Here is a 487,587-nt window from a genome sequence, read left to right on the forward strand (position 1 = left end):
TCTTAATGTAGAAAATTTAGACAATAAAGACAAGGAAAGAGAAACAGAGAAAATAAAAAATTTTAAAAATGTATTCAAAAAGGTACTATTCAAAATATCACCCTGAAAAGGAAACCACTGTTTACATTTTGGGATGGGAGGGTGTGTTACATACATATGTGTTTTTCTTTTAAGAAAATGAAATGATACTATACATACTAAAAGGTAATATGCTTGTCTCATTAACTTAATTACAAATACATTTACATGTCAATAAAAATCATCCAACATAATTTATTTTTAAATGGTTTTCTTCAATGTTTGTTACTGTTTATCTCGTTTTATGGGTAAATTGCAATGTGTTTAATCCCCTATTTTGTCATTTTTAGATATTACCGTGTTTCCTCGAAAATAAGACCGGGTCTTATCTTAATTTTTGCTCCATTAGGGCTTATTTTCAGGGGAAGTCTTTCTTTTTCATGTACAACAATCTACATTTATTCAAATACAGTCATGTCATCTTCTTCTGGAACATCGTTATAACGTACTAAATGCGTCTGTATGGCTGAGATCTTAACTGGGACTTATTTTGGGGGTAGATCTTATTTTCAAGGAAACAGGGTAGAAACAACACAGCTGTGAGCATCTGTGTAGCTACACCTGTGGGCACACCCAGGATTAGCTCCTTCAATGAATTTCCTAGAAAGAGTCTTCCTCCAGGCTATCCAGGTCCTGATGTGTTTTTATATTGCCTAACTGCCATATAAGAAGACTGCATCAATTTAGTAACGCGAAAAGTGCCGGTTTCTACTCACCCGTACAAGGCCTTATTATTCTTTTAAACTATTCTGGGTAACCTCTGCCGACGTGAGAGCTGGAAAGTGGCACTGCATTTTCATTTGCATTTTGTGGATTCCCAGGGATGTTAAACATTCTCCTCCTACAGATGCATTCCTGGCTCCACCATCATCCCTTCCCAGATGGTTTTCCCAGCCTGAACTTCGGAATATTGTCCTGAATGGCCATTTAAGGATACTCTGAAGAAAAGTCCCACAATGCATGTGTTTGTATGGACTGTTAGAACGTTGTGAACGGTTTGGGTCGTTATGAAAAATAATGTCCTCTTTTAGGACCCATTTTAGTAATAGCTGTTGCTTCTACTGAATATCCTATTTATTTTTATCTTATTGATTCTGTGGACTGTGCAATGGATAGTGTTGCCTTCCCCTCCCCCCACCCCATTGGCAGCTACAAAGCCCAGAGCCAGCTCCTTCCAACCTCCAGCAAGTTTGTTCCACATGCCTATTTGTGTACTGACCTCATTCTTGGCTCCTTTTTATCTTTCCAATCCTTATTTTTCCCTTTGTCATATTTTCTTCAACTATTTCAAATTGGATTGCCTCTTGTTTGGCAGGCATTTATGCAACGCCGGGTATAAATAAATAAAATATGGTCATCTGTGGGTTGTAGGGTTGGTGCCATCCAGGGCCTTTGCACTGATACGGAGCTAGTGGAGTACTTCCCAGAATTTTTCACGTCATGCCAAACGCTGAAAATGATGGTGTTGGTATGATTCGCTCAGGTAAAGGGATGGTCAGAGGCAGAGGAGATTGCCCACCCTGTCCCATTCCGTGAGGCCTGAGAAGACCATTATCTATGACCCATGGGTGGCATACAGGTGGAGAGGCACTGGGCTAACGGGGGGAAAAAAAAAACCTTACAAAAGTAAGGCTAATAAAAACAAAATAAAACTCTTCCTAGGCTTGGGCCTACTTCAAAATAAATGTTTTTGCTTTCCATTAAAGAAATGTGTGTTTTTTAGATAAACTGTAAATAAATGAGAACCATCCCTAGTATGGGAATAACATATGGATAGCTACTACGCTTACATCCTTCCTGGAATCTGTGCTTGCCTATGCCCTTCTTTTTTCCCCTTGCTTCTTGAACAGTACAATCCCATCTCAGAGCCTAAGGGTGGCGTCTTCCAGTCAAGGAGATCCTGGATTCTTTGGCTCTTCGTCTCCTAGGCTAGCTTGTGGGTATCCCTTTCTCTTTGCTCCACAAACTCTGCCTGCCTCTCTTGATTTCTTTTCAGTAGTACCTACCACCTTCCCCATCTCTTTAGTCTCTTCCCTCTGCTATCCCACAAACACTAGCATCAGAATGGGATTCAGATCCTTAAACTCAATATTTTTTCTCTCTCACAGGGGCAGGGGTAACTGAGATGTTCACCATGCATGTTTCATTTTTCTAGGCACACAGCTAAGCCACCTTTCCTAGCACACATGCATAGAGGAGGGACACAGGACTGCATCGCACCCATAGAATATCAGCAGAATTGGCTATGACACTTCTAGGCTCAGGGAGTTAAGAGCATGTGTCTTCTCCTCTCTTTCTCTCTTCCCACATTTGCAGCTGGATCACACCAGGGGACCTCAAAGTCCCATTCTGAAGATGACAAAGCCATAGAATGGGAGGAGTATGGACCCCTGAATGACTGCATGGAGCAGAGCCCCCTACTAACTGAATTAGACTGTTGCACAGTGGAGAAATCAATATTTGTAGTTTAAGATCACTGAGATTTAGGGAGCTATTTGTTACAGCAGTTAGTGTATACTAACTAATACATCCTCTTTTTTTTTTTTTTTTTTTTTTTTTTTTTTTTTTTTTTTTTTTTTTTTCCTGTTTCTAAAGAAAGAAAAAACAGGCCTTTCTAACTTTTTCAAACCATATTATTACTGATCACCAGGGAAACACAGAATTTTTTTTCTTTTTTAAAGCTCAGAGTTTTTCGAATTATCAAATTCTTGGAACAGTGTTTCCCAAAGAGTAGTTTGAAGAACACTAGTTTTCCATGAAGTACATAATAAAATATGGAAAAAGAGGTTCTATGGCTTAATAATATTAGGGAGTGCAGAATGAACAGAAAAAGGTTTGCTCAGTGCAGGACTTCTCAGAGCCTTTAATATGAAGCCATGAATTGTGACTCTCCATAAGGGGGCTCTGTTGAACAGATCTGTCTCAGCCTGAAAGACTAAAGATCTAATCAGAACAGAACAAGAACTGGCTCCTTTCAGCCGTGAGATTTGTACCTCTTAGTACTTTCAGATGAAGAAATTCTATTCCACTGGAACTCTGCTATGGTCCAGAGTTCTCACAAAACTGACCTGAGTCTTTACCCCTCAGAAGAGGAGCCAATCCAGACTTGATGTGCCATCATCTGCCTCATCATGATGCATCAAACCCACCAGAGTTTTGGCAGTGCCACCTTCCCCAGCAAAAGCCCCTCTCATTTCTGACTTCCTACTACTTGGAAAAATGATGGCCTCTTTCTGGGAAAGCAATAGAAAAAACAGTCTGCTTAACAGCTTCGGTAGTTGAATATTTGATCTGGGACAACTAAAGAGAAGGATGGTGAGGGACATACCATGTGTGACAGGAAGGGGAAGAGTGAGGAAGGACAATGAACCAGCAAGGCAAACATTTGCAGTGTGTGCTTAATGATAGTCAGAGGGGGTAAGACGCATTGTTGTCCAAATTCCACGTAAGCATATCAGCAGCCAGCTGCCTACAAGCCTCCTGGCAAATAAAATTTTGATTTGCATAGATTTCTGAAGGGGAGACTGTCTGAACTTGCCCTGAATCACAGCCAACTGAAGGCTGTAATGCTACCGTCTTCAAGCCTCAGCACCAACTCAAAGCTCTTTCACCTGCCTCTGCCTAAAACCCCTAGATTCCAATCCCAACTAGAAGTGCAGCGCACAGATCTCAGCACACGAGATGGCCAGTGAGCTCATGTTAAGGCACGCTACATGTGCATTTTCAGTTTCAGTCTCATTTGGAAGATAGCCAGCAACAACACCAGGAGAGGTCTCTGTCAGCTCCAGACCAGAAGGAAGCAATGTCACCCCCAGAAAAGAAACAGAATAAGGCCTGGCCACGGGCCTGCAAGCCAGGGGTGCTCACTCATAACCCTACATCTGTAGCACATTAATGGGGTGACAGACACCAGCTGATACTGTAAAGTCATCCAGCACTCAGGATCCTGGCCCACTTCTTCCCAAGGACTTGAGTCCTTGCCTGTCTCGTCCTAGCTCTGATCTCTTGGCTCTGTCATCCAGATATCATCATCTATGTCATGGTGGTGACATAGAAGGACACTGAACTCACCCCACCCCATGAGCAGACTTTAAACCTACCCTGAGCCCAGACACAGCAGGGAAAATACACGTCCCGGCTGGAGCTGCCCCTCATCTCTGCTGGCACCAGCACCCAGGCATCCACCCTTCTCACAGTCAAACCGCCTGTCGGACATAAGCCCAGACCTCTGCTGAGGACAAACTGAGCCAGGAGCTGCTGCCCAGCTCCCCAGACAGACGCAGAAGCTATGCTTTCTTTTTTTGTGTTTCCTGGAGGACCAGACCTACTGGAGCTCAGTAGATACCTGTCATAGAGGAAATGGGATGAAATACACACAATAATGCATTTAAGATCTCTAACTGTAACCAAGTTGCCAACAGCCTTTTGTTCACTTTTTGTTTCCTCAGAGTATCTCCTAAGTGAGTTGAATGATTTGCCAGCATCACGATCTCCTTGGCATTTTACAAAATGCCATTCCAAGACCCCTCATTAGACATTTTGATGTAGAGTCAAAGGGAAGAGCCCAGGAGTCTGCATTCAGAAAACTCTGCCCACGAGATGCTCTTGCACTTAGAGTCTGAAGGACGCTGCTCTGGGCTTTCCATTGCCAGCAGTCGCCCCTCCTTCCAGAGTGACTCGCAGGCCTGCCCCCCCATCTTACCTCCTGCTTCCCCAAGAACACCAAGGCCACCCCTGGCATTCGACTCCACACCTCCACCAAACCAGCAATCCCTGCCTCTGTGGCGAGTTATATCCTCTCCACTCGTGCCCCAAATCCCATGGCTCCTGCCTTATCCAGGACAATGCTCCATCACACGTTCTCCAAGCCGCATGTACCGCCCAGTGACATTCCAGTCCCACTCCTCCGCGTAGGGGAACCTTCAGAGCCTCCCCACTCCTGAAAACCAAGAGAAAGAGTCCAGACTTTCTTCACTTCATCACCAAAGCTGGTCAGCCTCCTGCCGGCCCCGGTTCCCCTCCTTCTCTCACCTCCCACCTTTCCTTAATACTCCCAATCAGACTCCTGCCCACACCACTCTGCGCAATCAACTGTGCAGCATTTGTCGTGAAAATCACAATATATTACACCCAAAGGGTACTTTACAGCTCATAAAATACTTTCACACATATTTGGTCATTTGAACTTCATGGACCTGTAAAAAAAAGATGTAATAGACCAGACATCCCCAAACTTCAGTCTAGATGATTGGGCCACCTTCCCAATTTTTGTCATATCTATTTGTCCCTGCATTATTTACTCAGTGTTTTTCTTAACATGGCTCATATTTTAACCTAAACTTATTTTGAAAGAAAAATGTACATAATTCTCATAGTAGAGAAGCCATATCATTTGTCATAAATAAGAGGAACCAGTATAAAGAAATTCCATGAAAATAAAATGATGCTGTTAAATTTTAAAGTCAAAGTGACTCTGGCCTATGGGTCTACAGTCAAAGGTAGACGCCTGGGCCCCTGGAGAAAGTTAGCTTTCTGGTTACCTCACTGCTTCCAGCAGCAAGTAGGAAAGCTTAGCCCCACTGCGCTTCCCCCTGGCCTTTCTGGCTTCACAGAGCCTGGCTCACTCGTAAGGGGTCAATATCAACCCTTTCCCCTCCCCCATTGCCAGGCCTTTCCCAGGACCTGGGGCAAGACACTGCTGCCCAACCACTGTCCAACCCGCGGGTTGTGCGACACCAGCTCTCCCATAAGGATTTCAGCAGAGCCTGAGGCCTTACTCACATCCAGTTGCCCACAGGTTTCTGCCACAGTCCATAGAAGGGGAAAAGAGCTTGGGTGGGAGCCTCTTCAGGTGCCCATGTTTCCAGCATTCCCTTGATAATTCTATTAGGTTGGTGCAAAAGTACCGCAATTACTTTTGCACCAACCTAATAGCAAGATACTATTGCTTGCCAAGGCTTAGTGACAAAAGTCCATTCACATTTTGTTTAAAAATGAGATCACATCCATTCAAATGGCTATTATCAAAAACAAAACAACCACAACAAACCAGAAAACAACATGTTGTCGTAGATGTGGAGAAATTGAAACACTTGTGCATTACTGTTGGGAATATAAAATGGGGTAGCCACTGTGGGAAACAGTGTGGTGATTCCTCAAAAAAATGAAGTATAGAATTACCACTTGATCCATCAGTTCCACTACTGGATATTTCAAAACAAAACAAACAAATGAAAAGTAAGGTCTTGAAGAGCTCTTTGTAAGTCCATGTTCATAGCAACGTTATTCACAACAGCCAAAAGGTGGTAACAACCCAAACGTCCATTGACAGATGAATGGGCTTATTATTCAGGCTTAATAAGGAATGAAATCCTGTCATGTGCTACAATATGGATGAACTTTAAAGACATGATGCTAAGTGAAATAAGCCAGTCACAAAAGGACAAATACTGTAGGATTCCACTTACATGAGATACTTAGTCAGCTTCATAGACAGAAAGTCGAAGGGGGCACTTAGTGTTTAGTGAGGACAGAGTTCCAGTATGGAATGATGAAAAAGTTCTGGAGATGGACAGTGAGAATGGTGGTTAAACAATGTGAATGTGCTCAACGCTTCTGAATCTTACACTGAAAAATGGTTAAAATGGTGGATTTTATGTTATATATTTTTTACCACAATTTTTAAAAATAAGATCAGCAATTACTTGTTGGAAAGGTGTTAAAGTCTTACTAGTACCAAACTGAGACTTTTGACTTGACCAAATTAGGACTGAAATTGAACTGGGAAGCAGATCACTTTCTCACTATGTGATTCAATGTCATCAAGGGTCACATTCCAGCATCTCCAACACCACCAGTAATGTGTTTACCAAGGTCTGAGAAAACACTTCACTATTTTGTATACTCATCACAGAGATGAAGACACTGAATCCTGGACACAACAGATAGAATAAGTGAATGTCCCAAGGTCACACACAGTAATGGCTTGATATCGGTTATTCTGATTCCCGATTTAGTGTCAGTCCCATCAACCCTGAGGGTTCCTTCCCACCCCTCTCCCCTTTCTTCTCCTTTGGTGTGTCCAAGACACCGGACTCTTTTTGTTCTCCGCCTACCTACTTTTCTCTCTGTGTTTTTTGTGATTAAAAAAATAAGATTAATTTTTTAGAGAAGTTTTAGGTTTACAGAAAAATTGAGCAGAAAGAACCGAGAATTCCCATATAACCCCTGTCTGCCAGCTTCCTGTTACTAACATTTGCATGAGTTGGTGCATTTGTTATCATTGATGAGCTAATATTGATACAATACTAACTAAAGCCCATAGTTTCCATTAGAGTTCACTCTTTGTCTCATGCATTCTGTTGGTTTTGAGAAATGGATAATGACTTGCATCCATCAGTACAGAATCCTGCACAACAGTCTCACTGCCCTAAAAACATCCTATTTCTTTCTCTTTTTTCACCCAGGTTGAGAGATTCCCCAAAGTTCTGATCCTGACTTTTTTTCTTGCTCTATTCTCCCCGTTAGGGGATCATTTCCATCCTCACGTTTTCAGGGGCCACTTCCATCCTGACAACACTCCAAGTTTAATCCCTGTACATATCCACTTGGATGTCAGAAGCAAGCCCACTGTGTACTCCATCCCCCAGCCTCTGACCACCTATTTCTCTTAATGACAAGCCATCCTCCTAGTCACCTCGTCACCCTGGAATCAACTTTGACTCTTTCCTCCTTATCCTTTGAGGAAGAGGCCTTAAAAGGAGGGGGGAGGGCACCCAGTGACAGGTTGGAGTCATGTTCGTGATGAGCTTAGACTCTCTGGCTGCAGGAATCTGTCTTCAAGTCCTCTGACCCATGCAAGGTGAATGGCAAAAACAATGACCTGGTGAGCCAGCAGCCATTTTCACAGAAGTGCTTCTTTGTAGTCAACCCAGCAAAGACCTCTCCCTCTTTTTTCACATCAAACAGGCCTTCCCCCTCCCCCACCTTTGCCTTTGATGTCTCTCTTCTCTGACCCAGGTCTTGGCACTGGTGGGAAAGAAAGTCAGGATGAGACCAAATTTGTTGATCACCAATGGAATGATTGAGCTTATTCTCTGAGGTCAAGCTCAAAGAATTCATTAAAGGTTTCTTTTAAATATAAACTCATCAGTTGAATAAAAATGTGCTGCATACAGCTAAGCATGACCCAATGACTGCCCTCAAGTAGTTCACTGAAGAGTTGAGGAGAAGCCGATGTAAATAAGTAATGAAAATTCAGTGTGATGTGTGTAGTAATAGACATTTAACGAGTTCAGAAGAAGACACAGGCGTGTATTGGTTAGGGTTGTGTCCAGGTGCATGTAACACGAAACTGACAAGAGCCATGTAACCAAATAGGGGTCATTTCTCTCAAGTAACAAGAAGAGCAGAGTTAGGGCAGGTATGGAGCTCCAAGAAGCTGTCAAGAACCAAACTCCTTTTGTCATTTCCCTCTGCCGTTTCTTATTTGGGACTTTCATCTCCATGCTTGCAAGATGACCTCTTATACACCTAGACATCAAATATGACTTTAGGGCAGAAAAAAACAGGTAAGGGTAAAGGTTAAAAGGCATGTGCCAAGTGAGACTGTCCCTTTTCACCAGGAAAATAAGAGCTTTCCTGGAAGCTCCACCCAGTAACTTCCACTTACATCTCCTTAGCTAGAATGGTGTCGTAGGGCCTCCTTGGGTGCAAGTGAACCGGGGAATTTAAGTTTGTAAAGTGGGCTCATTGCTGCACTGAACAAAATTTGAGATCAGTAAGAAAGGAAGGTTTGGGACAAGCCAGCTACCATGTCGTGGGGACACTTCCTCAGCTCTATCTATCCTCAGGTCCATGCAGTGAGGAAATAAGGCATCCTGCCAACAACCAGCACTGATAGGCCAGCCATGCGAGTGAACTATTTTAGAAGCAGGTCTTCTAGCCCCAGTCACACCTTCAAGGAATTGCAGCACAGCTGTCACCTGACGGAAGCCTCATGAGAGACCCTCAGCCAGAACCTCTCAGCTCAGCCCCTCCTGAATCCCTAACCCTCAGCAACGGTGTGAGATCATAAGCAATTGCTGTTGTTTTAAATGAATGTGGGGACAATTTGTTATGCAGCAATGGAAAACTGATGTAAAAAAATAAGAAAGAAGAGATGCCTCCACATGAACTGGGCAGCTACCACAAAGAGGGAATCACAGGCTTTCTTTCAGATTTGGAGTGCCGATAAATCTTCGCACAGGAGGTAATATCTCAGTAAGGTGTATAGGAATAAATAGTGTACTGGGCTGAGAATAAGGTGGGGGACCTCCTTCAGATAAAGACAATATATGCACGGCTCACTGAGCCCACACAGTGTGGGTATAGGAGTTGTGGGAAGTACTATTATTTCCATTTTACTTCTATTGGTGGCATGGAGGAGGGGTGGGAGAGGGGCTTGGGGGGAGAGGTGTCTGAAAGAAGCAAGGGATATATGCAAGAGCTGGATCATAACAGGTCTTGAAATTCTTCTTAGGAATCTTGGTTTTCTCTTATAGGCTTTAGAAAGCTATTGAGGAAGGGATAGTCGTGATCAGATTAGATCTGGAAAAGATCACGCTAGCAGGACTGAGTACGCGCTAGTCACAAGTTTCCTAGAACATTTAAAAGAAGATTCTGTGTGTACAATCAGATGCATGATACTTGGCAACCATGTGGCTTTTAGGTAGTTCAAGTTTTGCAGAGGTTGTGGACTCTTTCTGTGAGACCTGAAAACAGCAGGCTATTTAGCATCCTTCTATCCAAACACAAGTACGTAGCAGACAACGGGCAGAGTACGCCTGCCTGGGCACTGGATGTAGACCTGGGCCTGACTCGTACTCTGCTACTTAGGCGGCACCTCACTGAGCCTCGGAACCAATGCCTGCAAAACGAGGATAAGAATGAGGTCTGCTGCATGGCAGTGGCTTAGCCTCAGAAATAACTACAGGAGCATCCCTGCACCTGGGACGTGGCGGTGTGCCTAATACTCTTCTGTCGATGACCTCATTTTACCTGCACGACTGTTTGCTGGGTGACAGGGACTGGGCTGAGTGACCCACTTCACAGGTGGGGAAACTGAAACAAAGATGATTTACGATTTACAGCAGAGTAAGGATTTGAATCTGGGGGTCTTGACTGCCAACCCAATGCTGCTCTACTCCCCCACAGCACACAGCCAAGCAATTATGCTGTCACTTCTTTTTGGTGATGACAAATGGGTTGAAAAACATCAATAAAAGATAAAATGAATAATCAAAATAAGAGCAAAACGTTATTCCCACAAAATGATCTCATGAGGTAGCTAATTAGACGATCACACTTTTCTATGAGTGATCTCATGTTACCGTCGTAACGGTTTTGTAAGTAAGAAGAAATCAGCACTTGATTTTGTCACATATGTCACAGGTACATTGTTTCAATTCAGAAGAAACTGAGGCTCTAGAATGTGTTGGTTATTGGGTATATAGACATAAATAAGTCAGCTCTTAGCCTTGCGGAGTCTAGCATTTCATGGGAAAGTCAGACCTTGAACAAATACCTACCACGCCAGATGATAAGCCCTACCCTTGAGAGATAAACAACCTGCCCCGAGGAGCACAGAGAAGGAAACATTTCAGTCTATTTCAGAGTGGCAGCGAGGAGGATGCTTGGCCCCCGAATTATAATAGGGGCACCCTTAAGGTAGGTTTTGAAGGCTGAGTAGAAGCTCACCAGAAAGATACGTATTTGAGCCACAGGAGGTTAGCACCAGCACTATCCAGGGGCCTAGATATATAAACTGATTGGGAAATTTAAAGTATTTTGGCACCGCCAAAGGGAAGGGTACACGGGCAGAGAGTGGCAAGAGTTGAGTCTGGAAAGAAAGGCTGAGACCTTGGTACCTCACTAGAGAGCAGGGAGTACCTAATTTTAGAAGCAGCAGGGAGTACCTGGGATGTCTGTAAACATTATGTTCCGCTGTCTGACTGTTGGAAGGGGCGCCTACCATGGGCCCCTCTTTCTGAGCACTCGTCTTATCTAATAGCTCTGAGGTTATTCACACAGCAGGCTCCGTGGGGAATGTGGAGTATCCCTTTTATTGGGGACTGAGTCTGTCCTTCTGTGAGCCTACTGGAGTCACAAATGAGAAACAACGCAAGTAAATTACATGATCAAGAGACATTTAAGCTGGGCCAAATCCATTTGGTCATGAGGGGGGTTTATCAAGATAAGGGAGTAGAGGGCGCCCGGAGTTGATTTACGCTGGCCAGCCGCTCGGCCCCATCATCGCATTACACATCCGCGCCAGTCTCTGCCCCGCGACCACTTTATTGCCTCTCCACCACCGCGCAGGACTATTTGAAAGCGGAACCTCACCTTTCAGGCCACGGCACCACAAAAACAGCACCAACCAGGCAGAAAGGCTTTCGGGTGGGGTCCACGGAAGTTGTCACTAGTCCCCACAGGCTCCGATGATGTGATTCGCAACCCTCCCGGTGGCCTCCACTAGGTGCCAATCTGGGTGCTCTGTAGAGACCCTGGGCGCCACCAGGACTGAAGAAATGATTTATCACCTGCGCCTTACAGAGTTGCAGGAGGAGGGAGACCTCGAAAACGCCAAGTCTCCCATGGTTCAAGGAACACCCTGCCCAAATATTATTCTGCTCAGGCATTTACTGCCCTTCTCAGCAGCCGTCTGGATTCCGGCATGGGGGCATCGTCATGCCCTGTGGGAGTGAAGCCCCTGCCATCCCCACCATCCCATCCAGCGCTCTCAAGTGACATGGGACCCAGCCAAGGAGCATACCAATCTAACTGGCAACGGCCCCCTCACTACCCGTGAGACACGTAAGTATCTCGGGGCCAGGACCTCACGCTGTTTTGTAACATAAGCACTTTCCACCCAGGGTGCAGAAGTCAAGGAGGGTCTGATTGTGGACTCAAATAGTCCCTATCGCAGTGTTATTGTAGCCTCCCGTTCTTCCTCTTGATTACTGCGCTCAACATAATCTACAGCGTTCAGCGATAAACCTGCTGGCACTCAATTTATAGGCAAACAATTCCCGTCTCTTTTCAGCCACTTATCTTTCCAGCAGTCAAAGAAAAACCATATATAGTGTCTCCCTGGCGTCTAATCACTTTTTTTTTTTTTTTTTTTTTTTGACACAAGGGAGACGTCAAGGTTTTATGTTGGGTAAAGCAGAGACTAGCTTCTCCCTGAAACATAACAAATGGCTGTGTACCAGGGTGGGGCAGGCTGGGGAGGCATGGCTGGCTGGAGAAAGAAACGGCAGACGAGAGGATGATGGACGCTGGAGACATGGCCCTGATATGGCCTGTCTGTGATGAGCCCCAACGCACAAACTCAGATGGGATGAAAGCGGAATCAGTGTCACTAAATAAAATAGCGATTATACCGATTAATAATAGTGGTTACAGAAACACCCAGTGTTTCTTCACAGGGTTTGGTGTCATGGAAATACCCCTGGCGGTCTGTGCTCTATTTGTCAAGCATTTTCAAAACAGCTGATTACATTCACAGCACTATCCTACAAGACAGGTTAGAGGTGAGAATCTCTCTCATTTTTAGATGAGAACACAGATACAGTAAATTTCTTGCTGAAGGTCATCACACTGGTAAGTAGTGAAGAGAGAGAGAACATGCACAGGTGTATGATGTTTAATCCATGGCTTTTCTCATTCATGCTATTGTAGCTTTATCCATCTTAGGCTAACCCAGTTGTACCCCCACTCAGTTACACACACATGCACACACACCCCTAACTACAAGTGCTCAAGCAAGAGGAAACCTGCAAAGGTTGCCAGAATTGCTCCCTGTGGCAACATTTATAATATTCTGTATCCTCTACAAAGATGCAGTTGACTACTGCAAAGAAACATCTTTGGCACTTCAGAAGGGAAGCTAAAATCAGTCAGAAGTTAGCAAAAGAAATCGTCACTTAAGTGACTATTGTCTGCCCTCTCCTTTTAGAAAAACAAACAAACATGAAATCCCCAGAAAACAAGTAGATAAAGAGGGATTTATTTACATTATGCCTGAGCTTACTCAGCTCAATTCCCAAACCTACGTTGCTAGTCATTCATAGATACATAGAGTCTAAGACGGATAAAGCTCCAATAGAGTGAATGAGAAAAGCCATGGATTAAACATCATAAACCTGTTCATTTTATCTCTCTCTTCACTACTTACCAGTGCGATGACCTTCAGCAATTAAATTTACTGTATCTGTTTTCTCATCTAAAAATGAGAGAAATGCTCACCTCTAACCTGTCTTGTAGGATAGTTCTGTGAAGTAATCAGCTGTTTTGAAAATGCTTGAGATATATATATATATGGTGCAGGCAAAATAGCAACAAGAATTAAAAACTAAAAGGAATTTTGGTTATGACAAATTAAAAGAACAAAGCTCCCCATTTCCCAAGTATTCCAGGTAATCAAAATGTTTCTCTACAGGATTTTAAAAGACTTTTAAAATACTTCTCAGAACAAAATGCAAACATTGCTCAGTACACAAAGAGCACCTGCCTATTAGTTTCGGATAAGTTTTTAAGGATGGGACCCACTCTTTATCCCAAATTCCAAATCCAAGTCTTTTATCAGAAGTGCTCTGATGACAAAATGTTTTTGTTTTCCCCACCTCCAGTCCTGCCCCTTTTTGGTTGTAACAAGACACACCTTTAATGGCACCACTTCTTAAGCAAGAGTTGTGCTGGGAAGCCTATGTGCTTTAGGTCCAGGAAAGAGGGGGTTCAGGGTAACTGTGGGGGCAAATTCCAGACATATGGGATGCTCCAAAGCATGTGCCATATAGAGGGCAGAGTCATACGCGGTTCAGGAGGAAGGAAAGCTATTTTGACCCAAAACAGGAAGAGAGAACTGGGGCCCACACAGAAAGACCTTGGGCCTCGTGAAACAGAGAAGCTGAGAAGTGAGGTTGGCCCTCGGAACAGAGGACATGGGCCTTGCTCTGTCCTTGAGGAACTCCCCGTCTAAGGGAACAGACTGTGGAGGCGATAAGCACTTGAGCCTGAACAAACAACTACGAGGCCCAGGAGGCTTTGTGACCGAGTCTGTCTGATAGTGCAGTTCAGGCAGGTTTCATACTGAAGGTGACACTGGAGTGGAGACTAGGAGTATTTTTCTAGATGGAGAAGGATTAGGGAATAGCTTGAGCAAAATTCAAGAGATTGTAGTGAGTTGAACGGTGACCCCCTACCCCCAACCTAACACCCAGAACCCATGAATGTGGCCTTATTTGGAAAAGATATAATTGAGTTAAGATCTCTAGATGAGATCATTCTGGATAATCTGGGTGGATCCTAAATGCAATGACAAGCCAGTGACAAGATTCGCGACCGACCGAACAAAGAGAAGGTCATGTGCCGACGGAGGCAGAGATTGAAGTTATGTAGCCACAACCAAGGAACACTGGAAACCACCAGAAGCTGGAAGAGGCAAGGAAGGATTCTCTCCTACAGCCTCTAAAGGGAGTGTAGCCTTGCTGGAACTTTGATTTTGAACTTCTGGTATCCACAAGTGTAAGAGAATAAACTTCTGCTGTTTTAGGCCACTGAGTTTGTGGTAATTTGTCTCAGCAGCCACTGAAAACTAATACAGAGGTATGAAAGCAACGCCAGTCCTGGAGCTGTTCGCCCCAAGGCCCACTCCTCACATTTTTCCTGCTCTGCTTTCTATGGCTGGGGGTTGAGCCCTGCAGACTGTGTTTCTCAGACTCCGGTGGTTTCCAGCTAGGGTTGGTACATGGGAGGCACTCGGTGAGAAACTGAGGGTGAGAGAAAGGGGGCAGCAGGGGATTTCTTCCCTCCTCCCTTAGCCTCCAGGGGCATTCCCAGCAGCAGCTGGGTCTCCTCCATGGCTCCCACTCCCACCAAATAGGATCACTGTGATTCCAGGTTCCCCTGGGTGCTCCCAGCCCACTGTTCTAACTAAAAGTCACAAGAGTTTCTAGAAATAATGAGTCCAGTATGGTCAGAGCACAAGGCTTATGCGGGATGGTGACAGAGAAAAGCCTGGAGCTATAGGCTGATGCCAGGTTGGGATGGGCTATTCCACATACACCAAAAGCCATCAGGGCACCAGCAGCAGGGCTTTGGGCTCCTCTAACAAAGCAAAACCTCAACAAAAGCCATCAGCTCTCATCCCTGACTTGACCTCCACTGGTACCCAGCTTTGTCACCACACCAGCTCCAGACATTTCCTGGCAGGGGACTGTATTAGTTGTCTGCTAAGGTTGCCAACACAGGCTGGCTGGCTTCCACACAATTCTGGAGGCTGGAAGCCCAAGATCAAGGTCAGCAGGGCTGGTTTCTTCTATCTCCTTGGCGTGTAGGGGGCGGTCATCTCCACATAGTCCCTCTGTACCTTTGTGTGTCCAAATGATCCTCTTTATGAGGACACCGGTCAGATTGGATTAGGACCCACCCTATTGACCTCATTTTACCTAATTACCTCTTTAAAGGCCCTGTCTCTAAATACTGTCACATTCTGAGGTGCTGGGGGTTAGGGCTTCAACACATGAATTTGGAGGGAACACAAGTCCATCCATAACAGAGATTTAACATTCCACGGCAGACTAAGAGAGTGTGGATCATGGCATACCTCACGGGCATCTGATGTCACCAGCAGGTGCTCAGGAAGAAACAAAGGTGCCAGGTGGACTCGGGGGTACCTGGTAGAAGTTGTAAGGTGCTGGACAGGAGCCAGCAGCCCTGCCCAGCCGAAGAGGCCAAAGCAGGGGAAAAGGAAGGGAATGGAAGAAGCCTTGTGGGACCTGAGCAGATGGATAACTGGACAAGCTTCTGAGAGCATGTGAGAAACCAAACAAGGACTTCCAGTAAGCTTGAGTTGAGGTTCTCATAGCTGGTAAGAATAGAGTAGGCAAAAGAAAGTTTTGCAATTCCATTTGAACCCATGGGTTGTGAAATCTATAAGGAAAAATCTGTACATTTGGGAAGGAATTAAGTTCTTGCTATGGCCCCACCCTCTCCTACTACAACACAAACATACACAGATGGTGTCTGGTCTTTACATAGCATCCCCGTAGATACAAAAACAAGAAATCAGTGCCTGCAAACAGTCCTTGCAAGGAAAGGGAAAATCAGACGGAGGCAGAGGGAACTTGACTGGGGGCTCAGTTCAACGGGAACAGCTACATTTGTGTGCTGGCCACATACAGACGGACCGCAGCGCTAGGACCGTAAGCCTATGTCCAAGGGAGCCATATACACGCACTTTTGCAGATGAGATGCAATTTATTAATATGAGACTCTGCGGGGTGCATAGCAATAAATTGTAATTCGTGAAATTTATAAACTGAGATACCACTAGTGAAGGTCCTGTGAATTGTAATTCTCTCGACCTGACAAATGAACCGCTCTGAGCAGTGACAGCTTCAGCGGGGTGAGAGAAATAAATCAGCTGGCTGAATTGTGGCAAGAAAGCAGTTTTATTGGTCTGCGGATCTTGAGAAATGTTGATTAAGTCAGATCTGGAATCCCCCACAGTTGTTTTACAAGCTGCTTTATCCCGGAGACCCCCCAGTTCTCCCTATATGACCACAATCTCCCAGGAAAAACGGGAAGTGAGTTATGCTGTGTTTGGGGTAGGAAACAAAAATATATTTTTTTATGGTCCTGGGAAAAGGTAAGTCTGATCATTCAAGGAGCCTTCTGTGTTCCCAAGGTCTATAGTAAAGGAAAACTTCATGGGAGGTTTTCCACAACATCGATAACCTCTCGAGTCTCCCGAGAGCAAAGAACAGAAAATACCTTCAGTATGGACGCCACTTTTTCTTTTTTTTTGAGAATATATTTAGAAAACGTAGGACTCATCAGAGGTGAGCTTTTGAACTCACAAAGTGTGGATTTACTCGGCAGGAGTAGAAAAAAGAACACGGTGGGCAATATTTAAACCCTACACACTAGAACAAACTGCTTTTCATTATATTTGTGTCCTAAGAGAACCCACTTGCTATCAAATAACCAACCTGTTAACAACACGCTGGTCTGTTCATGAAGCAGGCCCCCTAAAGACTACATTCTAGGAAACGGTTTTGGTTTCGGCAAATAGTCACATTTATTCTAAACTGCAGCCTTCAAATACAAAATGTCATGTATTTAAGACTTGTCTTCTCTCTAGTTGATCCCAATTACCAGATAGGAACTATTTAATTCAGAAGTTTATTTGCAAGAAACAGCAGGAGAGAAGTAGCAACTCCAGAGAAGGGAAGGGTAGAAAAACTAACATTGGTAAGCCATCCATGTCCCAGATAGAATGCTTGGGGTCTCACAAGTTTTGAGAAGAACTATTGGCTCCTTTTATTTTTTTTTATTTTATTTTTTTTTTTTATCAGCTCCTTTTAGAGAGAAGACTGAGATTCAGAGAGGTTCATTGACTGGCCAAAGTCACACAGCAGCAACTAAAAAATTGAAAGGCATTAACTGACAACTAAGTCCATGCCCTTACCTTTCAGAACTGAGTGCCCTGGAATTTCCAATGGAAAGAGTTCTGTCTTTCTGTCTACAGGTGCAGACCTAAAAGGTCCCAGACCTGGATCACTGCCTCCCTTGTTCTTAACCACCACTCCCTTGGGGCAAGAGGCACAGGAACCTGTCTGCCCCTCCTACACAAGGGCTGCCATGCTTGAACAGCCGGGAGGCGTACAGACAGTCCCCCTCCTACTCCACATGAAGCACAGCCCTGGGAGTCTCCGCTTTCGGGAGCTGGCTGCCCTGAGACTCAGAAAAGCAGGTCACAGTGGTGCCTCAGGGCAGACCCCCAACAATTTGTTGCAGCCGCAGGAAACTTCCAAAATGTCTTTCCCAGAAGCTCTGGCTCTACGAGGAACAGCGGCCGCCCTCTGTGCTGTACTATCCTGCCTCTGAGGGGGCGGGTGTAGAATCAGCCACTGCAATGAAACCTGACTTCAAAGCCACAGATCCCAGGGGTGTCCACTTCCTGAACACACACTTCCTAATGTTGGGCTCATTGCTACCAACATCCCTCCTACCTGAGGGGAGGCCAGCAGGTGGAGGTCTGCCTCAGGCATTTTTGCTCTGGTGGAAAGGCCTGTCTCGTCCGGCTCTCCTGCTCACACCTGGACTCACCATGGACCCCTAAGTGAGTGTTCCCTCATCATTCCTCTGGGCTCCTTCCCTAATACTGCTGCCATCACATTACCCCCAGCTCCAAAATCTCTCTTGCTTGCTGTTCGCCTAGAGCAGCACTTGAAAGAAAATACAAATTTCCCGGGGTTCCTGTGAAAAACACAGATTGTGATTCAGCAGGTCTCAGTGGGCCCTGGGATCCTGGGTTTCTAGCAAGTTCTCGGGTGGCTGCTAGAACTTGGACCACACTTGGAGTGGCAAAGACCAGTAGGATATGTACTAGATTCCTAAGCCAGCTGGGCCCACGACTTTTCTAACGTCCTCAATCTCATCCCCACTTCCTCCTCCTTCCCACCTCTGCTGTGTTCCAGGCAGACGATCTAGCCCTCAGAGACACCTGGCTCACCCACTTCACCCACCGAGGGGTGATGTGCCTGCCGTTCCCTGTGCTCCCCTCTCTTTGCTGCTGTCCTCGCCTTCCCGTAAAGACCATTGTTTTCCTAACAGGAAGAGCTGGATTTCAGACTTGTGGCACACAGGGAACAAGCCCAGCTTTCCCAGGAAGTGTCAAACCCAGGGATTGTGTGGGAGAGAAAGGTCTGGACCACCTCATTCCGAATGCAGCAAGCTCAGTGAGCCGCCTGGGCGGGCCCATGACGCTCCAGCTGGAAGCCCTGCTCCGTGAGGCTCATTTTGGAGGCAGCAAAGCTTAGCGGTGCTAGACTGTGTAGGGGGGCAGAGTGCTTCTTCTGCAGCGAATCCGTGTCAGAGAATCTGGCTGACAAGTAGAGCTGAATATTTCTGCTTCACGTTGGTGAGACCAAATACCCGCTAATGAAAAGTGGATTGGGTATTTCCTATAAAAATACTTTATACCGTCTGAAATTCAACTGGGAAATGACTGAAGAGCAGGAACTCTTAGCCATCCTTTGTTTCCAAGTTAAATATGCAAAAGCCTGACAAAGCCCCCAAAGAAAGGCTATCTGAAGCCTCCTTAATTTTCCTTTTTTACTTCCAAAGGGTGAAACTCCAGCCAAAGTTTTCTGATCCTGATATCTCGCTGTGGAAATTATTGAGAACTAGAACGAAATTTTTCATCTTATCTGCCCCCTGCTATTTTGCAGGGGAGGGTGTGGCCTTATCAGTGCACAGTGGGGTAGAGGGACGTTTAGCCTCGCAGAGACTGTGGCGAGTTCTTTCTCCCCCAGCTTTGCTGTCAGTTGTTTTGAGGGAAATAGGTAACCGGATCTTAGAATCCCTGGATGTGATGAGATAACATTGACTACAGGCAATTCTACTTACTGATAAAAATAATATAGTTTTCAGATAGTCCCAGAATGAGTCACTTCTCAATAGTCAGAAATACGTTTCCTGTAATTCTTCTTTGAGACTTGAATTAATAGTTTTATAAAATTACTCCCCCTGCCAAGTGAATGCACATGGAGTTAACTACCTGGTCATACACTTGCCATATCAGGGTTTGGGGACCCACCAGACATAAATCAAAGTCTACAGCATATACTCTCAAAAGAAATGTGTTCTACTTCTAGCTTCTTTTCCTGAAAGTAGCAAAGAATAGCACAAGAGCTAGAGTTGAACGAAATCTGTCGGCAAGTTTCCAGAATGCCAGACCACTGGCAAACGGCAAGCATCCCATCACTGATGGACGTAGCCGAAGCCTAATCTAAACACTGAGAGCAAAATGTGGAGTCTTGAAGAAACAGTCAGGAGACTTGGATGCCTCGTCCTGCCCTGCCACTCAAGCTCTGTAACTTTGGGAGCATCTTACAAACCTTCTGAATCTGTTTCCTTACCTGGAAAATGGGATTACCTTGCAAGCTGCTGTGACAGTCAAATTGGATTCTTCCAGCAAGTACTTTGTAAATTTACAAAGAGATTAATGCTGTGTAGGTGGCAATATTTTCTGCTGTTCTGGGGCTCCACAAAGCAGTCTTTTCCTCTGCTGCCCCCCTCCCGTCCTTGCCCCAACCCTGGTTACTTTGTAAAAGGTAGAAATGAGAGGAAGGAAAGAAATAGGTATTTTGGAGGGACCAGAATTGTATCCAGTTTTCCACGTGATTCTTTAAATGCCTCTCCTACATTTCTGTCAGGAAGTCCCTAAACAAATTCTCCAATCCTGTCTCATTCATCTCAGTCACAGAGATAATTGGTTAATTCTAGTTACCCTAGATAACCTATCTTTCCCTCACGCCAGGTAGCAGAGGCCATTATTGTGTTTCTAAAGGCTCTCTGAAAGGAGATTACTGGTTATCTTCAAAAGACGGGGGAGACAGTCTGAAAAGAATTCTAGGGTCCCCTCCAGGACTGGTCATGCCAAGCGTGCAGCTTCTACCTTCCTCAAGGCCCTCAAGGGAGGTGGCAGGGCTTCAGGGAGAAATAAAAGTGATGGCAAAGCTTTGCCAAGAGATGGCAGAGCCACCAGCCTCCAAGGATGAGGACCTGGGACATGAACACATCACAGACCACAGGGCACTGCCTGAGTGTCTGGGTGGACGTCCACAGGAATTGGGAGGCAGGGGACCTTCCAGGGAGGCGTGAGACTGAATTTCCCACCGCCCTGGCATGAAGACTACAATAGCATATAAAACTGAATTTAAAGTAATAAAAGAAATGTGACATTTCTTATGCCTGCTCATGTGGCACCGAACTCACATGCCTGCTGTTCTTTCTGGGACATTCTGGCAGATAGCTCTGCTTTCTTTGGATGCTCCAGAGTTTGGGGAAAACAGTTCTAAAGATCAGCATAAGCTCTTTGTAAAGTTACCTTCCGCTCCCATCCCCAGCGAGAATTTACCCAGGGAAATACCAACCCAGCAAGTATTTCCTTCATAACCTGAAACTCAAACCACGAGCAGCCTACCTCCCCTTCACTCACAAGAACTTCTCAGCCAAGAGTTAGTGGAAAAGAATGTTTTCTCTTTATCACGTCCCAAACATTACACACGATAAACACATCAAGAAACAAATACAAACCATTACAGACTAGCAAACACTACCCGTGGTTCCCAGGCGAGAACGAATGCTGCATTGCTCTACTAACTAAACTCACAAATTTGGAAATAGAGGTGTTATTGTCCTTATTTTACCCTGAGGAAATTGAAGCCCAGGGGCGTTAACTAATCGCTCAACATCTGAAGCTATTATGTGGCAGAGCTAGGATTAGAATTCAAGTCTGCTTTCTATTCTTCTGGGTTACCTAATCCCTGGGATCTGGTGTTCTGTAGTGATAGGCTTCCCTTCTCCACACTCTAGGAGAAGTGTGTGCGTGTGTGTGTGTGTGCGTATGTGTGTGTGTGTGTGTGTGTGCGTGTGTGTGTGTGTGTGTGTGTGAAATGAAGAGCTCGGCTGCTGAATGGAGAATGGAGAGCACAGATTTTTAACTGTAACCATTGCCATATTTGTTTAACTCTGGAATGAGAAACTGTGAGTTCCAGTAGGCGTCTGCTGAGCTTCAGCTGAAATGTGCCCATTGCTGATTTAATGTGATAATCAGGGGTGGGGGGCCCTGGTGACAGCCTATGATGTATTGGCTGTTGTTCTGCACTTTGATGTCCCTTGGAATTTGTCAAAACTTCAGCACTCCAAAAGTGCCATGGCGTCATCTGCCCCACTCTCTGACTGCAGGAGCAAATGGCAGGGGAGTGGCTGCCACTCGAGTTAAGGTCAGCACCAGGTCAGAAAGTGGCAGACCTTTTCTGAGGACAGCAGCAGTCACTCCCCAGGGTCACCACCTCACACCCAGGCGACGCCTGTCTCTGGGGGATAAACATCTTTTGCTCTCTCTCTTTGAAGGGGGACGGCACTCACGGGGGCTTCTGGAGAAAGAAATCTTTTTCCACGCCCTAAGTCATGGTGGATCGAGCTGCAGGCAAAGAAGGCAGGTGTGGAATGCAGGGGAAATATGTTGCGCTCGCTGCCTCCACAACGCTCCCTCTCAGGACTGGGAGGCCCACCGCATGCCAGGCCAGGCACCAGCCTCTGCCGTGCCTTCTGGCCGCTGTGGTCACAGCACAGGCAGCGGCAGGCAGGAGGGTGTGCTGAGGCACAGGCTCCCGTGGCCAGATGAGTCACCCCAGGGTCTCGCCAGCTGGAGAGCGATGCCTGTTTCCCAAGGCTGGTCTGGGCAGCGTAAAGATTTGGGAACACTGCTGGCACCTGGCACAGGAGATCTGCAGGGCCTCCTTTAGATCAGCTGATCTCGGAAGGATCATCCTGTTCCAGACGTGAGGAGTGACAAGGTTTGGTTGTCCCCAACTCTCCTGCTGGAGAAGGAGAGTGCAGTTTGCCCAGAAAATTCCCATCGTGCTATTGGGTCCCTTCATGGTGGCCTCTTGAAGAGACTGGGTCCGTCAAACTGGGTCTCAGCAGGTCCCTGTTCCTGTGACATTGGGACCATTGTGTAAATCCTGTGGGGCACAAGACGACACCACCTCTGTGGAGAAGCCAACCCCCGTGAGAACCAAGAAAAGGACACAGAACCCTTCATTTTATTTTTAGCTCTCCAAACTTAGTTTCCAGATCTGTAATATGAGAATTGTAATGTCCCAGCCTAGAGAGCTGTTTAGAGAGTTAAATGTGATTATGTACATTAAACTATTTAAGCACAGTGCCTGGCTCATAGTAGGTGCTCAATAATGTTCATTTGTTCCTGTCTCCCTCGCCCCCGCCCTTCCCTAGATTCCCTGCCACATCCTCCAAATGTCCAAATTAAAATGAATATAATTTTGTGATCACTAAAGCTGAGGAAAGAAGATGTGACATTGTGAACCGTGACAAACCTCCGGACCCAGTATGGTAGCAGCACGCTGCCCAGTCTAGTTGGAGGCTACATTCAAGTCACACAAGCTGGGGCAGAAAACTGTCCAGAGCCCGTATGCATGGTGTCTTGCTGATGAGCGTGTCGCCAGTCGTTACATCTTCTAGAGGCAAAGATCTACAGTCTGAGGCTTGGACAGCCCAGACATGTGTCTGCAGGGGACAGGACCTCTGCCCAGAGAAGCCATCAATGTCTTTTCTGTTTTAGATTGAAGAAACAGCTTCCTCGCCAACTGTAGGGACCCAGAAAGGGCCACTTCTCACTGCAAACGAGTAATTTCTGACAGCAAAGCGGCCTGAAGGGTCGCTTGGGATTAACTACTGGGAAACAATTCCAGAAAGGGGCCACAGACATCGAGACAGTTTGGCTCCCTGTGCTGAGAAAGTGACATCAGCCACGCAGATAAATTCCAAAGAATCTATCACCCCTCTAACAATGTTTTACTAGCTTGTAAAATGTTCCTGAGCTCTTTCCATACTGACAACTTCTGGGGGCTGCCCAGGGCATCCTGGAAAATTACAGCAAGAGGGTATCTTTCCAATTCTCCCTCACTCAGAGCCTAATTTCTTTTACAATTAATCTAATCTCTTTCTACTCTATCAAGTGTTGTTAAATGGGAAAGTTTATTCTAGTACTAATGTTAAATGCACTTCAAAGTGCAAAGTTCAGAATAGCCTGGAAAAATGACCAAACCCTAGGTACTAATCAGAAAATAGGCCAGATTTAGAGGACGACCACAGCATAGAAATCATTCCATTCCCCCCACTCCCAGCAGTTCCCTTGCACTGCTAAGGCCCCCAGTGTCCTTTAGGGGGCTGTTTGAGAGTAAAGCGATTTCCACGGGGTGGAGGGAGGGGGGTGTACAGAAACCAATCAAATCCCAGCAAACATGTGCTACTAGCTCACATCACTTCATGGAGAAGCAATCTACTTTTACAAAGACCTTTTGAAAATATATAACATCATGCTTGTTGCTGACAACAGAGCTATGAATACAGTCGTACTATTGCTGTTTTCCAGACAAGGAAACAGAAGTTTGGAGAAGGTACCTTGCCCAATGTCATACAGCTAATAAGCAGTAAAAACCAGACCACCCAGCAACCCAGCTTTTCTGAATCCAAGTCCACTGCTCTCTGCCCCATATTTCAGATTTCTTACATAGATGAGTTAGCCAGAGCTTGTGTCATTGGACACCAAGGGAAATATTTATCAAAAGGGACATGACCATGAACTAGGGGAATTGACTTTTTAAAGGAATGTTCACTTGTCAGCCCCCAAAACTATTCTCATAAGACTCAACTGGCAGAAGCATTCTAGGGTGAGATCTCCTAAGGAGCCCACTCTGGGTCAGGAGAAGTCCTAAAAGCCTTTCTTTGCCCAGAGAACTCCTTAGGGATGGTGTCTTTCTAATATGGAAGGCTTATGTTCACTCTAGTGTGTGCCCAGGGTGGGCCCTGAGACCTTAGACCCTGGAGCCTTACAAGGAAGCCCTGGGATATTTCAGGCTTCCTGTCATCCTGGGATCTGGTCCAAGAGGGTACAAACCTGAGCTTCACAATCTCCCAGGATCATGCAAGAGACCCAGCTTCCCACTCCCTGTTGTGTCTGCATGTATAGAGCTCAGTCCCAGGAGGTGAAGTGGGGACAAGACAAAGCCCCAGGTGTCAACTCCAGCTGAGGCACAGACCTGGGGAGCCCAGTGCACAATTAAATGGTTTGCCCTGGCCAACACAGTCATAAGCAGAGACGCTCACACTCCAGGCTAAAAAGGCGGAAAACCAGTAGGCAAGGAAACCATTTTGTCATCCAAGGACAATAAAGTTTATATATTCCCAGATGTGGGTCCTCCCACTTAATCAAAGCAGAGGCCCATTCCAGTGAAAAGAGCTTTTCTCTAGCAAAATGGGAAGGCAGCTTCTTTGGGGCTAAATTTAGACTTCACCCACAGGGGAAGGGCTCCAGTTCTTCGGGGCTGCCGACAGAACAAGCAAATGGTTCATTGTCCCAGCTGGCCACAGCCAGCTCCACAGCCGAGCCAGTATAAGCCTGAAATGTTCCTAGCCTAGGAGTGGGGGCTGTGCTGTCCCTGGGGGTTGAGCTCTGCCCTTGGCTTGATCATAGCTTAGAGGGTGTGAGGCTTTGAGCACGCTGCGGGTATGTCAGGTCTATTTGCTTACTCTGCTAAGGGGCAGCTGCTCAATGCCCACGACTCCAAAGACTGGATTCAGAGCTCCTAAGGATCCACGGTGCTGGAAAGCCAAACTTCTGCCCTCGGCAAATCTTAAAGGTATCTTGGAAATCTAACATTAAGAGGACAACGCTTGGTAAAATGACCAAATTCATGTGTAGGGTGATATGGTTCCAAAGAAGGGAGAAGAAATTACCCGCAGTCACGTAAGGCTTCCTGAAAGAGTTGGAGACCTTCCCCTAGATCAGGGCCTCTTCCCCCATCTAAACCTTTCACTGTCCTCTCCCTAAGTCACCCCTTTTTCTCAGTGTCCCACAAGCAATCATGGCAGAATATTGACCGGCATGCCCTATCCCCACCAAAGAATGTCAAACAAGTTCTACTCATTTCTCCCCTTGGCCAAGTAACAGGGAAGATGGAAGAAGGTGACATCAAAATCTGGGTTCCCATGCTTAATTCTCAAGAAGTGTGTGCCAGCACACTCCACAGTTGTCATCAATTCACTACTTTCAGTTCTAATCACAACTTAAACCAGGCAGGGCTGGGTTCCTGGGGCAAGATGGTGGAATAGGTAAATGCTGTGATTGCCTCCTTCCATGACCACATTAAAATTACCACATCTAAATTTCAAAACAACCAGCCTGGAGAACCATCTGAAGACAAACTGCACAGAAGTCTTATAACTAAGGAGAATAAGCCACGTCAAGACTATTAGGAAGCGTGGAGACGTGGAACCTGCTGGTCCCACACCTATGTGTGGCAGATGAGAACCAGGAGGGATGTCTCGGCCATGGAAGACCACCAGCCCCAGAGGAGCGAGAAACCCGAGCCCTACACTGGGATCCCCAGCCCGCAGTACCAATGCCGGGAAGAATATCCACAGCAATTGGCTGTGAAAAACAATAGGGATTTCATCCCTCTGGGTGAGACTGCAAGAAGGCTGCAAGAAACCCCGGCACCTTCTTAAAGAGCCCCCACACAGACTCATTCGCTCACAGGCACTCACCTTGGGCTCCAGCAGAGGGACAGCTACTCAGGAGGCACCAAGGACATCCAGGAGAGACTGACTTATGTGGCTTCAAGGCAAGGACTGGAAGGACAGCTGCCATTGTTCCTGTGTTGAGTCTTCTTCCCATGCAGCCTACAGGTGGAAGCCATCTTTCCTGTGTTGAGCCCTCCCCCCATGCAGCCAAATCTGAATCTGATTGGCCTAAAGAAAATTGCTCACTCAACCCCTATGACTCCCGGGGATCCTGCCCCACCCAACTCACACACTGCTGAAGGCACTTTTGGGGATGGGCAGCCAGCCCTGGCACACCCTCCTTCACTCTTTCTTGGGCAACTCTCAGGAATCTGCAGGCCCCAAGCAGGCAGTGGCTGGCCTCAGTGTGCTCTGAGCCTTTTGCAGAGTGGCCCAAGGCTCAGCACTGGCACCAAACCTGAATCTGCATTGACCTGGGGAACACCACTCTCCCCACCCTGGTGACTTCCTGGGACCCTAACTCACCCAATCTACCAGCATACCAATGAGGCTCTTTCAGCAGCTGAGACTTATGAGCAGCCAGCACACAGAAGCTGGCCTACAGGTGCTCTGGGTCTTTTGCTGACCTGCCTCAGACCCAGTATTAGTGATAGCCAGTCTCGATTCACAACGTGGCCTCGCTCATGCAGCTCCAGCAGAGAGTGACCACCCACAGATTGCTTTGTAGCTCCTACCAGGTAGCCCCCATCCAGTCACAGGCAGCCGCTGACCTTGGCCTGCACCAGAGCCCTTCCCAAGAGGCCCCAGAACCGACACACCCTAAGTCTGCTTCAGATGACAACAGACACAACCCAATTAGCCCCACAAGTGACACATACAAAGGTTGGTTGGTCTCAGCAGGCACCTGGGCCCGCTGGGGCAAATCCCACTGGGTGGGGTCAGCCCCTGCACAATAGTTCTTATGCTGTAGGCATGGCCAATCCTCACAGCCACTCAGCTGAAGGGTCAATCCCATCCACTGACATGCCAACAGCAATTAAGACTCAACTACAGCAAGAGGGCACACACAACCCATAAATTTGACACTCCTGGAGTGCCCAGCACAGGTGAACAGGGAGACTGCCCACAGGGCATCTACTACATAAGGTCACCCAGGCAAGGCTGGGAGACATAGCAGTTCTACCTAATACATAGAAACAAACACTGAGAGGCAGCCAAAAGAGGAAATAAAGCAATGTGTCCCAAATGAAAGAAAAGGAGAAAACTCCAGAAAAATAACTAAATGAAATGGAGGCAAACAATCTACCAGATACAGAGTTCAAACCACTAGTTATAAAGATTCTCAAGGAATTTAGTGAGAACTTAACAAAGAGACAGTAAGCATAAAAAAGAACACAGAAACCAGTTTTAAAAAGTCAGAAATAAAGACTATAATAACTGAAATGAAGGAGGTACTAGAAGGAATCAACAGCAGATTAGATGAAGCAGAGGACTGAGTCAGTGATTTGGAAGACAAGGTAACAGAAAACACCCAACCAGAATAGAAAAGAAAAAAAAAGAAAAAAAAATTTTTTAAAATGAGGATAGTTTAACAGACCTCTGAGATAACATCAACATCAAGCATAACATTTGCATCACAGGGGTACCAGAAGGAAAAGAGAGAAATCAAAGGACTGAGAACCTGTTTGAAGAAATAATGACTGAAAACCTTCCTAACCAGGCAAAGGAAAAAGACATACAAGTCCATGAAGTGCAGAGAGTCCCAAACAGGATGAACCCAAACAGGCCCACACCTAGACACATTATAATTAAAATGGCAAAGGTTAAAAACAAAAAGAGAATCTTAAAAGCAGCAAGAGAAAGGCAACTAGTAACTTATAAGGGAGCTCCCATGAGCTGTAATTTTCAATTATAGTTGACATTCAATATTATTTTATATTAATTTCAGGTGTACAGCATAGTGGTTAGACATTTATATAATTTAAGAAGTGATCCCCCGAGTAGTCTATTATCCACCTGGCACTATGCATAGTTATTATCATATTATTGACTATATTCTCTATGCTTTACTTTGCATCACCATGACTACTGTGTAACAACAAATTTGTAATTTTTAATCCCTACCTCTTTCTCACTCACCCTAAACCCCTCCCATCTGGCAACCAACAAAATGTTCTCTGTATCTAAGTTTGTTTCTGTTTTATTTGATTGTTTATTTTGTTCTTTAAATTCCACATATAAGCAAAATCACATTGCATCTGTCTTTCTCTGTCTGACATAATCCACTCAGCATAATACCCTCCAGGTCCATCCATGCTGTCACAGATGGCAAGAACCCATTCCCATCCATGATCAAGCAATATTCCATTGTATGTATGTATCACCTACTCTTTATCCATTCATCCATTAATGGACACCTAGGCTGCCTCCACATCTTGGCTATTGAGAACAATGTAGTAATGAACATATGGATGCACACATCCCCTCAAAGTAGTGTTTTGGATTTCTTTGGATAAATACCCAGAAGTGGGATTACTGGGTCCTTCTTTGTCTCTTTCTATAGCCGTTGTTTTAAAGTCCATATGTCTGATATAACTATTGCTACCTCAGCTTTTCTTTGTTTTGTTTGTTTTCCAAGAGCTGGTTCTTGAAAAGATAAACAAAATTGATAATTTTTTAAACCAGACTTATTAAGAAAAAAAGATAAATAAATAAAATCAGAAATGAGAGAGAAGTGACAACTGACACCACAGAAATACAAAAATTATAAGAAAATTGTATGAAAAATTATATGACAACAAATTAGATAATCTGGAAGAAAGAATAAATTTTTAGACACATACAATATTCCAAGATTAAATCAAGAAACAGAAACTCAACAGACTGATTACACAAAGTTGAATTGGTAATCAACAAGATCCCAACAAATGAAAGTCCTGGACCAGATGGCTTCATGGGTGAATTTTACCAAACATTCAATTAAGAATTAATACCTATCTTTCTCAAACTATTCCAAAAATATTCAAGAGTAGGGAAAGTTGCCAAGCTCATTTTATAAGGCCATCATTACCCTGATTCCAAAACCAGAAAAGACATTACAAAAAAAGAAAATTATAGACCAATATCCCTAATGAACATAAATGCAAAAATCAGCAACAATGATTAGCAAACTGAATTCAGCAATGCATTAAAAAAAAATCATGCACCATGATCAAGTGGGCTTTATTACTGGGATGCAAGGTTGGTTCAATATCCACAAATAATGTGACATACCACATAAACAAAATGAAAGATAAAAATCATATGATTATATCAATAGATGCAGAAAAAGTATTTAACAAAATCCAGCAACCATTTATAATAAAAATTCTTTGCAAAGTGAGAATAGAGGGAGCATACTTCAACGTAATAAAGAATATCTATGACAAACACACAGCTAACATCACACTCAATGGGGTAAAGCTAAAGCATTTTCCTTAAGATCAGGAAAAAGACAAGGATGTCCACTTTCACCACTTTTATTCAACATAGTACTGGAAGTCCTAGCCGCAGCAATTAGACAAGAAAAAGAAACAAAAGGCATCCCAATTGGAAAGGAAGAAGTAAAACTGTCATTATTTGCAGATGACATCATATTATATATAAAGAACCCTGAAGATTCCACCAAAAAACTATTCAAACTGATAAATGAATTTAGTAAATTAGCAGGATACAAAATTAATATTCAGAAATCAGTTGCATTTTTATAATGAACTATCAGAAAAAGAAATTAAGAAAACAATCCCACTTAAAATTGCACCAATAAAATAAAATATCTAGGAGCAAATTTAACCAAGGAGGTAAAAAACTTGTACTTGGAAAATTATAAGACATTGAACAAGATACAAATAAATGAAAGATACAAATATACTGTGTTCATGGATAGGAAGAATTAACATTGTTAAAATGTCCATACTACCCAAAGCAATCTACAGATTCAATGCAACCCCTATCAAAATACCAATGGCATTTTTCACAGAACTAGAACAAATACTCCTAAACTTTGTACGGAACCATAAAAGGTCCCAAATTGCCACAGCAATGTGAAAAAGAACAAAATTGGAGGTATCACTCTACATGATATCAAACTATACTACAAGGCCTAGAAATCAAAACAGCATGGTACTGGCATAGAAACAGACATATAAATCAATGGAACAGAATAGAGAGCCCAGAAATAAATCCACATCTATATGGTCATTTAATCTATGACAAAGGAGGCAAATATATTCAATGGGGTAGAGATAGTCTATTCAATAAATGGTGTTGGGGAAACAGAACAGATACATGCAAAAAAATGAAACTGGGCCACCTTCTTACACCATATACAAGAATAAACTCAAAATGGACTTAAATGTAAGACCCGAAATCATAAAACTTTTAGAAGAGAATATAGGCAGTAAACTCTGTGACATTGCTCTTAGTAATATTTTTTTCGATATATGTCCTCAGGCAAGGGAAAGAAAAGAAAAAGAAACAAATAGGACTACATCAAACTAAAAAGGTTTTGCACAGTAAAGGTAACCATCAACAAACAAAAAGACAACCTACTGAATAGGAGAAGATATTCACCAACAGTACAACCAATAAGGGGTTAATATCCAAAATTTATAATGAACTCATACAACTCAATACCAAGAAAACAAATAATCCAATGAAAACATAGGCAGAGGACCTGAATAGATATTTCTCCAAAGAGAACATACTGATGGCCAATAGACATAAGAAAAGATGCTCAATGTTACTAATCATCAGAGAAATGCAAATTAAAACCACAATGAGATATCACCTCATACCTGTCACAATGGCTATCATCAGTAAATCAACAAACAAGTGTTGGTGAGGATGTGGAGAAAAGGAAACCCTCGTGCACTGTTGGTGGGAATGCAAATTGGTGCAGCCACTATAGAAAATAGTTTGGAGGTTCCTTAAAAAATTAAAAATAGAACTACCTTATAACCCAGCAATTCCACTTCTGGGTATTTATCCTAAGAAATCCATAATACTAATTTGAAAATATATATGCACCCCTATGTTCATTACAGCATTATTTACAATAGCCAAGATACGGAAGCAAACTAAATGCCAACCAATAGACGATTGGATAAAGAAGAGGTTACATATATACAACGGAATATTACTCGGCCGTAAAGAAATTGAAATCTTACCATTTACGACAACATGGATGGACCTAGAGGGCATTATGCTCAGTGAAATAAGTCAGACAGAGAAAGACAAATACCATGTGATCTCACTTATATGTGGAATCTAAAGAACAAAATAAGTGAACAAACAAAAGAGAAACAGACTCCCAGGTACAGAGCACAAACTGATGGTTGCCAAATTGGGGGTGGAGAGGTGCTGGATGAAAAAGGTGAAGGGGTTAAGAAGTATAAATTGACAGTTACAAAATAGTCACAGCATAGAGAATATAGTCAATAATGTTACAACGACTATATATAGTGCCTGGTGGGTACTAGACTAACTGGGGGGTCATTTTGTAAATTATGTAAATGTCTAACCACTATGTTGTACTGATATAAAATAATATTGAATGTCAACTGTAACTGACAAAAAAAAAAAAAAAAGAAAGAAAGAAAAAGAAAAACCAGGCAGGGCTCGGGAGACTTTGATGGGGTGTGACAACCATACAACTTGACTACATCTTTCTCCTCCAGCATTCCTATAGATATGGACCAACGTTTGCGTAGGTGGTGTAACAGATGAGAAACTCACCTCCTGAAATGTGTCCCATGTTCATAGACATAGCTCAGTACCACCTACTTAGGAGCCTCCCACAGAAAAAGCTAATCACCATCTCCATTGTGCTCTCATGGCCCTGCTCCCCAAGTTCAATTACAGCACTTACCCTTCTGCGGGTCAGGCATTAATGATTTACAGTGGTCTGCCCCAGACACAGGGAACTACTCAAAAGAAGGATCCAGATCTTATTTCATTTTGACTCTCCAAATCCTAGCATATAGTAGGCCTTCCATTGACATCAGGTGGATGAATGAATGAATGCTCGAGTGAATGATACTCAGATGTATAAACCATCTTACTTAAATATCTTGGTGCCTTCCTTAATAAAGGGGGCTGGTATGATGCAAAGGCTAACAGAGTTCCATAAAAAAGAAGAGGCATCCCTGCCACGTCTCTCCACCTGGTGATGGGACAAAAACAGTCCTCTCCGGAGTGAGTAAACATTGTTAATGTTTGATTATCCTCAACCCGTTCTTGTTAACTGGAAAGAACTGGGCTTCTCTCTCTCTCTCTCTCTCTCTCTCTCTCTCTCTCTCTCTCTCTCTCTCTCCCCCCCCCCTTATCGGGAGGTGCAGGCACTGGCTTACTGTAGGTGGTTCCTCTGGCAGCAAGTTAAAGCAGGATACCAAAAACCCAGCTGTACTCGCTGTCTGCAGTGAAGCTACTCAGGCAGTCTGTCCCTGCACCAACTGGCACCATATGAGGGAGTTCTGAGACCCTGCAAGATAGACCCAGGAGATCAGTTTCTTGGTGAAGAACCCTCTCCACCAACCCTAGTATGGAATCCATATAGAGATAGTTCAGCAAACAGAGAATATATTTTCTCTGTGGGAGAATTCCCATTTACGGAATGGGAGAATTCTCAGATAACCTAATCAAGCAAAGCAATTACCCTATCTCATAAGACCAATGCCAAGGATATAAATATTCAAAAGAGAAGCATGTCTCTGTCGTCATTCCTGAGCCACAGTTTGCTCTGCCAACCAGGAAGGAAGGAAGACAACGCAAATCTCATTTTTGTTTTGTTTTTTTTGGTTTTTTTTAAAGATAACTTTCTTGGCAGCCAGGCGTTTCCAAAAGAAGCCTGGGCTATAAGGCAATGCACCCAACAAGAATATCTGGAGATTGCTGAAGGAAAGAATTACTAGGAGGGACGTGTGTTTCCTTTAACAATAAAATATGAGGGATTGTAAATTGCCTTGATTGTACTTCAACTTGATGTTTAGAGACATTGGGTTTAGCTGGGAGAAACTGTTGCCCTCTGCTGGATGGAATGTCACAAGAATGACGTGACTTCACATCTGCAGTTGCCCGAATGCTTTCATCCTTCCCAGGGTGCAGCTGTTCAGGATGGTGGTGTTGATGAGAACAGTGATGGAGGAGGGGGAGGGAAAGGAGAAAATGAGAGGGAAGGAGGGGACAATAACTGACAACAGGGAGAATCTCCTAGATTTATACAGCACTTTAGTGTCGTATGAGGTGCATTCGTGCAGATTATTTTACTTGAGCTTCCCAATCATCCTGTGAAGATGATGTATAGTGTTACAAGTGAGGAGACTTTGGCAAAGAAGTTAAATCATTTGCCTACAGATTCAGAGCCAGGAAGGGGCAGAACTCAGATTCTGACTCAGGCTTTCTAAATCCAAGCCCTAGAATGGGTTTCCTTCTCTCTACTTATTTGGTGGGCTTCATTTATATTTACTTAAATCCAGTCTTGGATTTTTTTTAAAAGTCTCTTTTATGTTGAAGACATAATTTATTCAAAAACATTTATTACATGCCTGCTCTATGCATGGCACCCAAGCTAGAAACAGGAGGATAGCAGAGAACAAAGCAAACTCCAGCTCTCATGGAAGGGGCAGTCAACAAACAAATCAGTAAGGGTCATGATGTCAAGTGATAAAGGGGTTGGGAGGCAATGAAACCAGGTGAAACTGTTTAATGGCCCTGGAGTGAGAACGTGCATAGCAGATAACAAGTTTTGCCAGCTAGAATTTACAGAAAGGTGACGTTTAACGGCAGAGTTCACGGCCATGGTCTTCCCAAATGTAAGTCTGACAATCATTGATAGATATCAGAAGGGTGGCCTGAGAATGGCCATTTACCCAAACACCTCTTTAAGAAACCCCTGGAAGATGCAAGTAGGAAAGAACTCTACTAGAAATGTGTATATTTTTCTATTAACAAAGGTTAAGAGAGCTCATTGCTGAAATAGCTGTATGGCTGTTATGCATTCAACTTATTCAACCAGTTACACGACTTGAGCAGCTTTATTTATAATATCCCAAACCTGGGAACAAGTGTCCTTCAACAGGTGAACGGTAATACAAACCATGGTGAATCCACGCCGTGGAATAGTACTCAGCAACGAAGAGGAACACATTATTACCACATGCCACAGCGTGCAATGCATAGACCTCCAGGGCCTTGTGCTGAGTGAAAAAAAACAATCTCAAAAGGGCATACACAGTGTGAGTCCATGGACACAACATTTTGAGTTTACAGAGCTGTAGCTATGGAGCACAGGGAAGCAGTTGCCTGTGGATAGAAAAGAGAAGGGAGGGGCGGCTGCCAAAGGGAATCCAAGGGGCTCCTTTGTGGTGACGGAAGAGTTCGGGAACGTGATGTGGGTGTGGCCATACGAATCCACACATGTGATAAAGTATAGAATTATCACAAAGACATAGACAATAAGTGCATGCACAAGCTGGTGATACATAAGCTCTGTCGTCTAGTTGACGGTTTTGAGTCAATCAATTTCCTTGCTTCATTATGTCCAGGTATGTACGAGGACGTCATTGGGGACAGCTGGGTGACCGGTACACAGGACCTCTCTGTACTATTGTTACCATACATTGTGAGTCTATAATTATTTCAAAATAAAAAGAATGAAAAAGAAGAAAGAGAAAGAGAAGGAGAAGGAAAAGAAAAAGGAGGAGGAGGAGGAGGAGGACGACGACGAGGACGAGGACGAGGACGAGGACGAGGACGAGGACGGGAACGGGAACGGGAACAAGGTGTCTTCGGAACTGCCAAGCCGTCCCACCACTGGATCAGGCTCTTACCCTGAGAGAGAGGTGTCCTGGGGTCCTAGACTTTGAGAGATGGCTAAATAATTATACGGTGGGCAGGTAATCTGACAACAGCAAGGATGCCTTATGAGTTGTAAGAACTCAAGAAGGAAGAAACGCGGCTCCACAACGAGCACACACAGGAAGTTGTGCATGCAGAGCCCTCCATGCACCCTCCGTGCACACAGCAGCCCTGCAGGAGAGGAGAGTGGGGGCAGGGCAAGCACCCATCTGGGGCAGGCCCTGTGCCCTTTGATGACTCAGGACTACTCCAGGCGTAATATTCTGCATGTCCCTGAGTCACCTAGGCTAATCTGGTCACTCTGATTCAGATTCACTAGTGCTCTTTGCCGTCAGCTTCCTGGCAGCCAAAGTGAAATCACCTCATTTTTGTGCCAAATACTTGACACTCATCAGAGACAGCTTGTATTATTGACTATAATTTTATGTGGCTATCTTGTCGCACAAATAAATTATAAGCTCCCCCTGAAACCATAACTGACTATTATCTGTAACCTTTGGTGTCTTTCACACAGCAGGTATAATTATAGAATTTAATTAAACATAACTCAATAACAATAAAAAAATGTTTTAAACCCTGTTGAAAATATTCACAGATGTGACCACTTGGCTATATAAAAAGGGAAAGTATTATGGAGTAAAAAATCACCACAAAGTCAAAAGATTAATGGCAAACTGGGCAACATACGTATTTGAAAAACATATGGAAGATAAAGAGAATAGACCAGACAAGAATAAGCAATTCGCAAAACAAAAACAACAAATGGCCAATAAGTACACGGAAAGATATTCAGTCTCACTACTCAACAAAGACATGAAAATTAAAACTATGAGATGATGACTTTGTTTTTGTTTTTCTCAGGTCAGCAAAAATTTAAATGAATCAGAATATGTAATGTTAGTGAAGATCTGTGTGAAAGACAGCAAGGGTTACAATTAATAATCAGTTATGATTTCAGGAGGGAGCTTATAATTTAATTGTGGGACAAGATATTCAAATAAAACTATAGTCAATAATACAAGCTGTCTATGTAAGTGTCAAATAGACATTCTCATACCCTGCTAGTGAAACCATAAATGATGGTGGTAGAGATGGAGTAAAATTTGACAGCAGGTAATCAAAGTCTTTAAAATGTGCCAAATAGTTCATCTGTTAGAGATCTGTCTTAAAACACAATAATTTGGTAATAAAGAGACATAACAAAAAGAGTCATTGCGGAATTACTTGTAAATTTGAAACCAAGCTAATTGTCCATTAATAGAGGAATGTATGGATAAACAGTGTTTTTATTCAGTAAGATATCCTACTAATTAACATTAATGGACGACAGCTTACCTGGATAAATCTCTAAAATACAGTATTGATTGCAAAGACCAGGTGAGAAAAGAAAATGGACGTATAATACCATTTCTGTAAATTTTAAAACCAGAAAACAACACTATTTTGTTCACTACATATTGTTCATAGAAATGTAACAAAGATATAAAAAAAGGACCACAGAAGATCCTCGTCAACTTCAAGCTTGTGTTTGAGGGAGGGGGGTGAGATTGCAAAGGAATACCAATGAGGCTTCAACTATTTTTATGGTAGTTTTCTTAAGGTTGGATTAAACGAGAAAATGCATGCAAGGTTCTTAGTACAGTATCTGGCTTAACAAATAGAAATATCAAGTTATTATTAATGCACACTGTAATCTAAGTATAGGTATAGTCTAAAAGGGGAGCTTGAACTTCATGAAGGAAAATATGGAGTGAAAACCAGGGCTCAAGCTTGAACGTGACAAAAAAAGGAGTGTATATTGAGAAATAGCTCCTGTGTGCCTGAAATTGTGCTAGGGGTATGACACCCATTGTCTCATTGAATCCTCACAGCAACTTTGATATGATTTCACTGGGCCCATTTCACTGACTGAGAAACTGAGGCTGAACCAGAGGATATAATTTGGACAAAATCTTCCTCTGCCAATGGAAGACCCAAGATATGAATCCCTGCTGGTTTGGCACAAGTCCCATCTTCTTTACATTGGAGACAGTGAATCCAGAAGGAAAGAAATGAATGAAGTTTTTATACAGATGGCTAGAGGAGTTTGCAAAGAAAGGCAGGGAGACATGGGCTTGCGCTGTTCTCTACCCATGTCTGGGAAGGGTTTGCCCTTGCATTTCCTGCTTGCTTATTCTCAGAAGCTGTCTGGGGCTGGGGACTGGGTCACTGACCTCTTAAGCAAGCTTCTCTGCTGACAAACCTAAAGGCTGCCAAGATGGGACATGCAATGAGAAGGACAAAGACCCTCAATCCCAGCCTCCACAGCATAATCAGCAGGATTTCCAGCACAGCGCTCAGTCCTAGAGAATCAGGTTGCTCTGGGTTTCTCCCTTTGCTGAGACTGAAAAAGAGCACAAATGCTGAGCATATGAGGGCTGCCTGGCATGAAAAACAAATCCAAGAACTTGGGACTTTTGGTGGTGGGGGGCACGTGATTTGCAATAAGTTTTTGTATTTCCTTTCTGTGAAAATTGCCAATACCTGAAATGTAAGTACTGGGAAACGGGAGACAGTGCTTTCACTCCAGCAGGTAATACACTTGCTCAGCTAGAAACTGCTAGAGAAACAAGTGAGGAATCATGAGAATGGAGAATTTAGTAAGGTGGTGATTATAAAATGAATAGCTACATGCCAACGGAAGCTGGGAGGAAAAGTCATCTAACACCAAGAAAAAACCCTCTTAGGGATGAGATAAACATGACATTATGAGGAGCCTTTGGAAAAATCACCCTCGGGCATGAGCAGGTGGCCTACGAGCGAGACCAAGGCAGATTTCAGCAGGCTTGCATCTTAGATGAGCAGGAACTGAGGTGGGGGCAGCTTAGGGTAACAATGCCAGGAGGAGGAAGAAGAAGGATGAAGGGGTAAGAAAGAGCCTGGTCATTTGGCAAGAGCTTAGAATCTGCAGAGAAATAAACCCTGCTAAAAATGTCTCCAGGGTTAAAACAATCTACAAATTTCTAAGAACATGGATAGCTGAATAATGCTCCCTCCCCCAAAATTTATTTACAAGTTCGAATTCTAATTCCTGGAATCTGTGTATGTTACCTTATATGGCAAAAACAAACAAACAAACAACAACAACAACTAAAAACTACAGATGCAGATGGGGGAAATTATCCGGGATAATCAAAATGGTCCCCAAATATAACTGCATTCTCCCTACATAAGAGGGAGCAGAGGGAGACTTAACGACAGAAGAGAAGACGATGTGGCTGCAGAGGTAGGGGCTAGAACGATGCAGCCACAAGCCAAGGAAAGCCGGAAATCAATAGAAGCAGAAGAGAAAAGGAAACATCTAGAGTGTCCAGAGGGAGTGCAGCCCTGCTGACACCTTGATTTCAGTCCAGTGGTACTGGTTTTGGATCTCTGACCTCCAGAGCTGTCAAAGAATAAATTCCCATTGTTGTAAGCCACTTGATTTGTGATCATTTGTTACAGCAGCTGTAGGAAGCTAACACAATGACTGACCTTCAATTTTGAGAACGTGGCTTTGCTGTTCTGGTAAATAATCCCCCACCACTCTGTTAAGTGGTCATTTCAGCTTTTCTTATAAATAAAACATTGGAAAGAGCCTAGAATGTCTATAAACAGCAGTTGAGTTAAACAAATTATGATGTTTTATTAAGTGGAGTACTGTGCAACTATTAAAAATAAAATGACAGAAGTATATTTACTGACATGGCACTATGTTCATAACACGCTGACCATTATGCAAAACAAAGACAACACCAGTTAGATGCTAATTAGTTAGATTTACATTTTGATCCATTTGGAATGTATCCTAGTACATGGCATGAGGTATAGCGATAAATTTATCTCCTTCTACTTGGCTATGCTTTTATGATCTTTCCAATATCACTTATTGAGTAGTACAGACTTCCTCCATTGATTTCCCATATATTAAATCCCAAGTATTGAGGCTTCCTTTTGGACTTTTCAGTCTGTTTCGTTGATCTGTCTGCTTATTCACGCATCAGTATCACACTGTTGCTAGTACCAAGTAATCATAATTTAATATCTAATAGGACAATCTCTCCTATTGTTTTCTTCTTTCCAAAATTTTCCTGTCCTTTTTGATTTAGAAATAGCTCCACTATTTTTTAAAGCCCCATGTGTTATTTCTTCTTGTAATCATATTAAATTTATAATTAGTGAAATTTGACATCTTTATGGTATTGTCTTCCTATCCAAGAATCAGTATATCTCCCACTTGTTCAAGTGTGGGGTGTGTGTGTACACATGCATGCATGCTCTTCAGAAGTGATTTTAAAGTTTTCTTCACCTACTTTTTGTTATCCTTATGAAGTGTATTCCTAAATACTTTTCCTCCTTTGTTAGTTTTAGACATGGGATATTTTCCCACTATACTTTGTAACTGATTATTGTTTTATATGAAAGCTATTTATTTCTCTGTATAAACTTCATACCCTGATATATTACTGAATTTTCTCATTTGCAACTGTTTTTCAGGTCATGCTCCTGGATTTTACAGATTTAAAATAATATCTTCTGCAAATAATGATAGTTATATTTCTTCCTTTCTAATTTTTGCCCCTATAATTTCTTTTTTTTTTTTTTCGTCTGAGCCTATCAGTGTGTACTCCACTATAATGTTAAATAATAGTGGTTTCTATACAATGTTCCTGATTTTGGTGGAAATGCTCTTAGCATTAAGAAGGGTACTGGCTTTTGGGCTTGAGATACATGTCAATGAAATATCAGATTGTTATTAATTTACTGAGTGTCTTATCAAGAATGGACAAGAATTTTACATGGATTATGCCAAATGATTTTTTCAGCATCTATAACAATCATTTTTATAAATAAACAATTTTCTTAGATTAATATGATGAATGGATTTGTAGATTTCTTAATATTGAACCAACCGTACATTCCTAGAATACCTACTTAGATATGATACATTATTGTTTTAATATGCTATTGACTCATGTTTCCTATTAGTTAAGATTTTAGAATAAATATTTATAAGAAAGATTACTCTATTCTGCAATCCATTTAGGATTTTGATATTGACATAATGCATTTTGTTAAACAAAACTGAAAGTTTTCCTTCTTTTTCTATGTTCTATGATTTTTCTCTGCTATGCAATTTTTTATTTTTTAAGATGTGGTAGAATTGCCCTGTGAAACCCTCTGGACCTGGTGCTTTTGTAGGGGATTACTCTTTGACAACTTTCCCTATGTTTTTGGTTTGCATTTTCTTTCCCTTCTGGGGTCAGTTTTAGAAATTATATTTTCCTAGAAAATTGTTCATTTCATCCAAGTGTCAAAATTATTTGCATACAGTTGAACAAAACCATCTTCTATTATTCTACTTATTTCCTCTATTTCTCTTATCTTCCATTATCATTTCACATTTTTTTTGTAGAAAAATTCTTTTACTGAACTTCAGAGTAGAAAACAAAAGCTTTTCTAACTATGACTCAATGTCCATAAGCCATAAAAAGTTGATCAATTCTGCCACATAAAATAAAAAGAAAACCTTGCATAGCAAAAATCACTACAAGCAAAATCAAAAGTTTGACAACAAATTGGGAAAATATTTGCAATTTACGTAATAAATCCAGGATTAATATCCTTATATATGTATGAGATATTTTTAAAAGCTTTTATAAATACATAGGAAAAAGACCAACAAGTCAGTGGAAAAGTTACCAAAGGATATGATCGTGTAGTTCGGGAAAAACATCACATATAGCTCTTGAACATATGAACAGATGCTCCCTCTCTCATTAAGAGAAATGCACATTACAACACAACTGAAACACCATTGTTTAAACATGTATTGGTGAAATGTAAAAGTTGGATTACGTGCTCTTTGTGGGGTGGGCTTAGGGGAACAGATAGTCTCACATATTCCAGGTGGAAGTCAAGTTTCATACAGTATCTGAGGAGGGAAATTTGAGACTCTCCATCAAACAGGAAATTCTTTGACCCAGACATTCCACCTGCAGAAACATAAGCTCCATTTCCGGACGGACAGCCAAACGCAGCTTCTGACACCATCTCTGCTTCCAGCAAGTTCCACAAACTCTCACCAGTTGGGGACAGTTTTCACACAATGGAGGACAGGAGCCACAGTGTGCTGACAAAATCACACGTATGATATTGGCCAGAATATTTCTCACAGCTGGTTCTCTTTCCTTAGGATCTCACACCTCTCAACAGATCCAGCTATGTGATCTCACAGCCGAGCACCTCTAATTTTACAAATGGTGAAAAATCATCAGTGAGACGGGTACTCCCACCAGATTGCTCTAAGATGTGACATGAATTAAAGGCACGCTTCCCCCTTTTTAATTCAGACTGCTCTATTAATCTCATTACCCAGGCGTGATTATCTCCATTTTTCTACATTTTGTTTGACCTTCACTTCACATGTATGCCTTGTTTCCACAAAAGGCCTTTAGTCAAAAATGCCCTCCTTCCTTCGACTTACTAAGCTGTGCACAGTGTATTTTCTGCCTTTTCATAATTCTGTATTCTGAGTGGCAATATGAAAAGTGACACAACTTTCTTTACCAAAATGCTCACGATCCTAATATAACACAATCTTTTTCTCGCTCATTCCTCATTTCCCCCCAAATCAATGCAGCCCTTCCTCTCTTCTTGCTCTGCTAAAGGAGTAAGAGATAACCAGATGTTGGGTCCTGGGCCAACGGGAAAGGCAGCTCTCAAAGGGTTAAGTCCTCCCCCCTCCCCCACAGAGTGAAGGGGGTGGGGGGATTTGCTGACCTAGTGTGAGATGAGTTGCACCAAATTCAATTTAGCTGCAGTCAACAGGAAAGTAGGAAGGAAAGTAGGATTTAACAAACAAAGCATTTCAGAAAAGGGAGTCCACAGCAGGAAATAATTATTTGGGCAATTGTTCACTTTGTGAAGGGCCTGGCCTGTATGAGTATCTATCAGGAGCAATGCTGTGTCCGGGGATTTCTCCCAGCACCCTGTCGGGTCTAATCAGTTACAAAAGTGGCTCTATAGGCTGAAGAAATTTGCAATTGTGTTGTATTTCAGGGGAGTGAGCACAGACTTCGGTCGGTCGCTGGAAGTGGAGTCTGGCACCAGCTTACTCTGGTGAAGAAACTTCGAGTGGTCAGCCAGAATGGAATCAGCATGAAAGGGAGCTTCCAATGCCAGCAGAAGTGGTTTGCAAAAATAGTTCACTGACCACTCCATCAGCCTCGGATTAAGCACGTTAAATGGTTCAATGCAACTTAACATTTCTAATATAGAGATATACATAAGTAAACAAAACCACGTATTCTGATCAAATACCTGCATTTGAAAACCTCCGCGAACACACACAGAACTCGCACTGAGCTCTTTCACCTAACCATATACTTTTCCCCTTAGAACCTTTACTCTGAAAACTTGCAATCTGAAAGAGAATTCAGATTGACCCATTAGAGAAAAGTAAACCCTCTCCCCACCCCACCCCACCCCCGTGGAAAGGCAAGGGAAAATAATATTTTCAGAAAAAAAGCCTTTAACCTGTACAAGGTACTTTATAGCTTAGCCTCAGGAAAGTTGGCCAGAGGTCCAGCTGACGGAAACAGAATGGTCTCGAGGAGCCCGGCCTTGCAGATTGGTTTATCCATTGTCCCTACAATGGGTTCCTGAACCAAATCAATAATCTGTTGATATCATAAAAATATCAATTTGCACATAAAATCCATCGAATGCATGTTAAAATCACATAAATAAAAATATAAGGTGACATAATGTCATAGATAAGTAGCAAACAAAAGATGTTGTCATTTATTGAATACTGACTAAGCTAAGTCTTTCTCATGTAATCATTACAACTACTCTGTGAGGTGGGTATTTTATTACTTAACAGACATGGAAACTGAAGCACAGAGTGGTTAAGTAAGCTGCTGATGGTCACACAGCCAGTAAGTACCCGAAGCCTGGATCAGGATCCATGCAGTCTGACTCCAGGTCAGCTCTACCTTGGCTCCCCATGTGTATAAAAAGGCTAGAGGGGGCCAAGCAGAAACTCAGAGCAATTCCCAGGCACAGACAGAGCAAGATTCACCTCCTCATTTGCAGGCTTTTGCCTCCCCTTCACACCCACATCCCCCACCCACCATGGGGCTGTCACCCTTGTTCTCAAATAAAGGATCCTCCATTCCACTTGCTTTTGCTGCCACTCTCAGCTCCTGGCCTGCTGAGACTGGGCCCCCGCTGCCCCTCACCTGTGGTGAGGAGGGTGCCATGGGATAGCCGCAAACATTCCATCAGGGGAAGGAAGCTGGCTGCTTCCCTGGGAACAAATTCCTGGGCCCAGCTAAAGGACGGTGTTGCAGGCCGTCAGACTCAAGCCCTGCCAGGTCAAGCTTAGGCTTTTAGTGCTTTGTCGGCCCTGGTGATCACGTGACCTGTGGTTCCAGGTTCCCGGTAAGGAAGTAGAGAGTGAAATATGAGGGCAAGCCCCAATGGCTGTGAGCACCACCCTGAGCTCACACAACTCTTACTGTGATAAGCATTTTCCCAGCTCACCTCATTTGGGCCTCCCATAAAATCCGTGATTACAGATGATGAAACCCAAACTCAGAGTGTGTAAGTGGCTTGCCCAAAGTCGCACAGGCAGGAAATGGCAGTGTGCGCACTGGAGCTGGGCTCTCACTTCAAAGTCCTTGCTTTGTTTGCTTGGTGATGCTTGGCAGCCCTGCCATCGGCCTCAAAGGCCACTTTGTGTGAATTTGTCAAAGGTGCCCTTGCTCAAGACACTTTATTGCCAACTGCCAGAAAATTGTCACAATCATTATAAAAACCTACAAGATGAGTGGTGCCCCCGTCAGGGGAAGCCCTGACGCTGGAAGGCGGGGACTCATGTCCCCGAGCACATTCTCCGTCCTGGACCCCATGTGCCCGGACAAAGTGGCCCTTTACCGTCACCCTCCTACATGAGCACAGGCACGTCCCAGCTTCAGGCAGTGCAGGCTGTGAGCTCATGCAACTCCCTTTCAGGCTGAGCAAGACCATGGAGAGTTTCCAGCTCTCAAGGTAACGGGAAATGTGGAGCAAAGTAGGTGAAAAGCCTTGTCTAATATTTCCATTTACCTACTTTGTCTGTCTGAATAAGTGTCATTAATTCAAACCATTTCAAAATGGGGTTTGATGATGTGTGAGAGCGGAAGCCCCCAGCACCAGGCCTCCCCACACCATATCCTTGCTGACGCTATCTCTTGCTTGCAGTGATCAATTGAACCCCAGCAAATGTGCTGTGAAGATTGCAGCTCAACTGACCGCTAATGTGCATGTGTCTGAGTGTGTGTTCAGCAAGGGGACCGGGGTTGGGAGACCCATGTCCCTGGCCTGGCCTGACTTCCCTCTCTGCCTCTGGCTACTGCTCCTCCTTCCCAAAGCCCCCCACCCCTCACCCCCCCCACCCCGCTTCGAGACCACGCGAGGGACACTTCAAAGGAAGAAAAGACAGAGGAGCATGATTTTCTCTCTAGGAAATTCCCTGCAAATCAACCGCTTGGCTGACTCCGTGCTGCTCATGCTTTTTGTAGAGAAGGCAGAGTTCTAACTGCGATACTAGCCAGCCTCTATAATACTGTAAAAATCCTGCAGCCAGGAGGAAAATCCATCCCTTTCCAAAAGCAAGAGAAAAGTCTGAAAGCTTAGCAACGCACAGCTTTAATATTTTGGTTGATAACATGCCATGGACTCACAGTATTTTCCATTTCCTCTTTGTCCTTTTTCCAGTGATTTCAAAAGGCCTTTATTAAATCTATCAGAACCTAAATGTGGTAAAATTAGGTGACTTTTTTTCCCTAAAAACCACACTCGAGAAGTATATAGATCCAAATAAGTCTCATCTTCTTCAAAATAGATTCCTGTTTGGGACTTGGATTTATTTCAATGAAGCCTCTCCCTCTCTCTTCCCCAACACACACACACACACACACACACACACACACACACACACACGCATACACACACGTACACACGCACACTTGTACATATGCACACATACACAATCAGTTATCTATTTGTGTGAGAAAGTATTTTGCAATTGTGTTCAGCACTTAGCACATCATATAGAATATCCTTCACGGTTGCATAGCATGATTTGTAGGAAAAAAAATCCAAGCTGCTGAGTGCCATGTCTGATGTCTTAAAAAAATAATCAAGCTGGAGCATAGTATTTGAAGGTCAAAATGAGATTTCAGTCCAGCAAAAATCCATCTCATGGCTTGTAAGTGGGCTCTGCAGGTCACTTCTGGGCAGACACTGCAACATGTTCTGAGCAGAATGAAGCATCCTGGCTAAGTGGATTCTGGGAACGTCGTGGAACCTCAGGGAACCTGCTTCCTCTCCAGCAAGACAGGGAAATTGACAGAGCCCTACCTACTCCATGAGGCACCCTGAAGACCATTTCACGAAGAAATGTGTCTTCAGAAGTCACTTGCATTGTAGTCCGATACCCCAAATGCATCAACGCAGAGCTGTTCCCGTTTGAGGGCCGAGGAGGAGAGCAAAGGCCTGCCTGTTTGACCTCTGGTACTCGAACCCTCCCCACCTCTCAGCAGGCCCTGAGGCTCCTTGGAGATCCCCTACCTGCCCTCTGCACAGAGCCCGGTAGTCACATATCTAGCCAGTTCTGGAAAGGTCTCTGTACACTAGAAAGCCTGGGACTTATTTGCTCTATCAGTCACAAGGTCCATCATCTGTAGACATCTATTGTCGTTGCTAAAATAATCATCATTTCAAAACATTCATCTACTGGTTGACTCTGGCCCTGACCTCTAGCAACTTACTGTCCACAAAGGAGTTCCCTGCTCTCTCTAATAATCACCACTGTGGTAGGCAGAATTCTACGATGCCCTCCAAGATTCTCACCCCTGGGCACTTAATCCAACACTAACCTAGGCACTCCTGTGACAGGATTTTACAGAGGGAATTAAGGTTACTAATCAGCTGACTTTAAAATAGGGAGATTGTCTCGATTATCCAGGTAAGCCTTATGTAACCACATGTGCCCTGAAAAGCAGAAGAGGAAGGTGGAAGAGCATGTCAGAGAGAGATGGTGGAAGAGGGAGGTGGAAGACAGATGAGCCAGAGAGAACTGAAGCACGGGAAGGACTCAATCCATCATTGCTGGCTTTGAAGATACAGGAAGGGAGCCACAAGCCAAGGTGGCCTGTAGAAGTTGACAACGACCATGGCTGACTGCCAGGAAGGAAACTAGGACCTCAGTCCTGCAACCACATGGAGCAGATATCTGCCAACAGTGGAAGAGTCTGGAAGCTAATTCTCCCCCAGGGCCTCCAGTAAGGAGTGCGGCCTTGCCATACCCTGATGTTAGCTTGGTGAGACCTGCAGCAGACTTCTACAGAACTACGACCTACAGAACTGTGAGAGAATAAAAGCACTGATATAAATAAATTTGAAATAAATAAACTTTGAGCTGCTAAATTGGTGGTAATTTGTAATGGCCGCACTAGAAACACGATACAACTAACTAACTACCCACAATGTTTTTCTGAAAACTGCAGCCTTCTACAGGAACAGAATCATTCTCGGTATTAGAAGACCTCGTTCCAGTCAAGTTCATTTGGCAAACATATGGGCTGGGCACAAGAGCGGGCATGGGGCAGGCAAAACTGAGAAGTTGTTCCTGGCAGCTAGACTAGCTACGGCTTTCCTTGGGAACACCCACGGGGAAATGGTGTGAATCTACCAGTGGTGCTCCATTTTGGCCGCTTGTTAGAATCATTTGGGGTGCTTTCAACAACGTGCACCTCAGACCAATGACATCAAAACCTCAAGAAAGTGAAAGTCAATGGATTTGAAACCTCCCCAGCTGATTCCAATGAAAGCCAAGTTTGGGAACCACTGTGATCCATGAGCTGGTTAGACATGAGGGGAGAAGAAATTTTGACCAGTTGGGGGAAGATTTTATCTGCTGGTAGAACTTACAGAAAATGCTCAAGAACAACAGTTCACATTCAGGGGTTGGTGGGTTGTTCTGACAGAGTTTATCGTCATCGTTGACATGTATTGCTCAACAGAGAACATGCAGACATTGTCTTGAAAACTTGCGTCTCCCCCAGATGTTAGCAGTGCACATAGTTGGGCTTAGAATGTTTATGAATGCTCCTACCTTTTCAGTGATTCTCAGACTTAGAAGATAATGAAAACATTGCAATATCTCCTAATGTCAGAGTCCAGAGCATTCACAAAGGAAACAGGCCCTCTGCTCACCTTCTCTCGGAGCAGCTTTTAGGAGGATAGGCAAGGGTTCTCTCAGAAATGGGAAGGAGGCTAGAATGGAAAGACTGTCTCTCACAAAACTTTTCCTTAAGTCCAAAGTGTGGATACCCTCAGGGGTGTAATCGTTGTAGAAGGCTTCTCTCCAGTGAGTAGCAAGGTTTGAGCCATGATGGAACTGACAATTCTACATCTTGAGCTAATGGCGGGCTTTTCTGAATTGATAAATTTCCAAAGAGTGCTTTAGAATCCTCAGGTTATTTTGTGCATGCCCACTTCTTAGGCTTCAGGGCAAGGTGACGGACAAGGACGTTTGTCTTTCTGGTGACATTCTCTGTCGAATAGGGCCTACGGGATGCATTTACTGGCTGAGGTGTGAGGCCTTAGGTACCTGGTGGGTTCAGTGTGATCGTCTTCCAGAATCTTTCCCACATGAACTGTATTCCTGGGGCTTCTCTCCTATCCTGCATTGGAACATTGAGCTGGCATTCTCCATTGTCTGGAAAGCTTTTCCCACATTCCAGACACCCGAGACTACCCCTGTGTGGAGTCTCTCTTAGTGACTCCAATCACTACGGAAATTCAAACAGGAGATTTTCCCACACTTCAAACATGCAACGTTTCTCTCCTCTGTGGATTCACGTGAGGTCAGGTTACGGCTGAAGCATCTCCCCATGGTGGCCCTGTGGCTCTCATGGTCTCGTGAGTATACGTGAGGCTAATCACCTTTCAAGAGAATCTGAACAAGTAAGTTATTTCAAGTGTCCTTCCAATTCCCATGTGTGAATCCATTTTTATTTGGCCAATGGCCTAGACCAGGCATGTCCAAACTTTTTTCAACGTTTTTTACCAAGGGCCATATGCGGTAAAATGCACAAACAGCCGGGCCACTCACGTGAGGTGTAGTACGTATTGCATCACCTGGTTTATTTAAGTAAACTAAATATATTTTTGGAATTTGCTGCAGGCCAATTAAAAATGGATTGCGGGCCACAGTTTGGACACCCCTGGCCTAGACCAATACCATTATCATTTTGAGCCCAGGTTGGCACAACTTTTCCATAAAACCTTTTTTTGAATGCACAGATATTACTGTGTCAGAGGCTTTATGTGCTGCTATTCCCTGGCCCAAGAACCTAGAGCTAAACTTTCTCAGCCGTGGCTGCTGCTGCCACGGTGAGCTGCCCCTCTGCAGCCCTCAGCAATCCCTCCTAATAGCCAGTGAGCTTAAAGGGAAATGCAGACCTGGACAAGCAATGTCTGGGGAGGGGGGTCTGAATATAAAAACTGCAACTAAAAGGTTTTTACAGTTAATGCAGCTCTTTCCCACTGCAAAGGGCTACCTTTAAAAGCTGCCATTTCCTTTGCATTAACTAAAAATGGACACCTCTGTTGAAAGAAGGGGGGGGAGGAGACAATAGCTATTATGACAGTCAGGCAAAGTGTGTGTGTGCATGTGCACTCACGCAAGTGTGTGTGTGAGTGTGTGTACCACTAAAGAAAATGCAAAGAGAGGCGAGACGAGTGGAAAGACTGCCTTAGAGCTGCTGTCAGTTATTATTTATATGGCATCATAAATGCATGGCTGTCAAAGCCAACAGCCACCTTACTTAACTGCTACCTAAGTGCTAGCAATGCGAGACCTCGGAAGAATGATCTCCTATTTAATATTTAACCAGATGCTTCCATTTTTGAAAATGTATTTTGCTTCTTATGGAAGGAGGAGGGGAGGCTGACTTGCAACTTCTGTGATGTATGAGCTATTGTTGGGAGTGATAGAAAACCAGTTTTTGTTCTTCCAACTTCACTGTCACTATTTCCATCATGTTAGCTTGAACATTCTTCTACATGTTTGAGTTGCTTTCGATATTATCCTATTCATTAACATCCTGACAAAATAGGCTAAGACTTAGCTACTACGATCCCGTAATGGAGATCTGAAAGCTCAGGCAGAGTTAATGCAATTGGCCCCAAGTCATGCAAGCTGAGGGAAGGGATGAATCAGAACTCGACTTTTTGTAGGGTTTGAATTTTGTGGTATAATGGAAAGGCCACATTACCCTGGACTGCTGCAGTCCCCAAGAAATTACCCAGACTACTAAACAAAAACAGGAATGCCCACTTCAGTGCAGCACATGGTAATGTGCTAGGTGTGAGTGTCCATTTCACCTTCCTACAACTGGTTGACTTTCCACCTCTCTTCTTGAGTTCTCCCTCTCTTTGTTTTAGGTACATTCCCTGCCTCTCCATCATTTGCCATCTTTGTCCTTCATCCCTGGAAGTGCTCTCTCAGATATCACCCTCCTGACCATGCATGGAACCAAATGCTCATGCATTCAATGGACTCTTCTGGAAACATCTTCTGAAAGATGGCTATCAATCGATCAATACAGTAGCCAATAGGCACACAGTAAATAGGTACCAGGAGCCTCTGGAGTTCACGTGCCAAGACCCCCATCTCCCTCTTCTGTATCATGAAGAATTTACTCTCCTCCTGCCTTTCCATCCTTGCTTCTGTCAGTGTGTGTGGCGAGTCTCTTACTGCCTCTGAGACTCTGCCCACGATGGGGGATGCACGAAAGTGGCCAGCCCCTTGAAAGGCCCTCTGTTATTCCAGTACTGTTTTTGTTGCAGCCCAACTGTCAAGCTCTTTCTCCCACATCTCTCACACATCATTTCCTCCTGCCCACATATTTTCAATGAAAAACGTAAGGACAATACGACAGTGTAAAATAAGAGAACAGTATCCCCAAGAAGGAAGACGGTCTGTTCTTGTTGTTCTTGGTTTACTTTCATCTCACCTTTGGGGCTCTTTAATACATCCTATCCTGCTAAAGGGAAAATAAGAGAGCCAGAGGAGGCCTGAACAATGAAGCATTTCTCTGCTCCATTCCCCGCCTCTACCCCCCTCCCCAGGTCAAGAATGGCTGCCATGCTCATGAAATTGCAGATAATATTGAGGGGTTGTCAGAATGACTTGTATGGGCTCCTGAGGGAGATGTGATCCGACACACAGCCGCCCCTTGTGCTGGGGACGGTATCAGAGGGTCCCATTATCTGCAAAAGGGGATGTAAAATTGGAACAACTCCAGCTGACAATGCAGCAAGCCACACCATTTACATGAAATATACGGTGTTGGGCCCGCCACAAAGCTGACTGGCTTTGATCTTGGTGAACTTTTGAATCATGTGTGACTAAAGAATTCTTTACAAAGAATTATTTCAGCTTTCCGAGTTAATGAAAAGCCAGCCTGCACAATTTATGGAAGCAAGAGACCAAGCATTAGAGGGAGGGAAAAAAGGTCATAAAAAAAAGTCCCCAGGAGACATTAATGTGACAGTCCTCATGGTCTGTTTGGATCTCTAACTCCACATTTTTGGGGTTTATGGGGTTTATTGGAATTCATTCTTCTCATCGCTGAGGTCTGTGGAGATAATCTGAAGGAGAAAAAATGTGTCTGAAGCCCGATGAACCAGATTGATGAGATAAAATCAAGGGAATAAGTCCCTAATTACTGGGCAGTGATCAACCCTATGTTCGCCACATTACAAAACCAGCATCACATCAGTTGACCATAGTCCCAGGAGGAGGTTATAGGAGCCTCCGATACCCAGGATCAATTGGTTGTAACAGATGTAGCAAAACGCCACAAAATCAACCACCATTTTTATTGCGTGAAATGGTTCTGCTTCCTAGCCTACTTCACGGTAGACAATGTGTCCTCAGGGGAAAAGAAATATGGGAAGCTAGGGGGAAAGTGACCACTTAAAAGCAGAGTGCACGTCTCTTCTGAAATGGATGATGTCTGCGTGCGTTGGCCGGGAATTTACTACAGAGCCATCACCCAGAGAGTAAATCACAGGATACATACAAAGAGAGAAATTAAAGCAAAGAGGTTAAGATATGAGTCATTTCAGATGTGGGAAACCATTTCTCTCCCAAAGCTGGGCATCATTCACTTTCATTTATCCTTTCCCAAGATTTTTCTTTCAAGAAGAGATTAAAGACAGCCGTGATCTTGGAGAAGTCTTCATTCTTTATGCTGCGGTGATAATAAATCTAATTCCTTTCGCTACTTAGCTCTCTCACCAAGAAACTTTTTATCCATAAGCTACCCTCTGGATAGTGAGAGAGTAGTGTTTGGGATAATTTTCTACTCCAGGGAGGCAACAGAGGGCAGAGTAAAGAGCTTGGCCTCAGCCCCAGGCATCTTGGTTTGAATCCTCTTCCTGGTTAGTTCTTGCCCAGCATAGCTGGGGACTTTGCACTTAGAGTTATTGTCTAAGCCTCAGTTTCCTCACGGGAGAAATGACTGTGTTTCCCTCCTCAGGTGTTTATAACGACCAAATGAATAATAGATAAGAAACACTTTCTGGTATACAATAAAACCTCAACAAATAATAAATGACATCCTAAAACTATTAGGTTGGTGCAAAAGTAATTGCGGTTTAAAAGGTTAAAAAATTGCAAAAACCGCAATTACTTGTGTACCAGCCTAATAGATACCTTGAAAAATAGATTGCGGGTTCGGTCCCTTTTACTTAATTTTAAGAAGCTTTTACATTTGAGATGACACACACTATTTAAAAAACAAAACAAAACAAAATAGAACAAGTAGAATGTACATAACATCCATTTATTACTCTAACAGAGCTTTCAATGTAATGAATTCCCAATAGCTATTTTTTAGGATATACCTATGTGTGGGCAACATTCCAGCTAACTTGATGTCCATTATGTAATTTTAATTCTCGGAATAAACATAGGGTAGAGATCACTGTCTTGCAACCTTGAACAACGTTCAGTGGGATTATGTGATCAGCTCACAGTTTCAGAGGTAGGAAGTGTCAGAACTTGTGTTGAAACTCAGATTTTCTTATTCCAAGTCCAATATGCTTTCTCGGTTCCATGTTTCTCCTCAACTGGCTTCCTCCCCAGTCATATTCAAAATTCAAATCCTTGTATGCATAGACTTTATCAACACAAATAGTTTATCACATTATAAAATAAAATATGGAATCATATCATAATCTGTCCCTTAGACAAATACACATGCCTTTGCAAATCGGGGGAAGCAAATTACATGCTTCTGGGCAACTGCTAACAATTAAGCATGGGATTAAAGACTACTGATCATTAAAGGTTGAAGTTCAGAGAAAAACTGAAAACTAAGCCAGGGATTTGAGATAAAGACCATAGAGTGCTACCAAATCTTCAAGAAAATAAAGGGTTTATTGTTGTTTTGGGGTTTGTTTGTTTTTGTTTTGTTTTTTTTGTAATTTCAAGAGGAAATCCACAACAATACCTTCTCTCCTTAAAAATATCCCATCAAATAACTTGTGAATTCTTTTCACTGCTAGTTAAAAGTAAGTATTATTAAAGTGCCCTGAGGGCTGTTTCTTTCTCATTTTCTGCCCAATCCAACATTCCACAAAGTAAAAGAAAGCCAATCTGTGAGTTCTTACCCTCCTCTAATACCGTTTGTAAGAGACAAAAGGTCCCATGCTGGGCCATACTGAATTTAGACCCCCAGTTTGGGGACTCTGGGAAAGAGAGGCACTGGCCTCCTGACTCTGACTGAATGAGGCAACAACCTCAAGTTCATTCTTGTGAGGCCAGGATGCCAGAGTTTGGTGGGTATATTGGTTTACTAGGGCTGCCAAAACAAAGCACCGCCAACTGGGTGGCTTTGACAGAAATGTGTTGTCTCAGATCTGAAGGCCAGAAGTTCAAGTGAGGGTCATGACAGGTTTGGCTCCTCCTGATGGCTGTGAGTGAAGGATGTGTTCCACACCTCTGTCCTTGGTTTGTAGGTGGCCATCTTCTTCCTGTGTCTTCACATCACCTTCCCACTAGGAGGGTTTATGTCCAAATTTCACCTGTTTATAAGGATAGCAGTCGCATTGGATTAGGAACCCACCCTACTCCAGGATGACCTCATTTTAATTAATTACCTCTGCAATGACCCTATTCCCAAATAGAGTCACATTTGAGGAGACACAGTTCAACCCATACCAGTGGGTTATGGCTCTGAAATGTTGCCTGGGAGAGGTTGGCTCTACTCACTGAGAGGATAAGTTGAGTATCATTCAAATAATATGGCCACTAACGTGCTTTCTAAGAGCATTATACAAACCTAGGTGGTTTATTATTGTCCCTATAATTTCCTCGCAATGTATTTCCCCTGAGCAAATGGAGTCTCACCCAGTGTAGTCATGAGCTCTAAAATGGCCCCCTAACACTTGAGATACCTAACTTATTTTAGTGAGTATCTAACACCCTGAATTAAAAGGAGGATGAAGCAGGATTGGGGATGGGGACCAGTAAAATAATACTCAGACATATTATTGAGTCACAGTTCATCACTTAGTAAGACACCAAGGTTTCCCACTGGGAATTAAGGTTGGGGCTTATTCTATCGAATTCACTTACAATTCAGGGTACTGTTCCCAGGTAGCCTTCTCTGGATACTTTTCTCAGGAACCATCCTCTGGTCCACACTACGAAGATGAATTATCTGCCTTCCCCGACCTCCCTACCACCCCATGTTACTTAGGCACGGTTATTGTTGCGTTACTGATGTGCCTCCTTCAAGAGACAGAAATCCTTCAGCAAAGAGACCATGGTTAATCTCTGTAGCCACAACAGAAAGAAGAGTGTAGTAAACATTTGCTAAATAAAAGCAGTCCAGTAAGTGTTTGCTGAATTAAAATCGGATAAACATGGACCCTCTTAACTCAAGAGTCTGTGAACACGTGACTGTCCCTACTGAACAGAGAGGAATGGCTATCCCTCATTTGTTCTGAAAGTAGCACAGAGGGAACAAGAGAAAGCATGTGGAGCTGCACTGAGGCTATCACTCATCCTGGGAGTACTGCTGGCTCTTTCTGCCAGTCCCTTGCTGGGATGTGCACAGTGAGCACACGTATCAGAGAGCACACACCAGAGTTGACTCCCTTGTGAAGGTGGGAAGATTATTTTAAATAATTTTGAGTCTCTTTAGTGTTGTGATTTAATCTTTGTCCTCCTTTTATCTTTAGCTGTTTCCTGAATCTCTGGCCAAAGCTGATAGTGGAATATATATACAGAGGTTGCCAAAAAAATGTATACACATTATAAGAAAGGAAAAAACTATATTAAAATTGTAATACTCAGTATATATATTTGTAAAAGACATTTATATGTCTTTTTGCAATAGTTTCTTTTATGAGAATTTCTCTGTGGCATTTATCCTTATTTTATTTGGGCACATTTGGTTTCTCCCAAAAGGACTATATCAGCTGGCATTAGGAAACCTTAGAAATGTGTTTATACTAAAACACTCTTGAAATTGAACCTTCAAGATGACCCAAGTCTACAGGGACTGTTATTTTACTAATGCAAGTCTGTTTTCTCTGACTCTGCCTTTGTGAAACTAAATTCTCTTACAAGTTGGGTTTGAGTCAGGAGGCAACAAGCAAACTTAACTCCTTATCAACTATAAATGATGCCAAGAGGCGGAAAGTTGACTGCATTTGAGCGCCTGTCTCTGGCTGTATGTTGGCAGCCCCAAAGCAATTGCCTTCCAAAGTGCAGTCTTCATGTGCCTTCTTCTACCACCTCGATGTTCAAATTCAAGATCTCCATGGAAAGGTGTTCCGAGATCCCAGGACCATGTCTCCAGCTAAGGAGTCCAAGTTAGTCTTAGTTTGGTAACATTCTTCAGGCTGCCAAAGAAAGTTTTGAAAAATGACTTTTGTCTTTTATGGTATTTTCATCAAAAGAACTCCAAGCACTTAAGAGAGAAAGGATTCCCTTCGCCTTTCATCTACTTCGTTTCCTTATGTGCGTTGTTCTGGGGCTCTGCTATCTAGCTTTCACCTTGGGAGAAGAAAAGAAAGTTTTTGTCGTTCAACACATGAGTCCGTTGCAGTATAGATAAGCCCCTCTCTGGCTCCGTGGGGGACAATGTCAAGAGCAGATGTGCAACCAGAAAAGGGAGAGCTGAATCCTTCACACTACCATCCCTTCCCTCCCCCCCCCACTGACCCCGGTGGCCTCTCCTAACCTTTACTAACACCATGGTGAGCTCTACAAACCACTCTTCCTGAGCTAGACTCTGTCGGTGCAGGAGAGAGCTATTCTTTTATTTCCTCTTGCTGAAGAAAATAGTTTATGTTGGAATGGGAACTATATAGGGCCATGAGAAAGACAACTCATGTTCCTTTACACATCTAAATTCAGAGATGGATGAACGTTGGGAAGAACTTCCCTTCTGACTCTGAGTCAGGAGCCAGCACGTGGGATCAAGTTATGGATGAATTAAGCCGAAGGCAAAGGAATGGATAAAAACTGCAAAATCTTTCAGTGGCTTTCCTTGCCTGTGGAATATTGAAACTTCACCCTATTTTCTAGCATTCAATAGTTCTATCCATCATCACCTTGGCCTTTCTTCCTACACCACTGCATTCCCCGAAGCTTTGTGCTGTCAGGTTTCCTCATTCCTCACACGGTTGGTCCACTCCTGAATTCCTGTTTTCCCTCGGTTTTGCTGTTAATGACCATAGTTTGCCCTCTCTATTATTTCCTTTGAAGACCTGGTGAATTATGGGTCACAGTTTTGTCATAGCCACCTCCTCAAACTCTGTTTTATTCCTTCTCTTTTTCTAACCTCTTTTATTTTTTAACATTAGACGTTGGACCCAGACACCCTTATCGCAATCACTCTCGAATCTTTTGAAATGTTACATCTGAAGCCAGTTGCATTGAATGTATTCATAGGCTTCCTCCTCTAACATTGTCCCCTTCCGATTCTCATCTTTCAGTTTCTCCCAAACAGGTTCTTCATTGGTGGGCTTTTTTTTTTTTTTTAATCTAACCTTTCAAGCTAGTTTGAGCAGCTGAAAATGCATTAAACGTGTTGAATGTCAGGAAACGGCATTATTAGCTCTTCTCAGCCTCCCAGGCTGCGGGCGGTGATCAGAGAGGTGGTCAGAGAATCTAGAGGTGAGAGATGGTGCGAGAAACAAGGCTCTGCATGCTCAGCTGTGAACTTGGTGTAGGGCTACCTTGGACAGGGCACTGAGAATCACGGGGGGGGGGGGGGGGAGGGGGGATGCTACCTTCAGAAAATGGGCCAGTGTAAACTTAGTATCTTCTAATTCAACAGCTTACAGAATAACCCAATTCCGAGAATAAATTCATTCATCGGTACTGATGCCTGCACCCATTACGCAAGACAAAAGCATCTAAAACTATTCTGACCCCTTGATAGGAGAGGACACATGCCTTACTCATCTTTGTATCACTAGCACATAGAAGAGACTCAACACATAAGCACAATGGGAAACTGATTGAAGATATATATCTGTGGTAGCAAATAACAAGTCCTTTAATCCTTGTGTTAGGGTAAACCTGATCTTTACCAATTCTCTACTAATTAATTTCAAGAAATAAGGGGGAATTCCATGTATAAGTTTCCTATTGCTGCTGTAACAAATTACCATAAACTTAATAGCTTGAAGCAACTCAAGTTATTATCATACAGCTTTGGGGGTCAGAAATTCAAAATCAGTTTGAGCTAAAACTCAAGGTGTCAGCAGGGTTGCATTCCTTCTGTAAGTTCTAAGGGAGAATCCATCTCCTTGCCTTTTCCAACTTTTAGAGGCTGCTCACATTTCTTGGCTCGTGGCTACTTTGTCCATCTTCAAAGTACATCACTCCAACCTAGTTTCCATCCTTATCTCTCTCTCTGACTCTGATCCCCCTGCTTCCCTCTTTAAGCACGCTTGCGCTTGTATTGGGCGCACCCAGATAACTCAGGATAATCTCCCCATTTCAGAATCCTTAGTCCAATGACACCTGCCAAATCCCTTTTACCATGTAAAGTAACATTGAGGGTGCCATTATTCAGCCTACCACACTGTATGAAACAGAAGTTTATTCTATCACACTTCTACTGAAAAACTGTCAGCTCTCTTTGTCCTTCAGGAGAGGGTTCAAGATCTCCCAGTGCCTTTCGTGATCCCATCCTGCCTACTTCTCGAGCTGTCCACAGTTGATATTAAGAATACAGATTCTGAGTCCAGCATGTTAAAGTGTACAATTCAGCCGCTTTTAGTACATGTGTAATGTATAAGCATCATCACTATCTAATTCCAGAATATTTTCATCACCCTAGAAAGTCATCTCTTACTCATTGGCCATCATTCCCCATTATCTCTAGCCCCCAGCTCCTGGCAACCACTAATCCATTTTCTGTAGGTATGAGTTGCCTATTTTCGACATTTCATGTAAATGGAATTATGTAATATGCCTTTTGCGTCTGGCTTCTTTTACTTAGCATAATGTTTTCAAAGTTCATCCATATTGTAGATTAAGAGTATTTTTCATTCATCTCTTTCTCTCACATCTCACATTCACTCCATCAAGAAATTCTATGGACTCTGTCTTCAGAACATTTCTATCATCTGAGCACTTCCTATTTAGTGTGCCTAACCATTTTTAAACCAAATTTTACAAAAAATTTATTTCATGTCCTAGAAAACATGAGATTTAGAAAAGCAGGGAAAAATGAAAATAGGCACTGTGGGTTCCAAAGCTTGAGAAATCTTACACAACGATTCATTCTTGGTGCCCAATTTACAACTTCTGGTCTCTTGCTGATATGCTGCCTAGAGAACTGAAACTATTAACTCAAAAATTTTGAACAGGGAAAATGGTGTCCAAAAATGTATTTCATTGGCTTATTCTATAATTATTCACCTATCAGAAAAATTTTTTGTCAGTAACAAAGGATCTATAGATGAGAAATTGCAGCCATTAAGGAGAAACTCTTCTTTTAAACTTGAAGTGTGGAGAGTAATTCTTTTCTTGTCGTCACCTGTTTAGTTTGTGACATAGATAATAAATGCTATTTGCATTAATGTTTCAAAGGAAAAATAATTATTGATTCAATTAAATATTTGCTTTTTCCTTGAATACTTGCACAGAATAAGGTAGTTTGTAATAACAGTTGAATATCAGGTGTGTATTATTACTGAATCATTTTGTTTATTTATTTGTTTTTTGTTGTTGTTTTTCCTACTACTAAGACCACAACTGATCAAGAAGATGCCACTGGCTGAACTGGGTCTTATGCATCCCTCTGACAGCCACGTTGGGAATACACTGGAGGGAGGTGAGGATAAGGTAGGGAGACAGACAGAGACTGTCACAGCAAAGCAGAAGATATGGGGTAGTTTCTACATCCAGGGCAGTAGGAATGGAGGAATTGTGAAGTGCTCAGATGATAGAAATGTTCTGAAGACAGAGTCCATAGAATTTCTTGATGGAGTGAATGTGAGATGTGAGAGAAAGAGATGAATGAAAAATACTCTTAATCTACAATATGGATGAACTTTGAAAACATTATGCTAAGTAAAAGAAGCCAGACGCAAAAGGCATATTACATAATTCCATTTACATGAAATGTCGAAAATAGGCAAATCATACCTACAGAAAATGGATTAGTGGTTGCCAGGAGCTGGGGGCTAGAGATAATGGGGAATGATGGCCAATGAGTAAGAGATGACTTTCTAGGGTGATGAAAATATTCTGGAATTAGATAGTGATGACGCTTATACATTATACATGTACTAAAAGCAGCTGAATTGTACACTTTAACATGGTTAAAATGGTGAATTTTATTTTCTTGGAATTTCACTTCCATTAAAAGAAAAGTAACTCATAGTATTTCTGGCTTGAGCAACTATAAGAATAAAGTCACCATCACAGAGGTGAGGAAGGCTCTGGGCGGGCAGGCTGGTGGTGGAAGGAGATATGGGGCAGCTTAGTTTTGGACATTTGAAACCTGAAAGGTCTATTAGGCACCCAAATAGAAATGTCAGCATGATAGTTAGGTATGCAAGTTTTCAGTCTGGAAGGGCATTGAGGCTAAAATACATACATTTGAGAGTTGTTGGCATAGAGATGGCACTGAAAGCCACGAGACTCGAGGAAATCACTAAAGGTGTGAATATAGATAGAGAGGACCAAGGGTTGAGCTCTCAGAAACTCTGAAGTGAAGAACTAAGGGAGAAAACTAGGAACCAGCCAGGGAGAAGGAGGAGCAACCAACGCGTAGGAATAAAACCAAGAGTCATCTGTCCTAGCACTCCCCCCGTCTCACCTTCCTGGTCACACACCAAGGTCCTGGCAAGTGTCAGGATGTGTCCCATCTGGGGGCCTTCCCAGGGCCCTTTCTCCTTTCGCCACTGGTTAACCCCTTCCCACCCTTCAAAACTAAGCTCAAATGCCACCTCTTTTAGGAAGCCCACCTTTCTCCTCTAGTCTGGGTTGGACGCTCCTCTCTATTCTCCCACAACCCCCTCTGCAGCATATGCCACAGCCCGTGTCACGTGCAATGGGAAATGCAGCTTACACATCCACGCCCCCACCCCCCTACTCAATACAAGGCTATGCCATTGCAGCAAGCTTAGCGTTTAGTCCAGCATTCAACACATAGAAAGTACCTAAAAACGCCTGCTGAATGAAAGATAAATACATAAATGCCTTACTTCACTCCATAGAAATGTTCTTAAGAAGTTAAATGTACATCAAAGTGCTTAGGAATTTTTCATATTCATAATCCTCTATTAAACAAACTAGGTCGGAATGCTACTTAAATCAACTCTGTGGAAAGTTATTTTATAAAGCAAAGAATTCTATTCTACTGTGAAAAAAATCAACTGTGATTGCATTTATATTTCTAATACATATATTTGGAATTCATATAATAGTCTCATAAAATGAATTTGAAGAGATACTTTTATATTGCATTTTTACATGTACTTTGAAACATACACTTATATTTGGATGGTTGGGGTAAAATAAAATCTAAAAACTGCCAGAATATGTATAAATAAAGTTCCCCACCTTTAAAATGGGGAACTGGGACCAGCATACTATATAGTGTCGCCTATGGATATAAACTATCAAATGAAGAATAGTTAAAATTATACACAGGTATTTAATGAGAATTAAAACATTGGGCTGAAGCCTTTGCTTTCAAAAAAATAATAAATCAAGAATCTCTCAGGAATGTTTTATCACATGAGGAAAACTCTCTCAACTTTAAGAAGTTCTGTAATCGTATTAAAGGAAACATAAACTCTGACCTCTCAGTCATGTTTAGAAAAAGTAATTCCATATGTTTATTAAATTAGAAAAGGTAATTATGTCAGAGGCCAAACATGCAGAAAATAATGACAAACTCTAAGGTAAAGCCACCCCTGATCACCCTTTACCCCTTGAGATTAATTTGACAATGAGAGAAGATTCTAGACAAGGCAGAGTAGGTGACTTGGGTAGCTAAGAAGGGAATCGCATTTTGGATCTGCCGTTTAAAGGAAAATAAAACAATAGCAGGAATTACAACAATTTTTTTCTTTTTCCTTTTTTTAAATCATGGCCCTAGTAGTACCTGCTATTAAACCTTCCAGCTCTCATGAGCTTTACAGCTCACACTCCTGATTCCACTTTTCTACCTTTAACTTCCGAGGAGTGTTTGGCATGAGAAAAACAATTGAACAACTCAGGGTCTTTCGTCTAGATTTGCTACAAGCAGAGTTCAGTTACAGGCTGGCGCTGGGAGTATTCTGGACTCCTTTGGTCTCTCGATACTTACCAAACATCCTCCAGTGAGGCCTCGGCGAGCTAAGTGCAAAGCACGTCTCAAGGGTGTTACGTTACTACCTCATTGCTTACTGAGTGGGATTCAGCAAATCTTTCTCAATATAAAGCTTGTCTTTCTGACAGATTCTGCAAGAAAGAGCTTTAACGGGAACAAAAGACGGAACACCTTGAAAGCCTCACCAATCCCCCACCTTCCAAATGCCTCACTCAGGCTCGCAGCCGCGTGCCCCACACACAGCAGCCGTGATACCTAATTATGCTGCCTCTAGAGCAACTATTTGTACACGTCAATCACAGGACTGAACTGGCAGAAAACTGCTGCAGGCCAACCTATTCACAAATGTGCCTTCTCCTGACCAAAAACATGCAATGTGATGTAATCTTCTTCGAGCGTCTATTGTGGGAGACTTGCAAAGAATGTTAGATTTGTATGTGTGGCGGGTTTGTGGAAAGACTAGCTTCTAGACCTAAGAACACAGCTGAGATTTTCTTTTCCCTTAAAGACTGGCTTGGTTAACCCTTCACTACCCACACCTCTCACTAGATTTCAGGCCCCAAGTCTGTCATTTTTAACATCAAAATCTTTCACTTAATTTTCTTGTCAAGCATGTTTTGTTTTGTTTTGTTTTTCCTATACACCGCAAGTATAAACAATGGCCAAAATACACAGCAGTCAGGAAAACATATGTGAAAACATGTCATTATAAACATTACTTAGGCCAGAGTCCAGGCCCTGAAATTCAGTAACATGGCAGCAGATGGCTTCAGAGCTGTGGTCACACGCTTAGCTGTGCCATCCTGGGAGATTTCCAGATTCAAACCAATCATCATGATGAATTGGGTCTAGTTTTATAGTTTCCAAGTCATTACACTCACTGTCTTCTTCACCACAGGTTCTAGAAATCACCCTTTTCTAAAACTGAGTGTTTTTTTTTAACTAATTAATGCATGTTGCCTTGTCAACAAGAAGCATACGCCATGCCTAATACAATTATTCCTTCAATCTACTAGTACATTTGCTCCATGAAGGCAAGAACCGTGTCTGTGTGACAATACATTCAACGCTCAACTCAATGCCTGGCAAATACTAGGTCTGTATTTACGTAGTAGTTAGTAAGTGAAAACATCATAGTAACTTAAATCAACTTTGCAAGGTTTCACAGGGCTTCAGTATTCTAAGGTTATGCAAAAGAGAGTCACGGGTATACCACCAGCTTTTACCACAAAACTGGCGGTGTCATTAAATTACGGAGATTCTCGTTAGACTTCCCATTCTTTACGGAAGGACCTAGGCTTTGTGTCTTTTTTTCTGTGTGCCTCCAGGGCCTAACGCTAGCTGCAACCAATTCTGATGTTGGCGAGAAGGCAATATTTCACCTCCAAAAATGTTATGATCAATGAATAAGTGATAAATTTTGTTACATTTATTTTGAGGTTGAGGTGACATTTATTTCTGCACAAGATAGTTGTATAGAAAGAAACCAAATGATGAAAACATGATCAATAGAAGTAAATAAATAATTTAGAATTGTTCTTAACTCTTTTCACTTGGCAAATCAGTTTTTACTTCTCCATCTTACCCCCAAAGCAATAAAATAGCATTTCCTTAAAAATATGAAGTAAAATGTGCTTTCTGGTCATTTCTTTTTGCTGTTTCTTTTATTTCAAGTGATAAATTATTTGCCACAAGAAAAGAAAAGGCTTCAAGGATCACTATTAGTCATTTTGATAACTTTGTGTTTGCTACCTGATTTAAAACATTAATGGGTACAGGTAGAAATAATAATAATTACTACTCTTATTTGAACAATATGAAAAGGATTTTCATGTTCATTTTTGTCTTAGAAAAATAACCATAGCGTTTACTACTTCTAAAAGAAATGGGCAGAAGACTTTCTTTTTTAATGTATCCAGAAATCTTTCCCTCCATAGGTATATGGAAATTCACAGGTATGTGCCATGAATAGGAAATTTATAGACATATGAAATTGAAATATCCAGTACAATCATGTCACTGTAAATATACCTACAAAGTAATGATACTGTCCTGTAAAAGAGAGGCACAACTTAAATCTTCCCAACACAGTCCTGTTCTTCAGGGAAGTAAGCTTATTTTACTCTGGCAGCCTTCACTAACAACCCAGGAACTGGTCACTATTCAATAACATATAATATATATAAGACAAAAATATATCTAATACTATAGCATTTATCGTACTGTATTTCATGTATTAATATTTCTTCCACATACACCCCATCCTCACCACTCAAAGTAGACTGAGCACTCATCAAAGAAAAGGCAAAGTCTCACTCTCATTTTTGTTTCTAATAGGGTATCAGAATAATAATAATAATATAATAATAATATAACAATAATAGCCCCTTGATAGAAATCTGATAACTAAATGAGCAAATGAATAAACTAAAAAGTGATTCAATTAATGCTAAAAAATTTTCCTGAAACTTTTTAAAACTACCTTCAGAACCATTTTTTGCAAGGCATCCAAGTAAATGTTATTTCATAGTGATACCTCATGGGTAAATTAAACTGATATTCCATGCTTTATTCCCAAGATATGCTTGTGAGGTTTCCCCAGTGGAATTCTTCTTAAAAGGATGAAATTAACTGAGGCTATCCAATAGACCATGCTTCAGGATCTGAAAGCAGCATTGGCACCAGAATCTACTTTCCCGGAGAATAGCCATGATGGAAGCCATATTTATCTCTATGATTTTTAACATTTTATAAATAAACTTCATGGGAGAAAATGTTTACCACGATTCTGAAATAAGCTAAGTTCAGCAACGATGAAGACACGCTATACTCTTCCGTGGAAAATACAGAGGGTGCCAAAAAAATGTATACACATTTTACTACATTAAAACTACATAAAAACTACATTAAAATTATAATAATATATACCGAGAACAAAAGATGAATACAAGTCGTGTGTATGCGTTTTTTGGCACCCATGGTATAAGCAAAACCACAAACATCAATAGAGTGACTTGTAAGATGTCAATGGCAACTCATCTCTGATTCTAAGAGCGAAGATTAAGAGTTTACAGGTGATTAATCCATCCTCTGTTGTGAACGAATTATTAGAAAAATCCACGTTAACCTCTAACAGCAGAGTTTTACTGTTGAGCTAGAATCCCCATATGCTTCAAATGACGGGATTGTCTCAATTCCATTGCAGGCCTTGGCAGGAATGCTTTTTCAGGGAATTCAGGAACAGGCAAATCTAGCTCAACGCTAAGAAAAAGTCCCCATTGTGGTACCCGTCTGAGCACAAGGATTTTCATAGAACATGACAGCTGTTTTCATAGAATATTATACAGAGAGTTCATAGAGAAGCACAGCAGAGTGTAACCTAATAGACCACATCAGTGTATATTTTGTGTGTATAATATATACATGCATATTAGATTATACTCTAATTTAATATACTAATGGCAGAGGTCAAACTGAACTGCTATGAGGAAGAAATAGGCTTCCTAACAAAGCCTATGTGAAATCAGCCATAGTTGACAAAGCACAAGCTCACCTACACACACACACACACACACACACACATCCTGCAGTGGCTATACCTGACTCATGTGACAGATACCTCTACATCTTGACTTTAAGAATTGAGGACCCCTTAAATTTTTAATAAGACCACACTTAGGGGCTGAAGCGAGGCAAGTGACTAACATTTCTGGAGTATCAGAGTCTGTTAGGCAACTCATTAACACTCAATCATTTTCACTTTCCTGTACAAACAATGTTGATTCTTACCTCTGTAATTTTGCTTATGCTGTCTCTATGACATGGAATATTCTTTTACTTCCTCTTACCCCGGGTAGCTCCTACTCTTCTTTTCAGATCTGCCTCTCAAATTGCAGGTCTCACCCTCTCGAGAGAAATCCCCGACATGCTCCCACACCCCCAGGGCTGGCCCAGTTGCTCTTCATGGTACTTACAGAATGCATCCCTCTATCCCTGCACTCACCACTTCATACCCTAATAATCACTCTTGTGCTTCCCTCCCTGCTAAACTGCTATCAAGGATTTTTGGCTTTTTCATCTTTGCATCCTCAAGCATAATGCCTGGCACTTAAAAGGAGTTTAAGACACGTTTGTTAAATAAACAAATGAACTAACTTCTTGATTCATTTAATATCATCAATACCTCTGGCATTAGTTTCCCCAACTTAGGAGAGAAGAGCCTGAGTTTACAAAATTGTTTCACTTGTCCGAGTTCACATAGCTCATTAGGAATGACCAGGATTCACAATCTGAAATAATTAAAAAGCCAATTATTTTTCTCTTGCACTAGATTAAGAGGCTGGAAGCAAAGAAGAAGAGCATTAACTCTTGTAAATTATCATAAGCATCGTGGGGCACTGACCTTAAAGAGAGAAACCCATGCTGTGAGCGGCCCATTGAACAAAAGGCACTGTTTGCCTTATCACCAATTCTCCTCCCAGAAACACCTGGTTGATGGTCCAAGGCAACTAAACATAGCGTCAGTGGTCAGCACAAGTTCAAAATTCCATGCAATCTAAATCCAACTATTGTAAAAAGAAGAAGGAGGGGGTGCTCAGTTTCTTTGGTGTCCAGGTATTTATTAGTACAGTCACACAGAGCAATGTCCCATTCCGGATGTATTCTGCTGTAAAAGTTAACACCCGAGTTTCACGTTTCATGATGATCTAGGAAGGACATTTCTATTTCCTTATTCTTTCAAAAATGATCCCAACACAGTAAGTAGATTGAGAAACAGAAACACAAACCCTATCTTCAATAGTATTCGGAGACATCTAATATGTAACAGAAAGAGGATGGCCCCAACAGAATGCAGGAGGGTGCAAGTAAGGGCCTGTAGGTGGCGCTATCTATGAGAAGTAAGGTGATTCACTCTGAAACTCTGGAAATACTCAAGCATCTCAAGCATTGGAGACACCAAGAAGGCCGGTGCGGAGGAAGATCCTGAAAACGGGGTTTATTTGAAGTCTGCGTTGGAGTCAGTTATAAATCCAGGTGTCATCCGTACCGATTGAAACCCTTCCCCAAACAGAGACAGGTGATACGGTTTCTGGTGAAACGAACCAGAGAGGTTTCTGAAACAAGGCCCCAGATATTAAGAAAAATATCAGACTAAAATCTCTTATGCTGGAAATTGGAGGATTCTTCTCGGCAGCACCATCCCATTGAAGTCACCACATTTGAGTCACCAATGAAACAGCCAGTTAGCAACTAAACCAGTTAGCAACTAGTGAGGCATCGCGCATACCTACTTCCACTTCTTGCATATGAAAAAAACAACCTAGGATCACTAGACATTTGAGGAAAGCTTCCAAGACAAGCGAGGAAGACCAAAACAAATAAACAAACAAAAGGGAACTCAGTGATGACAGAGATATTGCAAGAAGCAGTAGAGAATTTCAAGAAACCAGGAAACAAGAACAGGTTGCTATACAAGGGGAATAATCAGAGAAGAAGTAAGAGTTCTTGGATACTAAAAGTATAATAGCTAAATATTTTTCATCAGCAAAAAGTTAAAATGTCGAGTCAAACAAATCTCCCCTAACATAGAATAAAAAATCGACAGGATATATAATAAAAGAGAAAAGATAAGATAGGAGAGAGAATTTATTCAGGAAGGCCAATTTCCCAAAAAGAGACTAAAGGATGTGGCAGAAAGAAAATTATCAAATAAATAATATTTTTTAAAAAAATTTCCCAGACTCTAAATTGGAAACGCTCACCAAGTGTCCAGCACAATTAAAAAAAAAAAGTCCCCATCAAAACACAGTGTCACAAATTTACTGGAATGCTAGCAATAAAGAGAAGATCTTAAAAGCTTCCAGAGGGGGGGAAAAGTTATACAGAAAGAATGACATCAGATTTCTCATAACAATATTAGAGGCAGTATTAGGCCTGAAAATGCTGAGTGAAAAAAATTTTGAGACTCATATCCTGGCAAGCCATAAATCAAGTGCGAGAATAAAATAAATTTTAGACATGCAAAGTCTCAAACATATCCATGGACTTTTTCCTCAAGCTGCTACGAGAGGATACATTTCACCAAAATGAGGAAGTAAACCTAAAGGAGAGAGAGAAATGGGATCCAGAAAACAGATGATACAGCAGGCAAGAGGAAGGCACAGGGAATTCCCCGGATGACGACTGGGCAACTGGCCCAAAGACAGTTCTCTTTGGAGCGGAAAATGAGTAATCATTAACTATAGAAAAAGCAAACCATTATAAAAAACAGGAAAAAGCATCATGAGCTATAACTTGGCTCAACTAATATGTGTGTGTGTGCATGTGTGTGTGTGAGTGTGTACCACAAAATAGGAATATAACCCAAAATTCTGATATTATTGCATACTATGCCAAGTGCCACAGTTCGTAGTGCTGGTCACCGCTGGTCACTGCAAGTCAGTAGTGGAAATGACCAGGGAGAGAATTCAGGGAACAGCCTGATGCTGGTGAGCCTCTGGTTATACCTTCTTTAACAAGTCTTACCAAATATTCATGGCATAAACTGACAAATCAATGAGTTTTAGAAATGAATCAATTACATATGTATTTCTCTTTTTGCCAGAGAAGTTTCATTAAGTATGCAAACATCAGACATGCTAAATATAAGATAATTTGTAGAAACTGTTCTCCAACAGTCCTGAAATTCTAAAGTTTATTTCAATTTGTTACACTTTTTGCTATGCTTTTTTGGCACGGTATCAAGTGTTTTCAGCCTCAACAAAGAGCTATGCTTTATTAAATGTCTGTTTTGATCCAATCACTTCCAAACATCTATTTTCATCCTCATTCACCATCTTGAAAGGTAAAAAATTATGACTACATATGAATTGTTTTAAAACAAATTGCTTGAAATAACAAATTGGCCAAATGATTAATTAGGTAAAAATGAATATTTCCAGACATAGATTTTTTGTTGTTGTTGTTGGTACATGTTAGTCATCTGGATGTATTATTAAGCAGTTTTGGTACTCTTTATGAGTTTTTATTCATTTTGCAAGTTTTTTTATTTGGAGAGCTACCCAAAATTTTACATGCATTTTTGCATTTTTGTCCATTTTTTGTCCATTTTTTATCCAGACTGTTTGTTTTCAAATATTATATTTACTTTTAGCCAATTCTGCCTACTCTGTCTGGCAACATTTTTTGTGAGTTTTACATTTTTATGTCCTTCTAAGCAAACTGATTGAAAGTAAAATGGTCCAAAATTCTTGTTTCTCATCAGTAATTCACGTGTTGATGAATGACTGTGTATCCCAGGATGATTTCTTGATTTTTAATTAGAATTTTTTCATTTTAATTCATTTTCTTTAGCTATTTCACCACTTTCTAAGTACTTTGCTTTTGAAAAAACTTAAACACATTTTCTGGCAGTCATGCCACCGTTCCCTTTTTAGTAACTGTAAAATAAAGGGAACTGTACCATCAAGATGTACAGTAATGAACTTGAGAAAAAGGTATAACAATGCCTATTGGAATGTTCAAATAACAAGAAATAGTCTGGACAAATATTCCTCAGCTTTTTATCCCACATTCCATTTTTTAAAATAACATATTAGTGTTCTTCTCAATAATACCTAGCAAAAAAATGTGCAAAAAATAAAAATATTTTGCAATAAAATTTATGGAAATACTAGTTAATGAGGCAAAAGTGGGCATTATTCTTACTGATATTTTACTTTTATTAATTTTGTCTTTATTGTTCTTTTAGCTTTATTTTATCTTTTATTTCTGAAACTTTGTTCATTTTCATAAATGACTGGAACTAAACTAGAAATATAAGGAATTTCAAAAGCAAACAGAGAAAGCATTAGCTAAAGTTGCTAAACCATCTTAGAAGTCACAAAACAAAGATTTTCAAACAAATGTTCTTTTAAAAATGTTTTTAAAGTGCGTGAAAATTGCAAAGAACAAATATTTGAACAACCAGAGGCAGAAAATACCAATATTCAACCAATTAGTTGTCTTGGCATATTAATTGGCAAGTAAATCATCTGTTTGCCTTGCTTTTGTTACTGTCAGGTTCCCGATGAGGAAAGTGAGAATGGCAGAGATCACATAACTCGTGGACTGTCATACAGCTAGTGGGGTCAGAGCCAGGACATGAATCCAGGCCCATTGACTTTCATTGGCATCTCCTCTCCTTTTTTTCCTGCTTAATACTCGTAATACCCATTTCCAAAAGGCTTGTCAAGTAAAGGGGAAAATCTCATATCTTGGTATCCCTTCCTTTTAGTTTTAAAAATAGTTTGATGTGAGGGGAAATTGAAATCAATGGTTAAAAAATAAGACTTTGAGATTCTAAATTTCATATACATTTCACATACTCCTGAACCAGAAGCATCAAGGTTTGACCATTCTGGCAAAGCTGAGCCCCAAAACACATTGGATTCTGAAAAATGCCTTTCTTTATGCCAAAGACGAGGCACAGAGAAGGTATCTGGGACAAGTGTCTTCTTTGTACATAGTTCCAAACCAGAAGAGCGGTCTCTGGGCCAAAAATCCCTGGGCCACTTCCAGGTTTCTTGGACTCCTTCTTGATTTATCAAATCAGAAAGAAAAAACTTTTAAACATGCAATGTATTCTAATCAGAACCAGTTCATTTCCCTAATGTTCTAGCTATTTAAAGTCTGTGAATACAAACCATAGTACATATTCAGTACAATGGTACATGCTTGCCAGAGAGAGGAAGCCCTTGACTAAACTAGCAAAGACAGATATAAATAGATAAATAAAAACTGAAATATTTTTTAAACAAAGTAAGCTAGATTCTTGGCTTAATTTCTTTCAATCTTTCTCCCTCTTTTAAAGTATTAACTTTTAAAATGTTAAATATTAATATTAAAATATTTAATATTATAGAATATAAAACACATAACATTGTGTAGTGTATAGTATAATTTATATAAGTAACATTAATTGGTATTAAATATGAAATATTACCCTCTTTTAAAATATAAAATTGTTTATAATGCTACTAAACAAACCTCACTTTAAAATTCACTTTCTTTTTTTTTCAGAATCATCATTTAGAACATTTCAAAGGGGGGGTAAGGGAATGAATGAATGTCAATCATACATATTATCTCCTTTAATCCTTACAACCATCTTGTCTAAAGGGCACTATTCTACCCATTTTATAGATGGGATGGGAAAATCAAGGCTCAGAGAAATTAAGTAATTTGCTCAAGTTCACAAAGACAGTAAGCGTCTGAATAAACTTTGAGGCTGAGTCTGCTATTCCAAAGCCCCCAGTCTATCCTGCCTGTGGCATTGCCTCCCAAGGCAGGAAAATTCTCAAACACCTGAAAAATTATTAACTCAGAGGGAACTCATGTTAAAAGCATGTTAAAAGCAACGAATGAAGACCAAAGGTCACTTATCTCTCTGTGATGCAGCAATCTCACCAAACATTTATCTTTCTTGAGATGACCCCACCAAGTAAGAGGAAGTCTATGAACCAGGCCTATATCCCCCGCCTGGAGATCCATCTTAAGAATATTGATTGGAAACTACATTACCCTTCAGGCAGCTTTTTAAATGTTAAACAAACGTGGTTGTATCCACAAATCACAGAACATATTCTGAGTGGATAAGATATCCTTGTAGTTTCACGTTGCCTGATTCTGGCAGCTTCTGTCCTCAGCCCTAATTCTCAGTGGTAAAATGTAGTGCCCAGGGGTTAGGGCACTGGAGTTGGTGGCTGGAGTTTCAGAATTGCCTGATGGCTTCCCTTTCCTTAGTTGGCTGTGCATTTCAAAACAGGCAGGCGTGGGGAACGCATCAATTCTTACATAGTCCGTATGCCTAACAATAGGCTTGAAGAAATAGGAGTTCCTTGTTTGATCTGTGAGCAATTTGTGGGTCATCCTTAAGACGAGCACAGAAACAACGTGAAAGGGACATTTACTCCAACAACAGAAAAAGGGAAAGGGTGCACAGAAAAACCGGGACTCAGGAATGGGTGTGACGTATCACAAGACAGCACGGGTTTTAGTTTTCAAGTCACAGGATGATGAAGAATGGCAGAAACTGTCAGGGGGATGATGTGAGCTTGAGAGGAGAGCTACCTTTTCGACTTTTTTTAAATAACGGGAGTACTCGTGCTACTCGTTTTAGATGCCAGAGCATCCAGGAGCCAGTCCCTCTCACTGGTGTGTTTCTCTTGGGGGACCCCCATTTAGAACTCCAGGGCGTTGACTAGATTAGTCTATCAAGTCCTCCTAACCTTGGGGAGTGTCTCATTCACTCGGCTTGACTGGAATGCTGTTACATCTTAGAGACTAGAGTCCCCTGTAAGTATTAAAAGTGCATCTTTCTGTGCTGGTCCTTTCTGTAAAATCAATCAGATTGAGCTCTGAAACATAACTCAAAGACAGTTAACTTTGACAAGAAGAAGGTACTGAATGTGATATCCCAGGATTGAAGAAGAACTCTTATGTTTTTCCCCAAAATGAATCATGATTATGCAAATGTTTGCATGCAGCATCTATTTCACTTTATCATTCTTGGTCTTCCAGAAAACCATATATCATTGTTATTTACAAAATCAATGTAAGAGCTAATGAGTTCCCTCCCTCTCAGCTCTGCAGCCATCAGCTTGGTGTTAGCCTGCACTGGAAAAAGAGCAAACAAGCCAAGAGCAACACATGAATAGTACTCCTAGCCGCTTGAGTAGCCTGCAGTGCAGTCAAGTATGGTGCTAGTACCAATACAACCACAGTTAGCTAATGCCGTCACAAGCAAATCCAATGTACTAACCCTACTGGAAGGCCTATTACATTCCACTGGACTTCTGTGAGCCTACAGAGCATCCAGAGGCAGGGACATGCTTTTTATCTGTTTGCCATATTACTGCTACTAAACATGGATGGATGGATGGATGGATGGATGGATGGATGGATGGATGGATGGATGGATGAATGGGTAAATGAATGAAAGATTAAGAAGCACAGTCTCTGTAGACATAGGGCCCTGGGTGCAAATCCCACCTTGTATGACCTTTTGGAACTCTCTGAAGTTCAGTTTCCTCATCCACAAAGTGAAGATGAGAACAATAACTATTTCACAAGGTTTAGGAGAGGATCAAATGATAAAATGTTCCTAAAAGTGTTTCATAAACTGTAAGAATGTAATTTAACAAAAGATTGTATTGGTTTAAATGATACTGAGAAAAATGTTGAATGCTCTGGAGGGTATTTTTGGAGCAGGAGAAACTCTTTGGAGCCAAAATAAAAACAGTGAGGCAAGGTCATGAATGATTAAGGGAGGTGAGCGTCTGCTACTGTCTATGGAAAACAGAAATCAAAACATAATTCCCTAAAAACAGGAAAATGAAGCTTTCAAGTATTGAAAAAAATTGTGGCAACAGACCACGGTCATCATTCCTGCATAATGTGAGTATGTTTCAGATTATAGATTTCGTTTACTCAGGGCATAGTCAGAATCTCCCAAAGCCGTCATTTTCTATTTTGAACGCTTTTCCAAATATGCAATATTCAAAATAAATGGTTAGATGCCACACACACAAAAAAAGAGAGCGCTCGTGTTTTTAATAGCTTGTGAAATGCAGCCATGGGCCTGCTGGTTGGGGTTGAAAGGAAGTAACCCATAAACAACTCCATCAAGCGTGACAGAGCATGTTCGAGCTGCTTCACACAAAGGAAATTCTTCCATACTTCCAAGTCCTGGGTCCCTCCGCAACATCACATCCTACTGGCAGAGACAGGACGCCCTTCACGAAAGCCACAAGGATGCTTTGCAGCCCTACTCTCGGGGCTGAGAGGTGTGAGGTTTAAAGTTTGTAAGAAATGGAGGATCTATTTATTGCTCACCTCTAAAATTGTTTGATAAAATCTTTTTCAACCGCCTTATAAAGTTGGGGTTTAAATGAAAGCTGATTTGTGCAAGGGGGCAATTTCAATTTAATTTTACTTTGGACCAATTGAATGTGCATTGGAAAAAAGATGTCTCTTTTGAGGAGGAGTAGAGATGTAATTCTTTTTGATTCCTTCTTCCAGCACTTAGAATTTCCCCTCAAAGCAGTGACAGAGTCTACTCAGATAAGTTAGTAGATTCCCTCATGAGATCTAATGAAATCCACTCAAGTAGCCAGAGGGAACTGAAAGCAGAAATCTGTTCTGCTGTTGGTCCACTCAGTCATTTGCTCTGTGAGTGTGTCTCGGTCCTTCCACACCTCATCAACTTCCCCTTCACGGTAGACAAATGGGAGCCATGGTTCTCACCCTCCGGAATGAGTCCACCTGGCCAGTAGCAGTTTACGGCTCTTCTCTACCCTCAAAGGTGAGTGGGAACTCTTTGTCCCTACTCCATGACCCCTGATGATTGGTCCACTGGGACCCAGGCCAGGGAAATCAGTCCCTGAAAAGTGTCACCAAATCTAAGAGCTAGTCATTTTCAGCCACCAGGACAGCTAAATAGGGAAGACTATTCTGCAAGGAAGAGAGGATAAGTAACCAGGAAAGGCAGAGAGGAGAGGCCCAGAGGAAGGGGATTTCGGGGTTCTCAGTGTCCCAGATGCAGAATCCCTTCTTGACGTCCAGCTGCCTCCCAGTCTTTGGAGTTCATGAGGTGCCCCAATCATGAAATCGATAAAATCCCACTGTTTGGACATAAGCTACTTAGTTCAGGGTGGGTTTCTATAACTGCAGCCTAAAGAGCCCAGCTAACATATTCCTGTCACATAAACTCCCCAACTATATCAGGCACGACCTGTGAAGCCCAGCCCTGTGACCCCCACTCCACCTCTCTGTGTGCTGACTCAATCTGATTTATAGATACGAAGCCTGGAAGAGCCCTAGCGAACATCAAGCTCATTCCCTCAGCTTACAGATATGGAACCCGAGACGTTAAGTGACTTGCTCAAAGCCACCTTGTCCACAGTGGGAGATTCATGGGTGCTCTCTGTTATAGGCACAGCACCTTAGGCGTAAGTCTTAGGGTTTTACAATTTTTTCCCCCTCTACCTTTCTGTGCATGTGTAACTCTTGTTTCAGTGGGAAAGAGTGTGCTCTAAGAAACCTGATATAGGAATGGAAGAGGTTGGGACACAATTCCTATGCTCCAAGTCCAGATACCATGGGAAGATAGTGTGCTATGCTGGAGAAAACAGGGTTTGGGCATCAGACTACCTGGGTTCAAATCCAGCTCTACCATTTACTAGCTGGTGACTTTGGAAAGTTAGTTCAAGTCCTCTGAACTCTGGTTTCCTCCTGTGGAAGTGAGGATCACACGGCTATGCCATGGTGTCAATGTCAAATGACGTGAAATCATTACCTGTAAAATGACAGGTACATCACCACGTAATGCGGACTCTCATTAACGGGCAGACCATCCCAGCCGATGGAGGGAAAAGGGCCACTCCTGAGCCTTCACTGGGTTTCCTTACCAATACTCTCTGCCAAGTCTGAAAGGAACCACAGCTTCCCCAGCTGTGAGAGAAGAAAGCAGACGCATTAGAGATTAGGGAGAGCTTAAAAAGCCACCTGGTGAAGCATTCACGACACTCCCAACTGCTCCAAATAGACATGTGTTAAAACGGGTTTTGTGCTTTTTAACTACTCTTTCTGATTTCCAGGTAACTAGGACATTCGTTCACACCCTGGAGCCAAATACTTTCACGTAGATGTTCAGAAATACTCCACTTATTCATAGCATTGATATGTGAACTATTTGAGAAATTTATTTTTTCAATTCGCCCATCCCTACTCCATGGGTCTTCATTTCTGAGGTCACACAAAAGCTCTCAGGCGCGCCTTTGCTCACTGACACTGACAGAGAAAGTCATTTAGCAAAGTGGATATTTATTTAAGTGACTGGGCGTTGATTTAATGCTAGTGATAAATTTGTGGATCTTGCTCTAAAGACTGTTATTCTAGGTAATGTAATTGTCATGGATCATAACTACAAGACAAAGTACAGCTTCAGCCATCCCGCTTGTTGCAAGAGGATGGAATGTCAAGTAATGTTTTGACTATGGAGCATTTCCTGGAGAACACAGAACAATAGACCCTTCTCAATACGGGATTAAATACATATGAAAACATGTCTTGAAATTTGGTGGCAGCATGGGGCTATTAAGGAGACGTGGGACTGTGTTTCTTTCTTTCATCGCACCAAACAGCATTCAGTTCACGACATTCAATGGTACCCCACTGCCGCGTGGAACAGCTTTGCTTTCCTGTTTTGCTCCGTGAACCCGCCGTTTTCCTACCTCTGTGTCTTTGCATGTACTTTTCCTCCTCCCTGAAATCCCTTGCTTTTTTCATTTATTTCACCCAAACTTAACTGATTGTTCTTCATTCCCCAAAAGTCAGCTCAATTCCCACTTCTTGGAAAGTTTCCCCGAGAGTCCCAAACCGGGCGGAGATCCGGCTCAGTGTTCACAAAACCGCTTCATGGTCCCCAAGGGACTAATGGAGGCCGGGGTCCCTATCAGTGTGACTTCCTCCATGCTGGGTCCACAATTCATTCATCTCCGTGCGACAGATGCTCAATAGATAGTGTTGAATGAATGGCTGAATCAGTTCACAAATGAATGAATGAATGAATGAATGAATGAATGAATGAATGAATGGCTTTGATGCCAAAAAGAAATGAAGACAATATTTTTTGTGACTTACACGAACTGGGACTTTTCTGCCATTCCAGCCTGGCTGAAAGTGCCCACCGATCGATGCAGGCCTGAGCAATTACATGGTAGAAAACACGCATCTTTACTTTTGGAAAGCAGTTTGTTTTAGGAACAATCTGACATTACAGATCATATTTTTTCCTTTCTCCTTTTCTACTTTGTTATTCCCAAACTACTTTCAGAAAAACAGGATGTTACTTGCTTCAGAGTTCACTTATTTCTGATCATGACCCTCCATCAAAATGCTTAGTCCTTAATGAGTAGGCACTAAAGAAAACTGCAATACTTCCTTTACCGAACACCCCCCACCCGCCCAGCAAAAGAAACCATGATGTCAGAGGGGTAATGAGTCACAGCAGCAAAGAGAGAGACTATTAAACCATCATCAAGGAGGTCTTATTTAGTCCTGTGTCAGATACAATGGGGAAAGTAGAAAAGAATCCCACCATTCATATGATACATATGCGTTCATAGGGTTTTCTATGAGAGCCCACCCCAAAGCTTCCTGAATAGGTGATAAAACGTGGAGAAATGACATGCTGTCAAGGAGACCGACTTGAAGTATTTAAATATTGTATGTGGAAATTGTCTAGATTGGCCTGTCATGACCATTCTATAGCCCTCTGACAATATGGCAGGAAGGAAAGTTAAAAAGTAGGTTACCAGTTTTCTTAGCAACAGTCTGCTGATGAATCCTGCAGTTCAGCCTCATGAGAAAGGCTTCCTGTCTCCACGGTGCACTAGGCTAGCCGGGTAGGTTCTTTCTCTGTGTCTTATCTCCAGGGTCGCAAGGAATTCCCCTGAACCAGTCCACATGTAGACAACCTCTCCTGCTCATTAAATGCCTCTCAAATGGAGACATTGCAAAGTCTTTCTCCAGCCATTCCGCAACATTCTAATCAGATCTGGAAGAGCTGGAGCTGGATTTAAATGTAAATGCAAATAACAGCAATCTGTATGCCCAACACTGTATTAAGTACATTCCTCACAAAACCCCTTTGAGTCTCCTGGTATTATTATCCCCACTTTATAGACGGGGAAACTGAGACTCAGAGAGCTCGGCCAGTTTGATTACTTACGGAGCTAGGATGTGGTTGCCCCAGATGAAACCCAGGCCGTCTAAGTTTTAGGCACATTTTCTATCCCCTACGTTTGGATGGTCTCAATGGTCTCCACACTTGATCAGAACACAGAAAAAGCCAGCAACACCCCTGCATGAAAACTATTTAGAGACTGTGTCTAAGGCACTTCTCTCCTCAAGGCTGAACAACAGTCGTCCTTTAATGTGTCTTAATTCAGATGATTTTCAGGTTCTCACCATCATCATTATCATCATCATCATCGACTCCTGTCATCAGAACTACCATGCACTTCACTCATACTGTCAGCCATTTCCTTTATTATACATCCCCACAAAAAGCCTGACATGCACGATTACCCATATTTGTGAATGCACAAACAAAATGCTTAGTGAGATGAACTAACTTGCCCAAGACCTGGTTTCCGGCAAGCTGCAAAGCCAGGATTCTAACACAGTGTTAGAGCGCCCCAGCTCTCCTTGCAATCCTTTGCTACACCTGCACTGTTGAAGCTCTTCTTCCTATCTGAGGTCTTCACAGCCCTTGTTGAATAAGAATCAGTCACAGAAGAGTAATGCTAAACCCAGGGTGGAAAGAAAACAAGCCTGCATGCCAGCATTGTGTTTCAAATGACAGCGCTCACTGCTGATGCAAAGTTGTCTTCCTCCACTGCACATCTGACCTCATTTCTTCATCGGAAAGACTGTGGGACAGTATGGAAAGGAAATAACCTGACCCAGGACATCCAGTCAAGTTCCTTCTCTTTAAAGGAACTGGACAGGAAGTGACTAAAAAATCGCCAGTTGACAGACTTTGCTTTGGAAGGTCTCTTATAATGCTGTAGGAAATTTCCAAAACCCTTCCCGATTTAAAATGCTTGGCAGGCTACTTAAAATGTTTTCTCCCTTAGTTTCCAGAAGAAATGCTGGGCAATGTGGTGGAGGTAAGTGCCCTTGGGCACAGGGTCACACTCGCTCAAAGTTGCCCTTGGAAGGGCAGTGGAGACAACATGCTGGTTCCGAGGGGTGTGACAGGAGGATCTGGAAGGGAATTTGCATAGCATGTACATTATTTATTGTGCACAATTTTATGCACAATTATCACCACGCTATCATTATTGGGTTAGGTTTCAGTGGTGGCTTGGTGGTGGTGCCAGGGAGCTAGTGAAGCCACTTGAAGCCACTGCTTAGCACTGCCTTCCTTGATTCAAGGAAAATAGCCATGCTGAGCCTCCATTCCTAACCTGTAACCTGGAGATAAAGACAACGACCACATAGAACTTCATGAAAACTCAGCGAGTTCACACATACAGGACTAATGCACACGTGGAGCTTCTCACGGAATCACCTGGGGACCTTATTCCAATGCAGGTTCTGCTTCACTGGATCCCCAGCAGTGGAGCCCCGCGTTCTGCATTTCTGACAGTCTCCCCTGAGAAGGAAGCGCTGCTGGCCCATGGACCACACTTCGTGTAGGAGGGTTGGGGGAAGCGGGTGAAAAAGCACAAAACTACTACTTCATCACTCAGGGAAACCTTGCTGTAAAGTGCAGTGTAGGTCCTAACGTAGCAACGCATTCTAATAACTTTTTAATTAGTAGAAAACTCTGGGGACCTTGGTGTGTGTCAAACAGTTCTCCCCTCTGAAGAAATGCTTCCTACCTTCCTTCTGGACCTGACACGGAGCAGAAGATCTGATGAGCACAACAACCCTCTTTCTAAATGATTTGAAGGAAGAAGATGCAGGCTGCACAGATACTGGAAATGCATGATGTCACCTTCTGCATTCAGAGAAAGGGCTGTCCCTAATTCAAGCCATATTTCTCCCAATGAAGTAGACATATTTGAAACTGGAAAGCATCCAAAGAAAATATGAAATTCAATATAATTCTGCAAGTCCTGGCCTTTGCCTTCTTGTGGCCCAATTACCTACCTGTGCCTGGCATGGCCCTTCCTCTTACCTCATGCTGGATGCCTCCCAATTCTAATTCCTACTTGAGCTCTCAAGTGAGGCATCTGTGGGTGAGAAATCTATAAAGCACTTAAAGGTTGTTGAGAGCCTCCCAGGAGTCAGGCCATGTGCTAAAAGCTGTAATGGATTATCTCAGTTAACCCACTACGAAGACTTTACAGATGAAAATATTCATAAAGATAGAGTGTGTTACAAGGTCACACATCTACTAGGTATCAAAACGGTCTCAAATTGAGGCCTTCACAACTTGGGGTTTCTCAACCTCAACACCATTGACATTGGGAAGCAGATAATTCTTTGTCCTTGGGGTGCTGGTCTGTGAATTGTACAGTATTTAGAACATCCCTGGTCTGTACCTACTAGATGCCATTTGCAACCTCTCACTCTCGTGATGACAACAAAAAATGTCTCCAGACATTGTCAAATGGCCCTGGGAGACAAAATTGTCCCAGGTTCAGACTCTTCCAACCCAAAGCTTGATAAACATCTGAGCACCTGATAAACAAGGACAGTCATTATTTTTTAACACCTGACAAGGATCAACCCTGTTATGGGCTAAATTGTGTGCCCCCCAAATTCGTATGTTGAATCTTAATCCGCAGCACCTCAGAATGTGACTATGTTTGGATACAGGGCCTTTAAAGAGACGATTAAGTTAAAATGAGGCTGTTAGGGTGGCCCCAATCCAATCTGATTGGTGTCCTTGTAAGAAGAGAAAATGTGGACACACAAACGGACACCAGTAATGCATGCACAGAGGAAAGACCACGTGAGGACACAGCAAGAAGGAAGCTGTCTCTAAGCCAGAGAGAAAGGCCTCCGAAGAAACTAAGCCTGCCAACACCTTGATCTCTGACTTCTAGCTTCCAGAACTGCGAGACAATAAATTTCAGTTGTTTTAGGCACTCAGGCTGTGGTACTTTGTTATGGCAGCCCTGGGAAATTAATAAACTCCAAAAAGCCACACTGAGCTTCCTGCCTTTACGCTCCCACTTTGCTTAGAACATACCTTGGAAGATTTCTAAATCAACTGCAAGCCTAGCAAAGTAACAGGTTAACTCACGGCAATGCTGTTTATAATCCATGTTTCTTTTCCCAGACAGGGGATAACCATTTGCTGGAAAAATATTTTGGAATACTTACACCGTCATAACAATTTAGATCTTTTGTAACTACTTACCATTTACACCCCACCACTAACTCTTGTTTGTGTCTTTAATGAGAATATACTTCTTTGAAACTATGAATAGAACGGCAATATGGTATCGTGCCAGGATAGCAAGGACACGCCTAATGTCACTCCCCAGTTCCAGCTCACAGCAGACATTATAATGATGCTTGAAAGACAAGAATGCCTCAGAATCCTTCTTAAGACTAGGCTTTAGGCAAGACAACCAGAAGATTAGAGGTGGTGGGAGAGATGAATCTTTGTACTACCCTAGATGTAGTGCAGTGTTCTCAACCCTAGTCAGATGTTGGAATCATTTGGAGAGTTGTAAAAAACACATGGGTGCTTGTCTCTAACCCCCAAATTGTGACTAGTTGGTCCGAGATAGCATCCAGGCATCAGCATTTTTCCACTGACTCTAACGTATTGTCAAGATTGAGAATACATACTGGTTAGTCAAACAGTACTCATGCTTGAGAACAATAGCTATTCATACAGCTATGCATACAGCTCTCGATTTCTTCTTTTTTAAAAAAATCGGGGAATATTGGAGAACAGTGTGTTTTTCCAGGACCCATCAGTTGTTGTCCTTCGATCTAGTTGTGGAGGGCACAGCTCCGCTCCAAGTCCAGTCGCCGTTTTCTTAGTTGCAGGGGACACAGCCCACCATCCCATGGGGGAATTGAACCGGCAACAGGAAATGATTAGAAGGAAACACACCAAAACTGATCAGTCATGGAGGTTTTCAGAATCGTTTAATTTTTTTGTATTTTCTGTACTTTTCTAAATTTTCTTCCTTACCCATGGGTTGCTTTTACCATCAGAGGGGAAAGGCATTACTTTAAAGAGCTACCGTGGGTGCAGATACATTAAAGACTAATACCTTTGAGGAAACATCTGCTGAAGGAAAGTAGAAAAAGTGCTACCATCGCCCTCGCTAAGCAAACCCTGACCGCCCCCCAGCAAGTGGGCCTATGAGAAACCGGCGAGGGATGGATGCATCAGGAGGTGAGGGGAAACTGCAGGCAAACTGCTGGTACTCCTGTCTCAGCAGGTTGTTCTTCAATTAGAAAAATGGCAGAGTCTCTCTGGTCAGTGCTTACAAGGCTTTAACCGCCTCATCTACAAAACTAACACTCTACCTGTGGAGGACACAGGGGAGGGAAGAAAGGACCCAGCACGAAGGACTGGAGAGGAGGATTTACCTTAAAACGAATAAAGCTGAGCTGTCTGCAGAACCGGCAGGATGGTGGAAGCGGGGCAGCAGCAGCCGCGGGCCTTCCGCAAGTTCATCTCCCGCGCGTGGGCACGTCCGATGAGCAGCTGGTGCCCGTTGCGCAGCGCCCGGCAGCGGCGTCTGAAGTGGGCCTGTGGGGGAAGCAGCACGGCCAGCTGGAGCGCCTGCGCAAGAACAAGAAGGAGGAGCCGTGTGGAGAAGCCCCAGGTGGTGAGGACACACCTGCGGGACCTGACTGTCCTGCCCGAGATGGTGGGGAGCATGGTGGGCCGCGACAATGGCAAGACCTTCACCCAGGTGGAAATCAAGCCTGAGATGATCGGCCACCACCTGGGCGAGTCCTCCATCACCTGCAAGCCCGGGAAGCACGGTCCCCCTGGCCTCGGGGCCACCCACTCCTCCCGCTTCATTCCCAGCAATGAAGGCACAGACTTCTCTAAAGAAAAACAAAACAAACAAACAAAAAAACACCAAAACCAAAAAAACAAGCAAAAAAAAAAAAAAAAACTACTGAAGCTGAAGCTTCAGGGCACTCACTCCCGCAGCCCCTTCCAGGACCAAGGACTATGTTCTCGTGGTCATTTCCCCAAATTTGCAAAAGTAAACTATTTTAACAACCAATTATCAATATGACTGCAGTCGTTTCCATTTTGACTTCCCTCTGTGACGCTGCTGCTCACTCAGGTGGCATTAGATTGGCTGTGGCTTTGGGACCATTCATCTAGTCAGTCTCCTAGCCTCGCACTGTTGACATTGGGAGGTGGACACTTCCTTCTGGTGGGAGCTGTTCTGTGCATTCAAGGATGTTTAGCAGCATCTCTGGCCTCTGTTACCAGATTCCAAAATGTGTTTAGACACTGCCAAACATCACCTGAGGTGAAGGAAGGATGCAAACCACCCTCCCCCCGCCCCCACACACACACCTTCAGAACCACTGACCTACAGAATATTGAGTTGGGGACACGTGTAATTTGGGTTTAGAGGGGTATAATTCTACCGCTCACAGCTGTCCTGGTAGGACTGGCTTTCCGGAACATGCCCGCAGCTTTCTGTGCTGACTCATCCTATGTAACATGAAAGTGTGAGGCCACAGGGGGTGTGTGTGAGTGAACAAGTCCATGGCTCTTGAAACTTCAAGTATGTGGGTAGTGGAAGAGAAACAAGATTTACAATGTATGCAGCTAGAAGCTACTTTACAGAAAGTTCTTCCCAACAGACTTGTTAAGAAGGGGTTTCTTTTCTCATCAACACATTTCTAATGCATATGAATTACAAATGCACCAAATAAGGAAGTTTCATGTATTTTTGTATGCAACCAATAGAAACTATTCTGACACAAAGAAGCAAATTGTAACCAACACATTTTCTAAGCACACAAACATCATTATTTCCTAAAGAAGGAGAGATAGATTTTAAATAGAAGTAACAAACAGGCTCCTAGATTTCTCCATCATCCATCAAATGAAGAGGAAGTCATCAAATGAACACATTAGAAAAACATGTTGCCTTTTTTCCCCCCATTTACATGAAATTAGTGCTATGGATGAAGATCAAATAAACACATAATGCTGGACTCAAACAAGAATGTCAGTGACAAACTGGTTAATGAGTGCTGTCAATTCAAAGAATATTTGCATTTATTATTTCACAAGAAAATTTGAAGAGCCCTGAAATAATGGAGTTCTTCCTAAATTTGAAACAATGCTAAAATTGTACACAACCCCAATAACAAGTTGTGAAACTGAGCAATTGCTTTTTAAAACTATCAATAGCAAAAATAGAAACCAAAATCAGGTTACTTTCCCCAGCCATGCCAGAAGAAAGACAAGATTATCTTCCCGTTCTTTCAACAGAAAAGTATAACATAAAACGTCATATGAAGAGGCAGTCAAGGGTATGCAGATCAAAGGTATAGGAGAAAACATATTATATGGGGTCAGGGATCCAGTAGTTAATTAATAAAAAAATTATGTTATTATTCTGGATGTTGTGAAGTTTGTCACAATTATTGGCTTTTACATGTCTTAATTTTGAGATTTTCTTCATTCTAGTATGTTTTTTATTCAGACTTTTGTATTTTTTTCTTATGGGAATCCCCAAATTGCATACGCTTCAGGCCTCCTCACCGCTAGGCCTGCTCCTGAGCACAGGCCCTGGATGTGTGTCCTGTCAGGTCATATTCACACCCTGTATTATCCCTTTTACAATTAATCTAATTAATTGGACCATATACCTCTCTCCAAAACATATTAAGGACTCTGAGACTTAATTTAGAAGTACCGAGAAATCTACATTATGGAAGAAGAGTCAGCTAGCCTTTATTCCCAGACTGTGGAGTCTGTCCACGTGTGTTAGTGACTCTGGTATCAGAAAATAGAGCCAACACCCCCTCATAGCTCCAGCAGAGGCACAGAAACTCTGGAGATGGCAGTTAGCATGACTGAGCACCTATCCAATCAGCTATGAACAAATCAGCTCCATTAAATTATCTCCTGTTTTTAAAATATAAAAGATATGTTAGGTAAATTATACACTGAATAGGACAAAATAAATATATTTAGTTTATCAACACACTGCACTAAACAGGGACCAACTGGAGCTATGTACTTATTTGTAATATTAGGCCATTTACACTGATAATATTTATTTTGGTGTTCTGAGGGGGAAGATTTTTAGCCTTGTAGGCCATCTGGGAGAAGTCTGTTAAATTTTCCAGAAAGTTCCATGAGTGCCAAGACTATGTGATAGTATCTAGCACAGTGCCTGGCACATATATGTGTTGAACAAATAACTGTTGAATGAATGAGACTCTACCCCTCTTCCCTGCTTCTTGGAAGTGAGGGAGGGAAGGACATGAGTGAATATGAGGAACCATTTCCTTTGTGCAGTGATCCCTGTTTAAAAGGAGAAACCCATTCTTCAGATTACAGAATTAAGTAGATTATTTTAAAGGAAGCAAGGATGGATTCCAGTAAACATCTTAATAGCATCAACAGACCACAAGATGAATCCTCTGAGAATCCAAAGGCAGCTAGCTACAAGGGGCTTATTTATTTATCTTAAAGACTAGATTTAGCAAAATTCTTTCTCATATCAAAAATCAGGCAATCCAAAGATTGAACCTCTGGAGGATGTAATTAATTGTAAAATATTTTCGGTTTCCATGCCTGCATTTCTACATATCTGTTAGGACTATTAGCCAGGAAAGCATATTATATATCCTCCTCAAATGTGTGATTTATAAAAGCTGCTTCTATCGCAACACTGATTTTTATTACATAGTGGGACCATTTCCTTCCTTCTCTTTTGAAAATGTACACCTCTAACACCATATTCCACAGGAAAAGTTTTCTACAGCCAACTTTATAAAACCATTATATTAAAAAAAATTCTAAAGATCATTCCAAAATCCTGTCCTCACCAATGACTGGTTTTGTATTTGCTAGACCCAAATCAATATACAACATTCCTATATTCTCTTGCTTTTGCCTTTTGTAGATTTTTATTTACATGTTCATCCTATTTTTAAGGCAGTCTGATCATGCATGAGACTGAGAGCTGAGCTTGCTGCTTACTCTCCATCTCTGGCATTTAGCTGAAGTTCATGGTACAACTTTTCCACTCTGGTCCTTTATATTTCTTCCTGTCTACTTACCAATGGTCAACCCGAGTAAATGAACTGTCACTTAAAATAGATGATTTTCCTATTAAATTATCAAATTACTAACCTCATTTTGTGTTCTATTTGTAAAGGATATTACTTCTTTCAAATGTATTTTTCAAGATCACATAGCTGATGACAACCTAGTTTTCCAAGTTAATTACTTTTGAAACAGACCACTGGGGGCAGGGAGGAAGCAAAAAATTCCAAATGATTCAAAATATTATAGCAATAGGCTTCAGTTATATTTCAACAACTTTCACAACAAACCCCAGTGTCTCTTTTGGTAATAAATAAATAAATAAATAAATAAAATACAATAAAATAAAATCTCATAACTTTATTGAGAAACACAAACTCAAGAGGCCAAACATTTTTAGAAAGATTTCAAACTTATGGTTTAGTTCTTTGTGCTTTAAAATAATAGGAAAAAATAATAAAAAGGAGTCTAGAGTAAAACTGCCAAAATGCAAATTTAAATTCTTCTAGCTACCTGCACATGGATATTTACAGCAGTTTTATTAATAATTGACAAAACTTGGGAGCAACCAAGATGTCCTTCAGTAGGTGATGGATAAATCAACTGTGGTCCATCTACACGATAGAATATTATCCAGCACTAAAAAGAAATGAACTACCAGGCCATGAAAAGACATGGCGGAAACTTAAATGCATATCACTAAGTAACAGAAGCTAGTCTGAAAAGGTTACACAGAGTGGCATTATTCCAACTATATGACATTCTGGAAAAGGCAAAATTGACAGTGAAAAGATCCATAGTTGCCAGGAGTCCGGAGGGTGGGTAGTGGGGAAGGATGAACAGGCAGAGCACAGAGGATTTTTAGGGTAGTGAAAATATTCCATATGATACTAAAATGGGGAATTCATATGTCATTATACATTTGCCCAAACCCATACATTTGTCCAAATAGACATTAGAGTGAACCCTAATGTAAACTATAGACTTGGGATGATTAGGATGTGTCACTGTAGGTAGACTCATCAATTGTAATAAACCCCCCTCTGGTGGAGGATATGGACAAAGGGTTAGACTATGCATTAGTGGGGGCAGGGTATATGGGAGCTCTGTACCTTCCTCGTGGTTTTGCTGTGAACCTAAAACTGCTCTAAAAAATAGTCATTAAAAACAAACAAAAAAGGCAGTGCATCTCCTGGGGAGTGAGTCTATTCCCCTCATTGGAGATTTTCAAACAAGAGGGAGGACCTCACTGTCAGATTTGTGTACAGGACCCAGGCAGTGGATGTGTGCTCAGATGAGATCATTTCCAAGGTTTTTCAAAACCTCAGGTAATATAAGATATAGTCAAAACAATTTAAGTCAAAACTCTACAAACAAAATAAAATGGAGAAAAACTCTGAAAGCAAAAAAAAATTTTTTTTGCATAGATAATTAGGAAATTTAACATCAAAACAAGATGGTTAGTAAGGCATAATTACTGTTTAAAAAAACTCTTCTGGCTGAATTTTAAAATCTGTTATAAGATAGGCAATCGAATGATGCTGGTACAAGTTCATACGAATACTCTGATAGTTCAGTTGCTTCATGTTGTTTATAGTGAATTGAGTGCATTGGACTCTGACCATGGACTCCATATCCCAGAGTCTTCCTTCTGAAGAGGTAATAGGCCCAAAGGACAGGAAGTCCAAGTTAGGAGAGGGGCCAGTACCTGACTGCCCACAACCAATCCACACATGACTTTGGCTCCTAGTGCCAACAGAACTAACACTTAACGCATAGGACCCTGATGAAGTTCCCAGAGGTTATGTAAAATTGGAGAGGAAATAAAATCTGAAGCTGAGTTGGTTAGACTGCCCCATCGTGGAATTCATCTACTGCTAGCATAGCCTTCCTGAGCTGGAAACAGAAGCCAACTAACCAAACCCCATCTCCTGAGGCCCAGAAAGGGAAATGACCAGCCATGGCGATCGGCTGCAGCACTGGAATGGGGGACTCAGGGCCCTGCACTTGCCTCTAAAGTCCTCGTAGAGCCTTCCCATATCATCCCACCCTGAAATAGACCGATTCTACTCCGTAACCCTTAAAGTGATTGTGACTGACGCTTTCCATGGAAATTCTACTTGCCTTCAACAGCAGCTCTTTGTTAGCACCAAATTCTATCCCATCTAGCCCATCCCTGAGTTTGCTGTGCTTTAAAGTGGGTGCCAAAGGAGGAAGATAATGATGTTAATTGAGTCTTCTAATTTCTCCCATAAAAGTTATGAAATTGCTGGATGAAGTGAATTTATTATAGAGTAAATGTGTGGGGGAGCAGGGGGTGGGGGCTGTTCCATTCCATTTCCCGGGTCTTTGGCTGATGAGGCCTTTGAACTCCTGCCCACACCAAGCCCATGAATCAGTGTCATCGACCATGTACATTTAGATAATTGAAATAATACAGATGAAATGGATACAAAAGATCTACTATTTCATGAATAGCGACTCCTTTCTATCAGTGCATCAACAGGGAAGCAAATTAGACCACCTACATTCCTGCTTCATACAAAAAGATGCTATCATTTTGCCCACATCTTTCTACCATCCCACCTATTTTCATGTTCTTTCTGAAAAAGTGCTAATATGGTCATAGCATCTACACAAGCTTCTAATGAAAATTATAATAATTCTGAATGGAAATGATGCGGGAATTTCTACTAATGATAATATACAGGAAGAAAATTGAACACAAATGTTTATATTTTCTGTCTTCACCGTGGTTATAAAAAGCTTAAGCATACAAAAATTGGAAGGTTAAAAACTCAGCTTACTATAAACTTTGAAATCCTATGCTGAAAAAGAATAAAAGTGTTCATATGTAAAGCCACTTAACCTGCTATAAAGTCAAGAAGGAATATCATTCTTAAAAATTAAATACCCCTAAAATAAACAGGGTCAGGAAGGCATTGTTGTTATGAGACGACTTCATTAATTTTGAACACAATCATGAATGTCCAATCCTGGTCTAGAATCCCAGGGATGATGATAAATCATGCTTCACCTCCCTTACTACAAACTAACACAAATTTGAAAGTGACAAAACACATATTATTCAAAAGGATTTTTCTAGATCCATTTCCAATTTCAATATTGGTTTTTCTATCTGGGATTGAAGTTCAAAATGCTAAAACAAACCATTGGCCTCCAGTCATAAAGAAACTAATGGATAAAGAGAGCACGTACTATTGACCAAAAATGCCAGAGAAGAAAGCTTCTAAAGGAAATCTCTGTAAAAATAAACACGTTGCTAATCCATGCATGATGTTACCAATGCACTTTGTCGCTTGCCTTCTATGTCACAAGATGACATCGTGACAGTGGTCAAAGTTTAAAACATGGTCACCTTAGCAAACATTTGGGAGCTGTTTCCATCCTTCCTCATGGCTCTGCCCCTCTCCCTGATGATAATTCTTCCTTAGTGTCTTTTCCTCAGAGCACATGAAAGACACTTGCTATGTATTTGTGAATTAGTTAATTAATTAGCGAGCACACCCACATCTCCAGGGGGTCTCTTCCACCTAGCCTAACAACCTAGCAGGAGAAAGGTAATTTCCTCTTAGGGAGCCTCTGGAACTTGCTGCTTAAACCATCTCGATACCTCCTTGGCTTGACTTTTAAATTGGGTGTTTCTCCACATAGGGGTGCTCACTGGAACTTTTTCTACAAGTGCCCAGATTAAACCAACAACAAAGGAGAAGAAATCAGTAAGTCAATCATAAACAAACTCTCATTTCTCTCTGCTACCAAATATAGTCAAACAAAACCAAAAAACCTCCAGCACATTCTGGGGGACTTTTTATTTCCTTTTTTTTTTTTTTTTCATTCCTTAAAATGTGGGTCTCAGCGCTCCATGAAGGCATGAATTCCAGCATTTCAGTCTAGGCGGGTGTTTAGTAGAGAGACTTGGGAGTTTCGAGGGGTAAAATGACACCAGAGCCAGGCTTCATGGGATCCGAAGAGCCCTCTGTCTCTAGGGATACCAGTAATAGGCTTTGTACAATTATGAGAAAATAACAGTCATGGGCATGTATTTGTCAAGCCAAGCATAGACCGCTCACCAGAAGGAATTCACAATCCAGTTCAATTCCAGAAGCACCTCAATGGGCATCTATGCAAGGCCAGACTCTGTGTCAGGCAAGGGGGAGTCAGAAGTGAGTGCGTTGCTGTCCAGAAGGGAGACATAAACAAACAACTGTAACACACAAATGTACCTTTTGAAGTACTCAGTACTTCATTCCCCAGATCTCATTAACAACTGCGATTTCCCTTTTGTCTCCAAATGTGTTAAGAAGATTACTTATGAGCAGTGATCAAGCTCTGACATTCCTAGGGGAAGCCATTTTATTTTAAACACGATCCAGATAAGAATTTGTAGGGAGGTAGAAGGGGCTCTTCCCCTCCCCCGTTTGAGAATCACGGACCAAACACAATGCAGTGTCCCACGCCAACATGGGGCAACCCAGCAGAGCATGCAGCCAAGTGGAAAGGGCTCGTGTCTACTCCAGAGGCTACCTCAGTAGCACTTGGAGCAGACACTGCAGACAGCCAGGAGGCTGGACCCAGGACCTCAAAGGGCACACACTGACCTCCTGGAACAGCCAGAGAGTGGGCGCAGGACCAAGGAAAGGTCTCATCAGCAGAAAGGGGCCACTGGTCACTGGTGAATCTGAGAAAGACGAGGTGACACATTTATCAGTGGCAGACATCAGGGAAAGAGACCAGCAAAACACACAAGGGCAGGGCTGCCTAGTGATGCCAGCAGCCACAGTGCAACTCAGGCCAGGGAATAACCAGAGTCCATCATGTAGTTCCAGGCACCATCCTGATGTAGATCCAGGGACCGGCCCGTGAGAGCAAATGCAGCCTCCACTCCACACACCCAGCCACTGTCTAAAGACAGCAGGGCACTCGGGATGGAAATTATTAGAGAGAAAATTAGAGCAATCATCTCCAAAGTCAGGTTTATCTAAAGACACTCTTTATATTATTGATGAGGTCTAAGGATGAAAGTGGATTGCGTAGTTAGTTATTTTCTTCTTAGCTAGAAGGGTGGAGGGTCCTACAAAGGACAAGATAGTTCCAGGAAAGGAAACTGTATTTTCTCCTGTGCATGCATCTGAATTGCAGTGGACCACCCACTGACAAAAAGAAAGGGGTGGTGAGGGTGTGCCAGGCTCAGAGAATGAATGAAGCAAAAGTACGGAGTTGGGAATATGAACAACACATTTAGGGATTAAAAAGATTTTCAACTTGACTGTAGAAGAAGGTTTAAGATAAAGATCCTCAAAGGTCAGGGTAGTATGGAGGCTTACAATTCCCAGGATATGAAATTTAAACTTTATTTTGCTGACTTTAAACTTAAGTCTGGTTTCACTAAGCAGTGGCTTTCTTTTTTTTCTGAATTTAAAAAAAAGAAAGCAAAATTTCAAATGAGTGTCAGCATTTCCCTTCAATGCTCTAGTCTGAAGATCTTTTTCTTTTATCTAAAAATACACTAAGAATTCAACTACCTACCGGTGGAGGGAAGAGAGATCCTCGGGCTAAAATAAATCTTGTGGACAAGAGGAGCTGAATTCATTATATGCATGTTCACGTAAAAAATGATCAAAATGAGCAAAATAATAAAAAGAGACACACAGTAAAACTGTACCACACCAAGGGATTGCATGGTTTTACTTTCCACCGGACTGTAAACTGTCTGAAAGAAACAAAAAAAGGCATGTCTGGGTTGAATTTCAGCACATTGCATAAGGAATTAATTACCTTCCATTTCAAAACTAGCCTTTCTGGAGTTTGATTTCAGTTTGGGGTATTTATGACTCTGAATTATTTTTACACCGAATTAGCAGGGCTTTCCCTTTTCTATTACCTATGATACAAAAGGAGCTGTATCCGTCCCTGTTGTACAGCACTGCAATCCTCATGACCTCATTGGGAAAGACGGCTGTCATCAGAAGGCCCCTCTGTCTGTCCACTCCCTACACGGGTCCAAGAAGGGTGCCCCCCACACACATCTAGTCATTGAGCCTCTTCAGCATTGGGTGGTGTCATCTGACAGGCCCGAAAGCTCTATAGCAAGCACTGAGCAATTGAGTAATACACTCATTGTCAAGGTCTCCTTTTCCACGTTAGTCTCATGCCTGTCCTTTGTGGGCATCTGTGGCTCACATGCCACCTTACCCAAAATTTCACTAACTTAAATTGGAATTTCGTCTGGCAGTTTGGGTTGGCTTTTGTTTGAAAGTCAGTGGTACAGTGCTTCTACCACCCAATTAACACGGGCGCTCAAGTTACTGAAAGGGCTGCACACATGGAATTGCATGCAGATCCTCAACTGTGCCAAGTTGTTTCATGTCCTTTTCCTCTGCTAAAATACCCTCACCCACTTATCCCCTGGCAAACCCCTACACACTCTGCAAGACCCAGCTCAAACACCACTGCTGAAGGCTTCTCTGGCCACACTGGGAGAGGGGACCGTACACGGCCCCTGACTGTGGTGTACATCACTCTTCATTGCACTCATTGGTAAGAAGTCAGTCTCCCCACCCCGACTAAGAACTGCGGGAACCTTCAGGATAAAGAGCTGATTCTAAGACAACACTTGGCAACTAGGCAGTGTTCAATAAAGGCTAATTGACCATGATGCATCCTCACAAAAGGACGAGACAACTGGGTAAAGCTGTATTAGGAGACGAGCAAGTTGTCTCAATGGATTTGCTTTGCAGTGAACTTCGTTGAGTGCCAGGATGAGGTGGCAAGGGGGGTGGGGTGGGATGCCCATGTGAAATTCAAATCCACGATCATTAACTGATGTATAATGATAAATAACTAATGAAGGGCAAGAATATTAACCAAACGAAACATCAGAGTTGGTAGGACAAGTAGGATCCCAAAACTGACTTGTTAATGGGTCTTCCATACCACAGAAATCTATAGGAGGTACAAGTGCCTATACACGTGTAGGTGAAGCAGAGAGACGCAGAGTCTGACTAGCCCGGGTGGGCTGGACGAAACACCAATCCTTAGAGTGTGGGCCAGACCCCCAGGCACGAGAACCACTTGCAGTGAATAAGGATCTCTGAACGTACAGCCTAGGAATCGACCTTCCAAGCACATGCCATGGTGACTACCATGTACAACTCTCTGAAAACCTATACAGAGAAGAGGGTGATTTCCCTGCTGGGAATTGCAACCTTGAACTTGCTTCAAAAGTGAATTTCCCTGGAGAAAGTGTGATCTTTTCCAAAAATGATGTAGGAGAAATTGCAAATCTGTACAGAAAAAATGAACAAATGTGTATCTTGACCTCCACCTTAAACCACAAACAAAAAATCAATTCCAAATGGTTCATACATCTAAATATACAACATGAAACAATAACTCTTCTGGAAAAAAACAAACAAAAAAAAACAGAAGAATAGCTTCACAACTTAGAATAGGAAAAGATTTCTTAACAGGTCCCAGAAAGCACTCAACAATTTTTTTCCTTTAGAGAAAATATATAAATTGAAATACATCAAAATTAAGAACTGGTGTTATCAAAATATACTATTAAGAAAGCCACAGAAGAAATGAAGACATTTGCAAAATATGTATCATATTTGACAAAGAACTTATAACCAGAATAAAGAACTCCCATAAACCCATTTAAAAAAAGGCAACTTGACAATAACAGGGACAAAAGAGTTGAACAGGCACCTCACAAAAGAAAATAAGCATACGTAAGGGTATTCAACACAATTAGTTATCAGGGAAGTGATAATGAAAACCATAGTGAGATGACACTTTATACCCAACAGAATGGCTGAACGTTTAAAAACCTGACCATGCTAATGTTGGCAAGGAATATGGAGCCACCAGGGCACGTACACGCAACTTATGGGAGTAAAAATTGGTACGATCACTTTGGGAAACTAGTTGGCAAGATCTACAAAAGACAAACTCAGTGACCCAGGAATTGCGTGCCTAAGTATACATGCCTATGTCCATCGAAAGGCATCTGAAAGGATGTTTAGTAGCACTACATACAATAGCCAAAAACTGAAAACAACCTGAACACCCTTCAATAGAAAAATGGGTAAATAGTGCTATATTCATACCATAAAACCTCCCAATAAAATTCAAGCTGTCAAAAGAACTGAAGAAGCAATGCATGGATGAATCTTGAGCCCACCATCCTGGGAACAAGAAGCCAGACCCTGAAGAGTACATTCTTTGTGATTTAATGTATGTGAAGTTCAAAATCAAGTGAAACTACCCTATGCTGATAAAAAGAATAGTGGTGACCTTGCAGGGGTGTAGGGAATGAGAAGGGGCCTGAGGGATACTCTAATGTTCTATTTCTTGATCTGGGTGCTGGTCACTTGGGTGCATTCACTGTATTGAAACTCATCAAGTGGAACACTTAGGATTTGCGCGCTTTCGTCTTTTGGGATGTATGTTTACTTCTCTAAAAAGCATACTTAAAAAAAAAATTTCTTAAACAAGCCCACTTATCTGAATAATACTTTGGCATCAGCATTCCACAGCCTCGTACACTCTTCCATCCAACAGCATCACTAAGCTGGCCTTCACCCATAAAGCCACTCTTCTGTATGATTATAATGGATTTCTGCATTTATATGGCGCCTTTCCTCTGCCGAGATCAAAGGGCTCTGCATAATAAAAGATAGCATATCAAGTGCAGCATATCAAACACAGTTAGGTCTGAGAGAATAAAGGGGAAATATTGAACTTGGGGACATATAATCTCGGAACCTTGTAGACATAAAATAAGTCATAAAAACTGTATGTAAAAACAATCATAAACATCAACTATTAAGAATTCATTTGTGTGAAATAAAAGGCCCGCTGCTCCTGAGGTTCCTTTCTGACTCTTCCTATGGGGAGGACAGAGAGCAGCGCAGGCGCTCGATTTAGGAGTTAGACTCAGAGGCACCACTTTGCAAGATTTCTCTGGAGTCAACTTGGCACCTCACCGCAGTAAAACAGAACAACTAAATAAACTCTCTGTGCTGCTGTTCAAAGAGCTTTCATATGTGCTTTGAGATATAAACTCACGAACTCTGACAACTAATTAAATGGGCCTTTTTTATATTCGTGAAATAAATATTCTATTGAATATCTCTCTGAGGCATATACAATTATATACACCGCTTTTATGTTTTACATTGACACTCACCAAACGTGTTTTCCTCAAACTTCAATTCTTAAAATCACCAAGGGAAAATGTGCACAATGAGGACTTTTTCACTGGCCTGAGGTCATTTTGGAAACCTGGGTGGGGTGACATTCTGGGTTGGGCCAGTGACTCCAGGAGATATTTCCATTAGCCTAACAAGGGACATCTTTAGGTTTGTGGATTGTGAAACAGCTGCTCAGACAGCTCTCTGTAATCTCTACACATGTGGAGGGAGAAAAAGGAAAATAGGTGGCCTGGAATCATTCACATAATCCACATTCCACACACGGATAACTTCAATAAAGGGAGTCAGGTAAAACAGTGCTTTCATTTCGTGTGTGTACCTTTGCGAGGGATGACAACAGTCGATGACTGGAGCAGAGGAGGAGGACACGGGCTGTTTGGAAGCACTCTTCGCGGAGAACCGCATTACATTCTCACAACAATCCTATTAAGTTGGTAGTTTATTATATCCATTGTACAGATACAAAAATGCAGATTAAAAAAAAAAAGGTTAACTGACGTGCCCAAGGTCGCACTCCATAATAAGTGATGAAGCCAAGACTTCAGCCCAGGCGATGTGTCCCCACAGCTTGTGCTCAGTATTTAGCACTTGAGTTTATGGGATTAGGTGGAAGGGGTACCAAGGCATTCATTCCATGGTAAGATTTTGTGTTGGAAGAGTGCCTTGTCATTCTGCAGGGGCCCGTGGTTTTCAGGGACTGCTCTGTTACTCCTATGACCTGTCATACACTCCAAAAAGAGAAAGACCTACTTCCCTAATTAGAAATGGATCGCTAAGTCCCATGTCCCTACAGAGACGGTCAAATGTGTGTCAGGACTCAGGTACCCCTTGGAATCAGGCATTGACACAACTCACATAAGTTTAAAATAATATAGCCACTCCCCCATCGTTAGAGTTTGCTCTTTCTGCAGGTTTCTGACTTGTCCTTATTGCCAGGCTTTTAGTCTAACAGCATTTGCAAAAGATTCCCTGGAAGGTAAATTCACGTTCCTTGCAAGCCCTATGGAAAAATACAGGTTTCCTCCGTGGACAGTAGCAATGATTCATTCATAACAAGAGTGTTGCTAAGTTGTTCAACAGGAGACCAGTCTGTGGGGAAAAAAACAACAGCTAGGAGATTTTCATCTGACCAGGAGGTCACTTTAAAATTCAATTTAGTGACACCCTTGTGGGCTTTCCCTGGCACCTAGAATATATGGACTAATAATTGGGAACAGCTGCTTGTCTTGACTGGAATCACTCTATTTAAATAGCTCCAAGATTACACCCTTGGCCTCAGCTTCTTTATATACTTTGGAAATAAACTACTGTGGATGCCCAAATGTATTCAGACAATGGAAGAAATTATTTATGGAGACTGACCACATCCCGAGCTGCAAACCTCATTCATTGCCCTGGTTCAGTCATCACCACCCATGCAAAGGAGAGGGGACAAAATGACAAGGTCACATGGTTACTTTTCCCCAGGAGTCTCCCTGAATAAAAGTTACCCTCAGATTGAAGCACTTTTTCATGACCTTACTCCAAGACACCGTTGTTGCATTCGACTCCACTAAAAACTGGACTTAACTATCCAGTTTATTCAATCTGACATTCCCAGAATATGTGAGTCTGGTGTGCCCCAAGTGAGGTCCTGAGCAGCGAATGAGATTTCTGTCGCATGCAAGATTTACATATTTTAACTGAACATTTCAAATGACACTTCAGTTTCCTTCCCATTTGGGCAGTTTTGTCCAGTTTTATGTTTTTTTTGAATCACTGATTCCACAAAGATTGATTACATGCTTCCTGGGCCAAGTACTCATCCTTCAAAATGGCTTGAGCTGAATTTATTCATGCCAAACACACTTGTAAGCGTCCTATTCCAATGTAAATATCCAACAATAGAAAAGTAATAAAATATAGCATGACATATCCACTTGGCAAAATTTGATAGGCCTATGCACAAATAATGACAGTATCTATAGGATTATGAAAGAAATTGGGGAAATTAAAATAATATTGTTAAAAAGAAGCAAAATAGAATAGACTTGTGATGACAGCTATGTACAATTCTGTACAGACAAAAGGTGGAAAAGAGGAAAAAAATCAAAAGGAAATAAATATTCTATATTCTGAATCTCTCCAGAAATATTCCAGAAAACCACACAGATCAACAATGTGAACAAGTAAAACCACTTGAATGCGTGTCTATAGCACTGTAAGATAGAGAAAACTACAAACTTCAAATTATGTCTGAATAGGGAAATAATTGACCCAATTCAGAAGAACCAGTTCAGAAAAGAGGGAAAGAAAGCAGGGGCCTGGGTGTGGACAAACAGATACAACAACCCCCAGAAAGAGAATGCCTCCCTTGGATGGGAAAATACTGAACACAACTCTGAGACATGGTAGATTAGAGTATTGGTCACTGACAAATAAAAAGGAAGGAGCTTGAAAGTCTGCAAAAACAGAGATGGGAATCGTGGGAAAGGACCGCCTCAGTAGGAGAAGGGATAACTTGGAAAAAGCCTTCAGAGATTTGGTGGTGAAGAAAAACAAGAAAGAACTGGAAATGAAGAGTACATCAAAAACAAGAAAAATCACAAAATCAGAAGACACATCACCACCATCCCTAAAGGGGGGGGGGGCGGGGATTTTTAAGAAACTGTGCTTCATACACAAACAGAAGAGGAAGCTCTTGAATTAAGAAATCTCATGTGTAACCTAAACCTTTACCTCCTCACCTATATATACCTGAGTAAGAGTTCTTGCTAGTCCAAGAAAATAAAACATCTCTAAATGAAGAGTAAACATCACAATATCCATACAAAGTTACTATAAGAAGAAAATATAACATAAAATCAAAACCTTTTAGCTGATGGATATTCTCCCCCCAAAACAACAACAAAGCAGAAGAAAATATCAACACCCCAATCTAAATGAAATATCCTTAAACAAGCATTTGGAGATACAGGGAAAAAAACAGCCTAACTCAGAAATTTTAAAACTGAAGACATAAATGGATAAAAATCAGGAAAGGAAGTTTTTAAAAAAGACAAAGTCATCTTAGAAATTATGACTAAATTACAATATGCCCAATAGAAAACAGAGATATTAAAAGGTATGCATGAAAGGCATAAAAATAAGCAAAAGAATGAAACAAAATTAAAAAGCATGTAACAATAATTTAAAAGATCTAATGTAGGAATAACTGGAATCACTGACAAATGACCAACAAACCAAAGGAATAGAACCAATATGTAAAACTATAATCCAAGAAAAAAGTCCCAGAGATAAAATCAACATACATTTACATCATGTACATAATGAAATGGTCCACGGTGTATCTAGTAAGAACTACGCAGAATGGTCAACTTTAAAGACATATCCTACTAAACCTAATATTACATTTTTAAAGAAAAAACAATTCCTGTGGGCCTCCAAGTAAAATGACCAATGACTTACAAAGAGAAGAAAATCAGTTTGGCCTCAGATTTCTCCATAGCAATAGTACAAAACAAGACAATAGTGGATCAGCAACTTGAGAGATTTGAGGAAAGAAGGAATCAGCCAAGGTCAAATGGACAAAACATAAGGCTATAGAAGACATAAACAAAACAGTAATGTAAATTTAATGCACACTTCTTGATCTTTCCACTTTGATAGTAGAATATATGGAACATAACACAAAAATTGATCATGTGTTAGGTCACAAAGTCTCAATATGTCCCACAAAGGGGAAATAAAAACACATTCTCTCATTACAATGCAATAAAAATTAATAACAAATTTGTTCAAACAAATTGGCCTTTCCATCTGGAAATTTAAAACCTTCTTTTATGTTTTTCTTGAGACATATTGGACATACGACATTATGCAAGTTTAAGATGTACCACATATTAATTTGATACATTTATATTGCAGTATAGCTGCCACTATAGCATTAGCTAACACCTGTACCATGTCACATAATTATCATTTCTTCTAGTGCTGGGAACCGTTAAGATCCAGTCTCTTGGAAAGTTTAATGTTTATAATATAGTTTTGTTGTCTATAATCACTGTACCATGTATTAGGTCTCCAGGATTTATCTACTTACTAGTATGTACCCTTAAATATCCTCTCTAGCATTTCCCCCAACACCTAACCGCCGGTAACCACAATTTCACCCTCTGCTTTTACAATTACAGTTTCTCTTAGATTCCACATATAAGAGACTACACAGTAGTTGTTTTTCTGTGTCTGATTTCAACATACGAATTTAAGGGGAATGCAAAGATTCGATCTATCGCACTTTGTGACAGCAAGAGAGGTTTGCATTCTGAAGATTTTCCTTTGCAAATAAGTGACCATTATTTCACAGCAATTAAACAATGGCTTCTTGAAAACTTATTCAGATTATTTGGCCAAAGTGAGTATTGCATGTATCTGCTTTTCCACAAGCTCTCAGTCATGTTTTCAGATCAGTAATGACCGGTCACACCCAGCAATCTGTGGACAAAGAACAATTAGGTGAGCACATGGCCCAGGCCTTGCTGTTTTTCCTTTGAAACTCGGGCAAAATTACGGACACTGTTTATTTGTACTGACTATGTCCTTCTCCTTATGTTCATCCATTTCAGAATTGACCTTGATGCTGCACTGCCGATATTATCTGTGATCTACATTTTCATGGATCTGCAGGATGAAAGTGAGGAAATGAATAAAAATAGTCTCTCTAAGCAAGTGTATCTGTCTAGAGACGAATGTCAATATTTTGAAGAGAAAAAATGCCAGCCTTTTATTTTTTTTAATTCCGACCTACACTCGGACTTAACTGATTTGATAGACCAAAACCAAAAAACAAAAACAGAAAAGCACAATTGCTTCTAAAGGAGAGTAGTGAGCCCAAACTGGGCAGTGTCCTCATATTGCAGAAATAAGAAATGAGAGAGACACAAATGGGTCGTTCTCAGCATCCTCTAGCGTTCCCTGGGTGTTCTTCCTTCTCTGAACACATTTTTGTGAAATTATAAACTTACCTATTTTTCAGAACTTTATTAAATTAAAAGCATTTTAATCTTTTGAGGAATGAACCAAAGAACAATGAAGAGGATAATTTGTTTCTTAATGGATGCAATTTAAAACCTTGGCAGTCTCTTTTCATGTAAACATTCCTGTGCTCTGAGCTCAGGGGGTGAAGCAGAGGGACACACAGACCTCAGAGAGAAAGCAGGTCTTTTTCTAATGGAGGCCAAATCAACACAGCTCTTATTAAACAAAGTCTAGAAGGGTTCCATTTCAAGGCAGCTCTGAATCTGGGAGCCGTCTCAGTCTATACCCCTCTAACTGTAAGTCCCAAATCTTTCCAAACAAGTTACTTGTTGCCCGTTGGCTTCCAATTATCCAACTGTGGAGAAAAATGCGAGTAGTGGTGAGGACATGGGAGGGGATGTTTCCAGAATTCATCTGATGAAGGATACTGGCTGGAGCAATTACCGTCAGTCCTTGGCTTTGCCTATCTGAAGGAGACGCACGCAGCACATGCCTGAGCAAAGGCTTCACCTCTGGGGACACTCTTACTTCCAAGGCAGGGAGGCAAACTAGACGCTGCCTCGTTATTCCAGCAAAAAACATCATTTCCCTTAAAAGAACATAGTGCTACTGATTCCTTCACTGGAAATTGACAGAAATGTCCAGCCAAACATCAAAAGGGAAAGGAAACCCTCTTGAAAAATCACTTTGTCCATTCCTGGTCTCTGGTTAAAATTGAATCGAACCAGACATCCCTTTTTTTTTTTTTTCTTAAGATTTTATTGGGGAAGCAGAACAGGACTTTATTGGGGAACAACGTGCACTTCCAGGACTTTTTTCCAAGTCAAGTTGTTGCCCTTTCAATCTTAGTTGTGGAGGGTGCAGCTCAGCTCCAGGTCCAGTTGCCATTGCTAGTTGCAGGGTGCGCAGCCCACCATCCCTTGTGAGACTCGAGGAATTGAACTGGCAACCTTGTGGTTAAGAGCCCACTGGTCCATGTGGGAATTGAACCGTCAGCCTTCGGAGTTAAGAGCATGGAGCTCCAACCGCCTGAGCCACCGGGTCGGCCCTGAACGAACCAGACATCTTGAAGTTAGCACAGCCTAAAATTTAAAATGTCCATAGAACAAAATGGATTCTTCCTTGTCCACAAGTTCGAAGAATGAAAGAAAGGTGTTTTTCTCTTTCTAAACTGAGTTTTTGTCAGCTCTTAATCTAAATGGAGAAACCTTCCAATAATGTTCCAGAAATTTATCATTCACACATTAGAGCTATTAAGTCCCAACTCAGATGAAACTTCTTCAGTTGGACCATCTTTATTCCTCAATCATTTCCTCACGTGCTTTGCATCTCATCATGCAAAGACGTATTTCTAAATGTATCAAGCACATGTGTATAATATATCCATGCATTACAAGGTCCCGGTTCACACACCATCCAAAATTAATTCAAATATACATGTCACCTATTTAGGAGTCAGAATAGCAGTTACCTTTGGGGGTGGGTGACTTGTTCTGTTTCTTGATCTGGGAACTGGTTACCTGAGTGTATTCTCTTTGTGAGAATTCATTGGGCCATGCCATTATGAGTTTTTTTAACTTTCCTGTATGTGTATCTCTACAGTAATAAACTGTTAATAAAATGTTTGCCAAAACCCAACAAATCATGTTGCCTACTGACTAGTAGCTTAACGAGCACAGGTTCCTCATGTATCAGACTGAAATCCTCCCCTCGCCTATCTCTCAGGGTTGTTGTGAAAAAGAATTAAGGTAATGTTGGGAGGGAACTTTGTAAAATGGGAGATAATATATAAATAGGAAGTATTGTTTGGGGTGCTGTTCTCACGGGCGATGAGCTTCCCGAAAGGCTATGTTCACATTTTCGCAGGACCAGTTTATACCCATGTAACACATTTATAGCTGTACATGTAGACAAAGCAAAAGAAATACATACATGATTTACACATTGTTATACCACAGTTGGAACTCCTATTGCCCAACCCTCCTCTAGGCCACAGTCCCAAGATAGACTATTTTGCAACTAATTACTTGCAGATGTGAAATCATTTCGAGTGTTATGAAAATAGCCGAATGGGTCCTGGAATGGGCCACGCTGAGGATGGGTGGACAACATAACAAAACTGTTGTTATTCTCGGCTTGAGGCCTTATTTTGTGGCTCTCAGTTCTGTCTACTTTTGGTATCCTACTAGGGAGGCATTCGAAACTGTATCTATCTCATTAAAAACAAATCCAGATTGGGTTTCTTTTTTAATTATTCACACTCTCAATCCTAGAAACGGAAAATATAACGTTAGCCCTCCATTGTTCTCAGATAGTGTTTAGTTTCGGCCAATTGAAAAGATAAATTCTTCAAGAAAAATGAAACAGGGGCATTAAGTTACTTCAAACTAGGAAGAAAGGAAATAATGAAGTCCCTCTGAAGTAATAAGTGGGAAAGGGAAATTCTGATGGAAAGAGCTAATGGCATGGGATTCTGTCTTTCTCCATCTCTTTCAGGGAAATATTTAGCCAGTGCTAGCAACCACTGCAACAGATTGGCACTATTATTGCTTTAAGCGATCATTAAGAAAGAAAAGAAATTTCTTTTGAATTTCAAGGGTGAAAGGACCGAGCTTGAAAAACACATTCCCCACGAGTGGGAAAAGGACAAAGGTAGAAGGAAAATGTTTTCTTGAGACACCGTGGGACCAAGCGCTCCCTGCCAGAGCAGAATCAATCTGACAACAAATAATTCATGCAGAAGCCTCATTTGGGGTGGAGGCAGAGGGTGTCAAACCTAGTGAGAGGGGAAATTGATGAAACACCAATAATCTGAATTGTCAATTCATTCATGCCTCAGTGGGCTGATGTATGTCTTCAAGAAATTATTTAGACTTGGATACATAGGTGCTATAAATTTCCGAGCTTTAGTAGCTACCTAAACACAGCTCTCTGTTGCTTCAATACGTTGCAAACAACTTCACCTTTAAATAAATTGTTGGACACTCTAAAACAAAAAAGAATCCCTTTACCTACCATGGAATAAGAAGTAACCCAGATGCAAGAAGACAAGAAGAAGAAATAATTCCAAAGTTCCAAGGGAAAAACGATTTTGAACTGGAATTCTATTGATGGGGAAAATATTATTCACTAAAAATGTATCAATCAAATACCCTTTCTGTAAGAATTATTAACAGTTATCTTCTAGACAAAGTAAAAAACAAATGTAAAACAGAAGTCCAAGAAAAGAGGAAATGATGGGATCCAAGGAAAAGCAATAAAGAAATTAGAAAAACTCATCAATAAACTTAAAAATGTATTGATAAGACTGGTATGTCAGGTATTTGTCAGGAAATCATGCCTTAATAAAGGCATAATATAAAAAACATTTGTAATATTAGCATCAATTTTTTTCTTTTCTTGGGTTGTTCCCATCTACAATAAAAATCGCTACTATTAGTTCTTCCAAATGTAAAAAATTCTTGCCTCAGAATAATCCAAATTGGTGGGAATTGATTTTTTTTGGAAACAGAGTGACATTTATTGCTCTCCTTTTTTGTGTACACTTGAAATTCTCCATACTAGAAAAACATTACAAATTTCCTCCTGTTGAAAGACAAGGAGCCTTGGCAAAAAAAAAAAAAAAAAAAAAAAAAATTAATTTATGTTGATGTTTAAAAGAGATACATTTATAACAAAAATATTCAGAAGGGTTAAAAATAAAGAGATGGAAAATAATATACTAGATAAATGTTTTCAAAAAAGAACTCGATGTGATAATATTAGTATTCCAAAAACATAACCCGATATGAAAATATTAGACATGACAAATGGAGAATACATTGACAAAGGTAGAAAAGTTTTAATGAATCTTTATGCACCTAGATAGTAATATAAAAAGTAAATATTGTTAGAACAATAAGGGGATATTAACAAATCCAACGTCACAGTGGAAATCTTGAACCTAATCAACAAATCATGTAGGGCAATCATAAGTATTAAAAATCTACAGAATATTTACAAACAATGATGCAATCGTCTTCAAGGGAAAAAAACTCCATAAATTCTAAAAAGTAATAATCACGGGGTGTTTATTCTCTTATCATAATTTAACAAAACTAAAAAGTAACAAAGAGAACAAAGAAAAAAATCCTCTTTACAGAAAATATTTTAATACTTCCTTTTAAATAACTTGAATACCAGAGGATATCAAGCCTAAAATCTCACATTGTTTTCAAAAGTTCTGGGATGCAGCCAAATTGGTACTCAGAGAAAATGTTACCATCTTAACTACATGTATTAGAAAGTAGGAAATACTGAAAACAAAAGAACTAACCATTCAGGTTAAATGAACAACAAAAATAAACAAAATAAACCTATAGAATATAATAAGTAAATTTCACCCCACTTTTCCATTATTTCTTCACCTCAGCCTGATCTTTCCTTTAAGTGTTGTTTTTATTTCAGGGACCATGTTTTGCTTTTATTTTCTTTGTTTTTAAACCTATTGCTGTAGTCTAAACATCTTTCTAAAAATGTCTTCTAGAATCCGAAGTAGATCATTTTTATCATCTTTCAAGATGTTCTCTTTCCCTCATTCCACAGGTTTTTTCCCACCAGTCTACATTGAAGATTTCCTTTCTTTTTTTTTTTTTTAATTTTCTATCCTCTACAGGGAGCGTTATCTAAACTAAAGTATTTGTCAACACCCTCTATGCATCGATTTCCCACAGCTCTTGCTGACTGCTCCCTTGAGTTCTGATCAGATCTGCACATAGGCTGATATGACTTTAACTCGCTGCCCAATTCCATTTAACTGGTGGTCGCTCATTACATTTGGCTCTGCTGTGATGAGGTGGAATTTTTTTACTCCCCCTGCTGCTGAAAATCTGAATTGGGGGGACAAAATAACTGATTCATGTGGTTTCTCCAGAATCCATTCTTGTGCTGAAGGCAGACGTCACTGATAAATAATCACGGCCGCCCCCCGCTGAGCCTCAGACTCTTTCTGCATACAATTCTCCAAGCAGTCTTCATTATCTGTCAGGAATTGTCCTGTAAGATGACTTCTATTTTTCCATTCTGCTCCAAATCAATGGAGCATATACAAACTCCTGTCTCTACCGTGTTTCCCGAAAATAAGACCTACCCCCCATAAAAGCCCCGGTTAAGATCGTCAGCCAGACGGACACATTTAGTACATTATGACGATGTTCCAGAAGATGACATGACTGTATTTGAATATATGTAGATTGTTGTGCATGAAAAAATAAGACATCCCCTGAAAATATGCCCTAATGCGTCTTTTGGAGCAAAAATTAATATAAGACCCAGTCTTATTTTCGGGGAAACACGGTAGTATATACTCTACTCAGTGTCCCTCCCCAGGGCTCTGGCATAGCCGCCACTCTTGGCCTGGCTTCTCGGGAACTGACTTTCTTCCTCATAGCACCTCCCCTTTAGAAAGTTATCCCCTCCCTCAACCCAATATATACATAGCTCAGAGGTAAAGATAACATGTCGAAATGTTTTTTGTTTGTTTTTTAAAAAAATAACGTTGTGACCCTTTTGGATACCCTCAGTGACCCCAACTTGGGTCATAACCTAAAGTGGGGACCCAATAACTGGCACTTAATTTCTGACAGATTTCCAATCATCTACATGAATTCAGTTTGGAATGACCTAAAATTAAATTACATTGTCTTTGCTCTTTCAGAAATGAAGTGTCTTTATCATAGCTGCCCACTACCTACATTTTGAGCATTTTAGACCCCAAAAAAGTATATACAGAACAATAATCTTACAATGAATTTAATGTCCTACTTACTTCCTCAATGTCATTCATTAAAGTGGATAGTTCAAAGAAAAACTCCTTACAGACTCTCCTGTATTTGATACTTAATAGCGACTTAAGAAACCTACCTTGGGGAGGAAGGCCTTGGAGCCAGTCAAAGCACACAGGGTTTTTCCAGAGAGAAGCGACCGAACTGCAATGCAAACTGATTAAAGCAAATCAAGGGGGTGTTATTGGGAGGGCAGCGGGGTAGCTCACAGACAGGAAGCGCCTGGCTGCATGGATCCGGCTACTTCCGGGACCTTGGGGCCTAGAGCCAGGGCCTGGGCCTGGCAGGCCTCTCTCCAGCCTTCATTTCGATTTGGCGTGGCCCTGGGCTCCTCCTTGGCACACAGGCTTCCCCCACAGCAGGACAAGGCCCCTAGGGGGCCTCTAACGTCACAAACCAAAGACAGAAAGACCTTCTCCACTAGCTCATCCCAGGCTCGACCATCCCGGGGAAGGTCTGTGATGGGCCTGACTTGACTTTTGGGCCCATATGTCCACCATCCACTAGAGACACTGACCAAGGGGGTGGGGTACTCTGAGAGTCCAGTCCTGGAGTCCAAACACAGGGTCTGTGACCAGAGAGGAATGGAGTGAGAGTAAAGGCATGCGGGAAATCTAGGAGCCACAGCTACCACAGCCGGAAATAGCCTCCCTCACATGTATTGCAACAGCTAATCCTGAGCACGTGATTTAATGGAGGGAAAGGGGGGACACTGGGTAGCTGATGCCTTAGAAGTCCCTAGAAGTGGGGGTAGCAATGACGAGGCCAAGGACACCAGAGGAGAGTGTTACCCGTTCCACCCTCTCTCCTCTAATTTCATCAGTGGAGAAGAGCAGCCGACTGCACACACCCGTACCCGTTTCTGACACGACTGGTGAGTGTGTCCACGGTGCTGTCTGTAACCCATCACGCAGGACTGTGCCCACAGCTGCAGAAACGTGTCATCATGTAGCCCAACTACAAGGCCAGCTCATCCTATCTTCCTTCACCTGGCAGGTTTCAAATTCTGACCAGGCTCTCCCGCCTCAGCTTTTACTTACAGCCTGTCCCGTAAGCACACGTACCGTATACTTATACACTGTTATCAACTCCGAGTCTCTCGAACGGTGCCTTGTAGAATTTTTTTGAAGTGTTTCCGGCAAACATGCACTGAATCTGTTTTACCTGACACACCCTGGGGTTGGACAGAAATACACAGCTGGGATAACAGCACCAATATAAGAGATTGTAGACAATGCGGGCATCTGACAGGTGTCAGTGGAAAAGCCTGGAAATTCTCTTTAATGATACCTAATATGTCAGGAAGTATGCAAAGTGTTTTATACCTAAGATTCAATTTAATCCTCATCACAACCGTGTGAGAAAGTATTGTCAGCTTCACGGATAAGGAAAGGGGCTCAGATCGGTTAGCAGGGTGCCTGCCCCCAGCGCTGGAATTCAGACCCCAGGCTGCCCCACTGCACAGTGCAAGCAAGGTCTTCCCCTCCAAGCTCACCCACTGGCCCCCCCATCTCACACAGTCCATGACGGAAGCTTGTAGACTCCGGTGGGTCTTATCCTCTTTCTCAGCAGAGCACATTAGCCCAAATGGAGCCCTGCACGCACCCACCTCCAGACTGAAACCCAGGCACTTCTGAGCAAGGCAGGGACCTAGGAGAGCAAGGAGCCTGCAGGCTTTTATTCGTGGACCTCCATGGAGCAAGGGGCCTGGTCAGGAAGGTGTTTGTACAGCTTTTAAGGTAGCGTGGCCAGGCGCCTGGGGACCATGGGAAGGCCTGTGCCATGCATGTGTCTGCTGTTGATTCCCAAAACAGTGCTTTGGACTGGACTCTGAACCCTGAAGAGAGGGGCTGTGGCACTCGGGAAAGCAGCTCTTTTCACAAGTCAGGAACCACTCAGAGATGGGTTAGCAAACGGTGGAGGGCCAGGTCGGAAAGTTACGAACTCCAGTTCTCATGGAGAAAAGGTAGTCGAGAGGCAAGACCTCAGAACCACATTTTCCAAGATAATTATATGAACACAGTTTTTCCTCGAGGAAAAGAAGTCATTTTTCCTCAGAACAACTCTGCAGTTAAACTTGTAGAGTCTATACGAAGGAATACCATTAAGTATTCCTTTACTATTTCATGAGGAAGCTATTCCAAAGATCTTGGGAAGGTACTAGTAAAATCTGTAAAAATAACACGATAAATATATTTGGGTATTTACCTGATAAAGAGCTCTTCTCTTCTCCCTAGCCCAATATTTTTGAAACCTGGGGGGGGGGAAAAAAGTTAACTTCACCAACGTCATTACGCAAAACAATTGTTCATATGGGTCACGAGTTCCCAGCTTTCAAAACCTGTCCGCTGCGTAATAAGATGTTTCCTAAGAAATATTTCCAGAATGCATCCCCACTCACCCTCCACCCGCAAAATATATCTGGCAGTTTTATTGGAAGAAAAGGCAATCAAGTGATTTTTTTTTTAAGTCTTCTTCAAAACACAATATATGAAACTCAAATCAGTGACTATATTCGCACTTTGCCTTATGAGAAAAAAATAAAAACAGTTCAGTCAAATCAGAAGGAACAAACAGAGGAAGAGAAAGGAATTTTGTGTAAGGTGATGCTTCAACCAGCGGCATGCAAATAGCTCTTTTAAGGATTAAGCACTCAGGCAAGTGGCTTCCCCCACACAAAATGTCTTCATTCACAGGCCTTGTTTGGTTTGGTTAATCCAACTCTGAGCCACCGGATTGGGTCACACAAATGCTTTAGAAGGGGTTAGACTGCCCTCTGCTCCCCCAGTTGAAAGGTTTCAATGATCCCTTGTCACAAGCCAAAGAAATTCTTCCTTAATTAAAATGAAAACATTGCCTCCACAGCCTCCAGGCATCCCACTCACTCAAATACACCCCAAAAGAAACCACAAATCAGTTCAGTGCTTTTATTGACATCTGTCTGTATTTCCCCCGTGCTTTGTTGTTTTTTAAATACAGAATACGTGAGGGTAGAAGTGCGGCCTTTTAATAAACTGTATATGTTAAAGCCATCATGGACCCTAAATAATTATGTTCTTTTATTGTCACGGACTTACAGGAGGGGCAGGAGAGGACGTGCTGAGGCCTCCAGCTCTGGGATGGGCAGTGGCAGTTCTGAAGCTCAAGCTGTAAACTCAAGCGGGTCCCACTGAGACAGGAAAACACAGGTCCGGGACAAGGCAGAGAGGCAGTGAAGCTGGAACAAATGAACAAGCCAGGGGGGCACCCAGGGGTGGGAGCGGTTACACTGGGGAGGGGCAGCTTTGCAGGATGGGGAGGGATGCTGGGAGGAAGATCTGTGCGGGGGCGGGGGGGGGGGGACAGCTTCAGAGGCTCTTGGGAGGGCGGGGGGCGGGGGGTGCTGTCTAACTTGCTGCTCATTTACAAACAGGAAATAATGTCCAAAAAACTTTTCCATTCACATTATGATTCTGAAATAAGCGGAAAGCGGTTTCCCCTCTCTTCTCCGTGGAATCTGCAGAACGCTGACCACCTCTCAGGGCAGTTGCTGCTGCTTCTCGGGTACCGTCGCGGAGCAAAGGGGTTACAACCAGCCAGGTGAGGAAAATCTGGTGAGTGCTAAGAAATACCTGCAACAGGAGAGACTCCGCCCTTCGAAAGGACAGTAAAGGAAATACTGAAGAAAACCCACATTCTCATTTGAGCACCGACCCCCTCCTCTTTATGTCATATTTCATTAGCGTCCTGACACACCAGTCTGGCCAGCACACAATTTCTTCTCCAGCCTAATTTGTAGGCAAATCTCTCCTTTCCCTCAACAGGAAATACAATACCTTTCTGTGATGAGAGGGAATTTGTTCCATCTATGACCCAATTAGCGGCTGTGATTCCCTAGCCTGGTCCCCCTCTTGCTCACTGGAACGTCCCCAAGAGGGACCGGCCTCTCTCTCCAAGATCTCTTTATTAATCCCCGTCATCAGAACACCCGGCCGGGAAAGCTGATGAGCATCGGGATGGCACCCGCCGTGTGGAGGAAGTCATGGTTGAGTTCTTCTCTACAAACCACAGGCTTCCACATCACATCCCGCGCGTTTCCTTACCATCTGAAATTACATCAAGCTGGGCTTTGGTTTGCATTAAAAGGGAGGGGTCTTTCTGGAGGGAAGGGGCTCCTGAACCGTTCCTGGAAGAGTTAGGGCCACGCGCTGGGAGAGCCTCTGAAATTGGACTCCATGGCCAAGTTGCCTTTCCACGTGCTCAGTGCACGAACAGGGCCGCCCAGGCGTGCTTGGCGCTGCTTTCCCACATCCCCATTCCTCCCTCCAGGGCCTGAGGCCTTCCTTGTGAAAGGAGGTGAGCAAGCAGAGATCAACAGGTCACAGTTCCAGAGGGAGGACACTTTGATCTTCAGACAGGGCAGGGCTGCCGAGGGCCTCCCAGGGAGCTGAGCCAGGAGAGATGAAGGTGATGGGAGAGGGGTGTCCGGAGGGGAAGGTAGGGCCACTGGAGTGGATTGCTACCAGGATAAATGTCACAGTCCTCAGGCAGCCTGCATGCCCTGTGGGCTGCCTCCCGCTGATGAGTCTGGCCTCGCTGTGCTTTCCTACCTCTCTGTGGACCGGCTACATCCACCTGCTCTCCTGGCTTCTAACCCACAGCTCCTGCTGCACTCTCGCTCGCGCCTCCAGTGCTCTGTCTTCATCTAGGACCACAGTCACCTCCTCAGGAAAGCATTCCCGACTTTCCAAAGGGATCAAGTCCCCGTGTTTAACAGGGATGTGCGTCACCTCTGCATCACCCATCAGTCATCATTCTATAGTTGCTTGTGAGATTCTTCAATTAAAATCTTTTTCCACCACTTGACTGCAGGAACCCCGGGAGGGCAGGGACAGCGTTTCTTTCTGGGTCCTATTGTATCCCTACCAGTAAGCAGAGTGCCCTTAATATTTATAGGATGAATGACTGAATGGGCAGAAGGCTGAATGAATGAGTGCAGAAGTTGTGGAGCCCTAGGGCCAGGAAGTGTGAGTACTTCCTGGCCAGAGGAAAGGGTGTGTGTGGTGGGTAGGGAATGCCAGGAGGGAGGCCAGAGAAAGTTTTGAGGGAATTTGGGGCCACCAAGCATGTGACTTTGAGTTTGATACTGAACGCTGTGGGGAGCCGCTAGTAAAGGAGGGGAGTGGCTGCCTGAAAACCTGACACACGCAAGAGCTGAAGTGTGCGTACTAAGCTTTTGGGACCTTAGAGAACCAGTGAGCAGTTTGATTTCTAAATGACACACGGGTGGGAAACACTGTGCTTTAGTAAATCCTATTGAGTTTGCTCAACAAGCAGTAAATGCAATTTGCTGTGAACCATAATTATATATGAGTTCCATTTTTTACTCCAAAAATGTCCCCAGAAGAATCAATTAGGCTCTGATTTTAAAAAACAAAACAGCATTTGAACTCACACTCTTTCCAGTCCTCTTATCTACCTTTCTCACCTTATTTATCTTTTGTTCTATTTCAAGTGGAATTCAATTCTCCACATATGTACAAATTAGATGGATTTACTTTTGTTAACACTGCTTGAAGCAGTTTTCACATAGATCTGTTTCGCTTTGCTTATGTCTCAACCACACCGTTCCTGTGGGTTTTAATCATAATTTGGCAAGGGATTTTCAGATGTAATTAAAAGCAGCTAATCACATCAAAAATTTAAATGGAAAGTTTTATAAACCTGTGGCACATTACAAAAAAAAAAATGTAAATAGTATCAATGTGAGAACCGCACTAGGTTTCACAAAAAAAGAATACGAACTGTATAAAAGATCTTGAAATATAAACTGTTGAACAGAAAAGGCCCAAATCTGAAATTAGCCTTTTAAAGTCTTCTAAATATTTACACAGCAATAAAATACAGAGGAGTTTTAGAGAAACCCAGAGGTAACCACGGTAGCAAGTGTAATTGTTGAAGTTTAATTTGCTGATAATGTAAGAAAGATTGTTTATTTAAGGGAGATTCAGTTGAATACATGGCTTCACAGAAATGTAATTTTAGCATTAAATAAGGATATGTCACCATGATAGCTTGCCCTGTGAGGTTTAAGTATTTCGTTTCTGATAAAGTTTAATGACCATGCTTTAAAATATGTGAAAGGGAAAGAAGCAAAGTAGTATTGTTTGAGCCCCTACTGTGTGGCAAGCATCATGCCAAAAGCTTTATGTAGGTATTTCAGCTCAGCTCAGTCAGCAGAACTGACTGAGGTAAGTGTTTTTTACTCTCTTCATATATGCTTAGAGCCAAGGTTCAGAGAAAGTAGCACACTGCCTGAGGTCACACAGCAAGCAAGTGGTAGAGCCAGGAAAATGAACAAAGGAAACAAAGATTAATTCTGGAATAATTTCCTAAATGAGAGCTTACACAGGGAGTATTTTCACAAACGCCAATAAGGACTCATACATAGGATTTAAGAGTAATTATGCAGATGACATTCCTTGGCTTTGGAAACAAGCTCCCTAATTCACACAAAATGCACATTCTCCTTGTCTGTGTTTCTGCCTTTAATACACCAAGTCCTAAAAGTCAGCATTTATTTTGCTCCTTGTGCACAGATTCTGTTTAACAGATTGCACAAATGAGAACTCAGTAAGGACTTGGCTGAGAACAAACCTTCAGGTCAACCAGAGTTCACCAACTCTCCTTCCTTGGACCCCAGCCCCTCTCCCACTCCCCACTCTCACCCCCAGGCCCCAATGGCAGAGTGGAGACCCCCTCTCCTGCGTGCTCACCACCACACTCTGGGCACTCCAGTACCAACACGTGTCACACTGCATTTCACTGTTTCCCCCCTGTTCTGAGGGCAAAGTAGTGTATTTCCTTTTCATTTCACTTTCCAATTGTTTGTTGCTAGCATATAGAAATATTGACCAAGATATCACCAAATACAACCCACCAAATGCAATAATTACTGAATTCTTTGTATCTATCCTGTCTTCTGTAACTGCTGAATTCACTTATTCTAGCAGCTTTTTTTTTAAAAAAAAAAATTACATTGCCTGTGAATGAAGTTTTATTTATTCCTTTCCAATTTCTGTGCCCTCCACTCCTGCATGCTTTTTCTTTGGCTTTTTTTTTCTTTTCTTTTTTTGCCTTGTTAATGCTGGATAGGACCTCCACTATAATGTCAAAATAGAAATGTTAAGACATTCTCACCTGATTCCCAGTTTTAACAGAAAAGACATGTCTTTCACCATTATGTATAATGCTGGCTATAGGATTTTCATAGATTCCTTTCATCCGGTTGAGAGGTTCCTTTCTATTCCCAGTTTGCTCAGATTTTTAAACCAATAACAGGTATAAATTTTTATCAAATGCCACTGCTGCATCTATTGAGATGATCATATTGTTTTTCTCTGATATTCTGTTATCATGATGAATTGTCTCGATTAATGTTAAAATGTTAAACCAACCTTACATGTTGCATAATCCTACTTGCTTATGTTTATTCTCCTGTTTACATATTGCTGGATTGTATTTGGTGATCTCTTGGTCAAGATTTTGCATCTATATTCATTGGTCTCTAGTATTTTTTTTCTTTTTCTCTTCTTTTTTTTTTTTAATGTTTTTGTCCAGTTAGGTATATACTATATATACATATATATATGTACATATATATATGTATATATTATATACCTATATATCTTAAGCACATCAGAACCAACCTTCAAATATTGTATCACTGCATGTATAATGTAAAAATCTTACAACAGTATACTTCCAATTCTCCCTCTATTTCTGACACAATTGATACTTATTTCTACATATGTAATAAATACCAAAATGTTATTATTTTGCTGCAAACATCCAATTTTCTTTTAAATGAAAAAAAAAGAGAAAAAAAGTTGATATATTTACTCATACTAATTCTCTTCATTCCTTTGTGTAGATCTGTTTCCATCTAGAATCATTTTCCTTCAGCCTGAAGAACTTTTTAAATATTGTAATGCCTGTTTCCTCCCAATGAACTATGAATTATCTAGGTTTGTTGGTCTGAAAATGTTTTTATCTTAACTTTGTTTTAGAGGGATATTTTCATTAGATATAAAATTCTCAATTGACAGTTTTATTCTTTTAGCACATTAAAAATATTCCATTGTCTTCATGCTTGCATTGTTTCTAGTGATACGTCATCAGTTTTCTTATCTTTGTTTCTCTGCATGAGTCTTTTGCTAGCTGCTTTTAAGATTTTATCTTTATCACTGTTTTTGGGGTTTTTTTTTAGCAAACTGAATACAATATTCCTTGGTATGATCTTTTTTATATTTTGCTTGGCATTCACTAAGCTTCTTCAATTTGTAGGCCCACAGTATTCATCAAATTTGGAAAATTTTCACCTATTATTTCTTCAAATATTTTCTCCCTTCCCACCCTCCAACCACTCAGAGACTCAAATTACATATATATATATATGTATATATATATATATATATATATATATATATATATATATATATATAATTATATATGATATATATTATTTATGTATCTTTGATATTTTCACACAGGTCATGAAGGCTCCATTTATTTTATTTTCAGATTCTTTTCACTTTGAGGTTTGGTTTGGATGGTATCTATTGCTATGTGTTCAAGTTCATTAATCTTTTCATTTGCAGTGCCTAATTTGCTGTTAAGCCTACCCACTGTATTTTCTATCTCATATATTGTATTTTTTTCTAGAAGTTCCAGCTGATTTTTTTTTTTTCCATCTTCCCTTTCCTCATTTGATTTGCTAGACTCCACTGGTGACAGATATAAAAGTAATACCAAATCTTTGGAAGATGCTTCCTAAAATCAACTTAATAATTTCAATAGTTGTGTAGTGGAAATTGAAGAGCCACCTTAATGTCCAAATGGAGCCTAACTTCTGTATTGGTAGTGATACAGTTGGCAATATAAATAACTTTTTATAAATATCCGGAGAATGAATAGACATAATGGATAGAAGAAAGGCTTTTGAGTCAGACACCTGAATTTATACCCTTAATTCTTCCACTTACCATGTTTTCCTGAAAATAAGACCTAGCCAGACAATCAGCTCTAATGCATCTTTTAGAGCAAAAATTAATATAAGACCCGGTCTTATTTTACTATAAGACCAGGTATAATATAACGTAATGTAATTAATATAATGTAATACAATATAATACCGGGTCACATTAATTTTTGCTCCAAAAGACACATTAGAGCTGATTGTCCAGCTAGGTCTTATTTTCAGGGAAACAGGGTATGTAACCTTGGGCAAACTCCTTAACAGTTTTCTCATATGAATAATAGAAGTAACAACTTCTTAACGTGGCTGTTAAGAAAATTAAATGCTGTGTTATAAACAGGACTTAGTGCCTGCCACATAGTAGGAACTCAATAAAGGCTCATTCTATTATTTTATTATTTATAAACCTGTAAAAATAATGTCCATCTCATCTTCAGAAATAATTTTTATTCTTCTTGTTTTATATCTAAACCATCTGTCTAGATTTTGAGCCCATACAGAATACAACCCAAGTTAGTATATTCTGTGTTCTTTCAGGGAATAAACACACTTTCAAAACATGACAAAAATGCAAAATCATCTTTTCCTCATACAATAGTTGGGCACTTGTTACTTTGCCCATGCAAAGGAAACATTGCTAAGGAAACCACCTCTCAATTAACAGGCACCCCATGTGTTGGTGTCAATGAAGCCTAGCAAACACGTCTGCCAAGAGTGCTGGTTAAGGACTACAATTATGGCAGGATGCATTTCTTAAACCAGGATAGTTTCTGTTTACAACGATTTTGAAATGGGACCTGTACCAGCCCAGAGGTGTCTTCAGCTGGGTACTCAATAAGCTACATCCCTCTATAACCAGGATGACCTCATATCCTATTTTGCCTAGAACTATTCCAGTTTATGGCTGTTGTCCCAGAATAATTATTAATAGTGGCCCGTTTCGTCCCCAAAAGTGTTTGGCTAATCAATTACATGGTCACTGTATCTATAATTATTCTTTACCAACTATATTCTGCAACTCATTTGGGAGATGCCATAAGTACCACTCTGCTGTTGTTACTCTTAAAGCTGATTAAAGGTTAAGACCTGTATTAACATCTGGAATGTGAAAAACACCACCTGGTGAAGCAAATTACTTTCATGCCATGCTCATTGTAAATTTAGAGAAAACAGACCACAACTTAATTAGAAAATGAAAGATGAGAAATAGATCTCAACAGTACAGCTAAACAGAATGTGTACAGGATGAAAAGCTACAGATGGGATTGTAAAATCAGAAAGTTAATATTTGCAAAACTTTCTACCCACTAGCAATCCTTGGCTTCTAATGTGGCTACTGTATGGTAATTCTCAAAAGTTGAGGGTGAAGGCGTGTGACTCGTAGTTGGTGGGTGGAGCAGAAATCAGTATCTAAAGACAGGATAGGTATATGTAATTAGAAAAGGTACATTCAATATAGTATTATATATAATTTGACATTTGAAGAACAAAAATACCGATTGTTTTCAAAAGTAAAGTTTAACCAACACCTCTATTGGCAAGGCTATCCAGATATTTGCAAATTGGGGCACATTTCTCATGGGCTGAAATTTATCAGAACCTTGAGGGAGATGAGAGACATGAGAGTACTTGTTTTCAATTTTTTTATGGTGAAATAAATACAATCAAAAGAGTAACCTATTTATATGTTTTTTTAATAGTAAGATGAAAGATTTGCCCACTAATCAGTTCAAGAAATAAAACAGGCCTTCTGATGCCCCTCCCCAGTGGTATGTTCTTCCTGCTCCACCTCCAAAAGGTGAACTCAATTCTAAAACTTTGTTAATCTCTGCCTTACAGTTTGTCGCCTAGGTATTTATGCCAAAACAATATGTTGTTACTGTGTGTTGCCTGTCTGAGCTTTTCATAAACAGACTCATAATGTATGCATCCCATGATTTGTTTCTGTTGCTCAAAAACGTATGTTTTTGAGCTTCATCCATGTTAATCCTTGTAGCTTTAACTTTTATTGTTGTATAGTAACTCCTCGTAAGACTATATTAAAATTGGTCAACTCTACTTTTGATGAATAGTTGGATAGTTTGGAGGTTTGGGGGCTTATGAATAATGCTTCTTTGAGCATTCTTATAAATTTCTCCCAGGTGCGAGTTCAAGTTTCCCTAGGGTACACATTCAGGAATGTAATTCCTGCTTACATCTTTTGTTGATATGCAACTTTGCTACAAAATACCAAATTCTTGGCCAAATTTGCTGAGCCTCCTTATACTCCTGCTCCAGCAGATGCAAGTGTTTCTTGTTCCATATCTTTTCCAGTAACTGTGTCTTGCAGACATTTTCCTATTTTTCTAATCTGACAGATGCAAAATCATATTGTGGTTTTAATTTACATTTCCTTGATTACTGAGATTATGCTTTTAAAGTTTCATTTTTAGCATATTTGTTTACCTTCTGTGAGACATCCATCCATGTTTTTACTTGTATTTCTATGAAGATGGCTCTTTCTTATTGATTTGTAGGCGGGTCGTTGTACATTCTGAATACTAATCCTTCACTAGGTACATGCATTGGAACTATTTTCTCCAACTTTGTGAGATGATTTTCACTTTCTTTATAATGTTTTTGATGACTATAAATTCTTAATTTTAAGAATTAACAGTAGTTTCCTTTATGACTGAATTTTAAAATTAAGACATTCTTCACTACATGGGGACATTCTATGTTTTATATATTTTTTTCTTTCACATTTAAATATTTAATCCAACTGAAATAGATTTTTCTGTATGTTGAAGTATGAGTAATACTTCAGTAATTTCACTGTTTTTCCAATATGGTTTTACAATTGCTTCAAAAGCATTTATTGAGAAGTCTACTCTTTACCTACTGTTACGCAATATTACCTCTGTCATATTTGGACATTTCTATTTCTGGGCACACTATTATGTTAAATTGATCTATTAGTACAATCCTGCATTAATTCCATACTGCCTTAAAGACTTACAATTAGACCTGGCATTTGGTAGAGCAAGTTCTTCAGGAATGACTAGTTTGGGGTCTTTACTCTTCCATGTAAATTTTAGAATCAGATTGTCAAGGTTCATGAAAAGCCCTGTTGGGATTTTTTATTGGAACAGCATTAAAATCTATAATCTTTATTATTTTGAGTTTTCTTACTCAAGAACATGTTTTCTTTCTCCACTAATTTAAGTTTTATTAATTTCTACATAAAAGGCTTACCTATCTTTTGTGAGATTTTCCCATGGGTGCTTTATATTTTTATTACTATTTTATGTGCTATCTTTTTAAAATTTCATTTTCTGACTTCCAATAGTTATTGCAGAGACATAAAATTCACTTTTGCATATTGTTTTGGTGGCAAGCAAACTTGTTTTATTTACCATGTAAGACCTGGTTTTATATAATATTATTATATTATATGAGACCCAGTCTTATATTATATTAAAATAAAACAAGGTCTTATATTAATTTTTGCTCCAAAAGACGTATTAGAGCTGATGGTCCAGCTAGGTCTTATTTTTGGGGAAACACGGTACTAATGAATGAAAAGAGCTTTAAGAGAGCTTTTAAAGCCACAACAACCCAGTGGAGCACAACTGCGGACAGCTGCATAGAAAATTATAGGAAACATTTTACCTACACAGTTTTGTGCCAAGAGGGAGCCCCTGGACCACGGTTTTCCCTAACGGGAGAAAAAATGATCAGGAAAATCCCTGCAGCTTTTGCCACCGAGGCCCCAGAAGCCCTTGCCACCACCACAGAAATCCACAGCCTTCACCACCCAGGAACGCTATAGTCTTTTCATGGCTTGGTAGCTCATTTTTCTTAGCACTAGAACGATGCTTTTACCTAGATGTACCACAGGACACATATTTACCATTCACCTGCTGAAGGACATCTTGGTTGCTTCCATGTTTTGGTGATTATGAATAAAGCTGCTATAAACACTCACAGGCAGGTTTTTATGTGGACATCCAAGGAGCATGACTGCTGAATTGTATGGTAAGAGCATGTTTAGCTTTGGGAGAAACTGCCAAATTATCTCCCAAGTGGCTGCACCATGTTGCATCCCCAGCAGCGATGAAGGCGAGTTCCTGCTGCTCCACATCCTCACCAGCATTTGGTGCTGTCAGTGTTGTAGATTTGGGCCATTCAAATAGGAGTGTCACAGTCTCTTGGTGCTTTCATTTGCAGTTCCCTAATGACATATTGCTGAATATATATTCACATGATGTTTTGCCATTTATGTATCCTCTTTAGGCCAGTGTCTGTTCAGGTTTTTTGCCCATTTTTTTAAATTGTTGGTTGTTTTCCTTATTGTTGAGTTTTAAGAGTTCTCCGTATGTTTTGGGTAACAGTTCTTTACCTATAAAGACAGGTCAGTGGCTTGTCTTCTCATTCTCTCAACAGTGTATTTCACAGAGCAATTTTTAATTGTAATAAAGTCCAGGTTGTCAATTATTCCTTTCATGGATCATAACTCTGTTTTATCTAAAAAGCAATCGCCATACCCAAGGTTGCCTAGATTTTCTAGGTTATCTTTTAGGAGTTTTATAGTTCTGTGTTTTACATTTATATCTATGAACCATTTTGAGTTCATCTTTGTGAGGTTTAAGGTTCGTGTCTAGATTTATTTATTTTTTGTATGTGTAGGTCCAGTGGCTCCCACACCACAGGCTGTACAATCCAAGATAAGGGAGAGATGACACGAGCCAATGCCACTGCAGCGATCAATTATATACACGCAAATACTGGGAGGGGCTCAAAAGAACAACAAAGGCAACCAGACATCAGAGGAGGTGATGAAATTGGAAGCCAGCCTGAGGAAAAGTACATCACTGTTACTGGGATGGAAAGGGAGGACGAGATCCAGATGGCACTGGTTTCAGAAGTAGAGAATGTAAAGTGTGTGTGTGTACATGGTTTATGGTTTGTTATGGACACTTTGGGAAAAGTTCAAAATAAATCCCAACTCTTGTCCCCTATCCATCCCACGTGTGATTAAAGTCTGGGGAATCTTCAATGTTTTCTTTAAGAATTACTTGTTAATTGTTTAGTATCCTTTTTGTGAGCTGCTGAGTATGAATGATGAGGATTACACACCATCTTTTTCCCCAAGGAGTGAATAACTGCTTAATTTTACCCAAAAAGACAGTAAAATGAAAGCTTCAGTTTCCATACTCATGACGAATGACCTAGAGAGATTTCTTAATTTTCATCCTCAAATAAGACAACAGCTCACCTAAATGCAGGAAGATAACATTAAAGGATTCGACGACTATTACAGACTTGAACTTCACTGAATGGCAAGAGACTGGAGTCAGGGCTTCATTAATACTCTGTCCTAAGTGAGAAGATAAAGGTTCTAGATTTTTTGTGTATATAAAATGATTTGGTTCCAACTGTTCCCCATGTTCAGATGATTTTAATGCTCCTATGGGATGCCTGGCACATAGTAATGAGAGTTTGCAGGTAACACTGTGAACTTCTCTCTCTGAAACTGTTACCAGATGAAATAAACATTGATTACTGTGGCCACTTAAACAAAATTTAGTTGAATTAATAGCACCTTAAACCTCTTCAGTCTCACCGATCGGATGATCTTGGAGCCCATGAAGAAGCTGCGGCTCTCTTAATCCTTTGTAAGTGGGCATTTTCCCGCCAAATCGCGTCGTAACGCGGGGCTTTTTTGATATTTTCTCGCCAAAATTAGACTTTTCATAAAATATTCATATCTTTCGATCTATTTGATATTTTTCTATGAAACTTTCAGTGTTTTAGTTTAAAAAGAGGCGCAAAATATGTGTTATTCTCGTTTCCCGTGCTTTGGTATAAAAAGCGATATGACGAGTTTACTCGTTTCCCGCAAAAAATGTGTTAAATTTCATAGCCTGCTTTGTGCTTTTTTTTCTATCTCAGAGAGATCCTTCTGCCAGTTGGGATGGAGGACTGATTCAGTCCCTTTGGGATCTCCTCTTGGAGTGGCGGCTAAGCGGTAAGGGTCAGTTTAAGTGTCCCTGAGTGTATAAGGTGAAGCATCTCTGCTCTGATGCTCTGCTAGTCCATAAAGGCCTACCAACATCGCTAAGGGAAAAATTAATCACCCAAAAGGAAAAGGGAAATTGTACATAGAGTTGAGCCCACAGCTCGGCCATGGCCCACACTGGCATTCTGAAAGAGACCTAGAATGCACTAAAGGAACTTTTAATACTTTCTTGCAAAATCTGTCCTCCCCACCCCAACACATGTATTCTTGTCTCCTACATTTGCTGGAGTTATTTTTTATGGAAAAAAATAAAAAACAAATGAACTCATTCAAGAGTAGTTTCTGTTCTGACTTTCTCATGATGTAATAATGGAGGTGGATTTACTGCGGCATTCATGAAGCTTTGACTTCGGGGTGCCTTTCTTTCCCAGATACATGGTCATATGTTTTTGTAAAATTTAAAAAGGCATTTTAATCATGACTGGTCAAGACTGCTGTCTCTTCCACTTGTCTTCCCCTTGTATCGGGCACTGGAGTGTGGACTCGGGGATCTGGTTAAGAGGAAGTTGAGAAGGGGAGACTTTTAACGTGGGTCACCGAGACATATTTATGTGGCTTGCAATCAATTCTGAATATGCTTAAATTATTGCTAGCTGTTCTGCTGGAGGAATGGATTCCAGGAATTCCAGCCCCACCCATGCTCCTCCTCACCCAGCATCATGACACAAAGGTGCAGAGTAAAGGCAGGCGCCCCAAACGAGCGTGTTCTGTGGTACCTGGCACCAGAGGTGTGAGTACGCTGGGAAAACACACTGTGAACACCAGACATCTGAACGTGTAAGCAGAAGAATCCATTTTCACGGACTTCGAGTCAAAGCACAAATTCTTGCCTGTCAGGACTATTGGATAATTCACAATATACAATTCCAAACCCATCATATAATAACATTCCTTGTCATAAAACTCCTGTAGAAAGTCAACAAAAATTATTCTGATATCAACAAGAAAATTATAACAAAAACATATTCAACTCATACCAAGAGTAAGTCATTAAGATGGGGTGATAAATCTCAAAAAGCAGTAATAAATAGGATCTTGGATTACTTAATAATCTAGCTAATAAAGAAGAGTGAATCATATGAACACATTGGGAAAAAATTTAAATATCTTGCTGCTTTGACATACAATCCTGGTGGGGATAACTTCAGTGAGAACATCAATGACAAAACGGCTAATGAGAGTTTGTTAATTCAATGGCTATTTAAAATTTATCACCGAACAATAAAACTTGAAATGCCCTAAAATCTTACAGTGCAGGTATGAAAGAAGCTTGATAAAAGTTTTTCTAAATATGATAACAATCCTTAAAACTTACACATTACTGATAGTAAGTTGCAAAGCAGAAAAAAACTTGTATAAACTACCGGTAATTTAAAAAAAAAATATTTGAGCAACAATGCCAGAGAAAAATTGAATTATCTTTCAATTGACTTTATAAAAAATGAAATTATAAAATTATTGATAACTGAAGAGTTGAGTAGAGAATGTGCAGCCAAATAATGTAGGTGAAGTATTAAAAAGTTGTATCAAGCAGTTATTTTTATGGATTTTATGATGTTTGTGGCAACTGTTAGCTTTTTACAAATGTGAAATTTGTTACGATTTTCTGATTTGAAAATAACATACACTTTGTACTTAGTATTATATTACAGTTCTTATTCTTTTTCTTAGAAGTGCACCAAATTGTATATACTCACAAAACCTGAATCCTGTATTCAAACCAATGTCACTTAAGCACTCACAGAAAGTCATGCATTATTAAATTTATTAAGAATCATACCTCTCTTTAAAGCTAAACGTAAGTAAACATAGTAGGAGAGTCCTATGAGCCTCTTCTTGGCAATCTGTAAAAATAAATTAGGAAGGTTAAACTACAGCCAATATTCTAAGTAATTGATTTCTCCATTTCGCTATGATTTTTGACTTCTTTTAGAATTAGTTGATCTATTGATACAACAAATATTTACTAAAGCATGGAAAAAATCCAAGCACAGTTATGTCCAAAGAGTTTGACAATCTATCCAACCAGGAGAGGAAAATCCTTCTGAAATACATACAGTAAGTGAGAGGTAGGTGCGTTGAGAGAGAGGCATTGAGTTCAAAACTTCTCAAGAGAGAAACATGGCAGCTAGCAACGGTGATTAAGAAAATCTTGAGAGGTGCCGATATTGATTTATTTTCTCCCCAAACCCGTTACAGAAATGATTTAAGGGGCTTACAAGGACCTGTCAATACAACAAGAGAGAACACATTAAAAGTTGGAGCAAAATAAAAAGAGGAAAAGGAATGTAATAAGGAGCCGGAAAACGGGGCTACAAGATGTGACCCACAATGTCTGCTGTCAGGATGAAGAGAAAATTGATTCACACTGAGCCTTGAAGGAAGGGTTGGGTTGAATATCAGTAAAGTGAAATAATGGAAAACCTGAGAATTAGGAGGTTTGCAACTTTTCCGCACATCGACCAGAACAGAGACCCTTTCCTGGCCCCGAGATTCAGCCCTGGGGTGCTCATCGCTCCAATCGGCATCTTGCTCTGATCAGGCCTTGGCAGCTGGACTGGAAGTTATTCAAAGTCCTTTCAAAGTCCAAATCAACAAAACCCTGAACACATGTGATATCCACATATCTTCCATAGTTGAGGGGCTAAAATTGAAAAAGAACACAGCTATTTCAACACTGAATACACAGAAAAACTAAAGAGAGGGCAACATCTAATACAATCTAAACAGCTTTGTTTTGTTCTTTCAAGCAGCCTCTCTAGTATTGTTTTCGTATATAATAGACACATTGGCTTTTCACATTAGAAGATGTAAGGACATCAAGGAAAAAAAACCCATAATTTTCAATACAATTTTATGCTAATATTACTGCTATAAATTATAATAATCATGTTATTTTGATACCACATTCTACTCTGCACCTTTCAGAATAACTAGAGTGCAATGTCCAAGTATTATTCCCTAAAACTCATACTGTTAATATACCCAATACTAAGCAACAAGAGTACATTACTAATTGCTATTTATATTACACCAATATCCTGACACGCACATGCAAAGATGAGGTCTGTTCTCTTATTACAAGAGCAGAATGTAGTCATTAAAGGATACCGTGAAAATACAAATCAGCAAAAGGAAGAAAACAAAAGATCCTAATGTCCAACCAAGGCTGCAAGCCACGGGTTTGGCTCTCTCCATCAGCCACCCCTCACCAGCTCCCTGACTATTGTGGCCACACCTTCATCTGTCAATGAGAGGCCATAGGCGACACCTGTTGGCGCACAGCAGGGATACTGGGGCTGTAGCAGATGACCACGGACCACCCTGCATTCATATAATGCCTTTTGAGGGGTTTTTAACACTTGCCACATATTTTATTTTGGTTCTTTCACTCGTCTTTACCTACATTTGCATGTGATAGGGAATCACGTCCATTGTGACACCGAGTACCAGCTAGTCAGAGGCAGGTATTTAAAAACACAGTCTCCTGACTTAGTCACTTTGAAACTAGGAATATTTTTTTAAGATTAATGAAATTATAGCAAAGCCATTCATAATGCAATCTGATGTCCCTCCAGGTGAGGGACCCCCTGTGGCTCCAGATGTACTTGGCCTGTGGAAATAACCAGCCAGTCCCTTGAGAGACTGGGAAGCCGAACAGCTTAGGGAATCTGGGAACTGGAGCACGCCGTCACTGACTTGCCTCTCTTGCCTCTGTACGCACAGATTTAAGTGGGCACAGTGCACCCAACCTGAGCTAACTTGTGTTCACATGGGATGGGAACATGTCCGGCCATGTCTGGAGGGCTGGTGTAGAATCGGGTAAGGCTATTTATAAGAGTGCTAAGGAACCTTCTGGAAAATCCAGTCATCCTAAAGGCCTCTCCCACGGGAGGCCCACGCATCACTGGGAAGCAGGATTTTGAAAGCTATGGAGTATCTATCACTTGGGTGACTGTCTCCTGAGTGAAGGAGCTGAGTAAAACCTAGGGGGTGTTTCATATAAAAGTCTGTGAGCTATGAGAGCAGAGGAGAACACAGCTCTGGGGCTTCCACAACCCCGGGCACCACCCTGGAGGGGACGACTGAAGCCACACACAGAACACGACCTGAGCGGCACCTCAGACTGTCGCCGAGAAGAAGCAGGAGAGAGCATTCATTAGATGACCCAGGCTGGACACTAAAGGCAGAAGCCACAAGAAACAGGTTCATAGATTTGACTACTTAAAATTTCAGAAACTTCTATTAGAAAAACAAGCCCAGTAACAAAATTAAACAAGTGAAAAATTGAGAACAATGTCTATATCATACATGATCAACCAACGATTAATGTCTTTTCAAAACATGCTTATAAATCAATACAGAGATAATTGTCACTGCCACCAACCTGCCTCAAAAAGAAAAGAACAACACGAACAGGTAATTCGCCAAAGGAGAAACATAAATGGCAAATAAGTATATTTTTTAAATGTGCAACCATACTAGAAAACAAACAAATATAGCTATTTTTGCTAAAAGCCTTCAGTTTTAAAATGTATTTTATTGTAATCTTACCAATAATCTGTATATCTGGGCTTTTGGAATCAGCCTAGATTAAAGTCCCAGTTCTTCTAACTGTGGGATACTGGATGAATTATTTAGCCCCTATTAACCTCAGTCCTCTTATTTGTAAACTAGACATAACAACACTACCGACATCACAGTAACGTCATGAGGAACTAATAAAATTATGCATATAAAGTTATGCATATAAAATTATGCATAAAAATTCTTACTATGTACCTAGCACAAAGTAAGAATTTAGTAAGAGATAATGGACAGCTATTATTAAAGACTGAAATATCAGTGACAAAATAATGAGAACAGTTAACAATTATTTGGGTCTTGATTTTTTAAAAAAGCCACTCTAAAGGATAATTTGGCAACAAAGTAATGCTTGGCTCCATTATTTTTCTGTTAGTGGAAACATTGTATGTGTGCATTTTAATCATGAGGCTAAAGCCAGGGTTAAAAGACAGGTGTACAACTTAAATTCAGGAAATCCTTTATCAAAAGATACTTTTAAATCATGAACCAAATCATTTTATCATTTTGGAACTTATATTTTAAATTTGATAGTGTTAAAAGGGTTAATTAGTAACTTCTTTCCTTTTGGCAGCTAGTAAAATGCAAATGGTAATATATTAGATGTATTTTTAAATATTTATGCATATAATATATGTATATAGAGTTCTGTATTAAAGTGATTCCAAAATAAAATTATTTGGTCAAGTAATTGTGCTAATAGGTTTAAGATACTGACAATCATTTCCAGGAAAATATTTTACAAATATACTTAACATCCAAACTCTCAGTACAAGTAACTGAAGCAACAAACGTCACTGTAAACTCCCAAACCAGACATCGGAAGCCTTTTGAATTTACATTGGAAATCACTCCCTCACAGAATATAGCCATGTCTCATGAAAGACATAAACAAAAGGAGAACCGTGGAGGAGGGATTTGAAAGGGATAGAAATAAATCACTGCACTCACGCACATTTAAAGTAAGCTTTACAAATCAAACGACATGCTTCCGTTTTATATCATGGGAAATAAAGATAGAACCAAGCAGCAGAGGGAATGAACTGGCAGGGGGAATAGGGGAGGGGAGAAAAGACTGATTAGGCAGATGAACACGAAACAGAAAAGAGAGGGGAAAAGGCATTTAGGAGAACACATACAGACAGGACCTGACTCAAAAAAGAAAGGGAAAGGAGAAGATGAGCACATGGGTATATGCACAGTACAAAACATCCAGGGGAACTAAACATCCCCCCCACCCGCCCAACAGACATTAACGCACAAACTTTAAACAAGTAATATATACGAGGTGCGAGAATTAAGTTCCTGAACTTGTTGCAATGATGTTGCTAACCTTTTTTGATATCAGAGGGATTATTCACTATGAATTTGTAGTAAATGGACAGTTAACCAAGTTTACTATTTGGAAGTTCTGAAAAGGCTGCATGAAAAAGTTAAACGACCTGAACTTTACGCCAACAATTTATGACTCTTGCATCACGACAACGCACCAGCTCACACGGCACTGTCTGGGAGGGAGACTTTACCCAGTAAACAAATAACTGTATTGGAAACCCTCCCTACTCACCTGATCTGGCCCCCAGTGACTTCTTTCTTTACCCGAAAATAAAGGAAATGTTGAAAGGAAGACATTTTGATGACATTCAGGACATCAAGGGTAATACGATGACAGCTCTGATGGCCATTCCAGAAAAAGAGTTCCAAAATTGCTTTAAAGGGTGGACTAGGTGCTGGCATCGGTGCATAGCTTCCCAAGGGGAGAACTTCAAAGGTGACCAAGTGATATTCAGCAATGAGGTATACAGCACTTTTTCTAGGATGAGCCTGTGAACTTAACTGTCTGAACTTGTGTGTGTGTGTGTGTGTGTGTGTGTAGTCTGTATATATATGTATATAGAGACAAGTATATACATATATGTATATATAGAAAGAGAAGTCTATATAAAACTTCTCTTGTACCCTTTCTTCAGTGAAACTGTAAAGATGATCAGAAGTGTTGTGTTTTTGCAGTGATGGGCAAACACAGAGCCAGACCTCTTTTTCTGATCCCCACAGGCTGGGTGAAATTAACCTAATGGTTGATCCTGGCCCAAAATTGTCCACTCCCGCACTTGACAATTAAAAATATTACATCTTCTGCTACATATCCTTAAAAAAAAAAAGGCTACGAATAATAAGTCCTCTGCAGTTTCTGACATTGCACAAAAGAAAAACCATGAACCATTTCTCCTTTGTACTGACAGGAAAGCATTCCAAAACTGGCACAGACATACTTTGTTTCAATAAATCAGTCTTGCAACTGTCATTTTAACTTGAAATTGGCAAAATCTCTTCTATCTTGCATATAATAACCTTACATTTTAATTGTGATAAAGTGTGAATCCTTTTTTAACCTGGAATTTTAAAAGTTGTCGCTCACTGGGGTAATGAAAAGAGGATATTAATGTACTAGCTTCCTTGGAAATATTTTAACATTTTCATACAATACTATAAAACTTACCTTCGTCCACTTTTAGCTTAATAGAGTAAATGATATGAAAGTTCTGTGGTTTCTTTTATTTATAAAACAATTCGTTCAAGTCTTACCAGGAAGGAGCAAAGTTTTCCATTTCTTTCAAATTCTTTCCTTTGCAGAAATAATGTAGAGAAATCACCTATACAACCCTCTGATTAGAAATCAAATCCAAGATGTTGTTTGATAATGAAATGTTTTATTAAACTTGATACATTTATCATATAAGAATTCTGTGGGGAAAAAATGGGGTATCAAATGATTTTGGATTTAGGTCTCTGCATTATAAAGTCTGTCGCCAAAAAATGTCATATCACTGTATCCTGCGGCTGCAAACATACGGACGACCAAAAAACAGCACCACCTTTTCCTGGTAAGAAAAGCTGCGACTGACTTGCCCATGGTATTACAAGTCCTCCCAGCAAAATAAAAATCCCGATTCCCATCTCTACAGTGTCATCTCGACAGGTGAGCCAGATAAGCACCTGGGTCAGCCCTACATCTGTGCTTGGCATGAGGTCCACACAGGATCAGCCTTGGGAAGGCCATCTTCCCCTCAACCGGACAATTCTACTTGAACTATTCCAAGACTCCTTGGAGCGGTGAAACTTCTAGGGGGAAAAAAAAAAAGAGAGAGAGAGAGAGGAAAAGGTCTGAATATTGAAAGGAATACACAAATGATCAAACCGAGCTGCCGAGGGGAAGGAGGAAGAAATTGGAAAACAAGCAGCTTTGCAAAACGCCCTCTGGGATGACAAAACTGACCAGTGTTGCTGTAGCTGACATGGCATTTGTGGAGGCCACCCATTCTCTTACCAGGCACGGGCGTCTCTACAACGAGGTGCTTGTGGTTGGTAAACAGTTCAGTGGAGTCTTGTTCTACGGATCTTTCCTCTAGGTCTGACTCTGGGATTGGAGTACAGCCACCTAGTTGAGAAATACAAACAATACTTTAAGCGATGGGTAGGAAAATCTGCCACTTCACACGACACCCACAGCTTAAAAACAAGTACCAGTTATAAAGATAATAAATGATGTGACAGCAGTCTTTAGGAGCAGACCAAAAAGAATTATCTTAAGTGTCTCTCTTGGGTGAACATACTGGGAATGAGTTACTGCCCTCAAAGACACATTATACCCGTGATCACATGGCAATAGCAGCCTGGTGTAGTCTTTAAGCTTCTCCTTTTTAAAGTTAGAAAGGACCAAACCTACATACAGCATATGTGCTATCTACACGATGAGGACACTTCAGTAGGCACTCCCTTTAATACCAAAGCATCAGACACTATTTAAAAAAAAAAAAAAAGCACATTGACAGTAAGGGGAGTAAGCCTCCCTGCAGCAGAGAGGAAGGTCGCTGGTGTTCTGAGACGGCAATTATGGAGGTATTTTTTTGGAATTTGATTCTGTCCCTGAATCCCAACACTTTACAGCACAGACACAGCACCTCATAATTCAGTAGCAAAGCCACAAACTGCACCGTGGAAGCTTTCAATTCCAAGCCGATGCTAAGGTGACTTGAGGATGACCTGGCACCACCGCACTTTGGAAACGCTGGGACAGTTGATTTTATCCACTGAAAGCTTGGATGGGAAACTCACATGAGACTTCCCCGACTACCTCTGCGGCTTGGTTTGACTAATTTGCCACCATTTCCCCGACATGTATTAACATGCTGCGCACTGGACACTTTTTCCCAAAGCCATTCTTCTTGTTAATGAAGTGTGATTTTTTTTTTTTTTTTTTTCTTTTTCAGAGGCTTCTCATAGACTGAGTCCAAAGCCTCGATACTCAAGTTGGGGTTTATGCGTGGCGAGGTTTGTGAAGACAGACAGGATCAGCAATACTGATTTGTAAACCACATCTTTCAAATGAGAGGGAAGTGGAAAGATCCCAGGTCTGAGGGAAAATACACCTTATCAGTCATCCCTCTGCATCAACTCTGAAAAAGAAATCGGTGCCGAGGGAAACTTGAAAGAAAAGCATGTCCACACTCATAACATAAGAATTAGCAGTAGCCTCTGAGGTCCCCTGAACAGGAAATGTTAGAATTATCCATCAATGCCATGGAACTCGCCCAGCTGTATCTGACAATGACGAGGGCCCCATCCAGAAGAAGAACCGGGCTTACTTTTAATCTCTTTCCCAAGCCTGTAGATCCTGGTAACAATAACTATCATTATTAAGTGCTTTCTAAGTGCTAGAAACTCAGCCCATATTATCTCATTGAGTTCCTAAAACCCACACCATGAAATAGCTATTATTCTTCTCAATTTAAAGAGAAGCAAACTGAGGTCTCATGAGACTCAGTACCTTGCCAAGGTCACACAGTCGCATGGAATAAGAGGGAACTCACACCCAAGCCTGACAACTCCTAAAGCCCACGTTATCTAACTACTTACAATGCGGCTCCGAGCTGCATCGTTAGCCAAAGAGAGCTCAGGTTTCAGTAGGTTTATGTCATCTGGGGATCCAGAGTATGGCTGCTGGAAGCACCTCTTAAGAGCACTTGTATTTTGAAGGCCAGGGGCAGTGCAAGGTTAGGGGACCTTCAGAGAAGCCCAAGAAATAGCACCCTTCTTCTCCCCCTGGACCCTCATGCAACTGATAAAAACAAAACAGGCTACGTGGGGTGGAGGAGGTACCTCTGTAAGGCTGACTAACGACAGAGAGGAGCAGATAGAGCGGAAGTGCTCCCTGCAGAACAGAAGAGCACTGATCCCAAGGAAGACGGCCGAAGAATGGCTTCACTTTTCATTCCAGACTCACAAGTCACATGAAGTCATTTCTCCGTCCCTGAGGCAAAGGGAGGGGGGAGCAGGGCGAGGCCAGGAACGAGGCAGTCCTGTATCCACCTTCACACACGAGACCACTTCAGAGTGGAGAAGTGTCCCCAGCCGACAGATGGGAAAGGGTGCAATGATCAGGTGGCAATGTCTGCCCTGTGCGCGGAGAGAGGCAGGTCTCCACTGACAAATTGGTGTCTACCTTGTATTCCAGCTGACTCAATGCTGGGGCAAGACAAAAGGATGAAGACTTACAAAAACACTTCCGAGTTCCTCAATCACATGGGCACAAGAGAAAAAGTCAGGGGCTGTAACTATCAACAACTTAGGTCATTTTCTCTCTTCTCCTTGGCACAAAAATTCTTGCCCTGTCCTAAGCACAGAGAGATGACAAGCCTCTCAAATCCCACTGCAGGCTGACCAGTCACGTGCCCTGGGAATCTCACCCCCGTTTCTTTGGATGTCTCCCTGCAGCCAGACTGACCAAGCACAGGCTCAGAGCGCCCGCCACGTGGAAGGAGCAATAGGATGTGGGATCTGGATCTTGACTAACGGGAAATGGAGAAGGGAATGCCCCTCCTGTCCCTCTCCCGGGGTCAACTCCGAATTAACTGTTTCTTTTTTTGCCAGTCTCCAGGAAAGTGCTGTGTGCTGAGTGGATGTAGCTGCCGGGTCTGTTCACGGCTCTTGGAGAAAGTGGTCAGTGGTGCTGCTTTGTCTTACTTCACATACTTCCTTGACTCGCTTCCCTTTTCCTTCGTCCTCTCTTCCCTGAGTTTGCCAAGTAAATGGCCATTACTTTCATCCTTGCCTCAGACTCTGTTTTCTTGCAAAAATCACTGGTACTGGAAGTAGTTCCAAAAAGCAGGCCTTCAAAATGGAATTTTGAAGTTAGACTGCCCACCGTGTAAGAAACGGGCTCCAGGGCTGGGGGAAAACAGAATGGGAATAACCCCTATTATGCAGTTACTTAAGTTTTACCCACGGATAACTGGGGTGATGTGTACGTAGAGGTCAAGACTGGGAGATCAAGCAGCTATGGCATAGAAACATTTACAATTATAAGGATTCCAGAGTATGAAGGCTACTTCTGACGACTAGATAGCTTGCGAAAAGAGCATGGCAAATTCAGTGCAGTTAACGGGCAAGGAAAGGCAAATCGAGAAAGTCACCAGGTCCCTTTGGCCTTGTAGTTTAAGTGAGCTCATGGGACCAGCAGCTCCAGGTATCACCCAGGAGCTTGTTGAAATACTATCTCAGGCCCCACCCACACCTACTGAATTAGATTCTGCTAAGAAGGACAGATGAGCGCATCTGACGAGACTTTTGCTGGTAAAAAAATATTTGTTAAAAATATCAGCATTAACAGTAAAAGGAGAGAAATAAAATGTAAACCTTCGAAACTAACAGAGACCTTCTGAAGCCCATCTGTGGAAACGGAGCCTGGGTTCTACAGACGCTGGATGAAGTCCCCTTGGTTTAGAGCCCATCCCATCAAAGCAGAAGGGGGAAAAAACCCAGAGCTGGATGAAATCATCCAAACACACATGTCATGTGCAACACATCCGAGCCAACAGGCAGAAACAAGCAAGAGCCAGGGGCTTGCTGATCTGGAAACCATAGTATATGGACCTACTGTGTGCTGGGCACTCAGTGCATCAGCTCACTCAATCCTCAAACAACCCTGTAAGGAAGGGTTCATTGGCCTCATTTTACAACTGTAAAGGCATTGATATTAATTTGTGGTTCTCTCTTCTGCCGCCTCTCCCTCATTTCCTCTTGCCCCAAAGTTTCCCTGGGCCATTTTGTGCTTTCTTGCCTCAGAAATGTGTAATGGGGCCAAATCAAAAGTAGCCTGAAACTACTTTCCTTTCGAGCTTTGGTTTTCTGTCGCCTGAGCTCACTGAAGAATAGAACTATCTCTGGGGAGCAAGGTGAGCATTGGTGTGCTGGTAAATGTGCAACCAGCTGGCTCTCACAGGGGAAAAGAAGCCCCTCTGTAGTGCTGGCCCATTTCTGTGCTGTAAATACACCCACCATGGCCAATTTTAAGCAACCAACATGACGCCACCGAAAGTGGAGCTTGGCAGAGGTGGGCACAGTGTCAACACTTTCCCCAGAGTCTGTGGACATAAGTAACAGTGAAATGGAGTAAAATCATGAGTGAAGAGTTTCGAGGCATATTACCTTTGTTCATAATACAATTTATTTGGCTGTAAGTTTAGGTAATTTAATTTTTAACAATGGCTGGATTTATCAACTGAATTTATCAACAGAATTCCTAAAACTCAACAGTTGGCTCTCAGGGCTAGTGCAAGGCAGCTCCTGCACGGAAGGTGGGTATGGTGGTGGTGGTGGTGGGGCTTAATGTTATGTTTTCAAGCCTCAAGTCAAATCGGGGCTCAGCATTTACAAGTCAAATAACCCTCTTGACCAAGTTATTTCACTTGAATGAGCCTCAGTCTCCTTATCTGCAAAACAGACTAGGGCCACCCTACTTTATAAGGGAAATAGTGATGAGTGTGTATAAATGTCTGGCACATTGAAAAACACATTAAGTTCTGACAATTTTCAGGTCAAAGTCAGGAACACTAAAAGAAGAGTCGAGTACGAGGCCAACAGGAAGGTCCCTGAAGCGGGGGGTCTGGAGGGGTAGGGCTCACTCGGGCGGATACACCCAGGGGGCCAAAGACACAGTGCTGCAGCCAAAAAGAAAGTGCCAGAAAACCACAACATGTGGCCTCCTCTGAAGGTGACTCCTCTCATTGAATCATGTCCTCTCTGGTATCTTTCCTGCAACTTGATCTGCTGAGTTCTAATATTCGATTCTACCCCAGGTGAACCCTGGTGACCTAGCTTACCTGCCTCACTAGCTACTTCGTGACTCTGATAGCCTAAACCAGGGGTTGGCCAGACAGCAGGCATTTCTTAAGCTCTGTGGGCCGTCTGGTCTCCGGTGCCACCACTCCTTTTTGCCATTGTAGTGCAAAAGCAGCCATAGACAATTTGTAGACATGAATGGGCATTAGTTGTGTTCCAATAAACCTTTATTCACTAAAATAGGCAGTAGGCCCACTTATGGCCCATGGCAGTGGTTTGCCAAGTAGTTGGTCCCCTGGCCTAATTCAAGGTTCACAGACAGCTACTCTTCACACAGTATTCTGATTCTAAAGGTTCCTAGAGGCATTTAACACAGACAGATCATCTTATAGACTAATAATGATGATGATAATGATGATGATGATGATGATGATGAAGAGGAGGAGTATTTGTTTAGAAGCATATTGTTTGTCCTACTGCTACAAATTCTCTCTCCCAGGAAGCCATCCAGAATAACACATGACATTAGTTGTCATGTCTCCTTTGGCTCTTCTTGGTTGTGACAGTTTCTCATACGCCCCTCATGTTGGATGGAATCTGTCTGGTGTTTTTCTCATGATTAGATTGGGGGGAAAAAGAAGATTTCTTTTCATAAATTCTTAGGGTTTCCAATACTTAGGATTGTCTCCAGGTGCTTATCTTTTCTTTTGTGCACAGTGACCGGAGCGGCCACGGCCGGGGAAGGCCAACAGCACGGCTCGGCTTAGCCTGTGCAGTGCCCCTGGGGACCAGGCTGGAGCGAGCTGTCGGACCCAGGACAGGGTGTCCATTGTCCCATCTGTAAAAATGGTCTGAATGAGGCCTGTCGTGAGGATTACGTGAGACCATGTATCCCAGCACACTGCTTAGCGTGTCTGCCTTCCATTGATGTTCTTCATATCGATGCACTTTCTGCACCATTTCTTGGGAATCAAAGAACTTGAGCTTTTAGTTCAACCACCTTCACTTAATAGGTACCAAAACAGAGGCTCCAAGAGGGTAGCTAATGCCCCCACTGTCCCAGCGATAGTTCTTGGCTCTCCTGATTCCTAACCATTAGTTTTCTCAAGAACACCTCTTTTGCCAGAAAGACCTCAATGGATTTGCCTGTGAGTTGGCTGTACTAACTGGTACTTCCTTTCAATGATACAGAAACTCCAGAAAGTTGGCAAGCTATTCTTTAGAACTTTGATGATTTATTTTCTTCCAACAGTGACCTCTGCAATCAACTGGGTATATGGGTACAAATGCTCCATTTCTTCAGGAAAGAGAAAATCTTTTCTTCTCTTTTCTTCATATATTTAAAAGGAATGAAACAAGGACACACTTTGAGAATCAGAAATGACTGCAGACCCTGCTCTAACTTGCCAACCAAAGAATCTTCTGTTCACATGCCTGACTGAATTGCCACTAAGAATTAAAAACAGCAGAAACCTCAAAAATATACACCAGTGACATTTTTCTTTTAATCAAGATTTACTTGATGGATAAAGTGTTTTTTGAGGTTAGCATTCAGATTTCATTTCAAAGGTTTATAATTCATGTGAAGTGTGGGGAATGGGTGCTTTGAAAAGACTATTTCACTATCTCAAATACAAAGAAATTCCCTAAGAGACTATGAGTTGTTAAAAAATTCTCTGTAAATATATTCATTTGGAAAAGTTTTATTCCTCTCTCTCTCTCTCTCTCTCTCTCTCTCTCTCTCTCTCTCTCTCTCCCTCTCTCTCTCTCTCTCTCTCCCCCACCCCCCCCTCTCTCTGTATGCACACACACATGCACACAGACATACAGACATGTATTAAGAGTTTTCCTGATAATTCTCCTCCACTCTGTTCATTTTTCTCATTTTTCTTAAATATATTTTTTTCCTAGCCCAAGGAGAATGTAAGCTATACAAAGCAAGCATCCTACTGCATGTTCATGTAGCAGTTTTAACTGAGTATTTAGAAACTTTTTGGCAAAATGGAAGAATGGGAGGAAGGGGAGTAAATAGCAGAGAGAGGATGACAGAAGATGAAGAGGAAACAGGGAGAGAAATGGGAAATCACCAACATATTCTACTTTCCTGTGTGTATACTTCTATGTAAAATATTTGGGGTGACTTACTGAAGGTGAAGATGATAAAACATCAAAGGACAAAAATACATTAGCCGTCAGGAAAATGTAATGCAGGGTAGGAGGTATAGCTAGGAAGAGCTGTGGATAAAACAGAGGCAAGAACTTATGCAAAGGCTACAGCAGAGATCAAAAGCAGAGCGCTCTGGAGGAAAGTGGGCTGCACTTCCCCTGATCAATCCTCCACCAACCTCTTCTTCCAAACTGGACTTCAGATCAAAGGGTGTAGTCCGTCCCCTACCTGCACTTAACATGTCCTTAAGAGCACACCATAATGGTAAAGCTATGTTTGTTGGAATTTTTTAAATGAATGACGTGTGTGTGTGTGTGTGTGTGTGTGTGTGTGTGTGTGTGTGTGTGTGCCTGTGTGTGTGTGTGTTCAGAACTAAAGGGCCATTTCGGAGAGCCAACATTTCTGTGAAATTGGGTTTACAAGGTGCTTACTGAGCAGATGCTTTCCTGGAAAACACACATGTATGAGACTGTTAATAAATACAACAGGCATAGCCCTCATTCAAGCACATCTTGGAAACAAAGCCCTCGAGAATATGTCACTGAATGTGTCCTTACCACAGCACGGTGACTCACGGTGATATCATATGATGACGCTGCTACTTTCGAGGAGGAACTGGAGGGCATATGTCCATATCTTCCTCTCTCCACTTCCATCCTACCCTTTACTTTGCTGTAATGTGAAGGCATTCCACCCTTAACCAGGTACAATGTTACAGTTTCAAACCTCCACAAAGAGAAGCAAATGCCTGTCTATATAGCCTTAGGTATCCAGTTCCAACATACAATATTTGTTTCTCTACATTCCTTTTAAGCCCATGGTACAACGCTCTTTCCCCTACATTTGCAGATGCCATGCTGGCCACACTGACAGCAGCTCATCCACCGGCAACAGAGATGCTAATGGTTAACCACAGAGAGGCAGGTGAAGGTCACTGTGATGTGTGTCCAACATGACACCACACAGAATGTTTAGGAGTTCAACTCCGCTGCCTAATAACCAACTTTGATCCCCCCACCCACGGTGAGAACTTAAAATGTGTTCAAGACTAAGCATGTACCTATGTTTGAAAATATTTCCATTTCACACCTCACAGCAGAGACCAAGTGTGTGAATAAAAGGGAGTCTAATATATTTTAAGAGGTCTAGCATGTGTCTCAACAAGTTTTAAAATCCCCATAAAGGCTGAATACTAAGTCCCGTGGGGTGTAAGGGCTGCAGTCAGAGAGTCTGGATTTAAGGGAGCAGGGTGCTGCGGGCATTAAGATGTTTCCACAACTTGCATAATGATAGGTGTCCTTTCACCTGGACCACCGCTTCGAATTGAGGTCCACTTGGTCCAGAGGATTAAGAAATACAGGAACACAGCCATTCTCATCCATCGATAATTATGTAAACAGAATGTAACAAGCAGAAAAGGAGTCCTATTTACAAAAAAGCAAGCGCAGTCCATAAATCCGACAGATTGGAATGGGTCCAGGGTAAGAATTTCTCCAGATGTCAGTCTGTAAACAGGGCTTCATAAAGTGAATTCCCCAATTAATTGTTGGCAAGAGTGATCTCTACACTATGCTAGTGCACTATGACCTCTACCATATGTAGGTGAATTGTCGTCTGGCCCTGTGGTAATCGGTTATGATATAACACAACTCGGGGGAAAGAAGTTGAGGTCAGCACCACTTCTTCGGATATAGAGAGAAGGTGCTATGAAATTACTGCTCAGGAACTCAGGGTTTCACTCACTGAAGGAAATGAGAACTATCTATTTGTGTTAACATCTGTTTTTCTAACGCATCTAGTTCTTAACCTGGAGCACTTGCAAAGACACACACCAAGGAAGAACGTAAACATGGAACTTAAAAGAAAAAAAACAAAAAAAAAACAAAATACTGCTCATTATTTTGTTAAGGTCTCCCATCACAATGTTTTCCCACATGTTAACGAGGCCATTAACTCCTCCAAACAGTAATACAAAAGTATTACACAGCCATTGTGAGAAAGTGGGGGTGAAGAGAAAGTTAATATTTGCTTTTCATTGCCAGTTGACCAATTTCTAGAGCACTCTGCAACAAAATGCAACATGTATTGTCTTTCAACTAGATCTCTTCTATACTGATAAATACAGTATCTTCTTGTTCAAAACAGAAGGTTCTGTGGTTTTTAATTTCCACTTTGTTTCTAAATTCTAAGGAAATCCAATGTACAACGGGAAAGAGACATAATTTTAAGACATTTCCTTTTCAAATACTTTCCTCTCCTAATTCCCTCTTCAGAGACCAACTCTCTCTCAAAAGTACACACATACAAATAAAACATTATAGCTACAGTTGAGAAAGAGAGGAAGCCAATAGTTCTGCAATAATAATTTCTTAAAAAATGAAATAGTAAGAGTGTAACCCTCCTTTGCCTGGACACCACATAAGAAGCAAGCCACTGTTTGTCACAAGCTCCCTCCGGCATCAGGGGCTATTAGTCCCCCAATGATCCTCGCAACATTTCTTCAAATGTAGGTTACAGAGTTTCTTTCCATAACCCAACGAAAAGCCACAATCTTAACCAAATTATGTTGTTTTTCATAATGAGTGTCTAGGTGGTGATTATGAAACTGGGAGTTCAGCTGGGTCACTCCAGTTATAAACAGTTTGAGGGAACAGAGGAAAAACACAGTGGCTAAGGAGAACGCCTGGTTCATCCTATGCTTCCGCATATGACGAAGAACCCGAATAAATACTCAGGACTCGTTCCAAAGCGACTCTATTATCTAGTGATATATTTCTAGACTAGCACATGAAGAAATGTCATATGTTACACACGATGGTACACTAGCTTATTGGTCGTGAAAAGGGACCTCCTGAAAGGAGGCATTGGCCTGGCAAGTATAACTGCCTTGGATAAAGTCACGTACGTCTGGGCCTTGGGTTTCTTACCTCTAAAATGCAGAAAATATAGCATTTACTTTATGAGAGATGAAGATTAAATTTGGTAATGCTAGTAATATGATTATCACACAGCCTGGCACAGAGTAAGTCCCCAGTAAATGTTAGCTATTATTTTCAGTACTAACCCCCCAACATACGTTAGTCATTACGGTTACAGCCAATTACACATGAAACTGCAAGCCATGAGGACAGCATAAATTTAAATTTGACACTCTGAAAAAAATGCTCAGGTAACAACTGAGGATGGGGGTAAGCAGACTAGTGGTGGAATGTTTCCAGCTGGACCCAGTGGCCAAAGCCAACACTGTCCGCGAGGCATTAAAATAATTCACTTGAAAACAGTGCCCACATTCACCTTAAGATGAAATCACTGCTGATCTACTATCATAGACAGCCACTCTTCTGAGATCACAAGAAGAATTTTTAAAGGGCTCAAATGACGATGACGGTGATGGGGCGGGGGGGTCACAATCACACTCATTGTCTTCTTTTTACGAGCAGAGCCATTACTACTGAGAAACGCAAACCCACAAGATAATAGGACACAAATGGATAAAACGTTAAGATAAAAGGGTGAAACAGTGGTAGGTTTGCTTTCTCATGGGAAACTGCAATGGCCAGCAGATGAACCTTTAAAAGAGGAAGTCTGCTGACCCAGTGTTACCAAACACAGGAGCAGGCCAAGGCGCGGAGGAAGAAAGCCGTGTATTTAAATGGATGCCTTGAAGGAAGCAAACACCAATTATTTTTATATGACTTTAATTCTCCCAGTGAATACTTTATGGGTGTTGGCAAGTCCTTCTGGAAAAGGAAGGGATTATTAGTGTTCAGTGGCAACTGCTCACCAGCACTCTAAGAAATAACGCTTAACAAAGAGTCACTTAGTTCATACCTCATCTCTAATGATATAGAAATTTTAAAGATCCTTTAAAAATAGTACAGCATTATGGTCACATATACAGTCCTTTCTATTTTAGTTTCCAGATGGTTCTATAGCCTGCGTGACAAACAAATAAGCTTCCCACAGCAAAAATAAACACATAGAGGGAAGCAGTTAAATTTTTTTTTTCTCTTATGGAAAGAGTAGGTGCTTAATATATACTTGTTGATTTGAAAAGGAATTTATGAAACTTGAGGAAATACAGTCTTTAAAAAAGTTATCTTTGAAGAATGTTCTACCACATTTTTCCAGGATTGTGGGCTGGTGACAGCCTATTAAAGTACAAGCTAGTAAATCTGGGGAAATGCCCAATCAGTTCCTATATGCTACCTTGTTTCTCAAAGAGCTTATCCCATCCACTCTAGCGAATTCTCCTGTGATGTGAGATGCTGGCTAACATCTTCATCTTAAAATTCTCCAGTGGCTTCAAGAGCATGGATTCTGGGGCTAGATTGTCAGAATTTTCATCCCAGCCCTACCATTATTAGTCACTGTTTTTTTTAAACTAGTTACTTAATCTTTCTCTGCCTCAGTTCCCTTATTTGTTAAATGCAGATAACTTTATCTAGCTCATAGGGGAATTATAAAGATTAAGTGAGTTAATTTATGTAAAGCATTTCAAATAGTGCCTGGCTCATAGTAAGTGATATGTAAGTGTTATAATGATATTACTTTCATTATCATCATTTTGCCTTAGATTGCTAAAATGTCCTCACCTAAGCCTGAGGTTCTCCTGTAAGATGAAGACAAGGAGGGTGGGGAATTTTTAAGAAGGCAGAGAGCAGCAGCTATAGCTGTCTGACCTCCAGGAAAATGAACTATTGTGTTAGCTAGTCAAGAAACACCTTAATTGGTTGTCTCGTGTGGCAAAAATAAAGGTGGCCAATAGGGAATAACAGCTTGGTAGGGAAAGAACCAAGATTGGGGTCTGTATAAATAATAAAAAACAACAATAAACATCCAATCAGGAATAATTTACTATCTCGACCCCACTTTCCTATATTTTCCTTTGTTTCTTTGCTCCTCATGGCAGCAAAACTTCTCCAAAGAGCTGTCTGCATTTGCTAGTTTCAGTTCTCTTCTTTCCCTCTCTCTCATGTACCGTCCCCGTCTAGCCTTTGCCTCTACCACTCCATGGAAGGTGCTTTTGCCAAGGTCACTAATGTCCTCCACATTGCTACATCTGATGGATAATTCTCAGCCCTCCACTTACTTGACCCATTACCAGCATTTGACACAGCTAATCATTCCACCTTCTTTGAAACTCTTTCTTCACCTGACTTCTGAGATTGCCTCTTACTGCACTGAATGCTCCTTCTCAGTATCCTTTCCTGGTTCCTCCTGTTCTCCCAAACCACCTAAAAGTTAGAATATCCAGCGCTGAGTCTTGAGCCTCATCTATTTTCTAAACATACTCCCTTAGTGACCTTATCCAGTCTCATGGCTCAAATAACATGTTCATGTCGACAACTCCTAATTTTGTAATTCCTGCCCAGCTTTCTTTCCTGAACTTCAACTCATACATCCAACTACTTACCCAGTATCTCCACTTGGATGTCTAACAGCATCTCAAATTCAACATGTCCCAAACTGCACTCCTGATCTTCCCCACCCTGTAGCGCCCCCCACCCCCCAGCCTTTCTCATCTAAACTCCATTCTTCCAGTGGCTTGGGCCAAAACTCTTGGGGTCGTTCTGGACTCCCTTCTTCCTCTCACACATCATGGCCACTCTGTTGGGAAAGTCTGTTGTCTCTACATTTAAAATATATCCAGAATCAACCACTTCTCTCCACCTTCGCCACTACTACCACTTTGGTGCAACTCACCATCGTCTCTTACCCCAAGTATTGCCAAATTACTCACCTGAGCAATCTTCGAACTGCCCACTTCTGTCTTTGAACCTCCTACAGACTTTTCTCAATGGAGAAATCAGGGATCCTTTTAAAATGTAAGAGCGTATCACTCCTCAGTTCAAAACTGTCCTCCCCATTTCACCCAGAGAAGAAGCAAACGTCTGCCAAAAAGCTGTGTGTGATCTGACCCCTGTGACCTCATCTCCTACCATGGGAACATGCCTGGCCCATTCTCTTTACCTGGAACACTTATAACTCTGACCTCTGCATGGATAAATCTCTCACCTTCTTCAGGTCTTTGTTCATAAGTTGCCTTCTCAACAACCCAATTTAAAATCATCATCTTGTAACTGTCCCCTTCCCAACATTCCTTTTCTTTTCCCATAGTACCTATCACCTTTTAACACCAACACTTACTGTTTTCTAAAACACTATATAGTTTACTTATTTACTGTGCTATTGTTTACTGTCTCCCCCTGCCAGAATAAAGGCTCCAACTTTGCACGGATCTTTGCTTTGTTTGCTGCTGTACCCCAAGCCCTAGAATAGTGCCTGGCACACAGCAGGCACACAATAGTTACTTGTTGAGTTGAATGAACAAATTTAGTCTAAAAGATTAGGACGAAGCAATGGAAACCAAAGTTCATTCTATTTTTCACATAATATTACCTGCCTTTTCCACTGGGAGGTTGGAAAGTAATTACAGCAGAATGTAGTAGAGAACTCTTATTGCTACGGCCCAACATGCCAGGTTGCTCCAGGAACCAAAAAAGGTTGCACAAAGTTCCTTGCTTTAGCTGATACACATCTTTAAGAAATGAATCTTACTGGATGATAACACATTGAGAATCTGTGAGACTGAGTAGGTGTAACAACAAAATGTCCAGCCCAGAAAAGAAATAAGATCCTCGTAGTAATTTTTGTAGGAGCTAAAGTTAAAAAGAAGTAACAGAGCACTTGTAATTCTAGTTCTTGATAAAAATTATTTGTGGATGAAGGAACTGCAAAGGAAGGTACAAAGACATCTGCCTGCTTGGGAAAATTCTCAAAACGAATGAAAAAGGATCCATCTTATTTCCACTGGGGCATCACGTTATGGCCTGGAACCGTTTATTTTTCCCAGGCTACTTCAAATCTAAACGTGTTTTTAAAAGCAAGCCCAATGAAAGATTAGATAAACAACTGGGCAATCTTTTTTACACTCTGGTAACATAAACATTTCGAATTCCTCCCTAACTCTTTACTAGCATAAATCTCCAATTCCAGCAAAGGTGAACTATCCTCAAAGTTTAACTTTACTTTGAATTATTCACATTTACCTCCATTTCCATCTTACACGTCTTTTGGCAACAAAAAGCCAGGTTTCGTCCAAACTGTGGTACTATGACTCTCTTTCAATTGTTAAAACAACTTGGACTAGCCCGAGCTCTGCTTCCTTTGAAGACAGAACACAACAAGCCCTCCCAACAGTTTCTTTTCTCTTCTTTCTGTTAGGACATATGGAGCTGTCTGTGTACAATTATGCTATGAAAACAATTTTTAAAATGGTGTCAAACACAGAAAAGACAGGTTGAAGTAGTTGGTAAGGCAAGAAACCATGAGGGAGAGGAGAGCGCTCTCTGGATGAGGAAGTGGGTCGTAGAGTAAGGCATCACTGGGCCATGCTGCTCTGTGGGAATGCCCTGGAGAAAGAAAGGATGGCAGGGAGAGAATGGATGAGAACAAAGAGTGTGAAAATACAGAGGGAATGAGGATAACCACCCCACAGGGCAACCCACACATCAGAGGGTTTAGGTATAAAAGGAGGTGGTAGGGAGAGAAGAGAAAACACTAGGCTGATAGAGGCTAGTGTTTGCAGCACATCCCACAGTTTGGGAAACAGTCCCACTTGACCTTGGTCCTCAGGGCAACTCTCAATGGTAGAGCAGGTAAAATCTGTACCCCCACGCCCTAGGCAAAGCACCCACCCAGCGCACAGGAAAATCACTTAATCCTTCTGAGTCATCTCTACTTCCTCATTTGCAAAATGGAAATCCTATCTTCCTAACAAACGACTGTGAGGAGTAAATGAGATGTTATAGAAGGCATCCGAGACCAAGTCATGGTCAGGAATTGGTAGTTATAATAAGTAACACAAAGACTGATGGACCCAAGGTCAGACAATGAGCCATGACCCTGTCAGGAGAAGAACCTGGGTGCCCTGTGCCATGGGCATTTTCCACCAAAGCACATGGCAGTAAAGAGAGCAAGACAGGGGTAGAAACGGAGGCGGCTCTTAGGAAGTACAGGCATCCAAGGTGGAAAAGGGAAGTACAGCGCGGATGATGAAAAATCCCGACTACGGGCTCTGAGGGGTGAAACCTGGACGCAATGTTTGCATTAGAACATGAAAGGAAGCCCATGGTACATGGCGAGCAGAGCAGGGCTTATTTAGGACAGTTGAAGAACTGCATTGGTCCCATTTCTGAGCACCGATGTGCTAGCCACAGGGCTACTGATTTTACATGTTGCTCATTTTATAGCAAGCTACTGTGGTAGTTATTAGTACCTCATTTTACAGATGATAACACGAGGCTCTCAAAAGTTAAAATGACTTGTTCAAACTCACACACCTAGTGAGTAGGAGAATTTGTTAGATGCTGACTTCAAAACCCAAGTCTTAAATCATTCCGTCATCTTGCTTCTGCCTGAGAGAAAGAAAAGATGCACAGAATGGGACTGTGAAGTACTGGCTAAACAAGAGGACCGTGGTGTATACATCAGATCCTCAGCACCCACCCACCCCCCACTCTCGCTCAGAAGAAAAGTGAAAGGTTTGGGGAAAATGACTGAGGTTTCATCTCGGTACAAAAGAAATCAGCACGGAAGTCACTTCAAGAGCCACCAGTAAAGGCAGATCTTTAGACTGTCTAAAAAGATCCGTAAACCTCTTAACAAAAAATTCAACATTGATAGATGCTTCCACAGAATATAATTACAAAGGAGAGGAAGTGGCTCAAAAGAGTAGATAGGATTGACAACTAGAAAGAAGTGAAATAGTCAAGTGAAAGGTAATGCCTTTTCCGACTACTCTGAGGAAAAGACAAAATCAATCTTCTAAAAATTGGGGGATTTCAAAGGAGTTCGTAGAAGATAAATCTTAATTACAACAAAAATAAAGAAAAATGATTAACAGAATGGCCACAGAGAAGTATCTCTCAAACTGCTGAACAGTGGGAGAACATTTAACATTTACATGAAGATGTGTTTTCCAAAGTTAACAGAACTATGCTAAGAAAACCTCACAAAGCTCTGAATTCAAACTCACAAAGAACTTGAGGGCAATCTCATGCAATATGTTTATATATGCAAAAGTCCGTATTAAGACAACAAATCAAACTCAGTAGGATAATATTAAAAAGTATAAGAAATAAAAACTTATTCCAGGAATGCAAAATGATTCAGTTAATCATTTTCTTGAATCTCGGCAGAGGATAATATTCAATATCTACTCTGATTAAAAAACAAAAACAAAAAAAAACCTAGTGAACTAGGAATAACTGTCTGAAATGAACAGGCAACATCAAATTTATGAATAAAGGAGATAACAACATTAGTCACGGTAAAGATGAGGATCTTGGCCATTTACCATTAGTATTATTTATCATTGTTCTAGAAATTCAAGGCAATGTAGTAAGAAAAAAGAAAGAAATGCACATATTAGAAAAAAGATTAAATGATCATAATTTCTAGATGAAATGAATTATACCTAAAAACTTTCTAAGAATATGAGATAAAAATCTATTCAAATAGGTGGAAATGACATATATATATATATATATATATATATATATATATCATATATATATATATATATATATATGATATATATATTTGATCATTTCCCTCTGCATTAACAATATCCAGTTAGAAAATATAATGGAGGAATTATTATATTCAAAAGGATACCAACTAAATTAAAAAAAAAAAAAAACTGGGATAAAACACTAAAAAAGAAATTCCAAGTCCTATAGGTACAGAACTAAATGGTTAGATAAACATAAAAGATTTGAATAGACAGACAAAAACTAGTACAATTCAATAGTAAAAGATATCAATTGTCCACAAATCGATTTCAAATCTGAATGAAATTCCAGTCGAAACCTCAACAGAATTTTTAACTTGAGAGTATGACGCTCAAGTTCATAACACAGAATGAATGGTTGAGCAGAACCAAGAAATAGTAACGACAGGGAATGTGTTCCTCCAATTTTAGTCCATTACACAGTTATGGCAATTACAGCAGCTATCAAAATCAGAATGCAGTTCCATTTATAAAAAAACATTTAGTATATTTTACAAGTGTCTTTCAAATTAGAGGAAAATTATGTATTATCCAATAAATTGTGCTGGAATTTGAGGTAAAATGTTTGAAAATAACTAAAGTTTGACATATCAAATAAATTTCAGATGACTAAAAACAGTTAAATGTAAAAATGTAAGAAGAAAAAGTAAGAAAAAAACAAATATTTGAAATCAGTAGAGGAAAATATGAATAGGTTTGACTACTAAAAGGAAGTCATGTTACCAAAAAAAAAAAAAAAAATCCAAATTACCTTAAGCAAAATTTGAAACAAAAACATAACCTCAGAAAAAAATTTGCAGTATGTATTAAAGGCAATGAGTTAATTTCATTTAGATACAAAGGAAATTTTAGATGCTCTTCAAATCAATAATAAAAAGTTATGTCCAGATAGAAACATGAAAAGGCATGAAGAAATTCACAGAAAGAAAAATATAAAAAGCTAATAAACAACAGGAATAATGCAAATTATTATAAAATTTTACAAAATGGCTAAATATATTTTTGAAATGCAACCTTCATAGTAACCACAGATGCACAATTAAAATTCCAGTTTTCGCTTTTGATATCAGCAAATATGAAAAAGAATGATAACCACCAATGTCAAGGAGGAAGCAAGAACTCATGGGTGAACTTTTAAATCAAGACTTCCTAGAGAGCAAGCTGGAAACAGGCAGATTCTTCAGTCCCAGGCCCTTCCTCTAATGCAATAACCAAAGACAGGTATCATATCCTCGTGCTGATGTTGGATAAAGTAGTATTTATAATAGTGAAAAAATGAAACTAAATGTCCAACAATCAGGGTTACAACATCCTGATTTCTGTTACACTTGTCTCACTCTAAACATCTTGCAGGTAGTTTCTTGAACAAGCCCTGGTTTTCCACACTCCTTCGATCTTATTTAAATTATGTCCTCTGTCAGAAATATCCTCCTCTGATTTCCTTTAAGTTCATGTTCTTCATGAATCAATTGAAAGAATAACAACTATAATAATTATAAAAATAATAAGGACAACAATGGCTAGAATTTATAAAGAGCTTTTAAGAGGCAAGTGTTATTCTAAGTGAGCTACATATAACATTTAATAATAGTAACAAGCCTACAAGGTAATGCTTTTATTATTTCCACTTTATAGAGGAGAATACTGAGGCACAGATGGGTTAAATCACTTACCCATGGTCACACAGCTAGTTAGTGCTAGAGATATAATACACACCAAAGCAAACACACAGCTAGGTCCACATTCTTAGTATTTGGCTTCTCTCGGTCCCATCTTCTTATAAAATTTCCTCCTGCCCCAAGACCAGAGTCAAATCCCCTGTATATTCCCTATGACAGCACCTCACACATGGTTTGGCATCTTTATTTGTGCATCTCCTGTACCAGACTCAGGATTTTATCTTTTTCTGGTTTGTTTCTCCCAGGAGTAAGCCCAATCAATAGAACAATGGTTTTCAGTACATGTTTTCCCAATAAATGAATAAACACAAAATATATGCATAAGAAAATTATGAAATTGAATATCAAGGATGAAAGAAAAGAACTCTATTACCCTGTTTCCCTGAAAATAAGACCTAGCCGGACAATCAGCACTAATGCATCTTGTGAAGCAAAAATTAATATAAGATCCGGTATATTATATTAATTATATTATATTATATTATATTATATTATATTATATTATATTATATTATATTATATTATATTATATTATATTATATTTTACTATATTATATTATATTATATTATATTATATTATATTATATTATATTATATTATATTTTATTATATTATACTATACCCAGTCTTATATTATAGTAAAATAAGACCGGGTCTTACATTAATTTTTGCTCCAGAAGACGCATTAGAAGTGATTGTCTGGCTAGGTCTTATTTTTGGGGAAACATGCTATACAGAAAGGGAGTCAAGAACCAAGGATGGATGATGGATGGATGGATGGATGGATGGATGGATGGATGGATGGATGGATGAATTATCTATCTATCTATCTATCTATCTATCTATCTATCTATCTATCTATCTATCTATCATATCTATCTATCTATCTATCTATCTATCTATCCATCCATCCATCCATCTATCAGCTGTGGATTAATGCCACAGTATCAACCAAAAGACCAAAACAAAAACAAAAAAAAAGGATGGGGAAGAGGAAAAGAAGGCAACACTGAGCATCTATCACTTGTCAGACACTGTGCTAAGTGCTTTCATATAAGATATGTCACTTAAGTAGCCAAAAAGGCTATTTCCTTACTGGTGGATCTGAAGGTTCCCTTTGAGTTCTATGAAGCTGGTGAGGCTAGTCTAAGAAAAAACAGAGTTCTGTTTGCACTGGCATGAGGGCCAAACTGTAGATACCAGCATAGATACCAGAGGAAATATCAAAGATACTCTAAAAATATATAAACAAGGAGCTTGGGAGGGCCAGGCCAGCACGTTACTAAAGCCTGGTCTGGCGGTCTTGTTGCAAAGGCAGACACCCATGGCAGCAGGTAGGAACAGGTGAGGCAAGGCGCTGCCACCGCCAGGACAGAAGCACCGTGGCGGTGCTAACAGGAAGTATTCAACATTCAACAAGGCAATGGAAGAAGGGGGCAGGATGTTCGCTATGTTTAATTTTAAAACATCTCTGATAACCAAAGCCCCACATTCTCTTTGAGTCCACGTAAATATAATGTGGCACATCAGCTCCGGAGGCTTCAAGATGCCCCATATTAAATGTCTATGGAATTGAATGGAATTGAAATGAGCAGCGTGTCAGGTGATACACATAGAACCTAAGGCGACAAGTGTCCAGAAATGCTGACCATATAAGCTTGACTTTGTAAGCATCACACTCATAAAAACTACATCAGTTTTTGTAGAAATGAAGTGTAAATATAAAAGGAGGACGGGGACATATCATGCTCTTCTACTGAAAAGCCTGTCATGGCTCCACTTTAGCTTTTCAGGGTAAAGGCTGAAGTTCTCCCAGTCTGGCCTGGCCTGGCCTTCACCTTAGCCTCTTGCCAGCCTCCCCTCGCGGGCACCACCCTCTCGCTACAGCGCCCTCGTCTACGCACGCTCCTGACACTCATCCCACCAGCCTGTACATCTGTGCCTTTCTGGCGGGAATGTCTTTCCCTCCTTCCTGGCCTAAACTCCTACGTGTTTTCACCAAACCTGCTCAAGTAGCTGACAGGCCTTCCTTACCCCATGACTCTGATGGTGTTTGACGCAAAGACTTGGGGTCAACATTTGACAAAGTAAAATGAGGTTGAGGGTGGGTGGGAAAATCAAGGAGGAAAAAACGACAAGTCACAATTTCACATCATATCTTATGAAAAAGAACAAATAACCACAATGTGTAGCAAGGGCTGTCTGGAAGGCTCATTGGTGTCTGAATATGTGTAAAATAATTGGAAAAAAACTACCCAGAGAATAAGAAAAAAGAGAAAATATAAAAATAAAATTAGAGTATATATATTAAGAAATCGATAGTGAATATTTCTGGAAACCGGTGTGTGTGTGTGTGTGTGTGTGTGTGTGTTTAAATTCAAACCGAAACCATATATGCTTTGTATACCAAGTTTCCCTGAAAATAAGACCTAGCCGGACCATCAGTTCTAATGTGTCTTTTGGAGCAAAAAATAATATAAGACCTGGTATTATATTATATATTATATTATATTATATTATATTATATTATATTATATTATAATGTTATAAGACCCAGTGTTATAGTAAAATAAGACAGGGTCTTATATTAAGTTTTGCTCCAAAAGACACATTTGAGCTGATGGTCTGGTTAGGTCTTATTTTCAGGGAAACATGGTATTATGGCTTTTGCTTTTTAAAAATCCCTGGAAGGATAAAATGAGATCACATAAATGATTTTAGAAAGGTTGGAACATCATATAAATGTTAGTGACTGTCATCATTCTGGAACCAGTGAAGCTTTTTCCCCAAAACCAAGATAAACCCTCCTGGCAGGAGATACTTTTCCTAAGTTTCATGAAAACAAAACCAGTCATTTATCAGCTGGGCCATGTTCCTTAGTGCCGAGAGCTGTTCAGGTAAGTAGATCTAGCCAAAGTCTCTGAGTAAGTTGCAACAATTGGTTCTTTATTTGATATCTATTTGTCACAGAGAGATACAACCAGACAGGTAATAAAACAAAACTCTGTTTTTACAGAAGTTAAGGCTGAGGTAAAGTGCCTTTTTATGTACAAAAAATAAAATTGGGCTTACTGTACCACCAGGGCCTGGATGTTTATAGAAATCAATTAAAGACTCAGAACATGCAGTCACCTTTCATTTTGTCAATGAGAAGATCTTACTCTACTATCATTTAATTCTACCAGAAAACTACTCATTTTTAAAGCTAATGTGCTTTATATAGTCTTTCTCCCCAAAATGAGTACAAAATATCCTGGCCCAAAACGGTCAGTTTAGAACTGAAGAAATAGACCTTCTCACACACACAATTTTCAGTAAATGGTAGACAAACATTTTCTCTGAAGGCTGTGGCCAGTCACTGGTTGTATGAAACAACTCGGTGTGGCTACTCGCCAATGTTAAAAAACAATCTTTTGTTTTCCCAAAACTTCTGTACCGAATAATATGGTTGACAGTACAGGGAGGGTGAAACCTCTAACCCTCCAAGTTACTGAATCATGGGTCTCGGTGATATTCACGGAAACCCTCAGCCTATAAAACTGAAAAAGTCCCAAATTATCTTAGCATCCTGGCTAAATCTGTCTCCTTATAAATGTTTGAACTGGAATGATTTCTGTTATACCCCTTTCAGCTATTTCTAGAAGAGACAAATGAATAACCCCCATCTGCCAGTTTTATCTGTAAAAATTTTCCCCTCGGTAAAATTATCTTTTAACAACCTCCCAGGACATTCTCTGGTTCAGCCTCTTTTATAATTCTTTGATGTTTTCTCTGGTCTCTTATGAGTAGCATATGGGTATCCATCACTTAAAAAAGAAAAACAGACTCATCTGGGAACATCATGAACAGCAATCATTTTGCATACAAATGAGCAATCTTACTTCTTGATTACTACCCAACTTCATTTCTACCTAACTTCTATGAACTTACTTCTGAAGTGCCTACAATTATATCATGTGGATGCTAAACACACACGTTAGAAATGATTGGTTTCCTCCATTGTCTCTTCTAGGCAAAACCACAGGACTAGGTTTCTGTTCTCAAGTGATCATTCAGTACACCTGTCACCAGGTGGCCACGGTACCTGGACGAACTGAGCTTCGTGACGGGAAGCCACTGGTGTGCCGCTAAGAGCACAGCACTGCAGTTAGACTTGCACAACTCAAGCGCAAGCCTGGAGACTTCCGGCTGCACAGCTGCCTGGTCTGAGGCCTCTGTTTAAACATCTGTAGAGTGGGGCAGAACAGCACCTCGCTTATGGAGTTTTGAAAAGATTAAGTAAGACAATCTACATAAGAATATGCCAGTCATACAAAGATGTTACAAAAAACGGCCAATGAATGTTAGCAACTGTTATTTTAATCATGAATAAATCAATTAAAAACCGATGACATTAAACTTTTTGCTGCATTTATGGTTCAGTTGTGAGTACTGATGCACAAAAGAATGGTCTTCATTAAGAATAGAGCAGCTCTGAAACAAACACTGTGGACTAATTTATTTGGTTGTTGTTCAGTCCCAGATGAATGAATTTCATCCAGTTGAACATAAACTGCTTGGCTTTACAAATTTTAAACAAACATTTGCCTTAGATTTAGAGTGAAGAGGTTGAGGGAATTGGGTAATTCTCTAATCTCTCTTGAAAAACTTGGCTGACATTTTATTTTATTTTTATTTTTTATTTTTACCACCATCGAGGGTACTGGGCGGCTCACTAACACTCTATTGAAATGGCTTCTGAAGTCTGGTTGCTATCCAGGTCATCTCATAACTTAAATTCTCTTCATCTGATCATTAAAATGACAGGTAATATCCCAGCCACTGTTGAAACTCTTTTTATGTCTGAGGCTCAAATTGATGGAAAACAACCGTCAGGACAAGGCTGGGGCCAAACCTTCCAAAGAGTGATAATAAGTATATTCAAACTCTTAACAATGTAGAAAATAAATTTCCCTCCATGACACAAATAAATAAGACCAACTTGAGAGGGTGAATGGCTTGGTGACCCTGAGACCTGGCAATATTGGGAACAAGACAAACATACCCTCCTGTTCCATCTCGGATGGAACAGGGTCTTCGGTCCTGGCTCCTTTTCAGCTCATAATGAAGTGTTTCAGAAGATGAAGTGGTTAGTCTTTGGAGGCCCCTGAAGGGTAGGATGACTTCCAAATGAACCACTTCAAAGGATGGCCCTTCAGAAATGTCCCACTTTTATTAGGGATTTCAAATAGGAATACCCAACATTAAGATTTTCAAGCTGTTAGGGCTTAGGGCCCAAGCGAGTGCGCTTTAGCCTTCTGAACATGGAGATACAGACAGGCTTGCAGACTGGTGGGAAAACAGAGCCTGCAAAAGGCAGCAGCCGAAAGCTGGGCTGAATTCTCTCCTTTGAACACAGGACTTTCATGTTCTGGTACTTTTAGTGCATCCTTCCTTCGGGCTTTCATCCAGAGCTTCATTCTAGTTCCTACATATGCTTTTTCTTTGCTGAGTATATTCTGAATCCAGATGGAAGGCTACCCCATTTCCTTTTGTCCCAGCTGTAGGAAATAGGAAAGCTTATAGACTGATACGGGATAGATTTTAACAGCTCATGAAGCTCAGAACATGGCTGTGGTGAATCCTTCCTAAAAGGCAATGTAACGTAAACACAGAAATTCCTACCTGAAACCCTGTTACTATTTTGTTGCAGGCGGCGGCACAAGACCTTGTGCAAGGTAAGTGGTAACACACACTACTTCCTATGCGATGTCTGGTTTGTCTTTCCAGAACTTGCCAAAACTAGGGTTCAATATTTTAGCAGCGTCCTCCGCCAAGAGAAACACGCACAGAAGTATAAAGATGGTCTTAAAGGGCCAGGACACACAGATGACGGCCTGTGAAAGAAAGAAGCTACCCCAACACCACCTTGCTGCGGCCCAGGCCAGAAGGCATCCTGTTTGGGAGCTGTCCTGAATGGTAAGACAGAATGAGCACCAGAGTCAAGAGGCCAGGTTACTCGTCTCCTACCGGCTCTACCCACCTCTAGCTCTGCAACATTGGCCAAACTGCTTAAAATCTCTAAGGCTCAGTTTTCTTTATACAGTGGCTGTAATATCATCCCTCCTTATTTTAGGGTTGACGTGAAAATCAAACACAATTACTTATGTGAAAGCACTCTAATAATACAAGATCATTACAAATAACGCGATAGGGCAAAGACGTGTCAGAATCAAGCTCTCAGCCTTCTCAGAAAAGGGACATCGCTCCAAGGCTTTCAACACACTGAGGAACTGTTTCATGCAAGGTGACAGAATTCATGACAGCACCACTCTTATGCACCTTCAAAAAAGTTGGAAGAAATACTGAGCCAACGGAGAGCATGTAGCATCAATTCTTCTCTGTCCTCCTTCACTCGGGAGAGGTTGAAATATCTATTTTTCTAATCATTTCATTTCTTAAAAAAGACAACTATTTACCAACCTGCTGTTGAAAGTGATCAATCATCCTATCGCCAGCCCTGGTCGAGTCAGATAAGGTTGCATAACAGGAGAAGCCAGGTAAGTTCCCGTACACCCTTCACCTCTATAGCATCTGATATAACCACAGCATAATTGTCAAAACCAGGAAATTAACACCGGTATAATACTGTGAACTACTTCACCTGCAGACTTTACTCAATCGTCACTGGTTGTTCGATGCCTGTGCCTTGTCTGTTCTAGGATCCAAGCCCAGATTCCAGATTACATCTAGTCATTGTGTCTCCTTAGTCTCCTCTAATCGCGGAAAGTTTCTCAGTCTTTCGTGACCTCGATACTTTTCGGTTTGGGTTTGTCTGATGCTTCCTCACGGTTATATTGAGGATCTGTGTTTTTGTCAAGGAAACCACAGAACTGATGTTTGTCCACTCTCGGTGCCTCCTAGCAGGGGTGTATGAAATGGGTATGTCTTACTACGAGTCACGTTAACTGTGACCACTTGGTTACGATCATTTGGTTAAGATGGTGTCTCCCCGTGTTCTCTGCTGCAAAGTAATAGTTTTCCCTAATTAATACATATATTGGGGGGACACTTTGAGACTACGTAAATACCCTACTTCTCCTCAAACTTTTTCCCTTGGGTGTTAGCATCCACTGGTGGATCTCAGCTGCAATAACTATCCTAGCGGTGCTTGCCTAATGGTGATTTTGTATTTCCCTCATTCCTTCTATATTGATTAAATGGAATTTACTGTAAGGATTTACTGTCCCTTATCCCCCATTTAGTTATTTAATTGTTTATTTATGTCGATATGGGTTCATGAATATGTATCTTATTCTATGGGTTATAATCCAATGCCATCATTATTTATTTTGTAGCTTAAAATTGTTCTGGCTGTTGGGAGCTCCTTGAGAGGGCCTTCTGTATCTTTCAGTCTTTCTGGAACTATAAGATGCTCCAGCCTCATCTGTGTTTCCCCAACCTCTGCTCTAATCAACTACATCTCCAAGGAGACTCAGTCCCTTTTTTTTTATGCTAGTGTTCAAGTTTTCCATTTTTATATGTTTTGTCTTACAGATAAAGGGGCCATTACTGTTTGCCTTTGATGTAAAAATCCCTCGCATTTGGATGTGCTCTGAATCCTGAAAAAAGCTTTTTCACACACAGGACAATACTTAGGATAAAGTAAGAAAAGCAGAATATCACACTACGTTTTAAGATAAGCATGTATGCGTATGGCCTCTATAATTTGCCTTATTCCTTTTGTTAGAGATGGTATTTAGAAACCAAACTCTGGGCACTAGGAATGCTCACTCCTGCTAAGATGTCTTTGATTCTAGGCCCTCTCAGCAGACGGAGGAAGGGAATGTAATGTACTTTAACTACTGAACATGCACACACATCTATTGTTTTTGTGTCTATGTATCTGTGTATAGCTTCTTTACTTAATGCACACCTAAAGCAGTTTCAGAATTGATAACCCATGAGAAATGATTCACTAACTTGAGTACAGTATTTGTATACAGTTCTTTTTGCCCTTAGCCTCCCAATAGCCAGTCAAAACACGATTTTTCAAAATCACTCAGGTTAGTGCTTTTCTTTCCCACTCCCTTCAGTGTGGATATGTTATTAACTCACCTGTTGCATTTTGGGTTCCTCCACATCCTGCTTTTATTTTTCTATTTATTTTCAGAGGAGGGAATGCAAAAGATGACTACGGTTCCAGGAATCAAAGCACTACACGAAGGGGTTATCAGAAAGAATTGTTTCCTCTGCATCGCTGCTACCCTGTTCCCATCTCTCCCCTTCTTTCCATCACTTTACCATTCTCTCCCTGTAGACAACCAATCTCTTTAGATTTTGGTTTCTCCTTCCTGTATCTCCTTTGCACAAATGAGCAGATGCACATATATTTTCTTATTTCCTTTCTTCTTATCTGAAGGGAAGATCACCATAATACTATTCTATACAACATTTTGCTTTTTCACGTGATAGTATATACTGTTCAACATGTTTTAAAGTTAAGCTCTCAGATGAAGATTCTGAAACTGAGGGAAGATATGATGCATGATGACATTGGCAAAACCACCAAGGACACAGTGAGGAAAAGTCTTTAAGTAATTCCTTTATACACTCAATTCAAGATATAGAAGCAGACACTCTACTCCAGGAACTATGAACAAGTTTTAATAGCTTGAACCTTAAGGAACTTACAGTCTAGAGGGGGAAGTTGAGAGCAAAAAGGCGATTCTAACACATTGGGGCACGAGCTGTGATAGGAGTAAGGAGGACATAGGAGAAACACAACACCTTGATTTGGTGCGAGAGAGGAAGGAAGTGGGAATGACAGCACGAGCTTCTGGAGGAAACATCGTGCAAGCTGAGATACGAAGGTCTGTGGGGAATGTGCCAGCCAACAGTGGTAAGGTAGGAAGAGGCAGGTACTCCAAAGAGGGAGCCATGTCCAAATATTTCGAGTAAGAGAAAATTCAGCTTGTTTGTGTCGTGGAGTGGTGAGAAAGCAGGCAAGAAAAGAAACAATGATGAGACATGAGATTATGAAGGGCCGTTACCATGGTGAGGAATTTAGACTTAATCCTAGAGACAATGGGAGCCACTGAAGTAAGATTTTAGCCACGGGGTTTTTTCTACGCAAAAAATGTACTGAAGAAGGAAGACTTGGGGAAAAGAGAAAAGGCCGGTGCAACAAGGCAAGTATAGGAATAACAGTGGCCTGGAGTAAGCTGGTGGCAGCGGGGATAGAGAGCTTGTAGGCATTCACCTGATTCTAGCTTGGGCAACAAAATAGGTGGCAGTACTACTCCTGAGACACGACATGTTAATGCAATGAGAAGTAGGCTTGGGGAAGATGATGACTTCAGTTTCTGAAGATGTTGAGCTTCAGGTGTGTATGTTGCACTTACGTGAGAAGGCCAACAAGTGGTGGGATACACGGACCTAGGGCTTGGGAGAGAGATGCGATGGGGATGCAAGTCCGGAAGTCCTCCGCACACAGAAAGCAACTAACAACAGAATCAAAATGAGCCAGAAGAGAGCCAAGGACAGAACCTGAAGGAATATCAATTTTTCAGGCTAAGCAGAGGAAGAGAGGCCCACGAAGGAGGCCGGGAAGGAGCAGCCAGTGAGATGAGAAAGCCCAGGGAGCGTGGCAGCATGGGCCCGGGGGACAAGGTTACGGCAAGGAGGCGGGAGTGGCCCAAAGGCTGCTCATGGTCCAGGGAGATGATTTCAGAAAAGTTTCACTGTGGAAGAAGGAAAAAGAAATGGCAACAGCTATGGAGAGTCCTGGGATCCGGGAAGTGTACGTTACATTAAATGTCCATATTTACACGAGAAGGGAGAGACTCAGCTGAGTCTGAATGCTGATGGGGAAGGAATAAATGCATGTATGTTCAGGTCAGCTAAAGGACACCGTATCACCGATGGAAAGGACAAGCATATAGACAGGGTCTCGGGTGGGCTCATCCTATATATTCAATGGAGAGCTGACTGCACCTGATTTAGGGACCCCGTAGGTAACGCACATCTAGTTAAGTCTCCTGCATAACATGAGGCTTCCACTCTGAAGGGGGAACAGAACCTGAGCACGTCCTGTCTCCTTCCCCTTTTATTGTCCTCAATTTCCCATTGGACCACCACCTGGAAGGAACTGAACAATCTGGGGAAATTTGGTGCCTCATACGGTTCTTTTTCGTACATTGTTAAATTGCAGCTGTTTATACTCTTAACATAAAGGATTTAATATTTGTTCTTATAATTTTCTTTGGAAAATGTGTCTCTAATTTGTCAAATGTACATTCTTCTTCAATGAAATTTTAAGCCAATTTAGAATCTTTCATTTGAAAGTTGTGTCCATATATTAATAACATATGCATTTTATAACTTTTTGGCAAAAGTGTACTGTATACATATAGTAATGAGTCACTAATTCACCCAGTTAAAAAAAAAAAAGATAGCACTCTGATAATAACCAGAGCTACAAAAATAGCAAACAAGTGTTTAAATTTGAAAAACTCTAAATCTTTTTTCTCTACCTTCCAAATCACAGATACTACCTTGAAAGAACCAAATGAAACAATAGAGCAACTCCTCTTTAATTTTTAGGTCAGGTGGTCCTTATTAGAAATATCTGGTTCTCTTCATTAAATGGGAACTTTAAGGCTGATGTTAACTCTCAAAATTTACTCTCTTCCAGGAAATAACTTACCTTCAGAATTAAAAAATATATATAAGTATATATCATAGATGTATAATACATATATGGAAACACACACACACACACATCACACATATTGCAATCTGAGGTCTTTCAAAATTCACAAAAGTGAAGACACCTTTTTCAAAAAACATTACTGCTTACCTGTATAGCATTTCTTGATCACCCACCTAACATTATACCGATATCTTAATGATAATAATGACAGGCAAACTTTCTCATCGGTGTATGACCCATAGGCAGAAATCAATAGAATCTATGTCTAAAGGAAACAAACCTAAACAGCCATTTGGAGATAAAACTGGCAGGTGTTATCTGCAGTCCACACACGCCCTGTGCTGCTTTTCAGAGATGAGTAAGTGGTCCCAGTCAGGTCCTGGGACACAGTCCCTTCCACTTCCTACCTTGTCCCTAAAAACAAATACTCCCTAGCTGCTGTGTAAGAAGTGTTCTGATGTCTGGCTATATTTTAGAGTCATCCTCACAACAGATACCTCATCTGGGGAGCTGAGAGCCTTCCTGTTTTGCACTGGGCTTGCTTATACAAAGCAAGCTTATACAAAGCCCTGTTTTGATCTGGGCTTGCTTTCGACCCTACTTGGATGCTGGTTGCTGCGCAAGTCTCCAAGCCATCCCTGAAGATCGGCTGTCCAAACTTGAGTGCTGACATACGCATGTCTTTTTTCTTCCCTGGCAAGAGAATAGCCACGACCTGGCAGCTCGGAACTAAATATAGAATTGAAAACAAACCCTGCTACCTTCATGTATTATTGGAAAAAAAAAAAAAAAAAGAGGGGATCGAGAGAAAGAACAGAAGAGAATAAACTGCTGAAGAACATTATTTTATCGACTGCGGTGGAGAGTAAGGAGGAAGTCATGAGTTGGCACCAATGCCTCTTCCGCCAGCTCGCGAATGTTTTAGTCAGTAACCAGGTACTACCTTATTTCTCCTTAAGCTATGTTTTCCTGAAACTCTACTAGGCAAGTTCTGTGACAGGACCAGGCTTCCTCCAACAAAGCAGGCAAACATAATAATGGGTTAGAAAGCAAAGCTCCAAGTCAGAGAGCCTCAACACATGGCAATTCGGTAAGGAAGGGGCAGCTCTACGTGGAAACACCTCAAACACTAGGAATGGCAGAGGACAGGATTTCCTGAGCACCTACGATGAGCCAGATCCTAAGTTAAGGAACTTTATGGATGTTATCTTTCCTGGTATTTCAGTGTCCTTGTGCATTAGACATTACAATCAGGAGTTTAGAAATGGCACTTGGAGCGAATGACACACAATTACTCGGTAGAATCTGGATTTAAATAGGTTCACCTGATACCAACCTTTAAGATATTTCCACTTCCCCAGGTAGCCTCACCCATCACACTACGCAAATATTTCCTTCTGATGTTATGTCTACACTGCAGTTCTACAGCCAGAGATTCTTAAGCACCAGTTCCAAAAAAAATTAGTCCAAATCATTCTTTACCTCAAAAAGAGAGATGATCTCCCAGCAATGAGTTCAGTTTTTGGAGAAACAGGCTGGATCTGCTTTCAATCTCAAATGCCGGGGAAGGCAACATAGAAATATTTGTGAGATCGTTATCCTCATCATAGAATTAGCACACATTACATTTTCACCTCCTTTCCAGAAGAAATTGATCAGGGTTTTAAAGTAACAGCCAAGAATTTCTTCATGTAATCTTCCATGGCAGTTTGAGAACATCTGACGCAAAAAGGAATAAAATAAACCATTTCCCATCATAATAATCATAATAAAACAGACAAAAAAGTCATCATGACTTGAGCGTTTCCCGTGGCTTAGGTCATATTCTGTCCTCCAGTGCATTATTACAAACAGTCCTTACTATGCTACTATTGTATCAGCTGAAGAGATAGAGGCTCAGAAGGGTAAATTACTTGCTCAAAATTACATGTCAAGTAAGTGGTAGACCAGAATGCAAATCCATGTGGCCTGCCTCAGTATGTCACACTCCAAAAACACAACACATCACGGCTAATTAATGTTGCCTGCCTTACATAAAAATGCCTTCCAATATTACAGTGCAAGGCGTATAGGTGAGAGTTACAAATATAATGATAGAGGGGCATATGGGGAACAGCCTAAGAATAGATTCACAGCAGGTTAGTTACATTGTAAAGTAACCAAAATGCAAATAAAAAATCTCTTTCTCTCTCTCTCTCTCTCTCTCCCTCCCTCCCTCCCACCCTCCCTCGCTCTCTCTCCTTTGCCAATTCAACAAAGAGAAGAGGAGACAGCTTAAAATAAGGTAATTTTTTATCTTTAAAGCAAGACACAGTAACACAAATATATGAAATATATTTTTTAAAATAATGAATTCCAGGCAAGTGTTTTTTTGTTTTAATCTTTCAAAGCTAAAATGAATAAAGCATAAGTTCCAGTAAGTATTTGTACTTACTGGCAGCAATATCCTGAGACCTGAACTTTTAAGCTAGCTTCTTTCTCAGACACTCCAATCACGCAGTAAGGCCCACCGTAAACACTGTTCGAAGAAGCTGTCACTTCCCATCTCAGGACTGTGCTTCAGCACCGAGCACAGACTGGCCCAGAGCCACCCTTCCCTCCTCAGGCATCCCTTCCCTTGACCGTCTAAGCTGACCTGTCTGTGCGGTAGGGTTACAGGGTTGAGTTATTCACAGAAGAATCAATTTTACACTGGACTAAACTAAAAGTTGCTTTTAAAGTGCAGGAAAAAAGAGACCAAAAATACACACCATTTGTTTGGTGGCAAAAGCACACTGTCTCCTTTCTAAGACAGAGCGCTGGTTGTAAAATGGGCAGTAAACAAAGTTATCAAAGTTCAATTTTCTAATCAATGTCTTGATTAGACATTGATCCCAACGTCAGAAGTGGCTTACAATAGAATGATTTTTTTCCCATGACTTTACCTCCTATTTTTGTGGGAATGGTAACTTCTTTTAAAAACAGTCTCTTGGGATGATGACCAAAGGGTGACTGACAATGAGTTAAAATGAAACACTTGTTACTAATCCTAAGAATAGACCCATTTTTAGATCTCAGGTTCCAGTGGTCTTGACCTTGGTTTAAATTTGAAGTGAAATGTAAAAATATCTTCAAATCTGGAAGCCTAAATCTAAATATATGTATGAAATACATATATTCTTGCAAACTATGGATTTGATTTATCTTGCCATTTTGCCACCACCGATAACACTATACATCTGGAGTATTTCTGATTTACACTCCTAACACCCAATACAATTGCCTACAGCTTAGCAACGTAAATCAAAAAATACTCTGTAATAATAATTATAGTTTACTTACGCTCTCCAGTGTATCAATAAGATGTCATCAAAATGGACATTTTTTTGGTTATGTAAAAAAATATTAAGAATGTCTCCTTTCTCTTTTCTATGGCTCCTATCACTAAGTTTCTAAGACATTAGGCTTTTTAAGTTTTTGTAGGTTAGATGTTTGAAGTTCAGTGTAGAACTTAGGGCTATACCACACAACAGGGCACACATGTGACTTAGTGGAAGCCAACTCATTTAATTTAGGGGAAGATGGCATTCTGTCCTGCCTGAAGATTGAAACCGGTCAAATGGTACCTTTTCAGAGAATCAAGAGAAAGGAATATTTCATTTTCTTTTGAGTAGCTATTGTTAAGTGTGAATAGTCCTAGGTAACAGACATGCATTTGAAAAAGAAATTTCTCCTTAGGGAACCCTCCAAAAGCGATTCTTACTAATGTTTATTGTTTTCCTATTCAATTAATAGAAGAAAACATAGTACTACTTACATTGCTACTTTGAATTTGAAGTTACGTGGAAGTCCCATTGATTTCAATGGCAACTCTATTTACAATCAAGGATTATTACTGAAGGGTCAGACCACACAGAATTGTTAAGGGATCAAACGAATAACACCTATCTCTCAACAAAGTAGAGGCAGTTGCTGGTCACACTTCTATGTTACTGAGTTAACAGCGTAAGGTACAGAGCCAACCAGGAAAAACCTTGTCATATTTACGTTACTAGTTTGAATGACTGTCCTAATCCTGGAATTTTATGCTGGTTTACTTTCTTAATTTTACTAAGAAATCTTACTGTGATATTTTCCTGCTTGAGGATCACAAGTTAAAGCATTTTTTCCCTTCTTCATACTTGATCACATCTGTGTTTTCTTCCTGCTCTGCTGCTTCTTTTCCTTCTCTGTTTAACTCTGCGTCATTCTCATTCACACCTACCATTATCTCCTTTCTGATTTTTAGGGAGAAGTTTCTATTTGTAGGTGGTGGACACAGATTGTATTTTTCTTTTTCAGCTCATCTTCCTTTGATATTATGTCCCGGTTCTTATGCCAGATTCCCAAAAAGATCAGTGTTCCATGACGCTTCTGCCAAGGCTGGTGGCTACTGCCTCTCAGCAGTAGCTGAGAAAGACAAGAGGAAAAGAGAATACTGTCCCGGTTCCTTCTCCCTCCATCCCCTGAGCTCTCCCGGCAGAGCAGTGAGTAGACCTAGGACTCGGAAACTGTTGTGGCCTCAAGACACAGATGCATGAAAAAGCAAGAATTACGACCGGAAAAACATTTCACCCTTAAGCACGGACATGGGCGAGGGGCGGGCACTGGACGATGGTAGTAGAGCAACTGTAAAGCACTTTACAAAGGTGCCCATCAATTCTTCGGTGTGGTAAGTGGCTTACTAAGGTCACACAGATTGGTAGATGGAAAAAATAAGAGCAGGATTAAAAGAACACAACTGAAATGCATGGTCCCTGCTGCAGTAAGAGCAATGGAAGCTTTTTCAACGGAGGAGTCTCCAAGAAATGGCACAAGGAGAAAAAGGCAAAACGGAGTCACATAGCACTAGAAAAGGAAAGACGCCTGGAGGGGGCCAGACACCTTCAATGACAAATAGGGGTGGGTGGGTGTTGGTGAGTTATTTGTTTTTTTATTTCCACTGAAGCCAGGACAAAAGGAAATGAGCCTAAATTGCAACAGGAGAGATTAAAGTTAGACATTAAGGGGAAAAAAACCTTCCTGATGAGAAGGCTGGTGAGATAATGGAACACATAATTGAGAGGGCGGTGGAAGCCCACCCCTAGAGACACTTAAGAATAAACATCTATCTTTCTGGGGTGGTTTTAGGTACAGAAAGGCCTGGAGTATTAGAATGGAGACTTTAGATTTATCTTCCAGTCCTAAAATACGATTGCTTTATTTCATGAGACAGACTGCTCAACGGTGCCTCTGAAGCTACAACGAATGGGGGAGCAAGCAGTACCCTCTTCTGGTTTGACCTCGCTTGGATAAAAGCAATTCTCAGAGCACACCAACCAGGGCCGAGGCCCGGGTGTGGCTAATCTCATCATTGTTAACGAATGAGTCTCGTGGGGTTTCGTACAGTTCCAACAAGTTTGGACCATGCCCGTTCCTTCAGTAAAGGGATTGTAAAAATGTTTTCATTTAGTAAAGGCAGCAAACTGTAATGTGATGAGGTGACTGAAGGAAGGCTGGTTATCTTGCTACGACCAACAATAACCCAGTATGACACCCAGACTGGTTTGGAGAAGATCCAGTCATTCTACATCATCCCAGAGCCAGGGAAGAGATGCACTTACTACCTGCTTCAATGCATCTGGCACTGAGCATCTACCATGAGCAGACTCCGCGCTCACAGCCAGGGGTACCGAGGGGACAAAACACAACCTTCATCCTCAACAGCAGAACGAGTTAGCGGATACTGATCTCTCTAATGCAGTGCGATCCCAGACAGGGTGTGAAGGGCAAATGTTGATGAAGCCATGACTCGGGCCGAGAGGACCATTCGGAGTGGGCAAGAGGCCTCACAGGCCCCAGACTACATCCGAGCTGAGAAGGACCACAGGAGCCAGTCAGCTGGAGCAGGCAAGAAGGGCATCCTAGGCAGAGGAGCTACGGCCCGGGCACAAGGGAAAGCATGCTTCCTTCCTTCTGGGAGCTGCTCAGAGGTCAGCACAGGTTGCTGGTGGCAAGTGAGAGGAAAGGGGCTGAAGTCACAGAAGCCAGATCACCAAGGCACTCATGAGCCATGGTGGATGACTGGAAGTGTCTGAACGCAATCAGGACTTGGGGGGGGGGGGGGGGGCGGGGCGGGGAGGGAGAGGACAGAATCCCATCACAGGTGTCTACATGGGTTGCACAAGTAAACTCAGCTGGCAGCATATCAGGCTGAGATTGCTCAACATCTGGAGAGTGTTCGGGTCAGGTGAGCTTTGAAGTAATTACCAGGCTGGTAAGTCTCATATGCCTCAGCCACAATGCTGTTTTTATTGGGTAAGGCTGCTGTCTAAAGCTGCAGTCAGGCAAGCCTGCTGGCTCATCCTGCCTCTGTGCCCGACAGCTAAATGATGAGGTCATAACACTGTGGGCAACTCCTGGCATCTACTGCTTAAAGAAAAAAAAATCACAGTTGGCTAAGTCCATTCTTAAGGCTTCCATCACCTGTACCCTCCTAGCACCGGCAATTAAAACAGACAATGTCGAGAGTCACAGAGTTCTGTACTTCATCACCATCAAATGTTCTGCGGCTGCAGACCAATTATCATTGTGCTTTACCCATCAGCTATGCAAGGTTTATTTCTGGTCTCCTACGGACACAAACATGTTTAGGAAATCAACTACGAAGATAAGTGTGGCCATTGGGGACAAATCTTTTGCTGACGATCATTTTCGCCAAAAGCAAGGAGCAGGGTTATGAATCATCTGTGACCACTTATGCTTAAGCTGCATACATTAAAATTTAATGGTTTCGACACAAGAAGCCAGTCGTGAAGTCAGCACATCAAAGCCCTAATGTGTTGGGCCTAATTGTACTTAGATGCAGTGAGTGAGGAATGCATGGCAGCCAACTACATTTGGCTGTAAAATCAAAATTACGAATCTCTAATCACAAGTGAGGATTCGTTTTTTAAAATTCATTATTCATGATTTCATTTGCTTTAAATTATTCATTTTCTCCGTTATCGCTACAGCCTTTTAAACTTCCCTACTCCTCCACTTTCAAGTGATAAAGGCCTGAGCGGTCTCAGGCCTTTGAGTACAAAAAGGTGCTTTCCCCACATGCTGCTGGCTTCTCACCATTACCCCAGGTTACGAACGCGGGCTGGCTATTCAGACTTCGGACGCCACCTTTCATTTGGTCTAAGAGATAAGAGGGTCACAAAAACCCTCCTATTTTAAGAATTGTCATTTCGCGTTCCACCTAAACTTGGACACAAGGCCTCCTCTATGATCTCGCTCTACCGATTGATCAACCCCGAGTCCCGTCACTCTCCTGTCCCCCTCTCTGGGATGGCTCCTGTGCCCCCTCCTCTCACGCCCAGTCCCACCCAGGGCGTCTTCGTACAGCTGGCACCTTCTCACCTTCCAGTCTCACCTCAGGTGACCCCTATGAGGAGGCTTCCCCAAGGGCCTCCTCTCCCGGCCACTTGCTCTTTATCACACGCCCCTGCTTAGTGCCTTCATGTTACCTATCAGAGTTTGTAATCATCTTTTTTGCTGTTTGTGTGTCATCTTCCCTCCCCACTAGGATGGATGCTTCGTTCGGGCAGAGTTGGTCTACGTTGTTCACCACTGTATACGGGGATTCTAGTTTGCGAATGGGCACATAGTAGGTACTTAATAAAGATTCATAAAATAAATGAAGTTTTAATTCCAAGAGATAAGAGTATATTTTAACTAGAAATCACCTCCTCCGTTAAGTGAGTACAGTTTGTGCCCAGTTCTGCCCCTGCCTTTCTAGGAACTGACTTCGTGAACCACCAAAGGGCCCCGCCCAAGCCATCGGCAAGGCCATCACTTAGAACTTGGAATCAGTGCAGGTAGAAGATTGCAGCACAGACTCGCACTGACAGAAGGGTCTCAAAATCCTAACACAGGTGAAGAAAAAGAAACTGAGGTTCAGAGAAGGTGGGTGAGAAGCCAGCTGCCTGTCTTTCAGAGTCCTGCACTCCATAGAGGACGCCCCCAGCCAACTGCAGTGTCTTGGGAAAGAAGAGAGCCAGGAAGCAGCCTGGTGTGCCATCAGCTTGGACCAAGTCCTTCGAAATGCCACAACTTCAGCTTCATGTCAGACCGAACCCTCTTGCTGGGAAGAGAAAGAGGACATGCTGCCCAGGGTCACGCCTCATCGGCTGTTGTGGGCCCCATCGCTGCCTTCCTGCCGAAAGCCTCCCCTGAACAAATCACTAACCAGACTGTTGTGTGCAAAGGACTAATGCTAAATGCAAAAGGAAAGGAATTAAATGGGTCAAGTTAAAAGAAGGCAAGTCTGTGAGTGATTGAAATGTATTTTCACAATAAAAATCAAAGTCTGACTGGTACCTTTGAGCATTTTTGCCTTCTCAAATTAAGTGATGTTTCTGGCTAGCACAGAGTGTGCTACGACAATAAGGAAACCTTAGATCCAGATATTAAATATGAATTAATGATGATGGCCTTTTAAGTAATTCAAAAAGCTACTCAAATGGAAACTGAGTGCATAATTACTAGACGTTCTTGGCAAATGCAAATGAAAAAAAGTAAAAGATCTTTAGATAAGCGGTCCAATTAGGCACCCTGGGATTACTGAGAGATGATTTTACAAGTATTCAAGACAGGGTTATCGTGGGGGTTTTTTTGAGTTCTAGTAAGTTTTTCACAACACTCCTTTGGAATATTATTATTGGCATTTAGAAGAGACCTGAAGCCAGGGAGAGGAAAGGTAACTAGTCTTGTTATAAAATCCATGCCTAAAATGATAAAGGCTCAGAAAAAGGGGGCTTAAGTAAATATTTGCGAAATCACTGATGAGCCAGATAAAAGACTAGAGAATAGAAAAGCTTAAGTTTCAACTCCCAGACCCCATTCAACCCCTGAGGTTAAGCTGCTCTTTGGTTAGACAGGCTTGTACTTCTCATTACTTATTAAAACAAGACTTTGGGATGTCTACTGAAGTCATTCAAATTGCCCTTTTGTACCTTAGGTGGCTAACGGGGCAATATAATTTACAGAGGATACATTATGTTAGACCTTACAACGGTTCTGTGATGTTCTCAGATGCCCAGTAAGGACTCCAGCAAATTGACACCTCTAAGTCATTTTCCTGGCATCCTGAGATGAATTTAGTGCCAGTTCTTCAAATGTGAATAGCTCATATGTCATCCCATTATGCCACCTGGCCTAGGACCAGCACACCTTTAAAATAGATTTATTCAGGCTATAAACTTACAGGACAGTACCTCTGTCTTCGAATATATTACATTTAAACAGCTGGGAAAATAAAATCCCAACTTTCCAATGCTGAACTCTCTGAGGCCAATTTGAAGCATAAAGAGGGCTATCAAATTCTATTACAAACGCAAATTTAGACGATGTTTTGTAATTTATTAAACAAAAAACCCCTCACAAATAGCAAAATTTAAGACCTGGAAAACTCTTAAGGGTTCATCATCCTGTGTTTTACTTGAAGTTCAGTTAAATACTATTCAATACAGTAAGCAGCAGAGGTTTCATGACTAATTAGAAAGTAGTGCCAGATAGGGAACGTATTCCACTTATATGTCAGAGCACATAACTCACTTTAGAGCAGTAAACTCAGTCATTCTGTTGTCCTAAAAGAGACTTATCGAATGACTCTTTGTAGATTATTAATTAACCTACAAGAAATTAGACTGCGTCTCAAGAAAATCATCTAGCGACCCTGGGAATCCAAATACGTACAACAACCTAACGTCACCCTGCGCAAGGTGTATGAGCAAAAATAATAACCCCGTATTTTGTGTCCACGTGGATTTTATGTGCTAACTTAGGATGCGCACACAGCAATCAGAGAACCAGACAATGCAACGTGAAGTATCAATGGGAAACACTGACAATCAGTAGGCGGTGGAAGCACATGAAATTGCTAACATTATTTAATCCATTGTAGTTAGAGTAGCAAAGGGTAGAATATTTGGAGAAGGCTTCCTGCAGGAAGAGCAGACATGAGATAAGCAAGCATTCAAATTCAACATGAACAGAACTGAACTCATGATAGGTCTCCATCAAGCCTTGTCCTCTACCCAATATGCCTTCCCGATGAACGGTGCATCAGCCCACTGGAACAAGCAACCCAGAGCCCCCCCTCCCCCCAGGGCCTTTTTTCCCCACTTAACCCTTATCTCCAATCAATTACCAAATCCTACTGAGTTTATCTCCCGAAAAATTTCTCATTTGTATCTGCTCTTCTTGACCTCCGTTGCATTTCCCAAATCTGAGCCTCTCTGGTCGCTTGCCTTCATAGTATTTGCCTCGTTTTGTAATCGAATATCTGTATGATTATTTCATTAATTGACAAAATAGGCTCCACCATGGTACACACTCTGTCTGCTTTGCTCACCATCAATTTTCCACTGCCTGCAATGGTACTAGGAACAGAAGGAAAAAATGCAGAGGGTGCCAAAAAAACGTATAGACATTCTAAGAAAGGAAAAAAAGTATTAAAATTGTAATACTCAATATATACCGATAACAAAAGATGAATACAAGTCATGTGTATACATTTTTTTTTTGGCTTCCCCAGTAAGTAAAGAAATTGACCTAAATGGAGCTAAGGGTTCAAGATAAATAGGTGTGAGAGAAGAAGAAACGATTAAGCCCAATTATGAAGGGGGCAGGCCTAAAACAAAGACGCTTGGTATTGTTCTAATTAGCAACAGGCTGATACTGTATCTCCCTGAAAAGATAACAAGACGGGGAGAAAGTAACGCTTTGATATAGTGCTTAAATTTGTTATTTCTATAAACTGAAAAAAAAGTTAAAAAACATATAAAACTGTACTTCCACTCATGATAAGGAATAAACACATCAAAGAAGAAATGTTACAAAATTGATAAGAACCTCAGGTAGAAGCATGTCAGTTCGCACCTCCGTCCTCACCTGGCCCCACCTCGGCAGCACGTGACGGGCTGACCTTGGAAACCCTCCGCTCTCCTGGCAGCCACGGGACTACTTGCTCACAGCTTTCCTCTTACTCATTTCTTGGCTACCTCTCTTCAATTTCCGATGTTGGTTCTTGCCCTTCTTCCTGACCTCCAGATGCTGGAAGGCTTCAAGGTTTCGATGAGGCCCCCCTCTTTTCTCTCTCCATGTAAGAGCGCATCCAGCTTCAACTACCGTGCAGAGGATGGGTCTCCCGACAGCCTCTGCAGCTCAGGCTTCTCCCCTGAGCTCCACACCACTTGACATGTGCAGTTGGGTGCCCTCTAGACCTCAGACCGCAACGCGTCTTTGATTCCGTGTTCCCCTCACACACAGGCGCGCGCGCGCACCAGCACTTCTTCCTTTGCATTTCCCCTTTTCACCAAAAGCACTACTGTCCACCTCGTTACTAATGCCAACATGCCGGAGCCATCTCTGCGTCCTCCCTCACCTCACCCATGAGGCCAGCGGGCACCAAGTCCTGTGTATGCTGGCCTCTGAAAACGACGTAGATCTTCCTAATTCTATCCCTGTCATTGCTGTCTCGCACTGAAACTTCTACACTCGTCTTTCTAGTTCTGCCCGTTCCACTCCAGCTGTTTTCCAAATCATCCCCCAAACAGTAGCCATAGTAATTCTTTAAAACATAGGTCAGATCATATAATCTCCCTGCTTAACACCACTTGATGGCTTCCCAGTCCTCATAGGATAACATCTAAATTCCTCCCCGTGGAAAGTCAGGAAAACTGCAGGATTCGGCTCTCCTTGCCACTCTCCCTCAGTCAGGCCCAGTCAGGGAGGCCATGTGTCTTTTGAATGCACCAAGCCCTTTTTCTCCTCCTAGCCTTTACATTCTGTTTTATTCCCCCATCTTTACTAAGGTATGATTGACAAATAAAATTGTTAGACATTTAAAATCTACAACATGATGATTTGATACATGTATATACTGTAAAAGGATTCCACCCAAGATAATTAACATGCCCATCACCTCACATGCTTACTTTTTTTTGCTTTTTTGTGAGAACACTTAAGTTCTACTCTCTTAGCGAATCCAGGCCTTTAAATTCCATTCCTTCAGCTTGGAATGCTGTTCCCCTCGTTCCTCACCCTTCTCTCAGATTTCTCAGTCACCCTGCCTACAGCAGCCTCCACCCTAACCCTCAATTCCTTGTTTGTTTCACTGCACGTACTGTGTTTCCCGAAAATAAGACCTAGCCGGACAATCAGCTCTAATGCGTCTTTTGGAGCAAAAATTAACATAAGACCCGGTGTCATATTATGTATGACCCAGATCTTATAGTAAAATAATAAAATACAATATTTTGATATATAATTTAATATTAATTTGATATTAAATATTAACATTTAATATATAAAACATAATACTTAAAATATAATATTATGATATAGTAAAATAAAATATAAAATATTATATTACAGTAAAATAAGACCAGGTCTTATATTATTTTTTGCTCCAAAAGACGCATTAGAGCTGACTGTCCGGCTAGGTCTCATTTTGGGGGAAACAGGGTAAGACAACCTGCATGTAATACAACCTGAAGGTCTGCTGTCCAGCTGTGCACCTGCTCATCATCTGCCTCCTCCTCCAGAACGAAAGCTCTGTGAGGGTGGGAGCTCCCACTGCCCAATACAGTGCCTGGAATATGGCGCTACTTTTCAAAAATTCTGTTACATGAACAAGAGTCTCATTTCATGAATAAAATTCCTTTACTGCGCTCAAGAACTCTACATGTGTTCATTAAGCTCCTAATATTGTTCCTGAAGCCAGAAGAGGAATTGTTTACAGATGCTGCTATTTAGCTTCATCCCAAATTTATATTTTAAGAGACCACAGTATAATTGGGATAATTTACAATCTAGAGGGGAAGAAAAACAAGACAGTTAACACAATGAAACAAAGGAGAACTGAGCAAAGTTTAGAAATGGGAAAGGGATAGTGTAAAAGAAAAGGGAGACAGCTCAACTGAGACGAACATGAGGCTACAAGGTCCCTGAAAACAGGGGTGCAGCACAGGGTGCATTTCATCCATCAACTGTCTTTGGGACAGCCATGACATGGCAGGCACTGAGCTAAGTGGATGGCAGTGAATGACACAGAAATGGCCCCTCTCCTCATGAAACTTAATATAGTGGGAGACACGTTAAGCTCACAGTGAAGAATGAATACGAACTATGCTTCATGCTATGAAGAAAAGTCAAAAAGGCCAGGAGCAAAAATAATAAGGGTCACAGAAGACTGCTGACAGGAAAGTGACCTATGTAAGTTGAGACCTGAGAATGGATAGAAGTTAGCTGGTGAGCATGTGTATCTGTGGCAGGGGAAACGTTTGAGGGTGAACAGAGAACAGTATTCAAGGCAAACGGAACACCACATGCAAAGACCAGAGGCAGGAAAAAGCTTGATGATTGCAACTGAAAGGACATTGGGTGGGTGGGGGGGGGGGGTTTGCTGGCAGAGAAACGGATGGAGAGAGGGAGAGGGAGGAAGCAGAGTACTGTAGGTCAAGGTCACAAGGCTGAGTTTGATCCTAAGACCAAGTGTGTCTTCTTCTGAGAAAGAACAGAAAGATGAAAGACGAACAAAATTACAAAGAAATTTTTAAATAAGCCAGTGGGAAGTAGAGTTTGCTCTGGACAGTTCTGACCTTCCTGGTACAGTAGGAGTGATGTCTTCTGCACAGTTTGGGCAAGGAGAAGAGGTTGGAGGTGGAGCAAAATCACAAGAATTAACATCTGTTGGGAATGAGGTAGGAAATAAATCAAAAACAAGTAAATACAACTCCGATTAGCAGAGGAAGGCCCAGCATGAAAGGAAATAGAAGCAGTTGGGTCAGTTTTAGCATTCATTTCAGCAACAATTTGAAGTCCCAGAGTAGATATAAGAAAAGCCAAAAATTTACTCAAGGCTGGAAACTGACAAGGAATCTCGGGTAGAAAACCATAGGGTTCCACGAAGCAGAGCAAAAAGGGCTAGTGGAGGGGCAGATAAAGGTGGAGGGGTTTTGTGAAGGTGGGTCAGAAGCAATAGAGAACTGAGTGATATGAAACTGGGAAAGAGAGGAGATCATGTTTGGGTAAATGATTCATTTCAAATCAATTGCACAACAGTGTGTTGAGCATCTTCTGTATTCCAGGTATATTAGCTTCTAAGGATGTGGAAATGAATGCGATGCCATAGTCTAGGAAGACAGAGAGTAGAGTCCAGCCAACAGAGAGTAGACATCTGATAATGACTGATGGTATAACACAAAAATAAGGATAAACTCAAAGATGCGCTGAAAATAATATGAAAATTATTTTTATAGTACAAAATGTTTTAATGATCACAACAAATATTTATCAAATTTATTAGGAAAACTTCTCAAGAATTACTTTTGCTTTTTTTAATGAACACTGAAACACATTCTGTCATCAGAAAACTTTGAAAATTGTAGTGCCCAAATAATATTAGTAGTAATAAACTAAACTACAGTGTTATAAAACCAAACATAGTTATTTTAACTAGGCACACAAGAGAAGTGTCTCAAATAATAAGATATGCCTTCCTCCCATTTCACGAAATGAAAAGGGAGAGAGAGAGGGAGAGAGAGAGAGGGAGAGAGAGAGAGAGAGAGGTTTTAGTCATAAGAAAGACACAGGCACAAATGGTTTATAACTGACACTCTTTCCTCTTACCCCAACTTATTTTTCTACATTGCATTTTCACTGTCTGAAATTTGTTTCCCTGTGTACTGACTACCCCGTACCAGAATGTAAGCCACATGAAGGCAGGGGTTGTGTTTCTCTGGTTTATTATTGTGTCCCTAGTACCTAGAACAGTGCCTGGAACTTAGCAAATACTCAACAAATTTCACGTTGAATACTTACCTTGGTATATGATGCGTTTTCTCAATGGAAATAATGTATCAAGTGTATAATGTATGAATGTATATAAAGTATATAAGTTATAAATGACTTTCCAAGAGTTAAAATATTAAGTTTTCTAAAAATGATCACCATCTGATGTTTCACCTAATTTGAAAGAAAATATTTTTTTATCTCTTAAAAAATAAAAATGTAACATCAGGTAACTTACTTCTTCTGTAAGTAAGCACATCCCACTGACAAGGTGTGCTGTATTAAGCTTTATTTTTTTCACTGAAACCCACGCAACTCCTATACCTGAGCCCTTAATAACTACCGTTGCATGTGCTTATAACTAGAGTGCCAGTAAGCTGGAGCCCTGCACCCCTTGCCATGGATTCTAGTACAATCTGTTTGCTTCTTGTTTTATGGTTGCAGTCATTTCCAAGCCTATTTTTAACAAATGCCAAAAATATCTTATAGCAATCCACATGCAAACACCTGTACTAAATAAAAATCAGCCTATCAGTATTAGCATAAATCATGGATTCTGAAAGCTAGAGAGTGACATCATTTTATTTTGGGGTAACACTTTCCACATGACACTAGAGTATGGAAAGCAGAAAGCAGACTCAAAAGAAATACAAAAATTCTAGCTAACTAAAATATTTTTAAGTAAGAAATTGCACATTTTATAAACAAAAAGCTACATTTAAAAAAAAAAAAAAACATAGAGTTGAGACATACTGTACAAAGGAATACAACTAAAGGTATTTTACTTTTTAGACCCGGATATTTCTATGTGCTGAGAACCACCAGAAACAAGAGTACAGGTTTTCATGTAAATTTTTAATTGTTTAAGAAATGTGCACATTGCACACAAATCAGAAAGGATTGACTATTCTAACAATTCACTTTAATAAACACACTAAAAATTATTATTATTATTATTTTAAGTTTAGTATGAAAAGATTTTTTGCAGGTTGGCAGCATGAACCTGGCTTCATCCCGTGTGACAGTTCAAAATGGAAACACATCCTATTTGTTTGCTTGTTGGGGCTGTGCGGGGTCAGAAGTAGAGTCCTTTCTATTTTAGGCAGGCGTATTAGCCAGAATTAAAAATCACTAAGTCACAGGAAGGGGCCAGATTATTGGGTCTGTCCCCTCTATCTGTATATATTGTCACTATGCATATTCGTGTATTTGAAATGTTTAAATGTAAAAAATGTCATATAAAAACAAGTTTTATTGACAGTCTCACATAAGTAACTGACGAATTGCTCGTAAGCACTTAAAATACTTTATCTAAAGGAAAATGAAAAACAATAAATACAACTTTAATAACATTCATGAATTTACACTGAAAGCAGAGAAACTTATTCTTCTTATTGTTGAAGACTGAATTCATTAGCGAGATAGCAGGTATTGGGAGTAAAAGCTGAAGGGAAGAAAACAAGAAGAATGTTTATTACAATTCTGAGGAGAACCGGTAAACTCTTACTGTGACAGACAGAGCCACTAAGGTAGCAGAAGTTGAGGTGGGGGTAAAAGTTGAGGGGAAGAAAACTGGAAAATAATTATTACTAAATTTTATGGTGAGTCTACAGAAAACCCTTCATACCAGCAACTGCTGCAATAAATACCAATTTGTTCACCCTCGTATTTGAAGATAAAACAGGCCAAATGTCAATAGTACGTGAGAAAAATTATTTTGGATATCATAAAAGCCTGAGACAGTATCTTCCTGAGGGATGCCCGGTGTATTGAGATACCCTGCTTTTGACTAACTGAAGCAAAATTTAAGGATACTGAAAATTGCACAGTTAGGATTTCCATTGTAATATTTCATATGAAAATAGTCCAAAGAAAAGACAAACCAATGTACAGCTGGGTGAGGATAAAAATGAGCATTTTACAGATTTGTCCATGTGGCACAACTAAAGAAATAACACAGTGATATCCTTTAAAAGTTATTTAATTTGTCCTTCTGCTTTCAGGCAAGGTTTTCCCCAAATTATCTTTAGGCGGTTGAGTATCCACATTAGTTTAAACATCTGCTGGGAAGGAAATTCCTCAAACTCCCCTGGTATTCTCTTCCTGTATTAACAACCCCACTTCCAAGAAACAGGGCTTTACTGGTCACATTGTAATTAGTTACCAGCCAGCTTGTCTATCAACAAGTATTTGCTAAGTACACACAGGGAGAATGTTTTCCTACGTGGTCTTCGCTGGTAGACCTTCCCCTAGAATTACTCTTAATTGCTTCTCCTGTCAAATACAACTCTAATCCTAGATGCAAATATCCTTCCACTAACCTTCCCTTCATCCCGCTATGGACGTCCCATTACAATGGATGAGAAGGAGCAAGCATCCTGTTAATGACTGCATGCTTTCTTTACATATACAATATAGTTTGATTTTTGAAACAGTATGTTGCTTCAGAACAAGGAGATATTATCCCACTATTTCAAGCTAGAAAACTATTGCTCAGGAAGAATAAATAGGTTCACAATTGCTCCGTGGCTGAGCTTGTCCTTCCCACAGTGGCGACTGCAAACTGACTAATTTACAGCTCACCACGCACCGCTTCTTGCTCTCTCACAGCTCTCACAGATCATTACAAAACTTGACTTCTTCAAAGTTCATGTGGCTGGACTTCACTGAACTTCCCTGTTTTCAAAATATCCACGTATTCCCAAGTTCTCATTTTTTCTCTTCTCCAATACTAAATCTATTCCGTTTACTTATATTTTAGATTATTCCTCTGCCTCCTCAAAGCTTCCCATTGAACATGAATGTTGGAGTTTATCAGCCTCATTCTTGCCACCACCCTGACCCTCAAACATCTCTAAATATCTTCTTTTAGAGAAGAAAAAGAAAAGAAATAAAAACCCTGACAACAGCCTACTTCTTCTTCCATCTGCCTTCCTATATTGTTCCTTCCAGTTACAGAAGGATCTTTCCTTGACCTTCTTCTGTCCTTGATAGTACAGACACCAGCTCTTCAGGGAATTCTTGGAAATTCACTCCTCCCTACAGAATCCACTTCTTGTCCCAGATTTGGGGCTCTGCAGCTAAGTCCCAACTCTAGTGTTCCCTCCCAAGGGGTTTCATCCAATTGCAAAATGATGGCCTCTAAGCTGAGGATACTAAACCTACTTTTCCAGCTTCAATCTTGCCCTCAAGCTACAATTCCTCCAGCTGTTGACACATCTCTCTCCTTGGATGCACCTACATCATCTCAAGCTCACTGGATTCAAAACGAAACACACTGTCCATAACAAACAAAATTCTCTTAATCACTGACATCAATGGCAACTAAAAAACTTGGTGGGACATCTGTATATTCTTCCCTGTTTTTCATATTTTCCTCTGATTAGTATTTCTAAATCATACCACCACCTGATTAGTATTTCTAAATTCGTATTTCTGCTTTTTATAAGTCACGTACAGCTTAAGAAACTACAACCGCTCCCATTTCCACCTGCATCTGCCCAAACTATTTTACCTGGATTTTCCAGTTCCTATGTGAACTGGTGTTTATCACCTCGCCAACTGAATTTCCAACCTGAACCTCCACCAGTCTCCTGACAGCCCACATCTTCCTGCTCATATCACTACCTACCTGTAATACCGGCCACCGCTCCTTCTAAAAGTCCAAAACATATACCTACTTCAGGATTTATCCTCTTTATAAAAAGCTCTGCTGATTCATTCTAAAAATATAAGGCAGACCAATGTGAATTTCCTATTTTTGATACTGTACTACAGGTATATAAAAATGTTATCATTGGGGAAAGCTGGATGAAGGTACATGGGATTCTACATAGTATTTTTGCAGCTTCTTGTGACTCTGTAATTAAAATCATTATAGATATTTTGTATTATTTCAAAATAAGAAGTTTTAAAAATATATGGTGGGCCTCAACTATCTACATGACAGGCATAAGTGAGGTGCTGAGGTCACAAAGAAGAATACACTAGATATTGAGTACCTCATGCACTTACCTTCTATCTGGGGTGTTATGAACTGAACTGTGTCCTTTCAAAATCCATAGGTTGAGGCCCTAGCCCCCAATGTGACTATATTTGGAGATAGGGCCTTTAAAGAGGTGATTGAGGTCGCATGAGGTTATAGGGTGGGGCCCTAAGCCAAAAGGACTGATGTCCTTATAAGGGGAGGAAGAGACACACCAAGAGTGTGCACACAGAGGAAAAGGCCATGTGAGGTCACACAGAAGTGGCGGCCATCTGCAAGCCACCAGGAGAAAGGCTGCAGGAGAAACCAAACCTGCCAGCACTTCGATCTTGGATTTCTAGCCTCCAAAACTGTGAGAAAATAAGGTCCCATTGTTTAGGCCACCCAGCCTGTGGTATTTTACTATGGCAGCCCTAGCAGACTAAGACAGGGGTGAGGGGTGAAACAAAAGCATTAAACGATGGAACCCTATGATAAGTATCTACTAGCCATGCGCCCAGAGACTGGGGAGCACTGAGGAGAGAGGGCCAGGAGAGCGAGAAGGACCAGGGAATGCTTTGTACAACACCATTGGAACCGGGTCTTCAGAAATTAGCAGTAAGTTTACCACCAGCCAAAGACTGGCCTGACCCTGTAAGCCAAGGAAACTATTTAAATGCACAGAAGCTTGCAAAGCGTGTATTTGCAAAACATGTGTACTTGGAAAATAGTGAGTAATTCAGTATCAGTGAAGGATCTTCAGGAAGAAAGTGCAGCTGTAACGATAATGTGCGTCTATTTAGTAAAGAACATTGTATTTCAGGCTTAGGACCCACTTAATGTGGTGGGTGACAGGGAGCTGTAGAATCTTTTCAAGCAGGGAAGTAACGTACCCAGATCCTTATTTTTGCAAAGAAACTCATACTCACGGAAAAGTATCAAGTCAGTGCTGATGTACACAGATTAAACTACAAGAATACTCACTAAATAATTATTTACTATACTAAAATCAGATAGAGTCTGTATATTTGACAAAAGGGGACGGATAATGTAGCTATTAAAATAATATGTAATATTTCATAATGCAATAATGATATAATTAAAGTTTTTAAAGTGGGTTATAAGGTAGTAGGTACAGAATGATCCACTGTAATAAAATAAAAATATATACATGCAAATAAAAAAGATGGGAAGGATATGTATACATGTATACATAGAATACATATGTATATACACATACATAAATGTATATAGAGTAGAGTTTGTATCTATTTCAGGGTGGTTAGATTATTAGTAATTTTTAATTTTCTTTTTTTATCTGAATTTTCTAAATTTCTACAAAGAACATGTTTTATCTGCTAAAAGAAATGAGTTATTTTTTAACAACGTTATTGCAATATAATTCACATATCATATGTCAGACTTTTAAAATATATATATTCAATGGCTTTTAGTCTATTCACAGAGCTCTGCAACCATCACTACAATCTAATTTTAGAAAACGTTTCCCATCCAAAAGGAACCCCCATACCATTAGCTATCATTACCCACTTTTCCACCCCACCCCACCCCACCCCACCCCTAGCCCTAGGCAAACACTAATACACTCTGTCCCTATGAATATGCCTACTCTAGACATTTTATATGAAGGGAATCATATAATATATGGTCTTTTGGACAGCTTCTTGCACTTGGCATAGTGTGTTCAAGGTTCATCCACACTGTAGTTCTTTGGACTGCTAAGGTATATTCCACTGTATGGATAGATCACTTTTATTTATCCGTTCGTCAGCTGATGAGCATTTGGAATGCTTTCCCCTTTTGGCTTTAATTCTGCTATGAACATTCATAAGTTCTTTTTTATGGTAGTACTAAAAATAAAGGAGAACTCTTAATACAAGGAGGCTATTGGTAGGTCGTTTTTCTAGTCTGAATAGGAAATGAAGGTGTTAAGCAAGGTAATAGCAGTGTGGATAGCAACAAGAGGTATATTTAGGAGGTGCCATCATCAGGTCTTGGTGACTAACTGAACAAGGTGAGTAAAGGAAACAGCGAGTCAAGGTCGTCTCTGAGGTTCCTGGCCTGGGCATTGGGTAATACCCACTGAGATCAGACCCACGGGCGAGGAGTTTCACTCTGGCATGTGGAATTGGAGAGGCCTATGGTGTACTGTGGGAGACATGTGAAAGCTGGAAGAGAGGCTAGACAGAAAGGTACACTTCAGGTGACAGTCGGATGAGACTGTCCAGGAAAGGATGAAGTCAGAAGCCCAACAGTCAAGAGACAGAAAAAAGAACAAGAAGCCACAAAGCAGACTGGAAAGGACAGGCCTGAGGGGACAGGAACAGTTTCCAATAATGAAAGAGGAGCCAAGGCATGAGAATGTTCTAAGAAGGAAATGGCCTTGCTGTAAAACTGCAGAGCGGCCAAGTGGGTTGCAGGCCCAGTGTTCCCCAGATTCAGCAATTATGAAGTCACTCACAAGAAGGTGAAGAAATTACTCAGAGATCAATAGTAACTTGCATGTTTGGCCTACGTTCAGCGAGGGGACACAGAGACGGGAAGGAGGCAGAATCTATAATAAACTCGCTGCGCACATTTCTGCAAAGAATCCTGTGAAGGACGTGGGTTCATTTATCAGAACTGAAATACAAACAAGCCGCATAAACACACAGTCATTTCCCTTGAATAACTTATTTCCTGTCGGGAACAAAAAGCCATTAATCTTCCTGATTTATAAAAGTGGTCCTTGTTTCTTCCTCACTACCATTTCTGATACAATTATAGTTGTTTTCTTGTTGCCACTTTCTACCACAGTCCCTTTTTACACATTCTAAACGTTATTTGTACTAAAGTATACACAATTTATGGAAAGGGAAGAGTAGGCAGGTGCCCACACGCCACTGGTCCCTCTGCCACCCAGGAGAATTACCATTAACACACACCTTGGTTTACACGCCTCTGCTGACTTACTTAGAAGGGCCTAGCCTGCCTCCAGATCTGTGGATCCACCTCTAGCTCCTTCTGGGTTTTTGTGATTTCATTGTTTTCCATTTCAATCTCTTATCCATTTGAAATGTACTGTGGTACATGGTAGGGCTCAGGAACCTGGGTTTTTTCTTCCAATCGTTTGCTAGTCAGTTCCCAGAACCATTTTTTAACCAATTCATCTTGTTCTCCGCTGCTTTGAAATAGGAGGTCTGAGTTCAGAATTGCACGTCTAAATTTTTACATATATAATTGGGGGGGAGGGTGGATTCTCCTACTTATAGAAGTTTTAATGATCCCAACTGTAGTCAGAAAAGCAAAAGCATGGCACAAAGACCTTCACTCAAAAACGAATTGGCCACTTACAAAATTAGTCTCTCCTCAGTATCTTTCTTTCACCTTTAACACTAGATGAATCTCCCCTACTTCCAACTTTTTATATTAGTTCATCTCTCACTGACTAAAATTGTTGCAAATACAGCATAAATTGGTTGCAGAAGGAAATTACAAATCTTGAAAGTGATACAAGACTTAATGTAGCTAAAGTGTGATTGGAGAGCTGTTTGTCGCATACGAGGACACTGGCCAGTGGGAATCTGGGCGTCAGTCCAGAAAACAATGAAGAGAAGAAAATTGACAAGAATCGATGATAGATGCTTCTGAAGAAAATGACTTGCATATCAAAGGGCTAAGGAAGACTTCTAGGAAAATGAATGGTGCCTTGGGGTATCTTTTTCCTAAAAAGGAAACTCTTTGTAAAGGTGCCTGAACAGTCAAATTTTAAGCATGTATCATCCATCACACCAGAACCAAAGCAAAAACAAAAACAAGAATCCTGCATAATTCTTTCACGGTTGTCTCTAAGAATTAGAACATAACTGTAGGCATAACATAAATTTCGGCAAAGATATGATAAAATAAATTTACTGTTAATCTTGATTTTACTTATTTTTCAAATAAATCTTTCGTTTTACCAATGAAAACAATGAAAGGTTGGCCCTAATTTTCAGGTAGTCTTTTTCTGATACCAAATAGTCTCAAACCTTCCATACTTTAGTCAATTCTGAACTTTCTAGTTTATGCACCAAGCTCTTTTTATAATTGCAGCATTGCCATTTACTGTCACTTTACAACAAATATTTTGAAAAGGCAAATCTGACACTTTTCTTTTTAAAAATTTCCTGTCTCATATTTTTCACTCTTCTAACTACAGAATCCTTTTGTTAAGTTCTCACAGGTACCTTTGAGATTTTACATTAGTATTTATAATTATTATAATAATAATAGAAGCTCATATTTAGTGAGAATTTGCTATGTGCCAGGTCCCTGCTAAGCATTTTCCACATACGACTGTATTTAATTTGGCCAACAACTCTGTGGTCAAGAACCATTATTATCCCTATTTATAGTTGAGAAAACTGCGAAGTAGACGAGAGATAAGCATGCCAAATGACTTATCAAGCATCTACGTGAGACCTCAGAGAACTAAATTTAAATTCTGTTGAAATGGAGAGGCGGTCCAAGATGGCAGATTAGAATTTAAAAAAATTAAAAAATAAAATTATGTTGAAATGGGTTATTTAGAAGTAGCCTCAAAATAACATACAATCCTTAAGGCAAAAAGGTCATTAACTCGTTGAAAATATTAAAAATTGAGCATTTTAAATATATATCTCTCCAAAGGATAGAATAGACAACCTTATCCAGATTTATACTCTCTATATCCTCCTACCCACTTAACAGACCGAAGCAGCACAAAATACTAATTCTTGGGTGGTCCACACCACATCTCAAAATAAGTTTTCCAACCATATTTGCTAAAAGGCTCATCTTACTTATCAAACCTTCTTTGCTTCCTTTCCCCCACCTCTTGGCTTCCTTTTGGCCCAGGAGTCCGGTTGTGCCAACGATAATACAGCTGAAGCTATGGCCCATTATGGCTTCTGACTCATTTGATTGCATTAAGAGAATATTCACTGGAGGCCCTTGCTCAGCCTGGACTGTCTGTAAGCCCCTTTCCTTACCCAGCATGCTCTGCCTGCCCTGCTGCGGGACCCATACCACTGGCTCTCCAAGCTTCCATCTGATGGGCCACCACTAACCCATACCACCTCTTGGCGGGCAAAGCAATGTTGAGTCTCCAAGTATTGGGAGTTAGACGCATCCAAATATACATTAAGTTTTGCATATGTGCCTGAGACACAAGTCTCAGCTGTAATGAGGGCCACTGAAATATTTATCGTCCTAGGCACTGAGGCCATAGAAAGAAGCCACTGGCAATCTAACAAATCTCAGCCTCCAGCAGCTACAGGATCGAAGTGGGTAACAAACACGTAAGAGAACGCCAGCTGGGCCACTGCCAGCACTCACGTTAAGATTTGTAAAAAACACCAACTGATGGTCCTCCGTGACTCCTGCTCTAAGGGCAGAATGCACACAGCTGAGATTAGGAAAAAAGACACTTAGCGAAAATGCAATATTCCCAGCAGAAAGATGCGACTACTCGAGCAGCAGATAAGACACACGCAAGTTTGATGCTTCTGCAATAAAAAGAATTCACCCAAAAAGGTTAGGCTACATCCTGATAGAGACTCTGAAGGTTGATCAAGGTGAGCAGGAGGGAGGTGAGAGCTCCCTCAGGGAATTCCATGCGGGAAAGATTGTTCAAACTCAGGACGATGGTGTCATCGTGGCCTTTCCTGGAGCAAAGAAAGACACGTCCAAGGTGCTGGGCTCATAAAGTCAGGAGGCTAGAAAAGACCAAGGGATTTTTATGCAAAGATGTTCATCCAGCTGCAATTGAATAGGGAACATGGTAAAATGACACACACTCCCGCCCTTTAAGACCAAGCACTAAGTCACCTCAGCCTCCCAGGCCTCGGTTACCTCAGCTGTTCAGCGAGGTGAGTGAACCAAGATGGTTTCTGAGCTCCTGCCCAGTTATTAAAAAAGGATTGTGTCTGTGAAAAATACTTGACGCTTCAGGAAGCCACTTTGCCTTCGTGTGTCCTGAAACAGCCATCATAGCTAAACTAGCAGGGCCAACTGCACAGCTACTGGTTTGAAGCGGAAATAACTCACAGCCTTTCTTATTATCTCTGTGGTAATGATATTGTGTTACCCATGGAGATAATGAAAATCGAGCACAAAACAAAGATAAATCTTATTAAAGAGTCTTTTCTTTAATAAGACTGCGTGAAACTATTTCTGCCCTCTTCTTCCCACACTGCTAGACCAGTTGAAGGGATAAGAAGCCAGACCCAGAAGAGCTGACACAGGAGGAAGCCAGGCTAGAAATGTATGTGTGCCGTTGTGGTCTGCGTGGTCTGCAGGGAAGCACAGTGAGCTAGAAGATTTGGCTTCTAGACCTAACCCTTCCAGTAACCATGGAACTCTGGGCAAGATATGTAGCTTTTCCTAACTCATTTTTCTATTTGTAAAACAGCAAAAACTCTACATGTTTCTCCTACCTCAAAAATGCGCTCAGTACAGAAATGAGTGTGTGAAAAATTTCAATTGTAGGGAGGAAAGGTACAATAGGCAATAATAGGGCAAGTCGATGACAAAGAACACCGATTTAATGGTTTTAAAAAAACTCAGTCATGATTAGATGGGGGCCAGTGGGAGGGAGCGTCCCTCACACAGAGTTGAAAAAGGGGTCATCTGTAAGTAACAGCGAGCGGTTATGACAGTGACCGTGAAGCACTAATGTGTACAGCCTCAACCTACCCAGTGGAATGAACTTGGCTAGACTGGGCATGGAAGGCAGACATGGCTTATAGACTCCTGGTTTATCAAAAAACACATATTCTGTCTTCCTTCATTTCTTTCTCTCTCCCTTCCTTCCTTCTCTTCCTCCTTTTCTCTGCCCCTTCCTTCTGCACATTCAAAACTTTTGCATTGAGGGCTTACACAGACACAGCCCTCAAGTTGCTTCCAAATGTAGTTATGTAAACAAATGATGGAAGTTCCATAATCAGTCAATGTGACGAAGGGAACATGTGCTTTCTCAGGTGTCTGGGTCTTTCCTCACAGCATCGCCCCAGGACACCGAATGGCTGTCCCCAAAGAAGATCCAACAGGGACATGCGGAAGACATGGCCCAGATTAAGCAGCCAATCGGGAGCCAAGTGCCATCCCTTTAAGTTTTCTCTTTTATATATGTGTCTTTCTCCCTCAAGCCTCCGTAGTTTTTCCAGTTCGCAAGGCAGGATGGAGTGCCATATACTGACTGCCGATTACAGAGAATACTTTTTCATTTACTGTCGCAGTGAGCCTAAATATTTATCTCTTAGGAAAATAATCCTGTAGTAGTGGACAGAATTGGACGAGCAGAGGTCGAAGGACCAGTTAGGAGGATGGTGACAAGGGCAAGACGAAGGGGGACTAAATGAAGACAGACTATTAGAACAGTTTCTCTGTGGGAAGGTAATTTTATTCTGAAATGCCACATTCCAAATACTCTCTTGAAATAAAAGTTAGGTTCTATTGGCGTATAATTAAGATTGAAAAAAATTTGAAACCATGGAATATAGAATCCTATGACCCCAAACCAGCTAGTTGCCCGTCCCCCCCCCCACCATCCCACGGAATTCAGAGGCTAAATTATAATATATCTATAACAATGGTAAATTACAGCTTGGATTTTTTCATGTGTCTCTGTTCCAAGCATTGTACTAGGTGCTTTACAAATGTCTAAGGCCCTGGCAACAAGGGAGGCATTATTATATCCACTTTCAAAAGGAAGAAACTAAGATTCTGGAAAGTTAACTCACATACCCAGGGTCATATAAGCACAGAAGTAGGACCCAAACACGGGTCTGTCTGCCTCCAGAGTCTGTGCTTATTAGATTACGCTATACTGTCTCCACGTTTATCTTTTTAAGTTTTCGCTTGCATTCCTTTTTACTTCTAGGAATGCAGATTGAGGGGGGAAAGGAAGAAACAGGAAGAGCATCAGCCTGGAGAGGGGGAGGGGCACACAAGGCAACTAAGAAGGGAGAAAAGAAAAGCACACCCCTTCCCATACCATGGTCCTTGCTGCAGGAGGAAATAGATGCTGTAGCGGCTGCGTTTAATACATTCATTGACTTGATGCTCCTTCCTGCTGCCGTAAGGAGAGAAACTAACAAGAGGGAAGAGAGCATTGGGAGCTGCCGCTGTACGGGAAAGAGTGCAGCACCACTGATGGCTCAGCCCTTCCGGCTGTGGCAAGGCTGCTGACCTGGATGCCTCAGCCACCACTGACCATCCGGCCCATACGTGCCTCACCCTGAAGCCTGCTCCCATCTCCTGCTCCCGTCTTTTTCTCTGTCTCTTCCCCCTTATTCCGATGACCACAATGCAAGCAAACAGCAGAAGGGATGGGACTCATCTGGAGAACATTAGCTGCATGGATTATGCTATTTTCAGCTATGAAATATGGTATCGCGAGATCACATTGAGTTTTATTCTCTAAGCCACTTTTTTTTTGGGGGGGGTAGGAGCAAAACAAAATGGATTATATATTTAAAAGCAGAGGGAGGAAAAGAGGCATAACATTCTAGAAATGTCTAGCAAGCAAATACCCCAAGAATATTTATCCGAATGGTTACCTTGGGGTATCTGAGGGGAAATGTGAAAGCGATTTTCTTGGCTAGCATCACTTTAATATGAAATGTAAACCCCAAATACAACCACAGGCACATTCCTTTGATTTGGGAAAAGGGCAGTTGTGCTTGGGCAGCGTGGACGAAGCCCTTACCTGGCATGACCATGGTTGGCGGGGCCGCGGCATCGGTGCTAAGGCAGAGACGCCCACCTTTGGCCAACCTGTCGCACAGCAAGGTGATGTGTTTCTTCAGCCGGCTGGTGTCTTTGGGTAGGTGCAGCTGGCTGCTGAGGTTCAAAGCCTGCTCCTTTGAGCTCTTCGATAGGCAGGTCTTCAAGAGGTGGGAGACAGCAGCATCCACCGTTTCTTCCCAGCCCTGGATGCAAAAGCCAATTTTGAAATATATGCAAAGATGACAAATGAGCAAAGCAGATACTTTAGTGTTAACTAAGTTATAAGATCATGAGTGTTTATGTCCAAGTGTTGGGGGATTTGTTAAGACCTTGGTATCTGGGATAGTCCAGATCAGTCTGGTTTTGAATTCTAGCTCTGCCAGCTGTTTGACCTTGAGCACGTTATTTAATTCCTCTTAGCCTCATCCTCATCTACAAATGGGAATACTAATACCTGTTTCCCCGAAAATAAGACCTAGCTGTACAATCAGCTCTAATGCATCTTTTGGAGCAAAAATTAATTAATATAAGACAGGTCTTGTATCATACTAGATGAGACCCAGTCTTATAGTAAGATAAGACCAGGCCTTATATTATTTTTGCTCCAAAAGATGCATTAGAGTTGATTGCCCAGCTAGGTCTTATGTTCAAGGAAACACGGTAGTCTGGACGTCCAAGAGCTGGGGTGATTACATGAGACAGTATATGAGAAGTGCTTCGTCCTGAGCCAGGCATGAGCAATCAATAACAACAAAATCACCGGTGTGGGTATGTTTGCTGATCTGGATGGGTGGGAAAGCTGCCAGGATTCATTTTGTCTTATCTTTCTGCTTAAGGGGAACAACTCAGCGCAGGGAGGACCTCTGGAACCATGAGGAAAACTGGAATGGAGGAAAAGCCTGCTGTGTCAGCTACTGGTCCCACAGCCTTGGGGTCGCAGGCAGAAGTCAGAGGAGATTATTTCAGGAGGGAGTTTGTGAGATGCAAGCCTAACTAGTCCCACTTTAATGCTCAGGTGACACAAAGAAAGGAAGTGGGAGATTTAGCCCACTTTTGCCGGGGCCAGTGTGGCTGTGCTGCATCAAAGACCCCAGTGAAGGCTGCAATTCTTGGAATCCTGGCACTGGGCAGGGCCCTCGGCAATGTCAGGGGGGCACCGGAGCCAGCAGGATTGGCACAAGGAGGCACCATCCAGGTAACCACAGGCCAAGGAGCAGGAGGGGTCAGCTCATGAGCTCCCCCTGGGGATCCCCAGGAGGTCCCAGACCAACCGGGCAAGATTTTATGGGGTCTGGAGGTGCTAAGCAGCACACGAGGGGAGCATGAGTGCAGTCTGGGTATCGTCACCCGTGTGACTCCGTCTGTACCCTGAGACTGGTAAGACCTAGGGCACCACGGGCCTGACAATCAAAGTGAAATTACAAAGGAAGACAACGAATGAACTGATTCTCATAGAATAACGCCCAACCGTCCAAGCCCCTCACATAAAAGGTGAGAAACCTGAGACTTAGAAAGGAGGAGCCCCTGGGAGACTTACTGTTAGTACCACTCCATCCTCAACCTTCGCAGTTGAGCCGCCTTTCAAATATGCAAATCGATTAGGTTACTCGTAACACCAAAAGCTCGTCTAGCACTTAAAGCTCTTTCTCTTCCAGCTGCTGCTCCGTTTGATTCTCTTCTTATCCCCCTGCACCCACTCTCACCCAGGCTTCTGCACATGCTTGGCTCTCCCACTGCAGTATCTGTACCTGGCCAAATCCCACTTACAACTCAGCTCAGGAACTGCTGTCCAGGGACGGCACTCGGGGCTCTGGGGCCTCATGCACACAGCGCCATCGCAGCACTGCTCACGCTGTGCCATGGTCACTGCCTGCAGGTGTGGTTCCCGTCACAGTGCCTGGAGATCTCTGCACCCCCAGCACTGGGCTTAGTAAACAGGATGGCCCAGAAATGTGTTTGCTGGACAGACGAATGGAGGGAGAGCTATAGGACCAGGATCTCAGAGTTGGGAGGACGTTGGAGAGCTTTAGTCCAGACTGGTGGGATTTGACCAGGATCCTTTGTACAACAGCAGCCATCTGCCTAGGCACGGCTGTTTGCACAATCCAGAATTACTACTTTTGGAGGCAGTTAATTACTTTCAGGGACATGTGTAACCAGCAGAAAGCTATTCCTATACTGAGCCAAAATTTGCCCCTCTGGCCCCTGTTCTGCCCTCCAGAGTCATGCAGAATAAATCGAACCTCTCTTCTACATGACAGCCCTTTATATCTGTGAAGACAGCAATTCTGTTCCCTCTCCTCCAGAATAAACATCCCAGTTCCTCCAGCTCTTCCTTATATAAACACGGTTTCAAGTTTTCTCTCTATCCTAACCACTTGTCTTTGAATAAGCTCCAATGAGAAACACTTAAAAATTTATACAACTAACTAGAGAACCCCAAACTGACCCCGAGATACCAGGCTAGGGATAGGACCGCAGGACACAGCTGTCCCCCCCATGTCCTGGGAATTCTCCCAGCCAGCCTGGCCTCTGGGCGCCTCTGCTCTCTTGGCAGCTGCACCACACACTTAACTCACAATGAGCAGCAAACAGATGACTAAACCCCAGGCCTTCTCCACACTCACCACACGTCTTCCTTCTAGGCTTATGCAGCTGGTGCTTTAGATCAAAGTGCAGACTCTATATACTTGTATATCCACTAGAGGACTTCCCACTGCTTGCCAAAATCAGGATTCTTTTTTACTCTAGTGACCCATTACAGATGCCACTAAGCAAATTAGGAAACAAATTAATTATTTTAGATTGATTTTGAAAATCCTTTCAAGAGATGTCAAAGACTATAAAAACAGCTTCCTACCCCGAACCATTAAAGAATAATAAACCATTAGTTACTACAAAGATATCTCTATACAACTATCAAAGTCTAACCTAGACAAATATCTAAAATTGAATTTGTATTTCAATAATAATGAGAAGAGGTAAATTAAGACAAAATAGTAACCCAGATGTTATTGGATAGGACATATTTTCAAGTTGCTTTTGGAGCCACTGACGAAGACATCTGGCATATAAGAAGGAAAGACCCTTTGTATACAATTTGGCATTTGGGTGCTCTGTGGTCATTTCAGCATTAAAACAGTTCCTACTATTTTACAGACTATTCATCTAAGCAAACTTCTGTTTTCCTAAGTATGTTACAGTAGCATATTAGATAATTTAAGTAGATATGGCATTTAGTTAATATAGAGGTACTACAGAATTTCCTTTCCTATTGCCAACTTGCAGATCAAGTAAAAAACCATGTCATGTTTAGGTATTTGGCATGGATATTTCTTTAATATAATGAGGCATGAGGCCAATACTTCAGAAAGATTGCTACTAAAATACAGGGTTATTACTTGGAGGGCCTGACTTGCTACTTAAGCTCAAATATGACAATGAAAAGCAATGTTTATGAGACAAAAGAAGAGCCTTTGAAATGAGAGTTTCGTTAAATAAAAATGCAAAGTGATAATTCACTGGTCACACACATAGCATACTTACCTGATGAAATGTGTAACAAAACTATGTGGAAATCTAGAAACTCAAGTGTGGGAGGTATCTTAAAGATTAGCTATTTCAATCACCTAAAACCTCTTTGACAGAGTTTAGCCGCCATACAAGCAGAAAGCACAAGGTTGCTTCAAATCAACCTAGTTTGATCCTACTTTTTTTCAATGTTTGCATTCATTCACTTACTTATTTAATCATTGGTTATTTAGGTTACAGGACAGAAAGCACCAATTTGACTGGTTTACTTATCTGTAAGTTAAATAATTGTTTCTTTAAAACAATTTTTGAATTTATTTTTCAATTACAATTGACATATTATATTAGTTTCAGGTATACACATAGTGATGAGACATTTATGTACCTTACGAAGTGTCTGATTCTCTTTTTTTAAAGCTTATGTTTTGCATTTGACCTGTACTCCTATTCTGACCCTAACATTTTAGATAAAGGAACACAAAGCAGATTTTACTAGAATTATCTTGAAGCTTGATCCTGGACAGTGTATTCAGTTTTAAAACAAAACAAAACAAAACATTAATGATGTCCCACAGAGCCAATCACCTTGACTAAGCATTAAAGTTTGCTTCAGGCAAAAGCTTCCAGTCAAGTGTTCTATGCAGTAGCAACTTAAAAAAAAAAAAAAAAAAAAAAAAATAAATTAAGACTGGAAAATCAAATTGATAATGAAGGGTCGGTCCAGAGGAAAGCTGCTTCTGGGGATAGTGAATTAGATACTTTGGAGGAATTATCCCACTGAGACTAACTAGAAAGTATATAAAAATCATTTCTTTGAAGGTACTGGAAAGCTAACAACACAGTGATTGCCAGGTCCAAATCCAGGGGACAATGGACGCCCAAGAAAGTGAGTTCTGAGTTCAATGCTGTTTTTCCCCCTGAGGTCATTAGCGACCTCCCCTGACATGCAGCCCTGATCCCTCACTATTCACCATCACACACTTATACTTGCTTATTTACCTCCATGGAAGAGGCAGCATGGGTCACGAAAAGTGCCTTGGATTAGAAGTCAGAAGACCTAGGCTGAATTGTGGCACCTTTTCTTACAAGCTACATGTCTCTAGAAAAATCATTTAGCTCTCCGGGTCTCAGTTTCCTCATCAGTTAAAAACCAAAACAATAATTTCCCTTGCCAGGTGCTTGTAGATTTAATGAGACATAATGCCATGCTGTCACTCTTACTTGTAAGATTCTCTCTAAAACTTTATTTTTTCTGGGGTGGTCCCCATGAATAATAACAGCAGCAGAAATAACAGCTACAACAGCAGCAAGAGTAAAAACTATTTAGGATCTCATGTGTTAGAAAACGTGCTGAGGATTTTATAAATATTATTTTGGCTAATTCTTTTTTCTTTTCTTTAAAGATTTTTATTAAAAGATAGCTGACATACAATATTATATTAGTTTCAGGGGTATACCATACTTACTCAACATTTATATACCTAAAGAAGTGGTCATGATAAGTCCAACAACCATCTGACACTGTACCATGTTATCACAATATTATGCTATATTCCCTGTGCTGTATGTGACATCCCCGTGACTTATTTATTTTACACCTCGAAATCTGAACCTGTTATTTCCCTTTACCGGTTTTCCCCACTTTTAAAATTTTTCAATTACAGTTGACATTCAACATTATTTTATATTAATTTCAAGTGTACAGCATAGTGGTTAGACATTTATATAATTTAAGAAGTGATTCCCCTGACTAGTCTAGCACTCACCTGGCACTATACACAGTTTAATTACCATATCACTGACTATATTCCTAATGCTTTACTTTACATCCCCATGACTATTTTGAACTACCAATTTGTACTTCTTAATTCCTTCCCCCTTTTCACCCGCACCCCCAAAACCCCTCTCATCTGGCAGCCATCAAAATATTCTTTGTATCTATGAGTTTGTTTCTGTTTTGTTTGTTTCTTTTATTCTTTAGATCTAATTCTTACTATTAGCTATGAGGTAGGTATTATAACTTTCAACTAAGGTGCCAGATATAAAGTATTTCACCACAAATGACACACATATTAAAAGTGGGGGCTGTGATGGGACCCAGGACTCCAGGGTTCTAAACCCCACGCTCTTAACCACTACACCACAGAGAACTTCTTTCCACTTCATATATGGGTCTTCCCATCGGTGTCATCAGATCATCTTAGGCCCCTCTTACTGAACCGGGCGTTAGAGAATATCATGTGAGGTCTTCCCCCAGAAAATTTATGGTCACAATTGACATAATTCACAAAACCAAAATTTAAATGAGCTTCTTTGTCCAAGTGAATAATCTGCATATAATTAAATGAGATTTTACTACATAATCAAAAAGCACTATGATCTGTGCCAGTTTACATAGGTCAAACTGTAGAAAGAGTTCACCAGAGCTCCCAGCACCTGCATGGACTACTGAAACTGATATCTACGAATGGCTCTGGGACACCATGTCCCCCGAAAACATAACTCTGATGAATCTGAGTTACAGATGCTCATTTCAGGGACTCATGATTGAGAACCTACAGAAACCACACCTGGTACGGAACCATAATACACATGGGGATCACAGCCTCCCAAGTACCCACATATCAGACGAAGTCTGGGAAAAACTTCCCTAAAGTTAGGACAAGAAAAGAACCATGTGAATAAACTAAAGACATCCACTGACAAGGCTGTGTTCTTAACAATCTCAAAGCACAAGGAGTAACCAAACTCAGGGGGAAAAATGCCTAAAAATACATGAAACCAGTCATTTAAGTGAAATTAGTAAAGCAAAGAGTCATAACAGAAGAATGACAGCAATTCCATATTTCCTTGCAAAGCAAAAGCTCAGTGTTTTCCAGGATGTAAGACAAGAAGGTACAGACAGAAGAAACGCATGATGTTTTGTTACTGAGGTCCATGCACAGAGGTTACTATCCTTGGCCAAGCAATACAGCTGAAGTAGGAAAAACTGCCAAATTCCTGGAATATGTGATTGATTAATTAATGCATCACGCAGGGCTATTGTTAAAGCAGTAAACATCAATTTGCCTAAAATTTTCTGCTAACTCTGAACAGAAGCTGCTTAACTTCCAGCAACATATGATTCAACTGAGGGAAAAAAAAAAAAAATCAAAGCTTTGAGCTTAGTCAAGAAGAAAAATTTTGAGAATGGATATCAGAGGCTCAGGAAAAAAAGATCACAAGGGCAAAAGTAACCGGCTTTTTAAAAAAATTTTTTTAAATTAAAGTTTATTGGGGTGACAATTGTTAGTAAAGAAAGTTACATAGATTTCAGGTGTACAATTCTGTTACACATTATCTATATCTCACATTGTCAGTTCTCTTTCCATCACCATATATTAGACCCCATTTACCCTCTTCAAGAGCCCCCCCTCCCCCCTTACCCTCTGGTAACCACTAAACTATTGTCTGTGTCTATGAGTTTTTGTTTCTCATTTGTTTGTCTTGTTCTTTTGTTGTTTTTGGTTTATATACCACATATCAGTGAAATCATATGGTTCTCTACTTCTTCTGTCTGACTTATTTCGCTTAGCATTATAATCTCAAGATTCATCCATGTTGTCACAAATAGTCCTATTTCATCTTTTCTTACCGCCGAGTAGTATTCCACTGTATATATATACCACAACTTTATCCATTCATCTATCGAAGGACATTTTGGTTGTTTCCGTGTCTTGGCCACCGTAAATAAAGTTGCAATGAACATTGGAGCACGCATGTCTGTATGGATAAATGTTTTCAGATTTTTTGGGTAGATACCCAGGAGAGGGACTGCTGGGTAACAGGCTCTTAAATGCTGCATCAAGAGAGCTCCTCCCGGCACACAGGATGACACTACGTGGAAAACCATAGGTAGCGCTGACCTGTGGTTGACAGGTAAGAGAACTGAACATTGAATATGAAGAATTTTCAGGAATACCTTATCCAATGTATGTGGCCTATTTGTTTCTGCTTACTCAGGCACAAGAGTAATATACAAAAATTATGTCTAAATAAGTCAAAAAGAGCTCTTTCAATAACTATTAAAACTTTTAAGTAATTAAAAAATATTATGTCATTGTTTAATGGGCAGTTTTTTTCCTAAGTGGTCCTTAAAATAATGCTGTGACTTACAACAGACGGCATCTTATTGTTGAAATACAGTAATACAGGAACAGCTACCGATTCTTGGATGGCTCCAATGCCCAGCAGCACATCAGCACTTTATGTACAATTAGTCCTCACAAGAACCTTAAGAGGGATGTGAAGGGTATTATCCTGAGGACACCTGCACACCTGTGACAGGTAGGGTCCAAAGGAGGTCACACGTGTAATGCGGTTTTTTAAAATATGGTTTAGCACCTCTGTAGTAGCAGTTGTAGCAGTAGCTTGATCTTCCAGATGACGCAGAAACCCTGAATGTGAAAATGATGGTGAAGACGCCACGCCCCAAGGATGTTCTGTAGGTGGTCTAGTGCATCGAGACCAAGCAAGCCACGTAAGTCTCAGTTGCTCTGCATAAGAAATATAACTTGGATATGTCTTAATGAAGAAGAAAAACCTTATTATACACATTTTTCATTCAAGGTTTATTGTGTTTCAGTAAATTGTTTATCGTAGGCCACAGCTACCTAATGAAGGCCAAATATGCAGTAAAAAAATACAGGACAGCAAAGATTATACCCAAAAGGTACAAAGAAATTCCATGTGTAACTGCTCCTCAGACACTGAGCAGCACTTCTCCTGCCCTGAAAAGCAGTGATTCTCTGTTCCTGAGCGCCTGGAAGATGCCTCACGCTACACAAACTGTTTCCGTCAGACTCCAGGCATGCCTTCGTGACGAGGGCATTGGAGAGCCAAGTTCACACACTGTCTTACTCTCATCTTCTTCCTCTGTACCAATTGTTCACTGGGTCAGGAGGAATACAAAGGGAAAGCAAGTTGCAATCCAACCTGAATGTCCATTCTCATGTCTCTTCAAAGCAGAGCCAGTCCTTGATCTCTGGTCTAGCTCCCCATTGTACAGGGAAGAGGACACCAATACTGTGAGGGTTCCAAAATCTGCCTCAGGATGCACAGCTAGTTAGCATTTGCTCAAAAAACAAAAAACAAAGAAAGGGATTTGAACACCAGCCTGACATAATATTCTATTCAACTGATACACCACAGTTTGTATTTTCCAACTATTAGCGTTTAGGGTGCTCTCAGTATTTCATAATTATAAATATAAACATTCTGGAACCAAATGGATTTTAGTTTACTATTATACTTTCAGTGCATTAACTTAGATTACCAGGGCCAAGTGTTGGATTAGTTTTATGACCCACATTTTCCTAGAGGACTGGCTGGAAAGATTGTATCAGAAATAGGTGGGTATGTCTATTTTACCACACATCTGTCAGCACTATTTATTACCAAACTTGGCTAAATCAATATAGGTGAAGTGTACCTAACAGTTGTTTTCACGTGCATATAATCATCACAGGTAAGATTGAAAATTTTTGTGTTTACTGATTTGAATTATAGGGTATGTAAATGAATATATGTATAAAAATGTGTGGTGGTCTAGACATCAATCTGTATCTTTTACCATCTGTACAGGAGAGATAAGATTTTGTTCTTATAGAGCCCCAAAATATTTGAGGTTGCTTGCAAAAAAAGTAAAAAGGGTAGTGCAAAATGGAAGTAGAATGCTTCCTTTTGAAAACATGATTTTTTAAAAAAAGCTATACAGTTGTTGGAGGAGAATCTGTAATTGTATGAAACATTATGAAAATAAATGGGGGTATCAAACAATCCCCAGAAAGTTCTATCCAACTATACGCTTAATTTAAACTTTAATTCTGTGGGGAGATAGAAGAATCTGTCCTTATATTTATTAGAATATAAGACAAGCATATAGACAATTTTTGAGTATGTAATGAGAGCTAAATTATGTCATACCCGCAAGTGAAATTCACAAGAGAATGAAAGCCAGAATAAATAGGGAGGAAATGAAAACTGATCTGCCTCTTAAAGAGGGTGGATAGAGGGGTAAACAGAGGACACTATTTTAGGTGAAGAAACAAGCACTATTCGCCCCAGCGTGATGGAAAGAAGCTGTGTACCCATGGAAAGTCAGCTTTCCCAGAACGACGCGGGAAGCTAGAGAGTCTCAGAAAACGAGTTTTAGAAAGAAGATACAGAGGAGCCAAGTGACTGAAAGTCCTGAATGCCTGGCACTGGAATCCAAACTGAACCAGGGACAAAGAGAACCATGGAAAGTGTGTCAGCAGATGTGTGATGGGACAGCAGTAGGCTGGGCCTAGAGAGAAGAGACATGGGCAGTGAGGCAACTCAAGTGCCACCACAGGAGGCCAGGTGGCATAACAAGGACACAAGCCAAGGGGCTTTCTCAGAAACATTTCAAGTGAACAAAAGCAGGCCCGCGGGCCTGACTAAACCTGGAGCTGCAGCACACTGGTTTTCGAGAAACGAGTGACGAGGATCCATGTGTACATTTCTAGAAGAATGCAATGTCCCAGAAAGGTCAACCTCTGCTCTTTGCAATCAGCAGACTCAAACTAGGCTGGGTAAAGGTAGTTTAAGAAAACTGAACTGATAGGAATACACTTCCAGCCAAAAATCAAATTGGTAAGCATTGTGAAGACGATGACGCTTGTTTTCCTCACTGTGGTTGTATTAATTTTACTGATTTAGTGATTTATTATTTCAATCACATCTTACTTCACAAAGGATTTGAGCTGGCATAATCCTGTGAGAGGGAAGCTTCCGATAATTAATTCTTTGTTCACTTAGGTAGTCTCTTTATTCTCCATTAAAACATTGTTTCATATTTGATAAACATAGGCAACCTTTAAAATAACTACACATCACTACTTCTATATTGTATTCTGCTTGGCTCCAATTCTGACTTATCTCAACTATTTCAATTTTAAAGGTTCGGAGACATGTTCTATCAGCTCTGGGGAAGCAAAAGGGAGTTGCATTGAACCAGGAGTACGTGGCCATCGTGAGCATAAAACTAATTCTTTCATGTTTATCTTGCTGGCTAAGATCATGGGAATTACCCAAATATTTACTTTCTGCTCTATGTTCCCATAGACAGTTATAATTGTGATGATACTTTGACACTCAAAAGGCAGGCTTCACACTGACAGCAGACTTCCTCCTTTTGTTTGCCTTTTAAGAAGAGGTCATTAGTAACACTAATGATTAGCCAGCTCAGTCATCACTCAGCCCAGACGGGAGGTACAGTGGCGCTTACATCAAGCCTGGCCTGTGACGTAGAAGTCTTTGAGCCTCGTGAGGGAGCCTTGATAAGCCTCTCCACACAATAGAATTTCCTATTATAAACATCTGTTTTCTCGCATGACCCATGTTGAACCTGTTAAAAATAAGTTTGTCTTTCCATATCAGTTTGTAAAAGGAATAATCAATCAAAAAGTAAGGCTGAAGGTTCAAATACCCATTTGAACTTTCCCAGGGGATTTTAAAGTTCAATACTAGAGAAGGTACTGATGAAACCCTTAAGAACGCAATAAAGCTTTTCTCTTCAAGTAGGAAACACTATCTACTACAGTGAATGCACTTTGAAAGAAGAGAAAAAGTCAGGCAAAATGCTAATGCAACATGCCAATATTCCTTCCAACCCTAGGACTGTCTGTAATCAGGTCCCCAAGCCAGGTTCCTTTCATTAGCGAGTCCCCTGGAGTCAGGTGGAACACAAACGAGCATTTAGAGCAGAAGTCTGAGCTGGCCCACTTGGGAATGCCAGTACACGACTTTGCTCTCTTGCCATCTGCTAGGCTTCGTGTTAAAGAATCTTAGCCATCGAAGCTGTTTCCTAGGAAGATGAGAAGCAGATCTGCGCAGCGACCGAGAAGGGCAAAGAGGAGTCAGCCATATCCCAGCTCCGAGTGACAGTGCCTCCCTGCCATGCTGGATTCAAAGGATTTCGAGCCCCGTGCAGGCTCAACAGGAAGCATTCCTGACAATTACAGTGTCTACCAAGCCACGTGACAGGGGAGCAGCGGCCCTCGTACCAGTGCCTTGCCTCCCCTGGACGCAGATGTGCACGCGTCCCTAGAGAAGTTTCTTATTCCTGGGAGAATGTCTGGCTACGGCACATGCAAGCAGGCTGACCCCAGAATGCCACGAGTAAGGGCTGCTAATGCAAACACCATGGCATGACTTCAGGCCAGGGTCCTGTCCTACTTTCATTAATTTGTTGAAATGTGCTAAAGTTGTTAGCCCGACTCACAAAACCCTTTCTCTCTCAGTGACTGACAGCTCTGTCCAATAGGATTTTCTGCAGCGACAGAAGTGTTCTGTGTAGTCACCGTCTAATGTGACAGCCACTCGCCACGTGTGGCTACTGAACAACTCAAGATATGACCAGGGAGACTGGGGGACTAAAAATTTAATTTTATTTCACTTTAATTTACTTAGACTTCAATTTAAATAGCCACATGTGACAAGTGGCTATCATATTAGACAGCCGCTATGTTCATGGCTGACTATGACGAGAATACGTTTGCTCGTAATGTTGAAGTAAAGCCACAAAGGATGGGCTCTAACTCGGTTTTGTGTAGTGCGTGTCTAGAACACTGCCTGAAACATGGTAGGTACTCAATAAATATTCATTGAATGAATAAATGACTGGATAAAAGATTTGTCCTGTCAGGTAAATCCTGAGGTGTGTATAGTTTTACAAAAGCTTTTGGCTTCTGTACAGCATAATGGGAGGGGTGTGTGTGTCACGTCACAATTAAATACTCTCAGGCTGAAACCAGTCACACAACCGTATTGATCTAGGAGAGACAGTATTTTCCATAGAACTTCTGTAGATACAGGATCAGTAGAAAAAGGTTTAAACTCTGTGCTGAGAATTCAAATACTCTGAAATATCCTCAGTCTCTAACCTGAAGAGTAAGAAAACAACTCACTTCAGAATTGCCCTATCAGGTACTCTGATAGAACATTATTTTAGGCGAAATTTCTCCATCATCACAAGAAGACAGTAGAGAGAATAAGATATTATCAGATCTGCTGATGGAACTGAGGTTAAGAGTTCTTTTGGGAGATGCAAATAGAATACTGCTTCTCTCAAAGTGAAAGAGAGTAGCCCTACAACAACACATTTTGGCATATATAACTTCAAAAAAATCACATTGAATAGTCTGCAATACCAGCATTTATTTGCCCCCAAAACAGTATTGAGAAATGGCAAAAATGGAGAAGCATTACCAAAGAGATAGATAAAAGAAAACAGTGATGTATTCTGTTTCAAATGGGAAGGTAATTTTTTTTTTAAAGGCTGATAATATAGTACAAAGAATATTACTTTTCATTAGCAATAATAAACTCTAAATATTTTTGCTTTGTGAACCTAACGTCATTCAGAAGACAATTTTCCAGAATTGACTATGGCATTTAGCCCGCTGTGTGACACATGCCATCTTAATAACAATACGACAAGCCATGATGCAGTGCTGTTTAAAACGTAAATAAAATATCTTCTGAGCACTCTTTTTCTACCTCTCAATACTTCTGGGGACATCTGACCTTGAACTGAGAGTGTCTGCTGAAAATGTTGTCCACATGTCGAACGTTCTCCCCTCACACATGCACTCTGCCATCCACCCTCAACCGAACCACCTAAATTACATTCAGATTTTTGTGGTATCGTAATAACTTCAATATGGGATATATTTTCAACATTCTGGTCAGAGACTCCTTTCTTCCCCGCCTCACCCTCCTTCCAAGTTATTTCAGGCTTGCATATTTCATTTTCACATCTCAGTGGGATACCCATCACATAACATTTATTTGTGAGGTCTAAAGGCATAATGTGGGGGATTGTGAACTAGCATGTCAAAACCACATACCGCATGCGTATGTCTTAAAGAATGAAAAAGGATTCCTTTTTTCTCAAGATATATAAGCTGTCTCAACAGTCTAAGTCCAAAGTGAATACCACAACCTAATTAAAGATGAAGAGCATAACAAGCAGTATTAAAATGTCTTTTTTGATTCATTCTCCTCCAAGTTATGTTTTTATCAAATGTCCTGTCTCATTAATGACTTCAATAGATATAATGAGTATACACACCTTCTAATCTCACCGAATTCAGAAGAGAGTTGAAAGAATTTTCCCCTCCGTGTTTCGGGAGGGGAGGTAAGGCAGCAGAGAACCGAGGCAGGGGAGAGAGAGGCTTTAAGAAGATGCTAAGTCCATTCACCTGCCGACAGGGGTGAGCGTACTTACATTCTCCCAACAGAACAAGGCTGTTTATAAAGATCTCTAGAGTTGGAAATCCCACAGTCTCTCTTGGGACGCAGTTCCTACATTTGACAACGTTTATTTCTAGAAAATTCTTCCTTTGCGTCCACCCATGCTCAGGGCCAGTTTCAGAAGCATGTGAGCTGTGCAGACACACAGGGCCCCCCCGCTCAGAAGGGCCCCACACTTGGTTGAATGCTCTTCTGTGGCCCTCCTGAAATTCTGAATCGTTTTATCTTTGATCTTGTGTTTTGTAAGTCTGATGAGACAATGACGTGTGTGTGAGAAGGGAAGCCAGGCACAAAATGCACCACCCTCCTCTCTACCCAATTCACACATAGCCCCGGAAGCTCAGCGTTCCCATGGTCCCAGACTCAGAGCAAGTGAAAAGAAGGTGTGTTACATCTGGCCCTGACGGTCCTAAAAGGCTTTTCCTTTGAACCAGAACTTGTTTAGAATGAATAAAGAAGGCCAGAGATTCAAAGAAACAGGAATGACTAAGGAAGCCCACTGCACTCCTGTTACTGCACCACTACCCTGAAAATGACGACACAGAAGGAAAGGGACATAGAGCGACACACAGCATATCTGCTTTCAGTCCTTCCTTACTCATCCGCAAGCAGAAAGGCAGGAAGTGTTGGTAGATGTGCGCGTAGCAAGAAGTGAAATAAAGACAGTTAAGTTTTGTGCAGATTCCATAGTTCTGCAAGAACAGAAATATATATGCATGTGTGTATGAGCCACGAAATACACACTGTGTAACTGAGATGATTCCACAGATGAGTTTAATGCTCTCCTGCTTGTAGTAAGGCTGGCATGGCACATGATAAGGATTACTGGTAAATTCACACTAACAATTTAAATTTGTAATTTTTCTTTATTTAGAGCAACATAAACTAGCAAATGAAAACACCATGATGAGAGAGACACTACGGAAAGTAACAAGCTTTGCTTTTAGTACCTGTTTCAACAGCACTGAAGCTCTTCTTTGCACCTTTTTGAACAAGGGATCCGCATTCCCTTCTTGCACTGGGCCCTGTCCGGCTTCCTCACGCTGCAGATTGCCTGCCCTGTGTCTGTTCTGCCCAGTGCCCCCTTGCTAGCTCTCACCCTTTCTCCATTCATTCACCCAACACATATTGACTGCACTACAGTCAGGCATTGTGCCAGGCACTGAAAATATAAAAGTGAGTAAGATGTAATTCCTGCCCTCAAGTGTAGTCAAGGAGACAAATAGCCACGAAAAAGTAGTAATACCTCTCTTATGTGGTGTTAGTGGAATTATAAATAATATGTGTAAACTGTACAAATCACTATTAATAATGGTTAACACTCTATTCAATTATCTCATTAAATCTTAACAACTTTTTGGGGATGTCCTATTATTGTTGCCATGTTATAGCCACAGAAGCAGAGATTTAGATCAGCTAAGAAACCTGACCAGCCAGACTTTGTCATTCCCTGAGTGGTGGAAACTGGAACTGCGACTACCCAGGTCTTTTGGGCTATGAACTCTGAGCTGGTAAGTGATAATTATTCTGAGGAATATAATCCTAACCATTGTAGTCTTTCTTTTCTATTATTGCAGTGTCTACATTTCTACCTTCTCACAGGTCAATTTTACCTGTAATCTTATTTTCTCAATCTAAAGAAAAGTACACTCTAATATTTTCTTCCAATTCATTTATTACTATTTTGTTTTGGATAGAAAATATAGCTTGACTTTTTTTTTTTAATCTGACAGTCCTTTGACCCAACCTTAGAAAATTAGATTCAACTGACAAAGCTTGTAATTTTCAAAATCATATTCATAGCTGTGCTAAAATACAGTGTCCTGGTTAAAAACGTGTACTTTGGGAGCAAACAGACCTGGATCCAAATCCGGGCTCTACCGCACTAGTTTCAGAAAGGGACTTACTCTCAAAGCCTAAATCTTCCCATCTGTAAAAGCGGGGTGAAAAGAGCACCTTAGCTACCATATAGGGCCATGCGTAAATTTAAATAAAACAATCCTTGCGAACCACTTAAAATAACACCTTGTAGTTAGTAAGCACTCAAAAATGTTCATTTTTAGTACTATTATTTTTAGTACCATGCTCTCATATCTATGTTTAAAAATAATCTGAAATGACTTTTTTCTTGAAATAGTTTCGTCCGACTCAAAAACTAAGTTCACGGGTCTCTAATTCCAAGAAGTATATTATTTCTTTGTAATAAAAGCAGGCAGAAAGTTACCCCAAATGGCAGCTGGTGGTCACAGATACCTCTACAATTCAAGGGATATGAGATATTTTTATTTAAACAATTCTTCACCAAAAACTCCACATACGAACCCGTATATCCCCCCTTTCATTCTAAAATGCCTACTCACAGGGCCAAGGGTAAAAGAGTTTATAAACTACACATAAAGAACTGTATAAACGTAACGAAATATTCCTGTAATTTACCACAGTTATCTCAGTTCTCTCTCACCCTTGAAGTGACAGTTAAATTTAAGAACATTGAGCAAATTAAAATGGCCGAACTGTGTTCTCTGGCGGAAAAGGAAAGGATTAGCTAATCTGAAAGTTTACTGCCATCACTCAGGCTGTCAAAAAAAACTGTTTCCATGGCTTCTAAGTGACTGAAGAGCGCATAAAAAATAGACTGGATACTACATAAAAATGGATGGTATATCTATTTTTTAAATAGCTCTAGGAAAAAAGAAAAAAAAAGGCCATATTTGACATTTTTATTATGGGTTAAAGAAAAGGAAAATAGGATTTGAGATTAAAAAAACACAAGCCTTCATTGATACCTTAAAAAACAAGTGATAGCCACTGGATTACCACAATCTTTTCAACAACAATGGCTGCCACCACTGCAAACTTGGGGGTCCTTACCAGTTCTTGAGTGTCCTGCTGTAGTGGCAGAAATGCCGCCTCCAGAATAGCAACCTGGTCCGCACTCAGCTTCTGCCACAGTCCCATCAGCAGAATCACCAAATGGGTGGCACTTTGCAGCCTGGTAAATGACTGGAACAGACTGTCTTGGTTTTCCTCTACCGCATCTGCTAGAGCGATCACCTGCAGAAATTACCAACTCTGGTTAGGGCTAACTTCACAATTCTTGGGCGCTCAGCAAATTACATTTGGCACTCTCTTGTTTTTCTTTAACACACCGTGATGAGCTTTGTCTCCCAAAACACAAGCTATGTTGAGTAATAAAAGACTGTCATTCATCTGTTCACTTCCTTCTTCGAAAAAAAAAAAAAAAAAATGCCCAAATAATTCCAAATCCATATGACCAGGAGAAGACAAAAATATCTACAAAGTCAGATTAATCGGGACATTGTTCAGTGTCTGCCTCACCATTGATTGGCCCTCTACAATATATGCTAATATAAGTAACCTCTAATACAGTTATTAAGTCTTTAGTACTAGTCACAGAGATGGGTCAATTTTAAAAGTTCTTATCAAAAGAACTGCATGTGCCTTGTAATTTAAAACAATCACTTCATTACGCCCTTTTCAGAAAATAACTATCTTCCTCTGATGATTCTTCTTCATCTGTTTCATGGTGTTGGGATAGTCAGTATTTCTTTATTACATCCAAAAGGTAGATAATGTTCAAACGTTTAACCAGTCAAGTAATGTGTCATTTTTAACACAAATGTCAGGCAGCAGCCTACAGGGACCCGAAAGAAAAAAAAAGGTTCAGGGTGTGTTAGCTTTACAGTGCCAAATCTACTTAGGATAAAATTGGCAGGAGTATGGAGGATTGGCTTTTTTTTTTTTTTTTTCACCCTCTTGAATAACCCTGTGGAAAAAAGAACTAAACCAACAATTGCATGGAACATCCAAGACTGTCCATTGGTGCTTTATTTTATTTTAATGTCTTGGTGAATTCTGTGCTCGTTAAAAGTAATGAACTGACTGGCCCAGAGGCTCAAGGCATCTGACAGCCCCCAGGACAGGAACAGCAAAACCCAGGGCCGTGTGAGCTCCTTCCTGCAAGTCCCCACCAGCTTGAAGGACTAGAACGCGGATGAGTTTCAGAAGTCTAATGCACATAATCCATTTGGTGATATTTCTAAGGGCTATTGACACTGGCTCAAAGGGCTTGTTAAAAAAAAGAAATCATCATTCAAACAAGCAGACTCTACAGCTGTATGGTCTCCCAAATTCCACGTAGGGAGGAGAGGGGCTGTAGGGGGAGGGTTCTCAGGGTCTGGGAGACACTGGAAAAGAGATGTAGGTTAAGGGAAAGACAAACTGAAGATCCTTTCCTGACAATACCGGGCAGACCGGATACCTTGCCACTTGGTTGAGAGCTTGCAGGAGTTATAAGAGGCAATCACAACTCACATTCAGCTCTCCAGGAAGCCCTGTACGTTTGGGCCAAGGTCAGTAGTGCAATTGAGTGCAGTGCTTACTATGTGCCTAGCACTGTGATGCTTTCCATTTGTTTGCAAAAGAAATATGTGATATTTTAGAGCTTATGAGGATCTTACAATCTGTTGGCCAGAAAACATACATGAAAACCAATTAGTGGAAAGAAACATCACTGTAATAATGTCCTCATTGTACAGAATGGAAAGTTAAGTGTGAAAGAAGTGAGTGAATGGACAGATTATTATGGGCCAGAGTTAATATCCTTAGGGCCTCTTTTACTCAGGTGAGGGTTGGAACTCATCCCTTCCCTATTACTTCAAGAAGTCCCCTCGGAGAGACAGAGAGAAGCCACTTTCCTTAAGTCAAAACACCTGGAATCATCTGCTTCCCCCATCTTCACCATGGTTACAGCCAACTCCTGTTATAGTCCAAGTTTATATTTTTTTTCTTCCTGTGACTGTTACCAATTAAGCCTCATTGTGGGGGTCATCATATTATGGTACAGATGCTTATTGTCACCAAGTCTAAATCATGCAAAGATCAAGGTCATAAACACCTCCTGAGAGCCAGGTGTGTGCAAGAATTTGCAGGAAGCACCCTGGGGAATTCGATGGTGACAGATCTCATCTCCATCTTCAAAGAGTTTATAATGGAGAAAGGAAAACAGATCAAGGAGGCAAATGCTGCCAATGCAAGGAAGACCCTACAGACTCTAAAGGAAAATGCCATTAACATTATGATTATCATTCGTGATAATCCAGCCAATGAACTGAAGACAGACTACGCACCAAGCAGCCTGCTCTGTGCCCTACAGGTATCAGTGCCCTGAGTCATCACACCTGCACTGTGACTTAGCCGGCACGATCTCTATTTTACAAGGGACACCTCTGAGGCCCAGCACATGTAAGGAATTTGCTCGGTACTCTACGCAGAGCGTGCAAACTGTGCCTGCGCTTCGCTGGGGTCCATGCCTGGTTTAATGCCCTGCTGTCTTTGCCTTGGCATTTTTAACACTTGGATTTCTGAACTTCTGTTTGGTAAGTGAAGTCCATGGGATAACAGAGCAGGTACATGAGCAGAGGAGATACGCTCACTGACTCCTAGGGTTAAATGCTCTTCTATTTACATTTAAAACTGGCATTGTGTAACAAAAAGATTAATGGTCAAATTTGTACTGACAACTTAAAATTTTAATTTCTCCTTACTTGGAATGGCATTAAATAGAAAATAAAAAATACCGTAAGAAGGTGGGGGAGACCCATGAAGAAAGAAAAGGCTGCATATTTTAGTAGCTGCTTTAACAGCACTTTCTTCCTGCCTTTTCACATGGGCCGTGCGTTTTGTTTTTGCACCGGGAACTGCACATTAAGTAACCAGCTTGACTATCACCTAACCTAGTAAAGGAGACAGCAGGATTCAGACATTGGAGTCTCACTGCTAAACCTCCATGAGACCTGAAGCCCCGAACAGAGACGGGCCTATGAACTACTGAGTGTGGAGGGCCTTTGAAAGGAAAAGGTGGAGGAAGAAACAGTCCAGTGCTGGAGCTGGCTCAGTGCACCCCTCCCAGCTCAGGAGACAAAACTGATTGTTCATTGTTCGGGAATTTTGTGAGCCAGCTGTTAAACACGGCTGTTAGGGAAAATTAACTTACATAAATGTAAAATTAAATAAATTACATTAAAACAAAGGTAATAAATGCTCAAAACTCATTACTTCCTAGCCATCTGACTCTTATCGAGTCCCTTGATGTTATTTCTGGCCATTGTCCCTGCATGTTGGAAACACTGCAATGGTGGGCTCCTGCACCTCTCTTCCCAGCGCTGCATTCTAGGACCTCACACTCATAGTTCACCATTGGCCATGGTGGATGTTATCTACAACATGGAGGTCAACTAATGTTACAAAGTCCCGCTTTCTACCCACCCCCTCTTCGCCCGGGAATCAGTTAATATTTACCAGCACACCACTGAGAAGAGGAACCTGAAATTTATCCTCGTGAATAGATATTGGATAAGGGGGCTTTAAAAGGGAAGGAAACAACTTGAACAAAAGCGTTAAAGCAGAAAAGTAGAGGCTGTTTGTTCAGGGAAGGGCAAATATTCCGGTTTGGGAAGAGCATGTAAAGAGACCAAGAAAGGTAACCTGGGCAACTGTGATGGAAGGACCAGAACGTCAAGGGGAAGAACACTACTTCCTGCTATAGGTACTGGGGAGCCATGGAGGATTCTAAGCGTGGGCATTACCTGATGGAGGTGACGCTCTAAGCAACTACTGGGTCACAGTAAACATTTGGGGCAAATCCTGGGACTTCAGTGAGGCTTTTATGCACGCTGCCTACTATCAAGGGGAAATTCTTACTAAGTGTAACAGCATGTCGGTTCGTGGACCCACCCAACACGCTAAACACAGCTGTGGTGGAAGAATGACTTCTCAGTGAGACAGCAGCCCAAACCACAGGGCCTTTCCTGAGCATGGCCCAAAATGCATCAATCTGGGAGAAGCACCGTCTCTCTAAGTTTCAGTCTCGCTGGATAGATTTCTGTGCCATTGTGGAAAGCGTCTGCTATCCCCACATGGACACAGAAATTGGAAAGAAAAGGGGTAAACAATTCCTTATGTAAATTACCCCCAAGAAAAATCTTCCTAATCTACTGGCCAGCATGAAATACTAAACAGATCTCCATGTACTCAATTTAGTTTTACACGTCACAGCCAAGTTTACTTTGTTCTCCACCGGAGCCAGATGAATTTAGCAGAATTAACATAATAAAGAGGGCTGGAAAAACTAAGCCCATCACGATTCAGACTTGACCCAGGCCGAGAAGATTTCACAGCTCACCTGGAACTGAGAAAGCGGGGCCAACCTGCTGTAGGACTCAAGCTTAAGGGACAGTGATATTTCAGTGCTCCTCACTGGCTATGCAAGACGTGCGTTCCCTGGTGTTCAACAGAATACAGAAAGGGAGGGGCTTAGGGAACAATAAATGCTAATGATTTCAAGCACAGTGTGTTGATGGTCTTTGTTTTGCTTTTTCAAATTGAAGGTTTCCAAATAAAATGGAGACCCAAAGGACACCTCTGTCCAACTGCCGTATCAGCTGATGCCAAAGTAATGAGGCAGAGGCCCAGGGCGCTGCTTGCAGGAAAACGCTCAACTCATAAAGTGAGTGTGAAACTAATCCCAAATACTTCCAGCTGCCAAGATCGGCTCTAAAATGGGTTACAGGAAGGCAGCAGCGGCCACAGCAGAGTAGACATGAATCATGCAATGTGAACACGGACATGTCCAATTTCTTCACCTAAACCTACCATAGAATCCGCCTCCAAATCTCCTGTGTGGCACACAGATCCCCACGACATTGCTTCTGGCTCCCATTTACCAAGCCCCGACTGTGGGCCAGGCACTTATACCCAGATTGTCATTTGCTTCTCATGACAACCCTCTGAGACAGGAATTGTTCATCCCCTTGGCCCCAGCTTTCTGATGAGCAAACAGAAGCTTACAGCTCTAATGAGCTCACAACCCAGATGAACACACTGTCCGTGGCCATGAACTAGGGTGGAGAAGGGCCAGATTCCAATCCCGCCTTCTGATTCCTCATTGGGTGCCCTATCTTCTGCAATGATACATAAATGTATGGCATTGGCCCTAGAATAATCCAGTAGGTTTTTCTTTTCATAATCAAAGATACGAAGGAAAAAACACTGCTAATATATTACATCCATCACAGGCATAGGGGCTTAGTTAAGTTTTCCCATTCTTGGGGCTTTTAATACGAGGTCATCTCGAGTTGAAATTTCCAGGTTGGTTTCTGCCCAAAGTTACAACATAAAGGAAATTAGTTCATAATTTGTAAAGGATGGGAAGTTAACACAGTAAGTTTTCTCTTAACAAGGGGAATTTTATTATGCTCCAGATAGCTCAAAATCATGACGACTTGAGAAAACAGCTATTTTCTAGGCCTGCTCCTGTAGTGAAACTACTTTTTTAGAAGGATGACTCATTTATTTTCTATAAATCTCAGGTTCCATGTTCAGGGGTCTGAGCATGTTGATGTGCTCTAATAATAATTTGTTAACATTTATTGAGGGCTTTCTAGGAGCCCGATACTTGCTAACCACTTTACAGGGACTGTCTCATTGCATTCTCAAAACAATTTCAGGAGGTAGATACCATTATTGTTCCCATTTAAAAAAAATACGGAAACGGAATTACGTAAAGGGTCAAGCAGTTAGTAAGGAGCGGAGCTGGGATTCATACCCAAGCAATCTGACACGAGGAACGTCACCGAGTAACGTTTGCCGTCATTCATTTTCTGCCTGAACATCATTGGCAATATGTGGAACAGATTCTATCAGAAGCTTCCCAATTGGACGTTTCAGCTTTACTGACCTTCCAATATCCCCATATGAGTTAAGGTAGGTCTATTTTAATAAAAGACCAGCATGGATGAACGAATTAAGAAAATGGAGTTCCTAGGATGCAGATAAGTTTATAAATCCCAAGGGAAGGAGGCAATAGATTGTGCTGGGATGAGCGATGGCCTGGGAGTCAAGGAGACAGGTCTGGCTTCTAGGTCTGGCTTCCCTACCAAGCAGCTTTATGTCAGTGTTCAATTTACTTCCCTTTTCTGGACTCTAGTTTCAACTCCTTTAAAATGTAGGGGTGGGAAATAGGATCTCTAACATCCAGCACAATAAGCGTCAGATTCAAAAACCTTTAAATTATTTTCAGATCACTTGCTGGTTTGAATGATCCACGCCACTTCTGCCCCTCGATTCGCACACATACTGGGCTTCTTATTTACTGGTTATTGACTTGAAGTTTTTATCCATAAAATAACAGTAAGAATATTTTTCTTTGACTAATTCATAGAATTATAAGAATTTAATGAGAAAGGGGGAAGGGTGGGCAATACCAAGTGTTGGCAAGAATGTGGAGAAATCGGAACTCTCACATATTGCTAGTGGGAATGTAATATGGTACAGTTTCTTTGGAGAAGTTTGGCAGTGCCTCAAAAAGTTAAACATTGAGTTACCATATAACCCAGCAATTTCTCTTCCAGGTTTGTGCCCAAAGAAATGAAAATATATGTCCACTCAAAAACTTGTTCACAAATGTTTATAGCAGCATTATTGATAATAGCCCAAAACTAGAAATAAATGTTCATCAGCTGATGAATGGATAAATTAAGCGTGGCACACCCACACTGAATAATGGAATATTATTCAGCCATAAAAACAAATGGAGTACTCACATGCTCCTACATGGATGAACCTTAAAAACACTATCCTAAGTTAAAGAAGCCAGTCTCAAAGGACTGCATATTGGATTATTCCAGGTATATATATATATATATATATATATATATATATATATATACCAAGTGTCCAGAACAGGCAAATCTATAAACACAGTAAGTACGTTGGCAGTTAGTCAGGACTGGGCGTGGGGGATGGATAGGCCGGAATGGAAACTGACTGCTAATGGGTGTGGGGTTTCTTCTAAGGGGGATAAAAATGTTCTGAATTAGAGTGTGGTGACTGTTGCACAACCCTGTGACTATGCTAAAAATCATTAAGTTACATACTCTAAATAGGTGAATTGTATCTATGTAAATTATATCTCAATAAAGCTGTTAAAAATAATTAGCAGAAGTAAAAAATACTGTGGACGTATAATCCATGTAAGGGAGATAAATTAACACAAATAAAGGCACCTCTGTTTAAGCAACAATTTTGATATAGTAATGGCTATGCCATATTGCAAATAGGGCTTAATATTTTGGATGATGGAATAATCACATGACTTTGGAGTCAATCAGCTCTAAGCCTGAATACTGGTGATGCTACTTACTAGCTATACAACCTTTGGGTGGTTATTTTATTCGAGTATTTTGAGATCATACTCAAAAGCTTGGTAATATCCCTTCAATTCATTGCTATTTTATTTGGCTCCTGGTTATTAATTCTTAATACTCCCTATAATGGAGGGCTCATTTCAATTTAGTAACACCTGGTAAATTCTACTTTTTCTGCTGGATTCACAACGACATTGAAACAGGAGGCCCTTTCTCCCGGTACTTGAAGCACACTACCTCCTACGCTGCTACTGATTTCTCTGCAGTGTTCCTGGGTCCTCTCTGTGTGGTCACTCAATGGGGCAGCGCTCGTTTCATGGCCAAGGTCAATTGCGTTCCAAAGTAAAATGCCATGAGTCCCTGTATCAAATCTATTACTGAAAGCTCTGTAAGTGACATGTATTGGATTCCCTTTTTTCCTCCTTTAGAAATTCTATTAAAACATGCATAACACAGACACACAACTTTGGCTGGTGTGACTTGTCCTCTAGAAATCCTCTGAGGCTTGTTCATGAGGGAGCCAAATGCTATTTAATTCTCTTTTGTGCCTTATTGAAAATGCTAGACAACTTGGTAATTTGAATAAAATCTTTATAAAGTACACTATGAGAAGGCAGAGGGAAGATAAAACTCATACTTAGCCCAGAAAATTCCAGTGTAAAAAGACCAATGGGGAAATCCCCAACATGCCCTCAATTTTCCGGAACTCGGTACGCAGTGGGTGGCTCATAAACGCTGGATGAATTGATGAACTTCAAAGTCATTGCACCTAAAAATCCCAACCAGGAACCATCCTAAATTGCCTCTTAAATCCTAGACACACTCCATCAGGCACCGTCAGGCTCCCAACCGGAATGGAATCCCAGGGATGTCACGTGGAAACAACAGGCCTGCCCCAATATAGCTGTCATCCAGTTTTTAAAAAAATCGCTCCACTTCACCTTTAGCCACAGATGCTGAACACCAGGCTACACACAGCTCTAGTGACTGCTGATGGAACGTACTCTTCGCATGGCTGCCCTCTGGTTCGAAAGACACAGTGTGGGTCTGGGGCAGATTGGGAAGCAGGCAGAAACAGGGCATCCTTCCTGCTCAGTAATGTTGCTGGGGAAGGCGTATGCTGCAGACGCCACATGACAAAGCCCTTGCCGTAGGAAACAGTTAACTAGGTCTACACTTTGACTGTGGCCAAAAAGATCCCCTTTTTCTCCAAAAGAATTGTTCCTGTCCCAACAACAAGGCAATAAAGTTCAACGTGAAAAGCGAAAGGACACGGAGATGATTTAAACACCAGACAAGCACACAGGGCGTGCTTCGTTATCTGTGTGCTGAACCTTTAGCTAGATAAAAGAGAACCCTGAGTTTTTACTTCAAAGGCATAGCAAGAATCTAATGCTTAACTGCTTTTGCTACTATGTTATTTTGTATAAATAGGATAGGGGACTGGATTACATTCTACTGCACCTCACATGGAGTAAAAACCTAAAATTCCCCTATAACCTGCATTTAGCTGAAATTCCTAAACCAAACCCAGGATTAGGATACATTTTTAACCATGCTACCATTTTGGGTAGCTAGTAAAACAGGGAAGGGCACCCATTCGGCAAAAAAACTTCAGTGGCACCAGTTAATTGTCCTCATAAAACGAGACCTGCCAATTGGCTGAATCACCCAATGCTTTGGGAGACCAAGGTAGGGTCGCTGTCACTCTTGGAAGCCGTGTCGTGACGGCCTTTCTGGTCTAGGATTATCATTTTCCTTGACACCAGTCTACACTTGCCAAAGACCTTGAGAATTTATATAAAACTGGATTTAGAAAAACAAATTATTCTTGAGAAATTTCTTTATACTATATACTGTAGAACGCTTTTTTCCCCCCCTTTTTTAATGTTCTGCCCAGAAGAATATAAAAGGTAGGCAGTGCTGGAATATGGACTTTGGCTGGGACTTGTAAAATCTATACCATTGATACATAAAAATGTTAAATGAGAAAGACAATAAATCATTTGCAAGTGACATCGAGACAAATTTTGCTATTTCTGCAAAGTTTATTCACCAAATAGACATGTAACTTAATCAGCTGAAAGGAAACTAACTCCACTGCTTGACTATTATAATGTTAAAAATACAACTGATCTCAAACCTGATTACTATTTTTACACACCCCCCAACCCCTGCTGACCAAATTTTTACCCCTTTCCATAAAATGATCTACCTATAGCCAAGTGAAACCCCAATTTAAAAAATAATAATTAATGGAATCAAGTTGTAAAAAGAAGAATGAATGTTCTCCGGGCCACGGTTAGTTGCTGAACAGATCGCTGTTAAAGCCGAAATCTATGGTTGGCAACGTCAGAGCTCGTTTTACAAACCCTGGAGAATGCCACAGTTATCACTGTCCAAAAACAACACCCAGAGGTCTGATCTGAATAGTTTCTAAGTTTAGAGTGTTTCAGGCCACATTCCTACATGTAGACATGTCAGTAATTATGTAGCCACCCACGCGGGCTTGAGTGCCATCTCTGTGAAGGGAAATGATGGCTAGATGGGCAGTTGGTGGGTGTTCTAAGAGCACTCCTTCAACTAGGGCAGCAAATGCTAAGATACATTATGACATGTGATCAGTGAGAGCCATGCTGAGGGTCCACCCAAAGGGGCAATAAGAGAGGCTAGCGACCCCACGGGACTGACGATGCTATTATTGATCATTTCCTTGGCTCCAGAGTGGAAGAGGTAAACATGACATTTTCACAATAAAATCACACTGCTGGGTTTTTCTTTTCTATGAATCTTCTTTTCCAGAGTCCATTTCTCTTCAACACCTGTTGTTTTATTTATTTTTGCTTGTTTAGGTAAAATACATAGTTAAACCATTACTATCTGGTAGTTCTTTGGTAAGACAATTACAGGCCTATATGGCTCAGACCACGGGAAATAATACAGAAGGCAATGAGTGGTGCTGCCTGGTTTCATGTGGAGTGAAACTAGGGTAAACTGTAGGTATTTCTACAGTCATAGGCCGTTGGACATTGTCATTGGGAAGTGGCCTTGCTGAAGATACGTCGTGCTTGATTTCTACCCCCTCCAGACCAGGAGTTTTATGATTTTCTATACCCCTCCCACAGTCTCTGGCTCACAGCAGGCATTCAATGTGTGTTTGTTATGTGAAGTAAATTAAAAAGCCCGATAATTCAGTAGCACAAGACTGTCCATGAAACTGGGGATTTACAGGAACGCACTTGGGCAATGGAAGTCCACCCCAGACGAACAAGACCACGGCCTACCTACCATGCTGGAAACATTTTTACTGGCCATGTTATTTATTGGGTCTACCACAGGTAGTAAATAACTAGGATCTAAACTCACACCTTCCACATGTATTACATTACATTGAATTACTAAATCCATTCAAGTCTGTACAGCTATGTTTATCTAGCAAGTGTTATAAGGTCTGTAATTTCACTTTAAAATACATCACATAGACAAGGTCATATGATATGAGCATGTGAGTTGGTTTAAGTTACCCTCTAGAGCAGAGTTTCTCAATCTCCTTGTTAATGCCATTTGCAGCCAGACATTGCTAGTTGTGTGAATTGCCAGTGGGCACTGTTGGAAGTTTAGCAGCACCCCTGGACTCTATGCCCTAGATGTCAATAGCACCCTCCCCACACTTGTGACAACCAAAAATGTCTCCAGACATTCCCAAATATCCCCATGAGGGGCAAGACCATGCTGGGTGCGAATCACTGTTCTAGAGTCTCAGTCTGTGCTCAAAATAGCTCTCCTTCTATTAGAAACAAGGCTCACAAGCCAGAAGGGCTCCCACAACACTTAGGCTATTTGGTGTCACCAGCAACACCGGAAGCTTTCTAATTACCATGACGAATGTCAGAAATGGGTTTTGATTGGTGAGATCAGAGGTTTGCTGATCAGCATTATGGGTGTTAGACATAGATTCATTGGCAAAATTAACGGTATTTATATTCATACTATAATTCACATGAAAGGGGTATAAAAATCCAGGAGGACACTGAAGGGATATGTCCAAGGCTTGAGCCTACATGATATCATGTCTTGCTTTTGAGACAGAAGATTCCCAGCTATCTGATGCCCACTGGGAGGGTAAACGGGTCCTGCCTTGGATGACTGCCAATCAGCCTCAAGCGAACCTTCCTAGAAAGGGGGTGTTCTAGTCCCGAAAATAGAGTTGAGCCTTTACCCGGCCTACTGCATAGGCTGCATGAGTTGTTCCATAATAATAAATGTTTATTTAATAAATGCCTTCATTTGTGGCAAAATTTGGCATGAGACTTACTTTCATTATAACCAGGAAGAGAGGCTATGGGGAAATGGCTCATTCTCATCCATCTCAAGCTTTTTAATGGCTATCATTACTTACTGAGAAGAACTGTAGAGTTGTGCACGACCAAATTGGCAAAGGCAGTGTGCAATGTCAAGTCTGTGCTAAGTGGTGGCCATATATGTGATTGAAGAGCTGCCTACAAAGAATGAACAGCCTAGCAAGAAAAACAAATGCATTTAAAAAAACAACAACAACAACAGCTGTTGCTTACTGTGTGTCCACCACGTGCCAGGCACAGGCCTGAGAACTCAGCGTATGTTACTCCTAAATCTTTCAACAACCCCTCTAGGTCATTATTATTTTTGAGTGATGAAGAAAACAAGGTTCAGAGAAGTTAAGCAACTTATTCAAAATTACACAGCAGTGAGTGTCTAGATTCAAACCAGGTGTGTCTAAAACCTCTAAAGCCCAAGCATTTCCCAGCATTCCACACTGTATACACACACACACACACACGCCAAATGATAAGCGTTATACAAATGACTGTTGGGTTGAGTTAATATGAAATAGTCTATAGACAAGCCCTCCCATCCCACCTGACTTCCTAGGGAAGAAGAGCCCACATATTCCTTTGCTTGTCCTTCATTTAAACAAACCCACATTTGAATGTTTGAATGACTTTGGTTCAGGAAAGCACTCAAGAGTCCTGAATACCACCCCTTATTGTCTTCCACCCATGTCTGTTACTTGCCGGGTCCTGGGATCATCTGAGTTTGTAACCCCTGCAATAATCACAAACTCTTCAAACATAAAACAACTACTAGAACAGGCATGGAAAAAGCAGAAATCATCCACATGACGAATGATTCAGTCCAAATCTGGGCTCCAGTCCTGTCCCACCGCTCACTGTGGTTTGACCCTACGAGTGCTCCTAAAGCTCTCTAAGCTTCAGTTGTCTCCTCTGTAAAAGGGAGGTATTTGCTGTGAAAATCAAGTGGCATGAATGTGTCTGTCACCACAGCTAGCACACAGCGCTGAACAGAGCTTACTCAGCATTGTTACTATTAGTCACTGTCCCCTGGCTAAACAGCCAATCAACATATTTTTTTTTTTAAATAAAATACAAAAATTATTATATACCTGAAGATAACAACCGCTCTCTCTTTTGCCTTTTTGTCTCTATTTCCCACATTCCCAGTAATTTCAGCACCGCTTCCTCGGACTGATTTTGCACATAAGTCGTGTACATTATTTACCAAAGCATGTGGCACAATCCCCACTCATCATATTCTCCGCACCTGGCCCCTTACACCCAGCGCATTTACGATTACTTGTTAAATCCTTCCAAGCTCTGTGAGAACAGGGATTGGCTTTTGTTTTACTTACTGTGTCCCAAGCACCTAGTACAGGGTCTAACACATAGCTGGGATCAACAAATACCTGTTCGATTGAGAGATAAAGCCCACTGGTATATGCGGGAAGGGTGGCATATTGGCTTAATAATACTACAGACGCGTCTCTCAGAAGTAGGCTAGTACTTAGCATATATCAGTGGTGAAGGCCAACAAACAGCATATTTCCTTAATTCCTTAATGTGCTTTCCTTGTTAGGGGCCCTCCCCCACAGCCCCACTCCCTCCCACACACACATTTTCATGTTTTTCAAATTGGGATGTGTCTTATCATCTCTGTGTTCATTTAGCATGCTTGTTGTACTTTTTATCTTCAGGAGTGATTAAATCAATACATAATGTGCCCTAAAGTTAACATCTTAGAATTAATTTATTTTTGTTCAGTATTTCGTCTGGAATTACACCTCCCAACGCGAGGGTCTTCATCCATTTTCCAGAAAATAACTGTTCCAACAGCACTCGCTGACAATCCCTTCTGAGGCACTCTCTCTTATTTTCCCCACGTCCCCTAAACCTCCCCCACACTTCCTAGGACCTCCCTGAGCTCTTTTGTAGGATCTCTACAACAAAACTGTACAATGGAGACCTTGACCATCATGAAACTGAGGCCCTGAAAGGATGAAAAGACTGACTGTCCACAAACATGGCGCCAGATTCCAACCCAGGCATGTGTAGTCACAAGATTCCTTCACTGCACACACTGTTTCTGCAGAACGGGGCAGTCTAGAGCTAGAAAATTCACTTCTGAAAATTTTTACTTATTTTTTAAATTTAATTCCTTTTTTTATGATTTCAGTGAAAAAAACATGCATTCTAGGAAAGTAATAAAGTATATCTCTTCTGAATAGAGGTTGAGATTGACTTACCCTAATAAAAATAAAATGTACATTTATTCAAATTTTCCACAAATATCAATTGAGCACCCACTGGGTGTTAGGTGCTATACTAACCTTAATGGAGGGGAAAAAATGTGTCTCAGTGGGGATCTGAAATGGGAGGGAGGGGTAGAGTTAACCAACATTTGTGAAATAGTGACATTCTTCATAATTACAAAAATTATTTTTAATGACTATTTTCAAAGTGATCTTGAACTACAAAACTGGCTGAAAGATAGTAAATATCTATGTACAGCTCTAATATAGACTAGAATTAAATAAAAAAGAAAAAAATCCATGATGTGAGTTTTAGTCCTGGCATCAATATTCTAATTTAAGCTTTCTCTGTTAAAAGAAAACATACAAATAAAAAGGAAAAAAGAAAAATAAGAAAAAATAAAACATTTTGCCTCGGCCAAAAAAAAAAAAAAAAACAACCCACATAAAAAAAAGAAAAAGAAAAATCTACAAACAGAAGCAAGTGAATGTTATATTAAAATGAGATCTTTTCCTGAAATGTCCAAGTTTGGATTTGATTGGATGAGAGGTCCCTCTAAACCCAACACTTTTTTTTCTTCCTTCTAAGTAGCTGAAGTAGACTATATAAGGAAGATAGTATCTGATTGGAGAGGTAAGCGTTACAAGCTTGTTTTTAAAAATAACTCTCTTGCTAGTTAACTAAATCAAACAGGTGTCACAGTTTAAATCAGAATCCTCCAATAGAGTCTATTTACCAGAAACTTGAATCCGTTTTCAGAGAATAACAAAGGAAAAAGATTATCATCACACCAGAAACTGATTCACACAGCACTTTTTGTTTAAATTTTTGGTATTACTATCCAAAAACATGATAACAAGCTGAATTAGGATAAAATAGCAGATATCACACCAACCATCCAGAGAAGAAATTTTAAATCTGGGGATAGAATGCCATCTTGGCACTTTCAAGTGTGCGTGAGTGATGGGGGAAAGATTACAGTTTAGCTTGTGAACCCTCAGGAAACAGTTCTTTGTTTCAGCTCTCTCAACTTTTATCCTGCAGCCATCATTTTAATTATCCTAAGAACCCCTTAGAAAAGTAGGGTTTAGCAACCTTTAGGAAAATTATGATTTGATGATTAAAACACAACATTAAGCAAGATTATACACATTATTGGGGAACTGCTCGCCACAAACCGTCCAGGAGGTAAGAAATCAATTCTGGCAGGAATCTGAGAATGATACGCTGACCAGTCACATGTTGGTTTACTGATATTCAAGATAGTTAGATTGTTTCCCTGGTTTAGTAACAGTTACTGCCTGAACAGAGATAGGGGAAGAAAGAAGGTCTTAGTCATTAACACTATTTTGATAAGGTATAAAACATCCAAATTTTTCTTCCACCTACTGGAGAAAAACTCAGTCAATTTCAGCAACAAAGAGCATTAGATGCATTTAAAAGGGGGGGGTCGGGGAGTGCAAAGCTCTATCAATCTTCTACTAGTTGACTCTTCTACCAATTAAATTTAATTTCTTTCAAGAAGATACATCTTACCTAGGAGTATCCACCAACAAAGTTTTCCATAATGTCCTAGACCAAAGGTTTTTCAATAGTTTGTCATTATGGGAATTTCAAGTGGTCGTTTTGATTGAAGCCTATTCTGAATGTTATATGGTATCTCAGACACGTTCACCACTCAAATGTGTTATCAGTTAGTAGTAATGTTCTGCTAAAAATCAAGTAAACTCCATTCCTTAATATGAAAACTACTTATCTAGAGGTCTCATAAATTTTTTTCCTCTGGAGAGAAATAAACTTTAAAATTAATGCGACTTAGAAGAAAAGACGTTAGCAATCACAGAATCAGAACTGTAAGGCAAGACCGTAAGATACTTACCCCACCACACAAAAGTGATGTGTATACAGCTGTCTCCATTCCTTAGAGTATAGGTTCTTTGAGAACCTGGCCTATGTCCTTATGTCCTGCTCGTAACACTAAGTATTCAGTATGTCCATCTGAATTCAGTGGAGTTAAATCATCATGTCTAAGCCCCTTATTTTTTTTCTACATAAACTGCTGAGGCTCAGAGAGGTTCAGTGACTTGCCTAAAACCACATGGGAAGTTACTAACAGAACCAGGACACACCTATATCCTGCTTTAAGGATTTCACCCTCATTTTAGTCTCATTAAGTATTCACAACCACCTTGGGAATCAAGTGGGACAAGCACCGATCTCCCCATTTTACGAGAGAAAAAAAAAAGCAAAATTCCAAGGTCACATGGTGCAAAATTCCAAGGTCACATGGCAGGTTTAAAGGGTATTAAACTCATGACTCCAGGCCTGAGCGCTTGTTCCTATGGCACAGAGGACTGAAAGCATGCCACTCCTTACCTACAAGGCATGAGCTAGGAAGAGGAGGTGAATCCAGGCACAGAAGAAAGGGGGAACACAGATGCTGCACAGAAAGAAAACTGACAGGGGGGCACAGGTGTAGCCGTCTGGAGGAAGAAGGCCTTGGAGCTGGCAATGGTTGTCTCTCCATGAAATGGGATCATAGCCTGCCTTTGTTTGGATTTTCCATTTTCTTAGAAACTTAGTAATTTTCTTCACTGTCAGTTTTTTCATCTGCATTGTTCATTCCGTGTACCATTTATCGTGTAACATGTCTCTGACATTGATCACCTTCCCTGTGATCACTAGGTTATGATATCGGGGTATTAAGTTGAGATGTTTTCCTTACATTAAAAGGGACAAGAGGAGCAAGTGAAAGGAGAGCACTGAACCTCTACCCTCCACCCCTTTCTCAGGCTGAGCATAAGGTGTCCTCTGAGGGCTGAGAACAACACAATTCATAAAGGGCAGAGACCCAGATGCATCAACTGGCCATTCTGGCCAGAGTTACTAGGATGAGAGGGACCAAAATGTGGGCACAGGATGAAAGAGAAAAAGAAACGGTCCAGACCACTTCTTCCACCAACAAAAACCTGCCTAAAAATTGCTTGGTGTGGTGGAAAGACCATGGGCCTTTTATTTAACAGTTTCAGTCCCAGTTTTGCTGGTTAGCTCAGGAAAGTCATTCCACTTTTCTAGACGATTCTTGTTGCTATACTGTAAAAAGAAGCAAAGTAATACTGGCTTGCCCCACAGAGTTGCTATAAGGGCTAATTAAAATAATTTATATAATAGTTTTTAGAAACTGTGAGCCACAATATAAATGTTAGCTGTCATTATACTGAAAGAATAAAGAACTTAACATCTCGAAATATTCTTAATTCTCCGGAGACCGACTGTTCAATTAATTTACAAGGAAAGAATACAAAATGTGTAGCTTACCTAGGAAAAAAATAACATATGGAACAAATTACTGTTTATGAAATGGGGACACCAATGAATTACAATGAATCCTTGGCATATGTCCTTACACAAAGAATACTATTTAAGAGTCAAAATTTGCTAGATTATACAGGGGCAGAGGGGACATTCAATAGTCACAAGGTGAAGATCAAAGGATTTTTTCAATATTAAAAAATTTTATAGGAAGAACTGTGCTCTCTGTAACACTGGTATAGAATTTCTATTTCTAAAATAAAACATAGTCATTAGCTTGGGTCATGCATATGATAAAGACATGGAGTAAGACACAACCCAACAAATCACCAACTCATTTTATTCTCAGTGAAAGACATTACTGGCTAAGACAATGAAGCATGTTTTCTTGGTTGCTGAGAGCAACTGTGAGTAGCGGCTGTGGTCTTAAGAACTGGAGAGAATTAGAATAAAAAAAGGCTACTTCTGAGAAATCCTCCTTTCACCTTGAACAGCTAAAAGAAGTACCTCTGAACAGGCAACTGGCTTGCTGCAAATTGTGAGAAGTTACTGGAAAGAAACCTGGAATTTTCCTTTAACCTCTATATCAACATCAGCATCAAATAATAACAATAACAATAAGAAGAAGTTTGCTTCTGACTAGGGTGAGGGAAGAGTGGGATCTTGGCTTTGGGTCCCAAATCTCACAATTTTGAAACAACCTATGCCTTCCAACCCACACATCCAAAAGTGAGACACGGATCCCTGAGTCGGCGAAAATACGAAAGGACACAGCATTGGAGTTCGATTGCTTTCAAGAATCATTCTTAACCAAATCCCTTTTACGTTCAGCAACTCCCTAATGCACTAAAAAGAGAATCTGATTTCAACAAATTTCATTTTTTTACAGGTGTTTCTGAGGCTCACGCTGTGATGTACCCGTTAAGGACAGTCTGACCGCTGGCTCTGTCACCTCCAGCACTTCCTTTCCCGAGACCTCTTTCTGGGGCGGTCCCGACCCACGCACCCATGAGGGGACCATTTACATCCCATGTGACTATTATGAATCTGAGGGGCTGTGACAGCACCTTTATTCCCAGGTTGCTCCTGGCTGTGAGGTCTAGAACAATTTGGCCTCGGTGATTTCGAGGCCAAATGCCCCAGACTCAATGTTGGCAGGGAGTCTTGACCATTAAGGCTAAATTGTGTCCCTGAATTGTGGAGAGGGCAGAGGTCACTTGGGTTGCTCTCCCACACACACCTCCACCTACTGAAAGATCATCAGAAAGATTAATTTCCAAAGTTAGGAAATCAGGCTTCAGCCCACCATGGCGTGGTCATAAAAATTATACCCAACTACTCATGAGTCATCGGGCACTGGATTCAATCAGTGAATGAATTCATCCTTTTTCCAGTGGCTATCTCCACTGCATCAACGAAGCACTGGCAAAAATGAACAATTTGGATACGGTGAACCAATCGCCTTAAGGTTCACACCTAATCAGCGATTTCATTTTGGATTTGACTGTATCAACCAATTTGACCAACTCTTCACACCCTTGTCAAGTTACCATTCACTACGTCACACCATGCCCACCCAGGAGAAAAATTTCACGCAGACCTCAGTAATAGGAAAGTCGATTTGCTACTGAATAACCAAACGATCACAAAACAAAACGAGAAAAAGAAGTGTCCTCTGTTTCTTTAAAACATTGAAAATCTTTTAAAAGGCGGTGATTCCAATTTTGTATTGATTTGAGAGAAGTCAAATCTGTGGCCCACTCCTCGCAATGCAGGAACATTTTTTCTATACGTATTTCCATCCAGATTTCCTGAGGCTTGTGGAGAAATCTGCTTTGATTTAACCTACTTTTCTCTAGATGTTCCTGGGTGTACCACAGGGCTGACTCTACTGGTTAACAAATGCAACCTCTTGCTGAATTTGATTTACGCGGCTCATGCCAGCCTGAGTGTAATAAAACGAGTCTCAATTCCGCTCAGTTGATATGAGCATATAATATTTAGGTCTCAGTCCAATAAGCCTCATTTCAGAACTTTTTCTCCTTATCACCTTAATACGCATGCCACCTATTTGTTGGTCATTTACTATGTGCCTGACACTTTGCCTCAAAAAAGAAGGTTCTTGTCTTTGAAAGCTTAAAGGTGACATTCAGTAAAAGTTCATTACGCTGAGATCAAACTAGCGTCTCTTAAGCCAAGGGAAACGTCACAGGGTACCAAATTCAGTGGTCAACTCTGAAGTGTTTCCTATAAATGATTCTGATGCGCTTAATAAATGAAGACCGAAGTTGTTAGGAAAGACTCACTGGAGTCTGGAGAACCTAAATTAGTTTTGTCAAAGAAGACTAGAAGGAATCCCAGTGAAGATACAGAGATAAGACTATTTTGATAAGCTAATAACATCATGTTTTCATAGACCAATGAAGAGAGCCATAGGATAAAAGAAAAAGTTATAGGATAGAAAGTTCTGTAAAATTCAGGTATGTAGGGACACAGTGAATCTAATCAAAGATTTAAGCTTGGTGATTTCAAAATCCAAGAAGGGTGCCCTGTCTTTGCACCTAGGGCCAGGTCAATATAAAAGGGAACTACTTTATAGAGTGTAAGCATTTCTGCTCAAGGTCAAGGGCCAAATTTTAAGCCCGGCTGCCACTCATCAAACATTTCAGTCTCTGTTTAAGCTATTTCTCAGAAGAAAACAAAGGTGTTTATTCTTCATTTAGAATTCATGACTTACTCCAACTAGGAGATTTGAGATTAAAATGTAAAACTGCCCCTTTCACGATTTCTATCCAGAATCTGGCTTACTAATCCACCCTTAAAATGGGGATAAATATATAATTTTATCCAAAGGAAATAAATAAGCACCATTTTCATTCCAGAATAGCCCAGAAACAGAAATGGTAAAGAGCATATGGCCCAAACAACAAGAAGGTCTTAACCTCTGAAAGCCACTGAAGCATTAATGCTTTAAATCCCAACATTTCTACCAAAGTCTATAGAACCTAGAAAGATACAGGTTTAATACCATGTAATTTCAACTGAACTGGAAATAATGTGGCTTCTAACATAGTTTCAGCTGACAAATTTAAGGCTGACTAACTCTTAAATTGAAAGAAACATATTCTAAAATTAGTAATTAGGGGAGGGAAAAGACCAGCATAATTAGAAGCTCTAAAGTGTACTACTAAACATAATATTATTTCCAGGATATCCCTTTTTGTCTCAATTATACTATTGTATTTTCTATTTTGAGCCATCATCTATGTATTTAGTTGAACTTTAAAAATAGGCCACCATAGCTTTTTGGCAACAGAGCCCTTTGTTATCGGGATTAAAAAAGGAAGACAGAGTTATAGCCGAAGGACCAATCATGATGGGATACATGGGCATCAGGGAAGGACTCTGTCTCCCACCCAAGGCAACACAGTAGTTAGCCAACAGGGAGACCCTCCCTCTGTCACTCAGGAAGCACCAGAAGTTTCTCCATTTCCCTAACTCTGACTTTCTTAGTCTCTAACATGAGGATGAACCATATTTCTCCATCCTCTTCAAAAATATGAGAATTGAAAAGACATGTGTGTGTGTTTTTCAATAATGTTGAGTTCTGTGATAGAAAAATCACAATTTAGTACCAGCGATAGAAAAATCACAATTTAGTACCAGCCTCTACTTACTCCCACCTCTTCTTTATCTGATCTGGTTCACTACGAGCTACGACTCCAGCTGCTGCTTCATGTATTTACATAATAGTTCAAGATACTGACATTAATAAGCCAACTTTTCAGTGAAAAGTATCCAACCTGCAGGGTGCACGTCCTTCCCCAATTTGCTAGCGACAACGCCAACAGGCTCAAAGCCTCAACGTCATATTTAACCAGTTCCTCCTTTATCCCCTTTATTAAATAAGAACCCCCAAGTGCTATGGATTCTGCCTTCAAAATTTCTCTCCATAGTTACTTCTTCCTCTCCACTCCAACCATCGCTCTCCTCCACGTAGCACCTCCAGGCTACTGACTTCAGCTAAGCTGAAAAAGGAGATAAATGATCACTACTTTTATAATACCGAGAGGGAGCCACTATTGACATTTTGGGAAACACCTTTCCAGACAATTCTTTTTGAGACTAGCGCTGTATATAGATAGATATGGATACATGTCTACATGAACGGGATCCTGTTTTAGATGTTTTGCATATTTTATGCAACATTATACAATACATATCATGGCCTCATAATTTAATTCTAAAATATCATTGTTTTGTGCTTTCATTTCCTGCTTCTCTTGCCTATTTGGAAGAACAATCTATATTGAGTGTTTTTCCAGACATGTCAAGATGGTCTAAATGAAAGTTTACAGTAATAAAAGCAAAATATCTAGCTCTAATTAATCATGTTATGATTTATGCAGAATGAAAAGAAAAACAAAAAGAAAAAAACCTGGAATCATCTCTGAAGTAAAAAAAAAAAAAAAAATTACAAATAACTTGCTAACAAATCTTCCTGATCAGTGACCAAGCTAAAGCTTCCAATGACAGCACCTTTCATTGTGAAATGAAATTACATTTAATGTACTTTTTGTATTTCCCTTGATGAATATTTGAAATTCTTACTCTTTTCCAGTTAAATAGTTTTTACTCCATTGCACTTTGCATCAGCTACGATATTCTATATGATAGAATTCTACAGGTATTCGATAAGAAGTGTAAGAATTACTATAACCATGCCAATCCCAGAATCAGAAAATTACAGTGGCTCTCAAATGAATAATAAAGATATAAAAACTGGCATGTTCCTAAAAACCCTAACTTTACCTTTAGCCTAGCAGTTTGTAACCTGTGCCCAAGAATGGACGTCAAGGGTCAGTAAATTCCCTGAAGCTGAAAGTAACATGTTGGGTGTTTTATGTATTTTTCTGGAGGAAAGAGTCCCATTGGAGTCTCTGACCTCAAAAAGAGCTCACAAGCACAATGTTAATATTCCCCTTTCATCACCTCCATCATATTTAATGGCCCACATCTATTATTATTTCACAGATCTGGAACTTCTAGCAAACTCAAGAAAACCTACCTGCTGCCTTGAAGCAAGAGACATATGATTTCCTTCAGTTAAAATGTTCTGACCCTCACAAAGCTCTCTTTGAGAGTCCCTCCTCCACTACTCCACTGCACCGGGTCTCGCTGACCCAATTCACCCTGACGTGTCAAAGTCGCCAGTCTTCCACTATGAACAGCTGGCACAGCTCACTAACTGGTTAAGGACACCAGGATAGCTTGTTTGAACTAACGTGGGCTAATGTACTCACACAGGGTTTTCTGTGATACAGTCCCCAGGTAACCATGTTACAAGGACTTTCCAAGACAAGCGTTGAAATAAAATGATGATAAAAACTGTAAGCATTCAACAAAGCTGGACAAATAGGGTATTTCAAGGCAGGTCAGGTTTTATGACATCTGACAATTAAGTTTGTGAACTTGTTGCAATGATGTAGCTAAACTTTTTCGATATCAGAGGGATTATTCATTATCAATTTGTACCAACCGGACAAACAGTTAACCAAGTTTACTATTTGGAAGTGCTGAAAAGGCTGTGTGAAAAAGACGCAAATGTCCTGAACTTTTTGCCAACAATTCATGGCTCTTGCATCACGACAATGCACCAGCTCACAGGGCTCTGTCTGTGAGGGAGTTTTTAGCCAGTAAACAACTGTATTGGAAACCCTCCCTACTCACCTGGTCTGGTCCCCATTGACTTCTTCCTTTACCTGAAGATAAAAGAAATATTGAAAGGAAGACACTTTGATGACATTCAGGACATCAAGGTTAATATAACAACAGCTCTGATGGCCATTCCAGAAAAAGAGTTCGGAAATTGCTTTGAAGGGTGGAGAAGATGCTGGCATTGGTGCACAGCTTCCCAAGGGGAGAACTTCAAAGGTGACCGTAGTGACATTCAGCAATGAGGTGTGTAGCACTGTTTCTAGGATGAGTTCACGAACTTAATTGTCAGACCCCTTGTCACACCATCTCATCCAGCTCCAACTCTTACGGGAGAATCTTCAGCTACAAAATGAATCCAAATAATAGTCTGCCTTTAAATTCACACATCAGTTATTAATGTCAAAATTCGTAAATACTAAGTGCAGTCTCCATGAAGGCAGTAAATGTTGCTCTTCTCCCTTTGCTGTTACTTCCATTTTTACTTTGAGTCAAGTTACTTGACAATTCTAACAGGCAACCCAAACTATTTTTAGGAACTTAGCAGAATGCAAGTGACAAAACAAATTTCCACATCTCACAGCAAAGGTTCCCAGCTTCTTGGATCTCTTATTTAGGATAAGTGAATGAATGAACAGCAGTGTGACTCACAGAAAAGTCAAAATGTGACATAGAGGACCTTTTGTTTTTAACAACCTTTTTAATAATTCACAAGTCAGGACTAATATTTCCTGGCTTTTTTTTTTTTTTTTTCGTACCTCTAAGAAGACAGGCCTTCTTCCAGAAAACAAACAAACAAAAACAAAACACGACATGTCTTGTAAAGGGTCCCACTGCTCGTCCCTCTCCACCCCTGGTATCAGCCCCCCCGATTAGCTCCTGTGTTTGCACAGCTCGCAGTCACCACCACACATTTTAATGAATTAGCCCATGCCTTCTAGAAGCCCGCTGCTTACAGGCCATGATTGAAATGCCCAGACTCGGTGACACATCTCTGATGAGCAAGCAAATGCCATACGTGTGTGTTCAGAGAGCTTCAGGACACTGTGTGAAGAACGTCTGGCACGTTGGGTCGCTCCCTGCCACTGGCCACTTAAACCAGTGTCATCAGGAGAAACTTCCTACTCTACTTAAACCTGAAGACCTGACGCTCACAAAAGCCTTTTTTAAAGGAATAGCCTCTCCGACGAGATAGCAAGGTGTGGGTATCTGTGTTGACTTGTGCTTAAGGGAGTCAAATCCTGGTAAACACATCAGTCAGAAAAAGGAAGTATTTCGGGCATCGCACATTCAAGTGGACTTTTCCGTCTGATATACTTTTCCATCCTTATTCCACGTGAAAACTTATTTTTAGGGCCTATAGTTCTTCTCCATAGTGACAGGCTGATTCCATCAGTTGTAGCTAGGGCAAGTTTAACAACAGTAGTGATGATGATGGCTGGTATTTATTTACTGGGTGCTTATTACATGCCAAGCACTTCTCAAAGTGTTTTTGGTATATTATTCACTCAATCTTTCCAACAGTCCCCTTGAGGCCTGACACGCACCGTTATCATCACCAATTTATGAATGAGAAAACGGAGGTACTGAGAAGTTACATCCTTTGCTTAAAGCCGCAATGCTAGTAAGCGGAAGGGCCCTCTTGAACTTGGGCATTTCAAGGTCAGAGCTAGTGTCCTCTAGGCTATAATGGGTCCCCATGTGAAATAATTTACCAATTTTTAATCTCCTTTACTGCTTACAAGAATCTAAAATTAACAGCTATCCAGATTACACATTAGTATATGGATCATCACTGACAATTCCAATACTTGATTTATTCTGTATTTGAAAGACGACAAAATCTCACGATGAGACATAAATTGTTTAGGTTTGTACGACAGGACAGTTACGGTTGGGTTCTGCATCAGTACGACTTTAATCAAGAAAACAGAAACCACTTTGAGTATTTCTGAATCAGGGATTTTAATGTAGGGTTTCATAGATATGGAGGAACTGAGAAGCCAGGCAGGGGGTGGATGGCGAGGTAAACTGAAGATTAGCGACCGCAGGAATCTACCACCACCTCCCAGGCTGGAGGGATAATGGAAAGAGACAGAGGCATCAGAGCTCAGGGATCCAGGATCCCTGACAAAACAATCGCAGACTTGTCCAGAGGGAGCTAGAGCCCTGGAGGAAATAGGGCCACTAATGAGATGCTGCCCGAAGTACCCAAGGAAGGCTAGGAACGCAGACATCAAAATTCCTGCTGCCTTCCGGTCTCCTAGCAGTGCCTCCCAGATGACCTGGATCCTGACCAACGCAGCCTGCACCCTCTGTGACACAGAGCAGAGCTAGAGAAGGATGAGGAGTGCCTCAGGAACCACACAGGTTTCCACCAGGGCTTTGTTACCTACATACATAGTCCAAGTTCTAGTCCAAGTAGGACCCAAGAGTAAAGACTTCCTAAGCAAAAGACCCATAAATTCACCAAAAACAGATTTTTCACGTTTTAACTATATGAAATAGAAAATAAACTGTTGTCTATTAATGGTCTTTTTGAAAAGCCAACAAAATTTTATGGACATGATATAACTCTTTTATAGACTTTGCATGAAAAACCAAAATAGATGTCACCTTTCACTAAGGCTTTCCTCAATACAATGTTGGACTTATTATTTATCCACCTCTCTGTATGTATTGCCAGACTCTCTGTAAAGTTCCTTAAATTGTGCAATTAAATTATATTCAAGAAAATCTTAGAACTTGGGTATTTTTTTTTCCATTTTCAGGAATATTTTGGCCAGGGAGATCTTTATTCTCAGGAGTCACAATGTGACAGGCAGTAGATACTGCAGGTGGCCGATGCAACAAACATTTTGTTCCCTTTTTCACAGAATAGTGACATTCCTCCCCAAAATGTTACAAGGAAAGATGAACCTTTTCCCAGAGCCAGGGGATAGATCTGAATATTCTAAGTGGGAGGGAGAACCACAGATTTTGCCCGTGGGGAACATTAGGCAATATTTCAGACATTTCTGGTCATCAGACCAGAGAAGGGGCACAGACAGTGCTGGCACCTAGTGAGTAAAGGTCAGGGATGCTGCTAAACATCCCACAATGCACAGGACAGCTCCCCCTACCCACCCACCCCCTACACACACACACACACACACACACACACACACACACACACACACGTAAAGAGCATCTGGAAACCCGGGGCTAAGCCACTGATTCTGAAAGTTCATAAACCCAGTATCAAGTAGGAACTTGTTAGAAATGCAAATTCTCTGGCTCTACCCCAAATCCGCTGAATCACAAAATCTGGGTGTAGGACCTTATACTTTAATAAGCTCCCAGTTGATTCTGACACATGCTATTGTTTCAGAGTCCCTGATCCAAGGCTGCAGGAGTTGGCCATCTATGTATGACCTGCCACCTGTTTCTATAAACTAAATTTTATTGAAACACAGCCACTCATTTATTTTTTTGTCTATTGTTGCTACAACAGCAGAGTTGAATACTTGTGACAGAGACCAGACAGACTGCAAAGCCTAAAATATTTACTATCTAGCCCTTTACAATAAAGTTTGCCAACCTCTGAAGCCAGTCACGGTAACGTTATTCTTCTTGCCAGTTACTGGTTTAGGAATAGACTGCTCAGGAAGGCATACGATCATTAGGATCAGTAGGAAGAAAAGGGAATATTGCTGGACATGAACATAGAACATTAGGAAAAGCATCCTTTATTTCTAAGGAGGAGAGACAGAAAGGGGTGCCCTCTTTTTTTCCTCTGGATATCGTATTGTCTGGATGTGATAACTAGAACTGCAGCAGCCATCTTGCACACAAGAGGAAAGCCGGGCTAAGAGCAAGAACAAGACTCCAAGATAGGGGGAATGAAAGATAGAAAGAACCTGATTTTGTATGTTAAATTTTTTTTCCACAGTGGGGCTATATTACATGAATAACAAGAAAAAAAATTAAAATTGAGATGCAAAAAGACTTGATAAAAAGCCAAAAAAAAAAAAAAAAAAAGCTGAACCCAAGTAACCACAGCAGTTTCTAATTACCTTCAGTCTATGTTTCAGTGTATGTATGTTTGGATCCATAAGCCATACAAATTCTAAAGTAAAACAATTCTGGTTTGAAACAAATTAAAATTTTCCCCCAACAATAGTGAAGAGTAACTATTTCCTTTTCCACTGCAACCAGAGCAATTTAAACTAACAGGCCACATTTGCAGAAATATAATCAAAGGTTTACCACAGGGAGCACACAGCACAAGCGCATTCTACTTGCAATCATTTTGTCCAAGAAATCAACAGCAACTAAAGAGACCACAACTTGGATTTTAATCAATTCCAATTTGTGATGCAACAAATCCAAATGAGTATTTAAAACCTTCAAAGCGTAAAGAATCTCATGTTCCAAAGTATACAGTGCGATCCTGCACATATTTACATAATATATAATGCACCTGACATTGTGCTAGGTTCTAGAAGCACAAAAACAAATAAGCAACAATCCCCTGCCTTCGAGTAGCTTTCCATTTGGTGGATAAATGATTTTTTAAAAAGCTAAAACCAGAGAATTATAAGACAAGGAATTGTAGTATAGACGTTATCAGAATGTTATGGAAACACAGAAGAGGAGCAGATATTCAAGCCTAATCAAGGTCACGAGTGAGAAAATTTGATGGAAACGGTCACTGAGCACAGAAACACAAAGATTTTAGAAGGTGCTATTTGAAAAACGAGTACCTTTTAAATGGTACCTACAGAAGACGGTAAGGCTCGTATCATAAATGATTAAAATATAGTTATTTAAAACATATTTGTTTGCAGGCAACATGTCTGATTTGCAAAACACTGTTCTCCCTACAAGGCCACTGCCCTTAGAGATTTTCCTCATTAATTTCTAAAGCACACGTTGTAGGGGAAGGCCTCAGCTAGCAAGACTGATGAGGACGGTCCCAATTTCATGAATGACGAAGTCTTCCCAAGTGTCAAGAAGGGTCTGTCGCAGAGATGGAACTCAGCAGGGCCATCCAGGGTCCACACAGCCAATTAGAGCCTGGGCTTAGACAGAGTCCAGACCCCTGTGGAACCAGGAACTGGATCAATACCCAGTCAAGTCACTGTGAGGAAGAGATCTGGGGTGAATCACTCCATCGTGTGTGTGACCAAGGCGGGAAGAAATGTGCTATGTGGCTATGGGCGCTGATAGTGTTTATCATGTGGTGGGATCCAATAGAGTTTGTATGTTCACCAGAAAAGGGAGGGTGGTTAAGAGGATGGGGCTAACGCTATTGTATGTCAGGACCTCAGGAGCCACAGGATAAGAAAAGGCCATTTGGCCCAGATAAGCCACACAACTCACTACGCCATGCACGTCGACTAGGAACTCGGCTTGTCGATGTATGTATGCCGCAGTTAACCTCTCTGCCACAGAACCTCGTCAACAGTTAACTAATACCAGACTTGCTGGGGAAGGTCTGTCCCTAAATACTAGCCAGCCCCGTGTTAGTTAACATCATGCCCTCATCTTATGAGATCTGAAAGGCCACCCAGCTTACTTATTACATTTGGCCTGTTTACTAGAATTAGATCCAGAACCTGCTCTGAGAGATTTTTTCTAAGGTATTGCGTAAGAAATCAGTGCTACTTTTTTTCCCCAGGAAAATGATCCTCCTCATGAGTTTTGCTTTGCTATTATCCACTCGAAGTATCAAAAAATAAATAAAGTCCTCCATGATCATGGTCTAGGCCTTCCTCCAGGATTCTCATCTGTGCCTCATCTATGTCTTTTCTCTCAAAACTGAATAAACTCACCTGGACATCTTTACAGTGCTTTAGATATGCCTATTGCCCCCAAAGGAATAAAAATATCACTTCTCTGTCATTGTTTATCATTGAACAATCACTCCCACACCCTCTCGCTTACTTCACTCATTCTCAGTTGGAGCCTGCAGAGAAATGAACGTGAGATGGATCAGTGTCTCACTAGAAGTTGCTCTGTGAGTCAAAGGCGTTCGAGAGAAAACGGGTTTTTGTCCTAAGAAATGATGAGGAGAGCAACCCTTGGGAGTGGATGGTTTTTAGCACTTGTGGTCAGAAGCAATGCAGCCTGACGGAAGTCCTCAGCCTGAACCACCATTCCCAGCCCGCTCTACCAGCTGTGCGGAATACTGGCTGCCCATAAAACCACCTTCACTGACCTGGTGGCAGCTCCTGGTTTTGAAAACTCCACTTTAACTGGAAATGTTCTAAAATGGTTCTGTAGCTCTGGTTTGCTGACAACCATTTGTAAATTTGGCAAGGAACCCCCTCTCACCCCAGCTGCCTCCGATTTCCCGTCTCTGGGCACAGTCTCCAGCTTGGCTGTGGGCTGGCAGTGCCATTGCCTCTGGCGTGGTGGTGTGGTGGAGAGCACAGTAGACGGAAGGGAAGGAGACATGGGACCAGTCCTGCTTCTGTGCTAATGAGAATGCCCTCCAACTTCCTACGCGTTTGTTTCTGCATCTCTAAGCTCTCTTATAGCTCTAAGCTAGTCAGACAGTTGTTCCACAGCAATTGGTGAGCACCTATTATGGGCTAGATGTGCAACCAGAGATATAAGTCACAAATCCTGCCCTCTAGGAATTCAGTCTAACAATTGTCTGGATCTCTACACAGCCAACCTGTCTTTTTTATACTAAAAAAAAAAAAAAAAAAAAAAAAAAGGAAAGAAATACTGCTGATAAATCCAAAACCTATTCCAACACCTCATTTGGCCAGCTCTTTAAAACTTCTTCTCCACCAACTTCTGTACTAGCAAATAGGTGACATTTTAGAATAAATGAAAGACCATCACTGTTATCTTTCTTCCCTTGTCCCACTAGATCTGTCCATTTAAAAATCAAGTAAAAAGAGGACGAAACAGGGGAAACAACTTGGATAAGTCAACAGTGAGGTAATCAGCCACTGGAATGACAAAAAGTTGCCTGAATTCATACTACAGAAAAATATACTTTTTAGTGATTCCAGCTCAAAATCTCACATGATGCTACATGTGAAGATGTCACATTGAAAAGTGGTTAATGAATAATGCAGAGGGTGACAACCTATACTAGTATGCGGCATGATGATATTCTAGAATCTTCTAAGAATCGTCACCATCTATTACTCAGCTGACTCCTGCCAATCCCTCTTTTCAAAAGCCTACTCGAGGGGCAGCCGGATGGCTCAGTTGGTTAGAGCGCGAGCTCTCAACAACAAGGTTGCCGGTTCAATTCCCGCATGGGATGGTGGACTGCGCCGCCTGCAACTAAAGACTGAAAACGGCGATTGAGCTTGGAGCTGAGCTGCGCCCTCCTCAACTAGATTGAAGGACAACGACTTGGAGCTGATGGGCCCTGGAGAAACACACTGTTCCCCAATATATTCCCCAATTAAAAAAAAAAAATAGCCTGCTCGAGATTCAGGGCCCCTCCCTGACTGGTTGCCTTCTGTACGCCCATTAAGCTGCCCAGATCTCCACGGGAATACAGCTGGTCCAGAATCCTCTTGGATTCTTCATGTGTTGCCTTGTGAGCTAGTGTGTAATTTCTCTTCTACAACAGATAGATGTTAAATTCTTCAGAGGTAGCCTCTTACCACAGCCCAGGGTGAGTACACACTCACTGCCATTTCCTGCCTCCCTTGGTTTCCCATCTTATGCTAAATTAGAGATCTAGTGCCACTTTGGAAAGAGGGAATTCACCACTGAGCACTGACATCACACATATCAGCAGAGGAGAAAAGCTTGCTATCTTCATGGAAAACTGGAAATAACCTACAGAAAAACAATAAATAGGAGTGGTACAAAAGCAAAGGGGAAGAAATGGAATTTACATCAGGCGACTAGAGAGAAAGCCTGAATAGCAATAGAAAAGGAGTATCTTTTAGAAGGTCTGGACAAGATTAAAAAAAAAAAAACCTAGGTTTTAATTTTCCACTATAGAAACAATTAGTTGAATGGCATGCATCCAATCATTTATCTGAAAAAAAGGATGCTGACATTCACTGTTTACAAAAATCTAGGAAAATAATACCAAAATAAATGTAAAATTCTGGGCGGGGGGGATCTTGTAATTCTAGATTGTTATGAAAGAAGAAAGTAATATCACAGTTCGGTCCTAGTAAAAGAAATCCTTCTTGAGGCCCCATCGTGGCCCCGGGCATTGGGCACTGTGCTAGGTCCTCAGTGCCAAAGATGAACGAGACACGACCTCTCCCCTCGAGGAGCTTCCGTTCCAGTTCCAACTCCAACAAAGGTTTTCTCAGAACTAACCCAGTCGAACACACCAACGTCTGCTAGTTATGGTAATAAAAATACAGTCTCCTTAAATATGCTCGCAGCGCTTGAGAAAAAGAAGATATGATTTGTAAGAAAATCTAGACAACACAGCCAGCTGGTTTATTCAAGGCCACACTGAGGAAAAGAGAAAGCAAAGAAAAAACCTGAGTTGCAAACCAGGGTTACATGCTTTCTGCAACCACAAAGGGCCAAACAGCTTTTCTTTATTCTTTTTTAACACTTGGGAAAGTTGTGGGGAGAAGGTGCCTTGTCCAAAACAAGTTACTCTTTTGGCTTCCCTTCATTTTGCAAAAGTAAAAAGGGTTTCAGATGGACTTCACATTTTTGTAGTTCATTTAACCCTCCGGATATTTTCCCAAGTTTGTCAACCATTTTATTTTGCATCTTAGTTAAGAAAATATCTTCCCCTCCCTTATCAATGTCTCTATTATTTCCCATTGAATTTGACAGCGATAGTCCCTCTGTAAAGAGATAGGACTTTGTGACACAGTACATCTCAAAGATATTTAGCCAAATAAAACTGATTGGAAAAGCAGAGTTAAAAATAAAATCCAAGATCTTATTATCCCAAAATGTGCAGAGATGTCTGCACACACTGACTAGTGACCACTCCACAGGTCTGTACCAAGGGGAATGTAATAGGGGGACTGTCCTCATCTGAGATGCCATAACCTGTAACTCGTGCCGTTTTGTCCTCCCCTAGTTGGGAAGAGAGACCTGTGCTAAGACGGTTTTGAAAACAACGCATTCACCAGTCCCTCTATGCATATTCTGCCGCAAATTCCATCAGTGGATCACCGGAAAGGGTGATGACCAGTCGGACACTACTTCCCAGTGCAGTCAATCCCACTGTGACAAGTGGTTATTAATACAACCTCCAAAAGAGGGGTCTGCACTCAGTTCAGAAATGAAGAATTCACGCATTTGTCACTGTTTAATGGGTTCAGCCTATTAATAGTGAAATGGACCTATTAGCCCGGTTTTCAAAAACCACTGAAAAATAACTGGGCTTGAAACAACTTAAGTCGACTCCCTCTCCCCATTAATGCCACGAGGGTCTGTTCTGTCCCACTTCACTTAACTATTTTATCCACTCCGACCTCTCTCTTTTCATCTTCCTCCTCCCACTATTTTCTATAATTTCAGAGTGAAAGAACACATGTATCTTCCTGTAACCACATTTTTTCCCTAAAAATGAATAACCACTTGAACATTTAGACCACAGAGTATTATATCTGAGGTTTGATCAATTGTCAGCAAAGTAAGGGACAAAATCTCTTTCAAGGTGACCGTGTATTCTTTAGCGAGGGATTTGGCAAACTCAGTGAGGTGAGTACTAATTTAGATTTCAGAGTGGTTTGCTTCCTCTTATCACTCGCTTTCTCTGCCCCTTAATAGAGCTACTGTATTTCTCTCCACCACTGTTTCCCCGAGGTACCCTGACTACTCAGAATCTGTTCATTAAAAGATCTGTATCGTCCTAAGGCAATCAATCCTGCAGAATTCACAACTAATTGGTTGCAGGGAAATCCATTTCTGCCCAGGCTAGGGCAGTGCAAAACCTTCTGTTTGAAATTGTTTGAATTATTCTCCCACAAATTGGATTGGGGTCAATTCTTATATATTCCTCATCCCCAACACCCAAGTCCCTAAGGAGATTTCCACACGAGGATGAAAAATAAAAGAAAGATGGAGAATTGGGAAGATTTAAAAAAAAAAAAAATCTGTATCATTTATTATCTTTCAGTATAAGAAATACCTATTCACTGCTAACTCTGGGCTTCAATTTAATTTCTATCACCTAAGGATGATATAATGTTACGTGTAATGTGTGTTCTGTTGTTTGTTTGTGTGTACGCAAAAAAAAAATTGAAGTCCATCTTAAAATCTTGAATAAAGTTCAGCACCTCCTGGATTCTATTATATCGATTGAATTATCCCTCGTTGCTACAATATTGAAAATACAGCAGGTTTCTCAGCAGCTAAACCTTTCTTTAGGAGATGAACAGATTTAGGGAGGAGGATAGCATTTGGGATTAAACAGGCTGAGTCCTAGTCCAATACATGAGTTTCAATGTGACCAAACATTTAAAGAATCCAATCAGCAGTTGAGAATAGGAGAAAGAGCTATAGTACCATAAAGTCACAGTCATTGCTCTGTGTCAACAGAAGTCAGAAAGCTCAAAATGGCTACTGGTTACATTAAATTCCTACAGGCATAACACTGATATAATTTGATGTAAATTAGATGGCAAAGGGACGTTCATGGATTCTGTCAACCATGTTACCTGTAATAGTCACAAAGAAACCAGTAAAATGTCTTCGGTCAGTATAATAAATGATCACTATCTTAACAAAAATGAAGGCAGACAAGAGAGTCATGCTTAAAAGTAAAAGGGAGAAATGAAAAAAAGAAAGAGGGATTGTTTGTTCCACAGCACATCTGGATCACGGATAAAGGAGGGCATTTGAAAAAGAAAGGGCCACACGACTGGGGCCAAGTACAAGAAACAGACAGATGAGCTGGCAGACTTACTTGTGTAAACTAGGAATAGGAAAGTGTAACTGAATTGAAGTTAGTGATCTTGTCCAACCCCAAAGAATATACAGCGTCTGGGATCTCTAATGATTTTTAAACAGAGCTGGAAGGTGACAGAAACACAGAAGACAGCATATCTTTCTGGGTCTAGTACACAAACTGGAATGAAAGGAGGTGTTTTGCTCAGACAAGTATCTGAGCAAGCACACAGCCGAGAGATGCTGCATGGAATGCTCCCTGGAATACCATCTTGTCAGGACCAAGTCCCCACCCTCCCACAGCCCCAGCCCCCTCTCTAAAGATGTATGCAGCGAAGTTCTTTAGGCCATCTTCAATCGCAGTCTCTAGCCCCCTAAAAAGATAACCTATATTTTAACCCATATTCTCTTAATGGTCACCAGCCCTTGAATTGTTGTCATTCGCTGGTTTTCATAATGAGGAGTTCAGTTGTCATAATGGGGCGGGGGGAGCAGTTCCTGACACCTGGAATTGGACCAGAGGAGGACTCACCCTTGACCTCAGCCAACACACCCCCTCCAAGCTTTCCATGCTGCAGCAGAGCACCTGAAAAGCCCATGTTCATGACACAGTCTCTGGGCCAAGTTTGTAACCACTGGGCTTCTTGCTTGTATTTCCTCATTTCTTCCTGATTATGAAATTACTCTTTCTCCTTAGTTGCCATTTATCCTTCATTTTCCTAGTATCTTTTTAATTTTTAAGGATCTCAAACGTGATGTCATGATCCTTACTCTTCTACTTAGGAATCAATTAGTGTCTTTCAAGACTACGGTCACTCCTCATTAAATATCTTCCTAGATTTATATCATCTTGATTTATTTTATTGTACATCAAATATAGTAAGGAATGAAATCACTATTTTCATTGCTAGAAAGGGTATTCTTTACAGTTACTACTCCAGTTCACTGTGAGTAATAAAGCAGGAAAATAATAATAGCAATTTGTATTTACTGAGCATTTAGTATGTACCATGCACTGTTCTAAGTGCCATGACATATATATATATACATATACACATATACCTATATATACACATATATATATACATATATATACATATATATAAATCAACTGAATTAAACCTCACAGAAACCTGAAGGTTATTATTACCCCCACTTTATCCATGAGGAAACTGAGATAGACAGTTAGGTACCCAAGGATACAAAGTTAGTAAGTGAGGGCCAGAGTTCAAACCCAGGCAGTTCCCAGAAAGAGATTTATAATTCAAAACCAGTCATTTTAGATGGAATAAGAGTGTCCTGATATAAACTAATATTTATGGAGGGTTCGTTTTATCTTCAATATAAGAGCCAGCAGCCAAAGAAGGAACTTCTTCCTTCGTTAACGGAAGTACGCACCTTTAGCGCAATGGCATTCATATCTCCCCCTGCTGACCTCCCTCTGCAAGTGAACTGTTCACAGTGCCCCTCCCCCCATGAGAATCACATCGGGAACGGTTTTCATAAGGCTCGTAAAATGAATACACCTCCTGGAAGCATTAATGGGAAAAAGTTGAAGAAAGCAGAACCATTCATACTTACTTTTTCCATACAGACCTAGCCTCTCTGGTACCAAAAGTATTATCTGAAGCAGAATTACAGGCAATAACCACGGATCCCCACCTTTACATGGAGTTGCCACCAGGCAACAGAAACACACAGGAGGAACTGACTTTTGTTAGTGCTAAAAGAATGACATAACTAACAAGCAAACTCTGAAGGATGGTCAACTTACTCATACCATCCATGGCACATGGGGTTGGTAGAGAAAGCAACAGTCAGAAAGAATGAGTTTCTAAGCTTCAGTCACCTCTCCTGTAAAATGTGATGATAACAGCTATGCAAGGGGCTCATTATGAGAATTAAATAAAATTCAACAAGAACTGGTGAATGTGCTCCATAATATTAAATATGAATTAAATATATGATGTAAAAACTGAGAATGAAATCACTAGCACGCCATATTTATAATCTATCAGAACAATATGAAAAATATTAATCTATCCCCCTGTATTCCAGCGCAGAAAAATTATATGATAACAGATGTTATCATAGTTTCAGATCAGACCACTTGTAAAGTTCTGGGGGAAAACTGAAGTTCAAGAAAACTATTTCTTGCCCACTCCACAAAAAAATCTTTACACAATTGCAAAGAGGTTTTTTGGTTGTATAGCCATTACATATTTATTACTCTCCTTCTTCCTACTAGAGAGGAAACATATTATTATTCCTGTTTTACAAAGAGGAAACTGAGTCAGAGAGTAAGTGAAAAGGCAGGAGATAAATCTCAAATCTTCTGATCCACACCTCTTTATCTCTTTACGTTACCCCAGGCTGCCTAAAAAATAGTGTCCTCATTTTCATGAGGCTCAATTTTTGTTTTATCCTGACCTCCTTTTTCTGATAATGATGTCTGCCTCTATTTAAGCAAAGCTGAAGTCATGTTTTTCCGGCATTTTAGGCTTTTAAGCAATTAGCCAAAGCAGATAGCCACACTGATAGAATAAATCCCATGAGACATCATACAAATTTGGATATATAGATGGAGTACAATTTTAATTTAACAAAACACGAATTGTCATTTAAAAGCATGGAGCGTATTTAAAAATCAGCGCATATGAAAACAGTTAAGGATATTATACCATAAGATTTGTCAACCTCAGAAAACAATCAGCAACAACTATATCTAGAAAAATAGTGCATAATTTAAAGTTTTCATATACCCTCATAAAATATAAATCTCAATTTCAGAGAGAGCAGGGGCCACGGGGAGATCAAATTTAAAATTTTAAGTTTAATCTCTCCATAAGCAAACTGAGCATCTTTATAGTTGTACCATATATTTGATGGGTCAAATTCTATAAATTAGACTCTTCTGCTTTGGCTGCCAGAATAGCTTAAAAGTCGAAAATACTTGAAAACCATTATTTTAACGTTGTTTAAAATTGATTGCAATAGCCCCATTTCACTAGCTGAAGCTTGTCCCCGTGTAGAGGAATTTGATTAACTTTATTTCAACCAAAAATAAAAGATGAACAGCAATGATAAGAGCACATCATGGCTTCCAGAGGTACTGTATAAACTCACAGGCTAGAATCTCAGAATGTTTAGAACCGAAGGGATCACTGTAACAAGGAAACACTTTGGAACCCACTTAGCTTTTTCTTTTCCCCCTTTCACAAGGTCCTTAACTGAAACTAGATCTACGGAGCAAGATATAGGCATCCCCACATTGGAAAGTTAATGTCGAAACTCCCTTTGCTTTTTCACTTTTGAATATACAAATGCCACCAGAGTTGGTCGGTTGCAAGGGAACATCTAAATCTTGGGACATCTGTGTTTTGGTCTACATGGCTCCAAGCAACCAGTACGGTTTGGTTTTGTCCATTAATTGATCGGCTGTTCAGCTGAACGACACAGCCTCGATCCCCTGGCCAGCAACCAGGGAGGCCAGGACACAACCTCTTCCTTTAAGAAACCCTGGCACATCCCAACAAACTACAAATCCATGACTCTTCATGCAGACCCCTCCAGGTTCTCCAGGAGTTGGCCCAGGCTTCCAATTTTGCTCATTACACATAAGCACACCCTCTTCTATCAGCCCTTTTCTCCTGGCTTGTCCCTATAGTTCTAAATCTTAAAAGGCTGTGCAAAATGGCTTTGTAGTTGATCTACTCACTCAGACTTTCTCTAAATGTTTCCTAATTAAAAATAAATCAATCAAAAAAATTGTTTTAAAGTGGACAGAGCATGGGCTTCATGGGAGTTTCTTGAACCAAATCCAGAAGAGCAATTCCACTGCGTAAGAAGAGCTGCCATTCCGGACAGGTCCTTTCACCTTTCCTGTGTAACTTCATTCTGACTTTTCCAAGTAATAGCTTCATTTGAATGGGGTAGGTTTTAAAGAACCCACACAGAATCTTTACGTGTTTTCCCGTAAGCACAGATTTTCTTTTCAACTTTAGTTTAAGGCAAGCAGAGCTCATCATCATTTTTTTGTCACTGCCACAAACAATGTGAACAATACTTGAAACTTTCGGAGTTTCAAATTGAACTACTGTAATTTTCCAAGTCACTATACTAAAATAAGTTTTACTGTCAGCCCACAGTGTTTTCAGACATGTGTAGCCATCCATAGGAAAATATTTCCGGTATCTAATAATTACAGCAACGTAGAGTTAAATTTACTATGTGCCATCTTTCAATGCCAAGCCCCAAGGGGAGCTATATGACTTCACTTCCTACAATGACATAATAGTTCTTGCCAAAAATCTTTACATATTTCCTTAATCAAGGAAATGATTGCAAGAAAATCTTTGACCTCAAATACAAACACAAAACACATCTGGGCTATAAAAGACAGCTAGGGTTATGGATACAAATTTGGAAATATATTTAATAGAATGAAAGCATGTCACAAGTAGGCAAGGCAAACAAATATCCAACTATTATCCCAAGAAAATGTTCTTACATAATCAAACTAAAGTTAAGGTTTTAAATTTAAATTGACTTTTATAATTTAACAATTAACCTAGTGTACCCACCCCAAGGAAAAACTATGTATCGTCATGTTTGAGTATCATGAAGACAACATACAGAGAAATAAAATTAAAATGACCTTTGATAAGGGAAAGAATTAGCTTCAGAAAACCGCCCTTCACCAGCGCTTAGAAAACATCTATGTTACACCTTAGAGCTTGTTTGTTCATTCATTCAATGAATATTTAGCATGTGAAAAAGACAGGGTTGGGTGCTGGCGATCGCCCCATGAACCAGACAGATGTGCTTCCTGCATTCAGAAGTCTCCTGTCTGGACAATTTACTACCAGTTCATTTCAATGCGTTATTTATCAAGCATCTGGAATAAACCAGTACTGTGTTGATTCATTTGAGGCCAGAAGAAAGCTATTAATAACACAGGATCTGTGACTCCCTTTCTGTGTCTTTGGAAATAAAAAGCTTGTATCAATGAAGCTCTTAGCAAATAAAACAAACTATGAGTTTCCAACAATAAATACCACAGGATGCACATACGTAGTATTGCTGAATCCACTTGGTACTCACACACGCTGTATGAAGTTACAGGAGTCCAATGCATAAGAACATCTTTTAGCGCAAACCTTTAAATCTCCAGCAACATACCAGGGAAGAAAAAGAAATTAGCATTCCATTTCATGGGCACATCTTAAAAACTGATCTCTTTTTTTCCTGGTCAGAATAAACAAAATACTTATTATCTCCCTAAATATATAAAAGGTTATTAAACACTAGTATAATTTTTTTTTTAATCAAGTCATATGGAAAGCAGATTCTGTGTCTGAACATTTAAATTGGCTTATGCTAAGCTCAGGGGAGAGGAAGCTAATTGTCTTAGAGCAGAAGATTAGAAATTAAAAGCCTTGAATATTTTTCTGAGAGTCTTACAAACTCTCCTGAGAGGAACATGGAATTATCTGAAGATTTTTTTTTTTTTTTTTTTTCGGTAGCTTTGGAAAATCAATAGACATGGTAAAGAAGAATTTATTTTTTAATAACAAAAAGCATTAAAGAGATAGGCTTCCAAAGTGAGTATTTTGATTTAGATAACAGACATAAACTTAAGAATAACTTTTAAAAATCATCCCACTGCTATGGAAAACTGTTTGATGGTTTCTCAAAAAGTTAAACATAGAATTATCATATGACACACAATCCCACTCCTAGGTATATGCCCAAAAGAATGGAAAATAGTTATTCAAACAAATACATACACACACAGCAGCACTAGTCACAATAGCCACAAAAGATGGAAACAACCCAAATGTCCATTAGTAAGTAAATGGATAAACAGAATGGATAGGCCATACAATGGACTATTACCCAGCCATAGAAAGGAATGAAGTACTTATATATGCTACAACGTGGATGAACCTAAAACACATTATAGTCATTGAAAGAAGCCAGACACAAAATATCACATAATCTGATATTTCATTTATATGAAATATCCAGAACAGATGACTCCATAGGGACACAACTCAGATTGGTAGTTGCCAGGGACCAGGGCAGAGGAGCAATGGAAAAATGGCTTAATAAGTAAGAAGTTTTATTTTGGAGTAATAGGAATTTTTTTGAACTGGACAGAGGTGACGGTTTAACAACATTTGGTGAATATACTAAATGCCAGTGAATTGTTCGCTTTAAATGATTAATTTTATATTAACTGAATTTCACCTCAATTATTTTTTAATAACGCTATATCACCTAAACTTCTGAAGACGGCATTACTTGAAAAACTACACACATTGACAATCTAAGTTTAAAAGTTATCCCTAATAGACACTGAATGTGAAAATGTTTTAAGAATATCTTGAACAATTTATTTTGTTTATATTTTTCTTTTTATATACATTTTTTTCTTTATATGCATACTTAAGTGCGATAAATTATAAAATTTGTGTCTAAATAAATCTCAGAGTTCTCTCAATACATATAAATAACCATATTAAATAATAAGAAAAAAATCATTGCACTGTTTTTTTTTTAAATCAAAATTATTTTCACTTGTACCTGAAATGTTTTAAAAGTTAGTGATGCCACTTAAATAGAAAACCCTGTCAAATTATGTAGATCAATCATGGGCATAGAAGACAGTTTTTAAATACGCACAGTTAAAGGCTAGGCCAGGAAATTTTAGAAGGCATCTTAGAAGAATTTAAAATTTAAATTTCTACAGAGATATGAACATTGACTAATGAAAGACTAAAGACAATCAAATAAATTTAACTTAATCACACTAGAACTCTTACAGCCAGGTTCACCATTATGCAGATATTCACAAACTTCAGGACAAATCATGTGTGTGTAGACAGGGCAGGACTGAGCAGCTTCCAGCTACAGGAGGCTATGAAATAAAACTAAATACAACTACAATGTGATGAGTGGTCAATAACAAAGGTTGACTTAAAGCAAAAGAAGTCTCAAATGCCATCGGCATGTTATAAAAGAGGAAAGATATTTTGGAAACCACATTATTAGAGATTTCATTTATTGATAAAAATGTCATGTCAAACGTCAATAATTACGTGGATAACTTGAATGCATACGCTCAAACATCACAGAAGTATTTTTAAGGTCCATTCATGTGTATAGGGTAAAGACCAAGGTTTAAAAACTGACCTAATGTGGAAAAAAAAACAGGGTGATTAGGTTAATCTATCTGTGGTTTATGACTTCCCCCCAATAGCACTGCCCCCCTTTTGCTCTGGATGGAAAACCCCCACGCAATCATATGTAATAGTATCAGTTTTTCTACATTTTGGTCAAATAAATTTTTACATAGATTAAAAAAAAAAAAAACCCGACCTAATGAACAAACTAAATTTAGACTATGGAGTCTGAAAGACTCAGTGCCAACAAGCACACCCCGGCCCAGACCTTGGTTTCCAATACTACTCTCCAATAAAAGGAACCAGGGCTCCTTGGAGAAATGGCTGATTCTAGGGCTAGAGAACAAAACGGACAAGATGAACCTGGAGCATCTTACTTCATGTCAGAAAGTAAGAAAGTGCTCAAAACAAAACAAAAACAAAAACAGCTCAGTGCATTCACTGTGTAGTGCGGGATCATTTGACTCTCTGCTTGTGTCGACCAGCTGTGAGTTTGCAGAAACAGGCCCGTTCTTTCAAAAGCCTTTTCGTTTCCTCACCTAGAATGGAGTTTCTCATCGGCACGACTGACACCCAAGAGGGAGACTGAGCACCGGCAAGAGTGTCACAGCGTCCCTGGCCGCTTCCCACTAAATGCCAGTAGCATCGTCTTCCTCCTCCCCGGTTGTGACAAGCAAAACTGTTCCCAATCAGTAGGAAATGTCTGGGGGTGGGGGTTGAACATCCCCTTCCCACATTGAGAGCCAATGCTCTAAAGAAACTTCCAGAATGACCAACTAAACAAAATTTGATAGTTAAGCAAACAAACTGATAGAACAATGCTGAGAGCCTGGCTGGGGCAAAGAGCCACCATGGCGACAGGGAGAGGGAACTTGGGGGAAAGGAGTTGGTTTTTTCCTGAACGTTTCTCCTCTTTTTCCCCTTCAGCAATCAGCGATAAGGCTTTTTCAATGACTGTTTTAGAGCCGTACTCCTGATCCCCTAACTTCATTCCTGCTGCTGCTAAGGAGGCAGAAAAGAGAAAAGACCTAATGCCTGGCACACTTCAAAGACACTGGGTTGTGGAGCGTTTAATTAAGGTCAGGGGAAAGAACCTTCCAGTAAAACTCAGAAACACCCCATAAGGAGGGGGCCAGTGTCTGGAATTCCGTCTCTTCCACTGCTAGTGGAAGCTCGCTGAACCCAGAATACCTAAAAGAATTGCCGGAACATATTCGGGGTGTGAAACAGAACTGTGCACTATTCCAGTGAGACACTCATCCGTAACATTTGCAAAGAAGTGCAAGTATACTCCCCTTGGGCAAACACCTGTGTATGAACAAGAACATGTCATTAACCGAGACCAGTTTCTTTACACCTTGTGCCAAGTTCAGTGTAACTCTTTTGGCTGCTGTCAGGATTGGATTTCCGGGTTCTAGACAATTAGCTACAATCTTTAACTTCTTGTTACGTACTGTAGCCTAAAAGCAGAGAAGGATTTCTCACAAAGAGAAATGAGTACAGAATAGTTAATAGAAATGGTACGCTAACTCTACAAATTCTTAAACTGGACTAAAACTTTAAGCGCAAGTCTAATTACATATACACTGATGTAAGATAGTCCCAAGGAAGAAACTGACGGGTCACGTGAATAAACAGGTACACTGGCACAACGTTCTGAGAGCTATGTTTTTAAAAGGTAAAAAGAGAAGCTCGTTTTATCTTTCCTTTTTTTTCCTTTCATTCAGAAAATCAACTTTACAGCTGTGTTCCAGTCACCCTTTCTTCAGCTGAGTTTTACATTCCTTCTTAGATAAAGAGTGACATAAACAGTTTAGTCAAAACCAGACATTTTCTATAACAAGTACTATTCAAAAAAAAAGTACATATTCATCCAAGCCAGACAACTGTCCCTTTTGTAAAGCGCACCTGGAATCTCAATTTAAATCGCCTTGTGCTGAGCTCAGAGGAGAACCAGCTAATTGTCTTAGAGTAAACGACTAGAAATTAAAAGCCTCAAATCTTCTGATTCTGCCGCTTGCTGTTATTTTGACAAGTGACTTAACCTCTTTAGACTTTTATTAATCTATTAATGGCAAGTGTTTGGCAAATGATAGAGTAATTTATGGAAGGGACACTTTAAGAGCATTGACTAAAAGTTGTTAAATAAAAGATAAATTGTATCTTTAGACTCTAAATAGAGATATTGGGGTCTTTAAATAACACTGTTTTCAGATATCATTTCATGAAAGTTTTTCCCCATGTACATCTTTCACATTTCCGGACAAATTAATCTTGAGTTCGAAATTATCAACTGGCTAAGGAAAATGCAGAAGACTATCATAAGATATGTGCTTTCTGTATATTTTGAGAAACATTTTAATTACAAAAAAATAAGTTTTGAAAGGCATCTGATCTCACAATGAATGGAAATTAGTATGGTGACATTTCTCACTCGTTAACTATAGTGGAAGGGCTTATTAAAAAATAACGCTAGCCAAGATTCATGCATCCTTACTCTTTGGTCCAGAGAAAGTCTTAAAATCCTGCCCTCAGGACAAATGGAAGAAAAATACCACATCTACCCCAACCCATTTCTCAGAGTGTATCTATAAGACACTAGTTTTGTGGAAGTAAAAACTCTGAGCAAGGGTTAGCTAATTTGTTTCATTCTTGGCATTCCTCTTGTACCTTAGGAAAAAATGTGGCGTCTTGCCAATAACTCTTAGTATTACAAAGCTAATTGCTTCTCTGACTCATTATTCAGTATGTTCCCTGGATTTTCCAGAAAGATGACCCTCTGTGTAAATAACGTCTGAAGAGGCCCCCAGAAGTCCGAGAAGAGGACATAGGGATAAACCCTAATCTACCTCCCAAAAGACTGGCTTTAAAACAGTTTCGGAATGCCCCTATGGCTCCCTCTCAGGGGTTACAAACACATTGTCCACCGGGCACCATGGAGACCAAGTTCTTGGCTCTGTGTACTCACTAACCGTCCTACTAATGTGACAACGTGACCCATTTGTTCAGTGAATACATTTGATTAAGAAAAATCATGTCCGAATCAAATCAGTTTTAAAGGTAATTGGTAATCCTTCTATCTATGGCCTGTTTGTTCTATTTAAAAACTTGAACTGTTTGGATGATATTTATATCTTTCCACTTTTTAATCAAAGCTCCATCTGACACTGTGGGAAATGCTGGGACGTTATTGAGTGTGGCTCTACATTCACAGGTTTGTTATCTATGACAGCAATCCTAAACTTCCCATCTGGTCTGGAAGGGACGTTTATTAACCCATCTTTAAGGTGCAGAACACGCATACTTCAGGGGGAGAGAGAGAAAAAAGAAGTCCTGCTTCTGACTGGAGTTTTGCTTTTCTGACTTACCTACAACAAAATAAAAGAGTCTTCCGATTATAACTTAAAAATGACTCCTGGTCTTAGACGAATACAAAGTAGCACGTACAGGCACACATTGAAGAAGAAAGATTCTGAAGTGAAGGTACCACCGCGTAGCTTTTGTTAAGGACCTCTCCTTCCATTCATAATTACAGCAATGCCGCTGCCACTGTGAAAGTGATGTTTTCTTAATGAAATGGGTGTTTTTCCGTTAATATGGAACGAATTCCAGTAACTACATTTAAATTCAAAGCCTGGGGAAAATTTGAAGTTACCTAACAGTTTAAAAGATTTAAACTTAGAACTTAAATTTTTAAAAACTTACCATCCTGAAATGAGTTCCCAGATACTTGGTTGCCTTCCCTCTGTGTACGATAACTAAAAATATTTATCTCTACGATTAAACAAAAATTGTTTATCAAAGAACACTAATATTACATAAACACCATATCTTGCATTAATGGGCTCTGTGTGTGTGTGTGTGTGTGTGTGTGTGTGTGTCTGTGTGTGTGTGTTCCCATGCTTCTGCTTTGATGGTGAATTGTTGCCCAGCACAATAATTTCATTATCTTCACATATTCCAAATATTTCTGAAATTGCTTGTTATTAAATATATAAAAGGCAGATATATTGACTTACTCAATAGTACTAATTAAATAAACAATTTCCTCTTTCTTAATATTGTAACAAAATACGTCGAGCCAAAAAAGCAACCACTTGTCACTAACAGCTCTGTTAAAACAGAGCACAAAAGCAGCCAGCCCAGATTTTTCTTACAATCCCCTGTGCCTCTGATCTTGTGGGAGTCGGAGCCCCAATTCAGACACCGCCTTTGTCGAAAAAGCTGATGCCCCAGTTACCCCCCTGTGTGGGGACGTTTTCACCACTAACAGGTTTCTACGGTCTCGAATGCCACGGTAGCCTGTTAATTATCGCTACGGGGAAAATTTTGCTGAAATGAAGTCTGCAAAAAACACGACTGACTTTGTCAGACTGCCTTGAGTAGAGGCGGGACATGAAGGCAATACCTTGAAGTAGAATACCAAAAAAGAAGGGGGATAATTTGTCAAAATTCTCTTTCTGCCTTTTTTTTTTTTTCTTTCCGACTTTCTTTGAAGTGTGAACAAATGATCTGATCAGAAGCAGATTTTACCCAGAAAATTTTCCTTGGAAGATTACAGAGGGCGGTAGTGGTCCCGAACTTCTATCTTCTGTCATTAGAAACACCGAGGTTTCCTGATCGTTGAGACGGCCACAGAGGCTCTGCTGCTGTGCACTTTGGGTTCCCTCCCATTATATCCATCAGCCCCCAGGGAGGCATCACCATCCATGTTTTAAAGATGGGGAAGTGAGGTCCAAGGAGATGAAGCGACTCGCTTCCAAGGTCTTCCCACTCGCGCGTGTGAAAGGCGGGCAGCACCTGCAGCCCGGGCTGCGTCAGGAGGCTGAAAGCAGCCGGCGTTTGGCGAGCACTTTGCACGCCTCATCTCACTTCACTTTCGGATGTGAACTGGATATTGTGGGTACTGTCCCCTTTTACACAAGAAAACTGAGTCTCGGGGAATTGTCACTTGCAGGTGGTCTCACAGCTCATCAGAATCGCCCTCATACCAGGAAGATGAGCCTTCTCCTTGGGCCTTGAGCTCTGAAAGGCCAGAGTGGGGCCCTCCTTTCCGTACCCCTCCCCAGGGGTACCACAGTCTATAAAGCCAAGGGGGTGTAATCAACCAAGAATCATGCCTTTCCCTTCTACACATGCTCTGATGAGCTCAGAATTCCCTGCCCCAAATGGCCCAAGCTCCCCTCCAGGGCCTCTGTGGGCCCTTCCCCGAATCCCTCCCTAGGTGACCATATAGCAGGTGTCACATGCCCACAAACCTAGGCCCAAAGTGTGGACAAGGGGTGGCTTTTGGGGTAGAAAGTCACCACCTGGGCCTAACATGTCTGCACTCTGCAGGGTGGGATAGCGGCAGGGGCAGGTAGAGACACAGACTGCAGGCCTGTGGGCTACTCTCCCTGTGTGACCATGTCCTAAGGCTGAACTCCAAAGTAACCAAGAATTCCAAGTAAAACATGACTTTCCAGATCATTATAAAGGTATATTTGTCAGGGTAGGAGAAACTGGCTTAATTTACCAGTTTTAAAAATGTTTTGACATCGGGTATGTGAGCCATCACCTGTATTCTTCCCTCAGGCCCCACAGCTGCTGGGCTGGGGCCTGCAGCTAGGAAATGGCAGAGCTGAAAGTTAAGAACAAGTCTGTTTGACTCTACAGAGAATACTGTGTTATCCCCAGGACCTATTACCCACAGCATGGCAGCCAATAGGATTTAGGTGGTTTGGCTCCACACATGAACCATTTGTCCAAACCAATCACGATAATCCCATCCCTCTTGGCAATCTTTGGTTCGGGAACATGGCCTAGGCTACTAAATATTAAACATTTCTCCAGCATCAGAGAGTGCTTCCAAAATGAGTAGGTGACCCAATACAGGCCAGAGAGAAATATGGAAAAGTCTGCTGGAGGCTTCTTGGAGTTTATCTCCTCCAAGAGTAAAAGCCTCTAGATGTCACATGCAGCTGTGGATCCAGCACGGCTGTGGACATCTCACCACAACCAGCCTGAGGATGATGAAACCAAAACACAGAGGGAGGCGAAGCCAAGTGGGTCACAGGGCAACGGAACGGACGCCACTGGCCAGGCAACCGTGAATCCTCTGCATTTTCAGTTACATGCACCCATACATTGCCTTATTCTTTAAGCCAGTCTGAGCTGGGTTCCTGGTGCTTACAGCCCAAAGCATCCCTTACTGGTAGGTCTCAAGCCCACACTTGACCACTGTACTGCCTTCCATGCACAGCAAGAAGGAGGGGGGCGGGGCAGCCGGGACCCTCAGTGAGGAGCCAAGAGGCTCCTCAATCCTGCTTCAGTCCAGAGTAACCGGTACTGAGATCCTGCCTGGCACCGTCGGCACGGCCATGGCCGCTTAGCGCCTTCTTCCCGTTAGCGCAGCCGCTCTGGCAATGGAGTCAGAGCGTGTGATGGCTCCAGAATGTAACATCATCTGAAACACAGAGAGCACGTCTTGTCTAATAGCACTGCCATTCCGACCCAGCGCTGCAGGTGAGATCCCGCCTGATTTGCAGGCCTTTAAAATCTCAGTCATATGGAACATCGGGGATTTTAGATAAGCTGAAGGCTGGTAGACCCATTAGTAAAACAGGCACTAATTTGAAGGAAAACCTTCCTAAACTGTGCTCCAGTCCCACTGCCTCCTTAAATGGAGTGTACTTCGTGTAATTTAATCTTTTCCTGATGACTCAAAGAAGTCATTATTACGGACATCAATTGCTGTATTAGGCTGTACATTTATTCAGCTGGAAGAAATTATGGAGAGGTGGAAAGCCCTTTTGATCCTGTACTGCATGGCGGTAACTATTGCACAATTGTTGTTCTTATATCTAATTTTATAGTTTCTGTCTTCTTTCTTCCTATCACACAATCAGTTGTTCCCACTGCTGCTGCAGGGTCTTCCTATAATAACCCTCTTACTTCATAATTTATCACATTTCTTCTACTGTGGTTTTTGAAACGCATGAAACCTTACGAATACACTCTTTTTCAATAATATTTAATAAATACCATTTGCTGAGCACTTAGTATGGTCCACTAATTACATGCAGAGTTTTGTGCCTAATATCTCATTTAATCCTCCAACGACCTCATAAGGAAGAGATTATCCCCACTAGAGAAATGAGAACATTTAGGCGCCAGTAAGCTGGGTAACTTTTCCCAGATTAGACCGCGGTTAAAGGCAACATTCAAAGTGAGGATGTACAGGGCTTCCTACGAGTAAAGGGAACGTTACGTTCATTGTTCAAAGGACTGTGGTTCTTTGTGAGGGAAAAGAAGAGCTGCGTTTCAGGAAGGCAGAGTGTTACTGTGGAAGGAGAAACTTGGAAATAAACTCAATTCCATAAACTAGTGTTTGAGAAAGAGAGACTTCTGTAATTGGCCAAACATGATACAATTTGTTTTCTTAATTCCTATGGTAAGAAGAAGACAAGCATAACAAATTCAGTTGGATGGGTTTGCTTACTTCGCTAAATATGTTTTATTTCCAGATTCGATGGAGAAACAGGTCCTGAAAAATGTCTTGGCACTCTAACACGGACACATGCTATGTCCTCCGATGATATAAAATCTTTTCGTTTAAACTATAGGAATTTTTCAAAAATAGTACATTTCTCAAAAACGAGTAAAACTTGAGGTCATTCTAAGCCCCGCCTGCTGGCTTCCTGTCGTTGCTGGCTTCCCCTCCACCCAGCCCCCAGCGCCTCTCCAGGGCTCTAGGCCCTAGAACTAGTCCAGCTTCTCCACTGAGGAACTTAGGTATTTATTGGTGCAACACGCTGAGTTTCAAACAGAGAAATTACACGTTTTAGAAAACCAACCTGCCCAGCTATTGGAAACTGCCTGGAGCCAGCACTATTTTGTCAGTGATCCATTTGCTATGGGTGGTACTTCATGTTTGCTCTCCCTTACTGCTGACCTTACAGAAGCCCCACGGAATCAATAGTGCACTAGGGTTCTCCCCAGAGCCATCATTCAGGGCTGACACCCTTGTTAATTAAAATAGTGGCAAAACCCAGTTCTACGTGCAACTACCACAATCAGCCTTAAAATACAAGGAGTCAAGATCCAGGATTCCGTCCTTTTCTCCCTCCCTTCTCTCTTATTATGCATCCAATGAATAGTTATTGAAAGGCAGTGGAACGATGGAGCCAGACCACTGGCATTCTGCTCAGCCAATTGAGATATGTGACCTTGAGCTAATTACCTAAATCCTCTGGGCCTGACTTTCTCTCCAAAATGGGGGCAATAATAGTAATACCAACCCCATTGTTCTTTGGAAGGAAATGAGTTAATATACGTAAAAACACTTCAAACAGACTGATGTAAAGTAAGTGTTCACCAAGTGTTAGTTATTTTTCTTATAATTCTATGCCAAGCCTTATGTCAGATATTAGGGAGACAGCAGCAAATGAGACTAACACGGGTCCTTTCCCATGGAGACTTTAAACTTGCAGATTTGGCACCACTTCTGACACTGTATGATCAAATTGTCTTCGATTCCTACTCTTCAGAAGAAATAACTCTATTCCATGTTTGTGTTGGTTTAGCATAATAATCATCATTATCGTGTAAAATCATTTCACCTTCACTGAGGGCTTGCTGCATGTCCAGGCCTTGGAAATGCCTGCCAGGATTACCTCACTTCAGCTTTACAACAGCATCATGAGATAGGTACTGTCATGCTCATTTTACAGCTCAGGAAACTGAGGAATGGGAGATCACGTAATTCCCACTATGCAAATCCAGGCCTGTCTGATTCAAGGGCCACTGTCCTGAACCCCTCCCCCATCCTGCCTTCATAACAGCAAATGAGAGGCTATATACTGAGCCCCTGACGTAGAAAACTTTCAAGAAGGAATGAACTTGGACTACATTTCAATCTGTCAAACCCACCCCAGCCCCAGAGAATGTGTGCAGGACACCAGAAAGGCTACAAAACAAAGGAGGGGGTGAGCTGAGGAGTTATCTGGAGCTCTGAGCAAAGCAGAGATCAGGGCATTTGGGGGCCAAAGGAAGAGTCTGGCACTGGCACACACAGCCATCAGAGCAAGTCCTTGTTTCCCCATATGGTGGGCAACACTGCAGCTCTCAGCGCCAAGACAGGCCAGAAATCTGGCAGCCAGGAATCAAAGCGATGGAACATCAAAGAAAGCTCAAGGCCTTCCACGTCCATCTCACTGGCCAGAATTATGGAACGTGTCCCCTCTGAGCTGAGAGAGAGCCTACAATATGGAGGTTTGTTTTTTGTTGTTGTTGTTGTTTCATTAGGTACCAATAAAACTTTGCCCACCCACTCCTTTCCCCAAATAAAATTGGAGTTCGACTAGTAAGAAAAAGGATGCTAGATAACATGGAGGCACCCTGAAACCCCTGAACAACATCTGTCCACCTTTCCTTCTTCATTAAAATCAGCTATGTCTCTTTAATTTTTCTGGAAACTCCCCAAAATGATGTATGTATTGTACCTGGGGGAAAAAAGCTACCCAAAGTCAGCGCTGGTTAAAAAGTCGCAGTTCTCTAGCAGTCACACGACCCATAGCAGCCATCTAAGATTACCAACCTAATCATTCCATAGACGTCAAAAAAATATTTAACAGATCAATGGCAAGTGTCTGTAAAACAACAGGTAATCGATCTAGTAGCAAATTAAGGAAGATATATTTGTGGGCAAAGTCTTTTTAGAAATAATTAGATGGCTAATCTTCCAACGCGCATTCAAATCAAATCTCACTTTTCTATACACAAGTTTTTTTTCATGTCAGGACAATACTCAAAGTCAATTCAAGTCATGACGACTGGAAATGTAGATTCTATTTATTATTATTATTTCATTTAAAAAGTATTGCAAATGCTGACTGTAGGAAGGTTCGTCCTCTGAAAGAGCAGGTCTGACAGGACTATCGCCATTGGAAATCTGTGTCTTTGTGAGGGGTCCACTGTGACTGCCTCCCTGCAGCTTCAGTAACTAACTGTGGATCCCAGGCCTCTCACTACCCGGTCAGTCTGTGGCCATCTGGCCTAGAGGTGACGGAAGACGCCTGCCAACTAGGAATAAAGTGGAATATTCTGGTTTGTCTCTTCTTGCACATCTTTAGCAATCTTTGTTTTTCTGTTTCTTCCTCCATGATAACGTGTAAGAAACACAATCCTAAAATTGCTTGCAGGGTCCTTGGATGGCTGCTTCTACGGTTTGATCTGGAGCTTTGATAATGTGACATGCTCCTTTGCTTGTCTTATGAATTCATTAGTTTCTTTACCGCCCATGTTTGGCTTCTTCCCCTCCCCCGCTTAAACCCGTAAGCAAGCTTCATTTGGTAGCAGGGTTTGCCACCTCTGGCCTAGTAGAGGGTGCATGAGCTTCACAGTCAACTCAGAGTAAAATCTGTTCCCCACATGGGCAGGCCTGTCCAGCTGCCAGCTGGAAGATCTCTGATGCGCTCAATGCCAGATCCCATCCGGGGGTTGGTGTGCTTCACACCAGGGGGATGCAAAGGCAAGCCATCCAAGCTTTCCTGCTGGCACTGCTCACCAATCACCCCAAGAGCATGAGAGGAAGTCGCTGATGCTGGACAATGTGGCATCGTCTTTTTGATGGAATAAAAGAAATACATACAAACCCTGAAGAAGGCAGAAATTAAGCCACTCTCTCATTTAGTCATGGTCTGCCCTTTCTTGGCCAGACACTAGTTTCCAAGAAAACCTGGCTGTTTGTCAAACGTGACCATGGTACTGAGCAGGTAGGCAGCGGACACCCAACGTTTGCCCGGTTTAGATACAATGAGAGTTATGACACCTAACTCTGGAAGGGAATTGTGAGCAATTTCAAAAAAATAGCTTTAGTGTTTAATTTCATTATTCATAGTAGTTATATGTTAATCCCTAAATGTCAATTTAATATTTAATGTCAAGATATTAAGCAATTCTGTGGACTCAGAACTGCACCCTAATATTGTACCGAGGCAGATCAGAACTTCTGGCTCATGCAGGTTATTGTTCAGAAGGATTGCATTTTTAGGGCCTCCTTTATTTACTTATGAAGTATTGTGCCTTTGTCTCTATGACAAAAGGGTTTGTTGTTGCCATTGTTGCTGTTTTAATCTCAAGCAACCAGATGCTAGAAGTAACCCCTCTCTCATCAAATGAATTCAAATCTGAGATTTGCGGTCTTAATATATTACTTGAAAGAATGATGATACAATTATGCATTACCTGCTTCAAAATAGTATATGAACAACACTTAGATGGGTTACAACAGTTTCAACAAAGTGATGAGCAACTTGATAAACAGAGAACATGCCAGTGATATGATAACAACATAAACTTTTTATGCCTCAACTTCTCAATCTGGTCACAGAGGTCTTATTACAAAATAAACTGTATACATCAACATGCAAGTAATTTACTAATGAGATTCCTACCATGGAATACCGGCATTTCTGATATAAATGCAAGACAGGTGTTTCTACAAAACTCCCCATTCTGCGAAATTGCCTATTGAAAATAACAGGGCTAACGGGGGAAAAGGGATTATGGAAAGACCACGCAAAACTTATGCAAGTCTGTAATCAGAGCACTAACTAAAATAGTAACCATTCTAACAGTAATATTAGCACAGGTTCAATCTCCACTTGCATTTGCATCCAGCAATTGGTCAGTTAATGCTTTACAGCCTTAAAACCCAGGCTCAACCTTCCTCCTGCAGGATGTAGGTCCTTACGTGGATTCATTTCTAATAGACACCGGATTCATCCACATTCAAAATCTGACCTAGGGATATGGCATAGCAGATAGTCTTTTTCCTCTTCTTCTTCCTTCCCTTCCCTCCACTCACTTCCCTCCAATACACACACAATTTCTTTAAACACAGGGAAAGGTGCACTGTACACTCTCAGCCTCCCCAGATAACTATGTGTAAATATTGTGGCGCATGCAACAGTTCTTGAAGCAATTAAACCAGCTCTTCTGTGAGATTTTCAACTTATACCTTAAGGTCTTCAGGTACTGATAAGGCTTTCTCTTTAGTTGTAAGAAATCTTAAAGTACTTTGTAGGAGAATACATCATACTGGGCATCTACTCTCCACCAGCGAGAGACTCCAAAGCACGGGTTAGAACTCCCACAATGAAAAGGCAGTTGGCTTGACCTCCCATCATGCGATGTTCTGGGCTCTTAAGATCAGTAAGCCTCGAGCCTGGCGTGAATCCAAGCCAGCACTCATTTAATACACGTGTTCTTGGAGCCAAGACATCTGTGTGTTATAATGACATGCAAGTTACAAAGGAGTGTTTATATCTCACTTTAGTATAATGTGAACATTTAGCTGTTGCCCATCAGCTTTCTATAATGACTAGTCCTTACTTAAAGGATTTATTATATTTCTAATTAAAGTCCTTAGCAATCAGTGTAGAAGAAATTTATATGACCTGATTAAACTGTTCATCACAGAAGTGCTATGAAGACAGTAGCTAAACATGTTGAAAAATAGGAGAAACTTTAAAATAATCTAAATCATCTAAAATAACGATATCATATTATACCACTTTCAAATAACTTATTTTATTTTTAGCTCCTTGAACAATAGAGTTATTGTTCTCCAACACTGATAACAAAAAGAAGTTTTAGGACAGAGAATGATCTTCCTGCTATTAGAAGTTATCAAGATGCAGACTGGTTTGGATTTGGGGAGGCACCTCCCCAACATACCCCAACCCCTTTATTCCAAGACAACAGCTGTGGTGGCCATCTCGTTTGGTGGTCCTAGTGAAATGCAGATATGCAAGGTCAGATCCTGACCCAATCCACTGCACCATGGTATTACCCTTCAAAAGGAGAAGCTGAAATTCTGGCCAGGGTTGCCTCAGGGGGAAAGGAGAGGAAAGTAATTTTCTTTCAAACCTGAGGAGGTAATGGAAAAGGTCATTTCAGAGGTCAGAGGACCAATTCAAAGAGCTCATCAATTCAAACACCTCCTCTAATTTTTTAACTACCTCTACTTGTGGTGACCACAGTTTGAACTCTTTGTTTTGGTAACTCATAAACCTCTGCTGATGACTTCTTTTCTCAGGTATTTACTTTATTGTGCTACACTTGTCTCAAGTAAAACCACTTTGAAAAAGTTACAATGCATGCTCACACAGAAGGGGTCTGGTGTCACATGCACCTCATTCTGGCTTGATTACAGGTCAATGCCTGCTAACAGGACTATAAAAAATGGCTCCAGTATGGACTCTTTATAGGTCAAATTGGAGAATCAACAAGTTGTTTTTGGTATTTTTTTTTAAAAATGATGGAACATGCTTTTTTTCTGTGTACTATGGCTTCCAAAGTAAAGTAAAACATTAAGTCTCTGTAGCGAGACAGATTATTTGACACTGACCAGAAACTTTGATATGTAGTTCTATGTGGTATTAATAAAAATAGGTAAAAAAGAAAATGATACAATATCCTGGTAGACAAACAATATGTAAAGCCCGGAATCCATAAGGAAGGAGAATATAGGGATTCCCAGAGTGGAGTGAGGCGCATGGACGACAGGATGTTTAGTTCTAAGAGGATCCCGGTGATAGAACCAACCCTCCACCAGCCAGGGCTCAGATGATGCAGGGATGGAATTCTTTATGAACTAGCAGACATAATGACCAGCGAGTCTCCTTTCCCACATCCATCTTTTTATCAAACCCGACTCAACTAATTCTAGTGAATAGTTACAGACTGAAAGGTTTGGCTACTAAGGCATATGGCTTAAGACAAAAGTCCATTTTTATCAAAAACCAAATCTCCAATTCATAAATTCTTGATAATACTGCCAGTTCTACTTTAAAGTAGTCATAACTTTTCACAAAAACGAGTTGATGATTCTACTCATTTACCCACATACAAGATGTGACAGTAGAATAATGAGACCGATTCCATAAGCCAGTCATAAAAACCAATTCCATTAACTTTTCATACATGCCATGTAAGATGCCAAAAATACTTTATGTTTCCAGTAGACTTGCATAATTTTCAAAGCTATTCTTAGGAATATTTCTTTTCATTTCTGTCTATATTTACATAGTGTGAAAATTGGACAAGGACCAGTCCAGGTGAAAGCAGCTTGTAACTCCAACCAAACCGTGGTGAACTACACAAATCTGATAAACATGAAGTTAATGAGTGATCATGTCATCTTTCATGCAGACGTTCTCTGAAGAACAATAATCCTCACATTTGGTGCATTTACAGTGGAGCTTCCCATCACTGCTGTTCATTTGTGAGCTGCTAATTACCTTTGCCTTCCCAACCAAAAGGGAGTGACATGGAGCAAGTCCACTTTTATGGATTGTAATACGTTAGCTTGTGATTAGAAAAACTTTCAGGAGCATTTGAGCTCTTCTTCCCCAGCACTGTCATGGGTTTGGCTCAAATAAGCTCTTATAAAAATTTAAAAAAAAACAAAAAACTAAAATTATCAATTTTCACACCCTCTAATTCTACTACAAATATAATAATTTGGTGAAATGTTTTCAAAGTACTTCCAGTTCATGCCACTGATACTTTTCCTGAGAACATTTTAGTTTTTAGAAGTTCATACTTGTATTCGACATATAGCTTACACACCACAAACCACACTACTCTTTTTCTGTGCTTTATATTACAGCCTTCATTATGCAAACTGTTGTTACCCTAATCTCTTTCCTGTTCTTTGACGAACATAATATAATAATTAGCATCAAGGGCTTTTAGACCAAGAGTTCATGGATTCAACTGTCAAACTGACTAAATGTGGAAATGTCTTAGAAGTATATGCCAGGGATGGTTGAAAACATTCCTATAATTAATGGGCAAATTTTATGGGTTGAGTCGAGATCACCTACAAAAGGAATTCCTTTAACACATTTTAAAATTTCTGAGCTCCACGTAGGATGGACTGAAGTCATCAAATGGATTCTTAGGAAACAAAACAAATCAAAAAGGTCATGAGATAAAACAAAAGTTACCACAGCGAACATTAGCTCCAATGAAAAGGAATGAAAACCATGTGAATACTAACCTCCTGATATAACTGAGGTATTAGAGATATAAATGCAAAAAAAAAAAAAAAAAAAAAAAAAAAAAAGGTGAGAGCTCAAGAATACTCAAGATTTCAAAAAGAACATTCTAAAGAAATATACATAAATTATGTAGTAATAATCCAAAATATCATTAAGTGGCTAATCGCTATATTCAGTTTCCACAAGCTGCTACTGGGATTCTCATGTTATGAATTAGGTACATTAAAGCATTGCCGCTCCATCATAAATTCTTTGAAAATCAATCTGCTATCCTGCCTTACTTTGCACCCTGCTCCCTGTGCACCCTGTTCATACAGGTTTCCAGGATTTAAAAGACTTTTCCCTTCTTTTTGGCGACCTACAGGTCATCCTTTCCTTAAAGCCCAGCTCAACAACTCACCAGACATGGGACATGCCTGGATTAACTCCACTCCAGCCTATTTTGATGATTCTTTCACCGGTTTTCATCAAAATGAGACACCACTTATATGTTGATAACATATATCCATGGGATTTTTGCTTTCATAACTAGTAATTTTCCATTTAAACATTTTTCTGCCTTTATCATTTTTGTTGAAGCATAATTAGATGCAGAAAACACACAAATTTGAAATGTCCAGTTCAATGAGCTTTGACAAACATATACACCTATATCACCAACACCCCACTCAAGATGTAGAGCATCTCCACCAACCTAGAGCTAGAACATTCTCTTTTCCAGTTAATTCCCCTTCTTCCTCAAACCAACCACTCTCATTTCTATTCCTGTCGATCATGTCCATTTATTAAAACATAAGTTATATCACTGTCATATTGATATATTCCGTTCCAAAGGTACTTGAATGCTGCTAATATACTTTTAATGTTCAAATTTCATTTATGTCTCTGTCTCTTTTAGAGGGACGTCTACTTACTCACCAACTGGTCTAACACATAGCCCATTTGAACAAAAGATGTACTAACACGAAAGGTCACACTTCTTGATTAGGTAACACAGGTAACCTGTATTAAAAAGGATAACCCCCACCTATAATCTATAATTCATCTATAGATAAATAATCTACCCTTTATAAACCAAAGGTCACTAAGAAAATAGGGATGAAAGTTGCTCTGTGTCGAGCTATCAGCATCACGTATTGATGGAGCCAAAGAAGGCCGAAAGAATGTCAGCCATCATTAAGAAGAATATTAATGATGACATGAGTGTCTCATATTTGTATGGCACTATATAATCACAATACACTTTAAAATAAATTTAACCACACCACTCTATAAGTTTTATTATTTCCATCCTTCCTTGGATGAGACTATGGCTTAGAGACACTGTCTTTTCCAAGATTACCGACCTAGAAAACTGCCAGTTCTAAACTCCAAACCATTCCACACGGTATCACCAAAAAACGTCTTCTGATCTGATATCAAATTTCCCCTGGTGCCCTGTGTGCTCTTCTAGACAAGCACCTCGTACAAAACAATCGCTGAGGCTGACTTCATCTGCTTTGCCCATCTCACAGCCAGTTCCGTGAGCCCTACTCCAGATAACACAAAAGACTGGACAAGTAGGTGCTCCTTTAAGAAGCAACAAGAAAGTGGGAAAGTATGTGTGGGAACAGCCTTATGGAGACAGGAAGGCTTCCGCCTGGAACAGTGCAAACTGGGAGAGAAAACATAGAAATCTATGAATTCATTGACGGCACAGAGAAGATAATAGCATTTTCCCTCAAAATAATATTGTCAAAGGGCATTCTTTGGTACTCAGACAAGTCCATTTGATATAAGCAAAACACAGAGGTCGCACAGGCAGTCACTCGAAAATCAACCCACTCCACTCCAGAGCACTCCAAGAGAAAGTTCTTGCAAAAACCAAAAGTACTCAAAACGAGTAGAACAAAAACATGAATGGCAGAGCCATATGAACAGCAGTAAGAAAAGGTGAAATTGCCCTAACCAGCTGGCTGAGGGAAGAAAACTAGGGCATAGCCTAGCTTGCCCTTCAGACCTGAGCAGGCCCCAGATTCAGGCTGAATGGCCCCTAAAGCTTGCTCAACAGTTCACGTATTTGGCTGTTTGGAAATCAGCTCCAAGCTTGAAAGCTCTGGTTCACTTGGTTGCCTACCTACCAAAGCCCCAGTGGAGTCCTCAAAGCCCAGAGAGCACCTACAAATATTATGAGTTAAGGTCACAGAGTCTTCTTCACGAGCACTAGTCACCGTAACTCATGGAACGGACAGTCCCAACGGACGTAGCGAACAACAGAGTCTAAGAAAACGGATCTGCTTTGGGACATGGATATCCTGTTACAGGATCGGATCCATGGTTCATTCTCTGGGCTCCTGCCTAACAACCACCCTGTTTTCTCACCCCATCCACAACCCAGCCTCAAGACTACAGAAATAACAAACTGCATATAGGTTCCTGAACACAAAATGCTATTTCGTAGCCCTGTGCCTTTCCACACACCCTACAGCTTTTCCAAAACCAGCTTAAAGGTCACCTATTCCAGAGAGCCCTCCTTGACCTCCTGTCAGAGAATTAGTTCTCCATTGTACTTTTATTCCTTTCCTTTTAGTATGAAATAGATAAAACACACAACGTAGTATAGAAAACAATATAGTGAACATGAGGAAATTAAACATTTTAGATACAGCCAAAGCCCCTCTGGGCCTCCCTCTTCCCCTGAGGTTAACCAGTATCCTGGATAACGTGCATTGTGTATGTGCCCGCGCAGTCTGACAATTAAGTTCACAAACTCATCCTAGAAAAAGTGCTACATAGCTCATTGCCAAATATCACTATGGTCACCTTCAAAGTATTCCCCTTTAGGAAGCTATGCACCAACGCCAGCGCCTAGTCCACCCTTCAAAGCAACTTTGGAACTCTTTTTCTGGATGGCCATCAGAGCTGTCATAGTATTACCCTTTACATCCTGAATGTCATCAAAATGTCATCCTTTCAATTATTTCCTTTATGTTTGGGTAAAGAAAGAAGTCATTGGGGGCCAGATCAGGTGAGTAGGCAGAGTGTTTCAATACAGTTATTTGTTTACTGGCTAAAAACTCCTTCACGGACAGTGCTATGTGAGCTGGTGCATTGTCGTGACGCAAGAGCCATGAATAGTTGGTGAAAGTTCAGGTCGTCTAACTTTTTCACACATCCTTTCAGCATTTCCAAATAGTAAACTTCATTAACTGTCCAGTTGGTACAAATTCGTAATGAATAATCTCTCTGATATCAAAAAAGGTTAGCAACATGGTTGCAGCAAGTTCACGAACTTGTCCGACCTTGTATACACACTTTTACTATATATGTATCCCTAAACAGTATGTATGATTGTTCTGCATGGTGCTAAACTTTCATAGCACACCACAGGTATTCTTCTGCGTTCTTTTTCCCAACATTGTATTTTTGAGATGGTTTTCAATGTTGACATATGCAGCTCTAATTAATTCACTCTAAGTGCTCTCCAAACATTGTACCAATTTGTGCTCCTACCAGAACTGTACGGGAAGTTCTCGTAGCTCCATATACTTGCCAACACTTCATCCTAACAGGCTTTAAAAAATTTTTTTTCAGTTTGATATGTGTGAAATGGAATTTCACTGTGGTTTCAATTTACATTTCTTTTATTACTACCAAGGCTAAGCATCTTTTTATATGTTTTTTTTGCTATTTATATTTTTCCTCTTTTGGAATTTTCTTCACATACTCATTGCCATTTTTCTACTGGGTTTGTTTTCCTTATTTATATGTAATTCTTTACATAATCCTTTGTTGGTAGAATGAACCAAAAACATTTGCCTTAATTTTGTTTAGAGTTTCCTTTGTTATACAAACGTTTTATCCTTTAATATAGTTAAATTTATCAAACTTTTCTTTTAAGGCCTGACTGTGCTGTTTGTAGCTTGTTTAGGAAATCCCGCCCAAACCTGAGGTTATAAAAAAATGTTTCTCTTTTCTCATGTAAAATGCTATACCTCACATTTAGGTATTTAATTCACTTCGAATTTATTGTTTATGGTATAGATCTAAGAGGTGAAGATCCAATTGTAATTTTTATATATGGATATCCAATCAGTTTAGTTGTATGGTACCTTAAAAAAACAAAACAACACATAACTTTTATTGTGGCCCTTGTCACAAGGTATTACAATGTGCTCTTTATATATATATTTTTTTTGCCAGTGGATTAGAATAGCTAAAGAGTACCTATGTACTTTTCATCTCTGGGTTTCAGAAGCTAACATCACACTCAGCAGAACTACTGAACATATTGTTAAAGTACTAAAGCTATTGTTACAGAAACACTGAAAACATATGAGCACTGTTATCCAAGAAGCTCTCTCTTCTTGTGTGTACTAATCCTCAACAGAAATCAATCTGTGTTTCTAGCTAAAGAATTAATGTGAAATTCAAAAGAATTTCCCCACAGAAACTGAGAGTACGTCTTAGACACCACTCTGATGTTTCTCTGAAATTCAGCGATTAAAACTAATAGTTTGACAAACATTCACGTCCATCCACTAAAAACAGCCCGGAGCTAACCTGATACTGCACTTGGCTTTGTTGAATGAACACTCAGCCACTGTCTGGAAGAAGAGGAGTGTGGGAGCCGAGAGGTCACTGGACGGCCGCACTCTGACATTAAAGGGGGCAGCGCCAGGCGAGCTTCCGTTCATCCTAACTCAAGTGACCTCAACAGAAATGACATTGAGTCAGGTGGTTTCTAATTACCCTTCTAGCCAAGGCGTAAATATTTGAGATGAGCCTGAAGCAGAGACAAGATCGTGACAGACAGAGATGAATTCCAGAAGGCTGGTCCAATCAACACTTAAAAGCTGTTCGTTATCTAATTCCTGATATTTTAAATCATCTATTTAAAATGTCCTCACTCGTGTTCAAGTATCACCACCAAAATCATGTTAAATAAATCATGTCACAGTTAAAGTCGAGTTACACAGAAATGATCTCAGGCCACTAATGCTTTGGAACTTGAGTGCTTTATAGAGTATTCCATGTTTAAGTCATTTCGAGATCATTTGGAAAACATTTCTCTGACACTTGCTAACCACTGAGAGATATCACTGAAGAAGACAGCTCACAGCTTTGTTAACAAACTAGATGTGTAATCAAGTGATTGCACTGCAGTGTCAGAAATGTTAGAGGCAGGGTGGGTCTAGAAAGCTGTGATGGCAAACTGGGAGTTAACAGTAGATCAGAGTCTTAAATCAATAGATCTTAAATAATTTCAGTGGATCTGATGCCTTTGGTTGAGACTTTGAAAAGCAAATGTCTTTATTCATTATTTCTATTATGAGAGTTTATGAGATTATAAATTATGTAATTGTAAGTATCAATTATATAATCCTTAAGAAACCTTCTCAGCAACGATAATCTGAAGGTAGATGCTAGATGATTCACAGTTGGTACGTTGATCAAAGGACTATTACATCAATCATTAATAACAGAGGACATTTTTTAATCAATGGGCATCTTTCTTCAAGTACACTACTCCATACTTGAACGAAAACATATGATCTAAGTTCACATCAGCAGCGATAGCAGTGGCCATATTTGTTTGTTACAGGGTTCCCACATGTCTAAGACTAATCAACTTTCTGCTCCTTAACTCTTTCAATTCTTGCTTAAATCAGGTAGCCCCAAATTGCAGAGGCTCCAGCCTCAGTGTAGCAATCTGCTTGGAAGTTAGGGGGTTGACTCATCTTGAAGCTGCACTTGCACAGCACTTCCCATAAAAGACTGAAAATACGTTCCCTCTTCATATCAAAGAATTGGGGAAGGCAGCTGAAGGTCATAGGAAGACCAAGGCTACCTCCCCCACGTCCACACTGGGTGCCATGCTGGCCTCAAACAACGCCCTGATAACTCTTCTGAGTACCCTTGCTTCTACATGGTGAACAGCCAAATCACACTGATAATTCTGAGCACTGAAGTCTTCACACATCAGGAACACAAGGGACCAAAAACTCAGTGTAACAAAAGGACACACTAAATCCTCTTGGAGCCGATTTAATAACTTTTATGGAAAATGACTCCGTGATGAAAACGCACTACTCTTTTGTAGAGGACTTCTTTATGCTTATGATTCCTGAACATTGGGCAAACTGGTCCCAACAGTTACAAACACAGGACTTTGTCAAGGTACTAAGTTTGGCATCTAATTCAATATCTCCTGATGCCTCTGTATTGCAGAAGAAGGACAAAAACATTTTTGACCGTATTACTTTTCTGCAGCACAATGCTTGCTTACTGGTTGGTTCCTTTCAACCGCGTCCTTGGTCAGGCCCTAACCTGCCACATATTTTTCATATAAGGACAAGAAAGGGACAAACTTTTACTAGGGATCTTCTGCCAATGGGGCATTTCACTCATGATTCCCTTGAATCATTGAGGTAACATTATCCCTCATTAACATGAGAAAACCCAGGCTTAGACAGTATTAAGAACTTGACGAAGGTCATATAGCCAGTAGATGCTACAAACAGAATTTTTAAATGACCCCAAGTATCTTGATAATTCCAGTGTTTCCTTTCTTTCACCGTCAATAAGAAGTCAACCAATTCAGGACCTGAGTTCAAGTAGAAAGAGCACCACAAGTGGCCTTCCCAAAATGCAGGATTGATATTATGACCAAGTTTTAGGGTTACTTTATAATGCAACAAAAAACAGTGTTTCCACCAGCTCAGACAGAGGAAATCATTATTCATTTCACATGGTCTTCATAGAGGATGTGAGATTTCCTAATATTCCTTGAAATGTCCTGTGATAGAAGGCTAAAAGGAAGTAACAGTCACGAAACTCTAATTAAAACATTTCCTTTGATCTTAGTATTTTCTGCATATTTTATGAGGTCAGAGCCACAATGTTACTTTAAATTCATATACTATTATGTCATGACCATCACTGTACGTTTTAGACTCCATTACTTAAGATCCAATGAGTAAATGAAGAAGTATGTCACTTCAAATGTAACTTGTTTTCATTAGATTACCTCGACTTCCTCCTAATTTTGACATATTTCTAAATTTTAAAACTAGGTCCCTAAATGGTTCTAGATTAAAAACACAGATAAAACAATAAATTCTCAGTTATTATTCATGAAGCAGCAGACAGCAGCTCTCATTTTTCCACAGCAGACTAACGGAACTGCTGTGATCTGCCTGATAGCTCAGACCACTTTTCTGTCCATACATTTAGCTGCAGGATCTAGCAAATTATGTCAGGAAAAACACATGCCAAGAAAAGATGGTCCCCCAAACTGTCAGGCCGCTTTTAGCATTAGGAAGCTATCCATCGACTTGCTTTAGTTATTTTAGCAATCTAATCAGGTCCTGTTTGTCTATTTTAATGAATATATTACTGGAAAGACAGAGATATACAACATCACATCAAAAATGACTACAGCAACATAAGTTAAAACTGGAAAATTGTAATTTTTTGACCAAACAGGAGATAGTGGTTCAGTGTTTTTGGAAAGTTGTTTGGCCATGTGTATCAAGAGCTCTGAAATATTTGTATTCTTTGGCCCAATAATTTCACTTCTAGGAATCTATCCTAAGGAAATAATCAAAGATATGATCAATGATATATGAACAAATATATACATTACTATTGATAAAAATAAAACCATGAAAAAACATAAATATTTGAAAATTAAGAATGTTTGAAAATGATAAACGGTATGAACAATTATTATAAATACATCTAAAATCATGTTTTCCAAAATAGTATTACATATAATGCTAAAGAAAAATGTCAGTATTCAAAACTGTATATACATGAACATAACTTTACTTTTTAAATAATTTTTTTAAAAAGACTAGAAAGCAAAGCATTGGATCAACATGTGTAAATTGGGGATGAAATTATGGATGATTTGATTTTCTTCCTTATACATTTTCAAATTTTCCAAATTTGGTACAATGATTATTTGTAAGCTAAAATATTATTTAAGATGTAACATTTACATCAGCTTCATATTAGCTCCTATATCACTCCAATTGGCAGAAAAAAAAATCAAAAGATCTACTGTACAGAAGAAGTCTCTTCTATGAATGTGAAACAAATGCAAAACAGGACACGCTGATCCCGAGAGCTCTTGACATAATTGTATCTCTTTCGACTGAATATTAATGCCGATAGCACTAATGGAATGAAACCAGAATGGCATGAATAATACATCACTTGCACCAATCAATGTTATAAGCTGATGGAAAATACATTCTCAGAGTAAAAACAGAGAAACAAATTTCAAGTGCAAGTACAGTACAGCAATACATCTAATATCTCTACTGGATAAGGGTATGGGAGAATTGTTGCAACTCAGGCAAAAAAATGCAAAAATCAATAACAACTGTTGCTTTCTCACTGCCAATTGCTGTTCTACCAATGACATATCAGAGACAGACATTATTATACAGATGACTGTCATTGAAGGTAAATTATTGATTAATATACATGTATTTTCATGCAACTATGTATAATCATCAACAAAAGACTTGCCGTGATGCTAGGAAATGCAAATTTGTAATTGTCCGTCTCTGCGATAAGTATAAAATTATATGCCATATGTTAAAACAGAGAACAGGAATAAAACAGACATAAAGGAGTTATTGCAGCACACATTATCCATATTCCAAAGTCAAGGGTCTTCTAGCATGTAGCACGGAAGGAAACGATTCACACCTTTTAGTCTCCAGCTAAAGTGGCTAGGTGATTGATGAAACATGCCTCAAGGAATACATAAGCCCTCTCTTATTCACATACATGTCAGTTTCTTTTCAACTGAGGGTCTGAATTATAGAATATATCAGTGCTTTAAGAGAGAGTAAGGAGAGAGGATACTAGCAGGTAAATGACTCCTTAACTCAAAACCCCTACAGGGGAAACTCTTAGGGCATAATGGTCCACATGTAATATACAAAGGAAGAAAAATACCTTGGAAAAGAGGAACAGCATATTTACAATAAAAACTTCCTTAGAGATGTTCATAATAATTCTCCTATAGGCCTAATAAGAACAACACAATTTTTATTTCAAATCATCCTCCATTTTCAATAAAATATACAAATTTGATTTTTCAAGAGCACTTCTCTGCTAAATTTTTCTCGTAAAACAAGAAAGAAAAGAAACAAAGCTGTCTTCACAGTTTAGCACTTCAGCATAATGGTCAAAAAGAATACCTTGAATTTGATATTAGCTAGTTTTTCATGGACCCCTTTAGATTTACCATAAAAGAAACAGAAGACTTATAAAATCATATTATAATGGAATTATACAGCAAAGTAAAGACTTTTGAGAATAATTTAAGACAAAAATTCCTGATACAAGTGTTCGACAAACTGGAATGAGTTTCTTGGGGAACATTATTAAATATTTTTTCTTTAGTGATCTTTACACAAACAAATATAACATAAGGGGCACTCTGGCTGACACAGTAGCTAACAAGTAGTCCTTGATTTGCTTTTTTTCTCCTATTTCAATGTTAATCCTCTTGACAGCACACGAAAAGAACAACAGTTACAAAGCAGTACAAAGTAAGAATATTCATTAACTATCCACCTACATCAGTAGTCATTTCTACTAAACACGCAGCTATGTGAAATTTTAAAGACCATATATTCCGATCAGCTTATAAAACAACTGAAAATTAAGAAAACTGTATGTTTTTAAATCTTGCTACTTGGCAAGTAAAATCACTCTCCTAAACAGCTACTGTACAACTACTGTGTCAAAGGGAAATCAAAATTGAAATTATAGAGTATTTATAAAGTCATAAAAAATAACAAAATCATAAAAGATAAAAATAAATAAATAATAAGCCAACAAGCTATCTTCCAGATACTATGCTATGAACTCTACAAACAAAATTTAATTACATCTCTTTTAAACCTGAAAGATAAGTATTAATAGTCCCACTTTACAATAGCAGAGGCTCAAGATCCTGAAATAAGTGGCAAGATCCTAATAAAGCTCTAGCTGCCTCCTAAGCCTCTGCTTCTTTTTCTCCAAGCCACTACATCATATTACACTTACTGTGCATGTGGGCAAAGCTGTACTCAAAGAAAAATTCATAGTCTTACATGCTTTCGGTGTTCTAAAAGAACAAGAACAAATGATGCAAACATTAGAGTATAAAGTCTGAAAAAGAAACAAAGCAAATCACAGTAAGCAAGAAAAAGGAGATTAAGAGAGTCAGAGCGTAATGAATTGGAGTACATTTGATAAATAAATAATAGTCCTGGCTGAATTTTTTTAGTCCCAAGACAAACCATTCTAAAAAAAAGTTTGCAAAAGTGAGGGAAACACAAAATTAGGAAAGAAAAGGAAATATCACAACAAATAAGGGAGGCATTTTTTTAACAGAGAACTACACATATGCCAATCTATTTCAGAGTGTACTTCTAGTTCCATGGAAAACTAATAGATGCTCCACAAATGGGGGGGAGGGAAGAAAGGAAAAAGTAGTGTCTAAATTTGAGAAATGCTGAGCTAAAGAAAGCACACAAGTTGCCTCTAGCATTTCACCTAGTCTTTAACATGCTAAAGTATATTGTTAATTTCCAAAAGATACATTATTTGATGGTGGGATCACTTCACAGATTATACGCTTTTAAGATACTTCAGTATGGGGGGAAAATGCATTTACAAAGCTAGTCTAACACTGATATCAGAAAATCTAACAAGTAGTGAAATAGAGAAAAATCACTTGAAAACCACTATAAGACCCTGTAGAGGCTAATTAAACAACTATGTATAAATCACAACAAGAAAACTACCGTAGTTATTACAGATCTGTGCATTAAGTATTTTTCTCTTTTTTTGTTTTCACTCCCACTGAAAATGATACCAAGAAAGCAAAGTTTAAGTATTTTATCCTTTGTCAGTTGACACTGGGAAGACGAGATAGTGTTGCAATTTTCCATCCTCAGCTGGGTTTCATTTAGACGAGGAATGTGGACCCTACAAAGCCAAGTCAATCGTGCTACTCAGTTGGAGGGGTGGAGGAAGAGCGAGGAAAGTAATTCTCTCCTGTTTTGCTTTTAGAAATGTCTGAAATATTCTCTCTACTTTGGGCTGCATTAAATTCTGGAAACCCATAAAACACTGAGGTGTGAGAAAAGGATGAGGTGTGAAAACAGGATGTGTAGTGATCCATTTTATCTACATTGGAACTGTCAATAAGGGTGGGTCCACCTTGGCAAAAAGTAGTGCCAATCAGCAGTGCAAATATGACTGCAGTCTACCCGAGTGTTTGCGTGCGTATTTTATTTGTCTGCGGGAGACTGGTGGCACGCCGCGCTTTTCCATGACAGTTTGGGGTTATACCTGTTGTCCTGGTGCAATTATTAATATTGCCTGTTTCTTCTCCAAACTGTCTAGTTTGGACTGTGACTACAGAGTCCCTCTAAGCTCAGACCAAATGGTACCATTATCTTCATAAAACCTCAAGTTGGGGGTAGGAGAGAGTGAAGAAGATCTAACATTGAAGCCATACATACATACATACCTACATTCAAATCACAGCTCTGCTAATTATGTGACCTGTGAGAGATCACTTCCTCTCTGCTCCTCAGTGTCCTCATGCACAAAATAGGATAATACCAGCAACTACTTCAGGGTCATTATGAGGATGACATTAAAAAATATCCTATACTTAGCACAGTAGCTGGTGTTTAGTAAGCACTCTATAATTTGAATATTATAACGTTATATATAATGTGAATATAACAACTACCTCACAGAGCCCCAAGTTTTTCTTCCATATAAATTAAGTACTATAATATTACCAAAAATCCTAAGTGATATGGAAGATTATATTAGAAAACTCATGTAACGTGCCTAGTAGGGTTCCAGGTATACAATACATGCTCAATAAATGTGCATTTCCTTCCTTGCCCTAAATCTACAAGAGCGGCAGCACTAATGATCAACCCCACTTTGTGTTTCATAATATAAATAGAAATTCTACACCTGGAAAAATAAAGCACAGAAAAGAACAGGCGCAAAATGTAATTGGCATCTGAAAAATAAAACCTAAAAGGAAAGCCACAGGAACTGAGATTCATTGGCTCAGAGGAACAAAATCGCTAGGAGACTCAATATTCCAGAATGTTTGGAAGGTGCTTGACTTTGGAGACATACGCTGTGGAACCTCTATTTTTTCTCCCCGTTATTCTAGCTTTCCCCCAGCCACTCCACCCCATTCCCGCCCTGCCCCCCCCACCCCCGCCCCGTCTACTCAGCCAGAAGTAGATATATCTAACTGGAAGAGATGACCCATTTATCGCCAAGGACATATTGTAGTATTTTCCTAACCACCTATTGCAAGCTAACAAGTTAATCTGCCATAGTTTCATGGATGCTTGCAGAAGATTCCAGACCCCTGGATCCAAGGCAAAGAATATTATTACTTACAGCAAGAGCAGCAAATGTCAGCACTTGTGCTACTTCCCCAAGCCCAAATTCCCACAGGTGATGGGGAAAGGGCCAAGCGACATCTACACTTACACATGCTGTGGGCTGGGTTACAGAGGAACCTAGAGCTTAGGGAACCTAAATCTTTTATAGTAGTCAGTAAGTAAGAAGCAGGTATCCTTATTATACTAGATAAAGCCAGCCTATCCTTTGCTCTGGAGGGAAGTGCTATCTCTATCATCCTCATCTATTTCCTGTAAAAATATCCTTGAAAAGATAGTCCAGCACAAAGGCAAGCAGTGCATCTGCTGACAAGATGCACAGAAACAGGAGACACCATGCAGAATTGTCTCCCAACACCAACCAGGCACTCATGGAATATGTCCCCCTCCACCCCCACCTCACCCAACCCACACACACAGTGTTCTGTGATTAGACAAACTAAGCAAATGATAAACACAGCTTGTTTTTTAAAGTTTCTTTACAGAAGAACTTCTCCGAGTCTTGAATCACCCACTGTGGCATAGTGAATCTCCAACAGGAGGATATTGAATGCAGTGTTTTAAAACTGGTGTTTGACAAAACACCTATTAAAATCTCCCAGAAGAATATTCCTTGGATCACAGTTTGGGAAATCTGGGGAGGGTGTCTACCGTGTGTCCAATATCATCATTCTCTCTCATACAAAGTTAGCTAATATTTTCCCATTTGTTTCTTAAATCCCAAATCCACAGGGAAGTGTTTGTATAAGGAAATGCTTTTTCAAAGTATTAAATTATTGAAAGCAAAAATCGCAAAGTCCCTCTATGCAAAAGAACCCTCAAAAATCATTGAGATAATGTACGTAAAGTGCTTAGCACTAGCTGGCACACAGTAAGTGCTCCAAACATAGCTGCTATTATAAGTATTGGCCATTTTTATCATGGTGCATTTACAGAACCCTCTTTGTTGTAACACACTGAATTCCTATTATAAGTAAGCTGGTGTGGCTGTAGTAACATCGGGTCATGACTAGTGATTTTTCCTTCTCTAATTCTACTACCGTACATTTTCCTACATGCAATGTTTCCATTCTCTTCATGCCAATATTTTACTCCACAAACTGGACCTTATAAACCCCTAGGTTTATTTTAGTCTAAGTTTGATAAATGTTACTCAAAGCCAGTCTTCCTTTTTGTTTTCTTTTAATGTAAAAAATTAGATCCTCGTTTGTTTAGAAGAACTAATTCAAAGTTTCTGTGTTTGTGCTTTCTTCAGTGTTTTTTTTCTCCCTTAACAGCATTGCCACCGAAAGGTCAAGCTGGATCTCATGAGCAACTGGCCAAAGGCATTGGTTTAATTATCTGAAGCTCAATATCAAAATAAAATACAAGGCCTGCTTGGTATTTCAAAGCAAAGGCAATGTCAAGTGAGCTTGAATAGGTCCCAAAAGAGGTTTCTTGAGTCCATGTTTCTTCCAGCTCCTCTCATGAAGTACTCTTTTTTTGGTCCTGAGTCTTTTGAGGAGGGGCAAGCTGGCATCCATTTCTACAAGACATCCATCACTTGACTAGACTCTCAAAAGCATGCCTGTTTGTATTACCATCATGCTTTGACTTAGTTAATGATGAACCACTGGATAAAGAGAGGTCTAAGAAGAAAGACTTAACAACTGGATCTATAACCAGTCTCTAAGTTTAGGCCTGGGGTAGGGAAGGGAGGGGAACTCTAATTATACCAGAATGCTGGATAACAAAATGACATGGAGACCAAAATAATCTAGTATTCTTCCATGCATTTAGAATATACTAGAATGTCCTTAGATAAATGCTTTATCCCTCCTTGCTCAGTTTCTTATCTGTAACTAGAATGCGATTTTCCCCCTTTATTTCATAATTTAGATTAATGAACACTTATATGAATTTTTTACCAAATAAATCATAAATGATGTTTTCTTTTTTTTTACTATGATGGTGGCTATCCATTTGCACATCTGTTACTCTTAGAGTGATCAAATCTCTAAGTCAAGTTATATATATATATATATATATATATATATATATATATATATATATAGAAAAAAAAACTTCTGTAACTCTGGGATTCTAGACCTTTCCTGAACAGCAGCTAAGCAGGAAAGCACATTTCCATTTCCAAAATTTAAAAAACAAACCTTACACAGCCATCAGTGTGAAGACGAAACCCCCAAATAAGAAACTATTAAAATGTGATCTGCATACTAAAATTTTTCTACAAAATTGTGTTAAAACCTCTGCTTAAAACCTTATTACATGCACTATTTGTAGATATTTTTAAATACCTGTTTCCAATAATACAAACTTTTTAAAAAGTTAGTCCTGAGGATCTGTCTTACTACTGTAGTATAGTTCTCAGAAGTTACGAGAGTGAGAACCTTGCCAGGCATTTTCCTGGACTTTGCATCAGAATCACCAGGGAACCTTTTTATAAAAAAAAATCCCTTCTCCCCTGAAGTTCAGTGAATCTAGGGTGGGGCTCAGGAATCTGTATTTTTAAATGCTCCCCTTTAGATTCAACCCGAGGCAAATTTCAGAACTGCTCAAGGATCAAGGTTGTTCATTGCTTGTACATTTCTAGCATCCTCAAGCTGGCAGCAGAACATGTGCTTTGGAAAAGGGATGGTTCTGTCTTTTCTAAGAAGAGAGAGGACTCTCCTCTCTGTTCTTCTGCAATAATAAGCCGTTTAGTTTTCTTCTGCTCCTCCCTCCAGACATCACCTTATGGTAACCACTTGTTCTTCATGCACAGAATCAAAAAATAAATAGGATTTAAAAATAAAAGTAATACATATGCATGGTGTATGTGTGTATTTTTCAGGCTGCAAGGTGATGAGAAAAATAAAAGCCATCATCAGGTAAAGTCAAGTCAGACAAAGACTGTGCTGGTGGAGGCTGAAGCAAAAAATGCCCCTTAGTAGCTGAAAAGTTAAAGAATGTGTCTTTTAAACTAAGTCAAGAAATTCTAACTTTTATAAATTTTACTGGACTTTATTTTTATTTACTTTAGTTCAAAAAACAAAGAAAAGTGATCCTTTTAACTTTCTCACCAGCGAAAATACCTTAGTGTTCAGACATGTATTTATAACCAACTTGTGGCTGCCCCCTCGTGGCTGCTTACCCCACTTACAAGATAGTTTTTTTCTAGGGAGGCTTAGGTAAGTCTTGAAAGAATACTTCAAGTTTCATCTTTGAAGTAAGAACAGAAACTAAAGTTGGTTTCTAAATGTCCTGATTACTCATTTTTGTAAAGTGACTACCTCCAGTCCTTTAATTTATTTCCCGGGGCAGCCACAATTTTTGAAGTTTACTGACTTTGAACTGTGTTGCTAAAACAATGCAAGATATTTTTATGCCTTTTGTTTTGTTTTGTTTTCTATGTTTGTATATTCTGTACATACCGTATAAAAGACCCCGTTACTCTTGGCTGCTGCTAACTACCAGAGCAGGGCGTGCCCACGGGGGTCCTGATGGCCTTTCCCCGCCCCCCCCCCAACCCTGTGTTCCCACAGGCCCAGCGCTGCCCTGCCCCCAGTGGCCCAGGCAGATGTCCTCAGCTATGGAATCTGGTCCACACCGGTGCTTTTGCAGCCGGCCATACCACAGCCAAGCCTGCTAAATCCTCAGCCCCTCGGCAGGTAGCTTCCATAACCTCTGTAACCCAGCCAGTTTCCCACTTTGCTGATTTCCTTGCTCCTGAATCAACAAGGCCTGATTCCAAGCACCCATCAAGACAACTGCCCTAGCCTGTTGGGCAAGTGGCACTCGCTTCTGATGGGAAGGTCCTTGATTTGGGTCACCCCAAGTTCTCTCCCAGTTGGGATTCCGTCAGGAACATTCATGTGCCAGACACAATTCAAATAGGTGTGTTCATATACAAACTAAATAGTTAGCATTCATTCATCTCATTTTTTAAAAACTTAATAGCTCTTTTCTCTGGTAGTAGACTCTTTTCTCTGTGTGGAAAGCCAAGTATAACCTTTTATGCTTCTTTCCTTAAATTACCATGTTGTAAACATAAGGTATTATTATTCTTTAAAAGTAGAAATTTAAGTAGGACAATCAAAAGAAATAGAATTTTGGTAGATGGAAAGCAAGAAAAGTTGGGCATCGATTTTCCTGCTGAACCAATACTTTAAAAAATCACCAAAGTTAAGGTATTGTCACTAGGTAATCACATTCCAGTAAAAAAAAAATATCACTCTCTCTAAAAGTGGGCTAGAAGTCAGAAAGAGAAGCTTCTCAGAGTCAATCACCAACAGACAGAAAATTCAGCTAATCTCCCACAGTAAATACTTACTCCTTGTGGTACACATCAAATATACAGCGGTCTCCATCAGAATAATATTTATTCACAAAGTGAAATGAATTACTTACATGCTACCAGGAAGCAGTACGCCCCATTTTTGGGGAAAGGCAGAAACATACCATACAAATGTTATTGAAACTAGCAGCTTGAGTAACTGTATTTATTAAAAGGTATAGGAGCTATAACTAGATACATTGACATGGAACATGTTAAAGATTTATTTTTACATGGAAAAATCAACTTTCCAAACAGTATGTGCCTTATGACCCCATTTCAAATTATGTCTATTTTTTATTTATAGTTATACACAATACAACACGTTCACAAATCTGGAAGGATAAATACTGAATTTAAAACGTGATTTATTTCTGGGTGGTGGGGATTAGGGTAATTTTTATGTTTATTTCCTTCTCTCTACTTAGCTATACTTTTCGACAACGAATTCTGAAATGCAGCAATTGTGGCTTTTTTGAAAGCTGTATTTAAAAAGTGAAAAGTACACCACGCTAACTTTTAAGTGTCATCATGGGCTACCACCATGTTTCTTCTTCAAGCAAGGTCAGTACTGCTGAATAAATTAAAGAAAGCTTTTCTTGTGGAGGCCGATTGCTCTGGGACTCAGGAGCACTGTTCCAGGATCTCCATTTTTCGTTTTCATCATTTTTTGAATCTAAAATTCCTCTATGTCTCCACGTTCCAGACTGACTAAGGAAAGACAAGAGCACATTTTGCAATAACTGGCTTTTGCTGCACTCTGCTGGAACATTCTCTGGTGTTCTGCACAAAATGATCACTAAAGAATGCTTAGGTCTTTCCTACATCTGGTTACAATGTTCTCATGGAGGGTCACACATTTCTATGGATAATATCCTTTATCTGCTAAAAGGGATATATACTGGACAAACAAGCGCCACAGATCACCAGGCTCACGTATGAATAGCTCTACATGCAATGGTTGCTTACGGTAGGTTAGAGGTCATAGTTTTCAATGTTTATTTTGTACCTCCTCTGGGACAGATCTTTTTCTCATCTCGTCTAAACAAATTCAGAGATGTATCTTCCATCTTGTAAATTCCCCAGATGTACCTAACTGGACTCACATTTTACAGAATGATTTGTTACATAAAAAAAAAAAAAAAAAAAAACTAAAAGCCTTACCAAATTAAAGCAGTTTTTCAGTTTGTTGGGAAATAGTCAAAAGACTCACACCTGCTTTGTCTAACTACCAGTCCTGCAGTTTTTGTTTTACCCTTTCACCCTTTCCCCCAAAACACACCTGGTGTCAACATTAGCACGCAGCTCTTTCGGTGAAAAGTAAATCAATTTGTGTTGGCCCAGGAATCCAGAAAACAGTGTCTAGAGAGCCCTCGGTAACACAGATGCAATGGAAAAGAATCGTGGCCGCGTGTTTCAACAATCTTCCGAGGGCAGTGAGGAAAAACTTTCACCTTAGCCCTGTCTTGGGAGTTGCAAACAGATGTTGGCAAGAATCCCAGCATACACAAAATACTTCTCAATTTTTACTAATACCTGCTAAAATTATGTTTTGGCCTCTTTGCCTGGAAAGAAAAGTCTGGAATGACCCCATCCTTGACTTTATAATCTGCATAAATCTCTTGAAGAGGGTTCACAGGGAAAGTTTCCATGGAACATTTCTTTGGCAAAAAAAAAAAAAAAAAAAAAGCAGCGGCTTCCTCAGCGCCATCTCCCTCTCATGGATCTGTCTGCTGCACTATCAAATAAGGGTCCACCAGCCACAGAACAAAAGCGTGGAATAGCCTTGGTGTCGATCCCTGCCCAAACCTTTCAACATCATCATCCAAAGCCGAACTGCACACTAGTGAGTTCATGTGCCTGGTGCTCGGCCGGCAGCAAAGCCAGGCCTCATGGCCAAAAGACCAGGGTCTGCTTTTGCATAAATGACCTGCTTAAGACAACCGTGTATTGTAAAGAAAACACCAGCCTTGCAAAGGGAAAGGAGTCCACACCGACAAAGCACCTAGAAGGGTCAGGCCCTGAACCAGCCCTTCAGATCCATTATCTCGTGAAATCACGCAATGCCCCTACAGTGGAAAATTATCCCCATTCTACAAAAGAGGAAACTGAGGCTCGGAGAGCTTCAATAACCTGCCCGTGGTTAACAGTGACATAGAATTGAAATGCGGATCTCCTGACCCCCAAATCTCTTTCAAGTCCACCAAACTGCCACAGAGATGCCAGTTCTTGTCCCATCTCAGCTACTTACAGTGGGAGGACTTTGGGAGGTCACTGAATCTTTGGGGCTTCTTTTTATTCTTCTGTGAATTGAGGAAACAGTGCTAAATATCTAAAAGTCCCTTCAACTCCAAACATCCATCATTCTCAGGACCTACCTGCTCATATCTTTCTGCCCCCCCCCCCATTTTTTGATGCGATGTAAGATATAAATTCTCTAGACTACAAGATCCAAAGCAATCCTGTACTGCTTAGTATAGTTTGCAATTGTCAGTAATGTCCCCTAAGAACCTGGTCGTGTTTAATGGTATACATCAGTTATCAAATAAAAGCAAGCCAAATAAAGCATCGAGTGCTATTAAAATATTTAGCATGGTCTCAAAAAATTTTGATCCCCCAATATTATTTATTATTTATTCACAAGTTTGAAAAGAACAAAGAAAAATCTAACATATTTAGAATCAAATAATGAAAGGTGTTTTTATCACACCACCATTAGCATCTGGTTTTACAACATTTTATTACTGTATTATAAACTCTAAGCATATTTATATAAGGTGACAATGAATTTAATTGGAAAATTATTATATTTAAAAAGCAAATGTTTTAATATTTTAAATGGAAATAAGCTCCTCACTTCTATCGTTTAATCAATTGTTTGGTCTTAACCAAAGCATGGTGATTTCAAAAAAGCAAGCAAGCAATACTTTTAACGTATATTTTCCTCAATAAATTTTAGTCATTATTGACGTACATTTAATTGAAACTCCACATCCATGTTTTGCATTTTAGATGACAGATATTTTCATTAACTAATAGTTAACCCATTGCTGCAATCTTCCTGAAATAACGTGTGTGATGAACAATAATTAAGGTATCAAGGGGCAAAAGGTTACGTAAGACTTTACTACAGTGTGAGCTTAAATTACAGGTTTTAAACAAGATGCAAGGACCAATGCACATGAAAAAAAAAGTGCAATTTTAATGGAATGCAGAACAAATTAACTTTTTAACATTTAATAATACCCAATTGCATAATGGGATTTTGCTAAGTGCTAGGGGGAGCAGAGAATAAAAGTAACACTGCAAAGTATGCTTGTTAACTACTTTAAGCTAAAGGCGTATTACTAACTGCTGCAGTAAATGGACACTTTGTGACATGAAAGACTCTGGATTCTGCCACCTGATTCCCATGTTTTGTTTTTGTTGTCGACTTTTTATTTTGGTTTTTGTTTTTTAAAGAGGGGAAAAGATAAAATAAAAAATTAAAAAAAATAAAAAACTTTTTAAAGAGTTTTGTTAGCATGTTCCCAGAATTTCTTCTCAACACTCTCCCAGGCTGTGAAAAGCTTCTCCTGCAGGGTTACCTCCTGCCCTATTAAGTCAACCAGAAAGGTGGCTACAAGATGCTTTTAAACCCAGCTCTCTCCATGGGGTAGAGCCACCATAGCATTGCTGTCCAGGACACAGGGAGCCTGCAATTCAATCTGCGCCTCTTGCTTGTAAAGCAATAACCACAGGGCATGGGGCCAACCTTTGTTTTCATCCAATTAATTGAGCGAAAATGGTTTCCACTGTGAAAAGACCCCCATGACCTAGCTCCAAAGCTTGGTAAATGAGGAATGGAACACACACCCAAGCTTCAGAGTTACACTATAAGAAGTTACCGTGCAACACTGGCCACACACTCTGTCACCCAAGGGAGAGGGTCAGTGATGTGGTCAGCTCTTACTCCTCATCATCGGGGGTAAAAATACATCCATCGTCCTCATGCTGATCACATCTGTAACGAAACACTTGCCGAAGTAGCCAGAGGAACGAATATCTCGTAACTTTCAAGGACAGTAAGAGCTGATCCAAAATTTCCTCCGAAGATGTCAGGGGCTATATTCATTCATTCACTCCATAAAGTTGGAGGTACCTACCCTACGCCAGGCAATGTGCTTGACAGAGTGTACAAGACAGACATGTACCTGGTGGCTACACACTGCCACACACAGTCCCAGCAACCGGGCTTCACCCTCGGCAAAGAGGAAAGTGCCCAAACTCAAAAAGGGAACGGAACAGGTCAGTAGAAACACTATGTCTGTCTATCTTCATTTCAGCCTGTGCTGTCTTTTCTGTGCTTTAACGCTTTGGTGACGTTCCCAAAGAACTTGGCTAAATGAAAGAATGGCCGTTAGAAAGAGAAAATGGTGCTAAGACATCTGTCTGTTTCTAAAGGTTGACAGTGAAAACTCACTCTAATTAGCCAGAAAATCTCCTTTCATGTAGTCAAGCATATCTTAAACATTCTTAATTCCCATGCTCTTGATAGACTCTACTAAGTGACTGTGCAAACCTTTGCCTTCGAGCCTGAATACAACTTCAAAATCCTTGTCAATTCAGCATTTTAGGCAGTCACCACCAATTGTTCAGAATTGGCTTAGGAGAAGAAAATGAAAATGCCAGTGCAATCTCAGACTGCACTAAAAGAAAGAGTTTCTTTCTATGCCCAACAGAAGGTTGGACTAGATGGTTACCTTCTGCTGGACTACATGGTCAGTTGTAATGCCTTGAATCTAGAAATATGAAATTCTAAAAATGGGAAGTATCCAACTTAAATTAATTACAACATTCCAAAAGTGTGTTTATTAGTAGGGTATTTAAAACTGTAGAAGGAATTTCCCCAGTGAGACAATACTATAAATTGTGTTTATTTCACAAACCAGTCCTCAAAAGACTCTTTTAGTCCATTATGTGCCAAAATGGAACTGAACCAGTATACATTAGAAATGAAAAACTAGTGGAAAATAACAGATTTATGAGGGGTTAGTATACTATTTACAATAAAAGTTTAAAACGGTTTTGTGGACTAGACCCAAGACCTAACCACTACTTAAACTATTAAAATGTTGTGTCTATTACAGCTGTTGGGGTGCATCTGTTTCCCCAGCTAGACTGGAAACTACTTGAGGAGAGCACCCATTTCTAACTCACTTTGTATCCCTCCCACCCAGTGTCCCTAATTAATATTGAGCAAGGACAGATACATGACAGATTTTCCTAGAAGGAAACCTAGGAACATCAGGGAAGCAAATGCCCCTATTTTCTTCTATCCACACGAAGGGAAAAGGGGACAAGGGGGCTTCCCTGTCATTTTTTGCTCACAAAAAGGAGTCAATTGACTACCGCCTCCATGTAAGTTGGAATGCCCATTAACATCCATCAGGTGTTTATAAGCTAGGGATTTGGAATAACATGGAAAACCCACCAGATTAAACTCCGGAATGGTGGAGACCGTGACTGTCTTGTGAGCTGTTGAGGCCTTGATGACGAGCTCAGTGACGTGGCACATAGTAGGCACTCAAATAACATTTGTTGAATGAATGAATGACTATAATGTCCAGGCAATAGCTTTTAACAGGCTCCCTGGAATCTATACTGGTCAGTATCGTGTTCTGAACCCTAAAACATACATAACTTCTCAGTCTATCATTCATCTTTCTAATTGTTATAACTGTAGGTAAAAGAACAAGTTCCTTTCTTTTTAACTTTATAATACGAAAGAAAAAAAGCAGCCCAAACTTGATGATAAAAGGTAACTGACCCTCGGGCTCAGTGCCAGGAGACAACACCAGTGGTGGAGGCAGGACCCACGTGAAGGGACGGCCAGGTAGACACCATGGCGGGGGGGGGGGGGGGAAGGGATGGAGATGCAGGGCCAGTGTGGCGAGAACTGGTGATTGTTTCAAGAGAAACCAGAAGTCAAACGTTTTAAATGCAGTCTCCTGGTTTTTAATTTTGGCAGCGAATAAGTATTTAATAAAAACAGTGTGTTAGCCAATTCTAATGTCTGATCGGGAAGATGAAGATGATTTATTCCTATGTTGTTCCTACAGGCAAAAGAGCAAGAGAAGCGGGAGGGAGCACGCTGCTTCCTTGAGAGTGTTTCAGCAAGACTAAGAAAGCCAGAAATCAGGGATCCAACAAGCAAGAGGCTGAACAGGCAGACTCCAAGGCCCCTTCTAACTTGGAAAAACTGTAATAACTAGGGCGATGTTTTCAAACTTTTTAAACACTGAAATCCTAAGTGAAGCCCAATAACTGAAAAATAAATAAATAAATAAATAAATAAATAAATACAGGTGAGGTACTCTGGTTGAAAGCTGACCTCCATCATTTACCCTGAAGGCCCAAGAGGCTCCGCTGAGACCCGAGGGTTCCACTGAAGCCATTTTGGAAAACCAGTGACTTGTGGTGGTGGACTTCTTGGGGTAAAAGGAAAGGAGACAAAGTCTAAGGCAGATCCAAGAAGGAAACAGCCTTAGAGTCACAATCTGAAGCAAAAATACGTTTTGTAAAATGTTCCATTATAAAGTGATGTGGGTAAGAGCCAACGGCAGGAAGAAACCTATTAGTAATACAGGCTGAGAAGCTAGTTTTCCCCCATATTCCTTGAGTTCAAAAAGCATGTGTGAGAGCAGATGCCACTATGAGGCCCAGAGACAAACTTGATAAAACTACTTAGAAACTGGGAATTGGGTGGGAGTTCTATACTTTAACCTGCACACCCAGCATTAAAGCTGAGAGAAGAACTAACTCGTCCCAAACACTGACAAAGATCAGGACCAAGGCCTAACCACACTACGAACTCACACTAACATTGTAAGACACCATTTTCATCTATAAAACCGGCAAAGAGTTTTTTTCAATGGTAATTCCCGATGTTGACAGAGATACCGAAAGCGGACTTTCTCAGGTGCTGCTGGAGAGAGAGGAAACTGATACAGCCTTTCTGAAACGAACTGTGTGTCAGGACCATTTCCAAGTACACATGAACCTTGGCTCGGCAGTCCCACATCTGGAAATATATCCTGAGGAAATGGTCATGAATGTACCTAGTTTTACCTCCAAAGATGTTCGCTGCAGCATTATGTATAGAAATAAGGACATCAAAGCAACCAAACTATCTGACACTAAAAACTGGTTGAATTGATTTTGACATAGTCACATTATGTAGCATGAAATAAGATATTTATAACGACATGGAAAACGTTCCTGACATGAAATTAGAAGAAAACATAAGACTACAAACACATCTTTTATATAATAATCCCAATTTTTAAAGTAATACACACATACAGAGAAAGAGAAAGAGGAATTCTCATGGGGAATTATGGGTGTTTTTCATTTTCATTTTTGTGTTTCACATTTGTCTGAAGTTAACAAATTTTCTACCAAAGTAGTATTTAATGTAATTCGTAATTTTTTTAATAAAAAAAAAGATACATAAAATGAAAGCATTTATTATGATTGTTTTGAAAGAGAATTTTGTAAAAATTTGCTATGTGGGTATAATTTGAACTTATTTCACTACATAATCCAATCAAAAATCAACGGATGACTTGCCCCTCTTTTGCTCATTCCCCACTCTCCCTCCTGTCCCTCCTACCAAACAGAGATATTTATAGGCCTGAAGCAGAAAGAGAAATTACTACTAATTGACCTAAATCCCCACATAATATAAGACTGCAGATGCACTCACAGATTGCCTCCTCAATCCACTCAGGGAAGCTGGGTTTTTGTTTGGTCTGGTTTCTAACTCACCATAAGTAAGGGGGGGCGATGGCTGGCCCCTGTCTTTAGTTACTCATGATTGTATTTGTGTTTGTTTGTATTCATCCTGCATTTGTTTTCATATGCAAATCTTTGCTCTCTCCAATTGGGCTGGGTAGTTTTCTAAGACAGGACCATGTAGACACATTTTTTTGGTGATTCCCTGTAGGGTGCTCTGCAAACAGATGCCCACGTACTTACAGGTGAAGATACTGTCAGGGAATAATTAAAGAATCACCCTACCACTTTCTACGCTGCTGGTGGCACTAGCCACTCATACAATTAGCAATAATCTAGTCATTTAGATAAAAGCCTTAAAAACATTCCTCTTCTTTGACCTGGTAACTATGGAAGTCTACCTTAAGATCCTTTTATTCAAAAAACAAACAGCAACAACAAAAAGATGTTCAAAACAAAACTTAAGCTCAACCTAAGTCTTAATGAGGGAATGGTTAAATAAATCGTCATTCCTGGTCCCAACAGAGTCTCCAGCTTGACAAAGCTGACAGTTATAATAACTGAGAATAGACGTGAGCCCATAAGGTTTCTCAGGCACCTGGAGTTGTAGGAATACCTGGTTCTCCACACAGTTACTGTTGAAACCTATCTTATCTGGACCAGTACTTGGTCAGAGGCTAAAGAACTGTCATTTAACTCATCATCTAGTGTTGACTATAATTCATAGCAAAAAAATGAGTCGACTCTTTTTCTAGGTCATGGGTATCCAGTTATTACCTAACATTCCCTATTAAACTATGTCAAATATTGCAGTCACCAGCTTTAAATTTTCTAAAAAATAAATTTCATTTTAAGAATAAAAGCCAAACTCAAAGAGAATGCTTCAAACTAGAAGCCAGAACTTGGAAAGATGAAGTACCTTATCTGAACCTATGATTCAAGCTCATGAAAAATGTGTTTAAAAAAGAGCTGTAAACCTAACTGGAACGTAAAAAAGTAATTTACCTCAAATGAAGTACTGCCCAAACCTTTCAAACACTTGCAAATTAACAGTAGAAAGATGATGAAGCCTATTCGTGGTCCAAGATGATAACTGCTTTTTAAGCACAAAGGGATCATAAAAATTCCACAGGAACACAACAGAGTCCCAAAGCACCGCAATAGTTAAAACACAATCATAGCAAAGGCGGATTCACAGCACTGTCCGTAGTACCTGCAACGACTGCTCAACTCCAGGCGTGGGAATGATGAACGAAGGTCTAAACATGCAAGTAGTAGAGTACCTTTCTCATTAGCAAATAAGATCCTGGTCCCAGAGGAGATCACTGGCAGAGACAGAAGTCATACCTTCAGCAGCTCCCTGAAAAAATACCAGCTACTCTTGGGGAAGGACCATCAAGTTCAACAAATATGTACTGAGTGCCTACTATGTACCAAACCGGACTCTATGTGAGGCACAGCAGTGAAAATGTTAGGTCTGGCAGGTGATTCTACCCTGGAGACAGACTCAAAACAGACTGAAAATCCCCTTCAACTGAAATGTACAATACGGGTTTCCTATGTAAGTTTGGGGTCCTGGAAAAAAAAATGACATGGAAGCATGGCTATACATTTTTTCCAACAAGATGGGTCCAGATACAAAAAATACAATAGAATAATCTATTCTTGAGCTAGATAGATCCTATAGGTCACTGTTACTATCAATTGAAATGACTTTCATCTGATAATACATTTAATCTAAAAATTATGTATGATGTTGTCAGCTCATGTTTCCCTTAAGAAGCACCATTTTATCTTTTCAAATACTTAAGTGATTATCCTCAATGGCAAAAGACTAGACTAAGAGGTAATATTCATCTATCTTTATAATTATCATCACTATAAGAAAGCCATGCTCCTTTAGGTTATAAACCATATCATAAACACCTGTATGTACTTTAAATAAACCTATAATAATCACAAATAAACCTATACATAGTAGTTGCTCAGTAAATATTTGATAGAACAATCTCTTAACCTGAATCTCTTAATCCCTGAATTTCAATGATCAGATACCCTATTCTTTCTAATAAGCTTTTAAAAACTATTTCCAAATATTTTGATAACATCATATTAAACATTTGTAGACTGAATAACGCATTCAAGACCAGGAACCACCACAAAATAACATTTCTTAGACTGAATCTAAAGGAGTTAAATTAAGCACACACATAAGTTTATTTAAAAAGCCGTAAGAAATACACCATTTTTTGCGTTGTTTCTTGAAATCTGATCAAAATCTGAGTTTAAATTTAAATATCTAGGAAAAAAGAAATGATTTATTTCAAGAAGACAGTTTTGCAAAGTTGTAAAACTAGTTGCACAGAACCTAAGGTTTCATCTGTCGTTAGTGAACCTAACAATAAGGTTTGTGGACAAGCAACAGTGTTGAAACCTTGTCAAGAAATATTTTAAATATTAAAAAACTATGTCAACCCTTGTTCTGTTCATGACTAAACTTGATACAATCAAGGAAAATTAGTTTCGGATGTGGGATACGTCAGGGATTTGAAGTAGTTTGCTAAATAGGAAGCTAAATCCAATTACTTTTCTGAAGATTTGGCATCTTCAACTGAAAACCAATATTCCAATTAACATTAGACAAATATCCAAGCTTATTCCACATGTTCCAGGCATCCTTTCTGGCGAACAAGTAGGCTGCATTTCTGTATTTAATTATTCCCTTATGTATACATAGGGCCTGCATTAGACTAGAGGTATATAAGGCCAAAAAATAAAAATAAAAAGGAAAATTTTAAATTCTTCTGTGGTCCTCTTCTACATATGCACAATCCAAATTTAACCTTCTATATAATTTTATCTTCTTTCCTAAGTTAAAAACATGCCAACACAAGTCTTTTTAAAAATATGTGATGTTTCAAACTACCTAAATGGAATTAATATCAAAGGCGTTCCCTAAATCACTTCACTGTACCCAAAACTGACAAACAAACAAACGAAAAACAGCGTCATCATCAAATATTGCCTTTAGCTTGCCTGAAGTTCGAAAGCAATTCAGACGTCCAGAGCCGATTTATCTACAAGACTCCATTATCTGGCCAGGAGTGGGCCATGCGATGGGGCGGGCGTGCCTGGGGAGTGGCTATGCAATGGTATAGCGTTTCAGTCCTGCGAATTGAACACGTTCTAGACATCTGCGGTGTAACAGCGAGCATCCAGCTACCAAAACTATACTGTATACTTAAAAATTTGTAATAGAGTTCATCTGACGTCGTTTTTTAACACAGTGGAAAAAAATGGATGGATAAACGAAATGGGAGGTGAGAGAGTAGAGAAAATAAACACAGACAGTTCTTATGAGACAAGGGTGTGAAAGGAGCAAAGAAAGGATGGGTTACATCCGGAAGAGAAACACAAAGAAAAGGTACAGGACGCAGGTCTAGGTTGGGATAAAGCTCAGCGTGTTTGGAGGCTGTAGGGGAAGAAACAGAGAAAAGAGATCAAAAATAGGAACCAGAGTAAATGACAAATAAATCAGTATTCCAGAAGCGAGTGGAAAGTCAACAGGGTCAAGTGCAAGACTGATCTTGAAGAAGAGGAAGGAGCCTCATGGTTGGAGGCAGGAAAGGAGACAGAAAAGGCTGCTGAGACCGTGACAGAGACACACCTGTGGGTCTCAGCCTTCCTGACGAAACAGGATATGAGGCCGGCTCCTGGGAGTGGGCGGGAAGGGCTGGGCAGTGGGCTCCAGAGGACTGCTGACGGATGAAGAGAAATTAGGCCCAGGGGAAACAAGAATTTTAGGCAGATGAGTTTTCAAGTGGCAGCAGGAACAGAGACAGTGTTCTGATGAGGTGGGTTTCCGAAGTAAAGGAAAGACTAGAACAAGGTGGGATAAAAGGCGGAGGGACCCAGTGAAAATCCATCACTTCCATGGGAAAAACATATTTCAATAACATGGCCTCTGAGCCCATCGTTCTAACTGGTGAATCAGCGGAACAACAACATTAAGTTCCAGCTAGAAGTCAGTCCTAGATGGGGCTGAAGGAGGCAAAGAATCGGTATGTGGGTGGGAAGGGAGATTGGGTTTCCCTGATGTCTAATATCCTGCTCTAAGAGATTTAAAAATCAAATCAAAGGAAACTTGCAAAACAACAATAGAGACTGGTCCATCAAGGAAAATAGTGAAGTTAAATATCTGCTGATTTTACTGCACAGCGTTCTATTAATAATTCCCAGAAAGAGTGACAATACATTTAAATCCATTTAAAACTCGACCTTCCCAGTTTATTTCTTTTCATTAAATTAAATTGCTTTTACCTACTACTACCTTGCTCCTGGATATACAGTCGGGTCCCACAAAAATATCTTTTTAAAAATATGTCACCTCAATTTATCCTTAATTACATTTGGTACTTTCAAGCAACACATAGGGTTCATTAATTAATTAACAAACACTCTGTTTATTAATACACACAGAAACACATCTCAGGACTGATAAAACTGCTCAGCTTCACTGTTCACAGATACTCTTATAAAGACTGTACATCTTTTTCTTTTGTTAAGAAAGATTGGGAACTGGCTCTGTTTTCCTTTATTTAAAGAGAGAGACGGAGAGGGGAGGCGAGGAAGGTGGAGGGGAGGGTTGTGAGGACTCTGACCATTGTTGATTCACAATTCAAACCGTTCAGAACGACATGTACAGAAAACTAATACAAAAGGAATAATTGTGCTAGACGGGATTAAACAGGAAGATAGATAACATAAATGAAAGAAAACCTCATACAATTACAGATAATTGGAGGCCACTTATATATTTTTCTCTCATCACTGACACAAAAAGATAAGATTTTCATTTCCTTATAATGGGCCCATAAATAGCTTTATTGTAATATTAGAAACATGTATCTTCTGAGTGTATCTCAAAAGACTAATTTTTTTAAAAGATCAAACAACAAATAGAATGAAATTTTAGCAGAAGAGAATACCCCTACTTACTTTGGCTTAGAATGCTTTGTATCAGACAGATGATCACATTTCTGACTGATAAATTCACCAAAATAAAATCCTAACATCGAATCCACAATCTAGGGAGTTGTTCATACTAAGACTACCAAGCGGAAAACTCAAATACTGATTGAAGAACATGAAGAAGTAAGCATTCAATGCATTCAATTTATTAAAAAAAAAAAAAAAAAAAAAGAAAGAAAAAGAAAGAAAGAAAGCACATAGGCCCCAGGAAAGTAAAGCATATCAATCAGATGGATATGAAAAGTAGAATGTTTTTTATATACTAATAGGCCCGTTGTCCCCTTCATTTATGTACAACACCCATTAATGTCAATTAGCATTACATACCTGAATCCGGGGAAGCATAACTCCAATTATAATAATACTTTGCACTTACATATCTTCTTTGAAAACTAACTCAGTCTCACAAAGACCTGTAACTTAAGTCACTATCATTAGAGTACACCAAACAAATGTTGACTGGTCAACAGCCACACTGCTGACACTAAATGACACCGAAAGCCCTATTTGTTCCTGAAATTCTGAACTGCCAGAAGTTTAAGATTCTAAGTCCCTTGTCATAAGCATTATGCAGATACAATAAATATTTATTAAGAATTTTACTAGAAGATAAGCCCCATGCTACATGCTGCTCAGACAGGTTCTAAGAGGTCCAAAGAGGAAAGAGAAGAAGCAGGGCTCAGGGAGTCTGTGACATGCCCAAAGGCAGAGCCAGAAAGAGCTGGAACTAGGGCAGGACCCAAGTCTTTCGACACAAATTTGATGGGGGTTTTTTGTTGTTTTGTCCTGTTTTTACAGCACCTGACGACGTGGTTTATACAAGGGAAGATTCCTGGTGATGTTCTAACCATCTATGAGTGCTTCCTACTGCTTACTACTCACAGCCAGTGATAGTCTTATCATGAACAAGAATTTAAAAGAATTAAAGGAAAGAAAAAAAATCAAGAAAAGGGACATTACAAGAAACTGTAAAATTATGAGTTGACAGCTATGTGTAGCGAGAACTGTAATGTCCACTAAGGTGGCCTCTAGCCACAGGTGGCTATTTAGCACTTGAAATATGCTGCAAGTGTAAAATAAACCATGTTTTGAAGGCTTACTATAAAAAAATAAAATGTCTCATTAATAATTTTTGATTACAGGATGAAATGATAATATTAATTTCACTTGTTTCATTTTACTCTTTTAATGTGGCTACTAGAAAAGTAAAAATTGACTCTATGGCTCATATTTGTGGCTGCAAGTGTATTTCTGTCGGGCTGGACTGTATAGCTACACACATACTATACTGAATACATCAGTGGTGTAACAAACATACTTTGGAGATTACATTCTAGATGGCACTCTGACCTGGATGGAGAAAATTTTACATAATTTTGAAAGAGCTTTGTATACTTCTCTAGTTAGGCTGCCAGACTCGTGAGGTTAGAGTCAGCAAAACAACACCCACCCTTACTCATGTATTCACTCAAACACACCATTCAGTTCTCTCATTGCTCTCTTTTGAGTGAACAGGAATAAAACAGGAATAATAATCTGAAGTTCTAAAACATTCGGAGACTAGAGAAATGAGCGTATAAGGGATACGCTCAGAAGAGAGAAAATACTTCCCTCAGGAAATACCAATGAACGCCAGGAGGTTGTGACCACACCTCTCTTTCCAAAAATTTATTATATTTTCAAATTTTGGTAAAATACAAAGAATATAAAATTGACCAAAGCTTAACTATTTCCAAGTGTACAAGTTCAGTAGTGTTAAGTTTTAAGCTACACATATTGTGAAAAAAATTCTTTCCATGCTTATCAAATTATGATCATAATAATATTAAAGAAAAATTGTTTAAGAATTTAAAGTCATCTAAAATAAATGTATACCATTTTCACTTTTTGTATTCCTTCCAAATTTTTACACACTCATCTATTATAGATACATCTACTTCATTATTTGTAACTTATTACATACTATTCTGCTTTTTTCAATGACTTGAAATGTTTTAATTATTCCAGTTTTTAAAATAATGTCATGAAACATATCAGATGGTAGTACTACAATAAACTTCATCGTTTTCCAACTATGGGAAGCTGGTTTGTAATTTCTTGCAAAGGTGATTAATATTGTAAATGAACACCGTGATGAAGGTATTTTTTATCTTTGTGAACTATTTTAGTAGACCAACATCCAAGGGTAGAATTATGGGGTAAAAACATACAAACTTCTTTTTTAAACCATCCTTTTGTCTTTTGCCATATCATCCTTTTTTTTTTAACCTAATTCACCCCAAACATATGGTTACAAATTTCTGTGCCCCACTTTCTGACCTGTTTATTCTCTCCTTCAGTGGAGAAAGAACTTCTTTTCAGCTCTTAAGTAGGTATAAGGAAACAAATGCAGCAAAATCACCATGTCCCTGATACCTCCTTCTCAATCTATCAGCATATTGTTTTCACTTGCCAATGGCAAAGAGGAAAGTAGGCCTCTGAATGGTTTCATCACATATTCCTTTGTGTTATCAGCCAAAATCATGCTCATTTAAAAAGTCATGGACCAAAAAGCCTTCAGACTTCTGCGTGACTTAAAATGATTTTTATATATTAATACCATACAAATAAACAGAGTGGAAGGAAGTTTTAAGTACAGAAAAAGTAACAAATAGCAAATCCAAACCACAGGATCTCTGTTTAAAATTATGCCTAATACAGCCTCTGTTTTGCAGAAGAGAAAAATCAGCCAAGTGCCTTTCTAGAACATTAATGACTATCAGTCATTACATCACACATATGTCATCTGACACAATTAAACTTTCAGATTAATAAACATTTTTCCACTGGTACAACAGAGGGTTAGTGTTCAAGTGAGAGGGGAAAAAAAAAAATCTCAGTACACGTAAAAGCATCAAAACACAAGCCAATCTGTAGGGTAAGTCTAAATTTCCCCTATTTCAATTCAACCAACCAGTCCTACTTTGACTAACAAATGTATGTGAAAATTTTATAACATGAAGAAAACTTATTTTCCAAAACTTTTCTGCCAAATGCAATAAGCATTAGCATTTGATGGCAAAAAAAAAAAAAAACTGAACTTCAGTGTAAGTTAACAAATTAACAAAGTCACCTCTTCCTCGGAAACTCAAGTTTCAGGTGTAATATATACTTCGGGGAACTTGCCAGCAGATTTTGTTACCTTTCTGATAGAGGTATACACAATGAATATTGGACGACCATGGATATATACCATGAGTATGTACAAATAATTTCCATGAATCTTCTTTTTCTTTAATCTGACTGCAGTTTTGCTAAAGACAACCTAGGATATCTGTGCTCCACCTGGAAATGATTAAAGTGAAAATGCCACATGACATACTAAAGCATGGACTTTGGAGTAGATGGCTTAATATCTGTAACACTGAACAAGTTGCTAACCCTACCTGGAGTCTCAACTCCTTCATCCATAAAATGGGAACAATAATGCCACTCTCTCAAGACGACTGCGAGTAATAAATGAAATTTACCTCAGACTCAACAGCGGCTCAATAAACACAAATTTCCCTTCTCTTCCCTTACTTCCTTTCTTAGGTCCTCCAAAAATATATTCAGATGATTGACAAGACAGTATTCCAATTGTAGAAATGAATACATTTAGGTTTTTCACTGCTGAAAAAAAATTAAAATCTCAATATCATTACTTTCTTTCAACACTAGGCTTCTAAAGCTAGACATAAAGGTGAAAGTTATTTCAAAAAGGATGCCATTTTTTTCCAGAATTCTAGAACAAGTTATTGAAATTGTGGTGAGCAACTGGAAAATCTTCATTCCCATGTAAGAATCACGAGATGCTTTTCCCAGAGTAGCGGTGCTCACCAGCTCCCTTGCTTCAGCCACAGGGCTGAGCTCAATGAGAGGGGCTTGGTAGATGCCCCCAGGAGTGTGCGCGATGTGACAGTAGGTTGAGAACTGTGTAAGACACACATGCTAGTAAGAGTAAACTGGTAACGCTGGGATGTGGGTTTCACCTCCCACCCAATCAGATACAGGATGTAGGAAATGACCTGCAGTTGGAAGCAGGAGAAAAACGGTTGGCTGACCCCTGGTGCACCAAAACTCACAACTGCTGATGGTGGGTCTTGATGTCAGTGGCCACCTGTTGGAAGTCTAAAAAGAGGCTGCCCCCCACCCCCTACACGCACACGCACAACATGCCTGGAGACAACTAATTGCAGGATGATGCTCCCAAGTGACATAACCCTTCCTTGTTAGTTAACCAAGATGCCTTTCCCAGAAAGAAGCCCCTGAGTTGTCCAGAGGCGCTCCCGCTGATGTCCACTGTATCCCTTTTGCTTCATTTTGGGGACACTTACAGGTGGTTTTGGGCAGTGGTAATAAAGCTGTTCTGTCTCTGCACTCTGTTCTGTATTTGAATTCCCAGTTGTCTTATTCTACTCATCAGAAATCAGTCCTGACAAAGCCAGGACCACCTACATTATTTGAAGGGCCCGCAGTAAAATGAAACCATGGGGCCTCTTGTTCGGGAAGTATGAAGAATTTCAACATGGGTACCACAGAGCATTAAACCAAACCCAGGGCTCTCGTGCCTGCACAGGTCACGTGCCCATGAAGCCCACCGTGGACAGAGCTAAGGTGGGGATCTACAGAGAAACTGAATAACAGATTCCATCCCCTAAACAACTGCCCATAACTAAGCACATGAGCAAGTGTTCAGACAGTCTGGCCTGAAGACACCACAGATGCTCTGTTTGCTTTAAACACCTCTTGACAAATCTAATTAACTATAAGATAAATTATCTTCAGAGTCTATAGACCACAACAGATTAAAACTAATAAGATTTTAATGACAATAAAAATTTAGGTTTGAAAGTCAAAAGCATAGAAAACCTAAGATCCAGCGTTAGAGAAGGTTGAAAACAATTGTCTTTTAAAACATTTGGTTACTTTAGTAGCCAACTGAATTTTAGCAAGCGAAAAGAAGCAGGGTAGATTATAAAAATGCCCACAATTCCCCACTCCTCCAGTCAAGAAGCAGAGTATTTCCCCACCGTTTTGATCAAGGCCAAAACCAATGAGGAATTTAGACACATAGCACAGGCAGAGGCTGGGAGAACACCTGTGTATGGGGACCTACAGCCACCGTGTGACCACGCCCAGGTCAGGGTGATGGGCCAGGAGAGGCATGTGACACAATCAATCCACCTAACTGTCGGCCGGCTGCCAAATATGTGAGTAAGTGCATCCCATGCCATTGGGTCCCCAGCTGACCAGAGAAACATGAGTGAGGCCGGTCAAGACCAGCCAAGAGTGGCCTGATCAACAGAACTGCCCAAGTGATCCAGACACTCAGGAACAATACCCAACTGCTGTTTTAGCCGCTCAGGTTTGGGGTGCTTTTCTATACAGTGAAATTGTTAAATGATACAGGTAGGATTTTAGTTCAGTAGTAGAAAAACGGAGTCTGCAATAAACAGGGAATGAAACAACTAGCTCACCATTTTGGGCAAGGAGATTAGATTCCCTCTGAATGGCATAATACATTTCACATGGATTTAAGAAGAACATATAAAGAATGATAGCAGAAAATGGTTAGAATAAATTATTGGTCTATGTTCATGTACTCTTGGCATGGGGAAAGCTTTCCTAGACAGAGAAACCTAAAGAAAAAAGATGGATATATTTCACTACGTATATACTTTTTCAATTTTACATGTCAAAAAAAACACATTATAAATAAAAATAAAGGCAAATGACAAATTGGCAAAATTTTTTTATATGAAGAGAGATGACATCTCTCTTACATACACAAAGTATTTTATGTATGACAAAAGTATGCTAAAGGATTGTCACTCCTAATAGTCACAAAATAAGAAAAAGCTGACACACCTGATTGAAAAGGCAGACATAAATAAATCACACACATACACACACACAAAAAAATACAAATGGCCGATGAACACCTTTCAAATGCTCAACCTCACTACTAAACAAAGAAAGAAAGAATATAACAACAATCAAATTATCTTTCAGCTAAAAATCGTAAAGATCAAAACAATAACAGTCAGAAAACAGACATTTTCATAAGCGTATACTGCTGGTGGAACTATGACTTGGTACATTTCTGCAAGTCGGTGTGTGTGTGTGTGAGAGAGAGAGAGAGAGAGAGAGAGAGAGAGAGAGAGAGAGAGAGAGAGAGAGGTTTTTTGATTGAGCGATTTTCCTTCTTGTTAAACATCCAGATGAGACAATCAGGGATTGGGGAAGATGGCCCTTTGCCCTCAGGATCCTGACGTCCCCTCTTCCCTTTTAGGATCCTCTCTGGAACCAAACATTACCTAAGACAGGTTTTCTAAAGGGGTTTGGGGATACCCCGAGGATACAGAATGTTCTTGATTTTCAGTTGAGGTCTAGATTTGTGAGGTTGCCAGGTAGCAGTTTCAGAAAGATGATGGATTGTGATGACCTCTTTTGTCTGATCAATGACGAGCAGCACTTTTGAGATGGCACAACATATTAGTCAAGTCAAGATGAAGAACAGTCCCCAGAACTGTAGCTAACATTTGTTGAGAGCTTACTGTGTTTGAAATACTGTTCTAAGCAATTTATGTGTTTATACATTTCAAGTCTCACAACAACCCCAGGAAGGAGGCACCATTCTACAGGTGGGGAGGTTTTGTTCTCTCTTTGCCTGTTTAAGTAATTCGCCCAAGGTCACAGAGCCAGGACTGAAATACAAGCAAGCTGACGGTAGACGCGGAGTTCTTAATCATTATACTAGGATCCGTCAGATATGCCACTTCAAACCCTAGAGCATTTATTGGCATGCATTTACAGGAAACAATATTGGATGTCTTAGTGCAACCTTAGGAGCAATGCTTTCTCTAATAGGTTCTCGCTGAACTAGAATCAAAGCCACCTAAATCCAGATCACTGGAAGACAAGAGGCCCACTTCACTGGTTCACTGTATAAGCTAGTGGTACCCCAAGTTTCTGCTAACCACCAAGGACACAGGTCCCATAGGGCCTGCCCTGGCCTTGCCTACTTCTGATTTGGTAAACTGGCCTTTTGGTGCCTAAATAATAACAAAGGCTACTATTATTGAATGAAGAGGTAGTAAGCCAAATTTTGACTTCAGAACCTACCATTGCTAACTCTGTTACATGAACGAATATACCACACAAACTATCTCAACATTACAGGCAACTCAGCAATGCCTAATCATTCTTATATGAAGGGCTGCACTTTCCATTTGTCCTTTGGTCTTGACTGGAATTCACTATAGTTCCTGGACCATCTATCACCCGTGAGACCCCCCCCCCCCAATTTCCTCCAGTTCCACATTTCTCTATCCTAGCCTAGCTGCTCCAAAGGCATGTGTTATGAAAAATATTCTGCCTTCCAAGAGGAAGACCTCAACAATTATATGAATAGGAAATGAAGACATTCAAACTTTTCATGCTCTGGAGATGTATTAAGACTGAAAAAGCCCAAATAATTCTCATGCCATTTAGAATATGAAGGCATTTGACCTCAACAACGTCCTGTCTGCACAGACGTATTTCAACAGATGATTGTTTCACATTGAACTCCAGCACACAAATACACACACACACACAAACACACACACACACACAAAAACACAGAAGATTTTCTAGTCAAGAATTTGTAGCTATAAAACCTTCCTAGCTATGACAGTTTACCTTATTATTTAAGAAGACAGAAGAGAGTTTTCATTTTTTAGTGGCTTTTAAGGATTTTAGAATAAACCATCCTAATGATTTATGAACCTGAACTGAAAGAATTCTCTGCTACTCTGTTCTTTGCAGTATTTCCCTTGTCACAGACATAAGAGTTTCAAGAAATTATCTTAGTGGCAATAATGCATTTATTCATAGAACAAATATTTATGTGACAAGAAATGTATTGTGCCAAGAATATAGTGGTGAATAAGACAAAAAAAAAAAAAAAGGCCCCTGCCTTCAGAGAGAGTTTACACACTAGTTTTTGGATACTGGCTACTGCTTCTATTTTCACATAAGCCAATTATCACTGCTTCATTAAATGGTGACAATATATCATCATCCAGATGTATAGCAATAAATGGGACAGACTGTAAATCATTCATGGCACAGCTCAGAATGCTTATTTTACTGCTCCTGATGGAACTAAAGAGGCTCAAAGATCCACAGAAGGACTAAGAGAAAAATGAAAAGCTCCCTGCACATGAAGAAACCAGGATTCCACACAGGTAGCAGATCTAACTTTAAACTGGTCTAGTGGGAAAACACTTAAAAAAATCGAGTGACAGTCATGCAACAGAGTTACGTCATGGATAGTAAGATCAGGCTCTAACACAGATAATTACTTCATGGGCTTGGCTAATCTGCCAAGTAAATCATGCCCACTATCCAGGCAAAGTATAAAGATAAGAGAAGCTTACACTAAGCAGAGGTATTTGACAGTGAGGTATGTCACATGCCCATTCGGTCACAAGAGAGTTGTCTACAAGGGATTTTTCTCAGTGTTGGACTCAACATTAAAACTATTAAGGTGTATCTTTAATAAACTGTGGTTTGTCCATGCTACAGAATAGCTTGTCCATCTTATAGGATATTAGGCAACCACTACAAATAGAGAAGTAGATCTACACATTAATATGGAAAGAGCTGCAGCAAATACTGTCAGACGAAAAAGAGAAAAAGAGAAGTAGACTAATACAGTATGATACAATTTATGGATTTTTTTAGGCTCGCAAATAATATTTTACTTCTGAATGCAAAAATAAAGGTCTGGAAATACACAAAAATGTATAAAAGTGATTACACTTCTGAAGAGACGATAAAGAATCGTGCTGGAGAATTTAGCATTGTGTATAATCTTGTAATTTTCTTTGGGAAATTATATCATGTATTAATTATATTATTAAAAATTAACTTAAAAGAAGTAGAGAACAATCAATATCTCAAATATCTCACTATAATTTAATGTGAATATATATAATACAATTGAGTGGGAAATTACATTAAAACTAAATCACATTTATTATAGTATTCATATTTTTCTACCAAAACCTTGTTCATTCTCTTTTTCAACCTAGAAAGAATGAGACTTAAAAATATTGATTCAAGTGAAAAACTCCATGGTTTTCATCATCTTGTCTGTAATACCACACATCATGGAAAAACCTAACCCTGAGGCTAAGCAGAAAAAAATTAAACCCCCAGCACTTTACATGTACAAAACACAAAGGAAGTCTTGCTTCATAGAAAACATGGAAAGCATTAAGCCAAGCACTCTCATCAAATCCCTTTACACACCCCTCTGCCATTGTGTCCACAAAAAGATCCAGCATCATCAAAGACACGATTCAACGACTCAACGTATCTTCAGCCCCAAGGGTGGCAGGCGTGGCAGGAGGCCTGAGAATGAGATAGGCAGGTCAACAAAAGAGATATGAAGGAAGAGGAGGAAAAACACAGAGGAAATGAAAACCCAACCAAAACAAAAAGTGTACTGGAGAGAGCAAAGAAGTGTGGTATAGAAAGATCCTTAGTATCTACTAGTACTGTCAGGACTGCTCCAATACGAAGGAAACTGGCCGTATGTATCTGCAGAGCAATTGACCAAACATTTCCACGTACATTTATGGGAATAGAAGCTTTGTAACAACATAGTGAGCATTTATCACACTTCATGGAAAGAAACGGAAGTTCTGACAGGGTAAGGGAGTCGCAAAAAGCCACACAGCTAATAAGCGACAGAAGTGGGGTCTTTGGACCCCACGCCCAACATTCTTTCCCGTGCTCTACTGCTGCTATAGACTGCCCCTGAAATTGTTAATTTTTCAAATAACCATGACAATTTCAAGATGCAAATATATGTATTACGATACAGTTACTGATGCTTATATACTAAGCTATTTTTCTTCTCTCTAGGGAAGCTAACTCTGAAAAAATATATATCTGATTTGTCCTTTTAAAATCAATACAATGTGGCAGAGGAGGGTGGGGGGGTGGTACTAAAGGTCCACATTGGGGGAGTCTGGTGGTGACGGAGCTGTGCAGTATCTCGCCAGTGCCAGGGCACACAGGAACCTACACATGCGACAGAAGTATATAGAACTTAACACACACACGCCCACAAATGAGTACAAGTAAATTATGGAACTCCGAATAAAATCCATGGATTTGATCAACATCAGTATCCTGGCTGTGCTGTTACACTGCGTGGTTCTGCAAAACGTTGCCAGTGGGGGAAACTGGGTAAAAGATGCATGAGATCTATCTGCATTTTTCATTATAACTGCATGTGAATATACAACTATCTCGGTTAAAAATATCAAGAGTATCCTCATACCACCAACCTGATTTGGAAACAGATTAGTGATGTGTGGAAATAGGAGAAGGAATAATGTAGACATTCAAAGCTGATTTCATTATAGTGGAACTGGTAGAGGCTTTATCCATGAAATTAAAATTTTTTACATTATTATTCAATAATATATGATATGATATGATATGATAGTTTTGAATCGTTTTTGGAGACATAATACCCTGGAGTGAGAGTCAGATCGCCCTAGCCACACAAATGATAAACGATTGGTGGAAGGAAGAATTGGGACGAGGAAGAAAAAAGACTTTCTGAACTAGAACAAAGCGCTCTTTAAAAAATTCTGTCTCAGAACATCAACTGACATAATTAATGCTAGAAGTATAATCTAGTTGCTCCATAAAACAATTAGAGAATTATGGTTATAATTATAGGACGCACCAAAAATTGCCTAATAAGAACGCTAATCATAGTAGCTGCTACTTATCAAGCATATAAAGTGCCTGGCGTTGTGTTGGCTGCTTCACATGAATGATTGAAAATCCTCACAACAACCTAAGAGGTAAAATGTGAAAACCAATGGATCTGACGTCATTTATTCAAGGTTGCGGAGTTAGAAAGCGGCAGAGCTTGACTCTGAACCTTATTATTTTTCTGACTCTAAAGCTTGTGTGCTATTCACTGCTCCATAAGACATAGGAAAGAAATACCTTACCTTGATATTCAGGTACATGATCACTCCAGAATGAGGGAAAAATTTATACCCAGTAATGGAAAACTATCACTGATATACTTACCTGCTTGTAAGTTCCATCTAGTAAGGTGTCCAGGTGTTGGAGGGGGGCAGGTGTTTTATCTTTGAACCTTGTTAATAGCCGGCGTTGAATGGCCCGAAATTGTACAGCTCTTTCAGATAAGAGTTCTTCTAATTTTTCACCATTTATCCGCAGCTACAATGAAGAATTTCTTAAATTCAGGTTAAATGTGCACAAAACATGTTTAAAGTAAGAACAGGAAATGCCAATACAAGTCTGAAAGAATAATGAAGAAATTTAAACTTATTATAGAGTTAAGAGAATTAAAACAGTGTAGTATTTGGTACATTAATATATAGCTATACAGTAAATAGATCAAATAAAAATGTAACAAAGATGACCTGGTATCACTGGGGAAAAGATAGATTATTTAATAAATGTTTTGTGATAGCTGATTAAACACATGGGGAAAAAAATATGATTTCTCCCCCAGTCTTTACAGCAACATCAAATGCAGAGGAATCAAAAGTTTAGATACAATAAATGTACTAGAAAGAATACTCATCAATAGGGACAGGTCAAGCAAAGAAGACTACTTTGCAGGAGCACTAGTTGCTTATATATAAGGATATCCAAAGATGCATTGAATGAAACAAAGCAAAATAATAATAATAATAATAATAATAATAATAATAATGATAGAACAGTAAGTATAATGTGCTGCCATTCATGTATTTTTAAGAAACAAACCTGTATATTAACATAGTTGTGACTGCAGAGAATAGTTCTAGAAAAATACACAAGAAACTGAACAACAAAAGTTGCCTCCAAAGAGGGACTGTCCGGAGGATGAGAATCAGAAATGACCCTTTTCACTGTAACTCTTCTCGTAACCTTTGAATTTAATATTATTAAAATAAGAGCTAATCAAAGTCATAGAGTAGAAGGAACACTCTATGAAATCATAATAGATCATGTGAACCACTAATTCAGCTTTACAAAACAGTCATAAACTAGTTCTGAAATAAATATCATATTGAAAATATTCAGAAATCAAACATATTATAGTTTCTATTTCTGATATCACGCCAAACTTCCTTAGCTTTTATTATATGTATTCTCCAGATACATGATAAAAAAAAACTTGGACTTCTATTAACTTCTTTTAATACCAACTTGAGAAGCACTAAGTAACTAAATACAAGATATTCCCTTGAAGGAAAATAAAAAACTTCTATTATCAAAAGTTAAGTGATAAATTTTTTAAATAACTAAATTAAAAATATATACTTTATCAATAACTGTATCAATAATTCATTCTTTTAATTGTATAATTTCCTGTATAATATTTTAGTTCCTGAATTCACAAAACACACAAAAATAAAACAAGACGCTCTCATTACTGAGACCTCAGCCAGGTTCTCTACCATTCCTTTGAGTGTGTAACCTAACAGAAGTAACTGAAATGTTTTCTATGTGCTGGAATTTCGACACTTAACAAATACTTGTTGGTCCCAGGGCGAAGCACTCTGGGTGCTAGGAGTTATAGCAATAAATGAAACAGACAGAAGTCCCTGCCTTCGTGGAGCTCACACGAAAGGACATTTGTATTCCAAACGCCATCTTGATTCCAAGATTTACCTCCTTTTTTTGTTAAAGGAGAGAGTGGGGCCAGTGAAGAAGTAGAATCGTGCCCCTTTTAATCCGTGGCACAGGTGAAAGTGTCTAGCTCTTCACAGTCCCTCAGCCCCTCCCAGAAAAGAAATGCCCCTGGTGGGGGAAGGACAGGGATTTACTAGCCAGCAAATAAGGGGGGAAGCTGTATGCCAAACTCAGAATCAATTAGAATCTAATATTTTCTATTTTAAATATTACAAATGTGTAATTAGTATAGACTCTCTCCCAAAACACAAGAGACCCTAGTTTTGTCCACGGAAGCAGGAATTTCTTAAACTGTATCCTACAGGATGGCAAAGGTTCTCAATCCTTAAAATACCTGAACATTAATATAGTCCCAAAACTGTTGATTTTGGTGCCACAATTTGGTCATAAGCATCCAATAACATATTATCAGCATAGATGAGGGAAAACCCAAATAAGTTCAATTTATTTAATAATGGCATGTAATTTTCAACTGGATCGTGTGCACTGGAACTTTCCCTTTATGTTCGCACTGTATTAAAATAAGTCTTTATAGCTGAAGTCAATGACTTTAGAATGTTGAAAGGGACTGAAATTAGACAGAACGGTCATGTGATTGACAAGCTACATCACATTATTTCTCTCTCTCTCTCTCTCTCTCTCTCTCTCACACACACACACACACACACACACACACACACAAACACACACACACACATCATAGTTTATAAATCATGCAAAACCCTATTGATTCCTTAAAAAGTAGTCACTCTAGGAACCAATGCTTCCTTGAATAATGTTCAATATTATTTTGAAATTCCCCTTTGCAATTGGCTAGGGTGTATTTACAGGCAAATAAGTAAAGCCTGGTGAATTTTTCTCAACACATGGGACTTTCAAAACAATGACTGTCATTGTCCAACTGGTTCACAAAACAGAACTCTTGACTACTTCCAAACATCAAATCAATCTTCAAAGGATGAAGGTTTGACACCATCAAGACCCTCAAGAGACTCTAAAACAGGCTCTGGAGGTATTCAAGCAACAAAGTCACTGTCAGACCTCATTTATTTGGACGTTTAGTCATCATGCATTTATTACGTGCCCATTGTGCCAGATACCGGAGAATATTTTACGTGGTTAACCCTCATTCAGATGCAGAAGTTCTGGTGCGCTTGTTAAAAAAGAAAAGGAAAAATCACTTTATAATCACACCTCACGTATGGCTTGCTAGAATTAGTTAGCCAAACGGCTGCCGATAAGCTCCAATAGTTTCAACACTGGGTTATTAGGGTTGAAGGTTAAGTCCCCACGTGGGAGAATTAAATCAACTCTGTTCCAAGGCCAGACCCCGTGCTTAGCTCCAGGCAGCCACTCTGGAAAGGTCTGCAACTGATCACAAGTGGGGCAAGAGGGCAGGAACGGATTCGCAAATTCCACCATCCATAGAACAACAGCTTGAAGCACATGGCATGTATCCTACAATTCTTACTTCCGTAGCCTCTCTTTCTCTTTCACATATTGAAAAATTATAAACAATGTGGGTTATAATCATACACACCTCAAAATGCTGATCAATCAACTCAAAATATTCTTGAAGGGGCAGAGATCCAGAAAAAGAACACGCGAAATCTTTGATTCCCTGTTTTTCAAAATATTCTTGAAGGCGGATAATAAGCTCGTTTGTTATGAGCCAAAGATCTTCAAATTGTTCACTCTGAATGCGGTATCGTTCTAAGACAGAAAACATAATTAAGACGAAATGTTTATTACTGGCTGACACGACATGAATTATTACTAACTCTAATATGAAACCAAAGCAAAAAGGACAGAGCTTTCTTTCATGGAATATAGATCTGATTTCTACTGGCTTGATAAAAATACTTCTAGTGCTTTCTTGCAGTTTTCGGCCTCAGCCACTTAACATTGTCCAGTTTAATGCCCAAGGTATGTGTCACAGTGGCAAGCTTAGATAGCACCACAGTCCTTTTTACTGAGTATCTCATACCAGGTTTCAGTACAATGAAAACAGCCAAATTCGGGTCGTTCTAAGGAAAAGATTTACTTAAAAGGTAAGAACACAGTTATCGTGAAAAAATACAATTTGGTATAATTAGTTTGTCTTGGAAAATTACTATGGAATCAAATGCATCCTATAGAACATCCCAAATCCTGGACACTGTCGCCAGCGTACATCCCTGTAATCATGATGCAAGTTTTCTGTTTCTCTAGTTGTTCTTTTATTTGAACAGAGATTTTGCAATCAGACTCTTCCCTAAATATAAATCATGTTTCCCTCCAGTCCCTGAAACCTCTGCTCCAAGAGAGCCAAATTCCTGCCCATCCCCTAGACAGATGATAACAGTGACGGCAGCGGGGCAATCACTACATCTACGACAAGAGCAACTGGATTTGTTGAGTACCAACTATATACCAAGCACTGTGATTCCAACAACCTCTTTTCTCTAAAAAGGTAAATGCCAAATGTCACAAAGCAAATTAAATGTCAGAGCTAGAATCCATGATACATACCCTTCTTCCCCACTTGTCTAAATTCTAGCTATTCTTCAAGACCTGGCTTCAATTTCACCTACCCCAAGAAACCTTTATTTCTCTACCACCTCTAGCAGCCTAACAGATGCCAGCATAAAGTGTACAATTAAGCACTTTACATTCACTCTCTCATTAAAATCTCAATAGCCCTATAGGGGAAATATTGTAATGCCCAGTCACAGAAGAGTTTAAGTAATCTGCAAGTTCACCGAGCCAGTTAGTAACAGAGTAGGGACTGGAACTGGACATTCATCCAAAGTTGAGCTATTAATCTTAACCACCTCACACTTCTACATCTCTCTGAATTTATAGAGACTTAGTATGTCTACAGTTCACTACGTACTTAACCACACACAAGCATATATTCTTACTTAACTTCCCAGGTGACTATATTCAGTCTCTTCAAAGAGATTAGATACTTTCTGAGATCCAGGACTAAGTCCCCTATTCCATTTAATTCACCATTTATCGAGCATCTATTGTGTGCAACTTCATAAAGAAAGAAATGAGCACAAAGATGAACTCAGTCTTCTTGCTTAAGGAGCCTAAGGTCTAGCTAAGGTTCCATGACATGTCGACATGTGCAATATTTATTTATATTCCCCATGGTATCTTGTCAAACTCTATAAATATATGACACCTTTAAATGGGCTATTAGGACCTCAGCTTGTCATTCCCCTAATCATCCTGTTTTTCAATTACAGTGGTACCTCGGTTTTCGAACGTAATCCACGAGTTCTGAAACGTTCAAAAACAGCCGACAGCTAGGCCTCAGGATCTTGCACTCAGCAGAAGCCGTGTGACATGTTCGGCTTCTGAGTCGTGTTTGAAAACCGAAGCGTTTACTTCCGGGTTTACGGCGTTCATAAACCAAAATGTTGGTCAACGGAGATGTTTGAAAACCAAGGTACCACTGTGTATAGGAATAAAACGTACTGGGTACGCCTGCCATGGTGCATGGCAAACAGCCCGGTCTTCTCTGCAGTCACATCATTCCCTCGGGGCTTCCCCAGAACTCCCCTCCCCCGGGCTAATTCTGGACGCTGGCTCTGCCCGTGGTGCTGATCAGCTGTTGTCCTCATTCCTCCCCATCAAAGATATTAGAACCAAGGTCAAATATAACACCTTTTAGTTTTCTCTGTAAATGTCACTGTAGGCTTATTGCTTTAGATGAAAAAGATCACAACTGTGGTGGGGGAAGGAGAGGAAAGGAAGAAGGGAGAATGATGACGAAATACAGTACCAGAATGCTCCAGACCTAGGGGAGCGCCCTCCAGGGTTCGTAACATTGACTAAGATCCTTTACCACTCCCAGATTCCCAGACTCCGAAAGTGAACAGACACACTGCCTTCCCGTGCTCACTTCCTTTCAGGTATATGTACCTTTCAACAAAATACTGAACACAGTGCCTGACATAGAAGCACTCAATAAAGGTTATCCATTGTCATCATTGTCACCATATTTCCTCAAGGATATTGTAAACTAAAGGGCAGGGATGCCACCATGAACTTCATTAGACCCACTCAAAACCTAACAAACACAGTAACTTACAAGTAGCAGCTATGAATGGAAGTGGCTTTACAAACATGCTTTCCTTCACATAGAATTAGCTGTCATTTTAGGAAGAGCTATACATGCTTACATACATATTACAGTGCTAATGTTTCAAAGGAAATTTAATTCATTTGGGTTCTACGAGGATTTTAAATAGGGTTTCACGTGCTGGCAGACACACCTGGGGTGTGGCCTAAATAGACACAAAGAATAAAATTTCTCATATATAAAATGAAATAAAACTACCGAGAGGAAGTTATTCTACTCAACTATAATTTTTTAATACAAAAGTGTCGCAATTTACACATCTTGAAAGACATGCACATAAATTACTGGGATTATTATGACACATTTAAAAGAACTGTATCATTTGGCCCAAGATGTAAAACAACAAACATTTCAAGGCACCTGAAGGGAGAGAAGGAGCAAGCCCTGAGGACGTGAGGGAAGAACATTCAAGCCAAGGAGACTGAGTGCAAAGGCTCTGAGGCAGGAATGTGCTCTTAGGAACACTGAGGCGGCTAGTAAGGCTGAAGACGAGTGAGCAGCTTCATGTTGCCCTATAACAAGGTACTATACTCACTTCTGTGAAATTGCCCACAGGGTACTGCAAAAAAAATCTGGAAACAGGCCCGTCCGGGCAAGTCTTTCCACCAAAAGTTAGTGTGAGAATTGATCAGAATTACCACTGGGGAGAATATGGACAGGGTTGTCAGCAGAAGACCAAGAGTAACCCCAAGCGCAGCTGGCCAGGGACTGAGTTGTTGATGGCAAAAGACACCCAATTAGCACCTATCCTAGTATATCTCCCTGGAAGGGCTGGGCTTAGCCCCCATTCACAGCTTACACCGGGCATGGGCGTCATATTAAGGAAAGCAGGAGATGTTGTGGGCTCATGAAAAAAGGCAGCTGTGCCCAGAACTTCCCCTGAGAGGGGAAGGTCTTGCTGCCTACAGCTGGATCTCCTTCCTGGCTCCTGGCAAACCACAAAGTCGCCCCTCTTCCTTTCCTCAAGATTTAAATGATCTGAACAGAGGCCTCTGACCTCTCTGAGAGACCCATCTCAATCCCCCAGAGCAGGCAAACAAAGACTTCCACTCGCTAAAGAAAACGTAGCAGAGAAAGGAAGGTAGGCTCAAAGGAAAGGGACAAATGAGGGAAGTGAAATGCAGTCCCCTTATGAAAAATGCAAGACTATAATGCAAGACTATCATTAGCGGATCTTCTCAAGAAGATTCGAGGTAACACTGCACCCCTTCATTTATTCACACAAAAAATACTGTTAAGTGATAAGTGCTGGGGAAGCAAAGGGGAGTGACCCATACTGGTCCTGGTCATCACTGTTGTGAGAAGAGCAGAAAATAAATAGTAAATAACAAATAAGTAGTTACGAGCTATGAAAGGAATATGATGCAGATAAAAAGAGTGCTATGATTTAAAAAGAAAAACTAGTGCGTGTTCTTTCTTGAGATAACTGTGGTCAGAGAAAGCCACACCGAGAAGGTGACATTCGTACGTAGTACTAAAAGTAACAACGATGAATCTTTGTAACTTTACTAACAATTGTCACCCCAATAGACTTTAATTAAAAAATAAAAATAAAATAAAAGTAACAGTGATGAAAACAATACTAGCAGCTAAAATTTAACCAGCACTTACAATGTCCCAGAAAATTGCTACATGTTTTTTAGGGATTATCTCATTTGATTCTTACACATTATAACTGTACTATTTTTATTTCCATTTGCAGATGAAAAACAGGCATAGCAATTTTTCCAAATTTTTCCAAAGTTGTGTATAGACAAGTTATAAGCCGGAGCTGGGATTTCAACTGTCAATCTGCGTCCAGACCCCATGTTCCTAATCATTTCATCCATAAAACTTGGACCGTAAGAATGGGAAGTCTAGGTGAAGGGAATGGCAAGCTCAAGGACCTCAGGGCAGAAAATGTCTGACAGGTACCAGAGTGACAAAGAGCGTGACCTTAGATGAGGCTGGGTGTTAGGCTGGGACCAGAACATATGGAGAGACCTACAAGGGGTGGTAAAAAGATGGATATTATTATAAACACAAAAGACTGTGAGCTGGAGAGTGGCATGATATAATCTGTGATTGTTTGTTTCTTTGTTTTTAGTACAAGAGCTGCCAAGTAGACAAATGAATTGGAAAGGGACAAGACTAGTTAGGACATTATAACCACAGTCCAGGAGACAGATGGTGGTAGCACATGTACCAATTAAGGGCATCACCTTAGGAAAGAAATCCTGTTTCTCATGTCTTATCCCTGCGCAAACAAACCTTAAAATCTTGTAAATTTTTAAATCTGTGACTTCAGTACAAATAAATTACCCAATCTTCAACGTTTTCATCTACACAAAGGGGAAAGTAAAATATACCTCACAAGGTTGTATAAAGATCAAGCATAATGCTGTATGGAAAAGACCTATATAGGTCTTGTATAAATGCAATTTATCTTTGAAATATAAAATTTAGATCAAGCAAAATTATATGTTCAAAAATATTGCTTGAAAAATTAAAACTATCTGATATCAAAAGCATGGAGTAAAACAAGTGAAAAATCTAAAGCTCAATGAAAAACCTAAATATAAAAAAGATTCTAGACAAGGACTTGCTGTAGACTGAATGTTTGTGTCCCCCCAAAGCTCATATGTTAAATCCAAATGCCCAATGTGATGGCACTGGAGGTGGGGCCTTGGGTAGGTGATCAGCTCATGAGGGTGGGGCCCTTACGAAGAGATTAGTGCCCTTAGAAAAGAGGCCCCAGCGAACTCCCTTACTCCTGCTATATGAGGACACAGTAAAAACACGGACATCACTGGACACCCAAACTACCAAAGACTTGGTCTGGGACTTCCCAGCCTCCAGAATGGTGAGAAATAAATTTCTGGTGTATAAAAGCCACCTACTCAATGGTAATTTGTTATAGCAGCCCAAATGAACTAAGGCAGTACTCTGTGACCAAGTATAATGAATGAATGTCACCAAATAACAGAAATGTAAAAACTATAATAAACATTTAAATAGGTATCATATTTTCTGTAACTTTACATTTTTTTTCTGTAAACTGCAATTATTTTCTTATTTTCATCAATACATGTAGGGGAAGAAATAAGACTAAATTTTTATAATAAGAAAAAATTTATAATTAGACTTGGGATTTAGAAATATAAACACAATATTTTTAAGTTGATTTTTTTCAGATTACCAAAAATCAACATGAATCAATGAGTCCAAGATTTTAAGGTATTATTTTAATTATTAGGCATTTTCTCGGTCTTTGTATTCCAAAACAGTTAACATTGCCCTGGAGACTTTCCAGAGTATACATTTCATGGAAAGGAGAAATGAAAATTTCTACTTATAATATAACATGAAAGAAGAAAGTTGTATTTTAAAACACACCCTTACAATATTGGTAATTAAAATAGCTGCCAAAATGAACATTTAATTTATTTTTTTATCTCTTTTCCTTTGCATCTTATAATAGCAGCTCAGTGGAAATAACCATTTCAGCTTCCAAATGAAATAAATTCGGGTGATTGGAGCCCAGTCAATTGCCATTCCACTCGACGACAAATGGAGAAAATAATGTATTTAACTAAGCAGGGCACAAAAATGCATCACGTCAGTGTCTATTCATGTCAGAACATCTGAAGTTCATCAATATAAATAATGTTTGTATTCATGTCATAAACAAATCATCAGTATAATTTATGCTATTTGGAAATTTTAAAATGTGAGATGGAAAAGCAGATGAATGCTTTTTAAAACAAAAAGTTTGAGAAAATAATATAAACGAATTCAGTCGATATTAGTATAATATTCTAAATATACAACCTCTTTGATATTAGTAGAAATGGATGATTTCTACTCAATTTACTTTTCAAAGGGCTTTTTCCAAGCTGGATTTATACAATATTCCCATTGTTTCTTGATAATACTGCTAAGAAATTCTAAGGAAAATATGAAACAGTAACAGTATATTGAGGAATCACTGCAGACATTCAAATGCTCACAGTGGCAAGAGGTGGGCAGCAGGTGACTTTAGATTTGATCATTACAGTTGACTCTAAATGGTTTGGCTTCATTACAGGACTATCACAGGGCCCCCACTAAATGAATTTCCCAGCACAGAAGAAAATTCACTGATCTCTAAAACGCTGTGTTCTCTCAAGCATCTGAAGATACCTTCTCCTCTTTCTGAAGCACCCTCCGCCTAATCGTCTCTTCATTCCTCAAGGACCTTTACAAACAAAAGCTGTCAAGGAACCTCATTCCTTCAGGCTCCGACAGCACCGAAAGTGGGCTTCTGTAAGCACATCAAGCACCATTATTGGTTCTCGACCTGTTTGTCTCTCCCATGAGGCCAGGAGCTCTACAAAAGCCACGGCAGCTTTAATATTGAATATGTCTGCTGAATGCAAAATGAACAAAGGCCTGGTCTACCCGGATGGAGTAGAACAAGACTGTCATTTTCTTTGTTCTGAAGGTATTTTGGTTAACACGTTTCAAGATTACCTATGCCATGGGATACAGAACAGGAAACAACAAATGAACAAACAAATCACTGACACAGACCATAGTAGGGCGGTTACCAGAGGAGAAGGGGGGTGGGGGAGGATGAAGAGGGTAAAGGGGGCCAAATGTATGGTGACAGACAGAGACTAGACTTTGGGTGCTGAGCCCACACTGCAATATACACATTATGTATTATAGAATTGTACACTTGAAACTCATATGTATTAACTAATGTCACCCCAATAAATTTAAATTAATACGTAAAATACGATTACATATGCTTTCTTTTGGTAGATGTAAAAAGGAAGACTTGTTCAAGGCCCAACCATTATTCACATATCATGACTACAATGCTTACATTATACCTGAAAGCAAAGTAATCACGAGATAAGCAAAGGACTTTTAAACTTGACCTTATTCAACTCAATTGCTCTTTCTAGCGCGTCAAAATCTTTCAGGCTATCGAACTGTTCAGTGTATTAGTTATCTTTTCCATTACTGAAGGCCTATTTGAGGCTACATAAATATGCTATTTGCAACTACTTAGCCCTGCGTTTGACACTGACAGTTAAGTATTTACTCAGCACTTATTGCTAATTACCAGTTTAACAGGATACAGAAATCTAAGTTGAAAATCATTTCCCTCAAATCTTCGGGAAAATTTTTTCATGTCTTCTAGCATCCAATGATTTTTTTTATCTTTTATTTATTTAAGTGTGCTTTTCCAGGACCCATCAGCTCCACATCAAGTAGTTGTTTCAATCTAGTTGTGGAGGGTGCAGCTCATAGTGGCCCCTGTGGGGATCGAACCGGCTACCTTGGTGCTGCCAGCACCATGCTCTAACCAGCTGAGCTAACCGGCCACCCCCACAAGCATCCAATGATTTTGATGACAGTGAAAATGCTTTCTTGATTCGTGTTCCTTCAGTAGCTTGCTTTTTCCTTTCTAATCTTTAAGGATATGCCTCTTGGTGCTCCAAGATCTCACAATAATGTGTCTGGATGTGTTTCTTTTGCTCATTCACTATGTTAACATCAAACAGGCTCTTTCAATATCCACAACTGTGTCATCTCATTTCCTTGAAATCCTTGTCTCCATTGGTCTTCTCTCCATCTTCACCAGCCACTCCCCCAGGCCACACCTTGTCTGATGAGCTTGTCATTATCAGAATCTGCCGTCCTTCTGAACTCTCGACTTCAGCCTCTCGTTCATTCTCTGACCACCAGCTTATGTTCTTCTAGTTCACTTGCTCTGTGACTCCTATTTCACGTCTTAAACCTTATAGTGATCCACTGAACCCATTAATTTTTTTCACCATGTATCAGTTCTCTCTAATCTTTATATCTCTTCTTATCATCTTAGATCTGGCAGTCCATTATTATAAGCAGTCTCATTAAAGTATTTTATCTGCAATTCTCTGTTTCAAAATCCCAGCCCTGAGTTCAGCTGCTGGGAAAGCAATAAATAAATCACTGCCAGGGAAAAATCATCTAAGGATGACTGGTTTCACTTCAAAATTCAGGATCTCAAACTTCAAATGGGAACTCAACATTGCCTTACTCATGAGTTTGCTTTCTTATTCTCCAAGACACCAATGTCATACCTCTTTTTCAAATTTAGACATCATCAAAGTCCCTTATCTTTCCACCAACAAATCTACAAAATCTCCCTGGACCTATATCCAATCCCTCCTATGACAGTAAAGTCACAACCTGTCCTTCAATCTCTCCCCACACCCCCAATGCCCGCCCCCCCACCCCCCCGCTCCCCACTCGCCAGGCTCTGCATCCCACCCCCTCTTTCCTTCTCAAAGACTTCATTGCCTTGTGATTCTCTGCTCTTTCCTGATCATCAGCCTCTCCCACTTAGCTCAATCATTTCAATTAATATTCAGACATGTTCTAATCTTGTTCATTTAAAATCAAGACACACAACTCCGTCCAGCTACATCTCACTGGTGAATTACTGAGTTTGGTTGCCCAATTCTTACTGAAAACTTGCAACACTAGATACTCTAAATTTCTCCTTGAATTAAGCTGCAACTTAGACTGCATTAATTTGTACTCAGATAGAATTATAGATAGTATTGAGTTTTACCATTACTTTTAAAGCTTTATGAAATTTGCTACTCATAAATTATCATTACATAAGTATAATCATAATTATAAAATAAGCTATAGAGACATTATTGAAGAAGGGAAGCTGTCTTTGTGATATTTAGAAGAAAAATTTCATCTGGACTCAGCATCAGTAAAATCTGTGCGTCTCCTAAACAACTGATTTATCTGTTGAACACTCTGAAAATCAAACCTGAAATGCTTTTTGTTATTTATGTGCTGCTAGCATCTTACCTATTGTATAGTACACATTTCTCAGTGTCGATCTTATTCTTATTTTTATTAATTTCCTGCTCCTATTTTCCCGCTCTGCTTCCTTCAACTATTTATTTTCTCCTTCCATATTGTGAAAATGTTTGTAAATTATTTCAAATCCTTTAAGAAACAAGTGGAACAAGGCAAGGTACAAATAGATATACCAGAAATAAAGATAAAAATAGAACTAGAGAGAAGAAGACCAAGAAAAGGATACAGAAAGGGGCAGGAGGGAGGCGGGAGAAAGAGATGGCAGTGTTTGTTGTGTGAGATAAGTCACTGTGTGGAGCTTGATCTTTAGAAAGTGGCACGGCAGGAATATGTAGGCAATTGCGTATTTCTTCTATCCCACCGTACTGAATCTGTCAAAGGAACTGACTTCTTTGTAGAACTATTTTACAATTCTTACTACACAAATATTTGCTCTCATAAAATTTGCCGTCTTGTCATTTGTAACACCTTTACAGAGATATAACTGATACACCAAAACACTGCACATATTTTATGTATACAATGCTACTAATTTAGATATAGGTGTACACCTATAAAACTATCACTACAATCAAGGTAATAGGCGTATCCATCACCTGTCTTATTTTTTTTTAATGTAAGACTGTGGAAATCATATTCAGAAATTTTGCTAGAGTACTTTTCCGAAATATTCTTATCTTCAATGCTTTTTTTTCACAATTCACATAATAAACTCGAATTACATTGAAGCACTACTCTACTTTCTGAAAATAAAAACCTGTTCAGAGAATGTGATTTAGTATCTGAGACAATGAGCTGCACTGGCTTTTCTCTCGTCTGCTTTGGCTGCTCTCTATACCAAATCAGGAAACTGAACTAAAATTACCATATAGCACACTTCAAGCCTTGTTGATTGTCAAGCAGGTTTTAAAAAGAACTGCCTATGTGGAACCCACAGAAAACACTATCCAAGATCCAAGGGCAACTCTATGTGAGTTATAAAGCTCTAGACTGTTTACTAGGGAAGAAATGCTGTGGTCTTTCCATACGTAAGGTTTTTCTGTCAATCTAGGTTTCTGGACTAAAGACTACGTGCCTTTCACAAAAAAGAAAAATGCCAACACAGACTGGGCACAACTACTGCATTCCTTTCCTGGGGATGTACACTCTGATAGAGCAGTAGAGGGCACTGACATCTGCCTCAACCCCAGAAAACTCTACTTTTTTCATATCTATCCCCTTTCATCCCCAAAGGCAATTTCTAGGTAGACGTCTATGTGTCACTTGAAGCCTTAAAAACCATCAGGGAATTATAACAGCTGCTCTTTAGGTTTCAGTTTACATGGTCCGTTTGGTTCTTTATTGAAAAGGTCCCGTCCTATTCTACTATTTAGTCTGTCTGCCCACACTATGGCTGTGTCACAGTACTGCCACATAGTCAAACAAATGTGAATATATCAGTTATACACCTGAATATTGGGTGACATTTAGACAATGGTAATCATGCCCCACAGCAATGCTCTAAGAATTACTTAACCTAAAAGGGCATAAATATAATACATTAGGACAAAAATATCCCCACTTGCACAAAGAATAACTGTGCCTGTTTTAATGGTCTCAATTGCAGATTCGTCATACACCATCATCAGCTGAAGTTCAAACAGGTGTGTACAATTTCCCAAGGAAATGTTGCCAGCAATTTTTCAGTTTAATGAAAGATTATACTTTAACAAAGAGAAATGTACCAAAACGATTCCATCATCCAAGTGAAGAGTAAAGATAATCAAAACAAAATGGTGCCAATGTAAAGAAAACTGCAATCATGACCAACCACAGAGACCAGGAAAAGTACAGAATCTGCTCATTCTTCTCTGGTTTGTCTTTGATTTCTGGGCCTTATTCTAGAATTTTTAGTTGTATCCATGTCTATTTCACTGGTCACCAATCTATATATTCCAGAAGCTATTATGATTTCAGCTACAGAAACATCGTTATAGTTTCTGTAATAGGGATGTGTGTATGTTCCTCCTTTATTTTTCAAAAAAAGATATGTCCCCATTTTATTATACATTCTGATTACAACACAAATAACCAACTAAAACTGCAAATGCATAAAGTAGAAAGTGACAGCCGATTGCACAAACTGCAGAGACTTAAAAAATGGTAGTGAACTCAGCCAAATATATACAGAGGGTGCCAAAAAAATGTATACACATTTTAAGAAAGGAAAAACCTGTATTAAAATTGTAATAATATATACGTATGACAAAAGATAAATACAAGTCATGTGTATACATTTTTTGGCACCCCCAGTAACTATGAGATGTGAACAAAAGATATGGTGAATGTTTAAATTTTAAAAATGTATTACAGTAAAAGACACATTGCCATTAATCCCCCTCAAAATTCTCTCCCTCACTTCGAACACACTTATCCCATCATTCTTGCCACTTTCTGAAGCAGTTCTGGAAGTCCTCTCTCGTGAGTGTCTTTACCTCGTCCTCCATCATGACAACGCTCCGTGTGACACACGTTTCTGGCACATGGAAATTTCTGTCACATAAAAATATCATGGTGTGTCCTCATCCACTTTATTTACCAGATCTGGCACCTGCAACTTCTGGCTCGTCCCCAAAGTCAAAATGACCGTGAAAGATAAACATTTTGAATCCATTCAGGATATCAAGGCAACCACGACAGCACAACTAAAGACACTCACTAAAGAGGACTTCCAGAACTGCTTCAGAAAGTGGCAAGAATGGTGGGATAAGTGTGTTCAAAGCGAGGGGGAGTATTTCCAGGGGGATTAATGGCATATGTCTTTTACTGTAATAATTTTTTTTATTTAAACATCCACCATATTTTTTTATCACACCGTGTGTGTGTGTGTGTGTGTATACATATATATGTATGTATGTATATATGTACACATACATTCTGCCTAATACCTTTAATGTTCCTAAAATTTGTTAAATACTTAATATTTTACTTTATTTCCATGAAGGTGTATATAACTCAGTGAGTTTAATGGCTTCAGTATCCCACATACATCAAAAGTCAGTTTTTCATTGAGTAGTTTCAACTGTTATTCTTGTATGAAGCAACCAAATCAATAAAGCGTATTTAAATCTGAAATTCAAACTTGACTATATAATTACTACTTTTCATTCTACAGAGATTAGTCTCAGCAAAAGTCATTCACATTCACCTTCATCTGTGCCAATATCCAAAAGAAGGATGTAATATACACACACGCAAAAATTAATTCCAGTTTCTAGTAGTCCCTATAACCTAGTTCACCACTATACCTCTCAGAAATGTTTTTCAATTCTTTAAATTCCTCTTGCAAACTCTCCTCACCCCCCACAAAGTTACATATCTCTAACGAAACAGGGTCCTATCTATAACTTTTATGTCCTATAGACTTAATACCAGGGTTCTTGGTTTTCGGCACTTAACTGAACATCACCGTTCACAGAATCCTTGATGTGATGATGACCTGTGATGCAGTGCATTCAACAGAAAATTTCAAAAGCAACAATACCATGCTTTCACTTACGAGAGGTTTTGGAAGCAAGAAGAGTAACTCGGGAACCTCCTAAGAAGCGAAAACCCATTACATTCACCTGATCATCTTCTGACTGATTGGCAAAGCCTTCAAAGAAAAGAAAAAAGTCAGTTTACAGAGAATATAGTCAATAATATTGCAATAACATTGTATGGTGCCATGTGATTACTAGACTTACCATGGTGATCACTTCTTTAGGTATATAAATATTGAATAACTATGGTGTACACCAGAAACTAACATAATACTGTATGCTAGCTATATTTTAATATACACTTTCCAACAGAAAAAATTACCTTACATAACCATAAGGCAAAATATTTAACGTTTGAAATAGGAAGCTTAGTTGACAAGTATTGCTATGTTACTTAGTCATGTTTAAAGCCCATGTATGAGCTCTGTTAACTGATTTCCATAGTAGCTTCCAATTGCTAAAGTTTCTGCCTCACAACAATACTCAGAAATGATTTAATTTCCTTTCTTCTACTGGTTCATTCTAGGTCTGAGGCAGGAAATGCACAACATGAAGTTAGAACAAAAGCACTAGTAGAGTTCTATGGAAAGGATGTAAGAGCTAATTTAAAGGGACTACCACTAGGCAAAGATGACAATATTTTAGTATCAAAAAGATAACGACTGCAATGTAGTGAAACACATCAAATATAATTAAAGGCATGTGTTTATAGTGATACTAAAAACAAACCAAAAACCCAAATGCTCACTATTGGAGGACCCTAGAGAATCAACTCATTTTTCTTCTTATCAACTCACTATTTTTCAAATCAGTAATAAACATAAAGAACCAAGCATTTATCCTGATGATCCTACTCGAATTGTACCACGTAACCAATAGCAGATAAGGACAAGTTTCTCCACATAGAAATATTCCAGCTAAAAATTGAAGGAAGTTTGAAAGAAATAGTATATAATCATTTTCAACTTCCAATGAATTAATGGATCTCAACATTGACTATCAATGGCTGTTACCATTATATACAAAAAAAGGGATAAATTATGTATACCCTCATGAAAGTATACACCACCATTCATTAAGTAGTGTGGGCAAAATAATCAATCCTGACTCTATTAGCTTGAAATGCAACTACCAATTTACAGGCAAAAGGTAGACAGAGAAATTATTAAATATCACAGGGATGTAATCAGCAATATTCAGAGTGTGGGAAACACACAGGAAAAATAATCTGTACTCCTCAACAAACAATTAAACAGAGAGATGAAGGGGAAACCTATAGAAGTAGAGAGATATCAAAAACTTCATGTCAAAACATTGCAATATAAATGAATCACATTTGAATACTGACTCCAAACAAACAAATAAAAATTATAACGTTAGAGACTTTCACTTCAGGCCAACATGGAGAAACTGGAGCAAAATTTACCTTTCCATCTAAAACAACTGAAAAGTGAAACAAAATATATGAAACATTCTTGAAGACACTGGAAATCAGGAAATGAAAAATAATGATCCCTGACAAACAAGAAACAAATAAAGTGAGGCCTTTGGTTGCCCCAGCTTACTGCCTAGAGAAAATTGCTAGGCACAGGGAGATGGAACCCAGTGTAACCCAGCATTCTCCCCAAGTAGAGGACATGGAGCTGGGAGTCTGGGAAGCCAAAGCAGTGAAAGTTCACAGGGCAGGGTATAAAAGTGAATAGAACTACAAAGAGAGAAGTCCAGAGGTCTGCAGAGTGCCCCTTGAGTACTCATCAGAATACTAATCAGTACATGTCTTAAGGAAACTACCTGAGGGTGGGGAAAGAACCCCCAAAACGACTACAGGGCATAATCCATGATTCCACACAGGGCCAGGAATAATCCCTGTCCTCACTGGCCAGAATATAAACCAGCATAATTTACTAGGCCTCGAATAGAACACACAGAAGAGTTTGCCCTCAGTAGTAGCTGAAGTCTGCCCTAAAATAAACATTGAAAAACTTTGACAAAAAAAGAATGAAGTTGGAGAAGTTATACTTCCTGACTTCTAGGCTTATATACTTAGAGTAATTAAGACACTATGCTATTGGTATATAGCAATATTAGTGGCCAAAGCCAAACAGATCAATGGAACAAACTGAAGAGAGCAGAAATCTTTTTTTTTTTTTCAGATGATTTATGTAGTCCTACATGACACAGATATTTTCAACAAAGTTGCAAGGGCCATTTAGTGGAAAAGGATAGCCTTTTCAAAAGCAGTGCTGCAACACAGGCAAAAATATGCGTTTTAGCTCACAACACGCATGAATTCAAAATGGATAAGAAACCTAAATTCAAATGTAAAACTAGAAAATTTCTAGGAGAAAAAAAACATAGGAGAAAAACTTTGTAACCTTGAGTTAGGCAAAGTTTTCTTAGCTATTAATATAACATTAAATTCATGATCCATGAAAGAAAAAATTGATAAATTGGTCTTTATCAAAATTAAGAACTCCTGGCCTTCCAAAGACACTGTTAAAAAAAAATGAAAAGATATACCATAGACTGGAGAAAATATTTGTAAATCACATAATCCAATAAAGAAGTGAAAGAAGGCAGACAAAAAAGAGCACATACTAAATAATTCCATTTTATAAAATTCTAGAAAATGCAAACTAATCTATAGTGACAGAAAGTAAACCAGTGCTTGCCTGGGGTGGGGAATAAGGCATTACAAAGAGGCACAAGAGAAGTTTGTTGGGTGATGGGTATTTTCAGCATTGTGATTGAGGAGATGGTTTCACAGACATATACAGACATCAAAACATCAAACTGTACACTTTAGAAAGGTATAAATAAGTTATACTCCAATAAAGATTTTTTACAAAAACAAAAAAAATATACACTGAAGCTGTATTTGAGAATTAAAGAATGTATTAAAATGCACCAGGAGGAAACATAAGTAAATATTTTATAATCTTAAAATAGAGACCATTCTAAGCACAACATGAAAATTTGAAACTATGAAACAATTAAATTTTACTACCTAAAAATATAAACCTTATATATTAAAAGAATATGAGTCGTGAATAAAAATTACTAAATGTCTACAAAAACAAATGATTTTTAGAAATGTAAATTAAAAAAAGAGAAGTCACTTTTTACCTAATCATGTCAAAAAATTTTAAAAATTTAAATCTAGCTGCTTCCCTGGGCATGAACCCTGGTGTTGGGCATATAACCTGGAAGGAAGTTTGGCCTTTGAAAAAAGTTTTCAAATGTGCATATTCCCTAACTTGTTCATTTGTCTTCAAGGTATTTCTCCAAAAAGAAACAGCGAGGTACTAAAATCGATGTACATGGCACCTCTAAACAATATGCAATCGTTAACAATATAAATTTATTGACAAAGAAAGATAGCCATATATTCAAGTAGCATGAAAGACTGTTACAATGGCATGCTATTTGTTGCTACATTTAAGTAAAATTTTTGTACAAAAGAACTGGTATCATGGCATACACTGCATGTCAGCTAATTTAACATCTGTTAATATTTTCAACCTAGTGCGTCTACATTAGTTCTTATCCCCCTGTACAACTAGAAAAGGCCATGTGACACTATAATGGCTATCAAGACCTAAGTAGGAATTTCCTAAGAACTTTCTAGAAGCATGCCTTTCTGATGAAAGCCATATTCATTGCTAAAACAGCTATCTTTTTCCTCTACCTCCTGCCTTGTAGTCAGTTATGATGACTGAAGCTGAAGCAGCTATCTTATTGCCAACACACTAGAGAATGCACATTGCAAAGAAAGAAAAGAGATGGGTCTTGGATAACATTCACAAACCATTATACCAGCTTCCACTGCCCACTTCTTGATTTCTGTTTATATGAGATTTAAAAAATACTTCTTTATTGCTTCAGTCACATTTAGCCAAAAGCACCCCAGATAGTTATTTATATACACATATGTAAATAAAGATTTTTCTAAACAGCCATTAAGCATATTAAAAGCTTTTATAATTATAATATTTCTATTGGCAAGGATTTGGGATACTAGATACCTCCATTCAAACACTTTTAATAGGGTTAACTTATACGGCCCTTCAGGAAGTCAATATCACATTATATTTCAAAAGCTTTAAAAATATTTTTTTCTTTTGTTTGACTTAGTAATTCCACTTTTAAATATTCATCAAAGAAATAATAATAAATTTGGAGTATTGCTATAATATACTTACAATATTAATAAACTGAAAACAACATAAATGTCTAAAATATAATGCTAATCAAATGATTTTATAGTATGGATTTATGATAAAATACGACACAATCACTAAAATCAAATAATTTTTAAAAATCTAATCGTATAGAAAGATGTCTCACAACATTATGCAGAATAAAATTCTTTGGGAGAACTAAATGCTGAGAGAAAACATGTTTTAAAAGATTAGGAAAATGTAATGAAATATAATTAGATTTTGCTGGATGGTAGAACTACCAGTAACTTTTTTTTGTTTCGTTTTTCTTTGGTTATCCATTTCTAATTTCACATTTATTTTGTAATAAGAAAAATTAAAGTTATCTTAAATGTACCTATATTTGTTCAAAAAAAAAGAACTGAAATACACAAATAGGAAGACATGTAGATTAAAAGTAGTTTTATTTCTTCTCTATGAAGCTTATTATTTGTTTACTTCAGTTAAAAAGTAGATTTGCAATAGTAACTGTATTTGACATCAACATATAAAAGTCATGTATACCAAGAGGAAAAGTACTCAGGAAAAGTGAAAAATGAAAAGTACAAAAAGTGTTTATTTTAAACAATTACAGGATTCCAGCATGTTCAATATGAACACAAATTCAGTAACTCCAAAAGAAAACATGCTATATAACATATAGCAGATCTTGAGGGAAATTTTTTTTTAAATCTGTTATTAAGTCCCTTTTCTAAAGTGAGTAAGAAGCAAATATATGCCGTAAAGCCTAAGATACCTATGACATCAGAAAAATTGAGCCCCAAATCAGGAGAAAAATGGATGCGTTATCTAAGCTTTCTAGTACTTCTTGTTCAATCCATATCTTACAGAGATTACCTCTCTGGTCAAAAGCATGCATTTTATTCCATCTCTGTGGGTTTTATCCTTCTGCAGTAAAGAGCAACCACACAGAAGCCAGGGTCTTAAACATTTTTCAAAGGCACCAATAAATTCGGTGTGCAACATATAATTTTCAACTAAATTTCTGGGATCATATAGAAGACCCAGGAACTCATATATTTGTATAAGATGTTATAATCTGCCTTTTATATCATCCAAATTTGCTGTAAGAAAATTGACTAAGAAGGGAGAGAAAGGAAAGGGAGAGAAAGGAAGGGAAGAGAAAGGAAAACCCAAAAGGTACAAAACTATTTGCTAACTATCTGTGGATATAGACACCCAAACTCAATTCAAACTACAGAATAGATTAATAGTAATAACGAGCATTGAATTTTAGAGGTTTTTCATAGCTATATATAAATAAAGCTTTTTAAACACTTCAAATTACTGAAAAATAAATTTTAAGCACTTTAAGTAGTTAATAACACAAAAGTTGACTTACCATAAATTCCTACACCTTGTAGGAAATACTCTTTGTATTCTAAAGCCTACCCACTAATGCAATAGTGAGGATGCCCCTCATAGTCACCAGTGCCGATTTTTAATGAAGAATTTAAAAGGGTTGATTTAATTCCCAGATTTGTTTTTTAATTCCACCCCATCACCAAGAAAGTGAATAGATGGGACACATTAGAAACCCTGGTTACTAGAGATGTTTTATCCAATCAACGCTTCTCTTTTTTCTTCTAAAACTACTCAGAAAAAAAAACAACAAAAAAAACTGACACCTGGAGAAAGTCACACCTTCCCAAATTACCCAAAATGTTCACTGTGACATTCAAGCTTTATATAGGAAGTCCCTTCTAAATGAGCAGAGCCAGAGAACAAACGTTTACCCCCTCCAGCTGCTGGAGACAACAGAACCACAAAAAGGACCAAGTTAGGAGATTACTTTTCAGGGGCATAAGAATATACTTTAAAAAGTTACATATACAAAAACCTACAATGAAGAGGAATAATAAATATTTACATTCCAAGACAAAAATTCCACAGTCTAAAAAGAAACATTTGATGTTTTCATTTCTGAATACTGAAGCAAAATAATGATTATAATAATTTTAATCAAACTTAAAAGGTACACCTTATTGCCATGTTGATATAAGCTATTCGCCTTTGAAAAGGCAAACAAGAGGGGAAAATCCTTGAGGCATTTTTGTATTCTGACTTAACAATTATCTGATAATTACCCCATCATTACATGCTGATGAAGGATTCCATTCTAAATTCTTAACATTTCTGATATTACAGGCATGTTACTTCAAAAGTCCTACCTGGAAAGAGACTGAGAAGACTAACTGGAGGTTTGTTGGTATCGATAGTTAGTTTGTGGTTTGCAGTTTTTGAAGGATGACCTGGTAGGCAGATTAATTTCAGGGGGAGTCTAAATTTACATTGGATAACTTGAGGAATGCCTGAAATAAAAAGAAAGAAATGTAGATTCATAGATTTGAAAAATAATTTGACCCCCAAAAAATGTGTGCTACTAATAGTTTGTATCTTAGTTTTAAAGTTTGCTGCATGCCCATTTCATTTAGCATAATTGAAAAAACTACAAATTATTATCATAATCCGTATTTTTATATTATTGTCAAAAAGTGCAAGGCAAAAATAAAATCTTACCTAGGAATAGAGGCATGAGGTCTGCCTTCTTACGTAGTAATACCATATTTTTAAAATAATCCCAGTTTTACATTATGTATAGTTATAATCAATTACTGAACTATCTTTAAACCAAGACCTTAAAAGTTTAGCCCTAATTTAAAGCTATTAGCTAACATGAGCAATGAATATGAAATTTATATCAGAAAGCCTCTATATGACCATATCTAATAATTTCTCTACCTCCCCAAATTTTTAACCTTTAACTTTTTTGTTATTAAAAGTTCAAATTACATTTAACAATTTGCAATAAATTATGAGCATGAAAGCAAAATTTGCTCTATTGAAGTTCATGTCATTTTATAAATTAAGAACATTATTTTCATATGAATTACATTTTTGTCAATATATTTAACTTTACATAGCACTGCTAAGTGACATTTTGAAAGGTTTCCATAGTTGTTCAATTGTCAATTTTTTTCATTATGTATATGGGCATGTTGAAATAAGTAACAGAACAATAAATAATAATGAAAAGTTTTATGTCAGAATTACGAGGTCTGACAATTAAGTTCGCGAACTTGTTGCATGTTGCTAACCTTTTTTGATACAGAGGGATTATTTATTATGAATTTGTACCAGCTGGACAGACAGTTAACCAAGTTTACTATTTGGAAGTGCTCAAAAGCCTGCGTGAAAAAGTTAGACGACCTGAACTTTTCGCCAACAATTCATGGCTCTAGCACCACAACAATGCACCAGCTCACACAGCACTGTCTGTGAGGGAGTTTTTCGCCAGTAAACAAATAACTGTATTGGAACACCCTCCCTACTCACTTGATCTGGCCCCCGATGACTTCTTTCTTTACCCGAAGATAAAGGAAATAATGAAAGGAAGACATTTGGAGGACATTCAGGACATCAAGGGGAATCCAATGACAGCTCTGATGGCCATTCCAGAAAAAGAGTTCCAAAATTGCTTTGAAGGGTGGACTAGGTACTGGTGTCAGTGCATAGCTTCCCAAGGGGAGTACTTCGAAGGTGACCATAGTGATATTCAGCAATGAGGCATGTAGCACTTTTTTTAGGATGAGTTTGCAAACTTAATTGTCTGCCCTCATAAGTTTTTAAAAATCATTCCTTTCAATATTTTTACAGAGAATGAAATTGAAACCAAAGCAAATTAGGCTCTCTAATTATAAATGTAGAAAAGCAATTCTACAACTTTAGTATTCTCTCCTTTTATTCTAGGATTCTATTTTTGACTGCATAAAAGAGAATGCACAAAAACCTGTATCTTAGCATACTGCTTTAGAGAAATGGAAAACTTAAACTGTTCTCCTCTACTTGATGGATCCACTCATTCATTTCTTTATTTCTTCACAGTGGAGTCAGTGAGCACCTTAAAAATAGCAAAAGTAGAAACAGTTCAAGTTTGGGGACACAATCCCAAAATAGGATCCCTAGAATTAGCGATATACTTGTTAATGCCAGTTGGAGTTGTGCGGCTTACTCTACTTCCAAGCTGGGAGTATAATTTTCAGCATTACTTATTCACTAGGATAGTGGGAGATCACCAACAATGGCAAGCATATTGATATATGAGGTCAATTAAATACTTTTTCAGAGCATGTGGAGCATATTTGTCATTCTCTTCAACATAATTTATTATCCATCAAATTTTACATAGCTCATTTTTTGCTCATAACCAACAGATGTTAAATTCACTTCTCCTGGAATCCTAGATGCAAATTGTAACTGGTGGCTCTTCAGAAAAGTCTCTGGGTATTATTTCCTGACATTCTGTGCGATTTTAGAGGCATGTGTATTTGTACTTTACACTGATGAAATATTTTGACTCAAAATATTATGGTAGCATGATCTAAGCTACTGCTCAAACCACAACTATCAGTATCACCACAAAAATATTACGAAGCATTATTTTTTCCAACTTCATATATTCCATATATCCCCAAATTATGGAAATATGCCTACTAATATGTTTCCTCTACAATATATAAGTTATAGCTTCAATTAATGAATGCAGTCTGGAAAGAACAAGGAAACCGAAATCTATTTCCATTGCCTTCATTTTTAATGAATAGAACAACGGGAGAAAACGTTTCATCTTCTGATAATTCTGTATATGCACAAAAAGAAGCTATCTTCTGTATACTTTGAACTAAAGTCTGAGCTAATTGTTCCAACAAAATTTGGCTGTAAGTGTTCTTCTAAAATGATACTGCTCAAACTGTGGCTCTATTTCATTTGGACCAGGTACTGATTGAATCTGTAAAAAATATTAATTATGATCAACAACACTTGTTCCTGAGTCTACATATTTGAAGATTTTTACTAAAGCTCCAAGAACCCAGAGCTAAAGAAACTGGTGGTGTATATGTTTTCAGAAACTGAAACAAATGGATTGTAAGCACTAATAAACCCAAAAAGGTAGATACATTATAACTCAATTCACAGTTCAGCTAGGACCGTTAATGACAATATCACACATTAGGGCAAGCATCTGCAATTGCTCAGATTTGTAGAACCCCGCCAGAATTTCTTCTCTCTCCAGGAATTGTAAACCTGCTCCATAGGACATTTGGAAAACATTACTTTGAAAAATGATGACATTCATACCATCATACTTAATGAAATGATTATGGCTATTTTTTAAATGATGGCAGCTTGAAAAGTTTTGCCATTGGGGGAAAAAGAATATGAAATCCTTTAGAAACCAGTTTAAGGAAACCATATCTTCTAAAAGAAAAATCACAGTGCCAGTATTTATATTACTTCCCATCAAATTAAAACCCAAGCATTTCAAAATACAATCTCTAGTATGTAGAGATGGGGTTTATCAGAGGCACATTTCTATTGAGATTTACATTTTCTTGAGAAACTTGAAATGCAAACTGGCTACCAGTTACTCTTCAGGCTATGACTGTATCTAAGAGCCTGAAGCCAGAAACACATAGAGAGGTATGTGTGAGTATATGCATGTGTGTACCTGTAATAAGGAAAGACCTGCTTATATTTAAAGACTTTGCAAGTAGCATGCAACTCAGTGGTCCTAACTTTGCCTACCATCCCCAGTATTTTCTCTGTGCAGTTGGCAAACAGTCTTTATATCTGACTTATTCAACTCTCTGAGTTTTATGCTGAGAGAAAAGAAAAATTTGGTCATTTATACTATTCAAATATTGGCCTACTCCTTCATCAGTCTGACTCTGTGGTGTGTACTTTTTTTACCAAATATAATCACCTCTCCTTCAAATGCTTCCCTTTCTAGCCTCCTAGAGGAAATGGATAGTCGCAACTACTATGGTGCAATTAATCACAAAATTATTTAACACTTAGAGAGAAAATTCACATCAAAACCACTCCTGACAGAACAATTTTTCCAGAAAGAGAGTTCTTATTACACCTGGCACACCCAAGAGCCCAGTATCACTGTCAAGAGGGAAGCCAAATGTTCTTTGAGAGAGAGAGAGAGAGAGAGAGAGAGAGAGAGAGAGAGAGAGAGAGAGAGAGAGAGAACATATATATCAGAGCAGAGTAACTACATATATATGTATGACACATCTATATAATGCCTTTAGAACTCTTTCCAGGGGCCTGCTAGAGTCATTTCATATTGAAAACAAGGAACCCCAAAGCAGTAGCAATGTCTGGTAGCCAGAATTTCCTTGATCCCTTCCTGTTATGTCTGGCTATGTACTGTACTCCATCTGCAGCCATGTTTTACACTGCCCATGTCATGTAACTCTAATGCAGAAATAATGGAGACTAAGTCTTCTGGGACAACATAAAACCTCGTTTGCTTCTCTCTTTCCACATGTAAAAGCAGGACTGCTTATCTGCAACACAGCCTGAACAGATCAGGCCAATAAAATAGACCAGTCTTTGAAATCCGAAGCTTTGTGTGTAAAGTAAGAGCAAACTGGCAACATATTATTTTCTTGCTTCCTAGATGAAGCTGAATATTTCAACTCTACTCCCTAAAGCTTAATTATAATTTTAAAATATATCATAAGAGATTATTAAAACCAGCTTTAGCTTTGTATTCAAATACTAAAATTTCCATATATTGTGGAGTTTTTTTCCCCTCAAGGTTTGGGGTGAATTTACAGTAAGAGGGAATAAATTTATTTCAATAATAAACTTTACTAATTTTTTTAAAACTTAAAACAAATCATTTAAATACCGTGTTTCCCTGAAAATAAGACCTAGCCAGACAATCAGCTCTAATGCGTTTTTTGGAGCAATAATTAATATAAGACCCGGTCTTATTTTACTATAAGACCCAATTTTAATATAAGACCGGGTCTTACATTGATTTTTGCTCCAAAAGACGCATTAGAGCTGATTGTCTGACTAGGTCTTATTTTCAGGGAAACACGGCAATAATATGGTATTTTACAAAAGTTAGTGCAAAATCTTGCCAGTTATATGCAATCTTATAAAGTAAAATATAAATATTTATTAATAATAGGTTATTTTTGATAACTCAAATTCTAATATGACAAGTATACTTTATGTTATTAAGTTAAACACACTCTTCTGTTAAAATATTTCTCATATAAATATACTTTCATTTCCCAGATACTACCAGTCTGACAATTAAGTTCGTAAACTCATCCTAGAAAAAGTGTTACATGCTTCATTGCTGAATATCACTACAGTCACTTTCGAAGTACTCCCTTTGGAAAGCAATGCACTGACGCCAGCACCTAGTCCACCCTTCAAAGCAATTTTGGAACTCTGTTTCTGGAATGGCCATCAGAACTGTTGTCATATTACCCTTGATGTCCTGAATGTCATCCAAATGTCTTCCTTTCAATATTTCCTTTATCTTCGGGTAAAGAAAGAAGTCAGTGGGGGCCAGATCAGATGAGAAGGGAGGGTGTTCCAATACAGTTATTTGTTGACTGGCTAAAAACCCCCTCACAGACAGTGCCGTGTGAACCGGTGCATTGTCGTGATGCAAGAGCCATGAATTGTTGGTGAAAAGTTCTGGTCGTCTAACTTTTTCATGCACCCTTTTCAGCCCTCAATAGTAAACTTGGTTAACTGTTTGTCCAGTTGGTACAAATTCGTAATGAATAATGTCTCTGATATCAAAAAATGTTAGCAACATCATTGCAACAAGTTCACAAACTTAACTGTCAGAACTTCGTATGCAACTCAGGTTGTTGGCGTCACCCAAACTGTAGGAGTAAACATTGCCATTATTTTTTAAGTGTTTTATTTAATTATGACTAATTAATACTGTCTAATATTTATCTTTAAATAGCCAATAAACTAAGATAAACCACCACATTTAGTCTGTGTCTAAGAGGAAAAATTATCAAAGTAGGAGATTCTTTTAGCGTGCCTGTCATGTACCCTGATACTGCATAATTCAAAGATAAGTTCTTGAACCCTGCTCTCAAAGAGCTCAAAATCTACTAGGGGAACCTGAGGAACAAACTTATTGAAATTCAGATTATGATAATATTATAGTAGAACCATAAAAGATTTGGGGGAAAACAAATGGGTAACAATTAACACTCACCCAGGAAAATTCAAGGGGTCACACCCTTGATGACATTCCCCCACAAATTCTAAACAAGACAAGGAACAGGCCTACAGAATACATACTCATGGCATTCTGATCAGAGAGGGAGGCAGGTCTGTTGGGGCACGTAGAAAACAGACCATTTAGAATGCAGTAACAAACACCTTTTTTCCTTCCTCTTTATTTTAGTAAAATAAGATAACAGGACATACAGGTAAATCACCAATGACTTACAGAAATAAATTGTCAATGACACCTTTGATTTTTTTTCAAAAGTCACAGAGCTTCATTCTTTCTCGTGACTCTGAAACAACTAATAATGAATGACAAGTCTATATGAGAGGAAACATCTACTTGACTGTCCGTAGCTGGATCAAGGAATTGAAATCATCCTTAGAGAGGTTTCTATAGGTAAAATATCGGCCCATAAAAAAAGTTAATTCATAGTATACCACCAATTCAATTCATTGACCAAATTTCAGTCCTGTAATTCATTTTATTCTAAATTATCTTCTCACTTACCATCAGGATTTCGATCTATCCATCAGAGGAAATGCAAAAAGGGGTAGGGGAAAAAGAATGCAACAAATTATCTGTGATAAAATTACAACACAAATTTAATATACACATCTGCTTAAAAATATAAATTAAAATTCTCAAGATTCTCACTGATGATTTAATGGCTCTCCAATAAAAAAGAGTTAAGTCAATCCACAACTGAAGAGTAAAACATGAATAAATGAAATCTAACAAAATATTTGCACTTCCATTCTCGGAAGTCCACGAGACTCTGTTATTCCAGTATAAATGAGGCAAAAAGAGGTAGAGCAAACCAGACTCAGTATGTAAATGATATCAAGAGCATTAAATGAATTGTTGAACAAAAAGTTGAGAGAAAGGCCAAATACATAATAATAATATTTCCAGTTAGTCTTGCTTATATTATAATTTCAGTCAGTAGATACTACTATGGAGTAACATTTTTGTTTTTGGGGGTTTTTTTGGCTTGTCTTGGTATTTTTTTAGTTTTATAGACGTTTTTTACTGCAATTTCTCATTAACTTTCAACCAATTAATACCTGTCCTCTTTGGTTTAACAATAATTTATAATATTTTAAATTCTGTCTATAGAAAAGCATAATCGCTAAAAATGGTATGTGTAACAATAAGCTCTCAGACTGATTTTACAATTTATAATGTATCTGTAAGCATTTTGTCCATTTGCTATATAACCCATTTCTCGTTTTTAAATTTATTTTCATTCAGTGTCACTACTTTTCCGGGAAAACAAATGAAATAATTAGTTGAATTAAGTCATCAACAGCCTCTACAACTGCATATTCAAAGCATAACAAGGATAAAAATTATAATAATGCCTTTGATTATTGAGATGCTCAATTAATAATAAACAATCTAGAGATTTTAGCCAAATATTTCTTACTTTTTTATTTCATATTTCAAAATTAAAATAACATTGAAAATTTCAATGTTCTTTTCAGAAATATCCCGCTGAAAATCCATCATTCCTTGATCCCTTATGGAAGTTTCATATTTCTTTCTGCAGCCAGCTTTCTCAAAACCACTTAAACATAAAATATTTATGTAACCCCTAATTCTGAAAAATATAGCTAAATGGTTAAAGTGGTCATTCTGGCTAAAAATTGATTTTTTTCAACAATTTAAAGTAAATAACTTACAAAACGGAAGAAATATTTTGAAAATATGTATGAATGTTAAATCATCTCAGAGCATAGAGTTGCTAATGTATAAGCCAGAAAGTTCACTTAGACCAAAACAAAAAAACACCTACAATTATTAAAAACATTGCTAAATAAGCAAAGTGGGCTTCAATAGAGGGAAAAAATTAAGAAAACTATATAGAAATATTTTAAAAGCATAAATGCAACATTGCTGAAATACCCAATTATCAGATACACTACATTTAAACATTTTTTTAAATGCTCTAATTATTCTTATTCTAATTGTCAAACTGTTACTATGAAAAATTCACTATACAGGGGAAATAAACTATAAAATTGGACCCCATTAAGTTAAAATTTATAAATTGAATCTCAATTAGACTAAAGTTAACCTTTTTTTTTTTTAACTTTTATTTATTTTAAGTGTGCTTTTCCAGGACCCATCAGCTCCAAGTCAAGTAGCTGTTTCAATCTAGTTGTGGAGGGTGCAGCTCACAGTGGCACATGTGGGGATCAAACCGGCAACCTTGTTATTAAGAGCACCGCACTCTAACCAACTGAGCTAACGAGCCGCCCTAAAGTTAACCCTTTTAATCTAAAAAGAGTTTCTTGAAAAAAATACAGATCAAATTTTAGTAGATCTGTTCCTAAGTATTTTAACTCATAAGATGCCAGAGTTTTATTTAGTCACTAAAACAGTATCTAAAACTCTGAATACTGCCTTAATGTTAAAGTAATCCATAATAATCTTTTTCACTAATGCAGACTAGGCTTTTCTCTTTAGTTCAAATAAATGAAGTCTGACTAGATACCATTTTCCTAGTAGGAATAAAAACATATCATATTTGCTATTAATTGAAAAGATAGAATCAAACATACGTAGAAGTCAGCTAAATGGATTTATCACTAATTATTCATAACACATAAAAGTAATTTGGACACACAATTTTAGTTAACACTAGAAATGAATATTTTTTCATTTAATAATATTTTAAAATGTGTTTTCCCATCTTAACACTTAAACTCATAACTCCAATAATATGAAAGGCGTGATTAGGCTTATAAATTCCCAAAAAACTATATGTTTACCTGTTGGTGTGGAATAAGAAACGACTGCATTTCCTTCCAATTCAGGTGGTGTATAACTTCCTTTCAGATAAACAGAAAAGGCTACTGTTCTCGTCATCTCTGGTGCTATAAACAATGTAAAAGTAATATACATTACACAATTTGGACAATGATTATTAACAGCAGTTAAAATTAGGCCCACACTGCATGCCCGCTACCATCCTAAGTACTCTATATGGATTAATTCCCTTAATCCTCACAACAACCCTATAAGGTGGGTGCTATTACTGTCCTTTTTTTTTTTTTTTTTTTTTTTTGCATGAGGAAACTGGCTACAGAGAGATTAAGAAGCTTGCCCAAGGTCACATAGTTAATACAGAGCTGGGAACTGACTCCAGAACAAGTGGGCCTAATACCCTACACCTCGGCTGCTCTTGACTCACATGAACAGGCAGCATGAACAGAGAAAAAGGTGCACAAAAGGGCGAGAACTTGGAAGAGGGGAACAGGACTTTATCACGGCTAGCACACAGACTGCAGGGGACAATCAAAGGCTGGGGGATTGCATATGGGTGTAACTAGAACTGTAGCAACTCAATAGATTGTGCATAGCCTTCTATATTCGTGTCTTTGACCTCCCAGACATGTTTTAGCGAGCCATAAGAGGTTTTTAACTGGAAGAATAAATTGTTCAAAATGTGTTTTAGAAAGACAAACTGGAAGTATTGTGGAAACATTAGAAAACAAAGTGAGAAACCAATGGTTGGATACCACCTGCAAGGTTATTTCAACACTTCAATCATTCCTTCACTCATTCAATGAATATTTATTGAGTTCCCACTATCTGCCAGTTACTCAGGTAAGGGTTGGGTAGACAAAGGCAAAAGAGAGAGAGATGTCTTGACTTCATGAATAAGATATACAGCTGAACAGCAGCAAACAAAGAAAGGAAAAGACTCAAGAGATAATTCAGAAATCACTTTAACAGTATTAATGACAATTTAGATGTAAGTGGTAAGGGAGAAGAGATTCTATGCAAAGAATTCTTACGAAGAATTGCCATTTACGACTTGTCCACCATTTTAGGCATTATTACAGATATCTTACACAGATTCATTTTTTCATTAAATCCTCAAAACAGCCCCACAAGAAAGATATCATCATCCCCTTTCTGCAGATTAAAAAAACGGAGGCTCCAAGTAATTACTAAAGTAGCTTGCCCAAGGTTACACAGAGAGAGTGTCAGGGCCAGGATTCAAACTCAGGCCAGACTCCAAAGTCAATATTCTTTCTTCAAACATTACTGATTCAATAAATAGCTCACCAGAGAAACACCAATAAAGAAAGCCTTCCAAATTATAGTATTTAAGTACAATTACAGGTCCATCTAGTTAAGGAAAGCACTTGGAAATCTGTAATTACTTCAGCTCCAACAACCATTCATTGAATGTCCACGCTTGATGCTTAGAGGGAAAACAGTATAAGCAACACAACATAAGCATTGATTTCGGGAAGATAGCAGTCTCACAATTCAGACAAGAAACATAGCCATGAAATAAACACACTAATTTTAAAAATTTTAATTAAATAAAAATCCTCACACCATGATAGACTTTCAGCCAAAGAAAACACTTACCCATAAATTCAAAGGTGAATTGATCACAAGTCAATACTAACGGTGGTTGCACATAAACTGATAACTTGGCTTTTTGCAATGCTACTCGATTCTGCAGTGTGACCTAAGGAAATAGAAATTATTATTAACAGAAAACTGCATTTTACCAAAATTGATAAAATATCACAATTACTTGAAAAATCACTAGCAAATAATTAGGAAACATCATCTGAGAAAAAAAAATGAGTAGCCATAAAACATAACATGTAACCTAAGTGCTAGATTAAAATGTCCCACCTACTTAGAGACTGGGCAAAGGACTCACAAAGACTGGTCAAAAAGCACATGAAAAAAATGCTCCATAACTTTAATCACTACAAATCATACCCACAATAAGATACTACTACACATCCACTAAAATACTATAATCAAAAAAACAGACAAAAATTGGTGTTAGCAAGAATAGACATTCGTCTATTGTTGATGGGATTGTAAAATGGTACAGCCACTCAAAAAAAGAAAGTTTGACAGTATCTTTAAATAGTAGACATAAATTTACCATATGATCTCACAATTCCATGGCAAGAGAAATGAAAACATATGGTCACCCAAAAACTTGTAGATAAATGTTCAAACTAATATTATTCATAATAACGGAAAGTAGAAACAACTCAAATATCCACCAACTGATGAATGGATAAACAAAACAAAGCGTATCCATACAATGAAATACTACTCAGCAATAAAAATCAATGTAGTACTGACACAGGCTACAACATAGGTAAGCCTCAGAAACATTATGCTAAGCAAAAGAAGCTAGTCACAAAGAACCACAAATTGTATGATTCCATCTACATGAAAATGTCCAGAACAGACAATTCTATAAAGACAGAAAATAGATTTATAGTTGCTGAGGGATGGGAGTGGGGGGGTATGAGGTGGGGAGTGGGAGAGGGTAAAGGAATAGGAAGTGACAGCTAAAGGGCATGGGTTGTTTTCAGGGGGGTGAAAATGTTCTAAAATTAAATTGTGGTGATGGTTCCACAACTCTGTAAATATACTAAAAATCATTGAATTATAACTTTAAATGAGTAAATTGGGTGGTATGCGAATTATATCTCAACAAAGCTATTAAAAATGTTCTACCCTTATTGGGGTGATCACTTCATAACTTATACAAATGCCTAATCACTATGTGTACACCTGAAACTAAAACAATATTATATGTCAACTGTAATTGAAAATTTTTTAATTTTAATTAAATTTTTTAATTTTTATATTTAAAAACTTGCTAGCAAAAGCAAAAAAAAAAAAAAAAAAAAATCTGCCCCCAATGGCTGATAAATAATTGCATCATAAAATATTATATGTGTGTTCATTCTTCTCATGTATAAATGTGCCATCATGAAGTATTTATCTTATCCAGTATCAGGATATTACCTTTTGCACAAGTTAATTAGTCTCTAAAGATTTCCTTACTAGGTGGATATTTACTAGTCTAGATATAGATCACAGCACTACGTTGTCTTCCATGGCTTAACACAAAACTATCTTACGTAACTAATTCTAGAGGATATCCAAGAATGGCCATATTCACTGCAGCATTTCTAAGCTGGCTGCATTTGCAAACTGTTACTCTTACTTGGCAATGCTGAGAAAACCTTCCCACTCCAATTAGAATCAACAGCTAAGAGCTCTGGGGTACCAGTCTGCCGGGGAAGGAGGCCGGGTTGGGCAGAGAAGGCCAGGACTTCTCTCCCTCCTCCCGTGGAGGAACATCAGTAGAAACCATCAGGCCCGATGATCTTGACTGGGCCAGTGATAAGGGACATCATTTTCAGGCTACCAGAGAAAAGGCTGAACAATCTGGCTTCCATTAGGCATGTTCTCTCTTTGGATTTTTGTCTCCTAAAAGTCCCCGCCTCTCTGAATAGTCTCCTGGGGATGAGTTCATCCACATAGCCAGTGTGGTAAGCCAGACTTATCACAGTACACCTGGGTATTGGTGATTTTTTATAGCTCTCCGGGTGATACCTATGGATAACCAGAGTTGAGAAGCACTCTTCTATCTGGCACCTTTGTTATGGAGCAGTTCAGTCTAGTTACTAGACTCTAGTATATGAGACAGATACATTTCATTATTAACTGACATAAGGCAAGGGCATACTTATTTTTAAGAAAAGTAGTTTTGAATTTTCTCTTAAGTAAAAGGCACATATCACCTACTCCTTAATGATATATATATATGTATACATACACAATACTACTATAGAGAAAGAAACAATACACAGCAATATACAACTGGCCCACAAACATTACATGCATATAATTAGATTCAGTAAATGTCTTGTAGTAATATTAAATGATGTGAGCATTCTGTTCAATTTAAAGACAATTAAACATAAAAAATTAGACTGGTAAAGTAAAATTTTTAAAAGACAACTATTGATGCAAATAAATACAATAAACACAGCAAATGAAAAATTAATCCTCAATTTTTACTTTAGAAGCCCTGGGAATACAAGAGTGGAATCTGCGTACCACAAATAAAGCTTCCTTCATGATGTCTGACTATTATAAACAACATAATACCTTGTTAGTAAAACCCTGATGGCTAATTATGGGAAGAAGAAACCACGTGTGCACCAGAGACACCTTTCAAATGGCTAGTCCACTAAATAAACAACACAATTTGAATATTTTTCTATTAATAAGAAAATAACGTTAGCCTGTACATGTATTTTAAAATTAATACAATTAATGATAATCATTAGCAACTTTCTATATTCATAGAACCACGCTAATAAATTATTTATATGCATTATCTCATTTAATATTTACAACATGGTGAAACAGCTACTATTATTCTATACCATTTTATAGAACAGAAAACTGTGGCTCAGAGAAGCTAAATAATTTACCCAGGGTCATTCTGTTTATAAGTGGAGGACCCACAATTTAACTTCTGTCTATCAGAATCGAAAGCCTATGCTCTTAATCAACTGCGGTTAAGTCTCAGAACAGCTCTGCACATGAAAAAGTATCCCCATTTTACAGTTTAAAAACAGGGGTTCAGAGAAGCTAAATAAGTAGTCAAAACCATCAAGCCAGTATGTTCAAGAGAACTGAAAACTTCATTTTAAAAGTGAAAATGAAAAATCCGTAAAGTAGTAATAAGCTGTTTGTGAGAGAGCAGACATCCTGACTCTGCCTAGCATAACAACGTGTATTTAGACAAAGATCGCACAATTTTACATTGTCAGAAGTGTTTGCATTTGGTTTTGATGCGCGATCATAGCTCCCCTATGCGGATTTATTGAACCGCAAGAATGGGCTAGGCACTTTCAAAAGTGAATCAAAGAGATGTGTGACGAAAATAACTACAGTAACAAAGAAGAGTTGTGTTTGAGCCAAAAAAAGAGTTAAAGACTTGGCTAGATCATAAACCTCATATTTTAAGAGAAAAATAATTACAGAATATTAAGGGGAAAATATAAAACATTAATACAAAAATTTTCCATGCTATTTTCCACTTCTAACAAAATGAAATATGATCCTTAGGAAATATAATACCAAATTCTTATTCTAGATAGATAAATATGCCTCCAAAGGCCAGGTATGAACAACCAATCTCCCTGAGTTGTCTGCAATAGATGGTCATGCATCGTGCACACATACTCAAGGTAGCCACATCTTCATTCACTTGGAACGGATGGAAAAATTTTCTCAATTAACAGGATTTATTATGATGGAAACTTGCATGGTTATATATCTTGGCTGCTTTTGTTATAAAAGTCTATATGGAGAGATTTATAGCAGAAATTTGTATAGAAACCGTCAGACAGAATCAGGAAGCATTGTGTCTGCTGTGTTAAGTCCAGCTGATTTTGTGCAACCTTTGTGTGCTGCATTCTTTCTCATGCTCTTACAATGACAATAAGGAAGAGAGCTGTGACTTAGCCATTCTCAAATATAGTCACTTCCACTAATGAAGGAGAATTTTCCAGTAGTGTCATGCCATCATTTTGAGGCGGTTACTACACATGAAAACCTAAGAACCGCATGGGAGAGAAAGATGTGTTTACTTACAGCGATAAGTAGTAGTTGGGGGGGAATTAGCATGAGCGAATGTTATCTGGTTTAGGTACCAGACTTCTTTTTGCAATTTACAGGCTGCTCCTGAATTATTATATGCATGTGTCTGAACAATATCAGTAGATAGATATAAAAAAAAGGTTTCTCCACACAAATGTCTATAGATCATTCCTGGAACTCTGCAGGGTTTTTTTTTTTTTTTTCCTTAAGTGTTTGATTTCTTGCCACTAATGCTTTTCCAGACTCAGAAGTATTAATGAGATAGAGCTTTTGATTGGATGAGTTGGGGGATGGGGGGAGGAAGGCTGGGGAAAGACCACCCTTGTTTCCAGTGGCAAGAATCCAAAAAAATTAGCTTAGGAAACTGTTAAAAGATTGGGCTCCCTTCAACTTCTACCCAAGATCCCCACACTTGGGCCACCCGCTGGGTCCAGTGTAAGCGAACACAATTGGTAAAGCCTGGTACCCTGTCAAGCTCCTCCAAGGACAGCAACCCATAATCTAAGAAAATACAAAGCCGTGTCCAAGTTTTGACGAAGTGATTCGCCAAGATCCACAACCTTCCCTGGCTCCGAGGTCTGGGCAGTGATAAATATTCTCAGCTTAATAATGTGCTGACCGATTACCACACTTTAATCCAAATGCCTTAAGAGAGTTTCACATTTGAGTTCTTGTTCTAAAATTCTGCAATGATGGGGCCAACAGTCTTAACCAAAACCACATCCTTCATATTCTATTTTTTTAGGACTATCGATTTGTCACTACGCTACTTTGTGGCTTCTTCATTTAATATTTTCTTGCTATAAATACATCTATTTAAAGCTAATGTTATGGCAGGTAGGTGCCTGGGAATTCTCTTCAAACATATATAATCATACATGGAAGAAAGATGTTATTAACATTTATATAATTCATATATGTGTGTGTGTGTGTGTGTGTGTGTGTGTGATACTTCAATCAACTGGTTGATCTATTATGACACTGGTTGGTCTAGGATGATGATACAATTCCTTTAGCATATTTAAAATGTTAATTTTATTTCTAGAAAAAAGACCCTGGATTATACAACACATTTAAATAATGGTAGGAGTAAGTCCTAACAATTGTTTATATTATACACTTATTGCTATAAATGCAATTAACAGCTTTATATTTGTAGAAAACAATGAAGGTTATCTACTCACCACCCAAAACTGAAGAAATTCTACAAATTTCAAGTGTGTGTTTGACATTTCCGTTAGCTATGTATAGGGTGACAACAGTGACAAACGTGATGAAATGTGCAATGTTGTTTGCACATTACAGTACAGAACCATGGCACAATACCTTCACTGAGACTGAAGGGACGAGGTCAGTTCCCACTTCAACGTCAGGAGCTTTCTGGAAACACAGAAGAAAAGGAAGGAATGGTTTTAATATTACACATCAATGAGTGAACACAACGGGTGCAATATGTACTTCTCACCACCAAAACAGGGAACTCACTATACAAGATTTATCACTCTAACGACATACGAAAAGAGGCAATGTGGCGTTTTGGATGCCTTCATCAGGAAAGTCATGAGCTAATATTCAAAAACCCACTTCCTGCCCCAACCAAAAATAAAAACAAGAGATCACATGTTTTATTATCAAAATACTCTATTGCCAAATTTACTTAAATGTTGAAACTAATTTATTCTATTAACTTGTTCTTATATAGAAGAAGGCCTCCTTGTATTTATCAGATAAACATTATGCCATTCTTTTAGGCCCTTGGATTTTTAACCTGCCAAAGGTATGTTTTATTCTGATTAATAATAAGAATATGTATCTAAGACATGTAACTAATGATATTAAGATTGAGTGGCCGTTCGCCTAGAAAACAAAATAAAAGTAGACTGATTTTTTTTTTTTTTCACGAGCTCATATCATAAGCTAGTTTGTTCTTTGAGCATCACCCTGGGTTGCCTGGTTGTACCTCTTAAAGAATTCAGAGTATAATAAAATAGAATAAACATTTCCTTATAATTTATAACTTATTTTTTAGAGTGGTAGATTGAGGGGGAAAAAATGCTTACTCTATGACGGAATAAGACCACGGGGTAATGTATTTTCTAGCAATACCCTTATGAATTCCTGGGGAACAATTAAGATCCTAAAATCTCTATCCAACCAATGAATACATCCATTGTACTTTAAATTAACCTATTTGAAAATTTTTTACTAAGAAAAATTAAGCCACTTCTAAGCACTGGGGACCGCTTGATGTAACGGACATCAGCACAATTAAGAATTGGGAGATTCATAGGCTATTTATGACTCCATAGGAAACCATGTATGATCCAACCTCTCAATCAAGAAGATAGGATAGCAATGCCTGTCTCCTCTATAAAAGACCCCATTGCAATATAAATTATGTTTTTAGAGTGTGCTTTCATGTTAATGATTCAAAATAAAACATTAAGCCAGGCTTTTTGCTCTAGTAGTATCTAAAATCCAGGAAATGTTTTACATTTAGCTGTCCGCAGATCTAGAAAAGAAACCAACACCTCCTGTTTTCTGCTCTTTTCAATCCTTTGTCTAAACACCTAGATACTTCAAGGACAGTAGTCCTTTGGGAAATAAAGTTACAGCCAGAGAGAAATGGCTATACAAAGACACCATGGCACCGTGGCCACATAAATCACGGGGCTAATGTTTTCCAATGGAATGAAAATGATACTCTCAAGAATCTCTTAAGAAGGAAAAAATAGTAAGTCAGGGAAAATGAAGCTGGAAAGAGACACCTAATTGAGAGGAAACAGCACTCCGGGTTGCCAACAGGGAAATATATATTACAACATAGTGCTATTACATAAGGCCTTTTCCTACAAAGATCAAAAGTTGCTAAAGAACAGAAAGGGAATTCCTCACTCCAAATACCTTATATTTAAGAAAACCTAAAAAAAATTATATAAGTTGCCCAAAGGAAAAAAAGAATCATTCCCAAGGCAAGAAACTGTGAGTACATTTGTCAGCTAACTAAGCAGAAACGTTCCACCCAGACTACACCCTTCAGGTAGAGTGAGAAATGGTGTGCGCTGAACGCCCAATGTTTAAAACAGTGCTTCTACTATGTGACTTAGCTGGGTGAATGTGTCTTTCATATATAGTCCTATTTTTTTAAGTATACTATACTATGGCAATGTTAACGTGATTTTTTTAAATCACAACTTGGGTTGACTGCTTATACTAAGATTAATCTTTGAAAACTTCTCACAACTGCTGACTATATTATGCTCTGATACCTAGCTATCGAAATCATTTCCTAGGCAAAATTATATGACCTGAACTCCAAATACAGTGAGACCAGTGAATTCGATCACTTGCCTAACTTGATCAATTTTTGGTACAGACACAGATAAACTTTATAGATTTTGTGCAAACAGCAGGCAGTGAGACCTACCCATTCATAATCTAGCAAGTGCTTACAGAAGACTAAACAAGGAGATGTGGTAATATAACCAAGGACAGTCCCCTTTTTGTCCTTGTTTCTCAGCTTTATTCATTCATTCATAGAGCAAATATGTATCGAGCACACATATGTGACAGGTACTAAGAATATAGCAGTGAACAAGACAAGTAATGAAATGTAAGAGGTGATGGTGGTGGTGAATTGTCATAACAATTCAACAAAATATATTCTACTATTATTCCCATTTTACAGATGAGAAAATTGAGACTAAGAAAATTAAAGACCTTGCCCTGGGTCACACAGATGGAAATGGGGGGAAAATAATTCCCCACCCAACTGTTTACTCTTAAACTACCGCCACCCATGAAAACCACCACAATGTATTAAAGACTATAAACCATCAAACCCTGAGCTAGACCTTTCATAAACATCATCTCATTGAACCGTCACCAAAAATTTTGTGGGGTCAGTATTATTCATCTAGATTAGGATTATCTCAACACTCTGGTATTGAGAAAGTTAAAAAAAAAATTAAGATGGTAAATTGAGAATAATGGTAAGAACCCTTTCTAATGTTCCCTCCCTTCCCTGTTTTTAAAGAGAAATCTGCCTAATGAATTCCTTACTACACTAAAAGGCTAAAGATGTTTTTTTTCTAGAAAGTAATACAGATTTAAAGTAGTTATCCCTCCAAAAGTTGCTATATGGAGGCCCAGAATTTAAACTACCACATTTTGACCCCAATTCACCAGAGTCCACCATCATAAACCCTTTTAAAGTCTGCAAAATACACCTACAGACACGGAATCAAAGTTAGGGGAAACCGTGGCAGAAACTCTCAAGTCATCTTCTTTCTCAGTCATGGGCCAAACACCTGCAATTTTAAAAGGAAAAAAAAACAGCTATTTAATCATACAGTAAAACCTGCTCTCTACAGTTTTTTAAGGTTTATCTATACCATATATCAGAAAACAACCCATAAACATACTCACAAGTTGAAAAAAAACTAATGCATTACAGAATTAGAAGCTTAATGCTGATTCTTCTCCTTCTGCAATATTTTAAAGAAAAACTCTCTCTTTCTCCAAAGATGTTAGCTAAGATGGGACTCACTGACTAACCAGTGTTGGGAATTTCAATGTCCTCTCCTTAACTACTTACTAGTGGAAGCCCAAATTAGTACAACCTTTTCGAAGCTAAGTTGGTTTGAAATTAATTACTTTTGAAGGCAAGTAATTTTACTGCTTGGGAGTAGAATTGTTAGGTCACATGATATGTGCATTTCACATTTTGATAGTTACAGCCAACACACAGACATGTCCAAGGAGATTCCCTGCTGCTGGTAGTTATTAAAAATAAAAACAAAACAACCTAAATCACTATATGTCTATTAACAGGAAAATGGTTAACTGAATTATGGTATATCCAGGCTGTGCTATGATCCAAAGCCCAAAGCTCTAAATAAGAGTGCTGTCCATCTTTACTGATATGTAAAGAACTCCATGATATTCCTGTTAATAAGAAAAAAGCAAGATGTAGTACAGTGTGCCTCATATGCAAATATTTGTGTAAAAACAATCACATAAACATAAAAATTTTCTTCAATAATACACAAAAACTCTTGATAAACATTACCTTTAAATAACCTAGTGGAACTAGGATCTGGGGTTTACCCTTTTAATACTGTCTGAATTATTTTTACCATATTCATGTTATTTTCACAACTTAAAATTTCACAATCTAAAAATGTTCATAGTGCATGATGAGATATTATGACCAAGTGACAGAGATCCTAAATAAGCAAGAAACATAAATAATATTTATGCCATATATAGAGACATGACAGACTATTGGCCACCACCTACTGTGTTTCCCAGAATATAAGACCTAGCCAGCTATCAGCTCTAATGCATCTTTTGGAGCAAAAATTAACATAAGACCTGGTATTATATTTATTATATTATATATTATATTAAGACCCAGTCTTACAGTAAAATAAGACTAGGTCTTATATTAATTTTTGCTCCAAAAGATGCATTAGAGCTGATTGCCGGCTAGGTCTTATTTTCGGGGAAACAAGGTAGTATCCACCTTCCCTCCTCGTTTTCAAGGCAGAGCCCTGATTCTGTTCAGGCATTCACCTTCATCTCAAAGTCACTGGATTGGTCAAATCCAATCATGGTGATTTCATTGCCCTGACGACTTGTTGTTTTAGGCCTAAGAATAAGGCTTAATCCTGGCAGATGTGAGGGAAGAAAAGTTGGGTGTGAGGGGTGCCGGCACATGTTTCTGGGAAAGCTATTCCTCCCTAATAAAAGGGGAGACTCGGGAGAAATCTCTCTCTTCTTCCCTGGAAATTGTATTTACACATAGTTTCCGGAACTGCTGAAACCAACCTGAGACCCTGAGAGAGAACAACCCACACACTGAGGGCTGCTGACTGAACATATGGAAGCACGAACGTGGATGATGCCACAGGACTCAGCTGTCTCACCAAGAGAAGAACTGCCTACAACTGCCCTCAGGCGTTCCCACCAATACTGCAATATCTGGAGTAAGCATTTCCATAACTTAGTGAGAGTACAAAAGGCTGCTCATTGCCCACCAAATCACCGTTCTTCAGTTCTTCTTACTAAAAACGCCCAGTTTCATTCTAAGCAACAAAGTGCTCAGCTAAAACACTGAATTTCCCGGCCTCTTCTGCAGCTTGGAGTGGCCAGGGAGATGTGGGTAGAAGCTGCTCAGGGGTGTGGCTTCCAGGAAAGATCCGTAAGGGGCTGACTCAGCTGCAGATGTGAGAGTAGGAGTTCCAGAAGCCATCCTGGACTGAGAGATGACCCTGGGAGAAGAGGAATTGGAGTCCCTGATGACAGCAAAACGGCCAAACCAACCCTGGTCTGCCCATTGCTGGCCTTCTTTTCCATGGGACAGAAACCTCTGCCTTGTTTAAGCCACCTTATTTGGGTATTCCGCTATCTGCAGCCAGACATAACCCTAACCAACGCATCTTCCAACAAGGGCACCAAGTACAAATATTTCTAGTACCCAAGGGTAGCAGTGACTTAGTCATCCTACATATTGGAAACAGAATGCGCGCTTTCATTTAGTCCCATGTCTTACTGCTCTTTCCCTTCCTGGAGGCACAACTGTGGGAATCTATCTCCATGTTGTACCCATTTCTTCACAGTCACCCCAAGGAGAGAACCTGACCAACTGTCTAAATCATAAGGAAACTCCATCTTTGAAAGTCCTACCGACAGATGCTGTTGACTACTAGTAACAGAAAGGCTTGGCAGGATTCACACTAATGAGTTGAATACGAAAAGCTTCAAAATCCATGAGCCATACAGAAATTATTACTATAATTTCATGCTTACAACATACATTCCTCATATAACTTACACACATAAAATCAGGTTCAAAAACACTTTTATTACAGTAGATAATATACACCATGTGTACAACAAAATGTATTCTTTAAATTGGCTTTAAATTTTGCTGCGACTCTTGCTTTGAAGAAATATAAAAAGCTTTAAGTACTGAACATAACCCACAAGACTGTGAACTTTTTTTTGCAAGTTACAGTCACTCTACTAAAATAAGTGGCATTTAAATGAATGATGAGGTCATCAAAAAGTTCAGAGTTTTGACTTCTCATAATCCTCTGTACTGAAATGATTTGGTGCTTTTATATAATTACAGGTATTTTAATAAAGAAATATACTACAGTTTTATAAGGGTACAGAATACTAATTTTTTTTCCATATCTAAAAATAAAATATTTTAAAAGTCTCTCTTTTTAAAAGTTTCTCTTTGTTTCTCTTTCAGGAATACAACCAAGTGATGGTGGCATAGAAAGTGCAGGGAATTTCAAATATTAACTAAAATTTGAGGTTATGTAAATAATGAACTTTGCACCCAAGTCTGTGGGCACATCCCTAACTTAATTAGCAGTTATTTAAAATTACACAGAAAGATCAAGGTAATGACAAGTAAAACAACCTAACCTTTCTCACCCAAGGGCATCACTATGGCCACCAAAAAATAACTTTTAGCTATAAGGAATTTTTCTGAGAAATGTTTTACATAATTAAGTGTTAATCAAAATATCATTAGCACATTGTTTATGGAAAGAGCAAAATCTCATGACACAAGATTTGGAGTGAAAAACCACATTAAATTTATGTAACGAACTCTGGAAATTTCATGTTTCATATATATGCCACTTTGCTCCAATTACATTTTTAAGTGACAAAATGAGACTTACAATTCTATTAATCCCAAAACACTAGTATCAAAAATGGAAAAAAACTGCATGTCACAATATGACACATCCAATTTTAATCCTTTTCTATTTGACAAGGGGATGGTGACAACAAGTAGGCTTTTAATTCGCTGGAGGTACTTAAAAGACCTAAATTTCACTGGTGTACTTTCAAAACGTTCTAAGAGAACGTGTGAAGCCAAAGCATAATAATTTGATTTTCATATTCAAATTTTTAAAATGTATTATCTAAATTCCTCTGAATCCATCTTGATAATATAGACTCAAAAATATATATGCATAAATCTCGTAAAGTGACTGGACCAGGAAAAAGATAGGCTCTGTTGTTTGGGTTCTTTTTGATGCTCTGCTTCATTTATTATTCTTACTTGTTTTAACATTCCTTTTATGTGAAAATAGTCCATATTTTTTCTCATTAAAAAAATACTTTTACCTGACCCTGAAAAGGGAACTTAAAGTAATGCTTTTCACATGTCCAACTCAAACTGCAGAGCTGGTGTTTTGTTTCTCCTTTTAATTTACAATAAAATTATACCCCTGTGAATCCCAAAGTAAGATAATATTGAGTTATGCAAAACTCAGGAACTGAAAATATCATCAGCCTCTGAGTCATTAGAAGTCAGCATACTGCAGGTTCAACTCCATTTGGAGGCTAATTGACTACAAACAAACTATATTGCTAAGCTGCAAATGACTACAAAGTGGTAACTCATGTACTGTTTCGCTTTCTTTTCAAAGAAGCAACTAAAATGTTTTTTGAGGCTATCAGAAGTTAATAAACGACCACTCTAAACTTTAACACTCTTCTCAAGGCCTGAAACCACTACCCAAAGAAATATTTGTTCCTTTTTTAGAGTTTAAAGAGAAAACAATTAGATAGCACTGTCCCTGAAAAAGAGACACTAACTAAAGGATTATCTTCAACACGATGTATTTTTCAGAGGCTACAAAACACAAATTAAGCACAAAGAGCTTGTGTGCTAAAAAGCAGCGCAGTTTTTACAAACATGATTTTAGTTACGCCTAGGGGAGGAGATTAACGAATGTGTACAAAACATTATCCATACACAAAATAATATGAATTCTACGATGAATACTAAAATCAAATCATAAAAAGCTTTGAGTGAGATACCTTGTGATTTGTTAACATCTTTGATGATTTTCTGAAGTTCTTTCAATTCTATATCAAGTTCATCATAGTTTAGTTCTCTAGATTCAACTTTTGGAGCTTGGAACAAAGACGGGTCTGTCCCCAGGTATGAACACTGCAGGTGACCGTCATCACTCAGAGTGACGATCACTCCCTTTAAATCACTATAATAAAGAGGAGAAAATGAGACCTAATTAACATTTGGGGTGGATTTAGACTCGACCGACTACATTTTTATTCAACTCAGCTTCAGCATGCAATTAAGAACGACTATATAATATATCTATTTCTAAACTTTTACATCAAGAATTCAATTCAAATGTTTCAAACGTGGTTATGTTGACAGAAATATTCCCAATGTTACAATTCCTTACAGGAGGGGAAAAAAACAAAAACACTTTAACAATTATTATAATAGCTGCCATTTTTAGGGATAACTACATGGCATATCCTGCTTTGAGAGCTTTTCAAGTACTATCTTCCAATCCTTGGCAGACTTATAAGAAGCACATGAGCAACACTGGTGGAGCCACGAGAGCTGGGCTGCTGGCTGACGGAAGACCAGGTTGAGGCACAGGAGCAAAGACTAGACAATCCAGGAGAAGGGCAGAAAGGTCAGTGGATTAACCCTGGGGGCCTGGGAAAGAACTGTGCCCCCTGCTCTTTTCCCTCTCTCTACTCTTGGGACTTACTGCTACATATTTGCCCGCTTTCCCGGGTCCACCAGCCACGGCTTCCTTCACACATACTCCGACTGAAATAGTGCTGGTCTGTTCGCTGTTTCCCTTCACTCTTAGGTAGAAGGATCCCGTTCTCTCATTTAGTAGCTCTTCCTCCATCACTCTTCTCATCCTGATTCTGTCTTTTCCTGCCCATCCTCTCACTCTTCTCTCTTCGACTCCCTTATTTCTCTTTTTCTCTAGAAACTAGCCATAATGTATAAATTATAATTTTAGCACACCGTTTTTAAAAATACAAGTTGTAAGTTTTCCTTAACTTGCTAAAAACAGCAGTTGAAATGAACACTATTTGCTTCTTCCCTAGTTTGCCCAGCAGGGAAAAAAGTTCAACATTGTCACAAGGCATTTTGAGCTGATACATAATGAATTGGTTTCATTTTTGCATTTTATGTTATCTAGTGGCCTTTGATTATTTTTTTTTTAAAAAGGAAAGAAAAGAAAAAATGTTACTAACCCTGTTCTAAAGGTTAAATATTAACCAAAAATAATAGAAAATTTGAGATAAAAACCTTGACAAAGAAATGTTGCTATTCATCTGAAGTAAAGGATAAGGTGTATGAGGGTCTAGGCCGGATTCAGAATGAATAAGAATTTGTAAAACTCCCCAACTCTGGGTCATGGCAAATGGTCAGCTCATTAATCTAAAAGCTCCACTTGACTGAGAACAGACACTGCCATTCCTCATCCTGCCCACCAGCACCCACTTACCACCTGCCTTCAGCACAACATTCCTATACACACTTTCTCCAGGGCGTAGGCACCGCCAGTGCCACATAACCCTATGTGGTGACTTCAGAGAAACAAAAAAATAGATTGGTATCACAGATTCAACAGCGAAAGAACTAAAGTATGAGTTGGATTAATTAGGGACTTCAGTTCTAGCTCTGACTCTGCCACTATCTAGCTGATTCAACTTGGAGAAGTCTTCCTAAATGTTCTTTTATCTCTACAAAGAGAAAGTGAGACCAGACAATCCTCAAATGTCTTTAAGTTTGATGAATTGGTTCTGTCAGTCTAGCTCAGAAAATAAATACTCCCCAAATGACATTATTTCCCTAAAATAAAGTGTCAAAGCTACACGGTAGTACCTCTGGGCTTGACCCTTTCTCTGCAGGCAACTGAAGCCACCTAGTGGTGATGGAAATCCTAACTTCCAGCTCTGACAAGCCCATTTCAAGAGGGAAACCCTTGGTCCCCTCTGAGTTGTCACTGTAGTCTGTTTCCCATTCCACCCAGACCCACTTTCTTCTGGGAAGCCGAAGAAACCTCAGGAAACTCGAGGACACTAACAGCAGATCTTCGGCTGGCTTCTCAGAGAACGTGGGGATCATCCGTTCTTTGAATCCAGAAGGGGATTTCCACGACATCTTCACCCTTTGAGTGGTCCATGACAGAGGTAGCCTAGCATGACCCAATACAAGTATCCCTCACCATCCAAATTTATTTGGTCTTTGAGTTGGATAGCTTATTATTTAAACAGTTTTGTTCTAACCTATGAGAAAGCAAATAGCAACAATTTAGACACAAGGGATTCATTTGAACCTATTCAGTTTCTGAGTTCAGATGGGAAAAGTTTGAATAGTAGTGCATACGAGTGTTTCTTCATACTCTCAAAAAAAAAAAAGAAATTCTTTACTGGTACTTGAGGTGTCCAAATGGAAAGACAGCAGCCAGGGTCCTCTCTCAATTGAAAGAACTTATCAAATGTCACCAGAATGTCATGACAATCAGTTACAAAACTTAAGCAACATACTTTTTTCTTATCAGTGGCATCAGAACTGTTACATGTAATTTAAATCAAACAACAGAAATTTAGACGATAGGTGAATTCATTTAACATTGTATGTTTTATTGCACGGTAACACTAAGACAAACTCTAAAAACTCTACAATAAATCAGTGGAATTTCTAAAACACCTATGACGGGACACGCACTTTGACTCAGGCCTATAGTACTACTTAATAAATAAGTAATGTTATCTCTTGGTGTCTTGTGCAAAAGACAAATTTTAAAATATATAAATATTGTTCCTAAAGTAAGTTCAGCCCAATTTAATATAAAGAGGAAAGGAAAAAACATAATCAAGGTTATTTTTAAGTCTTTCTACTTAAAGAACATTTTATTTAACAATATTGTCCATATGAGTTATTGTGGTAGGTTCTGTAAATGACAGAATTTTATGCTGGAAGAAGCCATCAAGTAAATCAAGTATTATGTACCCTACTACTTACATCTTTAGAGTTAACATTACCAAAATTAATGTCTCTGGATCATTACTGGTCCTTGAAGCATATCAGTTAACCCACGGCACCAGTATTTTATGAATAATAAAGGTCAAAGAGGTTATACGCATAGGACACATAATTCTGTGATTTTATTTTTAGAAATGGGGCATGAAATTAAATGATAGAGTTTGATCAGGGATCTGAAAGTAATTGTTTCATAATTCAGTAAACAGATCCCTGCCTTAACAATATATTCAAACAAAATTCCAGATGGATTTTAAAAGTTAAATTTAAAAATATGAAACTGCAAAAATATTTATCTGCCCTTGGGATAGAAAGAAATTTTGCTACAAGAAAGCAATAGGGAAATTGCAAAGGAAAAGATCTCTAAATTAAACCACAAATAAAATTTTAAACTTGTTATATGCTTTAAAAAACAACATGGTAGAAAGAACAAAAGACAAACATACTGAAAAAACATTGACAACGAACATAAAAATACATAATTCAAGTTGAACAATATGAAGTTGTAAACATTCAACTGTTTTTGACCTATAAAAACAATTTTATATGTTTCAGCTAATATGTAAAGAACTCTTACAAATCAATGAAAATAAGATTATATCCAAAAGGAAATGTACAATTCACATACAAAAATAAGTCAATACATAGATGAAAAACATTTCAAAATCAAAGAAATGTATATTTTTAAAAAGCTATATTTGATTATTTAATATCTCAACCAGTAAAAATTGTATTTAAAAATCAGTCCTGCTGTTAGAGAAGGTACATGAAGATAGAAACTCTCATACACTTTCAATGGGAAGGTAAATTTGTGAAAAATCCTTTTAGAGAATATTTGAGAAATATATATCAAAAGTTTTTAAAGGGGTGGCCAGATGGCTCAGTTGGTTAGAGAGCAAGCTCTTAACAACAGGTTGCCAGTTCAATTCCCACATGGGATGGTGGGCTGCGCCCCCTGTGACTAAGATTGAAATACAGTGACTGGACTTGGAGCTGAGCTGCGCCCTCCACAACTAGATGGAAAGAACAACGACTTGGAGCTGATGGGCCCTGGAGAAATACACTGTTCCCCAATAAAAAATAAAATAAAAAAGGTTTTAAAATGTTCATTGCCTTATACACAGAATCCAATTGCACAGTTATTAAGAAAATTTAGAAAGAAACACATCATAAGAAAAAAGGAAAACATTTTTTAAATCATGGTACAGCTAAAATAGAATATTTAGAAGCCATTAAAAATCATGTCTTACAAAATACCTGCTATCAGAAAAAATAGCAAGTATATATTAAGTAGTAAAGCAAAATGTAATACTGCATATGCATTTTATCCTAATTTTATAAAATATAGGTATATAAAATACAGACCAGGAAAAAATATTACCTAAACGCTAATAGGATGGTGGCTATCTCTGGTTAGCGAGATTATGGGCTATTTTTATCATGTCTTATAATTACAAAATAAAATTTTAAACTATTTTCTTTTTTAAGAAAAAAAAAATATATGTTCCATTTTCCATCCCCAGACACTGAATTTGAATCATCAACTTAGAGGTTAAATATCTGTGGCATCAGAAATAGAAGAAAAACTGAGGCTAGATTGGGGGTGGGGGGGGTGGATAAGGGGGACGGTGAAAGGATTAGAAAGCACAATCGGTAACCACAGGATGGCCACGGGGATATGAAAGTCAATTTGGGGAATGTAATCAATACTGTTGTAAAGATTTTGTAGGGTATCCAATGGACACTTGTCTTATTAGGGAGACCACCTTAGGGATGGTGTAGATGCCTGATCACTGCACTGTACACCTGAAGCTGAAGCTGAACAATAATGAATGTCATCTATAATTTTATATATATATAGCTAAATATATATATATATATATATACATATATATATATATATATATATATATATATATATATATATGATTACCTATATAGTTACAAGAAGTGGAGTACAGCATTAGGAATAAAGACAGTGGAAATATAACGGCTGTATGCGATGTCAGAGGTAGTAGATTGCCGTAGGAGGGTTATCACTTTGTGAGGGATATAAATGATAAATGTCTAACTAGTACTTTGTTTTGTACACCTGAAACTAATAAAAAATAAAATAAAATATCTAGTTCTCTATTTATGGCAAGGCCAATATTTAAAACGTACAACCTGAAAGTATTTGAAATACAGCTCACAAGAGATAAAAAATGAACAATTTCTTTTATTCGCTAATACAATAAAACAAATGAATAGTTCTAAAAACAAATGAAAACAAATGCACATAATCTAATTATCTCTTGTTCAGCTGCATTTTGTGCAAAATAGAAATGTTTTAAGTTATCAAATTGTTTAAGTCTGGTTTTTATTATTATATATACTGGGGGTGCCAAAAAAAATGTACACAAGTGGACACTTTGGTCAACGTTGCTCAAGCAGTAGTTTGCTGTAATCAGAAGTGTCTGGACGCTGATGGTAACCACTTAGAGCACCTCTTCTAATTGCAGAAGCCAAGTGTGACTTGTAGTCATCTTTTGTTATCAGTATATACTGAATATTACAATTTTAATACAGTTTTCCTTTTTTAAATGTGCATACATTTTTTTGGCACCCTCTGTAGTTATCAAAGAAATCTTAAGGACTTAAACACTATTTATTACTCTCAGTTTTCACTCTGCCTCGGTAAGGTGCACACAATTTAAAGTCCCTTCCCTTTAAGCCCACCAGGCAAACCTGGTACAGGCCGCCCTCCCTTAAGCCCGCACAGGCTGGACTTGGTCACGAGAACATCCTGTGGTTCACTTCACCATCATTCAACAACAAAATAGAGGCTACAACAGAAGTTATACAACAGAAGCTACAAAGGCAAACAAAACCTGGTCTTGCCCCATAAGAAACTGGTCTAGTTGTAAAGGAAAACTCATTTTAAAAAATAAAACAGCAATTGCAATATAACATGGCAAATGCTATAAATAGCACAGTAGGAAGAGAATGCAGTAATTGTGCATGAGAGAGCCGAACAAGGCTTCACACGGCAGAGGACGCAGAAACTGGATCCTGACCTAGAAGCACATCCTCAGAGATGAAAATAAAAAAAAGAAACAAAGAAAAGGGCAGACTGACAGCAGAGGACACTGGCCCTCGTGAACTCTTCCAGTCTCGTGACTTTAAACACCTTCTGGGGCCAGCTCCCATGTTTACATCTCCAGACAGACCTCTCTCCCAGTGTCCAGCATTGTACTTGACATCTCCTCTTGGAAGGCTAGCGCACACCTACAGCTCAACACGGCTATCACTGGGTTCCTGATGCTGGCTCGTCCTGTCCAACTCAAACCTGTCCCTCCTGCAGCCTTCTCATAATTCCGAACCAAGAAGATATATTCAACATTCAGTGAAATAAGGAAGCCCAGAGCGACTGAAGCAAAGAAAGACTAGGTCACAATGGGGCCAAGAAATTACACAGGGTTAAATCATACAGGCTCTGGTTGACTATTAAAACTAGTGAATGTTACCCTCAAGCAATAGGAAATCACAAAATGTTTTAAGTATAGCAACGAGGAGTAACATGATCAGATTCATCTTCAACAAAGATCCCTTTGGATCGCAATGTGGAAAGACCACTCTGGGAGGGGTTAACACAGTGAGTCCAGGTGAGGAAAGGTGGTGGCCCAGGCAAGAGTGATAGGAATGCAGAAAAAGGGATAGATCAAAACATATTTAGGAGATATAATCACATAATCTCATTTAATCCCCCCAATAACTGTATAAGGCAAAGAAATTGCCCTCACTGTCTGAAAAAAAAAAAAAAAGAATGAAATTCAGAGAAGAGAAAATAAAACATTATGGTTACCAGGAGCTACCGTGTTTCCCCAAAAATAAGACCAGGCCAGACAATCAGCTCTAATGCATCTTTTGGAGCAAAAATTAATATAAGACCCGATCTTATATTACTATAAGACCCGGTCTTTAATATGATATGATATATAATAAAATAAATATAATTAATATAATATAATTAATATAATACTGGGTCTTATACTAATTTTTACTCCAAAAGACGCTTTAGAGCTGATGGTCCGACTAGTTCTTATTTTCAGGGAAACAGGGTAATAAGCAAAGCTGCAGAAAGCTGAAAGCTTCCTGGTTTCAGACCTGAGACCTTCCACTACCACACAGCTGCCCTCAGAAGGCAGCAAATGATTCTTCAGACAAAATGATATTTTTTAGAGTAGGCTATGTATTTATCAAATATAAAATGCTAAGGTACAGACTGATTTAACTAAATTGTATTTTAAATAAACCACAGAAGGGTTCTTTTTCATTATTTTTTCTAAGTACAATTCCTAAGTATTCAAAGGTCAAATATGAAAAATAAAAAAGGAAAAGAAGAGCCCAATTCTACTTAAAATATCATGTGAATGATATTTGCCTTTAATCTACAAAGTTAAGTACGAAATGATTATGGCTATTTCCTAATGTTGAGAGGAAATTAGCTGGTGTGTTTGGAATTCAGTAGTAAAGACAAATTTGACAGCCATTTGGAAGTTGCTATTATTGTCCGCAGGTTCCAACTTTGTACATTTAGAAAAAAAATAAAATCTCTTTTGATGAGAGTTATCAATTGTTAAAATTATCTGAGTTTTAAAGTAGATTAATGAATATCTACAGAATATAACAGGGATATGGCTTTCTAGTTAGCTCTTGTGAAGACAAGTATGTCTTAAACAAAAGAGAAACAATTTTCCTGTTGCAAAACCTCAAATTATAATTGATCTTATGGTTAGACAAGCTTCGGATTCCTCGGTGCCTTTACTGAACTAACCTGAAACAGAAAACAAAGCGCGGGGGCGGGGGGTTGCACAATTTTGTTCTACTGTCCTTTTTATTTACTATTTACTTCTCATTTCTCTACTTTATTTCATTCACTCATCATTTGTTCACTCATTCATTCATTCATCCATCAAATATTTTCAAACACCCACTATATGAAGGATACCATTTGAAGTGCTACAGAGCATACACAGACAAATTAAAATTGGAGATTATCTCAAAGAGGTTACAACCTCATAAAAGAATGTGACACACACCTTGATAAGCATAACGTGGGATAGAAGACATAATTACCATCAGACAAGTATCAAGTACTTTAGGATTCAGAAGTAGGAATGCCAGGGGGATTGGAGACATTTTAATGGTGGCAATAAAAGCTTGAGCCAGACACTAAAATACAGTCTGTTCTTCAATGATTGTTTCTGAAACCTGAATTAATACATGTGTGATTTGTACGCAAGAAAAGGATGTTAATAGGAATTTGAAGTTGGTTCATATTCAATTTTTCCCAATACTGAAGGTTTTGAACCTTCAAGTAGCAGCAGGAAAGTACAGTCCATGACTATACACAGTGCACCGTTGTTCCACTGTTCTTCATGGCTGTTTCCATAGTGTTTTGGGTTTAACGTGCTTCTTACATGGTTTACTATTTACTTCTCATTTCTCTACTTTATTTCATTCACTCATCATTTGTTCAATGATTCTTCAATGATTGTCTTCAAAAACGCATCAGCATGCGTTTTGCTCTTGTCTCAACCCTTCCTTCAAGTGACCTTCACCTTTCTATTTAAAAGTAAAGTCCTATTTTATTATGACCATTCCCGGGGTTTGGTTTTTTCTTTTTTGTTTGTTTTGTGGGTTTTGTTCTGTTTTGCTTATCTTTTTCGTGCTCCGATTAAAAAATAAATTTTAAGTGATCTGACCCATGACAATTTGTTTTCTAAAGCCTTCTTACTATTAACTGACAATTTATTACATTATGACATACATATTTGTTAATATCATAGCCTTTGGGATTGTGAGAGTAGGTGTAAAGAACATCCAGGATGGAGGACATGAGAGAATAAAAGCATGACGGGAGAAAAGTTTAGACTACGTATGAGAAAAACAAACAGCCTGGATACAGCAGGCAGTGGACTGAAAAAAGGACAGAGACTGTTAGGAACAAAGCCATAATTGTGAAACCAGTGAAGACTTTTGAGCTGGTGAGTGACATGAGCAGAGATATGCTTTAAAAACATGTACCCAACAGTCTCTTTCCTCTTTTTTTTATCCACCACACACTGTATCCAGGCGGCTTGTTTTTCTCATATGTGGTCTAAACTTTTCTCCTGTCATGCTTTTATTTTATGATGAGAAGGCCAGGTAAAGACAGAGGCAGAAAGAGTTTGGAGTGATGAGTCTACAAGCCAAGGAACACCAAAGGTTGCTAGAAGCTACCAAAAGCTAGGAGGGAGGCATGGAATAGATTCTCCCTCAGAGCCTTGAGAGGGAACCAGACAAGTGCACACCTTGATTTTGGACTGTCGTCCTATAGAACAGGGACAGAATACATTTTGTTGTTTTAAGATATTAAGCTTGTTGTAATGTGTTATAGCAGACCCAGGAAACCAACACACAGGCACAGAGAAGAAGAATCATCCAGCTAAGCGCAGTCCAAAACTGACAACCCACAGAATCATGACCTAAAGAAGTATTTGTTTTAAGCTACTAAGCTTTGAGATGGGTTGTTACACAGCAAAGCTAACTGACACAATCAACCTTGCGAATACCCACTCTTCTTTTAAAACGTGTCTCTTCCACAGCCAATTTTATTACCTTCAAATAAAATAGACCACCTCACTGTACCCACTAAATAACTACTTCTGTAGTAGCACCTATAAAATATTAAAGCATTTTTTTAAATTTTTGCTTTGATCAGGTTGTAAACTCCCTCAGGGCAGGGGTTACATAACATTGAATTTGTATCCCTAATTTCCAGACATAATGAGTTCATCTACATAAAATTTTACAAAAGAATTCATTCTAAATTCACCTTTATCTATAATACCTATTTATAAGCAAATACAAAACACCACAATATTCCATATACCAATCAATAATTACAGACTAACAAGTCATTGAGGGAGACCTCTGTAATTGCCCATAATACTTCAAATGGAACCCTTGAGATCAATATAAAATATACCCAACTTTACTGACAGTTATCTAATATCCCTTCTTTATTCCTTCTAATCAAATAATAAGGCAATGACAGAAGAAGTGGGAAGATACAGTATGCAAGTGGTAGCTCTAACCTGGCACGGCACCTTGAATGTATGTCAAGAAAGCAAGTATACAAATATGTTCTTTCCCAAGGAAACGAAGAAAGTTTTCTGAAGTAGAAGTTCAAGGCAATGAATCTTTCCATAAATAAAACTAGATGTTGGAGTCCTTCCCTGATGCATGAAAGAAGACATGATTCTGTGCCATAATTTTCCAATGGATTAAACCCTTACAGGAATTAAGTTGGGCATTAAGCAAACCACCTGTGTATTTTTAGCACACATGTGTTGAGGAGTTACTTTTGCAATTTTTTTAAAAATAATTATGCCCTGTTGGTCCTTTTCTGCATGACCATATCTCAGGCAAAGCTTCATATCAATACATTTTGACATACATAGCTTGTAATAAATACAAAAATCTGGACGCCAGAAAGAATCAAGCATAGACTCTGAGTTTCCTGTTTCACAGTGAGTACATTTTTTGCCCACTATTCTATATTGACTTCCCAAGTACTGAAATTTAAAACAATTTTTTAAGTTACAATGTGAGGTTTGTGTAAATGGTTTTCACTTATTATTGCTATCCATAATTAGCCTCAATAATCAAGAGCCGGATTGTTTAATGGGAGAGACATGGTAATTAGAATGCCCAAGAAAGGGACAAGTAAAATGGGGAGCCAAGGCCAGCTTCCAAAGGTATGAAAGTAGCAGGAACTCTGCAAAAAGAAGTTGTCACAGCAAATTGCAGAAATTACAGAGGCTATAGTGGGAGACTGAACAAAATACCTTTTGTAGTAAAGAAATGTCTAAGCATCAAGAACTCAGAGGTTAGCCTGCTCTTTCAAAACTAACTCTTAATAGACTTACTAGAAAGCCAACACACGACTACTAAATCTGACAATTATGTTCACAGACTAAACAAGTAAATTGCTAACCAGAAAAAAAAAATTATTTAACTACTAGAAGTGCCTTTTTTGTACTAGGGAAGCAAAATATGTTTGCAAGGCTCTGATTCGATTCTAACTTTTCATCATTGAAATAAAACATATTTATTTAGTACCTACTATATTCAGGCACCATTCTATATGTTAACAATAAATGACAGGTTACACAGGTCATTTTCCTCAAAGAACTTAAAGCACAGTGGACGATACAGATATGTAAATCAAACAAGAATGTATGAGGCAGACTCTGATAGATGATGACAGCCAAGAGAGCCAAAAGAAACAAAGTGAAAGAACATCCAAATCAAATAGTGAGAGGAGAGAATACTTCCTGCAGAAGATAACAAAAGCAGGAACTGGATAAGAGAAGAAGCAAGACATTCCAGCAAAGTATTCTCCATGAAGGGGGGGACACACAGACCCACACACACACACCCACCCCCTCTCAGAATACAGGACATTATGAAGTCCAGAACCACTCATTCCACAAATCTCTACTGAGTATCAGAAATGTGCCAGGCTCAATTCTCAGACTGAGAATATCAGTAAAGAAACTAAACAAAAATCTCAGTCCTCTAAGGAGCTCACATTGTAGTAAGGAGAAAAACACAATGAACAAAAGAAATAGATATACTATACATTCAAAAGTGACAGGTGCTATGGAGAAATAAAGTAAGTGGATAAAGTAAGACTCCAATTGGACCTAGAAGGAAAGGCATGATTTGCATAGGTGTTAAGGCAAGGAGGTCATTCCAGAAAATTGGAACAGCATGAGCGCAAGTATTAAGAGACACATGCTCCTATCAGCCAGGACGTCTCTTTCTCCCCAAGATGATTCAGGTGGAAAAGCGGTTAGTGATAAAAATGAAAGGTATACAAAGGCTTTGAGTGTCTCGCAAAGAATTGTAAACCTTACACCACAAGCAATGGGGAGCCATTGAAAGATCCCAATGGAGGAGAAATGATCAATTTTCTCAGTTGTCCATCATGTCTACATGGTTACCTGACAGCACTAGTCATGCCCCTCCCACGCACTCACTCAATAGGCACTCAGTGTGCAGCTACATGATACTGCACTAAAAATAGCATTTTTAACGTGACACTGCATTACATGTCGTAAGAAGTCAGAGGTGTGGCTCATTTCCACTCACTAAGGAAGCTAGGGGCCTATATCCTGTTCTAGCTAACACAAGACACTGTGCTAAGTAAGACAATGGATGAACAAAGCTCAGTGGTAACATAGAAAAGGACATTATAAAATGTTAATCTTGTGAAACCAAGAAAGCCTTCATGGAGGATCGGAGAAACAAGCAGAATTTAAACAAAAAGAGATGGAAAGAAAACAAGGGATTTCAGGTGCAGAACCAGCTCGAGCAGAGTTTAGAGGTACAGAAGGACGTGCCATTGGCAAGTGCAGGAGGGATAAAGCATGGCAAGAAACCTTTGTTTAAATAAGAGTTAATTCAGAAAAAATGCAAATGTTTCTGGACCACATTGCTTTTCTTTCAAAATTAAAACAGCTTTTAAAATGACCCATGGGGGAAAGTACACTTCTATTTAGATTAACACAGTGAATGTTACTCCTACCTGGAAGTTTAGGCTAACCCTGACAAACCAATCTCTACATTTGCTTTCACAATTCCTTTGGGCAGCGCATCCCTTAATCCGGGCCTTACTTTCTTCTCTAGGGAGAGCCGATGGTTCTGTGATGAGCTGTATCCTCCGACCCCGATCCTTCCTGACTGAACTCCATGTCTCTCAGCAGAAGCAGCATGTGGTCAATGTGGTCTCTGCCAAGCATAGTTATCTAGCTTCTGAGCTGCTGAGAACAACCAACCAACAACACCCACCCCACCTACCTTTACCAGGCAGAAGATGAAATATACTCACTTATATATCTTCAATCCCCACCTCTCTTTACACATATACTCCAATGACCATGTGTCACTTTAGGAACACCTGGCTTTTGATTTTTTCCTTCATTCAATGACTGAGGACATTTTGCAGACCTGCTAACAATATCTATCAATTGGTTTGTTTTAGAACTTCATTTTAGTGGAGTAGAAAGTGATGAGATTGCACTAAAATACAATATAAGTTGAATAGCTTCAAATGGTTTCATTACAGCACAAATCTATCTCCTTTTCGTAGGCTCTACGGAAGTTACTTATTTGCAGTCACATTTAACAGTAAACAAATCATCTAAATCTAACGGAACTTAGCCCAAGTTAGTAATATCTAGTTATGAAAGCAAAATATTCTTCAATGTCTATCAGTACCTACAACTAAGGAATCACTAGTAAGAAATATACCCCAAAAATGCAGCAGGCAAAGCAAAGGTTGTGCTCCTAACCTGGACGGTCAATTTTCAAAACACATTTCAGTACTAATAAGTATATTTTTTGGTTTTAATTCTAGATGGTCTCTGATGAACCATCAATAGTAATAGACCACAGAAGGCACATGCCCTTTTAAGTGGGAAATGAGAACGGCCTTCCTTATGGTTACTTATTACTTCTGCTACTAGTATTACTACAGACTATAAAGCCCCTTAGGGTTCAAATGACTTCAGAATTTTGCCATCACTTAAAATCCAATAAATACGGACCACAAGAAGAAGGGGGTAAATCCTAATTTTACTACTGCACATACACAGCTAAGTGATATTTTAAAAGCAAATATTACAAGCTGAAAATTATACTATATTGTGGTTACCAATAAATTGCTTGTCAATCAAATTGCTTTGTGTTCGTGCTCTTTTTAATTCTGTGAATTAAGGACATAAGTGGTGAATTTAGTAGCTTCTGGGGAAGACTTCTCACAGACTCATACAAGGTCCCTGTAATATCATTTCATTCAATAGATTGGCCATAGAATTTGCTATTTCAATTAATTTCCAAAATATTTTATTTTGTGCTATTTCGATTATATATCATTCTAGAGTCACAGAAATACTGAATTTGAAGGGGCATTTCAATGCTTAAAATATGAAACAAATTACTCTGGTATCTTTAAAAAAACCTGTGAAAGCAACTCCCACGCACATGTGGTATTAATTTGTAAAAGCTATCTTTTATTGGATTCTAGGTAATAACAATGGCATATGCTTTTTTTTGTACATCTGCTCTTACAAAACAAATTTTTCACAACATAACCTTTCAAGAAACCAAAATGCTTCAGATACTTTCCATCATACAATATCAATCCAGTAACTCAAATATCTGGCTTACAGGGTTTAGTACACAAACTTTTCAGATTACTATCAAAAGAAAAGCATTTCATCATTTTCACTCCCATCCAGTTTAGTGATTGTAAAAAGACTCTTACATTTTAAGTCATAAAACTCTTTGTTTTCCTCTTTCTACATTTTTTTGCCCTAAGTAACAGGATTGAGTATGGGAGACTTCACGGATGCTAATATAAAATAAATTTGGTATATGGAAAGAAAAATGCTTCAGTAGCTTGATAGCCTTCAGTATAGATTGCCATTCATTAGATAAAATCATTTGTCTTTTAAAATAAACAACCTTCTCACTTTCAAGATCCTTCACTTTATATAATACTTCTGAATTAATATAATACTTTTTTATCAAAAAAGCATTTGTCCCTTCAAACTGCATTACTTCATCATGAAACGATGAAGACTAATCAGAATGCTAACAAGTCTATACTATACTGTAATAAGCAATAAGATCCCTAACAATCACCAGCCGGTCCTCGCTCATCTATTTTCTTTCTTGGTATTCTAGATAAAGTGGAGAAAAGTTTACCCCTTCCTTCTACTTTCCTGGCATTAAGTAATGAAAAGAGGAAACCCTGTTAGATTATCTTTGACCTTTTCTGACTTCCTATCCTGCACTACCATCATTCTGCTAAGAAGCAATGTTAACACACACACATACACAAATGGTAACTGTGTGAGGTAATGGAGTGTTAATCAGTTTGATTCTGGTAATTTCATGTAAATCAAATCATCACATTGTACACCACAAATATACGCAATTTTATTTGTCAACTGTACCTCAATAAATCTGGGGGGAGGAGAGGAAAGAGAAGAAGCAATGTTAAGGAGGAATATGTAAAAGTACCTAAAAGAGAAAGCTGTTAACTTACATCAGCCCTCATTACCTAGTTTCTTTTATCAATTTACTTTTTTTCTCTAACATTTCTTTAATTTTAAAACATTTATTTTTCAATTACCATTGACATACAATATTATATTAGTTTCAGGTATACAAAACAACATAGTGTTTAGACATTTATATACCTCACAAAGAGATAATCCCTGTAAGTCTATTATGCATCTGATACTGTACAAAGTTGTTACATTATTATTGGCTATATTCCCAAAAGTACCTAAAAGAGGAAGCTGTTAACTTACCTACATCAATCCTCATTACCTACTAGTTTCTTTTATCAATTAAAAAAAAAAAGACAACAATTAATTAGCACCCCAACCTTTTGGGTACTCTTGAAATAAGTGGTTTGAACAGAAGCAAGTAATGAATAAATTCATAACTTTAAGCCTATCATAGTAAAACTGCTGAAAGTTAAAAAGAGAAAAATCTTGAAAGCAGCCAGAAAAGGACAGACTATCTTCAAAAAAGTAAAGTTAGAATAACATACATAATTTCTCAATAGTAACTATAGAAGCCAGATGGCCAATAGGCTTAGAGTTTTCACAGCACTAAAAGAAAATAACTTGCAAATCTAGAATTCTATACCCAGCAAAAATATCCTTCAAAAATGAACATAAAGAAATCTTTCCAGACAAAGAAAGAATTGGAAGATTTACTCACCAGCAAACCCATACCAAAAAAAAAAAAAAAAGTAAAAGGTACTTTTTAGGCAGAGGGGAAATAATCTCAAAAAGAAGTCTAAATATTTAGGAAAGAAGAAAGCAGATGAAAAAGGTAAAAATGTAGGTTTATCCATAAGTCATTAAATGTCCAAAGGTCATTACTATCATGACCAATGGTCTTCTAGGTATTGCATATACCTAGAAGAGGGATAGTATTGATGTTGCTATTCATTTCTTAAGAAGGAAAAAAAACAAGAAGAGGTATATCCAAAGTTTGTTTGTTCAAAATCCTAAAGGTATCCCTGGCATTTGCAAGAAAAGAATCCTAGTCTACATTCTCCCTACCAACCTATGATGTTTCTGGACTCTATAATTAAGAAGACAACATAGAAAGTAAAATTTAAAAGAAGCAGGTTAAATGATTAGAGACAGAAGTAGAAAACCCTGGCTTCACTGATGCTTTGACTTTGAGAAACTACTTTCATGGCTGGATATTTTCTGTTTACTCTGCCAACTTTCCATCTGTTTCCAATTTGCTCTGAGCCAGAAGAAGCTGACCACTGCATCAAAGGATCCCTTTTGCTCTGGCTTCTAGTTGAGTTTGGCCTATGAGGATCACTGGCAAGAGACTGGAGACAGGGAAGAAACTGGTGTCTGGGTATTTATTTCCTCAGCTCTTTCCCTGCTAGGTCACCAAGGTTGGTTGTGTCTGTCACCCTAAGGCAATAGCTCCTGCCAGGTGGCCATCCCCCATAGCTACAGCTACGTTCAGAATCCAGTAACCAATCACTTCTCTAGTCCCTTCATATACAGGGATGAACATATTCCCAAAATTGCCAGCCTCAGCATCCCTTGTTGTTATCTCTTACCCTTGCTCGCAACAATTCTCAATTACCCCATTTGAGTGTGCCATCTATTTTCTGTCAAGACCCTGCCTGATGTATATAATCGTGTTAATTTGTAACATGAAAGGTAGTGAAAATAGAAGAGACACTAAGAGCTCAGAGTCTAAAGTCAGAAACCCCTGGAATTGGATCCTGGCTCCAAAACTGTGTGACCTTGGAAGAGCCTGCTAACATCTCTAAGCCTCTCTTATTTCATCTGTATAATAATAATAATAATAATAATAATAATACCTGCTTCAAAAATTGTTGTTTAGTGTCAATTATTTAATGCAAAGGGCTTAGCCCAGTGCCTGGTACAAAATAAGGACTTAATAAATATTAAATGATCACCATTATCATTATTATAATTGATTACTATTATTTGCTTCACAGGTAAGATAGAAAATTGACCATACGATTATAACTATTAAGTAAATATATCTATCCCACTCCAGCTTTTTTATTAAAATTTAATATATCATGTTGCATGCCAGAAAACATGTCAAAGAGGTAAACTGTGCCTTTTACAATACTCTACTTTGCCTACCACAAGATTAAAATGCAACGAGCATGCATAATTTTTCTGTCTACATAAATAAACATCTGTACATTTTAGAAGAGAGCATTAGCACAATAAGTGGTTCTGCTCCAGTTCAACATTACTGGAAAAAAAATAGTGGCATAAATTAGCTCAATCTTATTTCAGCTGGCTCAGGGCTAAAGTAAATTCTGATTGGGTCAAATCAAAGCAAACCATTTCAGTACCTCATATACTTACATAACTGCCCTGAACAAAAAGAAAATGGATATATCAGATAGAAATTGAATGTATACTTGGGATCAGAAATGCTCAAGAATAGCAGCAGTAATTTGAGAACTAAAACCAAGAAGAGATGAAGGAGGAGATAAAGACCATCGACATACAGTTTAATTTTGTGACTAAAAGTATTAGAAGTGTACAACTGTGAGGAAAACGAGCAAATGCAGCCAGCAGTACTAAAGCTGGGCGCATCATGGCTAAATTGGTTGCACGTCCTTTGGAAAAGCAGCACAGCTGCTGCCTGCCGGGTCTGCATAATAACAATATATTTGGCAGCAGTAGACAGATAACCATCTTCCAAATTTTCTCTAAGTGAAAAACAGTATCAACAACAATAAAAGACTGCTGACTGCTATTTAAACCATGAACCAAAATATTTTTTCCAGGTTGGTTATAGTACCGGTTCAATAGGTAGAAAAAGCAAAGTATGACTTGTTCCTTTGTACTGTGTCAAGGTACTTATTCACCGTGGCTTCCACGTGGACTGCAGTTCAAGTCCTTGATCTTAGAGACCATAACTCGAGCCTTCCTGAATCAAATCATTCTAAAAAACACATTTTCCAAATCCTTCGGACTTGAACTGTTTAAACTTGATGCAATCGAGCAGAGGAGGATAAAACAAAACTCTGTATACATGGGCAGTAAATGATGTTGCTAAGTGACCCACCATATAATATTTACCAGGAAATACCTTTGCCTAGCTTTCCTATCTTGGGCCCAATCTTCTAAGAGAGATATAATTCAGAAACAAGTGTATTTCTGCAAGGAATTTAATTCAGTAACGATTATAAGCCCTCTAAGTAAAATAACTGTCAAAGTGAGCAAATTGACAAATGCACCAAATCTGATAATAATGTTGGCTGAAACATACACAGTGCTATTCCCAGGTACTCTTCGAAGTGCTGATATTAACTTATTGACTCCTCATAACAACCCCATGTGGTATGTACTATTACTGGCCCCATTCCACAGAAAGGGGGTCTGAGACACAGAGAACTTAAATATCTTGCCTAGGGACTCAGAGCGAGCGAATAAGCTGTCGTGCACGTAGTCCAGACTCCTCTGCTTTAAGCATCATGATATCCCAACAGTAGAAACATGGCTTTGTTTTTTTTAAGATTTCTGAGCCATGGTATTACTGAACTGATGAAGGTTCTTCTAGCTCCAGTCTATCCTATCGCTTCTATTATTAAATGAACAATTCAAAGCCTAGATTTAAAAATAAACAAGAAAACTCAGCATGTCTCCCCTAAAAGAGAGAAAGTTATAATAAAAATTTCTATACTATGAAATTTCGTAAGGTTTACCATACACTATGGTAATGTTTACCATATACTAAGGTTACATATACTATGAAATTTTGTAAAACTGTTAAAGACTGAGAAACTGTCTTTGATAACTATTTATAAGGTACGCAATTATTCAAGACATTTTCAATAACATGATGGCATTCATATCTAACAAAATTGATTCTGCCCTATATTCAACGTCTAAAGAGAAGCATTCAGGATCTAATGTATGGTGATGGAAGGAGAACTGACTCTGGGTGTGGTAAACACACTATGCAATATATAGATGATGTATACACGAGATCTGATAATTAAGTTCGCAAACTTTTTGCAATGATGTTGCTAACCTTTTTTGACATCAAAGGGATTGAATTTGTACCAACTGGACAAACAGTTGACCAAGTTTATTATGTGGAAGTGCTGAAAAGGCTGCGTGGAAAAGTTAGACGACCTGAACTTTTCGCCAACAATTTATGGCTCTTGCATCACAACAATGCACCAGCTCACATAGCACTGTCTGTGAGGGAGGTTTTAGCCAGTAAACAAATAACTGTATTGGAACACCCTCCCTACTCACCTGATCTGGCCCCCAGTGACTTCTTTCTTTACCCGAAGATAAAGGAAATATTGAAAGGAAGACACTTTGATGACATTCAGGACATCAAGGGTAATATGACGACAGCTCTGATGGCCATTCCAGAAAAAGAGTTCCAAAATTGCTTTGAAGGGTGAACTAGGCGCTGGCATCAGTGCATAGCTTCCCAAGGGGAGGATTTCAATGGTGATATTCAACGAGGTATGTGGCACTTTTTCTAGGATGAGTTTGTGAACTTAATTGTCTGACCTCATATTACAAATGTACACTTAAAACCTATAAAATTTTACCAACGTCACCTCAATAAATTTAAAATTAATAAAAAATAAAGAGAAGCATTCTTTCATAATTTTGAATGCACTATTTTAGCAACCCAACTCAGAATTTATGAAAAATATCATCAAACCCCCGTCATTAGCTGCTTCTGTTCCTACGTAGAATATAATCAACTAAACTCCAGGAGTCAGGTGTCTTTGTAGTATCGTGAAACATATCTTTTGTTGCCCACTTTATTTTACAAAAAACTATGCGCTTAAGAAAAGATCTACTCCTTCTTGCTTCTTTGCTTCTTGATTCCTCTATTGCTTCCAGATTACCGTATCCGATGCCAGAAGCACCTAGCTGTAATTGGCAAAATGCATCCATTAGTTTTAGATTCTAAAACCTATAAGCCAAGTCACCGACTACTAAGGACCAATCAATAGTTGTAATTTCTTCAGGAAATGCTTCTTCTTCATATTCTTTAGTCACATAGAAACTTATTTTGTACTTTCCAAAATGTTCTATAGTAACTGTTTTATGTATTCAGAACAGTGGTATTCATTAGTGATTTTTCACTCTGAAACAAAGCTGATGTCTACCAGTGAGATAGTTCATAGGACCAAGCTCTAGAGAAATATCAACCATCTGAGATGTCCACTGAATTCTGAAATAATTCACAAGTCATCTATTGGCATCATAAGTTTTTCACTTCTCCATGTTCTTTTACTCTGGCTTGTTTCCTAAGGCTTACATACCAGAAAATCAGAATGTTTTCCCTTTCATGTCAACAGTGACTCTTTTAAAGGCCTTTTCTGTATCAGAGGCAGAAATATATTTCCTCTGAAATTTTGTTTTTTACTCTGCAACTCTTGAAGATAACCAGGCACAGAAAGACAAAATCTTTCCTTTGAAGAGTAAATGCTACTGGCACTTGGTCTTCTTTGTTTCTCCCTTCTCTCTCTCTCTCTCTCTCTCTCTCTCTCTCTCTCTCTCTCTCTCTCTCTCTCTCTCTCTCTCTCTCTGCGGTTTGTAACAAAAGTACTAAGTTCTAAGATTCAAGATACACTATTGAATTCTATCTGGTTTCCTATCCTAAACAAACCACAATTGGAGGTGCCAAATTAATTCTGAACAAATTTGCTCCAGGGCACCTACAGGGGCCGTGGACCTTTAATCTTCACATACCAAGAGTGTTTATTCACCCCTGTTGAAAAGAAATGCAGGTCTGGGAAGTCAAAGGTTAGTCAATGAAGGAGAAAAATGGGTAGAATCTCTCAATATGACGGAAGAAAGTAATGAACCCCACAAGTGTTTTCTCTGGCAAGCTGAGAGAACTGCCAAGTTTGGGTCAGAGGTCTAATTTACTCATAAGTAGAAATTCCATCTTGCTTTTTAGATTGCCACAATCTCAACAAGCCAGTAACCATTCCCTGACTAAAAAGAATTTCCAAATTATTATAAACTCAAAATGAAAGCATGCCAAATAATGCAACTTGTGAATATTAAATATCGCTTTAAACTAATTGGGTTTCAAGCTTGTTTACAATATCAATAAAATTCTATCAAAATATGATCAAATATCTATTCACAAATTAAATTATGATATAATATTTTATATATGGTAGGTATATAATATTTTCCACAGATCTATAACTTAAAAGTACTAATCAATTCCAAAATATATTCAGAAATCTACTATCATGATTTGCTAATGAACAAAACAAAATCCAATTATAATATTTTCTGGGGTATTTTGTCAACAGTCTGAATTAAACGTTTATTGCTGTCATGCTTAAATCACATTGCAATGTAGTTTCAGATAATTTTTTTCTTGATTTTTCTGCCTTTTATAGCTGTGTTCTAAATTCTTGCATCTTTTCTTCACTGTCAGTTTTCTGAAATCAAAAATTTATCTACACCAGTATAATCTGGGACTATGTTTTATTTTTAATTCCACAAACTAAAATAATAATAGACTATTTCTTTAAAAAACTTAGAGGTGGGGGTAAGAAACTACAAAAATTCAAAGAGATGGGGAAAAATTGGAACTGTAATTAATAAGTAAAAGCAGAACTAAAGTTTAAAATTTAAGTCTCACATAAAATTTTGGCTTCTTTAAAAATATATTTCTTGATTTTGTCCACTTTATTGCTTTTACAAATCATTAAAAATTTAACTATATAGTCAATGTTTGAGATTCCATTTTTTAAATGCTTTTCGGCAATGTCCCATTTCAAATATAAAGTTAAATGCCAAAACTGTGTATAAATAACAGTAAGAGAATGATGTGAGGAGAAAAGTACCAGGAAATTCTCCTTCCTGGTTAAGAATTTTACTCTTAAACCTCAATGCAATTCATCTCTTTCTCTAACAGTATGAATTAGTGAGAACCAAATCCCTCTGAATTTCTTCCCCTTCTCATCCAATTTTAAATCCAACATCATTTAAATGCAAATTCCAACACTGCTTATTTTAAAGGTAGAAAATTGTGAGTTACATAATGTCTCTGTATATCCTTTAATCTACAACTATATTTCAAATATTCAGTATGCCCACTCAGGTAGTACTAACTAAAGAAAAAGCTTCTAAATAAAGATCTAAATAAAAGACTAAGTAAAAGATTATATTGGTCTCATTCTAACAGTAAACATATTATTAAGTTATTTCCAACTAAAGTAAGTTCTGCTTAGGAAAGAAGAGACTATTTGAAAAAGCATTAGACAAATTTATCAAGAAAACCACTTGCAATGAAGCACAAAATATCAAAGCATAGCTTACTTTTTTTATTGTGTCAGTTTACATAGATGAACACTAAAAGCAACCATTTGAATTTCTAGATGAATGAATTGGTCATTACCTAGAAAATCAAATTTGGCTTCATGAATATAAATTCATTTTTAATATTTATCATGTTTAGACTTTTTCAAATACAAGCATGACTCTGATTGCATAAAAGCTTCTAAATGTGATTTATTTAGTAAGAACATAACTCTAAGGTATCACATTAAAGCCGCCACTTAAAGCTGGAGTATCCAGCAGCTAAAAGAGTTAGCTGCATTACCAAAAGTGAAAGGGCAGATACTCACTGCCTTAAATCATCAGCAGCCCCCAGCCAAGACCTCCTTCCTTCTCCCCTCTCCAGTTGATGGGATGTGGAAAGCCAACCACTTCCCATCATCTGTGAAGGGGAGGAAAGCTAAAAACGGAAATACATACATACATGCATACATGGAAGTTTTGTGGGGAGGAGACGGACTTGCTGCTAATAATAGCAGAAAACATCCGCAAATGGGAAGATGTTCAAAAGTAGTTTTATCATTACTGATTGGCCAGAGCAAAATTAAACAGCATCATACAATACAGAAGAAATTACTTACCTGTAGTGGCTTCTAAGAAAATATGTATTAAACTAAGATTCACAGTCCTCTGTTTCAGTGCTTTCATTTCAGAAGTTATAGGCCACTCTGAGGGAAAGGGCGAAAATGTCTTTAAGACACCCCCCACATGAAGGCAATGCAACTTGTGCTCCACTGAGAAATGAAGTAGCATGAAAATATTTCTAGCAGTTACATTAAAGCCACATGTAAAATTTTGTTCAGCTCTCTTCATATAGGAAAAAAAAAGTAAGTCTCCCAGAAGCAGAAGGCGATGAAATAAAGGGCTACGTAATGGAGAATAAAACATATTTGGGGGAATTAAAGTATGTTACTCAATAACAATTGTGGAAATTAAAACTATATGAATCACTGTGGCCCAATGGTCTACAGATACAGGTTCCTATGTACTGATTAAATAAGACACGATATTATTTAACCACAAAAAAGGGAAATTGGAAAGAAACCACCAACACCACACTGCACTCAGTCTCATCTATCCAAAAAAATACTTAATTTTATTATAAACTTTCTTTACTTATACTGTTTCCCAGATGATATTATTTGACCTCAAGAAACAGCATTTCAATGGAAACAACAGAAGTTTGCACTATAGAAAGTAGAAGTCGTTCAGTGCCTAGACAGAAACCTATACATACTCTGACCTGTGTTAACTCAACTCCTCGCTTGTGACAAATTACAGACCCTTTTTCTTTTGCCTGTGAAGCCCCTCCTTGCCTACTTCATCATTAAAAGCTGATGCTTTTTCCAAAGTGCATTAGAGGATTGTGTACTTCTGATTATCAATTCTTTTGCTATAACCCCTTCTGTTTTGGCTTTCTTATAATTATATATTTCAAGTGGTCAGTGCTAATACCTATGAATACAAGTTTCATTAGAATATAAAATATCTTCATGCAAATTATATAAGTGAAAGAAATTTTGACATAGTCCATTATAAGATAATCAAATATGCTTTCTGTAAAGTGGTATGAGACGTTTTGTCCATAAAAATACTTAAACTCTTGGCTGCTGACATAAAATAGTCAGTGCCAATAAAAACAATTCTTTTGAAATTTCTTTTCTACAATCTAAAGTAACAGTACAGGCATACTCATTAGCATAGCAAATAATTATGCATATAAGAAATGCAAATAGCAATCATGCCCCTTATGAAATATGGATTTAAGACTCTTCATAAAGTATTCATCTATGCCTGACAGGGTAAAAAAGGTTAGTAAAATGTTTGACCTAAACCAACAAACAAATGTTCTACAGACAAATCCCCATTATCCATACAAGAGAAGACAGGGTTTCTGAGACTAAATTAAATTGAAAACCCTCGTTTTAGGCCATAGTTTTAACCTACTCTTGTAACAAATGCATTATGGTGAAAAAAGAAAAAAAGAAGGTTTAAGTAGCCAAACTAAATGCTCTTTTAATTTTCCATAGGCGAAGTGTTTGGGCTCTGAAGCAGTACGCCTTTGACACTTCTGAGTCACTTGTTTTCAGACCATTCCTTCAGTAATCCCTTCAGTCAGCCATTCAACCGCCATACACTGAACACCAACTCACTGCCAAGCATGAAGAAACTGAATAAGGTAGTCCCTATGTAAAAGGAAGAAACACCATTCTTTTTTATTTTTCAGCTTTATTGAGGTAGAGTTGACGTGATGATTTCATGTACATTTACATTTACTTTGTGAAATTATCACAATCAGATTAATTAACACATCCATCACTTCACACAGTTGCCTTTTTTTTTCTTTTGTGGTGAAAACACTTAAGGTCTACTCTCTTAGCACTTTGATAAAAGTGTCAAAACAGCAATAACTAAAATTCATGAGGTCTGCCATTAGGCAGGCAAAATTAATAAAAATTACTTTATAATATTTCATATTATTTAAAGAGAAATTTATTTTGCTGAGCCCTCTTAAATTTTTTTAAAAACTACAAAAATGGTATATTTGCTGAACTGAAATTGGCACAAATAACTATTATTATAACTACTTTTAAAGTAATTTTGTGTAGAAAACAGTAATACACATTTCCACTTCTGGCAAAGATATAATAGTTTGTGGGGGAAAGAAGGAATAAAACAAATGCATGGGTTTAGTGGATCACATATATTATATTACTATATCCCTTACTTAAAAAGTAATTCATTTCAATGATACAATAAAGAAATCGCTAGTTTGAATCTAAGTCATGAAAAACTTTCTACACTAACTCAAATAAGGGAAATCTGTTCTAATCTTAGAGTACGTCATTCCTGGGCATGACTTCTATCACACCACTATGCCACACACATCAAAAAAAAAAAAAAAAATTAAAAGAGCAAATATTTCAACAAACTGTAACTTTGATTCTTGTAATCTTCTTTCCATAAAACTGTGTAATAAGTTCTAAATTTTGCCATTTTCATACGGTGATGCTTTAATGGTGGCAGTAGTTGCAGTGATGTCAGTTACACTAAAGAACAGATGGGCTGGAGGGAAGAACAAAGCAGTTACTCCCATCTGGAAGTCTGCAGAAATTGAAAGAGCAATGAGATAACTTTTTTAACTTCATTCCTCCATTACTACCAATGTAACTGTGTTTTAATTTTTCATATATTTCCGCTAAACTTTAAATACTCTGAGTATTGTTTCCATAACAACTGTTTCTGCTGCTGGCTCCCTCACACACTAGCCCATGATGCATTTACATAATATGGGCATAGCTGAGGCTTTGAAAAGTAGAGAATGTTTTTTTCCAACTACAGATTTTGACAGATGTCATATTTGCTCGCTTCATCATTAAGTTTTTTAAGGGGGGGGGTGCAAAATTTTTATACTCCTAAATGTTCAAAATTATTGCAAAATTCATTCCTGAAGGTAAACTGTTATACGGTCCAAATCAGAATGATTTTCTTCGCAAGAAAAATTTTAAAATGTTCGATTAATGTGAACCGTAACTATTCATTTAAAATACGAAGGTAACAAGATGGAATTAAAAAAAGGAGAGAAATCTGCTTGGAAATAAATATGTGAAATATTAAAGGTAACATTCTGAAATGTGACATCCAAAAAAGCAAAGGGTACTATTTTTTCATTGTATTTTGACTATGAAATACTAGTACTTTCTAATTTACAAACAATAACTTTTCCTTTAAATAAAATGAATTTTTGATAACACCATTCCTCTTAATTATAATACTTACTAATATATATTTCAGTTTTCATTCACTCCAAAAGATTTATGTTTAAATCTAATACATTGAAACCATTTTAGATTTAAAGAGTCTTGGCAGCGGCATTTTTTCCAAAGACTGGAGTTGATTTTTAGAATATCTGAAACTTTCTAAAAGATATTTAAAGAACATATCCAGACTCTTCCACCCACTCAGTCCCACACTCCAAAAGTAATCATTTTTGTTTTACGGTTCTACTTCCTGGTTTTTCAGATGTTTACCGTTATAACGTCAAATAATGTACTTCTCATTAGATTGAACATTGGGTCGCGCTAAGCTGAAAGGGAAGTAAGTGTTCCGGAGAAAGGAAAGATATGAGAGGTTTTTAGAAGAAAGAAAAAGAGTCTGGACTCCTACTTCTAGCAGTATAGTGAACTAAATACTCTAAAGGGACCTACCATTTTCTGCTTTTGCATATTATAACTCAGTCACTTATACTACAATTAGTTATTTGCATGTTTGATTATGAGCTCAGATCTGTTACTTGATCTTTCTGTGCCTCAGTTCCATCACCTATAAGATGGGGATAATAATAATACTAAACGTTCTTAAAGAATTAAACAAATTAATATCTGCAAAGTACTACCTGGTGCATAGTAGTTAAGTATATATTAGCTAGTATTATTATTTGGACTTTTGGGATGGTGTTATCGTGAAAGAACTCATTACTAGACAATCAATGTATACTCTAAAACATCTTCCTAATATGTAATACATGCTATCCACAAATATTAAAATACTCGCACTCTAAAACATCTGAAAATTAAAGATGATTCTTTGTGAACTGTAAAGAAAAACAGGGTAATAAATCCTTCTTTCTGCACTAAGCAAAGTTTCTATCTAGCCAAGGTTTAATCAAAATTTGAACGTAAGTTCTAATAGAACATAGGCTCTACATTAATAAATTAATGTTTAATAATGACATTCTGTCATCTTCTACTTTATTAAAACAAAAACACTTTAATGTTGAATTAGTACAGTTTCCTCTATGGTTTTAAATATTACACACTCAAAACAGTATATGGCTATCTGCCTCTTTTTTTCTTTTTTTAGCACATCAAAAAAGCAGGTAATAGCTGTTTTTATTTCACATTTATTTTAAATAGTAAACTGTAGTTTAGTAAACAAAAAGTCAGTAGATTTTTCTCTGCCTACAAGCAGGAAAACCACTGAATACAGATCTCCATTTTAGAATGCATGGGAGCCTTCCTACTTGTTCATGGCAGAGTCTGTGGATCACGGAGGTCAGATAACTAAGAGTTAAAACTCTATTTTATTAGGTTGGTGCAAAAGTAATTTCAGTTTTTGCAATTATTTTTAACCTTTTATACCACAATTACTTTTGCACCAACCTAATACCAGATAAGATTTGATTTACTTACAAGTTTCAAGTTAACATTACAAAGAGGACTTAAAAGATGCCATAATTATTGATTATATTTTTCAACCTCATTTTTAGTCATTTTAATTAATACTCTGTTCTCTTGAAATTAAAAACAAAAACAAAACAAACAAACAAACAAACAAAAAAACGCACCATCATTCTCCCAAACCTGTTTTTGAAGCTGTAGGGAGCTGGTGACGGTTTCTATTAAACCTGATACATTAAACACTTCAAAAGATTTTAATAAGCTATTAATGTAGTTCCTTTTAGGATTTAAGATCCTAATGATGCAGTGATGCCAGCACACAGCAGGCAATAAATATCACTGTGTTTCCAGCATTTCCTTTCAGGTAACAATTGATGCTAATTTTAAGTCATCCAACTTTAGACTATACAGTAAGATTTAAACATTTAGAAACACTCTTTTTTATTTTGGCAACAACCCACATTTGCACTCAAAAGCTAGTTCTGGAATATAGGCCATATACTGGTGAAAAGGGTAAAAGAACTGAGTCCATCTGAAGTTCCAAAGTTCTTAGCAGCGTATAAACCTAATGGTACAGGGGGGAAAAAAAAAAAAAACCACCAAAAATCTTTCCTCATGTTTATATTCTCCAGTAAGCAACTTAGAAAATGTAAGCTTACAGATGATATAATACAGAATTGTACACCTGAATCTATGTAATTTTACTAACAATTGTCACCCCAATAAATTTAAAAAAAAAAAAAGAAAGAGCATGTATGGGGGGCGGACGGGTGGTTCAGTTGGTTAGAGCACGAGCTCTGGGCAACAGGGCTGCCGGTTGGATTCCCACATGGGCCAACGAGCTGCGCTGTCTGCAACTAGAATGAAGACCACGAGCTGCAGCACGTGCTGTCAACCACAAGGTTGCCAGTTTGACTCCCACATGGGATGGTGGCTGCACCCCCTGCACCTAAGATTGAACAACGGGGACTGGACGTGGAGCTGAGCTGTGCCCTCCACAACTAAGATTGAAAGGACAACAACTTGACTTGGAGCTGATGGGTCCTGGGAAAAAAAATACACTGTTCCCCAATAAAAGTCCTGGAAATACACACTGTTCCCCAGTAAAGTCCTCTTTCCCTCCCCCAATAAAATATTTAAAAAAAAAAAAAAAAAATGTAAGCTTTTTCCTCTGGTATATAAAGACATTTTTAAAAAAAAGACCACCTCACTCTATCTTTCAAACCAGAGTATTTGAAAGGAGGTATTTGAAAGGAGGAGAGAAGATGTGTGATAGCATGTATTTCCAAGACAGATGAAAGCGAATCACCACCCTGATACAAATGATCTCCAGGACCAAAGGGTAAAGGAGGCGCGTGCTTACCAAAAGGTAAACCTCACCATAGCTAGTGAAAATCCACACATTTTCCTGCTGGTTACACCTCTACTGAACGATTGACTCCCCTGACCACACCCCCACCCCATATCCACTCTCAGATTAACTCCCATATCTATTATGGGCTAGTGAATCAAATCCAAGCACAAAACACAAGGGCCCTTTTCCATATAGCCCAAGAGCTTCTTTTTTTTAAGAGATGTTCACAGTCTCAATGACAATATGGCTAAAGAAATTTCTCAGTGGAAATACATGGTAATAAATATTCTACCATTAAAACATTTAATTTATAAAACAGAAAAGTATAAAAACCCAACTAGCATTCTAAGTGCAACTCCTATCCTTGGCTATACAGTGCTTCTAATACCTCTGGCAAGCAAATTAAACAGATTTACTATGGAATGTAACGAAGTCAAACAATCTGGAACTGTAATTACTAATAAATTTGTCATGAGAATGGAGGATGCTGTGTTTTACATTATTATATAAAAAATACAATGACAATGAAAACATGAGACGAAGCAGAAGATTTTTAACTTTCATAAGGAAAGTTTTTCTAAGGGTATAACTCCAACTGACAAATAACAATAAAGACATGGCCTTTTAATTTACTTATGACTACAAGTCTTTTCCATATAAATAAAACCACCAAAGTATCCACACTGAAGTTTATAAAAGTAGCATACCAAATGACAGACTGCATGTCAACCATGGCTAAGCTGCATGGCTCTGAGGACATGACAAGCTCAATTCTTGCTCAATCAATAGAAAATCCAATCAATATAAAATCTAGAGATCGCCTCATTACAACCTTGAACCTCACACAATGGAAATATACACATGCAACTAATGATGACCATCAAAAATAATACAACTCATTTTACCCCAAAAATGCTTCAACAGAATTGATGTAAAAAAATTTGTCCAAATCATGGTTACCGAGTTGCCAACAACAAAAGGAAAAAATGTATATACCAAATATGATAAATTCTGTTTTTCCTTCCTTCCTCCACAACTCCTTCTATTAAGTTATAATCTACTGTGTTGCATTAGCAGGTCCACGAGGCCATAAACTGAAGCCCCCTTTTCCGGTAGAGGCTCTCTCACCCTATTTGGCATTGCTGGTTAAAATCCCAATTACAGTCTTATGCCACTTAACCCACAGTGTGTTTCTTTAAAACTGATTTATCACTACTCATACGGAAAAATATGTATTTTTTTATTTCCAACTAGAATAAAAGGAAAAACAAAATAAAAATACAAACAAAAGAAATGGAGAAAGGAGCTGAACTTCTCAGGAAAAATAATGGTGCAAACACTGAAATTCAGTAAATCTAAACACATTAAAATAAGCTAAATTAAGGTTAATTTAATTACAACGCTAAAAGCATCAGTTACAACCAAAAATGCAATTTTTAAAAATCACCAAAAGAATATAAATACTACATTATAATGGCAGGAGGGAAAGTTAGGAAAAAATTCATACTCTGTCAAGACCCATTATGTCAAAATTCATACAGGTATGCAAATTCTTTCATTAAACTACAATTTAACTATAATGAACACAAAAGCAGACCAGATATTAACTAGGAGGGAGGACAGTGGCATACCTAATTACTAACAACAGTAATATTTTCTGTGTAAAATCAAAAGCTCAGCCACCATTCAAGACGATGTCTTTCTAAAATGGTTGACATTTTATTTTTTTCAAAAATAACCAGTATACTGCTCAATCTCTAGCTTGAACAGATTATTTTTGGAAATTAAAAGGTAGTTAGAACTGGAAAAAAGGCAATTTCTCCAAAAGAATCCCTAAATTCAATACTACTCTGATCCAATTCTCAACTAGATTTTTCTCTGCAGTTTAATAATATGATCTTAAGGCTCTTCTGAAGTGTTCGACTCATTATGGCAACAGCCCTGAATGCAATCTCTCCGACAGCTAACTAAAATAGCCGTGCAGGAACTGAAAAAGACACAGACACAGGCACAAAATCATTGGGATAAGGGAGAAAGAGGGGAGGAGAGAGAGGAAAACAACCTCATAAATTGTAAATCTAGAACTTAAAAGAAAGTCACACTAATTATCAGGTAGATAAAGCCAAAAAGACAGCGTGAACTCATGCCATGCCCCAGCTTCATTTCACAGAGATCACCTGAACAAAGGTAGGAAGATGTTTCATTCTTCTTCCCTAACACTAACACCTGCCCAAACTGATTCAGAAGCCCAGGTTCTGCATGAATCATAAAACTATGCAGACACCTTTTGCTACTCAAATCTCACCTCTATCACTCTTGGCCCCTCCACACTACCTACATCCATACAGCAGTAACAAAGTCTGTAGTAAAGGACAGAAATTAATAGTAGCATGTTATATGCTCAGAGATAGAGTCCCAAAATAAACACTGTAACCATGTTTGAAGTAAGACGGAGCTGGCACAAGTGCATCATGGGAATTGTAGCCTGCCATGTACTAAACTGGTTAATATAACAAAGAGGCAAGAGGTAGGGGGCATGTGGGAGGGAGAAAGATATCATCTCAGTAGACTAAATGAATCTTCAAGTTACACATAGAAAAGAACAAAACCAATGCTGTGGAAGCTCAAATCAGTGATATAGAACACTCCCCTAGAAAATGGGGGTGGGGGGGAGAGGCGGAGAACAAAGAAATGAAAATTGTAAGGAAGAAGATAGTAGATATGGGGAACAGAAAATAAAAAGCCTATCAAAAGATATTAGTTCCCCTGAAGGATGAACTATGTCAAACAGAACTAAAGGGATAATCAAACATATAACACAAGGAAGCTTTCTTCCACAGCCAAACAAATGGTTAAAAAGATTAACTTCACTGCATTCCCAACTACAATCAAGGAAAACAGTATCACAAATATCTGGTGGCAAATGTTGCATTTACATAGAAAATGGAAAACATTCTACAAGCAACCAGACATAAAGAACTAGTTATAACAGAACAAAACTTAAGTTGTCTATAATTCTCTTCCCAGCAATAATGAACAGCAACTGACAAAGAAATGATTTCCAGTCAAAGATGGCATGGCAAAACTCCTCAAAACTCACCAAAAACAAAAAAGTACAACAATAACCACTACCACCACCACCACCACCACCACCACCACCACCACCAACACCACCACCACCACCAAACAGTAAATTGAACAAGGAAATGACTACAATTACAAATCAACAAACTTGAGGCACATCTTTTCCCACCGAACATTTTAAATTCTGGTCACAATAAGATAGGATGATCCCACGAGCTACAACAACCTCCTCAGACCTCAAGCAGAATAGAGAGTCAGGGTAAAGCTAATAAATTTATAACAATGATAGTGATTAAGAAAACTAAACTATTAGAGCAGAACTGATATTCAAAGGTACAATGGAAGAAAATTTTCTTGACATGAACAAAAACTCGAATCTTTCGAATCCCACCTAGCCCCAGAAAAAACTGATACAGAATAAATCAATTGTTAGACGATGTTAGTGAATTTACAGTCCTTTAAGGATTTAAAAAAAAAAAAAGTCAGATATGAGAATCAAAACAGAAAAGGTAGTTCACTCAATAAGACATTTAAAAAATTTAAGCCAACCTCTGATTTTTCCAGAGTAATTGTCAATACCAAATTAAATGTCCAAAATTTTGAAGGAACTTAAGGTGGCCTTCAAGTATAAAAGCAATAAATAATTATCAAGAAAGCAAGAAGACATAACGCTTTCCTGGACAACTACCAGATGATTAAATTCAACTAACCAAGAAGTGAATCAAGGTAATTCAGGAATAGTAAAAGAATTGCTGGTGAGCTTTGAGTCCATTTAGATACATGGATAGGTTGAAAGGGCTGTAAAAATTGTGATTACTAAAATGTATGTAAAGGTTTTAAGCTATGACAAAATAATAATAAGATACCAACAATATCAGAACTCGGCAAGAAGAAAGCAGAAAGCAGAAGTATGCTGCTTTCCTTATCTTTCATAACAGTCAGTGGACACTGCCCAAAATTGAAATGCAGCTTTAAAAAAACTACCAACTTTCTACTTTTTTCTATTCTTGGTTAAAAGGGTCTTTTTTTTTTTTTTTTTTTTAAATTGGGGAACAGTGTGTTTCTCCAGGGTCCATCAGCTCCAAGTCGTTTTCCTTCAATCTAGTTGTGGAGGGCGCAGGTCAGCTCCAAGTCCAGTTGCCGTTTTCAATCTTTAGTTGCAGGGGCGCAGCCCACCATCCCATGCAGGAATCAACCCAGCAACCTTGTTGTTGAGAGCTCACGCTCTAACCAACTGAGCCATCCAGGTGCCCCTTAAAAGGGTCTTTTAGAAACTAAAATATATTGTTGTGAATAAACATTTATGTAAAATTCATTTATTCCTTCCATTTCATATAGCTCTTTCTGTTAGAATATAATGAAACAAATTTATATTTAAAAACAAAATTCTGCTTTGTGAATTTTATTCTATGCCTAAATTTGCATATGTGTAGGAAAAAAGATATCTGGCTTGATGTTTACCAGGTGCTAGCAATTGTTAGTTACCCATGGCAATAACATTGAGGTTACTTTGGTAGAAGACTAGTTTTGTTATTTGTTTTCTTCCCTGCAAATAATGCTGGAATTTTAAATAGTGCGGTTTAATACTTTTTACAAAAATCACAAAGTTATTCTTTTTCACAAAAGTTACTTTTTAGGGGAAGCCTGATGACTCAGTTGGTTAGAGCGCAAGCTCTGAACAACAGGGTTGCTGGTTCAATTCCCACATGGGCCAGTGAGCTGCGCCATCCACAACTAGATTGAAGACAACAAGCTGGCTCTTAGCTTCTGGAGGGGCAGCCGGATGGCTCAGCTGGTTAGAGCGGGAGCTCTCAACAACAAGGTTGCCGGTTTGATTCCTGCATGGGATGGTGGGCTGCGCCCCCTGCAACTAAAGATTGAAAACGGCGACTGGACTTGGAGCTGAGCTGCGCCCTCCACAACTAGATTGAAAGACAATGACTTGGAGCTGATGGGCCCTGGAGAAACACACTGTTCCCCAATATTCCCCAGTAAAAAATTTTTTTAAAAAGTTATTTTTTAAAAAAATAAAGGAGCAATATCAATCAAGTTTTAGAGGAAAATACGACAATAGATTTTTACCATACAGTATAACACCCTATACCATTCCCAGAAACATTAAATCAGCCTATTGAGAGATGAAACAAAATAAGTTAAAAATTGTAATTCATGAAAAAAAATATTCACAATCTTCAATAGATACAGAAAAAAATACATAAAATTACTTTAGGTCTAGATAAAAAGTGATTACAAGTTTCAAGACATTCTTGAAAAAAGCGTTAGTATAACTTGACAATAATAATTTATAGCTAAAACTTTATGTTACTGTAGCAAAGAACAAATAGTAACAAAGTGTGTGGGGGTGTAGGGGTGTGCATGTGGGAGAATAAGCGTACACATACACCCATGTCTGAATGTGGTGGTGATGGAGGGAGTGGAAATAGGAAAGGAGAAAGATAAAAAGTATATCAAACACCTTACCCATCACAGAGAGAAAGATTCATTTTTGGATTATGGCAAAACTGAAAAGTAAACACTAACAGAAATAAAGAAAACAGATGTGTACGTGTGTGTACCATCCAATACATGGGAGAATGCAAGTAGAAAGAAACCCCAACTCAAGTACAAGAGATGGAAACCAAATGAAATAGTATAAACAGTAGAAAATACGGTACAAGTTGAAAAATTACCAACTATATCAATTATAACATCTGTAAATGGGTAAATTAAAGGACAGTGGTCTTCAAAATGGGTTGAAATAACCAATCAAATTCTGTTTACAAGAGGTACATCCAAAATAAAGTTACAGGTTAAAGCATAGACAACAACAACAACAAAAAACACAGACAACAGTATACCAATAATTAATAACAAAGTGAACTCAAAGCAAACAAAACAAGAAGCAAATAAAGAAACATTAAATGAGAACACAAAAAAGGGCACTTTATACTGATAAATTTTAAAAACTCACCAAAAAATAATATAACTATCATAAACATAAGCTGAAATACATAGAACTAGAATATATAAATTAAGCTGCTTAGATATTTAACAACAAAAAAAAGACAAAACAGTAGAATAATGCCAGACTAATATTCTACTCCTGAGCTACAAGAGATAAATAGAAGAGAATATCGGTAACAACGCAGAAGCTCTGCTTTCCTTTTGGCCAGAACCGCCATCTTCCAGTAATTCATCAAAATAACCAACCCAAAGAGAAAGAGGAGAGACACGCTCTCTATGTTCTTTAGGCCTTTTAGAAAACCAGGAGTTGTTCCTATGGCCACATACATGCGAATCTCCAAGAAAGGTGATATTGTAGACATCAAGAGAACGGGCACTGTTTTAAAAGGAGTGTCCCACAAATGTTACCCTGGCAAGACTGGAAGAGTCTACAGTGTTACCCAGGATGCCACTGGCAATGTTGTAAACAAACAAGTTAAAGGCAAGATTCTTGCCAACAGAATTAGTGTAGGTATTGAACTAGATTAAGCACTCTACCAGCCAAGATAGCTTCCTGAAGCACGTGAAGGAAAATGATCAGAAGAAGAAGGAGGCCAAAGAGAAAGGTACTTGGGCGCAACAGAGCCAGCTAGCCCCACCCAGAGAAGCACACTTTGTGAGAACCAATGGAAAGAGCCCGAGCTGCTGGAACCCATTCCCTGTGAACTCATGGCATGATAGGTGTAAAAAAGTAAATAAAAGACCTCTGGACTACTATGAAAAAAAAAAAAAGAAAAAGAAGAAGAATGCAGATCTGAAATGAGAATTTATGCTCTATCCTAATTCCAGGGATATTTACAAATTTTATGTGGACTAGGAAGCCACAAAGGAAATCCTTAAAATTATAACATAGCAAAAAGTACTTATGTAGGCCCACATTCTCTTTCTACAAAGCACAAGAAAAAAAGATGACAACAGCAAACAGTAAGCTAAAAAAGAAAGAAAAAGTCACTTTGAAATTAAAAAACTCTCCTAATAAATTTGTTTACAAAGAAATAATATCTTTCCATCTATGAGTCTCAATATCTTCCTATTTAAAAAAAAAACAAAAATGTTTTTCAACTATAAGCTCTTATAAGGTCTTTCTAGCTACCCCTCCCTCTAACGCACACAAACCACAATGACTTTTATGTATTTACTGAGCATATACCATGTGTTCAGCTTTCTGACTGATTACTCAGTATGATATGCAAAAGTAGAAAAGATCCCTACATTAAAGGAGTGTATGATCAAGTTGGGAAGCTAGGAAAATCAAACAGCAGTAAGCAACGTAATAGAAATATCATAGAAATTCAGAGGAGACCCGGCTAGGTAGGGAAGGCATATTTATGTGACTTGAGTTAGGATTCGAAGATAGAAGAAATTTGAAAATCCAGAGAAGAAATGGGGAAAACATTCTGGTTAAGAATACTGTATATGTCACCCCAATAAACTTTATTTCAAAAAAAAAAAAAAAGAATACTGTATCAATGAAGGCGAAACAATGAAATGTTAAACAGTGAGCGTTATAATAGGTTCCTATTGTGGATACAGCCTAGGAAGAAAAACACCGAAGTGCTAGACCAAATTGTTTATACTAAAAAATGAGCTCCAACCAGATTTTAAAGCACAATGGCTGTGGCTGCCAGCTAAAGTTTGGAAAGATTACCATCCCTTTGAACGTGCAAGCAAATACACTTCCACTTTAGGTATATTTCATATCTCTAGAGAGAATAATGTAACCGATAAATGATGAACTTTATTTGCCATTTGGGAAACTGACCACAGCACAGGTAAGACAGGTTGGCCAGGTTTCCATAGCCACTTGGAAATGGAAAACAGTAATAGCTAAGAATTTAAAGAACATTATCACATTCAGGCTCTTCTCATTCTGTAAACTGTCTGCTTACCTCACATCCCCATAGTCTAGCCCACAAAAATTAAAATAATTAAACTTAAAAGAACTCTATCTAATCAAGAATGCCATTTACCCTGAAAAGACAGAAGGAGACACAGACAGATTTAGAATAGGTTTATAATAAACAAGGTAGAGAGGTCTAGGACTGCCAAGTAGGTGGGAGTGGGAGGAAATAAAGCATCTTAGTTTCTGAGCAAAATGCTGTTATTAAGTATAATTGCATCAACTTGATCCAAATCCAATATTTCTTATTCACTGAAAAGAAACATATTAAAATAGCAGCAATTTCCTTTACAAATAAACACATTCAGCCAAGGAAGCGTCTACCAAAAAAGTTTAATCCTAAAGGTAATAAAAACCAGGAATGAAATTATTTCAGTGCTTCTAATTTCAAATAACAACTTCTAAATATAAATACGCTATAGCTGAGTAAGTAATAATCACTTTTAAAATTCTACCCAAAATTACAATGAAATTCTTTCAGTCTAATCCTATACTTTTACATTCAAGTATATAAAAATAAGAAAAATCTTCAATGAATAATTAAAAGTTATTGCTACATATTAACTTGGAAATCATTAATGGTGGTATTTGCACTTAATTGTTTATAATTATGATACTTAAAAAGCTATGAGAAATAGAAGTTCCACTCACAAGTACCTCAGGTTGGATGTGACAAGCAATTTTTGAGTATAAGCATCTTGATCCATACTACATGGAAATTTGGTTTTTTTACTCATAATAATTTCAGTTCCTATTGGACCCATGACTTGTAAGTTGCATTTGGACCACAAACTATGAATTAACCATAAATATCTGCTGAGAAGCCCTGTCTCTGAGCCTCTCTGTGTACAGTGACTCTTGTAATAGGCACATCCCTTATAAATAATATATGTGTAAAATAAGAATTTCAACTAAATGGTCTCAGTAAAATCTTTCTATCCATCTCTATCCCATGTGCCAGACAAAAACGAAAACCACAATGAGTTTTTAGTGTTTAAAGGTATTGGCTCCTGAAAGGCACGGAGACTATAAGCCAAGACGGGTTGCATACCGAGCATGGATCTGTCTTCTTGCACCTGAGCTGTCACTTGAGGGGCCAAAGAGAACAGCTCTTAGATGGATATATGGACTGCTGCAAGAATTACTCTCCAGAAGAGAAATACTTGACATTGCCGTGCTGGCAAGGTGTTTTTCCTGTTCTAAATCCTTCTAAGTAAATCTGATGTAAAATGTCTGGTGAGTCTGAGTATTTGGTTGAACTTCAAAGACCATTTGGTGGATACTACAAAGACCAACCTCAAAATTTTAAATTTTCCTTCAACTACAAAATAACTATAATTTGTGTTATGTGCATAGCAATTATAATTATATGATGATATTTTCTCATAAAACATGAGAAAGCACCTTCTTTTTAAAATATTCAATGTTTTCAAAACATTTCCATTTTCCCAATATTCAAATTTCAGATTAACCAGTAACGCAAATATGAATGCCCTTAATTGAGCTTCAACCATTACACAGTCATGCATCAATGAATGACAGGGATACATTCTGAGAAATGTGTCCCTAGCTGATTCCATCATGTGCATAGAGTGCACTTACACAAACCTATAAGGTACAGCCTCCTACACACCTAGGCTGTGTGGTGCAGCTGTGGCTCCTGGGCTACAAACCTGTACAGCATGTTACTGCACTGAATACTGCAGGCAATTGTACACAATGGTACTTGTATATCTAAACATAGAAAACGTACAGTAAAAACACAGTATAAAAGATAAAAAATGGAACACATGTATAGAATATTTAGCATGAATGGAGCTTGCAGGACCGGAAGTGGCTCGGGCGAGTCAGTAAGTGAGGGTGAGTGAGTGTGATGGCCCAGGACACGGCTGTAACTACTGTAGACTTTATAACACTGGACACTTAGGTTACACTAAATTGATTTTAAAATATTTTTCTTTATTCAATAATAAATTCACCTTAGCTTACTGTAACTTTTTCACTTTAAATTTTTTTATTTTTTTAAACTTTTCAACCCTTTTGTAATAACACTGAGCTTAAAACAGAAATACTTTGTACAGCTGTACAAAAATTTTTTTCTATAAGCATTTTTCTATTTTAATTTTTTTTTTTTTTTTTTTTTTACTTTTTAAACTTTTTTGTTAAAAACTAAGACACAAACACACACAAGACTCGGCCTGCACAGGGCCAAGACCATCAGTGTCCCTGTCATCCACCTCCTCTCCTTGACCCACTGGAAGGTCGTCAGGGGCAATGACAGGCATGGAGCTGTCATCACCTATGATCACACTGCCTTCTTCTAGAACACCTCCTGAAGGACCTGCCTGAGGCTCTTCCTGAGAAGGTTTCACTCTTTTCAGAAATATGTCCACAATGGTTTGCTTGATTTGTTTCTTATTTCCATCATAGATTTCCTTGTAAGCAAATCATACATCATCAACATTCCTCTCTATTAATGAAAACGTTTCAGTGTTGGGGTCCATGTTTGCAAACTTTATAAGGAGCTTGTCAAGGTCTGCAAAAGCTTTTGTTAAACCTTTCTCGGTGAATCTTTTTGGAGGTTCTTCTTTTTCTTCTCCTGCAGTTTCCTTTTCTCTTGTCTCTTCTTCAGCTATGTGTTCCTGTTGCAGTTCAAACAACTCCTCATGAGTCAATTCCTCAGGAACCACCTCGAGGAGTTCCTCAATGCCATCTTCATCCAGTCCCAGGTTCAAGTTGTTTGCCAACTCAACCAAAGCCTTGTCAATTTTGGCAACCTCCTCATCCTTGGCAAATCTTTCGTTGTCATGGACGAACCTCTTCAGTGTCTTCTTCCAGATGCCCTTCACACACTTGGTGACATCACCCCAAGCACAAGCAAAGTTCTTGATGCAGCCACAGATGTTTAATCCTGCCAGAATTTCATCAGCATCTTCTCAGTTTTTTCCTCAGTTATAAAAATAGCCAGGGCACAGGTCCTCATCAGGTAGCAGGCCTTAAAAGCAGTTATAACTCCTTGATGCATTGGTTGGATCAAAGAGGTGATATTTGGAGGGAGAAACACAACTTTTATACTGGAATGAAGATCACCAATAAAAGGAGGGTGTCTGGGAGCATTATCAACAATAAACAAAATCTTCAAAGGTATTTAATTCTCCAAGCAGTACTCCTGCATTCTGCTGGCACAGCAGTTCAAGAGGGCATCTTGAAAGAGGAGTGGTGTCATCTAGGTATGTCTTCTTATTGCTCCTGAAGTACACTGGCACTGTGTGCTTATTCATGTTTGAAAGCCCTAGGGTTCTTGCTGGGCCAGATGACAACATCACCCCCCAAACAAGACTAGTCTCCTGTCCTTGAAAGCCTTGAAACCTGACACTGACATGCCCTCCTTACGGATGAAAGTGCTTTCAGAGTAGGGTGGTTTCACCCATACTGAATATTTGCTCTGGTAATTTTCCTTCATAGTCAGCTTATCTAGAGTTTCCAAAAGTTCTTCAGTTGCCTTCACATCAACACTCACACACTTACCACTCACTTTCACATTATGTAATGAATAACGATTCTCGGATTGTTTAAACCACCCAGAGATAGCAGGAAATGGAACAGTGTAGTCGAGTCCAGCCTTTTCTTTCAATGTCACAGGCAAACTTTTAGCTCTGGCCATATCGCCATGATGTTGACACAGATATGGTTCTGTGTCTGGTCTTCAAACCAGGTCATTTGAAGGGTCTCCATGTCGACTATAGGCCCTTCTCGAATTTTCATTAGTTTCGTTGCCTCCAGTGAAGCAGATCTGTGAACAGCTTCTATAACTTTGGTCTTATTCTTCAAGGTCACGGCCATGGTGGAATGGGACATGCCTGACTGACAAGCAATACCCATCACTGATTTTCCACCTTTGTGGTCCTTAATCACTTTTAATTTCATTTTGAGGTCAATCACTAGAGACGGGCTTTTACTGAAAACATTAGCAGTGCATTTTGTATGCTTAAGGGTCCATGATGAACAACATAACACAAGATAAAATCAAGCACAAGAGAAAATGATGCAATTGAGAGACTCTGTAAACACGAGATATATGAGGCTGCTGCCATCGTAAGAGGGCATATTGTTTTACAGCACTTTTTTTAATAAATAGAAAGAGTACATTCTAAAATAACAATAAAGGGGCCAGCCCGGTGGCTCAGGCGGTTAGAGCGCCATGCTCCTAACTCTAAAGGCTGCCGGTTGGATTCCCACATGGGCCAGTGAGCTGCGCCCTCTACAGCTAAGATTGTGAACAATGGCTCTCCCTGGAGCTGGGCTGCCGTGAGCAACCAGAGGTCGGTGTGAGCTGCTGTGGGCTGCTGTGTGCTGCCGTGAGTGGCCAGTGGCCAGCATGAGTGGCCGGCAGCCAGCATGGCTGGCAGCCATTGTGAGTGGTCAGCCGGCAGCCAGTGCTGAGCTGCTGTGAGTGGCCGACCAACGACTGGCGACAGAGCCGGGGGAGCGCAAGTCTCATAACACCAGCATGGGCCAGGGAGCTGTGTCCTACACAACTAGACTGAGAAACAACAGCTTGAACCGGAGTCAGGGTGGAGGGGGGAAGGGGCCGGGAAAAGGGGGGAAAAAACAATAAAAAGTGTAGCATAGTAAACACACAAACCGGTAACATAGTCGTTTATTATCATTAGCAAATATCCTGTACTGCACATAATTGTATGTGCTATACTTATGCACCTGGCAGCCCGGTAGGTTTGTTTCCATCAGCATCACCACAAGCACACGCGAGCACTGCAGTGAGCTACAATGTTGTGACAGCTACAACGGCACGAGGCTATACAAACTTTTCAGCTGCATTATAATCTTATGGGTCCACCATCATTGACCAAAATGTCATTATGAGGTATATAATATCAACCTCTTAATTGAGGGGGGTATTAGTCCTACTGATCAGATACTATACATATCATTGAAGAATTCTACATATGGTTTGTAAATGTGCAATACAATAATATAATAAGATCTGAATCGATCTGGAAACCTATGAAGCTTTATAAAAAGTGTGCTTCCATACATTTACCAAGATTTTCAACGCCTAACATAACCTGAGATCTTGCCTTTTGGAGTGACAACCTAGAAAAATTACACACTTAGAGATCTCATTTCTCTCATTTATGATAAATTTTGTAAATTTAATGTTAAGATACAGATCTTGTCTTTCATTTTAAATGCAAAATGGCCTCATTTAAAATCTAAATTGTCTAAAACACATAATCACTAGAAATTCTGCACCACTTGACATAATAAGGTCTGAAACAAATTTTGAAGTAAAATATTCTCACAGTCTAACAGTAAGTGATTTTCAAATGGGACCCATCAAATGCGTTAAGAAATCCTTTTCTATTTTAAAGAAAATAATCTGTTGAACAAATTATTTTCTTGAAATTTTTAATATACAAAGGCTATCTCACTAGAGATACTAACTAAAAATGATTAATGGTTCTAATTAAGGCTTTTTTATCTCCTTCTTTTCCAATAAGTTATATGTTAAATTATTTCTGTTGTTGACATCACTCACACTACAGTATCACTTGTCATTTTTTAGTAAAATCACTTGCCATTGTTTTATAGAACTTCTAGAGAATTCCCTAAGATCCTCTAAAAAAATGTATTAAATTAAATCACTTACTGTAAACAGCCCACTCTTACTGCTACAGGAATGTGGGGCAGTTGAGTGGCCCACTTCAGTGTCACATCCTGATAAATATGCAACATGTTATTATGGTTTCCAATCAAAGTATTTATTGTTCCTTCAGAAACTGTAGGTTGAAGATAGAAAAAGATGATAATAAGAAAAGAGTCATTTGCAATAGAATATTATGTCCCTTTTAGGAGATTTATGATACAAACTAATTATAATATCTTGATGTTAACGCATAAAGATTTTAAGTAATAAAACATTATTTTTCAACTTCAAGCTACCAATATCAAAAATTTAAAAATTATAGACTTGGAAACTCTAACCAGATAGTGGCCAACATTTTTTCATTTCATCTAGAAAGCATGAATTTCATTAATATTTAACATAGTTAAGCAATTGATTTACTGGGCATTCACTACAGATAAGTCATTCTATTAGACATTACTATGCTCCATTCTGCTTATAAAAGAGTCTGATGTTCTCTTGGAAGCATCTTGAAAGCCACATTTTGGAAAGTATTAATGTATGCCTGAAGCCAGTTCTATAAGCCATTTTGTACAAGGTAAAATGACTGACCAACCCAAAGGTGTGCTTTATATCAAACTTCTATTCAAACTTTAAAAGTTAAAATTTCCATTACACATTCAGTATAAAACTATTTTCCTAGATGTTTAAAACGTATGTGTATGAGTTTGGCTTTTTCTGATGTATATAACATAGCCTTGACACATGGAAAAGATAAAAGAAAATCTTTCTACACACCTGAGCAGTATGGGAGAAAACAACTTGGGCTACAATCAAGTTTCTTCATGAATCGAATTTGTCCATTATCCTTTAGGCAAAAAAAGTTTCTTTCACCAAGAACAAAAACAGAACATGCCGACTGATTGAAAGAGACAATACATATATCAAGGGCTTGCTCTCCAATATTTAGAGTCCAGTCTACCTGCAAAAGAAAACCTAAAATCAATTCAGTTCCTAAAAACAGAACATTTCAGTTACTTTCATAGCAACACAAGAAACTCCTTTACAACAAAGCAGACATAAGGACTGGCTAATCTTCATTCACTTTTTTATTTTTGCTATGAGCATATTTGATATTTTGTAGACCCTAGTAGTTTTTACCCCATCTTTTACCAGATGATATTAGCTATTCAGTGCTTCCAAAATACTCATATAAATTTAACCAACGGTGTGAAAGATCTGTACATTGAAAACTATAAAACATTATGAAAGAAATCGAAGAACACAAATAAATGGAAAGACATGTTGTGTTCATGGATTAGATGAATTAATATTATTAAAATGTCCATACCACCCAAAGTGATCTACAGGTTCAAATCCCTATCAAAATTCCAATGACATTTTTTACAGAAATAGAAAAAAAATCTTAAAATTCAGACAGAACCACAAAAGGCTACACATAGCCAAAGGCATCTTGAGAAAAAAAAAAAAGCTGAAGGCACGATACTACCTGATTTCAAAATTATTACAAAGAAATGCTAATCAAAGCAGCACAATACTGGCATAAAAAACTGACATCTAGACCAATGGAAGAGAATAGAGAGCCCAGAAACAAATCAATACATTTATAGTCAATTGATCTTCCACAAAAGTATCGAGAATACACAATGGGCAAAGGACAGTCTCATCAATAAATGGTTTTGGGAAAACTTGATATCCACATACAGAGGAATGAAACTGAACCCCTATCTCGCACCACATGCAAAAGTCAGCTCAAAATGGATAAAAGACTTAAACATAAGAACTGAAACTGTAAAACTATTAGAAGAAAACATAGGGGAAATCTTTCTGACATTGGTCTGGGAGATTATTTTTTGGATATGACCCCCAAAGCATAAGCAACAAAAGTAAAAACTAGGGATTGCATCAAACTGAAAAGTTCCTGCACAGCGAAGGAAACAATCAATAGAGAGAAGAAACAATTCATGGAATGGGAGAAGATGTTTGCAAACCATGTATCTAATAAGTGGTTAATATCCAAAAATACATAAGGAAGTGAGACATCACGATAGCAAGAAAACAAATAACCTGATTTTAAAAGGATTCAACACCAAGAAATCATTGGATTACTATTTAGTTCAAGTGTAGCCTACCGATAGGGAAAGATCCCAAGGGACACAAGACATGAATGGCAGCGCCGTGGCAGTTCCATTTCTCATTACCTATCAGTAGGCTGGCATTCTAGCATTGTACATCAGTGTCTGTAACTTGGGGTGACGTGTCCCTGACTTGGAGAGAGAACAGGCAAATCAGGTTTCCGAGGCTGCAGGCCTCAGACAGATCTAGCCACTAAATACTTTCCATTCACTACTTACTGAGTGCCACTCTCTGTGACCTCCCCCTTAGGAAAATACACAACACTCTAAATTAATAAGTCTCAAAAAACACAGAGGTTTACTAAAACAATAATTTTAAAATTCTTCCACTTCCAGCCAAGATGGAGTAATAGGAAAAAAGTTACCATCCCACCTAAAATAACCATAGCATGGACAAAATATTCGAAACAACAGTTTGCAAGCCACTGGAGATTAGACAACAAAGGACAGCAATCCCATAATGACAGAAAACAAATGAGGTGACTGATAGGATTGCTCCAGCCCCGAGAGAGATCTTGGGCCATGGAACATGGAGGGAGAACTGAGGTGAAGCCCAGCAAACTCCCTGCCCATTGAGAAGACGGGCAATGAAAGTTCAGAGAAAACAAGGCAGCTCAAGTTCGCAAGAAGTGTGCCCAAGAGGAGACAGAATCCTCTCAAATATTCAGCTGCTTGTCAGCACATTTATGTCAAGAAACTACCCAAGGCCAGAGGAATAACCACCGGAAAGGATTAGAGGGCCTAGAGTACTGCCTGTGCCCACCAGCCAGACCGGGACACCTCATACTACAAAGGGATCTCGGTAAGAGCACTTAAAAGGGTCTTGCCTCGGGAGTGGGGAATAAGTAGTCCCGAATGAGCACTGCCCTGGCCCCACCTAAGGAGACTGAAAAGCAAGACTCAAAAGGATCAAAGTGCTTCCAACTAACTTAACTGTGTCCCAGGCCTAAGCTGAATAACAGTTAGAAGAGCACAAAAATATCTAGCAACCAGTAAAGTAAAATTGACCGTATCTAGCATCTAATAAAAAATCACCAGGCATGTGAAGAAACAGGAAAATGTGATCCACATTGAGGAGGTAAACAAATCAACTGAAAATTCACTCAAAACTGATACAGATGGGCCAGCCCAGTGACTCAGGCAGTTAGAGCTCCATGCTCCTAACTCCAAAGGCTGCCGGTTCGATTCCCACATGGGCCAGTGGGCTCTCAACCACAAGGTTGCCGGTTCAACTCCTCGAGTCCCGCAAGGGATGGTGGGCTGCGCCCCCTGCAACTAAGATTGAACACGGCACCTAGAGCTGAGCTGTCGCTGAGCTCCCAGGTGGCTCAGTTGGTTGGAGAGCGTCCTCTCAACCACAAGGTTCAACTCCTAGAAGGGATGGTGGGCTGCGCCCCCTGCGACTAACAACGGCAACTGGACCTGGAGCTCAGCTGCACCCTCCACAACTAAGATTGAAAGGACAACAACTTGACTTGGGGGAAAAAAAATGTCCTGGAAGTACACACTATTCCCCAATAAAGTCCTGTTCCCCTTCCCCAATAAAAAATCTTTAAAAGAAAAGAAAAAGAAAGGACAACAACTTGACTTGGATAAAAGTCTTGGAAGTACACACTGTTCCCCAATAAACTCTTATAAAAAAATAAAAATTAAAAATAAAAAATAAAACTGATACAGATGTTAGAATTAGAAAACAAGGAGATTGAAACAATTATACCTGTATTCTATATTTTCAAAAAGTGAAGTAGAGGCATAGAAGATATTTTTAAAAAAATAGTTCAACTTGAACTTGCAGAGATGACAAGCAACCAGATGGGAATGAATACCAGATTAGACACTGTAAAAAAAATAGTAGTGACCTTAAGAATATAGCAGTAGAAATTATCCAAAATGAAAGAGAGAAAAAAAAAAGGACTTTCATAAAATAAAATCAGTGAGCTTTGGGACAACTTCAAGTAGCCTAAATGTATCTATAATTAGTCTCCCAAGAACAGGATAAAAATGGAGGACAAAAAAAATATTGAATAACTAACAGCTAAAACTTTTCCAAATTTCATAAAAACTATAAATTCACAGATGCAAAAACTCAACAAATCCTAAGCCCCCCAAAAAGGAAAGAAAACTACACAAAGCACATCATAATCTAATTGCTCAGCAAGAGATAAAAGAAAATGTGAAAAACAGCTAGAGTAAAAAGACACAAAAGAACAAAGATAAGATGACAGCAGATTTCTCATGGAAAACAACGCAAGTAAGAAGACAGTGGAGCAAACTCTTAAAATACTGGGGTGCAAAAATCTGTGAAACTAAAATTTCATACCTAAAGAATATATTTTCAAACACAAGGCAAAAATACTTTCTTGGACATACAAAAACTGAAAGAATTCATCACCAGTGAACTCACACTGAAAGAAATGTGAAAGAAGTCCTTCAAAAGGAAGGAAAATGACATTAGATGGAAATTTGAAGCTACATAAATTAATGAAGAGTACCAGAAACGTTGTAACTACATGGGTAAATATATGAGGATTTTCTTATCATTTAAATCTTATTAAAATATATTGACTATTTAAACAAAACTAATAATGTAATATGGAGTTTATGTAAAATATGTAAAATTAAAATATATGACAATAGCACAAAGGTTGGAAGGTGAGAAGCAGAAGTATAGATCTCATACTATATATGAAGCAGTATAATATTACCTGAAAGTAGACGGTGGTAAGTTAAAGATATACGAGGCATGATCAAACAATATGGTGAATGTTTAAATTTTTAAAAAATTATTGCAGTAAAAGACACATTGCTATTAGTCCCCCTCAAAATACTCCCCCTCACTTCGAACACACTTATTGCATCATTCTTGCCACTTTCTGAAGCAGTTCTGGAAGTCCTCTTTTGTGTCTTTAGTTGCGCTGTTGTGGCTGCCTCAATGTCCTGAATCATTTTGACTTTGGGAAAGAGCCAGAAGTCGCACGGTGCCAAATCCAGTGAATAAGGTGGATGAGGACTCACCGTAATGTTTTTATTTGACGGAAATTACCATGTACCACAAGCAATGTGTGACACGGAGCATTGTCGTGGTGGTGACATGAGGATGATTTATGGCACACTTTAAAACACACACCTTCTCTCGCACCTGGCTGACTGCACCCAAAAAGTTGAAACTTGTCACACACTGTTACTAAGGTTCGACGTGCTGCTTCCCCTCATGCAGATCCCTGCCTTTCTGTTGGATGGCGCTCAGCAGCAGCATTCATTATATTTGGTGATCACAATGGAAAGGCTCCGTGTCACACAGCATTTCTTGTACAGCAATTTCTGTCAAATAAAAACATTATGGTGTGTCCTCATCCACCTTATTCAGTGGATCTGGCACTGTGTGACTTCTGGCTCTTCGCCAAAGTCAAAATGACCACGAAAGGTAAATGTTTTGAATCAATTCAGGACATGGAGGCAGCCATGACAGCACAACTAAAGACACTCACGAAAGAGGACTTCCAGAACTGCTTCAGAAAGTGGCAAGAATGAAGGGATAAGTGTGTTCAAAGTGAAGGGGAGTATTTTGAGAGGGATTAATGGCAATGTGTCTTTTACTGTAACAATTTTTTTATTTAAATATTCACCGTATTGTTTTATCACACCTTGTATATTATAAACTCTGAAGCACCCACTAAAATAATAAAAGTTATGGTTAATAAGCCAAAAAAGATAAAATGAAATCATAAAAAAGTACTGAAAAACTCCAAAAGAAAACAGAAAAACAGGGGAAAGAACAATGGGACAAACAGAAATCCAAAATGACCAAATGACAGACTTAAATCTATCCAATATTAACTGCCTTCCCACAACTACTTTATTAAAAGCATTCCACTGGGTCAATTCTGTCCCTTTGCAATAGAGTTAATAATATCCGATGGCGTCACAGTCCTGCCAAGTGACTGTGGAGTAATGAAAGGAAGGTTTACTACTATTTCTTACTCTATTCATTAACTGAGAACAGAAAAGTCACTCAACTATAATTGCCTTCAGAATACATCCTTAATGTAAGTCGCAGTGCAGTATCAATAAATACCTGTGAATAAATGAGTGAAGGATATTCCAGATGGAAAAAAAAAAAAAAAAAAACATATGCAGAAATCTAGAATCAAGAAGAGCCATGAAATATTTGGAACAATGAGAAGCCCAAGTGGCTGGAGTGCAGAACATGAGGGATAATGGAGGAAGATTACTACTGAGGAGGAAGCCAATGGCAATTTGATCATATTACCATTGTCATCCTCACCATCCAGACATTCTACTAAGTGCTTTATATATATTTCTAACGGCGACATTGTAAAATAGCTATTATCACCATTTTGCAACTGAGACTGGGAAAGGTCAACACATTTCCTCAAAATAAGAAGTACTGCTGTAGAGATTTGACTCCAAAGTCTATGCTTTAAGCATTATTACTGCGGCACCTCCAAATTCTGTGCAAAGATGTGTCTAATTCGTGTATGTTGTGCTCTCTCTTTTATTACTACCATGAACTATTATGGAGAAAATGTTTTCATCGCATTCTTGACTCTTTCCAAGTTCGTCTTCCTTTCTACCATCTCTCTTAACTTCTGTATCCTAATACAGAAAATCAGTCTTCTCTGGTAGTCTTATTTCCTCGGCATTCTAAACTCCGCATTATTTCTCCATGCATACTGCACGTGCCCTTCTCAGATTCACTTTACTGTTTCCATCCTAATTTTCAGTTCCTTCTATTTTTCGCCTTCCTGTCTGTGAAGGGTCTCAGGATAAGGAAGGGTTCACAATCATCCTCTAGTCCCTTATTTCCATTAAACTGAGAAGTTATCCTTTACAACTTTTCTTCAAACTATTTTTCAAGTTATCAAACTTCCACCTTTGTCTTTGAGCTAATTTTATTTTTGTGGGCTGTGCGTTTTTATCTTTTACTTATATATTTAGTCACATGCCTACTAGCAACAACTTTTTTTACCTGCTAAAGGGGTTTTCTTTTTAATTTTTCTCTTTTTGTTTTTTAGTTTATAGTCACTTCAATGAAAAGTGACCCCATCTGGACATGTGTAATTCTAGGGAAGCAACCCTGTAATCTGGTATATTATGACCATGAGCAAGAAGGTATCTTTATTGCCGGAGAATAGTCAACAAAATGCTTTGATCATTGACATAATCATAACACAGCAAGGGAAATGACTGAAACATTTTGTAAAAATTTTTTCCCAGGAATTCTTATTCTGAACAAACATCTATGATTAAAAATAACATTACTGAAAATTGTACATATTAAAGAGAAGTCCTTACAACTAGTCTTTTTCCAGAACCAAGTTTCTGCTGTTCTGTCTCCTGTCTTTTATCTGCATCCGTTGCAAAAGCAAGTACTTGGTACCTGTTTGAAAGATATAAAATTATAAATGACTTATAGATAAAAAGTGTAAATTATTTTAAACTTAAAAAGCATATAATCTCAATAAAGCAGAAAAAGATTAAATAAATAAAAGCACATAATCTTTAAACCTTATGAATCACTTTTACCTTGGTTTTAAAAACTATAGAATTAAAGACTGAATTCTTACTAAATGATACTGTGACATAAAACTAACTGAAAGTGTCATAATCCAGAAATTATAACCACATGTCCAAAAATTCAATATTGGGGAAATAGTTCTGACAACTACCAAAGCATTTCCATTAGAATTTTATGTGACAAATAACAATACTAAGAAAGATGTAGCACCAAAACACTAAATTTTTTTAAAATGTAAATCATGCACAGCAGCTAAATTAGCATAAATTATTAATACATCATCTATGGAACCCAGAAGACCTGAGTTTAATCGCCAGCTAAACGACTTACTAGTTGAGTGAGTTTTAGCAAATTAAACACTCTGTGTCTTATCTTCCCCACGTATAAAATGGGAATAATAATCTCTAACTCAGGCATTGTTAAAAGAATTAAAAAATAATGTAGTGCCTAGTACAATGTCTGGTATATATGACGTGCTCAATTATTCATTGATAGATTAACAAATAGACAGATACAGATTTATATAAAGTGAGATCAATCATCTAGTAGTTTATATGGCATAAAATGAGTTCTCAGTAATGGACATTATGACTTTCTATTCGTATTTTACAGCTTTCATGTCAATAGTTAACATTTAGCTCAAATCATTCTTTAAAATAATGTATAAATATCATTCAATCTAGAAATTATTAATTTAGGCAAGAAAGTTTAAATTTTTGGGGGAACGTACGGGGGGATGGTGGATGGGGGAGGGGGGTTCACACAGTGTGAGGGATGTAAATGATAAATGTCTAAGTTTTGCAAAAAAAAAAAAAAAAGAAAGTTTAAATTTGCTGGTTTCCCATTACTTAATGGCATATTAGAGCAATAATCCTACTCCAAATGAAGAAACGTCAGGCTCGTAGAATCCTTTCCCTCCCATTGAATCAAAACTCCTTGCATTGCTCTTCCATAGCTAAGATGAGAATTAGTAAATGATATATTCAGACACCTCAGATTGTGTAAGAGAAAGATGTCTCAGAGTGTGAACATCCAGGAGCTGAATGAATAAAGGCAATGTGGGATATCTACATAAGCACTGAAACAAACATACACAGGTATTCAAATGTCATGTACCAACTCTTATCTCAATACCATCCTATCTCAATCAGGACTACTTCATTTGGAAAAAGCCCCCACTTTCAGCTGGATGCAGAATGACTATGAATTAAGACAGATTTTGCAAAGCATTCATAAAATCAGTCTTACAGTTAATATGAAAGCTTAATGTATATGAATTTAATTCATTCAATAAACATACAGTAGGGATCTAATGCAAACTCTGACAATGAAAAAAAAACTGCTACGTGGTCTCTATCCATCAGGACCTCCCAAAGTAGATGTAGAGATTCACACACAAACAAATAAGGATAACACAGAGCGCCCTGTGCTAACAGAAGGTACGCACATCGTACCAAGGGAGCATGATGGCAGAAACAAAAATAGGAGTGGAGGAAATATATTTGTTCTTGGTATAGGTTCAAGAGGAGAAAGCTAGATTGCAAAGAACGAGTGAAAACTCATCATGCTGGTGCAGAGATAAAAGGCATATGGCAGAGCAAGCAGCACATGCGAAGGCATGCAGCAGTAAAAGAGACATGAAAGGGCAGGAGGGCATTTGGAGAGACGCATGGCGGGGAGGACTGGGAAATGAGACAAAGAAGGTAGGAGGTGAAGATCTCAGCCTTGTAAAAACCATGCTAAAAAATTCCCTAGGCAACTGCAGCAAATGTCTCCATATCAACGAAGACTGACCATCAAAGTCCCCAAGTCTCCAAAAGTGCCAACTAATTAAACCTCACATTGCAAACTCCAAAAGGTTTGTTTTCCTCTTCCCGGTTCATAGTAACAGAAGTAGTGTGCTCTGGTGACTAGAACTTCAGCCCAGAGCTTGGTCCTACTATGGATCTAACCTCAGGCAATTAATTACATAGGTGGTTAATTTTCTGTAGACAAACCAAGCAACCAGAGGATGGGATGGATATTAATGAGATTGTTACAAAAATCCAAAGCTTCTGAGCCGTTTGAAGCTCCTTATATAACTACAAAGAGTTATTATTTCATCTGAGAAATAAATGAGCCCCTCAAGTGGCCTCATTAACATCAAAACTGCAGGCAGAGACACAGCCAAAATTGACTCCTGATTTCCAAATTCAGACCATTTCTCTTCCTGGAACACAGCTCAGAAGGGTATTTTATTACTAAACGTAACTGACAGTAAATTTAGATGATGACACACTTACACTAGCATCTCTTTTATGGTGGTTCCTTAAATCCTCTGAACTGTGACCCATAATGTACATGTAAATCTATTTCCAAAACCAAACAATTACAAGCAGCCTTGGAAATTCTGAAATAAAGAACAAAACTTGGATTTTCTTCTTACCACTCAAGAGTTCAGTGATATAAGCTAAAGACTAAGATGCCCCTTGTTGAGACTATTGAAGAATAATCAGGCCCAATGTAATAAGATTCATGGCAGAGCGTCACACATGCTTCTCAGAGCAGAAAGTAGGAATCACAAAGACAGTCAAGTTCAGGTGAACAGTGGTGCTTTTTGACCCAACAACCACAAATGCTTAATAAGTTTTATGAAGCACCAACGACAAACTCAAACGTATAATTTAGTTCGCTTCTGCACCACATCGTAAAAACAGCAGCAAGTACCTAAAATATGGATTGAGGTGTCACAGAGTACAAAAGCAAACCCTCCCAAATCATTTATTTTCAAATAAAACATAGTTGCCAACTCACAGTCACCAGGAGATTTTGGAACCTCAATATTTAACTCGGGGAACTCTCCTAGAAATAGAACCTCTGGATACAGAGCCTTACTATGTTCATTTCAATGATAGCTAAAACATTCTCGATGCCAGAATCATTTTCATTGAAAGAAGCCATTAACAAAATAGAAACTTTCCTTATAAACTTTCACTCCTTCACCAAATCTTCGTTACACCTACTTTCAACAAGGTACAGTGAGAGGTATTGCCGGGGAATAGCAGGGACACAAAATCACTGCCATCAAGGAGCACTGAGCTCGGTCAAGAAGGAAAACAAGCAAATGTGTAACATCAATGACAGCATGAATAGTACAGAAAGAAGCAGAAAATTATTCCTCAAAGGAGCTGTTACTTACAGCCAGGTCAGGGAAGAACTAAAGGGAAACAGGAGGCTTCCAGACATGATTTTCATATGCAGAGGAAGAGGGAAGAACGTCACAGACAGAGTACAGCACGAGCGAAAGAGGAGAAAAAGAAGAGCCCTGGACAGATATGGAGAACACCAAATATTTCAATTTGGCAAGGGCCCAACGCTGGTGAAGAACACAATCTTCTTTTTAAAGTACTGTCCATTAAATTCAACAAATGCATTTTAAAATACTGATCTACATAGCCTATTATCTAGTTAGCAATGTTAGGAGCTACCATGTTTCCCTGAAAATAAGACCTAGCCGGACAATCAGCTCTAATGTGTCTTTTGGAGCAAAAATTAATATAAGACCCAGTCTTATTTTACTATAAGTCCTGGTATAATATAATATAAATAATATAATATAATATAATATAATATAATATAATATAATATAATATAATATAATATAATATACTGGGTCCTATATTAATTTTTGCTCCAAAAGACGCATTAGAGCTCATTGTCTGGCTAGGTCTTATTTTCGGGGAAACAGGGTACTTGCACTGCTTCAGGGGAAGTCCAGAGCAAAGAGGAGAGAAAAATAAAATTTTGTGCAAAATATACACAAGGTGTGATCAAACAATACAGTGAATGTTTTAATAAAAAAATTTGTTACAGTAAAAGGCACATTGCCATTAATCCTCCTCAAAATGCTCCCACTTACTTCGAACGAACAAACTTATCACATCGTTCTTGACACTTTCTGAAGCAGTTCTGGAAGTCCTCTTTCATGAGTCTCTTTAGCTGCGCTGTCATGGATGCCTCGATGTCCTGAATCATTTTGACTTTGGAGAAGAGCCAGAAGTCACACGATGCCACAGCCGGTGAATAAGGTGAATGAGGACACACTGTAATGTTTTCATTTGACAGAAATTGCCGTACCAGAAGCGATATGTAACATGGGTATTGTCATGATGGAGGATGATTTACGGCACACTTTAAAACACACCTTCTCTCAACCATAACTCACACCCCACTGACTGCACCAAACAAGTTGAAACTTGTCACACTCTGTTACTAAGGTTCCACGCTCCACTTCCTGTATTGAAGATCCCTGCCTTTCCATTGGATAGCACTCGGCAGCAGCATTCACCATATTTTGTGATCACAACAGAAAGGTTCCATGTCACACATGGGTTCTGGTATGGCAATTTCTGTCGAATAAAAACATTATGGTGTGTCCTCATCCACCTTATTCATCGGATCTGGCACCGTGCTTTCCAGGTGACTCATGCACACTAAAGTCTGAGACCCACGACCTTCCCTAGTGCCAATCTGAACATAATTGAGCCTATTTTAAAGTAACTAAATATCACTATGAAAAAGAAAAATGAATTATGTCTTAAAAGCCTTTTATACTAACTGATGGCATTCTATTGACTGATTATAAATATATTTAATGAAGCCTCCAAAGAACCTAGTTTTCATGCTTTCGCCCACCCTCAATTGCACCAAGGATTAACATTTAATTCAATCGATTAAACTTGAAGGCATATATACATACAACATACTATTTAATGGTATAAACCCTCTTGATTGTCACCATTTCACAATAATCACATACCTCACAGATTTTTACCATTATACAAGAGCCACATAATGGGTAAAGTGTGTATTTTTTAGTCCTATAGATGGAGATGAATTTAATAGCTTGATATATTGAATTACCACAGTTAAAACAGTGAAAGCTTCCATGGGATTACATTGACACATTAAGGAAGCCTACACATTGTTTCCTCATCCGATCACTCCTGGAGTTATTATCAAATTAATTCCTACGCACATATTTCAAAGTGTAAGTCATGGAGCATTCAAATCTTTGTATTGTGACCCCAGTGCAGCACTGCCAGTATCGCTGCTTGGCAGGACTTGAGGCACAGAACTGGGTGGAAAGCTGAAAAGCAGATCTCCTCAATATTGCTTAAGTTTTGGCAGGCCTGAATGTATTATACAGATATTTTTCTCAACCTCTCAAGGTAAATATAATGTTTTATTTATTGCCAGTAGCAATGCCACAATTCATTCATCTCCTTTGGACCAGAGCCATTGGAGTTATAGAAGGAATGTGACATAATGATACACTACCTCCGTCGGTTAACTTCTGCTTAGTCACAAAACATTTGCCTGTTTCCAGAGTTTTGAATCCTAGATGCCTTGACAATAATTCACAAAAGGTAGAGTGCCACTTATGAAGGGAAAGCTGCATTCACTTGCTATATACACAATATTGAAACTTGAAGACAAAAATTTACAGCTCTGGCCTGATGAATTTATATTTTCTTCCTGCCTTGGGAAAAATCTTACAGCCAAAAATAATACTGAAAAGCTATAATGAAGTGTTGCTTAGACGTCTGAAGTTCTAAATGTTGCCATCAGTAAGATAACAACAATAAAGTTACTGAAGACATGTAATCCTCCAACTCTATTTCTTTTCCCAGCATGGATTTCTACTTTCTTTTCCCCATTCTCCCTTCCAACAACAAAAAAAGACACCCTCCAAAAACTTAAAACCTTAATTTTTATTGAAATGTAGCCTGTAAAAGGAGAAAAAGATCTCTATCAAACACAATTCACCAAAATCAATAAGGATTTCTAGCAAAAAATCATAAAGTGTTTTCACAGGGTCATTTTCAGACTTCACTTCTAGTATGAACTGTCCTACTATAAACATTCATAACAACACTTGTATTTTTGGCCAGTATTCTTCCTGTTACATACATTCTTTTTTTGTCATAAAAAAAATCCATATATACATCTTTGTATCTGGCTTTTGTCATTCACACTGTGTCTTATTATTTATAATTCAGAGAACAGTCCCAATAATTACTGAGAATTTTCTATGGGGTGGCAACAGGGCACGCGTTTAATTATTTTTTAAAAGCTTGTCAAAATAGCCATTACCAACCACTTTACAGCCAGGATAAGGACACTGACCATCAAATAGCTGTGCAGAGCAAAATCACGATTCCAATCCAGGCCTGCCTCTCTCCAAACCCTCCTCTCAATCTCTGCACTAGTCTGCCTTTCAAATATTTTACAACATGTAAATGACACCTCTAAGTCACGACAATTCATTTTATCAAAGAAACCAGTCTCTTTTTCATTTGTAACATCTCAGTTGTTTGTGGAAAAGAATTAATCAGTAACATGACACACACAAAAAAATAAATCATGATTTCAAACATTCAACATCCAAACTTACTTGTAACTTTCCACTTGTCGGCAGGAAGAGACAGTAATGAAGGAATCTGTTCGGGAACTGTACGCAAGAGGACCAGGTAAAAGAGAACCAGGCAGAAAGCGTCCAAAAGCATAGCTTTCCTGTTCAAACACCATCAGCATCCCGTCCATAGACTGGATACAAATTAAATCTCGACCTACAGAAGAATTAGAGGAAATTAGATCGCCTGTTCTTTTTTTATAAATATAGTGGTTTTAATTTATCACTATCTACAACAAATATGACATAGTTAATTTTTTCCCTCACGGGGCAAAATGAGCAGTTCAAACTTTAAATTACAAACTGATGAGCAGTTTAAACTTTAAATTACAAACTGATGAAGTTATCAGGTTACTTTCTATCATATATACATTTCCCAATTTTTAAATGATTCAGATGATATCTATAACTTTAAATACATTTATTTACTGTATGCTAAAAACTCAACCTCAAGAAAATCCGTGAGAGCAACACACTGAGATGATGGTACTGATTATTTCTGTGATGCAGTATACCGCGGTCCCCGCAATCTGAGAAAGATCTAGGATATAACTTTTCATGTTCTACTAGTGTGGTTAGTGTATCAGGTAGGGAAGAAGCACATCAGAGAAAAACTAAGCTACTCCTTAAGGGAATAAACAAAAGGTCAATCCTCTAACTAATTTGTCTTCGCTAACCCATACTTACCATATATAGTACGTCCTGTAGTAACCGCCCCATCTTACTTTGGATAGCAGTGCCAACATAATATACTTAAATTCTGAAATTTAAAGAATATTTTGCTCAAAAATAAAATAAACTACATAGAAGTGGATGACATTCTTATTATTTTATCTAACTATTGGCACAAGGGCAATTTTTTAAAAGAATGGGATGCTGCCAGAGGGCTTTTTTTAAAAAGAAAATAAACTGAGATTCTGGGGTGTTTATTATCACAACACACTCTACCCCGTCTTGACTGATTCAATAATTCTATCACCTGATAGATACTCCAGGTTGAATACTGTCCTCAGCACATGACTGTTCACTAAACACACATCTGAACCATTCTGATGCTGTTGTGAAGAGAATTCTCTCAGTGCGCGGTAGGATTTGCAGTCACTGTTTTACATTTTTTTAAATCTAATATTTATCTACTACGCTTTTTAAAGGCTTCCAAAACAGGCATGAGTTTGTATGCAAGCTGTACAAGCGTATTCACAGAGATCTGTTGAGACAACGAGTATCTCATTGATGGAGAATTTAACTATTTAGCAATCTGCACCCAGCAAAAACAAAAAAGTATAAAAATGCCTCTAAATCGTCTAAAGAGATGCTGCAAAGTCTTTGTAATGAAATCGTGTGAACTTTTTATAGGAAGATTCCCAGGTCTCGACACTCAGGCATCAATTCTTCTTTTAATTATGGGCCTAACAATTGTAGTTCTCATAAACAGATTACGGATATCCCTGAAGCTTCAGCCTCCTCATTTGTAAAATGAGTATACTTGCATAAAAGCTCCAAAGTTAAAGATGTAAAAGTCTCTAACACTGTACAGCACACATAAAACACACAATAAATCGTAATGTTATTATGGTGTATTGTTACCTGCTTTCCCAGCCCAGAGAAAAGAAAATAGCAAATTAGAAAAGGTGTAAAGACACTTACACCTCTGAGCAGTGACAGCTATGGCCTAATAAAAAAGATGACAAAACATCTATAAAATACCTATCAAACAATTCAAAAAGGAATAACATTCTGAGCTCAGTGTAGGCACAACGACTAGCCCTAGACAGCTCAAAAGGAGAAATGTCATATTGTAATGGATTAGGAGTTATTAAATATATTTAATATAGTTTGGTATAGCTCAGTCATTTGCAACAGAGAACTTGTGGCAGAGATGCTAACTGCCACGAGTAGTCATTTTCTTTTAGTACTTGAGTTATCACACGGCACACAGCCATCTAGAATAAAGCCTTCACTTCCAGGCCTCTACTAGAGGCACAACATATGACTACATTCTTACCAATGAGATGAGAGCACAGGTAATATGTACAACATCCAAACATGTCCTTAAAAGGACTGACTAGCACCCCCTTCCCCTCTTCCGGGCACGATGGTAGGGCTGGAACAGCCATCTTGGCCTCAGAGATGGAAGGCACGTATTGAGTACAGCAGAGCCACCCTACAAGCCCTGGACCACTTTATCTCCAGGTGGTTAAATATGACAGAAATAAACATCTTCCTTATTTAAGCCATCATTAAGCCGGTTCTTTGTTAAAGCAATCAAACCTGTATTTAAATAACACAGAACTAATCTGAGTCTAAAGATCCATCCAGTATTGATGACTCTTAGAATTTAGTTTCACTTGATTGGATCCTGGTACCAAAAAACAACCAAGAATAGAAGACCCTGGGACAACAGCAGAAATTGGAATATGACTACATGTTACATAACAGGAATTATTGTTAATTTTCTTTAAGTGTGATCTTGGAATTGGAATTACATAAGACAGTGTTCTTATTGGGAGATGTGTGCTGTAATATTTATGGGTGAAGTGGTACAAGATCTGTAACTTACATTCAAATGGTTCATCAAAAAAGGGTGTGTGTGTGTGTGTGTGTGTGTGTGTGTGTGTACATTTTTAACTATTGAGTCTAGATTGTGGAAACATGAATGTTAATGGTTACTTTTTCTGATATTTAAATTTTTTCATAATAAAAAGGTAGACCAATAAAGTCTTTAAATGTATGTCTTTTGTATACTAATGTACTTTTTTAACAATCAAGAGGGAACTGACCGTTAGTGAATTGAGTGGGACCTAGAAGGAGAGCAATAAATTTAATCTTAATAAGTCAAGAATCAGACAAGAAACCTAATCAATGAAACACTTACACAATGGCATTGGTTTTGGGGGGAGGATATTACTGTAAACAAATATACTCTTGACATCTGTATTATTAAAGAGTGTGAGGTCAGAGCATGTGTATTTCCAAGCAGAAGTATCAATAAAATTTGAGTTCATTTCGATATGTTGAACATCACTGAACCACAAAATTTCAATTTCCCAAAGACCTCAAAGAAGTGGTCCTCCAAGTGTGGCTCTCAGACCGCCTGCAACGGCTTAGCTGAGATACTTCTTAGAAATGCAAATTCTAGGGTCCCACTCTAGATCTACTGAGACAGAAACTCTGGTGTTAGGACCCAGAAATTCTGGGTTTTAAGAAGCCCTACAGCCTATCTGATGAATACAAAAATGTGAGAACCACTGCCTTAGCACAGTATGACAAACAGCTAGAAGCTAAAGAAAACTTGAGCCCCAGAGGAATCTTGGCTCCTTAGCATGCAATATGAGGTCTTATTTCCTAAAATTCTAGCAATATAGAGGAGAGTACTTGATATACTGTAATGTTTATGTTTTAGAGTCAGATAATCTGGGTTTGAGTCCAGCTCCACCAATTACTAGCTGTGAGTTTGGGCTCAAGTTTCATTATCTACAAGATGGTGCACCTACTTTAGTTAGTTGTGAGAGTTAAATGAAGCAATATATGGACACTAGATCCAACAGATAGTAAATACACCATCATGTTATTATTTTATAATCATTGTCTAAGTCTCATACTACGTGTTGTATTAATGTTGAACTGCTGTTTTCCACAAACATTTTAGATGGTACCTGCTTCCTTGCTTTTGCTTATATTTTCACCTTTCCCCAAAACACTCTTTCACTTTTCTTCTCCTGGTCTAATAAACATTTGCTAGTTGCCTCCTGGTCATCCAGTCCCCTCTGCTCTCATCTTTAGCCATGAGGTTTGAATGAGACTGACTTTATTCTAAGCTGGAGGGTAGCCCTGACTTACGTAAATCAATTAGTATCCCACTAGTGACAGTGATTGGTTCAGGGATGGGTATAATTTATAGCCAATGAGAGAAACTAAATCCTTCGATTAAGCTAGATGGAACTAGAGAGAAACTTACTCTCCCCGCTTGTAGAGAAATGGGTGACGAGGATAAGGTATGGAGTCACAAGGCCATTTGGATCGTACAGGTTGAATCAGTGCATCAAGCCTCACCTGCAGCCAAACCTACCTATGAACATTACAGGCAACAGATTCCCATAAATATTGAAGCCACTTTGAGCTGGGTCTCTGTCCCTAAATCAAGTGGATCAACCTGTTTGTCCTCTGATTGACATCACAGGCCGGGGCTCATGTCTTCCCAGAAGTCTCCTCTTTCCCCCTCAACCGCCCTCCATCTGTGAGCCCACAGACCCCATCCTTACCTCCACCTTATACCTAATCATCGATTGAAATGGTCAGGTTTTGTGTTTTTCGCTCACCCTAGACTAAACTCAAAAGCAGGAACCAAATCTTACTCATCTTTGTAAATCCAAAAACTATAAAATGCCTGCCTGGCACGTAGGAGATACACTAATAAATGTCTGTTAAGCTGAAGTAAGCTAGGCAAAATAATTTATTCATCTCCAGCTCGATTTGCTGAGATTTTATTCTATGTGTTTCACATACTGCATTTAAAGTAAGTAAAAAATGCTTTATTTATTACCATCCTGGCTGCTGACATTTAGAAAAATGTAGGGATCAATCCAAAACATTACTCAAAAATAAATAAATAAATCCTTCAAATCACTGTTTTGGAAGCCACTTCAGAATACATACCAGAGGCTCCCCTTACAGATAATGGGAACAGAAAGAACAGTCCAAAGAATCCATGAAAGTTTTGTAGTTCTGATAGAACAGAGCCAACAGGAAGCCTTCATAAAAGCAATGTGATTTCAGGAGCTATTTCAACGACCCAGCCATGAACCATACTCAAAGGTACCTCACCACATGCTCAGTGTTATATTAGGAGCTGTAAGAACTATTGAACAACAGCAATAATAACTACTATTGCCATTTACTGAGCACCTGTTACATTCCTGCCTTTGAGCTAAACATTTATCCAGCCTATTAGCTATAATATTTAATAACTCTAAAAGGTGGACAATTGTCCCATTTTACACATGAGAAGACTGAAACCCACACAGCCTTAAATAATTTGTCTAATGTCAAAGAGTTAGAAAATGACAGAGCTAGTACTCAAATCGGAATCCATCTGGCTCCACTATACCTCCATGTTCCCTGGGAGGTTCCATCATGCCACACTGGATCCATTTTCTCAAAATAATATCAGTTAAGATAGACAATCTAAACGACGTGAAACAGACTAAGCACTACTCCAGAAAATCCAAGAGCTTAATTACAGTGAACGTCCTGGGAAAGGCTTCATGACAGAGGCAGGATGCATCCTAGCCTGAGAAGGGTAGGTAGAGTGAACAGGGGTCAAAGGTAAAAGTAGAGGAAATTTCTGGGAGGGAAAAGAAACATATTAGAAAACCATGCAGAGGCAGTCAGACTTGATCCACTGAATGAATCAAGTTTTACCAACAGGATATAAAACGCAAAAGCAAGAGATTGAAAAGATGACAATATCTTAATGATGTTTCCTCAGAAAGTATGTACAAAGAAACTGTACAGTGAAAAATAAAATATCTTTTAAAGTTAAAATAATTAGGAAGGTTGGAGATTTCACCAGAATTTAAAATCTGGATATTTATCCTATTGATCTTCACCATGATGAGAGAAAAATAACCGTTGTGATTTGCAAGATCTAGGAACAAACTGAGCAAGGGCCTACCAAAACCATTCTGAAAGGATTCTGGAAATCAGCATTTTTCGTTTTCAAAAGCAAAGAAAAATTTTTGTGCCTGTGGGGCAGAGGGGTGGAGACAGGAAAGTTCCATTATGGCAGACTCCTGAAATGAATACTTATTAAATAGTGTGTCTCATTTCCTGGTGTTAAAATATCATGTAGTCAAAGCTTTAACATGATACATAAACTGGTAATCAATCACATGTCAAACTGACTCCTAGATTCACAGTTCTTTCTACTAAATTAGTCTATTCACGCAAATGGTGTGTAGCAGTGTGTGCGTGTGTCCGCATGCGCACGCGTGTGTCCATGCCCAGAAGTTCTTTCTACCATGCATAACCCAGAGCATTTTCCATCTTTCATTATTATAGCCAACAAGGGCCCTTGGAGCCTCACTCCTGAATACCATTTCCTCCATTTCTCTGCCCTTTTTCTTCCTGTGGAATCTATGCAGCAGAGTAAGTGGAGTGGCATGAAAGAAGACTACCATTACTCAGCATGCTACATGCTTTCTGAATCTCTCTATGCTCATATTTCTTTTACACATTGAGTAAAAACACAAGTGAAGAAATGCAAACGTGACCTGTGGCCAAGCATATATTGCAGTTCAGCATGCAGCTGTCAAAAACACTTGGTCTTTCTCCAAGTCTGAAAAACACATGAAAAACAGCTGTATAGGTAGTCAAAAAGGCAGACAGGAAACATCAAGAGGCTGATACATAAGAACAGAAGAGTCCAAAAGTCTGTGGAACTTCCGCTGGTTTTACACACCCTTGGAAAAATTTTTGTTGTTGTTGTTACATAAAAACTGAAACACTAACTCATTAATTTTTATTGCAAACCTAACTCAAAAATGATATAACATGTTTGCTATGAGCAAGGACATAAAAATGTTCAGAGTAGGATTTCAACACATACTTACTTAAAAACAAATGGTAGATGGATTTGAAGGATTGTAAACTTACCATTAAATGTCATTTTTGTGCTTTTTCGCTCATATTGTCATATAAATAAAACTGCCACCATTGTTTTGAGATGCATGGTACTATTTGGCTATGCTTGATAATTAATAATTGGTAATTAATTGAATAAAAATAGTTAGCTTCTTTCTTATTACTCTCTCCCTCATATTCTATTTTATTGCTCATTCTAAAAGTAATTAGTGCCTGATAATAATGCAATATGCAAGTAGATTCTAGGCTTAAAACCTTGGATGTAATTTAAATTTTAAAGCCTTAAGCAAACAGAGTAAATCAATAAATAGAATACACGTGTTGGGCTCAGTAACTAATTTTAAAATATGTACCAAGGAAAAATTACACAAATTCTCAACTATTATTCAAGTGTTACTCCAATAAATAACTTTGTGAGACTAATTACTTTAAGACTCGAGAAAATAAAAATTGGGTCTACATACTAACTCTTCCTCTGAACTTGCCTTTTGACATTTTAATGTGTCTCATTTTCATAGGAACTTTAATAGCCTTACAAAGACCACTAGTGTGTGTTCCACCAAGCTATTTATCACAATTTTCCCCCCTAAACTGTGAACAAGGTTAATAACATATTATAAAGAAATTACAACCATTCATTAAATTAGCATTTTATGTGATGGATTCAATATGAATGCAAAGTTAGAGTTTAAAAAGCCCTAACCATTATACTATCACTTGCATCCACAAAATGCTGGGTGAATTAGTTTGTCAGATGCAATGGTCATGAAAGGCTTGATAACTTTCTCTGGAACTCAAATTCATTCAGCAGATTCCACGACCATTCACTGTATACCTAGTATGTGCTAGTAGCATAGACATAGTCACTTCCCGCAGAAATGTCAGTGGCTACGGGAATTAAACAATTAAATATTACAGCAATGTAAGAACAGAGGCACATTAAAATAACGTAAAAGCCTATGGGAGCATGCTAAACCGTGTCTGGGAGCATCAAGAACAGAGAGAACACACTTGGGTCACGCAGGTTGAGGAAGAGTTCGGCCGTCAGAGGAGCAAAAGCACACCAGGCCCAGAGACAAGGAACAGGAGCGCTGTGTTTGGATAGGAGGAGTGAGGTCAGTGAACTCTGGGTGGGGGAGGGGTGCTGGGGGGAGGAAGACACCGCTGATGAAGATGGCAGGCATGCACCTCAGAACTGACAGCAAAGCAGCAACTTGAGACTGAATGCGCTGCGTTCTTATTTTAGTCCTGAAAGCTATACTCGTGTCCTCATTGGTAAAGCACTGGTCTGAAGAGAAGATGACATGATGCTGCTACGATAAAAAACACTAAAAAGACTGCATGCTGCCTGGTACCTGCATTCAACAAATAGTAAGTCAATGACAGTACTGGATTTCCCTACTTCCTACCAAGCAAATTATGTGCGAAACTTAAAATTGAGGGGTGAAATCCTCCCGAGCAAAAAGGATAAAATGTAACGTGAGACGCACACACGCATCAGAATTTCATCCTTTTTTGCCAAAGGAAAGGTCTTTTAAGATTGAAGAACTATGGAACCTATGGCCCTGGGAGCACGACCTGGTGGTCAGTGGGCGAGGGGTGGGGCAGGCTGGGCCTGAGCCCAGAGGCGGGGCTGCCGGGTCCTTTATGGTGAAAGCTTTTGAAATGCTTCACACTCCTCTGTGTACTTGGTAGTTTGAGTGGTGAAGAGATTGGCTGACAGTGTCAAAACCTTTCTCCAGGACCTTGCCAAGGGAATCAAAGACTCCACCTGGGGAATGTGTACCATCTCCAAGCTAGACGCTCGAATTCAGCGAGAGAGGAGCAGCGTGGAAGAAGAGTAAATAGCGTCATAGCGCAGAGGAGAGCCCAGAGCACGGAGAGGAAGCAGCAGAGGGAGCCACGGATTGTTGGACACTTGCAGTGCTGCGCTTGGAAGGGCGGAGTATTTTGGCTCAGTCTCTTCTTGTTTTTTCGCAGGTTTATTCCTGTGCTTCCGTCACTAACAGCCCAAATTATTGGTGATCCGTCACTATATGCAGATGTTTGGTCGTCGCTGGAATTCTTCCTCCTATATCAATTTTCAGATGCTCCCCGTTTGTGCTTAGCAAAGTTGTGAATGCCATTTGATTTCAAGATACAGCTAATGGCGGCATTCAAGGCTCCAGGGAGGAAGCCTCACCCGTTCCCTAGCGTCAGCTGATATGCTTTTCAACCTTCTGCTGCAGGCTCCTTTCCTCACCCAGGGGACGTTTGTCAGTCTCTTCCCATCCATTTTGTTGGTCAGCTGGTTACTCCCCTGCATGTGTCCCTTCTCTACTCACTAACTGCTTTGAATACGGCTGGTTCCATACATACACAGTGGTTGTCAAACACAGAGTGGAACTGGCCTGACTACTTTGGATCTGGTTTGCCCTTGGCTTTCCTCACAGCAGTGCAGTCCTCCATCATCAGTGGCTGCCTCTTCTCTATTCTCTTTCCTTTACTCATCATCAGGGCCAATGAAGCAAAGACCCCTGGCAAAACGCCCCTTTTCCTCTTTGGTGGTTTTCTTAAGCAACAGACTGCAGTCTGGCCTGAGTAGCCCAACCTCTGCAGAGAAGATCCCTTTACCGCATCTGTCACCTACCAAACCTAAGGCTGCACAGGCCACTGAGGCACCTGCCACCCAGAGGGGATGTGTGAGATCGGACGGAGGCTGTGGAGCAATTCCCTTGGTCACCTCTCCGCCAGGGAAGGCACGACCCACGCTGCCAAGGGCCCTCTGCATGTTCCCATCTTGCAGAGGAACTAGGATTTCTGTCTCTGGTACACAGAAGGCACACTCTTCCTGACACCAATATGTGGATTTTTAACACCGTGAGTCTGAAAGGTCCACAGCCTTTCCTGCAGCTCTTTTCTAGCATTTGCCAGCCCCGGGACTGGGCTGATTTGAATACTTTTCCTCCCTGTGCCATTTACCCTCCTACCTCCCCTTCTTGCCTTCCACCACCCTTGATGAATGGATTTCATCAATCTATGATAGCTGCTGTGTTTTGTGGACCTGTTGTTTTTGTTGTTTTCTGTGAAGCACACACATGGGATGTGGGAGGCCAGAGTATCTCAGTGGCTCCCGGTCACTCCCGTTAGAGCCGTCACTGTCCTGTTTCTTGTGAGTCACGTTAGATTTGGGTCTCTTGCTCCACTGCAGAAAACAGGCCTGGAGGGCTGGGACAGGAAGAAAGACCTCATAGCCAGACCTGCTGGGTTTTGAGGAGTGGTTTTTCTTCCCGTTGAAGGGGAAAAGGCCTTTTTCACTGGTACATTAAAAGTTCCTTAACTACAGGGAGGTACCAATTTTGGACAAGTGCCACTGCAACACAGCATGCTCAGAGAACCTGAACTTTTAAACTCCGGGAGTCTGAAATTTACTGTCCGCCACTGTTGGGTCTGTCTAGTGTGTCAAAAGAATATTGGGTGCTGCAAATAGGAACTGAAGGGGTAAGCTTATAAAACCCACCAAACCTGTGATTGGTTAGTGTTTTCCTGTCATTTTAAAGAGACTAAATATGAAGGGAGGGAGGGGGTAGATGTCAAAACATTTGTACAATTGTAAAATGTCACAATTAAATGTAGCTGGTTCCCCGCTCCCAAAAAAGAAAAAGAAACGATGGAAAAACTCTCAAAACTTAGGTCTGTGTGAACTGCTGGCTATTCGAGATGAGTTTCTGCCTATTTTAAATTTACTTTCCTCAGAACAACAATTTCCCTAACATAACGACTGAAATCTCTAAAGAAGTATATAAAGTATATAGTGAGTGCACCAGAAAGCCCTATCTGGGAATGAGCTATTTCTGCCTTCACACCCTCCCCGCAACACACACACACACACACACACACACACACACACACACACACACATACACACACACACACACGTCCATATTCTTCCCCCACCCTCTCTTTTAATGATATTTATAACATATTTATTTTATTGATTTTATAAGAACATTTAAGAAAATTCTTAAAGTGTGAGTATAAAGTTGGGGGTATAATTTTGTTTTCAAATAACTAGTTTCAAAGTGAAGTACATTTCTCAATGTGATAACCAGTCAGATAAGAAACCCAGAGGAACCACCCTTACTTCCTCCGAAATATTGAAAAACAGAAAAAAATTTAAACACCTCTTTATTTTGTACAACTATTCCTCATTTGCTATATTATCAGTCCCATAAAGCAATAACTCCAAAAGCTAAATATTTTCTTTTTCTATGTTAACCCTCTTAATTGTAAAATCATCAGTGTATCCAAAGATGGAACAAGAAAACACTATAGAATTCACTGTAGCCAATTAAATTATGTTGTGAAAAAAATAACTAAAGTCAGGAAATTCTCAGCTGAGGTTCGCCTTTATCTAAACTCATATAATTTTAAAAGGCAAATCAAAATGAATTAGGGATAATGCCAATGGTGACTTCAAACTGCCTCAACTGTCAATTCTCATCACAAAGTTCAACGTGCCCTTTAACCATTGTTTGGTTTATTCAATTTCCTTGGATTCTTCTAGAAGAAGAAGTTAAAATACCGTATTTTTAATAAATGTCATAAAAACAAATACATCAAAGTAACCATCTTACTATATACCGGGGATGGCAAAAAAATGTATACACATGACATGTATTCATCTTTTGTTATTGGTATATTTTGAGTATTGCATTTTTAATACAGTTTTTCCTTTCTTAAAATGTGTATACATCTTTTTGGCACCCTCAGTAGAGATGCAATCATGTTATCAACACACTCAAAAACAGCAAATGTATTCTAGTCTCTCCAGAAATAAGTACAAATTAACGGGCTGGATGTGCACAGAGCTCTTCAGCTTCTCTGCTAAAGGAACCTGGAGAACTCCCGCTCACCCAGTCCCAACCACCAAACACTTGCGGTAACATAAGCATTAGGTGCCCTCACGGGTTTGTTAGCCTAGTTCAATTCACCTCAGTGCCACTTCCCCACCTTGGCCTCCCAAAATCCTCTACACATCCTCAATCCCCAGGATCCAATCCCACCACTTCAAAACCTTCTCCAATGCCCTTCAGATATAAATAACCCACTCTCCTTCTATTCTTTCTTGGTATGCGCTGCAGCGCTCCGTTAGTACTAACAATATGTTTCCTAATGATACAGCTGAATTTGGTATATTGATCTCCCCTCCCCAACTTCCATAATTGAAGCATAAAATCCTTAAAGATAAGTCTATTTTCTTTTCATTGTCTGGCTCACAATCCCTTATATGTTGGTGCTCCAGAAATATCTGTTCAAGTCAACTGAACCTTATTGAAAGTAAAAAACCACATCAAACTGTAGAAGTAGGTACCAGAATGTGCCAAGATGTTTAACAATATCACCATATTCACATGAAAACCCCTTGAGATCTGGCCTTAATCAGCACACCCAACAGTCCTAGTATATAGTAGAGCTCAAAAAATTTTGATTGAATGAATGAATGAATAGCATCACAGTGAAAATGGTATGGTAAAGGCCCTGAAATAATTAGTTGTAATGTGTGACATTTAAGAAACTGGAATTCCAAATTATTTTAGGGCTTAGTACTACGTCAAAAGACAAAGTACTCATCATCTTCCCTACATTAGACTCACTAAGAAATATTAAGAAGCAAGAGGAGTACAACTGTGCTCTTAAGAAAGATGTAACTGTGCTCTTAGGATAGATAAAGCCTAATGGAAAGACACAGGAAACAAAGGTGGGATGCAAGAGGACCCCCAAAAGGAAAATACATAAATGAGTGGGGAAATCACTCAACCACGGAGAATAAACTGTGGAAGCCTAAAGAGATACCAAAGGTACAGAACGAATGATGTTTACACCCATCAGTATTATACGAGGTCTGACAATTAAGTCTACGAACTCATCCTAGAGAAAGTACTACATACCTCATTGCTGAATATCACTATGGTCACCTTCAAAGTACTCCCCTTGGGAAGCTATGCACTGATGTCAGTGCCTAGTCCACCCTTCTAAGCAATTTTGGAACTCTTTTTCTGGAATGGCCATCAGAGCTGTCGTCCTATCACCCTTGATGTCCTGAATGTCATCAAAATGTCTTCCTTTCAATATTTCCTTTATCTTCAGGTAAAGAAAGAAGTCATTGGGGGCCAGATCAAGTGAGTAGGGAGGGTGTTTCAATACAGTTATTTGTTTACTGGCTAAAAATCCCTCACAGACAGTTCCATGTGAGCTGGTGCATTGTCGTGATGCAAGAACCATGAATTGTTGGCGAAACGTTCACGTAGTCTAACTTTCACGCAGCCTTTTCAGCACTTCCAAATAGTAACCTTGGTTAACTGTTTGTCCAGTTGGTACAAATTCATAATGGATAATCCCTCTGATATCAAAAATAGGTTAGCAACATCGTTGCAACAAATTCGCAAACTTAGTTGTCTGACCTCGTATAAAAGGCCAGCTTCAAAAACATGTGCAGAATAAACCTTAAAGCTTTAGTAATTACTAGCACCCTGGTACAAAGTATTTTTCTGGGTAATACAAATCAAGGGAATACCAGCAGGAAGAGTACCCCAAAAGGGGTACTGAATAGGATACTCTCTGGCTGTTCCCTGTTCCCAGAGCAGGATGGTATATCATAAAGGAACAAACTGAGCAAATATGGGGAAAGTATCGGATTGAAGTATTAATATGTGGTGGAAAGAGCAATGATTTTGAATCAGAAAGCCAAGATGATAAAGTTTTGAATCTGGCTCTGACACATCCTAGATATGTTACTTTGGCTACTTTGTTTAATTTCATCCAGTGTGTTTCTTCACATGAAAAATAAATCTTATCACAACATTTATACCCCAGTGGGTTGCTATGAAAATTAAAGAAGGGAACATATAAACCATGCAGTTTAGCACCTGGAACATGGGAGGAATGTACGCCAATTTTAATCCCAAATCTAGTACATTTAAGAAAAAGAATCAAACGACTTTCCCTACTAACTACACTGACCTGTATCTTGGATATAAGATAATTTAGTCATTAAGTCTCACTTTTTAGGTATAAAAGGGTAGACCACATCTCAGAGGAAAGTTGGGACAAAAGGTAAGCAGGTAATTGGAAATTATTTAGTTCAGAAATCCCCATCTTAATAAAGATGTTAGAGAACTTGCTGAAGGAGTGAGTCTCAGGCTCTTGGATTTCACTGATTAATAAAATTTCAGAAACTACAGAGGGTGCCAAAAAATGTGTACACATTTTAAGAAAGGAAAGAACTGTATTAAAATCGTAATACTCAATGAATAACAACAAAAGATGAATATAAGTCATGTGTATACATTTTTTAGCACCCCCAGTATTGGGGAACCATTATAGGGTAGTCAACCTTGTTAAGTGCCCAATCAGGAAATTTTTTAAAAACACAGACTATCATCACCAACATTTTCTACAAAGACAATATAATACAAACAAGGAGAAAGTAGAAAATGTGAGCACTAAGTACAATCCTTTAATTGAACAAAATTTAACATCATGAAAAATTCGGTACCTTAGCTAATGTTTTTTTCATTACCTTAAGACCATTCAGAAATTTAACAGGGGGTGGCATTTGAGGATCACTATTTTATCCCAGCATCAACCACTTTCAAAGAACTGCCCAACTAGCACTTAAGAACCACTGTTATAAAGAACTCAGAAAACAAGGACCAAAAGGTTTTCCTTTATAGGAACAAAGGAAAAACTGGTTCCAAAACCCATTCAGGTCCAGGTGAGACAACAAACATTTCCCATAAATATGCTGGCTCTTTACAGACTCACCACTGGCAAGACTTCTGGAACCAAAAAAGTGAAGCAAAGGCTCCCTCTGCTGACAAGTAGACAAAGAATCTAATTTTATCAAAAGACAAATGACTTTTTTAAAATCTTCACCATACTGATTGGATATTACATGGGCTTTGACTATTTTCTATCAAAGACTCGTTTTACTTTATACCCTAACACACTGGAATATAGTTCCATCTGTTACAAATGTGAAAGGCATGTATAACATGGTGACACTCCTGGTATACAATTCAATAAATCTGTCTAAACCAGCTTTCAAATTTCTTGGTTTCTGCTCTATGACCTAAAGGTTAACTGAGCTATAATGTCATACAAAAAGGAAATTAAAGAAGGCCAAAAAAAGTTGAGTTAGGTTTCAAGAGATTACGTAGAACAAAGGTAATAATCAATGAATGCACTGATGACCTCTGACAGATGTCTAATGAGATTAACAGAAGCAAATTAAAGACTCCAAAATTAACCATAATAGCAGTTTACAAGCACTAGCCCATACATTATTGGCACATCCAACTCTAGCAACTATTCTGTAACGTGGGAAGGTCAAGAACTATTGTTCTCATTCAAATATGGAAAGACCTAAGGCTCGGGGCGGTTCAGTGATTGGTTGAGGACACACAACTGGTAAGCAGCGGGGCAGGAACTCAACCCTACACGCATTCTCATCTCCGACCTGTTTCTCTAACTAAAAACTGTGCATAAAGTAGGCAGCCTGATGACATAACGTGTAAATTCCCTGCTGATTTCAAATTCAATATGGCCTTACCATCATCACTGCACTTTGTACGCTCATAAGCAACATCAGATTTAAATATAAAATAATAAATATTTCACTTCGGCAGACAAAACTTGATATAGCTACTTGCGGAATTCTTTGTTATAATTTATGTATTTATTCTTGTCTTGTTTCCAAAAGAATTGCTTGCAAAGATAAATAAAATTCAACACATGGTAAAAGAAGTAGATAAGAACAGCAAATAAAACCCTGATTCCCCCACTAAAAATATTACAGAAAATGTTTGTTAAAAGCAGCATTTCTAAGTACATCAATATGTGCCCAAATAAAAGGAAATAAAAGTTCAGAAGCCAAACACCAAGTGAAGGTTGGAACCCACAAAGGTAAACAGAGCCCGTGGGGCATTTTCCTAAACCAGATAACCTTCAGTTTCAGTTTTCAGGGTCTCAAATGACATACAGTAAAGGAGGAAAATCTTGGGGCCGACTCTACGCGGGGAATCTAACTGCTCCGGCACAGTATCTTTGTCCCACCTCCCCCACCACCCATATGAAACTAAGACCACGGAGGGTTCTACCTACCCTTAGTGTAAGGAGAACTTATAAAGAGCATTCCCCCTGAAGCACAAGAGAAAGCAAAATAAAATGCACATCTCAAAACTAAGACTCAGATGAAAGAAAAAAAACTCTCCTAAGAATTCATAAACCCCAAGATGATCTTAATGTGGGTTTCAGACCAAATTCAGTCTATTGGCTTGCCCAGGAAGACTCAGTCTGGGAATTTACTATAGAGTGATTCTGGGTTAGAAGTACCACCAAGCACCTGACAAAAGAAAACTCAAATCTTTGAAGGAACACACCAATCAACACCATGAATAAAGTTCCAAAGAGTATACTTCATAGGCAAAATCACAATATACAAGGAATTATAGGCAATATGAGCAAGAGACAGCAAAAATAATAGAGAGCAGACTCACAACTGCAAAGACTTCATGTACTGAAATTATCAACAGAGAATATAAAACCACTGCATTTTATATCTAAAGAAATAAAAGCAAGGGGGCCAGCCCAGTGGCTCAGGCGGTTGGAGCTCTGTGCTCCTAACACCGAAGGCTGCCAGTTTGATTCCCACATCAGCCAGTGGGCTCTCAATCACAAGGTTGCCGGTTCAATACCTTGACTCCCACAAGGGATGGTGGGCTCTGCCCCTGCAACTAACAACAGCAACTGGACCTGGAGCTGAGCTGCACCCTCCACAACTAAGATTGAAAGGACAACAACTTGACTTGGAAAAAATCCTGGAAGTACACACTATTCCCCAATAAACAGTCCTGTTCCCCTTCCCCCACCCCCCCAAAATTTTTAAAAAATAAAAAGCACTCAGGTATTAAAAATATGATCAAGAGATTTTATCAGTGATCAAGCAGATTTTTTAAGGAACAAATAAACTTTGAGAAATCAAAAATACAAAATTAGACTTAACAAAGTGAAAACTCCATGAGTAGTTTCAACAGAAATTAGTCTGTAAATAGCAGTGATTTAGGAAATGGAAACTAAAAATAAGGAAATAATCTAGAATTCATTATAATAAAAAACACAGAGATAGAAAATGCAAGTGAAGTTAAGAGACATGAACAATAGGGTAAGATGATCTAACATATATCTAATTGGATTTTCATTAGGAGATAATGGAGAGAATATGGAAGAGGCAATATTCAAAGAAATAATGGCTGAGTATTTTCCAGAATTGTTGAAAGGTTCCAATTCTACAATCCAGTTTTAAGCCAAATACCTTCCAAGTAGGATAAGTGAAAACACTAGATAACCTCCCTCGATAACCAATAGAGAAACTGCAGAACACCAAAGACAGAGAATCTCTTAAAAGCAGTAAGAGAACAAAACCAATTAACCAGCAAAAGAATACCAGCTAGACTGAAAACTGACTTCTTAACACCAGTGGAAGCCGGAATAGAGCATAATATTATCTTTTGTGTAGCAGGAAAAATAACTGTCAATGTAGCACTGTATACCCAACCTTTCTCCCATCCACCTCCAAAATAATTTTAATGGACTAAAGCAAAGATTCCATTCACAATAGCAAGCAAAGCAATTAGGTTCCTAACACACTGGCTCTAACTCAACTTTCAGATCTGAACTCCCTTAGAAAGGCCAAATCAAGGAAAGCCAGATTAAGCAATATGTCCCTAAAACACACCCTCATTAATACGGCATCTTTTCCTTCACAGCACTTGTGATTTTACACCTGTTTCTATGACTACCTACTTAATATATATCTCCCTCTCCGAACCTAATGAGGCCACCGACCTCTATATTTGGCTCACCACTGCATCCATAGTGATAGGTGCCTGGCACATAAATGGAAGGAAGGAATGAAATGAAGGAGGCTGGGAGAAGGGGAAAGGAGAGGCAGGGAAGATCGAACCAACAGTTACACAACTAATATAGAGAAAAAGTAAAATTTTTTCCAAAAGACATAAAATGACAGCTAAATAAATAGTAAGACACTGTATTCCTAGATGGGAAAAATCAACATCATACACATGTCAGCTTATGCACTAAAATAATCTATAGATTTAATGTAATGTCAAACAAAATTCTAGCTTAATTGTTTTCATGGAACTCAATAAACTATTTTTTAAACTTGAGGGGGAAGTAAAAAAGAGCAAGAATAACCCATAAATTTTTAAAAAACAATAATCATGAAGAACGATTAGTCCTCTCACGTCATACTGTATATTATTTTTTTTAACATGGTATTGGCATTCTTTATAGATACGCTACATACAAATCAAGCAAAAGGAGTAGGATCTAAGAGCAAATTAAAAACTACATGGGAATGAAGCATACAAGAAAAGTAGCACTTTATCAAAAGAATATTCATAAATGATGCTTGTACACTTGGGGAAAAAATAAAATTAGAGGGCAGGCAGTTTGCTCAATGGTTAGAGCACAGTGCTCGTAACACCAAGGTCGCTGGTTCGATTTCCACATGGGCCAATGAGAGACAACGGCTTAAGCTTGGAGCTGAGCCACCAGTGGGCAGCCGATTGGCTCAGTGGTTGGAGCCCAGTGCTCATAACACCAAGATCGCCAGTTGGATTCCCACATGGGCCAGTGAGTTACACCCTCCACAACTAGATTTGTTGTGGAAAAGCGGCTCCCAGAGGGCAAGGAGAACTCAGCTTTATTACACTAGTGGGCCCAGTGGGATTGTTCCCAAAGAATTGAGCACTGACTGGGGTCAGGCGCTTTATTTTATATGTTTAGGCCTCCAGGTTGGGGGGGAAATCTGGCCGGGGTGCCAGGGAGATCCGTCCCTAGCAGCTGTGATCCCTCAACTTTGTTTTGACAGGGAGGCCTCTAACTATGGTGCCTGCGGGATTCATCTCTGATAAGGTATGGGAGGAGGAGGGGGCAGAGCTCTTAGGGGGAGCTTGCCCAAGATATCTCCAATAAGGGGGAGATTGAGCTCTTGGAGGGGGGCCTGCAGGAAAAACCGTCCCAACATATTGAAAACGACTTGACTTGGAGCTGATGGGTCCTGGAAAAACACACTGTTCCCCAATATTCCCCAATAAAAGATTTTTAAAAACAAAATAAAATTAGAGCCCTACTAATACCATATCTGAAAATAAATTCCAGAAAATTTAAGAAAACAAATGAAAATATTTTAGAATCGTAGTGTAGGAAAGATCTTCATAAGAATGGTACGAAGATCAGAATCCATAACAAAAAAAAGATTAAAACATTTAACATCATAAAAAGTCAAAACATTTGTACAACTAAGTGAAGGATAAAAGTTAAAACTTAGAACTCAAAAACTTGTTATTCGCAGGTTATGTGCTTAAGTGAACTGCTTTATCTTGCAAATTTTAAATTTTCTCATGCCTAAAATGAGGATAATAACCTACTTTACAATGTTACTTTGAGAATTAAATGAGAATTTTAGGTTAAATCCTTAGCATAGTCAGCTGGTAGCACCTATCAAGTGCCAAATAAATATTTTTTACTATTTTAAATTGAAAATATAACATGTCATTCTTGCCATTAAATGGAGATTTTGAACTGGTAATACCTAGTGTTGGCACAAATACTACTCACAGCCGAGAAAAAGGGAAATTGGGCCTATCTTTCTGACGTAAAACAATTCATAATGTGTACCAAAAGCTTTTTGCCCCATTATCCAGTTCTAAGATTTTATCCTAAAAAAATATCAAAGACAAACACAGAGATTCAAATACTGGCAATTTACGAACATAGTGGGTTTTTTTATTTACTTATTTTAATTTCAGCTTTATTGAAGTATAACTGACAAAACTGTACGATATTTAAAGTGTTCATTGTGGTGATCTGATATAGGTACACATTGTTTAAAGATTCCCCCCATCTAGTTAATTAACATGTCTATCACCTCACATATTTGTCTTTGGGGTGGGGGTGGTGAGACACTGAAGTTCTACTCTCTTAGCAAATTTCAATTATACAATACAGTGTTACCAACTATAGTCAACCATGTTTTACATTAGAGTCTCAGATTTTATTCATTTCATAGCTGAAACTTTATACCCTTTTACCAATCTATCCCTATTTCCCCCATCATCCAGCCCCAGGCAACCATTTCTGCACTCTCTGTTTCTAGGAGTTTGACTTTTTTTTTTGATTTCACATAAATGATCCTATGCAGCATTTATCTTTCTCTATTCAGTTCCTCTGCCCATTTTTTTTTTAAACAAGCTCTGGCCAGTTTCATCAACAACAACAAATTCTGCATGATTTAATTTTTAAGTCTGTTCTGGCATGCTTCTAATGATACCACCTGGATCAATGACAGCCAGTGTGCATACTCTGTAGTATTCTCCACACCCCGTGCCCAATTCAATATTATTGCCACTATCCGTGATGCACACCAGTCACGGCCAACATGGCGTAGTGACTCTATTACAGATTTCCTCAGGGCTGGGCAGTTGTTGGCGAGGATGACCAGTTTCGCTTTGCCTTGACTGATCATTTTCAGAGTCTGCTTGTATCCCAGCACACACTTTCCACTTTTCGTAACAAGTTGGAGCCTAGAGTTTATGGACTCCAGCAACTTTTCATCTCTTTTGTGGCCACCATCTTCCTATCTTAGGTGCAGGGCAGCCCCTAACCACGGGCAGCTGCCAAGATGGCCACAGAGCGAGAAAAGGCCTCTGCCCATTTTTCAATCAGATTGTTTTGTTTTGTTTTGTTTCGTTTTCATTGAGTTGTATAGGTTATTCATAGATTTTGAATTTTAACCCCTTATCAGAGATACGATTTGCAAATATTTGCTCCCATTCCATAGGTTGCCTTTACATTTTGTTAATGATTTCCTTTGCTGTACGGAAACTTTTTAGTTTGATGTAGTCCACCTGGTTTTTTCATTTGGGGATTTTTTTTTTAAGGCAGTGAATACTTATTTTTAAATTTGCAAGTAATCTCATGAATACATTTTTGTTATAATAATTGTAATGATACAGTCCAAGAGAAGGGCCCCTTTTGGCCCCACCTAATTGCACTTTTCTTTCCAAAGAGTTTATCAAAAATATAGAAATAATAAATCTGGGTGATCACCATTTTCTCAATAAGAAAAATATATGCTAGTTACTCCTTGCTACTCTTATGCTCACTTTTGATCATCAGGCAACTCTGCTTTGAGTATAAATTTTCTATTAGGTTGGTGCAAAAGTAATTGCAGTATAAAAGATTAAAAATAATTGTAAAAACCGCAATTACTTTTGCACCAACCTAACAGTATTTCTATTTACTCTTTGATTTTTGTCGTGTTAAATGTTCTCTTTCCAGTTTTACTGAGATAATAATATGTGAAAGTTGTTAGGAGAGTATATCATAAGACTGCCATCACAAGGAAAAAAACTTTTTTCTTTTTCTTTTTTATATTTATATAAGATGATGAATGTTAACTAAACTTATTGTGGTAACCATTTCACAATATATGCAAGTCAGATAATTTATGTTATACATCTTAAATTTATACAGTGCTGTATGCCACTTGTTTATTTTTGCTTTTGTTGTCTTTGCTTTTTTTGGTGTGAAATCCAAAAAATGATGGCCAAGACCAATGCCAAAGAGCTTACCCCCTTTGTTTTCTTCTAGGAGTTTTATGGTTTTAGGACTTACATTCAAGTATTTAATCCCTCTGGAATTGATTTTTGTGTATGGTATAAGTTAGGGGTCCACGTTTCATTCTCATGCATGTGGCCATCTAGTGTTTCTAACACCATTTATTGAAGACACTAACCTTTCCCCATTGTGTATTCTTGGCTCCTTTGTCATAAATTAATTTGTGTTCTCTATTCTGTTCCATTGATCTCTGTGTCTGTTTTTCTGCCAATACCATATTGTTTTGATTACTACAGATATAGTTTGAAATCACCAAGCGTGATGCCTCCAGCTTTGTTTTTTTCTCTCAAGACTGCTTTGGCTATTTAAGGTTTTTTGTGGTTCCATACAAATTTTAGGATAACCATAGAATTTTTAACAGCAAAATATTAGAAACAATTCCATTAACAAGGGTATATCATAGAATTCTCTACAATCATTTAGACTTATATTGCAGTAGAATATTTATTGATTTTATAAATTCTAATGATATTGTTAAGTAAGGAAAAGACCTTAAAAGAGTAACTACTACATGAATCCAGATTTATGGCATTAAAAACTCTGAGGAAAAAGACAAAATAAATATACTAAAATAGTCATAATGATTAGTTAATTCTCAGTGGCAAGAGTAAGGATTATTTTATTTCCCTCCTAATATAAACCTTATCAAAAGTTTTTTACAATAAACATGTTACTTTTGTTTTTAATTTTTTTTGGGGGGAAGCAGGAATCCAGCAAATTCCCCACCATTTCTGAAGCTCAGACCCCACCAATGATTATCTCTGCCATGGTGTATGAAGAAAAATATTAAAAGCATTAGATATATATCAACAGAAATTAATTATGATGTATATGTATGCATAATTCTTTGCCACTGAAAATGAAGTAGCTCTATATTTACTGACATGGGAAAACAGTCGCAATTTATAAGGCAAAAAAAGCCAAGAATGAACAGCATAACCCATTTTGTTTAAAGTATATACATGTGTAGAAATGAATATATGAAAGTCAACTAATAATCACAATTAGTCATAAAATGTAACAGTAACCCACTCATATAATTTTTTTTTATTTATTTAACTGTATTATCTACTTTATAATCAACATAGGAGTAGTGTTACAAAGAAAAATATTCCTTAATGCAGTTTCATTAGACAAAAAAAGAGCTATATATCTAGAAAGTTCATGAAGAAATCATTGTTAATGCAGTTTTTAACCAAAATAAATTAAAATGAAAAGAAATATCTTACATAATGTCATATATATATCGAGAGAGAGAGAGAGAGAGAGAGAGAGAGAGAGAGAGAGAGAGAGAGAGAACAGCCAAGTATATCAGGTAAAGGTCATTATGAATCTGAATTGTGCAGGTAAGCACCTCTGATTTTCCACTTCACTTCCTGTATGTGTACACACAACCTCAGTTACTTCGCATATGTCAGTGCACAAATATTTCCATCTTCAGTCATGTGTATAACTTTAAAAGTTCAATCAATTTTATCAAGTACAAAAAAATTGCCAGTAAAGTCAAGAACTTAATTTAACATCGTTCTGACAGAAGCTGCTGCATTTTAATGCACCTTTATAAAACCCATAAAACAAGTATTATAATGAAAGAGAATGCAACAAAACTAACTGTTAAAATGATGACTTTTAACCTTCTTAACACACAATGGGCAGTCAACAGGTTTTTTAAATCCTGAGGCCCAAATGCACTGTAAGATTTATAAAACTCCACTCCTAAGTTTAAAATTCTCATTGCTTAAAAGTAATAATAAATTCCCTAGTGAAACATTGGGTTCTGGTTTTAATTAGAAGTAAATGTGCTAAGATTTCCACCTCCTGCTGAAGAGAAAGTCAAGTCCTTCATGAACTACCTCGAGAGACTTTTCAAAAGACCTCATCATAACTGAATCCTGTCTTAAAGAGGAAAGCGGAATAGAGAAAAAATACATATTCTCATGTAGAAAGGTAGGTGAAGCCACTTAAACTATTTATGCTACCAAATGCAAAATTCTTATTCCCCAAAAAAGTAAAACATACTCTTCTTTGGATCCACGTTCTGGGATAATTAGTAAAATCCCTCACTTGATAGCATTCGTCTAATAAAATGTTAAAATACACTTGTGACATGTCAAATTCAAAATCAAAGTATATCAGCAATGACAATTTCAAGGAGAAAAAAAATGAGAGTACTTTAAAAAACCGCTTTTATCATCCAAATAAATGTATGATACAATCAATGTTGAAAAAAATTAGTATTTCCCAAGCACTTCATTTTTCTCCATTCCCTTGAGATTACCATTGTAATTAAAACTTGAAATTTTCAAATCTTTTAATATGTATGTATATTTATATATATATATATCTGTATACACATATACATTACCCATATATACACAAATATACATAACTGTATAGAATTCTGACTCTGCCAATTCCTCATCTGTAAGAGGGGAACATAATACCTACTTCACAGGTTGTTTTAAGAATTAAATGGAAACATGTGAAAGCACCTGGCCCAGTACCAGACATATAACCATAACCTGCAGTCAAAAACATGTTCGTTTTTCTTAGCCTTTGGAAAGACAATAGAAATTTCAAAGTTGATAGCATTTATTAAAAGATATCTTTAATGCAAGGAAAAGAAATAACATCTAAAGCTGTCTTGTTTTTTTCCTTCTTAAATCAAATATACTCTCCATCTAAGATATTTTAGTAGTTCTTTACTGACTTCACATTTTGGGGTGCCAGTTATATAAGACCAGTAGCTTTCATTTAAAAACAGAAAAGGTTGGTCTAACAAAATCATAAATTCATGTATGAAACACAGTATTGTTCCTTATAGAAAGTCCACATCCTTTAATATAAAATAAAATAGGCGGGGCCGGCCCGGTGGCTCAGGCGGTTGGAGCTCTATGCTCCTAACTCCGAAGGCTGCCGGTTCGATTCCCACATGGGCCAATGGGCTCTCAACCACAAGGTTGCTGGTTTAACTCCTCAAGTCCCACAAGGAGTGGTGGGCTCCGCCCTCTGCAACTAAGATTGAACACGGCACCTTGAGCTGAGCTGCCTCCCGGATGGCTCAGTTGGTTGGAGTACTTCCTCTCAACCACAAGGTTGCCAGTTCGACACCCGCAAGGGATGGTGGGCTGCACCCCCTGCAACTAGTAACGGCAACTGGACCTGGAGCTGAGCTGTGCCCTCCACAGCTAAGACTGAAAGGACAACTGGAAGCTGAATGACATCCTCCACAACTAAGACTGAAAGGACAACAACTTGACTTGGAAAAAAGTCCTGGAAGTACACACTGTTCCGCAATAAAGTCCTGTTCCCCTTCCCCAATAAAATAAAAAGTAAATAAAAATAAAAAAAGTAAAAAAGATTATTTCTAAAAAATAATAAATAAATAAAATAAAATAAGCCATTAGATAATAAATCTATAATGACTCCAAAAAAGACAGCAAAAAGTTGATAATGAAAACTTCCCTTCTCCTAGATAAAATAAATAAGATTCTGAACAAATTATTTATAATTTATAAAAATGTATTTGCGATCTGGTAACATTTTGAAATCAATCAAAATTGCTATGGTATGATTTAAGAGAAAAATAATTTAAAAAAATAAATTAACATTTCAGCATCACCAGTAGCCATCTAAACTATCAATGCCAAGATTCAGATGTAACATATAAGATTATTTCAGTTTTCCAAACAATGTCTCATTTCCCAATCCCTTCTATTTCTCCAATTGATACAGCATGCATAATTCTGGGAAATTTCTCATTGTTAAATTCTGTTAAAAGTCAATGAACAAATGCTTCTCATTACAAAATTCAATAATTGTAATAGAATTACGGACTTAACATGTAAAGTCCTGAAAGCATTTTCTAAACGGATGAATTGTTTGAGAGTTACTACTTTCCTTAGGTTTGCCTACATGGAAACACATGTTTTTTCAATTACATAGCAAAGACTATGGCTTCTGTTCAAACCCAGATTTTATTGTTTATAAAATTAGAAACAGATACAAATATATGTAAATATATATATACACACACACATAAACATACACACCTAGACTATATATTATATGTGAACAGTTGAAAGGTTTAATGTGTTATATAAGATGGTACTTCACGCACATATGAGGAAATTACTGTTAATCTTTCAAATGGATAATTCACTCATAAACAAGCCTGTTTTAAGTTCACAGATATCCTCGTACATGCTATCACAATTATTTATACAATTCAGTCAAAATTAAGTTAAGTGAAAATATTGGTGAGCTCTAACACCCCCATGATTTTTTTAAATCAAGAATTGTTTATAGTCACTGTTTGCTGTTTTTAACCCAAAAAAGGAGGATTCTATTTTAATCTAGAGTATCTCTAAGTGTTCACCAAAATCACAGTTTTTCATTAATACTTGATTTACAAATACATGTATTTTTGTTTTACGTCTAAATTTTAGATTAAAGATGATTTAAATGTCCTTCTTAATAATTTTCTGTATTTGTCCAAATTTCCTGTAAATTATATATGACCTTTATAATTTAAAAAAAGAAGTAATTTTAAAGCACTAATTAAAACATCTGAGGATGAAATATAAATCAGAAAGCTTGGTACTGGTCACTTCGTCCAAAAAAAAAAATGTGTAGTGACCACAGGGTTATCTACGGAATTCATGACTTTTCACTGTTTGTTCAAAAGGCATATATAATTAAATTCTAATTCAGCTCTAACAGTTGTAATAGGAGAAGAAAAGAGGGGTATAAGTTATAGCTAAAATGCAGTCCTTAATTTTTGTTAATATTAATCCTAAAATGTAGCGCAGTGGGCGTGGTTTTGTCCCCCAGTGGCTGTCACACTGGGTGAAGAAGGGAAATGCAACTGGCATCTAGTGAGCAGAAACCAGAGGTGCTGCTAAACATCCTGCAGCAGCACAGGCCAGCCTCAACAACGAAGAATGATCCAGACCAAAATGTCAATAGTGCCAAGGGGAAACCACGCCGAGGTAGAGAAAATAAACCTCTTATGTTTCAATTACAAATTAAAACCCTAAAGACAATGATAATTTTCATTCGAAATGTCATTCCTATCTGTTTCTCTTGAAGGATATACTAATTCAGATTTTCCAAGCATCTAGACTATCTACTTCTTTAAAATAGTTTTTAAAAATAAAGCCTAACCTTTCATTCTCAATTATAATTCTCTGTCCTCACCTCCCTCAGCATGCAATGGCCCAAAATCGAGTATAACTTTGTATCAAGAGACCTACAGACAGTTCTCCCTCTTCCTTTTGTGAGTTTATCTTCTGGAATAAGGGAAATAAAAGGCTTCTGAATTTGGATAAAGATAACTGAATCCAGTTGTTAAAATTTTGACTTCACTTTAATATTGATTTTATTTTTAATCGCTTCAACTAAATAAAGATTAGAGGCTTTAAGGATTCTAAACAAACTATATACTGTATTATCACTCTTATCATAGCTTTTTGAAATTTAGTTCATTCCGCCTTTTTTTTTTTTTTTGGTGCTGTGTGTGTGCTTTTTCAGTTGTGGTAAAAACATACATAATATAAAATTTGCCATTTTAACCATTTCTAAATGTACAGTTCTGTGACATTAGGTACATTCACATTGTTGTGCAACCATCAACCACCATCTAGCTGAACTTTTTCATCTTTCCCACCTGAAACTCTGTACCCATGAAACACTAACTCCCCATTCCCTCCTCCCACCCAGGCCCTAGCAACCATCATTCTACTTACTGTCTCTAATAATCTCACTACTCTAGGAACCTCACAGAAGAGGAATCACACAATATTTGTCCTTTTGTGACTGGCTTATTTCACTTAGCATAACGTCTCCAAGGTTCATCCGCATTGTAGCAGGTGTCAGGACTTCATTCTCTTTCATGACTGAATAACACTCCATTGTATGTATTTACCACATTTTGTTTATCCATGAAACTGTCACTGGACACTTAAGTTGCTTCCATCTTTTGGCTACTAAGAATAATGCTGCTATAAACAAGGGTGTACAAATATCTGATCGAGTCCCTATTTTCACTTCTATTGGGTAGATACCCAGAAGTGGAATTGCTCAGTCATATTGTAACTCAATATTTAATTTTTTAACTTTTTGAGTTTTCATTCGGTCTTGATAACAAAAATACATACAGCAGGTCCTCAAATAATGTTTCACTCAATGCCATTTTGTTATAACATTGATGGGATGCCATAGGAACTTAACTCTTGTTTATATGAACTAGTCTAAAATTGGTTTCAGTATACATCAATTCACTTACTGTCGCAGAACCTATCAACAACATTAAGTGAGGACTTACTGCATTTTGTAGAACTCTTACAACCTCTTCTTTCTTCCGCATAGTATTGGATGTGAGAGATTTCTCTAATCTAGCAGTACTTATCTAACACTTATCTGTGAACGACCTACAAGATACACCTATAACTGCACAAGAATGTCTAACAAATAGACCTTCGTATTTGTTTAAGCCCTAAAGCTGACACCCACTAATAGTTAAAAATTCATTAAAAATGATCTCCCATGCCAACATGCAAAATTTTCATGAAAAAAAAAAATCCATGCTGCAGCGCTTAGATCAAATTTTCCTCTTCTGGGGTATAAATTCTCAAGGGGTGGTTTTTTTCAAACTGCACTAACATTCACCCACCAATGAGAATCTATAATTCTCCCTCCATCCCTCCATCTATTTTTTTCTGTTGAGAATTACAATCATTGCCACCAAGCTATTGTTATTTAAAGTGTGTACTGTACCTTTGGATATCATAGGAAAGAATATGTCTGAAAACCAGTAACTAGGACAGTTTCCCAAAGTGCGCGTCTATATAAGATCAGTGAAGGTAAGTAAAACTCCTATAGTTCTGAACATGAATTGGAAGTATCAATATGTATGAACCCACAATATATTATCTTTAAAAATTATTTATATATACCGGGATTGCCAAAAAAATGTATACAAGTGAACACTTTGATCAACGTTGCTCAAGCTGTAGTTCGCCATAATCAAAAGTGTCTGGACGCTGATGGTAACCACTTTGAGCATCTCTTGTCATTGCAGAGACTTGTATTCATCTTTTGTTAGTGGTATATATTGAGTATTACAATTTCAATACAGTTTCCCTTTCTTAAAATGTGTATACATTTTTTTGGCACCCTTGGTATTTCCTGCCACCACTGACCAAAACAGTTCAGAAGCAATAACCAGCCAGGAGCAATGACCACCACTAGCACTTAGATAGTAAATGTCATTTCCCACCAAACAACAAACAAGCTCCTTCAAAAAAATGACTGATTCTAGTCCTGGAAGAGGAAACATATAAGATGAGGCTGGACTATTCACGTAAAAAAAGGAAGGACTCTGACAAAGACTTTTGCAGTTACGTGGAGAGGGTGCAGAAGCCAACTTGAAAACCTCCCCCCAGGGAAAAGAGGGGCTGATTTTTAACATTAATAAAAACAATAACTTCAATAAACTGAAATGCATCCAATATTTAAATCCATGAGTTCACAACAATATGCAAAAAATGAAAACAGCAACTAATTTGTCATCTTTGGAAAATGCTAGGGAATCAATTTAAAAACAAAGCTGTTTTGAAAACAAAGGGAGAACCAAGCATTTATCCTGCCTTTCCTACATGAAATATAACCTCTGTGTAACCAGATAGTTGCTAGTTTATTAAAGGTTTATTCTTTTACTATATGTCAGGTAATACACAGTAAAGGAATGATAAAATAAGAATATAACCATTTGAATCGCTAATAAAACACTGATCTACGCAATAATCATCGATGGCTATTGACAACACAAAAAGACAATTAGGCATCATGTGCCTCCTTATAAAAGTAAGGTGAACCAACTGTGAAATTGTCTTGCCAAAAAAGTCATCAAACCAGAATCTGATAAAGCTTCTCTATCTAACTACAAACTTATACATTTGACAGACAGAGGAACACAGCTACAAAACACTGTAGGGAGGCAATGAGCAAATTCCAGGCCGTGGGAATACGACAAACAATTCAACCTATTCAACAAATAAGTTACAGAGGAGAAAGAGTGAGAAGAGGGAGGAGAACCTAATTTTAACCTATTAACACATTTTGAAGCAATTAAAAATTCATTCCAGCACATGAACAGTACAAAACCTTTATCTTCAATAACATAAATTGCCTGAAGCACTCTAGATTTATTCCAAAATTACAATGCTCTACAATTACTGTCTAGCAACAAAGTAGGTAATTTAAAAGCAAGGTAATTATTTAATCAAGGATATAACCTTCCATTGTAGAAAGCAATTTCCCTAATTTCTTTCCTCTTGTGAAAATGAAATACCAAAAGAAGACATTGTAATTCCAAACTCCACTGTTTTGAAATAAATACTTTTTACAGGGATTTCACTGTAGTTGGTAATTTCAATCTTATACATATTGTTAAATCAAAATATAATTAGCATATTCATTCATTCCAGACATTAATTACTTGCTATATGTCTGGAACTGGGCTATGTACTGGAGATTTAAAACACGAATAAAGTACAGTCCTTGATCTCAAGAAAGAAATACTGGGGTCAAGAAATACTAAAACAAATCATGACACCATAACTTAATACATGCAGTAATAAAGGTAACATGTAAACAAATGCGGTAGAAATCAACAAGCACATATAACCAAAGCAGCAGGCCAGACCAGGAGGGCTTCCCAGAGAAAGGGACAGCAGCAGAGCCAGCCTCCACGTGGCTCCGGTGCTGCTGACGAGCCGTCAGCTGGTCTCTGCCATCAGCACAGGAGAGCCTGCGTGTGCAGAAAGCACTGCCAAACTGGTGAAGGGCTGTAGATTTTCCCCTGACACGCTAGGAAAGGTACATGGCTTTAATTCTGTGGCTGTAAAACAAATATCTTAGTTTAAATCAGAACCATGAAACATGATTTCTTTCCCCTTATCCTCAGCCAAGTGAAATTTTATAACTTGCATTTAAAAGGTGGGCTTGGAGGGTTTCATTTTATTGTTATTATTCCATGCTAATTTCAGAATTAAGAAGGGCGTCAGCATTTGTTCAGTATGCGTCGGTATAAAGTTAAATGTAAATTGGTAAACACATGAATTGGATAACGTCCAATAAGCAAATAATATGTGTACAAAAGAAGGTATCACACAGAACTCATTCCTTTACTCATAAAATCACAGCCTACCTGCCTGACAAACAGTTATCCCACATTTCATAAGCATGATCGGGCTCAAAACTGCTTACTTACATCGAGCCTTTATGTTCACGAGCACAATGGATGGTGCACAAAGAAGTTTTATATATAACAGGAATCACCACAGTGGGGAGGACTCAGTCTAACCACACAGGACTCTGGCAAACAGCGAAGCAAGTCTCAAGTGCAGGTCAGATGGGAAGAGCCCCACCATCCCCACCTGAGAGCTTCTCACATTAGGCGGCAGAGGGTCAGTCACAAGGGTCCGTGGCATCTGCTCTGATCATCTCTCAGTGGGGAACTATGTCTTCATTTTCATGTCATGATACCTAACTCAAAAACTCTTCTCATTTGAAGATTTGTTGCGCCCAACTGTGAAGCAACACAAGAGTAAACTGCATGCTCTTCCACTTACCAGCTATACGCCCTTAAGGCAATTTCTTAGTTTCCTCATCTGTAAAATAAACTACCATTATACACTCTCACAAAACGCCTGGCACACAGTAAGCACTCATTAGATGCTGTTGGAGGCCTGCAGCTGCTACAGGTGATTACACGAGGTCTGTCCATCACCAGCAAAGTGCCTGGCACAAGTCAGCACATAAATCACGTTGGTTTCTTACATTGGTTTCTTTTCTTTCTCAGGGCTGGGGGACTAGCATTTGTTTACGTTATAGCTCTAACAGTACCTAACAAAGAGCTTCACAAAAGAAGCCTCCAGTAAATCCTAACTAACTAAAAGGGCTTGTGTATCTACCTCTGAATACTCCCCAATCTCTCAATGCCACATGTGGTTCATAAGCTCTGGCTTCACCAGTTCAGTTACTGCACACTATAAAAATAATACCCCGAATTGAGCTTTCTTACCAGGAGCTTAAGCCACTTCTAAATAACAGCTCATTACTGACAATGACAGTATCAGGCAAATACAAAATAGTATTTTGAGAGAAAGCCAAGGCTAAAAGAGGATGTGTTTTATACCAACAAAGTCGGCCAATGGCAAAACAAGGACTCAAACTCGGAAATTTCTGCCTTGAGTTGAGAGTTCTTTTCCAACCCAGGTTGCATTTCCTCAAAGGACAAAAGTTCATTGATTCACATCAATTTCCTAAATCTTTACTCAGTAAGTATGAAATCTATCTACAGTTGTGATTAAACATTTATAAAAGGAACAATGTCAAAATCTTTTTGTATTAATCTATACCAATATATCCTCTGTAATGTCTGATGTTGAGTCTAAATCTTTTTGCTTTCTTAGGGAGGTTGGCTTGTTATATATAGCACAATTATTTTTAAATCTACTACAAATAGAATAAATTAAAATTGTACACAAAATTTAATGTTTTCATCCTATGAGCTTTTTATAGTTCATCTTGTTTCCTTTGGCCATTTGCTTTTAATGTGCAACCAGTGAATAGTGGTTTTTTATGCTTCACATTTTAAAATGCAGTCTTCCAAAGGCTCAGCCAGAAATGTCCATTTCAGAAAGCTTATTCCAGCCAGTTGGCTTTGTCAGTGATATATGTGCAAAGTGAAAATGTAACCCATAGTGATTTTCTGCAGGTCAGATGGAATCACTTAGCATACCAACATGGTTTCCAGTCCATGCCTCTAGAGAAATGTCCTTCAGCTAGCAAGTGTTTCTATTGAACATCAAACCAGCTACTGTTATTTGAACACTAGTGTTATCTCCACATGGTTGGAATATATGTGCATTCTGAGAATTACAAATATTAATTATTCTGTATCAAAATATAACTGGAATATATTTGCATTGTAAACATTGTATGGAGTCACTATAAAATTTAAGTAATCAGCAGATAGTATTTGGGGAGCTAAAATTTTTGAATTTTAATCATTTCCTGTTTTCAAAGTCTCTTGAAGCCCAAAACAGTTCACAGGTATAATGGCCTTGTTAGCAGAAATGCTAAATGCCCACAAATGCATCTGTAGTGCTAAAAAGTTAGGAACTGCAAATCATCTTAAGTATGCTCTTTTCTGTCATTTAACAAATGACGATTAACATATAGCCTTTTTTAGTAAAAACAACCATAAATACATCAATGTCTGAGAAATTTTCAATTATTAAAAATGAAGTGTCAAATTTCACCAAATATATTCGTTGTTTTTCCAAGGGCTGCATTTTTAGTTGGTAAACTATTTTAAAAAGGCAATCCCAATTTTACAAAATAATCAATAAAACAAAAAGCAATTTGGTCCATCCAAGAAATGGTTTCCTTCATACAGTATCAATAAGCTAGGATGACACATGCATCTACTACATCAAATAAGGTCAAAGTGCTCCCAAAACTATGAGCACATGCAGAGGTCAAGCATACTAAACTTCTTGCAGAGACTAAAACTGACTGTCAATAGGTTTATTACCTGATTGATTTTATATGCCCCATAGATAACTTTTCTTTTTTCAATGATCAGGGATTGTTTTCATTAACACGTTGCGTACGGCGGGGTTTAAATCCCTCGTGAAGATTCTCGTGATCCGTACGCAATGTGTTAAAAGGCAATTCTTTTTTACTCCAGTGGCTTGTTACCTTGAATGGAATATTTCTACCCATATTTGTATGGAAAATAATTACTTTTCTATTAGTATAGAGATACACTAATTTCTTTCCCTGGTAAGCAGAAAACATCAAGTTCAGCTTGTTTCACAAGCATAGGACTGAGACCTGTATTTGGGAACCAAAAATTTGTGTCAACCATTAGTAAAGAACTTCTGCTACTAATAGAAGAACCATCCTATTTTTATTCAGAAAGAGGTTATTCTTATTTAAAGCAGAATTGTAGATGTCATTATACCAGCCACAAGAACAGTGTGTGCATTATGACAATGTATGTTTAACAAGAACACAGAAGGTCTGGCTGCCTAGTGTCAGAAGTGTGTGTTGCCTTGTAAGGGATCAGAGTTCAGTGACATTACACAAAGCCTTTGATCCTCCAATGGGCAAGAAGAGGAAAGTAATAACAATGAATTAAAGATGGTAATAACCACCCTTTCCCTGTCTATTGCAGGCATCAGCATTTAGGTCTTTCCTTTTATGTTAGTTTGCTAAAACGTGAAATTTTTCTAAGAAGAAAATTCAAGAAAAAGGGACAGGATACAAATCAAAGAAAATATCTCATCATCTATGTGTATATATATTTAATGTAATGATAAAATGATTCTAGAGTTTCTCTTCTTATCCAGCTTCTTCTATCTCTATTGGTTCACCAGGTTGTGAGGGAAACATGCAAAGTTAATTTCTCTTACTAAAGAGAGGAGTGGAAGTGGAAGGCAAATTGGGGCACTTTAGGCCACTTATTTGAGGAGAGGTGCCTCCATTCAGATATGAAGATAAGAAAGACTATGGATCCAGTCAGTAATAAGGGCATTCTGAACTGTTTACTGGCCATGAGAATAAGTTTCTATGGACCCAACCATAACGTGTTACTGAATCCCCAAATGGCAAAAGTGGATGCAGAAGCTGGACAGTGAAGGGATCAAACCTACAGGTGCAGCTATGCTGGTACCACTTGAATGGGGTACCCAAGACTCTCAAAGCAATTTTATGCCCTAATATAAAGCATCCCTATCATTGGGCACCCCTTAGAATCTGCACGCATGTAAGTAGAGAAAATGTTAGAAGAAGACATCAGAGAGAAAAGAAAAAGCTAGGGGAAGCCAAGGAATAGGAAAACGGGGGTGGGGAGTGACAATCGGCAAATATATAATTTAAAATTCTGTGTGTTAATCTGTCTACCACTAAGGCAACCCTCCCTCCCCCCAGAAAAAAACTGTCTTTCTAAATACATGCATAATTACTTGAACAGGAAAGTGCTTTATCAAACTGACCAAAGAACATGAATTTTATTTTGTAATTTTGATATTAGTTTCATCTTAAATTCATCCAGTATTGAATAGCGGTAGTGAACCCACTTAAAAATGTTTCTACTGGTTTCCAGATATCTTAAGAGCTAGAGACTATCAGAGGTCTAAAAATTGTTAAAACTTGTTCTTTTCTTCCAAATAAAAACACTGTAAGTAGATCAAAATGAAAACAATTACAAGCATGCTCTCATTTACATATAGTACATAAATACATAATTGATCCTGAGAGCAGGAACCCAGGTCTTCTTAGAGGGAAATAACATTTGTTCTCATTTCCAAACAGGTAGGAAAGCACTGACCTAAAGAAGCATTTATCTTACAATGCCTTTGCAGAAAGGTATCTTTATATATATATATATATATATATATATATATATATATATATATATATATATATATATGTAAATGCAGCCAATTAGCAATTTATGAGAAGCCAGGAAAACAATGTATCAGCTCCCTTCCCAGCAAAAACTTGGCTCTCCACTGTTCTATGACTGTGCTCCAAGAATTCCAAGTAGGAATTCAGAATACATTTCTTCATAAAAACCATGTTATCAATGTTAGTTAGAGATACACAGGATATTAATATACTTTGTGTCCATTATAGATTAAATGAGCTTGTGTGGAACCTAACCACCATTAATATCATTATGTCTATGGGAAATGCAGCCAAGTGCCAAAAAAGGAACTAAGGAATAAATTTTTGGAACACAGCTGCAACTTCATCATAATTAAGGAGTTACTATGGATATAAGGGCTTTAAATTATTCCATATAAAAATTTCATTAATTATATATAATGTTCTACTGACATATTTGCCTGACATGTAGGGAAGATGAGAATCTTTTGCGAGATTGCCCCCAATTTCTGCTTTGGAATACTGGTCTCATTAAAAGCGCAATGAGAAATAAGAGCGCCACGTCCACCAAGACCTGGAAAATAGTATTAATACATCCTGCAGCCTCTCTCAGAGGTACAGTGGCACCTTGGAGCATATCAACAGCTCTACGAACCCCCATATAACTTTGATAACTCAGTATTTTCCAGACTCATTTGGCCAAGGAACAGCTGTCCCCACATTGTAGAATCACCATTCAGCTGGACATATGTACGTTGGGAAGCTCTGCTTTAGACAAACTAACTGAAATCAAGTTTCTGAAAAATCATTCCTTCCCAAAGCCACAGGCTCTGTCTTGGCTCATGACATTTGCACTGTGATTCTTCTCTTTCTTTTTCTTTTTTTTTTTTTTTTAACTGTATTGAGGAATAATTGACCAATTTAATTGTGCATTCTTAAAATATATAACGTGATCATTTTCCATACATATACACTGTGGATTGATTACCAAGATAAAGATAATTAACACATTTATCACTTCATGTGTGTGTGTGGTGAGAAGGCTTAAGATCTACTCTCAGCAACGTTCAAGTATATAATACAATGTAAGTCACCATGACGTACATTAGGTCCTCAGAACTTACTCTTCTTATAACTGAGAATTTGTACTCTTTGAGCTACGTCATCCTATTTCCCCCTCCCCATTCACCCGTGTCCTTTTCCCTACATCCTTCTGCCTTTTTTTCAAGTATCAGCTTTGAGGTGACATTCTTGGAATCTGTCCTGACCCCCTAAACCAGTTTAGGTACACAGCACCCTGAATTTCCCCTATCATTTTTTTCCTACCTAGAATGAAAGCATTTCCAGTCTATTTCCCAGCACTACTCAGGATCCTAGAGCAAGACTTTTTGAGTCAACTCAAGTTCAGGTCTCATCTCTGTCATTTATTAGCTTGACAACCTTGAACAGATTATTTAAGCTCTCTGAATTTTCTCATATGAAAAATTAAGGTAAAGTACCACCTATTTCTTATAAGGACTTATTTCTTCAGATATATATATATATAATCAGTATTGCAAAGCACCTAGCACAGTACCTGAAACAGTATTCAATGATTGCTATTATTACTCATGTTAGAGCTAAAACTTAAATGATGAAAAACACTTACGAAGCCTATGAAGTCTAACATTCTTATACTTGGTCAGTACATCATCTATTTCCATTCTAATTAAACAAGTAGGTTATTTTTGGAAAGGAATTATCTCAGAAAGATTGACAGAAGTCCAATACTCAGGATAACAAAATTATTATATTTTGTCATTGCCAAAGCTAAATAATACTTAGAAACATAATGTCTGTGCTTATCAAAGGGCTAAACACCACCTTTTAAATCACAGAAGCCTATCATACGACATTTGAGGACCTGGGGGGTTATTCTCAGTCCTTTACTCTTCTTGTTAACCATTTTAAACTATAAAAGTAATAAAACTGAACAGTCAGAAAAATAGCCAGTGAAAAGGTAAAATCTCCTTCCTTCCTGAATTCGGCAGAGTACAAGCAGGAAACAATTTTATTCTTTCTCATGATTGCCCCTTTAAACCTGCTCTGTGGACTCCTTCTTTCCCGCTCCTGGATGAAATCTAAGGCAGATCTTATAGCTTCTCTATTCTCTCTCAGGAAATCATGAATAATCTTGTTTTCCACGTATTAAGAAGTCTAGACTCTCTTGGGGGATTTCAACTTCCGGCTACAATGGAATAACTAGCCCTCCCACTGCAAGCTACTATGAACTGGACAAAATATATCAGGCTCCTGTCAGCAGGCACGACAACAGGTAGCCCAAGTTTATGACGTCACGAGAAGGGAAATTCACGAGCTCAGCCCCGCCCCTGTCCGAGATCTCTGTTGAGAGACAATTTCCAACTGCAGCCCAGCAAGCTGGAGGTGAGGCAGAGCACAGTGGCCCCCCTAAGCTGAGGAGACAGAAATCAGAATTGGGGGCAGCTGAGGAACCTGAAGTCTGTGGGGCAGAGCACCAGACAGAAGGCAGCCTTGCAGTGGGAGAAGCCAGGCTGGGAGACAGTTCCCTGAGAGTCCCTGAGCTGAGCACGCCATGGAGCAGCTGTGCAGGGTGTATCAGAGGACGGTGCTACGGGGTGGAAATGATACCAGAGGTCAAGCCATGCTGGGGAATGTTAGAAGTCTGGCTGAGATGACATGAAGAGTCCTCATTAACACCTTGTAAACACCTGAGAAAGGCTGCGCCCCTAAGAGGAAGGACCATGCCCCAGAGTAAGTCCAGCTCTAGACCCACCTAACAAAGCCTAAAACCGAGCCCTAACAAGACCCACGGGGAAGAGGCAGTTTGGGAGTTGAGACATCCCAAACCAAAAAAGTTTAGGAAATACTTTCGATTTTCACAAATCTGGCCTATATGAACATAAAATCAAACCATTACACGTTCAAGGTAATCAGCTAGTAATTGAACTTGATATTTTCAGGGTTTTTTTATTTTAACTTTTCTGCTAGATATGTAGAGCTATCTCATTGTGGTTATAATTTGAATTTCCCTGAGGGCTAATGATGATGAGCATCTTTTCATATCATATCCCTAATGGGCCATTTGAAGGTCTTCTTTTGTGATATGTCTCTTCAAATATTTGTCATATTTTAAAATTTGGTTGTTTATCTTTTTATTGTTATAAGAGTTCCTTATATATGAGGTGTGATCAAAAATACAGTGAATGTTTAAATTTTTAAAATTTATTACAGTAGAAGATACACTGCCATTAATCCCCCTCAAAATACTGCCCCTCGTTTCGAGCACTCTTATCCCATTGTTCTTGCCACTTTCTGAAGTATACAGTTCTGGAAGTCATCTTTCAAGAGTGCCTTTAGTTGGGAGGTGGGCAAAATGGGTGAAGGGGGTCAAAAGTTATAAAATAAACAAGTCATGGGGATGTAATATACAGTATTGCATATCTGCAAGTTGCTAAGAGAATAAATCTTACAACTTCTCATCACAGGAAAAAAATTCCTATAACTACGAGTACTTATGGTAACAAATGTTAATTAGACTTATTGTGGTGATCATTTCACAATATATACAAATATCGAATCAGGTTGGACACCTGAAACCAATGTAATGTTGTATGTCAATTATACCTCGATTTAAAAAATCAACAACAGGAAAATCTGGGTAAAGGGTACAAAGATATTTCTAACATTATTTTTAACTTCAGAAAAAAACAAACAAAGGAAATATAATCACATGTCAGTGGTCAGTAGTGTCTACACAACCATCATCATAAAAATTCTTGTATTAGGTAAGGAAAAGGCCTAGCTGCTATAACAAAGATACCCAAAAATACAATCCCTTAAATTAGACAGTTTATATTTATTTTGCTAACTACAGAGACAAGTTCTTCTCTTAACCCTTCCCCCACCTCTATAAGTAATCCCACTTCTTTAAAGTCTCTTCATTTGAACCACCTGCCATGAATTCTGTCTCCTGCTGGGATCGTAAGTGATACAGTACTTAGGGATTTGGGGACCAGTTTGCTCACACATTTGATGAACACACAAATGAGTTTCCTGCCAGGGAAAAAAGGAAATAGAAATACATGGCATGCAATGGTACCACCATGGTTCAAATTATCATTGGTGCAGGGTGGGACAGAGTGCCAGTGAAAAGACAAGGCTCTGAGGGAGAAATGCTTAGCTCTTGATTGTTTGATGACAACGGTAACTACAAAGATTGCGGAGGGTGCTACCAGCTCTGCTTAAGCACTAACGAAATAGGAAAGCTTGGGACTTGAACTCCCGTATCAAGGTACAGGTGGAGAACCCCAAAACTTCTATGGCAGCCATTTAACAGGGTGACACTGCAGAAAAAGAAAACATGCAGACCTTTTACAGTTCATTAATTCCTGAAAATGCCCCACGATTCACTAGTCCAAATGGGGCTGAAGGAACTCCAGTTAGAAATGAAGCCTGGCCCAAGGTCTTTCTCACAGTAACCCAGTGGACGCACAGGCCGATCCTGCCATTATGCTCCCATTTCCTTAGTGCACAGTTGGAACAGACAGACTCATGAACGGGCTGGATACCTACATGAGCTTCCTGTCTAATCAAGTCTATTATGAATCTACTATGATAGCAAAGATCTAACTGGGACCCCTTGGAACTGCTCCCAATCCACCAACATAGCACAAGTGGCAAAATCAATATTCATCCCTAAGGCAACTGCAGAGGTTTGTGTCACCATCAAAGACTTGAAAGACACAGTGATGATGCCTGTGAAAGAGCCAAGTGGGTCTTGGATAACGATTATGGATCATCATAAACTTAGTTCAGACAGATCCTAATTACAACTGAACTAATTACAACTGCTACTCAAAAACACGGTGTATTTAGTGGAAAAGATCAACACAGCCCATGAAACCTGGTGCAACGCTATTAACCTATCACGTGGTTTTAATCCAAATCAACGCAGACGATCACAGGTAGTTCCCTTTGCCTGTCAAAGAGGGTAGTCCAGGGCACCGCCATGGCCAGTCGGTCACTGGGCATTCGGCAGCTGCTGCAGGCCGACACGCGGGCCACTGAGAAGGTGTCCGAGGCCCACGAGCACAAGAACCCGAGGCTGAAGCAGGCCAAACACGCTCAGGATGAAACTGAACAGTACCACCTGCAGAGGATAGGAGGGTTCAAGGGCAAGGATGCTGTGCCTCTGCGATCCCACAACAGTTGCAGCACTGAAGCAGAGAAGGAGACCCAGGAAACAACCACCCTCCAGACCAATTTCTGGCAAAACAGGGATGCAATCCTGGATAACGTCTTGGCCTTTGCCTGTGACATCTGGCCAGATACACGTAAAGAGTACCACATAAATGAATAGGGTAAAAAGCAAGAAGTGCCTAGTCCATGGATTGGCATTTTAGATATCTTCATGGAATATGAAGCTTTAGCAAAGCTCGAGCTACAGTCTTGTGAAAACGCATTAAATGAGTTCTGCCTAATACATAGTCAGTCCCTTTGCTTTTTGGAAAATAGCAAATCTAGCTTCTTTGTACAAACTTACAGCTTATCCAAAAATTTCGTCTTCTTACCTTGTATTTCTTTGAACTTTAATGAGTATACATTGTTTGTTTTCCTATGCCTTTCAGCTCAGGCAACATTTATATCAAACTGGCTTTTTCTTTCTTAGATAATTAATTTTTTTATTTTTTTTTTTAAGAAAGAAAGGAATTAATTTTTTTTCCCCTTAAAGCTTTCTTAAAGGTCAGGGACTGTATCTGTGGAAAAGTAGTAAATAGTTATTTGTAACCTGTGTGAAGCAGTGACGCAGCGGCCAGCCTTAAAACAGTCCTTTCCAGCTAAGGGTTAGAACAATGAATACTAGTGTAACTGGTGGGGCTGCTTTTAGCTTCTCTTCATCGAAATTACTAGAAGATAGAATTCAAGAACTTGTTACACGTTACAGGTGATTACTTGGTGCACTAATAATCATTTAAAAGTAAAGATTCTTTGTCATACCAAAAAATATATATATCTTCACTTTCTTGGTTCTGGACTATTTCAATTCTCCTGATCTTTGTTATAAGACTGTTCTCAGGGAATGTGATTATCCTGATATCCCAAGGAACATAATGCTAGTCCAATACATCAATGGTATTACAACTAAATCTGGTAAGCAGGAAGTGGCAAGTACCCCATAAAAATACAAGAGCCTGCCACACACTTAAATTTCCAGGAAAGTCTGGGGCACATTAGGATATTCTCTACAAAAAAAAACACCAAACAAACAAACAAACAAAAAAGGTGTTGCACTGCCTTCCAAAAAGAAAAAAAAAAACACAAAACTTGGAGTCTCTTTGAATTCTAGAAGCAAGATAGAGCACATTCAAGTACAGCTGCTACTTTCAAATAGAGCCAGAGGAAGACAGGTCCACATCTGACAAAGGTTGCAATGTAGGCCACCGGCCTTTCGGCCCAGCAGACCCAATGGTACTTGAATTATCTACGGCAGAGAGGTCGCTCTATGGAGCCTCTGAAAAGCCCCCAAAGGAGGGTCGCTGAAATACCCTTGAGTCCTAGCAACAATTATTCTCCACTGAGAATTAGCTCCTGGTTCTAGTGGGCCACGGCACAGATTGGACATCCAGCTATAGGACGGCAAGTGGCCACATGACCCATGACCAGCGCTGCCCACCATGAAGTGGGTTACCGATCGACTGAGTCATGAAATTGAGTGTGTGAAGCAGCATTTCATCCTTCAATAGAAATGAAATATATGAATAGGGAAAGAAAGCATACATTAAATGAGCAAGTGGCTCAAATTCCCATAGTACCTCCTCCTGTTGCTTCAACTGCCTCTTCCATGGCCACATGGAAACATATCTCTTGTTATCACTTCCCTAGAAATGTGACATGGCCTGAGATTCATTTTCATACTGATACAAATGTACACATGGAAATTAGAAAAGTAGTTTTCCAATTTAGTAAAAATAAATAAATACGGATGGTTAATTTATAATCTTTGCCACATGAAGCCTACAGAGCAGCATTTCTCCTGTGGCGCCTGTATAAGAATTAGCTAGGGTACTTAAAAATGCAGATTCCTAGGCTCCCCCCAAACTTCCCAAATCTGAATTTCTAGAAGTTAACACCCTGGAACATACACTTTTAGTAAGCCCTTCCAGAAAATTCTTTGCACACTAAAGTTTAGGAGCCATTGTTCCAAAGCAGTGGGTCCTCACTGTGGTTCTCCAGACCAGCAGTATCAGCATCATCTGGGAACCTATTAGCAATGCCAACTCTTGGGTCCCACCCAAGTCCTCCTGAGTCAGAAACTCTGAGAGTGGAGCCCAGCGATCTGTGTTTCAATAAGCCCTCCAGGTGGTGGACACTTAGTTTGACAACCACTATTCTAAACTTTTGTCTTTTCTCTGTACAGCAAACATGTGGTTTTTGCCAGACCGCATCTGTTCCTAAATTTTCTGTGATCCAAATAGGACTCACTGCCTCCCAAACCCACACTGCCTACCAAAGAGCTGAGCACTTAACCAAGACCTTACCCATAAGAGCATCCCGTCCTCTGACCTTAGTGGTGGGCTCCAGAATGAGCATATGATCCAACTTGAGCTACTCAAAGTCCCCGGCAGGTCTTTGTTGGTTAGAAGTATTAGGAGAGACTTATTTTCTACTGCTTTTGCTACACCAGAGGCAGACAAGGAGTAAATGGAACCAAGCACAGGACTGAGTGCTTCACAGACATTATCTCAGATACCGACTCTTTTTCAGATACGTTATGTTTTGGGTGATAGTGGGAGAGCCATGGGAAATTACTTATATGCTGTTGTAAGACAGAACCAGGCTTCCTAACTGGAAATAGAAAACTGGGACCTGGGATTGTGAGACTCTCTAAGGAACACTGGGTTAAAATGCTCCGATAGTAGATGGTGATGAACACAGCATTCATCTCCTCTCTCTCCAGAAACCGTATTAGAATGAAAGTAATCCTAGCATCTGCCAAATCCGCCCCCATTCTCTGAGCAAAACTAATCCTATTGATAGCAATGAAAATGAAATTGTAGGAAACCGAGAGACAGAATCCTATCAAACGTTTACACTCCTCTTATATCCTCCATTAATTGTTATGCCAAGTACTCAGATATTACTTGCCCTGCTGCCAACCACGTGCCTGAAGGTGGGATTACTCAACTGTCTGAACATTCACTGGGTCCCAGAGGTGAAATAACTCGCTCAACTATGGGAGCAGACAACCAAGCTTTTTGCCCATGACTTACAGCCAAGCCTCTATAATCATGACCTGGCAACCACTCTGACCCCCTTTATTATTATTTCACTCAGGGCAGAAAATTAAGAGCCTGTGGAGACAGCCACTCATATTTTCTTCTACCTGAGTAGTGACTTTGAGAACAAGTTTCTCCCCAATATTTTATAGAAGGATTATATCAAAAGAGCAAGTATGAAAGTATGACTTCCTATTTCAAGTAGTGAAGACTCTTACGTCTCCTTCTACTGTAAAAAGAAAAAAAGAAAAGAAAAAAACCACCCCAAACAAGGAATAAACAAACAAATGGATATAAACTCCTTCAAAAAAATCAGAAGAACTGCAGTAGGCCTAACCACAATCTGTGAAGATGGAAAGGGAACGGAGAGAAGGTAAACAATATAGAAGAGCTGAGCAAGGTCAAATCTAAATGCCTAAAGAGAAATATAATTTGTTAACCCATCAAATTCTGAAAAAACTCAGGAAGTAAAGGCACCGGGGGTACCACCAAAAGTGGGGAGAGGTGTGATCTGAAGACAGGGCAGTTATTTAAAAGTCTATGTAATTTACAAATACCCAGACATCCACAGGAAACAGAAAGTATAATCTCTAGAGAAGCTGAACTATGAGGCTGCAGATGAGGGGAACACCAGGTATGGAACAGAATGGTAATAAGGAAAGCTCCTGAAAATAGATAGGTGAAGAAAAAGTCTACATCCGGGATAATCAATCCTCTGGCTCCCTTCCCTACCAGCTCCAGAATACATGAGACTAGGCTCCTGATACCCACAGAGGAGTTAAAGAAATCGCTAGAGAAAGAAAACCACCTCAAGAGAAAAGACCAACAGCCACAGATATTTGAGTCCCCAATAAAACAGCCAGGTAGCCCCCTAACTGTCCCCAGGAACACACGGCTTTCAGTCAGCCTTTATTGCTTACCTGTTAAATATAAATGAGTAGCCAATAGCACAGGAAAAGATGTTCAACATCATTAGCCATCAGAGAAATGCGAATCAAAACCACAGTGAGAGACCACCACACACCCACTAGGGTTGCTATAATCAAAAAGATGGATAATAACAAGTGTCGGCAAGGATGCGGAGAACTTCATCCTTGGGTGGAACTCTTGTGCTTTGCTGGTGGGAATTAAAAGCAGTGCTGCAACTTTGGAAAACAATTTGGCAATTCCTTAAAAGGTTAAACATAGAGTTACTGTAAGACCCAGCAATTCCACTCCTAGGTATACACCCAAAAGAAATGAAAACTATGTCCACACAAAAACTTGTGTATGAATGTTCATAACAGCATTAATCACAACAGCCATGAAGTAGAAAACCTAAATGCCCATCAGCTGACGAAGAGATAAATATAACGTGGTATATCCATGTGATGGAATACTAGTCTGTAATAAAAGGAATGAAGTACAGATACATGCTACAGCATGGATAAACCTTGAGATCATTACAATAAGTGAAAGAAAGCCAACACAAAAGATCTCACATTGTAGGATTCCATTTATGTAAAATGTCCAAACAATACAAATCTATAGAGACAGAAAGTGGCCTATTAGCTGCCTAGGATTAGGGAGCTTAGATAGAAATGGAGAGTGATTGTTAACAGGTACAATATTGTGATTTATAAGAGATATAAATGTGGTCATTCAAATGACCAAAATATATTTCTCACATATATTTATTCTTCATCCACAATTCCTGGCTTACAACTTACAAGGGCGGTGGTATGGCTCAGTTGGTTAGAGCGCGAGCTCTGAACAATGGGGTTGCCGGTTCAATTCCCACATGGGCCAGTGAGTTGCATCCTCCACAACTAGATTGAAGACAATGAGCTGCCTCCGAGCTTCCGGAGGGGCTGCCGGATGGCTCAGTTGGTTAGAGCACGAGCTCTCAACAACAAGGTTGCCGGTTCAATTCCCGCATGGAATGGTGGGCTGGGCCCCCTGCAACTAAAGACTGAAAACTAAAGATTGAAAACTAAAGATTGAAAACGGCACCTGGACTTGGAGCTGAGCTGCGCCCTCCACAACTAGATTGAAGGACAACGCCCTGGAGCTTATGGGCCCTGGAGAAACACACTGTCCCCCAGTAGTCCCCAGTAAAAATTTTTTTAGAAAAATGTTTTCAAAGAAAGATTAGATTGATTGATTGACTGACAGACAGACAGACAGATGATAGACAGCCAGTCAAGGACAGACAAATAGCAGACTGTCCACTTTCCTTCCCTTTATCCACTTGTCATATATTCAGCAGCCAGGTATTTACTGCCCCTTGTGCCCAAAACACAAAAGAAAAAAAAGGGGGAGGAGAGGAAGGAGTCTTCTCTTTAAAAACGTTGACCTAGCTATGAAGAACCCTACTGGTCAGTACAGACACAGCTCCTGTGAATACATAGTGCTTCTCACCTCACTCTGACATTCGCGGATCCCTAATTGAAGCTAGAGCCCCATCCACTCACTTTAAAGCTAGGCCAGCTGGTCAAAAGCCAACCCATTTTCTCTGTATTACTCTTTCTATTGATTCATCCTCAAATAAAAACTGACAACCAGACATGTGAGGAAAGCCTGAAATAAGAAAAGCCCTAGAATAACAAAAGAAAAAAACAAAAATTACTCCACAACAAAACGAAATAACTCAAAAAGTAACAAATTGGGGTTTAGGGGGGAATTCCCATTCCTCCAGGATTACAGCAAGGTCCCCAGGAACTAGAGGAAACTGACAGATTCGATAGTATGACTGAAAGCCTAGAAAACCTTGAGGAATTGAAAAGTTATGAAAGGAAACGTATGCTTTAAAAAAAAAAGGAATCATGTCTTATCAGGGAGACCACTTCATGGGTGATGTAGATGCTTGACCACTGCACTGTACACCTGAAGCTGAAGCTGAATAATATTGTATGTCAACTATAGTGCATATAGTCACAGGATACGGAGCACAGCATAGGGAATAGAGTCAATGGAATTGTCATAGATATATACGAAGTCAGAGGGTTAGTAAATAGGGGGAGGGGGTTATCACTTTGTGAAGCAAAATGTCTAACTCCTGCATTGTTTTGTACACCTGAAACTAATTTGGAAAAAAAAAAGGCATCACTAGGAACCTTTTCCTTTGAGTAGCACAGGACATTATACTCATAAAAAGGGGAATGGGATTCTGGTACACTACACTGACTAATATTTACATACTTCAAACATAGTATGCATTAACTTTCAGAATCATCTATAGAGAAGACGTGGAAGATTGAGTTATAATTACAGGCCAGTATGTAAATATTATTAACCTTGACAAAGTAAGAATAAAGTTGGAGTTCACGTCAGCGGAGAGACTTAGGGTAGGAAGAAATAATGGTCAAGATAAAATGGTTGATATGCTCGTTTTACAAAAGGTGGAATCAAGGGGTTGAAAGCTGATGAACAGGAAATAGAAGTTTAAGTATCTTGTTTGTAGGTGCAGAAGTGAGTGGCAGTAGGAAAGAAAATAGTGATATAATTGGAAGAAGGATACAAGATATGTCATTAATAAAAATCTTTATCATTGAGGTCCATCGATAGACAAAATCTGAAAATGACGAATCCAAAAACAGTGCTGTATTTAGAGGTAAGGAGTTAATCATCAGAAAAAAATAAGGGCAGAAGTGAATCGTATTGGAGAGTGGGGGGTGAGAGGGAAACTGATGCCCTTATAAGCTTGTTTATATTATTTGACTTTCTATTTTTATCAAATTAATTGCACATCGTTAAAAGTTATTTTGAATGCTTCTGTGATCTTGCAAGGTTTAAAGTAAATGGTCTATTTTTAAGATGTAACACTATATCTTGCTACCATCTCTCTCCTAAACCTAAAAATTTCATCCCTGATTTTCTAACAGCCCTGCAGTGGATTGAACCATATGAAAGGATAGCATTAAATTCCCTCACGATCATTTAAAATAGCTCATAAATGTGCATGGTGTGTAATCATTTTTAAGTGGGAGAGGGAAGAGAATGAGTAGGTATAATACCTTTTTTAAAAGGTTACTGAAAAGCCAAACGTTAGAAGACTGCCTTCTACACTTCTTCTAGCTCATTTCAGTAACTGTGTGATAAATACAAAGAGCTCAACTATTTTATAATAAGTACTATACAAATCCTAGAACTCTACCATAATATATTAGCCTTTAAAAGCCAGAAAAACATAGCTATTGCCAGTTCATCTCAAAACTGGGGGAAATTTACAAGAAATATAGTTCAGGCATATTAGCAATCCCCAATTTTAGTGTCCTCATTAAATGAGTAACCTGTTAGGCCCAATACCTACTAATCTGCATCTTAGGTCAAGTTTACATTTATTCCAATATAATTAATACACACTGATTCCCCAACAGATAATCTATCCTACATATTGACATCAAAACAATATGGTTTTCAGGAAGTTGGGCAGCAGAAGCAAAGAAAGTGTAAGGGATGAATGATGGAGCCAATTTCCCAAGTTTCAAAAGAATTTGTCACCATCTTTCAAAAAGAAAAGAACCATTGATTGGGTTCCCAAATTATATTATGTGTTGATCAATTCAAGAACAGCCTAATACTGCTGAGAAAACCACAGAATAACAGGATTTTGAATAATCTTTCATTGAAAGGCAAAAGTTAAACACCATATTCCTTAACAGAACGAGCAACAGAAGACATATTAATAGCGCTAGGCACTGTTCCTAATATATCAGGACCTACATTAAAACCACTGCTCAAGTCTAGAAATGGTCATAACAAATCTTTCAACCTTACAGCATAAAAGTCAGTTGATAATTTCTTTGTCTAACACCTAATAAAACTCATTCTTCCAAAATTGTGGAAAAGCTAAGCACAGTCCTCCCTTATTATAAAGTTTCCTGTTACAAAGTTGCATGGTTTACACATATGTTATATTTTATTATTGAAAAAAAAAAAGTCTTCCTTATAACACCCTCTTTGTTGTAATACTCAACATACTTTGCTCCAGGCTAGATATATAATGAAAGCAAAATGAATTCAGACAGATTGTTGAGGAAAAAAGCTAGTTTCTTTTTAGTAATCTTTCTAAAGTCTTTTTTCTTTCCTTGTAGCTTTTCACCATCTCAACGTTTTGTTCCCACTGAACATTTTCCTTTTCTTTTTCCTTATTTCCTTTGGTAAATGAAAGATGATGGATTGTTAAAACCCATTTGTACTACCTTGGAAACAAGCACTTTTAATATACAACTCCCGCCTTCCAAAACCTTGTACGAATTTCATCTTTAGGACAATGAACTATATAGGACCTAATCAACCAGCTGCAAAAAGCTATATAAAATCCTAATTTTCCACCCACACATTTTATGTTCATGGTCCCCTAAAATCATGAATATAACTTTCCAAATTAGATTTAGGAATACTCCTCAGTTATTGTTTCCATATTAAACAGTACTGTCTTATTTTAGCAAAGATCTAGTAATGCTGCTTTAAAAGGTTCTTATGCACAAATTTCAATGTAAGGAAATTCAGATTTAAACCCTGATTATTTTTAACTTCAGTAGAAATACAGTGAAGAGAGGGATCCAAGATGGAGAAATAGATAAACACTGTGCTCGCCTCCCCCCGAGACCACATTAAAATTACAACTAAATTATAGAAAAATCAACCTAGACAACCATCTGAAGTCTAGCTGAACAGAAGTTTTATCACTAAGGATATAAAGAAGAAGCCACATCGAGACTGAAAAAAAAAAATACAGTTCAAATATTAATATGAGGTGACTTATTCTGATATGCCAAGCTTAATCATTTCTGATACCCTAAATTAGCCAGAAGTGACTCAAATTATGTACTACATGAAATAGAAGATGAAACTTAGAACTCTACTCTCAATAATCTCAAGAGTCTTAAAAGTGTATAATAGTGAGAAGGATTTAAAATATGTTTAGCAGTATAATTTTTTAAAATATTTGTATGACACTTTTATTTTTGTACTGTCCACATAAAGAATTACATAAGGATGTTCATAGCAGCTTTATTCACATTAGTCAAAAACTGGAAATCTCCTAAACGTCCATCAAAAAGATAATCTACTTTAAATTTACACACACACACACACACACACACACACACACACACACCCTCTTCACGGAGTACTACTAACGTACTTTTAAAATATCTTTAACATGGTAGTAGTCAACACAAACACTTGTTTTTCATATTAAACATTAACATATATCTCGCCCTTGCGTTTCAGAATTCAAATCTGCAAGCAAGAGCTTCCATGTAGAATGGAAAAGGGTTACTGAATCAACTTAATTCAAGAGCAACTAGGGAGAGGGGAAGATTGTTCATTTCCCATGGCAATGGGTTTTGTAGATGAATTTTGAAACTGTTGGAAAATTTTATATCACAGTGTCATTTGAATAAAGTAGTTTTATGGTAATCATTTTCCTCCTCAATTGACTAAAATATGTAATAGCTTGGTTACTCCACTGTTAAGAAGGGGACCGTAATGCATATAGATCAAAAATGGCTGTCAAATCCTATCGAGACGACCATATTTAACTATCCTCTCATCAAACGCAATGACCACGGACATTCCCATAACACTTTTCCAGTCCTGGCATTCAGCCACCATAAAAAAAAAATTATTTTCTTTTTTCAAACAACACCAAGAAACTTCAAACATTCTTTTTAACCTTTCCCCCTCTTAGCCATAGTAGGCAAAGAGGTATTTAACTACTAAATTTCTATAGCGTACGTATAGAAGGAGTCAGAATTCACCTTGCAGGGAAAGTAACAACTTTAAATGATCACGTAAAAAACGAATTTGCAGACTACAGGGAACCCTCTTTATAACCTTCCCCCAGGAACTAAAGGTTTTTATACAACATAATATACAGGAAGACGCTATTTGAAAGTAACATTGTTTTATGGGTCTTGGACCAGAGATTTTATAAATGAATACCATATATATGAGAAAAACCAGCACAGGATGAGAATCAATACTATTATCCCCTTGATCTTCTGACTTTTCACTGTGGATCCATAAAAGATCTTAAAAACAAATGAGGGAAGTTCTCCAATATTATAAAACACCTACACTTTAACGCTTAGGCAAGGAACGGGAGCCAGCACACCATAGGAATTCTTCTCGAACATTATTCTCTGGCATTGCAACCATATCTATTCGAAAATAGGGCCCCATGGCTCACTGGTGAGGCAAGGGTTATGAAAACATTATCTGTTGATTCCCTAGGAAGAAAATACCGTTAATCTTTTGTTAGTATCCCCATATAAAAAGAAAGCAAGGCTGTGTTCTGGCTGTTCCTTCACCCCAAATGAGCAAACCAGCTCACTCTCCGGATGACGGTCAACGCACCCAGACGGCGGCGTTGGGAAGCAAGGCCTGTGTGTCAGCAGGCACATTTGGCCACTGATCCATTTCCTTGGAAGACAAGACAAAAGGCTTCAGTTTAAACAATTAGAAGTTATTTGAAGGCTGAGGAGCTGACTATCTAGGGTTGTCTCACGATGAGGCAAAAGGCGACTTCCTTATTCTTTAGTTCACTATTTTCTTTGGCGGGCTTTTCCATCCAAAGAATTCATGAATTTTTATTTATGTGACAATATAATCCCATGCAAGCTTATAGAAGTCATTTTATGATTTTAAAAAATATTCTCCCATACTCATATATATTATTAGTAAAATCTGTTCACCTCCTTTACTGACAATTATATTCTAAACATACTGAACCTTTTATTTAGAGTATTTTCTTTCCATCTCAGTCACCAAAGTGGGACTACTGTGCTCTCAGATCTTTAGCGTCCATATTATGTCAACACTCTGATGTTAAACTTTCCTTGATAAAAATTCTACTTTTCTGAAGTTCTATTTGACTGAAAAAAATCCAAGTAAAATTAAAGAACTGGAAAAGTTCACGGATAATGAGCTTCTATAAGGACAGAGAGAAAGGAGATAAAGGGTTAAAGAGAAGAAGAAATGTGTTTTCTACGAAAGAGTAAGGAATTTAAATAATTTTTTAAAACGTAAAAGTTTGACTTGTGACCATCATCAAAAGTACTCAATAATTTTGGCTATTACATTATATGCTGAAGAACATACTAATAACAAAAGGACGGATAATGCATAGAAATACAACTCCAAGGAGATGAGAAAACATTACTTCTCCCGGTAAGCTTGACTTGCATGAATGCTGCTTCACTGGCACCTTGAGACGTACTTAGAGTAAAGGTGAATCCAAGAGGCCTGAGTAATCACCTCCAGTGACCATGGTGGGAGACGGTCATTTCCATAACCCAGGCAATGTAGTAAATACTCAACACATTTTTGTTAAAGAAGAGAACGAAACTCAGAAGTTGGCTAGAATGAGGCACTAAGCTAACATTTGTTTCTGAAAAATAACCTCGAAAACCTGACATGTCCAACATCAGTGACACAGCTACTTCGGTTCATTCATTCAACAAATAGTTACTTAGCACCCACCCTGTGCCAAGGACTGATTAGACATGACGCTGAACGAAAAGACATGGTCTCTGCCCTCATTAAGCTTACAGAAAAGTGTCCCTCCTCTTCCTCTCTCAGAGTTCATATACCCTCTCTCTAACTAACAAGGCAATTAAATAATAGGTGCTGTATTAAAGAGAACACAGGCTTTGGAATCAGACAGCTCTGGATTCATACGCTCCCTAGGACCAGGTATAATTTGCAGCAAGACCCTTATCTTCTCTGAGCTTGTTTCCCAATCTGAGAAATGGTAATTAAGTTACCTATCTTACAGTGTTAAATGCAGTAGCGCAGCATATGGGAGATAATAAATATTAGCTCTCCATCCATGCAGACTTCTCTATTAAAAAAAAAAAAAAAAAAAAAAACATAAAAATTCCTGCTAGAAAACCAAACTACAGAGGACAGAACTACCAAAACTGCACAGGAAGAACTTCACACGCGTACAAGAAATAGAATAAATCGGCCAAGAAAGAAATTATTTGACCACATTAAAACACACACGCACACAATTTAAAAGCCAAGGACAATCTGGCAACAAGATATTCACATCAACTACAAAGAAATTAATCTGTACTAAATAGATAGATAATAGACTAGAAACAAAATAAAAGATTTTCTGTCCAGGAGTCTACCAGAACCATCCGAACAACAGAACTGTTGAATCCACAAAACCTTTAGGAATATCCATTGTTCAAATCTGGAAGTCCAAGGACTACTTTCAAAAAACCCTTTCAAAACGTCATGTTGTATATTAAACAAACAAATAAGTAAATGATGAAAAATAGTAAACATACTCCAGCCACAGTGAAACAAAGGAAGGATACAATTTCATGTCATAATCTTCAAAAACTGGTAACCACCAAGACACGTAGATATTTCCCAGAATGTTCAGGACTAGACTTAGCACATTTTGTGAAGGTGCTAACTCCAAACTCCACACAAGGAAACAGGTGGCGAGGTTGGAAAGAAACAAAATCCTGAGTACCTTATTAAAATGCTCAAATTTAGAGGAAGACAGATCCGGCGGAGACCAGACAGCCTGGAGAAACACTCGGAATAACAAAAACTCTGTCTTCCCCACGGTCCCCTTCTATCAGACAAGAAAAACAAATGTCACCATGTTCGTGTTTTTCCGCAAAAAGGAAGACAGCAGTGATGGCCACAAACCATAAAAAGAGCAGCCAGGTTAAATCTCTCCAGCAACAACGATGAATGTGGGGGTGGAATATACGCTTAGAGAAGGAGCTGCCATGGCTAGTCTCACACACATCCACGAGGGGCCAGAAGAAAAGTGGAGGAATGAAAATGGATTCTGGTGAGATACAGTCAAACAGCGGAAGGAACAAATGGGGCTGACTCTGAAAAGACCTGGAAGTGATTGCAGAGAAAGTCCAAAGTCTGAGAACACCCTCCCTACCTTCCAAGAGAGCAAATTACAGGCCATCCAGGTGGAGTGAACAGTGATTCAAGGCACTTAACCAAACCACGGAAGACAGGACTAAAGCCAAATCATCCGCAGATGCCCTCTTCACCTGCCCTTCCCTTCCCCACTGTCCCCACAGACAAGTGACAGGCAGAGACAGTGAGCAATATCCAGCCCTCAAAACAGTGAATAAGAAGGGAAAATAAACTCATCTCTGATTGGGCAGGAGCAAAGGCAAGGAAAATTCACCAGCACCAAAAAAGACCATCTGGCCCAGAAGGAATTGGCCAGGCTAAGCTTGAGCAAGATAAAAGGTGATTGGCCTGACAAACCGCAAATGCACTACAGAAAAAAAGCAAGGAAGGAAGGGAGAGGGGAAGATAACATACAAAAGACAGATGAAAAACAAAACCCAGAATCAAAAGAAAGCTCTCTGAAAACATTTCACACTACTGAGCAGTTCAGTAAGAATATGAATTTAAATGAAGCAAGCATGAAACGACGGGGTGATATGGCAGGCTGCAGAGGTAAAACAACAAAATGAGAAACAAACCAAAACCCTGAGGATGTAATATAGAAATATGAAATAAAACGTTACAATAATTGAGGGATTTGTTAATAAGCAAAACGTGGTTGTTGTGTCATCTACCAGATTTCAAACAATCAGTGAATTATCCACATAACAAGGACAGGATGTAAAAGGAACAGACCCAAAATGACTCTAAGAGACTACTTCATGTCAGGAAATTTCAAATTTCATGGAACAAAAGTCATTTACAAACACTGTTCCAATATACAAACTGAAAAAGGAACCAGAAAAGGCAAAGTAGCAAGAACAGAGGTTGCCGATGCCAGAAGATCTGTCATACACACTCCCCCGTCAGTCCCAGAGTACCAATACACAGTACTCCCTATCAGTCCCAGAGTACTGATACATGGTACTCCTCTATCAGTCCCAGAGTACTGATACATGGTACTCCTCTATCAGTCCCAGAATACTGATACATGGTACTCCCCATCCACCTGCAAATACTGTTACCAGAAATCTTGACCTGTGATTTGGACACACAGTATGTGCAGCTCAAGAAAGTTTTCCTACAACATAAAATGGGCATAGTGTTTCAATCACCATATGAATTTTTTTTGCCATTTTAAAGAAAAGGCAAGTTTGATTTGGAGTGTAAGAATTTACAGGTAAAATATATCCATCACCAAATATTTAGGAATTTCACATAATATGCTATTTTTTTCTACTTGCAGACAAACCCAAGTAAGATTTTTTTGTGTTTTTCCTGCTTGCTAGTAAATCCCTGTGTTTATAATTGATGCAAAATTAGGAGCAATATTTAATAAATCCTTCAACTGACTTCAAGATATATTCATACCAAGTAAAAGCTTTGCTAAGAAATATATCTATTTAACATTTATTTCCATTACTTGCTTACATCCCACATGATACACCACCAGATTTTATGTGATAAATATATTTTGTCAATGGTTGTGCCCTTTTGATGGTGAGATAGCTAAATTCCAACAATATAAAATTACTCTGGGTTAGCTCAGGTCGAAACATTGTGGGTTTCAGTCTACTGTACACTGATAAGTTGTTATCAGTGGTTGTGTTTGGGAGATGGCGCTAGATCATTTATTTTCTCTTTTCTCCAGGTCCATATGTTTAAAATATTCCTTTGTGAAGATGATTACTTTTATAACAAACGGATATACCTTTTGGTCTCAGGAGTATTGAGAGAGAGGAAAAGACGAAGTGAAAATCATACCTGACATTATTTCAAGCTTCAATCTGTACAGAACGCGGGGACGTGCCCGCCATCCTTGTACACCAGGACTGAAAACATGACAAATGGCCTTGCAAAGCATTCAATTAAATTGAATTACTACAAATCTCTAAACAGGAACGAACATTTGGGCAATTATCCCCCCACACACACCCGCAATGTGCCAGATGAGACGGACGGCATGCGGTGCAGAGCAGGGCAGAGCCTGACTGCCGAGTCCCGCCCCCTCTGACCCATACCCGCACCTTGGGGCTCACTCTCAAACACCACTGCTTGCCTCTCCCGTCAGTTCTAAAGCAGCACAAAGGTGCTAGGAGAGGAAGGGAAACTGAAAGCACGATGGGCATTTGCACGTTTGGCCACCGGTACCTATTTCACTCTTTCGTTAACGTTACATAAAGGGGTTAAAGGCGGCTAATACATATTGGCCTCATGTTGTTGACTTCTTCACAGTAGGCTGACAGCGAACTCAAAGCCCACAGACGCCAAACTCAAATGTTCAGACCTCAAATCGCTTTAAATATAGCCCACATTGGCATCTTTGCAGCCAGTTAGAGTGTGTCTGCTTAGCAAAGCCTGCAAAATGCACCCGACACCCACTAGCCACAGAGAAGACAACTCCTGGGGCCGTAAGAGACACTGAGTCACGGCTCCCAGACCGAGACCCACCGTCTTGCATCTGAGCAACATCGCCTGGACACAGACGCCCCGCTCGGATTTCTCCCTCCCTGGGCGTTTCCACGCCCCTTCCCCTTCTGGGTGGTGGTCCTGTGTCACTGTCTCTGGAAAGTGAACTGTGAGGGATTTCCCGCACATGCCATCCTGACAAAGCACCACCCCAAGTGAAGGTCATTGCATGCCACTGCCATCTCATAGTCATCCTTTTCCGTCGTCGACTCCAAAACGCTCAAACTCACCACAGTCACTTCTTCAGTGATGCTCCCCGCAGAACTGCTCCTCCCCCCTCCTAGTCAGAGTGGTAAGGGACTGACCCTACCTCCCACACACGTGACTCAGGCCTAAGCTTAATCACATTCCCTCGGTGACCGGCAATGGTTCAGAGATGGCCCAATCAGAGCCACTGAGTTGGAAAGAGACCTTTGCTGAGCCTTCTAGGAGGGAAGCAGGCACTTTTTCACATGGGACTAGAATCTGAGAAGTAAAACATTGAGCTGCTATAGCCATCTGAGACCAGGAGGAAATAGCCTGCCCATGGAAACAGAAGCAAGAGATGAAAAGAGAGAAACCAGATCTGATCACACTGAAGACGCAAATGATGATAATCCGTCAATTTCTTCTTCTTGCTTAAGCCAACTGTCAAATGCAATCAAAGGAATTCTCGGTTGTACCAAAGGCGAGGTTGGAAAGAGAACAGAAGCACACCTGATGGAAAAGCAGACTTGTACCCTAGAGAGAAATTGGGAGGTTTTGCTTTTAACGGTAACATTCCTCTAAGACTTGAGTTGTCTGTTAACCAGGTAAGCTCAAAATATAAATATCCTAATGTAAAACAAAAATTTGTGATCAAGAAAACTAATTTTAAAAATTAGAGTAGCCTATAGATAATAATACTGTATTATACACTTCAAAATCTGTTAGGAGAGTAGATCTTGGGTTAAATGTTCGTAACCACAGTAAAATTATAGGTAGGTGGGTAGGTAGACAGATAGACGGACGGACAGATTGATAAATAAATAAAACAAAAATTAATTAAAGCAGAGCAAAAAATGTTGGAGATGGGTAAAAATTAAAGAAAGAGAACCAGATGGTGGTGACAATCTCTAATGAAGTACTAAAAAGTCTTTTTTTCCCCATAAACCACAAATTTATTATGAAAACAAGGCAATTCAACATGACTATAAAGCACAAATTATGTGATTAGCAATAAAATTTTAAGGAACAAAACCGGCCCGTCGTAATCCAAACAGCATAATTTTTCAAATAAAAATGTCTTCAAGTCCATTTTTTCAACAAAGTATTACAGGAGGCATGCTGCTCGTCAAATCAAGATCTCACCCTGTGCCCTGAAAGACTTCTCCCTCCTCATAAAACCTGCTCCCCTCCGGCCTTATCTTTCTGGTACACTTCACGGCCAAACCTTTTCACAAAACAGCTTTCCTTTGGGATTTCCCGTTCTTCTTTATGGCTTCCTCCTTGGGGGGCAGCTGGATGCCTGCGCCTATCCTTGCCTAAAACTGCTCTTCTTATGATCAGCGATAACCTCCAAAAGGCAAAATGCAATGTTTCCTTTTCGATACTCCATCTGCTCAGCCTCTGACACGCCTGCCTCCTTCTCTCCCTCTTGAAACTCTTCCCTCCCGCTCCACGATGCCATGTTCTCCTGTCTCTCTGTATCTCTTGATGTACATATGTTGTGTTAGCTCTTCTTCTTACCGCTGCCCTTCACTTTGTCCTTCTCAACAGCAGTCACTCTATCTGCCTATAGGGCACTATATCCTCTCCACGAAGGATCAGCTGGTAGCTAAAGAGAGACAGTGTTGCCCTTCTGAGGGCTTTGAGCTATAGGTAAGTCCATCTGGTAGCCTGGAAACACCAAGGTCTGTAAAGCAAAGCAATTTTTTAAAAGTGTTCCAAAGTCTGAAAAATAATATTGTCAAAGAGGAGCAAACTATTCCAGAAGGAATCTGAATGGTTCATCCTATGGGCAATGAAAGTTTTAGACGAAAGGCCCTAAAATTGCTCCTTTACAGGAAACTGGGATTAGTAACCTTGTAGATGAAAATGAAGAGTTGGAATAAAAAAAGGTAACAGCATATTCCCCCACCCTCCTGCACTCCTACACACACACACACACACACACACACACACACACTCGCACTCATACACACAAACACACATACTCACACCTCACACGCACACACACATTTACTCATCCTGAGGGATCCGCTCTATCCTCAGGGCTCCAGCATAACTTTGTAATAATCCCACTCCAGTGCGATTTACCTCATTATATTGTAGTAGTTCTTAGTCGTTATTGCCCCCTAGGTTGTAAGCTTCTTATTAAATAAAATGTCTGTTTAATTTATCTTTCTACTCCAACGAACTAGTACAGTGCCTGGGCACTCAGAAGACTCTCCATAAACGTGCATTGGAGGTGAAGGAAGGAAGAGAGAGAGGGAGGGAGGGAGGGAGGGAGGGAGGGAGGGAGGGAGGGAGGGAGGTTCTTGAAAGATTCTTATACATTATAAGGTTCATCAACCTGTCACAGCCCAACAGGGCAAATTTTGCATAACTGAGGATGTAACTAACTACAGTGTCTCTAAGTCAGATCATGAGTAAAGGAAATTCTAACTCAAATATCTTGATGGTAGCAGGATATATTGCATAGACTTCATAAAGCATCTTATTTTACCAAGCTAAGTATATGCAGTTGTTGACCTTAAAACAATAACATCCTTTCTCCATTCCACCACTGGCTTTCTATCAGTCACTATCAATACCGTCCGCCCTTTTCCAAATACTAGTTTGAAATGGCAAGCTTACATTAACTAGGTATAGAACCATGTCAACAACCACAGGAAGTCATAGGGCCAAAAAGAAACAAAAGCAGAAAAAAAAATTGACAGAAACATCATTTGTTCCTTTTTTCAAAACGAGTAGAGTTCAAATTACCAAACCAAATAAATCCCACCAATTTTACTAACAGATTTTAAAATAAATTCAAACTCACCTTTTCAAAATTGATTTAGTATATTTCCAAACTGTAATTTGATTGTCCATGCTTATGCCACCCATTAAATTTTATAAGCATTAATTTGTCAATAGTATAAAAGCAAAGATAAACTAACATTTTTATAAAAACACAGACTCATATGTTCCTTTAAAAAAGTAGCTTAGATTTAAATCAAAGAAACTACAAACATTTTTTTAACTTCAAGAACATCACCTCACACTCCTTCTGTAATAAAAAAGCCCAATATAGCCATTAATATTGCACATTTCAGTTATTTCCCTCTAAAAAGTATAATATGGAAAAATTTTTAATTTAAATTCTGGAATGGTAGGTAGTAATCTGAATAATGGAAGATATTAGTCAAATATTCTTCAACTAGTTCATAAAACTAGATTTCCTATTTCTTTATCACTTCTTTCTCATTAATAAACATTGCCCATGGCTTGAGGTAACATCAAACCTTACTGCATCAAATGAATGTACCTTTGAGTTTTTACAAATGTATAAAATGTGCTTTTGAAAGATTTTCTTAACAGACAAGTAAACAAACAAAAAAAAGTTTTAAAAAACAGTAATTACTCTTATACTAATTTCAAATAATATGTTACCCTCCCACATAAAACCTCTCTGATTATTGGGGGGGGCTTTGGGGGGGGGGGTCTTTTCTTATAAACCAAAACACCAACCAGAAAAATGAAATTGACAAAGCAAATATCTGACCCAGAAGTTACCCAACATGTTTTCCATAATCTATGAAGAATCACAGTTACACACTAACTTGGACCAAACCAAGGCACCGCCGCTTCTAACAGGCAAGTTTTTTTCTGAGTTAGGAAGAAGGTTAATCTACTCACAGCCCAGACACAGAAGCAGTTTAGTATGGTTAGCACCACAGGCCTCTGGAAACAGAGCCTGATTAGATTCCCTCCTCCACCGCTTACTAAGTGCATCTTGTGTAAGTTTCTCAACCTGGAACGCACTTGGAACATTGCTGGACTAGAATGAGCCGGTGGATGCCTGGCAGCAGCATAACTCTACATCGCTGCAACGTGGCATCACCCGGGACACTGTCAGAAATTCAAACTCCCAGGCCCAGTTCTAGACTTACAGGACCAGAACCTGCATTTGTGGCATGATCCCTTTATGATCTGAATGCAAATTGAACTTGGAGAAGTGCAGCTAGAAAGCACTTTTACATTATATTCAGAGATGTTACCTGTTATAATCAATTTCTTTTAGAACCATTCTGTTACTTTTTTGCAACTTGATGAAGTTGCATTTATTTTTAGTAAAAGGCAAAGTATTACTTGAGATCAAAAATCCTCCGTTTTTGATTTCTTAACACAGCTTATTCGAAGGCAGTACCAACTGAGGCCCAAGGTTGTAGAGGACTGCCCTCTCGTGGTGGTTCATTCTGATGCACATACAAAAACACAACCCTACAGCCTTCTTCCCGTGCTTTAAACACTACATTTGTTTTAAACTAGTGGAAGGTTTTCTTTAATTCCTTTCTTGAAGACTACCGACATAGTTAACCAACTTAATAATTACACAAGAAGGCATCATAAGTACTGAGGATTTTTGAAATTCCTTTTTTAAACTCAGATCAAGTATAGGGAAGTTTTCATATTAAAGGATTGATCTGCCCACTCCTAGAAAGGTACACATTAGAGAAACACTAGAGACAGGCTTACAAAATGGGCTGTCTTTTGACATATGCATATCTGGGAGTGACTTTTATTTTCTTCTTCCTAAGTTCAGTATATTTTACAATTTCTTTATATATTAATAGAATTTGGGAGTGGAGAGCTTTCAGATTGAGAAAAAAATATAACCTTCTGATTCAATATTTCCACTCCTACCTTCTATCCCAAAGAAATAATGAAATGTGCACAAAGATTATGTTCATCAAAGATGTTCATTCCAGCAAACAAAACTTAATCTTACGAGCTTTATAATAACACACTGCATCCATGCATCAAAACTTACTTAGTCATTCTCCTCTACTTCTTATTTAGGTCATTTCTAAGTTTTTCTATATTAGAAATACACATATGTATATACAAAAGGAAGAAAGGGACGGCAGAAAGAGGGAAGAAATAAATATATGGCAGCTTGATGTGACGTTCCCGTATTTTGGAACATTTCCTAATATACAGTCCCATAGTTGGAAGTCACTTTTCAGCACCCAAGAACATTTTCATGGTCCTTAATAGCCAACCTGCCTTACAGGAGTGTTGTGTCATTTTACATGGCTACGCGCAATGTAGCACGTACAGACTACAATCACCTCTCTAGCACTAGGCTTTATCCCATGGCGATTTTTTAAACAGTTTTATTGACATATAATTTATATACCACCTCCTTAAAGTACAACTCAATAATTTTTAGTGTATTTACAGAGCTATGCAACCATCACTGCAATCTAATTTTAGAACATTTCATCATCCCAAAAAGAAATCCATTGGCATTAACTGACCATTCCCCCTACCAACCCCTCCATCTGGCTAATTTTTACTAATTTGCCACTCCACTGTTTTTTCATGTTTTCTTGTAGATTCCACAATGATATTACGTAAGTGTTTCAAACCCATGAAATGGAAAAATTCCTTCTGCTACTCAGATATTTCTGTTTCAAACTGAAATATTCTGCACAACCATAGGAAAGTAAAACATGTCGGAATATCCTCTTGTTTTTTCAAAAAGTGCTTTTGAAATGTAAGGCCTAATTTAGGAACTAAGAGAAGGTATCATATAAGTAAAAAAGCTATCTATTCTTTTCAAAACTAGTAGCAACTCTCATTACTTTGAAGCCCATTATTAAATCCAGCAAAAATGTCACACAAAAATCAAAGAATTTATTCTGATTTATTTGAAACTTCATTTTAACTGGGTTAACTTGACCTGACAATAAAATTAAAAGTACAGTGGAATCTATAAAAGAAAACATTTGACACGTGATCTAAAGAACTATCTTGATGCTACCAAAAAAAAAAAAAAAAAACCACTTTATTTTCATTTTGCCAAAGCACTTTTTCCTCACATCCAAATTTTTTGGAGTCCAGATTTATGGAATTTAGCAATTTGCCTTTTGGGGATTTGGTATGGAAAAGAATTGAAAATAGTTAATTAAACGAGCCCTAGGTCCCCCAAACACATCAGACTTTTTTTAAAAGAACAGTGAAAATCAGTTCTAAGAGCTGAGACTGGGAGGCGACACTTCACTGACAGAAGTTAGCCTCTCATCCAATTTTCGCTTTTTCTCTCCTCTCTTCACCTAAATCTAGACATCTCCAATATTTGTCAAATAACCCAAACATTCCTGTTACAAATTCAAGTTAAGCATTATGCAATCAAGCCAAGAGTTTTGTATCCTATCTCTTCAATCACATAAAGTGTTTCTTTGCACATCACCACACAAAAATATTCCTGACTGCTAACGCGTACGCTCAAATTCATCTATCCCTTGCATTTACCTCTATGTATGAAAAAAACTGAGTTCAGATGAATGAAAGATACTTCCAAAATAAAGTCGTTTTTTTTTCATGTCACTAACAAAAAGTCTAACATGGGTAGCCTACCTTTTAATACAATGGTTAAACATTAAACTCATAAAAACATGAGCCAAAAAAAAGTTCAAGTATTATAAGATCCCTAGTCACATGTTCTGCAGGTGACACCTGCATATACACAGACACAAAATCACATCGGTGTGTGTCACCACCTGGCTTCCTGTCCTCAATTTAGCATCACCCTGTCATGGGGGAGTGAAAGGACTTGAGTTCTAAATAAAAACCCTCCCATGCCAACTACAACAGTGTACACAAGCGAGCACCAAACCCCGTAACTCCAGGGGCTCAGGGACTAGGGTGTGTGTCACCTAGTGTGTGTCACTGTGGGTCACCCCTTGCTAATTGGAAAAAGACACCCCGAAGGTGGGAGGAGCCCAGCCTCACGGAGCTAGTGCTTGATAAGAGTGATGCCTTTGTGACATTTCCAAGCCAGGGCACATGGCCTGACAAGAAGGGTCAGGTCAGCACTTCAGCGGCCACTGGTCCCTGGTCCACGTGCCCTTGTGCAGAAAAACCTGCAAAAGGCTGTGTGGTGGCCCTGGGGTGAGTGAGGTGCAGAGAGGGGGTTCTGCAGCTCCACCCTGACTACAGCAGAAGGGCGGGGACCCCCATCAATGAACTCAACCCCTTCTTCCACTGAGTGAGGCAGGCACACACCTCCTCCACGAAAAAGCTCAATTTCGCTCAGCTCGTGTATAAAAGACAAAATTTGAAGAAAAAGGAGTTTTAGAAATATCTCTGTAGACCATATAAATGTGCTGGTTATATGAAAAATCAAACACGTTCAGCGTTTAAAGTTTTCCTCTCTTATTATTTTGCTTGGGTATTTCAATATAAAAATTTCGGTAAAATACGTTTAACTCTCTGAGATTCATACCACATAATCCTCGATTTTCATATGGCCAAATACAGTAAATCCTCACTTAACATCATAGATAGGTGCTTTGACTTTAAGCTAACCCACATAAAATGAAACCAATTTTACCATAAGCTAACTAATATAAAGAGTTAAGTTTCTACAGCATCTCATCAACATTATAATGAAACAACAATGAACTAAATGAGGTTATTTAAGGATCTGTTATATTCTAACTCTGGTACTTGCAACAACACACTCACGATTAAATGCAGATTACCTTTTACACCACCAAATGGTCCGTAAGTCATATTGAAAGCTGTTCTCTGAAGATGATGTTCGTACATCAATTTGATCTGATATTGGTTCCCATGTTCCACATTACCCAAGGTTCCTAAGAAGAAAAAAACAACACGATTGCTTTGTATCTGTTTACATTTAAAAATATTAATTCTTCTCATCCTCTACACCAATTCTAAGTAATTCCATTTCAGTGAAATTTAAAATGACAAAGCACTAAAACACTATGCATTATTAACAATTCTGATGACACAGAAAGTCAGCACAGTTAAAACAATTTAGTCTCAGCTAGATTACACCATTAGATGAAATATGACCCTGGGTGACAGTTTATTATCTATTTCCATTATGTCTGAGTAAAGTGTAATCATTTAAATAACAACAAAACCCTCCAATTGCAGTTCTGAAATAAATGAGGTTGAGTTCCTTGCATTAATAAACAATAATACGGCAAAGACATGACTCAATGTGTCTAAGAAAAAAATGTCCCACACTTTCAGAAAACTCAATTTTCTGTCTCAACTCTCAAAATACTCAAGCCCTAATGCATTATATTCTAATTTAACGGAGAGATGATCTAAAGCTTCCCTCAGCAAGTAAACAGGACAGTATGTTTTATTTGAAGTCTGCCAAGAATCTCCTTCAAAACAAAGAAAAATACTTTCTCGGCATTTAATAGATCATATTGCTACAATCACTTTCTAGTTCTTTCCAAATAAGAAAAGATTCCCTATCCACCTTTTACTCCAGTCATAGGCTTCCTAGAGTACTTACAGTTGGAGGTATATCCCAGCGATCGTGCAAGGACATTATGGATAAAAAGAGGTGTTTGAAAGAAACAGGATTCAGAATACAACTGTGTCATTCATTTGAAAGTGCAAAAGTTAAAGAAAAACGTAAAAGATCATAAAGCAAATGAAATAGTCCCCAAACTGTAGAGCATTAGATCATTAACATAATCTACATGTATACGAGCATGTCTGTCTCTATATATGTGTATACATATTTATACATGAGCATTTTTTCGTTTTTTGTCCAAAAGGATTAACCAACATACGCTGAGGTTGTATGAATAGAAATATTCCTATTTCCGTGGTAGAACTGAGATACCTTAAGTTCAAAGTAATTTAAGAAATTCCCCCCAAAATCACACAGCTGATAAAGGACCCAGTATGCAAACTCGGTCGTTAGAGCCAGCCAGCACTATGTATATCCTGTTACCTGGTTGTCCGTCACGTAACGATCTTCAGGGAACTTGGTAAGCCAATGACAACTTTCCCCAAAAAAAGCAGCATGAAAGAATGTGTCACGTCCACCTCCACCTTTCTCAGCCTAGCCTTCTCTTCCTCATTTGGAAGGTGGAGGGTTGAAAAAGAATAACGGGGGAGAATTTCTTGGAGGAGAATCACTTCTACACAGATCTATGCCTGTGAACATGGTAACAACAGAATTCACAGACCAACACAATAGAAAAACAAAGAGAACGACTCAAATTTGCCAGCTCACCCTGACAGGAGATGAAAGCTTTCTGGAATCTAAGTGGTAGTAAAAAACAGTAAGGGCCGGGGGAGCTAAGAGGGAATCACAACCATACTAGCCACACGGGCAAAGAAAGAGGAAAAAACAAAACCACCACTAACTAAGTAACTCACAAAGGAGAGTTCTAGCATTCTAGCCTCCAAGAAACATTCGGTTTGTCCCTAGAGAAACTACAAATTTCATTCTGCACTTAAAACCAGAGCAGCCCCTTGGAGGAAGGAGAGCATTTACACACGCCTGCTTGCTGAAGAGTCAGGGACACAGGGTTCAGCAGTCAATGTGTAAGCAAACCTGGCACAAAATGACACTGTATTTGTGTTGTGAAAAAGTGCTACATGCACTGGTAAATTTTTAAATTTCAGGTGATAGCACTTTAAAGCGTGGTAGAACAACTATGGAGAACAAGAGACAATGTATTTTGTCTTCCTTAAATACCACCCTGGAATAAAGGTAATATTTGAAAAGCTAAAATTTCTTGCCATTTTCTTTTTTCTAAAGAAGCATCAATGACATAGATTAAAATTCCTTACATAGGTTTTGCCCTTGGATACACAGACTGAATAGAGTAAGTGGATATCTATAACGATAGTCTACATATTGCTAAAATTAATATAAAGCTTCATCAATTAGAAAGTAAGTGGATTTTAGAACATTTGTGCTTTTGGCCTTATTTAAATAAGGTCCAATATACAAAAAAAAAATTCTATGGAAAATCAAAGGTCACCTTGACAAGTTTCTGGTGCAATTTTAGATAACTACTGAGAACTTGAATGATGTTCAATGAAATAAAAGCCATTACAGAGTAAGTTAAAAGGCTCATTATGTTCAATAACCAAATTCGATTATATAAGTTTGTCAAAAGTAAAGAACCACATGTTTTTGCCCTCTCATGGCAAACATTAGAATTCTATAAATATGTCAAATGCTTAGTAAATGCTTGTTGAGAAGTATACAAGTTTTGGAAAAGAATATATAAGAGAACATAATCAGTATGGCTTAAGCTCACACATCTGTAACCAGTTATTCGGAACCTGAAGCCCATCAGAAAAGAATCTGAGATGCCATGTGATGCTGTTCCTGTACCCGACTATGATAAGATGGGGTAACTTTAGGTCAGCAAGACCCTGCTGTTTCTCTATATTTAGCAAGCTTTTGATGATAGATCACCCACCAAAAAGAAGTCAGCACAGTAGCCAGTGACTATAAAGGGGTGTCTGGTGTCTCCAGGGGATCTCCTCTAGTTTACCTCAACCCTTTTTTCAGAAGTACACAGCATATAAAAGAAAACAAAAAATATATGAGAGGGGAGGAGAGTAGGGGTTAGGCTGTCAAGTTCAGCTAACACTTTCATCTGCTGACACCAGTGGTTTTACTTAAACTAGAAAATGTTTATGCTTCCCCTGTTACAGTAAACGCTAGGTAAAAGTTCAATCTGGAGCCTCAAGAAACATTTTCAAGAGAACCAAAACATTAACTTTCCTGCTTCTCAATTTAAGCCATGCCAGGAATAATATACAAATTGCCAGACTATGAATATTCTAAGACGCTGAAGAAATGAGAGACACAGAAGGGAAAAGAGGTGGGTATGAGGAAATGGAGTTTGGAGAACTCCCCCCCAGAGAATACAAAGCTTATAAATGAATACAAAGAATAAAAGAGCGATAAAATCACCATTCCTGTGACAAATCACTTCCATTGTCAAGACTAATTTGAAGGAGGATACATGCCCATGTCTCATAAACAAGTTGTGAGCGAACACGCCAGTTTCTTCCCGTAGGCTTTTTTGGTACATACATGCATCGCTAGCCTAGCCCCTAGGCTGGAGTGGAGCTCCAGAGGCCTGTGTCTTTCTGGGCCATTGTTCAAACAGGACTAGGGAAGGCCAAGAGTCTAACCTCACTTCTAGTTTCCATGATGTTTCCCTCTCCTGCCCTTTTAGAGTCCCCTTGCAGCCTCCAAAAGGGACCAATTCTCCAAGAAGTTTTCAGGGCTGACCAAGGGCAGGCTCTCTTCCTCCATCGCCTGCGTAACCCAGTTAGTCAACTATCATGCGCAGTTAACAGGCTTATGATGGAAAACAGGAACCACCAGAATCATGAGTAAGGCAGCCTTTATCATGCCTTCTCCATTTACTCTGTGTAATGCAGGGTCTCTGGTCCCGCTCTCGGCAGGTGGACACAGAATATGGTGAGGCCAAAAAGGAACAACAATGGAGCCATAGATAGGGGGTTCATACCACTATATTCTTGATGGTGGCTGGTCGAGACACAAAAGCAAACATCTGCCAGTACCCCAACGAGGGGTCTTCTTGCACCCTAGTCTCATTGGCGGCAGGGCGAGACACAGGAAGTAGGATCCACATGATCCGCAATCCGCCATCCGTGCTTGCTAACCCCACTTACTAGTCACAGTCTGTGCTTGCCAGCATAGCCACAGCAGTTATATCAGTGGCTAATGGCTAACTGGTTACAGCTGATGGCCATCTAATAGCTGAGCCAGCACCTTTCCACGTGAGGTCGAGAGCCTGGAAACTGCTCTCTAGGGCTCTGTCCCCACACTCTGGAACACTAAGTATTAGCCCTGTCACTAGGAGGAGCACTGTTTTCTGTGAAACCAATGAGAATGTTTAACAGAGACGGGGAGAGGCACTACCATGTTTCCCTGAAAATCAGACCTAGCCGGACCATCAGCTCTAATGTGTCTTTTGGAGCAAAAATTAATATAAGACCCGGTCTTATTTTCGAGGAAACACGGTATATAGGGCCTTTCATGTGGAGAGTGGAAAAGGGAGTGATGGTAACAGAGAAGGAAAAGAAGGACGAAAACAACACATAGACAGTAAGAATGAGCCAACTGCCTCAGCACTATCCAGAAGTTAACTCACTTATTCATCCCACAAGGATGCCTACCATATACTATATGCCAGGTTGCCAGGCCACCTGAAGAATCTAACAGTTCTCCATCCCAGAAAGCTGCCTAAGAATATCCAGCTCAGTGACAATAAATACAAATCATCATTCAAATTAAAAGCAAAAGACAAAAGAAAGCCCAAATCAAGAGAATGTATGTGAAATATTTAAATCTTAGAAGCTATCACTTACGGCGAACTCCTAAGGAGAGTATCTTTTGAACAAGGAATAGGCCGCTTGGACTCTTAGCTCTACTGTACCCATAATTGATATCCAATATTGATATCCCAATATTGATGTCCATAAAAATTACTCGACTTAAACTAAAACTTATCTAATAACTAAACAAAAATTTTAAAGTTAACTTTTATATTTAATAAGGGCCAAAATGCTGAAACCAAACTACATTTAACTACCCTACTTGGACCCACAGAGCAGTGTCAGAGAATGAAACCTAATTAAGCCTCAAATAAGTGCCTTAAGGTCTGATTGAGTAAAGACAACCAAAAGTTAAGAAACTGAAACTGTAAAGAGAGGACACGTGAGGTTCACCAAAGAAAACGTACTTTAAACCACTATGACGCAGCATCTAATGAGTTTTGTTGTGGCTATTGGACATTTCTTAAGACTCAAGTGTCCTAAATACCCAGAATTGGCCTCTAGTAGTCATCAGCAACACTGGACACAATTCCTGGGAAGAAGGAAATAACAAGGAACCCTCTGCTGGAAATTTCAGAAGGAAAAATAGCAGGCCAAGAAAATATAATAGCCCAAGTATCTGGAAGAACAGATGAAAATGGGAAAATGCTAACCAAGATAAGAAAAACTTCAACCTAACGTTTTGTGTTCTCTGCCAAGTCAACGTTAGAGAATATCTATTTTTTTGTAATATTAAGAATCCCAGTGTTTCATACAAATTCTACATGAGAAAAAAATGTTTCTTACCTGAGACAGAGTAGACACAAAGTTTTCTAGAATGCAACACAGCCAAATGAAGCATTTCAGTACCTCTGAAAAATGGGGAAAGTTTTAAAAGTTTAAATATTAGTTTCAGATGTAACCAAAAAAAAAAAGTAGAATAGTTTTTAAAAGAGATTATAACCACAGCCTAGCATGAGTAAATGAAACAATTCACTAGATCACATTCTAAACTCAAAAATAAAGGTAACAACAAACAGCAAGCTTGACAATCCCAGAGGCTCAAGGACACTGACTCAAGGAGCTGACTTCAGATTGAAGCCCAGGGAACCTTCCAGAAAGAGTCACCTCAAGCTCTGCCACAATAAAGAGATCCAAGTCAGGTCCTGACTCTGCTAATTCACCTGTGACCTTAAGCAAGTCACTTAATCTCTCTGAGCCCGGTTCCTCTTTTGGAAAATAAGAGGTTCACTTAAATGAAATAAAATCATATGAACGCGCTTTGTAAAGTATAAAGCACCACAGAACGCTAACCATTATTAAATGATAGTGATGATTTTAAATGGCACTTACCATAGCTGTGAAATTTTATTATAGGTATTGAAAATATTTCAGTTTGCACGACATCTCAAATAGAAATAAGCAGCCACTGTCACCACTTCACTTCCCAGCCCCTATCAAATGATTTCCAGAGACAAGGCGCCATCTAGAAATCCTAAATTCAAAGTCTTCAACGGCCAAGACAGTGGATATGAATGAGGAAAAGGTGTAAATGGCTGTGATCAACTGGAAACTGGGGCCAGACTAAAGGAGGCGACTACTATTCAGTTCTGGGCTTGTGGCCAAATTGCCACTTTTTTTCCCCCCAAGAAAAGCCAGAATGCAGGGATTTTATGTGAAAGCTCCTGCTTCTCAAATGTTGGCAACTCTTTACAATTTAAACACATCTGCAAGCAGGCCTCCAGTGTATGACCTCTGTTCTACAGACTCTGTTCTAAACTAGGACTGTAATGGAAACCTGAGACCTGGGTTAGGGTCCTGACTTTGCACCTGGATGTTTGTCTGATCGTTTAATCTTTCAGAGTATTAGTCTCTCGCTTACAAAATTAGAAGTATATGAGATATTACCTGAAAAATATTGTTATGATGAATATATAAATATTCACCACTCACTCACTCTACTACAGGAAAATACAAATATACGCAACTATCACATAATCAATATTACCTTCAAAAAATTGTATTACGTGCCCTGAACACTCAGAACAATTTTTCCAAGGGAAAAGAACAGACGCCATGGAAAGACAGTAAAGCGTGGAGTCAGGCAGACCTGCGTCTGAATCCTGGCTGTGTGACCATCTAAAGCTCTGAGCTCCTGCCAGTTTTCCATATCTCTAAATGCAGATCACATCATATAGATAAGTACTAGTAAATACTAGCACAGTATCCACTCACTAATGTTAACCTTCCTTCCAACAAGTGACCTCAGAGACAAAGGCCACACTTAGGACTACTACTGTACAGAATGATTGTGACAGCCTTTCACTTTTGAAAAAAACAAAAAGGTAAAAATGCTTTCTAGAGGCAAGAATCCTTCTGTCTCCTTTATAAATCCATCATGTCTAATACATGCCGAGTACACAGTGGGCACCCTGACATCAGCAGCTTTTAGATGGAGCAGATATTTACCAACCATGTCTCTCACAAACTCCCCCCTATCTAGCCTGTCATAGTGCATCAAAGGCCCACTTTGTGCCCTGGCCTATTGCATCCATGAAGCAGCTGCCCATCAGAATGAAACATAGCATAAGAAGAAAGCTAATGGTCAGGAGTGGTTGTTCAGGTTTTTCTAGCAGGAGTCAGGGCCCTGAATAAATGGAAGCTGAGATGAATAACTTATGGTGAGTAAATGGAGGGGACCAAAACCCAGAGCTCAAGGGCACTTCCAGACTTAAGACAAAAGGGGCTCAAAAAGAAGAGGTGGGGGGAAAACAAGACCACCTCTGCCTACGTAACTTTTCACAATGGATACTCTTATAAATGATTAAGAAACACAAGCTTACATAGAAAGGATGAAACACTGCCATTTGCGGTAACATGAATGGATCTTGAGAGTACGAAGTGTGATCAAAAAATACGATGAGTGTTTAAATTTTAAAAATGTATTACAATAAAAGACACATTGCTATTAATCCATCTTAAAATACTCCCCCTTCACTTCAAACACACTTATCCCATTGCTCTTGCCACTTTTTGAAGCAGTTCTGGAGGTCCTCTTTCGTGAGTGTCTTTACTTCATCTTCCATCATGACAACGCTCCCTGTCACACATGGCTTCTGACACACAGCAAAAACATTACGGTGTGTCCTCATCCACCTTAGTCACTGGATCTGGCACCATGTGACTTCTGACTCTTCCTCAAACTGAAAATGATTCAGGACATTGAGGCAGCCATGACAGAGCATCTAACAACACTCACAAAAGAGGACTTCCAGAACTGCTTCAGAAAGTGGCAAGAACGATGGGATAAGCGTATTTGAAGCGAAGGAGAGTATTTTGAGGGGGATTAATGGCAATGCGTCTTTTACTATAATAATTTTTTTTAATTAAAGTTTATTGGGGTGACAATTGTTAGTAAATTTACACAGATTTCAGGTATACAATTCTGTACTATATCATCTACATATATCACATTGTGTGTTCGCCACCCAGAGTCAGTTCTCTTTCCATCACCATATATTTGATCCCTTTTACCCTCATCTACCACTCCCCTCCCTCCTTACTGTAATAATTTTTTTTATTTAAACAAACACCGTATTCTTTTTATCACACCTCGTATCATGCTAAGCAAAGTAAATCAGATGGAAAAGGACAAGAACCATACGATTTCACTCATATGTGGGATATAAAATAGAAAGCAACAAATGAACAAACAAACTCACAGACACAGACAACAGCATGGCGGCTACCAGAGGGGGAGGGGTTGGGGGAGGTGAAGAGGGTGAAGGGGGTCAAATACATGGTGATGGAGGGAGTCTAGACTTCGCGTGGTGAGTACACAATGCAATATATAGATGATGTATTATAGAGTTGTACACTTGAAACCTATATAATATTATTAACCAATGTCACCCCAATAAATTTAATTTAAAAAAAAAAAGAAATACAGCTTAGTTTTAAGAAAATTCACCTGTTAAAATAAGATACAATCCGCAATATCATTAGTAAATAAAAAGCAAATATATTAAACAAAATACAAACTAATAAACAGTTTTCTAAAATAAATTAATTTTAAAAGTGTAAAGTAATTTGAAACAAAGTTCTTGTAAGGGGAAGACTTACTTTATGGGTTGAGCTGGCTTCTTTTAAGAAACTAAGAACCTCTCTACCACAAATAAGTAATTCATTTTAAAGCTTCAAATTTATATAGCAAATAGCATAACTGCTACTTTGTCTATTTAAAGAGATATTTATGTAACCTGGGCATTGGGTTTTTAAGTGAATACTTTCCATTTCTTTATTTGGTTATTTTCAAAACTCTTTTCCTTTAAGCTTCTAATCTATCAGGCATCTTAGGTCTGTTACTATTTTTTTAAAAGTCCTAAATGATCCTATCTTAAAAGTACAGGTTTCCACATTTTTCAAAATGTTGGGGCCAGCCTGGTGGCTCAGACAGTTGGAGCTCCATGCTCCTAACTCTGAAGGTTGCCGGTTCGATTTCCACATGAGCCAGTGGGCTCTCAACCACAAGGCTGCCAGTTCAGCTCCTCGACTCCCACAAGGGATGGTGGGCTCCACCCCCTACCACTAAGATTGAACATGGCACCTTGAGCTGAGCTGTCACTGAGCTCCCAGATGGCTCAGTTGGTTGGAGCGCCGGCTCTCAACCACAAGGTTGCCAGTTCGACTCCCGCAAGATATGGTGGGCTGTGCCCCCTGCAACTAGCAACGGCAACTGGACCTGGAGCTGAGCTGCGCCCTCCACAACTAAGATTGAAAGGACAACAACTTGACTTGGAAAAAGACCTGGAAGTACACACTGTTCCCCAATAAAGTCCTGTTCCCCTTCCCCAATAAAATCTTTAAAAAAAAAAAAAAGTCTAGTACATGAGGAACACCTAAGTGACAATATCCTGAAAATATACTGAATTCATGAATATTCTTTTTTTCCTTGAAGAATCTAAAAAAGTGATATAGCAGGGGATAAATATATGCCAAGTAAGAAAAAATACTAGAATGTGTGGGCTGTACTTACGAAACAAACTTTCCAACTTCCACTTGCAGTATTGGATCTCGTAGATGCATTTCTAGAAGCAAATCTTCAGCTTGAGCTCCATCTCCTGTTTTCACAGGATGGGGATTAAAGATTCTTAGGTAACCCATAAAGCTACCCACAATTATTTTATCTGTAGAGAGAATTTTAAAAAAAAGATATAGGAAGAAACAAACATTAGTGACAAAATTTCTTTGGAAGTAAACTTTCTAATGTCTACAAGAGAAATCTAAAACTTAAAAGAATTGAATCTAGCTTCATATACAAAACCCGATCTGCCATCAGAAGATGTAATTAAAGTGAACTTACTTTAATACCATATAGCTTTTCAAAAATAGGTTTACGTTTACCAATATTCAAATGTACTAACATATTACATTCTTCCCTAAGCCTTGATTTGGTATCAGTAATCATAATTTAACTCAGTCAAAAACAAGCCCTTTTATCAAAGGACTAGTTAAGGTAAACTGATTTAATCAGATTGTCAACTCTAGAGCTGGTTGTGGCTGCCGAACATGCTGTATTAAAAAGGATTCTGAGGCTTCCCTAGTTAGAGTCCTCTGATGAACACTATCTAGTCCTGGGTACAAAAGGGGGAAATGGTAGGTGTTAAGGGTTTAGTTGTGTCCCCCCGAAAGATATGTCAAAGTCCTAACCCCCAGTACCTGTGACTTTATTTGGAAATAGGACCTTTGCAGATGTGATCAAGTTAAGATGAGGTCGCAGTCATGTAGGTGTATGACAGGACTCTATCTGTATCCTGATAAGAGGAGGAAACTGGGACAGAGGGAGCAGAATGCCATGTGACACAGAGACGTACAAGATGACCATGTGACAACAGAGGCAGAGATTGCAGTGACACATCCACACGCCAAGGAGGGGCTGGTACTACCAGGAGCTGGAAGAGGCAGAGAAGGATCCTGGAGGCCTCACAGGGAGTCTGCTCTGCTAGTCAAGATGGGGGGAAAAAATAGTAGCAATTACACTGCCTGGTGAACAGAAGGCAGCCCCCACCATGACTTCTTTATGTCACCATACAATTTTTCCTACTCTTTCATCTTAATTTTCTAAAATTTTTCCTTCTCTTCTTTTCCTCACTGATATATACATAGGTTGTGAATATGGATTGTACGTACCTCTTCGTTTAGAGGCAGGAGATTGGAACGTGGTTATGAACGAATGACAAGAGAAAGGGATATGACCCAGAGACCCCGGTCTTAACCAGCCAGCACTCCCTGAAAGTGCCTCTGAGGCAGCAAGCAGGTGCCATGGCAATCTCCCACTGCAGCCAAGTGAGACCACATATGTGCAGTTGCCCCAGATGAGGTATAAATGCTAAGTAGCTAAAAGATCGACGTAGGAGCTCCTTTTCAGTCAGCCTGATGTGTTTTCTACTCGGATCCTTGTAATGCACTCTCCATCCAGGCCACAGCTTGGCATGTAATCTCAGCTGGACCAGGCAGACTCTCTCAACTGCACTCTCACCATCTCTCTCAAGAGTCTGAATCTTGAATTGAGAAGAGCAGGAAAGTAGGTACCACTTTAAATGCATGGTGTCTAAATTCAACTGGGAGCTCATGATTAGGGAGGAATCCTTCTTCCGTGTATCAAGTCAGCTTCACCTAAAACAATTTCAAGATACCTAATACCATCCTTTCACTCTCTGATCACCGCAAAGAAAGCAAAGGTCAACGGGCATTACTGCACCAACTTCCCAACCTGACCTGCAAACTTCACTTCATCTGTACCCATTCTTACCTTCTTGCCTTCTGTCACACTGAAAAAAGTTCTCATGTCCAAGGTAGCCCTTCTGTTGATACCTGCGCACCTGATCCCATCTCTGACTATCTTCTCTGGGTCCCTTCTCTATCAGTTGTATCCTCCATGCTACACGTTGAATTTTTCCCACTTCTCTTGATCCTACACTGTCCCCAGTCATCCCCTTCACTTCTCCCCTTCACAGTGAAATTTCTTTAAAGGGCTATGAACACTCAGTCTTCCCCATCTCCCCCTCCTTCACGCAATGAAAATCTAGATTTTATAAGCATTGTGCCCACTCATCCACCCTTCACCAAAGACACTGATGAACCACTTGCTGCTAAGCGCCATGGAAACTTTTCAGTCTTCATGTCACTAAACCTCACCCCCCAGGTACCAGTCCAACTGGTCCTCCCACCTGTCTGCCTGCTCTTCTCTGAATCTACGAGATGTGACCAAAAAATATGGTGAGTGTTTAAATTTAAAAAAAATTATCACAGTAAAAGACACATTGCCATTAATCCCCCTCAAAATACTCCCCCTCACTTCGAACACACTTATCCCATCGTTCTTGACACTTTCTGAAGCAGTTCTGGAAGTCCTCTTTTGTGAGTGTCTTTAGTTGTGCTGTCCTGGCTGCCTCAATGTCCTGAAACAATTCAAAATGTTCACCTTTCATGGTTGTTTTGACTTTGGGGAAGAGCCAGAAGTCGCACGGTGCCAGATCCAGTGAATAAGGTGGATGAGGACACACCGTAATATTTTTATGTGACAGAAATTGCCGTACCAGAAGTGATATGTCACAGGGAGCGTTGTCATGATAGAGGATGAAATAAAGACACTCACACAAGAGGATTTCCAGAACTGCTTCAGAAAGTGGCAAGAACGGTGGGATAAGTGTGTTCGAAGCGAGGGGAAGTATTTTGAGGGAGATTAACGGCAATGTGTCTTTTTCTGTAATAACTTTTTTAAAAACATTCACCATATCTTTTGCTCACACCTTGTATTGCTGACTACCCTTCCCAATCTCCCCCTTTAATGCTCATATTTTCCAGGTTATGGTCAAAAGGTTCCTTCCGTCTAACTGCACCTTCTCTCTACATTTTCACCCATTTTAAGGGCCTCAAATACAACCAGCATGCTGCTCACTCCCAAATCCCTACCTCTATTCTGCCTGCTAGACACTTCTGTCTCAAACAGAGCATGTCCCGAACCGCTCTCATTAACCCTTCACTCCATGAGATCAACAGTAACAACTCTTCAACTTCAGTGTGCCACCATTCAGCACTGGAGCATGCGAAAAATGCAAATCCCCAAACCCCGTTCAATCCACCTAACCCCCACAGAACATGCTCTTATAGGATCTTGTACATCCAGGATAGGAAATCTTCCCATATAATAATCACCATAGACTATTATGATGCAACGTGGTCCAGGCTTTGAGAAATAATGACCAGTGGTTTTTTTCTCTATGTGGGACACACACACAGGATGCTTTTTGTATAGCATGCTTGGGAAAATAGAGGAAACTGCTCACAGCTGGCCATGAATTGGGGGGGGGGGGGGCACAACATTTCAGCATATTGGTAACCCACAGGTGGCACCGCAGTGAGGAGCTCTAATAGAAATAGTGAGTGAACAGTATGTTATTCAGACCGTCAGTAAGTACAGTTTCCAACCAAGCTGAGCTTTAGATGGCTCAGCTTGAAATTGCTCTGTCTGGTCGGTATTTTCGTGGCATGACTTTTTTTTTAAAGATTTTTACTAAAATATAGGTAACATACAATATTATATTAGTTTCTTATGTTCCCGAATAAAAGGAGAATCAAGTTTTAACAAACAAGTGGAGGCAGAGTTGACAATCTTTGAGGAGCTTCCCAGGACAGTCTCAGAATAGAAGGCCTCCCCATGTCCTAGCAATGGGAAGGCAGGGCCCAGATTTGCCTTAGAAACAACTTAGTAGGTGCTCAGTACACTGCAGCCCTCCCACTGTTCCTTGCCAATAGAATTTTCTCCTTTCACCTTGTCCCCCAGATTCTACTGTTTTCTTTATAGGCAAGAAAAACAGAATAAAGAAAAATGTAAGGGGACAATACTTATATACACTGAACAAAGGAATGATTCTACTGTAATAAGCATTCTTTTTAAGAGACCAATGACTCTCTGGATTACCAAAAAAAAAAGCTCATGACTATAAATCATTAAAACCAAATACAAATTTCAAATAGCAGTGATATAGAACTAAAATATTCTAAAGACCACTTCTAAAAATGTGAAGATGCAAAGAGGAGCAAATAATACAAGAATAAGATAGAATGTTCATTCTAGTATCATAACATGAAAATGAAAGCAATGATTTAACAATTGTTTTCTACCAACAAGTAGAGCTAGCGTAATTTCTCCATTCTGATATGACTGGCTTTCAGATTCAATTTAAAAAGAATGTAAGTTTTTTTCAAATAATTTCTAAAAAAAAAAAAATTTCAGAATTCAAAATAACAGGAGGGGGCCAAAAAAATACATACACGTGATTTGCATTCATCTTTTGTTTTCGGTATATATTGAGTATTACAATTTTAATACAGCTTTTTCCTTCCTTAAAATATGTATCTTTTTTTTTGGCTCCCTCTGTATTTTTCTAGCTCTATGCTAATTTTGCAACAAATTAAATGATGCCTTATAATATTTTTCTGAGTTCCATCAAATAAAATGACAGAATCAAAACAAACCGGAAAAACCCAAACAACTAAACAAAAGTAAGAATTGTATTTATCAGTGTGCTACCTCAATATCAGGAAAAGTACCTTCAAAATTAGGGCAAAATTATGACAGTTCACTTAAGTTCTATAACATACACATTTAAAAAGAACATCGTTTTGATTTCATCTCTGTAAAGATTTGCTTCAAGATGCATGGGCATATGTTACTTACCTCGCCCACTTCCTGTATTGTCAACATCAGCCAAACACAAACAGCCTTGATCAAATTCTTCTTTTTCTCCCAGAACAGTAGACCACCAATCACGGGCTTTAAATAAAGACATTTTTGTCCACTCTAAAAAGAAAACATGTATTTATAATAAAAATCCACTTCGCACCATGAATTGTGAATTAAGCATCTCTTAAGGCATAGCAAATTAAACATGGAAAACTTTGAGAAAAACATTTCTGTTTTTAACTTTAATTTTTTTATATTTTGTCCTTGTATGTGAAACTACAAACCCAAATTAGCGGAAGCATTAATCAGAGATTTTGCTACGCCATTGGCAAGTCAGGCTAAGAAATTACACATTTATATTGGGCTAATTCTCTCTTCTGGGACATTTAGTAGACAACTCCACAAAGTAACAAAAATAATTCTTTGGAGGACCAAGATTCAAATTCTACCAGCACTAGTTAGCAGATAATTCCTTAGCAAAATACCTAATTTCCCTTCAGTTTGTTCATTGGGAGACTGTAGCATCTCCTGTCACAATGAGTTGCTGAGACAGCAAATGAGATAAAATGCATCAAATGACTGACACCGGAACACGTGAAGGCAGAGAATGGCTGCCTTGACATCAGCTGGGAACATATGCATCCAGTTACTCTAAATCTTTTGCCACTCTGCATCTGACTATGAATGACTCCAAAAGCACCTTACAAACAAATTTTAGTGAGTGGACAAACCCACAAATATGGAATCTGCAAATAATGAGCATCAACTGTACTTTTAAAAAATGTAGATCCTTCTGCTTCTTAAATTAGGCCTTCCACTTAGGCTAATCACAAGAACCATGGCCACTTGCCTTCAAGCTGGTCAAAAAATTAGCTGAGAATCATGTGGTGGTGAAAAGTGCGGACTCTAGAGGCAGTCAAGTGGAGTCGGCTCTACTAACCAGGCCACCAGGGGCGGGCTACTCAAAGTTACTGAACTGCTCTATACGTCAGCTTCCTCATCTATAAAACCACGGTCAGAACGGTGTTGTGAGGATTAAAGAACAACCGACGGAATGGGAGAAAAAGCTTTGCAAATCATGTATCTGAAAAAGGGTTAATACACAGAATATATAAAGAGCTCATACAACCCCAAAAAAATTTTAATGGGCAAAGGACTTGAATAGACATTTCTCCAAAGGAGATATACAAACGCCCAATAGACCCATGAAGAAATGTTCAACATATAATCATTAGGGGAATGCAAATCAAAACCACACTGAGATACCAATTCATTAGGATGGCTGTTACCAAAAAAAACAAAACAGAACATAACAAGTGTTGGCAAGGATGTGGCGCAACTGGAACACTTGTGCACTGCTGGTGAGAATGTATGGTACAGCCACTATGGACACAGTGGTTTCTCAAAAAATTAAAAATAGAAACTACCATATGATCCTGCACTTCCACTTCTGGGTATATACCCAAAAGAACTGAAAGCAACTTCTCGAAGAGGTATGTGTACACCCAAGTTCACAGCAGCATTATTCACAATAGCCAAAAGGCCGAATCAAACCAAGTGTCCATCAACGAATCAACAGATAAACCAAATGTGGTATATACGTAAATGGAATATTATTCAGCCTTAAAAAGGAAGAAAACTCTGACATGTGTGCTACAACGTGGATGAACCTTGAGAACATTATGTTAAGTGAAATAAGCAAGGACAAATACTGCATGATTCCATTTACATGAGGTACCTAGAGTAGTCAAATTCACCGAGTAGAATGGTGGCTGCCAGGGTTGGGGGGAGAAAGAAATGGGGTGTTTTTCTTTAATAGGTATAGATTTTAAGTTTTACAAGAGGAAGAATTTTGGAGACTGGCTGCACAAAAATGTGAATGTACTCAACACTACTGAATAGTACACTTAAAAACTGTTAAGATGGCAAATTTTATATTATGTATATTTTACCACAATTAAAAAATAAAACCTTTTAGTTTTAAAAAAGGAATACAGAGGTATTAGCACAATACTTGGCACATAAGTATTCAATAAACATTAGCCATTGCTATGGTTTTTATCCTTTTGATTTTTTTTTTTAAGATTTTATTGGGGAAGGGGAACAGGACTTTATTGGGGAACACTGTGTACTTCCAGGACTTTTTTCCAAGTCAAGTTGTTGTCCTTTCAATCTTAGTTGTGGAAGGTGCCGTTCAGCTTCAAGTTGTTGTCCTTTCAGTCTTAGTTGTGGAGGGCGCAGCTTAGTATCAGGGCCAGTTGCCGTTGCTAGTTGCGGGGGGCACAGCCCACCATCCCTTGCGGGACTCAAGAAATCAAACTGGCAACCTTGTGGTTGAGAGCCCGTACTTTAACCAACTGAGCCATTCGGGAGGCAGCTCAGCTCAAGGTGCCGTGTTCAATCTTAGTTGCAGGGGGCGGAGCCCACCTCAGATAAAAACAAGGTGCTGATGGAAGTGAAGGAAAAATATATAGCAGATAAATAAACGTATGAGTTTTAATATATGTGGGAGGGTCCCTAAAAACATTTGCATCACTCGTTATTACTAATACTACTACACAACCATAAAAGTTGCCAGATGACTTCGAATCTGGCAGCAAGTATTCAAAAAATGTAATAAACACTTTTATTACACTTTCATTGGATTTTTTTTATTTGAGAGGGAAGTAACAGTATTTAATGAAGCCACATATTCTCAGTATGTACTCCAGATACATTGGAAAACTGTAACATGCCATACTATTGGACCACCAGGATGACGATACGGCATTCTCTTACAGCCCAGAGCAGAATATTACTCAAATTCAGTACCACTTAGTGATTCACTAGGATGACTCACAGCCCTCAACATATAGTCATCATTATGGCTATGATTTATTACAGTGAAAGGATGCGCAGCATATGCAGAAAGGGAACAGGTGCATGGGGTGGGGGAGGAAGGAAGTCTAGAGGAAACCAGGCACAAGCTTTCAAGGTAGGACTGGGCTCTACAGTCAGAGGTCAGGGAGAAGAACTGACCAACTGACTTTCATGCCAGGGCAAAGCATAAGGGTCCTGCATAGCAAAACTGCATAAATTCCATTACATCAAAATCCTGCGATGGCTTCCCCCACGTCCCAGGTGGTATCGCGTACCATTGTGGACAATAATTTATTAAACAATAAGGACTTACATCTTTAAAAAGTTAGTGAACTATAGGAAAACCACCAATTTGAGCTGATGGTTAGCAGTACCCAGTATGTTTCCCAAGTGCCTGTCTACGATTTCAAAGGCAGAAGTAGAGGAAGGCGCACGGCCCACTCCCAAGAAATCAAGAAACCAAAGACCCTCATCTGTGGTAAGCTGGCATACCATTTATTTCCTTTTCTAAAAATGGGTAAATTTTTTTTATTAAAGTTTATTGGGGTAACGATTGTTAGTAAAGTTACATAGATTTCAGGTGTACAATTCTGTAATACATCATCTATAAATCCCATTGTGTGTTCACCACCCAGAGTCACTTCTCCTTCCATCACCATATTTTTGATCCTCTTTACCCTCATCTACCACCCCCCTCCCCCCTTAAAAATGGGTGAATTTTAAAATGACAACTTGGGCTGCAGGACAATAGATTTCAAAGGTGAGTTCTTTTCCACTCAGTCTTCAGAGATGGACTTGATAGCAAGTCTGAACAACGGAAGGTTGCCAGATACCCGTGTTTGAATGAAGAACTGACACCTGCCGCAACATGGATGAACCTTATACTAAGAGAAAGAAGCCAGTCACAAAAGGCCCCATATTTTAGTAATCCACTTACATAAAATGTATACAATACGCAAAACCATGGAGACAGAAAGTAAATTAGTGGTTGCTTAGGTCTGATGGGGATGAGAGCACAGGAGAGTTATAGGTGAAGGGTGAAAGGTTTCGTTACGAGTGATGAAAACATTCCAAAATTGCAGTACAACGGATGGTTGCACATCTGTGAATACACAAGAGACACACTGAATTGTACACATTAAAAGGGAGACTTGTATGGTATGTGAATTGTACGTCAATAGGGTTGTTGTTTTGAAAAGAGTAAAATGGTGTTGGATACATGGGGGAGTTACTTTACTATTCTTTAAGCTTTTTTTTATGTTTAAAATTTCCCTTAATAAGAAACAATAAAATAACGTTTCACTTTTTTTTAAGCAGGATACTCCTGTATTTTGGCCACATTTGCCACTCTATCAGAAGAACAATAGGCTGGCAAACTAAACTCAGAGGTTAGTAAAATCTACCCTTTCTCCTGGAAGAACATCCCACCCCACTAAGAGAAAAATTAACCGCAAATTAAGACACATAAAATGCTAATTCATGTTCCAAGTTCAGAAAGAAACAGGCCTTGACTTTAAGATATTAAGGTCCGCAGTGGGTAAGGGAGGTCAGTTACTAGCAGGTTAGGAAAAAGGAAAATAAGGAAAAATAGGGCATTTTTCAATCATGAAACCCGGCTCTTCCGTTACAAAAACAAATAAAAAGTATCCCAAAAAGTAAAAAATTTAATGTGTTTAAAATGATTTTTATTTGGTTTAGTTAACTGTCTTGAATAGAAATAAGAAACAAGAATTTGTATTTTATTCCCTATTCATTCAATGGTGATTTCCAGCTCCTCAATGATTTTCTGTTTTTATAAATGAAAAACAAAAACCAAAACTCAGGTGTTCAATGGCTATCATCTCCCTTCACTGGAAAGAAAAACAATAGCTAAAATTTACTAATCGTTTCCTAAGTCCCAGGTAGTGTCCTAGGTGCTTTGCAAGTATTTTAATCTTCAGAACAGAACTACACAGTAAATCACAGGTACTATTATTCAGTTACCCATGAATACAGAGAGGTTAAGAAACCTGCCCAAGTGGTCACAAGTAAGATGTGGTGGAAATAACACCCAAAACCAGGCTGTCTACTCCACAGCCCTAAACAATTACAGCCACCCCACAAAGACTAAAAAGCTGTAACTCTGTGAATATTAATTCTAATCCCTGCAAATTCAATCTGCAGGACAGTATTTTATACATTTAATTAAAATTTTAAAGGATAATTAGAAAACAATACTTTGAAGGTTTTAACAGGTACATACCTATAAATAGTCACAAAAGATTGATCTCTTATGCCTTATTAGAATAATAAATAGGAGATAATCTCTTCATCCCCTACTCTCCAGAAATTCTCTTCTGTACTTATCACTTGACACTTTGTTTTCAATCCTTAGTTATATGTACATGTTATCTTCCACACCAAGTTTACTCAGATTTAGTTTTTATTTACGATATGTATATTTTAACACCTCATTGGCCTAATCCTACTATATGGAAGGATGGCTAGAAAAACAACTCAGACAATGACAACCCCAAGAATCCTGGTTTAGAAAGCAGATTCCGGAATTAGGAGGCGAAAACTCTGACACTGCTGTTGTTCATATTTGGAGTTTTGCTTTCTCCAGGTCACACTAGTACCACCTCAAATTTTGCAAAATAGGAATCAGGTCTTCCAGTCCAAGAGAGATGACAGGTGCATGTAGAGTTAGAAGAATGTTGCTTTTGGAGACAATATTACAAGGGCTCAGTGTTGTAATTTGCGATACAAGTCACAAAAGGCAAAAAAGAGCACAGGAGATATCAGACTGACCTGGGTTCCCTTTCTGACCCCCACTCCAGCAGTGCCACCTTAGACAAGTCCCTCACCTTCTCGTCTCCCAATTGTTCTGGGGGTGGGTGGATAAAATGGCTTAAAACATGTAACTGCTTAGCCCAACACCCAACCCATACAAAGCACTCAATAAATGTCAACAGTAACCTGGAAGTAATGATCGTGGTGGCGGAGTGTGTTCTGAGCAAGACAAAAACTACACACTCTCATCTGACCCTCTGGGCTGAAGTTCAAACAACTGATGATGATCTTTCATTGAAATGTTGTTAATCAGCAGAGATCTTTTATAACCTCATATGTTTCAATAATTTTTGAGAAATATTTGGAAGTCTTTATTCTGAGGGATAAGACTTGTTACGTACATCAAAAGATGCAAAACTGGGCCGGCCCGGTGGCTCAGGCGGTTAGAGCTCCATGCTCCTAACTCCAAAGGCTGCCGTTTCGATTCCCACATGGGCCAGTGGGCTCTCAACCACAAGGTTGCGGGTTCAACTCCTGGAGCTAAGCTGAGCTGAGCTGAGCTGAGCTGCGCCCTCCACAGCTAAGACTTGAAGCTGAACGGCACCCTCCACAACTAAGATTGAAAGGACAACAACTTGACTTGGAAAAAAGGCCTGGAAGTACACACTGTTCCCCAATAAAGTCCTGTTCTACTTCCCCAATAAAAAAAAAAAATAAAAAAAATCTTAAAAAAAAAAGATGCAAAACTGTAAAAATTGCTATATACTATTGATATTGGATTTTTTTCCCCTGGAATGAATGTTTCCATCTCTAAGTTGTACCATAAACATAAGGAGTTTTATTTAAGGACAACAGCTACATTTAATCACTCAAAATGAAAAATTCCTTAAATTCCTCATAAATAACTTGTAAATTATCTGCACATTTTTTTAAAGTTTCTTTTTTAAAATTCTTCTAAATAATGGTTCAGTCTATTCACACACACACACACACACACACACACACACAAATTACCAGTTACTCTCTTTACATATTTCTACTAAGATAGAAAACCTCTCCCTCTCTGAATTCTGGCAGACTTTAGTCAAGACCCACAGTTTTCCCTCCAGCATATTCACGTTGTGTGTGGGTGTAATATGGTTTCATTTTTTTTAAGTAAAAGTGAGACGGCAAGAAAAACAAAACAAAACTATGAATTTTTCCAGGAAATTTGAGTCAACTACAGGACTTGACTGGGGAAGGGAGACGCTGATAAATCAGTTGGGTTCTTCTAAACTGCTGTAGTCTGCAGTGTAAAAAGAGAGAGGGCAAAGCAATAATCCTATTGCGAGAAGGAATTAGGAGGAATTAGTACATGCATCCTACTTTAGTCACTGGCTGAGAACTGCTTTGACCATTTGCTGACAAGTCCTGGTCACAGGAGGATGCTCGTGCACCACGTGACAGTCCTGAATGGAATCTAAAAATTTTTATCACCCTTTCTCAAAAATGATCACAGGACCTCACACACATTGTACTCGCTGTTGTGTTGTGTTTTGTTTTCAATGCAAACATCCTTCCTAAGAAACCCAGCACTCTATATGTCCCCAAACCGTTACATGTCATCAGAGGCTCAATCTTGCCCACAAGATAAAACTCAGAAAAGGAATTCATGTGCCCGGTGTTCAATACCGGATATACTTTCTCACCTGAGGCCGAACCAGGTGGGTCCTGCCCCACCTTTCTTCGAACTCTCTCTCCGCAGATTCCCCTTTAAGAACGTCTTCCAGGGTCCCCGGGACGACGAGAGCAAGAACGGAGGGTGCTGGGAAAAGCAACCCTTAACTGCACTACCCCCTCTCGTTCTCCTGCCCAACTTGTTCCACGTCCTGGGCAAAGAGCCTCACCAGTTAGCACTGCCAGTTCCAGAGTTGGAGCGATCCCCCCAAAGAGCTCTTCTGCATCCCTTCTCTGTCACCCCTGGACACAAGCAGGGGAAACAGCATCGATCCCTTGTAACAGACCAGGCAGACGAGAACACGGCAAGTCCTGCTGCTCACAAAAAGGAGGAAATGATGAAGGAGGCAGTGAGTGGGATGTAGCAGAAAAAGGACAGCAGCGGCGGAAGGGACACCTCCCGACTCCTGCCTAACTCCAAGCCATCTACGCCCTGTTGTCATAGCACTTTACAACGAACGCTACTGCGCAAGTCAGATGGCTGAGCCCCGAAGCATCCTGGGAGTTGTAGTCCACGGTGGCTGAGGAGGACCGAAGTTGGAGGACTTTCAGGGTAGTGCTTGGAATCAGATTTCTGCTGGGCGGAGTGGAATGAACAACTGCCTGGTCTTCATTAGCAGAGAGAGATAATTAATAAAATTCTCTTTCCAGCCCTTGGACACTTCCTACGACCCAGAGTTTAATAAAGAACTGCCTCCCGCCTCCGCCGCAGGCGCAGCAGAAACCCCACTCGCTCCATCCCCGGCCCCGCCCGGCCGCGCACGTGGGTGCAGCTTTCCGCCGGGCAGGCTCTCACGCACAAGGGGCGGGGCGTCCGGGCTTTCCAGCAGACGCGTGCTCCCCAGGCCCAAATCCTCCGGGAGCCGCCTTGTGTTTTCCGGTCCCGGCGCGCTGTGGACTAGGTCGCCGGAACTGACAGCCGTGGTGGGGGGGGGCCGGTAGCGTTAGTATAGACCTTGGCGTGGATTTCCTGCTGTGCAGGCATGCAAGTGTTCAACTTTACAATTGAACATAAAAATAACGTCAATTTTCCAACCTTTTCAACGGGTGGCACCAAGTCAACGCCAACAGGAATCCCCAATTTGGGGTGCGGTGAAGCAGGAAACTTTACTCACTGCAAACAGCTGGATTGTAATATAGCAGGGCTGTGAGAACACAGCTGTGGAATAGCTCAGTAGTTACAGCGCAATTATGAAGCAGTGCAGCTGTGGCACAGAGCTGTCCCTGGGGCAAGGCGGGCGAACAGCTCTGCTCCCTGCTGGGCAGCTCCCATCCGCTCCTGCAAGGGAGAATACAACCCACCGCCCCCCACCATGAGATGACTTACAGAAAGAAGTCCCCAACCCGGGTCCTTGATTAGTCCATCTTCATGCAAATAAGGACTCCAAATCCTCACTGTTTGGTCCAAAAAGTACTGTCCTAATTCGTCAGAATGGATCTGCTCTGATTGGTCAGGGATATAGACACACACATCAAATCGAACAGGGAATGTCTTAGTCCTATTGTTTGAAACAGGATTCCATCAACTCCTTTATAAAGGCTGGCTCAGCTGACAAGAACATAGTACAGGCAGGAAGTTCCGTGCAGGAGGTAGGCAGTTCAGGGCAGGCATCTCCCTTGAAGCCAAACTTTCCTGAGAAGCTCTTGTTTAGACACAAGCTCCTAGGCTGTGTTTGTTTTTGTTTTTTGAATTAGATCCCAGTTAGCCACCAGAAGTACTTTGATAGGGATTTTCTTTCTGAGGGTCCATACATCTTTGCTTTCAAATTCAGTGTAAGTATAACTTGTCAGTCACAAAACTCGACACTTTTGTTCTTGCTTTTTTCACTGGATTTTAGCTTAGATTTTAAGTTCCTGTTTTTCACCACCAATTCACATTACCACTAGAAAATATAATTCTAAATTATCACATTTCTTAAAGAATTTCATGAAAATCATCAATACCATTAATTTGTAATACTTTGATATTAAACCGTCACATTGGATGTAAAAAATAAAAATTAATTATTTGGAGTGCCAGTTACAGGAGCTTAGGAAAATTATGATAAAATACTATTATTCCCCTATTAAAATTCAAATGATTGAAATGTTTCAACTTGAAAACAAGTTCATATTGTTGAGAAAAAGTCTTTAAAAATAAGATTTGGTATCATTTTTATAAAGAAAAAATATACAAAAAATACTGGAATATTCACAAAAATTGTAACAGTGACTATTAAGTGGACTTAAG

General features: G+C 39.2%; 1 protein-coding gene and 4 pseudogenes across 4 annotated transcripts; 3 read left to right on the forward strand and 2 right to left on the reverse strand.

Moving 5' to 3' along the window:
* Positions 1-81,198: 81,198 nt before the first annotated feature.
* Positions 81,199-82,297, forward strand: LOC109461225 (small ribosomal subunit protein uS19 pseudogene; annotated as a pseudogene).
* Positions 82,298-127,293: 44,996 nt separating this feature from the next.
* Positions 127,294-486,872, reverse strand: BBS9 (Bardet-Biedl syndrome 9). Of its 4 annotated transcripts, XM_088797660.1 has the most exons (24): positions 485,330-486,872; positions 483,660-483,735; positions 478,005-478,127; positions 473,298-473,448; positions 469,070-469,134; positions 463,657-463,770; positions 400,374-400,548; positions 393,715-393,799; positions 387,041-387,224; positions 386,267-386,396; positions 343,590-343,771; positions 338,970-339,046; positions 336,063-336,116; positions 330,663-330,765; positions 329,048-329,152; positions 326,781-326,795; positions 320,371-320,511; positions 313,997-314,092; positions 301,009-301,181; positions 297,849-298,001; positions 201,115-201,297; positions 184,376-184,598; positions 127,931-128,041; positions 127,294-127,725 (listed from the first exon to the last, which is right to left on the reverse strand). In XM_088797660.1, the coding sequence occupies exons 3-24, from the start codon at positions 478,114-478,116 to the stop codon at positions 127,694-127,696; spliced, it is 2,664 nt and encodes an 887-aa protein (XP_088653786.1). In that variant the 5' UTR covers positions 478,117-478,127; positions 483,660-483,735; positions 485,330-486,872; the 3' UTR covers positions 127,294-127,693. The 4 variants fall into 4 exon arrangements, with proteins under 4 accessions (XP_088653786.1, XP_019612865.3, XP_019612866.3 ...); XM_019757306.3 differs by lacking the exon at positions 483,660-483,735 and having other exon boundaries at positions 485,330-486,870; XM_019757307.3 differs by lacking the exons at positions 326,781-326,795; positions 483,660-483,735 and having other exon boundaries at positions 485,330-486,871.
* LOC109461223 (etoposide-induced protein 2.4 homolog pseudogene) lies at positions 404,369-409,867 on the forward strand (annotated as a pseudogene).
* LOC109461222 (large ribosomal subunit protein eL30-like) lies at positions 420,398-440,273 on the reverse strand (annotated as a pseudogene).
* On the forward strand, positions 440,272-440,622 carry LOC109461221 (V-type proton ATPase subunit G 1 pseudogene; annotated as a pseudogene).
* Positions 486,873-487,587: the final 715 nt, after the last annotated feature.

The sequence above is a fragment of the Rhinolophus sinicus genome, chromosome 4 (genome assembly GCF_057876585.1).
Source record: "Rhinolophus sinicus isolate RSI-liver-muscle chromosome 4, RSI-T2T, whole genome shotgun sequence".
In the NCBI taxonomy this organism is placed as follows: Eukaryota; Metazoa; Chordata; class Mammalia; order Chiroptera; family Rhinolophidae; genus Rhinolophus; species Rhinolophus sinicus.

Coding starts and splice junctions, on each gene's coding strand:
- BBS9 (XM_088797660.1), bottom strand. CDS start 478,116: ATGTCTTTATTTAAAGCCCGTGATTGGTGGTCTACTGTTCTGGGAGAA. Junction 393,800..400,373: donor CGACAAGTGGAAAGTTACAA/GTAAGTTTGGAT, acceptor TCTTTCAAACAG/GTACCAAGTACTTGCTTTTG. Junction 184,599..201,114: donor AGCAGGACACTCAAGAACTG/GTAAGGACCCCC, acceptor TTTTGCATCCAG/GGCTGGGAAGAAACGGTGGA.